The 576,716-nt window shown below is 35.2% G+C and overlaps 1 protein-coding gene and 1 pseudogene across 15 annotated transcripts; both read left to right on the top strand.

Annotated features, from left to right (window-relative positions):
• The first annotated feature begins 118,957 nt into the window (after window positions 1-118,957).
• Window positions 118,958-394,062, top strand: LRFN5 (leucine rich repeat and fibronectin type III domain containing 5). Of its 14 annotated transcripts, none has more exons than XM_081120194.1 (7): window positions 118,958-121,890; window positions 248,689-248,864; window positions 276,197-276,250; window positions 375,654-377,058; window positions 379,681-380,390; window positions 387,859-387,902; window positions 393,660-394,050. In XM_081120194.1, the coding sequence occupies exons 4-7, from the start codon at window positions 375,674-375,676 to the stop codon at window positions 393,675-393,677; spliced, it is 2,157 nt and encodes a 718-aa protein (XP_080976320.1). In that variant the 5' UTR covers window positions 118,958-121,890; window positions 248,689-248,864; window positions 276,197-276,250; window positions 375,654-375,673; the 3' UTR covers window positions 393,678-394,050. The 14 variants fall into 14 exon arrangements, with proteins under 14 accessions (XP_080976320.1, XP_080976332.1, XP_080976323.1 ...); XM_081120206.1 differs by lacking the exon at window positions 276,197-276,250 and adding an exon at window positions 333,928-333,951; XM_081120197.1 differs by lacking the exon at window positions 276,197-276,250 and adding an exon at window positions 333,928-333,951 and having other exon boundaries at window positions 118,958-121,264.
• Window positions 158,596-159,330, top strand: LOC308555704 (small ribosomal subunit protein eS1 pseudogene; annotated as a pseudogene). Its single transcript has one exon. The product of its transcript is annotated as a small ribosomal subunit protein eS1 pseudogene (transcript).
• Window positions 394,063-576,716: the final 182,654 nt, after the last annotated feature.

The following is a 576,716-nucleotide window of genomic DNA, read 5'->3' on the forward strand; positions in this document are numbered from 1 at the left end:
AAGGAGAAAGAGGCACTCTCCTCCACTTGATAGATTTGTCCTGGAGGCTCCAAAGGTGGGAGACCACAGAGGCTGTTTGAAAATTTTAGTGGTGTGTAGGAAATGTAGTGGACACCAAAACTCGCCCAGTGAGCAAACAGGAGCCAGTGCGCGCAGCAATGGAGTCAGTGGTGCCCAGGGGCCATGACGACACCTGTGTGTCAGTGCAAAGGAGGTTGAGGAAGGAGATGGAAATAAAACCAGAGTTGCCACTTCATTACTGAGAATGGCCTGTGAGCACATGTAAAACAGCTTTCAGATCCTGAAAATTGGAAGACTGAATGAGAGAAGCAAAATGTAAATCATATAGATAGATAGAGAGACAGATAGATACAGATATATACATATATAATTTCATACATATATAAAATTATATCAATCAAAGTTATAAGATAACTGGGTAATATAATAAGCTATATTTTCTTATGGAGTAGTTTTTTATGAAATTATGTGTATTTATATGTTTAATCTGTTTATATTTAATTATGTTCTAATTTAATTTTATGTAGTATGTCTAAAACATATTGTAAATCCCCTAATAAGCAACTTCAAATGAATATTTCTCTACTTTGGAAATAAAAGTGAAAGCTTGTCACTGCTGTTGGAAAAATGAGTTCATCAGGAAGAAAACATCTAAGCAGCTGAGGCTACAGAGGGCTTTTTCGAGGGTAAAAGCAATGTCATCAAAAATGAGTAAGCCTAGTGACAGACAGTCTGAAAGAATATTAGGAGACTGACAGTTGGTATTAGAGACAATATATCTATGAGCTTGCTAAACTGGATTAAATCTGAAAATACATATCTGTAAGCTGGTTACATTAAATCAGGGGTGGGGAACCTTTTTGCTGCCAAGGGCCATTTGAATATTTATAACATCATTTGTGGGCCATACAAAATTATCAACTTAAAAATTAGCTATGACAAAAGCTTCTAGATTGATTGAATTTCAAGTTTCTCCTGGGGTTGCCTTGGCAGGGCCAGACCAAATGATTTTGAGGGCCATATATGGCCTCCGGGCAGGACATTCTCTACCCTTGCATTAAATGGAAGCTTTATCTAAAGTAAGGAGTTGACCTGTGGCTGGTGTGACACAGTTGGTTGAACTTCGTTCCATGCACCAAAAGGTTGCGGGTTCAATTCTGGTCAGGGCACATGCCTAGGTTTTGGGTTCAGTCCCCTGTCTCCATGTGTACAAGAGGTAACAAATCAATGTTTCTCTCTCACATCAATGTTCCTCTCTCTCTGGCCCCCTCTCCCTTCCTCTCTCTCTCTAAAAACCAATAAAAAACATTTCTTAAAAAAGCTGGTTAAGGAAGATTCAGGTAATCTGGCTCCTGAATCCACATTAAAATAAAATAATAATAATAAAATAAATATAAATAGTGGGAGTTCTGTAAAAGAACTATGCTGTCAATACCTGTATCAAATTGATCATATTTTGTGGAGAAATATTTTATTTAATTGTTAGAGGTTACTTATTAACATTTTATAATGCCTTTCCTACAAATTTAGCAAAATAACTACTAGTCTATAAATCATCATTATTATTAAAAATAAATGAAATACGAGACCCTATTGCACCCCCCCACCACCACCACCTTGTTATGCATAATTACTTAACCAGACCACCTAATCCATGTGGTTAACCCTGGGTCCTAATCATTGTATCATGGTAGGGAACTGGAAGCAGAAAAAGTCTCAGAAAATGTTAAAGATACTCATAAGCGTTTGGGACCAAATCACCAATTCCCAACAGGTTTTTGTTACAGAATTAATTTATCATAATAATGTTCCATTAATAATTGAGAGAAATGAGCATTTGATTTGAAGTTTTGTCCTGTGAAGTAACCATGGATAATAGACTGTGTAATGGTATCTTCTTTCACCTATTCCCTATGAGTAGCACATCTGTGCGTATCATGTCAACTCTGCCCTTTCTCCCTTTTAACAATCGCCTAAACATATGTATTCTCAAAGTATAAACAGAAGTGTGTTTGATTGTTCCATTTTCCTAGAGGTGAAATGCTTCTTTAAGATCTCATGGTAATAAATGTTGAGAGGCAGCAGACGAGAAATACAGATAAAGATAGAAGTGTTGATGAGTCTATAAAAATTTTCAGGTAAAAATGAAATATAGGTCTATTTGAAATGCAAGGTAGGATGCATTTCTAAGCCAGATGAATGAAGCACATGGCAGAGTAATGTTTATCCTAGACTAAAATTTAGAGGTCCTGAGCAAAATTTTATTTAATTAATAAATAAAATCTCCATATTTCAGCAAACACAAGCAGGAACAGGATTCAAGGATTCAGTGCAGATGTGAGGAGGCTTCATTTTGTGCACACCAGGAGTATTGATCCTCTTAAAATATAACAAGACAGCCTTTTTCTGGATGCTAAAATAGTGTTCCTTATTTCAGGGGAGTGGCATTCCTTGAGGAGCATTCAAAATTGATCCCAGTTGGAGGGGTGCACCTAATTAGGGTGACTAGGTACAAGGTCTATTCACCCCAGTAACCTAAACTGGAGCCATCTATCAGGATATTGCTTAATCCCAGGTCACTCTGTTACAGGCATTAGGTTCTCCAAGACAGAACTCCAGAGGAAACCCCAGGGAAATTTCTAGAAAGATTGTATTGAACTTATGCTCCAGCACAAGGGAGGCAGCACAGAGGAAAGAAAGGTCCTGTTAACTGCCTCACAGAATAGCTCTGCCCGTTGCTTTTATAAGCTGGGAACAAAGCAGGCTTCCTCTAAAGATGGGCATTTTGAAAAAGGCGAGCTTGCAGAATTTTCTACATGGGGGTTGGAGAAGTAAGTGGTTAGAAGGAAGATATAATTCTGCAGTTTTTTGAGCAGGGAGTGAAGGGGTGGAAATATTTTTGCATCAGTTTATCCGATGTTCCTTCTGGCCACCTGGCCTCCTCAGGATCAGGCAAGGGGTGGCAGGATGGCACAGCCCCGAGGTTTTTCTTATCATTTGTCCTTGAGATCCCGAGACCCAGGTCCCTGTGCTGTGTCAACTCCTAGAGTGTTTTACAGCCTATTTTGTGAGAAAACATATGGACACAATAAAAAAGCTGTAACAGCAGGAATATTCTAAGAACTCTAGAAGAAATCTGCCTAAATACCCTCTCTGAAAAATGACAAGATGATGCTTAATACTTTAAGCACAGACTACTATATTTCTTTCCATAATTTAAAATCATTTGTTTAAAAATGTGTCTAGATAATTTGTTGAATTCATTTCAGGGACAATATTTTGTCTCTTTTAAAAGTGTTTTTATTGATTTTAGAGACAGAGAAAAGGAGGGAGAGAGAGAGAGAGAGGGAGAAACATCCATCAGTTGCCTCCTGCATGCACCCCAACCAGGGACCAAACCCACAGCCTGGGCATGTGCCCTGACCAGGAATCGAACAAGGGACCTTTCTGTGCATGGAATCACGTTCAACCAACTGAACCACACAGGCCAGGGCTTGGCTTTTTCTTTTTAATGCCATTCACTTTGCAAGCTTTGGTAAGAACACAGACTAGCCACACTAAAAAGGGTAAGCATAAGACAGCAAATTTTGAATTATCTGACATATTATAGTAAGAGCTTCATGATCATGATCTCAATTTGGTTTTCTCAAAAACACCTCTGGCTCTCAAATATCTCAGTGTTTAAATTCCCCCCCTTGTGAAGATGTGATAGATGTTTGTATGTGTGTGTGTGTGTGTGTGTGTGTGTGTGTGTGGTGTGTGTATGCATGTGCCCTGGTGCTTTATGTAGTCAACCCTATAAAAAAACAGTAGTAAGAATTTTAAATGTTAAGAATAAAAATAGTTATGTTAAAATTTCATCAATTAAGATTTAAATTAGAAAGACTCCTGCAAAATAAAAAGTAACCAAAAGATGATAAACAAAAGTCAAAGAGAAACATACTTGAAGGAGAGATCAAGACTATAAATGAATAAAAACTCTGTCAGGTCCCAAAGGCAAATGCTTCAGGCATTAGTCAGAAAATACACAGGTGAAGCAGACAGGAGGAGAAGGTAGAAACTGAGGCATACGGGAGGGGCCTCACTGTAGTGAATTAGGAAGAAATCACCTCATCCAAAGGCAGGAAATTTGCTTCCATGAATTTTGCCATGCAAAAATGAGAGCTCTCTATTGTGTGCCTTTTAATGTTTCAGTAGAATATGGAAACATGGATATTACGTAAAATGTTCAGGTTTTAAATAATAGCTTAAAAAATTAAGCACCCTGCAAGCCCAAATCAAACATGTCTCTGGGCTATACTCTTTCCTCAAGTCACAAATTTGTTGCCTCTGGATGAAAACTGAGACGGCAAAATCATTTAGAGAAAGAAATACAGTAAGATGAGGACAACACTGTAAGACTAATCAAACAGAAGTACTGGATGTACATAATGAAGGCTCTGCAGTTAACTTGGAATTAAATAAACTGAACTTCAGCTATCAGCAGTGAACATCCTTGGCTAGTATTCTTAGTCTTCTTGTTCTATTCAGTACAAATATTTCTTTGATATTAAAAAAAGAGTTTCTTATACATGTAATCATTTTAATTATCATCAGCAAGTCACAAGCGTAGACCATGCTTATACTTTCTAAAAACGGTTACTAGGCAGGACAACTATATGTTATACTGTCAAGAGTCTGCTCAGAATATCATATTTGAAAACAAGATTTTAAACTGTCTTTCTCTTATGTGCTTAAATATTATTTTAAAATTACTATTAACATCTTTTAGAATAGAATATATGGTAACCTCCCCCATAATCATCAAAGGCTTGAGGCAATAATTTAAAATTACAACTATTAGAGATGTACTTCATAATATTATTGGTTTAGTTATAATTGTGGTATTTTTTCATAGTAATTTTTAATTTCTTTAATATATATTATCTTATTTGGTCTTCACAACAGCCATGTTTTCTAGATAAAATTATAAGTAAATTAAGTTATATATATATAAATGAGTTATCTGAAGTCACAAGCTGGAACTTGAATTAAAGTCCCTGACTACCAGGCTCTTTGTCTTTGTAATATACCACAATACCATAGAGTCCATGTGGAGAACCCTTAAGTTACAAATAGAATTATGTGGCAATGTAGGAAGAAAAAAATGAATGTTCACAAGCCTTTTAGACTTTGTCTAGTGTATTATTTAAACAGCAACAGAATTCTTTTCAGACACAGGTAAAGTATAAATAATAAATCCATTAATAAATATGGATCTATAAAAGAAAATGAAATGCATGTGAAAGGATTTCCTGAGGCCAAAGGAATAATAGTATCTATCATCGATACAGGCCTTTTATGGGAAAATCCATTGCTGAAATGCAGCTTCTATCTTGGCTTTGTAACCCTTTGTTCCCCACAACCTGGGGAAATGAGAGGGGATAGAACACTGCAGGGAAAGCTTTACACTACGGGCCAATAATTAATGCCCACCTGCCTGAGTTTGAACCAAGCCTGAAATAAGAAGTAAGGAAGAAGAGAACCAAGTATCTTCTGTTAGTGATAAGGAATGTGACTTTTACCTGAAGATAATTGAATTTCCAAATACAAAAAACAAACAAGCAAACAAACAAAGAAACAAAATTAGATTAACTCCGCCCCCCAAGCTTGGCAGTGCCAGACCGCAGTAGGGCTAGTTTCCTTCGTGGGGCCCAGCACCTGGCTGGTTTTCAAACGAGGAGGAAAAGAGGAAAACATGCTCCTACAGGTGCTCCCCCCCTCCAAGAGAAAGGAAGAGATTAAGTCATTCTTCCTTCCCTGAGGAGAATTTAGTGAGGGTGTGAGAGCCCAAGAGAGAAAATCTACAGGAAGTACATTTGGGAAGAAGTGGTCCCTCCTTAGAGACTCAAGCGGAGTCAGATGAACCACCCCCCACCTAAAATGGGAAAGAACAGAATGAAGCATAAGGAAAGTTGAAATCTCTCTTATCATTGTGATGAGATTGGCCTCTGAGCATTAAACTGTAAGATCAATAAGCAATTGGTCAAAAAAGGGTATTCAATTAACCTCAATGGGACAGAGAATTCCCAAGAAAAGGTTTGTATGAAGAGATGTGCCTTTCACAAAGGGTTAGTCATTGTTGAAAAGATTTCTGAGGAAGCAAATAGTGACCAATCCCATCCAGAAATAGCCTGTGAGTACATGACAGTGCTTCGCTTACAGACTTAATTCCAGGATAAGTATAATCCCAACTGCAAGGGAGACGTATAGGGTTATTATTGCAAGATGCAACAAAATATTCGAATCTTCCATCTAGTTTTCCTTATTCTAAACCATAATAAGCAAAAGCACATTTGAATTATTATTAAAGTTCACCTCTTTAGAAGGGCTTTGAAAAGAGAATGCAATGATCACACTAACATGAACACATTGGCCCTTTTCCAAAGGCAGTGTATTTCACATTGCAAGTTAATCGAGTTTATTTTCCATTTGCTTATGAAGTTGGTCAGGGCGTTAGCCGGACCCTAAAAGGCCCATGGTGACCCTTACTTCCTGGTACTACCGTCCTTGAACAGACCCTCTCATGTTGACACAGAGCTGGCATGAGTAACCACAGAATATAGTGCAAATGACAGCATATAGCTTCCAACACTAGGTCATAAAAGGCAGTACAGCTCTACCATGGTCTTTCGGAGCCCTCTTTCTGGGGAAAACCAGCCTCTGTGCTGTGTGGACACTTGGGCAGCACCAAAAAGAGACCTATAAGGAGAGAGAAACCGCCAGCGCCAACCTCCCAGCCATTCGTATGGGTCACACTGGAAGTAGGTCCTTCAGCTCCTTTCCAGCCTTCAGATGACTGTAGCAGCTGTTGCCATTGAACTGTGACCTCACAGGACACTCTAAGCCAGAATCTCTCAGGGAGCCATTCTGAAGTTTCACAGGAACCAAGAGAAATAAAAAATCATTATTGTTGTTTTAAGCCATTCAATTTTAGAATGACTTTTAATGCAGTCTTAGGTACGTAACATGCTGAACACACTTTTTTTTTCTGCTATAAAACCCTCTCAGTTATAGTCACCTATTACTTACTAGCTGTTATTTAACTAGTACTATCTCTGTATAGGAAATATTCTAAAATATTACAGATATATAAATACAAAAACCAAATTTAGTCCCCAAATCAAACCAAGTATCCCTATTTTATAAATGCAGAATATGGGACACAGAAATTAACTTGGACAGAAATTAAAAATCAGAACTAGGACTCAAACCCAGAGAAGTCTGGATTGAAGAGCCTGTTCTTAATCACTAAGCCATAATAAATATCTTTCTACAGTGAGGAAGAAAGAAATCAAAGTTTTTGAGGCTCCAGTGCAATGGAAAACTAGCTCACCATGCTGAATGCTCCCTTTCTATTGTGATTGCATCCAGCTAGTTGAGCTTGCCTAGCAACGCCCTGACCATCTTCAAAATGCACATAAATTGTGATGGGCCAGGACTGACAGAGGAAATACACAGTGGAGGGAGAGAACTAATTATTTCTAATTATACCAGATGACTGCTGGGAGATGGACAGGAAGCACAGAAAAGGTGGAGACAAAGTGTTCCTTCACAATGTAGCAACCTGTTCTTGACACATGAAAGAGAAGGTTATTGTATTGACTTTTATTACATCTAATTCCTAACATCATGACTCCTATATACTTGGTCACTCAGTGCTTCAGCAGGAGATTGGCTTCTTGAAATGGCTGGTTAATCTTTCAAGCTGTTTATTTTGGCATGCCATTAACAGCTTTGGCATACAGCTTATTAACAGTAATAACGCAGAAAACAGAGAACCTTGATTTAATTATTTGGTAATGTCCTCAGGCATAGTTGGCTATTTTGACAAAAATAGAACCTTTATTAAATTAGCAAAATGTGAAAAGAACTGTCATATCAACCACTTATTGTTTTCTAAATATCTTCTTTGATGTCATATGAAATTTGAAAATACAACTTCTACCAAAATGGAAAAGATAAAGTAAATGATTCATTAAAGAAAATCAACAATGGAATTTTGATTAAACATGGGCATATCCCCTGTGAAAATTAAAATTCCAACTCATTTCATTTCATTGTAAGAAGTATGAGTCAATATCAAATAATGCACATATTATATAGTCTTTTTAAAAAATATATATATATTTATTGATTTCAGAGAGAGGGACAAAGAGGGAGAGAAAGAGATAAAACATCAAGGATGAAAGGGTCATTGATCAGCTGCCTCCTGCATGCCCCTTACTGGGGATCAAGCCTGTAACCTAGGCCTGTGCCTTGACCTGGAATTCAGCCTTGATCTCTTAGATCCTAGGTCGATGCTCAACCGCTGAGCCATGCTAGCTGGGTTATAACCTTATTTTATTCTATAAAATAAGCTATCTTTACTTTTTAAAAAGTCAGTATCAGAGAAAATATTCTTTTTTAAAAAATATGTTTTTATTAATTTTAGAGAAAGAAGAAGGGAGATAGAGAGAGAACATCCATCAGCTGCCTCCTGCACGGCCCCCTACTGGGGATCGAGCCTACAACCTGGGCATGTGCCTGGACCTGGAATAGAACCCACAATCTCTTGATACATGTCTCAACCAACTAAACCACACTGGCTATGGCTATAAAATAAACTATTTTTAAAAAGCAATATGATTATGAAGTTTGCAGGGATAAATTAAAAGCCCATTCTATTATTTACTAATGTGCATTAAACACTGTGTCTATTAGATATGATTGTCCACAACTATTTGTTTTTTTGCTGTGAAAGGATTATATTCCTAGCAGCTGCAGTTCCTGCTGTGGTAGAAACATAAATCTCTACCCATTGATGTTAGTCTTGGTCATGTGACTTGCCTTGGTCACGTCTATGTGAGCAGATATTATATTTGCCAAGCCTTAAAAGGCATTTTGTTTCACAAGCTAACTTGTTCTTTCCACTCTGAAATTATAATTGTGTCTTCCAAATAGGGATTGCTCCTTCACACTGAGTCCTTGAATAAGTAGTTTGCTTAAACCCACAATCATGTATTGTGAAGAGAAAATAGGTCTTATTGTAATTCACTGAGATTAAGGATTGAAACACACAGAGAGACAAGAGAAGAAATGCACATTGTCTTACCTTCTTATCTATTAAGTGTAAATAAGAATCTTAGCCTTATGTCACCATTCTGAACATTAAATACATATTCAGAAAATGGTAGATTATCTACCTAAATTTTTTGCACATGACCTTCAGAGGAAATATAATAATTCAAGTAAATATAATAATATAATAATTCAAGTAAAGAATCATTTTATTTGATATGATATTAATATTCTTTTAAAATATAGCATGACTTTAAGGAATTGTAACTGTAGCTCTGCAACTAAGATCTATCATTGACCCTTTTTGTGTCTCAGTTGTCACACCTATGAGATGGAGTCAATAATAGCAATCCCACCTTCCCATCAATGTTGGTGAATGGCATCAGTGAGAGAGCAGATGATGAACTCCTGTGAGCAGCTCTTATATAAATAAAAAAGCATGTACCTAGAAAACAGTCCCCCTGAGTTTGAGTCCTGACTGAACATTTACCAGCATGTAAAAATAAGTACATTATAGCATTGATAAGTCAGTTGTGTTGTTTTTTTCCCTTAAACAGAATTGTTGTATGATTCAAATGGGAGATGTGATGGAATATATAAATGTAACTAATTATACTTATCAGCAACATAATACTCCATTCTAGTTCCTTAAATAAAATATTTTTGTTTTGTTTTGTTTTAAATATACTCTCAGGTTACATGATCGAGTAAGAGGGGAAAACATTGGTTTTAAATATATAATCCAACCCAACTCTGTCACTTTTAGTTATATGGCTTTGGAATGTTTCTAATACTTGTTGTACATTAGATTTGTCATCTGTACATTGAGGTTAGGTTAATACTATTTTATATTGCTGTTTTCATAAATAATCACACATATTTAAGTACTTGGCTTGAAGTGGTGCTCCTGCCTTCTACAAATATAACATCACAGTGCTAGGATCACATGTTTGATGAAACACTTGTCCTAAGTAAAGAAGTACCATGTGGATAAAATCATCAGAATTTAGTACCATACACAGGACTTCTCTGAACCATCTTCCCAAAAGATTATTTGCTTTTAATTCTCATTTCTTTGTAGTCATCATTATTTAAATCTCTGTTGTTTCATCTTCATATTAAAAAATAGAGATGAAATAGCAGATTAATAATATAGATTAACCTTGAAACAATGCATTGAACAAATGGAAAAGAAATGTCTTTGCCAAAACAAGATATATCAGTAAACAATATAGAAAGTACTATTCTGATTTAATTCTTGCAATATTGATAACATAGGCATCAGTCATCCAATAATTGCTTAGATATTGGATACTGAGCTGTGTGTTGCCATGCCATTCAAGTAATTATCTAATTAATGCAAGCTCTGGAAACTCTTATCTTACACATTTGACTTATTATCATTAAAAACAACAAAACAGCATGAGAGAATGGGAGCTGATAGTCCTTGTCAACAGAAAGTTACTCTCAATATTTTTTTGTTTTGCTACTTATTACTTAGGTTAATTAGTAAAAGTGATGATATAAAAGTTAATTATAACTTATATGGATTTTTTAAAACAATTTTGGGATAATATCTTATGTAGTTTTGACATTGACACAAAAAACAAACAAAAAAGATACACTTATCTATATGTTTGCTTTAAAAATAAAGCTTTTCATTAAATACTCTGAGGAAGACTTTAGAGAAAAATAAATGAGAAAAGTAAAAAAGGAAAAATTATACAAAGATAAATGATATCACTATATTATTTTAGGATAGCTGCTGAAGCAAATTTATATCTTTTCAATGAACTAAATGTGTGTGTGTACTAATCCTTCAATGTGTAGGGACAGTTGATTTAAAATGACTGTATTCCACTAAGCAAACTTAGTTACAGAATAAAATAAAAAGAGAAGAAGAAGGTAGCCAGTGCCTTCCACAAATTTCTTGTCTTGCTTCTCGCTTGAGTTATTGCAATTTCAGTGTATAGATAATTCTCTCTGTTGAGAGCTGAAAAACAAAAACATATAACTACCCCTTCACATTGTTCAGGTGCTTTGCAACATTATTATCGATATTATTTCAAAATAAAAATTTATTTAATGTGCATATTTTAAATAAAATTCTTGAAAACAATGAAATGGTTTATTTTTTTTTCCCAAAAGTAACCCAGAAAATTATATAGCACAGATCTCTGTAGTTAACAACTGAAAATTAGTAACATTTTGTCAGATGTGATTTTTTATTTAAAAAATAATTAATGAAATAACAATTACAGATAAAGTTGAAGTATCCATTGACAGTGATTGCATAGAATTTTAAAAACTAAGAAAATATAATTTGAAGGACTAGAGGTGGTACATATGCCCAACCAGGCAATTCAATTGATTTGGAATTAGTATTGTTAACATTCTAAATATAATCTTGAAGATACTTCATATTTCAGTCTTAAATTACATTCATGAAAGTTTTGGGTGAAAATATATTAAGTACAGAAAGGGTAACACAGTACACACCTGCTCAGTATTTCCAGCTTCTATTGTATTTATCTACCCTTCCACCCTAAACTACACTCATCAAACCTTGAAATCAAACTAGATCTGGATGCAGGCACTTTGTGTTATGGGTTTTTCCCCATTACAAGGCTCTAACTCTTTAGTGGATTTCAATGAGAGATTTCTTGGCACAGAAAGTAGCACCTGCTGGCTTGAGCATATTTATTAGCACTCAGCCAAGGAAAAATATTCTGCCGGTGATTATGGTCCTAGTGTCAGAACACAACAATAATTCTATCATCTTATTCCCGACTTGTGATTGGCAACATTACCCTTTGTCCAGCTGTAGGTAGAGAAGATCGAAGTTCATAATGATCTCCAAATGGTATTTGAAGTATCACAGAGTTTTGATGTAATCTCTACTTACAATTAGTTGGAATTACATAAGATGCACTAAAAATGGTTGACTGTTTTGGACCATGTACTCATCTTCAGTACAACTGATTAAAAAGTGAAAACTCAAATGATCAAAAGTTGTTTTTAATGAAAAGAAATCATTAAGGAAAAAATTAATTCAATGACTGATCTTTTTTTAAATTGACCTCACTGGTCCCTTTTGGTTGCCATGTTACCATAAACTTCAGTTATAAAGACTGCAAGTATGTGCTTGGCATAAATTTAAACCTTAGGTATCCTATTATCTTTAACAGCATTCTCCTCTCCACTCCATGCACACACACCTGTATTATGTACTCTCAAGATATTTGTGGCCCTCTAAAAATCGCAAATGTTAGTTAAATGATTATTATTCCTCTTTTTCAAGAAATATGCTTTTCTTTGATCAAAGATATTCTGTTATTCCTCTATCCTGCTGTTCCTTTACCTGTTTTATCAAGAGTAGGTAGAGATAAGCTGCAATATATATCTGATGACCAATGCACACCTGATAGCCAATTAGGAATTGCTCCTTCACTTATCCACACATTCATTCATATATTCAATAAATATATATTAAGTCTCCAAAAGGAAAAGTTGCTGGACACTGAGGTATTTGATAAAATATGCATGCCATTCACAGGCTTCATCAACTTTAATTAATACTACAAGGACTTTATATTTTAATTCGGGAGGATGGGGATATCAAGGTGAACAACAGTTCTTTTCACTAAATGGTTTACAATCTACTGCTAATGTAGTTGTGTGGGAATAAAAGCTAGGACAAGAGAGTAAGAGAGACCTAATAAAAAGAGAGATGTGGTGAAATACAGAAGAAAATGTTTTTTTTACAAAATAACTACAATGTCATAGACAGAGGTAAGAGTAATTTTTTCTTTGATTTGGTAATCACTATTTTACTTTTAAAAAAATCATGGAGGCAGCAGTAAGCTAAATTAAAGGTGGGGAAGAGAGATCAGTAGAAGAGAAAAAGTACAGGTAAGATATAGAAAGAGTATGAATTGGGACATTGAGAGTAGAACGGATAGAATTCTGCTTATACAAGTATGCATTGTTGGGAGTTTGTATGGGCACATGGGAGTACACACCCTCTACTCCTCAGGAGTGTGGCCTACCAGAGTGATTACAGGTTTTAAAAGATGTGAGATCAAATCCCAGCTCCTTCACTCCTTGGCTTTGTATGACCTTGGCAAGTGGTTTGTCATCCTTCTGGCCTTTATTCCTCTTATGTAATCTCTAATTCAGAAGAATATTATAATAATCAAATAAGACAATGCATAAAAGTATTTGGTTCAGTCTATTATGTTGCTTGTATCTTAAAAGTTTTAAAAATAATATCTGTGTCAAAATCAAGAAATAAATAATGCAAACTTTAGAGGAATAGCTATTAATGTGACTATTTTGTTATTCTAGTATTCTCTTACTATGTTTCTTAAATAGATAAAGTAGGAAAGATTTTGAACCCTTTCCATTACCAAAATAATGAAAATACTAGTAAAATAAGGCTTTGCATGAATCTAATTAGATATAACATTCTCTTTCTGCAGAAATATCATGCTTAAAATTATTATCTATTATAAATGTAGATTCCCTGGGAGTTATGTGGACAAGATCTCCAATGACAACTTAATGACTAAAATCCTGTTCTCAGTCATTCTGCTGGCCATATCTCTGCAGCATTTGTTTAGTCAGCCTTCCTCTTTTGAAGTCTCACTCACATTTAGTTCCCAGGAGACTTTATTAGTCTCTTTTCTACCTCCTTAATCATTCTTTTTATGTCTCCTTTGATGAGGCCTCTTTCTCCTCTCTTGCCTCAGGGATAATGTTCTTCCGTTTATCCTTACCTTACAATTTCTCTTTCTCTGCCTTAGACCTTGGCAAGTGGTTTCTCATTTTTCTGTCTCTTACTTCTGTTATGCAGTCTCTACTTTGAAGGGATTTGTGTGTGAGAGAGAGAATATATATCTTAGAAAACTAGATTATATATATATATATATATATATATATATATATATATATATACACACACACACACACACACATATTATACATATAATATACATATTATATATTATATATAATATGTATATACAATATGTATATATACATATATATTATATATGCATGTGATATGTAATATGTATATATACATATAATATACATACATGTATATTATATGTATACATTATATATAAACATATATATATTTATAATCTTAGAAAACTCATTCTCCCATATATTAAATAATCACACCTATGACAGTGAATTCCAAGTCTTATATGCAGTTCTTACTTTTTCGTCAGTATTTTTGCCTCATTTTTCAATGCCTATTAGACTTGACCATCTGAAGGTCCTTCCTACTGGTACCTCAAGTTTAGCATGCCTAAGAGATAATGTATTGTCTTCCTCTGAAAAGAAGCTTTCTTTGAATTCTCTTTTGATTTATGGTTCCACCCCTTTTCTATGCTAAATATCCCAAAATTATATTCACCACCCATTTTAATGTCTTTAATCATATCACATAGACACTCTTCATTTCCATAGCTACCACCATAATTCAAAAGCCTGTCACCTTGTACCTGAATATCGCTTTACCTTAATGAATGCTCTCTCTCTAACCTTTTCACAAAGTCATATTTGGTTAGAATTTTTTTTTCATACCTACCTCAATATCAATCCCCTCTTTAATACTTTTGCATCCATAAATGCAAACTTTTAGTAATACACTAAACACAGTATTCTGCCTTGCCTTTGTTTTGTTTTTTATTTTTAATCTAAAATGGTCCTTCAAGGGTGGAGCCAGCTGTTAAAACCAGCAGCTCTGTTGATGTACAAGCTTTACTTGATCTGGTGCGGAAAATGAAAAATCTACCAGTTTTCAGTGAGTGATCTTGGTAGGAGGCAAATCGGGAAGATCAGATAGTTAAAGGGAAATCCTGGATATGAGAGACCCATGGAGAGGGTTGATAATCTCTCCATACACCCTCTGGCCACCTTGAGGCTACATACGTTCCAAGGGATACTAAAGAGGGTCCAATCTTTCCATGGATGCTTGACTGTCCGGGAACTGCACATGTGTACAAAGAAAACACAGCAAGGTGCAGCAGAAAACAGAAACGAAGGTAGTTTTGGAAAATGCCTGAACTTTAAAATGTGATCTCAACTCACTAAGTTCTATTGGTAAAAAATAAAACCCTTCCTGGTTTGAGGTGTTTGAAGACAGCATATTTTTGTTTTCCTGGTGAGCACTAAGCTATGCAGAGACACAGGCAAGCCCTAGGAGGTGAAGCAACAAAGATTAAAACACGTTCATACAAAAAGATTGACTATAAATGTCTGTGGCTGCAGACCAGAGAGAGATTCTTTAAGTTTAGTCCAGGCAAGCTACTAAAACAACTGAATCAACCAACAAATAAAAATAATAATAATAAAACTAAAACCCTCAGAAAAAACTATGAAATCATATAAATTATATAAATATAAATTGATATCTAAACTTTTCTGAAGTTTTAGTCATGATATTGTTATTTTACACAATAACATTAATAAATGGAGAGTATTTTTTTAATTGATTTTAGAGAGAGAAAGGAAGAGAGAGAGAGAAGGAGAGAGAGAAACATCAATTTGTTGTTCCACTTATTTCTGCATTCATTGGTTGATACTTGTATATGCCCTGACCCAGGATCGTACCTGCAACCTTGGCCTATTGGGGCAGTGCTCTAACCAAGTGAGCTACCCGGTCAGGGCCTGTAAGTGGAGAGTATTGAATTACACAAAAACAGTACTTCCCCAAACTCCCCAACTTTCCAGAAGAACTCATACCCCATGTATCCTACTCATGAATACTTCGCATAGATTCTATTGCTTATGATTTAGGATTAAACTTATTTGTGTCTTTCTTGCTGGTATTTAAACTTTAATAAGGCAAGGACATTATTTTAATAATTTTTCTATTCTTGCCACTACTAGTGTTCAATAAATGGCAGTTACTTATAAGAAATAATCAAGCCCTGGTCAATGTGGCTAAGTTGGTTGAGCATCTTCCAGTGCACCAAAAGGTCGCTGGTTTTTTGTTTTGTTTTGTTTTGTTTTTATAATTTTTATTTTTGTTTAAAGTATTACAGATGTCTCTTTTCCTGGTCAGGGCACATGCTTGGGTTGCAGGTTCTATATATATATATTTAAAAATCAAGGGATACCTGTCACAATTCAGCCCTACCATAGCCACTTTCACCCTTGTTCTAAAATCACCATTTCAATAGAGATCTGCTTGATTCTTTAGCCCTGTGCTCTCTTTAAGATTGGCATTTTTACTATGTTGACTTTATTTTTAATAAAAATTGTGCTTGTATATTTAAAGTGTACATGATGATTTGACATACATACACATGGTGAAATGATTACTGCAGTCAAACTAATTAACAAATTCCTCCTCACATAGTTACCGTTTTGTTCTGTGATGAGAGCACCTGAAATCTACTCTATCAGCAAATTTTCAGTATTCAGTACAGTATTTTTAAGTGTAGTTATCGTGCTATACAAATAATCTAAAGTAGGCAGAAACTGGCTTTCTCAGTCTATAAGAAGTAGAGTGAGGTTTACATGTTTCTAAAACTGGAGGATAGAGAGTACTTCCAGTACTCTCTGAATCCAGAACCAAATATTTTGGGTTTAGCGCCAGCAAAATTAGCTGACATTGACATGGTATAATATGACGGCATATTGAATTGGTTAGCAGTATTACCCAATTCTTCCAGCTTAGATGGTTAAGGAAGAGTCTGCTAAATTCAGATATTCACACCTAATCTATTTTCACTTCTGTTTCCTACCCATTCCTGTTTCAGTGCTCATGAACCAGAAAACATCCCTACATTTTTAGATTCTAAATTATAAATATCTAAGATCAATTCCAATTTATCTATTGTCAAATATTTTGTCTCATAATGAATTCAGAGAATCTATTACAGAAGTTCTCAAATCAACTTTGGCCTAATGGTGCTCGTAAATAATTCATTTGCATAATGAGCAATATTTATAAAAGCCAATTACCACTAATATAGATGATCTTTTGACATCAAGTAAGCTAATAACCTTTGAAATGTGGGCTAGATTACATAGTGCTAAAACAAAACTTACATATAATAGAAACAAGGTCCCCTCGTATACATAAAAATGCACCTTTAAAGATGTGCTAATTAAATATGTGGTTTGAATTAAAAATCTCTCATTTTCAAATAGAGAACATTAAAATGGAATGCAGGAGCCTTCTTTTTACAAAATAACTTTTAAGGAAACATAATCAACTTAAACATCAAATACTATGATTCAGACATTTTCAAATATAAACTTGCTAAAGGTAATACACAGTTTATATCTATAGCCAACTGCAGTATTTGGTGGGGTTTGTTGTTATATATATTCTTAATATTAATAATAGTGATTAATAAGGTTGAATTTTTACTTATCTTTTAAAAATGCCAATTACACAGTGTCTCCATATATTTAATTCACTATTTTTTATATGCTGTCAAACTAATTGACTTCACCTAATGATTGTGGAACTACAGTTTATTGTATTAAGGCACTTTTACTTCTGTATTACTTTTTTTTTAAAAAAAAGGGACTATTACAGATGTCCCTTTTTCTCCCCAATGACCCGTTCCACCCCATCCCATCCCCCTCTCCAGTCCCCTTCCCCACCATTGTCCGTGTCCTTGGGTTGTGCATATATGCACATAAATTCTTTGGTTACTCTCTCCCCCTCCACCCACCCGCCCTCCTCCATCCCTCTGACATTCGTCAGTCTCATCTATGCTTCCATGTCATTGAATCTATTCTGTTTATCTGTATTACATTTTAAATCATTTATTTACAATTATATATGATCTAATATGGGAGCCTAGCCATGATGGAACTACAGAACTGCTTGTATTGTATTGTAGCTATAAAGTACTAATGCAAAATATACTGGAATCTGATTTTTGCGCCACTGATGTACTCTATTCTACTTGAGTTATTTAGGAATCAAAGTTCAGTTTTCCAAAGCACAAAAAACATTCAATTATATATAAAATAATTTTTAGCATCAATGACATTACCACATTTGCTTTCTTCTCTAAGGTCTAACTAACCCTAGTAAAGTTAGCAAAATAAGTTGCTTATTTTGAGTAATCCACCATTTGAGATTTTTCTGCTTTATCTTCACTTCTTTGTGACCTTGTAACCAGGTGACCAAAACTTTCACAGCCAGTCAGGTCACTCCCTGGCATGTCAGTACATGCTATTATTTCATCCCCCCCACGCATCATTCTACTATGTAACTTTCATTCGTTTCCTAGAAAAATGACAAATCTAATTTTCTCAATACTTTGTTTTGGTAATAACCATTTTAATGTAGCAAACATATTGCAGTAATTTAATTTTTAAAGGTATGGCTACGTGCAGGCCCACTGGGAAATACCCAGATGAGTTGCAATCTTATCTCAAATTGATGATAGTGACCGTGATGTTAAGTCTCATTTATTCTTGACTTAGTGATAATCATGCTCAGAGATATGGATGTGAAAATAGGTATTTTTAAAAATGACTTTAATCTGAGTTATCTGAAGAGGTCTCATGAATAAATTGTCATTTACTCTTTACTCTAAAGAATGGCTAAGATTTCTATAAAAAGAAATGGAAAATGAAAGATTTTCAGAGTAAGCTGGGGAGGTAAATTGAAAGCAACAACTAATAAAATGGGGAAAAAAATTGTGATAAAATTATAAAATATCTACAATGGAAAATAATCCACACAAGTAAGATCAAAACAGTTCTGGACATTGAAACCTCCAAATGTGACTCAAGCAGGGCTAATTGAGTCCATAGAGGGCAAAAGCACTTAACAATGGCTGCTGTAAGCATATAATATTAGTGGGAATAATATTTGATAAACTAGCATGATAACATGGCACAGTCAATTAGAAGAGGAAGACAAAGTATGACAGTTAATGACACATTTGCATACAGCCATATGGATATATAATGATCTGGGTCTTGAGTGTTAAGGGTAGAGTGTAATATTGTCATAAGCACAGTGTCTCACCATGAGAGATAGGGGTTTTTAGAAGGAAATTTAAAAAGGAAAATAATTCAGGCAAGACATGATGTCAGGCCAATAATTATTCAGATAAACATGCTTTCTCAACAGTTTTCAAATAGCCCCAAATCCTGTCTTTCATGTAATACATCCGCGTATAGTGTCATACTGGTTTTTGGTAGATTATTCTCAATATCCTGAGTTTGTAACAAGGATTTGTTTTTTATTGTCAAAAAACCTTTGAGACTGTGCTGAAAAAACATACTCTCTAAATTGAATATAGTAAGTGATGATGTTAGTAATTTTATTTTTGCCCGAAACCTTTCTTTTGTGCTCATTTCTCAATTTTGTAACTTTTCCAATTGTTTTCCAACTTTTTAAGCTTAAGGTCAGTGGGCTGAAATTCTGCAGAGACAGCTAACTTATAACTCAAAGCCTGAAGACTATATCATACTCTCTCAGAGGGATCAAACATCTTTAAAACCCTGCTGAGGGGAAGAGGGGAAAAACGGGTCAAAAATTTTGTTTGTGCTATTTTCAGTGAAAACATCCCTATTATCTAAAACCTCTGAAACAGCTGTTAGCTATCAATTCAACAAGATTCAATACATGACTAAGAGCAAAACATAAGGATCACCCCATAGCAAAGGAAACATGCATTGGTGTTAGCAAACACATAGCTAGGACGACATTAGGCTCTCAAGGTTACTCTCTGTACTGCAAACCCCCTCTAGTCTCCTCAGTCTCTCTCCTCATCCCTTAAAGCTTCCTCCCATTCATATCAACATGCAATGTCCTTTCTCCACATTTTTGTTATTTATAAACTTTTTATTGAAATATAGCATAATATAGAAATCTTAGAAGTAAACATTGGTAAAGTGTTCAGTTTTCACAAACTGAACACACTCTTAGAACAATATCTGGATAGAGAATAGAATATTCTAACATTCCAGGACTGGAAAGAAAAGGAACATGTAGGAAAAAAAGCATTCTCCAACCTTTTTTCAATAAGAAATAAAGGTAATATTTTGGTGTGCATTAGTTACTTTTACTTTCTTCCAATGTGCTCAGAAATCAGACTAGAAAGAAAGATGATTTGACTTTGGGTGTTGGGCACACAATGCAATATACAGCTCATGGAGCATAGAACTATACACTTGAAACCTGTACAATCTTTCAACCAATGTCACCCCAATAAATTTAATTAGAAGATTTAAAAAATGATTTTTGAGCCCCCTCAGAGACTCTAACATCTGCATGTAAGAAGCTCCACAGATGCATCTGATTTGCAGCCTAGCTTGGAACTACAGTACATACAAAACTGATGGAACATTAATAAACTCTGTAGGCTGGACCAATGTCAGTTTTTTGGTGTTAATATTGCACTATTGGGGAAACTGGGCAAAGTGTGGATGGGACTTCCCAGTATACTCTTTTAGAACTTATAATTATTTCAAAATAAAAAGCAAAAATAACTTCAAATTTATAAATGTTATTTTAATGAAACTGTTCTATGTTAGTTGCTGCCTGAACATAGTGATAATAACAGCAGATAATATTTGCTATGTTTACTATATACCAAATATTATGCTGAATGTTTTCCATAGATGATTTTATTTAATTCGTGCAAGGCCCTTTAAGTTAAATGTCAGTACAGAACTGAAGTTGAGTAGCATTCCCAAGATTACCAACTAGTAAATTGCAAAGCTTGGATCTAAATTCATTTAGACAAACAAAGCACCATTATATCTTACTTAACTTTTATCCCAATCATAGTTCTTTGTGAGTCACATCAGAGAAACCCCTCTGTAGACAGGCAGTGACATCCAAAACAATGTGGTTTCTGGATTGTAGTTCTCATCTTACCCATAAGACTGTACTTGCTGATGGTAAATTAAATATAAATTAAATCTAGATTTTAGCTTGCCATGTCAAGTAATACCTATTAGCATTTTAATCTTAATCTCTGTCAAGGCCTATGGTGATTTTTTCTCTATCATCTCTACTTGCAGAGAAAAACGAAGTTAGTGAAAAAAATATAGGATGGGATTGGAATAAATAAAAAACGTGAAGCAAAGAAATTCTGAAACATAGGAATACAGTGATCTTAATGTTAATTTATCTATTAATTTTAAAATATAGACAATAAATAAAATTTCAATAATATTGAATTTTTAAATAAAATCTGGCTACTCTAAGATGCTCCAAATAGTCTTTTTTTTAAATTTGGCAATTGTATAGACACTAATTTCAGTCATTATTCCTAGAAGTTTAAGGATAATGTAGCAATAACTTTTTAATCTATGTTTGTTTGCCAAGAAAATTTGAATATTAAAAAATACATTGATCAAAATACTATATTCCCACTAAATCATGTATTTTACAAAATTGAAAAGGTTACTAATGATTACTATTGTTTTTGTATGTGTGTGTGTTTATGCACACACTGGAATGTGTAATTTTAGAAACATTAAAATCTTGGAACAAATTATGTTCAGAACTTTGTGCATAGTACAGGTGATGCTCAAGTACTAGATGCTCAATAAAGATTTGAGTAAATATGAGTTACAGAAAAATAAACTAATAATAGGGGTCATGAGAGGAGATAAGAAATTATTATGATTTTATACCCAGTGAAAGAAACAATGCTACAAAAGAAGTTTTCTTTCTAACGAAGGAGAAATAGTAACATTATAGACTTCAGGATAAAACTTGAACTACTAATTCCATGCTAAACTACACATCAGCATATTTTTTCCAAAGCTCTAAAAATCACTCTGATTAAATCACCATCATCTTCCAAGATTATGAAATTCCAATTATAAATTCAATATTAGTGATTTCCTTTAGCTTATATAGAACATCCTACTGATGCATGAAATTCAGTATTTAGTTAACTGTATTTCCTAAAGCAAGATAACCAATCTCTGTGTCCAGTAAAGGCAATTCTTTGAAGAAGAATATTTTGTAAACCTAATGTCAAGGTTAATGACCTAGTAATTATTTTAAAAGATTATTTCATGAAGTGTGAAATAATGCTGACACTTAAATAAAATGTCAATTGTTGGGTCATAGTACACATTTGTACAGTTGGGAAAATCATTATGGTTTAAAAAAGTCAATTTTGTAGTTGATATTTAGAGAAAAATCTTCATTAGCAAGCATAGAAATTTAGATTGTACAGTGATTAAATATACTTTTAATTTTAATTAAAATTTTCCATTGATATTACCAGTCAAGCTATATTGTTTCTACTAATTCAAGACCCACTATTATATGCCATTCTTATCCTAGCCACAAATCATTTTTTTAAATACTGCACCTCTATATTCTGTTTCCTTCAAATAAATCTCCTTAGTATTTTTTCATATTATTTCCATTGCAGTGATTTGGCCCAAAACATTCACCCCACGCAGGATAACTTTCTCTCTCCTTTATCTCAGCAAAATCTCTCTGTCCTTTAAAGTCCAGTTCAGCAACAATGGTTCATAGGTATGATGACTTACGTGCAAAAGGTTGTGCCAAACAGTTATCCAAATTAACCACTTACAGCATTCCAATCACTGTGGTGGGTGCAGTTATTAACCTTACTCTACAAATGAGGAGATTTGGGATTATGCAAGGTTAAGCAACATGGCCAAAACCTCACCAGTTTGATGTTGTGGGGCCGGACTATGTAAGAATTCTGTTGGTTGTGCAGATACATGGAGATGCCTGAGACCACATGGAAAAGAAGTGAGGTCCAATCATCCTCACCACAGCATCAAAGATGTGAATAAAACCAACCTGGCTTTTCAAGAGCAGAGCAGCTGCTTGCCGAATCAGCCAGTCGCCACAGTCAATGTCACACGGAGATGAGTAATTTTCTAGCTGAGTCCTTTCCAAATTCCTGACTAATAAAATTATGACGCTGAAGAAAATATAAATGCAGCAAGTTTCAATGTCAAGCCAGTCCTCTAAAGTAATAGGCTAAATTTGTTTACACTCAAGGCCCATGTTCTTTATTCTTTAATTTATTCATTCAACAAATACAACATTACCAGTGCTTCTCTAGGAACTGAGACTACAACAAAGAGTGGACAAAAATTTCTGTCTGCATGGGCCTTTCATCTGGGAATGAGGGCAATGGAATGAGAATTACATAATTAACAATAACACTAATAAATGGTCTTATATTTCAAAAGCATATTTCAATATATTGAATTATGTCTTTCTATAATCTTACTCTTGATGTATTCTAGAGTGCACAATTCTATATTTAAAAGTTTTAAACCATTATTCTTAAATGGTTTCATAACTAAGAAAGTAGAAACTCTTTTTCAGTATCCCTAAAAAACACTTTGAAAACAGTCTACATTCTCTCATACTTTGAATCTCAACACTGTATTAACTTCACTAGTGGGTTCTATTATAAATGGTGCTATCTAAACCACTAAAGGCATGCATCAAGTACAATCTCCCATAGCAAATTTCATACTTAGAAATTAAATCTCAAAAGCTGTAAAAAGTTCTGCCCTCATAGATCCCTAAACTAACACCTAGTTTATTTTTTCTTTCTCATTGTTGCCTTACATTTCTTTTCAACTTCCTTTTCCCTCAAGAAAATATCTTATTACCCCTTTGTCATTGTTTTTTGTTTGTTTGTTTGTTTGTTTTAATGGCAGCTTCTCTAATTAATGTATATAATGGTTTGAAACAGAAAACCAGAAATGATTGCTTAGCATGAAAAAGGCATGCAAAGTACCAAGTGCAATGTAAAAAATAAACAGATGATTTTAGGAAGAAAAGGAGTACCTGGTGCCTATGTAGAGATAACAGGCTGATGCCAATTTATCTTTATTTCTGCCTATTGCAGAACCCAAAATAATGCTTTATGGAATTGATTTTTTAATTCCAGGAAAGGTATTCAAGCAGCAATAACCTCCAAGTAAAATTTAAATATTTTTTTCTGGTGATAAAAACGTTTAATTTCTCTGAAACCATCTGATATGAAGAGAAAAGCTTTTGAGTTGGGAGATAATGTTGAGTAGGATTGAGAAAAGGGGGTTGGAAGTTACCTGCTATTGGTAGAACTTCCTTAACCACTAGGAGTATTGATCAATCTCAAGTTCTGGGCAACTGAGAAAATAACCACAAACATATTGATAGCTACTTGTTATTCTAAATGCAAACATTAAAGAGAATTGTCTAAAATATTATTAAAAACAAGACTGACTGGCAGCGAGGAGAATGGACTTTGAAGTCCAAATAACTTGTGTTGTAATCTCAGCTTTGTTACTCAGTCTATAATTTTGAACTTCAGTTTTCTTCTTGAGGTTCAAATGATAACAAAAAGAATTGGAATCATTATTCATTAATTTACACAAATATTTATCTATTAAGCACTTACTAAGTGCTAGAAATTATTCTATGCGTTAGAGATACTATAGTAAATACGACAGACAAAACATATGGAATTTACATTATTTTAGGGGAATATAAAAAAGGCAAAAAGTGTTATGGAGAAAAATAAGCAGAGACAACATGTAGAGGCTTCTGGGAATATAGGGTATTAAAACTTTAATAGTGCATTTAGAAAAACCCATATTAAGAATAAGAAATTTGAGCAATCTCTAAAAGGAGGTAAGCAAAGGCACCATTAAGTTTCCATTTTAAAAAACTGCATTCTAGCTGGAAAACCAGTAAGTGTGAAGATCCAAAAGCAGGATGTGTGAGAACTCTATTATTGAGCACTAGCACCAGGTATACAGTGAGTAGAGGTGAGAGAGATCCATATAACCTTTCGTAGTCAAGGAGAGTACCCATACATTTTATTTTTCAAAATAAATATAGTCTGGTTTGGGTGACTCAGTTGGTTGAGAGTCATTCCATGCACCAAGAGGTCGCTGGTTGGATTCCTGGTCAGGGCACATACTTGGGCTAGACCCCCCAGTTGGGGGTGTGTAGGAGGCAGACGATTGATATTTCTCTCTCATTGATGTTTCTATCTCTCTCTCTCCCCCTCTCTCTTCTACTATCTCTAAAAAATAAAATATAATAATAATAAAAATGTCAGAGTGGAGGAGGAGCTGGATGCAAGAAAGTGAAGGAATTAAGCAAAACATGCACACATATATAAATATATGTTTTATTGAGTTGTACTTGTATTATTGAGTTGAAACTTGTATAGTTTTGTGAATCAATAAATTCAATAAAAAAGAATAAATGATATGTGGGTCTTACAAATATATCTCAAAAAATTTCAAGACTAATATCCTAAAGTTTTAGAGGAATAATACATTGTACTTTATTTCTTTTACATATAATTTTGATATATTTTGACATATCTAAAATTGAGATTCAGATAACAATGTGTTAATAAATATTATTTCATAATTTTATCGATAATATTTTTATTAGTTGTATGAAAAACAATTATGTACCTTATAGTTGATGAAATTGAAGATTCTATGAAATATGCTAGCTTAGTAAATTACTTTAGAAAATTGTAATGATAAAAATGTTGGAAAAATTTAACATTCTTAGTAGAAGGCAAGTGTTCTCAATTTCTAGGAACAAAGAAAATGGGTAAAAGAACAAAACAGGTTGGATTTTAAAAGATACTAAGATTACACAAACCAAGATGAAAAGAAAGATGGAATGGAACAAAATGATCACCCAAAAAACACATTTCTCTTTGAGAATTAAATGCTGGCCTGGAGATTGTAAGAACTGAAATGCCTGTGGAGCAGCGATGAAGAAGATAAGCTTAAAAAGCTTCCCTTTTAAGGATGTAAAAGACCTGTACTCATAAAATTATAAGTCACTGAAGGAAGAAATTGAGGAAGTTACAAATAAGTGGAAGTATATACTGTGTTCATGGATAGGAAGAACTGATGTCATTAAAATGTCCATATGACCCAAAACGATCTACAGATTCAACACAATTTCTACCAAGATACCAATAGCGTATTTCATAGAACTAAAACAAATGTTTCAAAAATTTATATAAAACCACGAAAGACCCCAAACAACAACAACAATCTTGAGAAAGAAGAACAAAATAGAAGGAATCATGTTACCTGATACAAAATATACTACAAGGTCACAGTAATCAAAGCAGCATGGTACTGGCATAAAAACAGACATATAGATCAACAGAACAGACTAGAAAGCCCAGAAATAAACTCACTTCTTTATAATCAATTAATATTTGCAAAAGGAGGCAAAAACATACAATGGAGTAAAGATAGTCTATTCAATAAATGGTGTTGAGAAAATTAGACAGATACATGCAAAAAAAATGAAACTAGATTACCTTCTTTTATCATACACAAGAATAAATTCAAAATGATTAAAGACTTAAATGTTAGACTCAAAATCATAAAAATCCTAGAAGAAAACATAGGAAATAAAATGTCAGACATTTCTCATAGCAATATTTTTATCCTGATATATCTCCTTGGGCAAGGGAAAAAAAAGAAAAAAATAAACAAATGGGACTTCATCAAACTAAAGAGTTTTTGCACAGCAGAGGAAACCATCAATGAAATGAAAGGACAACCCACTAAATGAGAGACCATATTGGCCAATGATACATCTGATAAGGGTTTAATATCCAAAATTTATAAAGAACTTACAAAACAACACCAAAAAACAAACAATCCAATTTCAAAAGGCAAAGACCTAAATAGGCACTTCTCCAAATAGGACATACAGATGGCCAACAAAAATATGAAAAGATGCTCAAAGTTCCTAATGATCAGAGAATGCAATTAAAACCACAATGAGATATCACCTCATAATTGTCAGGCTATCATCAATAAATAACAAATAAGTGTTGGCAATGATGTGAAGAAAAGGGAACCTTCATGCACTGTTGGTGGGAATGCAGATTGGTACAGACACTAAGAAAAGCAGTATGGAGTTACCTCAAAAAATTAAAAATGGAACTGACTTATGACCCAGCAGTTCCACTTCTGGGAATTTATCTGAAGAAAACTGAAACACTAATTCACAAGAATAAATGCACCCCTATGTTCATTGCAGTGTTTTTTTACAATAGCCAAGATTTTTGAAGCAGCCTGAATGCCTATCAGTAAATAAATGGATAAAAAAGCTGTGGTACATTTATACAATGGAATGCTACTCTGCCATTAGAAGGGAGAAAATCTTACCCTTTGAGACAGCATGGATGGACTTGGAGAACATTATACTAAGTGAAATAAACCAGTCAGAGAAAGATAAGTACCATATGATTTCACTCATATGTGGAATTTAATGAACAAACAGAACTACCAACCAAAATAGAGACAGACTCATAGAGAGCAGGCAGACAGCTCTGATGAGTGGTGTTGGTGTTAGGGGGAAGTGGAGGGAATGAGCAATTACGGGAAAAAAATAGAGAGAATTCATGAACATGGACAATAGTGTGGTGATTGTGGGGGTGGGGTAGGTGGAGGTGAAGAGGGCATGGAGGGGATAAATGGTGGTGGAAAAAATAAAAATAAACTAAAATGAAAATAAAAGTTTCGCTTTTTCTAAATTTAGCCAAACACAGCAAAGTGAAAAAGTGATTGGTGTGATGAAACAAAACAGAGGGCTCATAATAGATATTCCTGAGGGGGAAAATGGAAACAAAAGCAGTACTCAAAGATGAAACAAAAATATTCTTGACCTAAAAATGCTAGAAATACATGGAACAAAATAATTTACCCTTTCCTCAGTATATATGAAAATATTTTTGGACACAGAAAACTACATTTAGCAAAAAAAAAAAGTGAAGGAAGTAAAGCCCTATTACTCATAAATGAACACAAACCGGGACAAAATCTGTCTTTCTTCTGTATCAGTAAATGCTGGAAGTTAAAACAGCAATAAATACTAAATTTAAGGAAAATTATGTTCTACTAAGGATTTCATACTCAGCCAAATTATGTTTCCAGTGTGAAAGCTAAAATACTCCCCCGTCCAATTAGGTGATATCTGCACTGAGCTTTCTGGTGACATTGATTCATAGAATCATACAGGTTTCAAGTATACAACTCAATTAAACATTATATATAATGTTTTGTGGCGGGTTTTTGTGCTTTTTTTTTCTGAATCCCCTCACCTTCTCTCATCCAGCTCCCCAAACACCCTCCTCTGACATATTTATTTTGAAAAATAAAATGTATGAGGACTCTGCTTGACCACAAAATGTTACATGGATCTCCCTCACCTCTACTCACTGTATACCCAGTGCCAGTAATAGAGTGCACACACATCCTGCTCTTTGATCTTCACACTTCAAATAGCTACATTTGAAGACTTCCTCAGAATATCATCAAAAACTTGCTTCCACTCAAGAAATTTAAAAAAACTTGACTGTGAGAAAAAATATTTATGGAGGTCTTTCTGTAGGATATACTGCCATCCAAACTTATAGGTGGGTATTCCTCAAGTTGTATTCATGTGAATGTAAATATTCCCAGAATTATTAGGAGAGAAACACAAAGAAAAATTTCTGTGATAAAATTTGTCAGGAACTTGGTGAGCTAAATTAAGTTAAACAGAATATCTACTACAGTACTCTTCAGAGCCTGTAAGAAAAAATCATGCTTTGTAAATCTTCAAGGGTAGTTTGAAGTGTGGAGCTTTCAAAGGTATTTATTTTCACTGCATCTTCAAAACACACAGAAGTCACATCATTATGTCACATAATAGTAATATCTCACAGACCACACTTTGGAAAATGTCTCTTGAGATATTTTAAAAATTTATTCCTGTAAAAGCTACTTTTGTTTTGATCTATACAGTCTGCATTAGGAGATGTAAGAGATTCACTTATGAAACTTGATCATATCAACTACACTATAATAGTGTTGTCTTTATATGAACCAACAGAAGAAATATTTCACTGGTCTTAATACCAAGACCAGTTGCAATTCTCTTAAGAAACATTTTTTTTGCTTGTTTTGGTTACTGTGAACCTCATAGTTTACTGAATTTTCCTTTTCACACTGACTGCTAAAATACAGGGGGGGAAATCCTGGTCAACTTCTCTGGAGTGGTCAACTTTCTCTGGAAAGATGCAAACAGGGACAGAACAGCAGCACTACGAAAGGGCCATGATCGTGTCTGTCTTGCTCCTCGGACCTAGCCTTCGCACTGAACTTCACCCTGTGTGGTCTCCTGGGGTATGAGCAAAAGCTTCAGAAACTGTTTTTCAAGACAGTTTTTGAGACTCTGGGCAAGCAATACTACTCTGAACACAAATGAATGAATATATAGCAGGAAAGCACATTTCTCTTCCCATTTGTGCTTGCACAAAATAAAGCAGGACCTAGTTAGTGTTTTAGCTCTGTGGGAGCCTGGCAGGTAGAGGACACTAAGCATCATGCTACACAAATACACGTTCTTCCCAAAGGGGCGGCGACAGCTAACACCCATCAGTGAAGACAGCCAAGCACAAGCTGTATACAGCAAAAAGAGCACTAATTTCAAGTAGGTCCATCTGAACAATGAGACACATGGAACTTTCAGGAATGCTTGAGGAGAAATTTTCAGAGACATGAATCCCTATACTTATAAGGATGACTAATTTATACCTAACATGTGGTATGTAGGTACAAATGCTAATATTAGAGCATTTTTGCCATTATGGTGGTGGGGCTTGGGATTATTCAAATTTTTTTTTACTAGTTTTAATACTAGCTCCAATTTCCTACTCTTATTTTTTTAACCTTACATTTTAAAAGTTTTATATTATGATAATATTTATCTTTTCGTAAGGCACATTAAAATTTTAGGCTAAGTCAGTATTAAATAAATGATTAAGAAATTGATATTTTATGGTAGAAGAAGCTCAAATGATCAATCAGCATGTAATGCAAATAGAAGCTTGTGATAGACAGAATGACGATCCCTCAAAGCTGTCCACCACCTAACAATACCTTCGAATATGTTATTTTACATGGCAAAGGGGACTTGGCTGATGCGATTAAGTTAAGGATCTTAAAATAGGGAGATGGTCCTGGATCAGCCAGGTGGGCCCAATATAATCACAAGGCTGCTAAAAAAAAGGGGAAGTTGGAGGCAGAAGAGTTAGAGGTGGAGATGTGGCAATGCAAGCTGGGGTCAAAGCGATGCAAGCACAAGTCAAGGAAAGTGGGTAGACACCAGATGCTGGAAAGGGCAAGGAAGAGATTCTCTCTGAAGGCCTCCAAAAGGAATAGAATTTTGGACTTCTGACCTCCAGAACTGTAAGATAATAGATGTATGTTGTTATGAGCTATTAAATTTGTGGTAATCTGTCACAGCAACAATAAGAACCTAATAGAAGGCCTGAATGAGATATAATTTATTTCCATTAAACTACCTTTTTTTTTTATAATATCACTAAATATGTATGAGTTTTGTAATTATAGAACTCTTATATAGCACTGGTGGAATGTAAACTCGATACAACATTTCCAGAAGGTAAGATTCATGAACTAAGTTCTAAGACCTTAAAATTTTTTTTAACAACATATATTTTTATTTTTCTATTAATTTATTTTTTCTTACATAGTGACATACAATACTTTAATAATTTCAGTTGTACAATATAGTGATTAGACATTTACATACCTTATGAAGTGCTCACCTGGATAAGTCTAGTATCCATCTGATACCATACATAGTTGTTATTATATTATTGACTAGATTCCCTGTGCTGTATTTTACATCCTCATGACTATTTTTATAACTGGTAATTTATACTTCTCAATCCCTTTCACCTTTTTCACCCATCCCCTTAACTTCCTCCCATCTGATGACCATCAATTTGTTCTCTGTACCTATGAGTTTGTTTCTGTTTTGTTTGTCCAATTGTTTTTTAGATTCTATGTAAAAGTGAAATCATATGTATTTGTCTTTCTCTGACTCACTCATTTCACTTCACATAATACCTTGTATTCCATCCATGTTCTTACAAATGGCAAGATTTGATTCTTTTTTATGGTAGAGTAATATTCCATTGTATATGTGTACCACATCTTTTTTATCTATTTGTCTATTGATGGACACTTAAGTTTCTTCCATATCTTGACAATTGTAAACAATGCTGCAATGCACATAAAGGTGAATATATCTTTTTGAGTGAGTGTATTGAATTTCTTTGGATGAATACCCAGAAGTGCTGGGTTATATTGTAATTCATTTTCAATTTTTTAAGTCATTTTCACAATTTATGCAATTCTTTATCAAAATGCCAATAGCATTTTTACAGTACTAGAAAAGATAATCTTAAAATTTATATGGAACCACAAAAGGCCTGAATAGCTACAAAAATCATGCTACTTGATATCTAACTATACTACAGGGCTATAGTATTCAAAACAACAAGGTACTGGCATAAAAACAAACACAAAGATTAATGAAACAGAATAGAAAGCCCAGAAATAAATCCATGTTTATATGGTTAATTAATCTATGACAAAGGAGGCAAGAAAATACAATGAGGTAAAGAGAGCCTCTTAAATAAATGATGTTAAAAAAAAATAGATAGATTAAAAACAAAATGAAATTAGACCACTTTTTACACCATAAGAAAAACTCAAAGTGGATTAAAGACTTAAATGTAAGACATGAAAACATGAAAGTGCTAGAAGAAACCATTAGGCACTAAACTCTTTGACATTGGTCGTAGCAAATTTTTTGGATATATCTCCTATGGCAAAGACAACAAAGCAAAAATAAACAAAGAGCACTACATTAAAGTAAAAAGCTTTGCACTGAGAAAGAATGCCATCAAGAAAACAAAAAGGCAACCTACTGAATGGGAGATTTTTGCAAAATATATATTTGATGGGGGATTAATGTCCAAGATATATAAAGAACTTATATAGCTCAATATCAAAATAATAATCTGATTAAAAAATGGGCAGAGGGCATGACTAGACTTTTCTCTAAAGGGTACATAAAGATGGCCAACAGACACATGAAAAGTTGCCCAACATCATTAATGAAAACCACAGTGAGATATCACCTTGCACCTGTCAGAATGGCTATCATTAATAAATCAACAAGTAAGTGTTGGCAAGGTTGTAGAGGAAATAATTGTAATATTTTGACCCACTAACTAAACTCAAGAGATGAATAATGAGAAAATAATCAGATAATGTGTAGAAATATTTTTGCAGAGTAAGGTGCATTTAAATAGTATATATGCAAAAACTGAAACCAACTAAATAGCCAATAATATGGATTTTTCCTAGATGGTGGCAGATTGAGTGGAAACTACATTGACACTCTCCCAGGACCAAACTGGAGGTAAAACCGAAATATAAAAAATACATCCTGAATAATCAACTGCAACTGAAGAGTAGTTGGAGAACACCCTCATAACCAAAGACAAAAAGTGGAGACCACACAGAGACTGGTAGAGTGGAGGCACCAGAGGGCTGGCTGGGCTACCACAGGAAGCAGATGAAGGTCCAGAGGGATATAACAGACTCTTGGTGCTTTGAGTCTTTGACTGATTTGCTTCTAGACCCTGGGCTTGGAAAAGCAGAGGTTGGTGTGCATCTTGGTCCTGTCCAAACAAACCCAGCCCCAGCAGAGAGAACCAGAAGCTGTGGAGTGTGGAAAACTTCAAACAGGGCACTCAAGGTCAGTCACAAATAGCATCAGACATTGGTCTGCACCAGAAACCATCCAAAAGACTGGGAATCCTAGCAGATCTACCTAATACATAGAAACAAATCCAAACAGGCAGCCAAAATGAGGAGACAAAAAAAACCCTAAACAAAAGAACAAAAGAATTCTCCAGAGGAAGAGCTAAACGAAATGAAGATAAGCAGTCTATCAGATATAGAGTTCAGAATACTGATCAGAAGGCTGCTCAACAGCATGAGAAAAGAAATGAAAACTATCAAAGAGATTAAGAATGAAATAGTAGAAATAAAAAAAAGTGGAAGGAATGAAGAGCATATTAGAGGAATCTGAGGGTTCGATCAGCAAATTAGAATACAAGGTGGAAAAAATCACTCAATCAGAGAATCAAAAAGAAAAAAACAATTAAAAAACAGGACAGATTAAGGGAGCTGAGGGAGACATGAAATGTAACAATATTCACATCATAGGAATGCCAGAAGAGGCCTAAAGTAAGCAATGGTTAGAGAACATGTTTGAAGAAATAATGGCAGAAAATTTCCCTAACCTGGTTAAGGAAAAAGTCACACAAGTTCAGGAGGCACAGAGTCCCAAGCAACAAGAACCCAAAGAGACCCATGCCCAGACACATCATAATTAAAATGCCAAAAATTCAAGACAAAGAGACAATCTTAAAGGCAGCAAGAGAAAAGCAACCTGTTACCTACAAAGGGGCTCCCATAAGGCTGTCAGCTGATTTCTCATCAGAAACTCTACAGGCCAGGAGGGAATGATATGAAGTATCTAAGGTAATGCAAAACAAGGTTGTGAAGCCAAGACTACTCTATCCAGCAAGGCTATCATTCAAGATCGATGGTGAAACAAAAAATTTCCCAGACAAAAAAAGGCTAAGGAGTTTATCGCCACCAAACCAGCATTGTAAGAAATGTTAAAGGGACTGCTGTAATAAGTAGAAATATAGAGAATGAGAAACATTGGTATAAAGAAATAAAATGGCAATAGATAAGTATCTATCAATAATAACCTTAAATATAAATAAATTAATTGTCCCAATCAAAAGACCTAGCTGAATGGATAAGAAAACATGACCCAAATATATGCTGTCTACAAGAGACCTACCTCAGAACAAAAGACTCACACAGGCTGGAATAAAACACAACAAAACAAAAGTTATTTGCAGATGGAATATCACACATACTCTTATTCTTTGCTGTGTAACAAACTACCTAAAATTAGTGGATTAAAATAAACACCAGCCTGGCCAGGCGTGGCTCAGTGGTTGAGCGTCGATCTAGGATCCGGGCAATTGGGGTTGGATTCCTGGTCAGAGCATGTGCCCGGGTTGAGGGCTAGGCAGCCAATCAATGACTCTCTCATCATTGATGTTTCTCTCTCTCTCTCTCCCTCTCCTTTCCTCTCTCTGAAATCTATAAAGATATATTAAAAAAATAAAATAAAAATAAACACCACTCATCAGTTCATGATTATGGGGGCTGGCAATTTGGACTACATTTAGCCAAGCCATTTTTCCATTTTTGCCTAAGTTCACATATTTAACTGCAATCAGCTGGTGACTCTGCTGGAACCAAATGGTCAAGGATAGAGCATCATTCTCACATGCCTTGGTTCTTTTCAGGAAACTTCTCTAACAAGCTAATTTGGGCTCACTCAGTAATGATCAAGAATAAAAGCTACAGGTGAAACTCAGGCACAAAATCACCTTTGCTGTATTGTATTGATCAAGGAAAACAACAATGTGACCACAGATTCAACTATAATACTGCCACATAATTATAAATGGGTCAGTCCACGAAGAGGCTATAACAGTCATAAATATCTACATACATAACATAGGAACACCTAAATATATAAAGTAATTATTAATGGACATAAAGGGAAAAATCTACAGTCATGCAGTAATAGCAGGGGATTTTAATACCCCACTCACATCAGTGGAAAAATTATCCAGGCAGAAAATGAATAGGAAATAAATGTCACATTAGATAAAGTCATAACAAAAAAACAACAGCTCCTTTATAACTAATATCTGTACCTACTAAGGACACCAGAAATGACCACTGCACTTGATCATACCAAGTGTTCATGATAAGATCCTACAAGGTTTGCATCTCCCATCACGTCAGAATGCAGTGAGACAACTCTTAGACAGAAGGTCCTTCTAATTACTCAGCCCACACCAGCACCTAAATCTTTTACTTCTTCCTGTACTAGTTTGCTGTCACTGACATAAAACTACCCTAGACTGGTGGTTTAAACAGTAGAAATTTACTTTCTTAGAATTCTGTAGGCCAGAAATTTGTGATCAAGGTGTCAGTTGCGTTGGTTTCTTTTGGAGTCTTGAGGGATAGAGGTAATAGGTAGCTGTCTACTCTGTGCCTTCACATGGTCTTCTCTTTGGGCCTTTGTCCTAATCGCCTCTTATGAGGACTCCAGTCACATTAGATTAAGGCCCATCGATATGATCTCATTTTATCTTAATTGCTTCTTTAAAGTTATTACAAATACAGTCACATTCTAAGCTACTAGGGTGGGACTTAAGCATATGAATATTGGGAAACACAATTCAACCCATAATGCTTCCCTTCAATATTGCTCTCTCCTCCTCTAGCCTGTGGGATCTTATCTTAGCTGGGGGAAAAACATTTTTCATAATCACATATTTTGCTATTAATAATTGCTTTGACCAAAACAGTCTATTGTGAAAATCAAAAGCTGAGAATTTTCTCTTTTCTCACTCATGTGTTTTCTGCTACATCAAACTTTATCTAAGGGAAGTGTGTGTTTTGGTGCCCTCTCTTCATTTTTCTCTTTGGAGGGAGACAGTTTGACGGGTAGGAAGAAGTGCTGGAAAGGCAAAACACGTCAGTTAATACCTCTTAATGACACCCCAATGCTGCTGTATAACATTTTAGTCATTGCGTATTTTAAATGTGATTGTTTTAAAATGTTAATGAGAATGTCAAAAATACCATCATCCAAAACTTTTTCATAATCAACATATTATTAGTCTGCTACTTCCCTTTTTTGATGAAAATTATGTCTGACAGAAACTTTTCTCAAAAATTATATGTATTTGTTGCTCCATGTCATAAATTGCCTTTATCTTCAGTATAGTTAGAAAAGGAAGTTAAGATTTCTTTAATGAGTAAATAAATTGTTCAGTTTTAGTATGTGTTCATTATTATTTTTTCACACATTTCCTAGATGTGTATTCTCAACTGTAGCTAGTAGATCTGTAATAACTCACGAGTTTCTGAAGTACCCAAATGATTCCGAGTAGCACAAGAAGCACAGGGTCAGAAATCAAAGAATTCATCTACCAGAAGTTTTTGTAGACACCTTTATCAGTCTGTAAGTATGCTTGAATGCAAGCCATAGATAAGTATGAATGTTATGGTTCTACATTTCCTTATCATGAAAAAGCTTCTTTATTTAAAAGTAAACTAACTTATCATTGTTATATATTTTACAGGATTAAGTTAGGTGTCAGGTCTTGTGTATCATCACCTCAAGGTTGCCAATAATTACTTGTATGACTTTAAATGCTTTCATATAACCATCTTAAATCCAATTTTCTCATAAAAAACAAAGATACTCCATTCATTAATTTATGGTTCTCAAATTGTGACTCCTGTAGGCACCTAAAATATTTATGTCTCCCACCTCTTCCAAAATGAAACTGGTATTGCTATATTATTCTTGCCTAAATCTTAAAATCTTTCTCACAAATTACCCTGATCACATTGTCTTCTATTCTTTATCAGTGATCGCATGTCTTCATGTAGATTAGATAATGGTTCTTTTATTGCTTATATTCTTATATTCATTCAATTCATCCAGGAAGGGTCAACTATGTGCTCAGTGATATGTGGGGATGATTTTGAAATGTATGAAATGCTTTGCATGTATGTAGGTTACAATATACTATTTGGGGAAATTAATGTAGAAAAAATTTAACCTTCTATTGGAAGGTATGGTAAACCAGTAGGAAAAATCAATCTATCTACTTGTTGTCAGGTATATAATTACAAATAAATATGAAATTAAGTGCTATAAAATCCCTTGAATATGCATGTTTGCTATCAAAATAGCTGATCCAAATTTTGCACTCTTTTCAGATAAAGAAAAATAGTGTAATGTGATCCAGGGCATCTTGAAAGCAGTTTTCTTGAATTATTTAAAACTAACTGAACAGGAGTGGACAGAGGTTGTAAAGAACATTTTCAAAATGAAGTCAAAAACTTTTTTCAGAAAAATACTTTACTTTGATAGTAGATATTTGTTTATAGCATATTGAACACAGATACTTTAGACTATCATGCAAGCAAACCTCCCCCAGCCCCATCAAGTTGATAGAATAATCTACATGCCTTCTCTAAATAGATCTGTGGAAGGTCACAAAGAGAATATGCATAAAAGAAAGTATAAAGAAAACAACAAAAATCTGTGCTTAAAATTATGGACACTTTATTATAACCTCCCCAGAAGTATTAAACTAAATATATTAATTCTCTTTGAATACCAACATTAATCTTTGCAGAAAATTACACATATAATCAATAAAATGTACATAGAACATTCACATAAAATTGGTGGCAAAGTTTTACATTATTGAGATCGTAACTCTAAGTTATCACTTTTTTCACAAAAAGTCAGCTTTCAATGAAGTCCAGTAGAGAAAATATGTATGCCTGGGGAGGGGGGGTGCGGGGAGAATATTTTTCACCTGTGCAGGCATGGAAATTGAATCTGTTTTACTCACAGCCTATTGTTCATAGCTGTTGTCATAAATTTTAAAGGTTCAAGAAATCACTTTCAAAATGAAATAATAAACATTCTTCTACTAAAATCTCTCAATATGTCCCCAAAGAAAACATTGCATCCACATTTTCTACAATCATTTATGTATATAATTTTTGATATGTGAAACAGAGAATCTTTACCAGAAATAAATATTGCTTTACTTTTTAAGAAGTGAGTAGTGTTTGGCTTTTCAGGAGACTGTCATATAAGAGAAACAGGCTTTGCCTACAAAATATACAAGGAAAATGGAAAGTTGTGCAATGCTTTCAAATGCAAAGTCAGGGGAACAAAAATTTGGAGAGCTGGACATTTTCCCGGAGATAAAAAAGGAATTCATTCATTAAATAGGAAAGCACTAAACCAGGTTCCATGTTAAATGAATGAACCAGAAAGAATGTTTTCCTCTAAACATGGTATTATGGGCTCTGTCAGGGAGAGTGTACACCCGACTGAATGACCAGATTGGAATGGGAGACAGAAGGATGGAGTCCCAGGGAGAGGGGACAAAGGCCAATACCACATAGATGACGAGTATAGCTGTGAAACACAGGGAAAAATAAGTTCTATATGAGAAAAAAAATTAAAGTTTTAGACTTTCTCCAAGCTCACTAATTAAGTTGTTAAAGGTTTAATATTTACCAACATATTCTTGAAAATAAAATGAAGGCTTAAAGGGAGAAGAGAAAGGTAGTATTTATATATATGTGTGTGTATATGTATATATCTTTATTGATTTCAGAGAGAGGAAGGGAGAGGGAGAGAAAGAGATAGAAACATCAATGATGAGAGAGTCATTGATCAGCCGCCTCCTGCACACCCCCACTGGCGATGGAGCCCGCAACCAGGGCATGTGCCCTGACCGGGAATCGAACCGCAATCTCCTGGATCACAGGTCAGTGCTCAACCACTGAGCCACGCCCAGCCAGTCAAGAAAGGTACTATTGATATGGAAGAAACATTAGGGATATTTCACTAATATTAATGAAAAAAACTAGATGTTCTTTTCCCCCACATATTCTATCTTTGATTCAGTTTTAATAAGTAGATAAATAACTGAATAAGTAAATGTATGAACACATAAGTAAATCAAGAACAAATCCTAATATACATTTAAAATTACCCTCTTAACTCTAGGTATTCCTTAAAAATGGAAAGCACAGTTACATAATATGACTCCCAGAATTACAAATCCCTAAATGATTTCCTGTGTTCGAGTTGAGGTAAATAATATATTTTATTCACTCTTTTGCATAGATTTGCAGGTGTAGGTTAGGATGTGTTGGCTGTGGCAGTCTTAGGCCAGAGCACACACCTTATCTAGCATCAGCGGATCCTCGCTGGGGACAAACCCTGCAGGTACAACTAGTATGGGAAGGTCTTCCGACACAGCTCCAGGTGTCCCAGCATCAGAGGATCCACCGCCCTCTGGGTAGACTTCTCCCTGTGATGCTGGAGGCCCATGAGTTTTACAGTGCGCTGGCCACACAGTGTTGTCCCAGGCGAAATTTAAAAATTTTTTTTAAAAACTTTTAAACCAAAAGCAGTGCATACTCATTTTAGAGAAACAGAAAGGCAAGAAGCAAAAGGGAGAGGCTCCTATAATCTCTCCCTTTTAGAAAAAGAGAATTCAATACTGCTGATTTAATGTAATTCCTCTCAGACACACTGAAGAACAATTTGAGAGGTGTCTAAGTATTTATTTATTTTTTTATGTCTAAGTATGTTAAAGAAAATACTGTTGTGCTTGTCATCGCAGCACCCAGGATGGTTACCTTTGCTGTTTTCTCAACACCAGAAAATTCACACTGGAAAGAATTCTACATGTTTACATATTGTAAATTTTAAAAAATTGGCATCCTTCATACTTTTCTGTGTACTTAATAGAGTGGATGATTGCTTTTTTATTGTGCTAAAATATACATAACATAAAACTTTCCATTTTAACCATTTAAAGTGCACAATTTAGTGGTATTTAATACATTCACAATGTTCTGTAACTGTCACCACTATTTGTTTCCAGAATTATTTTATCATCCCAAACAGAAACTTTGTCACCATTAAATAGTAACTCTCCATCCCTCCTTTGTCTGTGTTATTGGCAACCTCAGTTCTATGTTCTCTATATGAATTTACCTATTCTAGGTAACCATATAAGTGGAATCGTACAATATTTGCCTTTTATGTCTGGCTTATCTCACTTAGCATAATAAATGGCCTCAAGGTTCATAAAAAAAGTGTAAATTATTGATTCATTTTGCAATTACCATTAAAAATAACCAATACAAAGTTTTTGGCTCCTTGATATCTTAACTTAAATCTAATCCATATGATAGGCTAGTATCCCAACACACAGCCATCACTTTAGATCCTTTACCTTTCATTTCTATCGCTGCAACCTCTCAGATCCTCACTGGGAGTTTGGCCGATCTCTCTGCTTTCAAGCTCTGCTTCCCATTTGAGCCTGCCTTTATTTTCCTGCCCCACCAACATCAACTGAAAGGCTTTCAAATAATTATCTTTCAAATCATATTTTCCATATCAAGGACTTCAAGAAGCTAGTTCCTCTATCCACAAATATGAAATCTTTAGATTTCCCCCCATTCTTTTAGTACACGTTTCATCCAAACTTTTCAGCATAGTTATTCCATTCCAACCAAGCTTACTTCATTGTTTCTTACATATCCATAGCCATTTCATTGGCATTTGTGCCTTTGCTCAGTACCCCCCCCCCCAAAAAAAATATGCCTCCCAATTCTTTGGAATATCTGTCTCTGTATTTTGTACATAACCGAGTGGTACTTATCATTTAAGGCCTGAATCAAGTTTCATTACATAAGTTTATAATGTAATATTTCCTAGAAATCTAGATACTAATTGCATACTGAATTATGAAGTTTGGTATGTCATTGTTTTCTGATTTGATAAGTATACAACACCAAAAGACATTCTATTATATTTGAAGTACATACACATAAAGACTCATACAAAACACGAACCCATTATTTTTTATGAATAATTTAGTCACACAAACTCATGAAATGTACTCATAAAGATAGGTTCTAATAGTCATAATTGAAGTCCAGTCTCTGTACTTCATTTTCACTTTACCTATGTGTCTCAAATCTTCATAATACCATTCTCTCCTGTATGTTACCTTTTCTCCAGCACTTTGTATGTTGTTGTTGTTGTTTTTTAATAAAAATACATTTTCTCTTAAAGGCAAGGAAAAGCAATAATGTTTTAATTTCTTAAACAGTGCACTTTGATATTTTTTATCTTTAGATCCCACAAAAATTGGAAATTGATACATTATCACAGGTGTAATGGTTAGAAACTATATTTCTCAGAACACACTTGAATTTCTTGTAATTGCCCCCTCCCTTTATAATAGAAGTAGCTCAAGTTTAGCTTGCATACATTTAGTGAGTAAATAGTTTTCTTGAGTGAGAGAATATAGAAATTCACATGCCTGGAAAGAATAAGGAGACTAAAACCTATGAAAAGCATATCTTGAATATTCTGGGCCACAAAGCAGTTTTCAGGATTGGTGTCTATCTTTTGTTTCTTAATTACCCAAGTAATATAAAATAAATTCTACATAAGTGAAATAAATGCCTAATTTGGGTCAGCCTGGAAAATATTGAAATCTAGTTGTCAGTGTCTCCCAGAATTTGTGCTTCTGTCTTTGGGCTGGTACTGACTATTTTCTATTCTTTGCATATCACTCCATTTTTGAACAAGATAGAAACCAGTTATGCAAAAGGCACTATAAGAGCTGCTTTCAGCTTTCAGATTGATGCTTCCCTGTCTGGGAGTTGCCACAAGTTGCTGTCCCTGAGGAACCAGCTCTCACTCTTTTATGAAAGGTCTTCTTTCTGCTACGCCATTCACTCAAAGTCTAAGTTTTGCAATTCGTTATTTTTTTATGCTGTGCCTTGATACCTACTGTAAAGCCTTTGAGTGATTGACAGGTGCCAGCTGTACAAGTTTCCATGTGGTAAATCTCAAAAAAATATATTTAGATAGCAGAAAAAAACCCCACACCCATTAAAAAAGTTTTGCCTTCTTTAACACTGATCAAGCCATTTATCTGATAAATTCCCCTTAACATAAAAGAACACAAAACTATCTGTTAAATTACCACATACAATTTTATTATAAGCAGCAAGTTACTTATTTTTTGACAAAATATTATACTTTCTTGCAAATAGGAGAAAACCATGAATCAAAAAGCTTCTTATGTAGAGATTATGGCACTCGACTAATTTCCAAGTATTTACTCAGAAAACAATGTTGAAGACTGATGCACAAGGTTTCTTAAACATCCAAATAAAACAAAACTGAAAAATGTGAGATGACAAGTTTATTTCTCATAATTTCTTTGTATTCAGTTTAATAAAGAAGAAAAATGTATTATTTGGCAATGGTATCTGTTAGAAATGAAAAGTATGAAACCAATTTTATGAGGAATGCAAAGAACTTGTGTCTATTTTATTATTATCACATTAATAAATATCTATTAAATCCCTACCAATATGAGGAGCTGTGGAAATTTAATCTTCAGATCCTGTTAGCTAGACAAACTGATAATACAGTCCTATACTTTGGGCTCCAGTTGTTCCTCATTCAGGAAAGAATAAGGAAGATCATGGGATAAGACATATATTTAGTGAAGTTAATTTATTCTGCAACAAAAATTTATGCGTAGAAATTGGAATTTGTTGAATGTATAAATTAATTTTTAATTAACTATTATCTATGACTGGTTTCCTTTCTAATGACATAATTTTTTTTTCATGCTAAAAATCAAAATCTCCATAAAGCACAACTCATAATGTTTCTACTATGCTAGATTTTTTTCATGAATTACATTTTCTGAGAAAATGAAGTGTTTGGATGACAGGGTATTGTAATATCATTACTTGTGATTTCTGGCTGTAGTTTATATAATAAGATTGATAAATATATGTGTAAGTATAAATGTTGTGGTATATTTTTTATTTAATATAATCCATTGTTTTTCTAAAGAATATAAGAAATGTGGCATAAAAACATAAAGATAACAAAACAACTCAACCTATTTTTAGAAATTATATAGAACAAGAATTAAGTTGCAAAACAGAGAGGAGGAAATAATGTTGTGTGTTTGTATGTGTGTGCGCATGTATACCAAGCATATAAAACTATATGAAAACACTCTCATAACTAAAAGTTTCTACCCTATCGAGAGAGTTGTTTTCTAGATGAAAATATTAAAGAATATCTCATATATCTTCTTCTTTAAATATTACTGACCTATGCACTAGACAGTTTTTCAACAATTTATAAAATGATATTCCATATTATCATATGCATATTTTAATCTTTAAGAAAACCAAAGGCATAATATTAACCCATATCCCTGAGGAAATATCTATGAAGGGTTAAAGAAAAAGAATATATGTGTGGAAGTTTCTGATAATCAGACTGGCCACAGTTGCAGAAACTAGAGAAACTAAAGCAGTCACCCTCAAAACGTAATCTCTAGATGAGCAGCATTAGCTCCGCCGGGGATGGTGTTAGAGTAACCACTCAGGTCCCACCCAGTTCTACTGAATCAGAAACTCCAAAGACAGGGAAGAAAATCTTTATTTCGCCAAAGCCCATTAGGCGATTCTGGCTGAGAACCACTGATCTAGAGCAACATTTCTCAAAATGTACTCTGAGGAACAATAGTTCTGAGAGGTGACAAATAGTATTGCAGGCGCAGGGCAGCTGTGAGAGGAGGTGGGGGAAGAAATCATTATTCTGGGTTAAAAACAAACAAACAAACAAAAATAAACACAAGAAAAATAACTTTATTTGAAAGTTAAACAGTTTCCTTTACTATAGGATTGTCTCAGGCTAATGTGATAAACTTGCCTTAACAATCAAAATTTGCTTTTCCACCCAACATCTTTAGTATCACAGTGGAGCTTGTTAGAAATGCACATACCAAATCCCATCTTGAATCTACTGAATTTGAATCTGCATTTTTATGCACATAAAGTTCAGGGAGCACTGTGCAAAAATGCATACTAGGGGATATGGCAGAGTGCATGTATGATGAGCATTCTGTTAAAAAATGCATTGGAGCCAATTAATGGGACAACCTGATCCAGAGGTGATTGTCTAATGTGTGGTCAGAAATCGTTCATGTCTCGGTGACCGGGACTGCAAAGAGCAGAATAAAATCAATCCCATATGCATTATTCCTTTCCACTGTAAGGGTGAGGTGCCTGAAGCTGGGTTTAGAGGAGGAGTATGTCTTAGAAATAAAAAGAACACTTGTTTTCAAACATTACATGTTATTGTCAAGACCCTGTTAACCAGTGAAACAGAAAGAAAAAATCTCAATCTATTAAAATAGGAAAAATAGAGCTATGTAAAGATAGTGTTTTGTTTTTATTTCTAGTGGATTTAACAGAGTATGTTTTAAATCTCTTTTTACTAAACGTATTGACTTTAAATGTCAAACCTTATAGTAGCTCACACTGAAAGAATGGTTCCGAGGAAGGATTTAAATAGTCTAGAATTTAATCAAAATGAGAAAGGCCATCTTATAATATCATGCTCATATCCAAATGTTTCTTTCAGAAGGCCACATAATATTTCCCTTAAGTTTCTAACAAGACATCAGCTGGATGGTCTAAAATTATAAATGTCTGTAAATAGTTAAGGTATTAATGTTTACATTAAGAAATCAGTGTTAAGATATATAATAATGTGTTTTAGGTTGCACATATATTTACCCCAGCAATGTACAATTGAGATAATACAAAATTAGAATTAGAAATATAAAGGAAGATAATTGATCTTTTTTTGTAAAATGTGTGTATGAGATTAAAAGTAACTATTTTGAAAGTTTTGCCTGCTTGGGTAAAAATACTAGCTATTTTTTTACTGTAGTAAAAGTAATGCACAACTGTGAACCCAAATAAGATGCAATTTTATAGAGCTTTTAATTTAAAAGATAATTTTTTCCCTGGCCAGTGTGGCTTATTTGTTGGAGTGCAGTCCCCTTACATCAGGAGTTAGAGGGTTCAATCCCAGGTCAGGGAACGTGCAGAAGGCAACCACCGATGGATGTTTCTCTCTGTTTCTCCCTTCATCTCTCTAAAACATAATGATGTTGCTGCCTCATACTGTAGTGTCGACATGCTAAAGTATTTTCAAATATAAAATATTATGTTATAATAAATACATCTAATTTCTTTAATAGAACATAATATTTTTCTTCTGTCTTATGAAAATTAAAGCACCTAATTTTCACATGTTAACTGTGTATTTAATTAGAACTAGGTCAACTAATCAGAGAGAGAGAAAAAAACAGTACTAGGATTTGTATACCTGGGTCCAGATAACAAATAAAAGAAAAATATAACTTTGCAAGCCAGTAGAAATCACAGTCATGCTTAAATGTATTATACATAGACGAGCCATTTGAGAGCTACCCTTTTACCATTATAAATGAATATTTATTAAACCCTTACCTTATAAAAGAGGTATTGAAGGAGAAGACTATGACTTGGGAAGCTGGTGACTATGAAAATAAAACAGAAGTTTTGAGACATGCATGTTCTTTGCTCTCCCCTTTTGGCTTAAAAATCTTTCTTATATTTCCAAAGAAAAACACTTTTAACTCCACTTCAAAAATATCACTTACATGGATCCCCTACTGCCATGAAGTAAAAAAAATAAAAAGAATAAATAACTAACCATGGAAGAGTCTTTTTGTGTGTGTGTTTTATTCATTACAAATACAATCCTGAGTTGCTTCTTTAAGGAATTTGGAAACTTCTAAATAGTCAGGCAGGGGCTGTGTGGCCACATTTACATATTTTTTTATTCCATGTGTAAACTTTGATCTGAAGGGCAAGACCTGTGTCTTTTTATGTCCACAGCACCTACCACACATGAGGAAACTAGTGAATCTGTTAAATGCATGAACAGCCAGATGACTATCAGAGTGGCATAGCAGAAGGACCATCTGCTTTAGGCAACAAATGTATTAGGAAGGTATTTGACTACAGTGGGATACATGAGTATAAATACAATCATTTATTTAGCAGAAGTATTGAACTGAGGTCATTTAGTGCTGCAGTTTCTCTCTTGGGGTCTGTGGACTCCTCAATTTGCAATTCTAGTATTGGAAGTATTTACATTATGTTTAATATTTCAAAAAGCCTAAACATTTCCACAGACTAAGTAAAATGCCAGGATTCTTTGCTTTAGCTGAATTTATATCAATTATGGTGACTTTGTAGAGGTAAGACTATATAACATTAATTTTTAGTATTACTTTTAGTAGAATTTAAATGTGTATATATGTACAGAATTTAAATTAAAAAAATAAAATTTAGGTAAAAAATTTGGCAATCATTTCTTCAATATTAAATGACTTGTCTAATTGAAATATCTAGTTGGTAAAAATAAGCAAAAGAAAAAAATTTACTTTATAATTTAGTCTTCATTTTCTGACATAATGGGTAAGTTTATTTCCCTGCAAAATAGGAACTGCATTTAAGGAGAAAAATAACATTACCTTTCATATTTAACAAAGTAACACAAGTGGAAATCATGAATTTATATTCCCTAAATAGTAACTAGGTTATAAAAAATATAAGGCAATTATCTCTAATTGCTTTAGAAAAAACAAATTTAGGTTGAAAGAGTAGGTTATAGGCCCAAGGTAAACAATTTATTCTTTTTTTTTTTTTTTTTTAAATGTATCTTTATTGATTTCAGAGAGAGGAAAGGAGAGGGAGAGAGAGAGATAGAAACATCAATGATGAGAGAGTCATTGATCGGCTGCAGCCTGCAACCCGGGCATGTGCCCTCACCAGGAATCGAACGAACCCTGATCGCCTGGATCCTAGGTCGATGCTTAACCGCTGAGCCATGCCAGGCCGGGCTACAATTTATTCTTTTTTAAAAAAACAAAACATTATTATATTTTTATTTTAGAATAGTTTTAGATTTTTAGAAAAATTGTGATGATAGTACAGATGATTACTGCACATCCTTTGCTATCAATGTCTATTATTATGGCACATTTGTTATACTTAATTAATAGTAATATATATTATTAATTAAAATTCTATACTTTATTCAGATTTTCTTAGTTCTTATATAAGGTATTAGAAAGGTATTTGACTATAGTGAGATACATGAGTATAAATATAATTTGTTCTAGCCCAGCTGGGCGTGGCTCAGCGGTTAAGCATCTACCTAGGATCCAGATGCTTGGCCTTCGATTCCAGGTCAGGGCACATGCCTGGGTTGTGGGCTTTATCAATGACTCTCTCATCACTGATGTTTCTATCTCTCTCTGTCCCTCTCCTTTCCTCTCTCTGAAATCAATAAAGATATATTTAAAAAAAAAAGAAAGAAATATTTTCATGAGATTACTAGCCAAAGATCAAATGGAACATAGTTAATTACTTAGGATTGAATGAGCTGATGAGGGAAATTTTATTGTGGTATATATATATATATCTTTATTGATTTCAGAGAGAGGAAAGGAGAGGGACAGAGAGAGATAGAAACATCAGTGATGAGAGAGTCATTATATATATATATAATTATATATATATATATATATATATATATATATATATATATATATATATATAATTTGTTCTAGGATTCCATCCATGACATCACAGTATATTTATTGTGCCTCCCTTGGCTTCCTCTGGCTCTGATAATTTCCTAGACTTCCCTTTGTTGATGATTTTGACAGTTTTGAGAAGTACTGATCACGAATTCTGTAGTGTCCCTCAATTAAGCTTTCTAATCATGATTTTGTTGTTTTTATTATGATTAGACTGAGGCTTGTGTTTTGGAGAAGAAGACTGTAGAGGTTAAGTGCCATTTTCATCAAGTTATATGAGGTATATAGTATCAACATAACATACTATAAATGTCAACCTTTATCACCAGGCTAACAGAATGTTCATCAGGTTTCTCCACCTTTAAGATATGCTTTTCCCTCCTTCCCATGTTGTACTATTTGGAATGAAGTCACTACAAATAACACACTTAATGAGTGAGAAGTTATGTTCAACCTACTTGAGGAAGGAATCTATATATATATAAATTAAACATGAATTCATGCTCTCTCCAACATTACCCCTTGGACCATTCTAGTCTCCTCTCCTTGCCTAGAATGTCATCTTATTTGGAAACATGGTTGTTTGTAGCTAAGATGAGGTGGTACGGGTGGGCCCTAATCCAGTACTACTGGGATTCTTATAGAAGGGGGACATTTGGACACAGATTAGCACACAAGAACATTGCTGATTTGAAATATCAAAGGCTTCCCAGGTGAAAACTGGAACTGGGCTTCATACACAGAGGATAGAGACCAAAGAAAGAGACAGGCAACTCCAGATTAGCAGATTTAATAAGCAAGGGAATTTACATATGAGTCTTGTCTTGGGTGGTGACAAGACGTGTAGACGGCTGCACCTATTCCACAGAATCTTAAAAGTTTATATAGAGGCTTTAATTAGGTTCAGTCATGTTTACCATTCAGCTGGTTTCCAGAACACCTTACTCTCTCAAAGCTGAATCTTTAAAAATGGTCCCTGCTGTGGGAACAGTGGGAAAAATGTATATTCCATGGACAAAGATGAAGGTGAGGAGCCTCCCATTGTCCAGATCCAGCTCAGGAGTCAACTGGAGGTCACATTCCCTTGATGACCTCTTCCAACGCTGTGTTAACACTGGAGTAAATACCTCCCTGCTATATGCCAAGGAACTACCAGACGTAGGAGAGACACCTGGAGTACAAACTTCCCTGCTGCCTTCAGAGTGGGTGTAGCCCTAGTATACCTTTATCTTAGATTCCTGGTCTTCAGAACTGTGAAGCAATAAGTTTTGGTTGGTTCAGCCACCCAGTTTCTGTGGCAGCCTCTAGAACTAATAAAAGCCAAATCAGAATTTTTCATCTATGCCCCAGGGAGAAATACATTTATCAATTAGAGACAGTGTTACTGTAAAGTCTGTCTTGCATTTAGCCCTTTCAGAATCCACTCATTTCCAAAGTTATTAGGTTCAACAGCCTATTCCCCATCCCCTTCACTGAGGTTTTTTCAGATGATTGTTTCATATGATTAGATTGTTTTGTCACATTCTATCCTTGTATCATTCAACTCTCTTAATATTTTTTAATTTGCATAAAGTGAAGTTCACATATTGTGTTATAAAATTCAAAAGGGTTTGACAAATGCACAGTGTTATTTATTTAACATTACATTATCATACAGAGTAGTTTCATTATCTGAAATAATCTCCTGAGGTCCGCCTGTTCAAACTATCCTACTTCTCCACCAGTCTAAGTCCTGGCAAATGTTAATCTGTCTCTATTTTTATTTATTGTCTCTATATTTGGCAAAACTGAATGTGATATAATTGGAATCATACATTAAGTATCCTGTTCATACTGGCTTCTTTCACTAAGCAATATGCATTTAGGATTCATCTGTCTTTTTGTGGGATGGATGATAACTCATTTTTTATCACTGAATAATACTGAATTGTATGAATGCATAACAGTTTGGTCATCCAGTCACTTGCTGAAGGACATCTTAATTGCTTCCAGTTTGGAGCACTTTTGAATATGTCTGATATAAACATTTGTGTGCAGGTTTTCTTTTTCTTTGTAGAAATAAGTTTTCATATAATTTGGGTAAATACCTAGGCATGCAATTGCTAGATCATAAGACTGTATTAAGCTTTGTAAGAAAATGCTGAACTGTCTTCCAATGTTGGTATTATTTTGTATTCTTATCAGCAATGAATGAGCATTATTATTGCTCGACATACTTGCCAGCAGTTGGTATTGTTTGGGTTTTGGACTTTAGTCATTCTGATGTGTACAATGGTATCAGAGTGTTATTTAAATTTGTAATTATCTTGTGACAAATGATGTCAAGAAAATGTTCACCTTTATTTTCCACCTACATATTTTCTACATTGAGGTAACTGTTAAGATTTTTTTTATCATTTCTATCAGTTTTCTTATTGTTGAATTTCAAGGGTTATTCATTAGTCCTTTACCAGATATGTGTTTTGCAGATATTTACTTTCAGTGTGTGGCTTGTCCTTTCATTCTCTTAATAGTGCCTTTTATAGAATTTCTTAATTTAATAAAGTTCAACTTGATAATTTTTCCTTGCTGGGTAATAGATTTAACATCCAATATATTTAAAGAACACATAAAACTCAACAGCAAAAAAACAAACAATCCTATTAAAAATGGGCAGAAGATCAAAATAGAAAATTTTCCAAAGAAGACATACAAATGGAAAACAGGTCCATGAAAAGGTGCTCAGCATCACCAATCACCAAGGAAATGCAAATCAAAATCAGTGTGCCATCAACTCATATGTTAGAGTGACTATAATCAAAAAGACAAAAAGTAACAAGTGTTGGAAAATTCTATGGAGGTTTCTGAAAAAATAAAAAATAGAACTACCATATGATCCAGCAATCCCATTTCTTGGGTATGTACTCAAAAGAATTGAAACCAGGCTCTTGAAGAGATATCTGCATTCTCATGTTCCTTGTAGCATTATTCACAATAGCAAAGGTATTGAAACAATCCAAATGTTCAGATGAATGGATGAAGAAAATGTGGTATATGCATTCAATAAGATATTATCCAGCCCTAAAAATGGCTGATATCATTTGTAGATAGATCTGGAAGACATTATAACAAGTAAAATAAGTCAGCCACAGATGGACAAATCCTATACGATTCCACTTATATGAAGTATCTTAAACAGTAAAACATAAAGCAGCAAAAAATATAATAGTGGTTGCCCATGGTTGAGGGAGAAGATAATGGGGATTGTTGTTAAGTGAATATAAAGTTACAGTTATAGAAGATGAAGAAGTTCTGGAAATCTGTTTTATAACATAGTATCAGTAGCTAACAAAAGAGTACTATACACTTAAAATTGTGTTAGGAGAGTAGATCTCATATTAAGTGCTCCTACTATAAACAAAACAAAAACTACAAAAAAAAACAATGAAAGGATTCAAGGAAACTTTTGGAAGCCATGGCTATGTTTATAACTTTGGCTGTGGTGATAGTATCACAGGTATATACATATGTCCAAACTTATTAATCTGTATATATTAAATATGTCAAATTTTAAAATATTAATCATACTTCAATAAAGGTATTAACATAAAGATATTTACATTTCCCTAACAAAAAAAAGTCACAAATCAGGTGAATTTAAGATGAGGCTATCCTGTATTATTGAAATGTATCAAAGATTTTTACAAGGTTCTGGCAAGTGAAAGAAGGAGACTGAAGTGTCAGTGTCAGAGTGATGCAGTATGTAAAAGACTTGATAGAGAAGATCTACAAAAATCCCATAGGAACATCATACTTAAGGGTGAGTAAACACTTTCCCCCTAAGATTACAAAAAAGATAATGTTCTTGCAAGCAAGAAGAGAGTGGAGTAAAATACTTAAAGTTGAAAAAAACTTCCCACTAACATGGAATTATACACCTACTTAAGTAATCCTTCAAAAAGGAAGGAGAAAAATACTAAGATAAATAAAAACTGCAGGACGTAATAACAGACCAGTCCTGCAAGAAGTGTTCAAGAGAAATTCTTCAGAGAGAAAGAAATGATATAGGTCAGAAATTTTGTTCTGCATAAAAAAGAAAAAACATCAAAGAAGGAACATATGAAAGTAAAATAAAATCTTTTCTTTTCATCACTCTTTATTGATCTAATAGATAACTCTTCGTTCAAAGAATTAATAATAACAATGTACTGGGAGAATATAACATATGGATAATGGACATTAGTAACAGCAATGCCACAAAGGATGGGAGTGGGGACTAGTAATGTTCTGTTAAAGATATCTGCACTATATGTCAAGTACTCTAGCATTACCTGAAAGTAGACTTAGCCTAGTTTAAAGGTATATTAGAAACTCTAGAACAGCTAAGAGATTCCTTTAAAATATAATTGATATAATAGATGTGATAAATGAAATTATATAAAATGCTTAATTAAAACCAGAGAAGGCAGGAAAATAAGTGGTGGGGTAGTGCTAGAGTACTTCACATGTAGTGCAGAATCTATCTGACATATGTTTTAGTAGCACCCTCTGGTGTACTTTTATTTTTTTAAATTTATCTTTATTGTTGAAAGTATTATAGATGTCCCCTTTTTGAGAAAAGAGAAAAACTAAGGAAAGAAATAATAGAATTTTGACCAAGATAGTCACAGTGAATGTTGTAGAAATGGTCAGATTCTATAAGTGTTTTGAAGATGTAAACTGTAGAATTTGTCAACAGATTTATGAATGTGATAAAAAAGGAAAAGTCAAGAAGGGCCCCAAGGTTGTTATCTGAGCATCTGCAAGTGCTTACAAAGAGTTGTATCTACTGAGCTGAAGAAGACTGTGGGAAGAAAAGATGGGGAAGAGCTGTGAAATAAGGAATTTCTTTAAGAATATGTTGAATTTGAAATGTGTATTAGACATCTGTGTGAAGTTCAGTGGACAACTGGAAGTGCAATGCTGAAGATCAGACTAGAGGTTTGGACTTGGAAGTTCTCAGCCTCGATGGTATTGAAAACCATGTGATGAGATCAAGAGAGTGAAAGTATAAAGGGAGTGTCAACAACTGAACTTTGGGGCACAACAATTTCCAGAAGATAGGGAAATGAGAAGGAAACTATAAATGGCTAGTGAAGTAGGAACAGAATAAAGGAATGGCTAGTGAAGTAGGAACAGAATAAAGGAATGGCTAGTGAAGTAGGAACAGAATAAAGAGAAAATCCTGGCAGGATCACGTATTAAGAAAGAAAAAGTGATGAAGTCAGAAGATCAATATGATGAGACTGGTAGCGCAAAAAAGCTGAAAACTGAAAAATTACATGATAGTCATTGGTGACGTGGGCAACATCTGTTTGAAGATTTGCAAAACAGTGGCAGGAACAAAAGCTTAATTGGGGAAGGCTTGATACAAAATAAGAGGAGAGGAATTATAAATAGGAACTACAGACAAATCTTTTGATAATTTTTGCTTTAAAATTAACAGAGAGATTATGTGGTACCTGGAGGGACATATGTGCTCAAACTTTTTTGTTGTTTTAACAAGGACAGAATTACATTGCATTTGTGTGATTATAACAATGACTAAGCAGGGTGGAAAACTTGATGATGCAGGGTGGAAAGGGGGCACATTGCTAACGTGTCGTACTTGAATAGATGATGGCCAGTAGGACCAAAGGAAGGGTAGTTCTTAAATAGGAATGGGCAGTTCATCCATAACAACAGAAGGGAAGACGGAGAGAGAGTGTGGGGGGGCTGGTAATATATATAAATCACTTCCTTTCTCCCCTCTTTCTTAGTGAAACAGAAAGGAAGATCACCTACAGGAGTGAGGTGGAGGAAGGAGGTGCTTGAGGATTAGAAAAGCCAACAGTAGGAGAGGAAATGAAGAAATGATTCCATTTACTAGGTAGTATTTAAGCCTCATGTAGGTTAGTAGTAATTAATTTAAAGTGAGACCAGCAGACACAGTTATGTCTTTTTCTCCAACCATGTTCAGCTACCTGGCATGGGCATGAGAAGGTGGAGAACTGGGTACAGCCAGGATTGAGGGAGTAAGGATTTGCCATGAGGAAACAATATATGCTATGTGAAATACATTCATATAGGAATAACTTCAAACTAAAAAACAAAACACTCAGCTGCACCCATATATGTGTAAAAAGTAACATGATCCTGCTTTGTCTACTAATCTTAAAAACAACAAATTAAATCAATGACTTATTTTGGCTATAAAATCATGGATAATCATATTTAAAATAGTATACACTTTATATCCTTATGGACACTGATATTTAAGCAAAAATATCAACCCCCTCTGCCTCTCATTCAACTCACCCCTCTTCTCCACAACCCACAAACAAGCACTTTAGTCTTTACCTGTGATGGAGAAGTAAAGGGTGCTGAGACTCTGGTCAGGAATCAGTGTAACTGCAGCTTGAGAGTGATCCTCATATCTTCATGTGTGAGAACTGCAACTCCTTCTGGTGGGAATGAATAGTTTCTTTACTTAGAGAGTGATTTTAAAATGTACCATTCTCTTTTATTGTTCAAACAGCATTTAAAATAATGTTTTTTTCTTATTTATAGTCCATAAAAATTGATTTTCACAACTGGTTCTCATTGGTAGAAAAATAATTTCATGAAGGTTTTGATTGGTTCTTTTACAGTTATGTAAGCGTAGCAGGAACATGGCAAAATCTCGTCTCATTTGGAACAATAATATCTCAGAAAAACAAAATTTGCCCTTACAAATATATTTTTGAAAGGACATTTTTAATAGGAGGTTTTTCAAATATATTGGAGACAATTTGGATGTTTGTGAAATAGAATGCTTCACTATTATTCTCATCACAATCATCATTATAAAAATAAAGAAAACATTCCCCAATGAGATGTGTAAAATTTTAAAAGATTTACATAGTTCAAGTTTATGCTTTTTAGTACCAAATATTATTGAGGAGCTACCTATATTCACAAACTGTTTTGAGCAATTTCAGAGAAAGAGGTATTTTATAAAAAATAAGTTGAATAATTTATATGTCTACAACCTGCATTAAAAATGGACCTTCAAGTACTTTTAGGAAGTCCAGAGAGATGAGTTATTGCTTGAACTTACTATTAACTGGCAGTGCAAAACAGAGGAGCAAAGTAATATGTCTGTGTCTGTATTTCACCTGTAAAATAAGAGAGATACTCTAATGGATCTGCAGAGGGAGAGGGGGGAATTAAATATATAAGTACTTTCACCTGTTTTCAATTAAAATACATCTGAACCTGGATCCTTTTGTGTATTCATCGCTGAATATTTATGCAGCTCTTGCACTATGGTAATTATTAGGAATCCAACAGTATACCTCTCTGAGCCTGTAAATGGAAATAAGAAACCTAGACTGCTGATATCAGTGGATTATTGCTAGAAATCAATAATACCATATACAAAAACATATTTTGAATGATAAGGGACTATTTAAATGTGAAGTATCAATATTAATTTTTAGGTCTTCTTGAAAGGCAATCTACATACAGCAAGCTTCATAGATAAGATTTTTGTGGAAATAATTGGGAAAATTCTTCTGGTAATGATCAGAAAATTATAAAAAATCATTGTACTAAACCTGCATTCTCTTGTTATTTCTGCTTCTTTGAAATTACAAAATAAACTTTTAGGAGAAAAGTCATGTAGATTTGCTTTTAATGGAAGATAATTTCTGAGAAAGGATTGTTAAAAATAAACAGGAGCCCTGCACAGTTTGGCTCAGTTAGTTGGGTGTCTTCTCGTGCACATAAAGGTCACTGGTTCGATTCCCGGTCATGGACACAAGCCCGGGTTGCTGGTTTTATTGCAGGTGGGGGATGTGCAGGAGGCAGCCAATTGATGTTTCTCTCTCCCTCTTCCTTCCTCTCCCTCTAAAAATGAATTAAAAAATCTTTTCAAAAACAGTAAATAGAAGAAAAGTTTAAAAAATTTAAAAATAGAATTGTCTTTTGCTAAATGTCTTTTTGATTTGCTCATTTGTTTTTATATTTTGGGTTTTTTTCTTTGACCTTTTTACTTTTTTAATTCATGAGGTACAAGAGCAGGTTTGTTAGTCCCTCCATGCTTTGCTTTGGCGGATAGTGTGCATTTTCTTTGTCAGTCTTTATTGTTCACTTATCCTCTGTCCTATGTTATTTTTTAAAAATCACACCTTATTCTTTCTACTTTGTATAGCTACTATATTATTTATTCATATTAGAAGGGGCCCTGAATATATATATATATATGTATGTATATATAATTCCTACACAAAGTATATCAGAATGAAGTACATATGGTTATCCTTGTTAGGAAACTGATGAAATGAAATGAACCAAATGAAACTCATCAATTGCTTATGTGATGGACTGCAGAGAAGCAAGGGATCAGTTTTCTGAGCAGATGAATGGCCAGGGGAATCTCTGAAGCCTGGACAAACAGCTTGAGGACCCAAAGAGCCAGATCTGTGGTCTACGATCAGTAATAATAGCAATGATTATACTAGAGTTTATCATATTATATAGTATTGGGGTATTATATGATAAATTACAGAAGGAGACAATGAGAATATCCCTAAGTTCAAAAAAAGTAGATTTTTTTCAGTGTTAATAGGACTAATTTGCCTGTCTTACACAACAGAGTCATATTTTTTTTCTTTTTTAAAAATTTTATACAATACCAATACAGGCATCATGTAGTAGTCAGGAAAGTTACATTATTCTGTTTTCAAACTCAGTCCCTACAACATTCTAAAAGCTAATTAATAATAATAATAAAAGCTAAAAACTATTAAGCCCTTACAATATTGCAGGTAATATTCTGAACACTTTAATCCATACAACAACCTATGAGACAGTTGTTACTTTTCTCTATTTTATGGATGAGGAAACTCTAGCTAGCACAAAGAGGTTAACTAACTTACCCAGAGCCACTTGGAGGAAGTCTTGGAGTGGGCTTTCACCCCTGACATTCTGATTTTGGAATCCTCACATTGATGAGAAAAGAATAGTAAACACGTGGAGCATCGTCATTCATCAGGTCCTCCTGAAATCCATTATGTGCTCCCACTGGGGTGGAGCATGAAGAGATAGAATTCAGAAGTTTTCCCAAGAAGGTTACGATCTAGTTGAGAATTCGTGGGAGAAAAAAAAAAAAAAAGGCAAGTCACAATTTTACTGTCCATAATGTAACCTGGAGCATGGATTATAAAAACTGAAATGGCTGGAGGTTTGTTGTTGTTGTTGTTTAGTTGGTTGGTTTTGTTTGTTTGTTTGTTTTTTATTTTTGGAAGGCCTAATGGAGGAGTCGAAGCTTTTTAAAGGAAATAAGTTTTTTATGGGTAATATGGAGAAGAGAAAATACTTCTAGTGACAATATAAATTTCCCTTGCTCATTATTTCAACTGTTAAGAAAACCACCACCTTCTTGGTTTCTGGGAAGCAGCTTACGTCAAAGAATCACCCTCCCCCTATCACTTAGGAAATAGTCACAGATACCTTCCTATTTACCTAAAACAAGGCCAGACACAGACTCTCCAATTCTCTTTCTTTAGCTCATAAAAGAGCAGCAGAGCTTGTTCTATTGACCAATTTTTAAAAATACCCACTGACTTGACCAAACTTGTTTCTCTTCTTCCTCCAGATTCTTGAACTCTGACTCCCCCTTAGTCTGTGCTACCATAAGACCCCTCTTTAAGAGACCTCCCCCTCCAAGAATCAGCTGACTGCAACGAAACGTATTCCCTAACCAACTCTCTGATCATGCCACCCACTCATCCCACTTACAAATACCCAGATCTTTCTAATTTTGTTTACTCTCCCTATACAAGAAAAGACCTTCCCACCTGAGACCCTTGTAGATCTCTTGGTCAGAGAGTCCCCTGCAACAGTTCCCCTCGCCTTATTGTAATCACCGCTTTCCCATTCTTGCAATGGTCTTCAAGTAAGGTCTTCTTACTTAAGTCCAGATTTGTTACTTGACATTGGGAAAAAAACAATGTGTGAAAAAAATTAAAAGCCCAACACAGGAATAAATGAATACATTGTTATTTATAGGACAGTGAGGGACTAACTTAACAGAGCAAAAAAGTTTAATTTGCAGAGTGCAGGGGAATATTGTGTGAGCAGACAGGAGTAACAAGACTGATTTATTGTTTACCTGAATAATCACAACTAACAGCTGTAATAAAGACATCACTATCTAAATGTATTGAGTACTTATATCATACCAAGTGTTTTACGTGGCTAGTTGCTTTAAGCCTCCTGTGAGCCCTAAGAATTAGAGAGTATTTATAAGGACTGAATTGTGACCTCAAAATATGTATGTTGCAGCCCTAACTCCCAGTGTGACTGTATTTGGGGGCAGGGTTTATAATGAGGTAATAAAGATTAAGTGAGGCCATCAGAATGAGGCTTTCCTCTTAGGAATGGTACCCTTATAAGAAGAGAAAGAGACACCAGATGTTTTTCTCCCTCCACATGTGTGCACAGAGAACACGCCATTTGAGGACACAGCAAGAAGGTGGCCACCTGCAAGTCAGGAAGAGAGGCCCATCTCAGCAGAAGCCAACCCTGACAGCACCTTGATCATGGACTTCCAACCTCCAGAACTCTGAAATAAACTTCTATTGTTTAAGCACCTGATCGGTGGCATTTTTTTACGGTGGCCTTACTGACTAATACACTGTTTTATCCTTATTTTACAAGTGCAGAAATTAAGGCATATAGAGTAAGTCATTTAGCTGGTAAATAAAAAAGCTGGAGCAGATTTTGAGCCAAGGATGGCCAATTCCAGAATCTGTCCTCTTTGGTATTATACTATACTGTCCCAAGAAGGAAAATAGGACACATATATCCTGTCTGTACCTACACATGGAGGTCATGGGACATGTGAAAATATAAATGTCACAGCTGCTGAGTACAGGTAAGGCTCTGAAAGTGCTGTTCTGATCTGAAGAAAAGTTGGCATTATAAAAATGTTAAATAAATGGAACAGTAAGATACTGTGAGTATAAGTGCCCAAGCAAATATCTGTCACATTGTAAACACTAAAAAAATATTCACTGAAATTGTGTTTTATTATTTTAAAAGGTTATGCATATTTCATAGGAAACTATGTTAGAAGTAGGTTTTGAATACATTTATAAATAAAATTCATTGGATACATTTCACTTCATAATACATTTCATACTGGAAACTTTGTAATTTCCAAAATTCCCATATTAAATAATAATAAATAAAAACATGAAAATCATTTAACATAACTATTGCTAGATCCAGAAGGAATTAGGAACTTCAAATTCTGCCCTTGTTGAGAAAACTAAGCCAGACTATAAACTAAAGTCATTGAATAATGAACAGATTTCTCTTAATATATGTAAAGGTCTGAGAAAGTACAGAATTTTAAAAATAATTATTCAATCAAGCAAAGCTTTAAATTATTGTGCTTCAAGAGTGTCACTATATGTTAAATATTTTAATAGAGAATACAAATCCAGTGAATAATTTCAAGTATGGCTGCAATCCTTTAACAGAGGAGAGGGTTGATAGCATAACCCATCATAGCTCACCTACTATAATGGGAAAATGTACTTTATACCACTACACACATAGAAACGTAACTTGAGACTAAATACAGCCAATCAGTGATATAATTATATCTGATTTAAATGTGACTATCCAGTCCAACAACAAAGTTCATAATATGATGCCAGACATTTTTGTTTTATAAATAGATTTCTTATAAAATTCCTTTAAAGAACGTGCTTTTGCCTTGACCGGCGTGGCTCAGTGGTTGAGTGTCTACCTAGGATCCAGGTGATAGGGCTTCAATTCCCAGTCAGGGCACATGCCTGGGTTTCGGGCTCCATCCCCAGTCGGGGGTGTGCAGGAGGCAACTGATCAATGACTCTCTCATCATTGATGCTTCTCTCTCTCCCTCTCCTTTCCTTTCTCTGAAATCAATAAAGATATATTTAAAAAAAAAGAAAAGAATGTACTTTCTTGTGCATTTGGAACATTTTTTTTTCTTCCAGGCATATGGAAGGTAAGCACAGTTGAATGATGAGGTATTAGAAAGCATGTTATGTTATTAATATAATAATCTTTACTATATACAGCAAACCAATTCTACATACTGCCAGTTAAGAAAAAGATTTTCATAAGAATAGAGAGGAAAATCTATAATTTCAAGAGAAGAGATTAATACCTTCTTCTTCTATAAAATAGAGGAAAAGAGAACTTTCTTTATGTCATAGCTCCAAAATTGTTCCTCCAGATCCAGAAAAATATTTTTGTAAACTATAATCAGCAAATACTGTTATTTATCTTAGTTCAACACTAAGTTAACTGCTGAGAAGTAGGCAGTGCATGTTGCAGTGGTCAGGAGCACATGTCAGGGCTATACTAGCTGGCTTCGGACCCTGGATCAGCTGTGTACTTTTAGCATAATCCTTGGAATTTAGTTCCCTCATCTATGCTTCAGTTCTCTCTTCAGTAAAACATTATGAAGATCTGAGTCAACATATGTAAAGCATTGAGGATAGTGTCTAGAACATAGCAGGTACACTGTAAGGATCAGCTGTTTATTGTGAGGTGTATTTTTTTTTATAAAGATTTTTTGCTCAAGGAACTCATAGTCTAGCCCATATTAGAGAGTACCATGGGAAGTATTAATGCAATATGAGAAGTGCTGAGATTAAGGTAAATTCAGAGTGCTTCATATCTTATAAGGTAGAGTGTTAGGCACCATCAGGGATATGTTTCATTATTTACATTATCTCGGTATAGAGTATGTCAATATTAGCTTCAAAAAATTATAAACCTCCTGGTAAATATAATTGGTTGCATTTTTTCATTAGGCACTTTACCTATGATCAAATATCTTCACCAATTTTTGTCCTTTAGCATTTTCTTCATCTTGGTTATAACTGAATTTTCCTTTTGCAAGGCTTTGGAAATTCCACATTTAAAAGCACCAGTGGGATGTATGCAATCACCAGTAACCCACTGCTACATGGTCAATTTAACAAAAGGTGAGAGCACTGGAGATTAATACAGTCTGTGGCCTCCAATGTTAAAAGTTTATTTAATTACTGCTGCCACCCATGTACAGTCCTTTTCTAACTTGGTGAAAGATCAATGCTCATATTTAATGTTGGACACAATATATCCATAAAAGCAAAATAACATAAATGACATTTTCCAACTATTTATTATTAAGAGCACAAGTGTGTTGGACATAGTTATTATATCTTCAAGACTTGTCAGACATTTTTCCCACCACTGATCCCCTCCACCCTGCACCCCCCCCCTTTCAAGCCTTCCAAAAACTATTGTCTGTATCCATGGGTTATGCATATAAATTCTTAAATTAATCTCTCCCAACCACCCACACATTCCTGCCTTCCCTCTGAGATTTGTCAGTCTGTCCCATGCTTCTATGGCTCTGGATCTATTTTGTTCATTAGAGTCCACATATGAGTAAGATCATGTGGTACTTGTCTTTCTCTGACTGGCTTATTTAGGTTAACATAATACTCTCCAGGTGCCACCATGCTGTCTCATAGGGTAAGGGATCCTTCTTTTTTTTTTATAGCTGCATAGTATTCCATGGTGTAAATGTCTAAGAAGATGCTTGGTGTGATTTCAGTCTTCTTGAACTTCTAGAGACTTGTTTTGTGTCCTAACATGTGGTCTATCTTTGAGCATGGCCCATGTGCATTTGAGAGGAAAGTATATTGGAGCATCTAATCCATTTATATTTAAGGCTATTATTAAAGTACTTATCTATTGCCATTTTCTTTCTTTATGCCTATATTTCTCATTCTATTTCAACTTTTTCTTAATGTTTTTTTGAATTGATTTCAGAGAGAGAGGAAGGGAGAGGGAGAGATAGAAACATCAATGATGAGAGAGTCATTGATCAGCTGCCTCCTGCACACCCTCCCACCGGGAATTGGCCCACAACCCGGGAATGTGCCCTGACTGGGAATTGAAGTGATCTCTTGGATCAAGGGTTGATGCTCAACTGCTGAGCCATGCTGGCTGCACTATTTAAATGTCTAATTACAGTAGTCCCTTTAACATTTCTTGCAATGCTGGCTTGGTGGTGATAAACTCCTTTAGCCTTTTTTTAGTATGGAAAGTGTTTTATTTCACCATCTGTTTTGAATGATAGCCTTGCTGGGCAGAGTATTCTTGGTCTTAAACTCTTGCATTTTATTATGCTAGATACTTCATGCCATTCCTTTCTGGCCTGTAGAGCTTGAGATGAGAAATCAGCTGACAGCGTAATGGGAGCTCCTTTGTAGGTAACAGATTGCTTTTCTCTTGCTGCCTTTAAGATTTTCTCTTTGTCTTGAATTTTTTGGCATTTTAATTACAAGGTGTGTGGGCATGGGCCTCTTTGTGTTCTTCTTGCTTGGGACTCTCTGTGCCTCCTGAACTTGTGTGACTTTTTACTTGACCAGGTTAGGGATGTTTTCTGCCATTATTTCTTCAAACATGTTCTCTAACCCTTGCTTACTTTCTACATCTTCTGGTCCAATTATGATGTGAATACTGTTATGTTTCATGTTGTCTCAAAGATCTCTTAAACTGTCCTCCCTTTTTTTGTTATTTTCTTTTTGGTTGTCTGATTGAGTAATTTTTTTCTACCTTGCCTTCTAATTTGCTGATCCAATTATCATCTTCCCCTCATCTGCTGTTTATTCCTTCCAATGTATTCTTTACTTCTACTACATCATTCTTAATTTCCTTCGTAGTTTCCATATCTTTTCTCTTGCTGCTGAGCATCCTTACAATCAGTACTCTGAATTCTATATTTGATAGATTGCATATCTCCATTTCATTTAGCTCTTTCTCTGGAGAATTTTTTTGCTCTTTCATTTGGGACTTGTTTTTTTGTTTCCCCATTTTGGCTGCATGTTCAGATTTGTTTCTAAGTATTAGGTAGGTCTACTAGGACTCCCAGTCTTTTGGATGGTCTCTGGTGCAGGCAAGTATCAGACACTGTTTGTGACTGGCCTTGAGTACCCTTTTTGAAGCTTTCTACATTCCATAGCTTATGGTTCCCTCTGCTACTGCTGGGTTTGTTTGGATAGGACCAATATGCACACTTAGGTCTGCTATTCCAAGCCCTGGGTCCAGAAGCAAATCAAGCATAGACTCAAAGCACCAGAGGCTGATTGTTATTCAGTCTCTTAATGAACCTCAGGCTGTAGAAACTCTACAGGGTGGGGTGAAATGTTTCCAACAGGGTGGGGCAATTGCTTCCCCACTAGGAAAAAGCTGCTTGGAGGTAAATGACTGCCTGAGAAAAATGTCCTCTCCCAGGGGAATGACTCAGTACAGGAATCCAGATGGCTGCCCTCTGAGCTCTATCCCCTACACCAATCCCTAGATTCTCCTCACACAGCTCTAGTCTAGTCTGCCCTCCCTCCACTGGAGCCCTAGGTGAGTGGCTGCACACGAACCTTTGCGTGTTGGCTTTTCAAGAGGGTGCCTGCATTTCTATCTGTTTCACCCTGGCAGACAGAAATGCCACTGTTTTTGACAGCCAGATGTTATGTGGGCACCTTTCTCAGTTCTGGTGCTCTGGCCTGGGAAGCCCAGCTTGGGGTTTAGACCCCATATTTCTCAGTGGGAACCCCCACAGCTGTGATATCTCTCTGGAACTTCAGCAGCTGTCTGAGGGAGCCCAACCAGCCCTTTTGTGCCTCCACACTTCCTACCAGTCTCTATGGGGTCTCTACTTTCCATCCTTGGTTTTAAGGGTGCTCTGCAGCTAGTTTTCAGATGCAGTTGGTTATTCAGGATGGTTTTTCTATATTTTAGTTGTAATTTTAGTTTGGTCCAGGGAGACTGTCAGTGTAGCTTCCAGTCAATCCTACACCATCTTTGATTCTCTCCTTGTCAGATGTTTTAACCAGTCAGTGGGATATTTAGGGTGAAGCTGACCTCTGGATAAGTATCTCTCCAATTGCTCTTAAGTGCTTTTTTGGGAGGAGGGGATGAAAAATGTAAGGCTGTTGTTAATTAAAATACATAAGGTGTTTTATAAGTTTTCATATGTCATGTTATTCAGGATTCTTAGGAGACTAAGTTAGCTACAGGGCATACGTGAAAATCTTAAGTTAAGAATTATAAAGCACAGGGACTATTTTTCTCAAGTATTTTCTCTCCAAACCTTTTACAATCAAATATCATTTTTTTTTTTTATATTCAGTTATTTATCTTCCTCATTAAACTGTAGCATTCTTTCTCTTAATACAACTAATTCAAGATCTGATTGTCAGGCTCTTACAACATTTCAAGACTTTCCTTAGAGACTTGACACTTATTAAATGCTGGAGGAGTTCTGTGTGTAGAATATAGCAAATAGCTACATCTATATGTCATGAAATCACAGTTAAAACTAGAATCATGACCTAGAAATTCAGTTGGCAAGGATTCAAACCATATCTTTTGACAAATAGAAAGAGGTGACTTTTTAAAACTGGGAAACAACTCAAGAAGCAAAAAGACATGGAGCCTATACTTAGGAGGCCACAGAAATGAAAGCAGATTGACTAAAATTGTGAAGATACTCACTGAAGACTGCCACAGAAATGAAAGCAGATTGACTAAAATTGTGAAGATACTCACTGAAGACCGGTTACTCAGACTGCTAAAGAGCAGCTACTCATAGGGCTGAGGTAAACAGGAGAAGCAAATGGTAAGCTAAAAAAGCTCTGGAAGGAAATATATTCTTAATTTTATTTTCTCTTGCTTTAGGTATAAATGCCACCTAAGTGAGGATGCTCTGAACTTTAGAACTCTTAAAGATTTATTGAATAATTAACCATTTTTTAAATTTCTCAACATATCACATTTAAAAGAAACATTATAAGGTAAAATATGTATCCAGGTATAGAGTTTCAGGAACTGAATTTTTTTTATTCTGCAGTGAAAATCATCTCACACAGAGTCAGAATCTGGCCACAGAGGCATCAGGTTTACCACCAATTTGTGTCTCTCAGAAAGAAAGCTATGAAGAATGATAGTATTTTCAGAAGGAAACTCAATGATAAAAAGAAATGTTCTCCTGGGGATTGAAAAAATCTTTTCTTCTTTATGGAATCTAAATCTGAACAAATTTGAATTTAGTTGTGTGTGTGTGTGTGTGTGTGTGTACTTACACAATGTTAGATCTGAAATGGTAATTGTTTTTAGATCTTTTTATATTTTTCCAAATATATTGCTTAAATACAATATTTCTACTAGCTGCAAATTCACAGTTAATTAAACATAATTATGTATGTTTTTCTATATATTCTACTTACTTGGAAGAAAGATATTACAGAAATATAACATTCTTTGGAGTCAAGACAAGCATGTGTTCCTCGTTATTTTATTTAATTTTCTGAATATACATATATTATATTGGTTGGAAACTAAATATGCCAGACACTATAGCAAATGCTTTATAGACATTACGTTATTTATTTTTCCCAATAATTTGAAAAGTTAGGTCCTGTTTTTATAAATATTTTTCAAGCAGGGAAACTGAGATTATGTAACTTGCTTAAGGACATGTCACTTAGTCAGAAATGATGGATCCAGGACTCATATTAGGTAAGTTGATATCAGAGGCGATGTGCTTAACCAATATGAGATTCTGCCCTCTTGGAACTTAAAAAAAAAAAAAAGGCTTTAGATATATAAGTTCCCTGTATTCTGGAGTCTTGCAGACCTTTGTATGGTAGAATTACATTCCACCATACAAAGGTCTGTTTAGTTCTTACAATGAGTCTATAAACCAGGTGTTTTCCCATTTTTTTTAACAGATAGATAAACTGAGGCTTCAAGCAGTTAAGAAACTAAGTTGCCCAAGGGAACATGCCTAGTTAAGTGACCCAGCCAATAATTTGACATGAATTGTTTTGACTTCAAAGCCTATCCTCTTTCCAATACATTGCAGTGCCACTCATTTTCATTCTTATTTAATTTTCCCAACAACACAACAAGATAAGTCCTTTTATCTATCTTCTTATAAACAATGGAACAGGTTAAATAACTTGCCTGAGTTCACTTTGTTTCTAAGTATTGAAACTAGGGTCCTGGGATAGTTCTGTTTGACTCAAATTCATTGTCATTAAATAGTACTTGTGATCAAGCTGCCCATCATTTTGATATTTCTGACAGATTAAGAGTTTATTCATCTTAACCTTGCTATATAATCCTGTTTATAGAAAGATGAATCTCACACACAAACTTGAGTATTTTATAGCAATCATTTGTTTTCCTAATCTTGACCCAAATGATACTTGAAAAACATAAAAGACGTAGAAAGGTAATAGCCTAAAAAGATGATACGACCATATAATATATACACAATTTGGGGGGGGGGGGGTGTGAGTTTATACTATTTGAAATTTTTAAAGTAAGCCCATTTAAATATTCATTCAAAACAAATACATACATATCTATTTAAATAATTGAAAATGCATGTTTTATTTATTTATATATTTCCTCATTCTACAAAGAAGTTATTTAAGGAGTCTTTAGAATGGTGTTTCATATCTATTAATAGTTCATTTCAAGAATACATCTTTCAAAAATGTAATTAATGATGGTAAAGTCATTCTTGACTTAGAGATTATCCATGGCACTAACAGCAAACAGATGCCACAACTCAAATTAGGATCATCTGAGGAGGGTTTATTTGTAAAGCAGCTAATTGCAAAGGCAGAAGAAAGGTGTGGGGTAACCGCAAGGACTAGAGTATAAATCCGAAGCTGTTACCACCTCTTATTCCTCTTTGGATGAAGGCAGGAAGAGGTGGCTGGAACGGGGAAGGATTGATAGGTGTGTAGAAAAGGCCACTCTGAGTAAGCAGTCACTGAACACACCAGTCTGAGGCAACTGCAGACGATGAGAACAAGGGAGGACTGCTGACCCCGTATTGCTGTGGTCCTAGTCTTCAATCTTGTTTCAGTGCCTTTTGTTGGCCTAACCCAATTGGAAGTCAAAGGTCATGGAACCCATTGATATTAGTCATGTAGATCAGTTTCCCAGGGCAGAAAGGGGGATGGAGAAAGGAAGAGAGCAAATCTAGAGGACCAATGGAGAATACACAGTACAGAAACTTACACTCAGATTAACTAGTTAGATACGTATGTACTTATATTTTATCAAGTTAACCAGGATTCATGCATATGCTGCTATATAAAAACTTTAAAATAACAATAATTGTTATTAATAATGGCTAATTATAAACATAAGCATCTGTAATCTGTTTCTTAATAAGAAAACAAAAGGTGACAGGGTGATTTTTTAGAAAACTCATAGGACTGAGTTAGGATCCCTATACCTATCTTTCATTGAAGGTGTGATCTTGAGCAAGTCAGTTAACCTCTCAATATTTTACTTTCTGTTCTATAAAATAGAAATTATATATGCCCTGCCTCTCTCATAGGGGTGTGGTGATAGTCTATTGTTCATAGTATATGCTACTGTATTTTTAAAATATAAAATATTACTTGTTTTCCAGAATAAAGTGTCATATTTAATTATGTCATGTGGAAAATATAATTTTAAATACAGTTTTGTTTATTTGATTAAAATTATATGCATAACCCATGAACACAAGCAATAGTGGGATGAAAGCCTAGGGGAGGGCTGGGGGAGGGTGAAGGGAGTCAATGGGGGGGGGCATCTGTAATACTTTCAATAATAAAGATAAATTAAAAATAAAAATAAAATGGAAGCTCATTTAAAAATTATGTCTGCACACAGTTGAGATGAATATGAATGTTAAAGTTAGCTTTACTTGAATATCCTGATTTCTGTTTTTATGTTCAAACAATTATCTTCTTTATGAATAATTGACAATCATCTGTATAATAGTTACCATATGGTCACCTTACATGTGCCTGGCATATTTGTAAAATGAGCAGGATAGCAAGTATACTTTGCCATTCTGAACATTTTAATCCTATATTAGAAATTGTGTTTATTTAAATAAGAATATTAAAATACTCCAGAAGCATACAATAATTTAGGTAAGTTCTTAACTATGGGTTTAAGTGTTAGTCACCATCCTATTTTCATTCTGTACATTCTTCCTGACTTATTGCATACCTTTGGCTCTATCAGCTATAAAGCAATGACTTCCATTTTGTTATTCAATGCTGGCATCTCTAGTTACATATATTATAGGACCTTCAAGCTCAAAATCATGGAAATCAATAAAGTTATTCTTTCATCCAAAACTATGCTGCCTCCTTTATTCAACAATTCAATAAACATACATCATTATCTATTAAGTCACCCAGGAATTTGGATACTTCCAAGTAGCTAACACTTCCTAATCACCCACACCTAATTCATTTCAAAATTCACTGTTTGGTGCCTCCTGTCTTCAGGCTAAAATTTTAATATACTCTTCCCAGTATTATTGGACTAATATTTTAAAATATAAATGTGATCAATTATTTTTCTGCTTAAAGTGTTTTAAAATCTTCATAACAGTTTAGTACCCGATAGTGGGTGACCATTAGTTGAGCTATCTCCAGTCATGTCTTACTTTACCGTTACTCTCACCCTACCCTAGTGCCCAACAAATACAGATGTCTCCAACTCTCAAGCCTATTCCTAACTACCCATGCTGTTGCAGGTCTCCATGTCTTTCGGTCACATTATGTTCTTTCCGTAGAATAGTATTCTGTCTTCTCCTTTCTCCCCATTTTGGTCCTAGTCTGGCAGATCCAAACTACTTATCAGTCAAAATGGGCTAAGTGTCACCATCTCTATGTGTGCTCCTAAGCACTTTTCCTTCAGTTAGAATAGAGCACATCCTTTTTTGTGGTCTTTTATCATAGCACCTTTATTATTTTTTTTAAATCAGTCTCTTTTCCCTTAATGTATTTTAAAACTCATTAAAATTATTGGTTGCTAACTCAATATTTCTTACATCTAATAAAATGAAGGTTAAAAATTACATATTAAATGAAAGAATGACTAGAACAACAAAATTCTATAGAGATAATTTTTCTACTTTCTCCAGTCTTTCTTTGGATTCCCCAACTGGCCTTGATAAACCTGAATAATCATTGCTTTAACTATTGTAAGACACGTACACTAAAAATGTATAAAATAAAATAAATGTTGTATAACTAAGTTACAATGACAAATTTATGACCCCATATATTGTTTTCCAACAGAAAAAATCATGCAAAACAGTAGGAAATCTGTTATATCTCACTAAGATCAGGGGTCTGTGCATAGTTTTATCAGGTAAGTATTCTTTCATACTGAAATTTCTGCCTCAAAATAATTAAATACTAAGGAAGTTAAAAGTCCTTTATTTTGCCAAGATGAAAAAATTCTCTACTAAATTTGTTCTGTGCTAAAATAAGAATTAAAAGACATAAATTTGCATTCTCAATATAAAAGGTTGTATTTAAAAATCAAAATGTGAGTTAGTCATGTCTTTTAAATCTAAAGATATTTAAAATTAGAAATGCAGTTATGGGCACTCAAAACACATAGACTTTACCAACTTTAAGTTACAATTCTTTTCCACTTTGAAAATTTTTTTCAGTTCAAAATTTTTCATCCTACCCTAAATTTAGCAGATATAATTTTGGACTATTGATTTAGGGTTGAATTATATGAACAATCATGTTAATTAAGCTAATGTATTTTATTCAGTCCATTTTTCCCAACCATATGTTTGTTAAAAGTAAAATGTGAAATATATGTTCTTATTGTGGTTTGTCTAAAAAATAAAACATCATCCACTTTACTCCAGAGGAAAGATTTCATAATAAGAAATACACCAAACATATTTTCAATATGTTTCACGTAGTGAAAAGGAGATTAAGTTTTCTAAAGTTCAAGTATTTGCAACACTTTTGAAAAGAAAGAAACATGAAAGAAATTCCTAGAAATTCTTGTTATAATATTTACAGAAATCTTGTAGAAGGCTCTATTTTAAGCCTGATTGTTAGGTTTTCTAAGAGCAACAATTATTTTGTATTACCACATGGCCTTATAGAAAGCAATTAGCTGACTGATAAGCCACAGTACAATCCAGGTAAGAACATGTAACAGTATAAGTCATAAAGAGGTATGTGAATGTTGGCAACTAAACTGGAAGGAGGCCCTGGTGGGGCAGAAAGGGTATTCCTCTCAGCCAGCCATGATATGGTACTGCTGAGAGGAATCCTAGCTATGGCATAGTCAGGTGAGTTATTTTTTTTTCCTTTTAAGGCATTTTTTTTGTATTTTACCAAGATAAAATTGACAGATTGTGTACATTTATGGTGAACAACATGTTGATTTGATACATTTCTATATTGCAATACGATCACCACCATAGTGATAGCTAATATTTGTATCATGTCACAGAATTTTCTTTATTTTTTGTGGGTAGAATATTTAAGATCTACTCTCTTATCAACTTTGAAGTATATAATACAGTAGTGTGATGTGTCAATTTTTAAGACAAAGAAACAATGGCAAATCAAGCTTAATGACTTGTCCCATATCGCACCCCCAATATCGACCAATTTAGAAATAGTTACATTTTCTTACAGCCCTTTTCCCCTATAACATCACATCATTCTATTCATTACATGTTTTCTGAGAAAAATGCTTGGAGTTGAGGTAGAAGAGTTCCCGAAGTGTATCAAGCATGAGAGTGGATGCATACACACCTGTGTAAACGACTGCCCATGGTGCTGGTGTGAGCATGAACATGAAGGCAGAAGCACCGTCAGCTCTAGAGAAACATTCTGTAGTATAAGCCTTGTTCTCTGCCTCATATTTAAGTCTATTTTTGTTCCAGTGTCAATCACAATGTCACATGTCCTCTATTTTTATAAAACACTCTGAAAACATAAATACGATTACATAATGACTTAAAGTAAAATGCGAATTTTCTAAGTCAAGGTACTGAATTTTGTGGGGGGGAAAGATTCTGTTTGCCTAGATTCAAATTTAAGCCTTAGCCTGAGAAAATGTGGGCAAGTTACTTAATCTCTCTGTGCTTCATTTTCCCTAATTGTTAAGTATTTTAGTGGGTTGTTGTGAAGAGCACATGAGCAAAAATATCAAAAGATTTCAAACAATGCCTGGCATACAGTAAACCCCATACCTAAATTTTGATCATTACTGTTTTTTTACTATTAAATCTTTTAATATAGGCATTAACTTCTAAATGAGAATAAGAAAGCATTTTCTTCTTGAGATTTTGTGAAATATTTAGAGCACAAACTTTTTGTGTTAGCATTTTGGGGTATGCATTTAGGACTCAGAAAATATGAAATAGAAAGGAATACAGTGTAGTGGCAGTTAGAGTGTCCCTAGTCCAGTTTATGCAGCACCTATAGGCTTATTAAAGGCAGGGCAATTGTAGTATAATGTTATTCTAAATAAGTTCAACTGGTTATACCTGAATCAGGTGATAATTCTGCCGTCTGATACTGTTAGTGTGACAAGCCTCTGTGTTCATGAGCCTTACATATTGACAACTTTTTTCTCCGGTTCCCACTGCACCTGTTTTAAATCCTTCTGCCTTTCAAAACTGACACTATCTCACCTGCTTCCTTATTCAAAACCACTTCTTATTCATCCTTTGTACTGTCTTCCAACCTGACTTTCAGCTCCCGCAGCCTTCCAAGCCCCGGAGCACCTGACGGGCTTTCCTACAGTCCTTCATGAGTCCTCTCCTGGCCAGGGAATAAATGCAGAGAAGCCAGCACATCAGAAGATCAATGAGAAATGGGACCCTGATACTTATAAGCTATCCCTCCCCCAAAAGGAATCTCATGTGATTATTTGTTCATATATTCACTTACTTACTCATTTAACAAATATTTATCGAAATCTATCCTGTGCCGGGTGCTGTAGGGTATTTAACATATATTATTTCACTTGTCCTCACAATAATACCATCTATCTATCCATTATCAGCAGCATTATTCTTATCAATTAGCAATAATTATGCTCTGGATAAACCTCCTTGTCTACAATACTGCAGTTATGCAAAGCTGGCAGTACCATTATTATCAACTCCAATTTATACATGAAAGAACTAAGATTTGGAGATTTTAAGTAACTGTCCCAAAATGGTAAGTGTTAGACACATCTTGCTGCCTTTCTCTATAAATAGTAAGCCAGCCAGGTAATATTCACACAGGAGCAGGGCAGCCCATCATTCACTGACTCATTCCTTCACACATGCCTTCATCCCTTCGTTCTGAAAAAGGTAATTGTGTGCCCAGACTTGTGCGAAGTATTAGGGGAAAGTTTGCTTTCAGGAAAAGGGGCAGTATTACTTGCCAGTGCTGATACTTTATAAACATTAACTCACCTAGTTTAAAAATGAGCTGGCTCCCGGACAGGCGGGGCTCAGGGGTTGAGCATCAACCTAGGATCCAGGAGATTGCAGTTTGATTCCCCCGTCAGGACCCAGTCAGGGCACATGTCCCTGTTGTGGGCTCGATCCCCAGTCGGGCCATGCATTGGGCAACTGATCAATGATGACTCTCTCATCATTGATGTTTCTATCTCTCTCTCCCTTTCCCTTCCTTTCTCTGAAATCAATAAAGATATATTAAAAAACAAAAACAAAAAATGAATGGGCTAGAAAAGTTTTGGTCTAGAGGTCAGAGGTCTGAGTGAACTTGTTCTAACACTTGGTAGAATACTCAAATGTAGTATCCTGTATCATTTTGGTCTGATTGCAGAGATTCAGTCATTCTCATTGAATAATACTTTTTTAATATATTTTTTTAAAATTTATCTTTATTGTTGAAAGTATTAAAGATGTCCCAATTTTTCCCCCATTGATTTCCTTCCTCCTACTCTCACTCGTTCCCCAGGCCTTCACAGCACTATTGCCTGTGTCCATTGGTTATGCATATAGCATAAAAATTCTTTGGTTAATCTCTTCCCACTTCCTGCCCCCCCCCCTTCCCTCTGAGAACTGTCAGTCTATTGCATGCTTCCATGTCTCTGGATCTATTTTGTTTGTCAGTTTCTTTTGTTCATTAGATCCCCATATAAGTGAGATCATATGATATTTGTCTTTCTCTGACTGGCTTATTTCACTTAGCACAACACTCTCCAGGTCCATCCATGTTGTGTGAAAGGATAAGAGATCCTTCTTTTTTACAGCTGTATAGTATTCCATTGTATATATGTAGCACAACTTTTCATTCACTCATCTACTCATGGGCACTTGGGCTGTTTCCAGATCTTAGCTATCGAAAATAATGCTGCTATGAACATGGGGGTACATATTTTCTTTCTGATTGGTGTAAATTCAAAATGGATAAAATACTTAAATGTAAGTCATAAAACCATAAAAATCCTAGAAGAAAACATAGGCAGCAAAATCTCAGACATTTCATTTAGCAAAAATTTCACTGGTACAATGCCTAGGGCAAAGGAAACAAAAAAATAAATGGGACTACATCAAAATAAAAAGCTTCTGCACAGCAAAAGAAACCATCAATAAAATAAAAAGGGATCTTACAGTATGGGAGAATATATTTGCCAATGATGCATCTGATAAAGGGTTAATATCCAAAATATATGTTATTCATACAACTCAACAAAAAGAAGACAATCCAATTAAAAAATGGGCAGAGGATCTTAATAGACAGTTCTCCAAATAGGACATACAGATAGCCAAGAGATGGATAAAAAAATGCTCAAGGTCACTAATCATGAGAGAGATGCAAATTAAAAAGACAATGAGGTATCACCTCACACCTGCCAGAATGGCTACCATCAATATATCAACAAACAACAAGTGCTGGTGATAATGTGGAGAAAAAGGTACCCTGGTACACTGCTGGTGGGAATGCAGACTGGTACAACCACTATGGAAAGCAGTGTGTAGTTTCCTCAAGAAATTAAAAATGGGACTACCTTTTGATCCAGGGACCCCGCTTCTGGGAATATATTGAAAGAAACTGGAAATACTAATTATAAATATTATATGCACCTCTATTTTCATAGCAGCATTATTTACAATAGCTAATATCTGGAAACAGCCGTCTTATCAGTAGATGAGTGGATAAAAAAGCTGTGGGACATTTACACAATGGAATATTATTCAGCCAGAAAAAAGAAGGAAATCTTACCTTTTGCAACAGCATGGATAGACCTGGAGATTATTATGCTAAGTTAAATAAGCCAGTCAGAGAAAGAAAAATACCATATTATCTCACTTATTTGTGGGACCTAATGAACAAAATATTTTAATAAACAAAATAGAAAAAGAAGCATAGATACACAGAACAGACTGATAGAATGGAGCACGATTGGGAGGTTGAGGGGTGGGGTGAAAAAAAAGGTGAAGGGATTAAGCCATATACATACATATATATATATGTGTGTGTGTGTGTGTATATATATATATAGTGCCATAATATATATATGACACAACAGTATGGTGATGGGCAGAAGGAAAGGGGGCTGGGGGAGGTGGGAGTGGTTAAAAAGGGGAACTAGGGAGGGAAAGAGACTTGACTTTGGGTGATAAGTGCACGATGCACTGTGCAGATGAATAACACACTAGAAACCTATGTGGTTTTACTAACCAATGTCACCACAATAAATTCAATTAAAAAATAAAGAATAAATAAAACCAACTCTTATTTGACTGCTACTTTCAGTTTGTTTCCCTTTTATTGTTAACAAATACTTAGTGAATTCCTGTATAGAGATTTTAGCTTGGTCTCTGGTGTACTATGGACATAAAATAGAAGTCCTATAGGTTCATATTGAGGTTTTAAAGGGAGTACCATTAGCCCTAAGGTTAATGCAGTAGAAAAAACTACAGTCAGTGAGAGAGCTCCAAGGTAAAGTTTTATCTTTCAGGACAAATGTTAGGGTAGAAGTTCCACCACTGCTAGTAATCCTTTTGGTAACCTTGGAACACTGGAAATTATTTTGAAACCTAGATTTCATATATAACATAACACATAGACTTTGTATTAATATAGATCTTACAGGCATAACTACCCTGAACTCCTTGGGAGAGATTCTCTGAAGATTTGAACTCCATACCTACAGAAATTAGCCATGATCTCCTTCCTCAACTGCAGGCGGGATTAGATGTTCCCCTGCTCTACCCCCACTTCTCTGTGTCTCCACCACACCATTCTCTATTAGTGTTCCTTAACTCTCTGCACCTATAAGCATTGTGACTTGCCTTTTATATCTCAATATCTAAGAGAGGATTTGGTGCTACTAGCTGCTCAATAAATTGCTTGTGAAATTTTTATTTAACATTCCTCTTGCTTGTTCAGACTCCTTACCATGACTTAGTGCATTCCTAACGAGCCTGCCAAGCTGGGTTATTTGTTCCAGCAGGATTTCCCTATCCTTTGTAGTTCAACTCATCTGATTTTTCACTATTTACTATATTATCACCTGGCTCTCTTCTTCCACTGGCATTTTATCTTGACTCTGCTTTTCCTGAAAGACACACTAGTACTGTTTTTCCTTTAATAGCAAGGATTGTGTTGGGGGATTTACACCTCCTGAATTCATTTGCTCTTCAGTCATGTTTTCCTTCTTGACTTTCTCCCTTTAATACCACTAAAACTATGTACTATCATCAACTCCTAGGCTCTACCTAGTCTTTTCCCTCATCTCCCATAATTCTGAGTATTATTTCACATTACTGATCTATCTCAACCTCTTAAAGCTTGTCCCACATTTGCAAAGCTCTTCTCATGTTTGGATATCTACCTGCTTTGTGAGCGCTCCTTTGTCTGCACGCTCGAGTCCATAAGCCTCGCAAGCAGCTCAGCCTCGCTGGAGTGTCCATGACATTAATAAGCTATGACAGAAAAACTTCTTAAATTAGGTTAGAGGGCAGGAGGGCCCTTTCCTGTGACCTGCTCACCTTCTGAGATGGTTTGTATCCTGAAATGCTTATTTTCTCTCAGTGCATATCCCATTCCTCACCAACCACACTGCCTTATTTGAGCCCTACATTGTTATTGTATACAACATTGTTCTTTTATACCATGACAGTAACTCTGCCTGTGATGACTGTCTAGATTGGGGGACTCCACCCTTCCTGCTCAAATTCTGAGAGCTACCAGACACAGCAGTGTGTACCAATGCTGTGGATCTCAGCCTCAATTTTGCTGGGAGGGCACAAGAACCGCACCCATCTCCCTCTCTCTTTCTTTTTTCCATTCTTCTGAAACTCTTTCCTTTTCTGGCTTTCTTCAGACCCCTTCTCACACATCTAGCCTAAGCATGGCTTTACCCATTCTCCTCTTTGGTAAGTACTCAGCTTCCCCTCATTTTTCATGAACACAAATTACTTTAAAATTTATTTTCCTTGTTGCTTTCTCTTAAAACATTACCTGGCCCTGTAATATCATTCAATAAACATTAGCTTCTGTTATTATTTTACTTCTCCCCATCCCAAACGCTAGGGAGATCCCAAATGTAGAATTTTCTCTGACTTATCTGTGCTATGTAGCCTATCTCCAGTTGATCTAGAGCTTTTTTAAGACCTCCCATTATATGAGACTTATATAGAAATATTTCTGGCATGTAGAGATGCCATATAAATTCCTACTCCAGCTTCAGTTTTTGTTCTCATCTTTGCCTTCCAACTTTTATTTTTATTTCAATACACAAAGAATGACCTCTTCAACATATTTTCCTTACACATTCCAAGCCATAGTGTTGTTTTCCTTTGGTCTCCTAAAAGTGTTCCACCCATTTAGTGCCTTGCATGTTTGCCACGTTTTGGTGTGCCTTTGCCCCCCTTTTTATTAGGTCCCTTGAAGACCCAGTCTACTACATGGTCTGAGTGCACACAAAACATACAAACATATACATGTATTCATGCTCACGCACCCATGAAGGAAAAGGTTTCCTTAAGTCCAGAATAACTAGTCAGAATCTTAAGACTTTATAGCAAGTTAAATAAAATGGAATAAACAAAGCACCAACTTACACTGTGTCATAATAAAACCTTGCATGTTCATAAAAAATTGTGCCAGCATAAGGACTGTTCATTTGGACTCTTTGATGGTAAAATTTTTTCTAAATAAAACCTCACTGCCATGCTGTGCCCTTTTACATAAGAATTGGAAAGAACTATGCAGATCTAGCACCTGTTGAGTTATACAGAAAGCCTTCAGGAAACCAAGAGTGTAACTGCATGTGATTAAATACAAAAGATTAGAATAAAAACCTTAGCTGGCTGTGGTTTCTTCTGTTATTTTAACTCTCCATGCTCTTCTACATCACATACAATAATTACAAATTACTAGCCTTATGCTTGAAGTTCTTAGACAATGCATATTATGTGAACATCTATGGCTGTTCTGAGCACACAAAATGATTAAGCCAAAAGGAAAGGTTATCACGTTGTGTTTATGAATTTTGATAACTAGTGGCCTTGCGTTACGCATGTCTGTGACTCTGGAGAGCAGATTTAGGTTCAGTCTTGTGGCAGCTCCTGCAGGGGCTAATCAAGAGAGCTGCTGTGACTAAAAGTGAAGTTGCAGCTGCCTGGGAGATGATTTTCATTAAAGCTGCCTGGCACTGTCAATACAGAATTCAAACTGGATTTTAGAAACAAAATGTGACACTTGCAAGGCACTTGGGCATAGTACTCAGAATTTCCTAATGGTGCCGTTGCATCTTTTCTCCAAGAATGGAAAGGAAATCTTTAAACAATTATTGACATAAAATTCACCCTATAACAAACTGGCTAAATGTGAACATTTTCATAGTCCTGTCTGCTAACAATTATATATATATGGAGGTATTGACATTAAATATACATGTCTTTAGCATGTGAATTACACTATGGACAGAAATCAGATTATAATCCTGAGTTATGTCACAATAATAAAATTGTAACTTTTTTATTTTTTATTATAATTATTGCCATATTATTTCACCACAAAAATATTGGTAACACATCTTTGTTCATTTAAGGACAAAGGTTAATCTTGAGTTGGCATTATATATATATATATATATGTATGTATATATATATATATATATAGCACTATACTTTTATATTTAGTTTTTTAAAAGTAGCTTTAAATATATATTCTTTTCTAGTAAGATAACAGATGTTTAGGAAATAAACATTGCTTTCAGGAAACCTCTCTAATAGATATCAGTCAGAACCTCTATGGCTATTAATATATATGTTTATTAAATACTATTATTGTAGTTATTTTAGTGTTAGTCTACACATTTCATATAAAATGATTTCTATAAAATAATATAATTCTGTTGAAATAAATGTAATGCTTAGAAACTAGGTTGATAACATAGACAGAAAGTATTCCTTTCCAAGGGAAATAAATAAAATGAGGAGTCACATAAGCGCTGTTTACAATAAGGTATTTGGCTTCAGTCTAAAAACATCCGTCTCCTCTCCACTGCTTTATTCCAACAAATACATTATTTCTTTAGTTGCATCCATATCATATTTGAGTTTTTAAATAAGTTAAAAATTTATTTGAGAAATAATGAGGGAAAAGCTTAGTCCAAGACTACTTCATATCATTTTGCCTCAAAGCACCTTCTTAGATTATTGGACATTCTTCCTGTGCCTTTGAGACTAGCTTATAGGAGTTCACAATTCGGCCACATCTTTGACATATACCACGTGCTCAATGAATATTATTTTAGCAAATGCATTTTTCTAGTTTCTACTACTTCAACTAAAGGATTCAACCTCTGATCTTTATCAGGATGTGCTTCAGAGTGCAGAAAATCTAAATATTTGAAAGATTTTGGAGCAATGGTAGATAAAAAACACACCTGAAAATTCATGATTGCTGACCAGGAAAATTATAATTTTAATATCATTTTATAGAAGTGCAAGAAAATGCTTCTTGTTTTGGTCATTAGGATCTAAAGTGGTTATTTTTGTGAGCAACCAAAATTAAAAGTGGAATCAAACCATAGATTCCATGAAAAGAGAAAGTTATTTTTTTAGAAAGTTCTCAAATTGCCATGAACTGGCACTAGCTAAGGGCATCAGTATTTTAGAACATATGAGCACCTTCACATGTTCTTCCAACATAGGCTCTCTCAAGGTAGGATAAATCCTAGAAGAGGCATTAATTTCCCAAAGAAGAAAAGAAAGAAATGGTATTGCTTGATAAAGTTGCCAAGAAGCTGTAGAACATGCCTATTTTCAATGCATGAAGTTGACATCTTTGCTTGCAGGTGCCAAGTGATAATTCTTAATGCATTTTTGTCATTTGAATGTGTGTGCATCACAAGTAAAGGCAAACATGTCAGTTTTTACACTGTTCAATTACTATCTAAGTCCCTATAGGATCTAGTCATTATATCAATTTACCCACTTTAATCTGAGAATAATTTCTTTATGCTTAATAATACTTGATCAACCAAATTATTAGTTGATTTCTCTAGCAACAGGAACCCATGTCTACCATTTAGATAGGGTTTCCTAATTCAGTACCCTCCCCCATTTTGGGTTGCTAAATAAAATATTTCCTCTAGATTTTATTTCTCTTCTGTCCCTTCTTAACATGCTAGGTTAACACTAGGTATATTATTATATAATCTGAAACAGAATTTTGAAATAAAGTTTCATAGGCTAAAACATCTCTCCTTTCCACTGTGACAACATGAGTGAGTAATGTGAGAATGTCAGATATTATGACAGGTCAGTTCAAGCATTATCTCCTAAAATTTACCTGATAGGTTCTTCCAAACATCCTTAAGGCTGGCTCTGTACGAAAATTCACACTTAGGACAATTAATGTCCTTATACACAGTTCTATATGTGTTACTTATTATATAAATACATCTAAGAAGGTAAATAGATTTTATACCTATACTCAAATTATATTTTGGACTGCATGGAAAAAAAAAGGTTTTTTTACCTAAATTTGTGTCAACTTTATAGATATTTTATTAAAAATCTTTGATTAGGATTAATTGTAACAAGAGCCTGTGGAATTTGTGTTTTGTTTTTTTTAAAAAAAAGATGGATGCTCAAGACCCACCTCTATGAATTCTGATTTTTTTGTTAAGAAGGGCCAAACTAACCGTATAGTTTATAATGATCCACAAGCTATTTAAATTTCAAAATCTATTATATTTAGAAATATGGCTTTAAGAGAAACCTCTTAAGTGCACGTTAATATATCCAATTCTACATCTCAGGACTCATGGAGGAAATAAATAGCAGTCACATGTAAAGTTTAGATTTTCTGTTGATTTATCTCCTGACCTATGATTTAAAAGAAAACCAATATCTCCTATATCTTTCTCTACAAACATCTTGGTATAAATTTTAATAATCAGTAAACATATGAAAAGTAAGTATTAAGAGGAGATTAAAGAGAAGGGAATGGAGCTAAATGTGATGGTGCAGCATATTTGGCAGTAGGTTAAATTAGAAAATTTTCCATTTATGTAACCTATATTCTGCTGATAACATTAACTTGTGTATATATGCAGCAGATGAAAAAATTTTGCTGGCTACAACACAGTAATCTCAAATTGCTTTTACATAGACCAGTTGACTAGCAATGATTGTCAGTCTATCTGAACTTTAATATCTGAAAACCTCACAGGAACTTTATACAACTAATTATAATAAATTGATGAATTCTTAACTTTAAATATTAGCAAGTGAATTTTTAAATGACTAATACTGCAGAAATGCAATAATGCCCTCATTTATTTCCTCTCTCTGTCTCTCTCACACACACACACACACACACATCCACACACTAAATTATGACAGTTGCAAAACTTTTTAAGAAAAAAAGTCTTATCATTTTTGCCTTAGGCATAACATTTTTTTCTATAATTGTAGTTAAACAATTATCACTTCACTGATGTTTAGGCTGCAAAGTATTAAGTAATTTTAAAATATCAATCCTTTGTTCCTTCAAAAATAGACAAATCTTAGACACAAACCAAATATCCCAATTTAGAAAAAAGATTGGTATACTTTATGTAGAATTATATATATGCTATATAGATTATAAAGAAAACTTCCATTAGTAGAATGGAGAAATGGGACAAGAAAAAAAAGGAAAGTTAGTTAAAATATAAAAACATGTGCAAGAAATCACGTATATATAATTAGTGAGGTCAGTGTTTCTGCAACTGAATATAAGATCATGATTGGTATTAATAAATCTTTCTTTACCAGCTGTTCAAAATACCCTGCCTTCATCCAGTATTTCAGTTCTCACAGCCTTATACTTGGGATGTAGATTAGGCGATTCAAAGCATCATTCTGAAGGAATCAGAATCCTTGGTGGTCCAATCCACATTCTTCCTCTGATACTGACCACTGATGATGATGTAAACATGGAAATTCAGAGATGCCCTAGAATCTGTTCCCACTCTTCCCTGCCCTACCACCATGGCATCTTCTCTTGATGGGAAAATCTATAACTCCAGTCATCACCTAAAATCCCTGCTGTGCCTGTTCACTTTACTCAGGGACATACAGAGCTTGGTAGGAGCGTTTCTTTCTTGGGCATTAAAATTTCAAACCAAGCAGACGTAAAAGTGATGGGGATGGGAAAGAATTTTTGCAAATAGATCAGTATATACTATATGACAGAGGTGTCTGCATTTTCACCCCTTTTTTCTCAAACTTCTGTACTTTAGTCATGGGGGCATATTTTGTATTGTTCACAGGCTTAGAGTATACACCACACACTGACAGAGGTGCTGTCTTTCAACTATTGTTATTACAAGTCTTCAAATAGCCATGCAAGTTGTCTTTATGTCCAGTGGCTTCTGGCTAATGGAGAACCTTAGTGAATTCTCTGAACATTTGTCAATTCTCCTACTTTTTTCACTAAAATGAGACCATTTTAGAAAACAATAGTTTGTGACTAATGTGATGTTTTATAAATTCCACAGAGGGTGATTCTGGCAGAAGCATAATGAGGAGAAAATAAAGTCAAATCCAGAATATGTCTACTTACATGTGAGAGCAAAGGCCAGCTCAAGGAAATGGGTCCAATGTAATAAAATTTCCTCAGGTCGCTTGCAGTGCAGGTCTCTTCAAGGTAACATCCCATATTGGGGCTCAGAATTGCTAGGAAGGTAAGCACTTAGCTGGGGCAGTAACCAAGTTAGCCTTGTTGAGATGAAAGTTTTATCATTGAGTCCCTCAATAGCCTCTATCTTTAAGATGGTGTTTTGTATTACCCTACTCTGAGAGCACTGAATAAGCAACTTTCTTCACCTTATTTATTTTGGGGCCCTTGGGTGTGAATATTGTGTCCAAATATTATCAAATTCTGGGCCTAAGCCCAATGTGAGTGGTCCATCTATATATATTTTTCATAAATCTTATTTTTTTCTGTGTTAATGATTATTTCCTCCAAGTACTTTATTATTCAAATTTTAAACATAGAGAAAAGTTGAAAAAATTCCAGTGAACACCCATATATTCACCACTAGATTCTTTAATCTTGTTACTTATCGTATTTTTTTATTTTTTATTGAATTTGTTAGGGTGGCACTGGTTAATAAAACCATACATGTTCCAAGTGTACAATCTATAATACATCATCTATATAGTGCATTGTGTGCTCACCACCCAAAGGAAAGGCTCATCCACCACCATTTATCCCCCTTCGCCCCCCCCCCCCCCCCCCCCGGTTACCACCATACTGTTATCTGTGTCCATATATCTTTCTTAATCTCTTCACCCTCTTCACCAAGCACCCCCAACCCCACTGCCCTCTGACAGCTGTCAGTCTGTGCTATGTATCTATGATTCTGTTTTGATTTTTTTTTTGGTTCTCGTTAATGTTCCATCTAAGTCCTACACCTTCCAATCATCCTCCTAAAACAACGCAGGTGCTAAGTTCAGGCCATGTCTGCTTTAAGCAAAGTAGGCAACAAGATGAACTACTGGATATTCTACCTGCTGGGAGGATTTAGTTCCTGAATACTTCTTCAGGGCCACACCTCAGGGAGACTACAGCAGTGCCCTTCCGGCCTGTGCAAGCACATCATACTGAATATTCTGCGGCCCATCCTCCAACATTTTGTTACCAACAAGTCTTAGAGAACTATAGGAGAACACGTTTTTAGAATAAAGGAAAAAACAGACTATGCAAAAGTATGCATCCTTGGGATGTGATTTAAATGAAGCGAAAAGCAAAGTGAAAGTAACATTGCTTAAGTTTAAATTATCATTCTCATGTCTTTGAACCTGAAATGGTTGCTATCGTGTGGTCAACTCAATGTTTAATCTAGGAAAAGGTGATTTCTCAGAGATATACTTAGATGGGCAGGCAGTTGCCATGACATTGTTTGGAGATAGCAAGATATCCAGATAAATACCATATAATGGAAAATGTAATTTTCAAACAGTGCATGGATTTAGAGTCAAGAAATCTAGGTAACGCCCAGCCGGGCGTGGCTCAGCGGTTGAGCGTCGACCTAGGATCCAGGCGATCAGGGTTCAATTCCCGGTCAGGGCACATGCCCAGGTTGCGGGCTCAATCAATGGCTCTCTCATCATTGATGTTTCTATCTCTCTCTCCCTTCCTCTCTCTTATATCAATAGAGATATATTAAAAAAAAAAAAGAAATCTAGGTAACAATACTGTTTCCTGAGAGGGCCAATTCTGGAATGGCAGAATAATGACCTCCAAAAATCTACTCCTCCATAAAAGCAATAACTAGAAACACTTTCTAAATCAACAAATTTTGAAATCAACCTTTTTAGAACTTCTGATATCAACTGAAAATCTGCAATAATTTAAAGAGTGCAGATTCAAGAAAAATGGCTAAATCTCGATAAGAGCAACAAGCTTTTATGTCATTCTCTGCCTCCCTAATTCTGTGGTAGCCTTCAAAACTAAGCCTGGCAGCTACAAATGCTACATAATTCAGCTACTTGGAAGCTGCTGGAGGAAACAAAATGGGACTGGAGTTCCCAACCACCTACCCTAAGAATTGTCACTACTTGACCTATCTGGCAGCTACTAAAAAGCTCCACTTTCAAGAGGTGGATGATTCAGGGCCTGCTCTGTGAAAACTGCTCTATCCTCACGACATTTGCTAAAAACAATTAGCAGTAATTTTTCATTATCATAGCTGCCTGGGTCATATTACCAGTTGCGGCTAATTTAAAAATGTGAACGGAAAAATTGGGGAAACGATGTGTTCATGGGGGGCTTTAAAAATTCCAATATATTCCTGGGAATCTAGAAAGCAATATCCATGTGCAGGATTATGCACATACTAAGGAAATATCTGAGAAGGTCCTAATCTCTGACCACAAATTGACCTTCAGAGTCAGCACAACCAAAAAGTGAATATAGAGCAGACTTATCAACGACTTGCCAGAGCCTTTAAGGTATGGCCCAATGTAACAAAAAAAGGCAGGTTCAGCTTCCTGCTGAAACAAAAGCCAAACTCACAAGGCAGGTGCTAGTGCAAAAGGGTAAAGGTATTATTCAGGTGCTGCCACCTGCGAGAATGGTGGATTCCCATGCCAAAGACCATCTTCCCTTCCTGCTCAAGTCTGCTGTTCTTATAAAGATAGGGAGGAAGGGCTTTATTATTATATTTTTTTATATCCAGTTATCTTGCTAGATTTTGTAGCACTCGGGCCCTGCCCATTCAACTTTCTAGCTTTTGGCGCGCTCAGTGTAAGAACCTCCCCTGTGCCATCTTGAGCAATGGGGGAGAATATCAGGTGCTCCCTGTCTATGGTAGTGGAGAGAAGGGCTGCGGGACCCACCAGCAAGAAGCCCGTAGGTGCCACAACACTCAGCCCACCTCCTGACACTGGACACGCACTGCGTATCTGGGAGAACCAGTTTGAGTCTGTGGGGCACCCTGGAATCCAGAATGCGCATGTCCTCTGTGCATCCCTGGAGCAGCCAACACCTCTGAAGTGGCCATCCCGGCTTATACTCCCACTGATGGCTGCCTACGGTAACACTAATAAAAACTACCCCTCAGCAATGTCTGGGAGAGTCACTGGTCTAAAGGAGCCCCGGTCACATGGCTCAGTTGGTTGGAGCATAGTCCCATATAACAAGTCTTGGGTTTGATTCTGGTCAGAACACATACCTAGGTTGCAGGTTCCATCCTTGTTGGGGCATGTACAGGAGGCAACTGATCAATATTTCTCTCACATTGATCATATATATATATATGTATATACACACACACATATACATATGTATCCCTTCCTCTCCCTCTAAAAAAATTAAACATATCCTCAGGTGAGGATAAAATAATAAAAAAGAATGGAAGGAAATCTCTGTTCAATCCTTAGTTAACCAGCTGCACTTAATGACAAAAATACATGCTCTACAGAATATGTCTAAGAAAGTAACAAACAGCAAAAATAGCAAATTGTGGGGAAGGGGAACAATCTAATTTTGACAGTTGGAACATTGTATTATTTAAAATGTCCAGTTTTCACCAACAATAAAAGATTATATGTGCAAAGAGACAGGAAAGTAGGAACCATACACAGGAATAAAAGCAGTCAATAGATAATGCCCCAGAAGAATTCCAGATGTTGAACTTACTAAACAAAGACTTTAAATCATGATTTTAAATTGGTCAATGAACTAAGGAGAACTAAATCTGAAAAACAAAAGGAAAGTATGAGAAAGATTTCTTACTGAATAAAAAATATCAATAAAAAGATGGAAATAATAAAAAAGAGTCAAATAGAAAGGGAGCTGGAAATAAAACAGTAAATAAAGCAAACGGAAATAAAAACAAATTATTAGAGAGTAAGAACAGCCTATTTGAACACGCAGAATCAGTGAATGAAAAAAAAATAGGTCAACTGAGATTATACAATTTAAGGAACTGGGAAAAAAAAGAATGAAGAAAAGATGTATGGAACAGCATCAAGCATACCAACATATGTATAATGAAAGATCCCTAAGGAGAAGAGAGAGAGAAGGAGTATTTGATGAAATACTGGCTGAAAACATCCCAAATGTGATAAACAACATTAATCATCACACCTATTAGTGAACTCCAAGTAGGATAAACTCAGAGATTCATGTGTAAATATATCACAATCAAAGCTTTGAAAGACAAGTACAGAGAAAAATTCTAAAAGTAGCAAGAAAATAAAAAGTGACATCACATACAAGCAATCCTCAATAATGTTGACAGATGACTTCTCAGAAACCATGGAGGTTAGAGGGAAGTGGGATAGTGTATTCATAGTGCTGAAAGAAAAGAGATTGCAAACCCAAGAATTCTATATTCTGCAAAACTATTCTTCAAAACTTAAGGAGAAATTAAGACATTCCAAGATAAAAACTGATAATTGCTAGCAGACATGGCCTGGAAAGGAGTTCTTCAGGATTAAAAAAGGAAACTGGTTATTAACTTGAATCCACACAAAATAATTAAGTGGTAAAGGTAACTATATAAGAAAATAAGAGACAATATCAATGTAGATTTGTTTATAACTCTTCTATCTGATTTTAAAAATATCTGCATAAAATAATATTTTTAAATGGTATTAGTGGGCTTCTAAATGCATAAAGATGTAATGTGCATGAAAATAATTGTACAAAAATGAAGAAATAGAACTATATTGGAGCAAATTTTTATATACCATTTAAATTAACTTGATATTAACGTGATTTATTTATTTATTAATAAAATTATATAGGTTTCAGGTGTACAATTTTATAATACATTATCTGTAGATATTAATGTGATTTAAATTGCTTTGAATTAAGATGTAAATTGCAATGACTAGGGCAACAACTAAGAAAATGACTCAAAACATATACTGAAAGAAACACCTAGAGCATTAAAATATAAAATGTAATATATAAAACATAAAAGTATGACAATTTAAACAACAGATTAGTAAAGCATGATTTAAAAGTCAACCATAATTAACAAAACTGAAATAATTATTTTACTGTGTTGTTAACTTATTTAATCTTTTAAAAATGTTTTTATGCATTTGTACACACATGTATTTTAATTTAACATGATATTGTAAACCTTTTTTGGCCTCAAGTTTGGATTTGAAGTATATGGTAGCAAATTAAAATATGTTTTTAAATATTGTAGAATGTACTTATATACATGTAAAAATATTTTATGTTATATATGACTTAAAATGTATATTAATTTTGACATATTCACTTATGTTAAACATATAAACTATTTTTAAGTAATTAATTAAAATGTATAGTAAAGCAGTAAAAGTTAAAATCAAATCCAGAGTCATGAATATTTCCAAACTGACATAACTTAAGGAGCTACCAGTAATATACATAATAATACTTATCCTTTCTCTAAATGGTTGTTTTTTAATTTGAAAATAATTATTTAACCACAAAGTCTTATGAAGTTTATTAATAAGCAAAAGTTAACGCAACTTAAAATAAATTAAGAGTCCATTCAAATGTTTTTGGTTCGTGGGCACATGCAAATTTGCTTGGAGAAGTTATTTTCTCAGCATTCCCTTCACATAGGGATTTGTGTGATGTTTGTTTTCAGTAAGAAGGAGAAAATTGAAAAGCTATTTCAGAACCTGATTTGATTGCTTTGAAAACAAACAAACAAAAAATGCTTTTCTTCTTGTGGCTTTGGGCTAATTGCTCTTCCCTTCAAATCTCTAGTTTTGAGTTTTTTTTGTTTTTTTTTCTTTCTTTATCTATTTCAAGGAAGATTTAATGGCTTATGTGAAAAACTTGTTCAATTTACTTCTTTCTTATAAAAAGGTTTTCTTCCCTATCTTTTTCCAACTTTCTCTCTGAAGTCTCATTTTAGTCAGCGTGTTGAGGAATTGATAATTCATGTGACTGAATTTTGTCTGATATTTTTCAAACTTAAGACTCATGGTAGGACCTGCAATCTTAACCTCTTCATTGTTAACTAAATCAGAATAAATTTATAATTTTCCTAAAGTCTGAGTAAATGAAAACAACAAAAAACAAAATGATAAATGTTTGGATTGTCTTAATATATATATATATTTAATTTTAATGTACTTTTACATCATGCATTTATTTTATGCCCGGAGCTTTTCTATGTGTTCTACAAATATCTCAATTCATCTCTCTACCAGCTGTGTGCTGTGGCATTTCCATCTACATTTTACAGACGAAAAAACTGAGAGAAGTTAAGCTGGTTTCCCAAACTCATAAGATATGGCAGACACAGTAAATAAAACTTCAGATCTGACTCTTAAACTTGGTATCATAACCACTATCCTATATTGTGTGTCTTTAGCTATAAAATTTGCTCCCTTTCTCTCTCTCTCATCATGCACACACACATTGATTGTTAGAGGTGGTGGTCTTGCAAGTTAGCTTGGATTACCTATTCAGTTACACTACTCCTAAGATCAGCACATAGTATTTTCAGTAGCTTTCTATGCATTAATTGTTAATGAAGTTTCAAAGTCATAGTTAACAATGGAGAAGCAGTTATTCATTTTCATCAAACCTCATTCCAAGTAGATATTCCTTAGACATTTCAGATGGAATATCAAGGAAAAATTGTAACATTACCTTGAAAGCACATGCCAGTGGAATTTCTTTTCCTGTGTATCCAGGGTTACAATTGGAACATTTAAAAACATAAGTTATACATAAAGATATTCATGATGTTTAGCCACTTATCCTGGCAATGAGAGACCAAGAACTAACATATTTATTACATTTTATAACTACAAATTATTTTCATGCACATAATCTTCAAGAACCTTACATAGGCAGGAATTATTTATTTTTCCCGATGTTTTTTAATAAAGATAAATATTTGACATTCATAGAGCAGTGTGATTGCTGATAATTAACTGGAAAATAACTCTTCCATACCACAGTTCTTTTTTAACCTACAGAACAGGGTTTTAACCTACAGAACAGGGTGGTAATATATCCTTTTCTTACTTCCATGGGTTTCTACAAATACCAAGATAAGGCAGGAGAAAAGCAACTGCATAATGCAAAGAGGCTTTCTTGGCGTAAGTTTCCACATATGTACAACAGGAGGTAATGTTCAGGCCTTACAGTGTTACAAAAATTCTTTCTGCAATAAAATTTCTATTATATAGGTATAAGATGTTATCATCTGCTTATAATCAGGTTTTCAACCTAGTTTAGAAAGACTTTAGGTTATAATTTTTAAAAAATCTTTACTTTTGAGATCATTACAGATGTCCCCTTTTTCTGCCTATTTCCCCACTCCACCTGGTTCCCATCCCTCTCCTGGCCTTCACCACATTATTGTCTGTGTCCATGGGTTATGCATATATGCATGTAAGTTCTTTGGTTGATCTCTTCCCACCCTCCTCCCCCCTTCCCGCTGAGATTTGTCATTCTGTTCCATGTTTCCGTGCCTCTGGTTCTGTTTAATTTGTCAGTTAATTTTGTTCATTAGATTCCACATATGAGTAAGATAGAGTAATAATTGTCTTTCTCTAACTGGTTTATTTTACTTAGTGGGAATGCAGACTGGTGCAGCCACTATGGAAAACAGTGTGGAGTTTCTCCCCAAAATTAAAAATGGAGCTGCCATTTGACCCAGTGATCCCACTTCCAGGAATATATCCTAGGTTATAATTTATGTAGTATTAATACTTTTCTTCCTCTCAGCATTGTAGAGAGGAAGATCATGGGATTAAGATTTTAAGGCATTCTGTGTTCCTGAGTTGGATTCACTCAAGGTTAAGTTTGTCATGCATTCCTCTTCTTCCTTCTTACCCTTAATGAGGATTTAGAGACTTGCTGAATTTATCAGGGTTTTAAGGAGAAGTAAAACTAAAAACAGCAGAGCATTTATTTTTAAGGAAAAGTATTTTCATGCTATTCAGATAGACAAACTCTCATTTAAAGCCAAATAAGTATTAGTCTAAAAATGGAATATTAACTAATATGTATTGATGTTACAGAAAGAACTAACATCTCATTTTAAATATATTACTAGTAAACTAATATTTTATATTTCTAAGAATTGAAACCCCTTTATAATTTATTTATTTATTTATTTTTATAGAGACAATTATTTTATTTATTCTTCATTTTTTTTAAGTTTCCTTATTTTTATTGTTGAAAATTTTACTGATGTCCCCTTTTTACCCCCATTGATCCACTCCACCATGCATTCACACCACCCCCAGGCCTTCCCCAAACCAGTGCTGGTGTTCACGGGTTATGCTTATAAACATATAAGTTCTTTAATAAATCTCTCCTCATCCACACCCCCTCCCCACATTTCCTCTGAGATCTCTCAGTCTGTTCCATGCTTCTATGTCTCTGGATCCACTTTGTTCATCAGTTTACTTTTTATATTATATTCCACATATAAATGAGATCATGTGGCACTTGACTTTGTCTGACTGGCTTATTTCACTTACCATAATACTTTCAAGTTCCCTCCATACTGTCCCAAAGGATAAAATATCCTTCTTTTTTATAGCTGCATAGTATTCTATGGTGTAAATGTGCCACAGCTTTTTTATCCACTCATCTACTGATGGGAACTTGGCCTGTTTCCAGATCTTAGCTATTGTAAATTGTGCTTCTATGAACAAAGGTGTGCATAAGTTCTTTCTGATTGGTGTATTGGGTTTCTTAGGATATATTCCTAGAAGTGGGATCGCTGGGTCAAATGGCAGGTCAAGTTTTAATTTTATGAGAAATCTCCATACTGCTTTCCATAGTGGTTGCACTAGTCTGAATTCCCACCAGCAGTGTACTAGGAAGCCCTTTTCTCCACACTCTTACCAGCACTTGTCCTTCGTTGATTTGTTGATGGTAGCCATTCTGACAGATGTGAAGTGATACCTCATTATGGTTTCAATTTGCTTCTCTGATGATTAGCAACACTGAACATTTTTTCATATGTCTCAGCCATCTGCATGTCTTCCTTTGAAAAGTGTCTATTTAGGTCCTTTGCCCATTTTTTAATTGGATTGTTTGTCTTCCTTTTGTTGAGTTGTATGAGTTCCTTAGATATTTGGGATAGTAACCCTTTATCAGATGTGTCATTGGCAAATATGTTCTGACATACAGTGGGCTCCCTTTTTGTTTTGTTGATGGTTTCTTTTGCTGTGCAGAAGCTTTTTATTTTGATGCAGTCCCATTTGTTTATTTTCTCCTTCATTTCTCTTCCCCTCGGAGATGTATCAGCAAACATATTGCTATGAAAGATGTCTGAGCTTTTACTGCCTATGTTTTCCTCAAGGATTTTTATGGTTTCATGACTTGCATTTAAGTCTTTTTTCCATTTTGAATTTACTTTTGTGTATGGTGTAAGTTGGTGGTCTAGTTTAATTTTTTTGCATGTATCTGTCCAATTTTCCCAACATCATTTACTGAAGAGACTGTCTTTACTCCATTGCATGTTCTTGCCTCCTTTGTCAAATATTAACTAACCATAATGGTGTGGGTCAATTTCTGGGTTCTCTGTTCTGTTCCATTGATTTATATGTCTGTTCTTGTGCCAGTTCCAGGCTGTTTTGATTACAATGGTTTTGTAGTAAAACTTGATATCTGGTATTGTGATCCCTCCAACTTTGTTCTTCTTTCTCAAGATTGCTGTGGCCATTCAAAGGTGTTTTTTGGTTCTATATAAATTTTTGAATTGTTTGTTCTTGATCTGTGATATATGCTGTTGGTATTTTAATAGGTTTTGAATTGAATTTATAGATTGTTTTGGGTAGTATGGATATTTTAATGATGTTAATTCTTCCAATCCATGAACATGGTATATTTTTCCATTTGTTTATATTTTCCTCTATTTCTTTTTTTGGTGTCCTATAGTTTTCCAAGTACAGACCTTTTACATCTTTGGTTAAGTTTATTCCTAGGTATCTTATTTTTTTAGTTGCAAGGGTGAATAGGATTGTTTTTTTAGTTTCTCTTTCTGAGAGTTCATTATTGGTGTATAAAAATGCCATTGATTTCTGGGTATTAATTTTGTACCCACTACCTTGCTGAATTCATTTATTAAATCTAGTAGTTTTTTGGTGGAGTCTTTAAGATTTTCTATGTACTTGTCATCTGCAAGTAATGACAGTTTTGTTTCCTCCTTTCCAATTTGGATGCCTTTTATGTTTTCTTCTAGTCTGATCACTGTGGCTAGGACTTGCACTACTATGTTAAAAAAAAGTGGTGATAGTAGACACCCCTGTCTTGTTCCTGTTCTTAGAGAAAATGGTTTCAGTTTTTGCCCATTGTGTATGATGTTGGCTGTAGGTTTGTCATATATGGTCTTTATTATGTTGAGGTATGACCCCTCTCTTCCCACCGGCTGCAAGTTTTTATAAAAAAATGGGTGTTTGATTTTATCAAATGCTTTTTCTGCATCAATTGATATGACCATGTCTATGATTTTTGTCTTTGTTTGTTTATGTGATGTATCATGTTTATTGATTTCAGATATTGTACCAGTCTTGCATCCCTGGATTAAAGCCCACTTGATCATGGTATATGATCTTTTTAATATATTGCTGGATTTGATTTGCTAATATTTTGTTGAGAATTTTATCATCTATATTCATCAGGGATATTGGCCTGTAATTCTCTTTCTTTTTTGTGTCTTTATCTGGTTTTGGAACTAGGCTAATGCTGGCCTCATAAAAAGAGTTTGGAAATGTTCCATCCTCTTGAACTTTTTGAAATAGATTGAGGAGAGTAGGTGTTAATTCTTCTTTGAATGTTTGGTAAAACTCCCCTATGAAGCCATCTGGGCCAGGGCTTTTGTGTGCTGGGAGCCCTTTGGTTACTGCTTCAACTTCATCAGCAGCTATTGGCCTATTCAGGCTCTCTGACTCTTCCTGATTGAGTTTTGGAAGGTTTTATATTTCTAGGAATTTGTCCATTTCATCCAGGTTGTCCAGCTTGGTGGCATATAGTTATTCATAGTATTTTCTTATAATCCTTTGTATTCCTGTTGGGTCAGTTGTTATTTCACCTCTTTCATTTCTGATTTTGTTTATTTGGGTCTTCTCTCTTTGTTTCTTAATGAGTCTGGCTAAAGGTTCATCAATCTTGTTTATCTTTTTAAAGAATCAGCTCTTTGTTTCATTGATCATTTGTATTGTTTTTTTAGTCTATGTCATTGATTTCTACTCTGATCTTTATTATTTCCCTCCTTCTACTTACTCTGGGCTTTTCTTATTGTTTTCTTTCTAAGTTTTTAAGTTGTAGGTTTAGAGATTCTATTAGAAATTGTCTTGTTTTTTGAGGTAGGCCTATAGTGCTATGAACTTCCCTATCAGGACTGCTTGCATCATGTCCCATAGATTTGGAGTTTTTGTGTGTTCATTTTCATTTGTTTCCAGAAAGTTTTTTAATTTTTTCTTGATCTTTTTGGTTACCCATTCATTGTTTAAAAACATGCTATTTAGCCTCCATGTGTTTAAATACTTTTAGAGTTTTATTGTGGGTGATTTCTAATTTCATGCCATTGTGGTTCAAGAAGATGCTTGATATGATTTGAATCTTCTTGAACTCACAGCGACTTGTTTTGTGTCATAATATGTGGCCTATCTTTGAGAATATCCCATGTGCCCTTGAGAAGAATGTGTATTCTGTAGCTTTGGGGTAGAATGCTCTGTAATTGTCAATTAAATACATCTGATCTAGTGTGTCCTTTAGAGTCACTGTTTTCTTATTGATTTTTTTGTCTGGAAAACTTACCCAGTTAAGTTATTGGGGTGTTAAAGTTCCCTACTATGACTGTATTGCTGTTGATCTCTCCCTTAAAGTCTTCTAGAAGATTTTTTATAAATTTAGGTGCTCCTATATTGGGTACATATATGTTTATCAGTGTTATATCCTCTTGTTGGATTGATCTCTATGTGAAGTGATCACCTTTTTTGTCTCTCATTATGGTCTTCATTTTGAAGTCTATTTTGTCCAATATGAGTATTGCTACCCCAGCTTTTTTTTCATTTCTATTTGCATGGAAAAATTTTTTCCATCCCTTCACCCTCATCCTGTGTGGGTCTTTTGTTCTGAGCTGGGTCTCTTGTAGACAGCATATATTTGGATCTTTTCTTATCCATTCCACCATCCTATATCTTTTTATTGGGGCATTTAATCCATTTTCACTTAGGGTTATTATTGAAAGATACTTATCTATTGCCATTTTGTTTCTTTATGTCTGTTTCTCATTCTCCCTATTTCTACTTCTAATTATAGCAGTCCCTTTACCATTTCCTGTAATGCTGGTTTTGTAGTGAGAGGCTCCTTTAGCCTTCTTTTTGTCTGGGGATCTCTTTATTTCACCCTCTATCTTAAATAATAATCTTGCTGGGTAGAGTAGTCTTGGTTTCAGATCTTTGTTTTGCATTACCTTCAATACTTCACGCCATTCTCTTCTGGCCTGTAGAGTTTCTGATGAGAAGTCAGCTGACAAGCTAATGGGGGTTCCTTTGTAGGTAACAGATTGCTTTTCTCTAGCTTCCTTTAAGATTTTCTCTTTGTTTTGAATTCTTGGCATTTTAGCTATGATATGTTGGGCATGGGCCTCTTTGGATTATTCTTGATTGTGACTCTCTGTGTCTCCTGAACTTTTTTTACTTTTTCCTTGACCAGGTTAGGGAAGTTTTCTGCCATTACTTCATCAAACACGTTCTCTAACCCTTGCTTACTTTTGACCTCCTCTAGTACTTCTATAATATGAATATTGTTATGTTTCATGCTGTCCCACAGCTCTCTTAGACTGCTCTCCTGTTTTTTAATACTTTTTTCTTTTTGGGTCTCTGATTGAGTGATTTTTTTCTACCCTGTCTTCTAATTCACTGATCCGAGCCTCAGCTTCCTCTAATCTGCTCTTTATTCATTCCAATGTATTCTTTATTTTTGCTATGTTATTCTTCATTTCCTTCATAGTTTCCATATCTTTTTCATGCTGTTGAGCATCCTTGCCATCAGTATTCTGAACTCTATATCTGAGAGATTGCTTGTCTCCATTTCATTTAGCTCTTTTTCTGGAGACTTCTCTTGTTCTTTCATTTGGGGCTTGTTTTCTGATCTCCCCATTTTGTCTACCATTTTGGGTTTGTTTCTAAGTATTAGGTAAATATGCTAGGACTCTCAGTCTTTTTGGAGGGTCTCTAATACAGGCCAATGTCAGACACAGTTTGTGACTGGCCCTGAGTACTCTGTTTGGATCTATCAACAACCCACAACTTGAGGTCACCTATGATGGGGCTGGGTGGATTTGGACAGGACCAAATGCAAGATGCACACCAAAGTCTGCTCTTTCAAGGCCCGGTCCCTTAAGCAGATTAGACAAAGGCTCAAAGCACTCTGAGGTCTGCCTCTGCCTGCAGTCTGATTAATCTGATTCTCTTAATGAACATCAAGCTGTAGAAGCTCCACAGGGTGGGGCAGCTGGTTGTTATCAGTCTCTTAACAAGCCTCAGGATGTAGAAACTCTTCTGGGCAGGGCAAGAGGCTTTCCAGCAGGGTGGGGCAATTGCTTTCCCCCTCAGGTAAAAGCCAAAAATTTTCTATCCAAGAAAGATGTCCTCACAGTCTGAGGGAATGACTTGGCACAGGAATTCAAATGGGTGTCCCTTGATCTCACTCTCCAGAGCCCACAACCCCAGTTTCTCCCCACACAGCTCTAGTCCATTCCACTCCCCCTCCACTGGAGCCCAAGGTGAGCGGCTCACATGAAACTGTGTGTTGGCCCTTTAAGAGGGCACCTGCAATTCCAGCTGCCTCTCCCTGGCAGACAGAAACCCTGCTGCTTTTCAGAGCCAGATGTTATGTGGACATCTTTCTCAGTTCTGGTGCTCTTGGCTGAGAAACCCAGCCTGGTGTTTAGGCCCCAGAGTCCTCAGTGGGAACCCCCCCCCCCAGCTGAGATATCCCTCTGGACCTTCAGTTGCTGCCTGTGGGAGCCCAGGCAGACCTCTTATGTTCGCCCTTCCTACCAGTCTCTGTGCTGTCTCCACTTTTCCTCCTTGGTTATGAGGGTGCTCTCCAGCTGGTCTTCAGATGTTTTTCAGGATGTTTTTTCTGTTTTAGTTGTAAACCCAGATTGATCCTGGGAGACTGTTGAGTTCCACTCAGTCTGCTGCCATCTTGGCTCTCTAAAACCCCTTCAGTGTCACAATTTATTTAAACCATAACCTTTGTTAAAAATGACATTTATAAAGGTCTAGGTCATCATTTACTACAGATGGTTTTAATCAAAGGAAAATGTGCAGAGGGGAGGTACTGACCAGTATTTTGTGTAATGCAATAGCTCCCCCATCTTACAGACTAAAGAATATGAGCTGGAATTCTTCTTTCGATAAATAATATTAACAACATCCATATTTTGTTAATTCTCTTTTCTTTCCTCAACTCCTGAGAAGAAACATTTATATACCTGTTCCAAAAGTATCCATTATTTCTACAGGATCTGAGAACATAAAATTCTTATAGAACACTGAAACTATTTCAGAGGCTAATCTACTTAAAAGTGAACTTGTGAAGACGAAGAAATATTATAGGTATCCTATGCTTTTTGAATATATTCTGGAAAAATAACATTTTCATTGCTCTGCTTATACATTTTAAAAGTGATATTTCCACTGCTAAAGTCTTTTTTCAAGGCTTCTTTTATTTTGATCACTTTATAACAATATTCAGGATTTTCTCACTGAATTAGTTTGACTCAATATTTAAAACAAATATTTATTCTTTATTTACAGTCTTGCCAAATAGCTTTAAAATATATTAAACAACTTACCTCAGGTCTCCTTAATAATGATTATACTGTAATTCAATTTAAAAAATCCTAAACTTAATTACTCAAGACAACTTAGGTGAAAGGATATTTTTCTGTATTTCCTGAAGAATTATGTCTACAAATATATAAATTAATATTTGTGAAATTATATTGCACATAATACATATATGAATTAAAATTTCTCAATTTTTAATGTTTCATTGGGCCCTATATACTAGAGTTTTTCTATATAATTAGTATGAAACAAACACAAATTTTATGAGAGCCAGAGGGGATAAAAAAGGCCCACCACAAAAAAAATCATAATGATAGATAAAGAAGAACTATAGGAATTTTTCATTTTATAAAACAGGTATTTAACAATCTACTAAACATAAAGAAGATTCTTTTTAAAAATTATTCTTTCATATTACATTAAGGACATGACTCCATTTGGAAAAGACACCCCCCCAACAGACATATACACACATACACACAACCACCCAGATTTCTTGAGAGCCTTTGGCAGAGAATTTATTGGTTAAATCTGTTGAATGTTTAATAATGGAGGCATGTGAGGACACTTTTAGAACACAGCTTATTGGTTAGCTGAAGCCAATTGTGTGTATCTCTTCCTGAATCTGCGTTCACTAACCTCAGAGAGTAGTTTGAAATCCCCCAAGGTAGGATCCTTTCCAGGGGTGGGGAATATCTGGCCAGCAGGCCCTATATATGGCACTGGAAATCACTGATCTGGTTCTACCAAGGCCTCACCAAAGAGAAGCAGTTTCAGCCATCACATTAGTGTTGTTAATTCAATGTTTGACCAAATATAGCAGGCTAATTTTTAAGTTGATAATTTTGTATGGCCTGAGAATGATATTATAAATATCTAAATGGCCCTTGGCAGAAAAAAGGTTCCTCATCACTGCATTTGGAGATTATCAAAGTTTACATATCAAAACCTTTCCTCCTCCCCTCCCCAAACCCTTCTGCCAAGTTGGTTGTTAAATCTTTACTGGTACACTACAGCCCATAGCAATTCTAAACCTATAAAATACCTCGGGTATCAAGATTTCTTTTTTCTGTGCATTCCGCAACATTTCTCAAATTAATGGAATTTCTCCTACTAACAATTCTTTGGCTCTACAATGCAAGTACAGAAATCTAGAACTTCTATTTTTGTTTTTATACTCATACTGTCTAAATTGTTACAGAATTACATTGGGCAAATGAAAACCAGTATCTAATAGGTGAAATCTATTCTAAAAATTCCATGATTTGTTATCTTCCATACAATTAAATATTGCTATACATATTTTATTTCATAGATTCTGCAAATGTGAAATTAGTTCTGAAAAAAAAAATTTACTTACAATTTTATTATTTATGAAAATGTGCATTTGTGACTATATACAGATTATAAGCATTGTCTGCATATTTCAAACGATTTTCTTAAAACAACAATTTAAGCTAAAGCACAAGTATAAAAGTGGGGAGAAAAATAAAAAACAATAAAATTAAATCTAAATAAAATGCAGGTTTATTAAAGTGCTTTTCTTGTGCTTTTCATTCAAATGTGTAAAATAATTGATGAACTGAAGTATTTAAGTAAAAAATCTTTTATCATTTGAATTAATAAATTTTTAAAATGTACACAAAATTAATGTAAAATGAGAATATCTATTTTATATCAGTTGGCTTCTTTAATATTTACTGAAAATCAGTGCTAACCTTAAAAACAATAGTGCTCACAATATAGAGAGCACAGAATCACCTAGAGAGCTTTGTAAAAGATGCCTTGGCCCTAACCCAGAGTTTATGTTTCAGTAGATTTGGGGTAAATCTGAGAATTTGTATTTCTAACAAAATGTTGGGCCAGGGACCACACTATGAGAATTACTGTTCTAAAGCTAAAGTCTTCTGAACACTAGCTTCATCAAGGCTAACCACCCTGAGACTGAGAAATTACCGAAATCTTTGAAATATGAATTGAGCTCTTGTCTAATTAATAAGCTTCAATACCTTTGCTTTTAGAAGTATATTGAAAATATTTTTGAGGTTATTATCCTATTGGTTGGCAAACTGGCCCCTGTATGCCGAGGGCAAAAAGGGATGGAAGAGACAGACTATTTCAGATGGGTAAGTGGCAGATTTAATATGTAAGGGAACTTACTTACAAGGCTTGATTTGGGTGGCCTCAAGACGAGTAGATCTCTGTACCTGCCTGGCAGATTTTAGAAGTTTACATAAAATTCCTATATTCCTAAATTCCTATAAAATTCCTGGATTCAGTCATGTATACCATCCAGATGGTTTCAATAACATATTGTTCTCTCAAGGCTGTATCTTTGAAAAACTTTTCCACTGTGGAAATGGTGAGTAGAATGTACATTTCAAGGACAGAGGTTGGGATAAGAAGCCTCCAAATGCCTTGGTGGACTCTCTGTCAACCAGTCAGTGGTCAAGTCTTTTAGGTAACGTCTTCCAATATACGAACTAGTTGGCCTATAAAACAAAAAAGCTTATTTTTTTTTAAAAGGAATTTTCTGAAATTCAGTAACTCATACATCTATTCTGAATATATTATTTCTTATGTTATAAAACAATTTCCCCATTTTATTATTTCTTCATAAGATACTTGTTCCTGGAAAATCAGTGTTTGCATGTGTTGTTAGAAAGAAACTTGTACCTATCTAAATTCCAGTAAAAGTTGTGATTATTGGTGAAAGAAAAGCCAAAGTGTCTTTCAACTGCTTTGGTTTCTTCGGTTTGTTTATTTGATTGAAGTTTTTATGTTGTTATTGAGTATTTATTTCATTTTTAAAAATAACAGGGAACTACTAATTTATTTACACATTTTTACACAGCTTTTTATAATAATACATCTATCATAGAACATTTGCACCACAAAAGACAGATATTTAAATATTTTTGGTGACATCAGAGGAATGAGGGCATGAGAGAACCCCTTGGTCTCTCCCCTTGAACTTTCAACAATTTGAACAGCCATAATTCAACAAAGGATTCCCTGTTTCATGTACAAGCACATGTGAGAGAGCTGCACATCGAAACATCTAAAAGTTGGCAAGTGGGAGGTAACTGGGGAGGCAAGAAAGGAGAAGAGCTCAAAGGAGCCACCTACATAGCCCTGCAGCCAAAAACTCATTGCAGAACTCAGCACGGAGAAGGGAGAGATCAGGTTGTAGTTGGCACTCCCTTCAGTTAAAAAGAGCAAAAAGATTTAATGGGCATTTCTGCAAAAGTGGTCAGTACCCACTGCAGCTGAGCCCAATGACCTGGGCAGGAATGAAGCACAGAGGTGCAGCCACGGTTGTCTGGCAATCAGCATTCCAGACAGAGAAACAAAGACGAGGAGCCTGGCTGCCTTTCCTTAACCTCCCAGAGCTCGCTTACCCTCACCCTTTGTCGGGTTACAGAGCACATTATCTGCAGACCCAAGAACAGGTGCTTATATTTATAATAGGTAAAATAGGTATTTAACAGCCTACTAAACATAAAGCAGATTCTTTTTAAAAATTATTCTTTAATATTACATTAAGGACATGACTCCATTTGGAAAAGACCCCCCCACCCCAAACAGACATACACACGCATACGCACAGCCACCCAGGTTTCTTGAGAGCACAAGAACAGGTGTCTGTAATTATGTATTTCCCTGAGTGAAGTCTGTACTCTGTGACTAATCCCACTTAATAGGAGATCATATTAGCCAATAATATATCTGATAAGGGGTAACTATCCAAAACTTATAAAAACTTATGCAAATCAATACCAAAAACACAAATAAATGAAAAAAAATGGGCAAACTACCCAAATAGACACGTCTCCAAAAAGGACATACAGATAGCCAACAGATATATGAAAAGATGCCCAACTAATCATTAGAGAAATGCAAATTAAAACCACAATGACATATCACATCACACCTGTCAGAATGACTATTTTCAACATATTAACAAACAATGTGTTGGCAAGGATGTGGAGAAAAGGGAACCCTCGTGCACTGTTGGTGAGAATGCAGATAGGTGCTGCCGCTGTGGAAAGCAGTATGGAGTTACCTCAGAAAATTAAAAATAGAACTTTCTTATCACCTAGTGATCCCATTCCTGGGAATATACCTAAATAAATTCAAAACACTGATTCAAAAAAATATATGCACCTCTATGTTCGCTGCAGTATTATTCACAATAGCCTAGATTTGGAAGCAGCCCAAGTGTCCATCAGTGGATGAATGGATAAAAAAATCCGTGGTATGTTTACATAATGAACTACTACTCAGTCTTAAAAAAGAAAGGAATTGTACCCTTTTTGAAAGCATGGATTGACCTGGCTAACTGAAATAAGCCAGTCAGAGAAAACCAAGTACCACATGATTTTGCTTATATGTGGAATCCAATGAATAAAATAAACGGACAAACAAATAAAAACAGACTCATACAGAACAGACTGACAGCTGTCAGAATGGAGGGGGGTGGAGGATTGGGTAAAAAAAGTGAAGGGATTAAGCAAAAAACAACAACTCATAAACAAAGACAACAGTACACTAACTACCAGAGGGAAAGAGCATTGAGGGGACATAAAAGAGGGTATAGTGGACATAAATAGTGATGAAAAGAGATCTGACTTCAGGTGGTGAACACACAATAAAATATACAGATGATGTTGTATAGAATTGTACACCCTGAACTTATGTAATTTTATTAACCATTATCACCCCAATAAATTCAATGAAAAGGGGGCAAAAAGAACCCAATAGAAATTCTTGAGATGAGGGACTCAATATAAGAGATCAAGAAGAAACTAATGAGTATTGGAAACAGAGCTGATCAGGTGAAGGAAAAAGTTAGTGATATCAAAGATAGAAATCTAGAAATGATGCAGAGGGAAGAAGAGAGAGACTTAATCATAAAAAAAAAATGAAGGAACTCTGCAAGAATGATTTAACCTCATCAGAAAGAAAGATATAAAAATAATAGGCATGCCAGAAGAAGATGCAAGAGAAAAAGGAATAGAGAGTCTATTCAAACAAATAGTTGATAAGAATGTTCCAAACCTATGGAAAGATCTAGATCTTCAAATGCAAGAAGCAAAAAGAATAACCAATTACCTCAATCCACAAAGGCCTTCTCCAAGGCACATATCATAAAAACTGTTACAAATGAATGACAAATCTTAATGTTGGATTTCCATAGACTTTACTTCAGCTGTAATGTTGACTTGAGCAAAGGTGACCACCATGACAGGTTTGAGGACACCAGTCTCCACTTGGCCACTGGGACAGAACCAATACCACCAATACCCCCAATACCTTCCATTCCAGTCTTAATCAGTGGTGTAAGAACAGTCTCAGAACTGTTTGTCTCCAGTGGTCATTCTGTTTAATATTAAAAGACTGGCTAATAATTACAGTGCATTGTAAAATCTTCAGAAGGAAATGAGAATGTTTTGTGGACCATTTGGTGTTTGTGTGTGTGTGTGTGTGGGGGGGGGCAGTTCTTAAGTTATTAGTTTTAAAAATCAGTACATTTTAATGGAAACAACTTGACCAAAAATGTGTCACAGAATTTTGAGATTCATTAAAACAAAGTTTAATGAGAAAAATATTAATGACAAATAAAGAATTCTAAGGCAGCCGGGGAAAAGAAGAAAGTAACCTATAAAAGAAAGCCCATTTGGTTATCATCAGACTTCTCAGTAGAAACTCTACAAACTAGAAGAGAGTGGAAACAAATATTCAAACTACTGAAAAAGAGAAATTACCAGCCAAGAATATTATATCCAGCAGTTATTCTTTAAATATAAAAGAGAAATAAAGACTTTCCAGACATACAGAGCTGAGGAAATTTATTACCGGAAGACCTCCATTGCATAAAATACTCCAGGGGGTTATTCTACCTGAAACAAAGAACAAAAGGTCACAAAAGTACAAGTAAGGCCAACAACAAACTTAAAGCATAAACAGGGATAATTTATGACAATAAACACATAAAAAAGGAGGTGAATTTGTAAAGGAGTATAAAGATCAGATGCAGTCAAAAGAAAAAGAACTACTGTGTATATAAAACTTTTTTTCATAAACCTAATGGTAACCACACACACACAGAAATAAAGAGACACCTAACTTAAAAAAAAGAGAGGAAAGGGAGTAAAAACGTATGGAATACCACCAACCAAAAACAACAGACGAAAACACAAAGGAAAAGAGCAAATGGAGGCACAGAGCTACCAGAAAATAAAACATAAAATGGCTACTGTATAGGAAATATTCATACATCAATAATTACCCTAAAGTAAATGGACTGAATTCACTAATAAAAAGGAACAGAGTAGCAGATTAGGTCAAAAAACAAAATCCAACCATATGCTGCCTTCTGGAGACACATCTAAGCTGCAAAGACAAGTATAGACTCAAAGTGAAAGGGTGGAAAATGATTCTCCAAGGAAATAACATCCACAGAAATGCAGGTGTAGCTCTGCTTATATCAGACAAAGCAGATTTCAAGATAACAAAGGTAATGAGACAAAGATGGACATTTTATAATGATAAAGGGGACACTACTTCAAGAAGACATAACACTTCTCAATATACAGTGGAACCTTGGTTCTCAAACTTAATTCTTTCTGGAAGTATGTTTGAGAAGCAATTTGTTTGAAAACCAAATAATTTTTTCCCACTAGAAACAATGTAAATTGAGTTAATCTGTTCCAGACCCCTAAATATTCCCTGTTCTAACCTTTCTTATATACAGTACATCTCTAATGTACTGTTTAATCTATAAACAAGCACTTCTTTTCTAAATTTGTTGAACCACCCCCTAATAGCCTTAATCACTTTCAGCACTACTTTCAGGGGCACAGCATCTTCACTTTTTCACATATCACTGCCTCTGAAGTGCTGTCCCCTGTTAACTGCTTTTCCTTTATCCAAATCAACAACAGTTTCTCTACCTTTTCCGTTTCCTGTGATCATTGTTTTGTGAGCACTTTCATACCCTTAGCAACATAGCACACTTAATGGACTCTTTATGTTTTAAAATTGAGCTAATTGTCCATTTCACCAGGAACAAAAGCAAAAAAACAACCACCAAAAAACCTCAGACATATTCACAGCACAATTTCCTGTGGTATTAACAGGAGGTTTAGTGGTAAGCTGACTCACATTTTCTTCTTTGTTTGTGGCATGAAACACTTTTGTTATGCTGATGTATCAGCCTAAAAGGGTTATCAGGTGAGAAATGAAGTTGTGCTAAAAATCAAAAATCGGAGTCATGTTTTCTTTGAACAACTTAGTCAAGAACCTAATTGTTCAAGATGGAAGACAGCAAAGAACAGAAGTTTGACTGTATATGCATCCAATACAGGACCACCAAAATACATAAAGCAACTACTAACAGAATTAAAGGGAGAAAGTGGCAAAAGCACAATCATAGTATGGGACCTAAATACTCCATGGACAACTCAAGATAAATCATCCAAACAGAAAATAAATAAATAAATATTGGACTTAAATGACACATTACAATAAATGGACATAATGGAAATTTATAGAACTTTTCATCCCAGAACATCAAATTATAAATTCTCCTCCAGTGCACATGGAACATCCTCAAGGATAGACTATATGTTGTCCCACAAAACTAGCATCAACAACTTTAAGAGGACTGAAATCATACCAAGGATATTCTCTGACCACAATGCTTTGAAATTAGAAAACTGTAAAAACAAAATAAAATAAAACAAAAACACAAATACATGGAGATTAAACAACACACTACTAAAAAACAAACGGGTCAAAGAAGAAATAAAGGATGAGATCAAAAGATATATAGAGACAAATGAGAATGACCATACAACACATCAAAACTTCTGGGATGTAGCAAAAACAGTAATAAGGGGGAAGCTTATATCATTACAGGCCTATCTCAAGAAACAGGAGAAATCCCAAGTAAACCACCTAACATCAACATCTTAAAGAACTAGAAAAAGTAGAACAAAAACAGCCTAAAGTCAGCAGAAGAAAGGAAATCATAAAAATTAGAGCAGAATTGAATGAAATAAAGAATAAAAGACTATATGAAAAATTAATTAAAGAGCTGGTTCTTTGAAAAGATTAATAAAATCAAGAAACCCCTGGCTAGATTCACTAAGGAAAAAAGGGAAAAGACCCATATAAACAAAATCAGAAATGAGAGAGAAGTCACCACAAACATCACAGATACACAAAAGATCAATACTGGAATACTAAGAAAGACTATATGCCATAAAATTCAATAACCTAGAAGAAATGGATAAGTTCCTAGAAATATATAATCTTCCTGGGTTGAATAATGAAGAACTGGAAAATCTGAATAGACCAATCAACAGTGAGGAAATTGAAACAACCATCAAAAAATAAAAGCCCAGGACCAGATGCCTTCACTAGTGAATTCTACCAAACATTCAAAGAGTTGATACCTAGTCTTCTAAACCCTTCCAAAAGATTGAAGAAGAGGCACTTTATAATGCCAGCATAACCCTGATACCAAAACCTGGCAAGTATAACACACAAAAAGAAAATTACAGACCAATATATCTGATGAACACTGACGTAAAAGTCCTAAATAAAATACTAGCAAATTAAATACAACAATACATTAAAAAATAATATATCACAATCAAGTGGAGTTCATTCCAGGGGCACAAGGATGGTTCAGCATATGCAAATCAATCAGTGTAATACACCACATTAATAAAACAAAAGATAAAAATCACATGCTCTTATCAATAGATGAAAAAAATTAATGAGATACAATATCCATTTGTGATTAAACCACTCAATAAAATAGGTATAGAAGGAAAGTATCTCAACATAATAAAGGCCATATATCACAATCCCTCAGCTAATATCATACTCAATAGTGAAAAACTGAAAGGTTTTAATCTCAAATTAGGAACAAGACAAAGATGTTCACTTTAACTGTTCTTATTCAACATAGTACTGAAAGTCTTAACCACAGCAATCAGGCAAGGGGAAAAAATAAAAGGCATCCAAATTGGGAATGATGAAATAAAAGCGTCACTTTTTGCAGATGACATGATTCCCTATATAGAAAATCCTAAACATTCCACCAAAAACTATTAGAAAGAATAAACAAACACAGTAGAGTTGCAGGGTACAAAATCAATGTACAAAAATCCACTGCATTCCTATATACTAACAACGAAATTTAAGAAAAATAAATGAAAAAAACAATTCCTTCTGCAATTGCAACAAAAAGAATAAAATAGGAACAAACTTACAAAGTTTGTGAAGGACCTATATACTGAAAACTACAAAACATTATTAAAATGGATTGAAAAAGACACAACAAAATGTAAAGATATCATGTCATTGATTGAAACAATCAACATAGCTAAAATGTTCATATTACCCAAAGCAATATACAGATTTAATGCAGTCCCCATCAAAATCCCAATGACATTAAAAAAAAAAAATAGTACTTGCCTTAGCCATCATGGGTCAGTGGTTAGAGCTCTGGCCTGCACACCAAAGAATCATGGGTTTGATTCTGGTCGAGGGTACTTACCTGGGTCGCAGATTAGATCCCTGGTTCCAGTTGGGGTGCAACCAATCAATGTATCTCTCTCACACAGATGTTTCTCTTTCTCCCTCCCTCCCCCTCTCCCCTCTCCCTTCCACTCTCTAAAAATCAATGGGAAAAAAATATCCTCTGGTGAGGATTAACAAAAAATAAGAAGAAAATAAAAATAGAACAAAAAATAATTGGATATGTGTGGAACTGTAAAAGACACTGAATAGTTCAAGCAATCCTCAGAAAAAAACAACAAAAACACCCAAAACCAAAAAAGAAGCCAGGGGTATCACACTACATGACTTCAAATTATACTACTAAGCAACAATAATCAAAACAACATGGTATTGGCAGAAAAACAGACACAGAATGAAACAGATTTGAGAGCCCAGAAATAAACCACATGTATATGGGCAAATAATTTTTGACAAAGGATCCAAATCAGATGCAGTGGAGAAAACGTCTTCAAGAAATGGTACTGAGAAAATTGGAAAGGCACACGCAGAAGAATGAAACTAGACAAAGCTTGTCCCTATGTAGGAAAATTAATTTGAATGGATTAAAGACCTAAATATGAGATCTGAAATAATAAATTACGTAGAAGAAAACATAGGTAATAAAATTATGAAGCTTGGTCTTACAGAGGATTTTATAAATTTGACTCCAAAGGCAAAGGAAGTAAAGCCAAAAATAAAGGAATGATATTATATCAAACTAAAAAGTTTCTGCACAGCGAAAGAAACTGCTAACAAAACAGAAAGGCAACCAACCAAATGGGAGCAGATATTTGCAAACAACAGCTCCAACAAGAGGTTAATATCAAAATATATAAAGATCTCCTATAACTCAACACCAAACAAAGAAACAATTCAATTAAATAATGGACAGAGGATCTGAACAGAATTTTCCCAAAAAGACATGAATAGCCAAAAGATATACAAAAAGATGCCCTACTTTACAAGCTATCAGGGAAATACAAATCAAAACTACAATTGCCATATTATCTCACACCTGTGAGAATGCCTATTATGATAGACAATAACAAGTGTTGGAGGGGTTGTGGAGAAAAAATAACTCATTCACGGCTGGTGGGCATGCAAGCTGGTACAGCCACTATGGAAAACAGTACAGAGGTTTCTCAAAAAATTAAGAATGGAGTTACCATATGACCCAGCAGTCCCTCTTCTGGGTATCTTCCCCCAAAATTTGAAAACATTTATTCACAAAGCTATATGAGCCTCTGTGTTCATCATAGCATTTTCATGGTGGCCAAGACATAGAAACAGCCAAAGTGTCCCTCCATAGAGGACTGGATAAAGATGGTGTGGCACATTTACACAATGGAACACTACTCAGCCATAAGAAATGATGTAATACTGCCATTTACCACAACATAGGTGGACCTTGAGAATATCATGCTAAGCGAAATAAGTCAGGAAATGCTAAGAACCACATAATTTCACTCATATGTGGGAGACAAAACTGAAACTCATAGACACAGACAAGCTGTATGGTGATTACCAGAAGGAAGAGGGGTGTGTGGGGGGGGAGTAAATGGTAAAGGGGGCCAAATACATGGTGATGGAAGATGATTTGGGTGGTGGGCACACAATGTAATATACAGATTATATATCATAGAAATGTACACTTGAAACCTATATAATCATAACCAATGTCACTATAATAAATTTATTTTAAAAATAAAATAAAAAAATAATTTTACTACATGCCATCATCGTTTAAGAAGTGTCAGTACAAAAAGTTATGTAAGAAAAAAGTAAATATTTATGGAAGAGCTTAGGCAAGGCAAAATGTATCAGCTTCTGTCATATTTTTAGAAAGAAGTCTTTTTCTGCCTGGCGCTAATCCCCTGTAGATGGGACACTCTACTAATCCCTCAGTACCTTGCTTCAGCAATTTATTAACTCTTTCCCCTGTATTTTAATGATTTGTTTCTTATTGGGAACTGACATAATAGATCTTTCAACACTGTCTGCACTTGTCGTTTCATTTGGAGGAATGAACCATACCTCCCCTGGATTTCTCATCTAATATTTTCTCCTTGACCTACTGCAAGCAGCAGCTATCCTCTGCTCTCATCACTCCACTAAAGCTGTTCTTCCTCTATCATTAGTGATGGCCTCTAAATCTTTTCCCCTCATTTCACTCTTTATATTGTTAATCTCTGCAATATTTGATACTAGTCTATAAAACATGTCTTGAAATTATGTCCTTGCTTTTTCTGATATCATTCTATCCAATTCCATATCAAAATATGTTCTTTTCAACTTATTTCTCTTTTTTCATCAATTTATTGACTCTTCCTATATTTCTGCAGTCCATTTTTAGTCATGCTCTCACTCAAACATTTTTATTTAATCCTATAGTTTTGTCACCTGTAAGTTAATGACTTCCAAATGTATCTCCATCCTAGATTGCTTCTCTGAACTCAACTTATATAACCAAATGCCTCCTGAGAATCTTCTTCTAACAGTCTTGAACTCACATTTAAAAACTGGATTAATTCTTCTCACCTAAACTGGTTTTCTTTCTACAGTCATATATTGATAAACTAGAGATCTCAATATGTTCTTTCTTGGCTTCAGATCCACTTCTCAGAAAACTTATCTCTTCTTAGAGTCTTCCTCCCATGGCCATTTGCTGAGTAGGTAAAGGCTACATTACCCCACACCCTGAGTACAGCTGGGCCAATCTGATCTCTTCTTTGGGGGTTGAAGTAGAGAAACAGACAGAAAGCGGTATTACTAAGTGTTTAAGGTGACCATGTCTGGGCCATGTTCTCTCTCAAGCTGAAAAAAAAAGAGCTGGTCTGAAGAAAAAAATCATAAAAATCCCATATAAAGAGAGTATAAAATGAGAAGCCGTGTTATTCTACTAAGTGAAAAAGATGGATAGAATAGCTGCCCTGCTTTCTCATAACCCTTAAGTTCTTCTGTACATCCGTTTCCTGGGATGCTGGAACATTCTTATATAGATCTAGTAAATTCTGATTGAGATATACTTTTTTGCAGTGACTAGTCAATGGGCCATATGGATACTAACTTCTTGCCAACTCTAGAATCCAAACCTCTTTTCCCAATCCACAGTCATGCCCTCTTATTTCTCACCTACACCACCATGATTTTCCTTTACAGTTCTATTTTTTTGTTTTGTTTTGTTTTTTATAGCCACTCTCAGTAATCACTCTACCTTCCATACCGCTGCAGGATTTATCTGTGTAAAATCTGAATCCTTATTTATTCTTCTTCTGTTAAAGCCATTCATGGCTTCTTGTGAACTATCAGATGCAGTCAAATCTCATAATCAGAGCGTGCCAACTGTTTTTGTCCAGAACCTAGTCTACCTTACATTAGCCTGAGCATTTACTGTCTTGTACCTTTTTATTTGGCTCATGTCAGTCTTGCTGCCTGGAATACCCTTCTATACCTGTTGCCTTGATCATTCCTACTGATCTTTCCAGGCTCAACTACAGTGTCTACACTTGCAAGTCTTCCCTGACCAAGTGGAGCTGGTTATTCTCTTCTTTGGAATACATACACATACAAATTTATCTGCTCTAATTTACTCATTTAAATGCCTTTCCTTCATTCCAGAATGTGAGCTCATTGTTGATGGAAAACAATGTTTCATTATTTATATAGCATTAATTTATTTATTATGATCTGACTAAACAAAAGCAGTACTGCTGATGTAATCCAAAGTAGATCTGACTTTTTAAATGTAAAGTTAGTAAATTTATAGATCAGATATTTCAATGTCTAATTTTAAGTTTTTAGTTAACTTTTCCATGTTTCCTGAAGAGAAGTAGAGGCAGGATTAGAATTAACTAGATCATGCTGCTTCTTTCTTCCACTCTCCAATCCTATTAGTAAACCCATTGTTATAAAAAGGAGAAAATCATCTTGGTCACATTTGGATAAAATAAATTTATTTTAATGGGGAAAGGGGGACATCTGTAATATTTTCAACAATAAAAATAAATTTTAAAAAATACATGTGGAATTTGAGTAGGAAAAGGTAAATTTTGGTTCCAAGGAATCTTAGCCAGATGTCTCACAATTTGAAATGCTATAAAAAGAATCATTAATTTAAATAAAAATGGGTTTTATGAATATTAATTAAACAGGATGGCATTAGACTAAGGTGATTCAAATTCCTTGGTAGCATTAAGTTGCCAACACAAAGCAACCCAAAACCTAAACCAAAGTGAATGTACTGGAATCTGAGAAAATGAAACAAAAACAACCAATCATAATTAGCCAGAGAGTTTTTCAAAATTAAGGCAACTGCTTAAGCAATACTCAATCAAATAATTTCCTTGCTTTGTTTCCATGTCTTTTCTATAGAAATCTCTCCTCTCACTCCTGTTGGTGGAGTGCTCCTACCACCTTTGGTTTGGTGCTGCCCGACTGAAATCAATGTGTGCTTGAATAAACTCTTGAACATTTTAATGTGCCCCACCTTACCTTTTAACATTAGCTCCTTGACATTTAAAAAAGGTGCTGTGTGAATTATAATAATTCTAAGGTTGTCCTCTTTCTTGAAGAGAAAGTGAACTAGATTTTGGAATAACACAGACCAGTAGTCAATGATGAGGATTAATTTCTGCTCTTGGAAAATCAAAGCAATTCTAAATATTAATAAATAGAATAGTTTGGAAGGTAATCATTAGTGACCAGCATACATACTTATGTTAATACTCAAAGGCAAATATTACCTCTTGTATGAGCATAAATTGAAATGTATTAATGAAGTCTCCCCTCCCTAGGTGCAAATATCACAAAACATTTTGATTATAGTAACATACATATAAAAGTAAGGGGCTATATATTGAGGTAAATGCCAATTACTGGTTTTTATTTTGAGTAAATTAGAGATATAGCACAATAAAATGCCAGATTATAAAGAAAAGCTACTTATTCATTTGGAGGTAACCTCTAACAGATTGTGTTCCAAGAATGTTTTATTATCAGTTTGTTAGCAGCAGTGTTAGACCAAGGTTCTTGATTTTGGCAAAGAAAGGATTCAGAGCCATGAGCTCTAATGCAAGAGGTTTATTTAGCCTTTAGAAAGAAAGTCACAGAGTCAGAAGACATGAGCCAGCTGGGTTGCATGGACTCAGAAAACATGTTATAGAGACAAAAGAAGGGCCCTTGGTGCTTAGGATAAAGAAAGCAATAGGATGCACCCCTAAGGAAAGGAGGGGGGCAATGAACTGGTGGGGGGGGAAGGGGGAGAACTGGGTCCTTTATCTTAAGGGTGTTTATCTGTTTTCTAAAGGCAGGGATTTTAGGAGAAGTCTCAGGGGAGTGTCTCAATAGAATATTCATCAGCTTTCCAGGTGTGTCCTTTCAGGGTCATGTTCTCTACTGATTGGTCAGTGCCAGAGCAGGGGGTCATTGGTCACTGAATCTGGTCCTGATGTCAGCCATGGTATCTCTTTGTTTGGCTTTGCTGCTCTTCTGGGCCTATAACACAACTGAGGCCTAGATGTTATCTCTAGTTTGACCAAAACTCTGTCTCTGTGCTCAACAGCCCCCAGGCTTTGTTCCTAAGGTTATTTGATGATGGTCAGAACCTCATTTTCCTGAGGGCTTAATACTTAAGGGAGTCAAGGTGCAAGGGAGAAGGAGGCAGGTGTGTCAGGCTCCTGGGTAAGGCCAGTTTGAATCAAATGTCTGTTTCCCCATTTCATTTGCCAAGTAATTTTCCTAACTTCTTCCTATCCTGCCTCAAGTTCATGCTGCTAAAACCTAAAACAGAAACACTTCCAGAAATAGAAAGTGGAACAAAGTATCAAATGCTTTTTTTAAAAAAATCAAGACTGCTAAATATTAGTGACTGCTTATTTTCATGGACAACAGTTTAAGTCAGGTATTCTGTTTCACTCATTACACAGTTAATAGCTTAGAAAAAAATAAAACAAAAATATATTCTAAAAATAAATGTAATACCTTCACTGAACAGTCTATTATATGTAAATTTTATGTATATGGTTCTTTTTAACATTAAAATAACAGAGGAGAAATTGAGCTGTTTGAAATCACAAAATAAATGGTTTTTATAAAGCCTGACACATTATCTTACTCATAGGCACATTATCTCACTGCAACCCTTATGAGATACAGGAGTAAGTATTAAAATTGAAAATACAAAAGACAAAGTTTAAGGGAGGCTTTGCATTCATTGCATTTAAAAAAAAAAATGCAGTAATCACTTAGTGTAAATGTGATCTCCACAGAAACAGAAACACTGAATTTGCTGAGATCATAGTGAAACTATAGACACACTTGGGTAAACTGTGGATGGTGCTCAGTTACTTTCTCTTCCAAAGTTTAACAATTTTCTTCAAATCCATGGTTTATTCTTCGGTTACTCATTACTATTACTTTTCAGTTCCAGCATTTGCTTCTTAAAGCAAACCATGGCACAGATACACTGCACTAAAGAAAAAAATAGCAAGTGAACTGCGGTTGGAGAGATTTTGTACCTGAGTCAAAGCAAGACACAATAAAGAGAGTAACCATGGGTTTATACATTTCAAAAAAAAAAGAAAAATGTTTTGAAGGAAAGTCAAATTAGTTTTAAAGAATAGTTGCCACGTGAACTGGACATCTGCTATATTATTGTAAAATTACCTTACATATTTACAAAGACAAATGTTTTCACAAATACAGAGAGCGATCTAGGTAAGGCCGTTCTACATATATTGTTTTTCTTCTTCAATATTTTAAGTTTCACTGTAAGTTCTAATTGGGGCATTTTCTGCAATATATTCCAAAAGCATCTCTCATAACTATTCAAAGAAGCACTCTTCTAATTCTACAGTTAAAAGCAGAATAATTCCTGTGTTGCTTGCTGTTGGAAAACAGGCATACATTTCACTTATAATATTCTCTTGCCAAAGATAAATCAGAAATGATTAAATAACAAAAACAAGAAAGAGAAGCTAGTTGCATAGTGCAAAGACAGACACAATAGGCAGAAATGAGTTCAGGAGGTCCAGGAATCCCTCTCATAGCTCACTGCAATTTTCTAAATGAATAAGTGTAGTACTAAAGAGTCCAATCAAGGCCTCCAAGATGAGGTCACTAGAAAAAAAAAAAACTTCTTTATTCTAGTTCACTGCTTCAAACAAGTGTCTGTCTTTTAAAATTAATAAAAAATTTATTTTTTGTGTTATGAGCATTTTCACATTTAAAACAAAGTTAAAGTCTAGAACTATATCTTGAATTTTTAAATTAAGACCTTTAATGTGTTCTAAAGACCCATGATACGTGACTAGGGATATGTGCATGTTTTACACGATTCTACTTATCTTTCTTATAAATCTTCCATTTATCCTCATCTTATTAAAAGTGTATAAAATGAATGTCTCAGTAGAATGGCAAGAAAATACTTTTGGAAATAGAGAATTAACATCTGAAGTGAAAAAAGTATTCCTAGACAAGATATAGAGAATTGGTTTTACAGTTCTAAATAATTATTAGCTTTATAATTTGCCCTTATTCTTTGCTTCTCTCTCCTTTTTTTGCCTTTCAAGATATAGTTCTAAATTTAGTATGAATGAAACTGAGAACATTATCACCTTCGTAAATGTAGTCAAGGGCAAAATCTTGAAGCATTACGGGTATGAAAATGAGTAAGTGAATGAACAAATGAATAATAAATTCAATGCCAATGTTTTTATACTTTTGGCTACATTCATCAGTACACTGGAAACCAAGACAGTCTTGAAAAATCTCCACAGAAAATGTAGCAAATCCTCAAATTCTGTCTCTCTCCCTTTCCTTTACTCTCTCTCAAATCAATAAAGACATATTTTTTAAAAATTAGTAAAACTATAAAAGCTAACTAACTATAATCAAACCTGACCATATTTGAAAACCATACAGAAAGGCTGCAGTTGCATCGAATTTTTCACAATGATTTACCACTTAACTTTTTGTTAGTTCCTAAATTAACAACAAACATAGACCATCTAATATGTCCCACAATAAGTTATATTAATTGTTCAACAATGTGGTTTTTTGTTTATAATATTACTAAAAAGTTAAAACATGTCAAACTAACACAAAATAAGACAGAATTTTGGTTTGGTATATCCATGCAGACATAAAAGATACAACAAATGGATACTATTTAAATTAATGTTTCCAATATACAAATTCACTTTAGAGAAACTGAGAAAATACTGTTGCAGTATAATACAATAAAAAGTGGTTAAAAATAATTACATTTTCTACAAATATAAATGTTAATGGGCATATTAATAAATTGGAGGCCAAATAATTTAAAATTGGTATTTAATAATGTTTTTATGTTTAATATTACTCAACTTTTATTCTTAACATATTTCATAATTTTTAAACTAATATATTTTTTCCCCTTTGATGAGTTCTAGGTAATTCAGTAATGATCAAGAGACATTATGTATATTCTAACTAGTCTGAAAGCCAGAGTTAAGCCAGACAAACTTCAAGAAAACTTCTTTGATCATATTTTTACAAGGAAGGGTAGCTCTCTTAAAGGAGAGTGTTTAAAGAACTAGCACTAAACTTGTAAAGTACATTTTTGAGGGAGAACTGTGTCTGAAAAGAGCAACTTGAGTATTTCAAGATTTTGCTATATAATATGTTACCATAATTATAAAATATTTAATATGAAGGGAAATAAAAATATTAGAATGTTTTATGCATCTTCCTGGGAATTTTTCATCTCACTTTTATGAGCATTTATTCTGAATTAAAATAGATTATTTTGAAAAACTGGATTCTTTCTAACATACTTTCAGTGAAGTTAGTTATTCATTACAGTTTGCAATGGTCTAATGGCAAGGAATAGAAATGATATATATGGAGTACCTTCTTGTGCTGGGTACCTTACACAGGCAAAGTCATTAAAACCTCTCAACCAACCCCAAATCTAAGTCTTATAATTTTCATTTAAACGCAAGAGAATGAAAGATTCAGGCTAGAGTGAAATGATTTCCACAAGAATGCAGAAACCAAGTAAATTTCAGAACCAAGATTCAAATGCGGGTGTGCTGTATCCCAGCATTTTATGAACTATGCTGTGCTGCGCCTTGTACTTTGATAAAGCACCGTGTCTGGATATTTCACAGGCTGTCTCTCAAGACACTTCGAATGAACATGGGGAAAACAATCTAGAAACAAAGAGCAGTAGAGAAACTATTACTGGAATGAATAGTAGGTGGGTTCCAGAGGTAACAGAAGAAGACTTGGTCTATAATCTCTACTGGATGGGAAGCTCTATTGCGGGGCCACAAACCAAAAGAATTATGGTTACTCTTTTCTCCCCAGTGCCTAGTGCAGAACACTGACTAAAACAAGGCATTGGATAAATTTCCATCAAATGATCAAAACTGCAAGCAGAGGAAGAAAGGCCATTGTACAAGGTTTGGTGGGAAACAATCACAGAGAGGATTTGCATTCATTACAGGAATCACTGCCCCTACAGCTGAAAAATCAATCCCAAGGAACTTTAACACCATGCTGGCAGACAACAAAGACCAGGACAACCGGAGGTATAACACGGGAGTAAAGGAAGGAGCACTCACCCACTATCCTAAGGAGACCCTAATGAAAGGAGAAGGGAACTAGTGGAGAGACTAGGAGAAAATTACCTCATGTTATGCTTTAGGAATTTATGTTAAGAAATAATTGTTCTAAAAGAAATTATCTGCTTTCGTGTAGGTAAAAGTTACTCAGCATTATGTGTTTCAATGAAAATGCATCTTTCATAGAAAAATAGAAATTAATTCTTAATTCTAAATCTATGGTGGCTTATGAGAAAGGCAAACTCTGTGATCTCAACCACGTGAGTGTGTCACATTACTGCCGACTTGTGGCCACCTGGCTGAAATTCAGGGGCAGATTTTGGAGAAGGATTAACATTAGAAAACGGAATCTGTAAAACTAAAGCTTAAAAGCAAACACTATGTTATGTAGTATATCATCAGATTTTTTAGAGAGGTTAAATCCATAGGCTTTAAAAAGCTTATTACCTCCATTTAATATAACTGGGTGTGCTGACCAGTAATCATAAATCGTCATAAGAACAGTAACACAGACTTTTGTTTTTAAGATAATTATGTGACGACTGATTCCATTTTAGAATAGAGTTTCAAGATCAAGTGAAAATGTTCCTGAAATACTATATGGATGTATAAATATAAGACTTTCTAAATGTTTCTCACAAAGTTAAAAATATAGGTTTTAGTAATTGTTTAATGGCGCTACCAAAAATACAGAAAATAAAATATATATTAAAAAAATAGTACCATAGTTGACATTCAATCTTATATGAAAATTTCGGAATTGCTGAGGTGACTTTGCTTCCTATATATGCATCACACTGCCAGAAATTCTGCATTTTAGAAGTTAAGTTGGTTTCAAATTCCTGAATTGGGTAAACAGTTAGACACTAACACTTTAGTTTAAATTAGCATAACATAATTCTTTTTTTAAGGATTTCATTAGATCTGTTTAATATGACTAAATGGAGGTTTTGACTAAGAGAAAAAATAAATCACAATATTGTATATATCATTCTTCTCTGGGTTAGATATTCCTAGATAGGATGTTGCACTTTGGGGCTTTTGGGTAACTAAATAAAAGCACCAGACAAATACAGGGAGTTGATACCAGGATGTAAGCAAATAAGCAAGAAAAAAGGATGGATGGATCTTAAAGATAAAATTCACTTTTTACTTGCAATATTGCCTAAGAATTGCCTTTTTTGTCCAGCAATGTTTATCTCTGAAATAACTCCTTCCTTTAAAAATGATGACACTTACGTTTAAAAATTAAGGTTCAAAAAAATACTTCTCTTAGTAAAAGAAATGACCAGCTTCATGTAGTACTTTTCCCAGTTCTTATTGCTAATTCAATGTTCATGAGGTAGACCTTAAATCATGTAGTACCCCATTATCAGGATCCATAACGTTTTAAAAATATCACAAAAATACAGAAAGAAAGTAAATGTATATTTTGCACAATAGCAAGTAAAAACATCCTTAAACAATAACTTTTAAATTTTTATTTAAAAATAAAAGAGAAAAATGATGGATTTTGGAAGAAGGCTAAATAGTAAATAAGTCTGATTTGGGAGGGAGGATGTCCAGAATAAATGAGAAATCTGTTTACTGATGGCTGAAATATGCTGGGTCTTCAAGTCTAATTGCCAAAGCAATTTGTACCTTATGGCTTTAGAGTCAGGTACAACATCAGAACATGTTTCTAAGATAATCAGATCTCTTTTTTGTATTTTAAAACTATATAGGGTACAACTGTGGTAGTAATTTTTTTAAAAAGTCTTGGTGTTTGGATTTCATTTAGCCTATTTTAACTATGTTTTTCTTTTAATGTTATTTCTTCAATTCAGAAACATGTATTTCTCTGTTGGTTCATTATATCATTTTCCAGTCTTGAATAAATGTAGAACTTTTTATATTTGTAAAAGGAATCAAAAGCTTTTTACAATAGTGGCCCAGGAAACTTGGAGATAATGCCACTGTAAATAAGTTTCATGAAGTATACATCAAACAAAAATGAATTAGTGACAATTTATCACATACTTCAATCCACAGATATAAGAAATTTCATGGAGTAAGCAAATAAATTGTTAATTACAATTTTAAAATACAGTATATCTTGCCTTTTTCATTGCCTTAGAAGAAACTTCAATGCTAAATAATAATATAACCAGAAACTCAGGTTACTTTTGTTATTCATCATCTTAATTGTGAAACATTCATATTTCCATTTATTGTCTGAAATCAGCAAAACACTCAACTTTTTTTTTTCAAATTCTGGATTACTGTGGGAACCCAGTCCAACTTTTATGACCGTAACAATCTGGGAGAGATAGAAGCTTGACATAATTATAAAGGCGATTTGGCATAAACATTGGATTAGGGGATAAATTAAGACAGTCTAGGCAGATATATTGAGAAAAGTAAAAACGAAATCATTGAAATAAATTTTAGTTCTCTTTAGATGTTCCTGTGTTAAGGGACCCTATTTTACAAGAAATTAGTTTTAGCTCATAAAAGTATAGCAGTTTCAGCTAATTGTAGTAATAATTAACTAGAATTTGCCATCTAGAAATTGCCATCTCCCTCGTTTTCAGAGGCTCCCCTCCCCCCTCCCTTGGAGGAAATAAAAATAAAAATTACCCTTTGTTAACTTTAGGAAAGATCCTTAGGGAAAATAATATCCTAGCCTTTCCTTGAAAGTCCTGCCACCTCCCACTGAAAAGCGTATGAAACAAAGCTTTCTTCTTCCTCTCCACTGGCAAACTCGCGCCAGCCTGCACAGGAGGGAAAGGAGCAAACATCCATGTGCCTGGGAGTGAGAGGTACACGGCTTTTTCAGGGCGCTTTCTAGAGATGAGAGGAGATGTGAAAGCAGAAGAAAACACTTGCAAACACTACGATGAATAATGCATGGGAAAGCTTGCAACATAAAAGAACGCTGAAAAGTTACACGTTCCTCCCCACACCGAGGAGACGCGGGTTTCGTCCTCAAGCAAACCGCACACACGCCCAGGAAGCACCGAGAACTTTGCCCTGGGCCCAGCTCCGCACGCCTGGCCGCGGGGTCGATGCGCCCCCTCCTCACCTCGATCCCAACACTGGGGGCGCGGCGGGGGGGGAGGAAAAGAAAAGAAATGGAAAAAGAAAAGTTATTTAGTAGAGCGAGGCAAGGTCTTCGACTTTCTCACTCAACATCTCTCTCCACTGTGGTCCCAGGGGAACTGCAAACCTTGATCTCCTAGACCTTAGCGGGTCCCATCAGCTCGGCAGGGCAGGGGAGCAAGTGGGACAGTCCTGAAGGAAGAGGGTCAGCCCGCGTCCTGCAGTGTTTGGCCGTGGCTCTCCCGCCTCCGCCAGTCCGCGCCGGCGCTGCTCCGCCGCCCTCCCGGGAAGTCCCAGAAGCCGCTAAGTTTGAAGTGACGCGGGGATGGAAGCGCGCTCTGCCCCGTTCCTCCGGGAGCTCCCGGGCTCGCTTCGCCGCTGGTTGTCGCCGTGGACTTCGCGGGATCCCCATGTTTCCACTTCGGGAGACGCGAAGCCACAGGGGCAGCGCTGATGGTTCTAGCGGAGACTCTCCTGGACCGCGGCGGAGGCCGCTGACGTATTTGTCAGCGGGGTCCCGTTCGTTCATTTTCTGGGGGAGGTTTCGCCGCACTGTCCCACTGCGGCGTGAGTTGGATCCTCCAGCTCTCGAACCCGGGTCGGCCGGCGCCGCCTGGCTCCGCGGAGCTGCCCGCACAGCCTCGGGCGCGGCGCCTCCGCCCGCTGGGGGGAGGGGGCGCCGGGGCGGCTGCGGCACCGCGGCCGCGCTGCTTCGGAGCAACGTGGCCGGGAGGGTTGCGGGAATTCCCGAACCGGGGGTTGGACCTGGAGCCTGCGGAACCTACAGGGGGAGCAGACGGGAGGAAGGGGGCGATAGACAAACACCACCCTCGGGTTTCTTCTCTAAGGAGGGGGGCGTGAGGGTCCTGCCTGCGGGCGGCTGCACGTGTAAGCACTTGGGAGAGCCGGTGCGTGTGCCTGAGTGTGAGCTGCTGCGCACCCGCAGAGCGACGCTGAAAGCCGGGGGAGCTCGATTTGTAGCAAAAATCGAGCGCGCCCGATCCAAGGAGACCGCTAGCTAGCACGTGGCTTTGCCTAGCCGGCCGGGAAGACGCCCCGGCCAGCCAGCTTTCCTCCGTAGCTCCCAGCTCCTCCATGCTCTCCGGACTCGGGCGGCGTCTGGGCAGCTGGGGTGGGGGTGGGGGCGGCGCTCTGCTGCGAACCGAGACCACGTGCTGGTGAAAGGCTCCCCGGCCCCACCTGGGAGCACAGCGCGATTCCAGTCGGGGTTCCCGGGAGGAAGCCCTTTCCCGGCTGGAGGGAGCGAGGGAGGGTAGAGCGTCCTGGACAGAAGCTTGGAAAAAAGTGGCAGAGACTCGAGAAAAGCCTAAGAAAAGCCGCCCCCTCCCCGTGGGGCCCTGTCCAGCTTTCTCCCCACCTCCCTTGTCCTTCCTGATTCAGACCTGGTCCCTGTCCCAGTGTCCAGATTGGCCAGGCCTGGCTTATGGTGACTATTGGATTTGCTCTCTGCCCTTGATATACTAAAATGTGGCCAACAGCTGAGCCCAGTTGATTTTCAAATATAAATGTTTTTAGCTTCCACTTCGAACTTATTTGTAAGAAAATCTACCGCCTAACATGCTACTAAGGGGACACTGGAAGCCGCTCGCAGGTGACTAAGATCCCAAGTCAGCAGTCCTTGGTCTCAGATTTTTCCGGCGGGTTCTAACTAATGGCTTTTTCCGCCGCCGTTAGTCGTTGGCTGATCCGGTTTCAATCCCTTTATACCGCAGCCGGGGGGCAATGGGCTGTCGGCAAGTCCCCTCTTGGAAGCGGTTGGGAACCCCCGGGAAGTTCGCCTCCTTGCTCCAGGTTTTCCGCCTTTTCCCCTCCCCCCGCCTGCAACGCCCCCGCACTTCCCGGCGCAGGGATTTGCGGGCTCGGCGCCGGTCCTCCACCACAGGCCGGGTGAAATCAGTCCTAAGGTTCCGGGCGCAGCGGGGCGAGGGCGGCGAGGCGGCCCCGGCGGGGTCCCGCCCGACTCCGAGCGCGGGCCGCGCGGCAGCTCTCGTCACCGCGGTGCAGGCCCGGCCCGCGGCGCGCGCCCCCGCCGCCTCCATGCTGCAGCGCGGGGCGCAGCTCCTCTGGGCTGGGCGGTAGCTGTTGCCGGAACACGGCGCCGCGGGGAGCCGAGGACCGGGACCCGCCTAGACCGCCGCGGCAGCCGGGGATCTGGGCTTCCAGCCCCGCGCGTGAGCCTGAGCCTGAGCCACGGACTCGCCCGGTGCGGCGGGCAGCGGCGGGAGGAGCGCAGGGAGGCGGTGAGCGTGTGCAGAGCGGCCCGAATGGAGGACTCGGTGTGTGCGTGCGCGCGAGTGCGCGTGTGTTTGTGCGTGTTTTTCCTGCTTCCCTGGAGGATGTGAAGGGCTTCGCAGCTGGCCCTCCCCTTAGGATTCTTGACTTTTTGGAGCACTGGGCCATGAGCATAATCCACCCACGTAATCCATTTTGTAAGGTCGGTTGATATCTGGAGTAAAAAGCGCAACTGGACGGGGGTGGGGCAGACAAACGAAACCTGGAAATACGCACACACTCACACTAGAAAGAAACAATGAAAGATCTGCGAAGATTTTCATAACCTTCCTGCTGGTCCTTCCATTTTCCGGAAGGATTCGGAACCTTTTCTACCTTTCGAAGTCATGTCGGCGTTTATTTTTTGTAAGCTGCTCTCCAGCTAGCTGCGTGCGTTTGTGTGTGAGCGCGCCCGCCTATCTGATGCATTTGACTGTCTTTTATCCAACTGCCCAGAAGCAAATGTGTTAACTCCACGTGCCCCTCCGTGCCCGGGTTCCTGAGGAGGGCGGAGGGCGCTCGGACCCATTTTCCACGCTGCATTCGCCGCGGCTACCCGGCTGTGGAACCACGTATGTGGGTCATTTTACCCAGAGGCTTGGGAAGCGCCAGTATTAACCTGCTTTCAGGTACATCGCAAGGTCAACAGAGGGTCCTGCAGTCGTCTTGTTTCTGTGCACCCAGACCTTCCCGTCTTGGCCAGAAGGATACTTACGTTTTGGACCACATCATTTGAAGCCAAAAGTTCAGCCCTTCCAACTGGTTCTGATTCCTGCACAAACAAGGTAACCAGGATAGCTTTTAAAACTGCTTAACAGAATCCCCGACTCTTCCTCAACCCTTTCTCGGCTCTCTCCTCCCCATCAAAATGTCACCAGCTTTTGAATTACGTGGATTTGGGTTGGAGGAGAACTTGAAGGAAACGTGATCTACCGGCTATTCCGGACCAGTCTCTTTGCTGCCCGTGGTCCTTTGGGCATCCAAGCCGATCCTGAGAAGGGCCGGTCCACTCCTTGTGGCCCCCTCCCCGTGTTGTGCTGGGTGTGCTTGTGCAAGTGTGAATACGAGTGCGCGCGCGCCTTCGTGCGAGTGTGTGTGTGTGTGCTTTTGAGTGTGTGTGTCTGAGTGTTCCTGCGCGGCCGCCCTGCCTCTGCCCGCTCCCTGGGCGCAGAAACGCGGGTTTCATGGGGCGATCGCCGCGGATTCCCCACCCAGCGCGACCTGCAGGCATCAGTGGCAGAAGCCGTCTCTCGGACTCCCTAGGATGCAGGTGCTGAGCTATGGCAAAGGGCAGCGAAGTGAAGAGAGAGACCGGCTTAGGACTGTGAAAGCCACCTGGAGCCACCTTGCCGGAATTGTACCTGCGGGCAGAAAGTCCTCCTACGACCGTCTTTTCCTCTAGAGGCACCAGGTAACAAGCAAAGGACTACCCGCCTCACCCAGTTTCCTTATGATCTTGTTTCTACTGTCTTATCTGCATTGCAGGCTACTTTACTTATTAATGTTTTGAAAATCATTAAGAGCTAGGTATCCAAGGGCGTTCCATGATGTTGCATTATAATTCTAGTAGGTGGAATATAAATCTATACCTGAGCACTTAATATAGCAGTGAAAGATAAGGGGATATGCATACGTTCCACCCTAACTGATGTTTTTGGAAAGCTAGTCATTCTGAAGCTATCTGAAGTTGCCAGAGATTAAAATACCATATTTCCTTCAGGTTGTGGTTGTCATGGACCATTTGGTATCTAACCCTCCCCAGATTGTGGAGTGCAAGAAGGTGTTTGGTTTCCACCCATCATTTCAGGCAAGGATCATTTTTGACCCTTCCCTACTTCTGGTGCCAGGTTGATTTTCTTTCCTTATTGTGGCCGAGCTTGCCAGATCCTTTAGTAGTTGTAAATTGCACATTTAGAGACTTTAATCCCAAATGGAGTTTTTTGGGACTTGCTTTGCATGGAAGGGAATTCATTGTCTCGTGTGTGTGTGTGTGTGTGTGTTGTGATATGATTTTTAACTGCAAGGGTTTGCTTTTATGTAGCAAAATCAGTCCCTGAAAGAAGTCATTTGTATATCTGGAGGAGCCAGGCTAAAACCATAACCACCACCCCAACACTGTCCCAGCTGTATTGTCTCAGTTGTGGAGAGGGGCTTGTGTGCCATGGATTTTTTGCTTGTTTGTTTGATTGGTGGGTTTGTGTTTGTCTCTGTATAATATGTAATTTTGAAAATTCCTAATTTACAAGGAATAAGGTGGATTTGTGACTGCCTAATTAACATATTGGGTCTGATATATTAAAATGGAGATCCCCATGAACTTCCAAAGCCCCTTACCCTCACACCTAAATATATTTCTCATTTCTTTTTTTCCATCACCTCCGAATCCCCTACAGAAAATTTCACTTCCTTCTCGAGGGCATTAGGATTAACAAGATAGAGCACTTTCAAAGTCGTCTCATCAATATTTTATTCCATAGTGAAGGTGGTCTGAATAATTCAGCTGAGGAGTGCTCGTTTGTCTCGCGCCTTCCAGAGCTGCCTGATGGCTGCACCCAGCAGAGGGTTTGGCCAGGCCAAGCGCAGGGCACCCTGCTCTAAGAGACAGTAACTGGGGTGGCTACCAGGGTTTCTCTTTGCTGAAGCCACTTATAAGAGTGTAGGGGCGCTGCCTACTATTCCCCTCCTCCCTGCGTTTTGATAGATATCCGTATGATGGCATTTGCAGACTACCAGCTGGCCACTAGCTTGCTGCTCTTGCTTGATGTCTCGGACTCCTCTGGAGTCTGGGCTCGGCTGCTGCTGCAACCCTGGCAGGCTGGTGGTGCTACAAAGCCGCGTATGCAGCCGGCTTGGGGGCTGGGCTCCTCCACTGCAGCTGCCAGGCCCTCGTTGACACTCTCTTGGGGCGGGGTGGGAGAGCTCAGCAGGGCCCCTGGCAGACCGCTGGCGCATCACCGCTGAGGTGGCCCCCTGGATGCGAGAGGGAGGAGGTAAAGAGATGTGTGGAGGGCAGTGATGCCCTGTGCCTCCTCCTCCCCAACCCCGTGAATGAATATTCAAGAACATAGAATGAAAGCTCGCTGCAAAAATGCCTTGATATTCAAATAATGTAGGATTTCTCAGGATTAAAAACCTGAAACTGAGTGCATTTTTTCTATATTTCCATTTGTTCATTTCTTTTTTTCCTCTCCTCTCTTCCTCTCCTGGATTTAATCAGCTCATTTATACAGCTGTTTTACCCTCAGTTGGAATACCAATAGAAAGACTACTACACCCCCACCCCCCACCCCATACCTAGTAAAGATGAAGGATACAGGACCACTCTAAAGACAGATTTGCTCTGTAACTTCAAGCTCCAGGGAGAACCAAGAAAGGATATAGAGGGTAACTCAGGTTTAACAGAAAACCGGGTCCCCACTCTACCTTCTGAAGACTCAAAGAAAAGGGTGCTGCTTGTATAAAACTAAAAATAACTGGGAATTTGGGAGAAATTAAGTGACAATTTTTTCATGTTTTTCCCCTCTTTCAGTGAATTTATTGGTATTTCTCCTATCAGAAAATCCTAAACAGGAAACCAAATTGTCTATACTAAAAATCTGACAAGGACACCTCTTTGTCCCCTGCATTTCTCCAAAATATTATTACAACAGAAAGTATGTCATTGGTAATATTGGTTAACAAATAAGGCATATCTGTTTGGAGAGTGCCCAAGGTGGAGAATATAAGTACTTGGGAAAATAATGTTTTCCCTATCTCCCTCCTCATTTCACTTACTTTTTTTTTTCTTTTGGCCTTTACTCACTAAGGATTTAGCCTCAGGGGTTTAGGTGAAATGTCATAACCAAAAAGACCTGCTAGCAGCGAGTTTCATGTATAGAAGTTCCTAAAAAATGTACATTTCTGCCTCTCTTTCCTTTCCCCTTGTGTGGAGACACAGAGATGTGCAAACCAATTTGGAGATCTGAGTCCATGGTGCTTGTTAAGCATTGTACTTAAAGAGGGCTGGCCTGGCTCACTAAGAGGTTAAGACTGTCAGGTATTGACAGGAAATTTCCCAGCAAAATCTTCCTTCCTTGTAAGCCCTCTTATGGTCACTATTAAGAGGGGCAGAGTAATAAGAAAGTCAGGACACCCATGGGAGCAGATGTGAGCACATAGGCAGGCGGAAAGAAGTTGTTACTTGACTCCTGTCTCCCAGTCTATTTCTTTTTGTCATTATTTTCCCCTTTCTTTTTTCAAGAAGGGAATGACCTTGAGCAACACCAGTCTTCTGTGCTTCATACACAGCTTTTCCTCCCTCAAGCATGTGATGTATACATAAATGAACACACACACACCTCATTTTTGAAATTTGAGATTTCTGTGCTTGTGTGTTTTGGGAGGGGTTCATCAAGATATATCTGACAGATATCAGCCAGAGGTGATTTTCTTTCCTTTTTCTCAAGAGGGGATAGCAACAGCTGTGATCACTTGAGGGAAAATTGCCCCACCCTTATCCCCTCTTCTATTATTTTTGTCTCCTCTGTCATTAAATGTATTCTTAGTGCTTTAATGTATTCTTAAAGCACTATCTTGTTACAGCATTGTTGTTTAAATGACCATCATATGTTATATCTGCCTTTTTATCTTTTCATGAATGACCATCAGTTCCCTTGGTTCATTTAAACCAGTGCTCTGTTTCCTCCTGCTGCTTGAAGCACTTTTGGCTTTGTAGTTTTGCTGAGTTTTCTAGCTGGTGAAATTAGGATCTTGCTTTCTGCTGATACTATTGCTGTGTTATGTGGTTGGGATGAAATGCTTGCAAATATCTACCAAGGTTCCTGCTTCTACGTGAAACTACTACATAATAGCTCATAAGTACTCAGTTCTTTTAAAATATATTTATAATAAAAATTGCTAATATGTTTTGTGTGTGTGTGTATGTGCGTGTGCCAATTTTGGGGTTGGAGAACGCAGGCTACTTGAAACTTTCTAAAGGCTTAACTGACTAATCTATTAACTAATTCCAGTGTTTTTAATTTCCTCTTTACTCAGAAATGTAATATATCTGCAATGCTTTCAGAGTTTTGTGTATAATGTAGTCAGTTCTAAGTTTTATGTTTCATTGAAGCATAAAATACAAATTTAAGCTTTTAAATAGATGTGATTGTGACCCTGTCGGATACCTGAGTAACAGGGAATTTTGCTAAATCATTCCATTGACACAAGTGCATAGCTTTGCCTTGTTCAGTGAATTTAGAGAGTGAGACTACTCATTATATTTCTACAGCCCACATTTTTATTCCTGTGGCATCCTTTAATCACTGAGGACTATTTAAAACCTAAGGCAGTATAATTTGTCCATTACATGGTGTGTGCATGGTGAAATTAAGAAGTATTATGTTTATAAGTATTGAAGCTATTCTGGTTAGAGGTGAACCATTTTTATTACACTCTATCAACATAAATTGTATGTAATTAAGAAAACCCCAGTTTTATATAAGTGTAAAAAGATAAAGAAATATAAGAATTTAATTCAAAGATAGTTAATGCTATATTTAAGCTTTTACATCACAGTGCTCTGATAGATAACTGTTCTGATAGAGTGCTGTTTACTGAACTGTGACATAATTTAATACTAATTATTAAGATGATTAACAAGTTATAGAATATTACACCAAAGGTACATGATTACATAAATGCACTACCATTTTACTGATACCATATAAAACACATGAAAAGGCTTTATTATTAAAATGACAAACTATTTTTGTAAGATTCTTGGAAATTGGCTTTGATTGTGAAGCTACAAACTTGATCACCTTGGGAGGAAAATGCCAATTGATTAACTTGGGTCTTCCTCGAAAATACATTTTTTATGGGAGAAATCTGTTAATTTTCACTGTCATGCTCTTTTTTTTCTTTGTGGCAGCATATATGTAATTCATTGCTTTAAAAAACCTTCCAGTGAAATATTTTGAAATTGATATTATTATAGGCCTTGTGAAGAACAATTGCAGAATTGCCATTCAATAATGCATCTATTTTAGCTTCGACAGAAAGGCTCTAAAAGAAGTAATAAGATACACAAAGTTACAGGATCCCTTTTTCCCACCTCTGGGAACAATTTCTTAATTCTTAGAAAAAGAATGAAAGAAAACACTAATTAGATCAATATATACACAATTAGAACCATTGTATTTTTTTCAGGGAATAAAAGCCCACCCAGTGTTGTTTCTGTTACTGTATTTTCACTTTGCCTTGCTTCGTTCTTTTGAGGAAATGCTGAGGAGTTCAGGACACACACCAGTTGCTTCTAGATTCCATTCCCCATGTTGGTTTCTCATTTCCTATCTAAAAGTAGGTTTTTCATGAATCTTAGTAATGTCACTTCCAAAGTTATAGGATGTTTAATCACTTAAATCACTTTGAGTGATTTACTAGTGGGAACATATCAATGCCTGTAACCATGAAAACTAACTTTCTCTGATTTGTTTGGAAGTACAGGCTGTGGCATATTTCTCAGTAAGTGACTCATTTTTTTGTTGTTTTTTTCTCATGGTGTAAAAATTAGGTTATGAAATGATTTATGTGTACTTCTTTTATTAGTCCTAAGGCATTTGTATAGCAACATTAAAATGCATATAACTTCTATGACAAAATTGAACACAGCATTGGATAATATGTATGCTTTATTCTACATGGAGAGAGATCGTTATATCACTAATATTCACAGATATTTTAGTTTGAAATGCCTCCTTTAATAGAGATGTGACTACCTCGACATTGAGAATTTGGGGTTATTTATAGGAATTATGGAGAGTACTTGTATGTATTGATTGTTTGAATGTTAGGCACTTTAACAACATTTAACTAGACATTGGATCCTGACACCAAGGAACTTACTTTCTTAGTAACATGAAAGATAAACAAATGCATACGCTTGAAAGTAACTGATATTTTTAATTCTTTTTGACATTTTATGCTTTGTAGTAGAAGAGAGAGGAAATCAAGAAATTGTCACTGTGTTTTGTTGGGGACTGTATGTGCAGTGGTTAAAAGCATGAACTTGGGGATTTCACAAACAGTGTCTCAGGCTTGTGTAACCTTGAGCAAGTCTTATAAACCTCTCTGAGCCTTAGTGTCCTCATCTCTAAAATGAAGCTAATAATAAAAGACACTTAACTGCTATCATCACCATCATCATTAGCTATTATGAGGGTAAAGGAGGAAACTAAAGGATGTAGTACTTGGATGGGTTATCCTTTGGAAGGTCATAGACCCTCAGGGTTCCAAAGAGTGCTAAAGCCAAGCCAGGGGTCGCATAGTCTGGTGTCCTCAGACACTAAGCAGGAGATGTAAAGCTGGAAATCTGTTTGGGTTTAAGAAATTGTAGTCTGTAGAATCTCTTGTACACTAGAGAGTGTAAGACTTACTCAAGACATTAAAATTTAAATTCACTTTAACCCTTGCTGGGTGTGTCATTGTAAAACATTTGTGCTATTCTGACACACATTCACTTTGAAATTTTCTCTAAGCATCCCTGCCAAATTGGTCATCTTGACTAAGTTTGAGTACCTTCAGGGATTCTAAAATCACTCCACCTAAAACAGAATATTCCATTTTTGAATAGGCATATTATACAATTTATTTTTGGTGTTGAGCCAAAAATCTGGCATCCTGTGGCTTGTAATTAATTTTAATATAGGAGGGACACACAATAAGTCTAATTCCCAATGACAGCACCTCAAATATTTAAACTGAGTTCATTGAGTTTCCCAACCCATGATTGCTCTGCTTTTGATTAAATCTAACTCTGGACGCAAACTGGTCATGATTTCAGGCCTTTATTACCTTTTACAAGCAATAAATGTTAGCTATATTGAGTTTATCTTCACTCTTCTAGATGGGCTTCAGTTGGTTTTTGCCTCACTTTTCATTGAAGCATGGTACCAATGCCAACAACCTGCATGGGATGAACTAGTGTAGAGTTGAGGAGGGCCATTATTTCTACGTTTTTGGAACGGAGAAAGCAGATATACATGCTTTAACTCTCCATCTGCATTTGTGTCAAATATTACTGATTGATCAATTACTATTTTCCTTTTGAGCCTGGACAAGGCCTTGGAGTCCTATGGTGATTGCCACAGGGGAACCAGGGTGGGAGTAGGTAGAAGAGGGTAAAGGTGGAGATAAATTATGAGGGAAAGAGACTTGACTTGGGGTGGGAAACACACAGTACAATGTACAGATGAAATCTTATATAATCATACACATGAAAACTATATAATTTTATTAACCAGTATCACCCCAATAAATTCAGTTAAAAATATTAACATACCTCTGGGATGCTATAACTGGTCAATCCAAGTTTGGTCACAACATTAAGAGTATTTGCCATTCTGAGTCTGGACACTAGTAAAGACAACCTGTGTAAACCAAAATTAATTGTAGACCATAATAAAGAAATAAAAGTGTTTATTTGAGCAAAAAGGAGCAACAATCTTGGAGACACAGATTCAGGTAACAACCTAAACTAGGGAGGCTATCTTTCATAGCAAAATTTCCTACCCAGGTTCTCAATGAGCTTCATTTTACATAAATGAGGTTTCCAAATTGTGCAGTTCTGATTGGACTGGGCAGGTCTCCGTCTCTTGGTAGAAAGACAAAACTGGGGTTTTCCTGCAGTTTGACTCAGGCTTTGTAAACAAGTGAGGCATTTTGCAGGAAGCCCAGAGATCCTGGTGTATGGGAGGAGCCCCTGTCAGCAAATGGGCACTAAGCTCTTACTGTTTATAAAATCTGGGCCTTTGGTTGACCGTGGGGAGTCTGTCTTAGCAGATACATTTCTTCTCAGGATTCACATCAAATGAATCTTCTTGAGGTCCATACCTGAGCTCACTTTCTCAATACTGACATCATGTTTTGCTCATAATGATGATATTACTTAAATCTTTTTCACTAAATATTGAAAGGAAAGTAACATAAATTGGGTGATGATGTTCATGAAATAGAGCAAGGTAAGATTAGTAGATTTTACCCCTTCCTAAAGTGATGGGGTGACTGCCTCATGGGCTCTCTGATCTAGATAAGAATTACTCGAGGTCCATTCTTTGGTTTCTTCATAAACATTTATTCAGCATTTAGTGCACACTGAGTTACTCTGCTCACCGTTTGTTCTTTTGAGACACAAATGCCAAATGACACAGATGCCACTCTGAGAAAGGTGCAGCCCAGAATGAGGAACAAATATTCCTTCAGAGGGGCAGCCCTAGGCCTGAGTCAGTATTGGTGACATTCTCACATCTTTGCCTTTTAATTTACTCTGAAAACTAGATGATGCTGATTCTAGAATATTTGTTCAGTTAATTTGTGTTACCTCCTCCATTTTTTAATAAAATGGACAGTGATACTCCTAGCAGTTCCTCAAGCCTTCGTATGAGGTAACCTAATTTCTAACAAGGGGAAAAATAATTTGAATACAGAAGGAAATGACATTCTTCACAGTCTTGAATGCTATTCTTTTTGAGCATTCTGTTTAAAAATGTTTTTTAAAAGTTTAATTTAATGTAAGTGCTACATTATTAAAATTGACACACTAATTCTGAATATAGTTTTCCTTCTCTTAATGACTTCAGGTCTTCACTGCATATGCTAGTGGTTGTGAAATGCTCTCAGGGACCAATCTGTGACATGGTTAAGGTAGTTTGCACTGAAACTAAAATTTCCCCAACATTTGTTTCCCTCTGTCTTCTATGTATGACCTTCCTTTGGTTTATCTTTCTTCTCCTATAGCTAACTTTTTTTTAGTTTTCCCCTTTAACTCACTGATAGGAACTTATTAACAAAATAACAAGATTGTTAGATATTTTTGGGAAGTAAGAGCCTGAGGCTGAATACAATTCTAAGACTGCCTCCACTGAGGAAAGCACATGAGTTTCCTTCCAAGCGCTTTATTTGGAAAGCACTGGAAGATGCTAGTATGTATATCTTGGATACTATATAAAAGATGATCATCAGCAGGAGTAGCATCTTCATCATTTTCTGAGAATGTACTCTGAGCTAGGCATGCACTGTTGGTTTTCACTTTCCTCTAATCCATGGAGTAATCATGCATCTTAGGCATGATTATATACATTTTTAGAGGAATAAGTTGGGGCTGAGGGCAGTTAATTTACTTGTCCATAATTATGTGACTAATAGATGATAGTGCTAGAATTCAAATCTAAATTCTTCTGATTCTAAAGAAGATGCTAAATCTGCTATACTTAGGAGAATTCCCCCTTGCCCTACCCATTGCCATGATGTTTGTACAGGCTGGTGTTGCAGTCCTTAATGAGGGCTTCAGGCTTTACCCCCCCACACCCAGTTACCTCCTCCCTTTGGGACAAGGCCAGAAAAAAGTGAAATAACAAACTAATTTTGTCACCTTTATTCCAGCTTTCTATGCTGTTATTTTAATGACAGAGAGGCCTTACAGCCAAAATCTGATGGTTAATTCTAGATATATCTTTGGCAGAATAGACCATTTCTAGATTAATTCATGTGGTGTGTTACCATCTGTTATTTACTTTCTTACCTCCTTTAGAAAATCAAAATGGCCACAAATTTATTGCATATTTTCCCATCAAGAGTAGATATCTGTTGCCCTTCTCCTTGCATCTGGATTAGCTTTCAACTTGCTTTGAGCAATAGGTGTGGCAGAAGTAATATGGTATAACGTCCAAGCTGAGTCCTCCAGAGACCATGAATCCTCCACTCTTGCCCTCCTGGAAAAATGTTAACATCACATGAAGAAGCCTGTTTCCCTGCTGGAAACAGTAGCCCCGCTGACAGACTGCAACAATGGCAAGACATGCGAATGAGGCCACCTTATACCATTCAGACACAATCGAGCTTCCAGTAATTATAGTCAAGTGAGTGACCCCAGGTTAGATCAGCAGAAGAACCAGCTCAAATGGATGACCCACAAATCATGAAGAAATAAAATGGTTGTTAGTTTAAGCCATTAATTTATAAGATAGGAATAAATAACTGAGATTCACCCCCTGACACCTCTTGGGTCATGGTACATAGCCACCCACCATGCCTATTTTGGAAGATGACCCTACCTCCATTTTTTAATACGTTCATCAAATATATGTTAAATATTTGTTATAGTCAGGCATGCTGCCTGTCTATCCACAGATACATGGATTTTTGAAGAATATATTACTTTTTTAAACCCTTGGGAGTATTTGCTGATTCTTCAACTGTCTCCAGTTTCCTCAAAATTCTTTTTCCTAAGGTGTTTCCTAACATGACTGAATATAGTTTTGATTTGTCTGTTTTCTTCTCCACCCACTTATTACTGCGTTAGAGAAGCTTCCCTGAAAGGGTTATTCTCTTATGTAAGGGATCATGCCATTCACATAACGGCCAAGGAAGAATGTGTTTGTTTCTCCAGGTTGCATTTGGGTTTGGTTTATTTCAGTGACATTTTGTCATTTCTCAAGATTTCCTTTTACTTTCTAGTTATGTTCCAGTGGTTCATATTTACTATTCATTTCTTCTGTAAATTAAATCTAGATTGCACAATTACTTTATTCTGGGACTTCATACATACCTCGTTTTATTTATTAATGTTCTCATTTATGTATCACGCTACTCTGCAGGAATTTAGCACACTGTCACAGGTATAAGAAGGTGCAGGATGTAGGCCATGGGACAGTACAATTATAATGCTTTTCTAACTTTCTGATCACTATTTATTTGCAAAAAAATATGTAATTACAAAATAAGTACACTCAAATTCAGTGTTTTTACTTTTAATAAAGAAATTCATTTGTGAGGGGATGCATGGGAATGCATGTCACATTCACCTAAATATTTTCTACAAAGATGTTTTGTTATGGATTTGAAAATCTCCCTGAAATATATTGAAAATGAAATATTATATTTACATTTTTTCTGGTTTCTCATAATGTAAATTTAGAGTTTAATATAAGTAAGGTAATATATATTGTGCTACTAATTTGAATTTTTTTACTAGTGAATTCTAAAATAAACAAGCACATATCTGCTACTGTTGCAATATACATTAGAATGAATTTTCTTAGCATGATATGTATTAATTTCCTCATCTGAAAAATGGGACTAATGTTGGTATCCCAATGGCCTGTTGTGAGGAGTAAGTGAAATAGTGCTTCTCAGCACTTCACATAGTGACTGGCAAATAACAGAATGTTCCAACAGCACTCGCAAAACATATATCCTTATGTTTTATTTATCAGAGTGTAATATTTGGTCTGAGTAGATTATCAGCTTGCAAATCTCTTTGCACTTTACTCTGTGGAGGCCCCACGATTGAAGAAACCTTTTAAGACAATATCAGCACAATACTTTTCTTTCCCAATGAATGCTGAAGTCTTTAAAGAAATTAGTAACAATAGACTTTCATACAGCTCTAGAATAACTAAATATAGTTAAACTAGCTGGAATAATATTTTAAAGGAATGATCTCAAATAAAGTATGACCTTTCAAACATGATCAGGAAAACTGAAGATAGTTATTTTAAAAATTATCTAATAGGCAAGACCAATCCAGGTTTTTTAGAGTTTTAAAAATTATACAATTTGGTGGAGATTTGAAGAAAAATAATATCACATTAAAAACACAAAGGTTAGGAAGGTGCCTTAAAAGGAGCCTGTGTGCTCAATGTTAGCTTTGTGGCAAATTTGCCTCTTATATCATCAAATTCTGGAGAAAATGAGTAACTTTCTTTTCTTTCTCTTTGGGAAAATTTATTTTCTAGTTCTTTGGACTTGTTTGTGCCAAGAACTGTTTTTTAAATCATGTAATCTCTTTAATAGTTCTAGTACATTTTTGAATATTTTTCTTAAATTGGAAATTAAAATATTTATCTAAGTACCTATTTGAGTATATGACTGTATCACTTCCTGTTTTATTGGGATCAAAATAAAAGAATGAATGAATTTGTATAATTAATGACCAAATTTTTCCAATGGATGTGGAGAAATCATTTCTTCAATCTTAGGTGATATCTGTAGCATTACAGTTGAAAACATGGAATGAATAATTGTCTCTAAAGTATCTATGTTAAAAGAAGAAAGCAGATTCAAGAGTACAGTGGTACCTCGGTTTTCGAATGTGATCCGTTCCAGAAGACCATCTGAGTTCTGAGAACCGAGGGATCCACAGCCGACAGCTGGGCCCCAGGAAGCCGTGTGGCATGTTCGACTTCCAAGGCGTGTTTGAAAACCGAAGCATTTGCTTCCAGGTTTCCGACGTTCGTAAATCAAAATGTTCATCAACGGAGACATTCAAAAACCGAGGTACCACTGTAATTTTAAAAGAAAATAGGGAATTTCAGTGAAATGCTTGGTACAGAATGTACACTCACGAGGTGTTGTTTGAATGTTGATATGTACATTCATTAATAAATGCTAGTTTTGGAGTGGGGCTATTTAGCACTAAAATCTGTTTATAAGTAATAAAAAGAAACCAATTTCATTTTTTATAGTGACTTCCTATATATTGGTGTTTACATTATAATTTTAATATTTGAATATTTGGAGATCCATGGAAAAGAAAAAAGGCACCAGTTTTTAAATGTATATAAAAAATAAGCCCTTGGAAAACAATGTAATGTTTTAATATCCTTGTGAATGTTTTCCCTATCTTGTCTGTCCACATATTCCCTCTATCAAATATAATCCATATTTGGAATGGGAAGTATCATCTCCTTCAAACTGATTCAAAGCACATATTACAAAATATTCCTGCATGGGGCAATAGATTTTGTGGAATTCAGTGCTGCTTGGATAGAAAGAGTCCCTGTAAACTGAGTTTAAATGGAGTTTGTATTCATTCTCGCTGAATTGGTGCTATCAATAGCAATTTAAAGATATGATTTACCATTGTAAGTTGAAATCTTATATTGACTACACAGCAGTCGAAGGTGGAGTTGAGATCTGAAGTTGAATAATGTTAAAAGAGAGAGAAATGGAGTTATGTGCTAGTCCTGAGATTGTTAGAGTTGAGGTTGTATAAACAAATTCTACAGCATAAGATTTCTGGTTTCAAAACCTTGCATTAAGGCTGGAAAACAGGATTGTGTCACTTAGGACTCAATTTATCTGTAATTGGGAAACCCAACTCAGATTGGCTCAAGCAAAAGAAATTTCTTGGTTCACACAACTGATAGCATAAAGCAGGTTTATCTTCAAGTATAGCTTGATTCAGGGTTGAAATAATTGAAAAACTGGGATCCAGCTTTCAGCTCTATTTCTCTTCATTAATTTATTTTCTCAGCTTTGAAAGGGTGGATCACTGTGGCTTCACAGGATCACACCACTGAAGCCAAAGGCAAAGAGAGGGAGGGAGGAAAAGAGGGTGGGGAGGGGGTATTGCTTCCTGACCTTTTAAACAAAGGTCCTTTAACTGGTTCTTTTTAGCTCTAGTTGTTTGACTTGTGTTCTGTTAACATCTCAAAACATGGAACTTGGTCAGGAATCAAATAACTGGTTTATTTATCTCTTCCTTCATCCTGCCCTCTTTCCATTTCTTTTCTTTCAGAATTATTTTCTATGAAAAGACACTCTCCTGTTCTCCATGTGAAATTAAAAAGCCTGTACAACTTTAGTGAAATTTTAATATTTTTCTTTGATAATCAGTGTTTACTGCTTAGGGGAGGAAAAATAATTTTACTTCTACCTTTCTAGGTTCTTGTCTGAGACCCCCTCCCTGTAATAAATAAAAGGACAGATTAACCGGAGAAAAACAAACAGAAGCTTAATAATGTGTGTATCTCCTGTACACATGGAAGATACCCAGGAGAACTGAGTAACTCCCCCAAATGGCCAGGCCCTTACCTTAAATACTATCTCCAGCTAAAGACAAAAGAAGAGGTTGGAGGGGTGGGGAGGGAGTTATGAGAGAGAATCAAGCAAAGGACTTAAAACTGGTAGTTGTGCAGATTTCAGTGCCTTCTCCATAGTTAAATTTCTACAGATTTTGTCATCCCCTTCCTGGTACAGGGAGAAGGCACTCTTACAAATGGAAAGTTTCCTTATAAGTGTAAATATATTTTACACTTATATTTTACACTTGACTACTGCTCAGCTTTTAGAGCTTTTCCTGTGTTTGTTGTTTCTTAAAAATAATCAGCCTAAAGTAACCCTTATGCCAAAGGCATATTTTGGGGTGGTAAATTCTGCTCCCCTTCACTGCTTTAAGATTTCTTAAACAAATTGAAAGTGGTCCAACCATAGTCTTACCTTGAAATATTTGAAATGAGGAGGTGTAATAGAATTTAACTACAAAGAAAAGTGTATCTGTCTATCATTGAGAATTATCATCCAACTGTTTTTGACTTTAAACAAATTGATAACCAGATATTTGTCTAGGAAAATGGGTATATTCCAGAACAATAAAGAATTGCAATTCAGGACATTCTTTCTATGGGCTAGCCACCTGCCAGTCCAGAGAATAAAGGAGAGGAATGTTGTTTTATAAAGGAGAGAGGGGGAGTTCAGAGGGGTTATTGTAAACAAAAAGAGTCCTTTGGAAGAAACTGGGCATTGGAAGCGTAGTGGCTCTTCACTGACTGAGTGGCTCCCATGCAAGAAGATCCTCATGGTTGCTGCTAGAGTAATAGAGTACAAAAACATCTTCCTGTTGGGTATGGGGAGTACTGTCACTTCCTTTTAGGGGTGAATGTTAGGGTGTGAGGGGACCTCCCAACTCCAATTTATTTATTTTTATTATTTTTTAAATTTATCTTTACTGTTGAGAGTATTACAGATGTCCTCTTTTTTCCTCCATTGACCACCTCCACCCCACCCCTATCACTCTCAGGCCTTCACCACACTATTGTCTGTGTCCATGGGTTATGCATATATGCATATAACTTCTTCTGTTAATCTCCTCCCATTGCCTCCCTTCCTGCTTTCCTCTAAGAGTCGTCAGTCTCTTCCATGTCTATGTGCCTCTGGTTTTAATTTATTCATCAGTTTATTTTGGTTCTTTAGATTGCACATATAAATGAGAGCATGTGATACTTGTCTTTCTCTGACTGGTTTATTTCACTTAGCATAATATCCTTCACATCCCTCCCTGCTGTCTCAAAGGGTAAGAGAGCCTTCTTTTTATAATTGCATAATATTCCTTTGAGTAAATGTCCCACAGCTTTTTCATCCACTCATCTACTGATGGGCACTTGGACTCTTTCCAAATCTTAGCTATTGTAAATTGAGCTGCTGTGAACATAGGGGTGCATATATTATTTCTGATTGGTCTTTTAGGTTTCTTAGGATATGTTCCTAGAAGTGGGATCACTTGGTCATATGGCAGTTCCATTTTTAATTTTTTGAGGAAACTCCATACTGTTTTCCACAGTGGCTGCATCTCCTAACTCCAGTGTAAATGAGGTTTCTCTTTATCTTCACATTGTAATAGAATAGCACAAGGCTATTTATATACACAGGCATGTCTCACTTTATGTGCTTCACTTTATGTGCTTCACTAATACTATTGTTGGATTTTTGGTGTGTTACTTTTTCAAATGGAAAGCAAGACCCTCTACTAGCAGAGGCTATGACTTGCTGAAGGTATAGATGATGGTTGGCATTGAGTTACAATAAAATATTTTTAAATTAAAGCATGTCAATTTTTTTAGACTTAATGCTATTGCACACTTAGTAGACTACAGTATAGTGTAAACATAACTTGTATATGAACTGGGGAACCAAAAATTTCATGTGACTCACTTTATTACAATATCTGCATTATTGCTGTGGTCTGGAACTGAAACTGCTATGTCTCAGGTATGTCCTGAGTGTGTGTGTATACACACATATGTACATGTATCTATATAATCACACACATATACATGGCTTATTTATTTTTATAAAATAAAAAATCTTTTTATACAGGCTATATACGGTATTGTTTGCAGTTATCACACTTTAAAAGACTGTGAATAAATTTTAAGCCAAATGGTTGTGGAAAATAATCTGTTCATTTGAAAATAAAATGTAGGCCCGGCCGGGTGTGGCTCAGCGGCTGAGCGTCGGCCTAGGATCCAGGCGATCAGGGTTCGATTCCCGGTCAGTGCACATGCCTGGGTTGCGGGGTAGGCAGCCGGTCAATGACTCTCATCATTGATGTCTCTGTCTCTCTCTCCCTCTCCTTTCCTCTCTCTGAAATCAGTAAAGATATATATAAAAAAGAAAGAAAATAAAATGTAGTAAAATTATAAAAGACAAAATGATAATGACTGAATTTAAATATAATTTTTATAAGTCTCAGTTAGCTTTCTTTTTTTGTTTTCTTTGTACAACAGAGATGATACAAATGCCAGAATAATTGTTGCAGCTTTTGCATTTATTTTTCTGATTGTTTTCAGTCTTCTGAACTGTAACATGCTCCATTATGATTTGCCCATTTCTTGAAGTCATACTCATTTTTTTGATAAGAATAAGGCTATATTTTCTCATCAGCTTCCTTTCTAATTTTCTACTAGGTTTATGTGATAATAATAAACTCAGTTTTAACCAGGATAAGCCATCAGTTTTTATTGATTTCAGGTGAAGGAAGGAAGTAGTGACTTCCTGGCATGGGGCGAGCTGGGGCAGTTCGAGAGCCTCCTCCTCAGCATAGGGTCTGCTCAGGAATAGAAGTTTAGCCTTTCGGCCCTAAAGGCTCATTGTTGTTCCCCCAGGACCATAGCATTCCTACAGCCATTAGGTAAACTTGCACTTGACAAATAAAACAGCTAAAATTAATACCTGCGGGGATTTTGAAAAATTTGTGTGCTTGAGTTCCTATTAAGTGGAACATCAGAAAACTCGTCCAATGCACCTGTGTTTTGTAGGGAACTCCACCATGCCCTTACTGCTGTATGCAACGAGCAGTTAGTGCTTTTATTTTATTTATTCTAATCCTCACCCGAGGATGTGTTTTCCATTGATTTTAAAGAGAGAGGAAGGGAGAGAGGGAAACATCCATGAGAGAGAGAAAAATCTGTTGCCTCTTGTATGTGCTCCGACAGGGGCTCGAACCTGCAACCTAGGGTATGTGCCCTGATGGTGACTCAAACCCACAGCCTCCTGGTGTATGGAATGATGATCCAACCCACTGAGCCCCCTGGCCAGGGCTATATTAAATGCTTTTAATATTAAATGCTTTTAATATTAAATGCTTTTCAGTGTCTTTGTTATAAAATTGATGAAGAAATTTAAAAAATAATGTATCCCTGACTCTCTAACCTTACTTGATAACTGTAGGCAATATCTACTCATATATCTATTATATTTTAATGGCACTGGGAAGTCTTTTTAACGTGTGCATCTTTAAAAGATGGACATTTACCTTTATGGGGGCTTACGTCAATATAGTGGAGACGGAAACTTCCTTTCATAGTCATCTTTGGTCAGAGTACTCTAAGATTTACTAATTATGGTGCAATCACAACTCTGCTCTCTTCATTGGGAGGAAGTTGGTGGCAGCCTCTGAAGAAAATAAAGGAGTGTGGTGAGGTAATGTTCCTTTTTCCTCTAGTGTAATGTAACTAGTTTAATCAGTTCCATATGCAACTATAAGTTGTTGAGTTACTAAGAAGGAAATGGTTCCTGGCCACTACATACAAGATAGTTTGATGTCAAGTATCTTGAGCTTCAGCTATCAGGAATTTGAAATAACTCTGTTACATCACTATGGGTAGCACAGAATCCATATATTTTACTCTCTAAGCATACTTTGGAGTATTTAATATTTTAAATATAGTCTAAGACATTGCACTTCTAGTCAATCAGTGTGGACTGAAATTTTAACGACTGGTTAGTTTTCCTGCAATTAGTCATTTTGTGGAAGTGCTATTGCTATTATTTAATTAAAATCAGTAATAGATGGTTCATAATCATGAATAAGGAAGATATAATGTAATATCATATCATTTGCAACCTCTTTGGATGATTCTTCAGAGAGTAAAAACATTGTACTGGAAGGTTACCAGCAGAAATAGAATGTATTAAGGGATATAAAAGTAGCATTCTTTTCCCATCTATTTCATTTTGAGCAAAGACTCACTTTTAATTGAGGTAACCCTATGCTTTTTGAAGTGTGACCAGTGGCAGACGAAAGTGACATTTTGATTAGGCTGCAGTTGTATTCTGAAATACTGTTACTCTGTATTACTGCTGGGATCCTTAATTGGACTACAGAGTCTTACTAAAGAAACAACTACAACAACAAAGCAAAAACAAAGCAACAACTGAATCATGGCACCTTTTTATGTCAGTTTTCTCACAGTTCACACACACACATTCTCCTGTTCTGTGTAAATCAATAGAATAACTTTTTTTCTCTTATTTGTCTTAGTTCTAAAAAAATTGACTAATTCCTGATAAAATATCTTAATTACAGGTTATTCAGTTGTCAATTTACTTCTTAATGAAGTAATTCTAAGGTTATACTTTTTGCAAGTATTTTCATTCATATTTTTCTAAGGTACAGATTACTTTATTACTTTCATCATGATTGAACGTTGGATATTTGGAGATATGTTAATGAACCGGGAGGACAGTATAATTACAGAGTGCTTTTCTTTATATAGTACTCTGTATTGTACTCCAACATGTTAAAGGTTAATAGGAAAAGGAATGGCTTTGAAATGTATCTCATAGTTACACAAATTAAATATATATTATAAGAAAGTTTACTGCTGTATGATTTGTAATAGCAAAAACATATTTTACAAAATAATATACAACCAAAATATTCATAAATGGTGAGCAAGCTTCTTAACAGAATATTGTGTACTCTTTAAGTACATGAAATAGATCTATTTTTGTTGATAAAGAAAGCAGTAAAATATATATGGTTGTATAATAATGGAAATGATGGCTGTAATGTGATTCTATTTGTGAAAAATATGCATATATATGCAAATACATGTAAATGCATATTTATGAATTAATATTCTTTGAAAGGATGCACACACCAAAAATAGATGGTAGTTTCCTCTGGGTGGGAGTGTGAAATAATTTTAAATTTTATTCTTTTATAAAATTTGAAATTTTCTAGCTTGTACCCATAATAATTCATAATAGTAAAAGCTTAAATATAAGGTTTGAATGGCCATTAGTTGTAGATCAAATAAAATTAAAGATGAATATTTCTCAATATTCATGGTGTATACACTATTTAAATGTTTATATATCAACAGAAACATCAGTGAAATTTATAAATTTACTTTCTATACATGACTTGTAGAAATTAAGCAACCAAGCTTATTTAGAATGTTGTTTGTACTGTATAAAACAAACTGTATGTCTGACTCCTAGTGGGGGTTTCAATTACAGTGTGAAATGCCAAAAAGGCATTGCTCAATTGCTTGAGAGTTTCTGCTCTGCCTTATATTGCAATTTTTTGGAAAGTATTTCTAAAACCTAGACATTCAGTTCAATCTAAAATTATCGGAAACTTTAACTTTCCTGATGAAGGGTATTTCATTCTGGGCTCTATAAATCCATAGCTTCATATACATGGAAATAGTGTAGGGGAGGGGGAAAGTTCCCCTCTTCTCCCGCATAATTTTTCTGGCTCCTCTAATAATTAAACTGTCATGAGGCAGATTAACAGGAGAAAGTAACAAAATTTATTACATGTGTATATACGGGGGCTCCAGAAGGATGTGGGACCTGGGGCCAAATTAGGCAGTTGAAGCTTATGTGCCATCTTGAGGTAAGAGAAAGAGGGATTGAGAGCTTATTGTTTGGTAGTTCAAGGGGCAGGACAGTAGTTCACAAGGAGATGAAAATAGTTAATGTTAATGTTGGGCCATCTTGAAACAGTGGAACACAGACAGAACTTTAATTAAGTGGGCCTTGCTCCTTCCTCCCTGTTTACTGCACATTAGTTCATATTGAACTATAGTTATCTGTGATGATAGCTCTTTTTCTGGAGAGGTCCTCAATCTAAGATTTTTTAGGCAGTGAGGGGGAAAGTCAAAGGTTTTTCCTGAGTCATTTCTTAAAAGTAACTAACATAATCAAAATCCCAAAAGCATGTTTTGGGGTGACCAACTTTGCTGTCCCTCAATAGAAATTTTGAGTGTTTTGTGCTTTTTTGCATCACACACCAGCACGTTTGCCATGTAGATGAATAATTGGGTCATTAAATGAAAATTAAAAAATAAATTCTTGCCCTGGTTGGTGTGGTTCAGTGGTTAGAGTGTCCAGCCCTGTACAGAAGGGTCATGGGTTCTATTCCCGGTCAAGGGCATGTACCTGGGTTGCAGGTTCTATTCTCATCCCAGACAGGGTGAGAGAGAGTGAACGGCAACCAATCAATGTGTCTCCCTTACATCTCTCCCTACCCCCCTCCCTCCCTCCCCCCCCTCCCTCCCTCCCTCCCTCTCTAAAAAACCAATGGAAAAAATATCGTTGGGTGAAGATTAACAAAATAATAAATTCATTTTTAATAAGAGTCCTAATGTAATTTGAAAATAAAACTTTTCTGATTTGCATCAATGTACTAAACAAACAAATGAAACAAAACACGGATACAAGAGGCTCTGCTAGGAGACCGGTTTAGAAAATTAATAATTTAATTTATTTAAATTATTTAATGGCACTTTTCTTTAAAAAGTACCACTAAAATCCACAGTAACAGAGATAAAAGTTTCATTTGGATTTTGTACAGAAGGATGAAGCTAAACTTTTGAAAATGATTTAATCTCTTATTTAACAAAAATATAACTGCAACTCTGATGCTCCTAGAGCAAGAGACACACTTAAATATTATCATTCCCATGCACATTTTCAAATAATACTGGTCAATAGCAAAAAAGGATACTTTCAATTCACATTTTAACTTTCATAGTAGAACTCTAAGGAAGTCAAATTTTTATATGTATTTTCTACTTTTTAATTGAGATATAATTTCCATACTATGTAAGTTACTCTTTTAAAGAGTACAATTTGTAGTTTTTAGTATAGTTATCACTAATTCCAGAAATTTTTTATCTCCCCCAAAAGAAAGTCCATACCCATTGGCAATCACTCTCTCCCTCCCAGGTGGTTAATATTTTGCGGGGAGGGGGCAAGGAAAATAAAAACGAAGTACATATGCGCACACACACACACACACACACAAAACCCACAAGTTTGGGCTTTTTTTCTAAGACATCATTTTCCCAAGGGCTTTTTTCATCTTTTAGATAAGTAAACCAATGTCTTTTGAAGCATTCTTGCAGGTATTCTTTTTATTTATAAAGTGGTTTCGTTTTGCCAGATCCTTATTTGTCAGTATATATGCATTGGACTCTTGCAGTTATTCGACATCATTTTCGCTGACTTGTTGAAATACCAATTTTTGTAACTGAAACAGCAGTTCTACTTTACTTAGATATGCAATATATTTGTAATGCAAAAGTGATGATAAAAAAGCTGACAACATGATCAAAGGTATCTCTAGATTGATCTATCTGATCATCGATACTGGTATTAACCTGAGAGAGAGATTTGGATGCGGTTCATTATTTAAGTGAACAGTTCACTAGCTACTGTTATCTCCTACTCCACTTTTTGCTGCTTTTTAAGCAGTTATAATGTCAGAGCCTTGAGTAGAGAATACTAGGTTAAAAACCCCTTTGTATATCACTTGAGATTTTATACATTTTTACCCCCTTGAAATATACTTTATTTCCATTTATGCAATTGGTAATTGCGAATAATGTATAAATAGAAATGACCTTTACTTATGGCAGATAAGAAAATTAGTTTTTTCTCAGTATTTGGCACTCTGGGTTTTAGTGGCACTTGACTGATAACTTATTTCAAAGTTGCTGAGTTAATATTTGATTGTTGCACAGAAAGTCTGTGTACTGTGAAGACCGTTCTGACAAGGGTGAAGTCTATCTGGTCTCTCAACTCTAGTTCTTGAATTTCGACTATAATTTTAAGTTCCTTTTTATCCCTTATTTCTCCTTAGCAATTTCTTGCTTTTTTTTCTCACTAAGCTGTCAGCAAAATCATTTATCAGAGTGGATTAAAAAATAATTTTCTCTAAGCTGGTCCCCTTTTTCTTTTGTCAAGTTCTGCATCTTTAATTGATTCATTTATTCAACAAATATTTATTGATAGCATTCTCCATGGACCAGAAATAGTGGTAGGATCTAAAGATTCAGCAGTAAATGAGACATGATTGTTGCCCTTGTTGAATGCATGGAGTGTCAGGGAGATAGATACTTAGGAATTCATGGGTTTAATTTGTTGAGCACCGATTTTGTGTCTGGTATTGGTAGTAGCAGTAAAGATACAGAGTCACATTACGTATCTGAGGACTGGAAGATTCGGTGGCCCAGGAAGCCCAGGGTGTTCTGGGAGCATGTAAGGTGGGTTCCCATCCATCAGGCACTCGCCCCATGCTCCAGGGATGAGTGGTGGTACATATTAGACTAGCTTGTTATATCTGGGCTGCTGTTCTGATCCTTGTACATTCCCCTTTAGTCTGTAAACTATTAAAATTCAAATGTTAGGGTGTATTCATCACCAGCTGTTTTTATTTTAAAAAAGTATTTACATATATATGTATACATACGTACATATACATATATGCATGTATGTGTATATGTTTATTACATAAAGATGTGGAAGATGCCATTGTCTCCATATTTGCAAAAAAATCCTTTTTGCAGTTATTCATGAGGTCTGAGGATTTTCCTAGTTTTCTTTCTATTTTGGATAATACACACTGTTCTTGCTCAAGTGCCGGGTTGAAAATTTACTTGAAGAGTATATCCTGTTAACCAAACATGTATTGCTCTATGGTTTCTTGTATTACACCATCAGGTAATTTATTCAGCAAGAGGAGCCTGGAGTTTTACTGTTCAATCAGCGTTGTGTGTTCACTTACTTGTGTGCCACGCTTCCTTGCCGCTGTTATGGCCGGGAAAGAATTCCCTGTCACTTATTTGTAAAATAATTCTATTGTTTTACTTCAGCTCACTTTCTTTAACACATCCGCATATTCAAAGGTTCATGTACATTATTTAGGTCGGGCAAAAAGCATTTTCTTTCTCTGAGTAGTCAGTGCAGCAGGCACAAAGTCTTGTCCAAGCATTGCTAAGCTATTTGTAGCTCTTTAAACGTACAGAGTTATATCATGTTTCTATGTCTTAGATTCTGTTTTCCCTTCTGCCTAAAGTATATTCTCATCATTCTCAAGTTCTTTCTTTGACATGATTTCCAAAATCTCCCTTTGGGGAAGGCTCCTCTGATGCCCCGAAGTTGAAGTAATTGTCCCACGCCTTTGTCCTCATACTCCCCTCATGTCATAAATACCCCGGATGGACTTTGGGGGTTGGGTGTGGGAGTGTTTTCTGTGTTTCTGTACAAAGCTGCATAAGGTGCAGATTCAGTCCCAAGATCTTAGGGCAGACGTTTTCCTAAGAAATGTACTGTTTAACGTAGTGGCCATTCTGCATCGATCATGCTTTCGTCACAGCACTTACGCCTTGTATTTAAATCATTGGCTTCTCTTTCTCTCCACATAGGTTAGATTCTAATGTCTTTGAGGGCATGATATATTTAACCTACTTTTATTAAACTTTAATCCAACTGACTGGAATAGTGTTTGAAATTATTGAACTGAATTCCTGAATTATTGAAATGAAGCACGTGTTTATGTGTAAGGGCAATATTGGTGACATAAAACACAGTCAGCAGTTTCCTCAGAGGTTTTCCTGGAGCTTATTTTGATATTAAGCTAAAGATTTGCTGTAGAGTAATATATATTTAATGTAATTACATTTATTGGGGCACATTGCTTAATAAAATTGTATGTTTCAAGTGTACAATTCTGTGATACATCATCTGAGTAGAGTAATATTTGTAGACTTTTTCTCAATAACAAGATACTGGGGAGAGCTAGGAATGACCTATATATATCTTGAATAAAATTAAAGAAGGAATTTCCTCTGAGCTAAATCAGTTTAAAGCAATGATTTTCTTTTTCAAATGCACAATTTAATTTCTGAATTGGCTTTGGGCCATGTAAATTTGTTAAATACTATAAATGTTTATAATTTAAAAGTTATAATTTAAATTCTTGATCTTTTTCTGGGGTTTCTGAAGGCTGCTTCTGAGAAAAATGTGGCTGTAAGAACCATTGCTTTTTTGCGTTACAGTCCTCCGATTTGTTTAATGAGCCCACATTATTTTCTCAGGACACAGAAATTCTAATTCTGTGTTGCATATTATACATTTAGTTTTCATTTATTTTCTGCTAGTTCAGATGTACAGCAGTAAAACAGTGAGAATACTGTCAGTTTTTTCCAGCATTACTATTTTACATTATATACTTTTGAGATGGCATAAGCGGAAAAAGATACTTTCCTTTTATACTAGGATACTTAGTTAGGTAAGACATCAACCCATTTCAGTCTTTGGTCATATATTTTTTTCTACTCAGGTTTTCTTTGATCATTTAATAAAGTCTTTTCTATCAATTAGATACATTTTGTTTTCTTGGGATTTTTTTACATTTGTGTTAGTTCTTTATCATTTTGCTTCTATACCTTCTATAGTAAAGGTCTTTACTTTTAATTCATTGTCCTTAGTTGGAAAAATTACAAATAAAAATCTGAAAGCCTTTTTTTATTTATCAAATGTTAAGAGTAAATAAGGCTGGAATGGCTTATAGAAAGCTCAGGACTCTCTACTTACAGACTTCCCTTTTTTAATCCATACTGTACGTTCCTACAAGATAAATCTTCCTAAAGTGCTTCAGTCATGTTATTTCCCTACTGAAAAACCTCCAGAGGTCCACCATTGCTTATTAAATTAAATTCAAACATGCTCTCTGACATTCATGGCCCTCCAAACCCCAATAAGAGCCAGCCTGTACTCTGAACTATGACTCCTCCTCTGTTCACACTGCATACAACAATAAAACTAAATTATTTGGCTTGCACAGATTCTACTATCTTTTTTTTTCACCCTGTGTATTTTTCGTGGGCTTACTCTTCTGGTCTTGTATCATTTTTGATTGTTCAAATTCAACTGATTCTTTAGAACCTATTTCAGAAATTCATGTCTTTCCCGATGTATTTATTCAACAACTATGTATCTGCCAGGTGTTAGTCAAGGCCACAGTGAATGAATAAGTTAAAATCCCTATTATTAAGAGCTTATTTTTAGGCAGGGGTGATAGACCATAAATAAATAAAGAAATATGCACACTATTAAGTGATAAGTGCTATCAAGGAAAGTATTCAGGGTGCCGTATGGAGTATGAAGTTACAGTGATCAGATGAAGTTACAGTCCTTTCAGATGAGGGGACATTTTCAAAGATACCTAAGTAATAAAGATACCTGGGAGAAGAAGAGAGACTGAGGGAAGGGTAAGTTCAAGACCTCTAGGGCTCCAGCAAGCTTGGTCTGTTTACACGGTAGCCAAGAGGCTGCAGAGGAGTGAGTGAGCCCAGGAGTCACTAAAGTGATTAGAGAGAAGTAAGCGCTGAGGGCCAGCCTAAGGACCTTGACTTTCAATATGTAAGGTATAGGAAGCCAAGGAGGGTTTTGAGCAGGGCTATGACCACTCTGGCTGCTGCCTTTGAATAGACAGTAAGGACGCAGTGGGAAAACAAGGGAACACAGTGGCTATCTTGATCAAGATTTGATAGTGGCTTGAATGATGGTTTTGGTGTAGGATGGGACTAGACATCGCAGAGAAAAAAATCAGTAGCATTTTGGAGAATCTTTCTTCAACTTCAAAAGGTCCATTCCTTTTTTTAAAAACAGTAATATCATGTGCTAGGTTGTTTACTAAGCTCTTTACTTCCATTATCCATATTTAAACTTCAAAACACCTCTATAAAGTATAGGTATTATTATTGTTACATTTTTACACATGTGGTACTTGGAAAATAGAGACATTGAGTTATAAGAAAATATGTGTCTATCTCCCTGTAGTCCTAGAGAAGACAAAAGTGGCTTGGAATAAATATATAAGAATGTTAATAGTGGTGTAGTATGTTAACAGTAGAAAAATAGATACATTTTTCTTTATATTTATCTGCATCTTTTTTAACAATAGATGTTGGTTTTCTTTTCCTTATTTTAAAATTCTGATATTTAGATGAGTAAGAATATTGCTTTTATAATCTGATAAACATTAAATATGAAAATCATGAACTTTAACCTAATTTACTGGAGCTTTTTTATATAATAGTTGACAAAGTATGTGATTTCTATTCACCCTTGGTTCCAAATTCTATCACCTTGGGCCAATAATGTAGCCTCTCTGAGCCCCAGCGTCTAATCTGTAAACTAAAGCTAATAATCCCAAGGTTGCAGCCTTGTCAGGAGGCGAGTGGATAACATGACAGTCGCAGGCACAGTGCCTGAAGTGAGCATTTTCAGATAGGTTTTAATAATCACAAATAATTAGTTACGGATTCCTTTTAGATACTTGTTTAGCATGGGTTGGTGTTGTTTAGTGAAAAATTCCACTGGTGTTAGTTGCAAACAGATTTGATGTCCATGTTGGTTCATTCTGCCTTCAAGTTTTAGGATCAGGTCCAATTCCATAAAAATTATTCCAATTTTAACATTATATGTGGCAGTGTTGGGAGTACAAGTTAAGATACTCCTTTATTCACTTTTTAAAAACAGCAGGCAAAACTATTCTCTTTAATTTTTTAAGTGTTGTCATCTATAGTTGAGAAATTTTAAAAAGTCATAAAATAAAAACTATTTATAAGAAGTAGGTGCGTGCACCCCTAAAGTAATGAATAGACCCCATCTTCCTAATCCATAAACTGTATTATGTACACCAAGCACTTCAAATGAACTGCATGGCATTCTTTTGCTCTGAGCCCTAGACCCTTCATTTAGAGGCTTGTTTTTTGTTTTGTTTTGTGTTTGATATAAATAGAATTGCATAGGGATAAGTGAAAATTGGACGCTGTGACTACGAGCAGAGCTCAGAAGTCCAGGAGCTGCTGGATTTGCATGCTTTTCTTAAGGACCCAGGGCTATAATCACATTCTGCTCAATTCTAAGGGAGTCATTAGGACCTCTGTGGCAGGATCTAATTGTCAAGTCACTTCAGCACCTTGCACAGTTTCTCTCTCCCCGTAGGCTTCACTGTATGCACCCAGAAGGGTTTCTTTCTTAGGCCTAAATTCGCCTGAGGGAATCTTTTCAGGTTTTGCTTCAAACTTAGATTTTATTCTGTTTACATCTTTGGATTTAAGATAAAACCTTCCCTTATTCCCAGACTTATTCTTGCCTATGACATCAACACCAGACCTTCTGTGCTGTGGCCGTTTGTAGACTGGCTCCACCCACAAGGCTGCTCTGACACCCTCAATAGATGCTATAATATGAGAACAGTCTATTCTTGTGAGTTAACAAGACCCTGATTTCTTTGCTTAGCTCAGAAATGAGGTAACCCTGAGGACTATAAACCTTTGGAATTGTTACTGTTACTAGTGAAGACTTTGTAGATGCTAATATATATTCTTGTTATACTAGATACAACTTGTTCCTCCTTAGCATGGTAAGGAGTAACCAACCAAGGTTGGCCCTACAAAGAGCTGTCAGATGCTTCTTAGAATGCAGTGGGGTATCCATGGAGTGTTAATAGCCAACTACACTGTCAGGAGGTTGCTATCCCTAGAAATTACTGAAAGGAATTCTGCAGATTGTTGCTTAAATATATTTTTTTCTATGGATTGGATGATGAGAGCCATTTAGTGAAGAAATAATATACTCTGAACAACATTTCATATAATAATATAATTGCTTTCTCTTGTTAAATAAGAAAACAACATTTAAAAATATATGACTTACCAACTTCAAGTTTGCAGTTCTTGTAGTGTTGTAAATCAGTTCTCCTCACTAAAATTTGTATTCTGGGAGAGGGAGATCTTAGTTTTTAAAAAGAAATTCCAACCAATCTCAATTTTCAGAAGTCAGTTTTAAAATTAAAATAACCTAAATTATTTAAGATTTGTGGTTTTTATAACATAAACTAAAATATATGATGTTATAGAAACAAATATAAATTTTATAAAGCTTAGAAGTAATGATATTTAAATATGTAAACATATATATTTTTATTAGAACCTTTGAATCCTGCTTCTGAAACTGCATCATCAGGAATAAAATAGATGTGGTATTTGAAATGCAGACTAAATATTGTTAACTTATATTCACATATCTCTTTGTTTCTTAGAAAGCTTTTCTTTCAGGTTATTTTTTACAGAAATGCTATAAGGTAGAAAGGTTGGTATCATTGTCTTTACAGTACAGATAAGAAATTTCTGCAATGAAACATGCTTGAAAAGTGACAGAAATGGATTTAGAGCCTTATAACTCCTCGTATTATTTTGCCTTTGTTGAAATAATAAAATAATATTTTTCTCCTAAAGACAGAGCACATGAACCATTTGTTCAATAGGTGGAATCCATTATGTTCCTCTTAGGACTAGGTACTTTGTGAGGCACCGGGAATGCAAAATAAATAAGACAGTCTTGGCCCTTTTACGGGATGGATGTTCTGGTAAATACTTTTTATAGGCCAGGCTACAGACACAGGGAATACATTGTCTCTTGTTCCTTTATCAAACAATATGATGCACTTATCTTTTCTTCTGCAGTGTTATTAATTGAGCAAGGAGAAAATCATGAATCCAGATCCACTTGTCTTATTCTGCAGGATTGGGTGGATGCCTCTGTAGATAGGGTGTTTTCCCAGGAACTGGGAACCTGGATTCTTTCTTTGCTTTTCATACTAACTTGTACAATTTTAAAAATTTCACTTAACCTTCCCAGTCCTGGTTTGTTTGTTTTTTTTCCATTTATAAAATAATCATAATAAAACTTAGCCCACCTAGCTTGCAGGGTTGATGTGAAGAAAAATATACTATTTTATAGGTAAAATCGAAATTGAAACATGTAGGAAGACTGAATAAATACAAGGTAATGTCTAATTCTGGTTACTATATCAAGACATTACTAAGAGATAACTGCAGTCATAATGAAAACTGCCACAATGACCATATCCAGTGAGTGCTATAGCCACTGGGAACAGAGGTGAAAAGTAAACCCAGATAATGGAAATGTCACAGGTGAAAACATGTAATTATCACTCTGAGGACCCTGGCATTCCAAATAAGCTTTGTCAATATAGCCTTACAGGCTGAGGTAGATTGGAATACCATTTTTCCTTTGTCTTAAGCTCTTAATATAAAGGCACACTTTTTTTTTTTTAATGCCAAATCAAGTGGGAATTAGTTATTATTAGAAATGGATGATAAATAAAAAATTTCAACACAGTAACAGACATCCAAGCACTCTATTTGTGTGCAGTTATACACTAAAGGCAAACCAATGCTTTTTGATATGCAAATTGAAGATGTATTTCCACCCTCTGATTGTTTCCACCATGGCCTTTATTATATCACATTTTACTTGTGTTTACATCTGTGAAAGAGCAACACGCAGGAAGGATTAGGAACCGGAGACAGAGTCATGTGGAACACTCATGAAAAATTCAATGCACTTAGCATTCTCTGAAGTAGGTCATCTTATTCTTTCTTAAATTTATATATCATAGTCACCAATTAACCTGTATTTGGGTATTATAATTAGATGTCTGAACTTTGCGTCAAAGTTCTCGTACAGCACCTACCATGTGCAACAGACAAATCGTATCAAGTTAAAAGATCATCCAAGACATTTCTTCATCAGATTTCATTGCTCTCTATCTCATATTTCACAGCTCTGTCTTACATCCATCTAGGATTCTCTATCTAAATGACCTATTTTTATCTTTGGTTGCTTATATCAGCAAAAGATGAAAAATCTCAGGTCTAAGTAGCATACACAGGGCATTGCCTTAGGAACTGTGTCTGAATTCCCTGTGTTAGAATTTCAAGAATGAAGGATTTGAAGAAATGACACAAAGAACTTTATGTTTTTCAAAGGTATAGGATGGCTGCATAGACAGAATTAAAAAAACTCACTGTCTCTCAAGTGCAAATTACATGAACTGTGAGCAGATATTCCCCTCCTAATGTAAAACCTCAGCACAGTAACTTGAGACATATTTGATCATTCCTGGAGACAGGATGATCTCTTTGGAGGACATTTGAAAACATTATTCTGAAGGTCTAAAAAGAACATTGAGTGGGTCATATGAAATATTAACTATACATTCAAGTATTTATATAAGAATCTTCTAGAGAAATAGGAATGCATTTGGTTGTGGATTGCAATAAACAGATGAAAGAAGTAAGTTCCTATTTCTCTGTCATGATCATTCAGAAATATGACTTGTACCATTTTTGCTTACTTGTTGATTGGTTAAAAAGAGTGATGTTTTGGTTAATTTTAATCACAAATTTTAGCTATTTTGTGATAATATATTTTTCAATGTTCCAAAATACTATACCACAGTAATTAAGATTACTGTTTTCCCTTTTCATGTAAACATCAGCACTTCTGGCATGGAATGGCTTTTCTGTGCATTTTTATACAGATATTTTTAGTTTGCTTGGGAGAAAACATGAAACTCAACATCAAATTGCTCTTTAAATTACACAAATATACTGCCAGAGTGATAATTACCAGATCCGTAGTGTTCCAAATCAGATATTCATATGGTTCCTTGTGGTTTGATAATGGCTTTATAATTTAGATTTAAAAGATTTTTGAAAGGTGTGGGATAATTGTACTACCCTGAAACATCAGAAGTTGAAGATTTGAAACATTACTGTAGTCACATAAGTCAAGCAATTTCCCTTTGTTTTCATAGTGCAACATATTTTCCCTTGTTGAAAATGAGTATATCAGCATAAAAGCCTCTCGAGCAAGAAAAATGTATATTGATCACTGTAAGTGCATTTCTGTAATACCCTGAAGTTATTGAAATTGACCCTAAACCTTGCTTCATTTCTGACAATGGATTATTTTCATGTGTTGCTATTTATTGATTTATAGCTTAATAGAGATGCAAAAATAATTTTTATTGCAAAAAACACATGTAAGAGCATGTCTTACTATTTGAATTTGTTTGTAGCATTAGTAAAACATCACAAGCATTATACTCAGAATAAGAGTTCACAGATTACTCACCAAAGCTCTTACAACACTTGTGCCCTCCAACAATGCGTTGAAATAGATATGTGTGCTGAATCATCTGCATTACCGCAAAGTGCACTTGGCTAGTGAACATGTAGAGAAAATAGATTCTAGAGAGGAAGGCTATTTGTGTTATAACCTGAATTCTAGTTTTTCTCAGACTTACCATATCATTTCTTTGCACTTCACATTTTCCATTTGGAAAATGGAGATAACATTAGTCTTCATCTAGCTCAATGGATGTTAGAGAAACAGCTGAGGCAGCATGTATAAATAGTTCACAGAGCTTTGAAAGAAAGTTGCTGTGCAGATTCAGGAAAGGTGTATGTCAGAGGAAGGTGCTTCATTGATATTTAGTTTCTTCCATTCTAAGGTGAAAGCAGGCTGTCTGCCAAAAGACATGGAGAACTGGCATAGATTAGAGGAATTTAGCTCTGTCTCTCATTTCTGCATTCTCGATGACTAGGATTAGATGATGACTGCCACGATGTATTGACAGAAAGATCATTTGCTTCATGATTCATAGCCCACCACCCACTGGCTACTTATAAACTATCTTTTCATTTTCTTTCTTTTTTAGCTTTAATATCTTAAACTCTGGAGTAAAAGGCTGAGGACGATGTTCTGTTGTCCTGTACAGAAGCATACATAATATAATGCAGGTGTTTTGAATGCTAGACAGATATTAGAGAAACATAATTAGGTGTATTAAGCCACCGGTCATTTAAATGCAAATGATTTATTATACCTGTATGCTGTTACTGCATTGCCACAATTTATAGCAGATATTTTGGCAAAAGTAATAAAAATGAGTTAAGAGCCTTATGTAATCAGCATGAGGTGGTCACACTACATGCAGTATTAAAAATACATCTTAACTAATTTATTATTCAGGACCAAAATCTAGCTCTATGGAAATCATAAGTATTTTTGACTCCCCAGATGTTTTGATGGTAAGCTAATTTAAGATTATATGGGTATGGATTTAGTAATTTCTTCATAAACTAAAGCAAGATAAAAATGATATCTATATGAATTTTTAAAAATTCTTAATTTGGTTGTATTTTTCAGAACATTTTGAGTAAATGATGTGGACCAAACAGAAACTAAACAATTGAAGCCAATGGAATATCTAATACATATTAGTGCACTTGAAGATAGATAGATGCAATATCCTGTGAGAATTCTGAAGTAAAAATACTCTAGAATATATTTCTGTTCAGGGATATTTTTGAAACTAAAATACTTCCCCCAACCCACTCAGTTGTCCTTCCCCCAAACTATGTATGTTAGTTTCCAAATGTTCTAGTATATTTGAAAGTCAACTTCTTTGCATCACTGGGTCCAATCAAGGTCCTGGTTCTATCTTTAGTAGTTCCTCACTATGCATTATTATAGAAGGTAAATTCAATAATGTTACTTCCCTTTTTTCTATAGGCTGTCTTCTCTGGGCACAGTCTCTGCCTCCCCACTGGGTCACACCCACACCCCCCCACCCCCCCACACACACCACGCACATTGTTCTGCTTAAGCTAATTTATTGATTGTTACTTCCGTATGTTCTTAAGTCCTCTGATTTACATGCTCTGGTGTTCTCATCTTTCCATACACAGGAAACCATATTTCCTCACAGTGCCTATTTTCGGGTTTTCCCGGGCATGCAGCACTCCCCCCCCTCCCCCCCCAATCTCTGTTTGTCTCAAAGTGAATTCTTCCATGAATACACCAAAAGTAATCTTTTCCTCCTTGGAACCACTGTAGCAAAACACAGTTTAGCAAATTGCCCTATATAATGTGGTGATAGAAAAATAAATTACTAATGTAGAAAATTGAAATGAGAAGTAATTAGAATACTCTTCCTGTTTGAAAACAGTGTTGAAAATGAAAGTGGCGTTTTGTTTCTGATATTATTCAGTTGGCTGCCTTATTTTTGCAAACTTCTGAGGGTTTTAGATTTAACAGATTCTCTGAGACCCTAAAAGTCCAATAACATGATTGCAACCAATTTGTTATTTCAGATATTTCACATGTGAATTTCAGATTCCCAGCACACTTAAAATCATTGGTATTTTCAACATGCACGCAGGCAGATTCCAAGTGTTGAATCTCTTAAATAACGTATTGTTATTTTAGAGCATATAGAAAGTGTGAAAGCCATTCATGCTGCTTTCAATAACTTTAAATCTGTCATGTAACGTGGCGTATAGTTACTTTGACTCTTCTTTTTAATGCTTCTATAGAAAAATAATTTATAAAATATAAATTATTTTATATAGATTATATCATCGATATTTATAAAAATTTATTTTATAAATTATTAATTTATATATAATAAATTAAATCTTAATTATTAATCTTATATATATAATGCATAGTCTATAAAATAACACATATCCTAGTATACATAGGATGCCATTGATTTCATTAACTGTCATAAATCAGATACCACACACTAGAGCAGGATGGGGTAAGCAGATTGTGTGTGTGTGTGTGTGTGTGTGTGTTGGTTGAGGTTAAAGTTGAGCATACCTTTTGAACCCTGTGATGAAAGAGATAACAAGGACTGTCCTAAGCAAAATATATCAGGATGTTTCCATCAGCATGTATCTTAAGTCCTTTCCTTGCTTCCTCAAACCTTGAGTCACTCTATTATTTGAGAGTTGAATTCCCAAATATTGAAGACCAAAACGGATGGATGTTGGAATCCTGGGTGAATCTTGGTTTACCTTCCACAAAGAGCATAAGATCAGAGAATCTTAAAATGAGATGGGAAGACATTTTAAGGACCATCTTTGCCATTCCAAATTAAAGCATGATTTCATGTTTACGGTCTTCTAAAAGCAGCTGTCTAGTTCCTTTGGGACCCCAGCAAGATACCTATAGTGTAATGGTTAAGCGCTTTTGCTGCTATGGTTCAGTCCAACTGGGTCTATCTATTCTACCTTTATAACTCAGAGAGCTTGGCCTTTTTATACTTCAGTTTCTTCTACTATAAAATGAAGTTAGTAATAATACTTACCTCACAGAGCAACTGAGGGGATTAAAATAGATGATGTATGTAGAGTGTAGCATAATGCCCGGAAGAAAACTCTGAATGACTAGTAGTGGTCATTTTTATATGATTACTTTGATAAAGAGCTTGTTAAACATTTTTTCCTTCTATTTTAAGCTTCAAACAACAATCTTTCTACTTCTATGTGTTAGAATAGTTTTATGCTTAGTCAAAAGGACAGTCTCTTTAAAATCAGAACCACTTAAGTACAGGTAACCTATTTCTTAAGTCTTTTCTTTTGGAGGCTAAAAATCTTAAATATTTTATCTCCTCATATGTTATGACTCATCATTCAGGCTGTTATCCGAATGTGTATTAATATTTCTCTAGACACTGAGTGCAGTATCCTTGGTGCATTGCCCAGGTAGAGTCAAGCAGAATCATCACCTTCCCTTTTTAGCCTCCTCTGCTTCTGCTGTTGTTGTATTTTTTCATGATTATTTTGAGGCAGTGCATATTTTATTTTGAACCGTTTAAGTTTTCTAGTAATATCGAGGAAGTTACATAGTAAGTTTGGGTGGCATCACTGAAATCAAGTTTGCAGTCAACTCAAAATCTGAAATCATTTTATCCTGTGTTCTGTTGATTGGATGTTTTTGTCATGTTTCCATCATCGTGGCTGTTTGTCTTCATTTTATTCCATATTTTTAAGTCTTAGGGAAGACATTTCTCTCTGTCCCTATAAAAATGATTTCAGCCCCTGAGACCATCTTGTCTATTGCTGGATTAGAGCAAACATTGCCTCAGTTTACCTGGTGAAGGTATTCAAAGGGGAAGAAGAAATGTTGCTTTTCAAACAAGGCTGAAGTCTCAGGGGACGCAAACTGTCTTTTTTATCCTATTTATTAGAATCACTTCCCTCTGTAATTCCCCCCCCCCCATAAAGCTTTCTTTGGTGATGTATAGGTAATACAGGAAGTCTGCTGACTAATTATACCCTGATGAGCTTGCAACCTCATTTTACTTTGGGCTAACTTTGTTTTTTCTTTCGTGTTAGTGCATCTTCAAATTTCTTAGAAAATTAGTGAATATTTATTGAGCAACTGTGCTGTGTAAGATAGTTCTCACTGCTATTAGGGGGATCTCTTTCCTCACAAAGCATCTTTGATACTGGTCATGGGCCCCAAGACAATTTCTGGAGCCATCTTCTGGTGGGCAAGTATGATTGAGAGGCTTCCTGATAGCTCTCAAGTCTAGATTGATTTCAAGTTGGTTCAAGGCAGAACCTGTGTTGTCCCATCTTCAGCATATGTGAATTGATGAGGGTACTCAGAGAATAGTAAGCAGTCCTTTGGTTTCCCAGGAATCTGTGATAAACTAGGAGAAATAACTGGACAGGTGAATTTGGTGAAAGCTTTTTGAAGAGCAAATGTTTATACTATGTTTTTATCAGTATACATTCATATATGCACCTGGACATTAGCTCAAATATTATTTTAGAAATTGACTACTACCTTCTTTGAGCCCTGGCTCATCAAGTTCCTCTGGTGCTTAGACTGCTGTTGGTTTTATAACCACTCTCCCCTTTTATCATTATGATTTATGTATTTGGATGAGATGCAGAGATTTTGATTATACATATCTAAAATACTTTCAGTTATCACCAATCACAAAATATGCCTGGCCTAGGTACCTAGATTATGGCTCAGGCCCCTGACCATAGCTTATCTAGGAATGCCAATTGGTTATCAAGTGTTAGGAAAAGGAATTTCAACATTATTATATAAATGCTTTATGTTGTGGAAGAATGCAGTCAAGAAGTAACATGACTAGCAATTTCATATATGTAGCAATATAAAGGAGTGAGAAGTGTGTACATCAGGAGACTTTTGCAGTAGGCATGAGCAGAAGATGAAAGGCCACATAGAAGTACAATCCACAAGAAGTAGAGAAGAGTAGGGAGGGATTAGTTGGAGGTGATCCTATGGTTTTTGTTTGATTAAATAATGGAAAAATTATGACTGTAATAAGAGTAAGAAAGCGTGGAGGATGCGGCTTGTTGGGAAGAGGGTGAGTTTGTCCAATAGGTTTGGACATGTTGATTTGAGTTGCAAGTAGGGTAAAAGTAGGGATTCAAAATTTAAAACAGAAGTAATAAGAGAGGCCAAAACTGGAACAAAACATTTGGGCTTATTCAGAGAAATTTTTGAAGTGATTGGGTGGATGAGATTATCAATTGGGAACAAACTGAAGGGAGTGGAGAGAGGTGGTAGGAAGAGTGATGACAAATTTTAAGTAACAGGAGGAACAATGTCTGGACTCAGGTAATTCAAGAAGAGTAAAAATTATATAGGCAGATAGAGTGAATACAATAATAACTAATAAGGATAATTACTAAGAAAAAATGTGCTGTTTAGTATTTGAGATAACATATCTCTATATAAACCCATATGAATATCTACATCTGTAGCTTTCTATACCTTTTCATATAATATCATATTTTAAAAAATATATGAGTACACTTTTTAAGGTACTATACAAGCTACATTAGCTTCATGCTTAGTGGGGAATCAGCAAATGTATTATTATTACAATTGACTAATACAGTAATTCTTTTCATTATCAATACTATTTAACAACATTATGGAATGAAAATTACCATTATTATTTAATATTATTCTTGAGTTATTCAGGAAAAAATAGATGTTAGAAATGAAGAGTTATATTTATTATTTGCAGATTATTTTCTTAATACAGAAATTTCCTAAATCAGTAAATATAGCAGAAATCCTGGAAATTCATTATTACCATCATAATATAAATATATACAATGAAGTTGCTTACTTTTAAATATCAGCAGTTGGAAATAAAATACTTGCATTGTCTAATAGTCACAGAATCATAATATATTCAAGGATAAGCTTAACAACACAAGAGTTTTGTAAATAAAATGATAAGAATTTGTCTTTTGACCCTCCGAGTAGCACCATGGCAGGCGGCAAGAACAAGCACTTTACGAAAGACAGCAAAAAGGGAGCCAAGAAGAAAGTGGCTGATCCATTTTCTAAGGAAGCTTGATGTGATGTGAAAGCACCGTGTTCAATATTGGAAATGCACTAGTCACAAGAACTCAAGGAACCAAAATCGCAACTGATCTCAAGGGTCATGTTTTTGAAGTGAGCCTAGCTGACTTGCAGAATGATGAAGTTGCATTTAGAAAATTCAAGCTAATCACTGAGGATGTTCAGGGCAAAAAGTGCTGACTAATTTCCATGGCATGGATCTTACCATTGACAAAATGTTAAAAAATGTTCCATGGTCAAAAAATGGCAGAGCGTGATTATAGCTCATGTTGATGTCAACACTATCCATGGTTATGATGGTTATTTGCTTTGTCTATTCTGTGTTGGTTTTACTAAAAAATGCAACAATCAAATTGAGAGGACCTCTTATGCTCATCATCAGCAGCTCCACCAAATCTGAAAGAAGATGGAAATCATGACCCTAGAGGTGCAGACAAATGACTTGAAAGAAGTAGTCAATAAACTAATTCCAAATAGCACTGGAAAAGACATAGAAAAGGCTTGCCAATCTATTTATCTGCCCTATGTCTTTGCTAGAAATGTCAAAGTGCTGAAGAAGCCCAAATTTGATTTCAGAAAACTCATGGAGCTTCCTGGTGAGAGTAAAGCGACTGAGGATGAGACAGGTGGTAAAGTTTAATGAACTGATGGATGTGAGCACAGTCCAAAAATCTGTTTAAAATTAATGAATTATTATTAATATAAAACTTGCTTTGTCAAATTCTAACATGTAATGAAAATATTGGTAAAATGACAGAAAAGGAATTTAATAAAACTAAAATGTTATTAGAGAAATAAGCAAAAGCAAATATTGCTATTTACTTTTGAGGCTAGAATTTTTAGTAAATTATTGACTAATAATAATTATTATTTTAGTAAATAATATTGAGATAATTTTGTCTATAAAATATACTTAAGATTTTTACTCATCACCATAGATCAGAATCAACACCCAAGTATTAAATATTTAGCTATTAAAATACCAGAATAAAATGAGGTGAATAAATTTTACTTTTGTAGTGTTCAAAGGCAAGATTTCACTATGTAAACTTTTTTTGATAAGAAGAAACAAAAAGTTAATAAATGATATACCGGTAAAAGATTTGCAATGTAGATGAGCGACAAAGGTGTAATATATCCAAGATATAAGTAGAAATATCACAGCATGAAAAAGACCAGGGATGATTAGGTGATTTATAATAGGCAAAGTGGTCAAATTAAATTAAAGTGATGATATAACCAAATTCATTATCAATGAAAGATGTGCCCCAGTGGTGTAAATCTGTGAGCAGATGGGAATTTACATGAACTCTTTGTTGGAGGTTAAATGATAACCTTTCAAAGGCAACCTGATAGTATGTATATAATTTGAAGATTAGCAGACCTTTTAGTCCAGAAAATCCACACTGAGAAATACTTCTTAAGGAAATAATTAAAAACTTATATATACAGAGTGTCCCAAAAACGTATACACAATTTAACAGTTGATAGCTCGATTGATGTTTCTTTCTTTTCAGCCAGACTAAGCTTTGAACAAAGAAAATTCATCCTAAAATGCTACTGGAAGTTTGAAAACACAAAGTACAATCACTTCCTTTATAGTTGTTCAAAGTATTCCATTGTATATATAGGATATCCCCAAAAATGTATGCACACTTTAACAGCTGATAACTTATTTAATTTTCACTCCTTTTCAGGTTTGACTGATTTGAAATAATAGGTGAAGCCAGATTAAGCTTTGAACAGAGAAAGTTTATCCACTAGGCTTTTTTATGGGGATACATAAAAGATAGTTTATGGTACAAAACCAGCAACAGTTAAGGAATTGAAGGTGCACAGATACAGAACAAAATGATTCTTGATGTTTGTGATTCCGTTGCCTGGTGTTATTAGCAGTGCCTGGACCAGAATGGTCATCAGTTTGAAAACAGGCATTGACAAAAAATATGTATATATTCATTTCCGTAGATTCTTTTAAATTTTGAAAATGAACTGTATGTTAATAAACACTAACTTTATGTTACATTTGGCAGGGGGACATCCTATGTATGGATTTACAAAATACTTTTAAAACAAAACCAGAAAAACATTTTAAAGTATATGGTTAAGTTAAAGTATATTGCAGCACACACACAAACACATTAGAATATGATACGTCCATCAAATACTTAAATCAAGATGTTCATAATATGCTCTTAAGTGGATATTATAGGGTACACATATAATACAATTTAATTAATAAAAGACAGAGAGAAGGGGAGATATATAATTTTAATATTTAGTGGCTGGAATGATATACCCCCAAATATTACAAAAATATACTGGACCTATAAATTATTTTCATTTTTTTGTTATACCTTTTATACATAAAATAAAGGATTCAAAAGATAAGGCTATATATAAGTATTGTCTCATTTATTTAACATGAGGACAGCAAATGCATTCTGTGCGCAGCTCGTGGAAAGAGCAAATTGTGCACATTATTTGCTATCACAGCACTCTTGTAAATCCTCAACAACCACAACCAATTTGAGTTCCTTAGTAGAAACTTCTAATGAATATTCGGGTTATGCTACAATAACGCGGAATCACATAGTTGACTTGAGATAGTAATTCTCTTAACCCAAACTCTGGGATTTTCTGTGGCAAAGACTAAATCTCAAGAGTAGAGCACTCTCAAGTTGTGTTTTTGAGAGGTTACCTGAGAAAATCGGTGACGTGAGCTGAAAAGATACTTTAAATGACAATCAGCCAGCTGTAATACAAAAAGATAATTAGAAGAACAAGATTAAATTTTGACATTTATACTCACACAACGACCTTGAAATGGAAAAAGGAAATCTGTATTAGCCTTCCACATCTCCTAGCAAGTAGGTGTAGTGCAGGCAACTCATTTCATGATTCTGTATCCCCATGAAGGTATGTATCTGAGCAGCCTGGGAAATGGTGCTAGAACACACCATCCTTTAGAGAATAAAAACAGATATCAAAGTACTATCGTGTATGAAGCTTAACATTTTTTTGTAAAATAGTTAATTTTTAAAAAAAGTATAACTGAACCACAAATACTACTAAGCAAAGCATAATTTATTAGCTGGTTGCTTTTCTTAGCTGTCAGTTAGTTTGCTAGAGCTGCTACAACAAACTACCACAGACATGGTGACTTGAACAACAGAAATATGCTTGGTCACAGTTCTAGAGGCTAGAATTCAGGGTTGGTTTCTTCTGAGGCCTTTCTCCTTGGCTTGTAGATAATGTCTTCCCCTCTAAACGTCTTCACATGTGTGTTCCTGTCCTAATCTCCTCTTATAAAGACACCAGTCATATTCGATTAAGGCTCACTCTAATAGTCTCATTTTAATTTTATTGCCTCTTACTGTCTCCAAATACAGGCACATTCTCAGGTAGCAGGGATTAGCATTTAAACATACAGACTTGGGGGGAATACAACTAAATTGAAATAATGACTGACTGACTCTATAAATGAAAGAATGAATCTTTACATTGTTCTAATTGTTTTGTTAATGTATTCAATTAAGAAATATGCAGAAAAACATTAAAATGGTGTAACTTTTCTGGAAATGGAAGATCAAAATATTTTTCATGTCACATTTTCGTGTAGCATGTTTACAAAGTTATGTCATTACTATGATATTCCTAGAGGTGCAGGATCATAAAAGTAAGTAAAGATTCTGGAGAAAGACCTCTTAGGTTTTATGATATGTGATTATTGTTAAATCTATGAATCAGTTAACAAGTAATTATATAGTGGGCCAGGCTCTGTTCTATTTACTTTCGGTAACAATAAGCAAAAGAAACAGAGCCTCTGTTTTCAGAGAGTTCACACTCAAATGGGGAGGAGAATAAATGTGCAAGCCAATAAGTAAAATAAGTTTAGGAATTTTATATGCTACCAGGAGAGAATAAAATAAGAAAATATGGTAGGGCGGATAGGTACTGGTATATACTATGGTCAGGGAAGGACTCTGCTGAGATGACATTTGAGTTATGACCTTACTGATGAAAAGGGCTCTCTAAGCAGAGAAATAGCAGGAGCAAATTCTCTTTGAATGAAATGGGTTAAATCTTCATGGATTTAAAGGGCAGAAGTAGGTAGGCGATTGTTACTAAAATGAACAAAGAAAGTGGAGGGAAGGATTGTGTTCAGAGAGAGAGGCCTTCAGATTATAGACAGATTGGGGATTGCAGTAAAAAGTTTAGATTTTAAGTATAATTGTATTCCTTTGAAGATTTGAGGCAGGAGAGTAACTAGGCCTCATAAACACTCAAGAAAGATCACTTGCTTGGAAGACAGGCAAGAGGAGGAGGAGGGAGACCTGTAGAATTGTTGCTACAGTGGTACATGCGCAAGGGGAAGGAAGGTGGACTTGAGAAGGGTTGGGGAAGTAGAAATGGGGAGAAGTCACCAAATTTGAGAAATATTTTGGAGATGTAGCTGACAGGAGTGATAGGTGGATTGAGTGTGTAGTGTAACAAGAAACAACCCAACATGGCTCTTAACATTTTTTGTTTTGTTTCTGTTGTGCGAAAGGTGATATCATTTACTGGGCAGGGGGGATATTTGCAGGAAAAACAACATGTTCTCTTTTGTAGAGGGAAATCTGAAATGGAGAAGATGATAGGTAATTGGATATAAGTCTTATTTTCAGGGAAGAGTGCCCCCTAGGCAAGACATATAAGTTTGAGAGTTTTCAGCATGTACTTGGTATTTGAAGCTGTGGGGAGCCAGATGAGGTTACACTGGTTGAGTGCAGAAAGAGAAAAGGGATTCTAGGACAGTGCTACAGATTTTTCAGGTTTGGAGGAGATGGAGGACCTAGTAAGAATAATAGTTCACAAAGTAAAAGAAACTGAAGAGTATAGGGCCTGGGAAACCTAGACACATATTCAGGAAAAAGGAATAACCTATTGTGTCAAAAGCTACTGGATGGTTGAATAAAATGAGAACAGATAATCATCCACTTTAATATAAGTTTTTGGTGTTCTCATTAAAAGCCATTTCATTGAAATGATAATTAAAGCACTGTTGAGTACATTTAATGAAAAGTAAAAGGTGAAGAAATAGATATAGACAGAAGAGAGTCAAAAGGAAAACAGAAAAAATATGAAATTAAAAAGTATTAAAACACTAAAAAAGGTTATAACATCATATTATTATGCCCTTTAGGGGAGAAAATGTTTTTTTTTTCCAAATCAAGACAAAATAAATTTGACTCTAATTACAATAAAAAGAAAACAAAAACATCAATAAATACATGTTTAATTGTTAGGAAAATGCAGATCGAAACTACTTTCCCACACCCACTTTTACAAGAATATCCATATCGCAAAAAGCCCCAAATTAGAAACAATCCAAATGTCTATCAACTGATGAACGAATGTAAAGAGCACCCTGGCTGGTGTGGCTCAGTTGGTTGAGGGTGTTTCCATGCACTGAGAGGTTGCCAGTTCTATTCCCTGTCTGGGCATATGCCTGGGTTTCTGGCTCAGTCTCCAGTGGGAGGCAGCTGATTGATGTGTCTCTCATGGATGTTTCTCTCTCTTTCCCTCTCCCCTCCTCTCTCTCTAAAAATCAATAAATCATTTTTAAAGAAAACATAAAATACATAGATAATCCAAATGTACCAAATTCCAATAATCTTTAATAACTAATAAGGTGTTGGCATCAATTTAAACCGACAATTGAACAATTCAATAATATTTTCAAAGAACAGCACAAACTTTTTCATATTTTGGATTAACTTTTATAAATTTTTGTTTCTCTTAACATGTTTCTGTATTTTAAGGTACACATCTATTGAGAGAGTGAGAATACTAATTATAATTCATCAATTCTAAATCTTTTTTAAAATTTATTTTATTTCTGAGAGTGTTACAGACATTCCCCACTCCCCCCCGCCCATCTTCCACCCCACCCCAATCTTCACCTGTCCATGGGCTGTTCATATATGCTTATAAATTCCTTGGTTAATCTTCAGGCCATCTCTCCTCTATAGGGATAATATCGTAAGTTTTAACTTAGTCTCACAATACATTTGATCAACTACCTCTGTAAAGTCATAAATTTCATTAGCTTCCACAGTATTTAATGTATCTATGATTTCTGTATTTTACCACACAGTAGTATCATGGGTATATGATATAAATCAGACATAATTACATATAATTCTTTGTCCTTTCCAACAAAATCTACTTTTTCTTATAGAAGTATAGGTTAGTGATCATTTCACTGTTATTTCTGGATTCCAAACTTCTTAAAAACACAGCCAAATTCTTTTTTTCTAGTTACATGGTTTGAGTGATAGGGTTTCCCAGTTAGATGTGTTCCACAACTGGTTCAATCTGTTCTCCATGGGGAGCCCTCTAGTCCTATTTAAATTTTTTTCAATACCCATGAGTTACATTATAGAAAAGGAATGGTTAGCTCTCAGATATGGCACCAAAAAAAACCCCCCAAAAAACCTTTTCATTGATCTGCTGGCACATTAAAGTACTATTTGTATATATTTAATGATAACTCACTCCCCTTTCCCCAGGCAAAAAAGAAAAAATGGAAGGTAAAGAAGTGGATGCAGACGTGGTAGGCACCTTGGACAAATTTTGCTACAGTAGAGAAATGGGAATCCACTGAAAACATATGTGATTCTAGAGAATTTAAGCTTATGGGGATGTGTCTGTTGCTTAAATTAGGTGATATTAGTTGGTTTGTTGAAATGAATTATTCAGTAAAGAAGGAACTGATAATGCTAGAGACAGAGAAAGGAATACTTCAGGAAGCAATTCCTTGAGTACTCAAGAGGGGATGGGATCCAGGACATGGACAGAGAGGTTGGCCTTAGATATGAGAAGCAGCACTCCTTCCATGGTAACTTGATGGAAGGCAGATTATGGAGACACAGATGTGGGTGAATTGGAAGAACTAGTGGTGGGCAAATAAAATAATCTTTATTTTATTGCATTCTCTTTATGAATTATCAGTGATGTCATCAGCTGAGGATGATGACATGAAAAGGTGTAGGGAACTTGAGGAACAGAAGGCATTGTGAAATAGTCATGTTGAAGAGAGGTAAGCGAATTTACTGCCCTAGTGGTAGTAGGGCAGCCTGGCATTGTTAGATTCCTTCAACTGTATGGTCATAAACTTGTGGCTGGTACTGCTGAGTGAACCAGCAGTGTTCAGCTGCTGAGTTCAGCTTTTTTCTTTTATTATTGAGTTGTAACTTACATAACATTATATTAGTTTCAGATATATAATGCAGTGACTTGATATTTGTATATATTGCAAAATGATTACTACAATAAGTCCAGCTAACATCCTTCAGCATACACAGATACAGTTTTTTTCCCCCTGGGAATGAGGACATTCAAAATCCACTTTTGAATATGCAACACAGTGTTATTAATTATAGTCATGCCGTACATTATTTCCCCATGACTTATTCATTTTATAACTGAAAATATATGCCTTTTGATCGCTTTTACTCATTCACCCACCCCTATACCCCGCCGCAGGCAACCACCAATATGCTCTCTATATCTATGAGCTGTTTGTTGTTTTGTTTTTTAAGATTCTATTTATAAGTGAGATCATACAGTATTTATCTTTTTCTGTCTGACTTATTTCACTTAGCATAATTCCACTAAGGCCCATCTGTGTTGTCAAAAATGACAAAATTTTATTCTGTTTTTTAGCTGATAGACAGGGTGGGGCAAAATAGGTTTGCAGTGGTTCTTATGGCAAATAATACAACACTTAATAAATAATAATACAAGAATAAACTCTGAGTTTTTCATACAACTTTAAACCTACTTTTGCCCTACCCTGTGTGTGTGTATTTTTAAAAAAATATGTCTTTATTGATTTCAGAGAGAGGAAAGGAGAGGTAGTAAGATAGAAGCATCAATGATGAAAGAGAGTCATTGGTCGGCTACCTCCTGCACGTCCCCTACAGAGGATTGAGCCCGAAACCCAGGCACATGCCTTGCCCGGGAATCAAACCAAGATCTCCTGGGTCATAGGTTGATGCTTAACCACTGAGCCATGCCAGCTGAGCTATTTCATTTTCTTAACCCATTTATCTGTTAATGGACACTTAGGTTGCTTCCATTTGCCTATTGTAAATAATTCTGCAATGAACATGGGAATTCAGATACCTTTTCTAGATACTATCTTTGTTCCTCCGGATGAACACCCAGCATTGGAATTACTAGATTATGTGGTCATTCTATTTTTAATTTTTTTAGGAACCTCCATACTGTTTTCCATAGTGGCTGCACCAGTTTACATTACCACAAAGGTTCCCTTGCCTCACATTCTCACTAATACTTGTTATTTCTTGTCTTTTTGATAATAGCCATTCTAACAGGTATAAGATGATATCTCATTGTGGTTTTGATTTCCAGTTCCCTGATAATTAGTGATATTGAGCACGTTTTCATGTGTCTGTTGCCCATCTGTATGTCTTCTTTGGAAAAGTGCCTATTCAGATCCTCTGCCCATTTTTTAATCCATTTTTTATTTATTTTTGCTATTGAGTTGTATGAATTCTTTATATACAGGGTGGGGCAAAAGTAGGTTTACACTTGTTCCTATGGAAAATAATATAATAATAATAATACAAGAATAAACTGTGTTTTATGTACTCACAACTGTAAACCTACCTTTGCCCCACCCTGTATTTTTGGATATTAACTTCTTATCAGATATATGATTTGCAAATATTTTCTCCAATTGGGTAGGCTGCTTTTCATTTTGTTGGTGGTTTCCTTTGCTGTACAGAAGCTTTTTATTTTGATGTTGTTCCACTTGTTTATTTTTCCTTTTATTTCCTTTGCTTTTGTTGTCAAATCCAAAAAATCATTGCTAAGAGCAGTATCAAGTAGCTTATTGCATTTGCTTTCGTCTAGGGGTTTTATGATTTCTGGTCTTGCATTCAAGTCATTAATCTATTTTAAGATAATTTTTGTGTATGGTGTAAGTTAGTGGCCCAGTTGCCTTCTCTTGCATATGTCTGATGGGTTGAGTTTCTACAAGGAATACACAGTAACAAAGAGAGTCAAGATGTGTGCAGGCAGGTAATACTGCTGAACTGTTGAATCTTGGCTGAGCAACAGGGATATGAAGATATGAAGGAGGTGATAAGTAGTGAAAATCTGATGTGGCAGAGGAGAGGCCTCAGTGATATCAGAAAATAGTTGGAATTTTAGAATAAGTGACCTGGAAGGATTAGATCTGGAAGTCAGATAGGAGGTACAGTTGTCAAGGATGACAGGGTCTATTGTATGACCGTGTGCTTGTGTCACTAAGGCAAGGTGGAAATAAAGATCATTGAACCCAAAGATGTCATGGATGTGAGAGGCCACAGTGTCCATTTTTTATGTAGCTAAGAATGATGAGAGCATCAGTTGTGAATTGGGAGACGGTAAACTAGGAAGCAAAATAATTACTGAGTGAGGAATGTGTTGAGAATGTGAGAAGGTGAGGACAATTAGAAAGGATATGGAGTAGAGAAGTCTGATGACATGCATTTCAAAAGAGCTGACGTTTTAAAAGAGGGAGGAGAGAGTTTAAAAATACCAAGGAGGAGCAAAGAGGACACTTATTCTACTTATGTGGTTTTCTTACTTCCTCTACTTTGATGTATGGGAGAAAAATAAATAAATAGCCTCTTCTTAAGAAGGTGGCAGGAGTAGTATGTCTTCAAGAAGACCTAGGTGTTAGATAATAAGTAGAAATAAGTTGAATGAGAAAACTTGGGATATCAGAGAGCAAGTTTTATTTTATTTATTTTATTATTTTTTTAATCCTCACCAGAGGATATTTTTTCCATTACTTTTTCCGAGAGAGTGGAAGGGAGAGAGAGAAACATGGATGTGAAAGAGACACATCAATTGGTTGCCTCCTGCACTCACCGTGATAGGGGCCGATCCTGCAAGGGAGGCACATGCTCTTGGCTGGAATCGAACCCGGGACCTTTCAGTTCACGAGCCAACACTCTAACCACTGAGAAAACTGGCTAGGGTGAGAGCAAGTTTTAAAGGGAATATTAATAAGGCTTGTGAGGGAAAGGCTGGAGGGTACTTGAATATAAGAATTAGTGTTTTTATAATGGATAATCTGGGAGACTGAGACTTCTGGTGGTGACTGAGATGCATGAGGAATAGTAAGTAGTAAGGCAAACTGGTAATATTTCTGGTCCTTAGGGCTGGACCTTATTGAAGATATTAAGGCAGCTATCTCCCTTGTGGCTGGTGAAATTTTGTCAAGGGGGGACAGACTTACAATGAACCATCAGCGTGTTTGCTTGTGATCTTGAGAGAATGAATACCTTGAAAAGGAGGTAATTAAAAAAGGGCTAGAATATGGGAGAAGAGGCTGGAAGGAGGAGGGCTCTGGATTTTTCTGTGGCTGGAGGTGTCATAAAATCATTGTAAAACATAGGCCAGTCAAGGTGTCCGTACTAGCCTGGATTGTTTAGGTCAGCTAGGCCAACCTCTCTCTAGTGAGCCTTCCTATATTACAGGGGTTGGAACACTAAAGGCTACATTACCCAGGCAAATTTCAACATGGTTTCTATATGTGTTTTAATATTTATTTTTATTCATTTATTTATCTTTTTAAATTTACTGGGGTAACATTAGTTAATATGATCATATAGGTTTCAGGTGTGGATTTGTATGTTACAAGATCTGAATATTGCAGTGTGCCCATCACCCAAAGTCAAATCTCCCATCACCATATATTAGGACCCCCAGTCCCTTCCCTCTGGCAACCACCACACTGCTGTTTGGTCCACGAGTTTCAGTTTTATATCCTGCATATGAGTGAAATCGTGTGTTAGATTCTGTCAGTCAGATGCATTTGGGTGAGATTTGAATTTGGAACTGAGTTATGGAGAAAAAGGTGTAGGGAATAAGGCCATCGTCATTCTGCTGGTGTAGATGCTGACATTGACAAAACACTTTGGGAGCTGGCAATTCTAACCTTTAGCAGTGGATTTCTTGATAGTAAATGGAGCAGCAGTTCCTTTGGTGCTCAAGTATGAGGCATACTTTTTTGAAAGCCTAGCCTAGAATCTCTTTCTTGGGCCCTTCTAGTGATTCTGTAAGCCATTTTATATCCTATAATAAATGTCCTTTCCCAAACTGTTAGAGTGGATTATTTCCTCCACAACTTACACCAAACCTTTCTACTCTGAAAGCTACCCCTTCCCAACCTGAGGTTGGGCACCCAGTCTAGTACATATATTGGCTTGGGGGGTTAAAACATATTAGCTATGATCATGAAATTTTCTCTCTTAGAATTTCATGTTATTTTATTATATTTTTAGAAATAAAATAAGAACCAGTCAATTATAAGAAGTAATAGATGTTCCTTTTAGAAAGTGAGCTTCATTCACTAGATTGAATTGAGAGAAGAGAGATACAGGCATACCTGATTTTATTGCACTTTGCTTTATTGTGCCTCACAGATGTGATTTCTACATATTGAAGGCAAGATCTTCCACCAGCAAAGATTAGACTTGCTTTATTGTGGTGGTCTGGAACTGAACCTGCAATATCTCTGAGTTATGCCTATAATCTTGAGCTGACTTGTAGTGTGTGTGTGTATGCGCGCACGTATGTATTAGAAATATTACTGGCTAGCTTAGAAATGCCATAAAATGACTCTTGATATCACACTGTTTTCCTAGAATCAGAAATTACCCTCACCACAGACTATTGATTGTTTTCTCCTATGCTCCTTTCTGTTTTCAAGTAGACAGAAATATTACTTCAAATAACAGTCGCTCGTTAATTTCTGAGATATTTATTATATGCCTGTGTGTTAGGCACTAAGCTAGGTGTTGGGGGATACAGCTCAGGAAAAAATAGACAGCATAAATCTTCAGTCACTACAAAGGGTAGATGTAAACTAAAAATGCTCATTAAATATGATTAGTATTATGGACAGGGAAGACTTGGTATTAGGAAGCAAATCTAGTAGGGAGACCTAAGCTAGCGTACGTAGGTGGTGCTTCTTAGAAAAGTTTGCTGTCAGTTGATTTCTACATGTAATAGTGAACTTAACAATGCATGTACTTGGTAACAAAGGCAAATCTTAAAAGCTTAACATAACAAAAATGCATCTCTTGGTCTCATAAAGTCAAATGGGTGTTTATTGGGTGGCTCTCCCTCAGTGTTGACCCACATGTCCTTTCCCCACTCTGGTTGCTCCTTAGTTCTCTAGGGTCTCCTCAGATTCCCCTGATGCATCAACAGCATTCAGCTGCCCAAAGAACAGAGCCAATTTGAGGAGGATTGTGTATCTCATCCTTAATTATTTCATCCTGGAAGGGATTACTCACATTCCATAGAGAACAGTCTGATGGACCCACCAAGATACAAGGGTGGGGTGGAAGGAGAAGGGTGTGGGAAATATAGTACTTGACAGGATAGGTGCTTCCCAGCAACAATTCTGCACCCTCAAGAGAAGGAAAAATTTACCAATTGAGTAGCTACTTGTCTGCTACATGAAGAGAGACACACTTGCATTATTGAGAGGTAATAATGCAAGCCTCATATAAAGCTGACATAGAGAAAAATATGACTGCAAAATGAACTTTTACTATCACTAATCTTAGTACCGTTGAGAGAATGTTGGGCTTAAACAGATATTTTTCATACAGAACATAGAAATTATAACTTTAAATTTGGGTCACTAAATTAAAGTGCACACTAGTTATGATGTGCTCTGAGAGCTAACGTTCAAGTTCTATGGAAGTAATCTATCCTAGAATTTAAACCTGTGACCCCATTCACAAACTTGAAATATTTAGAATACCAATGGGTAGAAAAAAAAATGTGGATTTGACACAAATTCTAGCTTCAGTTTAACCATTGTTATTGGTACTTTTTGTATTGAGATTCTATCTGTAAAAATTATTGTAAACAATGGAGAAAAGCTACATAATTTGAATTATAATGCAAAAAATGCAGGGGGCCAAAAAAACTCAAGTATTAATACAGATGGACCTGGGGCAGCAAATTATTTTTACTTTTAAAAGTTTTTCAAATGTTTCAAGATTTCTAATGTATTTGGAAAGTAGCCTGTGGTATTTTGATTTATAATAAGAAATATCTATGTGATCTCCATCCCTATTTCTGCCACTGAGTTCCTAACACCTTTGGAATTTCATAAGTGATGAGAGGGACAAAGATATCTCTTATTATCTTAATAAGGTGACTATTTTAATTGAAGTATAATTGACATACAATATTTTAGTTTTAGGTATAGTATATATGATTTGATATTTGCATACACTGTGAAATGATCAGCATAAAAAGTCTAGTTACTATCTGTCACTATACAAAGTTAATACACTATTACTAACTGTATTCCCCATGTTGTACATTGTATCTCCATTATTTATTTATTTTATATCTGGAAGTTTTTCCTCTGTTTCTCCTGCCCCATCCTTCCTTCTGGCAATCACTAATCTGTTCTCTGTATCATTGAATCTGGTTTTGTTTTGTTTTTTGTATTCTACATGTAAACGAATTATTTGGGATTTGTCTTTCTCTGTCTTATTTCACTTAGCATAATACTCTCTTGGTCCATCCATGTTGTTGCAAATGTCAAGATTTCATTCTTTTTATGGCTGAGTAATATTCCGTTGCAAATATGTTCCACATCTTTATCCATCTTTAGCCAGTTTGTAGAAGCACAGGTAACAACTTGGGATTGCAGCTGGCATTTTAACTAGGCTTTGGGGTGGGTGCAGTCTTGTGGACTGAACGCTTAACCTGTGGAACCTGATGCTATCTCTGGTTCAGAATTGAGTTGTAGGACATTCAGCTGGTGTCTGAAAATTGCTTATTGGTGTGGAAAAGCCTCCACACATACACACTTTGGTATTGGGTACAGGAACCCCAAATATAGCTTTTCCCACAACTATTTTTAAAACAATTGACAGAAAGGTTGAATAAATTCAATAAATTCTCAATAAACCTTTACATAGATTTGTAATTACTAACATTTTGTCACATTAGTCTTCTCTCCAATTTTCTTAAATAGGCAGAGAACCAGTTTGCAATAGATGCAAGCTTTTGTCGTAGACTTAGATGAGATATGGCAGGCATCATGACACAGACCCCTAAATACTTAAGCACGTTCCTCCTAAGAGCTAGGACATATATAAAAACAATACAGACTGCAATATGAAAAGTAACAAATATAATACTCTTAACTAAAATATAATGTTTTTTCAGAGTTCTTTGATTGTCTAATAATGTCCTTTATAGCTAATTTTTAATCTAGTGTAAGATCCAAGCAGGGATCATGCATAGCTTTCAGTTTTCAGTATCACTTAATTTTTTCAAAAATTGCATTGACATTTTTGGAGTTCAAGATAGTGTTTAAAAACTATTCTGAGCTTTGATTTGTCTCATCACTTCCTCATGATTAGATTCAAGTTGAACAGTTGTCAGAGGATTGCATTAGGACAACTGTGATGCTAGTGTCTTCCATTATTGGTGATGTCATATGTCATTACAGAGTTACTGCGGTGTCTGATTTCTCCATTGCAAAGCTACCTTTCCTCTTTGTCATTAATAATTCAGCAGTGAGGGGATAGGAATGTATGAAAATCCTGCTTCCTAACAACTTTTTATCTTATTGATGATTCTTGCCTGAAATATTAAAAGTGTGTTGCAAAATGTTTATTTTTTATTTTGATTGTTCCTATATCACTGGGTCTCTGCGCACCACCACCCCTTCCTATTCCTTCCCTTTCCTTTCCCCTCTCCTCTCCCTTCCCCCCTCCCACTCCTCTCCCCTCCTCTTTCCTTCCCCCTTCTCTCTTTGTTTGCCTCTTTCCCATCATTTTATGATTACCATTGCATTGTGGGCTCATAGATTCAATATGTGATGCCTGCTGGGATCCCAGTTTCCTTTTCTGTAAATCCACTGAAGAAAGACTGTCTAGTAGCATCTGCTGCATATCAGAAGCATTGCTACATGCAGAGTTGATTTGAAGAGAGCACAGAGAATGCCCTGCACATGATAGCTACTCAGAACATACGACCTTTGGCTAGAGCTTCAAGAGCTTTCCATCATTTCCTTGCCTTCTGGCACGAGGAGGCCCACTTTGTCGTCTCCCTATCTCAGTCTTGTTATCAGCTATGTCTCCAGAAACTCTAATTCTTCTTAAGAGGAGCTGTGTTTAGAAACAAATGTCTGAGCATTGGGTTTAATGGAGTTTTTTTAAAGCAGCCTTATATAAGCAGAAAATAAGTGAAGACAGAACATTATCCCAGCACTGCTGTTGTCATAGCCTAGATATTTTTAGTTCCCTGGAATTTAGTTAGAGGGCAGTGTAGTTCAGTGATGAGGACCATGCACTGTGCAACCACATTGCACAGTTTTCTTTGTTTGTTTTTTGTTGTTGTTTTTTGTTAATCCCCACCCAAGGATATTTTTTCCATTGATTTTTAGAGAGAGTGGGAGGGAGGGTGGAAGAGCTAGAGAGGGGGCTGGAGGGAGAGGAGCATCAATGTGAGAGAGACACATTGATTGGTTGCCTCCCACATGGGCCCCAAGGGCGGCCAGGGATCGAACCTGCCACCCAGGTTAGGTGTGTGGGCCAACATGCTAACCACTGAGCAACACCAGCCAAGGCCGCATTGCACAGTTTTTGTCAAGCTCTGCCCACTCTACCTTTGGGACTTACCTTTGTTACTTTGTCTCTGTATACCTCTCTGCCTCTGCCTCTTCATCTTTAAAAGGACCATCCCCATTGAATTGTTAATTTATTCTTTTGTTCAACATATTTGTATTGAATATTTAGTATGTAACAGATAGATACTCTTATAGTTGGGTACAAGGCAGACAAAAATCTCTCTCTCTGGAGCTTTCATTGTCATGTGGGAGATAGACTCCCCGGCCCCTCCAAAAATCCCAGAAAAACAAAATATATGTTCAGATGCTGACAGGTTCTATAGAAAAAAAGAAACTGACTCAGGGTAGGTAGCCTTGTGGAGGGTTGCTATTTTATATAGACTGATGGGAGAAGTCCTCACTGATAATATTTGAGTAGAGACTTGAAACAAAGGAATAAATCATGCTAATACGTAGAAGGAGAGTTCTCCATATAAGATAAAGCTAATATAGGACCCCTCAGAAAGGCAAGGAATATACTGTGTAGAAGGATCCAAGACAAGCCAGCAGGTTGGTGGGGCTGGAACAATGCAGCCATGGTTGAGTGTCAGGGGAGTCCAGAGCATGAGGCCATTTAGTACTTTGTAAAGACTATTATTTATGAGTAGGATATGAGAAACAATTAGAAAGTGTTGAGAATAATGGTTACACTATCTGACTTATGGTTCAAAAAGAGAATTCTGGCTATTGGGTTAGGGAACAGATTGAAGAGGACCGAATTAGGAAAAGACAGGTGAGTTGTGAGGTTACGGCAGTGATTCTGAAGGTAGGACAGGGCAAGTGAAAGGTGGTCAAATTCCAGATCTATTTTGAAGTTGAAGACCATGGGATTTGTGGATGGGTTTATGTGGAGTGTAGGACAGTGAAAGAAATTAAGGATGACCTCACAGTTTTGGCCATTGACTTGGGGGCTATGATAAGGATTACATAGTTAATTCACATAAAACATTTTGAACAGTGCTTCACAGGTGATAAGCAATCAATAAATATTAGTTTTAAAAATTATTTTAAATGCTTATCAGTTATTTCCCACTTTTTTCTTTATACTCTTGTGTTGTTTTTATGTTTTTGATTTCTGGATTTAACTTGGCTGTCACCTTAATGCTATTTCTCTAGAAGTGCTAGCCATCTAACTATATAAATTTTAGAAATGCAGTAATCTTAGTACCAATGCCCCAGACTGAAATCAGCATATAGTTCACTTACTGTGGAGCTGTGGGCAAATTACTGATCTCTCAATTTCATCTCCTCTGAAATGAGGATAATGATATTTACCTCCCAAGGCTATTATGAAAATTACAGAATATCCAGATTCAAAAATGAAAGTCACTACGAAGTGTGAGTTATTGCAGTTTTTATTGTTGCCTACACTCTGAGAAGGCTCTTTATGCTAATCCTAGCCACTTAAAGGCATGGAAGAAATGAATTTGAATGCATTAGTCATTCACACTGAGTTTTATTCTTGTTTGGTAATATTTGAATGTCTTTATTGGTGAAATCTGTTTTTTATATTCCACAGTTTGGGATTTATTGAGACCTGAACAGCTCTATTGAACCACTTTTAAAAAGATTTAATGAACTCACATCTTCTACTCAGGATGCATATTGGGCCCAGGAAGGGAATGTGGCAGGGCCAGTCTAGAATATATGTCTAAGTCATTCCACTTAAGAGGGTTGCACACCTTAGTGCATATTAAAATACTTCCAAGATACAGCTATCAAACATAACTGTTATGATTTTAATGCTCAGAAAACCTAGTGTCTAATAGGTTTGGGGGTAAAGTTGTAAAGCCTTGATCACATATGCAAAACTTGAGGAAAGACCACCAAGGGATTGAGTGTGGCTTTTTATCATTTTATTTCAAATGTTAGGTCCTTACTGAGACTGAAGGTGAAAAAAACCCAAAAACCCGAATGTTTTTTCTAAGGCAGGTAGGGGTACATAGCACTTTCATTGTTCATCAGTTTAAGTTATTTTACTACTCCCAGATATTTCTCTGTGTGGACTCATTCGAAACTAAAAATCCTTATTCCATTCCATTGAGCTATACTTCTTAGGCAGATATTATTTTTTCTAACAGAAAAAAGAATTGAGGCCAAGAGAGACTAAATCTCAGGGACATTTGCTTAATAAGTGAAAGAGATGGGTATACAGTCTTGTTTTCCAGTCTCTCATCTATATCTCTCATCTACATTTCAGACCTACATTTTTTGTATTACGAAATGTTGGTCATTTAGGTATCAGAATTGTTCTAATCAGCAAGAAAAAAAGGGTGGAATTGAGCTTTTGAATTTCTTTATTTTATTTTATATTATTTTTGTTTAAAATCTTATAGATGTCCCTCTTTCTTCACAATGACCCATTTCACTCCGTTCCATCCCCCTTCCCCAGTCCCTCTCCACACCATTGTCCGTGTCCATGGGTTGTGCATATATGTGTATGAGTTCTTTAGTTACTCTCTCCCCCTCCACCCACCTGCCCTCCTCCATCCCTCTGACATCCGTCAGTCTGATCTATGCTTCCATGTCATTGAATCTATTCTATCAGTTTATTAAGTTCTTTAGATTCCATGTATAAGTGAGATCATGCGATGTTTGCATTTCTTTATGCATTTAACTCATACAAGCTTTTACATTTGAATGCCTTGTGGAGAAGTGAGGTTATCATTTAATTTTAGACACAAGTCAGATGCAAAATAATTTCGCAATCATGTTTTTGATAAAGGTTCAGAGGATACCTGTATAACCTGTTCAGCAAGCTGTTTACTGCCCATTTTTACCATAAATGATGTAAAAGCAAGTGGACAATTCCTATAGTTGTCACTGGAATTAGAGCTCTGGTCTGACCCATTTCAGAAGGACCTAAGAAACACAGCATTTTAAAATTTGTCTCTATAAAAATAGTTATTACATTTGGATAGTAGCTCATAAGATAATTTGAAAAATTCCTTTGTAACTAAGATATAAATGACTTTTAAAGTCCTTTGATATTTAAAGACACTTTCAAAATATGCAAGAAGCATTTTAAGCCATTTAAAATATTTAAGTACTCTAACTTTTTAGGTGATATCATGATCACACGATGAAACCAAATTTATATATATACCCAGAGTCATTTTAAAAGCCTTGTTATAAAACCTTGAAATAGGTATGAAATAACTTAATAAGCCTCCTTTCCAATTCCTTTCTTTTATCCCAGGCAACCTGTGAGACTGTTGGTGAATCTTAAATATATTTGTCATCAGGAATCCTTTTGCTTTCTCTTACTTAGAGAATAGGAATAGAAATTGCTTTGGTACAGTGAAAGAGGCTGTTGAAAACCAGATTGGGGGAGGGGACTAATTCTAACCTCTATATTTTTTCAGGCCTTTTTTATTACATTCATGTCTTTATTACATTCATATAGTCTAATTGTTTACAAAGATCTAAATAATGAAAAATTTAAAACTACCATTAATTTTAGGAACAGAAAATGTTTTTTTTAATACCATAGCTAAAAAGAAATCATTATTTTTTTGGTTATGTGTTGAAAGAGTAAGTCATGTTCATTGGGATATAGATCATTTTGGACCCAATGTAGACAATAGGTATTTGAATTTTTTACTTGAACAAGATATTGGACACACATCTGTAAGAGAAATTTAACCTTGAGACTAATTTTCCAATGAACAGACACAGGCATTTTTATTCATAGGATTATTCATAGAGTTATAAAGGAGGAAAAAATTAAACTATAATTTTACTTGATACATTTCTGATAAGTATATGATTGGCACTTATATCATTTTTTAAATCATTACTTAATTAATACATGCTACTTTATCCAGCAAAAGTGGTGAATAATAATTCATTGATGCTTTAGTCATTCACTTCTTACTCTCTCAAGAGTAACCTGTATGAACTTGTAATATATTTTTCAAATCACTTTTCTTTCAATCTGTAGCATGAAATTCATTTCTAATATATCAAAATTTTCTCATATGTAAATATGAATAACTTATAATAGTCTTTATAAAAGTTTTACATATGCAGCCAATGCTGTGCATTTATCCTGTTAAAAGACTGGATTACATCTTTGTCAAAGGAACTCAAAAAGAGTCTGGAGGCTTTAGCTAGAAATAAATGATAAAGATTTATTCAAGAGCCTTAGAGTTTGCAAACTAGAAATACAACCAGACAATACCCAGAGTGTTCTGAAGGTAAAGAAAGAAAAGCTGAGGGTTCTTACAGTAAAAAGTACCCTTTTTTTAAAATAAGAATTAGTCCTGCAGTCTTGGCCGCTGGATTGGTTCAAGGCTGTAATCCTCTGGATGACAGGTCGTATGGACACATGAACATTCTTTCCTTAGTCCTTCAGGGGGCCATCGGAGAGTTATCTGGAACTTTGACATATATCCAGGCTTTGACTCAGAACTGAAAAGTTCAGAAGTTTAAGTTCCCAGGCTACTTAACACAAGAATAGTTCTGCCTGGGTGACTCCGTTGGTTGGAGCATCATCCCATGCACCAAAAGGCCCTGGGCTCGATTCCTGGTCAGGGCACATACCTGGGCTGCAGTTTTGATCCCCAGCAGGGGCACCTGTACAAGAGGCACCCGATTGATGTTTCTCTCTCTTCTTCTTCCTCTCACTATAAAGTCCGTAAACATATCCTCAAATGAGGATTAAAAAAAAAAACAAGAATAGAAAAATTTCCTTATGCCTCAACCTATTTGATTTTATTAATTTAGCAACTTGATTATAGCGACTCCATTTCGTTTCTTCAGTCTATTCCTCATCTACACTTTTGAAATTTTTAGTGTATTTTTTTTAAATATCTTAGTGCCTTGTGAAATTTTTTCTTATTGCTTATTTTACCCTCTAAAATTGGGACAGTGTTTATTTATAATTGGTTTAACATCAGCTATGTCTTTGGATATCATATATCAATGGTCATTACATTTTAATACATGTAAGTTTTGTTTATTAACCAATCAGGTGATTGATAATTATAGATTCTAGGATCAGATGTAGTTTATCTGATTCAGCAACACTGTGATTTCACTGACTAAACACACTACCTCACTTTTTAATTGTTCTCTTCTTGTGCCTCCCTGTGTACTGTCGTCTTTTCTTATTTTCTTAGCTCCTTAAAGCCTCCTTCAGCTCTTTTATGGTCATCTATTACATCTTATTCAGTGATTCTCTTTTGACTCAGAGCCATGCTGGATCAAAATGTTTGAACATTTGCAAGGCAGTAGTTTGACGCGGGATTACAGTAGTATCCTGGCTCACAGCCATGAAACCTCCACTTTTAAATTCTGAAAACATGCTGTGTTAGGCCACATGACTATGCGAGTAGTTTTTCTGCATGTCCAGAAGACTGGCTTGCATAAGACCTTAGAGGATTTATCCTTTTATTATAGACATTAGAGCAATTTGTTTGTTACTCACATATACCTCAATTTAACTACTTAGATTTTATTTGTCAGTGGTACTCAAATGGTAGATGAATAAGACACCTGGAGTGCTTGTAAAGATGTTGATTGTTGGTCAACCTTTCTGTTATAGTAGGTATTAGGTGTGACTTGAGAAACTGCAGTGTTAAGCAGAACCCTAAGTGATTCTATTCGTGGCAGAACAGCACCACGTGTTAGTCTGGTGAAGTCAGTTCCTGAGTTTTGGCTAAGAAAGAATTCAGAGGCAAGACTCAAACTATAAGAGAAAGTTTATTTAGAAAATCAGAGATAGAAGTGAACTATAGAAGAAATGGGCTCGAGAAACAGTTTACAGAGGCAAAAGAAGGGCCCTTGGAGTTTAGGAGAAAAAGAGAGGCAAGGAAAATGTGCCTGGGGAAAGGCATCGACATGCTCCACAGAGAAAGCTGCACTGGGTCCTCCATCTTGAGGGTATTTATCTGGAGGTTTCAGGGGAAGAATCCAGTGGAATATTCATCAGCTTTTCAGGTGTTGCCCTTTCAGGGCTGTGGTCTCAACTGATTGGTCTGTGTCAGGCCATGAGGTCAATAGTAAATGCAGCTGGTCCTGATGTTAGACATGGCATTGCTTGCCTGGTTTTGCTGCTTTTCTCAGCCTGAAGCTGAAATACAACCGAGGCCTAGATGTGTTTGATGTGAGTCTACTGCATTGTCCTGGGAGCTTAATGTTTAAGGGTTTTCTCTGCCCCCCTTGTTTATTTCCCTTGTAAGGGGCTCTAACCCACATGAATAGCAACTTGTGGGGTGGGGAAGAGCAGGGGAGGGTCCAAACCACAAGACCAGTGATATGAAAGGTCAAGGGGTCTAACCTGCATGACCGGTGATATGCTATGGAAGGAAAGGTTACCCTGGGTGTGAAATACTTGTTTTCCCAGTTTTTTGCCCATTGCTAGGCACCTGGAGCTTTCCATCCTGGTGACCTTCTGTACCTGGCCTATTGTCTTCCTCTGCTCATGTCTGACTAACTTCCTACCACATTTCACCCTCAGGAATTCTTGGCTCTGGATTCTTTAAGGGAGAAGGGGCACAGGGCCTCTTCTGTAGCTGCTTACTGCTACAGAAGGAGGAAGTTTTCCTTCAGAGCTCAGAGATCCCTGCTCTCTGTCAGAGGAACAGCGAGGCCTGAGAATGGAAGGAGATTGTGATGATTTCTAGGGGTGGTATTCCCTGAGCAGGAGTAGGATTTATAACCTGGTGGAGACAAGAACTATGATGAATGGTCTGATGGACGGAAAAAAATTTTAGTTCTCAATAATTCCAAGTCAAAGGATGGGAGAAAAATGAAACATTAGTTTGGAGGGTTGTAGCTAAATGTTTAAGAAAACTAGAAAATTCAGGATCCGGTTCAGTTTATAGGTGAAGAATAAAACTTTGAAGACCATCAACTGAACTAGAATCTAATATCCACAAGATGTATTATAGAATCTATTGAAACACAATTTATCCTTCTAAAATCACCCTCATTTTTATCAAAGAGCCACATTAAGACCAGTTTATTTACTGCATTAAGTCCTGTTTCAATTTGGCTGGATTATTTTCATAATTACAAAAAGAATAGTAATTGGTCATATAGGCTCTCTTAAATCTATCTGCTTTGCTGGAAAATCATAAGGAATCTCCAGATTGAACTTTAATTAGCCTCTCAGGGAGTAGAAGCCAAGCCACATAGTTGCCATCAGGCTTTGCCTGCAGTACCTATAGGTTTAGGTGAGTTCTTCTTAAGTTCTTAAGGTCCCCCAAAATGTCTTGAGGTTTTTTTCCTTTGCCGCTTCCCAGGAAAGCAACCTTCACTACTTACCTGGAAAGACTGACATGAACTATGAATAAACAAGGTACCAGGCTGTTTACTCCTTGGGGATTTTATGAGCTTCCAAAGTCAATCTTAATTCCGTGAAGCTTTCTGATGACATCCAGAGTCTAGGCATGTCTTTCTCTAACATGGCATTTCAGCCAAAGTCCTGGTTAATAAAACCACAATTGGAGACTAGGTTTATGTGTCCTATTATACAGCAGTCATATTCTTATTGGATTCATGCAAACATAATACTCATTAAGAGTTTCCAAATTCAGGAAGGATCAGGTACGGAGAAAAATATAAATGCTTTAATATTGCTAATGAAAATATAATCTGCCAAATTGCTTTAAGAAAAAAAAATAAGTTTGCAAGAAAACCCTTGTTCCTTTAACAGAGTGAAAAAGAACTAAATTCAAACTCTGTGTTAGCTTACTTTTGATATTCTAATTAATTTAGTTAATTAAATTCATTATTCAACTTAACTGTATAATTTCCTCTCAAGATTTCTCTCCATGAACCTCCAGCTTTCCTAGTCCCTTTTTAGTTTGCTTTTTCTTATCCATTCAGACATAACTAGCTTTGGAACAACTCACAGTCTTCCTTTTCTTTCTTTTTTTTTAAATTACAGATGTCCCCTTTATACCCCCATGACACCCTCCATCCAACATCCACCCCACCCCAGGCCTTCCCCAGACCAATGTCTGTGTCCATGGGTTATGCTTATAAGCATATAAGTTCTTTGATTAATCTCTCCCCACCCTCTCCCCCAACCCCACTTTCCCTCTGAGATCCCTCAGTCTGTTCCATGCTTCTGTGTCTCTGGATCCATTTGTTCATCAGTTTATTTTGTTTATTATATTCCACATATATGTGAGATCATGTGGTACTTGTCTTTTTCTGACTGGCTTATTTCACTTAGCATAATACCCTGTAGTTCCTCCATGCTGTCCCAAAGGATAAAATATACTTCTTTTTTACAGCTGTGTAGTATTCCATGGTGTAAATGTCCAGAGCATATTTATCCACTCATCTATTCATGGGTACTTGGGCTGTTTCTAGATCTTAGCTGTTGTGAATTTTGCTGCTATGAACATAGGGGTGCATGAGTTCTTTGTGTTTGGCATTTCGGGTTTCTTAGGATATATTCCTAGAAGTGGGATCACTGGGTCAATTGACAGGTCAAGTTTTAATCTTTTGAGGAAACTCCATACTGCTCTCCATAGTGGCTACACCAGTCTGCATTCCCACCAGCAATCTACTAGGGTTCCCTTTTCTCCACACCCTGGCCAGCACTTGTCCTTCATTGATTTGTTGATGGCAGCCATTCTTACAGGTGTGAAGTGATACCTCATTGTCATTTTAATGTGCATCTCTCTGATGATAAGAGACTTTGAGCATTGTTTCATATGTCTCTTGGCCATCTGTATGTCCTCTTTGGAGAAGTGTCTATTTAGGTCCTTTGTCCATTTTTTAATTGGATTGTTTGTCTTCCTTTTGTTAAGTTGTATAAATTCCTTATATATTTTGGTATTAACCCTTTATCAGATGTGTTGTTGGCAAATATGTTCTCCCATATGGTGGGCTCCCTTTTTGTTTTGTTGATGGTTCCTTTTCTTTCAAAAAGTATTTCCATACCTTATACCTTTTATTAATAAAACTATGCAATTTCTTTCTAATTTAATTAGAATTCTTAACTCTTAGAAACCTTGATTTTTTAGTGACAGCTAAAAAGCAAGCAATTAGCATTTGTACGATTGACAAATACATTATTTAATTTCTAGATAAATAGGCTCCTCCATTGGCAAACACAGTTTTAAGAGACATACTGCTAATAAAGTATAAGACATTCATTAACAGTTCCAAAGGTGTATTGTCTAGCTTCCCTGTAATAAAAAGCCAAAAGTAGGGGAATTAATACTTGTCTGGCAATCAGTGTTTCTGTATTTTATGCTATCTTAAAATATCTAGATAATTAACCATTTCTATCAAAACATTAATTTAGAAAGAAATAGCTAAAATAAATTAAACTGACCTGCTGAGATGGCTAAATTTTTGTTGTTGTTGTTTTTGTTTTATCCTTTCAGTAAGAATTACCTTCCAGAAGGTAATTTTAAAAGATGGCCCAGATAAAATCTGGTAGGAATTGAATTGTTTCTGGAGCCATACCTCTGGCCCTGTAAAGACTTCATTTGTAAAAGGAGGACAATTGCCACCCAAATATTGGCAAATACTGACAAATTCATTCACCAATTTTTGGCAGGTGTTTTTTTGTTGTTGTTTTCCCATTTGGGTATATTTTTTCTTTCAGGCTCTGTGGCAATTGCAGAGAGATCTAGTTTACAGGTAGTACATAGCTTAGGGTCATCCCTGAGATCCATAAAGACTTGGATGTATGGAAACTTTGTCCACTTTCCTTGGGAATGGTAAAACAATTTTAGCTGCAAGATAGTATTGAAATTAATGGTGCCATTAACTGTCCAAACCTCTCCATTGCCCACGTTATGTTGGGGCCAAGCCATATGGCAAAAGAAGATTAGCCTCTTTGTCTTGAGAAACCCAGGATCAAATTTCCCCCAGTTGGCAAGTATGCACCCCAAAAGGGGTCTCTTGAGGTACAGTGGACTAGTTTCCCTTCTATGGAGAGACAATCACATACCAAGCCAAGTGCTAGAGGCCTCCCTGCAAGCCTCTGGAATGTTTGGGGTCACCCTGCAGGCATCCTGTGCCTCACCCATGAGCAACCTGGGCCCCTGTTCTGAAGTGTAGTATGTGGGCACCCTGTACCCTTATCGCCTGGAGACCACTTGGGGTGTGGAGTATTACCCTATTTTCTGAGAGCAGCCTTACCAGTAGTCAGTGGTAGCTGGGCACACTGACACTGGACTCACTCCACTCAGGCAGATGGCCTTAACTCCACACGGATGATAAATATTACCCATAGCTCAAGCGAGGTGTCTCTCACTTGATGACGCCTGGCCTAGCCTGCCTACTGGAGATCCTCCCACCTCACTCCCCCATACATGCAACACCTAGTACCTCTGTCACCACAGATGGAAAACTCATCATATAATTCTGGTCTTTGCTAGTAGGGCTCGTGACCTGTGTTCCATGTGCCCAGCAGCCCTGGTCCTTTGCCTAGTAGGGTGACAGCAGCTGCCCTTTAAAGGAAGGGAAAGTCCCTGCTAAGCCATCCCCAAGGCTGTTATGAAGGATGGCCCCTTTCTTCAGTTTCAGGGACCTCAGGCAGTATTCAGAAAAGATGTTTTAAAAGCCAGGGGATCAGGGTGGGATCAAAAAAGATCCCCAGTGACCTTTGTATATTAGCTGGGTCCGCCAGATGCAGACAGCATCTCGGGCCCTGAGGGCAAGTTCTGTTGGCCTGTTTTAGGAAGATCATAAGTCGCTGGGTACTCCGGGTATGAGAGGGTGTAGGAGTTGTGGGAAAAACTGACAAACGTTCAGTGAGTCTCAAGACCAGTTTCTTCTTGTGGAGTTTCCTTTAAAATCATTACTTTTTTCAATTGGTTTAGTATCTGGCTTATTTAATTGTAAATACATTTCATTCTCCTGGAAAAGGGTATGTGGGTGTCATTGATTTCAAGAAAATCTCATCCTATCTGGTGATATTGTGCCATAACATTCCCTAGTTGAAGGGAACAGGTTCTGATTTAAAAACAAACATTGGTTGATTAGATGTCCCTGCCATTTGTACAGAAGCTTTCCTTCGAGAGAGAAGGCAGCTCAGTTGAGTATGGTTAAGAACAGATAGAATAGCCTAATACCTGCGAGAGCCTTAGTAGCTTCCCCTTTTATGATAATCTTAAGAGCTTCTAAACTATTAATAAGGAGAAAGGAAATGCCCTCTCATAGTTACTGGAGCAAACTTATGTTTGTTTCTGTTTCTTTTCTCTCTCTCTCTTTTTTTGTTTTTTTTTTTGTTTAATATATCTTTATTGATTTCAGAGAGAGGAAAGGAGAGGGAGAGAGAGAGATAGAAACATCAATGATGAGAGAGTCATTGATCGGCTGCCTCCTGCAAGCCCCCGACCGGGGATCTAGCCCGCAACCCGGGCATGTGTCCTGACCCGGAATTGAACCCTGATCTCCTGGATGAACGCTCAACCGTTGAGCCACCCCCAGCCTGGCTCTTTTTACTTTCTAAATCCCATTTCAGTTTCCTATAACCCTTCTTAAGGTGACCTGGCTCTCTACAATAAAAACAGACTCCTCTACAGGAGTTGCTCAGCAGACACTATTTAATGATTCTGTTGTTTTGCTCCCAGAAACCCATAGGTATATTAATTGGAATAGGTCAGGATGGCCAGGATTACATGTTCTAACAGTTAAATTAGATTTTTTGGTGACCTTATCAGGTTTCTGGAGAAAGTCGGGGAAATCTTTAGGTAGATTCCTTAAATCTTCTCTAGTCCAAGGAATGTTTACAATCACTGTTTCTCCTCTGCCTAAGACCAACTTTCCTGGTTTTCTATTCTGAATGCAATTTACCTGTGCTCCCCTTAGAAGCCTCTAATTTCCAATCAAGATAAGCTTCCCATTCACTATTTATTTTTAGAGCTGGCTTTTTCTAATTTTGAATACAAAAAATAATAATTTACGCATCCAGAAGAGCTATATTTTGGGCATCTTAAGTTGATATCACTTCTAGTTAAATCTTCCCATTTCTGTAAGTACTTCCAAGTAAAGGCTTCCTATTAATTGTTTACCTGTAGGAGTATTAATGGGGGCTGGGGCTCCTGGAGATTTTCATCTTTGAGGCATGATTTTCCATGTTGATTTTAGTTTTATTTTGAGATCTGTAGAGTCTGAAAAAATTTCTAAGGATGTTTTGTAGTGGGTTAAAGAATGCTGCTTGTGGACTGAGCTCCAAGGGGCTGTCACCTCTCAAGTCATCTGAAACCCTGTAACCTGTCTCAGTTTCTCTCCTCGGCTGTCTAATATAACTATGAGGACTCGGGGCGCTAGATAACCAACCTTTTTGTGTGGGTGCCTGGATGAGTCAATTATTTAATTACAGTTGAGTTGAAATTCTCTATGGGACTCCTTAACATCATAAGAGATACCTCTGATACCTCCACAAAGATTCTTAGTTGCCTAAGAACCCCCGAGATTCGAGCTGGAGGGAGGAAGTGCCCCTTCTCTTCAGAGCCAAACGAGTTCAGGCTCTCATTTTTCCAGCAAAAGGTTTCGTTCAGATCTTCAGAAAGCGATTTCAATTGAAGGCTAAAATAAAAACTAGCTACCCATTTTTTCTCCTGTCCTTAGATATCTCAACTCTTATCTTTTTTTAAAATCCTCACCCAAGAATTTTTTTTCATTGATATTTAGAGAGAGAGGAAGGAATAGAGAGAGAAAAGCATCGATGTGAGAGAGAAACATCAATTAGCTGCCTCCTGTATATGCTGACCAGCAATCAAACCCACATCCTAGCTATGTGCCCTGCCTGGGAATCAAACCCATAGCCTTTTTTTGGTGTATGGGATGAAGCTCCAACCAAGTGAACTACCCAGCCAGGTTTTGACTTATATTTAGCACAGGTTCTCTTGAGCCTTAATCTTTAGCTCTACCTCGAGGATTTTAAAGAAACAGTTGAAACAAAGTCCTCCTCTTACCTTAAAACAGAGAGGTCTGGCATTCCAAGGAAAACTTACCCAAGTCCACCTGATGCAAAGTGAGGAGCCGGTGGCACACAATGGGCCCTGCTGGTATCTAGCGTGGGTCAGGTGTGCAAGGTAGTCCAGGATGGGCTTCTCTGCAATCTTACCACACTAAGCCACTCTGGGTCACAGTTCAAGTCACAGCACCAATTCTGGTGCATGTAGTCAAAGGGTTATACTCTTAAAAATATTGGTAATATTTCTCTTTATGTGAACTACTTAGGATGAGAAATTAAAGCAATTAGTATGATTTGGCCAAGTCTGAACATGCATTAGTATTCTTCTCTACTTAATTAGAACAATAAGAATAACTTTAACTCCAATGTTGGATTCATTGCCTTTATATTTCTTGAATCCTCATATGATTTGAAATTATTGTTACTTATTCCTGTGAAGTACAAAAGATAGATACCAATTTCAGATGGCTTAGAAGAAATTTTATTTGCAAGTATATCACTAGTTCTTCCAACTTATTAAAACTAAAAAAAAATAGAGGTTGTAGAGACATTGTAGATAATTTATTCTAATAACCTGTTCTATATGAAACTAAAATTTAGCCTTCTTAAAGGATTTGTTCATGAAATATAAGCTAGTTATTGATATTGTCACTGGTAGAAGACAGGTCCTTTCAGTCTCAGTAAGAAGTCGTCTTTCTCAAGCAGTACTTTTCAAATTTTATTATTCATGAGAATCCCCTAAAGTGCCTATTGAAATGAATATTCCTGGGCTCAACCTCAAAAATAGTGCTATAGTAAGCAAGGTGAATAGGCAACTATCTTTTTAACAGTTACTTAGAGTGATTTGAATATAAGTTGTCCAAGGATCACATTTTGTGAAATAGTGTACAATTTCCTGCTAGAAGGATTGATGACTTAAATAAATAATGATAATTAGCCTTAATTAATAAAGAAAAAAGTCATTCAGCCAGGTTTGATGGCAGGCTTTGGGCTAATAGATACAGCCCTTACCATTCAAGAAACCCACTGGTTAGAGATGGTGACACATAGGCAAATCTATCACTATAGTATGTTAGGTGATATGGAGCACAGGAAACAGAGCACCCCGTAGAGGAGGGTGTCAGTAAGACCGTCAGGGAAAGCGTTCCTGAGAAAGTGCTGGGAGTAGAATGTGGGGAACTAGGGCTCTCATGCAATGATTAATAGCTTAGATGGGGAAACCCTAAACAAAATACTGTGATGAGGGAAAGCCTGACACATGTGTATGGTTAGCACCCATCACAAACATTCAGGAAATTTTCCTCATTATAATTATTTATTTTAATAGTGGGCTAAGACGATAATAAATGGGAAAGGGAAGAAAAATCCCATGGAAATAATAAGGGAAGCCCTGGGGCCACTGATCTTTTAGACCAAACAGTGAGCAAATTTTTAGGGTAGATGATGATGTCTGTAGTTCACTTTAATGAATTCACTGATGAGTAATTTATGAGAGAGCCAGTTATTTCAAGGGCATGGGTCTTGAGCATCTAGCAAGATGAAATTTCAAGGAGACATCATTAAGAGAATCAAATATTGAAGAAAGGTCCAGTATAAATAAGAACTGAAGAGTTTCCACCAGATCTTGTTGTTAGCTATTCATGTCATTACTCCTAACCACCTACATCAGGTCATTTAGGAGTGCTGATAAATATTCAGATCCCTGCCTTCCAATTTGCGACTATTAAGTTAGAACCTCTGGGATATGTAGTTTAAGAATCTCAATTAAAAGAAAATTGAGGCCAGGCTGGGTGTGGCTCAGTAGCTGAGCATCGACCTAGGATCTAGGAGATTGCTGTTCGATTTCAGATGAGGGCACATGTCCAGTTTGTGGGCTCAATCCCAGTCAGGGGCGTGCAGGACGCAGCCGATCAATGAGGACTCTCTCATCATTGATATTTCAGCTCCCTCTCTCCCCCTCCCTTCCTTTCTCTGAAATCAATAAAGATATATATATTTTTAAAAATTGAGATGATGATGATGATGATGATGATTTTGCACACTGGACTTTGAGAACCAGTGACTTGAGAGAGATATTTCAGGGTGTGTAGTAGGGACACAACCAACTGCAAGTCTTTAATTAGTACCGAGAGGAGAGGAAATGGAGATTAAGAAAGTGTAGGCAAGTTTTATTACGAAAACAACAAAGAAAATAGGATAATTAGGAAGTTAATTAGGTGAAGGAAGGATTTTTTGTTTTTATATTTTGTGTGTACTGACAGGAAATACATTGAGGAAGCTTAGGTATGTTATGTTCTGATTGGAAAGTCATAAAATACTCTCTTTTGTATGCTTAGCTACCAAATAATGTTTTTAAAAATCCTCATCTGAGGATATGTTCATTGACTTTTTTTTTTTTTTTAATGTTTTTATTGATGTTTAAGGGATCGAGGAAGGGAGAAGGATGGAGAGATATACACATTGATGAGAGAGAAATATCATCTATTGGCTGACTCTTGCAAGCCCTGGACTAGGGATTGAGCCTGCAGCCGGGGCACGTGCCCTGACTGGGAATGGAACCAATGACCCCTTGGTTCCTGGGTCGACACGTAACCATTGAGAAACACCAGCCAGACAAGCTCATTGATTTTTAGAGAGAGAGGAAGGGAGAGAAAAACATTGGTGTGAAAGAGAAACATCAGTTTGTTGCCACCCTGACTGGGGGTCGAACCCATAACCGAGGTATGTGCCCTGACCAGGAAGTGAACCCACAGTCTTTTGGCGTACAGAATGATATTCCAACCGGCTGAGCCACCAGGCCAGTGCAGGTACCAAATAACTTACTTGAGTGTTGAGGATGTAGTTTTGTACTAATTCACTAGTACAGTGATCTAATTTAGGAATCTCTAATATTTGAAGCTCATCCCCAATAAAAGACTAAATAAAAGGGCATCTAACTGTTTATTTAGGAGTAAAACTTACCACACTGAAGCATATTATTGACATAATATTAACTGAGTACTTGCTATGAATCATTGCACTTTTGCAAACAAGAATATGACTGATGATGAGTGATATCTCAAGTAAAAGATTAAAAGAAATGATCTCTAAGTGGTTAAGTGGATTGTTGAATATTACAGAGCTAAGGTGGAACTGCATTTTAAAGTATATCATGTCATTTATTTTAATCAAAAGCATTTATGTTCTCACTTAAAGATAGCTTAACACACAGTTCTTAAACTTTTATGACATGCTATATATTTCTAATACTAGTATAATTTTTTTAAAAAAAATATATCTTTATTGACTTCAGGGAGAGGAAAGGAGAGGGAGAGAGAGAGCTAGAAACATCAATGATGAGAGAGTCATTGATTGGCTGCAGCACACAACCCGGGCATGTGCCCTGACCGGGAATCGAACCCTGATCGCCTGGATCCCAGGTCGACGCTAAACCGCTGAGCCACGCCCGGCCGGGCACTAGTATAATTTTTATACCAAGTAATATTAACTTTTTAAACTGTTTTCTTTATTAAATACAAATAATGACTATTATAGCAACCACAAGCATGTGAAGAGAAGCAATTTTAACAATCAAATGTCTTTGTCCCTTAAATCATACTTAGTACTGTAAGTATTAGACCTTACACTTCTGAGCAAGCAGTTGGGGAAGTAAAATTCTGGAGGGAGAGTTGGAGAAGTCACTAAACACCAAATCTGAGAAGCTAACTGCATAACAGCTGTTTTGTTTTGTTTCTATTATTGATTTTTAGAGAGGGGAAGGGACAGGGAGAGAGAAAAACAGCTACATCAGAGCAAAACATCAGTTTGCTGCCTCCTGCCGGCCCCCCACTGGAGGTCGAGCCTACAACACAGGCATATGCCCTGACCAGGAATCGAACCAGCAACCTTTTGGTGCATGGGATGACACCCAACCAACTGAGTCACACCCTCCAGGGCAACAGCTGTTTTTAAGTGTGACCAAAGATGGCACATTTATGAGGAGGCCTCTGTGTAGCTCTCATATCAGTGGGTTCACAGCTGAGTATCTGTTGTGAACCTAGAGCTACAGTTGGTCATAAGGGGCCATCAGTTAGGAAAAGGAGCTGTACATGGAGCAGAGGAGCGTAACTATCTGGGACTCATAGGACATCTCTATATCTGTTTGTCACCGTATCTATCTGCAAAAACACTGTCAGGGAGCTACAGCAGTTGCTTCACTTCTGCTTTCTAAATTCTTGTGGAAACTCGACTTTTAGCCAACTCTTACCTGGACAACATAAGGGAGGGGATTCTGGGAAACAGAGTTCCCAGCTTAACTAAGTTGCCACGTCACAGTCAACCCTTAACTTATATTGCAGACCTCCTCTCTACTTTGCCTTTAGGAGCTAGAGTGGTTCCTCATATGGTATGGAGATGTGTGCTGATGAGAACATAAGGAATGACACATGAATCAGAATGGCAGTTTACTGCTCCTACTCCAGTTTTAGGTAGATAGTATTTATCAACTACGTATGATCTACAAGTACTATGGAAATTGTTTACACACAGTTTAATGTAATTTTGTCTTCTTAGAAACACTAGAAGGGAGTAATATTCTCTTCCAACAGATGAGAGATTTGACTTTAATGGGTGGTGAGTTACTTGCCCAGAAGATAAGATCTTTCTATTAAAAAAAAAAAAGTGCTGACTAATTTGTTAGGCTAAGGGCTGTAGTCAAACCCCTGTGCTGTTGAAAGAAAAACCAGGATTTCATTATTCACCTAAATAATGGTGAGAAGACTATTCAGAGCCCTGGTAAGGGTTTATACTTATTCCTGGTCAAAGAGGACACACCTGCAACCCTGGGTGTTCAGGTCAGAGGTTGATAAAAAGGCCAACCAAAAGGTCATAGCTCACTAAGGAAAGAGGTCTGGGAGATACAGTACAGAGCCTCATAGACTGTAAGATCTGGCAAGAGGGAAATTGTTTGCAGTGGTATTTATAGAGGAAAGCAAGCCTTCTAATTCTGTACCCATTGTGAACCTTTTGTGTAAATAGAGAGGGAAGAGTACTAGCAAGTTCTAATTACCATAAAGAAAATGAGAATAAGGAAGTATCACCTTGAAGGAAACCTAATTTTCCTTTTTAAGAGCATTGCTCATCTGCAAAGCAACTGCTTATAAGAATTATCTCATTGTGTATATCCCAGCATAACCCGGAAGCTCATCTTAGCTGTGGATTGATAGTCTAGTGAGAATCTGGCAGGGAATTTGTTCTTAGCTCTTTATAAGGTGGTCTCTGCACACAAAGCAGTGTATGGAGGAATGGACTTGGAGTTAGACAATGGGGGCAGTTGCTAGTTTCAGAGGGAAAAAGGTAAATAATACCTGTTCAGTCTAGTTTATACAGGGATTATACTTAAATATTAAGATGAACTAATAGAAATCAAATTATTCTCTGTAAATGAAAAAATATCTCTTATGGAAGGTATATCACTTGATCAATAGTCATTAACACCAAAACCAGGTTTAATTTGGATTGGAATCTTCAATGTGTTCACAGTAGGAATCACGATACAATGTATTCCATTTCTTCTGTTCTCCTCTTTCTCCAAATAATAGTCCAGAGTGGTGGAAGCACCTTGAAAACACACCCCTAATTCACCTTCCCTCATTTCCAGAAACATAGCTACAAAATGAAGCTCTCCTTCCAAGTGTTTGCATATCACCTGTGGGTGAGACATAGGAGACTTAAAGTTACAATAAGATTTTCTCTCACAGGAAGTTGCTAAGTTTTATATAATACTCTATCTTTAGCTTTGTTTTAAAATAGCGTCAAAAATAGCTAATAAACAAACTATATTTTAAAATGCAAAATGTGTGCTATTTCTTTAACTGTAAAAGGTAACAGCATACAAGAACCTCCAATTTCCAGTTGTTTGTGCCATCATTTTGTATCTTTTTCCTAGTGTCAATTTTTCTTGGAGGTATATAATACTGAGATTAATAAATTTGAATCTCACAAGTTTGAGAGCTAACTAAATAAGCTCTTAATTTACTTGGTACGTTTTAGCACTCAAACATTCTGGAATTTTTTCTCTAATCCAATGACATTAAAAAATCATGCAAGGCACATTGACTCACAAAGTAATTGTTTTTCTATTTGTGAGATAGTCTTTTAAAATTATTTCTGATTGAATTCTTTCTCCTAATGTGTTGGTATTGATTGAATTGAGATATGGTCCACACAAATCAATGCCTGGGAAGACAAGTGTGTGTGATGACAGTAATTCTATCTGCAAGGTACCTGCCAAATGTCTGGGTACCAATGATTATATTTCAGCTAGCTGGTCAGCACAGGATAATTTGCCAGTAAACCATCTTGCTTTCTTTGGCTTACAAAATAATGCTTATTTTCTTCAAAATATACATGTCACTTACTATATCAATAGTCTGTTATTGTATATGTAATGCATATAATTATATAATATATGTTTTATGACTAGAAAGCTTGAAAATGCACATTCTTACATTTGACTTCCATTTCTCTTTTTAGAGAATGGATGGTCCCAGCATCCTCATGCTGTCTGGTTTCCAGTGTTGTTTCACGTAGGAAGGTGCTTGTGGCCAGGTGTGAGGCAAGGATACACTACTGCAGCTACTGAAATGCTCTCTGATAGGGACATTTTTGTGCACTGAGGCTAAAGGTAACAAAGGGAAGAAGAGCAGTAGATTACATTAGGAATTTCTATAAGGGGCTAACAAAGGAGGGGTGAGAGATACCATTCAAATAACCATGCAACTGGGTGGAACTTAGAAATTTCTAATCTATCTTCTGTGTTGTGCAGGAAACCCACCTGGGCATTTCCCCCCACCATGTACTCATTTCTTGGATTGACAGCATTAATTATTAGGCAGCGGAGCACATTGTGCATCACTCAAGGAAAATATACCTGGTATTTTCAGCCCAAGGGAAAGTAAACTTTACTCTTATGATCCTGCTTAGTGTGGTGCTTCTTTTAGCTCCAAAAATTTTAATGTAAACATACAATTTCTATTTTTAGAAACCAGTAATGAGATGAGGCTGAAGGTCCCTTCACAGAGAACAATGGTGCTTTAAAAAATGTCCACTTCAGTTTTAATGGCTAAAATTGATACCTATTCACTTAAATTGCAAAATACATTTATGATATATATATATATTTCCATTTCTAGTTAGAAGTGTAAATCCAGTTATAATATCATGTTAAGTTTATTTTTACATTGGTTTTACGTTCCCTTGTGACTGAATATTTCATAAAACCGAAGTTACCAACTTTTTATAAATGTATATTTTATGTCAGTATTAAATATGTTTGGTTGTTCATGGTTATTTTATTTTAAATAGGAAGATTTCTTCAGAGACCAAATCTCCAAATATATCTAGCATTGTTTTGCTCACATAAGAAGAATTTGTATTAGTTGAAAGGATTTAAGAAGTCACAGAAGTCACATTTTCCAAGGATTTTAAAATTATTTTATCCAAATGTTGCTTGGTGCCTTTGAAAGAAAATTGATCAGTGATGTGTTCAATTTGTGCTTCCTCTTTTTTCTCATTTTGTTGAAGCCCTGAATAGTAATTGGGTTTACAGGACATTAAAAATCATTTGGAATAGTTGCACATTTAAACAATCTCACAATTCTAGCCATAGAGGAACATGTTAGTCTCATCCCCATTTTTCAGAAATGGAAATTGATATTTAGAGTAAATTATTCTGTGTTGGGCCACACTGATCAGCAAAAGTGGTGCATATTAATATTGTGTTTCTTTAATATTTCAAATTATTAACAGCACTTCTGCTAAATGGCAAAATGAATCATGCTATTTATAGATTTTGCATTTTTTCCCCTATAGTTAGTTTCTCGATGCACTTTTTAACTACGGAGCACCCATGTTTGTGAGCGAGAAATGCAAGCTATAGGGGTTAATTTTCAACTGATGAAAAGGTTTTTTTATAACTGGATTCCATTCTTTCAAAGTTTTAACCTTGTGATTTAGGAATCATTGTGTAAAGGGAAACAAAAAGACCAGGAAAAAATTCTTGCTCCTGTTAATATTTTCCCATGGGGTAAGAGGTTCTTTGAAAGGGCTCATCAACCATTACTCATGGAGTTTGTGGGTGGTAAGGATCAAGGTAAGCAAAACGTGATAGATAGTTTAGAGAGGGGTGAGGATATGGCTTCAGTTTGCTGTGTACACTGTCAGTACCCCTTACTTTGATTTTCTGACTCTATATTCTTAAATGTAATGGTAATGCATACTGTACAAATTAGGATTGGAGTCAATTCTTGCTAAAATTTGAGGTAAAACAATAGTAAAATTGTAACAATATTCAAAAACAAAATTACCTTATATTTAGCAAAGGAGATTTGGGGGAAAGTTGTTATATTCTAGCTCTACTGTCTAATACAGTAGCCATAGCCACCTGTGCTATTCAGCACTTGAAATGTGGCTAGTGTGAAGGAGGAACTGAATTTTCAATTTGTTTAATTTTTGTTAATTTAAATTTAAATAGCTGCATGTGGCTAGTGACTCCCAAACTGGACAGAGTTGTGTGTAGCTCTGGAACTCAGAAGTGGCTGCTAGAAACCTATGTCCCTCCCTCTCTCCTGAGTCTGTGAGTGCTGGTTCTTTGTTAGGGGTCATCAAGCCCTGCCTCTTAAGTTGAGTATTCATTTTTTCCTAGTGTGGGCCCAATTTGAAAAGCTAAATATCTATCTATGAAACTCTTTAGTTAGCTAATATCTCCTACTCACTCTCTAGGTTTGGACCACTGGTGGCTTGTTTGCTTTCTCTGATTTCTTTCGCTAAATTGGAACTGGATTCTGTTCCTTCCAATTCTGACTTATGCTGACAACTACTGAGCACGACTTCTGACTATTCTGGCCATTTACAATTGGTGATTTGTGATTCTTGAGCATACAAGTTCCTTTCAATAATGTGCAATGGACATCTTGGCTGTGCTCATTAGGGCTCTATAGCTCACTTCTGTAGCCTGTCCTGGATTCCCCCAAGCCAGGTGACGAAGCTGTCATTTCTCATTTTGTTCCTGCACAGCTGGGTCATTACTGGCTGTAGAACCTTGGCAAGTTAGTTAATCCCCTTTGCACCAGCTCCCTCACTTATAAAATAAGGGCCATAACACCATATAGCTCACTTAATTACTTGAGAAAATAAATGAGTTAATACAAGAGAGATGTTTTGAATGGTGCTTGGAATATAATGACTGTTATATAAGTAGCCAATACTAACAGTATTTCAGTAGTTTGCATGAGATGGTCTCATTGAAACTATTTTATTGCACTTAGCTTTTAATTTTTATTGTATGTCAGAATATATACATATATATATTGTAATTTAGAATGAAAATTTCTTCAGGGAGGCTTAATCCCTACCCTGTGACCTTGGGCAATTATATGTATATATGCTTACTTTTTCTCTCCTTCATGTTATACCACCCCTTCAATCCTACATTATTACCTAATTCAATAACAAATCCTGGGTCAATAGGAATTTCTAAGAAAGTAGTCTGATAATGTCTATTTTAATTACACATGCCCCTTTGGGTTTTACCACTATCCTAAACAGCTTTAGAATTTTTCTACACAGAATACCAAGCCCAAGGCAGCTTTTCAAATTCCTTATAAAAGAATGATTTTTCTCATGTAATTATACTTTAATATTAAAATTATTATCTCTCATATTTGAAATAGGTATTTTATAATTGCTGTCTTTACCAGATATCAAGCAGAGTTTGTAAAAGGATCAGATTTCCTGAAGAAAAACCAAATCAAGGACACTATGCACATATCTTCATTCAATACTACTGATTTCATCTGTCTTCTAGATATTCCATTTATATATAAATATAAATATATATGTATATATTCATCCATATATATCTTGGTAATTGTTTTTTTTTTTTTTCAAGCAATTATACTCTGTATATAGAAGAGAAGAACCAAGTGGAAAATCGAGATGAATAATCTTGGCAGCTATGTAATAGAAATATGTAATTTTGTTTACAGAGCCAAATGACAAGTTGGTAAATGGTGTTGTAAGAAATGAGTAGTCAACTAACAGGAAAAAAAATGGGATCCATATCTCAAACCATATACCAAGATGAATAGTTAAAACATTTATATGTAACATATGGAATCTTAATAATATAAGAAGAAAACCTGAAAAAATTTGTGATCTTCAAATGGAGCAGTCCTTTATAATCATAACTCCTTATCTGGAACTCATACAAGGAAGAATAATTACATTAGAAAAATCAGTTACATTAGAATAAAATCTGTGTAACAAAAATATCAAAAACAAATAAATGCAAAGACAGAGAAAACTATTTGCAATTTCTAATACAGAACTGTGCTAATATTGTTAAGATAACTTAGAAATCAGGAGCAAGAAAAAAATTAAACCTGTACAGAAAGAGCAGTAATTTAATAAAAGAAAGTGATAAAATGGTTTTTAAACATAGGAAATATCCATCAGAATCCTAATAGAAATGCAAATTAAAGCAACAATGATAGAACATTTTTATCTATTTGATGAACATCTGCAAACTTTTTAAACCCAAATTATTCGTATGGTAGCAAAATAACACTCTCGTGTGTGGCCTGTGAGGTTGTAAACAGTACATCTCATACCTTGTAAGATTTTGCAAGAGATGTAAATATTAACCCTATTGAGCACACTTTCTTCTCCCAGGAATTTTTTACAGTCCTATAGTTGCTTATACATAAAGTTTGTACAAAACTTTTTATTCAACAATCCTATTAAAAAACAGGCAAAGGACCTGAATAGACACTTCTCCAAAGAGGGCATAAAGATGGCCAAGAGACATAGGAAAAAATGCTCAACATCCCTAATCATCAGAGAGATGCAAATTAAAACCACAATGAGTTATCACTTCACACCTGACCGAATGGCTCCATCAACAAATCAACAAACCACATGTGCTGGCGAGGGTGCGGAGAAAGGGAACCCTCAACCCTCGTTCACTGATGATGGGAATACAGATTTGTGCAGTCACTGTGGAAAATAGTATGGAGTTTCCTCAAAAAATTCAAAATGAAATGGCCATATGACCCAGTGATTCCACTTCTGGGAATGTATTGGAAGAAACCAGAAACACTAATATGAAAGAATTATGCACACCTATGTTCAATGAATCATTATTTACAATAGCCAAAATTTGGAAGCTGCCCAAGTGTCCATCAATAGGTGAGTGGATAAAAAAGCTGTAATACATTTACACGATGGAATGCTAGGCCATAAAAAAGGAGGAAATCTTACCTTTTATGACAGCATGGATGGACCTGGAGAATATTATGCTAACTGAAATAAGTCAGTCAGGGAAAGGCAAATACCATATGATTTTACTTATATGTGGAATCTAATGAACAAACTGAACTTCCAAGAAGATAGAAACAGACTCACAGATGCAGAGAGCAGACTGCAGCTGTCAGAGTTGAGGTGGTTTGGGGGGCTGGGTGAAAATGATGGAGGGATTAAGAAAAAAACACACCAAAAGAAATCCTCATAGATACAGACAACAGTGTGGTAGTTACCAGAGGTAAGTGGGTGGGGGCAGTAGAAGAGGGCAAAGCGGGAATAAATGGTGATCAGTGTTTGTTTCTCACATCAATATTTCTCTCTCCCACTCTCTCTTCCTTCCTTGAAGCATGTCCTCGGTGAGGATGAAGGGAAAAAAGTTTAAAGACGCAAAAATGCAGACCAATAAAACTGTACAGTATATTCCTACATTCATATATATATATGAATGTAGGAATATATATATTACTATATATGTACACTTATATATACATATATATATATATATATATATATATATATGCATGTATATAAAGAACCTCCAAAATACATATTATTGGAGCTGTCATATGGGAACTGGGTGTATGAGCATAGGGATTTGAAGGAAACTTTTCACTGCATAATCTTGTGTATGTTTTTGATTTATGAATAGCATAATTGCAAATATATTACCTATTTAAAATAAATTGAAAGGTTTAAATATATACAAGGTTAACTAGGGGAAGTATCTTTTTGAGAAATTAAAGATAAAATTATATTTCTATAATTTACATTTCAAACCCTCTGTAACAATATTAATTTCATTTATTATTTTGGCACAGTGGACCTTTGGGCCTCTGAAGTTTATTGTTTTGAATTTCATCTTTGGCTATATTTCATTGAGTTATAAAATCACAATTCCTTACTGAAAAAGGAATTCCCCAGAATTTTTCCATCATTTTTGTTTCAGTAGAAAGAAAATAATACCCAGGTAGATTAAAGTTGCATAATGTCAGAAAGCAACATAGTTGGAAACAGAATAAACTTTCTACCTTCTATCTTTCAGCCAGTATTTCTTTAATGATGATTAATTCTATTATAATGTAGTATCATTTTTATATGTTCTATTTTAGTTTTAAAAGCTTCTATTTTATTATTGTGTAAAAACCTTGAACTGCCTCTTTCTCAAGGGCAAAACTGTTAGCAAAATGGGCCATTTCAAACTAAGAAATATTAATATCCTTTTTAAAACATTTATTATTAGTTGGTAAAGGTCACCCTTTGCTCCAAAGGGAATTCATTTTCCAATATGAGAATTTAAAAAAAATATAATGCTGTAGTAGTCGACAAAGTCATGAAAAGAGATTATAACACCTCATTGACTACTGGATAGATCTTCCAGACAAAAAGTCAACAAGGAAACAGTGACTCTAACACACTAGATCAGATGGATTTTAATTGACATTTACAGAACATTTTACTCCATAGCTGCAGAATATACATTCTCCTCAAGTTCACATGGAACATCCTTAAAGATAGAACGCATGTCAGGACACAAAACAAGTATCTATAAGTTTAAGAAGATTGCAATCATATCAAGCACCGTCTTGAACATTTATACCATGAAATACTAGGCAGCTGTGAAAAAGAAGGATCCCTTATCCTTTGAGACAGCATGGTGGGACCTGGAGAGTATTATGCTAAACAAAATAAGCCATTCAGAGAAAGACAAGTATCACATGATCTTACTCATCTTTGGAATCTAATAAACAAATAAACCAATGGACAAAACACATCCAGAGACATAGAAGCATGGAACAGACTGACGAATCTCAAAGGGAAGGCAGGGGTGGGTGGGTGGGTGGGGAAAGATTAACCTAAGAACTTATATGCATATATGCATAACCCATGGACACAACAGTAGTGTAATGAAGGCCTGAGGGGTTGTGCAGGGTAGAGCAGATCAATGGGGGGAGAAAGAGGACATTTGAAATACTTTCAACAATAAAGATAAATTATTCTAAAAAACTAAAAAATAAAACATCAAGAAAAAGAAAGAAAAAACATTCTGTGTCACCAAAATAAATAAATAAATAAATAAATAAATAAATAAATATATATATATATATATATATATATCATTTTAAAAATATAAAATTCTTAATATGATAATTGTCTAAGATAAGAATATGAACTTCCTTTGCTGAAGTCTAAAATCATTGTAATGGGAAACTAATAATTATTTTAGCCTTAAAATGAAGAGCAGCTGACTAGCATTTTTCTCTCTAAAATATTTCTCCTTCCCCCATTCCTAGCAATTGCTGTTTGCTGCACATATATCTTAGGTACCAGCTGCTTTAGCTTGTCATCTTTATTTGTTCATTCTAGTCTCTCTTTGAGCAGTTATTCCTTGTGTCTTTCACTCCAGTACCATTTTCAACAATCTACCTCTCTTCAAACAAATTTGTTAAATAAATCTTCCTAAAACACCACTTTGTGCCACCACTTCCAAGCCCAAGAAGCTCCAATATCTCACAACATGTTCAAGAGAAATCAATACTTAGGAGCCACATCTTGATTCAAAACCTATTTGTTTGCATCTAGCCATGTGGAGTCTATCCAGACTTATTTTCTCTCTCCTCCTCTTTCTGGAAGCCAGAGGTATAATTCATTTTCATATTCTGGTTCTACTAGGTGACTTAGGGCAAGTACTTATTTTTCAGTTGTCACAGTCTCCTTATTTGTAAAGTTGGGATAAAAAGTGTGCTTACTAGATGTCGTTAAGATGAAGTGATGTTAACACATGTAAAATGCTTTGGAAATATGTTTGGCACATAGTAAGCACTCTACAAATATTAGCCATTTTTATTCCCTTCTTCCTTGAAGTGTCAAGGTTGTGTTTGATTCCTCCCTTAGGTTCTTTTGTGTCTCATGTGAAAGATTCTCTTTTCCTCCTCCCCATTTATTCAAATTCTCTGCTTCCTTCAGATCACAGTTTAAATGCCTTCTTTCTGCTACAGACATGTCAGAACACTTCAACCAGATACCGAATAGCAACTGGACTGCAAATTTTACTTAGCTCTTAATCAGATACTTCTCAGGATGAGAGATCATGTTTTAATTATTTGATTCCATCGAATGCCTGGGTGCTCAGGTTTCCTCACAAGTAGTCCATTAGAATTAATAAAGCAACAGATTTCTTACATGGTATGCGTTCATTTTATGGACCCAACTTGAAAAAATTATAGCCTTCAATCTTTTCATCATGCTGGCAGCCCAAATGTGTTTCTATTTTTACATGGTATTTATTGGCTGTTCCATGAATACAAGAATCCTTTCATTGGGATTTGTGGATGGGCTTCAGGAGGATTTCTGCAATTTTCCAGGAAATCAATATCTCAAACATGTATTAATTATAATAATTTTCTAAGTGGTTTCTCTGGCCTCATTCCTTGCATTATTGATTTCCTAGAAAAATATAGAGGCTAGGGGGGAAATTAACAAAATTCTGTTTATAATGCAGATAGTTGTAATTTTTTCCCAGTTTTATTGAGATATTAACATACAGTACAGTTACATATATTGTAAAATGATTACCACAATAAGTTTAGTTAATATCCATCATCTCATAGAGATATAAAAATTCGTTTTTTCCCTTGCACTGAGGACTCTTAGGATTTCTCTCTTAACAGCTTTCAAATACACCATACAACAGTGTTAACTGTAGTCATCATGGTTTACATTACATCCTCGGTACTTATTTATCTTATAACTGGAGTTTTGTACCTTTTGACCACCTGATTCCTCATCCTGTCCCCTCTGCCTGTGGTAACCACAGATCTGATCTCATTTCCTATAAGTTTGGTTATTAAAAATTATTTTTTAGATTCCATGTGTAAGTGATATCATACAGCATTTGTCTTTCTCTGGCTTGTTCCTCTTAGCAGAATGCTCTCAATTCCATCCATATTGTCACAAATGGCAAGATTCCCTTATTTTATAAGACTGAATTATTTCACAGTGTATGTAACTGTTTTATTTGGAAAAAAAGAGTGAGCTATAGATTTACAATTAAGTGATGGGCAAATTTAAGAAATGTATAAAGCAAGAGAAACCTACAAAAAATAAAGGGAAGGAATCTGAGAAGTTATAGGAGAAGCTAAGTAGTTTACATTCTGAAACCCTTCCTTTTAGACTTAGGTGATTAACATTGCCAAATGCTATAGAACCTTTTTATTTAAGTGCAGTCCTAGAATTAGCAGGATGAGATTTGTCTAGGAGTTTTATCAGATCTGCATTAAAAAAAAAAAATTGTGAAGTGATTTTTGTGCACATTAAATGTGAACACTGTATATCTCAACCTTGCCTGCATATTAGTATTACCTGGGGAGCTGCCAGAACCCCACTGTACAGGCTATACCCAACATCAAATCCAATTTTGGAGATCTGAGACTCAGGAATCAGTCTTTTAACGCTCCCAGGTGGTTCTCTTTTGCAGCTGAGATTGAGATCCAGTGCTTTCAGATGTGGAAGAGAACAAGGACTGAACCCGACAATGAAGAGCAAGGGGAGGGAGCCGGGAGGACCTCAGAGGCTGGATTCTAGGCCTTGCTCTGCGTTTGAGAGATTGTCATTTATTCTCTGTGAAATCGGATTGAATTTGTATCTTCTTTTCTTTTATTCAGTAAATATTTTTTAAAGGTATACTTTCTGCCAAACAGAATGAGTGTTTATTAATGATCTCCAAACCCCTTCGAATTATAAAATTGCCTGATGTTACTGTCTATAGTTTATAAATTAGGAGATAATTGGCAACATGTAATAGATGGATGGTAATCATCTGTCTAGGATCAGTGTGTGAATGGGTGGTTAGAAGTTTGCTGATTGTAACTGCTCCAATAATTGGGTATGCAGTACTCATCAGAAGATCTGTTGCATCAAAAATGAAAAACAGTCAAAGCTGGTTTGCAGAAATAAAACTGGATAAGCTGATAAATTTATTTCTGCATACCTTGAAGAGAGTTTGAAAAAGACAAAACAGGAAAACGTAAATGACAGACTTGCAGAATTTTTTTTTCTTTTTTCATTTTTACCAGCTGAGAAGTGAGGGGAATTACATCTCAAACACTAATGTAGGCAGGAACCACCTGGGGGTTCTGTTGAAATGAAGATTCTGACCTAGTTAGTCTCTAAGGTAGGGCTTGAAGTTCTGCTTTTCAAACAAGCAGCTAGTGATGGCATGCTGCTGGTGTGGGCACCACGCTCAGAGCAGTAAAGAGCAGGGGCTCCGTTACTGATACAGGTAGAGCAAGGGCTGCATGGAAGCCACCTGCTCACACCTCTTTCTCAGTTGCCCCGCTAACTGCCTCTCACCAAGGGGAGGACACCATTTTTAAAAGTCCACATGAAAATGAGATAAACTCTAGTGAAAAATGGAGCAATGTGTCAGAATAATCTGAGGGAGGAGTTTTGCAGAGAGGTTCAGTTGTTCATGAAGATATTATTTCAGGAAGAACTTGGTTCATCTTCAAAAGAGTTAGATTTTATGAAATTAGGAACTTGTAGGGTATAGCAAAGCTGTTTTATTTTTCAACTGACTTTGGTCATAGTGTAAAATCACATAGTTCATGAATGTGTTTCCCCACCTATTTATGTGACATTAGCGTTGCAACGAAGAGACCCCTTCAGAGAACAGAGTTATGGAATCAACACCAGGTAATGATCAGGAAATGCCATTCACTTCTTTTGTAGATATAGTCAACAGTGAAATTAAAAGGAGGAATAGTACAGAGAGCACTGGGAGAAATAAAATAAGAACATTGAAGTTGGGAGTAAGGCGTGAAAAAAGAAACACATTTTTGTCTGTTTCAAGGATGAAAAAAACTGAAGGTGGAAAGTATTATCAGCGGACTCTTCGTATTAGGAGGATGGGAGGAGAGACAATCTGTCAGGAATGAGAAAAGGGCGCTGGCCTGGTGGCTCGGTTGGTTCAAGCGTCACCCCGTATACCAAAAGCCTGTGGGTTCAATCCCTGGTCGGGGCGCGAGCAAGAGGCAACTGTTTTCTCATATCAGTGTTTCTCTCTCTCTGCTACCAAATACAAATCTTTGCTGGAACAGACGCATGGTTTTGATGCGTCTCCATCTGTGTTCTGCACCCCAGGGAAGGCAATGGAAAAGTAGATGAGTGTGTGTAGAGAGGAACTGATAACTACTGTTGGTTAGTACTATCACAGAAGTAAGGATTGCATGGAAATCGCTGACCGTCCATTTAGGGGAAGTAAGAGAAGCTAGAAATGAGCCAATCAGTTGTGTGAATTAGGAGGCACTTTAGTTTGAAATTTATGATAAATATAAAGAATAAAATGTGTTAATTGTGAGATCCGGGAGTGAAAGATGTTTGAAACCTTGGGGTTGGAATATGGTATGAGATGACAAGTACAAAACATGGTTGTGCAAGGCATAGGTGATTGATGTGGAGTGAAAATTATCACGGATGGCTCAAAGGAGAGACATTTCTTTAAAGTCAAGCTGCTGTGACTCTGCATAATGTGATTATTACAGTTAGTATAGATTCCAGAAATGTGGAATGGAAAAGAAATACATGAGACAGTTCTTGAACTTGTTAAGGAGGGAGAAAATGGATTCTAGTTTTGTGGATTTGGAAAAAATGTTATAATAATAATACAGATTTAAAAGGTTAGGAAGGAATTTAGAGCTAATAGAACAATGCACATAATTTATAGATGAGGAGGCTTATAATCAAGAAGGTAAATTACTTCTCCAGAAATACAAATCTCTTAGAGAACAATTGGGATTAGAATATAAGATGATTGACCTCTCTTCTGTGTAGTGGTGCAGATGACAGCAGAGATTTTGATTATTTGGGCTTAGATGTACATACTAAAGGGCTTATGATAGATGGGAACTTTGCTCAAAGCTAATGCAAAGCAAAAAGATAAAATGTTTAATTCAAATTCCCCCTCCAGAATGTTAGCTCCATGAGGGCAGTGCTTTTTTCCTCACGTATCCCCTGGTCTATCCCTGATACATATCTGGTACTCATTATATTTGCTGGATACATAAATAAATACATTTTTTAAATTTAGGATTTGCCAGTCAGCTAGTTTCTACTGTAGAGCTATGACTGCTCAGGGAAGTGTTGTTTTATTGGATACTTATCACTTCAAGTGATTACCAAACATTGATGGACAACAGATTACAGTTACTAAATACATACTATAAACCACATGGTGTACATATTTTTTATCCATGTAACAACTCTTGAAAGTAATTAGTATAACATGGGATACCTAGTCCGCTATTTAAACTCTTTCCTAGTACTAAAGTTAGACCAGGATTATACAGTGAACTTATTGGGCGGACCTTACATAATATAATTTATAAGGAAGATTCAGGAGTCTCTTGGGAGATAATGTCTCCTAAAAAAAGAAGATTCCAGGTTAAGTTGGGTTCATAAAAAACCATTAGTTATCAAGTGAGTGTTTCTGATTCGGTACATGCGACCTTTCCCTGACTCAGTTGCATGGACCTATGTGTGTCCTATTAGCAGAGAGAAAGGCTGCTGCAAAAATGGTATAATTCTTACGGAAATGAGTAAAGACTTGATGGAGAGATAAACACCCTAAACTTTTTTCACTCAGACACCAAGACCATTCATTACTGAAAAGGCTCAGGGTGTTGGCTATTGCATCATAGATACCAAAGGGAAAAGCTGGGCTTAGCACACTTATCTGAAAATCTGTGACCTCTCAAATCTGGGCCATGGACCAGCAGCATCAGTGGCATCTGGGAGCATTTTAGGCAAACAGAGCCTCAAGCCCCATCCTAGATCTATTTTTTCAGAAACTTCATTTTAACAAGGTCCCCACCTTGAACTAGGTGATGTCTGGCCAAACAGTTAATTGACATGAAACCTAGTAGAGCAGCATCAATGTGAAATGTAAGGGAGATGTGAGACTTATTCTTAGTAGATGGAAGACTTATTCTGAAGATTCCATACTGACTCGGTGGAATGATAAAGATGCTATGTGAGCAAATGAGGGAGAATTTAAGCGAACTATTGGTAATTATTATTAACAGGACTCCACCTATAAACACAAGTCAGTAAAGCCTAGAAAATTTGAGGTTTTGTCTATTTTACAGATGAAGACACCACAGCTCAGAGAAATTAACTTGCTCAGGGTGATACAGGGAGTCTGTGTTCTTTACACTCTCCTGCTAAAATTTTAAATGAGAAGTGACCTGGCTAGCAAGAAGCATTCCCCCACTACCTTCTCTCGCATAATTATGAGCCAGGAAAGACCATACGGCCTTTTCATAGTGAGCAATTGGGCAAGGTGACTGTTAATGTTTAGGAAATGCCAGGTTTCTGCTACAGCAAAAAAGTGGAGAATGAAGGTGATAAAAGTTTGATGGTACAGAGGACTTAGTTGATTTGAAATGTCACCAGAAGAGACTTTCGGCTGACTCAAATGAGACTCAAATGAGAATTACACAGCAAGAATTTCAGGTGTAGCTTGACTCAAATGAGAATTACATAGAAGGAGTTTCAGGGGTAGCTCACAAGAATGATAGCAAAGAATCAGCAGAGATTAGAGGCTCCTAGCAGTGAAGGTGGCAAAGTAACCAAGTGACTAATGAGAATTAAGATTGAGTTGGGAGGATAGGAGGACTGGCAGAATGATTAAACAGGAAATCAGACAGCTCTCATACAGTCCACACTTTTAAATTAAATCAGTATTTAAAAACTGGCACAATAAATATATACTTACTAGAATTCTGATTATAAATAGCCCAGGTTCTATTTAAGGGCTCAGTGTGTTTTATAAGCATAATCATATTAATTTTCACAGTACTCGCTGGAGACAAGTAGATATACAGTACTACTTAGATGTATATATTGTCTGTCGCTCAATTGGAAGGGATAAATAATTTGGTGAAATAGCACCCTTCTCCCAAACTGAAATAGTTCAAAGTATATTTTTATAGACTTTAAATAAGCCAGCTCCCTTTTCAAATCATGGTATACCTATACTACTATCAAATTACAGTGTTTGACTTAATTATTGGAAGATCCTTTCAGATCTCCTGAAAAGAATTAAAAAAGAAAGAATGAAATCCAGATTTAAAAATTCGGAACATCTTAAGACTGCCATGTAGCTATAAAAGGCTGATGATGCCTACAAGTGGAATATAGTTGTTTAATTAGCAATTAACTAATTTAATTACATTAATTATTTCAATTTCTTCCAATCTTTTTAATGTGATGATGTATAGTGATATTTGATGATGAGTTCTGGTTTATACATCATATGTTTATATTATTATGAGAAATTTAATATGATTTATGGTTGCCTCAGAAATGGCTGCTTCTTGGAAGAAAACTTTTCTATAAACTATCGGACTTTGCCCCTGCCCCCCCCTTTTTATTTTTCATCTTGAACAATCATATTATTGTCCAGGCCAATGAAATGAAAACATTTTGTCTGCTTATTTTAAAAAACACACTAATTATTACAGTCTATTTGACCAGTTTTCTTTTTTAATACATTCTTCCATTAAACAGAGTGGCCTTCAGAGTAGTGACAGTAAGACTGTTCTTTAAACCCAGCTAAGCCCAGCTAAAGTGTTTTCTTCTTTAAAAGGGTTGCAATACACAGCAGCTTTCGCTTTTTGTCTTCTTTCCTGTAGACAAATATTTATAAATATTTGTCTTGAATATTGTGTGTATTTTTCCGAGTAAATGCTAAAGGTTTTGGTTTTTTGTTTGTTCTTGTTAATCTTCACAGGAGGATATTTTTCCCATTGATTTTTAGAGAAAGCGGAAAGGAGGTGAGAGGTGAGAGAGGAGAGAAAAAGAGAGAGAGAAACATCAATGTGAGAGAGACACATTGATTGTCTCCTGAGGCACACTGGCCAGGGCAAAATGCTCCAGACCTGATGATCTTTTCATGGTAAAACCCTCTGGAAATTAACACAGGTCCTTCCCCAAAGGTGATACTGCCAGGTGGTACAATAAATGCCAAAGTGCTTTATCAGCATTATTATGACAGTTTTTTTCTTAAATCACACTAAGATAGTGTAGGTTTTATTCCTTTGGAGGGCTTTGACCTTCATGTATTTTGGTTTCTTAATTAAAATGGGAGGTACTAATTCTCTACCTTGCAACAAACGCTGCATATCGTATCTAAGTACTTCTTTGACTTTTCAGAATATTCAGCTCTTACCTGAATTAAAACTCAGTGTATAATGTAAAGTGTCCTTCACATTGAAATGCTTTATCGTCTGCTCAATTTCAAGTCTTCTCTCTGAAATAGGAGAAAAGAAAGACAGCTGAATCAAGACTAACTTCCTTTTGCCTATTATTTAAGCGTGGATGATTGATACCAATCCATTATCTGGGGCCAGAAGGGAATGCACATATTTTTAATATTTTAATTAAAACTGCTTCATTTTTAAATTTGACCCTCCTAGGGACAAACTTTCACTTTTCTTCCCAAATTTCACTCTCTTGAAGGAAAACTTTCATTTTTCTTCCCCTTTCTGTGTTTGCCCGTTTCTAGTTAGCCTACGTGTTGACGATGACATTATTTTCTTCTCCAGGGTAATAAAGGATTGAATATCTTTTTAATCTTTCATTATATGTGGAAAATGAAATGTTTCCAAATTTAACTCATCTAGAAATATTAAGTTTATTTTAAAATATTGTAATATATCATTCCTTTTCCATCCTGGAACTCGATGGCTCCCACAATTGTGAATTTCATGGAATTAAGAAAAATTTATATAATTTTAAAGATCTTCATTGCTGTCCTGGCTGATGTGGCTCAGTGGGTTAGAGTATCAGTCCATGTGCCAAAGGGTTGAGGGTTTGATTCCAGGTCAAGCGCTGGGTTGCAGTTTTGATCCCCACCCCTGTTTGGGTTACATGCTAGAGGCAACCAATCGATGAGTCTCTCTCACATAGATGTTTCTCTCTCTCTCTCTCTCTCTCTCTCTCTCCTCCCCTCCCTCGTTCCCTTCCTCTCTCTCTAAAAATCAATATAAAAAATATCCTCAGGTAAGTATTGACAAAAACAAAAACAAACAAAGCAAAATATCTATATTGTTTTCAGGTAAAATGAGGTGACTTCTTCCAATTAGTCTGATAAATGTTTACTATATTCTGTATTAACAAACATTATTTATTTAGCCATCTACGTGGTCCTTAAAGTCTGGCAGTAGGTGATTCACATGGATATGGGAAAATAGGACATCAGATGTGTTCAGCTCCAAGGCTATATAATACATGCATGGGGCCTATAGCACAGGGTTCTGAGGGGCGTTCATCACATTGAGAGTAATATTTTAGAAGGTACTTTGGCATCACGTTGGCCCACAAGGTAATGTACTTCTAGTTGAGATTGTGATCAGTGTATTTGGACTTCAGAGCTAGGTATCACCTGAACTGGAGGAGGCTAACCTTTCACTATAATGTGCTTGAAAGCTTCCTCTTCATGGAAAGTAATGACTTTTATTCTCCACCTTCCTGATCCAGACGTATGTAAGGCCCAGTACCCTTTTTCATATGAGGAAAGTATTCCTGAAGCTGGCCTCCAAAAGTTTTAGATGGCTATGTTGGCATTCTGTTCAAGTAAATTTGAGGTAATTTTTGTGCTCCTTAATCTTGTGTTCAGAAGTACTTACTTGTTCAGAATTAGAAACATTTTCCAGTCTGATGTCATGGTGCATTATACAGTTAAGGCTCTGATTTTTGATTTGTCATGGGGCCCAGTCTCATTTTAAGATCCAAATGTGTGTTAGTCAGGGTTCTCCAGAAAAACAGAACCAATAGGATATAGTATATAAATATGTATAAAATGAGAAATATAAGAATTGGTTCACATGGTTATGGAAACCTAAATTCCCAGGATCTGTCAACTGTGAGCTGGAGAACCAGGAAAGCTTCTGGTGTTATTCAGTCTGAGTCCAAAGGCCTGAGATTAGGTAGCTGATGGTGTAAGTCCCCATATGATTCTGAAATCCCAAGAACCAGGAGCACCAGTGTTTGAGGGCAGGAGAAGATGGAACTTGCCATTCCTCCACATTTTTGTTTTATTTGGGCTATGGACAGATTGGCCTAAACCCACCCATATTGGGGAGGGTCATTCGCTTTACCTACTTTACCAATTCAAATGCTAATCTCTTCTGGAAACCACCTTAACAGACACACCTAGCTATCTGGACTTCCCTTGTCAATTTGAAACCTATAAACATCACCTTAAAGCTTAAGGTTTAAACCAAATTATGGTTTAAGGCTTAAACCAAATTATAGTTTAAGATTTAAACCATAATTAATTTCCAAATAAAAACAATAACAGGGTTCTAATTCCATCTAACATGATACAGCTACCTAAAATACAAGTACAAACACTAATCCCTTACTCAGATGAGGATATAAAATCCTTGAATGTTTACTCTTCTGATATCCTGTAACTTGAATACCAAGATGCAAATTAACAAATACTACTAAAACTCTGATGTGAAGTCAGTAGCATTATTTACAATAGCTAAGATCTGGAAACAGTCCAGGTGCCCATCTGCAGATGAATGGATTAAAAACCTGTGGTACATTTACACCATGGAGTACTGTGCAGCTGTAAAAAAGAAGGATATCTTACCCTTTGAGACAACATGGATGGAATTGGAGAGTATTATGCTGAGCAAAATAAGCCAGTCAGAGAAAGACAAGTATCACATGATCTCATTTATAGGTGGAATCTAATGGACAAAATAAACTCGATGAACAAAAAAGATTGAGAGACATAAAGCAAGCAAAAGACGGACAAGTTTCAGTGGGAAGGGGGTGGGGAGGGAAGAGATTAACCAATGAATTTATATGCATATATGCATAGCCCTAGGACAGACAATAGGGTGGGGGAAGGCCTGGGCAGGGGGTGGGAGCAGGGTGGAGGGGGTTAATGGGGGGGAAAAAGGGGGACATCTGTATTACTTGAAAAAATAAAGATAAATTTTAAAAAGTAAAGTCAATATAACTTATGTTCCATGATAAGGGAATAAGAGAGGAAAGAAAAAAAGTTGTTTGCTTAATATATGTATATATACGCACAAAAATTCATAATAAGGAGGAAATGCTCATGACAGTTACCATTCTTTCTATAATTAGTCGTGTTGTAAGCTGGTTTTTATGACTACTTTTTTCTACTACCTATCATTCTGTATTCCCTTTGCCTTCAGCAAGCACCTCAGGTGATCTTAGTTCTTCATCTGGTTGCGTGATTCATTCTGGAAGGGCCTGGGCAATTAGTAATTCTGCCTGGATTAGGTTGTTGTAGTTTTCCATTGACATCAGTCACAGGTCATGGTAATACTAAGAGCTACCGGAAGGGCTCCTCTGTATTCCAGACCTACTCTTCCTCACCTTCACCTTCAGTGTGGAGGAGTATTCCAGTTTCGCCTTGGTGTTCAGGATCCAACACCCAGCCAGCTTTGTAACTTCCTTCCTTTCGTACTGATTCAGAGGCAAAAGGAGCCTCAAATGGCCAGGTGGCAATCCGTTGTGTGTCCTGGTGGAAGCATTCCTCTCTCTGGAACTAAGATCTCTAGGCTAGCAGAGCATAAATTCATGGGGACAGGAAAAAAAAAATTGCCAGTGAATCACTAGGGATAATAGTGAGTGGTGCTGTTGCCGTTTCCACACCCTAGTTCCTGGACCTGTGGTGAGAGAATAAAAACCATATATTGGAAACTAATATATGTCCACTGATTCTGAACATATATAGCTTCCTGGAGAATCTTGCCCTAGCCCTGCAAAGTATTGCCACCTAGCTGGTGCTGTCATGAGGCCACTCTTATTTTAAAGTTGAATTGTTTCCTAAAAATCTGTACTGTGCAAGTATTACTGGGGGAAATCACTTATCTTTTAATTTTTTTAGTAAGAATTTTTTTGGGGAAATGTATCTTTTAATAGAATCTAATGCTCATGATGCCATTATGAAACAGCATAAGGATGCAGAAGCTCTTAAAAAAACCTGTCTGATTTGCTTCTCATTCCAACCTAGTTAGCTCCATTATTTACCCTAGAAGTTTCTACTCGGAGAATATGGCCCTCTATATTCTAGATTCAAGGAGATCTATCTCCACAAGAAGAGAATGAAAGACGATAATTTTTAAAAAGTCTGGGGCCAATAGTGGACAAAATAGATCTTTCCAAATGCCTATTGGCTTACATTTCTTTGAGTTTAAATGAAGAGTGTTCTTTTATTCTCTTTTATGGAGGCCATCCTTAGATGTCAGCAGCCACAGCTGTAGTTTTGGGGGTTACTTACAACTTTCAGAGCAGCCGCCTGATTTCCTTCTTCCCCCTTATTGCCACTCCCATTGTCTCATCTTCTCAGTACTTTATATCTGATATCTGATACTGTATTGCTTGTGCCTAGCCTCCATTGAGAATTGCATTTCAATTTTCTAGATTTGTTATATATGACATCATTTTCCTTACCCTCTTGTCCAAAATGTATTATCCCCCTTTTTATCAGTTGCTAGGGGTGTTTCTTATCCTTTGTACTTTTTTTTTTTAAAGGAAACTTGTTATTAATTTGTAAGCTTGTTTCCTAGGTTTGAAAATTGTCAATATTTAAGATAAGTTTCCTTTTAACAACTCACTTTCTTGGCTAATTTTTAAATCCAGTAGTCACCAAATCTAGTAGTATGAGGGATCATGAACTTTCCTGTTAATTCTTTGGTTGTGTGCACAACAGGGAACAAATATTCTTCTAAGAGTGTTTTGGAAGAAGAAATAAAGACAATACCTATTATGTTAGCTGGAATATATGATACATGTCTGGAGAAATAAGCTTATTGCAAGTAATTAGGTTTACGGCTTGTATCTGCTTATGATTCAACTGCTGTTGAAGAATGCAGGCTACATGTGAGATATACTTTGTTGAAGTGATATATGCAGGGCAGTCAGCTGTATGCATCATCCATTAATTATAAGGATAAGTTATTATGTGGTTTGACTAGTTGACTTGTTTGTTTCTAGAAGCATTTAAAAGTACTAAAATTATATCTTTGAAAAATGTATCTTTTTCAAAAGGTGAAAGTAACAATTTTTCTTATAAATTAACTAATATAATTGCAAATGAGCCTCAAAATCTGTTCAGATAAAATGTGAAAATAAAAAAATAAAAATAAAAAAGTATCCAAAAAACAAAACAGTATAATACACCACACTAAGCAGCACCCATGGCTTCAGTTGCTTTCTTTGGAGACTACAAAGAGACTAATGTCTCATAAATATTGATGTCATCATAGCTTCCAGTTCTCAAAGTACCTTGTTCTCTGGATTGTGAAAATTCTTGAGGTTACTAAGGTAATTTTTAATTTTTTAGGAATGAAACTAATACAATCTGAGGTTTAAAACCCTACATAAAAATAATACATATTGTTTTGTGTCATGAAAAATCTTTAGTAATTATTCTGAGATAGCTGTTAGTATTTTGGTGATTATTTATTCCTCATTTTCTCACACATAGACATTCACACAGACATAACAATGATAGCATTAGATAATATTTGATAAGCCATTGTGTAGACCCTTTTCTGAGTAGGGCGATACATTTTTTTTTTCTTCTTTGCTTAGCTCTACTCCACATCAGACTTTATCTCTACCCCAGGGAATCATGGCAATATGCTTATAATTTCATAAGTCTCATTGTGCTCATATATCACATATATGCTTATGTATAGGGTTTCCATATTTATAGTAAATTATATTTGTATAGTCTATACATATATATTTTTTCTGCATTCTGCAAGACAAATGTGTTTCATATCTAACAAACATACCCAGACTCTACACAAATACATATATGTTATCTCTGTTAGCTTTTATAAACCTGAGCTCATAGTCTATAACTCATTATTTAAACATACCTTGTGGAAATCTTGTCATGTCAACTAGTGTACCTCCAATTTATTTCTTAAATTCCTTCACAATAAATCTGGTAATAATTTATTCCATATACTCATTGATATTATATACATTGTTCCTATTGATTTTTACCACTTCAAACATATTGTAATAGAGAACCTGTACTTTACCCTTAAATCTTTAAATTATTATTCTTTTGAATGGGATGGGTTCTCAGGAAGGACTTTTTGGGTCAAAGATTCTGTTAACATTATCCATTTGGTTTCTTAAAAGGCTATCAAAAATCACAATCCTCAGGCAATATGTGAATAGCCCTTCATATCCAGGCCATCTATTATTATCAATTGTTCAAAATTGTATCAATCCAATGCATATTATCTAATATCTCACTCAATTTGAGTGTGACCATCTTTTAATGTATTAATTGGCTGTTCATTTTGTTTTATGTGAATTGTTTTTGGTTGATTAGAACTAGATTCAGCTGCATTAAATAAAACATTCAAAATAATAGTACATTTAACCGTATTGAAGGTTGGTTCTATTTGTTGTAAAAGAGATATAGTGGTAGGCAGTGCAAGTATTGGTGGTGTTCTGCTGTGAAATGGGTCCAGGGTCCACTGTGTGCTCTGCCATGCTAGCATATCTACTCGGGGCACTGTCACAGGCTGAAGTTTCACTCATTAATTCCCAGACACCTGAAAGCAGGAAGAAATGTGTTCTCACCCTTTAATATAAATCATCCTTAAATGCACATATTCATTTTTCCTGTCTATATGACACTGGCTAGAAGGTAGATAATGCTGCACGTAGTTACAATATAGTTTGTTAAATGTAGTATTTTACATTTTTGGCAGAATGGCTGACTTAAAAGCAGGTCTCTGTTACTAATGAAGGCAAGACTATACATTAGGGTACCACAGGCATTCACTCCCATCCATACCCTTCCTTATATTTCTATTGGATTGTCTTTATTAAATTGTATATACTTCCTGCTGCCTGCATTGCAAATATTAGTCCAAGTGTATCATTTGTCTATTAACTTTGTGAAATATTTTACTGCATAAAAGTTTTAATGTTCTTTTCCTCCAAGCTTTCTGTGTTGAGTAGGAACTCTCCCCAAATCACTGAATGCACATAATTATATGAAGTATTTCTAAGGCTACTGTTACTGTGTTCTGCATATCTAAATTTTAACCAATCTGTGAATACTTTTGTAAATCATGTGGTTAAGGCCCTAATTACCATTTTTAATGGATATTAGCTATGTTGCCATTATTGATTAAAGTGATGAAATTTATCTTTTTCTCACTGAATTAAAATACCACCCCTGCCCTTTATCCTATTTCATACATAGTGCATCGGCTCCTGGACTTCTTATCTATTTCCTGGTGTCTGTCAGCACCATTTACTGATTTGCGGTAATAATTTTTCGGTGTTGGCAAACTACACTGCATGGGCCACATCCAGCCCACTCCTTGTTTTTGTTAACCAAGTTTTACTGGAGCATGATCACGCCCACTCATCTGCATGTCATCTATGACTGCTTTTGTGCTATATTAGAAGAACTGAGTAGTTGTGACAGAAATTGTCTTGCCACAAAACCTAAAATACAACTATCTGTCCTTCTACAATAGAGTTTGCTGGCTCTTGAATAACTAATTGGGTGGCTCTTCACCAAATTATAGATATTAAAAAACTTAGCATCTGCTGGTGTTTAAATATCACATGGGTTAACTGTTTTGAACAATAAATATGACATATATACAAACCAATATAAATTATAGAGTTAACAAATTATCAAAACCAATTTTGACATCAAAAAATTATTTCTATTGGATAGGAAAGCATTACATATTTGTACTTGTATTTCACTGTTAATAAAGTCATTTTAGGGGTAAATATCCCTAATAGGGATCATGTTGAATTACATTTCAAATAATATTGTTATCAATAATACAGGAAACTTCAAATGAACATCTTACAAAATACAAATAACAGTATAATAAACTCTTAAGTAGACATTACCGATCCTCAATAATTATCACTAAAATGGCTAATCTTATTTCATTCATTTGCCTAATCTCTTTCTACTACCTCATTTATTTCAAAGCAAACTCAACATCAGTTATTTTATCTGTAAATGTTTGAGCATGCATTGTTAAAAGTTAAGGAAATTTTCTTTTATTAAATCACATTGCTATTATCACTCCTAAAACATACCATTTGTTTCTTTAAGTAATCAAAAATCCAATCAGTATTCAAATTTCCATAGTTGCTTTATGAAGTTCATGATTGGTGTTTTCTAAACAAGATCTTCTATTCAGTGATTTATTTATCATTATTGAGGTTCATTATTTCATTAGGATTTACAAAGTGGTGATATTCTAGGTTTATCATTAGTTTCCTATTAGCTGAAAATCTTCTAGAAAGTAAAATTTACTCTCATTAACCATCTTTTACTGTCTTTTAGTTATACTAGAGTTGGCAAAAGTAGGTTTACAGTTGTAATACAAATAAGTAATGCAATAATTAATAAATAACAATACAAGGATAAACTCAGTTTTGCATATTTACAACTATAAACCCACTTTTACCCACCCTTGCAGTTCCTGTAGAGGAAAAGCAGGATAGGTACTTGAATCTTTTAATTTCTTAACAAGTTTTCAAAATATTTCATTTTCCTGGCAACCTCAGAACCTAAATCAGTGTTTTCTTTATTGGTTAAATTGATTGCTGGTTAAGTACCACTGTGCTTAAGTTACCCCAAATTTGGCTACTAAAAGCTCCTTTAGTTACTTCTGAAGTCCTCTGGATTAGAACTCAGTATTCGTCTTTGCTTATTGGTTAAATGAGATGATCCAGATTCCTCTTGTATATTTTTAGACCCAGTCCTGGAATCCCACTGGGTTTCTGAGGACTAGATTTGGAGATCATGTTTTGTTCTTCACATGGTTTATATATGTATTGATAGGAAAATACTTCATATATTGAATTTGCCATTTATGAATTCTAGTTCTCATATTTTCTTTTAAATAGCTTCTGAAATGTGTAAAAGAAGTCTTTTATGCTTATTAAAGATCTCACCCACAAGTCTTTTTATAGCATTAACTATGGTATTGAATTTCTTTTTATATGTGAAAAATATCACTGTTGGCCATCTATCTTTCTTTACTTTATACTTTTTTGGAATTTATCATGTTAGAAATATGTATCCACAAAATTCAAGTAATATAATGGGAAAGATAAAGGAAAATAAAAACTTATTTTAGCCCTGGCCGTTTTTTCTCAGTGGTTAGAGCATCAGACAGAAGGATCATGAGTTTGATTCCATCAAGGGCACTTACTGGGTTGCAGGTTTGATCCTCGGGGTCGGGGCCAGTGTGGGAGGCTACCAGTTGATGTGTCTCTCTCTCATTGATGTTTCTCTCTCTGTCTCCCTCCCTTCAACTCTCAAAAACAATGGAAAAAATATCCTTGGGTGAAGATTAACAAAAAAATTGTTATAGCTTTATATTAGAAATATTAAGTAGACTTGTCTCAGTTTTGCCTATATGTAAAAATGTAAAATTTACCCCAATCTAAAGATGTAAATGAACATATAATGTATCTAACCTAATCAGTGACTTTATCACTACTTGTAGGCATATCTTCAGAAACAAAGGACAACCAAAAAACAAAAAGTGAGACAAAGTGAACAGACCATAATATTGAAAGCCAGAGTCTGAGTTTGGATTTCTCCCTCTGGGGATAGATTAATTGAAATGTTACATATGAATTATTATCTATTCTAAACTCAGATATCGTGAGAGAATACATAGTTGTTGTGTTTTAAGAAATAATACATTGTATAATTTATAACTTTTAAAGGCTCAGGTTAGTTTTGGCAAGACATTTTTAAAGTAATGATAGAAGTACATTAATTAGATGAGTAATTTTCTGAGCTCCAATTTGAAACTACATGGAAGGTTCAATATATTACATTAGTGTTGACATTGGTATGAAATAATAGTAGATCCTGACCAAAAGCCTTAGTTTAGAAACATTTTGAAAGAACCTCAAATTAATGAAATTTCATTAATGGCATATTCCTAAGTCATGGGTTATGAAAATTTTATCAGAACCAAGTCTTAGAAAGCATTTAGTATACATTTTCTGAATCTTTTTTGAAATAGCTAATGTGGTTATATTCTGTCAAATATGTACTTAGTAGAGGCTTTCCTATTAGTGCAAATGTGCTTAGAGTAACAACATAAGACACTGCTTTATGAGAGTAACAGTAGTTCACTTTGCTATAACCATCAAGAAACAAGTATAATGTAAAATGCATTTTGTTTGACTTTTACACTTATCTAATGATGTATAATTTAATGACTTCATTATGAAAATCACTAAAAAGATAACAATGTGAAAACATATATTTAAATTTTTATTATGAACTTCTCTGTCAGAAAGGAAGACCAGCTATCCTGAACAAATATTTTAATGTAAACAAAACGTTCTAGCTACCTCACACACACATATATATGCACACACACACACACCTCACAGGAAACTAATGGATATTAACTGAAGCAAAAAAAATAAATAAACAAGTGAAAATAGCAACATAGAGAGAGATAAGCAACTTATAAACTTATTTGCTTTTAGAGAGATTTTGAGGTTTCATTTTTTGGATGGGTGCATAATTTACAGGAGAATGGAGACAAAGCCAGGACATATATAAAGTTGGGTGACTGATAGGAGACACCTGTTTAAAGCCAAAGTCCTGGAGAGTGAGGTGCTTAGTGAATGAGAAGAGAAAAGAGACTCCACACACAGGGAAGAAATAAGTAAACTTTTCTGCCTTGAATTTAGCACTGGGGCTATGGCAGGCATTTAGGTAGGTAGATAGATAGTCTCATGAGAATTCAAAACCTCAAATTCATACATGGATTAGATTTGTGACCTGAATTTTATCATACTTTTGCTTCCAAGCAATCTAAAGGTGAAAATTATTTTTAAATTAGTTTCTGATTTTTAGTGCGTACAGACAGCTGGCAGAAGCAATCTTAGCTCCTCTGTAAAGAAACTCTTCTTAAATACAGGATTCAAAGAATTTTTACATACAAGATTTCATTAATATAAACACATTGCATTAGAAAATATGAGGGGAACAGTACTATAATGAGGCAATAAGTCCAAGCAGAAGTAATGAAAAAAGTCAGATTCTCTGTATTTCAGTGTTTTCAGATTTTAGAACAATTTCAGGAATGGAAAACTAGTATGTGTGTGAGTATGTGTGTGTTATGTGAGAGAGAGACAGAGAGAGATTGAGATTAAAAAGAAGTTTTAGGAATAGGAGACTATGAAGGGTGGCCAAACAAATTAGGAAAATAGCCAAATGAGATTTCAGAAAATGGAAAAAAATGTTGAAATTATTCAATTAACATCAGATTAGACACAATAAAATAAAGGATTGGTAAAGTTAAGGAAGAACTAAAAAAACTACACAAAAGATGATGGAACCAAATATGGGGATTATGCAGGATATGCTGAGAGACATTAAGGATAGTTTAAGAGAATATTTGTCAAGGCAGACTTATTATCTATAAATCAGGGGTATCTCCATTTTTGTATATTGTCTAATGTTTTTCAAGAAGGGATTAAATTTTTTTCCAAAGATTTAAATTTTCTCCAAGTAAAATGTTTTGAATTTTATGTTAGTTTTACTCCTGGATTCCTTCTTCTAAAATTGATCTGTAGATTAAATGTCACTCCAAACAAAATTATGTTTTACTATGAAACTTAACATTTAGAAAATTAATATAGAACCAAAAGGATCAAGAAGAGCCAAGACATATTTTAAAAATGAGCAAGTTAAGATCTTGGCCAAATTAAATAGCAACAATTGTCCTACAACATCAGCAATTAAGACAGTGTGGCATTATCAATGTGATAGCCAAGAAAGAGTCCAATGAAAGAAAATATAGAGATCTACAAAAACATCCACATAAGTATAAGAACTATATATGATAGAGGTGTATTTGCAGACCAGTGGAGGAAAAAATGGATTATTAATAATGCTTTGGGAACAGTTGATTATCTTTTTGAAACTATTTGAATCTTGTGATCAGTAATCTCAGATCAGTTCCAGTTAGAGTAAAGATTGTGTGCAAAAACAAATCTTGTAAAATTTTTGAAGTAAATAATGGGAGAATCTTTATGATATAAAGGAAACTAAGTAATACATTAACAATAGATAAAGAAAATGTGCAAGCCATATAAAAAAATATTGAGAAATTTTACTCATGTAAATTAAGATTTTTTTCAATCTAAACATCGCATAAAGTACAAAGATAAGTTGTAAACTTGTCTTCATTAATGCAAACTTAAACACATATGTAACACATATAACTGACAAAGGATTAGTTTGAAGGATATCCAAGAAATCTCTTATACACAAACTGAAATCTCCAGAACTACCCTGTAAAATGAGCAAAAGGCATAAATAAATATTTTTCAGGAGAAGAAATAAGAATGGTTAATAAACCTATCAAAATATATTCAATTTTACTGGTATTCAGGGAAATACAAATTAAAAACAAACAATAAAACTGTTTCAAATCTGCTCTATTGGCAAACCCCAAGATATCCATAAATCAAGTTATTAGAGTGCATAGAACAAAGTTTGTAATTTTGCCTGCTGGTGAGAGGTAAAGTGGCATAATCTGTTTGTGAAACAATTTGGCATTACTTTGTTGTTGTTTTTCTTTTAAATTTGAAATGTCCATACCTTATAACCTGATAATTTTGGCTAAAGGAATATAATTACCGAGAAGCTTTTCTTAATGTGGCTGAGGAGACATAAGTATTCATGGCTACATTTCTTATAATAGCAAAATGTCAGATATAATTCAAATGTCCACTGACAGAACAATGAATATGTAAATTGAAGTATATTTATACATGGGTATACTATGTAGCAGTGAAAATGAGCTATAACTAAATGCATAAACATGCAAAATTAAAGATCTAATAGAAATGGAACACATGAGATTCAAGAACATGGTTACTCTGTGGATGGGATGTTGAACGGGATGGAACAGGGCCTTAAGAGTCATTATTCCTATTATTAAATAGTATGTGCTAAGGTGCTTTTTTCTCTTTCTTTTTGGTGTCCACATATTTGGTCATGCCTCTCATTGGGTATTTACATGAAATCATCAGCTTTACAAACATCGTCAACATATTAGTTTGTTAACTTGCAAGGCCAAGAACATATTTGACACATAATTATCGTACAAAAATGGTTGCTGAAATAATAGTCTCTATTATTTCTAAACCATTCCATTCCTAGTTAGCAGTTTTAGATTAAATTTCTCTCCTTGCCATAGTGAATTGTTGATGCTTTACTCTAGCAGGAGTTTAATTGGACAGACTTTTGTTATTTTATAATATGCAGAGGTTAGTGGTATTTTAATATTTTTGGTCCAATATGCTAAACATCATCATGACTGTCCAGAACATTTCACTTCATTATCTGCCAGAAGCCGTTCCATCCTTGCTGCTTGACACAGTCCTTCAAGGAGGAGACATCTGCACAGCCAGTGCTCCATAGGACTTGGTGTTGGCACATCCCTCTTCCCAGGCTTGGTCCCCTTCCTGAAGCTCTGTGTCCTTACCCGAGTCACTACACCAGAAAAGGGCATCGCCCTAGCTGGAAACTCTTCCCTAGCAGGGGAGTCGGATGGGACTGGAAAAGACAATGATTCAGTTAAAGCCCCAAGGAGTACGGGAAAATCTTGTGTCGCTTATGAGGATCTCAGACTGTCAGCAGAAAGTTTAGGACTTGTCAGGCCCATTACCACAGGAAGGTCCCCACCAAGGGAAGGCCTGGGTCGGGGCCCTGCTGACTCGCTGGCGCAGGGCCATCCACAGGGAGCCCACCAGTGAGTTCCCAGTGAGGAATGTATTACTGGGGGATGTTTATACTAATGGAAAACTCTGGGGATCCCCACAAGGAAAGAGCAGTCTAGGAAAGAGATTATTTCACTCTACACCTGAACCCTTATCATACACAGAATAATCATACACAGAATATTATAATGAGGATGGACTGCTGCAGGGAATGCAAGCAGAGAGACTGAGGCTGGTGCCAGACAGGCGGTCCGTCACCACAGCTAAAAACAATCCCGCGCAAGCTACAGAGCCCTTACTTAGGACCCGCATAACCTTCACATAAGAAAAGCTGGCTGAGTTATTCTCCTTTTAGCTGTGGTAGAGCAATCAAATAGCAACTTCAAAATAGAGATAAAACAGTAGGTAAGACAAAAATTAACATACTTAAACAGATGTAAAAGATCAGTTTAGAAGGTATATTCATTAACTGTGAAAGGCCAAAACAGAAACCTGAACATAGCATGATGTCAAGTTGTTTAACCAGCAACAAAATCAAATAGTATAAATGCAGTTGTAACAAGGCAATAAAAAAGCCTGCTGATGGTCCTGATGCTCTGAACGCTGTCTCCGTGTCCTTCCTTCCTTCGCCGCCGACGCCGTCCACACCTTTGGGGACCCCTGGACTGCTGGGGCTGGATCCTGGCAATTATCCTCCTATATTATTCAAACTTTTCAAAACCTAGGAAATTAATGGAGTTTATGAAATATTGGTGGGGAAAGATGTGTAGAGGCAGACATTTCCAGGATCCTCATAACCATAAGTTGCATGTCCACAAAGCAAAGGAAATTGCATATTAAAGAATGTAATATGTATAATGGAAAGAATGAAAAATAAATGAGAGTGAAAACACTCCCCAAATGTAGTGCTTCACCAAATAAATGGCTCCTCATGACCATTTTGAAATGGTTTGCTTAAAAATCAAAGAAGGTTCTAAGACCAGATCTTTGACATTTAAATTTTTTTCTTATAGTGTCCTTCCTCTGTATTGAGTCATTAGAACATTCTGTTCCGATCCAATTGTGCAGAATGATTAACTGACTTAATCTTGGGTTTTAAATTAGGTTTATAATGTAGGAATCAGAATTTCAGCCCAGCCTCTCTGGTACTTATTAACCTCCTCCTTTAACAAAAACACCTCACATCATGTCACTTTTGGCCTTAATTTGCAGATGGAGACTATGTCATTTCAGAAACAAGAGAGTTTACCATTCTCCCCTGTTCCTCTTTTGTTTTCTTTCTAACTTCTCTTCTTCAAGTTGTATTTCTCAATGGAATCTTTCTTCTGATTAAATTATTTTTCCAAGTTTTGCATTCTCCTTCATTCTTTCAAACTCATGTCAAACCATTTTATTTCCTAAATCATATCATCTTTTACCTTATATTTATCATCCTGAAAAAAACACAGTCTCAAGATATCAGTGATCATTTTCTTATACTTTTCTGATACTGTATCTTGAGCTTATAGATTAGTGTTTTGAGGTGTCCACCTTTGTAAATAAAGGAGGAAGAATGTGATGGTGATGATTAGGAGTTCTGGGCATTGTGGCTCTCCGCCCCACTCCACACCCACTTTCCAGTATTGAGCCACAGAATGGCTGAGGAGGCTTAGATGGGTCAACGCATGTTGAGGACAGATTTGCTGGGCACATTTGGGACAGAGTATTTTTGTATTTAAGAGAGAACTATCGTGCTCTCTTAGGCAGCACATATACTAAAATTGGCACAATCCCCGCCCCCTCAAGGATAACACACAAAATCGTGAAGTGCTCCATATTAAAAAGAGAGAGAGAGAAAACTATTAAAGCTGTATTTTTCTTTCTCTTACTAGATGTGAGCCCCAAACATGTAGCTTTAAACTCACTGGCATCTGCATGGTGAGGGGTAAAGCTTTAGAGTAAAACCATCACAGCGTGCTTGAGGAGAGCTAAAAGTCTGAGTTCGTGATAACACCTCTCAGTCTCTGGGCTCAGCTGAAGCCCCTCCTCACCACAGCTTCCTCTTATGTCAACTAATAATTTTTCTTATCCTTTTATAAGCCAGTTTAAGTTGGACTTTCATTACTTGCAGTCAGAATAATGCTGAGGGTTTTATTAGCCTTCATTAAGTGCCCATTCTGTGTCAAATCCTGAGGCTGACATTTTATGTATTTTATAATTCTAACAGACATTGCTTAAAAGCAGGTTCTTTCAACCTCGGCAGCATTCGTTTGGGGTAATTCTTTGTTGTTCTCTCCTGTGCATTGCAGTGTGTTTAGCAACATCACTGGCCTTTTCCTGCTGGGTGCCAGTAACACCTTCCAGTTATAGCAACTAAAAATATCTCCTGATAGTGCCAGGTATCCTCTGTGAGACAAAATCATATCTGATTGAGAAAAACTATGTTAAAGGAAAGCATATTTCTTTTATACATGAAGAAACGGAAAATGAAAATGCTTAAGTATGAATAGATCAAAGACTACAAAACTGAAACATACAAGCAGCAAAACTCAGACCCAAGTCTTTGTAATCCCCAAACTTGAATTCTTTAATTTCTTTACTCAATGCAAAAAGAAGTACAGCCACCACGTATATACCAAGGGGAAAGTAATTTACTCTAATAGAGGGCGGTGGTTGTTGTTGCTGTTAGTATTTTGGTGTGTGGTACCAGTCTATTGAAAGCGCAGTGCTCACACCTGGCTGGGCATGGCTCAGTGGTTGAACATCAGCGTAGGATCCGGGGGTTCCTGGTTCAATTCCCGGTCAGGGCACATGCCCAGGTTGCAGGCTGGATCCCCAGTTGGGGGCGTGCAGGAGGCAGCCGATCAATGACAATTCTCTCATCATTGATGTTTCTATCTCTCTTTCTCCATCTCCCTTCCTCTCTCTGAAATCAATAAAGATATATTGTTTAAATAAAAAACAAAAAAAACACAGTGCTCACCAGGCTGCACTCACAAAGGACTTTTAATGTCCCACAGTGGGCTGTGTTATCCTTTATTTTCGTGAATCTCTGCAAGCCCTACAATTTCTTCAGTCAGTACTCTATAAGTGTTTTTTAAGGCTCTTTTACTTATAATTACAATCTAATTTCCGAAGTTAAATGGCTAGTCTAATATAATTTTTCAATTCCTCATTTTCATTTAATTTTCTCTCCTCCTACAACTCAGTCTTCTTTCAGGCTAGAAACTGCAGTGAGGCAGAGTGGGGGTTGTGTCCAGCTTTTCCTCTTTTTTCCCACTCCTCTTTCTCCTCCTGCCCTACCGACTGGTCAGTGGTTTCTTAGCCTGAGTCCAGAGTTTAGACAGGGAAGAGAGCTGAAGATGAAGAACAACTTTGCTTACTTGGTTCTGATGTTCTTTGGTATCAGTGTTCTCTGAGATTGGTGGATGTTCTAAGCTGACTTTTCTTTTGAGATATTTTGGGAGATAATCAAAGATATTGGTTTCTCTCATTATTACAGAGGTAATGCATTTGCTCTGGGTTACCATGTAGAATTCTTGTTTCAGCCCCCAGACATTTCCTATATTTGGATGAACTAAATTAAACTCAGTCTTGTTAGGTACCAAGGGTTCCACATCTAATCAGCTGGAAATAGGTACTTTTGACTCATCATTGTTAGAAGTGTAACCCTCTCTAATTTGTATGTCTCTATCCAGAATGCGCACCATATAGCCTTTTACCTTTAGAATTTTCCAACCCGTGGTCCAGTTTCAGTCTCAACTTCTCATATAACCCTTCAGTGGCACAGGTCCTCTCATTGTTGTCACTTAACTTGAGAGGGAAGCAATAACATCCCTTCTGTCTTGTATGAGATGTCAGAGGGAAAGCACCATAACATTCCTACAAAGTTCTCTGACAAGCCAGGTCTCTCTGCCTGTTCTTCACATCCTGCTGCTTACCCTAAAAGAGGGTGATAGGCCAACAGTCACTAAGTAGGTTTAGATCACTAATGTCACAGGCCCAGCATTCATGCTCTAGTTCTTCTCTTGAAATATGGGGATACTTGTCACTTCTATGTTGTTCTCAGTTTTTGTGACCTCTCCCAAAACTGAGACAGAAAGCGTGCACTTTTAGCATCTGGGTAGGCATAGATAAAATGTACACATGTTACAATGCACACAATGAAAGATAATTGGACTTATATTAAGGGAACTGGCTATGGCCATGCATCTTTCTCTTAACTCAGTAAACTTGGAGAAATTACTTGGCCTTTTTAAGCCATAAATTCCTCATCTGTCAGAAGGAAACACTGTGTATACGTTATTGGGTTTAGTGGTCTGACAAATAATAGGTTCACAATAAGATGGTTGTGGGAGGTAATTCTAGAATGTGTACTTCTCTGTCTTGCAATTTGAAGTATCACTAGTATCATTGAGCTTAATGAAATTAGCCAACCACATCATTAAATGTTGAGTTATGTACCTGTCCTTTGATTTGTTTGACATGGATTAGAAAGGTCAGAGAAATATGTCTTTTGCTAAAAACAGGCAAAAATAGTACTTATTATAACCATTTTAAGCCTACATAACTCATGTACTTAACTGTATTGTACTTTTTAAAAGCCATACGTAAAATACCTAATTTCTGGAATTAAAATAGTTTGTATTAGTTGTTCATTATGCCACATTTGTATAGGAAGAGTGTCTTGGTCAGCAGAAGTAGACATTATAGTTAATTTTCTCAAATCCATCTCGCCTCTCCCTGACTGCCTAGCCATTTAGACTGTTGGCCCAAACTCCACATCCTAGCCGTGATTAATCTAAGCCAGTCATAATAATCCCACCTGTCTTGTTAGCAACTCGTTCAGAAACCCAGCTCTAAGCACACTTCTAATTGACATTCCACTACTACCTTATGAGTGAACACGTGACCTATGTTGGCCTATTAAAACTGCTGGAAGGGTATTTTTTACAATTAGAGGGAGGCTCTTACTACTTCTGTTGGAGCAGGCAGATTCGAGGGAGCAGCTGCTACCAGGAGCCATCCTACAGCTGCAGGAGGAAGCGGCCTTAGGATGGAGCTGCACGCTGGACCACAGCGTCAGGCTCGAAAGAGTCAGGGCCTTCACTGCTTTCCTGAACCGCCTTTCTTCCCTCTGAACTTCCAGAATTATGGGCTAATAGAATTTTTTGTTTTTAGCCACCATGTAAAAGCAAAAAGATCATCGCTACAAATGTGATCTTTTCAAGTTTTATTTTTATCCTGACTTTGAACAAATCATTTAAAAGTCGCTTGTGTATTTATTTATTGAAATATATGATCTTATTTGTTTTATTTAAACCTTTCCATTTCAGCAAGAGTTGAGTTTTAATGATGTTTTACCATTTTAAGCTAACTTTTTAAATATCTGATTTTTAAAAATATGAAAATGCCTAAGATTATAGTGCCATTTTATAACCATAGTCTGTGGTATTTTTATACCTAAGATATATGTGTATATTTTAAGAAATTACTGTTCAAATTATCCTATTATTATAAGAGCTATTATTCCAAGTCACCCACATACAACCTTTCTTTCTAACTGCTGTTTTTATCATGGCACCACTCAGCTCATTTAGGAATCTTATACCCTTCAGTTTACCTGTCATGCAAATCCATTGTATTCTCTTATATTCTCTCTAATCTCACCTTTTCATTTATGAAAAAGCTAAATATTGTTTAAATTATTTTGCCCTTTCACCCTTTAAGATTTTACTGTATATATTTCCTCTCTCTGTCTCCCTGTCCCTCTGTCTCTCCCTCTCTCTCCACACACACACACACACACACACACACACACACACACGCACACACACGCACACACACACACGTTGGAAGAGAATACATGAAATATATTTTAAAATACATGTATATCTAATATTGAGATAGAAGGCAAAAGACAAATAACCAAACAAAGAAAACAAAAATAAATTAACTAAAACCTTTCCTAAAAGTTTGTAGTAAAATTCAGCATAAAAAGTGGCAGGTTCTGCTTGAGGACATGATGCTAAGTGAAAAACCAGTCACAGAAGAGGAACACATATTGAGTGATTTCACGTATATAATGTATCTAAAATAGTCATGCTCCTAGAAGCAAAGAATAGAATGGTGTTTATCAGGGGCTGCGGGGGAAGGACAAATGGAGTATAAAATTTCCTTTAGACAAGATGAATAAACTTTCAAGATCTGCTGTACATCATTGTGTCTATAGATAACAATACAATATTGTACACATAAAAATTTGATTAGAGGTAAGACCTCATCTTAAGTGTTCTTACCAGGGTGCAATAAAAAAAAAATCTAATGACAACATCTGTTAAAAGGAAAAACAATGTTTCTTATTCAAATGATTTTAAAACAGTGGAAGGAATACCAAATTTGTCACATTTAGCCAGATTAAAATAGCCTTTTCAATTTAAAGCATATGTCTTTTGAGGCCACCAAATTATGAACTAAAAACCTGCCAAATGAATGAAGACATTTATATTTCAATTAGTTAGCATCTTTAAGATTTATTCTAATATGCTACACTGAAGGCAGAAATAATTTACATTTGGACTTTAAGAATAATGTCCATAAGTGCATATGAATTGACTTATACTAATTAAAAGTATAAGGACATATGAAATTATAGTATGTTTAAAGTAGCAAAATAGTCAATAAAATCAGTTTTTAATTTTTGTGTAATATAAAAAATATGCATGCTAACTTTTTATAGAACATTGTAAAGATATTCTTTTTATTGCTGAGAGTCTATATAATCCAAGTAAATATGGTTAAGAAATTTAAAATTGTAAGCATATTTTAAGGAGTGCATTATCATTAATATGCAATACAACACGTAATAAATTAAACAGGAATTTATTGTATGTGATTATTTTCATCTTGTTTACCCACTATTTTATTAGTATATCAGTTCTTAATTTCTCTTCCCCCTACAGCCACAATAAAAGCTTTCTTTGTTCATTTTTCCTACTCTTTGAAATTTTTATTTACATCTCCTTAAGCAGTTTTTGCCTTCTAAATTTTCTAGCAACATACTCCCCTATATTTTCTACTTTTTGTAAGATTATTCTTTTTAAACAGTCCTGACTGGTTACTTTTATTGATGTGGAAAACCACTAGAATATTTTGCCTTGCAGCTTTTTCTTTTTCCTTTCTTATTTCTTAGTAGATGGTAGTTTAGTAATGAAGTTAGAGTCATGATATTTTAATGAGCACTTATATGTCAGGCATTGCACCTTACATTTTCTCTCATCTTATTGTCATGACCACTTGAACAAGGTGAACAAGAATTAGTATTCACATTTTAGAGGTGAAAAACTTGAGGCTTAAAGATGTTAATTTCCCAGGTAATATTTCTATTAAGGGGTAGAGTCAGCATAAGAAGGCAGTGCTATCAGACTTTAGAACCCAATGTAATAAGTCATGTTTTCTGCCTCCCATTTGCTTGAATGGCTTCACCAGTTGTTTTTGGGGACAGTTGGCATTTGATCTCTTCTTTCATTACAAGTTTTATTCCTACCTATCATATGGCAGTTAGATTAGGCCTAGTGAAATACCTTCCTGACTCTTCTAATCCTTGCTAGATATTTTTGAATATCGAGCACAGGAACTAGTCAGCCATCTCAAAACACAAGCCCAGAAATCATCCTTAATTCTTCAGTTGCTGTGTCATACTTTTGGAGGCAATTTTAAAAAAATTTATACCTCTCTTTCTCTCAACCCAATCTATTTGTCAGGTGTCAGTAAATATTTGCTAGGATTACTATAATTTGCCAAATCCATGTAATTATTTCAGAGAGTTTCTGGTCAAATAATAATTCTGTTTCATGGAACCATATTTTTATACTTTTTAACATCTTTTTAGGTCTTTCAGGAAATGTAGATCTACTTCATAGGGCACCTGGCTCCTGTCTGCTGCAAATACACTCTTTTCTCCTCTGGAATAACCACTGTTTACTCTTAACTCCCTGCTTTTATATATATTTGCTTTCTTTTATGTTAGGTTAAAAAACAGGCTGGAGAAAGTTATTGTTCAAAGTATCAACCTCTTATCTCCTAAATAGAAATTGTGGTGCAATTGGTTGAATTTTCTCATAAGTTACTTGGTAGTGCTTTTACTTAGCTATTTAAAAAATGGTTATCTTAAAAACCCAAGCATGTAAATATGATTGATGATGATAACACATTAAGTAGATGACATGGGAACACATTACTTAGAAAGGTTGGCTTGCTATTGGCTGTAGGAATGACCCTTCCCTATTTGGAGCTCAAAAATAAGATACATAGTTTTTGCTCCCCTCACTCATTGTCTTCAATATCTGTGCCTCTTGTTGTGCTGTTTTATAAATCTGATAGTTCAGAGGAATCCTTGGAACTTTCACCATTGCTTGTCTTTTTATGTAGTACCTTTATTTTTTTCTTCCTGATTCTTGTCAATCAAAACTGCCTTTGTCCAAGCGAAATGTATAAGTATATATAAAAAATATAGTATACATAAGAAACATACTATGTGAAGTGTAATGTTTGCTAATGAGAATTACAGCAAGTAACACACATGCATCTTTTGAGAAGCATTCTAGAAATAATAGCTAAGATACCTATAATGCATAAATTTCCATAGGGGCATTATGATTAAAGCATGATTAGCCCTGTGATTGTATATAAACATCGGCCTATTTTACTTAGTCATTCTTTTTCCATAATGTAAATAAAAGTTCCTTCATTTTTCCTACTCTTTTGACTTTTTAATGGCCATCGTAGGGATCAGTTACTTACCTTTCAAAGAGCCCATTAGATTTTGACACACTACCTTCTCCTCTGTCAGATTATTCTATTAACCTTTTTTCTTTAGATGAGGTTCAAAAGCATGAAGCATATTATGCATTATAGCTAAACTGTTAGTGGTATTGGTGATACTTTAATAGACAGTTGATAAAATTTTCAGTAAAACCACTAAATCAACATGTTTGGCAGAGCAATGTATGCATATAGTATTAACATTAATGAGTAAAAGGTTGTAATTATATGAATAGGTTAACATTTTTATATAAAATTATTTATTTGGCTTTTAGTCTCTTTACTGGTTCTTTTTCCATATCTTACTCTCAACTTGAATGTTGTTCCAGGACAGGGTCATAATATCGTGATGGTCTAAGAAACCTATGCCGTATGTGACTATTGACTATTTACACACAGGTAAGGCAATTCCAAGTGAAAATGGAGCCTCTACCTGCCTTTCACAGTGACAAAACTTCAGATCATTTATTTGAAGCTGAATTTACATCTTCTTGGAGGAATGTAATCTTAATATTGGAAGTTGATTTAAAAGTCATTCTTAAGTTAAAATGATGAACTGCTTATTAGTAACAGCTTATTTTAAATAACATTTAAAATTGAGGTAAGTGCTTCATAAATTTCAAATCAGTAATTGAGGTAAAGCAGCCAAAGTCAAGCAGCATGGTATAAGAAAAAAAAAATTTAAAACAACACCATCAATAACAGAATTTAAAAAATATTCAGCCTTCAGGTTTGAAAAGTATGGGTATTAGTACTGGCAGTGCCTTTGGCTGCATATGTGACATTGAGCCAAAGTATTTTTTCTCTGTGTATGCCTAAAATATTCCAACTGTGCAAATGAGGTGAGTGTTGGGAAGTGAGGGTGGAGGGGAGGATAGGGGTGCAAATAATCTCAACTGCAGTTGCTCACTCTCACTGCAGAGAGGCCAGTTGTAGATAAATGGGACTGAATTTGAATCTAGGATAGTATGGAGATGTTAACCATCTGGTACTATGAGGAATGAATACCGAAAAGGGAAAGATGGCCAAAACCAAAAGATCAAAGAAAAAAAATCACCATATTTATGTCTTCGCTTAGGAGTTGATTATTAAATGCTGTTTTTGAGGTACCAAAACTAGCTTTATTTTTCAATATCTCTGTTAAGAAACACTCAGACCTTTTTTGCTGAGTGTTTTGGAAGGCTGCATAGCACTTAGGGTTTATTGAGAATATGACAAGTCTATTGGAAGAAAACATTCTAAATTTATTTTGGCTTTTTGTGCAATTTTGTCCATGATCTATTCCCCTACCCCCTCAAAAAAAAACCCCACTTTTGTTTCTTCTTAAATTCTTCTTTAGGCATTTCTTCTAGCTTTAATCACACAGATTTACATTAGAACATCCTTAAGGAGCTTTTATTTTTTCATATCAAGCAAACTGTTTTGTTTTCATGACATTTCAAGAATACCAGCTCGTTCTTATTTTCAGGTCAGTCCTCACTTAATGGGAAGATTCTGGTGATGATGGCAATGTCACTCCTCTGTATGTGGTTTTTACAAAACCTAAAAGGCTGTACCTGCTTGGAAAATCGGCCATTACTCACATTTATTGGATAAACTTGCAGGATCAGCAATCACTAAGAGTACATGCAGACAAAATTAGTTGGTGTTGCTTCTTTTTGAAGGAAACACAAATAAAATGGTTGTAACTACCTCTTTGAGAGTTCAGGCTAACAGCTTAAAAAAATCTATAATTCAGACGAAAATAAAAGACAAAAGAATCTCTCAGCAAAAACGTCTAACAGTGTCAGAGCCTTGTATAGATAGATCATCTTAACAAACTCAAAGACTCTCAAAGACAGAAAAACACACCCCTGTGTATCCCTTTTAAAAAAGTGACAAAAAAAGTTCAACTATAAAAATAAAACAAATTGAAATCCATTTTCTGTCTATCTTTTAATAAGACAGGTGTGAAAGATATTGCATGATCCTTAAAATTTTCTTCTAAATCCTTTTTAAATTAACTCTAGGATTTCCTTTGAAACTAAAAATTATAATCTTTTTAGGATTTCTAATGTTCTTTTTTAATTCTTCATCATAAGACAGTCCATAAGTCTACTGCCTAAGAATGGGAAAGTTTCCAAATTTTATAGCTGTCTCCTATCTTGAAGCCAAAACATTTAACGAATCTCTTGGTTTTAATGTTCTTAACTCAGTTGAATGTCTGAACATTTTAGATGAGAGACATTTTTATCACTATGACAAAAATGGCAACTTTAATTTTAATGACTCCATCAAAAATTGATCAAGTATGTTGTTTTTGTTAGGTCTTTTAAAAGATGAACTTGCAGGCAAGCTCTCCCTCTCTGGAGCAGGCCCTCACCTTTCCCTTCCCACTCTCCTTCCCTCAGCCTCTGGACCTTTGCCTTTCTCCCTCCTAAGCTTCAAGGGCACTTTTTTGCTTCTGTAACTTGTTTCCTGAGCTTAAGACCACAGCTGGCTCACTTCTACTACCTCTGTAACTTTCTAAATAAACTTTCTGTTATAATTTGAAAAACAAAAAAAAGAACTTACAAACCAACAATTTAGAGACCTATCAGTTTTGGCTTTAAAGCTTCCCTTTAGCTCAATACATGAATTAACCATTTATTTACACATGGCATCTTGTAAAAATGAATCTGAATTGTAGTTAGAAATCCAGAACAAAGTTTTCCAACAGGAAACTCACTTTTTGCAAATAATTCAATCAACTATCAAAAACTATATCCCCATCCTCACATTTTTTTACATTAATAGTTTCCTGTTAAATAGAGGAAAGTATTAATTTGAGTGAAAATACTTTTGTACTTTCAATAATTTCTTACATTTGTTAAATAATGCTTGAACATCTCTTGATATTTTAAATAGTTTTATGGAAGATTTTTTTTTTAAATTGAATTGCTTTTTAAATTTTATTTTGAACCCAGTATTTTTTTCCCCATTTTAAAAATATTTATATTTACTGTTGAAGTATTACAGATGTCCCTTTTTTCCCCCATTGACTTCTTTCTCCCCATTCCTGCCCCCACTCCAGGCCTTCACCACACTATTGTGTATGCCCCTGGGTTATGCACATATGCATATAAGTTCTTTGGTTAACCCCTTCCTGATGCCCCCACTTCCTACCTTCCCTCTGAGATTCATCAGCCTGTTCCATGCTTCCATATCTCTGAGTCTATTTTGTTCCTCAGTTTAATTGTTCATTAGGTTCCACATAAATGTGAAATCATTATGTACTTTCCTTTCTCTGACTGGCTTATTTTGCTTTGCATAATACATTTTTTATTAAATTTATTGGGGGGACTTTCGCCAATAAGATCGCATAGACTTCAAGTATATAATTCTATGATACATCATCTGTATATTACATTGTATGCCCACCACCTACAGTCAAATCATTTTCAGTCTTCATATATCTGGCCCCCTTTGACCTTTAGTACCCCCCACCCCTTCCCTCTAGTAACCACCACACTGTTTGTTGTCTGTGTCTATGAGTTTTTGTTTGTTTTTCCCATTTTCCCAGTTTTAAACTGAATCATTTTCAGTTAAATGAATTCTCTATGAATAATGTTCATTTTGCTAAATATTTAGAAATGATTTTAGAGTATTAAGTATTTTAAAACATCTATGATTATCGGAAAATTTTAAGAAGGTAATATTTTATTGTCAAATAAGTGAAGAATAATTCACTTAATGAGAGTTTTCTGGAAGAATTAGTACTTATTTTAATAGCTAAAATGAAAGTACAAATAAATTACATATTAAAACTTGAGAATTAATCTTCTTAATCAAATCTATAGTCCTTTTTGCCCCAAATTCTTTTTCTGGTATTTGAATATTACAATTGTGGGTTTTTTTTAAGAAATAAATCTGGAAACATTTCAAATCATCAGTGTTATTCATGGTCATGCTATGAATATGAATAAAACCATAGAAATCAATACAACTTAACAAAAGGAAGACAAACAATCCAATTAAAAAATGGGCAAAGGACCTAAATAGACACTTTTCCAAAGAGGACATACAGATGGCCAAGAGACATATGAAAAAATGCTCAACGTCACTAATCATCAGAGAGATGCAAATTAAAGCCACAATGAAGTATCACTTCACTCTTGTCATAATGGCAACCATGAACAAATCAATGGACAAGTGTGGCAAGCATGTGGGGAAGGGGGAACCCTGGTACACTGCTGGTGGGAATGCAGACTGGGGCAGCCACTACGGAAAACAGTATGGAGATTCCTCAAAAAGTTAAAAATGGAACTGCCATTTGACCCAGTGATCCCACTTCTAGGAATATATCCTAAGAATCCTGAAACACTAATCAAAAAGAACTTCTGCGCCCCTGTGTTCATAGCAGGGCAACTTACAATAGCTAAGATCGGGAAACAGCCCAAGTGCCCATCAGGAGATGAGTGGACAAAAAAGCTGTGGGACATTTACACCATGGAATACTATGCAGCTGTAAAAAAGAAAGATCCCTTACCCTTTGAGACAGCATGGAGGGAACTGGAGAGCATTATGCTAAGTGAAATAAGCCAGTCAGAGAAAGACAGGTATCACATGATCTCAGTCATATGTGGAATATAATGAACAAAATAAATCGATGAACAGAATAGATCCAGAGACATAGAAGCATGGAACAGACTGATGAATCTCAGAGGGAAGGTGGTGGTAGGGGAGTAGGTGGGGAGAGATTAATCAAAGAACTTATATGCATAAATTAATAACCCATGGACACAGACAATTATATGGGGAAGGCCTGGCAGTGGCAGTGGGGTGGAGGGGATCAATGGGGGAAACAAAGGGGACATCTGTAATACTTTCAACAATAAAGATAAATTTTTTAAAAATAGACTTTTTAAATGGCTGTGTTCTGATTTTGTTTACCTTTTATTGCACAAATGCTGTGAAATGCTAATTAAATTCCATAATTTAAAAATAAAAGTCTTCATTGCTTACCACTAGTTCAGGAAATACTGAGCATAATAACCATGTCTCTAGTCCCTTTAGTCATATGAAAACTTACTTCTAGCAAAGTTTACTAAATTTACAAGCATCTTAATGACTTGTATGCATGGGATACTTTTCTGAAATCTGAGACTAGAGTGGTAGATAGATAATGCATGGGCCATGCAAGAAGATGGGTAGGTAGACAAAAAACAAAGTGTCATAAATACTACGTTTATATTATAGGAAGTCTAAAATATAATTGATCAAATATACATAGGAGTCAGGAAACGCTTACCAGAGGAAATGCAGTGTGAGGGTGGAGTGATGTAGAGTAATTATAATATGTATTTTGTGATTTTAAACATGCTAAATTTTTGCTAACACATACTGTATAATTTTCCATTTAAATAAGTACATACCAATCTTGTCAAGTCTGTTTTCCATAACCACTCTTCTGTTTTTAAACATTAGTTCTTTCCTAGTCCTCAATTCACCATTATAAATATATGTCTAACATAGTTTTATGTGTTTTTATTATGATAAATATCCTAATATGGTATTTGCCAAAGAGATGAGAGTTCTTTTTATAATAATTAGAGAATTCGAAGTTGCCTTTTCCATTTCTGATTGTTGCTAGTTTCTAATTTATATCTTTGAATGTTAATTTAGTAAAAGGCCCTGGTCTAGTTATTACATGGGTAATACCACACAATGCAGAAAGTGGACATTTGGTATCTAGATGTTCCATTTCAAAAATGAAAAGAAATATTGCTTTTATATTCCAAGTGCCTTACTTTATATGTAAAATATTTGATAATTTAAGAAATTAATTAGCTTGCTCAAGAACAACCACAACAAGAAAGTGTGAGAGAACTGAGTGTAGGACCAAGGTGTGAGTGGCACACAGGCTACACATCTTTGTCACTTTATTTCACTTTTGCTCATGGTTGAAATTATCTAAACTGTGTTTTTTTTTTTACATTATGTTTTCAGCTCATATGAATATAGGGGCTCATTTTTTTATAAGTTTGTACTGGTATCTGATGTTTTCCTCACTTTTTAAATTTTTGCCAAGCTTACCAGATTTGGTGCTTTTCAAAGGTAACCTCTCTCTCTGACTACCAGCTCTATTCCAGGCCTTCGTACCAACTCCTCACTCATATGATCTCATTGAATTCTCATGTAAAATATGTAAGATGAGATCATTGGTGCTTAGGTAAAATGACTTTTCCATAACCATAAAGCTAGTTATTGGTAAGAGTCAAAGTCTCAAATGCTGTTCTTTGTAGCACGGTGCTCATGCTGGCATCAGACAGATCATACTAAGTTTCATCTTTGCTCCTGCCACCATCCTCCTCTAAAAACCCCAGCTACGTGCTGAACGATGGAAATTGTCTCCTGACTGGTTTATCTTCTTCCTCATTGGCCATAATTAACCAGAATACATTTTTAAAATTGTAAATTTGATCACATAAGCTATTCTAGATTTTCCCCCCTCTTTGTCTCAGATAGAAGAGCTAAGTTTGGAAGATAAGGAGTTAGCTAGGCAAAGAAGAGGGGTAGGATGGTACAGGTGGAAGAAGCAGCCCATCCAGGGGCCTCACCTTTCCAAAAGGCAAGTTGGTTTGAGGATTTGCAAGTATAATTGGAGATTTTCAAAGTTGTCTTTGAAAGTATATGGAGGTCAGGGCAGGGAGAATGGTGGAAGCCAGATGCATATGGGCCTTGTGTATCATGCTAGAATCTTACTTGTGACATATAATCTGATTTGCATTTTATAGAGATAATCATTACTCTGGTGGCAAAATGAAAATATGGAGGAAATATTGTCTGTGATAAGACAGAAGCACGGATTCTCTTTATGAAGCTGTTGTATTAATGCAGGCGAGAGGTAGTGAAGTACTGAATTACAATAAAGGGAATCAAGAATGAGTGCAAATAGAACTGGAATACTAAGGACATTGAATCAAGAGAACCGGATTGATTAGGTGAGAAAATATTCATCCTAATATCAAGTATTTATTGCCACTGAACTATTGCAATAATTAAGAAGTAGAGTTACTGATGCATGTCAGAAAACCAACACATTTTAATAAAATAATTTAAAAAATGGTAACTTCAAGCCAACATCAATAGAACTATATGCACATTTTAAAATTCTCTGTACCTTTTATTTCATATTAATATATATTTTCTATTCAGCTTATTCATTTTTGATATACTGAGATAAATTTAAACGTATATTGCCCTTGGCTCCAAAATAAATTGAAAAAGTGTACATAAATGATTTACCAATCTGGCTCCTATGAATTGAATTTCCATTTTATTCTTATTGCTCACATCTTTTATAGTACTGTCAATTTTCTTCTTTATTAACATGAAGTTTCTTGTGCCTGAGTAACTTTTTCTATAAATGTGAAAAATAGAGTTGAGTGGAAAGAGACCTATGAGAAGCCATAGATTCTAGTGTCTTTTATCTGCTATTCAATAGTGGCATAGCCTTGTGCACAGTGACTTCTTATATCTAGACCTGGGAAATTAGATCAATAGCAACGATACCTGCCTCGTAAGGATATTTTAAAGGCCAAACTAATTAAGTTGTATGGAAAAACTTTGAAAACTGTAGAATACCCAAAGAAAATACTAAAATTGGCTTATATTTAATTCTGAGCTCAGTTACACCTATGCAGACCATTTGACTAATGCATGTAATCACTCTAAAGAAAATTAAAGTGTGCTCTTCCTTAGAGATTGAAAGTTTACAGAGCTAATAGCACTTACAGTAAAATTCAAATGCACACATTTTCAGAGTTATAATCCAAATTACAGTTCCTTTGGTCAGGCATCAAAATCACAAACTAGAACATACTGAAAAAATAATTAAAAAACTATATCTCCCTCACACACTTGTATTGGAATAGGAATATATTACTTATAGATAATGTCCTAGGAATTGAGATGAATTTCTCATTTATATTTAGTTTTAAAATTTACCATTATAAATTCAGTGATTGAGACATACACATATATATTTATCTCATCACTTTATGAGAGGCCTCTCCAAGCAGAACCATGCTCTGAGAGTACTGGGAAGCCAGTTTGCTTCTGAAGAAGGGCCTGCCTAAACCTGGCTGTCTTAGAGGCAGTCCCACAGGATATTAGCATTGGAAGGTATCTTCATGACCATCCTCCAACCATAAGTCTTACACAAGAATGTTGTCTTTGATATTCATATAGAATGAACCTATCAGCAAACAACAAATTCAATGCCTCCAGCCCATCCTAATGTGGAACTATTCAAATAGCATGTTCTTAATGTAAAAATAAGATCCCCATGCAATTTAATCTTTTATTCCAAATCATGTTTTATGACTTTAACACCTCCTCTTCCTGCTCCCTTAAAAATTGTATTGGAAGAAATCTTCCCTGTATATTATCTCTTTCCCAAGATCTAATTTCCAGTTTTATTTTTCAGCCATTTTTCATTTGCAATGGTTGAGGTGGGCTGTACTTTCCTTGGATGTCTGTCTCTAGGCATGTCCCTCCGAATTCAGAGTGAGACACATTGTATTCCAGATATAGTTTGGTAAGGACCAAATAATTCGCTGCAACTATCAGACTTGCTGTTCTGGATGTTTTTTTTTCTATTAATGAATATTGAGATTGCAGCCCTGAAATTGTTGACCCTTAGGGTCATGGACACAATTGATACCTTAAGTGTGTTTCATGTAAACTGCCTTTAAAGACATATCCTTCAACCTACCATCTAACAGCTTAGTTTATGAATCTAAGCATCTTTAGCTTTGGCTCTATTATATTTCATTTTGACAGTCTTGGCCCATCCATTAAACCTATGGAGACATTTTTAAATCCCAGTTTTGTGTCAGTCACAGCATCACAGATTTAATAAGCACTATTTCTTATATCTTCCTGTAAGTCAATGTTAAAATGCTGAACAGGAAAAGACGAAGGACAGCAGGGTTACTGTCTAATGAAATAATGTATCTGAAAGTGCTTTGCAAACACTATTTTATATTCATCTTGGGTTCTGCGTCCTTCCTTCTGTCTTTTATACATACCACTTTATAATCTGACCGTATGGGAATTTCTTCCTGAACAGTCTTCGTGGTTTCCGTAACTTTCTTTCCAATAACTTCTTTGTCATCAAAATCATTTCTAATTACATCATACAGGTTTTACTTTTAGAACTTCTCTTTTTGAGTCATCTTTTCTCTTAGAAACTCTATCCTCAAGAGATAACTTCTCTGAGTATTTTAGTATATGATTTTCCTTTATTTGCCTTTTAAAATATTTAATTTATATTTCTTGAGTGTCTGTTATATGTAGCTGAGTGTGCTTGATGCTGCAGGGCATGGAGTTGCCCATGGGATGTTGCTGGACTTCAAAGAGCTTATAGGCTGATGGAAGAGCTAAGGCACATGATATGCCATTAGCGATTCATTGTAAATTGATACCTCCCACTCCATTCTCTTAGGTCTTCCCTGTAGTTGTAAATGTGACTTTAAATATCCCCCTCCCCCATTCCCACAAAAGAAGTAATCCTTGTGCTTCTAGAAAATTTCTACATCCATATTACCTATTAGGGTGTTTGCAGTGGTTCCAACTCCCAATCTCCGTGGTTTTTATTTATCTGAAATTGCTCCAAAATGTGAATCCAAATGACAACTGTTCACCACTTGTCCAGGACCCACAGCCTAGTGTTTAACTCACTGACTAATATATAAGTTCTAGTGTTCATAGAGTGGAATACTACAGCTTATATATTTAGAGCATGTTCTCTCTCTACCTCTCTGGATAGATGGATAGATGGCTTGACCTACAGGTATACTTATTTATCTAGTGTTCTGACATATACTCATGTGGGTGTACACATTAGAAATAATGTATATATTGCTAATATACTATAAATATAAAATATAACCATTTCTAATATACTGTATATAGTATGTCCTGTGTGAGTTCAGTTTATGTACACCATAAATTCTTCTGTTTGGACATATACATTTTAAGTAAATTTAATTTTTAATGTAATTTATTAAGCATTTTCATCAGAGATTAAAGTAATATTTTAAAAACAAAGCAACCACCACCACAACAACAAAAACATGGAATGACTCCTATTCATACTACTAAGCATTTTCTCTCACTCTTTTAAACCACCTCACATTTTCCAGGCATTGGAAATCTATATATTTTTTTAAAATTTTGCCTAAAAAAGGAAAAGTATCAGTGATGATCAGGTAAAGATTCTACTCCACCTCAGCACAGCAGGGCACAGTGGTTCATCATTTATCATGCTACATTTTTGGTGCAAAACTTAATTCCTGTCTTATAATAATGCCACTGCTGCACTCCTGCACCCAAATGAGCAGCAAGTCAGTCTTTTACAGGGACTGATGGACTTAAGCTTTTTCCTAGTTTTTCTGTAAAACATACTATATTTCAGATATAGTTTGAAAATGACTAAATAATTCACTAAAAATGTAAAACTTGATGTTCTGGAAATTCCTTTTCTGTTAATGAATGCTGAGATTGCAGCCCTGGAATTGTTGATTCCCAAGGGTCACCTTTAGAATGATGTACCATGATGTAGATTCACTGCAGTTGTGGAGAAATAACACAGAGACCCCCATATGCCCTTTATCTAGTTTCTCCCAATGGAAACATCTTGCATAACTGTAGCACAACATCTCATATCACATTTGGAAACTGACACTGATACAATCCACTGACCTTATTCAGATTTTATCAGTTACATATATTGTGTAGGTTTATATTTAGTTTTCTAAATTTTATCACATATGTAGGTATGTATGAAAGTCAAAATACAGGACAGTGCTATCAGCATGATACCTCCTGCTGCCTTTTTTAAAATATATTTTTATTAATTTTAGAGAGAGGAAGGGAGAGGGAGAGAAAAATAGAAGCATCAATGATGAGAGTCATTGATCAGCTGCCTCCTGCATGCCCCCTGCTGGGGATCAAGCCCGCAACCCAGTCATGTGCCTCAACCCAGATTTGAACCTTGATCTCCTGGATCATAGGAAGATACTCAACCACTGAGCCACGCCAGCAGGGCTTCTGCTACCCTTTTATAGCCACGACCACCTCCCTCTTCCATCCCTAACCCCTATCTAGTATATATAATTTTAAAAGAAGAAATGTACTCATGTATTACTTGTATAATGAATATTAATAAACAAATGGTACACACTTTCTCATCTACATATTAAAAATTGATCTGGCTTTTACAAATTTATGCATGATTCAGAGCTCAGAATTTCATGTTTTGAAATTCTATTTAATGTATTTGGAAAATTCTTATGTTTAGAGAATGTACAGTATAATGGTTTCTTTATAAAATAATTTCTAATTTCACCTGCAAACAGTGAAGATGTGGAGAAAAGGAAGGAAGGAAGGGAGGGAGGGAAGGGGGCAGATGTAGAGGCACCTGTGGTGACCCGAGAGTGAGTATGGAGAGCACAGTCCTCTACCGGAGCCAGTAGCTGGACACCTACCTGATCATCCAGATCCCCCGGAGCTGCTGCTGATTCCCACCAGCCTTGTGTATACTAGGTATAGAGCCTGCCTCCGCAGGATCCCAAGAATGAGCTTAAGAAATGGCCTTTTTCCAGGCCCCGGGAGCTCCTCTTTTGTCCTTCCACAGCCCTGGTTACTAAATATTTTATGTACATCAGCCTGAAAAGAACTTCTGGCTGTGCAAGGGTCCCTTAAAGATTTTCTGCTTCAAGTCTCCCTTTGAAATCTGCCCTGAGCACAAAATTGTGGTAATTTTTCACCTGAAAAGAATTTTAAATGCCACCAATAGAGCTAGATGCTGATTCATTATTTATCAGTCCTATTCCTTGTACTGGGCTGTCGGCTCGGAGCTGGGGGCACAGAGTAGCTGGGCTCAAGAGAATTGCTGGTTTCCCTGAGTTTGTTTCTCTAAAACCCTACGTTCATAAAGACCAAGAATCAATCCCTTAAATGGAAGCTAAGTACTTAGGGATCTGTGATGCGACTTAAAATCAGAGCAGTCCTTGGGAAGCTCTCAAATATTGGAGTGGAGCATTAGGAGGGGAATTCAGGAGCAGATAATGGATATAAATATGAAACTTGAGGGTTAATTAGAGAAGGGAGTCATGCTGACCCTGGTCTCCAAAAGTCTGGGCAAGATCTGGTGCCCAAAGAGAGTCTTCTCTTGTCCTGTTTGGTAATAAATAAAATGTTTACTGTTGTAGCTCTGATATGTAATCCATTCCTCTTGATATATAAGATCTCTGATATGAATATTTCATGTCTGTAAAATGACGGATCCCGCCAGCAAAGGAGCGGTTGCTTTCCTTGAGGTAATTTTTTTCCCCTTTTGCTTCCTATTGCTGAACTGTACAGCTTCATAAATAATTTTATTTGCTGGAGGAAGAGAAAGTGTTTTTCATAAACTCATTATCCAGGACTGCTTATAGCTGTTGGAAGGACAAGGTCTTCCTTAGTCCCTCAATTTGTGAGGACAGTGCAGACTTGATTGTACAAAATACATTTTGTAAATGTCGTGCTCTTCACCTGTAAATAAATATGGTAGCAAATACTTACAAAGTAAAAAGTGCCGATCAAACTTGTCTTATGGAAGAAAAAAAATGTTTCCAGAAATTAGAAATTCAAGGAAATTTCAAGAAAACTTTTAGCAGAGTAAACTTATTTAGGGAGTGATATATATATTTAAACAATTATCTCACTATTTATAATGTTTTGATTGTGTCATTTAAGAAAATATTAGTTATATAAAGAAAAATACTTCATTAGCTTTATAATCTTTAGGTAGGCCCAATCTTTAGTTAGGCCTTATTTTACATTTTTGTAAATTTATTTTTTGTATTAGAATTTTGCAACCACGATTTAGTAAATAGAAGTTTTTTGTAATTAAGGCAAATTATGATAATGCATTTTGTTTCTTCACTAAATCAGTTACTAACTAGTATCTGTTTTGTTATAATGAACTATCCATTATTTTCACTTTGAAATTTAGTGAATGAGTTAGATCCTTAAAAATATTTCAGAGTCAACCCCACCTCTACTCATCCTCTGCCCTTCTCAGAAAAGCCCTTCAACTTAGTTTGTATCTTATTGAAATATACCCATCACTTAAAGTTATTTTCTTGAGTTGTTAATGGGAAATTACAAATGTAGTAATAAAAAGTTCTAGGTGACCAAGATTTATGTTTTATTTAACTGCTGAACTCTTGCTATTAGAGGAAAGGATGATTAGTTATCATTTACAATGTGACATTTACATTAAGCAATAAATGCTCTAGTGGCACATTAGTTTATTTGTCATATGACCCTGGATGTGTACAATAATTATAAACATTTTCCTATAGCTGAGTATATAATACTATACTTATATTCAGTAACACAAATGCATTTTCATATTCAGTCATATGAATCCCTCTGCATATTTATGCATTAAAAACTCATTAATGTGAAGTGATTTTCAAATTTATTCTATGTTTCTTGTCTAACTTTTTTAAAGTTATTCCTCTTTTTTAAAAAACATGTTTTATTGATTTTTAGAAAGAGAGGAAGGGAGAGGGGGACAGAGAAAGAGAGAGAGAGAGAAGAGAGAGAGAGAAGGAGAGAGAAAGAGAGAGAGAGAAACATCGATAAGAGACAAACATCCATTGGCTGCCTCCTGCACACCCCCTTCCAAGAATCAAGCCTGCAACCCAGGCATGTGCCCTGGCTGGGAACTGAACTAGCGACCTCTGGGTGCATGGAGTGACACTCAAAAAATAGACACACCGTCCAGGACTAAAGTTTTTCCTCTTAATAAAATAGCATTTCTTATACCCTCATTTTTTTAGTAGGCCACTAAAGATCATGGCCATATTGTGTCAAACATTATATTATTCTATGATTATTAAATAAGTGAATGAGTTGCAGTGAAACCATATGATTCATTTTCTCATATATTCCAAAACAGCTGGCTTTTGCATGACTTTCATCAAACATCTGGATGACTAAATGTTTAACTTTTGTTTTCACACAAGGTAAATACAATTAAAGTCTAATGTAGGACACCGCCCTCATGTTATTTATTTTGTACCAGTAGAGATAAGGTGGAGAGAGATTGCTAATTATACCATTTTGTGGATTTATAATTGTTCAAACTCAGTGGAACTTTAAATTGAAGGAAATGCTTAGATCATATTACTGTTATTTTCAGATATTTCATGGTTTTTTTGTGTTCAATGGGTTAAAACTCAGGGCAACCTTAGGAAAAGCTTCCTGAGGAAAACAAAATTATTGCATGCCTACAATGAATACAGCACCATGCTTGGTACTTTCAGATATTATGCCTTGAATTAATTACAGCTTTTTTGTAATATTATTGTTGTTTTTTTCTTTTTAAAAGAAAAACTGAGTGATATGGTCATTTCTATGATTCTACTAAGGTTTATAAGACTTTAAAGTCCTGCCTTTGCTGATAGTGAAATAGGAATCAAAGTACAGATGTTCCCTGACTTACGATATTCAACTTACAATTTTTTGACTTTATGATGGTGTGAAAGTGATTCCATTCAGTAAAAACTGTACTTCGAATTTTGGATTTTGATCTTTTCCTGGGCTAGCGATATGTGGTATGATACTCTCCCATGGTGCTGGGCATTGGCGATGAGCCACAGCTCTCAGCCAGCCAGGCAATCACAGGGGAAGACAACTAATACTATACAGTGTATTCATTGTTTAGATGACTTTTTCCAATTGTAGGCTAATGGAAGTGTTCTGAGCAAATTTAAGGTAGGCTAGGCTAAGATATTTGGTAGGTTAGTACATTAAATGCATTTTCAACTTAAATTATGTGTTTTTTGGGATATAACCCCATTGCAAGTAGAGGAGCATCTGTAATGTTCAGACAACTGATGAACACTTAGCAAACACATAGAGGGAAAGAAAGTACTGTTAGGGGCTGGAAGGGGTCATGAGTCTCAGTTTTATAAAATATATTCTGAATAACTTCCAGAGTTTTGCCCAGTTTCCTGAGTTCTTTCAGAGTTTATTATTGGCATTCAAGATAATCGTTAGAGGGAGAACCATATTTCTTGGGAATACTTGTACATAAGCAATAACTGTTGCCAGATTTTCTAAGATTATGTAATAAGGCCAACATAGCAACAACTTGGAATTAAGGAATTGATCAGATTTTCTTAGGAGATGTTTTATTTCAGCATGCTATCAAGAAGAAAAGGAAATACTGGAAAAATTGCATTGTTAGAATCCCAATCTAAGATGTTTTTGGCGTTGCACTGGTCAAAATATATGGACTAAAAACAAGCACCTTATAAATGGTAATACATGTTTTACATAGCTGGCACATATTAAGTGCTTAATAAAAGATATGATAAAAAGGAAAATGTTATCATTGATAAATAATACAACCATACATAAAAAGAACCTTATCTGGGGAATTGAATTTAGATAGAATTATAGCAGTTACTATGCTCTTCAAGCTAAAGTGGATACATGTAAACATTGTTGGTCATCAATCCTTTTTGTTGTTGTTAGAATAATTATAGGAAGTGTTTATATTTTGCTATCATAATGCAATAATATAAAACAATTATAAATTCAAGTTCACTCTTGCTTTATACTGCCTCTTTACTACAGAAAGGGGGACACAGAGTTTCAAAAGCAATGAGGCTCCTTATTCTAAACACTTTACTTCTAGGAATTTTATTATATATGTATTCACTCATGTGTGCATGGATACATGTATATTGACATTGGTTATATCATTTTATAATAACAAAAGTCTGGAAATATTTTCAATTGGAACACGTGAGCAGATTATGTTGTATGCATATGAGAGATATTTACTGATAGAATGGATGGGGTTGCTGATAGAAGACAGAAATGGAATGATCTCTATGATGTGTTAAATGAAAGGCATAGGACAAACAGGGTACTGTATTCTTAGATCTGTATAAAAATCTATACACACATACTCTACATATGCATGAACCATTTCTGAGAGGATGTACTGAAATGTGAAATTGTTTCTGAAAGGAATGTGTCTTGCTTTGGAGGGAGATTACTTCCAGATTTCTTGTATTTTTATCATGCATGTAAAAATGTAAAAATTAGATTAAAATATTCATTGAAAGAAAATGAAAAGGCAAAGAATAGCTGTCTCAAAATGGTTAGCATATGATTAATTTTTATTTGTGTGTATGTCATATGAGTTATTCTATTATCATAATAAACATTGTTTGTAATATAATTTTTGAAAGAGCATTTGTTGACACATTTTCAAAGATAATTTGAAATAAACTATAACTTACTTTTATTTAGCTTTACCATTAATCTAAGCATTGATTTTTAGCATTTCTGAGTAGTTTCAGTACAAACTTAAGCAATCAGTTAACTTTCTTTTTAAATTAAGTCCTAATTATTGGGTATCTCAGGACATTATAATCACTCTCTTAAATTTTGACTTTGTAAGCTCATTCACACATCTTTACAAATGGAAACAGCAGGAACAATAAACTTAAACTGAGTTATCTTTGTATCATCTTTGATTTTTTTTATTGTTACTCTCTGTAATTATATTATTCCTCACTTTTGCTTCTGCATATGAGATAAGTCATAGCCTAGTAAAATAACAATGCTTTTATTCATTTCAAGAACATTTTTATAAGTTCAGCCCATTTCTGCATTAAGAATGATAGTAGTTGAATATCAGTTGGTACTATTATAAAGATCTAGGGGAAAGAGTTAAATATTGTGTCTCAAAGAGCTAGGTCTGTTATTATTTAGATTGACATGGAACCCTTTGAAATAGGTAGAAATCAGTAATCTTCTGACATAACTTTAAAATATCAATGGGATGTCTGTGCATTTTCTTCATAGACTTATGTGTTGAAATAAACAGGTTTTCTCAATTGAAGAAAATGTAGGCAACACGACATAAAACTATTAGCTCCATGAGGGCAGGATTTAAGAGCTTCATTTCAGTGATATATTCCCAGTGTCATGTATCTCATACACAGTATGTGGTGATTATACATTCGTTGACTAAGGCATATTTTTAACATTATCTTATAGGTTGAATTAGTGCAAATGCAATAAATAAAATTGAACTATATGTCTGTTGATTGTTTGAACTATCTTCAACTATAAAATAGGAAGACTCCTTCCAAAAGTGAAAAACAGAATGCTGGCATATCTATTGGAATCGGAGCATATTGCCCATTCCACTGGAAAGCCTTTTTATGCAAATCAATTTAAATTCTATTTAGTGATATTCCTGATACAGGTTGAGGTTGATCCCACAGTTAACAGCAACTGTATTTATCAAAGATACTTCCTAAGCATATTTTGATACACTTTTTTTGTGCTTGTCTCCTTTGAAGAGTCCCTGTAACCATTCAGCCAGGTGTTGGGAAGCCATGTAGTAGCTGAGAACCCTCACTTCTGACACCATCCTCAGACTCAGCTTTGGAGATGCTTTCACCCTGTCAGTCTTCTGCAGCAGCCAGGCAGAGTGCTGACTCCTTCACAGTGGTGAGGAACTCTTCTGGCTCCAGAAGTAAGTTGATTGCCTTCAGTTTGTTAATCGCCAGTGGGTTTAAAAACACTTAGGAGAGGTTTACTAAAAACCTTGCAAAGTAATGTACAAATTTAAACCAGCATTATTCACTGATTGTTTTTTATTTCTTTTTTTTTTTTTTTTTTAGTAATATCTTTCTGGAGACACAAAATCTACAACTTTTCATGTCAATGACCTATACCTTTTTGTAATTTTCTGATTTTTTTTTAGTATTGCTTCACAATGCATTGTCATAATTTATATTTGCAGCTTTGAGGAACAGACAAGGGAGAGATTAAAATAATAATGTTTGCATATGAGTAAAAAAAATACAAGTATTTCATCTAAGTAGCTTGATTAATGATTTGTAAAGATGAAATAAAATCCCTGGCCTTTTGCTTCTGAAAATAAAGCACTTTTCCCTGGGCAGTGCGGCTCAGTTGGTTGTAGCGTCATCCAATACAGTAAAAGGCTGCGAGCTTGATCCCCAGTCAGGGCACATACCTGGGTTTCGGATTCTGACCCTAGCTGGGGCATATACGAGAGGCAGCCAGTCAATGTTTCTCTCTCACATTGATGTTTTTCTTTCTCTCTCTCCCTTCCTCTCTCTAAAATCAATAAACATATCCTCAGGTGAGTATGAAAAAAAAAAATCAAACACTTATTCTATGACTTTGATCTCTGTTGCTATATGGAGGTTACTGAGTGGAACTAGAAATAGCGCTTTTTCTGATTGGTTGGATTATTGAGTGACATGTTCTTTGCATGTTGCTGAAGGAGACTATGGCTGCCTATAAATATGAATACTGAAAAAACTGAAGAAAAGGGAAATTACATATAGGAACATGAATTGAAATCAGGAGGCAAATTCCCAGCTACATGTATATTTTGGGGCTTTCTAATTTCTAGGTAAATCAGATAAATGCATCAATTACATAATTATTTATGTTCACAGGATTTGAAAAGTCAAGACAATTTCTCTGGAAAAGTCCTTACTTTCCTGGTCCATACTTATGAGTCTATTAGTTTGCCACTTTTATATTTTACTTAGTTTAAATTTGATATATTTCTTTTTATCCCTTCTTCTCGCAAATATTTGATATAGGTGTCTCTTGCTACTCTTAAGGATATATTTGTATTAAAATGTCACCAAACAGAAAATGATATGGGTGTATTTTTATAAAGAGCAAGGTTTGTTGTAGCTGAGATTGTCTTTTGGTAATCAGGTGCCTAGCAATTGAAATTGTCTTGAGAGAAAGGGTAGAAGACACTTAATAGCCTTAGTTTATTTTGCTGCATACTAGAGCTTCAGCACACCAGCAACAGAAATGTCTGTGCCCTTCAGAGAACTTAGAGACTGCTGTTATGAATTTATTTCTGAATCTTGGTGCTATAGATTACATAAGATTTAAAACAGGCAGCCAGCATGTTGTTGCTAGTGTGCTCAAAATAACGTGGAAGGGCTACTTTTAAGAGACAAACAAAAAGGACATATTAGGTTATATTGAGATTGATTTATTGTAACTATAACTGTAGTGTAAAATGATTAGTCTAAGTATGCAGAAGACAGATTTGAAGTCATTATTTTAGTGTAGGTTTCTTCTATGTATATTTTATTAACCTGTACTCCTTTGGTACATGATTTATTCATTTATCTTAAGAATTGCTTTTGTTGCTTAGGTCCTTGAGCTTTTTATTAAATAAAGAAACTTGAGGAAGATATTCTAGATTTTTTATTTTTTACTTTCCTTAAGGAAATGGGGGAACCTGTCTAAGCCTGAGGCCATTTCACACATTTGGAAAAATAAAAATGTACAGAGTTTGTTTCTTAGAGACCATCACACAAGAAACTCCAGAGATTTTATCTGCCCAAACAATTAGATAATTAATGAATTTTTGTTTTCCATGAATAAGGCTGACTTTTTAAAAATAAAACATCTGATTTTATGAAAGCTGTTAGAAAAGGAAATATATTTACTGATATAGATTCCCTTGTGAAAATCACAAGACTTAGTTAATTCAAATACATTTTCATTTACTAATGGCAATAAGGCCAAAGAATTTACTTAATTAACCTGGCAATAGAAGGCTAAACAGAAATAATTTATATATTGAAAATGTCTCTTCTGAGTTAATGCTTAATTCAATTTTTTAATTACCAGTCCATTAGTCCATAGAAGTAGAATCTCCTTTTTCCTTTCTATTTTTTCTTTGGAGTAACATTAGGCTGAAAGTCTTGCATGGAATTAATCACCCTGAAAAAAGAGAAAAGTAAATACATTCCTAATTAGGTTCCCCAAATTTCAAATAGCTCATTGAAAATTCATAGCACATCCATTAAATCCCTTTAAAAAATAAATGGAATACTGGGAACTTTCTTAGAGGAAATAATGAATGGAGAAGTGGTACAGTAATGAGGCAATAGAATATCTATTAGCGATTAGTGCAAGGAGGTTCAAGAGTTGGTGGATGTTATGACAATTATTTTTCTCACTGTGGCATTTTCAATTCATCTTGGCCAGTAAAATAGTACGTTTGTCTGTTTCTGCTGTTGTTTCTTGTTTAACTAAAGCACTGATAAATTTAAACAATAAACACTAACATTCAAACGGGAGATGTATATGCCTGTGTAAATAGGTGTGTATGTATCTAAAGATAGTTCACTGTACACATAACGCAATGATGATCACTCTGCAAAACTAATATGCCTACTATATATTAAGGTATGTTTAATTACATCGAATATATAATATTTAAAATACTTTTATTTTTCTGAAACAAATTGCCTAATGTTTAAGACTTTTAAATACCAACTCTGTCCCGGCCGGGCGTGGCTCAGCGGTTGAGCGTCGACCTAGGATCCAGGAGATCGAGGTTCGATTCCCGGTCAGGGCACATGCCCAGGTTGTGGGCTCGATCCCCAGTCGGGGGCGTGCAGGAGGCAGCCGATCAATGACTCTCTCATCATTGATGTTTCTCTCTCCCTCTCCCTTCCTCTCTCTGAAATCAATAAGGATATATTTAAAAAATAATAATAAAATAAAAATCAACTCTGATAACATTAATTGACAGTGTTTTAATCAGTTATCATAATAATGACAAACATATCATTTGATACTTCCTAGTACTTTTTAATAAACATTAATCTTTTTATTCTTTTCTTTTATTTTTTTAATCCTCACCCAAGGAGTGAGGATATTTTTTCCATTGATTTTAGAGAAAGTGGAAGGAAGAGGTAGGGGGAGAAAGATGGGAGAGAGAGAGAAAAACACATCGATTGGTTGCCTCCCACCTAGGTGCACCCAAACCTAGGGCAGGGATCGAATCTGCAACCCAGGTACCTGTCCTCAACCAGGAATCGAACCCTCAGCTCTCTGGTGTGCAGGCCAACCCTCTAATCATGTGGGTCAGGGCAATTCTTTTATTCTTGCACTACCTCTATGAAATAATTTTAAAAACTATATGTTCTCTCAACCAGATAGATTTATTTAAAAAAAAACATATCTGTATTGATTTCAGAGAGAGGAAAGGAGGGGGAGAGAGAGATAGAAACATCAATGATGAGAGAGTCATTGATCAGCTTTCTAGCCCACAACCCAGGCATGTGCCCTGACCAGGAATTGAACCCCAATCTCCTGGATCCTAGGTCGATGCTCAACCGCTGAGACTTGCCCCGCCGGGCCAGATAGATTATTTTATGCTTAATATCTTTAGGTATATATTTATATACTTGAAATCATACCAGACACTTAAGCCACAAAAACACAGTTAGGAAATTAGGGTTGTCATAATATGCTAACCATGAATACTAAGGTGGTTACATGAATTAGGTTTAATAATCTCAATTCCAAAAGGTAGAACAAAGAGGAAACATGTTATACTATGCAGTGCTCCTTTTGATAAGAAGAGAGTATAAAAAATTCTCAAAGAAAGCAAACTTTGTAATGATTCTCATGAATGTATGAATTTTGTGTCCAGTTTGATACATGTTATTACCTAAGTGCCTTAAATTTAACATGTTGCAAACTAAGCACTTGGTTCTCTTTTCAAGTATACTATTTTGATATTTTTGAGCTCAGTATATGACTTCACAATATCCCAGAAAAATTCCAGAAATCATCTTGTCACCTCTCTCCTTCATTCCACAAATTCTGTCACCTAATCTGGTCATATTTACCTAAAAAAAAATCTTCTGGAATTCATCCACTTTTGTCCATTTGGGACGATCAGCACCCAAATAATATAATATCTCCCCTGGGCTACCCTAGAGGCTCCTAACTTATTACTCACATCCACAGAGGCACCTATTCTGTCTATTCTCCAGAGACAGTCAAAGAGAGCTTTACAGAAGACAAGATTAAGACGTCATATTCTCTAAAGACATATGGACAAAGTTCCTGTCATGGCTTACCATGCTCTCATGGTTTAGCAATTTTCTAAATGTGCCCAATTCATCCCAAGATGCTCCCTTCTCTTTGTGTATTCCTGGCACAGAGGCCCTTAGGTTCTTCTCTGTCATGTGACCTCCCGCCTAGGTCTTTGCACCTAGTTGTTTCTCCCTGCGGGGGTCATTGCTCCCAATTATTTTTTGCCTAGTATCTCAAAGAGCTAGTCACCTTCAGAATGGAGCCTTTCTTGCTGTTCCTGACCAGTTTATCTTCTCTTATGTGTTCTCATAGCACCATATAACTATAACTCGTTGCAGTTTTATGTCTCTTTGTGCATTTATCTGATAATGCTGACTTCCCTTCCAGATTGTAGGCACTATAAGGTCACAGTCCATGTTCATTTTGATCGTCATTGAAACCCTTTATTTATTGTCGGCTCTATGAGCACAGGCAGAAAGTCTCTCATGCTCTCTCTCTTCTCCGTGTGTGTGTGTGTGTGTGTGTGTGTGTGTGTGTGTGTGTGTGTGTGTGTTTTAAGACAGAAAATTTCTGAGATCTGAAAAAAAAATCATAGGAGTATCAGGGGAAGAAAATTGTAACAAATAAGAAGTGTTGGCACTGGAAAATTACTGCTTAAATTTTGACTTTCTGCCAATTTTTCTCATTTCTTTAGTGACATACTGGGATAGTTTTCCTTGGAATTGTCATGGCTTTTTAAATAAAGTTCCCAAAACTATGATCGACTAAAAAGAGCCAGGCCTCTGGATTTCTAGAACTAATAGCAAGTAGCGTCATGAAATTCTTCTACTCCTGTATTGATAATGATAATAAATATGAATGTTCAAATGTTCGAATACGAATGTCAAACCCAAGGCACTGGTTGGTAAAGTAGAGGAAGCTTCTCTCTACCGTGTAAAACATGAGCATTCTTTTGATTTTTATCTGAGAAATGAAAGGTTCCAAGGATATCAACTGGAACAAAATTGTTAAGAATTAACTATTAGATCTTTTTATTTTTGTTTTTGCATTTTCCTGTTGTCAAAGTTTGATAGCGCTTACTGCAGGCTCGTCATTCATATTTGATGTTTATTTTTTCAGTGCCCTTATACTCTGCCCTTTCCTCTTTTTAGTCTTAGTGCCATTTTCAGGGACTTGCTTTCAGATAGGTGAAGGATCGAGACCTTGTTCTTGCTACTATGAAGAAGGTACAAATTAAATGGAATTTTTGTCCAAAAAAAATTTATATGTCAGTAAGATAGGTAAGAGTATTACAGTGCAGAAAAAAACTACCATAAGATAAATAATGATAAAAAGCTGCAAATAGTCATGGGAGTTCGGTGGAAAAAGAGGTTACTTCCATCTGAGATTATGCAAATACACTTCTTAGTGGAAGTAGACTTGTCTAGACCTCAGAGATAGGTTTCAACATTGGGCTGTTGCTGTTAATGTGCTGATGCATTGTGTCATTTAGGTAAAAATTCCAGAAGGTAGAGAGATAATACACAGTTCTCCCAAAAGCCCTTAAGTACTGACACCAAAACTAAAAATGTCTTAGCTGGCAGTATGTGATGTCGAAAGGCCTCTGCTCTCTCTGCCTACTGTTAGTGTTGGCCCTGTGGGTTGCTAATACTACAGTTCTCACTGTGAAGTGTCCTGGGAAGAGGTCTGAATAAATGCTTTTCCTTAGGAGATAATGATTACATTTAGGCCCAGGAGAGTTGATGTCCTGGGGAGAGTACTCCTGGCAGCTGACATCAGATGCATGGCAACAATTTTAATTGCAAAGCATTGGCTATGAAACCCATTGGAAAAAAATCCAGTTTGTATGGACTCAGCCTCAGTTATTATTTGAGGTACTTTGATGAGCAACCTGTCCCACTGACTAAGCAGTTAACCTCCCTTATACCACTGTGAGTATCACTAGGGGTATTTTAGCATATGTCAGATTTAGAGTTCTCTGGGTAAAATGAGACATCTTTCATTAATATGACACTGAATGTGGGAGATTTGATAGCAAGGAAAACCTTGGCAATACAAAGGCTTCTAAAAGAAAAAATCATGATTTGCCATATGAAGAAACTTGACAGACTGGAAGAATCTATGTATAATGATCCTAAACACTAACAACATTACTAATGACATGTTTGAAAGGGAAAGACACAATGCAATTTATAGTTACTGCTACATGGAAATACATGTGAAAAAAATCATGGATTTTGTAGACATATCCTTTCTAGCTGAAAACAATATAAGAAAACCTAGAGATTTGATTTTGAAAAGTGCTATCTTAGATGATACACTTAGATAATACAGTTTTGGCACAGTAGCATTCAATGGCTAGAATGTTGAAGAACCTCAGTGGTGTTGAAAATATTTTATCATCGAGGGGGGATAAATAAAGCACACCACTGGGAATACTGACAAGCAGGAGTTGAGTAATGAGTTAGTCTCAGATGATAACCTCTTCATCATGCCTGATTGTATATGTAAAGCTGGATGGTGACCATGACCTTGCAGGATGGTAGCTTGATCTCATTTGTCTAATTAACCTGACCTTTGGACTTAGGAATATTTAATGTGTAACTGAGTTGGCATAAAAACACATTTACCCCCTCTATTTATATAGTAAACTATCAGGCAGAGAAGATTTGTCAACTGAAGGGAAAGCTGTGTTTGTGAAAGCAACTTTTTTTCCTTTTTCTAATTATCTGTTCTTGGTGTCAGGCAATTCTAAATCCATAATAAGACCTTGGCTTTCTTTTTGATCACTTGCATGCAAATATGGATTACTATGCTAAATCCTGGAGCGTTAACATACTGTTTAATATCTGGAAAACAAATAACCTTTTAAAACCTGCTTACTTATTTATGTCTTGAAGATAGAGTTCCATTACAGGCAAATGAGCACCTCCTAGATTATTTCAGTGCCTACTACAATAATGATTCCAACACAGAAATAATCTACAATTGAAAGCACGCATTTATTATTTATAAAGAAACAGAAAGATAAACATTTTTATAGTAAGAATTCTCTACTTGAAAGGGAGAACTGAAAAGGAAACACTGACAAATAAAATTATATGTACTTTAATATAATGTTTTCATTTTATCAAGGTCATTTTATGAAGCATTTTTCAACATTTCTTATACGCATCTTGAAATGAAACTGTAGAATCTCAGACTTTTAGGTTGGTGTAATTAAAGAATGGCTCAATGTATAACTGTTATAATAGAGCTAATAAGAGTGGACCTGTGGCATTCATGGATTTCATTGCTATAGTTATATGTGAATACTTCAGCCTAGAAAATGGTATCCAAGAATGAGTCACATAATAGTGAGTTCAAAAGACATTCAAAATCTGAATTACTTTTTTGGGTTTGTTCTTTTTTCATCATGACATACCAATAACTCTTATTAAAGGTATAGGGAGATTCTTTATAAGTTTTCAGCAATCCTTTACTATATATTATATTACTAGAAATCAGTATCACTGATTTATAAATATTTTGAGACAGAATCCACATATGTTACTCATGTGTAGTTGTACATGGGTACTCATGTAAAGGAATCTGTAATGCCCCATTATGGAAAGTAATGATAAATAAGAAAGATTTTGAAGAAAATGTCAAGTAAGAATCTGACAATCATGCAGTCTAAGTAGAGCTCATCCTTATCTAGTCTTAGTGGTGTCCTTAGATTTCATTTTTGCCACATGATACCCATGAGAAAAAGTAAATATTTTGTTCTCGTATATTTTAGACCTCAGAAATATCAAGTGTGTCCTCTAGACCCAGGCAGATATTTCACTCAAATAGGTTTTTTATGCTTTTGTTTCACAGAATATTTCTTGAGTCACTTTTGGAATAAATCAAGGCATTAAAAAATAGTAGCTTCAGTTATAAGATGGACTACTGTATGAGAAACTCCAAGTTAGTCTATTCCAAATAACCAGAAACACATTTGTTTACAAATTTGCAGTATACTTTTGTGCAAAATACTCCTATGGGAAGCAACAAACAAATATCAGGAACTTACTTTAGAAATGCTTACATCAAATATGTTAGAAATAACAAGAATGGTAACTCTAGACACTGGAAGCCGTTATGAGGAATGGTTAGTTATAGAGATTTATCTCTTCTCTTTTCAGCATTAGGTGCATTTTGTCATGTTGCAATCAATTCCTTGCAAATTAGTAATCTATATTTAGGACATATAGGAATTTTCACTTTACTAGAATGTAGATTAACCAGCATTCTATAATCATTCTGAATAAGTAGGAGCTTAGTACAAATTGAAAACAAGAATAAATATCAAAATATTTTATTAAAATTATACAAAATTATTATCTTGTATCACAAACCCAAATATCTTATTTTATATTATTCCAAATTGTAATTTCTAAAGCTTTTAAAAGGATCTCATGCAAGTAAAACATAAAACAGTATAAATATAAACTAAATAAATAGATATTCATGTTCATGGAGAGGAGGACTCAATGTTTTCAAGATGTCATTTTTGCCAAACTAATCTATAGATTCAGTGCTATCCCAATCAGATTTCCAGCATAATATTTTTTGGATATCAATTTATTCTAACATTTTTGTGGAGAGGCAAAAAGACCCAGAATAATCAATACTAAAGAAGAACAAAGTTTGGACTGTCACTCCTGTACTTCAAAATTTACTGTAGAGCTAAAGCAATCAAGACAGTGTGGTATTAGGAAAGACTAGACAAACAGATCAGTGGAACAGAATAGAGATCCAAGAAATAGACTCCTGTAAATATAGTCAACTACTTTCTGACAAAGGAGCAATGACAATACAATTGGGCAAAGATAGTTTGTTCAACAAATGGTGTTGAAACAACTGGACATCCATATACAAAAAAATGAATCTAGACACAGACTCTATATCATTCACAAAAATTAACTCAAAGCAAAAAAAACCCCAAAATTAACCAACCAACCAACCAACCAACCAAACAAACAAACAAACAAAAAACCTTATAGACATGTAGATGGAAAACAGTATGGTCATTACCAGAGGGAAATGGGGGTTGGGGGAAGCAGGAGAGGGTAAAGGGGGAATAAATGGTGATGGAGAGAGACATGACTTAGGGTGGTGAACACACAATACAATATGTAGATGATGTATTATAGAATTCTCTACAAAATTTTATTAACCAATGTAACCCCAATGTATTAAATAAAACAGTCTTAAAAATGGAGTAGAAACCTACATGTAAAATTCAAAACTGTGAAACTCCTAGAAAGTAACACAGGAGAAACCCTAGATGACTTTGATATGCTGATGCCTTTTTACATACATACTATATGATCCTTGATACAAATAATTGGTAAACTGGATATCATTAAAATTACAAACTTTGTTTTGTAAAAATCAATGTTAAGAGAGTGAGAAGACAAGTAAAAGACCAGGAGCAAATATTTGCAAAAGACATATCTAATAAATGAGTGTCATCCAAAATATACAAAGAAAAAATTCCACAATAAAAAACAAGCAGTATGTTTAAAAAATGGGCCAAAAATCTTAAGACACCTCACCAAAGAAGAAACACAGATAAGAAGCATATGAAAAGATGCTACACCTCATATGTCATCAGGGAAATGTGAATTGAAACGATAATGAGACACCACTATACACCTACTGGACTGGCCAGAATCTGGAACATTGACAACACCAAATGCTGGTGACGATGTGGAGCAACAGGAACTCTTACAAATTGCTGGTGGAAATGCAAAATAGTACAGATACTTTGGGTGTTTGCCTGGTCCTTACAAAACTAAATATACTCTTCCTATATGATCTAGCAATCATGCTTCTTGGTATAACACAAAGGAATTAAAAATTTATGTCTCTCAAAACCTGCCCAGAAATATGTATAGCAGGTTTATTCATACTTGGAAAAACTTGGAAGTAACCAAAATGTCCTTCAGTAGTTGAGTAGATAAGTAAACTGTGGTACATCCAAACAATGGAGTATTATTTGGAACTAAAAGGAAAGGAGCTCTCAAATCATGAAAAGACATGAAGGGACATTAAATGCTTACTAATAAGAAAAATAAGCCAATCTGAAAAAGCTACATACTGTATGATTCCAACTGTATAACTTCTGGAAAAGGCACAACTATGAAGACAGTATAAAGACCAGTGGTCACCAGGGGTTTGGGTGGGGTGAGAGTGGTGATGGTGGACAGATGACTAGACAGAGAAGATTATTTTAGGGAAGTGAAAATACTCTGTATGATACTATAACGATGGATACATGTCATTATACTATGTTTATCCAAGTTCATAGAATATAAAACACTAGGAGTGAACTGTAATATAGACTAAGGAAGAACTTTGTGTGATGATGTGTAGCAAATGTCCCATTCTGGAGGGAAATACTGATAGTGGGAAAGTCTATACATGTTTAGGGGTATAGATACATGAGAAATATTTTTACCTTTGCCTCAATTTTGCTGTGACCGTTAAAGTGCTCTGAAAAATAGTCAATAAAAAAAAGTATGAACATTTCCATAGTGTCATTTTTGATCTTTATTCTGTTTCAGTGCTTAAATAAATTACTTATATATTACGAAATATAACTGTATATATAACTTTGGAATTGCCATATGAAATGGTTTCTTATTCTTGTATTAATTTGATTTGAATACTAGTAAGATTGAGAATGTTTGAATAAGTTTTTACTTACTTTGCTAATCTTTATATTACATTGTGTTTTTTTGTTTGTATGTTTTTGCTTTTGTTTTTGTTCAAAATATTACAGATGTCCCTTTTTGTCCCCAATGACCCATTCCACCACATTCCCCCCCCCCCTCCAGTTCCTCTCCACACCACTGTCCGTGTCCTTGGGTTGTGCATATATGCATATAAGTTCTTTGGTTAATGCCTCCCCCTCCACCCACCCACCATCCTCCATCCCTCTGAGATTCATCAGTCTCGTCCATGTTTCAATGTCATTGAATCATTCCTGTTCATTAGTTTATTAAGTTTTTTAGATTCCACATATAAGTGAGACCAAGTGATGTTTGTCTTTCTCTGCCTGGCTTATTTTGACCAGCATAATATTCTCCAGGTTCGTCCATACTGTCCCAAATAGTACTAGATCCTTCTTCTTTACAGCTGCATAGTATTCAATGGAGTAAATGTCCCACAGCTTTTTAATCCACTCATCTACTGATGGGCACTTGGGTTCTTTCCAGATCTTAGCCATTGTAAACTGCACTGCTATGAACACAAGGGTGCATACATTCTTTCTGATCGGTGTTTCAGGATTCTTAGGATATATTCCTAGAAGTCGGATCACTGGGTCAAAAGGCAGCTCCATTTTTAATTTTTTGAGGAACCTCCATACTCTTTTCCATAGTGGCTGCACCAGTCTGCATTCTCATAAACAGTGTACTAAGGTTCCCTTTCTCCACACCCTCGCCAGCACATGTCATTTGTTGATTTGTTGATGGCAGCCATTCTGACAGGTGTGAAGTCATACCTCATTGAAGTCATACCTCATTGCATCTCTGATGATTAGCGACATTAAGCATTTTCTCATATCTCTTGGCCATCTGTATGTCCTCTTCGGAGAAGTGTCTATTCAGGTCCTTTGCCCATTTCTTTTTTTTTTTTTAAATATATCTTTGTTGATTTCAAAGAGAGGGAAGGAGAGGGAGAGAGAGAGATAGAAACATCAATGATGAGAGAGTCATTGATTGCCTGCAGCCCACAACCTGGGCATGTGCCCTGACTGGGAATCGAACCCTGATCGCCTGGATCCTAGGTCGACGCTCAACCGCTGAGCCACGCCCGGCCGGGCTTTTGCCCATTTCTTAATTGGATTGTTTGTCTTGCTCTTGCTGAATAGTATAAGTTCTTTGTATACTTTTGGAAATTAGCCCCTTATCAGATACATTCTTGGCAAATATGTTTTCCCAGACTATGGGGTTACTTTGTATTTTGAGGCTGTTTTCTTTTGCTGTGCAGAAGCTTTTTAGTTTGATGTAGTCCCATATGTTTATTTTTTCTTTTGTTTTTCTTGCCCTAGGAGATGTATCAGTGAAAATTCCACTACGTGAGATGTCTGTGACTTTACTGCCTATGTTTTCTTCCAGGATTTTTATAATTTCACGACTTACATTTAAGTCTTTTATCTATTTTGAGTTTATTTTTGTATATGGTGAAAGTTAGTGTTCTAGTTTCATTTTTTTCAATGTAGCCATCCAATTTTCCCAGCACCATTTATTGAAAAGGCTGTCTTTTCTCCATTTTATGCTCTTGCCTCCTTTGTCAAATATCAACTGACCATAATGGCGTGGGTCTATTTCTGGGGGTCTCTGTTCTGTTCCTTTGGTCTATAGATCTGTTGTTCTACCAATACCAGGCTGTTTTGATTACAATGTCTTTGTAGTACAGTTTAATATCTGGTAAAGTGATCCCTCCCACTCTGTTCTTTTTTCTCAAGATGGCTGCAGCTATTTGGGGTCTTTTTTGGTTCCATATAAATTTTTGAAATGTTTATTCTAGGTCTGTGAAATATGCTGTCAGTATTTTAATAGGAATGACATTGAATCTATAAATTACTTTGGGTTGTATGGGTATTTTAATGATATTAATTCTTCCAATCCATGAGCATGGTATATTCTTCCACTTGTTGATATCTTCCTCTATTTCTTTTATCAGTGCCCCATAGATTTCCGAGTACAGGTCTTTTACATCTTTGGTAAAGTTTATTCCTAGGTATCTTATTTTTTTTAGTTGCAGTATTAAATGGTATTGTTTTTGTAGTTTCTCTTTCTGAGAGTTCATTGTTGGTGTATAAGAATGCCACTGATTTCCAGATGTTGATTCTGTACCCAGCTACCTTGCCGAATTGATTTATCAAATCAGTACTACTTTGATGGAATCTTTAGGGTTTTCTATGGACAAGATCATGTCATCTGCAAATAATGAGTTTTACTTCCTCCTTTCCCATCTGGATACCTTTTATGTTTTCTTTTTGTTTGATGGCTATGGCAAGGACTTCCAGTACTATGTTGAATAAGAGTGGTGAAAGTGGACATCCCTGTATTGTTCCTGTTTTTAAGGGAAATGGTTTTAGTTTTTGACCATTGAGTATGATATTGACTGTAGGTTTATAATATGTAGCCTTTATTATGTTGATGTATGGTCCCTCTATTCCCACTTTGCTGAGAATTTTTATCAGAAATGGGTGCTAAACTTTGCCGAATGCTTTTTCTGCATCTATTGATACGATCATATGATTTTTGTCCTTCATTTTGTTTATGTGATGTATCACATTTATTGACTTGCGGATGTTATACCAGCCTTGCATCCCTGGAATAAATCTCACTTGGTTGCAGTGTATGATGTTTTTAATGTATTGCTGGATCTGGTTTGCTAGTATTTTGTTGAGGATTTTAGCATCTGTGTTCATCAGGGATATTGGCCTGTAATTTTCTTTCTTTGTAGTGTCTTTATCTCGTTTTGGGATTAGGATAATTCTGGCCTCATAAAAAGAGTTTGCGAGTTTTCCCTCCTCTTGAATTTTCTGCAATAGTTTGAAGAGAATAGGTCTTAATTCTTCTTTGAATGTCTTGTAAAACTGGCCTGTAAATCCATCTGGTCCAGGACTTTTCTTTTCTGGGAGATTTTTATTACTGCTTCAATTTCATTAGTTGTTATCAGCCTATTCAAGTTTTCTGCCTCTTCTTCATTCAGCTTTGGAATGTTGTATGCTTCTAGAAATTTGTCCATTTCACCGGTGTTGTCCAATTTGTTTGCATATAGTTGCTCATAGTATTTTCTTATGATCCTTTATATTTCTGTTGGTTCTATTGTTACATTGCCTCTTTCATTTCTGATTTTATTTATTTGTTCCTTTCTCTTTGTTTCTTAGTGAGTCTGGCTAAAGGTGCATCAATCTTATTTATCTTTTCAAAGAACCAGCACTTGGTATCATTGATTTTTTTCAAGTGTTTTTTCAGTCTCTATGTCATTAATTTCTGCTCTGATCTTTATTATTTCCTTCTATTTCCTCAGGGCTTTTCGTGCTGTTCTCATTCTAGTTCTTTTAGTTGTTGTGTTAGATGGTTCATTAGATCTTTTTCTTGTTTCTTGAGGTAGGCCTGTACTGCTATGAACTTTCCTCTCAAGACTGTTTTTGCTGTGCTCCATAGATGTTGGATTGTTGTCTGTTCATTTTCGTGGTTTTCCAAGAGATGTTTGAATTCTTCTTTGATCTCATTGGTAACCCATTAATTGTTTAATAACATGCTATTTAACCTCTATGTGTTTGAATATTTTTGAGTTTTTTTATTGGTTGATTTCTAGTTTCATGGCATTGTGATTCGAGACGATGCTTGATATGATTTCAGTCTTCTTGAATTTGTAGAGACTTGCCTTGTCGTCTAAGATGGGGTCTATTTTTGAGAATGTTCCATGTGCACTTGAGATAAATGTGTATTCTGCTGCTTTGGGATGCAATGTTATGTAAATGTCAATTAAATCCATTAGATCTAGTGAGTCATTTAAAGTCTGTGTTTCCCTGTTGATTTTTTGTCTTGATGATCTGTCCAATGCTGCCAGTGGGGTGTTTAAGTGCCCCATTATGGTTGTGTTGCTGTCAATGTTCTCCTTAAAGTCCACCAAGAATTTTTTCATATATTTAGGTGCCTCTAAATCTGGTTCATATATGTGTATAAGGGTTATTTTCTCCTGTTGGGTTGATCCCTTTAGTATTATGTAGTGACCTTTTTTGTCTCTTGTTATGGTCTTTATTTTGAATTCTATTTTGTCAGAAATAAGAATTGCTACTCCAGCTTTCTTTTCCTTCCCATTTGCATGGACTATTTTATTCCATCTCTTCACTTTTAGCCTGTGTGAATCTTTTGCTCTCAGGTGAGTCCCTTGTAGGCAGCATATATTTGAGTCCTGTTTACTTATCCATTCAGCTACTCTATGTCTCTGGTTGGACCATTTATTCCATTTACATTTAAGGTTACTATTGATATCAACTTATTTAATGCCATTTTCCCCCTTTATGCTGATGTACCTTTCTCTCACTATTCTTTCTTTTTCTTAGAGCAGTCCTTTTACCATTTCTTGCAATGTTGGTTTTGTGGTACTGAACTCCTTTAGCCTTTTTTTGTCTGGGAAGCTCTTTATGTCACCTTCAATTTTAATTGATAGCCTTGCTGGATAAAGCAATCTTGGTTGCATATTCTTGCTTTTCATTACTTTGATAATATCATGCCACTCCCTTCTGGCCTGCAGTTTCTGTTGAGAGATCTGATGTCAGTCTTATGGGGGTTCCCTTGTAGGTCACAGCTTGTCTCTCTCTTGCAGCCGTCAGTATTCTCTCTTTGCCCTTAACATTTGCCATTTGAATTACAATGTGTCTTGTAGTGGGTCTCTTTGGGTCCCTCTTGTTTGGAACCCTCAGTGCTTCCTGAACTTGTGTGGCTTTCTCCCTCACCAGCATAAGAAAGTTTTCTGTCATTTTCTCCAGCAAGTTCTCTATCCCTTGCTCTTTTTCCTCGCCCTCTGGCATTCCTATAATGCGAATGTTGTTTCACTTTATGTTGTCCCAAAGCTCCCTTAGACTATAGTCATACTTTTTAAATATTTTTTCTTTTAGCTGCTCTGATTGTTTTTTTCTACCATATACTGGCCTCATGCAGTTTCAGGTTGATTTTAGTCTGTTCCCTTTTCTGTATGGGCCGTTTTAGCAGCCTGGGCTCAGTGGGTTCAAGTATAAAACATTCCAGTGAGCCCTTTGCCTGCCCAGCCCCAAGCAGGTGTTTTCAGCTTTTCCTCCAGCTCCCAAACAACAGTCCCCGAGAGTCTTATTCTTGTAATGTCCTCCTGTGAGCTGCTCTCCCTTCCCCCTCAGGACTGTGCCCTGCGGGGGAGTCTGGGGCTTCAGTGAGCTGGACCCGCCCCTTTCCTGTTGGGGCCGGTGCTCCCGGCTGCAGGAGAGGCTGGCAGGCTCCGCCCCTCCCTTCCCACATCTAGTTGGCTGGTTGCACTAGGCCTGCCCCTCAAACAGTCTACTGTGCAGAACCCAATCCCAGCTTCCACTGGTCTGTCAGCCCAGCACATGCTGGGAAGGTGGGAGCCAGTTCAGCGATCATAAATTCGAAAGTGCACAAAGCAACACACAAGTAGAGAGTCCTCCCTCCAAGGTACAGCTATCTCCGTGCCAATGCTCCACACAGCTCCCTGGACCTCTGATCTCAGTAAAGCTGGGGCGGCTCCACATGTGCCACCACGGCACCCCTCAGGGTTGGCCACAGATCCCAGAATCTTCCCATTGGGAGATCGGGGTCAGAGGGCTCTCTTCCCCTTCCCTGAACCACACAGATCAAATGCTTTCTGGGGCTCAACCCAGTGCCTTACAGGGAAGCAGAGGGTCCCTGCATGTGGCTGCTCAGTGCAGACCTCTAGTCCCTTTCTACTCAGGTCCCACACACTTTGGGACAGCCTTTCCTTTTGTCAGCACCCTGCGTGTAAGACACTGGTTGTGGCTGCCATTTGAAGCTTTGCTTCCTAGGAAGGCGCTGTCCCCTCCTCGTGGGCACAGCGCTCCCCTGGGTCCCTCTGCCCTCTACCCTCTGCGTGGGGCACTCTGTTGGGGGAGGGAGGCTGCAAGGAGTGTTTTGGAGGTGAGATCCCCAGCGTAAAGAAGGTCGACAGAGCGGACATCGAGGGAGCGATTCCAGCTTAGTGCGTACAGTGCGGTTATATAGACTAGAGCAAGCAGTGTGCTAAGGTCACGTGCACAGTTGCATTCTGCTGGATCATCATTACATAAGGTCACCATCATGTGCACATGCAGGATAGTCGGGGTCCTGGACAGGATATGGAGTCCTACAAGCCCCTTCCTGATACACTCCTTCCCCTGTCGTTGCTCTGGGTGTGGGATCCCCGCTTTTGGATGCTGTCTGCACTGCCGAGGGGAGGGAGCTTTGCAGTCTCCAAGCCTCGGGGCTCGGAGCCCAGCACAAGCTTCAGGGAGGACTCCCGCTTCATATGCCTCCCTCTCTTACCGGACTACGTGATGTGTCTTCCGTGCTCCCCACTCGCACTCTGTCCACTCAGGCGTGTTTCTCTGGTTTTTCCAAGCTGGCTACATAGGATTTTAGGAGTAAATCGAGTCCGTGGCTCAGAGCGGGGGCCTCTGCTGCTCCTCACAGTGCCCCATCTTCCCTCTCCTCTACATTGTGTTTTTCTTACCAGATTACAGAAGTTTAAAAAAATTATTTTACCTTCTAGCCTTTTGTGGATTTCTTGGGTCACATATTTATGGCCTCTAATCCATGGCTAGTGTTTCACTTTAATAGCATAGTATTGTTTTAAATTAGGGGCCAACATGCTAGTTTCAGGGGTTGAGGTAGGAATAAAGTTTTTTTCTTTTTCTTTTAAAAATATTTATTTATCCATTTTAGAGAGAGAAAGTGGGAGATATATATATATCAGTATGTTGTTCCACTTATTTATGTATTCATTGGTTGCTTCTGCTATGTGCCCTGACCAGGGACTGAACCCACAACCTTGATGTATTGGGATAACACTCTAACCATCAGAGCTTCCCTGCCAGGGCCAAGTTTTCCCTTTTTTATGAGACACAGAATCACAAGATATGAGTAACACACAAGCAGACTTCAATGTCAGCACCAGACCCTTGGCACTCACAGGGGCATACAAGGAGAATATATAGCTTATATTTTAGTCCAGTGCAGGAGCAGTTAACAGACACTAAAGTAAAAAGGAGAGTAGGGGTTGTGGAATTGTTCCTACAGCTTGCAGATCCCCAAGGATACGTGGCCCTGTCCCATTCGGTCAGGGAAGCAGCACATCTATTAGAGGGTATACATGCACCAAAGAGGTGGCCTGGATGAGAGTATATTTCCTCAGACTGTGCTGAAAGATGTCTTAATTAAGTGCTCTCTTTTATGGTGTCAGCTGAGAGTATTTCTGAGTCTTATTATTGTGTTTTGATGGGCATTCTGGGGCTTACCTACACTAGTAACCCAGAGATAGGTTTTAAATATGGAAGCTAGTGACAGTCAACATTTGGAAATACACATAGCATGGATGCCTTAATTTAGTATACTTTATTGTCAGCAGGTTTCATCTGCCTTTTTTATATTTAATAATTTTAGTCTTTAATTTTAAGGGACAGTGCAGTGAAACAAAAAACTTAATCATTTTACACAGAGGAATTTGGGTAAAGAACTCAGGTTCCAGCAAAGAGATTGTCTTAGAAATTCCTTACCCAGATTAAATATTTTTTATTTAAATGTGGCAAAATATCAGTTGTTTCTTTTGATTTTGATATATGTGTGTATTTTTTTGTTTGTGTGCTTTTTATGTCTGTCATTTAAGCAATTGATCTCTGCTATTGAAGAAATAGATATTTTCATATGCATTATTATATATATATATTTTGGTCTTTTTTTTCACATTTTTTGCGCAATGTGGAAATTAAATTGGATTTGGAGTAAAGTTCAGTTCTATTTTATTTTGTCATACTGGTAAACAATTTCCTGATATTGTTTCTTGAATAATCCATCCTTTCCATGGTGAACTGAAACTCTAACTGCCATACCCAGCACTTTCATATATGCACAGATATATTTCTTGATTTCCTATTTTATTTCATTGTTCTATTTATCATCCCTGAACAAATACCATGTGGTGATTTAATTATCTATGCATAAGTCTTGAAAGATTGTGAAATGAATGAATCCACACCTTCCATTCCTCCTTCAAAATTGCCTTGACTAATGTTGGCTTTTATTTGTTATCCTTCTATTGCAATTTTGGGAATAGACAACTTAGGTGAAAAATCGTGTTGTGCATTTTATTGGAATCACATGCAATTTTTATTTTAGTTTAGGAAAAATTATATATTTTTAATTTTTAAAATATTGATCATACATCTATCAGTAATCTTTCATGTCCTATAATAGTTTTAATCAGTTATCTTTATACATACTGCATTTCTTTTCGATTTCTTCACTTTAAGCAATACTTTGGTGTTTTTGCAAATGCTTTAAAATGTTACATTTTTCAATTGATTATGTCTACATAGTAACATTGCTTTTTTTTTCTTTTAATATATCTTTATTGATTTCAGAGAGAGAGGAAGGGAGAGGGAGAGAGAAACATCAATGATAAGAGAGTCATTGATTGGCTGCCTCCCTCACGCCCCCCACTTGAGATTCTGCCCCCAACTCAGCATGTGCCCTGACCAGGAATTGATCCGAGATCTCCCGGATCATAGGTGGTTGTTCAACCAGTGAGCCATGCCCAGCCAGGCAGTAACATTGCTTTTTATCATTGTCTTCTAAGCAACTTTGTTGAATTCTTACTAGTTTTGTTTGTAGTTGTTCTTGCATTTATATAATTTTGTTTATAATATAAGTATAATATTATTGTTAAATTTTTTGTTATGTTATCATTATTTAATCGAACAGGTTAGAAGATCTGTTATAACAGTAAATGCAGATGGTGATTATGGCCATTCTTATATTTTTCTCTCTTTTAAAGAAACTATTATAATGGTATGAACACTGAAATTCAAAGGCAGAAATTATCAAATTGGATATAAAAGCAAGACCTAAAAAAATTTCCTTTAAAATACAGTCACTTTAAATTAAAACATGCAAATAAATTAATAGCAAAGAGGTGAAAAAGAGACATCTTGTATATCCTAATCAAAAGAAAGAGACTATATATTAATATCATTCCAGATAGATTTAAAAACAAACAATATAACAGAGATTAAGAGAAATATTTAATAATAATCAAGGTATAGAATTCTTCCAGAGGACATGACGATACTAAATGCACATTGAAATATTAACAGAACTTATATATGGAGAAAAACGAAGACAAAATGAAAACATTTTAGATAAACAGAACAGAATATACGTCAGGAGCCTCCCACAATAAAGGAAATACTAAAAATAGCCCTTAGGGAAAGAAAATAATAATATGATTAAAAAAATACAGAGACAAAGAAAGAATTAAAGAACAAGGTAAATACTTCCTGGCCATTGTGGCTCAGTGGTCGGAGTTTCGGCCTGTGAATTGAAGGGTCGCAGGTTCAATTCCCAGCGAAAGGGTGCTTCCCTGGGTTGCAGGTTCGATCTCACGTGCCGGAGGCAACCCATCGATGCCTCTCGCACATCCATGTTTCTCTCTCTCTCTTTTCTTCCTCTCCTCTTTCCCTCCCTTCCACTCTCTAAAAATTAATGAAAAAAATATCCTTGGGTAAGGATTAAGAACAACAACAACAAAAAAGAGCAAGATAAATAAAAGGTAAAGTTCATGACTTTAAGTTGAAGGACTACTATATTTATAATCAAATGTGGCCATGAAATCCAGGAGTATTTTTAAACATAATGTTGGAAGATTGTCACTATCAGAAATCAAAATTTATTATAAAGCTACATTAATTATGACAGTGTGGTATAGGTATAGATGCAACCAAATAGAGTGATAGAACATTCAGAGTGTCCCAAAACATTCTTCATTTCCCTGTTACACTGTGCCGTATTTGTCAGACATTGTGTCCATATATACATGATTTTTAAGAAAAATGGCAGAGCACTGCAGTGGGGTAAAGGCATTTTTTAAATTGCTATATCAAATAACTTTAAATATAAGAAAAATATGAATCTAAATCCTACCTTACACCATACATAAAATCCTATACCAAATGGGTTGTATATGTAAATGCCAAAGGCAAAAAAAATTAAGCTTCTAGGAAATAGCATAAGACAATTTATTCATGACTTTGAGACTATAGTTTTCTTCTACATAACACAAATATCATTAAATAAAAATTAGGAAAAGACTATCAAATTATACTACATTAAAAACTTCTCTTTATCAATAGTCACCATTATGAAATTTTAAAAGGCAAAAACTGAGATATATTTGTCATACATAATTGAAAAAGGACATATCTAGTTACATAAAGTCCTTCTATAAATCAGTGATAAAACTTTGATTAAAAACCAGCCAACCAAGCAAATAAAACCCAACGAGCCAACCAGAGGCAAAGTCTTAAAGAGGCAGTGCATTTAAAAGTATCAAAAAAAACAATGAATATATAGAAAGTTGCTAAAGTTCATTAGCCATTAGTCAAAATGCAAATTTATCCTTCTAAACCACCAACCGGAATGGCTACATTTAAAAAGACTGACAGAGAAAGATAAATATTGTATGATCTCGCGGATATGTGAAATCTAAAACCATCAAACTCATAGAAACTGGGTAGAATGCTGGTTCCCAGGGGCTGAGGAGTGGAGAAAACGGAGAGATGTTGGTCACAGGGCACAGACTTTCAGTTATAAGAGGGATAAATTCCAGAGAGCAGGTACAGCATGATGACTGTAGTTAACAATTTTTTATTGTATACTTAAAAACTGCTATGAAATTAGAACTATAATGTTCTCACCATAATACCAACAACAAAATGATAATTATGTGAGGTGAAGGATAGGTGAAGTAACCTTTTTGGGTAAACATTTCACAATATATATGTGTATCAAATCATCATATTACATAACTCGAAATTTGCTCAATGTTATATGTCAGTTACATCTCAATAAAGCTAAGTAAAAAAATAAAAAATAAATAAAAGACTGATAAGGTTTCAGACCCAACAGGTAAAGAACTTGGAAATTGTCATTCCAGTTCTTATACTGTAAAAGCGCTGAACAAATAAAAGAACCAGTGAATCTTGTATTACATATAATCAGTACATTATATGCTTAAGTTTGGGTTTAATTTTTTCATTTTGCTACTTCTTTCCTATTTTTCTCATATATCCTTCTTTTATTTCCCCCTCTTTTCCTGCCTTTTAGAATAATTAAATGTTTTTGTGATTCCATTTTATTTTCCTTATTGGATAAAACAGTTGCACCTCTTTGTTTTATTTTTTCAGAGTTTTCTCTGGCGTTTAAAATACTCACTTTTAACTTATGAAAGTTTACCTTTAAATGATGTACCGTATCACATATAATGCAAGAAGCTTACAATGGTTTATATCCATATTTTCACTCCCATCCTTTGAGTCATTACTGTCATATTTTACTTCTAGATATGTTATATACACCACAGCACATGGTTATTATTTTCACTTTAAACTGTCAATTATATTTTGAAAAGATAAACACTATAAAAATATTGTTGTTTTACACATATTTGCCATTTATGGACCTTCATACTATCTGGTATCATTTCTGTTTTACCTAAAGAAGTTTCTTTAATATTTCTAATAGTGTTAAGTCAACAGATGATGAATTCTCAGCTTTTGTTAGTTCCAAAAGTATTTAATTATTCATTTTTAAAGTTATTTTTGTATACCCTAATTCTACATATTTTTCCTTTTACTACTTTTCAGATTTCTCTTCACTGTCATCATCTTTCCATAGTTTCTGATAAAGTATATTCGTATTCTTGCCTATGTTCTTCTGTACCGAATGTGTCTGTTTTTGTAGCTGTGTTGGAGTTTTTCTCTTTATCAGTGTTTTACAGAAAATTGATTCAATTGCTGTTTGGTATAGTTTCTTTAGATTTCTTTTACTTGGGGTTTGTTGTGCATTTTCCATCTGTCAGATTATGATTTTTATCATCTTTGGAAATATGTCGGCCATAGTTGCTTCACATTTCTTTCTTGCTTGGCAATTTTTTTAAGATTCCAACTACACATATGTTAGACTGCTTGATAGTCTCACAGGCCACTGATGCTCTGTACATAGTTTTTCATTTTTGTTTTTGTTCATCTCATTGTTTTTGTAATTAATTAGTATTTTTCTGTATTTGTTTCATTTTGTATAGTATTGATTGCTATGTCTGTTTTTAATTAAATTTATCGGGGTGACATTGGTTAATAGCATTATAGAGGTTTCAAGAGTATAAGTCTATGATACATCATTTGTAGATTGCATTGTGTACCCATCACCCAAGGTCAGATCTTCTTTATATTCACTAAACCTTTCTTCTGTAGTGTCAAATCTGCTATAAAGAACAACCGTGTGTTTTTCATTTTTCATATTGTAGTTTTCATATCTAGTATTTTCCTGTGGTCTGTTTTGTGTATCTTCCATTTTTCTCCTCATCATGGCCATGTTGTCCTCTAAAGTTTTGAGCTTATTGAGCATCTTTATTATAGCTGTTTTAATGTACTTTATTTGCTATTTTCATCCCCTCTTTCTTTTCTGCATCTTTTTTTATTGATTGGGGTTTCCTGATTTTAGGGGGTCATATTTTCTTGCTTCTTTGTATTCCTGGTCATTTTTTAACTGGATGCCTGACACAATGAATTTTATATTGTTGGTTGCTGGACTCAAGGGGATTCTTATGCAGATCTCTGGGACTCTGCTTATGTGACTGTCTCTCTTCTGATATCTGCATACATGTTCTAGACTCTTGACCTCCTTAACTCTGATCACTCTCCACACACTCAGGAAGACTGCTGGGTTCTGTTGGGTCACCCCTCCCTGTGGTACAACCTGGAAACTGCCTCCAGGCAAAAAGTGGAGGCAGTTTTAGCAATAACCTCAATTGCTATTCAGTAATTCTATTTCTGTGCTACCTGTTGACCAATATACAAAAAATTTTGTATCATATTTTTGTACATTTTTCAGTTGTTTAAGAGGTGGGAGAGTATATCAGTTCTGTTTACTTTATCATAGCTGGAAGTAGAAATCTCTATTTTTTTCTTTAATTTTTAAAGTAAGGTTTACTGGGCATAGTATTATAAGTTTGTGGAAATTTCATTTAATTTCATTCAATTGTTTCCTAGTTTTCATTGTTTCTTTTCTTTCTTTGAAGGAATATAATATGTTTTTTCTTTTTGCTGTTCTGATATTTTTGAGTTTGCTTTATATAAGTTTTATGATGCAACTGAGTGTCATGGACTGAATATATGTGTCCTCCCCCCCAAATTCATTGTTGAAGCCCTAACCCCCATGGTGATAATATTTGGAGATGAGGCCTTTGGAAAGTAATTAGGCTTAGATGAGGCCATGCGCATTGGGCCCTCTTGATGGGAAACATGACCGTATATGAAGAGGTACCAGAAAGATTGATTACTCTGAGAACCAGGAGGAAAGCTCTCACCAGAATCTGATCGTGTAGACACTCTCATAGCTGACTTCCATTCTTCAGAACTGTGAGAAAATCAATTTCTAAATCATAGAAAAAGAGATCAGACTTGTGGTTACCAGAGACAGAGATTTGGGGGAGGGGGTTTGGAGGAAGATAATCAAAAAGGTACAGACTTCCCAGTTATAAGATGAGCACTAGGAATGTAATGTACAGCATGCCTGTGGCTGACACTGCTGTATGGTGTACAAGAAAGTTGTTAGGACAGTAAATCCTGAGAGTTATCAGAAGAGGAACTTTGTTTTTATCTTCTTTCTTTTCTTTTTATCTATGTGAGATGATGGATGTTAGCTGAATCTGTTGTGGTGATCATTTCACAACCCATGTAAATCTGACCATGCTACTGTATGCCTTAAACTTATACAGCAAAGTATGTTTGTTTTGTCCTTTAAACCTAGGACTCGCAAAAGCTGTGTTCTGCAACTGAGCCTCTCACTCACTTCTATTTCAAAAATTGCCTTTAGGATTTCAGTGGCCCAAATGTCTGACTCAGTTTTGAGGGAGGGTCTTTCTTTTTCTTCTAGACATGCTACAGACTTTCACTATCTTGGCCACTTTAAAACAGACACAGACAGAGACAAAGACAATTTTTCAAGATGACTGGCCCATATCAAAGTAGTCATCGTCAAAAAGAGAATACATAATAGTTTTGCATTTTGATTTTGCATCCAGCAATTTCTCTGAACTTTCTTCTTTATCTTAATAATACATCTGTAGATTCTATTAATGTTAAGTTTAATAATTAGCATATATCATTCATCATTTCTTTTCTGCATAATTTTCTAATGTTTAAGTAGCTTTACATTCCTGAGATAAACCATTATTAGCCATGATTTGTATCCTTTTGTATGTTTTATTGAATTTCGCCTGCTAATATTTTTATTAAGTTATTCTCTTCTGCATTCAGAAGTGAGATCTTCTTCCATCCACCCCTTCTCATAATCTCAAAGGCTTTGCTGCTTCAGAAAATGCTTTGGAGTGTATTCCTTCCTTTTCTATTTCTGGAGATGTTGATATAGCATTGACATTACTTCTTTGAAAGCTTTGTAGAACTTAAGAGTAAAGTCATAAACACCTGGAATTCTCAATGTAGGTAGATTTGAAATTACAGATTTCACTTATTTAATGGTTATAGACTGTTCATGATTTCAATTTTCATTGAAGGTAGTCTGTATATTTTCTAGGAACTTACACCTTTGAGCTAAAGTTAAAAATGTATTGTTTCTATACATAGTATACTTTTTATTTATTATCATTTAATATCTGCATCTTCTCTTTATTGATTCCTATTTCTTTGGTTATTCCTGATTCTTGGTTATTTGTGCCTCTATCTTTTTCCCTTTCTTAATGTAACCATGGATCTCTGAACTGTTTGTGTCTTTTGTCTTTTGAAGATGCAGCTCTTGATTTTGTTGATATTTTTCTTGGTTATGTTTATTTTCTAGTCAATTACTTTCAGGTTTTATAACAAATATTCCCTTCTTGCTACTCCTCATGATTTATTTTGATGTATTTATTCCTAACGATTTGAGATGGATTTTTTGCTAATTGACTTTCAACCTTGGTTTTTAAATAATATATAAGATTAATTTTTAAAGAGCTGATTTAGTCACAATATATATTATTATCAACATTCAGTACCAAATACTTTCATATTTATATTATATTTTCTTTTATTAATTAACTGTTTAGGAAGTATTTCTTATTTTATAACAGTTTTGTCTGATTTAAAGCTTAATTCATTTTGGTCAGCTACCATCCTCTTATGATTCCAGATTGAAATGTGCTAAGACTTTGCTTTATGGACTGCTATATAGTCAGATTTTTAAATGATCTCTGAGTTCATGATATGACTATGCATCTTATCATTGTTCACTGTTACATGTTATGTACTCTAGTCATTGGATTTATCTGTTCTTTATGTAATTAAATCTATATATTTTGTACTCTTTGTATTTTATTAATAACAGAGAAAGATGTGGTTAAGTTCCCAGGTATTGTTTTGGATTTACCTATTTGTGCGCAAAAACTGGCAGTTTTGAACTACATATTTTGAAGCTATGCTGTTTAGTACAAATTGATCGGTGTGTTATTGGCCTCTAGGCTAATTGAAAATTGTAGTATTATGATCCAATTCATTATCTGTATGTTTTTGCCTTAAATTGATAATTGAATTATCTATTTTTTAAAATATATTTTGGGAACTATTGTAACTCTATTGAGATTATAGTTGAGATCAGCAAACCACTGCTCAGAAAATACCTCAATATTTTGGAAGTAAGATGATAAGAGATCTGTCACACATAGTTTTCTATAGAATTGCAGATTATCAGTCAGCATCAGGAGAAAAGTTCAGACAGATGTAGTTATCTACCAGTCTCATGTGCATAATAGATTTACTCACCACTGAGGAGTGACCAGTCATGTTCAATATAAAGTGATATCAATAGGTCATAATTAGCAATAATGATTAAACTTTTTCATATGCTCTATTGTCATATTAGGTTGACATTTACTTCATTTAATTTTGCCCTAATGTTTACCCAGCTCTGCTATGGGAAGTAAAAGTTTTAAGACTAATTAATATTTAGATTGGTAGTTTTTGCCATAGTCATCTCATTTTAAAAATATTTCCTGTTAACAGTGTCACTGAATACCTGTCTTAGGTTTATTACTGAGAAAACTGACTTTAGCAATACTGTGTTTCCATTAAGAGGTTTATTTCATCTCAATTTCCAGGTCATATTGCTGCAAGATATGAGATATTATCTGTGGGCCACCCTTTATTCAAAGGTGAGGTTATCCTGAAAATGTATGCTAGATAAGCCTTCTGAATAACACTTACCACCTAAGAAGTGATTACTGCTGAGTCCTAGAATTTAAGACATCATAAAAAAAAAAAAAAAAAAATACAATTTCTTTACCTTTGGTTATCCAGTATTGTAGAACAACAAATTATTATACTTTTGCAGCCAATATGGTAAATGTAAATGTTCTCCAATAGCATTAGTAAAGCACACCAAACACACAGGTTTGATATAAGGCAAAACGCTCTCTGTGTACTAGGATATGTTAAATCCCATGCATTATAATGAATGTATACTCCATTCTTTTTATATATATCTACTTTTTTTTTATTGATTTCAGAGAGAAAGGAAGAGGGAGAGGGAGAGGAAAACATCAATGATGAGAGAGTCATTGATCGGCTGCCTCCTGCACACACACCCTGCTGGGGATCGAGCGGGCAACAGGGGCATGTGCCCTGACCGGGAATCAATCGAACCTCAGTCTCCTGGATCCTAGGCTGATGCTCAGCTGCTGAGCCACGCCGGCTGGGCTGTATATTCCATTCTTGAAATAGCTGTCTTCCAAGAAAATTTTATTATATTATGTATTTTGGAATATAATGTACTAGGAAAGCCTTTTTATTTGCCCACATTATGGTGCATTCTTAATGCTTGAATATTTATTCAAGGGACCTATAGATTTTATTGCCATAACACAGTACTACTGGCTGCTGGCAGGGTGACGTTACACCCTACTGTCCACACTGTATACTTTTATCTGGACAAATGTTAATCCCAGCAGTATGCTGAGGCAGTGGGCATCAACTGGGACTCACCCAGACATAACCATAATATACATTTACCCTATTTCTAAGGAAACAATTAGAAATAGATGATCATACTCTCCAAGGGTGATCCTGCCAATGAGAAATGTGGATCAAGCACAAAAAAAGATTGGTAACTAATTACTTTCTAGCCAGAGATTTTTTTTTTTTTTTTAATTTCTATCCTGGATATTCAGGATTTTTGTTTGTATTTTGTTTTGTTTCTTGCATATCCACTTGAATATCCCAAATGCTCAAGCTCAGTATGTCTGGAACTGAACTCATCTTTGAAAATCTACTGCCTTTACATTCCTTTACCATATCCAGAAACACCAGAGTTATTATGGGTTCTTCTTGTCACCCACTTCTCCAATGTATCTGTTACTAACTTTATGGATGTTACTCATCCTTTCTACTCTCACTTCCACTGCCTTGGCTCTGCCCTTTCTCGTATTTATAAATGTGACCCCCTCCTCCATAGTATTCTGGTTTGCAGTCTACCCTTGCAACATTTGGCCAGAGTTTTATTCCTACACATGACAAGTTATTCAAGTCATGACCCAGCCAAAAAGAACATAATAGCTCTCTAGAGCATTCAAGAAATTTCAAATTCTGCATTCCAAGATCTGTAGTTTACGTATCACTCTATGCTTCATTCATGCCCTCACCTCTGACTACTTCAACTTTCTGTGTATATGCTTTAATAATACTGACATGTTCACAATTCCTGCCTATCATATGATATTTCAATGGAAGACCAATGTTGCAATTTTTCAAAAATGTAATTTTCTATTATTGTAATAGCCGTGTGTGATTATTGTAAAAAATGCACAAAATTATGAGGAAAATATAAATTATTTAAAAACACTACTCAGACATTACCACTGTTAAAATATTGCTGCCATAGTGGTCCAATATACCATATTTTAACAAGTTCAGTGAATGTGAATATGTACAGTAGATAATAAGTAAATAAATTGAAATTTTACTTTATATGAAGTTTCAGATTTTCAGTTTTAGTTAATCAATCATAAGCATTGTGTCTATTATTTAATATTTAAAATTATGCTTTTCAAAAGGTTAGGTAATATTTTGTTTTCTGGATATACTTTAGGAAATTTAAACTTTGTTATATTTGTTATAGTTTTATGTTATGAATATTTTAATATATCACAGAAATTTTTATTCATATATTTAATTATTTCATTAGAGAGTAATTAGGGATTATTTTTAGGTGTTACTATATCAAAGTACAGGGTGGGGCAAAAGTAGGTTTACAGTTGTGAGTACATGAAACAGAATTTATTCTTGTATTATTATTTATTAATTAGTTGTTACTTTTTATTTTTGCTTTTTAAAAATATGTCTTTATTGATTTCAGAGAGAGGAAGGGAGAGGGAGAGAGAGAGTTGAAACATCAATGATAAGAGAGTCATCACTGATCGGCTGCCTCCTGCAGGCCCCTGACTGGGGATCGAGCCTGCAACCTGGACATGTACCCTGACCAGAATCGAACCATGATCTCCTGGATCCTAGGTTGATGCTCAACTGCTGAGCAACCCAGCTGGGCTCTTGTGTTATTTTTAATGCAAACAACTTTAAACCTACCTTTTCCCCACCCTGTACGTTGATTTTACTATATTCTATGATAGAATTGCACACAATCTTCTCCACTTATATTGCCCTAGTTAACAACCTCTTAAACATTGAAACCTGTGCCTACCTGACTGCCCCATTTCTTGCTTTTAACTCCGTTCCTAAACAGAAAGACGCTGCCACATATCTTTTAAAGATACAGAAGATAATAGTTTGTTAGTATTTTCCCATGCCATCACTTATTGTAGAATTTGAGAATAATTCTAATATTTCTTACTATTTTTTGTTTGTATCCTTTACTTATTTTAAAAATTGAATTTTCTTAAATTGATTGGGAAGAATTCCTTATCTTGAGTACTTGTTGCAAATATTCTCCTGTTCAGTTACCAATATTCTTTCTGCTCATTTTTAACCTACTGAATTTTAAATGTGTATTCAAATAAATGTATCATACTTTTTTGCTGATTTTTAGTATCTAGTGCAAAGAAATATCTTGTTCACTATGAGATTGAATAGTCAACTGTGTTTCCTCTCAAATTTCTATGGCTTTTAATATTATTTATCTATTTTGCCATTTGGGAGTTAATTTTGTTGAATGCCATGAAATAGGATACCCTACTGAATTATTTTCCCATATTAAAAAATTCCCAGTGTTATTTGTTATTGAATGTTATACCTATCTATTTTGAGATAATTTATAAATTTTCATATTTAGATTTCAACCACTGTAATATATTTTTATTTATTAACTTGTTGAATCTTATAGCATTGTTCTATTTTAAACAGATGTAGCTTGATACTATTTCTTAACATATCACTGGAAAAGTGTTCTGTCATTACCATTATTTTTCTAAAGTTTCTTACCTAAATATAATTATTTATTCTCTATTTATAATTTGTTAAATTTCCCTCCAAAGGAATGTTTTGGATTTTACCAATTTAATCAGCAATACATAAATTATGTAAACTTTATATATACCTATCTTTGAGAAAATTAACATAGCAGAGGTATTTCTTTGTCCCATTCAGACTATGTCTTTATTTTTTAAATATTTTTTACAGAAAATTTTGTACTTTACTTGATATACACACATTGCTTACCAGTTTTAAAATTTGTTATGTTTGCATTTACTGTTTTTTAAACCTCCTTGCCTTTCCTCATCTTTTTAATTATATTTCATTTTTTTTCATTCTTTTTTTTTTTTTTTTTAATCCTCACTAGAGGATATTTTTTTCCCTTAATTGTTAGAGAGCATGAAAGGGAGAGAGGGAGGAGGAGGGGAAGAGAAAGAGGGAGAGAGGGAGGGAGACAAATATCGATGTGAGAGAGACACAGGGATTGGTTACCTCCGGCGCTGGCGCAGACTGGAGCCAGGGAGTGAACCTGCAACCCAGGCAATTGCCCTTGACCAGGAATCAAACCCGAGACCCTTCCGTGCACAGGCCAACCCTCTAACCACTTAGCAACACCGGCCAGGGCTCATTTTTTTTTTTTTTCCATTCTTTAGATTTTCACAGCTTTACATTTTTTATGATTATCAAAATTTTTTTACAGGTTATTTCCTTTGGACCTATCTATGTCCTGCTTTCTGAATTTATAACTTTCTAGGCTTGCTGCAAACTGTAATCTGGGAACCTCCCTTAACTACTCATCTGGTTGGAACAGTGTATCAATTTGTTTGTAGGATCATAGGTTTTACTTTTTGTGGTTTACTCACTTTATTGCAGCAATTTTCAAATATTTCCTGAGAAAGTTTTTAGGGAGGAAACTGTGGTGAATTCTTCCATGTCTGAAAATAGTCTTAATGTGTAGGTTGACATTCAAGCGTTGTTTCACTTCTTTGTTAGCGCCCGTGTTCTGGCTAGAATCTAATACTTATGTGGCATGTCTTTTTTTGTCTCTCTAGAAGTTTTAATAACTGTTTAATTTATTAATTCATCTAATAAATAGTTTCTAAGTGCTGATTACGTTCCCTTTTGTATACTCAAGAGAGGGCAGTGAGCAAAGCAGACAAAAGTCCTGCTCTCACACAGTTTAATCACAGAGAGGGGAAGACTAGCAATTTTCTAATGATCAGGTCTAGAAATATATATTTTATATGTTTTTTTAAATTACTGATTTCAGAGAAAGGAAGAAGAGGGAAAGAGATAGAAACATTAGTGATGAGACAGAGTCATTGATCTGCTGCCTCCTGTATGCCCGCTACTGGGGATCAAGCCCACAACCCAGGCATGATCCCTGACTGGGAATCAAACCCGTGATCTTCCGGTTCATAGGTCGATGCTCAATCACTGACCCAGGCCAGCCTGGCTAGAAATATATATTTTTTACATGAATTGTGTTGGGCATTCAGCAGGCACCTTTAATCAGAAATACAACCTTAAGCAATGGACATTTTCTTATATTGTTTCAATGATTTGCCTTGGCCTGGTAGCTCAGTTGGTTAGAACATCCTCCCGATAGGCCAAGGTTGCAGGTTCAATCCCCAGTCAGGGCACATACAGATTTGTCCCCACTACCCTCCCCTCCCCTCCCCTCCCCTCCCCTCCCCTCCCCTCCCCTCCCCTCCCCTCCCCTCCCCTCTCCTTCTCTCCTCTCTCCCTTATTCTTCCCCTCCCTTCCTCAGTCTCTAAAATCAATTTATAAAAAAGTTTTAATAATTTAATTTATTTCTTTCTGAAACTGTCTTGTTAGAGGTAAAAATTTTATGTTAATATTTTGCGACTCTTACAACTTTGATCATATTGTTTTTTACTTTGCCTTGTTTTAAAATTTGGGTAAGTTCATTGATTTTATCACATAATCCTATTGATTTTCACTTACTTGAAAATATTATATGTGCTCTTTCTTTTCTCTGACTATTCATTTTTCATAGTATCATATTAATCTATATCCATGCAATTTCTCTTTTAGTCTGAGGCGTCTGTGGTTTTCTTGTGGTGTGTGGCCTTTTTCATTGTAGTTACATTTTTTTCCTTTTTTTCTGTTTCCTTATTTTAACATGATCTCTAATTTTCTTTGGATGACCTAGAAACTTAGTTGTAAGTTCAAATTTTACAGTAAAGTATAAATTCATTTGGGAGCATTGTACATGATCCAAGCTTATTGACTATTAAACTTAGCTTGAGGGTAAACAGATTGCTGGCTGCTGCACTGAGTCAAGGGAACACTAAATCTCAGAATATGAAGCTCTTTTGTGTAGAGTACAAATAACTAAAAAACTGTTCTGACCCTTACGAGGGAATTCATTCTTTTTGTGTATGTGTGTGTGTGTGTGTGTGTGTGTTGTGTGTATTTAATACTTTCAGTTTTTTTAAATGGGGAGTTAGAGGGTGGATTGCTTCCACGCATTATTTTTTTAGACGATAATATTTTTGTTTATTTTATTTATTTATTTTTAAAAATTTATTGGGGTGACATTGGTTAATAAAATTATATAGGTCTCAGATATACAATTCTACAATACATCATCTATATATTGTATGATGTGTTTACCACCCCAAGTCAAGTCTCCTTCCAATATAACTTTTCTCCCTTTGCTCTCTTCTACCTACCCCCAGACCCCTTCCCACTGGCAATCACCATATTCTTGTCTGTGTCCATGAGCCTTTGGGGGCTGGGTGAGAAGGGTGGAGGGGTTAAGCTAAGCTGCTGCAGGCATTATGTGTATAACAATGTGTGTGTATTGGGGTAGATTAGGGTAGGAGAACACATTACTGAACCAGATAAAAATTTACAATTAATCCTTCTGTTTTCTTTTTTTCAATTTTCTTAAATGTATTTGATGTTGGATAATAAAATTATTTAGGTTTCCAGTGTGCAATTGTATAACACGTAACCTGTACGTTGCACTGTGTGTTCATCACTCAGTCAAGTTTCCTTCCTTCACCATATGTTTGAGCCCTTTATCCTTTAGTGCCTCCCCCCCCCCTTCTTTCTAGTTAACACCATACTGTTGTGCATATCTATGAGGACTTTTGTTTGTTTTGTTTGTTCATTTGTTGCATATCCCACATATGAGTGAAATCATATGGTTCTTGTTTTTTTTGGTCTGACTTATTTCCCATAGCATAATAGTCTCTAGATCCAACTATGTTTTGCATATGGCAGTATTTCATCTTTTCCTATGGCCAAGCAGTATTCCATTGCATACGTGTACCACATCTTTATCCAGTCATCTATTGAGGGACATTTAGGTTTTCCTATGTCTTGACCACTGCGAATAATGCTGCAGTGAACGTAAGGGTGTATGTATCTTTATGAATAAATGTTTTCAAAATGTTCAGGTAGATATCCAAAAGCAGGATTGCTGGATCATATGGTAGCTCTGTTCTTAATTTTTTGAGGATACTTCATACTGTTTTCCATAGTGGCTGTACCAGTTTATATTCCCACCAACAATTCCAAGTACAATGTCTTTTTTTGTCCTCAGCTGAGAATATGTTTACTGATTTGAGAGAGAGGAAGGGAGAGAGAGAGAAACATCAATCGGCTACCTCCAGTACGTGCCCTGACTGGGAACTGAACCACAACCTTTTGGTGTACAGGACGGCACTCCAACCATCTGAGCCACCGGGCCAGGGCAGGTACAATGTCTTTTTCCAGAGTTCTGAAGGATTGCTTACTTCCATCTGTAGTTATTATACCCACTCTCCTCTGCAACCTTTACTACCCTGATTTATAGACATTACAGCTCCCTCATCCACTTTTTGTCCTGTTTTCCTCATGACTGTGTGGATACATTTATTTCTAAACTAATTTACTGTCAGTGTTATAGTAGGGCAGGCGAGGAGGATGGTGTGAGCCTGTCTACTGGAATTGGAAGTTGGGAAAGTGTGGTTCCAGCTGCTGTTTCTAACATTTTTGTTTTACAATTTTAAGTGATGGGTGGTGTTTGTGCCCTAAATATCCTTCTTTTAAGTAAAAAGTATAATTGATGGAAATGAGACTCTCAGGCTATGAATTACAGTCAATGGGAAGGGAAGAAAATAAATAAAACATTCATTTTCAATTTGTTAGATACTAGGTGAAGTATCTCATTTAATACTAATGGCAACACTGTTATATCACATATTATTGTAACCAACTACAATTTCTAAAAGATTTCCAAAATCTGACACCTTAATGGTGTGTCATGTAGCTCATTTAAAATTTAAAATCATATCACATCCTGTAATTATTTGTCTACATCCTTCTATCTCTCCCTACCCTGCTGCCACTAAATTAGAGGGCTCTAAAAGACAGAATTTATATGTGGTTAATAATGTTCCCTAAAATATTGATCATAGCTAGGAACAGAAATATGTTCAGCAAGTGTCCTTAAATAAAATATAATTAATAATTTATTATTTTATCCCATAATGCTGGACTCCCTAAAGTATTAATAACCTACGACTGGTAGAAGTAAAGAGTTTGCAACCATATACAGGTTACCTAGTTTTATATTTTCTTTTTAAAGAAATAGTATATTCTGATTACGACTTATCAATAAAATATTTACTAATAATTGAATTAATATAATCAATAATTAAACAAAAATGTGTAAGCAACTTTTGTATTCCCAGTATTTCATTAGGCATTAGAGATATAGGTAAAACAAATAACATCACTACCCTCATTTACTATAAGTTTAATTGTACTCTATATAAACATGAGATGCAAACTAATCTCAATAACTCATTAACAAATGGAATTATTTTAAAATTTCTAAATACAGGAATGCATGGTAGAGGGAAACATATCCAATCAAATGAAAAGTAAATTTAGATGTCATGTCCCTTCTGATTCTTAACGGAGTCCCCTGGGGAAAGGACTACAATGTAAATTCAGAAAAAATTGTGGGAAAATCAGTGGTACTGCCAAAGGGCTATGAAAGGAGTCAGGTTTCTACTTTTAAAAAATGTTAATTCTAAACAGCAAGACCATGAAGGAAAAAAGGTAAGCTTCAACCACTGCTTGACTTATGAGTCAAATATAAGAACTAGATACACATATATAATCTTTACATTCTTCAGTAAATGCATCCAAGTTAATATGACACTTTTATATTCCTATATAATGGCATTACCTTACTGTATCTAACAATATCAATTATATATGAAAATGAAAAGGTGAGGGGATTAGGCGAAGGAAATAAAAACCTCAGACACAGACAACAGTGTGGTGATAAGCAGCGAGAAAGGGAGGTGGGGGGAGGTAGGAGAGGGTGCAAGGGGGTCAGTGCTGATGGAAGGAGACTTGACGTAGGGTGGTGAACACACAATAAAAGGTACAGATAATGTATCGTAGAATTGTACACCTGGAATTTAATTTTATTAACCAATGTCATCCTAATAAATTCAATAAAAATAAAAAGAACGGAAAATACTCTAGTTATTAATACTGGGTAGTAGGTACAGATATTGGTTAGATAACTCTTACGCTCTTCTGTACATTTGAGTATTTCATAACAAAAAATAGAAATGACTCAAGAAACAAAAAAATAAAATATGGAAGGTATGAAATACTTTCCCCCTCAAATAGAAGAAAGAATACATTATAAATTGTAATTGAATTATCAGGAAAGGTCATGGGACTGTAAGATCTGTGGTGAAAATTGGAAAGTAAGACCAGTTGGCACATTTGCGAGTTTTCTTTCACCTAAACTCCAGTTAGATGCACACACAAAGTGGAGAACTGGGTTTGTAGTGTTGGGATTTTTGCTGTATATATAACGAGGCAAGAGGGGGTTGTATTAGTTTCCAAGGGCTCCTACAAAAATGTTATCACAAACTTGGTGGCTTAAAACAACCAGAATTTATTCTCTCACAGTTCAGGTGGCCAGAGGCTAAATTCAAGGTGTTGGAGTTACTGGTTTCTTCTAGAGGCTTTGAGGGAGACACTGCCCCATGCTTCCCTTCGGCTCCTGTGCTTTCCAGCAATCCTTGCCATTCTTTGGCTTGTGGCAGCATCAGTCCATTCTCCGCTACATCTTCACATGGCCTTCTTCCCTGTGTCTATGTCTCTGTGTGTCTTCTCTTTTTATAAGGGCACCAGTCTTTGGATTTAGGGCCCATCCAATCTAGTATCTCCTCATCTTAACTAATTGTATCTGCAAAGACCCTACTTCCAAACAAGGTGATATTCTAAGGTTGCATGGACATGAATTTTGGGGAGACTATTGAACTCACTATAGGTGTGAAGAGCTAGGCAAGGAAGTGATTATTTAGTAAAAATGAATATGAAATAATATGCATGTGAGAAGATTGATGATAAAGTAGGGAAAAAAAAGGATTTTGGAACCTAATACAATTTAAATCTGGTCTCTAGCACTTAGCTATAAATGCTGTGTAAATTCAGACAAAAGTATTCAGCCACTCAGTATCTATCTAGATATGAAAAATGGAACCGCAATCTCTTAAAAATTGTTGTGAGGATTAAGTCCATGTAAGTTTGTGAAGCTTTTAATATAGACACCTGATTAATGATTGGGATGCAGTTAGTGAGAATTAAAATCCTTCCAAAACATTTTTGTCTTTTTCTTAGTCCTTTGCTCTGAAATTAATATTCATTAATAATGTTGAACTTTTAATCATCACACACACAGGAGAGCAGGCCACATACATCTTAAAAAGACAAGAGTTCTTTCACTCGAAATCTTCTTTTCCCTTACTGTTAACAGTCACTTCATAGTTAAGATTTCCTGTGCTCTCTGATTTTTCCAGTTTTCTCCCAGCTCGTTTCCTTCTGTATGTGATGAGTCCTTGAGGAGCTTAAAGTTCACAGGATTTGCTCGTCCTGGATGTTGGGGCACTTGAAGCACCATACAGAGTGTTGGAGATGGAAATAGGTTTTATCTCGCTGAGCCAACTTTGAATGATCAGTAGTGACTACATAAATCGCTCTGTTGAGACTGAGAGAATGCTCTAAACCTGCAGTTGGAAAGCAGCATTTGCCACGGAGTGGGAGGGAGGGGGGAATCTCTTATTTGCCAGGTCCTTAACATCCCCAAGTGGCAGTGCCTGCCATCAACACTGCAAAATGAGCACCTGGGAAGGACTCACGGAGGGTTCAGAGGCAGAGTGAGAATGGGCTCTAAATCTCCAGAAAACGGAAACCGTGGGAGTCTTGTGGTAGAGAAATGAGATGAGATAAAATGGAGTTAAGATGGGAATATTTTGGAATTGATTTTATGCATCATTCCACCCACTTTCAGTCATCCCTCAGCCGTGTTAAATTGCTAACAGTCAGCCTTAACTACAATATAGTTTAATAGGCTAGGACACAATTTTCTTAGCCTTGAATTTTCAAGTCTTTAAGTTCTAATTGCAAAATGAGAATCTTTGCTTCCAGTTAAGAAAAATTTAGGCTAAAGCTGCAGTGAAGGTGATATTCAAAGGCAGCGAAGTTTTTGTTTTGTTTATTTTTTTTCTCCCTTGCCTAAGGCTTCAGAAGGTATCATTTGCTCAATGTTTAAGTTGTTTCATCGAGTGTATTCAGTGGGAATACAGTGTCTGAGAAGGGTTGCGAATTATTTGGCACTGAGATGGGAACAGAAAACAAAAGGAAGAATCGGATATTATTGCAGACACATTTTAACACCGCTTAATTTTGGGTGCGTAGTCCTTTTCTATTTATGTTCTTCTTGGTATAGAAAAATATATATTTTTAGCCCAGCTGGCATGGCTCGGTGGTTGAGTGTCAACCCATGAACCAGAAGATTGCAGTTCAATTCCCGGTCAGGGCACATGCCCAGGTTTTGGGCTCTACACCCAGTAGGGGGCTTGCAGGAGGCAGCCGATCAGTGACTCTCTCTCATCTTTGATGTTTTCTCTCTATCTCTCTGTCTCCTTTTCTCTCTCTGAATTCAATAAAAATATATTTTTTAAAAGAAAATATATATTTTATAAGAGTATTTTATAGCCTCTCTTAATAATACAAATGTACCTTCGAATTAATATCAAGACACAGTGAAGCTGTTAAGTTACCGCCCCCCCCATATAACATAACCAAAGAAACAAACAAAAAAATAGTACAGTAGCCTCCCCTTGTTCATAGGTTTACTTTCCATGGTTTTAGTTACCCATTGTCAACCTCGGTCCAAAAATATTAAATAACAAATTCCAGAAATAAACAATTCGTAAGTTTTAACTTGAGCACAGTTCTGAATAGCATTGTGAAATCTCATTCTGTCTTGTGCTGCCCTGCCTAGGACATGAGTGACCCCTTGTCCAGTGCGTCCATGCTGTGTGCACTACCGCTAGCCTGGTAGTTACTTAGTAGCCATCTGTTATCAGGTCAGTTATCAGAGAGAGAGACCGCATTCACATGACTTTTATTAGAATATATTGTTAGAATTGTTCTATTTTATTATTAGTTATTATTATTTCGTATTGTGCCTAATTTATGAATTAAACTTTATCATAGGCATGTAGGCATAGGAAAGAACATAGGATTTATATGGTTTGGTACTATTGGCAGGTTCAAGCATCCACTGGGGGTCTTGGAATGTATTTCCCATGTATGGGGGGACTAATGTATTGGCAAAAAATTAGTGGCTTCCGAATAACATGCCATTCTTTTTTTTTTTTCCCTTAATCTTCACCCAAGGATTTTTTTTTTTAATTGCATTTCAGAGAGAGTGGAAGAGAGAGAGAGAGAGAAACATCAATGTGAGAGAGATACATCGATTGGTTTCCTCTTGCACATGCCTCCAACCAGCCTGCACCCGACATACATTCCCTTGACTGGAATTGAACCTGAGATCCTTCAGTCTGGGAGCCAAACCAGTTAGGGCAACATGCCATTCTTTGTATATAAAATCAGTTTATTTAATTAATATATTATTGCACATATGAATTATCACTAGAACAGAAATCTTTCAGCATTTTTCATTGATTTGTGATAGCTAATATGTATATTATTTTTTAAAACTACATATATAAAGTAATAGGGTTACAAAGCTAATTCAGCCCATTGATCAGAGGATTTTTATGTGTATATTTTTAATTATACTGCTGTTTTACAGTACCATTTTTATAGTGTTATGTTTAGAACAATACCTGAAACACAGCAAGTTCTGAAAATATATTTGTTAAATTAATGAATGCTTTATTCTCTTAATTACTTTTCTATTTTTTAATAACCTCATAATGTTCTGAACAGAATTGACACAGCATTGACATTATCTCTAAAACCAATAAACATTCATAATCAAGATGTGCATTTCCTTTTTTTGAAATGTCAGTTTATTCTAGAAATAATTATTATATTAGATATTACTTGTATTAAAAATATCTTCAGGCTGTTAGTGGTGTTAATGGTTTTATTGCTGATGGAAGGAGGAGGGGAGATCAATGTGGATCAAGAAGCAGATGGAGGATAATGTTACTAAGATTAGCTATAGAAGAAAAGCAATAAATAGCATCTGTATTTTCAATAAATAAAAATTGGATTACGGCACAATTTTGTTCCTGCTTTGTCCCTGAAGCAATACTTTGGCTCTAAGCAAACATCTGAGGAAGAAATGTTAGCCAGATTGATAATTATGGAATTAAAAATCATATCAGGAATATTTGAATAAAATTATTATATATTACACACATAGAGTAAAGTATAGAAGGTGCAGAGGTTTGGGTCATTGAATGTTCTCACAAACTCCTCAGGACATACTCACACATGGCTTTATTCATAAAGCTACAGTAGACACAGGATGAAAGCACAGGCACATAATAGGGGTTTAGTGGCTTCCTGGTGCAGCTCCTCTGGGTGCTTTTTTTGTTGCACAACATCACTGTATCTTCAGATTATGAATCACCAAGATATCTATGACTAGCCTTGGTTTCAGGGAGCTCAGATGAAAGTGTTCAAAGGAGTCTTTGATAGACCACTGACCCTGCAGCCAAGCCAGACTGTGTAGTTGAGTAAGCCAGGTGTAAACTATCAGTCTATAGACCCCTAAACAAGAAAGACAAGTTAATACTGGGTGCCAGGTTGAGAGTATTGAACTTTAAATAGCACATTGCAAAGCACTAACTAGTTCACCTTGGCCTTACTTTGACCAAAGGTGGATACTAGACTTCCAGGGATTCCAGAGATGAACACAGTGACACCCCAGGTGAGCTATAAGATAACCTCACACACGACATTGCACAATTAGATAAGTCTTCACCTGGATCATCCTAGGTAAGTTCAACACCTCTGAGCATGATTGCCTTCATTGTATTCAGCATTCAGCACATACAGACATATGAGCAATCTGTCTAGCCGGAGTTTACTGCTTTGTTAGGGGAAAATACCAAATACATGAAATGGAAAAATGTACAAGGTAGTCAATTGCTATTTTCTGGCGCTATTGCTACCAGAGTAAGCAGAGAGGAATTTCTATAAGTGATAACACTTTAAATGGACCTTTGGCAATGAAAAGCTAATCCTTTAAAAGGTAATCCTTTATACTATAAAGTGAGCCCAGATAACTGGCAGATAATGAGAATGGAGGACAGTGTGTTTGACACTTGTTTATGGACTGAGACTGGGGATTTATTTAAAAGGAACTGAATTCTAGAGAGAATTCAAGAAGATTGATGTATGCAGAGCTGATTGATATGTATAGGTCTGATTTCTAGGAAACCTGATGTCTAGAGAAGCCTGGGTTAAAGACTGAACTTTCACCACCAGGCCTGCCTAAGATAAAGGGATACCCTCTGCCTCTCTCAATGATGAAGATACCCTATGTGGACTGTTAGCCAGGAAAGCTCCTCTTTCATGGAGGCTGAACCCTCACAATTACAACTGCCAAAGCCTGATAATTTTCTGAAGCCCCATCCCTAAACCAGTAAATCATGTGGTCCAAGCCTGATAGCCCATTTGCTCCTCTAGCAGGCCCTGAAAAGACTCAGACTCTAAATTGCATGGCTATTCAGGGAATTCATACCATCTAATAGGTCAAAAAGGAATCAATATTAGAAGTAATGAAATAAGACATATCATGTAAGAGGAATGAGTGATGTTAACATTGGGAATAATTTGCTGGTATTTTAGGCAGAATCCAGAAAGGAGGGTATGTCTACAGACATGCTCTCCTACCTGTTGAATAAACATGGCCTGATTAGAGGTGCTAATTGGTTAAACAAACAAAAAAAATTGGTTTAAAATAGTACTGTGCCTTGTAGACATCAATTAGAAGACACATTAAATAATATAAATCACTTTCAAAACATGTAGTCAAATGTTGGGCAAAATAACTATTAATGATATGTTATCAGAATTATAGAACCCATATTTTAACATAGAATATTTTAAAGGAGAAGAAAATAGGTCTTGAATTATCTTGGTCATTTTAAAAATACAGAAAACATTTGATGAAAATCAATTCAATAAAAATTTACTAAGTCTATAGCATGAACTAGGTAGGGTGCTGACACTAGAGTAAATAACTAAATTTTAATTCAAAAAGTTCATGAGAACAAATGCAAAAGCTAGGAGGCACAGACCAGCATGGGGACTGGGGGGATTAAGAGATGTCTTTTGGTGTATTTTTAGGTTAATACGTGAGCGTAGGAGCAGCATGTGATGCAAGGATCATAAAGGCAAGAACAGGTTAAAAGTATTTGAATACCTTGCTACATAGCTTTGAATGAAGGAAGAAATAACCATGAAAACCTTTTCTTTTTCTTTTATTGCTTGTTCCATGGGTATAGCAATGCAAGGAAGAAAAAACTCAAAATCCAGTGGGATAGGCTTTCTGTAGTGAAGAACTTGGAACAATTAGAAGTTTGAAGGGGAAAAATAATTCTGAGAGTAATATGTAATTTCTGAAGATTCTACGTATCAGGGTCACATTGTGGAAGCTGTAGCATGGCACAAAGCTGGATTTCTTGGTTTCTATGCATTCTAAACTATGTTAAAAACGTAATAAGTGGACCTGTTGCATTCTGTCAACTGACACTTTAGTAAAGAATCAGCTGCCACTGAAAGTGAATGACCTGCACTGTAAGATGTTAATACAAAGTCTATATCTTGAACCTCTATAATTCTATGCCTCAAAATATTCAGAAGTCAAAGGAAGAAAGGGAGAGACTAAGAGAGGAATGGAGGGAGGGGAAAAAATAAGTACATCTGTGAGATTAGCTCCAGAAACAGTGCCACCAATTGTGACCAGTTCTAACAATCCTGACTAAAGCAGATGTTTAAAAAAAAGTTGAGAACTCAAATGAAGTCAAAAGAAGTCAATTCTCTCTCGTTTTTCAGGAGTGCCTTACGTGAGTGTTAATATAACATGTTGTCAGTCAATATAAGCTAAGGGTAATATAAGTTCTGGACTTTGAGTTTCAGTGGATTGCTACTAGGTCAGGATTCCTCCCTACCACCATCCTGCATTGTGCATTTGATTATAGTATTTTGTCCCAAAGAATAGCCTTCAAAGACACTTTACTTGCTCAGTCAGTCTATTGTGCTCAAACAGAAAGTCCTGTATTCACCTGGCACTGTAACCAGCATCAAGCTTTAGCAGAACGTGCACATGCTGTTGAATTGCAGTTACCTAAAGCAGGAGGAGATTTTATTTCTTCTGACAGTTGCTCCTTCCTAATGCAAACTACCATGTCACTGTGGACAACTGGATTTTTAATCTAATGAAGCACAGACAAATATTCTGGTTTATAAAGTAGCATTTTAGATACCTCATGCAACTAGGTCATGTGCATTAATAAGATACTGATTAAACAAACTATGGAATAGTTATGAAATGAAAATAAAATGCGGTCATTAAAAATAACAATCTAGATTTATTCTCATGGCAAGTGACTGTGATAAATTAAGTGAAGGAAAACAAGCTAAAATAACTTATAACGGCTTAGTTGTATTGGGACTATAGTATTTGACAGGCACATTGATAAGCTCTTTAGAGTTATCTTATTTAATACTTATGCAACTCTATAAGGTAGGTACTATTAATTTTCCTAACTGAAGTGGGGGAAATAAGAGATACATGAATAGCAATCCTATCATCATATTTTCCAGGCAACAGATCTGGGATATGTATAAAAAGCTCTGATTCTGGAATTTATGTTTTTAACTGTTAAACTATATTATACCCTGGAATATATCTCCAATATTTTTGCTAAAACGTATAAACCACATAAGGATAGTCGTTCAAATAAAAGCTGGTTAACAGTGGATGGTAGATTATGGTTTATATTTACATTTCTTAATATTTTTAATATTTTCTATATATTTATAACAAGCATTTTTTTAAGTCAAGGAAAATAAATAAAATATATAAATAATACTCAATAAAATGATTGCATCTAGATTTATAGGATATAGATATATACACACCCGTCACTGATGGTTAAAGTTGGATCATAAGGAAAGTAAGAACATTTTATATTATGCTCACCAGGAAATAACAGCAACATTAAGATATCAGTGACATTTCAAAACAAGCAGCCAAGCATGGTGCAGACTGTTCACATGGCTCTGATCTGTCGTCCTTATTTGAAAATACCGTTCTAGCATGAATCAGTAGAAAAGGTGTCAGGCAAGCAGGAGCCAAAGCAGAACTTACTTGTTAATAATAAGACTTTAATTTTATTCAAACATCATATATTTGATAAAAGAGAGTAAAGTTCTTTATTAGATTAAAATACAGTATTATTTCATAAGAATATTATCTGTGTTTTCCCCGAGGATGAGTATAAATTGGCAGCAAGGGAAGTAACAAATGAAGATGGTCTCCCTGTAAATGTATAGCTTCTGAAATATTTATATCAATACATTTTACCTTTACAGATTACTAAGGAAGACCAATCTCTTTCTATACGGTTCCTATACTACTGTTGAGCTCATTAAAAATATGTAGTAATCCTTACAACTGAATAATGAAAAGACAAGCACCCAACTTTCATATGTGCAAAAATCTGAGTGGCTATTTCTCCAAAGAAGTTATACAAATGGCCAATAAACATATAAAATGTTCAACATCATTATTCGTTAGGGATATGCAAATCAAAACCACCATGAAATACTACTTCACACCCACTGGAGTGGTTATAATAAAAAAAGACAGACAGTAACAAGTTTTGATGAGCATATGGAGAAATTAGAATCCTAATACTTTGATAATGGGAGTGTAAAATATTTCAGCTGCTTTGGGAAACAGTTTAGTAGTTTCTCAAAATGTTAAACATATAATTAAATATGACCCAGTAACCACATGCCTAACTGTATATATACCCAGAGAAATGAAAATAATATATCCACATAAATGCTTGTACGCAAATGTTTATAGCAGCATTATTCATAATAGCCAGAGTAGAAACAACACAGATGAATGCATAAATAAAATGTAGCATATCTATACAATGAAATATTATTCAATAATAAAAAGGAATAAAGTAATATGTGCTACAAAATGGATGAACCTTTATTGTGCTAAGTGAAAGAAACCAGTCAACATAGATTACATATTATGTGATTCAATTTATTATGAAATGTCCAAAATCGACAACTCCACAGAGAAAGAAAGTAGATTAGTGGTTGCCTGTGGCTGGGAGTGGCAGGGCCTGGGAGAACTAGAGCTAACGGGTATGGGATTTCTTTTTCATGGTGATAAAGATGTCCTAAAATTGATTGTGGTGATGGTTGCACAGCTATGTTAATATACTAGAAAACTTTGGACTGTACAATTTAAAAAGGTGAGTTGTATGCTATGTGATTTATATTTTCAACAAATCTGTTAAAAATAATAAATATGGAGTATAAGATAATTAAAATAAATTTCTATAGCAAACTTCTTTTAAACTATATGTTGATTTTTTTTTAAATTTAGGGTTTACTATTGGGGAGATGAAGTCAAAATTTGCCTTTGAGAGAGAAGATTGGTCCTGGTGGTGTGGCTCAGTGGTCGAGCCTCAATCTATGAACCAAGAGGTCACTGGTTCGATTTCCCGTCAGGGCACATATCCAGGTTGTGGCCCGCTCCCCAGTAAGTAGGCAGTGTGCAGGTGGCACCCAAATGATGACATTTCTCTCACCCAAGTTTCTAACTCGCTACCCTTCTCCCTTTCTTTCTCTCCAAAAATCAATGAAAATATATTTAATTTTTTTTTTTTTTTTAAAGAGAGAGAAGATTGGTCACTGATTAAATCTGATCATAGGTGTTTGAGGAAATGGGATAGTTTCAACTTGGATACTTATTAATTAAAGTGTCACTACCATATTTTAAAATACATAATAGAAGATGTCTCAATTTTAAGAAACTTTAGCTCTCGGAAATGAAGTTTTTTGTGTGTTTTTACCTCATCCGAAGATATTTTTTCTACAGCTTTTCAGAGAGAGTGAAAGGGAGAGGGAGAGAACCATCGATGTGAGAGAGACACATCAATTGGTTGCCTCCCACACGTGCCCCAACCGGGGGCTGGGGATCAAGCCTGCAACCAAGGTACATGCCCTTGTCGAGAATCAAACTCTGTACCCTTCAATCCGTGGGCCAACGTTCTAACCACTGAGTCAACCTGGCTAGGACAGACATGAGGAAGTTTTGTTTTTTTTCATTTGTCTTGTTAAAAAAACAAAATTGAACTGAGTAAATTTGAAGATCTAATTGGCTTTATTAAGTAATTAATAAATTGGGCAGCAACCCACCTCACAACAGAGGGGCTGTACAAAATGGAAGTTTTTTTATAGGAAGAAAGGTGGGGCAAGGGACCTATTAACTAAAGAAAAGAAAGGATTATTTTTGGACAAGGACAGCTTTTCTTTGGGAGAAGAGAATGGGGTAGGTTTTTTTGATGCAGATTGCTGCTTCTGCTTATGGAAGATGGAGAGGACCCAATGACAGATGACCTTACTGGTGTTTGGTCAGAAAATTCCAAAGTGGTTCGTTAAGATTACATTTCTGAGAGAGGTTGAAACTGCAGTTAGGTCAGGTATTAAATCCAGGTTTGGGATCATGGGCTTTTAGCATAAGTGACATCATTGGAAATCTGTGGCTTTCTCATTAATAATCTTAATAATCAAAAGCATGATGTCAGCACAGAACACAAAAATGTATTCTATGAATATGGAATATCTACAATATGGGACATATTGCACCAAAGGAAACCTTATTATAAGTTAATTGAATACTCTAAACCAATTTGTCATTTAACAGATAAAAATCAAAATTTTATTGCCTTCAAATATATGTGAAATTGTATTATAATATTCTACAGTGGCATGGGGAAAAGAATATACACCTGATTTTAAAACAAAATTATCAAAACAGTGTGATCTGTGACAGACTTTATTTTACTAAAGGAATTTGGATTATTACGTAAAGTGCCTCTTAATTAGGAATTTCTGTGAGACTTTTATTTTCTGAGAAGACTAGCACATTAAAATTATTACAATTTTAGTTTTTCTATTTCCTGGGAATTATAAGAATATTAGTTTCTATAATCAGAACAGCTCTTTTATTGTAAGGCATTTATTTTTAATTTCTTAATATCCTTGGAGGTAGGAAAATATTTGATACTCAGACAATGATGGATAAAGATTGCTCTCAATTACATATATACAGGCAAACAGAAAACTTGCAGCTTAATTTCTATTACTTCAGACATATGCCAAAAGTAGACAGACATACAGAAATTAACCAGTCAAAATCCAAAAAGATCTATTCTCCTTTCCAGCAGGTACAAAGTATTTTTTAATGACTTATGCTTTCAAAAAGACACACAAACCAAAAGAATATCAGACTGTATTCTTTTCCTCTCCTGTTTAACAGAGAATAGATTTGATCATCCTGAGAGAGAGAACCAAGGGCTCACATCAGCAAACACACTTTTCCGACAGTGCTGTTACCAGTGGAGAATAATGTGTCCTCCACGTGTAAACCAGACTCAAGGTACACAGTGGCTACCGTTTCAGATATGCAGCCAGTCTGGTCTTATAGGTGTTAGACACATTAGTCCTTGAGCCCGGTTGTAGGATGGGAAATAGCCCAACCCAAAATTAACCATGACAGGATGGACCAACAGGGTTGCCTAAGAACAAGAAATAAAGTTTAAAAACACAAAATAAAATGGAGTGGGATAAGGAAAACTGATTCAATAAAAGGAAATTTCTGTTGCCATTACGATTTACTACAAGAACCAGGAATATAAATATATGTGCCTGGGCTAGAACAACCAATGAGTCCAACTTCTCAGGCTACATAGTTTAGTTGGTCCCAGAATGTAAGTCTTGGACCTTTAAAGAGACCTTCAGAACTATCAAAGTATAATTTTTGTAAGTGGGGATATATCAAAATGTATTTAACTCATTAGCGAGGAACACAGCAGAATGGTAAAACTGGTTCCTGTTCTTCATTGTTTCTCAGTAAACCATGCATTTGTATACCTTATGTAGTGGTGTTTACATTTCATTTTCCTGGAATTATCTTTCCTATTTTCTCAATTTAGTATAGAATCACTTGTCTTTTTTTATTTAATTAAATTTAATGGGGTTACATTGGTTAATAACATTATATAAGTTTCAGGGATACAATTCTAAATTACATCATCTGTATATCTCACTGTGTGCTCACCACCTGAATTCTCATCTCCTTCTGTCGCTGTACATCTGACCCCCTTTATTCTCCTCATCTTTCCCCAGGCTCCTTCCACTCTGGTAACCACCATATGTTGTTTGGGACTATGAATTTGGTTGGTTGGTTTGTTTGTCATTTGTCTTTGAATTTATAATACTCTCTCATCTACTCTTAATCAGTCACTGTAACTTTACTCATCAAGCATATTTCCCACATTTCATAATTGTCATTTATACTTTATGATAGTTATCTCACTCTAAAAAGATTCCTTTCTAATTTCTGTATTTTTTTTTACAGATATTATACTTTACCTTTTTGTTTGTTTGAACAAAATGGTTTTAATACTATGAGTAGTCAATAAAATTTATCAAGTAAAATTGGTATAATGAAACAGTATTTTAAACAATTACCTTATGAGCAGTGTTCCACTTAGTATAAATCAATGTACACTCATGCACCGCTTAATAACATTTTGTTCAAGAATAGACTGTATATACAAAAGTAATCCTGTGAGATTACAATGAAATGGAAAAATTCCTATTACCTAGTCAAGCTGTCATAGTGCAATACATTACACAAATACATTGTGTACAATTGCCTGCAATATTCAGTATAATAGCATGCTGTGCAGGTGTGTCACCTAGGAGCTGTAGGGAAACAGAACATGTCACCTAGAAGGATGTCTGTTTGGCATAAGTATTCTTTTAGGCTCTTTAAATTTAAGAAATACCAGATATGGGAGAAATTCAAACAACAAGAAGTTATCCTGTGTAAAAGACATTTACCTATTTAAGGGGATCTCAAATTGTAGGGCTATTTCCCTTCCTATACCAGGAATAGAGATATGACCTTATCTTTAGAACCTTTTATCAGTGCAGAAAACTAGGACTCATAACTGCTTAAGAAATTTACCCTCTTCATTGTGTTTTTCTTGGTAACCTCCCATAACTGACTTAACCTACCCCCACCATCATCTTTGTTTCAGCTGACGATGATATTAAAAGTGGTGGCTTCAACTGTTATTGCAAGTTACTCAGTTTTCCTAGGTATCTCCCATGTATACACGAGGTATGCAAGATATTAAACTTTTGTCTGCTTTTCTCCCCTTAATTGGTTGTTTATAATAGTGACGTCTCAGCCAAGAAACCAGAAGGGTAAAGGAAAAATTATTGTTGCTCCCCTACAGGACAATAGGCTGCACCATATATCATAGGTGTGTAGTAACCTATACTATCTGCATTTATGTAAGTCCACTATATGATGTTCACACAAAGACAGAATCGCCTAAAGATGCATTTCTTAGAACTGTCACCATCATTAAGCAATGCATAGCTGTAGTTTCTAAAGAGAATGTAGAAGTTGAAGTAGTGATGGAAGATTTCATGATGGCAGTTGTATTGGCCTAAATCTAGAAAGGAGTGATAATTTTAAAGGAACCACCTTCCAGACAAGAAGAAGGACATATGCAGATATTTGTGAACTAAGGCAACCAAGTGGAGGATGCTAATGGAATAGAGGATATATATGGAAAGTGATAAGAATTAAGATAGAAAAGTTGTTTCTTATTCTTAGAAATGATTGTATTCCTAGTGCTGTTCACATATGCAAATGATAATTGAAGGTAACTTTGAATATTAAACTATACTGGTCATCTTTTCCACTCAAATCTGTTGTCAACTTACAACAGAAAGCAACTATTTTAACACTTGCCTCCTTTGACTGTGGATGTGATTCAGAGAGCCAATACTTAGAGCATGTTTTCTAATCCTTTCTTATTATGACCTCATTAGTCTGGTCCAAAAAGGGGTATCCTTCATATATAAGGTGTTTTTACTGACAATCAATAAACATTAATTGAACAATAGCAATAGATTTGAATTAAATGGCCTGAAGGACCAATAGAGTATAAAACATAGTCCTTAGCCTAAAGGGAAATTATGAATGCACATAGGGAGCTCTGTATAAAAATATTTATAGAACCTATTTAAATGATAAATTCTATTATGCAATCTAAAGGCACTATAGAAAGTCAGCAGTAGCAAAATAAATCAATGGGGATCTAAATAGACCAAGAAAGACAACCCTACCATCAACCAGGTACTGAGCTTCATTTTTGCCTGCATCACAAAATCCAATTCCTCAGAAATCCCAGGAGCCTAATTATTCCTGCTTCTCAGATGATGAAATTGACCATCAGAGTTGTTAGCTCTATCAATATTGCTCAAGTAGTATGTGACAGATAAACCAAAATCTAGCATTTTGACTCTACACTCCAGGCTGCCCTACTTTGCCTGTTTTAAGGCTCTATAACTGTGAGAAGCTGATAGTTTTTTATCTGCAACAGACAGTAGGAATGGGATTTTAGCAGAGAAAGAACGTAGCAAAGGGCATTGAGAGCAATCTAAAGGTGTATCTGGATCACAGACTCTTCTTTCTGTCCTATAAAAGAGAAATCCATGCTCCTACGTTTGAGAAGTTTTTATCGAGCCTATAATTAATTCTGCCAAGTAATCCAGGGGGAATAACGAAGTCTCCCTTTTGATCCCCAAGTTATTAGAATCTGGAACACCTTTAGTCCTAAACATTGCCACACATTGAACTCCGATGTTGAATCTAGAAGTTATTTTGAGGATGACATAACAGGGTAGTACAAAGTTGGAAGACCTGGGCTTAATCTCCTCAATATTTGCCATGCTTATTCCAGGGCCTTGCCCATTGTTGTTTTAATTTGCATCTCTCTGATGATTAGTGGCATTGAGAATTTTTTCATATGTCTCTTGGCCATCTGTATGTCCATTTTTGAGGAGTGTCTATTTTAAAGCTGTGGTACATTTGCACCATGTAATACCATGCAGCTATAAAAGAGAAGGATCTCTTACCCTTTGAGACAGCATGGAGGGACCTGGAGAGTATTATGCTAAGAAAAATAAGCCAGTCAGAGAAAGACAAGTATCACATGATCTCACTCATATGCGGAATCTAATGAACAAAATAAACTGATGAGCAAAATTGATCCAGAGACATAGAAGCATGGAACAGACTGAGGAATCTCAGAGGGAAGACGGGGGTGGGTAGATGGGTGGGAAGAGATTAACTAAAGAACTTATATACATGTATGCATACTCCATGGACACAGACAATAACAGTGGGGTGAAGGCCTAGGGTGGGGACAGGTGCAGGGTAGAAGGGGTGAATGGGTGAAAAAATTCGACATCTGTAACACTCTGAACAACGAAGATATAAAAACATCAGTTCATCCAATAATGTGCTGTCTCTAGTCTTTGGGTATTAGCCCTGGCCTTGTTATGGTAAGAGAAACTATGCCTTCCGAGTCTAAACAGCACAGTAGCTGAGGACACCTAAGTCAGAGTTCACAATGTTGTCTATGGTAGCGGTGGTGCAGTTTCTCAGAGCTTGGCCAGAGTCAGGATGTTTATACTTAGATTTAATAGTAGAACAATTTAAAACTATTAACGTGTTTTTCAAGTGATATTTGTAAGTTATTGTGGAAGCAGATTTTGGAGAATCTGAAAAACTAGGCTAAGAATTGAAACTTGATATTTGACTTGTTAGTCAAACCAACAAGATATTTATTACAAGATATTTATTACATTTCCCCTTTTTTATCACTTTTTTACTTATTTTCTTTTTATGTTTAATGTATCACTAAGTGCTATGAATCATTCCTCCAAAATACATCTAAGTGTCAAAAATTATTTTCCTTCTCTACTTCCATTAACTAATTCAAATCTGTCATCCCTTACGTACATAATTTCAATAACCTTTTAATTAGTCCATCTGGCATTAATAATATTTTATGAGAATCACATGAATAAATGCACACAAAACCCTGTTTGTGTATATAGTAAGCACCCAATAAATGTTATAAATTTTTTTTCTTCCACTTAAATCTTCCCATAGAATTTAGAGGAATCACTTTAATATTTAATTCATTTTAATTTTTATTAAAGTATATGAATAAGTAGTTCAAAAGGCAGGCTTTCGCAGAAGAGGAACATAGCAGTCCCCTGGCCTACCACCACCCAAGCCAAAAGTGCTGCTGTACCAAAGCTGCTGTTTTACCTGTTACTTTTCTCTGCACTTATGAATAATAAGTATATTGTAACTCCTTTTTTTCATATATTGTAACTCCTTTTTTTCAAATTTACATATTCTGTTAATTTCTCATCATAGCTTATATTATAACCTGGCTTGTCTACATTTTTCCTCACTTCCCCTCCGTCTAGTCCCCCAGATTTTTAAAATATTAATATTGTTATATATATATAATAAGCATAAATATTTTTATGATTATGTAAATATTGTTCACTGAGATCACACACACTTTATTTTCTCTGTAATTCATTATTTTTCCTGGATGTACTAATAAATTTATGTTTTTTTTCCTTTTGCCTGGTTTTTATTGAAATCATCTTTGCTTTTTTTATATACATTTTTAAATTTTATTTTTGTTTAAAATATTACAGATGTCCCTTTTTCTCCCCAATGCATCTTTGCTTTTTTCCCCCAAAGATCTAACACCTCTACCGCATACATATGTTATCGATGTTTTTCCTAGGCTCTGACAATCACATTAATTAATTAGTTAATTAATTAATTAGACATTAAGAGAGAGATAGGTGTTACTTTCTGTGGCCTCATCCCTTGACCCTATCTGAATAGGTTATTCCCTCATTTTGGCTTCCATTTGCCTTCATACTAGAACTTCATTTTGTGCTACCTCTATGTTTGATCAATTTTTCCTCTATATTATACCTTTTTAAAAATGTTTGCTTTATCCATATTTTTCCTAGGACAGTTATCTATTAGCTTCAACTAGAAGGAATCCTGGGTGGCAGGCAAACATTTTGAGTTTCTACATATCTAAAAATACCTTCCTTTTCTCTGACTTTTAATGGCTAGCTTTGTTGGGCAGAGAAAAAATTCTGTAATAAAGTCCTTTACACTTAGTAGCATTTTGAAGTTATTGCTTCATTGTGCTTGTGCTGTAGCTTCCAGTTTTGATGTTCAACCCCATTTTGATTCTAAATCCTCTGCTATGATTTAATTTTTTGTGTACATTTGGGGTCTTCATACAAATTCATTTTATTTTCTTTAGTTCTGGGTATTTTCTGTTATCTTTGATTATTTACTTTGTTTTCTTTATTCTTTAGGTCACAAAATTATATTAACTGGATGTTGGTTCTTATTTTTCTCTTTCTAGTTATCATTTATTGCCATTTCAGTCTACTTCAACTGTTATCTTCAACGTTCTTTTTAATTTTCTTTTAATTTCATGTATCTTAATTTTAATTTCTAATAATACTTTTTGTTTCCAGATTCCTTTTTATGTAAATTTCAAATATTGATTTGTAATCAATTTAAGCAAAGAACAAATATCTATTAGGAAGTAGAGGAGATATTGTCACTTTATTGTGTTTGCTTTGGGTAGAAAATTAAAATATCTCACTATTATATAGATAGTTTCTTAATGGGAACTTTTGCTTAATGGGAACTTTTTGGTTGTTTAACCCCACACCCCTTCTTTCAAGTACAATTTGCCATAAAGTCTTAAACAGTTCCTGGGTTTGGATAGGCAAATTATTTATTTCATTTTGATCTTTCAAGTCTGTTGTGGCTACTGCTGTTGTTTTCAACCATCACCAAACTGTTGAAGTGTCTTGACCTCTATTGTTGGCCCTCTAATTATCTTTGTCTGTTTGTGTTAATTTCTCCTTTCATCCCTTGTCTATCAGTTTAGAATGGGTTTGTGAGGTAGTATCATTATGCAGGTACCTCAAAGACAACTTCCTACCTTTTAAACTAATCTGGTAACATACTTCCCTTACACATGAAGTTCCAGTCATGGTTGACTTTCTTCCTTTAGTTCTTCAGATGCCATCCATGCCTTTCCCATCAAGGGATGTTTTTGCATGCTGTTTCTGTAGTTTAAAATGCTCTTCTACACTCTCTTAACCAGCAGTACACTTTTTCTTCCTTTGTATCATCTCTTAAATGTATTTGAGAAGTGTTTTCTTTCCATTGTTTGCTTATCACAGTAAGGGTCCCATCTTGATTCACCATCCAATGCCTAAAACATAAAAGATCTGTCATTTGGTCTAATATATATGCAGTGATAAGAAAGAAATGGTTTGATGTTGTTTGAACAAGTCATTTCAGTAGGTTTGTTTTTCTTACATAAATTACAAAACAGTGTGGAATAGTGATTACAAGCATGAAATTGGGAGCCAGACGGCTTGAGTTTGAGTCCTGGCTCTGCCAGTGCCTCTATACCATGGGACATGTTATTTAACTAAGTGCATTGGTTTCCTTGTCTATAAAATGGGTAAAATACCTAGCAACAGGGTTTGTAATAATGAAATAAACCAATATACATGAGGTACATATGTTTGACATGTTGCAAGTACTATATAAGTGTTGGTTTAAAAATTTAGCACTTTCGATTCATACTGGGTTAAACAGATTAAATCCAACTTTGCAAAGGTAATTTTCTGTTATCGCATAAGTAGTTTCAGAAATATAAATTAGCTTTTCCTAATTCACAAATCTGAAATTAAAACATAAAATCAGAATAAAATCACCCCTACTTAAAGGATAAAAATTAATTAAGATTAGTATCTGGTTTATCAGTGTTGAACTGCACAGTCTCTTTCTTCTCACGTTTATGGGGAGGTCTTTTTAGAGCTTTCTTTTTTATGTTAACATACTAGCATGTTGCATAACAGATAAAAATAAAAGCCAAGCTATAAGCTCATGATGGCAATTGCATTTCTCAGCTGCGTAAAAAGAGATCTGTGTATTTATTTCTAATTTTCATAAAGTAAGTTGTAGGAAGTACTGGAATATGAATATAAACGCATAAGAATAAAGATAGAAACGTCTCTTCAAAAGTTATTGCTTTTATTACTTGGAAACATGTATATTTCGAGAGCATATATTTGCATGAGCAAGAAAATATGAAGCCAGATACAATTCAAAATTATAGAAGCAAAATGTATTGAAGGAAAATAAAAAAGGAAATGAAAAAATGAATGACACATTCATTAACCATTCCCTGATAATCTAGGCACCATCTGATTTAAATTTTCCTTCAGCTTAATTTCTAAAATTATGACAATGAAATCATAGGCCCAACTATTGTTTTGCAAATTAGAACCTCACTAATTATATTTGAGTAAGATGATAATATCATTGCAAACTTAAAATTTAGAACTACTTGCTTTGACAATGCTTTATATGTATATAATAATTTTCTGAAGTATCAGCAAGTTTTATTACTTATTATTTTCTAAGTTTAGGAGCAAGTTCCAGTTCATATTTCTCTTTTCCTACTTTACTTTTGCAATGGAAGAAAGCATAACAGACATGATCTATTCTTCCTCCCCTCCTTCCTTCAGTATATGCTTTTTTCTCTCTCAAAAGTTCCAATATTACCATTTAAACTTGCAATGTGTTTAATATTCAGTGTTCGGTTCATGTCACAAGAGGACTATGTCTGTTCCATAAAAAGAAGTGAGTATTTTGTTATGAAATTGTAGTTAAAGGGAAATATTTAGGTTAGCTTTCTCTAGTCATAACCTTTATGTCAGTAGACCAGACAATATACATTTTAGATTTTAGATATGGAGAAAATCTTTCAGATTTAATGTTTTTTCCTTTGCTTTGCTTTTTCTTGTTATTCTAGAATATTAGTAAATCCAGTAAGATATGTTTGCAAGAAATAATTGCAGTTTAGGTCTTGAAATTTGAATAGATTATTTTGTAGGTGCCAAATTAGCTTGAGAGGGCTAATTTAGTAGTAGTAACAGATTCCAGTTTATTTTCATTCTCCACAACTTCTAACCTAAAGCAAACAGAACAGATTGGAGGAAGGAATGTTACATGAAAGGCTCTGATTATCTTTTACAAAATAAAGCAAAAATCCCTTTACTTTGAATCTCATAGCCTCTCTGTGTCTTTTCTTCTCTAGTGAAGACATAGGGTTGACTCTTTCAATCGTCATGGTATCTCTGTTTCAAGCTTGGCATAAATGATGTTCACCAAATTTTTTCTGAACTTTAATACAGTAAGAAAAACTCATCTGTATAAACCTCTTTTCTCCTGATACATATATCTAGCTCCTTACTTCATATCCAATCAATATTTCTTTAACAGGGACAACCCAATTCAACATGAGCAGTATTAAACATATGATCTTTGCTCTGAAACCTACTCTCTCACTTTTTCTCCATTGTATTGAATGTATTGGGGTAGCACTGGTTAACAAAACTATACTGGTTAATTAAAATTTCAGGTGCACAATTCTATAGCATGTCATCTGTACACTGTATTGCGCATTCACCACACTAAAACAAGCCTCTGTCCTCCACCATTAATCCACCCTACGCCCGCCTCCCCCTCCCCCCACCACCCCTCACCCTGGCAATCGCCACACTGTTGTCCTTGACCATGAGTTCTTTCTCACCACCACCCTCCTACAACCTCCCCCCACCCCTGACAACTGTCACTTTTTTCAATATATGCATTCAGTTTCTCAAGTCAGACACCTAGAAGTAATTCATGGCAACCTTTCACTTTGTTGCCCATTCATTCATATCTAGTAAGTCCATAAGTGGTACTGATTATCCTTCCTAGTTTCCAAATCTGTCCATTTAATCTCAGGCTTCACCGTCAACACACTGATGGTCAGGGGCCCTACCATTTCTCACATCACATATTGCAATATCATGCTTCTCCAATCTCAAATTCAACTCCTGCATCAGTTTTCTTAAAGTGGAAAATGCTTACCACAGGCTTCAGTTTCTGGCCTCTCCATACCTCTCTATAACCCTGTAGCCTCGTTTCCTGCAATTCCCTTACAACCGGCACTAGATTAATAACCTTTCCTCAGTTCTAAAACTCTAAGCATTTTCTGGTACAGGGTCTTACTCATGATCTCTTTTTTTGTAATATTCTTTTCTCTTTGCTTACTCATCTCTCTTTCACATTTTATGATTTAACTATTAGTCATTTACCAAAACTTAGCTTAAATTTCACTTCCTCACAGTGGAATGCTCTTTTTCAAAGGCAATTGTGATCATGTCATTTCCAGCTCAGACTCCTTCGGTTAATTGTTAAACTCCAATTCAGTCAACACTACCCACCTCACTAGCCTTCTTTCAATTCCTCTTTCTGCACATGGAAACTTTTCACATGTTGTTTCTTTAACTACATTAACTATATTTAGAAGATACCTCCTCAGGGAATTTTTTCTTAACCTCTAGACTAAGTCCAGTTATATTTGCTCATAACATCATGTGCTAGAAATGATCACATTTATAATTTTACATTTATTGGGGAGTTTTTAAAATTACCTTTTCCAGTAGTAAATAACAACCATGTTTTTTGCAGAATACTTTACATTCTACAGAGCAAATTAAATGGTATTAATTTATTTTACCATTTAGATGTTAAAAAAAAGCTTATATAAAGTATGTTTTTAAAAACCAGGCATATTAATAAGAGGTAAATTAACATTTTTCATTTCTATTAATGACTATTTGCCTGTTGATTTTTCTTCTACATTTTAAATTAATTTCATAATTACTATCTTCCTAAGGAAAAATACATTTTATTACTGATTTCAAATACATCATTATTTTTGAAATTCCCTTAAGTGATGATAGTCCTTTGCTCATTTAAAGTAGTGTGTATGTGCCCTGGCTGATGTGGCACAGTGGTTAGAGCATCCACAGGTTCTATCCTGGTCAGGGCACATGCTGGGGACAACCAATTGATATGTCTCTCTTACATTAATGTTTCTCTCTCTCTCTCTCTCTCTCCCCCCCCCGCCCCCTTCTCTCCCCCTCTCTCCCTTAGTTCAGTGGAAAAAGTATATCCTCAGGTGAGGATTAACCAAGAAAAATTTTCCAAATAAATAAAATAGTGTGTATGTGTGTGTCTTTACTTTTTTTACTGATTAGACAAGGCTCAAAAGGTGTCATTTTCCCTCTAGCCAGTTTGGCTCAGTTGTTAGGGTGCCTGCCTGAGGACTGAAGGGTCCTGGGTTCGATTCCAGCCAAGGGCATGTGCCTCAGTTGCAGGCTCGATCTGGGGCACGTGCTGGAGGCAAACAATCAATGTGTCTCTCTCACATTGATTTTCCGCTCCCCGCCCCCTCTCTCTTCCACTCTCTCTGAAAAGCAATTGAGAAATTATCCTTGGGTGAGGATTTAAAAAATACAATAAAAAATAAATAAAAGGATGTCATTTTCACTTTTTTTTTCTGAAACAACTATTTCTTGAATTTTCTGTGTTTATATTTTTTTGATAATAATTTTAAAATTTGTCCTCTAGTATGTATAAAATAATTCTTTCATAAATTATTTTCTGTGGCTCATTTAAAAATGTATTTAGTTGAATGCTTATTTCAGCTACACTTTTGTCATTGTTATTTATGAAACTATTAAGAGCTTTGGGTTTATTGCTAATAATATATCTGATTATATAAATTAGCTTTTGAGTAATGTTCCTATTACTTATCTTATAAATATTTTGTGTACAGGGGTTTTATTTTCTTTTAGATCAGAGTTTTATTGTTATTATTATTATTAACTTACAGATCTTTGGCTTATATTTTTGGTATTTATATCTGTCTCCTTTGAATTGAAGTGGAGTTATGTGACCCACACAGCCTATGATTTATATATACAATAATATTTATAGACTCATGCCTGGGTTGCAGGCTCCATCCCTGGTTGGGGTGTGCAGGAGGTGACCAATGGATGTTTCTCTCTCATCAATATTTCTCTCTCTCTCTCCCTTCCTCTCTCTCCCAAATCAATAAAAGAAATATTTTAAAGAGTTATTTTTTCTTGTTTCCTATCAGCTTTGCCTTTTATATCAATAATATTACTTGGTATATAGAATATTATGAAAGTTTTATCTTTATTGTAGCTTGTATATGTAACCTTCTATATGTCAATATTTGATCAGGAATGCCGATTCACTACTAGCACTTTGGACTAAAGAGTATATTCTAGGAGGTAAAATCTAGAAGTGGCACTTGGAGAGTCAGAGAGTGGTCACTCACTGGCACTCCTGCAATGCTGGATGAAGCCAAGCTGCAGGGAAGCTGGGAAGCTGGGCATGCTGATCTGTCAGAGGGGAGCCATAGGGGAAGGTGGTGGAGAAATCTGTGGAAGGCTGTAGGTGCTCCTGCTAGTGGGGGCCTCTATGTCAGCAGTGGAAAGAAGAGCTGGACATGAAGTGGCAGAAACCAAGCCAGGCTGGAATTTGCCAGCACCTCTGACTTGTCCCTCCCTCCTCCCCTCCCCCCAGTAATCTCAGAAGTAATAGCTGTTGCTTCACTTCTTTCCATATCTCACAAGATTTTCTCTTTAGACAACCTCTGCCTTTTACCCATACTAGAAATTCTGAGAAATGTAGTTCCAGCTTACGGATTTATACCTTTTAACACCAGCACTTGAAAACTTGACATTTAGGTTTCACTTTTTTAATCATATACCTTTTCTGAGTAAAGTGATAGCAAAATCATACAACTATCTCACATAAACTTCTCTCCTAAAGAAGATATAAATCACTGTCTATCTTTGAATAATATGCAGTCCTTTTCTAGCTGAGTCACACTCACCCTTTGACAGCTTGTAGCTTAAATACTGAGAAATAAGTTAATCACTATTTATATATTTTATTAATAGGGGAATGAGTGAAGGAAAGCAATTGTGTATATGTATATGTACTCATACCTACATATACATACATACTGTACATACAATGTACACACATGTATACATAACATATACAATATATAAATGCATGATCTCTGCAATATTCATTGTATATATATACACTCTCTATATGCTGTGCACTTACATGCATACATGTGCGTATATACTACATGTGTGTTTATATATGCATGTATATAGACACATATATCAGCTTGGACTGTACAACTAATTACTGAAAAAATTACTGTGAACCTATTCTATGAATATTTCTTTCTTAAATTGAATACACACACATTTGTTTGTTTTTTCTTTCAATTTTATATAATATAACTACAACAGCCCTTTTTTTTCTGTAGCTGGTTATATGGTCCAAGGTGGCATTTGCATCTACCTTCTTCCATTATAGCTTCTATTTTTAATTTGACCTTAGCTCGAGTTGCCATAATAACATACCAAAATAGACTAGGTGGCTTAAATAACAGGCATTTATTTCTCACAGTTTTGAAGCCTGCAAAGTTCAAGATCAAGGCTCTGGCCAACTTGGCGCCTGGTGAGGACCCACTTTTTGGCTTGCAGACCACAGCCTTCTCATTGTGTCCTCCTTTTATAGAGAGAGAGCAATTTTGATCACTCCACTCTCTCTCCACTTACAAATCCTCTAATCCCATTATGAAGGCCCCACTCTTATGACCTCATCTAATCCTACTTTCTACCCACAGGCCCATGTCCAAATACCATCAGGGTGGTGGTTAGGGACTTAACATGTGACTTTCTGGAGCACATAGTTAGGTCCGTAGCAGCCCTCACCAAGCACCTCAGCTAGTGACAGAACCTTGCCTGGTTAGGTGACCCAGCCCTTTTATTCCTGAACGATCTGTGACATTTCTAGTCTTGCAATATTGGATCGTTGCAGTGTTCCATCGACTCATCACAGGCCATGAATGCATTAAGAGGTGCCCAGTAGCGTTCCCTCCTTTCCAGATATACCCCTTTTTCTTCTGTGTAGATAGCATCATCCAGTTTCCCCTTAATAATCAGGACAATCAGCTCCTTCTGTGCATGTTGATTCACTGGCATGAGGAGCCCAACCTGACCAGGTGGCATTTTCATTTTCCAGTTGAATGGAACCCCTGCTGTGACCCTAAGTATAAACATTCCGTCCTTTAGAATTAAGATTCTTAGACTAGCGGAGCTCAGAGTGCAGTGGCGAGAAGCAGAATTTTCACTAGAGGCTCATCAGTGGCAGTAATGAAAGGAGCTCTTCACATCTGCACAACAGGACTCCCGGACTTGTTCATTCTGGATACGGGAAAAAACAGCACTGTATAGTGGTCATTTATTCAGAGTATATCCCTTATCCTGGATGACACTGCCGCAGCCCCACACGGGAGCACCATAACTGAGTCTTCATTATCCCATTTCGTTTTTCTACAGCGTCAGGTGTTTTAGGTTGATAGCAGACATGGTAATGTTAGTAAATTCCAAGAGTGAGCCACACATTTTTTTCCTGTAAAGGAAAAATATTGGTTTTAGCAGAAACACTGGAGGCAGGGAGGCAAGTCTATATTCAGAATAAATGTCTATTCCTGTGAGAACGACGCTCTGCCTCTTCCATTTTAGAAGTGGTCTGGTATAATCAACCCGCCGCCAGGTGGCTGGCTGTCCCCTCAGGGACTCATGCCCCATCGGGGTCTCATTATCGATTTCTGCTGATGATAGTTTGATCATTCAGCAGTGTTTCTAGCCAGACAATCCTTGGTAAGTGCAAGTTTACTTTTATAAGCTCATATATTACAATATTATAGCCACTATGACAACTTTTTTTTTTTTTTTTTTTTTTTTCTCACAAGAAAGGAAGTAGCGGGAGAAAGAGGCTGACATCCACAGGAAAGTTACCTCGTTCACTGGATTCAGATCCTCTGTTGAGGTTGCTGTGTCCTGAGCATTCATGGTGGCACAAATTTCTTCATTCTCTGGACATTCAGGGAGATCTACCTGTAAATCACTTCCACAGAATCTCTTCCTACCAATTTTCCAATTATATATTTTTTCAAATCCTTAACTATCCAGCCAAAATTTTAGCCACTGCCCATGTGTTAGAGAAAGTACATACCTTTGTTCATTTCTCTTTCCTGGCAAACTTACACCCAGGTGCACTGCTCAAGGTCATGCCCACTGGGAGATGCCCCTTCACCAGTGCCTTTCAAGTTTACCCTAGTGGTGCGTTAATGCTAGAACAGCTGCTGTAAACATTTGTGATTTTTAATTAAGAGCAAAGAAAATCTGATGCATCTCTTTGAATAGGCTATGTGTAGTCAATCATTGGCTTTTATATGCTCAATCATTCACGTTTTCTACTTTATTAACTTTGTCAAGTTGCTTTTTTCATATGACAACTATCTCCTAGTTTCTCCCTTTCCTGAGCATAAATATTTTTGTGGAGAGGGAGTTTAGATTCTTTATTTTGAACTACTGACTCTGTGCAACCTTAATAGGGTGCAATTGTATCCATATTTACTTATTATTGGGAATCTGACAGCTTAAGAAGATTCTTTTTCAACAAACTGTAACCCAGATATTATGCAAGGGGATACTGTTTTGTGTATGTTTATATTTTTGTATGTTACTTTTATACAGTATTACTCTGCTTTCCAGAGAAAGCAGATGAACCCAAGAAGAACATTTATATTTGCACCTCAGCATAGACTGTACTTGCTTCCAGAGTGACACTGAGCTAAGGATGTCAGTGGGATTCCAGTGGAGGGATGCTCCACTTATCCCTAAAAGTTATTTTGCTTTCAGGTGCCTCAGTGTAATTAGGTCTCCTCTTGGTCTCACTTTGCAAAATAAGTAGCCAAAAATCTTAAACATCTCTTGCAAAGTTTTCTTTTTTCTGTTGTTTTCTAAGTTTGTATTGGATTCATTTATATGTATTTGTTTGTTTAATTTTTAAATTACTTGTGTATTTGTTTGCATTTGATTCAGTCATTTCACTGGGTATTTCAAAGCTAAAGGAGTTGAAAGCAAGGGCTCAGATCAGCATATTGAATGAGATCTATTTTTGCTTTTGGAACTCAACTAAAATAAAGGACACTATCCTGTTAACCTTGGCCAATCATCCTAATCTGCCTAGACCCTCTGTATGCTAATTACACAATACATTGTGTTTATATTTTTTTAAATATGTTTTTATTTATTTTAGAAGAAGGGAGAGGAGAGGCAGAGAGATAGAAAACACCAATGATGAGAGAGTCATTAATCACTGCCTCCTGCACACCCTCTACTGGGGATAGAGCACACAACCCGGGCATGTGCCCTAACCGGGAATCGAACCTGGTTCATAGTGATCTCCTGGTTCATGGGTTGATGCTCAACCATTCAACTACGCTGGCTGGGCTGTGTTTACATTTTTATTTCAACTTAACCATTTAATTACGCTCTCTAGATCTTCATCTAATTACTTCATGTTCGGATTAAATAGTGTACAGGGACTTGATATCCAGATGTGGATTTCCAATGGATTTCAGAAGACATTTGAAATTACTATTGGACAGAAGAAATTCTTAGAAACCTTGAGCATGGAAACCAATTTTTCATCATTATTTATTGTTATATCTTGAATATTGTTGCTTAAAAGACAACCAAAACAAAAATACAGATTTAATAAGGAATTTATGTGGCAGTGGTAGTCTTCAAATGCCCTATTGAAAGGAAAACAGAATTGAGACCAAAACGATAAAACAGATAGAGCAGCATTTTTGCAAACGAGGAGGGTATGGAAAGTAATTACCCATTACTGTATTTCACTAGTTCACCATGCTGTGACAACAGGCTAAAATATGGAGTGTTCCCTCCTTTGTATAAGGACACAAAATTGTGCAGTAAACAAGAAGTTCAAATAAACCTCTAGCCTGAGCAATTTAAGCAGATGCTTATGTTTAGAAATAGAACACCTGTCAAGTACTTTGAAGTTAAATAGACCTCACGACTTTAAATAGGGGTAAAAGTAGTCAAGGGAGCATTAAAAACTAATGGGTGAATAAATGAGGTGGAGAGAAAAAGATTTTGGAAATCTAGTTGAAAATCTTTAGAGTTCATATTAAAGTAATGATTCTAGATGGAAGTAATGGGTCATCCATAAATAGCATATAATCAAAAAATTATTTTAATCAGGTTAAAAAAGCTTTTTTTAACCTTTGAAAATGTGGCTTTTAGTTGTCCTCAAAATTCACTGAACTACACCACCCTGTATAGATTTAAATTTCAAGATGAGCTCAGAAATTATATAACTTTCCATCTTAAAAACACCACAAAAGATGTAAAAGACCCCTATGAATAAAACCAGTCTACTTGGGGTAGAAGGAAAGGGGACTGGTATACATTTCTGTGAACTCAAGCTTTGCTTTTTGTACGCTAAGTGTGAATTGTAGTGCTCCCATTATTCCTAGGACATGAATATCTCTGGACAAATGGGATCGTGTTGTTTGACAAAGTTCTCTAAAATAAACTGTCTGCAAAATGACACTCTTTTCTTTGGCAGTCTAAGAAAATAAAGGTTATATACATGCACCAAGAAAGCAAACACATTTGGAAGGCAGGAAGTGAAAAGAAACACATGCATGGGTACACATATGTGTAGCTATAACATTTGGATATATAACAGTTACATGTGCATTTATGTCTATGGATATGCATGTGCTCAGATATCTAATAGAAACTTTGGCCTTGTGGGACTGTAGTGCTTATTCTGAAGCAGTTCCTTCGCCTCTGTGTGAGTGTGCTACTGCACCAAACACACGCAGAGATTGGGATGCCTCCAGAGGAGCATTTTCCCCTTCTTTTGTAGTGAATATGTATTTTAATTGAGATATAATTGACATGTAACATTGTGCAAATTCAAGGTGTACAACATGTTGATTTGACACATTTATATATTTAATTTATATATATATTTTTCCCTTCTTTTAACAGCCCTTTCTCTCCTTGTTGGATAACTGCATAGTCAGTGATTTTCCTGTTCAGCCTGCACCTTCCTAAGGATGGAGGAAGACAGGCAGCAGGAATAGGAAGGAATGACAGAGGAGCAAAGTGCAGCTTCCTATTTGATAGGCTAGGATGGGTGAATTTTCTCGGAGCCTAATGCTTACTTGGAAAGCTGACTAGATTTGACTGATTTCTCCAGTTTCCCAACCCAGAGGATTGCTCTGAGGAAAGAAAACCCAAGCAGGAATCTCTGGGGAGTTGAAAGGTGTAAGCATTTAATTCCACTTGGTTTCCCAAATCAGGGAACTGGGAAGTGGGGAGTCCCTAAAGGGTCTTTGAAGAATTCTTACACACATTCCACCAAAGGGCCAACATTTAAAAAAATCTCAGTCACAACAGCCTCAATAGTCAAGTTAATGTTAGAGAAGCCTCCACTGCCTGCAGTTAAGATAAATCTGGACCTTTTTCCAGCCCACTACCCTGCCCAGTGGTGAAATGCCAGGGCTGAGATGAGGGCAATGTGGGAAGACACACAAGAGCAGCATGTACTCCCATCTGCATTTTAGTTCCCTTGACCTTGTCCTGAGATAGTGGGTGGGGGAGCTTGGAACCAGAAATTAGATGAAAGCATTACAGTAGAATCAACAAGTTTCATTAACTGAAAGCAACCTGAAAGTTACAGAATCTGACCAAAGTAACAACCCACTTCAGAGAGAAATATAAGTTTATATGTAATAGGAAACAGTGAATGATATTTGCTGAGTAAAGATAAAGGGATAGGTCAGAAAAGGGGAATAGGGATCTTTTTTCAGTTCTTGTGCCAGAGGCATATCTTAAAATTGTACTTTCTGCATGTGCAGCCTCTGTCATACAGGTGAATTACCATATTTAAAGAGTTACTGCTTTTAAGTAGCTAAATTAATCTATCCGAGAGTTTATAAAATAATATTCAGCATTGAAGCTTGTAACGCAGACCAAAGAAAACTAAATGCTGGTATAGTTCTATTTTAGTTTTGTCTTCTGGGCCAATTTTTCACTAATATATTTAATGTTGAAAATGTAGGAATTATGTGTGCCTGAGGATGAGCATGCATGCAGCATTGGCACACACACAGGGAATTATATTTAGTATAAGGGGCAAAGTGCATCATATGAAAAGGAGATAGATGAGATTTTTACATTGTAAAGCACATCAAAATGTTGAAAAAGGGAAAAACTGGTGTGTGTACTTTTATTCTCAGTGCACTTACAGTGTAATAATGTATTTTTTTAAATCCCATAAAACACCAATATGAACTATGTTAACCTATTTCCTATTATTTAAGACCAAAACAGAGGAAAACTTAATGTCATATTTTTGTTCTAATTTGAAAATAATACATCAACTATTGTGACATTTTAATGTTCGTATTTCATCTTGGAAAATACAGATTATGGCATAAACAATACCTGGTACCGCCTTCCTAGAGGGATGCTTCAGTGGAATAGGACCTTGCTGGAACGGCACCGCATCGTATGAGAGCTACGTGTCCCGGAGGAAAGTCTTTATTCTGTTCTTTCCTCTGGCCCCCTATCACTACACCAGCCAGCACAGTATAACCTAGTTGTGGGTTTCTTCCTAATTTATGCATCAAGAATTATAAACAAAGCTAAAATAAATAATTTAATCAAAAGTAAAAGAATTTAAAACAATTTAAGTAAAAAAAACAGTAGGAGCAATAATGTTTATCATCTTGCTGGCATGTGTATCCTGGGTCTCTTCTGTTCTGTTCTTTAGGGTTTTTGTAAGAAACTTTATTTCGTTACTTTTGGGAGAAGTGAAGAAATAAAGATATGAAAATAAGATTACACTAAATTATTTCTCAGTGTAAATGGCGCTATTTTGAAACAGTCATTAAGTAATGAGTGTTTTACAAATGAATGAATATTTACTGTCTGTAAAGAAAGTCAGATTAACTTGTGTTGGACGGATGTGGGAAATGTTGACTTCTAAAAGATAACATCTAAAAATGCTCTTGACCACGAATGTGTGGGCTTTTTCTTGGCTTATACTGCTAAATATATGACCACATCACCTAAAACCCACTTTTGATTTCAGGGGAATAAAAGGAAAGCATTTTCCAAAATAGTATGTCCTCTTTTTCCCTCCTTAGGAGAAACAGTCTATTGGAAAATATTATTTGTTCCTATTTTATATCTTTTTTTCTGTATCTTCAGGTTTCAATACTGAATTTTGTCAGTCTCTTCTGAATATTTTTGGTTGTTCCAAGTCATCTGTTCTCTATACTGCAGAACAGTTTTAATTTCATAAACTAGCCAGAATGTCATGTTTCCATAAATACCATTTTCTGACTGTTTTATTATAAACAACTCCCCCTTCCCTTTCATATATTAACAAAAGAATTTAAGAGTGGAAAGCAAAGTGGATGAATTTACTGAGTATTTGAGCAGATGTAATGTCCTAGACAAATTTCTTTTGATTCTGAGTGTAGTTTTAAGAATAGAAATATTTTCAATGATTTTTTCTGTATTAAGCAATATGAATTTCTTAAGATAATATAACAACAATAACTTCACTAGCAATGGCTATATTATCTGTATAATCTTTCTCTCTCTTTTAACATTCATCTGTTATACTTATTACTAATCCTTACGACCCAGGTGGCAAACATCTTGCTTTTTCTCTGGTGAAAGCTATACTATGCCCTCCATTCAAGGAAGGTCAAATATTTTTCTTAAGGCTTGTGCATTCTGGGAGGAAGGGCTACAAATTCAGGCTAAATATAAACCAAATGTTTTACTTTGTAATAACAGTAGCTGTAGCATTTACGGAAAAAAGTTAAGATCACCATAGCTATTTCTGTGGAGGGACCTTAACAATGATCAGCTTTTTTCTTCCTGATCTAATGCCTTGTGAACCTATTGCTATATACCCTTGCTGAGGTCTTTCGATTGAACTCCCTTGGCTTTAGCTAATTCAATTCCTAACCAGCAGGTGCTGCTAAAACATGCTGTGTGCACATACTACCAGCTTTGATAATACAGAGGAGAACAAGCAAGGAATCAGCAAACCCAGATATGCATGCTGTTCTTGCTATAAATAGTCACATTATTCTGGCATTCTGTTTCTTCTTAATTCTTCCATCTTTCATTCATCCTTATAATCCCAATATGTAATTTTAATGTCATGATTACTTGAAAGGGTAATTAGAGCATGTATATTAACTGTGGAAGACAACTTGGGAATGTGCATTAACTGTAAGAGATCACTCTTGCTGGAAAGAAATATTGAGTAACCTATTAAATGATCCACTATGTCCTGAAAGATAGACAAAAATGGATCAATCTGGTAGGCTGAGTGCATAGCCTTAAAGAAGTTACAAAATATTTATATGGCTTTTTTGTTACCGGTGTAAAAGTACTGATGTTACTAAAAAATTCAGATAACACATATGTAGCTTAATGAGTGAATATCTCTAAATGCCTTTATTCACTTATAAAAGAAGTTAATATGTAGTATAGTATTAGTGAAATTTTTTTTTGTGGTTATTTTCAAGCAAGCTGTTCCAGAAAGACATTCAGGCAATGGTTCCTTGGAATAAAGTCTGTTATTATTTAATCATATCTATTAAATATTTCAGTATAATAATATGCACAAGACATTAAAATTACAGATGGAGAATGTAAAATCCTTTATTGATGCTGAAGTGCAATTTAAAATAGCCTTTAAAGAACCCTGGTATGGCACTCCCAGGCATAAATATTTTCTGAAGGCATCAATAATGAATACCCTTTTTCTCCTTCATCCCTTAAGTAGGGAAAGCTATAACCTTGCCATTGTATTATCTTATAGGCCAGCTGAGAGAGCCAAAAAGCCATGTTCTCCAGAGGGCTGGAGGGCAACTAAAATAATTATAAGTGAACAACATACTTATTTGGTATTTACACAGTTAGCTCTAGTTGGTATTAAATATTTTAATAATGTTTGATTCATTTAGTGTAAAAAGCCTGGATTTGAAATCCTTAATTCAATTAAAATAAGAATCTACTCAGTGAAGATAAGTATTTTATTTTTATTTTTTTGTAATACAAATATGCAAGATAAATGTGTGGATTACTTGTTTTATTAATCAGAATTTAAATTTTATTCCCAAATATTAGTATTCAAGAGATCTGTATGTATTTAGAAACTCAAAGCAATAATAGTATACAGTATATTTATATAGTAATATAAAAATGAATTTTTTCTCCACAGTAGCACATATATAACTATATAAATGATATATAAATATATAATGAACTAAATAAATATGGGAACTAAAAATAAATCAATAACTCTGTGATATTTTGGTATTTTTACAGGCTAGTACAGAAATAGTAAGGATGTTATCTCTTATTGCCCTACTTGGAAAACATGAATATGAAAAAGGAATACCTGGAAGCACATTTTATAACAAAGAAGTTAAATAGCTTTACTGGATGGATACAGCTAGTTCTAAAATTGGGGCTCTGAGGACACATTGCCTTGTTTTTCCCTTCTAACAAGTTAATAAATCTAATTGGTTGAAGTTATATCTGTATGTGTGTTGGGATGGGGGAAAGGGTGTGTTATGTGCGTGAATATTTATGTATAACATTAGTTTGTATTATTTTGTGTCTGTTTTTTTTTTTTCCTATTTATTGGCATATTTTAGAGATTCATTTATATTTTGCTTATACCAATAATTGATTATTTGTATAGCTGTATGGTATCCCATTGCATGAATATATCACAGTTTCTTGATGAATACTCCTTTAGTGGTCCTGTGATTTCTTTTCTTCTAGTTTGTGGTTATTATGAGTAAAGCTACTTTGATCATTCTTGTAGCAGTCTTTTTCTATACATATGTGCTCCTTTGTTGTTAGTGTATACAGAAGTGTTGAATCTTCCGTGGGTGGGTAGGCTGGAGAAACCTCATATGAGCTCACTAGTGCTACTTGTTAAAGTTTTAGGTATTTTGTGAACTGATTGTTAAATCTAGATGTTATGAAAAATGAATTATATAAATTTCCACTTAATCATATTTAAAACAAAGTGAATAAGGTCTCAAGATCATCGGACCCTAATTATTTTCCTGTATTTTGTTATTATCTATGTTACCTAGATTATTTATGCCTTTCATGTGTTCAGTGGAAAATCTGTATTAAGATGTTCTATTGTGCATCTTTTTTCTAAATAGGTATTAAGTAATGTATTGAATATGAAATCAGGCCCAATGGTAGTATTTATACTCACAGAATTTAGTAACAATTACAAATCAGGGCTGTTTGTTGTTGTTGTTGTTTTGCTTGTCTAAACCTAAGAAATTTAGGGAGAAAATGTTACTTGTGCAGATTAAACTGAAAAATAGTGTTACATCTATAGACATTGCATTGTATCACATAAACTTGAACAAATATTCTTCAGGTATTCCAGTATTATGTGAGTCAGCAAGTGAGTTACATACATTATTGATGAAATAGTAACATACATCTTTGTTGTTTCACGTATGTTTTTCTAGTTAATGTGAACAAAAATCTTAACAAATATTTATTATTTATTCATTGAATGCTACACATCATTTATATCAGCAAAAATTATAATAAATTTAAGTATGTACTTATATGCATACATTTATTTTTCAGAGGACTGATAGTTAAATATTTACCAACTAGCAACTTAAAAAATAGTTCATTAGAAACTAACTGCTAAATAAGTAAGCAAAAATAAACAAGACTGGCTACATCAAAATATAAAGCAAAGGATCAGCAAAAGATACCATCAATATACAGGGTGGGGCAAAAGTAAGTTTACAGTTGTTTGTATGGAAAATACAATAATTAATAAATAATGATACAACAATAAACTGTTTTGTGTACTCACAACTATAAACCTACTTTTGCCCCACCCTGTAATGAAAAGGCAACCTATATGGAATGGGAAAAAACATTTGCAAGTCATATGTCTGATAAGGTATTAATATCCAAAATGCATAAAGAACTCAAACAGCTGAATAGGAAAAATACCCAATTTAAAAATGGACTGAGGATCTAAATAGACATTATCCAAAGAAAATATACATCTAGACAACAGGTACGTGAAAAGATGCTTCACATTACTAATCACCAGGGAAATACAGTGGTCCCTCGGTTTTCCAATGTGATCCATTCCGGAAGACCATTCAAGTTCTGAAACGTTTGAAAACCGAGGGATCCACAGCTGGCAGCTGGGCCTCAGGATCTTGCCCTCAGTGGAAGCCGGGTGGCATGTTCCACTTCCGAGGTGTGTTCGAAAACGAAGCATTCACTTCCGGTTTACAGCACTCGGAAACGGAAATGTTCATCAGTGGAGACATTCGAAAACCAAGGTACCACTGTACAAATCAAAACTTCAGTGACATATCACTTTATCACTAGTAAAATGTATGTTATCAAAAAGCCAGGAAAGAACAAGTATTGATGAAATGAAGAAAATAGAACCATTTTGCACTGTCGGTGGGAATGTAAGGTGATGTAGCCACTATGAAAAAGAGTACAGTGGTTCCTTAAAAAATTAAAAATCGAACTACCATATGGTCTGGCATTTCACTTCTAGGCAGTTATCCAAAGGAAGTAAAATCAGTGCCTTGATAAGTTATCTACAAGTCAAGACATGAAAACAACCAACGTGTCCAGTGACAAATGGAGAAAGAAAGTAGGACACACACAAACACACACAGACAGCAATGTTACTCAGCTACACAAAAAAGAAGAAAATTTTGCCATTGTAACAACATGGATGGAAGTTTATGACTTTATATTAAGTAAAATAAGTCCAAAAAAGACAAATACTGAAATCCTATATGATTTCACTTATATGTGGACAGTAAAGCCAAAATGAAAACAAATTCAAATACAGAGAACAGATTGGTGGTTGTCAGAGGCGGGGATTGAGTGATGGTGTTGGGTAAAATAAGTCAAGATGGTCAAAAGGTACAAACTTCCAGTTATAAGTAAGTAATGTACAGCGTGGTGACTATAAATAATAATACTGTATTGAATATTTGAAAGTTGCTGAGAGACTAGATCTTAAAAATTCTCATCACCAAAAAAAAAAAAAATTTAAAAGGCAGAGGATTTGAATAGAAATTATCCAAAGAAAACATACAAATGGCCAATACATATCTAAAAAGGTGCTTGACATCACTAATCATCAGACATAAGTAAAACAAAGATGTGTGGTGATTGATGCTAACTAAACTCATTGTGGAAATTAGTTTGCTATATATATGTATATCAAAATCATTTTGTTGTCTACCTAAAACTAATACAATGTTACATATCAATTATATCTCAAGAAAAATTAATTAATGAGTTGGAAATCAGATGTGGAAAGATATTTGCAACAAGTAGCACATGAAGATGAATTATAAATAGACTTGGTTGTACAAATAGCTTATATGAAGTAATAAAAGAAACTGAGGGGCAATAGCTTAAAAAGCAATGCAGATAAACTGACAACTCAGAGGGAAAGCACAAAAAATTAATGAAAAATTTTTGGTGAAAATGCAAACTATAGCAATTCAACTTTTTTTTTTTTTTAATATGTATTTATTGATTTCAGAGAGAGGAAGGAAGAGGGGGCAAGAGAAACATCGATAATGAGAGTCATTGATGGGCTGCCCCCTGCACGCCCCCTGCTGGGGATCCAGGCAGTGTCCTGACTGGGAATCGAACCAAGATCTCCTGGATCATAGGTTGATGCTCAATCACTGAGCCAGGCCAGCCGAGTTCAACTTTCAAACTAATGAATAGTTTCAAAATATATAATTCACAATGATTTTTTATTCTGTTTCTCCTTCCATCTTCTTCTACGGATGGTGCAGTGGAATTCATATAGGTTCATTAATTCAAAGAGTTGTTCCCATTTTGCTCACTTTGACAGATAGAGGAGACTTTTGAGTTGTCATCATTCATCATGATGATGACAATAATTTATTACAGGATGGTGCTAAGTGCTTATACACATTGTTTTTCAGCTTTATCAAGGTGTAATTGACAAATAAAATTATAATATGTTTAAAATGAACAATGTGATGACTTGATATAGATTATGAAAGGATTCCCTCCATCAAGTTAATTAACACATCCATCAGCTCACACATTACCTTTTTTATTTTCAGTGAGAACCTTTGAGTTCTGCTCTTTTAGCAAATTTCAATTATACAATACAGTGCTGTCAATCATAGTCATCATGTTATACATTAGATCCTCAGGCCTTATTTATCTAATTCACAGTGCTTTTGATGTTGTGGTACCATGGCCATACTCTTAAGTTCCTGATTAAATTTTTTTAAAATTCAAACATTTTAAAGACAGTTTAGCAATACCAATATCACATCCTTTACTTCTTAAAGTATCCGGCCAGTGATTATTCATAATCATGTTATTCTGGTAATTTGGCTGTCTAAAAAAATGTTTGTAACATTTTTGATATAAATACTCCTACCATGTCTGGTTTCAAGCTACTAAAAGTTCAATCCATTCAGAAAATTTCAGAGTTGTTTTTTGCAGACTAGTACAAGCCAGCACAAGGATTTCACTTCATGTACTCATTTTTTCTTTCATTTTAAATAGCAGTGAATTGTTATACAAAAGATAAAATTACCAATGTTCTTTAAAATAAAATTAATCTTATTTGAGGAGAAAAATATCTAAATATGATTTATTTTCTACATTTGAAATGTGAAATTAAAGACTTCAGCCTTATAGAGGCCAACTTAATAATAAGCATCATATGTAAATACATGCTTATCTTTTAACACAGACAGTCTACTTCGAGTAATTTATCCTAAAAAAGTGAAAATGTATGTGCATAAGTTTTATCTATTAAGTTCATTGAAGTACTTCATTTTTAAGCAATTCTTTGGGAAAACTCTGTATATTGTATTGTAATTCAATTATGGTTAAGCTAGAAAATACATTAATAGGCAGCCATTATACATAATATTTAAAAATATTATTTAAGGACATGACAAAATGATTGCAGTATACAGAGTGGAGAAAAATTACAGAACAGCATTTACAGTCTTTCATTAGAAAAATTTTACATGCTTAACTGGTTATATCTGCATTTATCACATATATTTCTCTGTATACACAATGTCCACATACAATGTATACTATATAGTGTCTTTCCACTTTATGCATTTATAGATACATATTTTACATGGTATTGAATAAGAGCATTCTTCCTGTGTAAAGTTTAACATTTTTTTCTTGTTTTTCTCTATTTGCCAAATACTCTACATCTCTTTGTAAACCACAAAGTATTCTGTGATTTTAATTTATATTTAATTTTTATTACAGTTTGCATTTGACTCTATTTTGTACTAGCTTCATGTTTTGTGATTCTAACCTGACATATAATTCTGGCATACAAAAATGTGAAGAAAGAACCTAGTTCTGCTCAAGAATATTGTATAAAGTACTTTTAAATTCTGAGATTATTGCATGCAACTAGATATGTCATCAGTCATTAACAATAAAAAACTGGGAGAAAAAAATGTAAAATGTATTAAAAAATCATTCATATATTCATACATAGCCAGCTACTATTAATATATTTCCTTAAATTATATACTCTTCCAGCATCCATTTTTATTATATCTATTTCTTTGACTAAAGAAAATATGTATATGAATTCATGCATTCTTATATGAAATCAACATATTCAATGCCTGTTATTACTACCTACTTCTTTTTATTATTATTATTGATTTCAGAGGAAAGAAGAGGGAGAAAGAGGTAGAAACATCAATGATGAGAGGGAGTCGTTGATTGGCTGCGTCCTGCACACTCACCACTGGGGATCGAACCCTAGCCAAAACTGGGGCATATGCCCTGACCAGAATCAAACCATGACCTCTTGGTTCATAGGTCAACACTCAATGACTGAGCCAAGCTGAACAGGCAGCAACCTACTTCTTCAAATTTTGTTGGTTTATGAAAAAGAGGGACATTTTCTATGCAGCAGGAGCTAAAACTAATAGGAAAACTTGCATCTCAAGGTCATAACATTTGTTAAAGTATTTGTAAGCCCTTTCCATAACTGTTATAAAATTAGTAAGCTGTAAAGATGACCATTTGTCTACAGTACATGCCATTCAGTCTTTGCTGACGGTGCAATTATACAGCCTTAGCATCTAGCAAGATCAAATTATATTCATACCCTGCTGGTGGCTCTATATATTGGTTCAGCAATGTTGGAAAACTATGTCAGTATTTACTAAAGATGTATGTACACACACACACATATTCATGATTCAGCACTTTCACTCCTCGGTATGAACTCTAAAAGTGTTTACATATATTCAAAAAGGAAAGTATAAGAATATCCATAATAGCAATATTCAAAACCACCAAAATCTAGAAAAAGTGCCCAGCAGCAATAAAACACATAACTAAATTGTACTATAGCCATATAATGTAATACTGTATAGCAATGAGAATGACATGAAACAACATGGATGAATCTCACACACATAATATTGTAGGAAAGAGGTCACACTCAAAAGAATACTCACTATATCATTCCATATACATCGAAATCAAAACCAGGCAAGACTATTATGTTAGAATTCAGGAGAGCAGTATAACTGGAGGGAGTCATATTCTGTTTCTTGATCTGGATTCTGGTTACATAAATGTATTTATTGTGTGGAAATTTATAAAGTGGCACATTTTTGTTTTCTGCACTTTTCTATATATGTTTATATAGGTCAGAAGGCTGATGGGGGCAAAACAAAGCTGTGCCCCTTTTTGGAGGATCTAAGGGAAAATCTATTTCCTTTTTTATTTAGATTGTTGACAAAATTTAATTTCTTGAGGTTGTAGGGCCACAGTTCCCGTTTTCTTTATTGTAAATATTTTTTTCCTTTTTTAAATAACAGTTGACATACAATATTATATTAGTTTCAGAATTACAACCCAGTGATTAGACATTATATAACTTACTAAGTGATCACCCTGATAAAGCTAGTACCCACCTGATACTCTACATAGTTATTACAATATTATTGACTATATTCCCTATGCTGTACTTTGCATCCCCATGACTATTCTGTAACTACCAATTTGTACTTCATTCCTTCACCTTTTTCTCCCATCGCTGCAATTTCCCTCTAATCTGGCAATCATCAAAATATTCTCTGTATCTGTTAGTTTGTTTCTGACTGCTTGTTCATTTATTTTGGTTTTTGGTTTTGCTTTTTTTTGTTGTTGTTTTTTAGATTCCACATGTAAGTGAAATCATATGGCATTTGTCTTTCTCTGTGTGACTTATTTCGCATAGCACAATACAATCTAGGTCCATCCATGTTGTTGCAGATGACAAAGATTTCAATAACTTTTGTGGCTCAGTCATATTCCATTGTATATAGGCACCACTTCTCCTTTATCCTTTCATCTATTGATGGACACTTAGGTTGCTTCCATATATTGGCCATTGTGAATAATGCTGCAATGAACATACCAAAGTATATGTCTTCATTTTAGTGTTTTGGATTTTTTTGGATAAATATCCAGAAGGAGAATTGAGGGGACTTTCCTTGTCTCTTGTTATATAGCCTTTGTTTTAAAGTCTATTTTGTCTGGTATAAGTATTGCTACCCCAGCTTTTCCTTTATTTGTTTGTTTACATTTTCATGAAATATCTTTTTCCACCCCTCTACTTTCAGTCCCTGTGTGTCTTTCTATCTGAATGGAGTCTCTTGTAGACACCATTTGTAAGGGTCTTGTTTTGTTATCCATTCAATCTCCATATGTCTTTTGATTGAAGCACTTAAATTAATTGTTGACAGATACATATTTTTTGCCATTTTATTATTTATATTTTAGATATTTTTTTTCTTCTGAAAGAAGACCCTTTAACATTTCTTTTAATACTGGTTTGCTGGTGATGAGCTCCTTTAGCTTTTTTTTCCCTCTGGGAAGTTCTTTATTTGTCCTTTGATTTTCAATGATAGCTTTTCTGGGTAGAGTAATATTGGTTATAGGTCCTGCTTTCATCACTTTCAGTATTTCTTGCCAATCCCTCTGGCCTGCAAAGTTTCTGTTGAGAAATCAGCTGACAGTCGTATGGATGTCTCTTGTAAGTAACTAATTGCTTTTCTCTTGCTGCTTTTAAGATTCTCTTTGTCTTTAACCTTTGACATTTTAATTATGATGTGTCTTGGTATAGGCCTTTTTCGGTTCATCTTGTTTGGGACTTCTCTGAGCTTCCTGGACTTGTGTGTCTATTTCCTTCGTTGAGTTAGGGGAGTTTTTCATCATTAATTTTTCACATAGGTTTTCGATTCCTCGTTCTCTCTCTTCTCTTTCTGGCACCCCCATGATGAAGTTCCAGAGCCTTCTTATACTATCTTCTTCTTTTTTAAAAAAAAATTCTTTTTGCTATTCTGATTGGGTGTTTTCTGCTTCCTTATCATCTAAATTTCTGATTTGATTCTCTGCTTCATCTACTCCACTGCTGATTCCCTGTAATACATTCTTCATTTCAGTTCATGTATTCTTGATTTATGACTGCTCCTTCTTTATATTTTCTCTTTGTTTTTATGTTTCCTGTCTCTTTGTTAAAGTTCTTACTTAGTACATCTAGTCTTTTCCTAACTAAATTCCTTGAGAATCATAATAACCAGTGTTTTGGACTCTGCATCTATTAGATTGCTCGTCTACATTTTATTTAGTTCTTTTTCTGGAGTTTTGTTTTGTCCTTTTAATTAGGACAGATCTTTGTCTTATCATTTTGACTTCTCCCTGTGTTTGCTTCTATGTATTAGGTAAAGCTTCCACATTTCCTGGGCTTGGTAGAGGGGCCTAATGTAATAGGTGACCTGTAGGGCCCAGTGACATAGTCTCCTGTTCACTTGGTCTGGGCACTTTAGGGGGTGACCCCCTTCCCCCATGTTGGCTGTGTACATTCTTCTGTTGTAGTTGAGCCTTGGTTGCTGTTGACACATCAATGAGAGGAATTCACCCCCAGCCAATCAGCTGCAAGGGACTGGCTGTGACCACCATGGAGGGACAACTGTGCAGGGGCTTACCCCAGGGAGCAGGACTGACTTCAGCTGGACTCTGGTGTCCCTTGAGTGTGTCCCTTGTGAAGGAGGTTTAGTGTTGTTTTGACTTGGTCTGAAGCTGTCTATTGGGTATACTGGCTCTGGAACTCCCCAGGAAATGCAGGCCAAGGTCAGCTGCCACCTGTGCCCTGCCCTGGGCCACCTGGCATGAGCTGTCTGTTAATGGCAGCTACTTTTGCTGGGCTTGAACATGCCCAGGAGAGGCCAAACTGCAAACCAAGGCTGGCTGCTGACAGTGCTGGGTGTGGGACCACTTAGTGAGAGATATATGGCACGCCAAAGCCAGATTTGCTTGTTTGAGAGATTGTAGGAAAGTCTGAATCATGAGACAAGAGAGGTCATTTATATGGAAAAGCCACTGGAAAAGGCTTGGATGGGCCTGAAAGTTGGATGGGTCACTGTCTCAGGGAATGACCAGGGTGGGTGAACAGTGGTAGCCAGGTTGATGAACACTTAGATATGGCACCTGTCTGCAGCTCTGTGGGGGTAGAGCTCAGAAAAGGAACACTGGCCTCTGCCAGTGCTTCTGTCGCAGAGAAAGCTGTCCTTCCAGCTCTGTCCCTGATTCCAGACAACTCTGTTCCTCCCATATGTCCCTAGTGCCCCAGTGCTGGAACTCAGCAAGTGTGTCCAAGTAAGTCGTATGCAGGCCTTTAAGACAAATGCCTGTGATTCCCTCTGTTTCACTCAGCCATAATCTCTGCTGATTTTTACAACCAGAAGTTATGGGAACTTCTCTTCCTCTCACTGGAACCTGGGCTCGTGGTCCTGATGTGGGGTTGGGACTGTCACTCCTCATGGGGGTACCTGTGCAACCAAGATAACCCTCCTGATTTTTATCCACCTCATATGGATATAGGACCAGCCAGTTCTGAGTCTCTGCCCCTCCTACCAGTCTTGATGTGGCTTCTTCTTTATATTCTTATTTGTAACTCTTCTATTTAGCTAGATTTCAGGTAGTTCTGAATGGTGGTGGTTCTGTGATTTAGTTGTAATTTTGATGTAGTATTGGGAAGATGCAAGTACTGTGTTTACCTACACCATCTTGATTGGACTGCCACAGTCCTCATTTTCTTGCTGGCTGTCAGGTGAGGCCCCTTTCTAGTTCCTATAGGCCAACTGCATTCTGTGGTTAATGGTCCCCTTCCTCCACCTTTCAAAGCCAATAACAGCTCTCTCTGATCTCCCTCTCTACCTTTATCTTCTGCTTTTTAAGGGCCTAAGTGGTTACATTGGGCTCACCCAGATAACCAAGGATAATATATCTGTTTTAAGGTCCATAACTTCTATCTGCAAAGTTCCTTTTGTCATGTAAAGTAACACATATAGGTTCCAGGAACTAGGTATTAGATATCATGGTGGCTGTCATTACTCTGCCTACCACAATATTAAACTTTAGTTTAAAACTTTTCACAAAAATGTTTTCAAAACTATATCCAGACAAGACTTATTTAAGAATAGTTATTCTTCCTTAGAACTATAGCCTTTGTTGTGGCCTGCACCATTTTCCCTCTAACTCCCTGAGATTCATAAATTACCAGGGATCATTCCAGATTTTCTGTTAAAGGTGAGCATCCTATTCCCATGTTTAATTAAGCTTGGGAAACCCTGACTGCTATCATCCCTCATGGGAAATCATAATATTCAAATATATAAAGGTCCTGAGATATTCTTCCTCAAAGAAATTTACTTAGCTGTGTTAGCCCAAATATATTTGAATATAAGACTAAAAAACAACAACAACAACAAAAATGTATCCTATAAAAACTCTTAACACCACTCATAGGAAATGATTTTCCTTGCTCAAAATATTGAACATGACTGTTGAATATCTTTCAAATTATTTTTTGTTATATTACCACTATTACTGCCTTACTTTCTCTTGCTTTAGTAACAATTTTGATGGTGTTTTTACTGTATTTTAATTGTTTATATGTGTTATTTCTTCATAATTATTATACCTGTTTCACAGATGAGAAAACTAAGGTAAAATAATGTTCCCAAATGTCCACAGCTATTAATTGGCAGAGTAGCTTTATCCACCTCTGGGTCTCTATTTCACCTGTCCCTAAAACCATCTTCTGTTTTATGATGAAAGTTTCCTTCTAAAATACTTGTTTGACTTCTTTGCTTAAAACATTTCCAACAAATCCTCATAATCTATAATAAATATCAGATATTAGTGTGGTAAAGAACACTCTTCCCAGACCTTTCCAATGCTGCTCTACAACCACAGGTGTCTCTCCCTTGTGAATCTTGGTTTACTCACCTGCCTCTTCACACCTTCCTGTCTCTCTATATGGTCTTGTACTTCTCTGTTCCAGCTGATAAACTCCTCAAACATAACCATCTCTGCGAAGATGTCCCTTTCTCTTTTAGATAGAAGTATGTGCTGTCACCCCTTTGCAGTTGTTTAGTGTGTGTTTGTTGATGTGGATTTTCTTTGTTTGTTTGTACGTTGGCTCAAAGAGAAATAATGTACTTGGATGAATTATAAAATAGTTTACCACCCACCCTTCCTTCCTAACTTCTAAATTAATTAATTTATTTACCATTGAGAAGTGACTGTTGTAATCCATTTATTTTAAGAGATTTGAGAATTTGATTTTCGATAGAGTGATTAGTCAACTTTGTTAAAAGAAGGCTTTATAAATAGTTAACACTTCATTTCTCATACTAAATGTGCAGTCATTTGTTATATGACTGATACCCTCAAATTAGATGGTGAGCTTCACAAGGGGGAGGGCAGAAACAATGACTTATGTTTTGATCTTCAGCTCCTGATCTTTCAATTACTATGCATGACACATCTATAATATGTGCTCATTAAAGATATAATTAATGACTGATTAATAAAAGTGATGGGTAGAATGAGGCAGGATAGATAAATTAGCCACATAAACCTGCTTCAAAACTAAATGAATTGTGTTCTTGTTTAAAAACACTTGTGTCTAAAAATATATACTGTCACTTTCAAATTCCTGCACTTCAGTCTCAATATTAAAACCTCTCACTCATTATTACTACCAGGTCATATTAAAATCTCTTAGAGCTGTAGGTGTTTTGGGATTAAGTACTACACAAATGCATTTATTCTCCTTAAAACAGAAAGAGAAGAGAGGTAGAGTTAAGCAACATATTGAAAGAAAAAACACTTAATTTCTGTGCAGTACAGCTGCTACATTATTCTATTATTTGCTGCATAATTGCAGTCATTTTGACATGACCTCAGTATGTTATAGGATCATCAATTGGCCATTATTTTTACAGACCACTGTTATGGAACAGTCCTCTGATCTGCACAAGGCACCCTGTCTGTATCTGAGCCCACTTCTGGAAAGTGACACCTAGAAAAAACAACATATGACTGTTACTCAGTTATTGTTTTTAGTATTTCAGGAAAAATAAGTGTTACTGAAGTGTTACTGGATGAAAACACCTAAAATGTCCTCACAGTAAACAAGTGGGTGGAGGGTGAGGATGTACTTGGAAGACAGGAGAAAAGTGTCCCTAATTTTTGCCAATAGACTTAGTAATAATACATTGTTGAAAGTGTGTGTCATAAGGACTTGCTTTTCTTGCACAAATACAACTAATAGAAATCCAAAAAGGATGAGCTAGGTAACAACGTTTTGGTATACCATGTTTCCTGCTCCAAGGAAAAGTTATAATGATGCACTAAGGTGTACCTACTGCTTATAATTAAGCTGAAAAAATGGCACCGGAATGCACATGCTGTCTGTATAAATTGTATAAAGCAACAACTCTGGAAAACAATTATTATCAGAGACTTTTCAAAGCAGGTTTATAATCCTAACCTATGAATTACATTCTGAAAAATGTACTACTCAGTTTATATGGAAAGTATTTTAAATAGGATTGTAGAAATTTTATAAAAGTACTGATTCCAAACCAAATCTCTCTTCAGTATAAGAGCCAAAGTGTAAAAAGCTGAGCTTTCGATTATTTTTAGATTTTTGGCATAAAACACCTATGCAATGATTCCCCAATATGAAAACATAATTTTGTGAAAAATCAAAAACATGTATAAATGTATTTTTTTTAAACATAAATTACTTTAAATTAAGCAGGTTTATGTGTTTAATATGGAAACTTATGGCAATTGTTTTATTTTCTGCAGCTATTCACAAGAAGGGTTGTTTAATAAAGTAAAGTAAATGTAATTTTTAGTTTAATTTCATAAACAGATTGGGTGGTTTACCAAATGCCATAATGAAGCTGATTAAGAAACATCAATTTACATTACATGGGCAGTTTATTAGAATTTCAAATCTGGGTCCAAGGCTTTGGCAGTCTCAGACCTTTTCACATATTAATAAACCAAAATTGATGGGTCTGTTGCACTTGGGAAAAGTTAGAAATCGGGATGTTTTATTAATGACTCAGCTCTAACATAAAAGCAAAGCCGAACTTGATCCCTGTTCTCTGGCAGGGGTAATTCTTGTCAGCATTGCTATAACTTAATGCAGGGAAAGGAAGAGAACCTCTGTGGAAACCATAACATCCTGTCTCTCCAGCTTTGTTCACATTACATTTTCTTTTCAAGCAAATTGTGGTTACATCCGTACTCTCCTAAAGTGCCACTTACTATAATTCATAATGAACAATACACAATTTTCAACCTTGTCCTTACTTATTATTGTTAATGCACTCCTACTTGAAAGTACCCTTATCTATGAGCAAGATGAAATTGTTAGTTCACTCCGAGATATTGGCAAATGATAACATAATCAGATGAATCTCTTCTATAATTTTACATTCTGAATCACAGCTATATATTTAAATGGAGACAACTTTCTAATCCATCACTGCTATCAACATTAATGCAAAATTATAAATGAATTTTCATCACATCATGTAAATTTTCCTTTAACATGTTGATTTATTTTTGTTAGTTCCCAGGTAGTTCACAAATAAATGTATTTCCTCACCTTAATCTAAACAACTTAATAATATATGTAGCTAATTTTGAAAAGCATCCAGACTCTGAGATATCACATATTGACATAAAATATGTTTCTCCCATTTCCTCTACCCCTCTTCCTTTTGACATACTATTACCTGAATTGAATATTTACCTTTTCCTTTTTGAAAATCAGTTTTCACTTTAGTACTAGCGTTTCTTATTAAGTTCTAAGCCCCTTTGCAGAACTTTATTCTCCTTAGTTCACAGATTTCCCAAAACCTCTATGTTAACATTCTTTTTTAAATTTATCTTTATAGTTGAAAGTATTACAGATGTCCCCTTTTTTCCCCACTGACCCCCTCCATCTCCCAAACCCCCAAGCCTTCACCACACTATTGTGTGTATCTATGGGGTTATGTATATATACATATAAGTTCTTTGGTTAATCTCTTCCCACCCTCCCACCCCCACCCTCTGAGTTTCCTCTGAGATTCCTCAGTCTGTTCCATGCTTCTATGTCTCTGGATCTATTTTGTTCATCAGTTTATTTTGTTCTTTAGATTCCACTTGAGTGAGATCATGTGATACTTGTCTTTCTCTGACTGGCTTATTTCATTTAGCATAATACTCTCCATGTCCCTCCATGTTGTCTCAAAGGGTAAGAAATCATTCTTTTTTACATCTGATAGTATTCCATGGTGTAAATATACCACAGCATTTTTATCCACTGATGAGCGTTTAGGCTGTTTCCAGGTCTTAGCTATTGTAAATTGTGCTGCTATGAACATAGGGGTGCATATATTCGGGCTGCATATATTCTTTCTGATTAGTGTTTCAGGTTTCTTAGGATATATTCCTAGAAGTGGGATCACAGGGTGAAATGGTAGTTCCATATTTAATTTTTTGAGGAAACTGCATACTGTTTTCCATAGTGATTGCACCAGTCTGCATTCCCACCAGCAGTGTACTAGGGTTCCCCTTTCTCCACATCCTCGAACAGGCATGTAGATCAATGGAACAGAACAGATAACTAGGAAATCGACCCAAGCCATTGCACTCAATTAATATTTGACAAAGAGGCAAGAGCACACAATGAAGGAGAGTCTCTTCAATAAATGGTGTTGGGAAAATTGGACAGGTACATGCAGAAAAATGACTAGACCACCAACTTACACCATACACAAGAATAAACTCAAAATAGATAAAAGACTTAAATGTAAGTCATGAAACCATAAAAATCCTGGAAGAAACCATAGACAGCACAATCTCAGACATCTCTCATAGCAATATGTTTGCTGATACATTTCCTAGGGCAAGGGAAACAAAGGAGAAAATAAACAAATGGGACCACATCAAAATAAAAAGCTTCTGCACAGCAAAAGAAACCATCAACAAAATGGAAAGGGAACCCACTGTGTGGAAGAACACATTCACCAATGATGCATCTGATAAGGGGTTAATATTCATAATATCCAAAGAACTCATACAACTTAACAAAAGGAAGACAAACAATCCAGTTAAAAATGGGCAAAGGACCTAAATATACACTTCTCCAAAGTAGACATACAGATGGCCAAGATGCCCCAAAAAGCCCAGTCACTAATTATCAGAGAGATGAAAATTAAAATGGCAATGAGGTATCACCTCACACCTGTCAGAATGGCTGCCATCAACATATGCTAACATTCTTTTAGAGATTATTGCTGCTTTCATAGTGGTGGATGACCAAACCATGAAATTGCCTGCACATTTTTAAGTTCACCAATGAATTGTCATGTTGGGATAAGTACCATGACTCCTTTGCCTGATCTTACGCTCTGCTTAGCTTCAAGCAAGTTGTTTTTAAAGAGAATTGTTTGTGTTTTTTTATTGTTGTTTTTTGCTACTGAAATCATTATTGCATTTTCTTTTTGCCAGGCTATCTGTTACGGGGTAATTAAGGTATGTTAATATGTCTCTTACTTATGTTATTGGATTAAAGATGTCTATTTGCCTTCGTGTAGCAAAACCCAATAAGACACAAACAGGAGCTTGCAGCAAAGACAGTAAGGGTTTATTACTTGAAGAAGTGGCCCAGGAGCAGAGTCAAAGGTGAACTAATAATCAAAGACCAGGCTCCCAATGGCTTCCAGGGACTGGGTTATATATGTGGAAAATCATTAATCATGGGGACTAAGGGCGTTAGAGTAGTGGTCAGGACCTTGGTCTCTAATGATTGGTCGATGCTTGGGGGTAGTTGATCAGTGTATCTGGTCCTGATGCCAGGGGTGGTATTGCTTCATCTGGTTTCACCTCTTTTTTGGGTCAGGAGCTGAAATACAACTGAAGCCTAGATTTTATCTCTAGTTTGACCAAAACTATGTCTCTGTGGTCAACAGGCCAGAGGCTTTGTTCCTAAGATTGATTCAGGCCAGAACCTCATTGACCTGAGAGTTTACAGATTAAGGAAGTGGATGTGTGAGTGATAAGGAGGGTAGGTGAGTCATGGTGCTTGATGAGGCCAGTTTTAGTTAAAAAGGACAGAAAGAATAGATCATATTAAGGAAATGAGGTTTTTGCCCAGTTATACTTACAGGCACTGCTTTAATGTAAGTTTATCCTTAGTTTTAGAAAAAAGGTCTGGAATTAACATGGCTAATTTTTTTATAAAGCCAGTGTCATAACATTCTTGATATTATATCTTCCAATTTAAGAATGGAGATGAGTTTAAGTAAGTATTTTAAAAAATTAAACAGAATCAATTTAAAGTTTTCAAATAAATATGAAACAAGGATGGGAGAAGAACATGGTTTTTTATTCATTGATTCATATAACAAGTACTTACTTTAAAGTTAATTGTGCTAAGTTCTATTCTAGATACAATGAGTAGAAGGTCAATCTAGATAGCAAAAAGACTAATTAGTAGGAAACTACAACTTTTCAATCAAATGATGATGGCATCTTGGTCTAGGAAAGTGAGAATAGATATAAAAATAAGTATGTATTTAGTGTATATTTGGCTGCAGATTGTTAAGATTTACAAAGGAATTGGATGTTGGGGCATAGGAAAGTTAATAATACAATAATGACTCTTAAGTGAACTTTTTATCACCTGAGATGGGGAAAATGGGGTTGTTGGATAAAATCAGGCTTCCATTTTGTATATATTTGAGATACTTATAAGCACCTAAATGTGTATATCAAGAAGCGGATAAGTATAAGGGTCTGGAACTCAGAATGGAACTCAGGACAAGAGATATATTTGAGTGATTAATAACCTTACAGAAATTATTTAAAATCATGGGGAATGGTGAGCTAACTTTGAGTAAGAACATAGATAAAGAAGTATAGAAGCTCATAGTAAGGACAGCGGTGTTTAGAGGTCAGGTAGAGGAATGACAGAGAGAATAGCTGTGATAATAGTGACAAAAAGGGTGAAAGCAGCAACTATGATTGACTGTGTAGTTAATCTGAACCAATTAGTCTTCTAAGCATTTTACAGCATTTTTCAACAACAATTTAATCCTCATGGCAACCATATGCTATTGCCCCATTATCATCTTCATTTTGCATGAGGAGAACAAAATAAGATACAGAAGAGTAGACTGACTTGTCCAGGATGAAGTGAGTCTTTGTTTGCTTTTAATGAGACACTAGAACCCATAACCTAGTAGAGAGAGAAACTTGCTAATATAATAAAGAGGATCAACTACTAAGATTACATCCTTGAGAAGGTAGAAGGGAAGAAAATCCATAATCCAGAATTTAAGAGGTTGGTTGTTGAGGAAATCAGTGTAATTGGAAGGAAGAAACAAGGAGTAAATGTACAATACAAGCATTTTGTAGGTGTGTAGTTTACGTGTGGGAAGATGAGGTAGTTCCCTTTTGATTGCTTCTGCTTTTTTATTGTTGTTTTAATAGAGATCATCAAAGGGAGTTGGTTTGTGGAGGTGTGTCTGATTATCAAGTACTTTTACATTCAATGCCCTTAGAATCTTCACATCTCCATTCCATAAAACACCATTTCACATATAGCATTATTCGTCAAGGACCTGTCATATGAATTGTTTTCTGTGAGGATCCTTGACTCTAGACACGAATTAATTAAGTGCTCCAAGTAAAAGACCGAAAATTTTATGAAAGCCCCCCCATCCCCAAATTGTGCATTTAAACCCAGTGATCTTGAAAGGTTCATGGAGGAAAATACATTTCAGCTGACACTCTTAGAATTAATGGGATTTTGATGGGCAAAATTTTGAGGGAAGGATATTCCAGATGGAGATGGCAGGGTGATCAAAGGCATGACCATAAGCTGATTTGGCTTAAACATAGGACGAGTAAAGTTATATAGTAGGACATAATTCACACAAAATATTATGAGCAGATTGTGAAAGCCTTGGATATCACACTGAGTGCAGATTTATTCTGTAATAAACCAGGAGAGATGGGAAGTTTTTGAGCAGTTGAGTGATGAGACAATATATTTGGAAGTAGATAATGATCCCTACAGTTTGGTAATTTGGAATATATGATATTTTAATACCACTGAACTTATCTAGCTACACTTTAAGTTGGCATAACTTTTTCTTATATTATCTTTCTATTCCAAGCCTTGGGAAACACTTGAGGACAGTTTTCTTTTGTATAGTTGTGCAAGAATGTCCTAGATACGGGGTGTTTTTTTGGTCTGTTAAAATGCAGCTGAATATTTTAAGCACTTAGCAGCCTATGCACATTTCCACTTTGAAAAATGTAACTGCAAAGGGATTCTTGTTCACTAAGAAGGCTCTCAAAGACTACTGTTAGCAGGCTGAATAAACATTTCTATAAATGTTTAATTAGACCTACTGGCTAAAATAAATTTTTGATTTACCTATAGCATCCCAAACAGAGTTTAGTCAAACTGATGTTTTCACACAAAAAAAGATGTTCTATTAGGATATAACAAATAAAAATTTATTTTGTGAAATTATGTATCACTGTAGACTCCTTTTCTTAGTGTATAGAAACCTCATACACAACTTAAAAAATCCTCAACTATTTTCTTTTGCAAGTATTTCAGAAATCAACCTGTAACCCTTTTTGTCTCCCCCTTTGCTGTCCAGATATCTATTCATTTCCAGATAGTTAATTTTGTGCTGTAAAGATGTTGCCTGTCATGAATGTGTTAGACTCAGATTGTTATATTAACACAGAAATTGAAATTTTCAAAATTTTATTTATCATCAGTGAAAAGTCAAAACTCAGCAGGACTCTTCTCAGGAGAGGGATGTGGTATGTTTGGATGAGGAAACTCTCCCTTTTGCCTGGTTCTTCTTGCAGCAAACAGAGCACATTGTCTTTGTGAAACTACTGACCATAGGTAGGTCTAGTCAATAAACAGAATCATTTTTTATAAATACATAATCAAAATTTATATACCTAATGTGTAATTTTAACCAATTGATCCATGCATTTTACAGATAGTCCTTGATTATATATTATTTATTAGGAATTGTACTTGGTGCTGGAGATGGAAATGTAAATAATACATATCATTTTCGCTCAAGGAGCTAACACCCTAGTGGGACAAAAATAGGAGAAAGAACCATGGGAAGTGAGCCCTACCCTTGCATGCCAGCTTGTAAAACTTGTTTTCTGAACCATTTGAACACATTTGAATGCTCAAGTTTCTACAGGTAGTCAGCAATAGAGCCATATTTTGATAAAGCCTAAGAAATTTAGCCCACAAATTAAAATAATTTAATTATAATATTACCCTGGAAATAGAAAGAGATAGATACCATTAATTCTGTTATCTATGCAGTAAAATACTTAGAAAATACATTGATAGAGTTACACAACTCCCAGAAACTATCTTTCTATAGATTCTGCTTTGGCAGTACATACACTATTCATTTTTCCACCTTTAGGTCATTAATGTTGTTTATAGTTTGTGACACTGCTATATATAATTCTGATTTTTAAACTGGAGTGCAATTAATCTTTTCATTCATTCCTTCATTCCTTCATTCCTTCATTCATTCTTAAATTTATTAAGCACGTTTCTTTTATACATCCCACATGGTAAACACTGTGGTAAAACCTATACTAGGTATTGTGATACAAAGATGCGTAAGACACATTCCCTGTACTTGCTCACGTCAAAATTGGAAAAGAAACATATGTATGGAAACAAATCATTGTGCAGCCCTGCAAGTTCTCTAAAAGAGGTCCTTTAAAGAGTGTTATTAGAAGATAAAGCAGATTGTAATTTATGATCAATAGGAATGTCAGTGAAGATCTTGTGGAGGTGAGGATGGTTCAAATGAAACTTGAAGCTTGAGAATGAGGGAGGAGAAGGGAAAAGGGATATTTCCACTGGAAATGAAGTGGAAGAGTCCGATGGTTGCTCAAACAATAACCAGCCGGGGCATTAGGGTGCAGCCTCAGCAAGGAGTTGGGGAGATGACTGCAGTAAAACAGGTTAGAGCCACATTTGAAGAAAGTTTACCTTTACCTTATCAATATCTATGTGCAAATATTTTCATGTTGAGAGAAGTCATTGTGAGATTTGTTTCAAACTTCACTTATGTTTGTATTACTTTAGCTGGTCCCCAGGCCGAATCCTTGCTCACAAACCTCCAGGATTATTCTAAACCTTTCCACTCTCTCCAAGCATCACCCAGCCTAAGCCCCTTTGGCCACAGTCAACAGAATGTGTCACCTCTTCTTCAAGAAAAGGGCCATTATGTACACGTCTCTCAACTTCCTGATTCCAAACAAACTTCATGTGGCTCTGCGCCCTTTATTTCCTGCCCCCCGATTAGATTATGCTCTGGACTTCCTTACCTCTTGACCTTAGAGAGGCCTTGTTCTTTAATACTTTTTCTGTCATCAATTTCGTCTTTCTCTTTTGGATCTTTTTCTTAGCTTAGTATGGGTTTGGACTATGCTAAAAACAAAATGAAACAAAACAACAAAGTAAAAAATCCCTTCTTTGATCCTACATGGTTCTCTAATCTTTCTCCTTTCAATCTCCTCTTCAAAGCCAGATTTTTCACAGTACTGCAGAGAAGCCCTCATTTACACTTCCTATCCTCCCACGTTCTCCTGAATCCACTGCAAACTTTCTCCGTAGACTACTACACAAAAATTAATGAACTGTTAACCTCAGACTTCAGTGGATATATCTCAGTCACAGTCTTATGGGCTCTCCAGGCATTTCACAGGGTTTATTTCTCTTTGCACTTTCTGCCCTTCACCTCCCTAACATTGTTCTTCCCAGTTTTCCTTCTACTTTTAGGTCTCCTGTGCAAAGTCTAAACTGGAGTAATGGTCCATGTGGTCTTAGTGATGATGTAAATTAAGACAAAGACCACTTAGCTGGCAGGCTGCTAAACAATAGTGAATGTAGAACAGCTGGCCAGCAGTTGGGGGAGAACCCCCAATTTGTGGCCTTTGTGAATTTCTGTAATGTAATTATTCCTTCCAGGGCCAATTTCAAAGTACCATGTGAGGTGAACTGGCTCAGAAAATTCCCGAAAATTTAACAACAGTGTCTTTCATGAGTCAGGGAGAGCCATGTCCAGCACACTGTTGCACTGGAAAACTATCAGCTATCAGTCAGGAGAAATTACATTATATTTAGGACTAACTTGATAAACACAGTGGTTCCAAATGATTTTATTAGCCCTAAAGTTGTATTAACTTTCCAAGTATCCTTCCATCAAATTTAACTCCCACCAAATACAGTTCTGTAGGTAAACCCACATCCATTTACATCCATTGAGAGAGGGGAGGAGTGTTTAATAGAAGGAAAATCCACTATTAACCCTAACGATTGGTGAGGTCATATTTCTAACTTTAATATAACAAGTAGACAGTGGCCAACTCTTTCCTGCCCCCCGCCAAACATCACAAAGGCATGTTGTGTTTCCCAGAGAGGGACGAGTTTTCAGCAGGCACTGTGCCTACCACCAGCCATGTTTACGGAGTGCTGTACCTGAGTTCAAATTCAGGAAGAAGTATTCAAAAACAAAATTTCACACTCAAGAAAGAAAATATGAAAACATTTTTCAGATACATAGAAATTTGAGGCCATCCTGGCAGAAAGTACTTTTTAAAAAGGAGCAGTTTTGACACTTCTGTCTGAGTTTATCTCCAATAATATTTTAATAAATATCACACCATTTTTATCACTGTTAAACTTTAACACCCCCTCACTGTTTTCTTCATATCAAAAAGCATTTCTTTCCTCTTATTTATGCCAAGTCTCTTTTACATTATAACTAACCAGTTATCACATCAGTCACCCTACCCTACATTCTACACTGGGTTTTGAAGTCAGCTTACTGTGGTTCACAGTCAGACAGAGATACATGGATGATACACCACGATGGCGCAGCCATAATGCATTCTTCTGCTTGAATCTTGTCCAAGTATTCCAGAACTGACTCCAAGGACTATGAGTCCAGATCACTGTCACTGCCAGTCTTACCTTAGCACAATGCCAGCTATCTAGAATGAAAAATGAAGCCCAGAATCCCTACTACAGGCCAGAAAACAAACAAAGCAAAAACAAAAACTTAAATATCACAGGAAAGTAAAAGGCACCTAGCATTTACAAAAATTAAATTAAATTAAATTAAATCAAAAATCCTTGTATGCTTCGTACAGACAGGAATGAACAACTACAGAAACAAAAATACTTGCTTTCCTTGCATTTGTTTTATTTACAAAATAATTATAAATGTTTCAAATACTGCAGGGTTTTAGAAAGCGAGAGTGTGATTTTTTCTTTCTCTTCTAGTCTTAGTGGCTTTCTTTTATATTTATATTCGTTTAGACCTATTCCTATATAAACACAAATAAATAAACAAATTGACATAGATAACATTTTTAAATGGAAATTGATTCAACAAGGTATATTTTTCTGAAACTAATTATTTTTCCTTTAAAATTGTATCATGTACACTTGTCTGTAGCATATAGCAAGATTTACATTTTTTTCCTACTGAGGCATAGCATGCTTTTTCTAAATATTTATTTACTTATTTATATAGAAATTCTGGGGACCAGGGGGATGTGATCTATGCAGTTCAGACCAGAGGATGGAGGGATTAATGCAATCTGCACTTCTTTCCTTCACATTTTTGTTTAAGGCTCATGCTATTTTAGTGAGTTTCTAAGCTTCAGCATGGGAGAATAGCACGTATCCCAGTAGCTTCTCCCCACCCTCCACCCCCTGCACCTTCCCCTGCTGCCCAGGCTTATTGAAAGGATTTATTGAGATAAAATTTGTAAGGTACATAAAACTGCCTGGCACCTGGTAAGCACTCAATAAATACTAGCTGTTGTTGCTGCTATTATTTTCTTCTTACTAAATTTATTCGGAGAAATGGGTCAACTGTTTTCCTTTTTTTAAAATGTTTTTTATTGATTTTTAGAGAGAAAGAAAGGGAAAGGGAGAGAGAGAAACATCGATGAGAGAGAACATTGATTGGCTGCCTCCTGCAAACCCCAACTGGGGATCCAGCCTGAAACCCTGGCATGTGCCCTGACTGGAAATCAAAACAGCAGCCTACTGGTGCATGGGTCAATGCTCAGCCACTGAGCAACACCAGCCAGGCTTCATTTTCTTTTTTTTGTTTCTTTGTTTGTTTTCTGTTATATTTAACCAAGTTGCTGAAATTGCTCTTTAAAGATTAAATGAGGAAGGGGAGAGTTTTCTTTCCATTTTCATTCAGATTGGCCTAGCTTGGCTCACTTGCCTGCCCCTGTGTCCAGGGCTGGCAGGCAGAGTACTGCTGGACTAGTCATTTCCCCAGAACTACCTGGGGAGACAGAGGCAGGTTTCCCACAGATGCTGGAGTTTTTTAGTAGGTGAAACAGAATGAGATCCTTGGGGGAAAAGCAACACATCTACTACAAAGTGAAATCCCTGAATTTTTATATCAAAATACATTTAAAGAGAAATAATTTACTTGTTTTAATTAAATAATTCACTTTTAAAGAGGAGTTTAAAGCCAATTACCCCAGTGTTGTTCTTTACAGAAAAAGATAATTTTGGTTCAGGTTCCAACCTATATTGCATTTAGATTTCAGGTCTCTTTAATCTCTCCTATAAATGTTAAATTTTTATAAACGTTTGATATGTTGTCTAACAGGTTTATTTTCTATAAAGTTAATACATAGCTCTTAAATTAATAATATTTGTGAGGAGGCATTTTGAGACTATGGAAATACGTGATTTTTTATCAAACTTTCACCCAGTTTTTAAAAAATATATCTTTATTGATTATCAGAGAGAGGAAAGGAGAGGGAGAGAGAGAGAGAGAGAAACATCAATGATGAGAGAGTCATTGATCGGCTGCCTCCTGCACGCCCCTGACTGGGGATCAAGCCCGCAACCTGGGCATGTGCCCTGACCAGGAATCAAACCCCGATTGCCTGGATCCTAAGTCAATGCTCAACCGCTGAGCCATGCCTGGTTGGCTTCACCCACTATTTTAACACCTATTCATGATCATGGGCCTGGATTAATTATTATCATGATGTTTGCCAAGTGATGATTTTTCTAGCTCTATTATTATTTCTACATTTATCAGTTGCCATTCTACTACTATAAAGAACACCATTTTCTTCTCCCCCAGTTGTTTATATATTTATCTATTTGTATAAGTATTATCAGCATTGACTCCTGGATTCCTATTTTATTCCACTAATTGTAACCCATTGCTATATTTTGATGTTCAAATTGCACATAACACTCTTTAAGCAGCAAAGTTCTAACCAGCTTTATTTTAGCAAATTTGGCACTGCATTTTTAATGAATGTACGTTTTTAATTTTTACTGGCACTGAGAAGAGGTTCCTTGTTTCATTCATCTCTGTATTTCCAATATCTGACAGAATACTTGGATTGTACTAGTGATCAACACTTGTTGGATGGATAAAAGCTATAATAGTTCTCCTGTGAATTACTTTGATTTTTAAAATGTATGGTAAGAAGTACAATAACCAAAAGAGTGCAAAAAGTGCCCCTCCGGCATGGCTCAGCAGTTGAGCATCGACCTATGATCTAGGAGATCTAGGTTCAATTCCCAGTCAGGGCACATGCCCAGGTTGCAGGCTTGTTCCCCAGGAGGGGGTGTGCAGGAGGCAGCCCATCAGTGACTCTCTCATCTTTGATGTTTCTATCTCTCTTTGAAATCAATAAAGACATATTAAAAATAGTAATAAAAGGATGCAAAAAGTAAATGTACAGCTCAATTATTTGTGTAAATACTACCTTGTTAAAAAAAGACAATTGCTGACACCCCAGAAACTCCCCTCATGCTCTGCTCAGCCAGTAACCAACCCGTCCTTTCTCTTCAAAGGTGATAACTCTGTTGACTTTCACATGATGAGTTATTTTTGCCTGGTTTTGTATTTTATGTAGTAGAATCATGCAGTATTTTTTGTGTGTGATCTTTTTCTGCCCAATATTATGCTTGTGGGATTTATTCACATTTTGAGTCTTATAAGGGGTTCAATTCATGTTCGTTCCTTCTTGTGTAGTGTTGAATTATATAACTACCCACAACTTATGGACATTTGAATTCCCTCTGGTTTTTTACTATTGCATATAATATTGATATGAACATTCCAACATGTAGGTCTTGGTGCCTATCAGTATGCGTTGGTGTTGGATACATGTCATCTGTGCAAAGGTTGGAGATTATACACACACACACACACACAACATTAAGCAAAAAATCCAAAATGTGATTGAGCAATTAACCAAAAGGATGTGAGAGTGTCCATTGCTCTATATTCTGACCATGCTTAGAATTGGCAGTACCTTTTTTTTGGTCATTAATAGATATGTATATATGTAGTCATAACACATTGCAGTTTTATTCTGCATTTCCTTGATAATTAATAAAGTAGGGTTCTGCTTTATATGTATATTGGCCTTTTATAAATTACCTTTAATAAAATAATTATTCAAGTATTTTACATATTTTTGTTGTTTTTTTCTTATTCACTTATAGGAATTATTTACATAATTGGATATGAATTCTTTAGTATTGTATGTGTAGCAAATACACTCTCTTTGTGGTGCACAATGTCATACTTTTTAAATTATTGTAATTTTATAATATATCATGCTTTGTAGTAGAAAAAAATCCACACATCTTGTGATTTTGGTTGGAGTTTTAATCAATGGTATTTTTAGACTATTGAGTCTTCTAGCGTTTTTATTTAGTTTATTTTAATTCCGTATTTTATTTTATTTATTTATTTTGTTACATTGTTTTCCTAAGTGTAATCTTAGGTATTTGACTTTTTTCCTGCTATTTCAAAGGCAATATTCTTATCTGTAGCTTTAAGTTTTCTTTGTACATTATCAGTTACAAGTAATAACAGTTTTATTTCTTCCTTTCCATTATTTATACCTTTTGTTTATGTTCTTGTTTGTGTCACTGTCTAGGACATCCAGTACATTGCTAAACAAAGTGGGAACATTGGACACCCTCATTTTGTTACTTTCTCAGACAGAAAGCACTCAATAATTAATCATGAAGAATAATATTTTTAGATACCATCTATCAGATTAAGTACTTTCCATTCTATTCCTAGTCTAGAAAAGTTTTGTTTGTGTAAATCAGAAGAAGTGTTGAATTTTATCAGTCTTTTACTCCTTCTATTGAAATGATCAGAGGTTTTGTTTTCTCCTTTCCTCTGTTAAAGGATTACACTGCGTTTGAAATACTAAAAATGATTCTTGAGATCCATCCAAATTCATCGTTATGTATTTTGATTTTATACATGAGTACACTCAGTTTAATAATAATATGTGAAGAATGCTGCCTGTGTTCCTTCCTGAGATCAGTTCCTAATTTTCTTCTTATAACATTCTCATCAGCATTTAGTAGTAATGTTATGGCAACATCATAATAGAAATTGAGAGTGTCTTGTCTGTTTTGATTCTCTGAAAGAGTTGTAAGATTGCTATTATTTCTCTTTACTTGTTTAGCAGTATTAATCAGTGAAACCATCTGTGCCTGAAGATTTCCTTGTAGGAGGATTATAATTATGGATTTTACTTTAATGATAGAATTATTCAAATATTATAGTTTTTCTTGTGCCAGTCTTAGTAATTATATTTTTATAAAAAAATTGTCCATATTGCCTGGCCAGGCGTGGCTCAGAGGTTGAGAGTCGACCTAGGATCCAGGCGATCGGGGTTCGATTCCCAGTCAGGGCACGTGCCTGGGTTGCGGGCTCAATCAATGACTCTCATCATTGATGTTTCTATCTCTCTCCCTCTCCTTTCCTCTCTCTGAAATCAATAAAGATATATATATTTTTTAAAAAGTCCATATCATGTAAATTTTCAAGTGTATGTTCTAATAGCTTCATATAGTTTTATTAAGTGCCTTTATTGTATCTAATGAAGTCCTTTTTCATTGCCATTATCAGTCTTGATAGTGGGTAATGACTTTTAGTAGTTATTTGAAATAACATTTTCGGTTTGTTGATCTTTCCTTCTATTATATATTTATTTTCTATTTCAATACTTTCTGCATTGTCTTTATTATTTTCTTCTGTTTTTAAATTTTCCTCAGGCTTAATTTGCTATGTCTTTTAAAATATAATATCATTTTATGTGGTTTAATGTGATAATTAGTTATTGCTTTTTAGTTTTCTTCTCTTTCAAAATATTTTCCTCTATTAGGCATTAAACTCTTTATGATTTTATCTGTATCCCACAAGATTTGATATGAAGAGTTTTCATTATCATTTAATTTAAAATACTTTCTAACTTACAGTTTTAGATCTCTTTGACCCATGGGTTATTTAGAGTTGCTGGTCAATTTCCATACATATGCATATTTTATGGATATGTTTTTCTTATTAATTTCTAGCTTAATTGCACTGCAGTCTAAAAATTATTCTAAATAATTCCAGTCCTTTGAAATTTTTATACACTTGTTTTAATTCAAATAATGTTTCATTTTGAAAAATATTTTCTGTTTTTTACAGTTGATGCAGTGTAATATATGTGTTGTATAATGATTCTTAGAGCAACTAATTGACCATGTGTTCCACTATTCTGTATTCCTACTGATTATTTTCTCTGTTTCTTCTGTTATATATCAGAGGGTGGCATATTAAATTATACATGATGATTATTACTTTGTGTTTTTCCATAAATTTTGAGGTTTTATTGGTAAAAATATCATACAATTTTATAATTTGTATATTGTCTGGTGGAAGTGTATTTTTTTCTCTAGTAATGATTTTTAAGTAAAAGTTTATGTTTTCTAATATGAACATAGCTATACTTGCTTTGTTTTTTAGCATTTGCATATGAAATGCTATTCTTCATCTCTTTTTAGCATTTATATGTATATATTGTATATGTATCTTCTCTAAGCAACATACAGTTTAAATTTTTTATCTTGTTTAGCAAACTTTTTGTTTGAATTGGGATATGTATTAGTTTGCTAGCGCTTCTGTGACAAGGTACCTACCAAGTACCACAAACTGGGTAGCTTAAATAACAGAAAGGTATTGTTTCACAGTCCTGGAGGCTGGGAGTCTGAGATCAAGGTGCAGTCTGCTGTTTTGTTCTGAGGGCTGTGAGAATCTGCTCTGTGCCTCTTGCTTAGCTTCTATTGTTATTCTGGTGATCTTTGATGTTCTTAGGCTTGTAAAAAACATCTCCCTGATGGCTCTTCATCTTCATCTAGTGTTCTCCATTATATCTGTTTCCAGATTACCCCTTTTTATACAGACATCAGTTATATTGGATTTGGAGCCCATTCTACTCCAGTATGACATCATTTTAATTAATTATATCTGCAATGGCCCTGTATCTAAATAAGGCCCCATTTAGGGGTATAGGGATAAGTACTTCAATGTATAAATTGTAAGGGAACACAGTTTAACCCATAACAAAGCATTTACTCTATTTAAACTTCATGTAAATACAGATACATTTTTGGATTAAATATACTGTATTAGTATTTGTTTCCCCTTTCTCTAGTATATTTATTATATATATTTTTTCTTTTTCTCTCTTGTCTCCTTTCTGATTCAATACTTTTCCCTTGAAATAGTCAAGAGCTTTTTAGATGATTCGTTTTTTCCTCTCCTGTATTAGTTTTTTTATTTCACCTTGTTTTATTGCTAATATAGCAATATTCTTAACCTATTATAGGAAAACTAAATTAGTTATTTTGCTACTTTTCAAGTACCAAACTATACAACATTTAAACATTTTTTTTCTTCTGTTTTGGCAGAATTTTGCTTTTCCATTTAGTTTTTTTAAACATTTTGTGTACCATTATTTTTGGAACATCTCTATTGAGATTCACATGCCATACAATTCACCCACTTAACATAATTCCTTAATTGAAGACCACAAAGATTTACCTATGTGTCTTTAGGTCTTAACATTTAGGTCTATGAGTTATTATTTGTGTATAGTGTAAGGAAGTAGGTTCAATCTTAATCTTTCATCTGTCTCTCTGCCTGGGAAATATGACAATTATAGGTTATATTAACAGGCTCTTTTATGCTGTAGCCATCTAGAAGGATAACACCTTTGATCGAATTTTTCAGCTTTTGCAGCTCAGGGGAGATATAGCTGAAGACCAAGTCCAGGTTACCATTGCAAGGGTTGCAGACTTACTACCACTATTAAATGCTCTACTCTTGGCTTTCTCCTGGAGAAGATGGTTCACCTCCAAGTCATAGTACATCTGAACTTAACCCCAAAATTTCCAGGAGATGTAAATAAACTGCATGAGCAGGTTGATCAGATCCCCATGGTACCTGTTCTTCAATCCACCTTGATAACTCCATGTGGAATTTCTTATTATTTATAAGAAAAAATATTTCTGCATTTTCTTGCTATTTCCCTCATTATATTATTGATTATATGGAAAAATAAATATGAAATAGAATATCTCCCTTACAGAGCATATCACATAATTTAAAATCATAACATCATTAGCTAGTTGCATTAAAGTGATAAACTATGAAAGTACCTGCTGTTAACATATTATTGACTTAATCTCTAAGAACACTAACAGAGACAACTCTCCAGGGTGTCTTTCAAAAGATCTATGGGAAATCCCAAGTTTTGTATCAGGATAAGGGACCAGGTGTTTAATATGAGTCCACATTGGCATTGTAGTTTACTGTGTGCATCATCCCAGTAGTAGCAAATCTCCATATTTGTATCTGCTTCAAAGGTTTATTTCTATGTGATCTCTGTCATTTTGTTTGACCATGAATCCTCATTTAGACCCTTTATATTTGTCAGCTCTCACCTTCTCTCTCCCTTCCTTCCTCCCTTTTTCCCTCCCCCCAACCCCCACCTTCTATCTCAGGTTCTCTTATGCTACTTGGGTACATTACTGCATGCCTTTTTTAGCTCTGATGCAGAGCCTTTTTATACCTCCCATGCTGTGATCACTAACTGAATTTTTATGAAGAAAAAATGTCTCCCAGAGGTCCAGACAGAAAGTGTAGGACAGCTCTCCTCAACTCCTAGAAACTATGAGTGTTTACCATTTTTCCTTCGTCTTCACTTTGGAGGTGCTTGTCCTTGTGTATGCATTTGTCTATATTCTCTTTCCTGAGGCAGAATATTTTTTTCATCCTCCACTTCGATTGAAAAAAAAGAAAGCAAAACAAAAAACAGCAATAAACTAGGGGTGGTTTATTAATTTTAATAATTTTAAAATTAATTTTAAACAGCAATAAACTAGGGGTGGTTTATTAATTTTATCCCAAGACATAGGCCTTTGGTAATTCATGAGGTAAGAATGAGTTTTTCTCTATTTCTCTTTGAATTTACTTTTTATGTTCTGTCTACCCTTGAATAGTAGATGACAAGGTTATAAATAAGTGACCAGGGTATAGAATGAGCAATGGAATACATTAAAGGATTAGGGACTGTAAGAAAATAAAATATCTCATTGGCTAATATTTTAAATTCTCATGTTTCCACAAGCTTAGCATAATTTTTAACACAAAAAAAAGCAATCAGTATATGGAAACCAGAGCATTAATAGTCCTAATATTAGTAGTGATAATAGTGGTAATATCATTCACTCATGTTACAAAACCTGAATAAATTCTTAAACCTTCTGGCTTCTCCAAAGTGCACAGAAAATGAGCTTCTACTCTCCAGGAGCTCACCACCTAATGAAGCATGGCATGAATGGGGTGTGCTATACTTGGACTGTATCTTTCAAGTACATACCCTCCACTCCTGTGACACTTCTGTTGTCTTAGTTCTGCCTACTTGGTCTAAAACAGAAGTACCTGAAGAAAGGCTATTATTAATCACAGGACATTTTGACTATTTTTTAATATTTTAAGCATTTTTAAGCAATTTCTTGTGAAATAGGTCATTCAAACTGAAAAGTACATAACTCATGCTTGTGCAGTTAATGAGTAATTATAAAATGGATGCTCCTCAGTTAAGAAATTGAACATGCCAATAACCCCCAATGCTCTGTGTCACATTGAGACCACATTTTCTCCACCCCCTCTAAAATAAACGTAATCCATAAATATGGGTTAATGACTAATAGGTATTATGCATAATTGAGTTATGCATAGTATGTACATAAATATGGATTGTGCATATATAAACATTTTATGTTAATAACCTGCTTGCTTTTTTATGGTTTATCACTTTTTGAACACATCCTGGTTTTTCAAATTTATATAGAAAATCTATTGTGTTTATTAATATTGTGTTTACCATATTATGCTTGTGAACAATATGTTGCGCTCTGCAGCAGTAGTCATTTATTTTCATTGCTATATAGTATTCCCTTTTAAAAATATACTCCAATTCATATTTTTTTATTTTACTATGGATGAACAACTGGGTTGTTTTACATTTGGAGTTCTTACAAATAACACTAGTGAAAACGTTTTCTGCATGTCTCCTGAGCTCATGCGCAACACCATCTGTCTGTTACAAAGTCTATGTTTTCACGATCAGAATAATTTCTCAGGACAAAATTGTTTTGGAGAAATAGACTTATCTCTGTGTGATCTTCTGTTTCCTAAAATTTAATCTGGTACACTTCACTGCCTTGTTAACTTTATGGAGATTTTTTTAAAGAGGTTTTCATCAGTATTTCATTTAGCTTTTTAAATTATCCTCAGTGAAAAGGGTTATATTATTCAGCCCAACGTTATTGGAATCAGAATTCTATGAAGCCTTATTTATGGTTTTAGGTTATTTTTTCAAGCAATTATGATCATAGTGCACATCAATTTTATTGCCCACCTTTAATCTAAATACTTTTTATTAATTTTCTATTGCTGTTATATTACCATAAATGTGGTGTCTTAAAACAATACAGATTTGTTGTCCTAACAGTTTCTGTGGTTTATTCTGTCACATGTTACCTGCATCCTCTGCTGGTTTCATAAGGCTCTGCTGAGTTATCATCTGGAGACTTAACTAGGGAAGAACCACTTCCAAGCTCCCTCAAGTTGTTGGTGAAATGCACTTTCTCACTGCTGTAGAATTCAGACAACTTATTTCTTCAAAGCCAGCAATAGAGAGAGAAAGTCTCAGCTACTTAGACTATCTAACTTCCAGGAAATCTAGAAACTTCTTTTAAAGGACTCATCTGGTTGGTCATGCCTCCAGAAGATTAAGTCATGCCCTCTTTCTATTAAGTCAAAGTCAAATAATTAAGCATCTTAACATATGCAAAATCTTTTTACCTTTGCCACATGCTATTGGTTAAAAGCAAGTTACAAGTTTTAATTTAACTCAAGGGGAGGATTAACAAGAGTATACACACCAGGGAGTGAGAATATGGAACATCTTAGATTTCTGCCTATCATACATTATAACACATGTTTTCTTGTTATTTTTAACTATCATAAAGATTTTTTTTCATAACAGCATTACATTCAAACATGAAGTACATTATGATTCACTTGAACACCTGAGTATCAGGACATACTTCTGTTTTATATGCCTAGTTTTTAAGGTTTGAAAAACTCTAATCATAATCTGAAAAATATTTGACTGTCAGTTTTCTCAAATGTGAATCAGTTGTCCTTAACATCTGGGGAAAAAAGAGAGGGATAGATACATTGTTAAAAAACTACTTGATGCCTAGTTCTGTTTTCAAAACCCTAAAGGCAAATAGTAGACACTAGATCCATCTCATTAAAAAATGCTAGTGTCACAAGCTTTGACAAGTGGCACTTGAAAAATAATCATGAATCAAAAAGTAATCATTATTTTATAAAATAATAAATAACTGAAAAATGCTCCTAAATTTAGACCATAGAATGCTGTCAACACATTTCCATTGCCTGCAAACCAGCTGTATCCATCATATCCTCCAGGAATTGCATGTTCACAGATTTTAATACTAGTATCTTGTTTATTTTAAGGTCTATCCAGCCCTAATTTAAATAGCATAGATACCTTCAAAAATAGGTTATTTCAAACCAACTCATTATATTTCATCAGATTTATACCTCCTTTCTTTCTTATGTTCTATATTATAATTAATGTCACCTTGTCCACTTAGTGCCCCAAGACAAAGTTGAGGAAGTAAGCTAACACTTGCATTTACCTCACACAACTAATCAATGCCCAAATCAGAAATCTATTTTTACAATGTATTTTCATAGTCAGAGACTATCTATAGTTCAGCCAATGCCTAATTTTTATAAAATTTTCTTTGGTTGGCTTGAAATAATTAATGAAATTGTCTAACTAACTATCAAGAAATGTCTCAGGGATTGAATGAATAGTGTCTGCATGCTAATATTTGACAGTTTTATACTAAATGTATTTACTAACTTTGATCATCATAAAATAATTATTTTAAACAGTTTTGTGGGGTTTGTTATAGCCCAGAGCAATGCCTGTCAAAAATCTCTCAATTAATAGACAATTTTATAGTCATATGTCTTATTGCTACACATATGAATTAGTATTAAAGGGATACAAGTTAGTTTTAACTTTTTTTATTTTACAGAAAATATGTGCTCATTCCATACAGTGCTTTAAAAATATTTGAAATATCTGAATTATGAAATATTGAAATAGCCATGTAGACTTGAATGCACAATATGTTTTTTCTAGTCATTTTTAGCATATTCATATTTTATACTTTTTTTTTTTTTAAATCATACTGTAACAAGTTGAGATTAGTTTGGCTATGAGTAGCAGGGACTTTTAATAACAGTAGTATAAACATGTTGGAAAGTAATCTAGGGCTGCTAGAACAACTCCATAATGAGGAATGCCTCCTCCATCATCCTGACTCATGACTCCCATCTTAGGCTCACATCAGTGTCCAAGTTGGCTGCCAGAATTATAGACATCATGTCCAAATTATAGTTCAGAAGCAGGCAGATGGACAAAAGGAAAAATGAGGTATACATCACATCTTAGTTATTTCCCTCTAAGCAGCCTTCTCTGAAGTTGTGCCAACATTTTCACATACACTTCATTGGAAAGAAGGAAATCACATGATTATATCTTCCCACAAATGAAGCTAGAAAATAAACTCTTCATTTTGAGAATCAATACAACAGGTAAGCATTGGGGTTCTGCTATTGAAGAAGGGAAGAATGGAAATTAAAAAGGCAACTAGTTCTTACACACGGGCTCATGTACACATGCACACACTCCTACACACATACACTTGGATGTTTAATATATATATGAGATTGTTCATCCTGTTTTGTTTTTTTCACTAAATGCCTGTTTAATTTCCACTTCTTTATGATTCATAAACATTTAATCGCTTGATTAAAAGGTCACCAAATTAAAATATTTCTTTCTGAAGTTGCTAAGGGGCTTTTCCACAGTATTAGTATTGCTGCTGCTTGCTGTGGTGCTACTCTGATGACTGCTGCTGCTGCTTCTACTCATGGAGTGACCCTGAGTCAGTCACTCGTTAAATAGCTCGGAATGTGCATATCTTTAGGCATGGGCTAGCATGGCGCAGCAGTCGAAGGTAACCCAAACCCCAAACCCAGATGCATTTACAAATCACGAAAATTTTACTTTAGGCTTTTTTCATATGTAGAAGAGGAGATGGCACTGTTCAAAATACGATAAAACATCCTTTAATGCTTTTAATCCTTCACGTCCTTCATAACTCAAGGCTGCTGAATTCATGACTTCTCTCCCTTGTCAAAAACCTGCCGACATTAGGCTTTTCCCTTGCTCCCCCATTCTATACTTATTCTTTTCCCCAGTCTTCAGGGTTTTATTTATTTTATTTATATATTTATTTATTTTTAATATATCTTTATTGATTTCAGAGAGAGTAAAGGAGAGGGAAAGAGAGAGATAGAAGCATCAATGATGAGAGAGTCATTGGAGATCGAGCCCTCAATCTAGTCATGTGCCCTGACCGGGAATCGTACCCCAATCACTTGGATCCTAGGTCGACGCTCAACTGCTGAGCCACGCCCGACTGGGCAGCCTTCATGATTTTAAATTTTAGAGGCCATATCAGTCTAAACGTCTACTGCCTGTAGCAATGTGTGAGTCTATCTTTTCATTGTAGTTTCATCAGCACTGATATTATAATTTAAAAATAAAACAACTGTTTTACAAAATAGTGCTTTTATTCATATTTTTATTGCTAATAACTTGTAATACTTTCTCAGGCACTTGCTAAAAATTAAAATTACATCTTTATTCACTCAATAAATATTTATTGAGAACCCTTTTTGTGCCAGTCCCTCCTCTAGGTGTTAAGGATACAGTGATAAACAAGAAACAAATTAATTCCCTCATAGAACATTAATTTTATTTGGTGGAGTCAAAAAATAAACAAAGAAACAAACTATATATTAGGTATGTTGATGATCGTTGTTATGGTAAAAAATAAAGGATTGGAGTGTGGGGGGTTACAATATAAATAGGATGAACAGGGTAGGCCCACTCTGAAGGTGATATTTAAATGAAGGCTGGAAGGAATTGAGGGATTAAATTACATATATGTGTAACGATGGGTGGTGAAGTCCAGAAAAAAGGAAGAGAGTTCAAAGTCTTTAGCAATAGTTTGCCCACTGTGTTTCAGAAACAGCAGAGTGGCCCATGTGATAAGAGTGGAGTGGCCACTGAAATCAAAGAAGCAGTGGTCGATGGATCATATAGGAATTTGTGGCCATTGTAAGGATGTGAGCATTTCCTCCACGTTAGCATTTTCTCCAAGTAAAAACTTTTTGTTTTGCTTTAAGTTTTAATAAGATCTTTTCAGCTGCTTTGTGGAAAATAAACTGAAGGGCACAGTGTCTGAAGCAGTTGACTGGTTAGGAGGCTATTGTTACATTACAGGTGAAAGAGGATAAAAAGTCACTGTGGTAGATACGACCTCATGATGAATATATATTTTTACTGTATAGACTATAAGACTATTAATGAACAAGGTATGGTATATAATAGAAAGAGAACAGTAATGAATAATTCCATGGTTTGGAGTCTGGGCTTTGAAGACAATGTAGTTGACCTATAATTAGAGGGAAATACTACAGGAAGAGTAAAGCAGATTTGCGAGACAAAATTTGGAGCCCAGTTATAGGCATGTTTTGAGATTACCAAAGATCAAAGTGAAGTAGACAAATTGGCAGTTCAATACAGAAAGGGAGTGGTCCAGGCTTCTAAGAATCATCTATTTGTATGCTTTAATCGGTTATCTCTTAAATTTTTATTTATTTATTTTTTTAAAACATGTCTTTATTGATTTCAGAGAGAGGAAGGGAGAGGGAGAGAGACAGATAGAAATATCAATGATGAGAGCGAGCCCTTGATCGGCTGGCTCCTGCATGGCCCGGACTGAGGAGGGAGCCCACAATCTGGGCTTGTGCCCTGACTAGGAATCAAACTGCGATCTCTTAGATCATCGGTCAATGATCAACCACTGAGCAACACCAGCCGGGCTGTCTTAAGTTTTTAAATTTTTTATGTAAATGAGTAAGGCCATTTTATGTTGTAATATTATATTACTCTTTGAAATATGCAGAACATCACATCAGAATGATCATTATGTTGTAAAAGGTAAACAAAAAGTCAATTAAAAAAACTAGAAGAATCGAATAACACTGGGTAGCGTGAGTGTCTTTGAGAGAGATGGGAGGGAAGGAGAGAGAAGCAGAGAGAGTGAGAGAGAAACCATTGCTTTCAGTTGTATAAAAGCTTCCATATGGTGTTAGTTTGTCAAAATATTTCTGTAGGAGTACTGCCAGAACTTTCCACCCACACACATAGTTAGTATTTAAACCCTCAGTAGTAAATTCACTTCTTCCTTTGTACCTGTGTATTTCTTTGTTCTCCCTTTTCCTCAGCTTTTCAGTTCGATTTTCTGTTGGTGATTACTTGGCTGCCTCAATGCCCACAATAATATCAAGAGAAAGTCTAAGCCACTTTTTTTTCCTCCTGAAGAACTGTCCAGATTTCTAGATGCCCGAACTGTGTCAGACAACGTATCCGTGCTAATCATCCTGCCTGCGCTGCTCTGCTCCGGTGCCTCTTTAATTGCTATGGCAACAGCACAATAAAACCAATATAACCACCGAGACTAGTCACATGAAATGTTCAACACCGTCCAGAAGCCGAGACCTAACGGACGGCATGACACCCCAAAGGCTCAGAGACTCACCCTTCAGATATCAGAGACAAATGGATAAAGCACAAAATCGTTTTCTATATTTGAAAAACCAATTAACGGCATTCATACCTGTATCGTAACCCTCTTTCAGCCCTTTCAAGTTGTCATAAAATCGAGGTGAATTCTGAGGAGGAAACTTCTGTATTCTTGGGAACTGGAAGAAAGCAGGGGTCACCTATTGCTCTGCAGAGGCAGGATGGTCATTTCTCTGCGTTGCACATTTGTGCTAATGTTTCATATGCCCGACCTTTCCTTCTCCCCTGTGTTCATTGAAACCTGATTATCCTGCAAGGAACTGCAATAGAAAAAGAAACCAGGGCGTTAAATCCGGATTGGACTCTTAGCAGGCCTTCACTGGGGTTCATCCGACGCCAGCCCAGGCATGGAGCAGGACTCTTTTTCCCCTGATGTTTCCCACATGACATGGACAGAGGCAGGGCACACTTCTTCCAAGTTGAATTTGATGAGGAGCAACCATGTAATAATAGCCCAGCAAACAAGATACTCTTTATCTGACAGGTTACTTATCTGTGACTATTTATCTGAAGGTCATATGCTTATCACTGTTTTACACAAGATATTCTCCCTTTATGGGCTTCCTTCAGTACTCTCTCCTCTCTTATCTTCCCCACAGTGGACATGAACTTAAATTTATTAAACACGGAACTTGGCTATCTCTTCTCTCATTGTGCCTTCAAAACCCATGCCTATGGGTGCTCACCATTCATACACAAGTGTATTGTCAAATTATTTTGCTGAACAAATAACCATCTGCTCTCCAGATAAATTAAACCAATTCCTTGGAGGCATTACTGTTTTAGTTGATGTTTTAAATATAAATTGTCTTGCACTTTTATACACACATCAACCCTCCCCCTTCCCAAATATTTTCCACTTATATCCATAAGGCATGCTCACAATCAACAGACATTCATTTTAGGAAACCACTTGCCAACTGTGCCCACTCGCCCAACTTCAAACTACTGCTGTTGCAGCACTGTTGGGAATCTTCACATCCTCTTAGCCCTGGCTGTTCTAGGCTGCTTTCCCTCTCCAAGCTGTTTTCTGCAAGAGAGAATACGTTCTCCTGCAGGATTACTAATGGTATTTACTAACCTTAACCCTCAATGACATCATGGTCTCCGCAGGCAGACTTCCAAGTGGGCAAGAAGAGGAACAACTCAACCCATATCAGGTGGGAGAAAAGTGACCTCTTTATACACAGAAACCACTCTCCCTTCTATGAGGTAGAATTTATATTCTTAAAAAGAATACTTAACATTATGGACTTAAGTACTTGAATAACTTCAATCATATCTTGACATACCAAAGAAAAATAACAGTGGTTAAATGTGTCATTTGGGTTGTCATCCAAGTTGCTTTTAAGTCTTCACCAGAGTAATATGCTAGCACCTTTTAATGTAATTTGATTATAGAGAGAGACCAGGAAAATAAGTGAGTACACCATTTAATGACTTTAAGGAGTCCTTGTAAGAATCAACAACGTTTTATGTCCAAGTGCTGCATAATCAGAAAAACACAATATAACTAATATATATAAGCATCATTTTATCCAAGGAAGAGCACAGGTGTTGAAAATAGATATACCTTCATCTTTTTTTAAAATATATTTTTATTGATTTCAGAGAGAGGAAAGGAGAGGGAGAGAGAAACATCAATGATGAGAGAGCTCGCATTGGTTCACTGCCTCCTGCACACCCCCTGGTGGGGACTGAGTCCAAAACCCAGGCATGTGCCCTGACCAGGAATCGACCTATGATTTCCTGGATCATAGGTCGATGGTCAACCGCTGAGCCACCCAGGCCAGGCAAAATACCTTCATCTTAAACCTACCTGTTTGTTTATTTACTATTTGACCATGAGGGATTGCTTAACATTTCTTAAAGTTTATATATTTTTATTTATTTTTCATTTTTTATTTATCTTTATTGTTGAAAGTATTACAGATGTCCCCTTTTAACACCCCCATTGATCCCCTTCTCCCCACTCTCACCCACTCCCAAAACCTTAAAATGGGGATAAAAATAACTACTTTATATGGAGTTATACAAGGATTAAATGAGATATGGTATAAGTACATCACATAAGTCCATCTTTTTTTCTAATGTAAGCTAACAAAATTAATATTACAAACATTTTATAAAAGAAATAAAACATCTATGTAGCTTTCACCTTAATTTTAAAAAGCAAAGAAGTGCTGAAATATTTACATCTCTCCTAGTTAGATATTTGAACTTTTACTAAATAGCATATATTTCATTTAGTAAGCTGGTTTAATTTAAAAGTTATCAGTATTTCAATCTCATTTTCTCATCTATAAAATAGACCATCACTTCCTTCATGTTTATCTGTGCTCAATGGATGCTATTATTTTTATATTTGATTTGTTTAAGTAATTGGCATCTTATCTGTAGTTCATTAGTGTAAATAATATGTTTATGTATACATATGCCATTAAATAAAAGAAAACATATATATATACACTCATCTTGAGAATAAAAACTACAGGATGCTGTGTTAACTCACAGAGCCATTTCAACTGTATAAATTTAAATAACAAAAAGTATATTAAGCTAAAACTTTTTTACAATCTGCCTTCTATTATAGTTGTGTATGTGTTTGTCCTAGTTGGACCCCAGCCCTCTAAGCTTGGTAAATTCCAGCAATCACCTTGCATGTGGTGCAGATACTAAGTAAATCTTGTTGAAGAAATTAAGAATGAGTGAATGAATGCAAGTTGAATTTTAAAAATGTATTATGTTCAATGTGCTTAGAAATTTTACTAGTGGCTATCATAATCAAAGACCAAAGGATAATTGTTGTAGATGATAGTTGTCATATTTTGAGGCCTGGATTTAACAGATTCAATGGTAATATCTTTAGTAGAGAGTGGAGTTATAATGTTATCATTTATGGTCCTACTTTTAAAAAAGGCAGAAATCTAAAATATTTTAAATGAACATCATGTGTTTCATAATCTAAACTATATTATGAAAGATCTGTTCTTTACAATACTGTATCTATTTTGACACATCCTAAAATAACTCATCAGCATCAAAAGGCATTATCCTCTATCCCCAAGCGTTAGCCTGGGCAAAGATGCACTAACAACCTGTAGAGCTCTGCTGAATGATGGCAGCTCCTGAGGCGCCCAACAGCTTTTCTTTAACACAACATATAAATTGGTACCATATTGGTTTCTACAAATAAAAGATTATACTCTCAGTTGGTTGTAAAATCTAAATTTGCTTTTATATCCTATCCTAGTTGCCAAATAAATACTGATTCTCTCAAGCACATGTTATATAATAGCCATGGACTGAAAGAAGAGTTCAGTACTGGACAATCATTCTCCAGTTTGTGCATGATTGACTCTTCTTGTTTATAAAGGTACCACTTTGTGTCTGAAATGAAATTAGTTTGAAAGAATATATAGTATAGAGGTGTGTAAATATTATCTTAAGAACTGCAACTGTGCAACTATTTACTGAGTTAATAGCCCCACTAAAATATAATTATTAAAAACCCATCTGTGTTGTTAGAGAATTTAACTATTTAGTGAAAGCAACAGACAATCATGTGTTATAACAGTTTCACTTAACTAGATAAAAATGAGAATTGTGTCTTTGATGTCTTTATAAATTTTTAAATCATGAGTTTCAGCAAAATACGACAACTACTCTGTCCTGTTCACATTCATTTTCTTCAAGTGGTCATATATTAATCTAATAAGTATGTCAAGGATTAGTGTATGAACGTGTAGGAATTGAACATTTATATAGGCAATAGTGTGATGAAGACCCGGGTCAGGGAGTAGGTGCTGGGTAGAAGCAGTCAATGGGGAAAAAAAGGAGACATCTGTAATATTTTCAACAATAAAGATAAAGTTTAAAAAAAAGAGAGAAAATTCTGTTTCTTTACACGATCCCTTATCTTCTATCTTTTAGAAACTTGAAAATGAATTCTTCCAAAATTCTGGAAGCTAGAAGTTGGAAATCAAGGTATCTGGCATGGTTTTGAGGGCTCAGAGGGAGAAACTTTTCTTCCTCCTAGATTCTGGTATCCTTAGCTTTCCTCAGCTTAAAGATGATGTTATTGTGCTTTACGTTGTCTTCCCTCTTTGAATGTCTGTGTGTCCAAATTTCCCCTTCTTATAAGGACACAATCCTTAGATTAGGGTCTACAATAATCACCTCCCCTTAATTCGATCATCTACAATGAACTTATTTCCAAAAAAGATCATATTTATGAGTACTAGGGATTAGGATTTCAAAGTAACTTTTGTTGTTGTTAATTGAGGTATAATTGACATATAACATTGTGTCAGTTTAAGGTGTGCAATGTGCTGATTTCATACATTTAATATTGCAATACTATTGTCACCGTAGCACTGGCTAAAACCTCTATCATATCACATAATTGTGATTTCTTTTTGTGGTGGGAACAATTAAGACCAAGTCTCTGGGCAGCTTTGATGTTTATAATACAGTATTGTCTATAATCAGTGCGTTATTAGATTTACAGGGTTTATTTATCTACTAGTTGCAAGGTAGTGCCCTTAAACAAGATCTTCTCAATTCCTCAACCCCTAGCATCTGGAAAGCACCATTCTACTCTCAATTTTTACAAGTTTTGGATTTTTTAAATTCCAAGTGTAAGTGATACCATACAATATTTGTATTTCTCTGTCTGATTTATCTCAGCATAATGTTCCCAACTTTCACCCATGTTCTTTTGAAGGGATACAATTCAACCTATAACAAAACCCACCCATGTTATTGTGCATACCAGCAACACTTCCTTTCTATTACTCCCCAGCATTTCTTGTATGAATATAGTGCATTTTGTTTATCTCTTCCACTGTTAATAGACATTTGAGTTGCTTTGAATTTGGGGCTAATATCAATATAGTATTTTAAATGTTCTTGGAAGCATCTTTTTCTATATATGTATTTTCCCATCTCATGTAAGTACTTGCATTGCTGTACCATTAGGTAGGGAAGAATACATTTAATGTAGCAAAACAACTGCCAAACAACTTTCCAAGTTGTTGTAATATTTTGCACTTGCACCAGCAATGTATTAAGGTTACAGTTGTTTCAGGTCGTCACCAAAATTGAGAACACCAGGCTTTTGTTTGTTTGTTTTTAATTTTAGGTTGGGTAGTGAAGATTTTGGTTTAAATCTGCATTTCACTGATGACTAATAATATTGTAAATATTTTCATGTGGATATTGGGTATCCTTATACCTTTATTGTGAAGTATCTCTTCCATTTCTTTGCTAGTTTTCTTATTGGAGGGAGTGTCTTTTTATTAAGTTGTAAGATTTCTTTTTATATTCAGAATGCAAGGTTTTTTGTGTAACACACAAACACACACACATACACACACTTTGAACATTTTCTCCCAATCAGGGAATTGCCTTGTCATTTCCTCATGATATGTTTATTCTCTTCTAACATTTTTTGGTTGTAATTTCAAAATTCCTAAAAGTCGAAAAAATAGCACAAAGAGTTTCCATATACACTTTATCCAGATTGCCAAATGGTAACATTTACATTTGTGTGTGTGTATACAGGGTGACCCAAAAAAATGTATAAACACGTTGAATAATTATTAATTCCAATGTGTTAAATCTGAAAAGAAAAAAAAAAACATCAATTGAACTATCATCTGTTAACTGTTTACACATTTTGGGGGGACACCCTGTATATATTTTTTCCAAAGTGTGTTTTTTAAATGCCTTATGAGTTGGCCTCCCTGTTATTTTAGTCAGACTAATAATCTTTGCTTTTAAATTTTAGATTCAATTTGTGTTTAAAGTAATTATTGATATCTGGGGATTATATCGTATTTAAGTTATATGTAATTAACATGTGCTGTATATTTAAATGATCATGTATTCTATCAATCAATCTCAGAGAGACAGAGAACGAGAGAGGAATCCTGCTTGGTTTAGAATTGCCTTTGCAGAAATGCATTGTTATGAATGCAGTTTCTTTAATAAATGTGGTATTATTTATATTTTCCATGTGCTTTCTTGTATTAATAGTTTTGGAAATTTCTGTTCTAAAACAAATTTGTTAATATCACCTAAATTGAGTTTATTGGCATTACATTGTTCATAAAAATCCCTTTATTAGTATTTAATGTCTTTGGAATATGTATTGATGTCTTTTTTTTATACTCCATGTTACTAAATTTTGTTTTCTATTATTTTCTTCTTAATTTGTCTTGCAGAAGATAGATCAATTTTATCAATCTTTTTTAAAAGCTAATTTTTACTTGTGTATTTTCTCTACTTTTGTCTCAATTTAATTTCACTGATTTCTGCTCTTATTTCAACCATTTCTATGAAAAAATATTGACTATTTCCCAGTGCAATTTTTGTTATCCTTGTACTTTTTAATTCGAAAACATGTGAGCAATTCCTAAATATTTTATTTTTATTGATTTATAATGAAATACCAAGTGATCACATATGTTTTGTTTTAATTAAATCATTTTATGTATTTTAAGAATTCAGGTCAATTATATGAACTATCTTAGTAACTGTTCCATGAGCACCTGCTTATGTTTCATAACTGTACATGAAGTCAAGTTGTTTGATAGTGTTATAGTGTTCAATTATTTTATATCTACTGCTCTTCTTTTTGGCACCTTATTCTATTAACTACTGAGAAAGAATGTATGTCTCCATTTGTATTTGTGGATTTATTAAAATTTTCTGCATTTTGTTCTGTCATGTATTGTTTTGTGTATTTTGAAACTCCATCAAGTGCCTGCACTTTTAGTGTTTTCAGAGTTTTTTGATGAACTCACCCTTTTTCCCTATGAAATGCCCATGTTTGTCTCTGGTACACTCATTTCTACTCTGAGAATAATTTAGTCACGCCAAATGTTTTATACTCAGTGTTTCATGATGTACCACAGCTTTTTAATCCACTCATCTACTGATGGGCGCTTGGACTTTTTCCAGATCTTAGCTATTGCAAATTGCACTGCTATGAACATAGAGGTGCAGAAGTTCTTTCTGATTGGTGTTTCAGGTTTCTTAGGATATATTTCTAGAAGTGGGGTCACTGGGTCGAATGGCAGGTCAATTTTTAATTTTTTGAGGAAACTTCACATTGCTTTCCACAGTGGCTGCACCAGTCTGCATTCCCACCAGCAGTGTACTAGGGTGCCTTTTTCTCCACATCTTTGCCAGCACTTGCCATCCATTGATTTGTTGATGGTAGCCATTCTGACAGGTGTGAAGTGATACCACATTGTGGTTTTAATTTGCATCTCTCTGATGATTAATGACTTTCAGCATTTTTCATGTTTCTTGGCCATCTGTATGTTGTCTTCAGATAAGTGTCTATTTAGGCCCTTTGCCCATTTTTTAATTGGACTGTTTGTCTTCCTTTTGTTAAGTTGTATGAGTTTCTTATATATTTTGGATATTAACCCTTTATCAGATGTATCATTGGCAAATAAGTTCTCCCATACTCCGGGCTCCCTTTTTGTTTTGTTGATGGTTTTTCTTTGCTGTGCATAAGCTTTTTATTTTGATCTAGCACAATTTGTTTATTTTCTCCTTTGTTTCTCTTGCCCTAGGAGATGTATCGGCAAACATATTGCTACGAGAGATGTCTGAGATTTTGCTGCCTAAATTTTGTTCTAGGATTTTTATGGTTCCATGTCTTACATTTAAGTCTTTTTATCCATTTCGACTTTATTTTTGTGTGTGGTGTAAGTTGGTGGCCTAGTATCATTTTTTTGCATGCAGTTGTCCAATTTTCCCAACACAATTTATTGAAGAGACTGTCTTTACTCCATTGTATGCTCTTGCCTCCTTTGTCAAATATCAACTGACCATAATGGCATGGATCTATTTCTAGGATCTCTGTTCTATTCCATTTGTCCATATGTCTGTTGTTGTACCAATACCAGGCTGTTTTGATTACAATGGCTTTGTAATACAGTTTTATATCCAGGAAAGTGATCCCTCCCACTCTGTTCTTCTTTCTCAAGTTGGCTGCAGTTATTCGGGGTCTTTTTTGGTTCCATATAAATTTTTGGAATATTTATTCTAGCTAGGTGAAATATGCTGTTTGTACTTTAACAGGAATTGCATTGAATCTATAAATTGCTTTGGGTAGTATAGACATTTTAATATTAATTATTCCAATCCATAAACATGGTAAATTTTTCCATTTGTTTATATCTTCCTCTATCTCTTTTTCCAGTAACCTGTAGTTTTCCAAGTACAGGTCTTTTACATCCTTGGCTAAGTTTATTCCTAGGTATCTTATTTTTTTAGTTGCAATGGTAAATGGTATTTTTTTTTTTTTTAGTTTCTCTTTCTGAGAGTTCATTGTTGGTGTATAAAAATGCTGTCGATTTCCATATGTTGATTTTGTATCCAGCTACCTTGCCAAATTTATTTATCAAATATTGGAGTACTTTGGTGAAATCTTTAGGTTTTCTATGTACAATATCATGTCATCTGCAAATAATGACACTTTTACTTCCTTCTTCCCAATTTAGATACTTTTTATGTTTTCTTCCTGTCTGGTGGCTGTGGTAAGGACTTCCAGTACTATGTTGAATAAGAGTGGTGAAAGTAGACCACCTTGTCTTGTTCATGTTTTGTAGGAAAATGGCTTTAATTTTTGAGCATTGAGTATGATATTGGCTTTAGGTTTTTCATATATGGCCTTTATTATGTTGAGGTATGATCCCTCTATTTCTACTTTGCTGAGATTTTTTATCAAAAACAGGTACTGGGTTTTGTCGAATGCTTTTTCTGTGTCTATTGATATGATCATGTGATTTTTGTCCTTCGTTTTGTTTATATGACATATCACATTTATTGATTTGTGGATGTTCTACCAGCCTTGCATCCCTGGAATAAATCCCACTTGGTCATGGTGTGTGATCTTTTTAATGTATTGCTGGATCTGGTTTGCTAGTATTTTGTTGAGGATTTTAGCATCTGTGTTCATCAGGGATATTGGCCTGTAATTCTCTTTCTTTGTAGTGTCATTATCTAGTTTGGGGATTAGGATGATGCTGGCCTCATAAAGAGTTTGGGAGTTTTCCCTCCTCTTGAATTTTCTGGAATAGTTTGAGGAGAATTGGTGTTAATTCTTTGAATGTTTGGTAAAATGCCTGTAAGTCCATCTGGTCCAGGACTTTTGTTTGCTGGGAGGTTTTTTATTACAGCTTCCATTTTATTAGTTGTTATTGGCCTATTCAGGTTTCCTGCTTCCTCCTGATTCAGCTTGGGAAGATTGCATGCTTCTAGGAATTTGTCCATTTCCCCCATGTTGTCCAGTTTGTTGGCATATAGTTGCTTATAGTATTTTCTTATGATCATTTGTATTTCTGTTGGTTCTGTTGTTATATCGCCTCTTTCATTTCTGATTTTATTTATTTGGGTCCTCTGTTTTTTGGTGAGTCTGGCTAAAGGTTCATCAATCTTATTTATCTTTTCAAAGAACCAGCTCTTGGTTTCATTGATTTTTTTTGTATTTTTTTTAGTCTCTATGTCATTAATTTCTGCTCTGATCTTTATTATTTCCTTCTTTCTACTTCCTCGGGTATTTTCTTGCTATTCTCACTCTAGTTTTTTTAGTTTTTGTGTTGGATGATTCAGCAAGAGCTTGTTCTTGTTTCTTGAGGTAGGCCTGTACTGCTATGAACTTTACTCTCAGTACTGCTTTCACTGTGTCCCATAGATTTTGGATTGTCATGTGTTCATTTTCATCTTTTTCCAGGAATGTTTGATTTCTTCCTTGATCTCATTGATAACCCATTCATTGTTTAATAACATGCTATTTAGCCTCCATGTGTTAGAATATCTTTGAGTTTTTTATAGTGGTTGATTTTTAGTTTCAAGCGATTGTGATCTGAGAAGTTGCTTGATATGATTCCAGTCTTCTTGAATTTGTAAAGATTTTCCTTTGTCCTAATACGTGGTCTATTTTAGAGAATGTTCCATGTGCACTTGAGAAGAATGTATATTTTGCTGCTTTGGGGTGAAATGTTCTGCAAATGTCAATTCAATCCATTGGATCTAGTGTGTCATTTAAGGCCTCTGTTTCCTTGCTGATTTTTTGTCTTGATGATCAGATCAATGATGATAGTGGGGTGTTAAAGTTTCCCACTATCATTGTGTTGCTGTCGATCTCCCCCTTAAAGTACACCAATAATGTTTTATATATTTAGGTTCTCCTATATTGGGTGTATATATATTTATAAGTGTTATTTTCTCCTGTTGGATTGATCCCTTTAGTATTATGTAGTGACATTTTTCTTCTCTTATTGTAGTCTTTATTTTGAAGTCTATTTTGTCAGACATAAGTATTGCTACTTCAGCTTTTTGTTTGTCTGTTTTCATTTGAATTGAATATTTTTTCCCATCCCTTCACTTTCAGCCTGTGTGAGTTTTTTGCTCTCAGGTGAGTCTCTTGTAGACAGCATATATTTGGGTCTTGTTTTCTTATACATTCAGCTACCCTATATCTTTTAATTGGAGCATTTATTCCATTTATATTTAAGGTTACTATTGATATATACTTATTTAATGCCATTTTCTCCCTTTATGCTGATGTACCTTTCTCTCACTATTCTTTCTTTTTCTTAGAGCGGTCCTTTTACCACTTCTTGCAGTGCTGGTTTTATGGTACTGACTCCTTTAACCTTCTTTTGTCTGAGAAGCTCTTTATTTCACCTTCAATTTTAAATGATAACCTTGCTGGATAAGGCAGTCTTTGTTACAGGTTCTTTCTTTTCATTACTTTGAGAACTTCATTCCACTCCCTTCTGGCCTGAAATGTTTCTGTCAGCCTTATGGGGTTCCTGTGTAGGTCACTGCTTGTATCCTTCTTGCAACCCTTAATATTCTCTCTTTACCCTTAACATTTGCCATTTTAATTATGATGTGTCCTGTAGTGGGTCTCTTTGGGTTCTGCTTGCTTGGAATCCTCTGTGCTTCTTGAACTTGTGTTGCTTTCTCCCTCACCAGTGTAAGGTTTTCTATCATTATTTCCTCCACCAAGTTCTCTATCTCTTGCTCACTTTCTTCCTCTGTTTTTCCCCTATCATGTGAATGTTGTTTCACTCATATTGTCCCAAAACTCCCTTAGACTGTCCTCATGCTTTTTAAATGTTTTTTCTTTTAGCTGCTGTAATTCATTTTTTCCTACCTAATCTTCTAATTCATTTATTCTATCCTCTGCTTCATTGAGCTTGCTTTTAATTCCTTCCAGCATATTCATGATATCAGATATAGTATTCTTCATTTCTGCCTGATTCTAATTTATGATAGTTAACTCTTTTTTCATGTTTTCACTAAGTTCCTGGACCTTTCCATTAGGTATCTTGCTGTTCTCATTAATTTCCTTGAGCATCTTTATAACCATTACTCTGAACTCTGTTTCTGATGACTTGCTTAACTCCATCTCATCAAGGTCTTTTTCTGACGATATTTCCTTTTCTTTAGTTTGTGGGTTCTTTCTTTGTCTCCCCATTGTGGTGGCCCTTAGTGTTTATATCTGTATCTTAGATATATTTGCTGTCTCCCAGTCCTGTGGAGTGGGATTTTGTAGTGTATATCCAGTGGAGCCCAGAGATGTGTTTTCCTTATATTTCCTAGCTCTTTGCTCTAGACGTGTCCCTTTTGTGGGTGTCCCTTTTGTGGGTTCTTTGGGCTCTCCTGTTGTGATTGGATCTAGGTTGTTGTTGACCCATCCTTGAGAGGACTCTCCTCTCAGGTTGGCTACCTGTGTGACTCAGCCCCAACCATGTTGTGTGAGCTACTGTATGGGTGCTGGCAAGGCAAGAGAATACACAACCAAACTGCCAGGGAACAAATGGCATCTTACAGAATATCCTGATAATCACAGTGCAAACATCCTAAGTGAAAGTAGAATTGGGAGAGTGAAGTGAGAACACAAATTCTAAAGCAAAAAAGAGAGATAGAGAGAAATAGATAGATGATAGAGAAAAGGATATTATTGCTCATAGTAAAGAAAAATAAAATAATAAAAAAGTAAAATTTAAAAATACAGAAGCTACTGGAAGATAAAATGGGCAGAGAAAACAGAAACAAACAAAAAATCAGGAAGAAAGAAGGGAGAAAAAGAAAAGAAAAAGAGAGGAAAAAAAAAGTTATTCCAATGGAACAAGAAGAGGGAGAAAGATAAAGCAAGGGAAGGGAGGAAGTCCAATAAGAGGTTTGGGGAAAGCAATAGAGAAAAGCAGTAAACTTATTGGTTATTATGATAATATCCCAGCAATTAAGCACAGAATATCAAGAAAAATTTTGATAATAGGACAAAAAACAAACAAACAAACAAAAAACAAAGAGAAAAAAAAGCACAGCAAAACAAAATTTTTAAAAAATCAATTAAAAATTGAAAAATTAAAAAAATTTGAAAAATTTAAAAAGAAAATTTTTTTCTCTTCTCTCTTTTTTCTAAACAAAAAAACAATCTGGTGAGTTTCATCTGGGCAGCTTATGTTGTCTGAGGCTCTCGGTTTTGTATGCTGATTTTGGTTCTCCTGGGAGGTACTTGTGTATCAGCCAATGTGAGGAACTGTCTAAGTTTGGCTCTGGTGTCCTTAGGTAGTTGGTTGATCTCAGGTTCTCTGTGGACCACCTCCATCTGTCAGCTATTTTTGCCTCCCCCTTGTGGTTGCCTGGTCTTACTCCAGAGTCTTCTGAAGAATCTTTAGGGTACAGCTGGGTAGTGTAGCTCTGGATATTGCTCTCTTATAGGTTCCTCTGTCAGGCACTCACTGTGGGGAAGTTAGTCTCTGCTCCACAGCCAACTCCTCAGTCTCTATCCTATCCTCCAATTCTAGTGCCCCATACAATGGCCTGCTGCAGTTTCATATTGACTTCAGTCTGTTGCCTTTTCTGAATGGGCAGTTTCAGCAGCCTGGGCTCAGTGGGTTTGATTTAAAAAAAAAAACACAAAAAAATATTCCAGTGAGCACTTTGCCTGCCCAGCCCCCATTTCCTCCAGTTCCCAAACAATAGATCATTGAGAGTCTTATTCTTGTATTGTCATCCTGTGAGCTGATCTCCCTTCCTCCTCAGGAATATGTCCTGCGGGGGTATCTGGGGCTTCAGTGAGCTGAACCAGCCCCTTTCCTGTTGGGGGTGGTGCTCCTAGTGTGCAGGAGAGTTAGGCTGCTCCACCCCTCCTTTCCCAGCTCTGGTTGGCTGATCAAATGTGGCGCTTATTTCAAACTCTCCACTATGCAGACACAAATCCAAGCTTTCACTGCTCTGTCTCCCCACTGCAACCCAGGAAGGTGAACAGCCGTTCAGCAATTAAAAACTCAAAACTGCACAAAGCAACACACAGACAGAAAATCCACCCTGTGAGGGCCATTCGCCCACATGCCTCAGTACCAAGCAGGAAGGGTCACAAAGTCAGCCCCCTGCAGCTCCCCTGCACAGCTGATCTCAGTAGTGTTGGGGCAGCTCCTTGTGTGCTATCCTAGCTCCCTCAAAGTGGGTCAAAAAACTCCAAATCGCCACACCAGCACTCTGTTAGCTGGAGCCCCAATCCACCCTTCTGGTGGTTCTGGACTCTCTCTGGTGGCTGGAGGGCTTTCATTCCCTTCCCCGTGCCATACAGATCAAATACTTTGTGGGGTTATACACAACGTCTTACAGGAAAGCAGAAGGTCCCTGTATGTGTCTGCTCAGTGCAGCCCTCCGGCCCCTTTCTATTTAAGAGCCACACACTGTGGGACAGCCTTTCCCATGGTCAGCACCTGGGGTAAAGTAGTCCTGTCCCATTTATGGCCATTAGAAGCTTTGTTTCACTGGGAAGGCAGGGCCCCCCTCCTCGCAGGCACAGGGTTCCCCTGGGTAACTCTGTCCTCCACATGGCGCTCACCTTCCCTTCTCCTCCACTCGGGGTGTGAGATCCTAGCTTTTGGGTGTCAGTCTGCACTCCCGAGGGGAGGGAGCTTTGCAGCCTCTAGCCCTAGGGCCTCAGAGCCCAGCACAGGCTTCAGGGGGGACTCCCCCTTTCTACGCCCCCCCCCTTACTGGACTCTATGATGTTTTTTCTGTGCTCCTTACTTGAAATATGTCTACTCAGGTATGTGTCTCTGGTTTTTCCAAGCTGGTTACGCAGTATTTTAGGAGTAAATCAAGTCCATGGCTGGGAGCAAGGGCATCTGCTTCTTGTCACAGTGCTACCATCTTCCCGGATCTCTAAATGCATTTTTTAATGCTTTATGAATGGGGCTGTCTGCTGCTTTAGGCAGAATAATAACCTTTACCTTTAACTTTTGACTGAAATTGTTTTTAAAGTAATCATAGATATAATTGTGTTTAAGTCTACCATATTTTCTTTGATTTTATATTACCTCAGTGTTGCTTTGTCTATCCCTTCTATCCCATGAACTTCTTTCATTATATCTTGCAGATGATATCTGAGAGGAATTTTTCTTAGCTTTTTCTACCTGTGAACATTTTCGTTTTATGTTCATTATAAAGGATATTTTTATTGGATATGACATACAAGGTAGAGAGAGGGTTGTTTTTTTAATTTTTATATTTTAAATATATTATTCCATTTTCTTTTGGCCTTCATTATTTATTATGAGAACTCAGTTATAGTTCCTATAACTATTCTCCTTTATATGATGTCTTTCTGCTCTGCTCCCTTTAGAATTTTTCTCTTTCTATATGATTTTACCAATTGACCCTTATGTGTCTAGGTATGATTATTTTTGTGTTTATACTGCTTGGGGTTTATTGGCCTTTTTGGATTATTAATGTTATCAATTCTGGAAATTTATCAACCATTACAAGTTCAAATATTTCTTTTATTCCATTCTCTTTTTCCTTTCCCTCTGGGAGTCCAGTTATGATTATGTCAGACATTTTGACATTTTACTTCAGATCCCAGACTTTATGTGCTCTTATTTCAGTTTTTTCTCTCTTGTGTTGGAGTTTAGATGTTTTTCTATCAATCTGTTTTCAAGTACATGGATGCTTCCTTCTGCTGTGCCCAGTATTCTCTTAAGTACATCTAATAGTTTCTTCAAAGCCATTTACATTAAAAAAAATGTTTCTACATCTGTGCTAGTATTACCCATCACATCAGGCATGCTGTCTACCTTTTCCGTCTGACACTTCAGCATTTTTTAAGTAACTATTTAAAATTTGCTGTGAGAATTCTAACATCTGGGATATGTGTGGGTCTGCTTCTATTGACTGTTTCCTGTTTGCAGTGTTAGCCACTTTTTCTTGCTTTCTCATGTTTTCTGTGTGATTTCTTACTTTATGCAGCATGTTTTATACTTAAACCACATTAGAGAATGAAGTAAATGATATTTACTCTTTTAAAAGATGGCATGTTTCTTCTTTCAGTCTAGTAGAGTAGGGGCTGAGTCTATAGGTGTTGCAATTAAGCTCAGTCTGTAATTTGTTACAGTATTACTGTGCATCAGTTCACTACAGCTTCAAATGTTTGGAGAGCATGGTTGGGAATTTCCTATTTATTCAGACATGGGATCTTAGCAGGGCAGTGGTTTTGGAAATCTTTGTTTTACAGATGAACCATGTGATGTCTAAACTTTGGAAACCTCACCCTGGCTACTGCCAGCTGTTTTGGTGGCCAAGGACATCTGTTTGATCTCTAAGCTCATCCCTAGATTTCTTTGTTTGGGGCTAGAACTGAGCCCCAGTTCTATGAAAGTTCTATGAAAGTTCTATGAAAGTAGTAATTTTTTCTAAGAAAGTTTTCTCACCTCTCCAGTGCCACCCCAGATATTCTGTGGTTGAAAGTCAGAAATATCTGTATGGGAGGAAAGGAACTGAGCTCTCAACCCCTTCTCTCAGTCTTTTACAGCAGAAAGACCTGATTGAAATTTTTCTTTCAGGCCTCTGCATCTTACCCATTCTTCCAAAACTGAAAGTCTGAGTTTCCTGGAGGATTCAATTTAATTTTCCTTTTTATCCTCGATTCTTTTTTATCCACAAACATAGAACAGCTGTCTCTTCTCTCTTTCTATCTCCCTATTTTCCAGGTAAGATCCCCATGATTCAATGAAGACAAATAAGAATGAAATAGGGGGACGCTTTCTTGCCTTGGTTTGAGGCTCTTTGGGATTTTATTTCCTTATACCAGCCAACATATGGTTCTTAAATATTGGTTACAATTCTGGTTTCTTGTTCCACATGCTAAGGAGCTTGGATGTTGTCAGTCACTTATAGCAACAGTAAAAACACTGAGCAGATTGAAAAAATTTTAAAACAAACAAACTCCTCTTGGGTCCATAAGAGAGGGAATACACAGGCTAGCCATTGCCCCAACATTGGAAATGCAGAAGGGCGAATGCAGGGAGCCCCAGCCAACTGGAGCAAAGACATAGCTGCAAACACTGCAGGAACCAGTGGCAGAGTAGGAAAAGCTGAACTGTTATGACAAATTGCTGGAGACTCCTTGCTTACACGTCCGAGAGTTAAAAACTTCAGGGGAACCCTGTAATAAGGGAGGGACCCACAATAGTTTGCAATCTACCTCCAGGAGCTCAGCCAAATTCCCACAGCAAATATCGGAGAAAAGTCTGCTCCTGCTTCCAGCAGGGAGGAGGAAGGAACCCTTGTGAAATATGTTAGAACACTGTACTTCTTAACAAGTCCTGTCTTCAGGGAAACAAATTAAGTAGAGCTTAAGTGGCTGTGGTATTATCTGAGCATAACTGACCTGGGGAAGGAAAAAACTCAATTCCAGCCAGCTCTAGCCTTACACAAGGGAAAAGGGAAATAACTAACTCCAGCCCACTATCACCATCCTGTCTCACCTGAGGAGAAGGGGAGGGGAACACAGAAACACTTGTGCAGTTCACAGTCCAGAGGCCTTGGCTCACTAAAGCACTGAGACCTAACCATAGGACTAACAACACTAGCCCTCACTCTAAACCTCACCACCATATTACTAAAGGTCTATTTACAGCTGTTCCAGGAGATGGAAATCCTAAACCAGAGACTGCAAGAAACTACTGTATTTACACAGACACATATGATAGAGGACTTATCATACAAAAAATTCTTAAAATTCAAAATTTGTTTTATGGATGTTGACAAACTGATTCTAAAGTTCATATGGAAAGGCAAATAAATGATCCAGAATATTCAACATTAACATAATATTGAAGGAGAAGAACAAAGTTGGTGGACAGATACTCCTTAAGACTTGCTAGAGAGTAATCAAGACAGTGCTGTAGCCTGGCCAGTGTCGCTCAGCAGTTGCAGTTGAGCATCGACCTACGATCCAAGAGATCTTGGTTCGATTTCTGGTAGGGGTTGCAGGCTCAATACCCAGCAGGGGGCATGCAGGAGGCAGCCAATTAATGACTTTATCATCACTGATGATTCTCTCTTCCTCTCCCTTCCTCTCTCTGAAATCAATTATATATATGTATATATGACAGTGCTGGAAACCTAAAAGTACTCTGAAAAATAAAATGTTAAAACATGTTTTTAAAGTGAGGCTGATTTCTCCTTTCCCCAATTTATGCCAGGTAGGTCCTCCTATTTACCTTTCTGTTGGTGGGGAAAATAGAACATCCATGGATCTCTTCCTTTTTCATAAAGGTCTGTCGCTTTCTTTAATATAGTTATTTTAAGTTTATTTGCATCCTCAGCAGTATGATGTTATTTTTAAATATATATATGATTTGTAGCTTATCCAGCTTATTTGATGGTTAGTGTGAGAATTATGGTTTTTGTAGCTTTTTATATCCATGCCAGAAGTACCACTATTTATAAACATTAAAACACAACAAAAAATATGTTATACTTGCCCATAGAAATACCATTACTGTTGTTTTTCATCCATTTATAAAGATTCAAGATTCCATCTGATATAATTTTATTTCAGACTGAAGAGAATTCTTTTATAGTTTCTTATACTGCAGCTCTATTGGTGATGAATCTTTCAGTTTGTTTCTCTCAAAATATCATTATTTTACTTTTCTCTTTTATGAATGTTTCAATCCACATCCAAGTTGACAGGCTTTCCTTTTCATTGAAGCACTTTGGAGATATTTTTCATTGTCTTCCATCTCGCTTTACTTCCAAAGGGAAGTCAGTGAGCTATTATTTTTATTTTGTTCACATTATCTTCTTGTGATGTGTCTTATTTATGTGACTGCTTTTAAGGTTAATTTTTTTTATTTTTCTTTGGTTATCTGCAGTACAATTATGATGTGTGCTGATGTGTTTTTTCTTATTTTGAGCTTAGATTTATGGGTTGCTGGGTTTCTTAATCACAAATTTGAAATATTTTGCCATTATTTCTTCAAATACCTTTTGACCTTAGAGCCTTCTTCTGATACTGCAAGTATACGTATGTTTGACTTCTTAATATTTTTTTCCCACTGGTCACTGAGTCTTTGCTCAAATTTATTTCTATCTTTCTTTTTCATTAGTGTTTCATTGTGGTTAGTATTTATTCCTATCTCTATCTAGACATTACTGGAGTTCCAAAAACTAGCCTTTCTGGTACTCTGCCTCATGCATTCCAGCCACCTGAGACTCTCTGCCCTCCAGTCCATGTCTCTTCAATTAATTAAGACTGTTGACGCTTTCCCTTGTTTTCTTTTCTGTGCTGTGGTTTAGAAAGTGTCTCCAGGAGCAATGATAGGGTTCATTTTTTTAAAATCCATTTATCTCAAGGATCGCAGTTCCGTGCTTCCCTCTTTTCTGATGTCTGAAAACTATAGTTTTATATATTTTTGTACTTTTTGCTGCTTATTTTGGAAAGGCTAGTTCAGTACTAGTCAGTCTGTGGTGAGCAGAGAGTACGACTCTATTTCATTTGTTGAAAATCACAATTCTTATTTATTTCAACCACATTTAAATATGGCATAAATAGGCATACAGTAAATTGAACCTATAAGAATAAGTTTTATTTAGGAAACTAGGTGCATTATTTCTAGAATAACTCCATATTTTATTTTATTTTCAATTAAGAATTTGAATGGTTTCCTCCAGATATTTTGCCTCTTGGCATTTAAAACTACATGTAAGTTATGAGAACTTTTAATTTTATATGTGTTAGTATTTTTATTTTTGAGACTTAATTTTAAGAGCAAATTCTTAAGTTTAAACTGGAAAATGAAACTGTCAGGTTTTTTTAATAAAAAAATGCATTTTTTGGATAAATGTAAATGAATTAAGATTTTAAGAAAAAGGAAATGGAATATGATCTCTTTTTGGACTCGCTGTCAAAGTATTTTGGTAACTGCTTTCCATAAATCATCTTTAAAAATCCACATTTATATCAAATAAAATTTTTGAATATTAAAGAAGCTTAGAGGATTTGTGGTAAATTTTCAGCATTTTTATTTTTGAGAGTAAGATTCTGTATTACTGTTAGGATGTGAAGGTTGTACTGTGTCCAGGATAATTCATAAAGATGAATAAAGTTTAATCAAAAATTAATTACTTTCAAATATAATGCCACAAGGTTAACAATAACAAATGTTGTCTCTTATTGGTTTCTATGCAGGCCAGTAAATTGAAATACTTGCAAACCTTAAATGTGTCTTTAAGCTTTTGAATTTATAAGATGTTTTTTGGGGTTTATGAGAAGTTTTCCAGAACACCTACCTTCCAATTTGGGCTAAATCTCTCTTTTTTGTGCACCCATGGAGTACCCCAGCTATAGCTGAAAAATAGTGCTTAATTTACACAATTATAATAACCTATTGACCTCTTTTATCATTTGATTTTAAATCCCATGAGGCCATGAATGGTATGTTTTTATCCTTGTGTCCATTATATCCCCCAACCCAAAGTAGATATTTTATACTTATTTGTTAAATAAACAATCGAATAAATTATTTCTGTATTTCAATTTGGATAAAAAAGATTATTCTAGTAGGAATATGAACCTTGGTCAAATGATTGGATGCTAACTCTATATTTTGTGTCTTTTCTTACAGGCTCTTAAATCTGATCTACAATGGAAAAATTCCTTTTTTATCTGTTTTTCATTGGCATAGCAGCGAGAGCTCAGATCTGTCCAAAGCGTTGTGTCTGTCAGATTTTGTCTCCTAATCTTGCAACCCTTTGTGCCAAGAAAGGGCTTTTATTCGTTCCGCCAAACATTGACAGAAGAACTGTGGAACTGCGGTTGGCAGACAATTTTGTTACAAATATTAAAAGGAAAGATTTTGCCAATATGACCAGCCTGGTGGACCTGACTCTGTCCAGGAATACAATAAGTTTTATTACACCTCATGCTTTTGCTGACTTACGAAATTTGAGAGCATTACATTTGAATAGCAACAGATTGACTAAAATTACAAATGATATGTTCAGTGGGCTTTCCAATCTCCATCATTTGATACTGAACAATAATCAGCTGACTTTAATTTCATCGACAGCGTTTGATGATGTCTTTGCCCTTGAGGAGCTGGATCTGTCGTATAATAATTTAGAAACAATTCCGTGGGATGCTGTGGAGAAGATGGTTAGCTTGCATACCCTTAGCTTGGATCACAATATGATTGATAACATTCCTAAGGGGACTTTTTCCCACTTGCACAAGATGACTCGGCTAGATGTAACATCAAATAAATTGCAGAAGCTACCGCCTGACCCTCTCTTTCAGCGAGCTCAGGTACTAGTGACCTCAGGAATCATAAACCCGTCTACTTTTGCATTAAGTTTTGGTGGAAACCCTTTGCATTGCAATTGCGAGTTGTTGTGGTTGAGGCGTCTGTCTAGAGAAGATGACCTGGAGACCTGTGCTTCTCCGGCACTTTTAACTGGTCGCTATTTTTGGTCAATTCCTGAGGAAGAGTTTTTGTGCGAGCCTCCTCTCATTACTCGTCATACACATGAGATGAGAGTCCTGGAGGGTCAAAGGGCAACCCTGAGGTGCAAAGCCAGGGGAGACCCTGAACCTGCAATTCACTGGATTTCTCCTGAAGGGAAGCTGATTTCAAACGCAACAAGATCTCTGGTGTATGACAATGGAACACTTGACATTGTGATAACAACTGTAAAGGATACAGGTGCTTTTACCTGCATTGCTTCCAACCCTGCGGGGGAAGCAACACAAACAGTGGATCTTCATATAATTAAACTCCCTCACTTACTAAACAGTACAAACCATATCCATGAGCCTGATCCTGGTTCTTCAGATATCTCAACTTCTACTAAGTCAGGTTCCAATGCAAGCAGTAGTAATGGTGATACTAAAATGAGTCAAGATAAAATTGTGGTGGCAGAAGCAACATCATCTACGGCATTACTTAAATTTAATTTTCAAAGAAATATCCCTGGAATACGTATGTTTCAAATACAGTACAATGGTACTTATGATGACACCCTTGTTTACAGGTAAGAAAAATTAAGCAAATCTGTATACTTACCATGCTTCTTAGTGTAGGGCTCATTAAGGCACTCTGATATTTCTTAATTGACAGTGCTGCTCTGTATTGTAATTATAGCACTTCATTTCTTAAAGTATATAATTTAAGGCTTGTGAAAGATGAACACATGTGGGGAACTATTTTGAATGGTGTTATAGTTAGAGAGTTCAAATTTATATTTAATATTATGTTTACTTTCCCCCCCTCGTCTAAGAGATGTGACTATCAGAGAGCAAGACTGATTTATTTTAAAAATTCAAAAACATACCAGAACTTACACATGCATATGAGTGTTCTTTCCTTCAAGGAAGTCATGTTGGGAGGCTATACCATTATCCCAAAGATGCTGCCATTGCTCAAAGCACTTTTGGAATTATCTTTAGAACCTTCGTCATACTATTTTGAATATCCTCAGTGGTGGCAAATCATCGTCTTTTGAGGGTGAATTTGAATTTTGGAAACAAGCAAAAGCCATTTGGAGCCAAGTCTTGTGAATAAGGTGGGTGATCAAGATGGATATTGCCATTTTTGGTCAAAAATAGGATGTAACTATAAAATAATGAGACTGATATCTTGAGTGATTGATTTCTGTGCATGTGTGTTGTCTCATATACACTGGTTCTTAAGACAGTTCCAAAGAGAAACTTTATAAATATTTTGAGCAGTGAGAGTATCACTGGTGTTAAATATTTAATCTCCTGTAAGGACATTAATGGAGAGAATTTGCATCTGACTAAGGAATTTCTGGTATGTTTTTCTAAAGTTCAGCCTCATTGATTTATAGTCACATCTTGTCCAATTTTCAGTTGGAAATATACCTTTTTGCCCCTCCACATAATTTCACTCATGATAGACTCTTATTAATCCTAGGAAATGATGCAAAATCATGGCTTTTAAATATATATGTGTATATTTGTCTTTTATGAAATCAGATCAACTCAGTTTTTAATATATCTATGTGAATTATTGAAGATAATTTTGTTTTCATTCAAGTATGGAAATGAGATAAATTTTTTAAAGTGAGCATGAGCTGGTAGGAAAAAACAAAACCGGCCCAGCTAGCCATGTGATCAATCCTGGGCAAGGTTCTACCTGGCTGAGTTTTAATTTCCTCATCTTTAAAAGGAAGAGATTAGAGTAAATGGTTTCTAATATCTCTCTTATTACTGAATGAATGGGATGCAGACTATGATGCATGTATGTTAGCATAAAGTAGTTTTGGTCTTTGTTATACTCAGCTCTTCACCTGAGCCATGGGTTGTTTAACCCACTGTGAAAGTTATGCATCCAGCTCTACCCCCTTACCTTCCTGTAGCTACTACACATTCTCTATATTTTAAACATTAACTCTGGGAAATGTGTTAGTTTCTATTTTCTAAATTTCAAGACTTTAATCCTGACATGACAAGTAAATTCTATTTGAGGAAATGGCTTGAATTTTGGACCCTAATGTTTGTCATGTATAAAATTGTGATAATGACTACCTCGTACAGTCACTGTAAAAATTAAATTGTAATGTATATAAAATGCTTAGTAATGCCTGACATTTATCATCACTCACTTAATGGTAGTGATTTCAATCACAAATACATACTCTGCCCCAAGAGTTTCCTGGTACATTTAGATGGCATTCCTTAGGTTGTATAACAGATTAGTATTGCCAAGTTTTTCTAAAACTCTCTTTCAGGAAAAAATAAGAGTTTCAAGCCATTTTTCCACATTAAATGTTAGTTTTGATCATAGTTTAAGTTCCTGCTAAGAAATAAATAATGGAAAATGGGCTTCCACAGAAGACTTTTGTGATGTAATGGATTCAGAGATATCTATAAACTCATCAAATTTTAGAAGCTGTTTGGAAAGTAATTCCATCATCTCACAGTGGGGAGGATCAGGGATATATGCCCTCTCTGGTCAAAAGCCTTGCCCTGTTCATATTTATAGGATATTACTCAGCCATTTTCAGAACTCATATTCAGATAAAAACATAGACGGAACCAAGTGTTGAAGGTTTAAGAGAAGGTTGAGATCTGTAAATAAAATACTTTAACCTTAGTAATTATCTTAGTCATTAAAGATTAGTTTTACTGGGAACCACTCCATAGCAGCTTATAACTGATTTGAAAAATAAATACTCCAAAATGCATTTCCATTCTGGTTCCTAATGTGATTGATTGTCAGTGTTTTTCCTTCCTTCAAATTGGCTTTTAGTCACAGAGGTGTTGTAAGTACTAAATGGATTTGTTTAGTAGTCAAATAATGTCACAGTCACACCTTTCAAAAGCAATTTGTCATAAATGATTTTTTAGCAGTGGCTTTTATTAGGACTTCTGCTTTGCCAAGCAATGCAATTAGTAAGCTCATCAAAGGCATGGTGCAAGCACCCTTGATTTAATGCAGAATCCAACAATAACTTTTAGCCATTTCTACTGGGTAAATATAGAGATTAGATAATTTTCCCATATTTCATATCTGTTATTATTGGGGTTTATCTTCATGAGTACTGAAAGGAAACGGAACTGAAGTCATAATGACTCTGTGTGTCTATAAATTTTTTCTTTTTCATATTAACACAAATTCCGTTGTCCCTCAGAATGATACCTCCTACGAGCAAAACTTTTCTTGTCAATAACCTGGCTGCTGGAACTATGTATGACTTGTGCGTCTTGGCAATATATGACGATGGCATCACCTCCCTCACTGCCACAAGAGTCGTGGGTTGCATCCAGTTTACTACGGAACAGGATTACGTGCGGTGCCATTTCATGCAGTCCCAGTTTTTGGGAGGCACTATGATTATTATTATTGGTGGAATAATTGTAGCATCCGTGCTGGTTTTCATCATCATTCTAATGATCCGGTATAAGGTTTGTAACAATAATGGGCAACACAAGGCCACCAAGGTCAGCAATGTCTACTCTCAAACTAATGGGGCTCAAACGCAAGGCTGCAGTGTTCCGCTGCCCCAGTCCACGTCCAAACAAGCTGTGGGACGCGAAGAGAGTGCCCAGTGTTGTAAAGTTGCCAGTGACAGTGCGATGCAATCTTCCGAAGTTTGTTCAAGCCAGGACTCCTCCACCACTACCTCTGCTTTGCCTCCTACCTGGACTTCCAGCACGTCTGTGTCCCAGAAGCAGAAAAGAAAGACAGGCGCAAAGCCAAGCACCGAACCACAGCATGAGGCTGTCACGAATACTGAGTCCCAAAACACTAACCGGAACAACTCCACTGCGTTGCAGTCAGCTAGCCGACCCGAGTCTGTCACAGAGGGGCCCGCCTCTAAAAGGGCACATTCAAAGCCAAGTAAGTTTCTCACTTTGCCTTCTGAGAGACCCAGAGCAAGGCACAGGTACTCCCTGAATGGAGAGTTGAAGGAATACTATTGTTATTTTAACTCGCCAAGCACATGTGGACTATTTTCTAAAAGAAGCTTGTCTATGGATGGGATGCTAATTCACCCCAACGATTCCGATGGGCGTAGGACAAAAGCAACTCTTTCAGATTCTGAGTGTGTATTGGAAAGCACTGTGTAGCCTATTTCTTTTTAATGAAAAAATTATTTTGAGAACTCACATAGGAAGTTAGAATTTGAAACTTCAGTCCTGTCTCTGACACATGGCTAATAGAGCCAAGGTGTATAAACCTTCTAGGATACAGTTATTTATATGTAAATTTATACATATAAATATATAGGGTGTCCCCAAAAATATATACACAAACATTTATTTTTATTTTTAATCCTCACCAGAGGATATTTTTTCCATTGCTTTTCAGAAGTGGGTGGGGGAGAGAGAGACACATCGATTGGTTGCCTCTTGCACCCAACCCGACCTGGGCCAGGAGCAAGCCTGCAACCGAGGTACATGCCCTTGGCAGGAACCAAACCCGGTACCCTTCAGTCCGTGAGTTGATGCTCTGACCACTGAGCAAAACCAGCTAGGGCTACACATACATTTTTTGATAGTACAATTGATGTTTCTTTCTTTTCAGATTTAACCCATTGGAATTAATAATTATTCAAAGTGCATACATTTTGGGGGACACCCTAATATATGATTAGGACAAAAGCATGACATAGTAGCAGTGCCTTTCCCAAAAAGGACTGGCTTCCAAGTTCTGCAATAGCAGATCGCAAAATAAAAGTTGCCATTGGAAAAATAAGGTCTTGCATAAATAAATATTCTCCTACAGTTTTACAAAGGACCATCTATGGATAATTGGTATTTTTCAGTGAATAGATTGCCTATTTACTTCAATGACAATGGTGTGTGTTTTTAGGCAAATATTGTAGAGAACAAGTTTGTGTTGTTATGTTATTGAAAATAAAATATTAAATAAGTACATCCAGACAAGTGTTAAAATAAGTACCCTTCTAAACTACATTTTTGGTTCTGCTGCCTTAATGATTCTTTGAGATTTCTCATCCAGGAACCTTTTTTAGTGGGAAGCAGAAGAAAATGCAATTGATTTTATATTTATCAAAAAACAAACAAACAAAATCAGTTCAGTTTTAAGTTATATGCCACAACTTTATATACCTCTGCCTGGGCATATGAAGGTGTTTACATTACATTTAATATACATTTGCTGAATGAATGAGTTTTTTACTTTTCTCAATGCAAGTTAAAAAGGGAGACAAAAATCCAAGACTGCCTTTATCAAAGGGATGTTTATTTTTATCACCAAGTAATTTAAAAAACATTTAATTAATTTCTTATTACATTTATAAGCAATATAAAGTCATTGCTCATTAACCAGATAGTGCTTTTGTTTTTCCTTTCTGCGCTGTGATTCTGTATTGAATGTTTCTTTTTTAGAGTAAATTCATTTATTATTTTAACAAAAATTTATGATGAAATCTAATTAGGAACAAGGATTTTAAATTTAGTAAGGCAATAATATTGCTCCTTGTCAATGTGGCGTTTTTGACATTCACTGAAATCAAGGCCTAAGGATAAATGTTCCTATGAACTTGTTGAAAATCTTACCACATTATACACTAACATGATGGTCTTTTATTAAAGGCTGGTAAATTAGGGTTAACATTAAGCGATTTTTGGTTTTGGTTTTGTTTTGAGGATAAGGCTCATGTGGGAACCTTGCAGAAAAAAATTAGTCATAATATAATAAGCCTTTATTAACTCAGATCACTTGAAATACCATTTAAAACACAGTTGAGGAATGTCAATCAGTTTAATTCCCTTCTGTTAGAGACACATATAAAAATTTCAGTTAATTTTAACTTTTCAGAGGTACTTCTTATCATACATGATTCATTGTGATGACATTCAAAAGAGGGCAAGATTAAAGCAGTTACAGATTACTTTCCGTGTCAGTCTTGGAAATAATTGTCTAATGGACTTTTATTACCTTAGTTGTTCCCTAAGTGCCTTCTATGCCCTGTTTCTCTTTTCTGAAATTTGCCTTTCACATTTCTAAAATCTAATCGGCACCCATGGGTCAGCTACATAGCTCTTGTGAAGAGTAAATGAGATCACTTGTTGTAGTTGTTTATAAAATCAAAAACATTATAAGTGTATTTTCAACACTATTTCTGTCAAAATGCTCCAACACAGACTAAGTATTTTAATTTATTTTTTAAACTCAAATGCTGATACACACATTTTTTTTCTTTTTTAAATTGAGATATAATTGATATACATTATTATATATTAGTTTTAGGTATTTAACATAATGATTTCATATTTGTAGATATTGTGAAATTATCACAACAATCTAACATCCATCACCACACACAGTTGCAAAATTATTTTACTTGTGATGAGTTTGTCTCAGATATACTCTCTTAGCAAATTTCAAACGTACATACAATATTCACCATGCTGTGCATTATGTTCCTATGACTTATTTATTTATAGTTGGAAGTTGTTACCTCTTGACTTCATCCATTTTACCTTCCCTCCCCTTCCTTGTCTCTGACAACCACCAGTCCATTCTCTGTATCAATGAACTTGGGTTTCATTCTGTTTTGTTTTTCAGATTCCACATATAAATGAGATTATATGGTATTTGCCTTTCTGTAATAATACTCTAATCCCAAGTAAACATTTTAAATTAACATAAGTTACTTAATTCTTCACAAGGGGCTGATTGAGAAAAGTATATTACTTTACCCCTTTCTAGTTTTTACCTGCATAATATTTTACCTGCATAATATTTTATAATATTTAAAAATCTTGAATATAGAAAAGCTTTTGAGACTTAAATAAATGAATCCCCAAGGAAGGAATCTCTGGCATTAAGACTGTGAACAAGTGGGCTCTGAAATCATAAGCAGCAGAGGCCGCAGCTTAACACATTTACTCCAAGCTACAGATTCATGTATTTTGTATTTTCAGGTTGCCTGGAGTTTTAAAAATTAATTTCCTGCCTATGTTTCTAATGAAACTTTTATTAAATATGTTTTATTTTTCATAAACATTTGGAAATGTTTAATATCTAACCATGTGACATTTATTCTGTTTGACAAAGGCCATTGAAATCATTTAATTTTTTATTACTTTTCCAAGACTATTTTCAGGGTGTATTAACCAAAGGCTTGAACACTTGTTCTTAGAAATGACAAAAAGTCCTGTGATAAAAAAATCAACACAGGATTGGCCTATCAAGAGAGTCAAATGTTTTTTTTGTTTTTGTTTATAAGTATGTGAAAAAAAATTTGCTCAGGGTAGTGACAGTGCAAAGCGACTGAAAAACAAATCTATGGGAAGGATGGGTTTGATTAAAGGTACCTGGTATAAAATCTGAGACACAATAATGACTCAGGTCCATGAATGAATGAATGGATAGATAAATAAGTAAATGAATAGGGCCAGGGAGGTGCAGTAATAAGAGTTTTTGTTAATTAGCACAGTGGGGTAAGTTGTGGTCCAGATATTACTATCAGCAAGAAATTCTTTGTCTCTTTGTTGTTGTTTTTCTTTGTCATTTCTTGCATTTCTCATTTAACCAGCCCATATGCTTTGGGATATATATATATATACACACACATACATATATATATGTATGTGTGTGTATATATATATATATAATATATATATGTATGTATAGATATATATATATATTACTATCAGCAAGAAATTCTTTGTCTCTTGTTGTTTTTATTTGTCATTTGTTGCATTCCTGTATGTATGTGTGTGTGTATGTGTATGTGTGTGTATATACACACATACATACATATATATATATAACCCAAAGCATATGGTTTGCTATTTGTTGTTTTTGATTACGTATAGATTATATATATGGTTTTTCTTCCTTGTTCATAAATATTTTGTTTGTTTTTTAGCAATTTTACACTATGATTTCAGCTTGTTCTATAGTAAAACATATTAACAGACAATAGAGATTTACTTCAAACATTAAAAAAAAATTATATGTGCTCTTTTGCTGGGTTTTGTTTCTTTTGGATAATTGTCTCTAATTTTAAAATGTCAAAGTTCTATAAAAGTAGGTCTTTTTAAAAATTATGTAATATCTGAGTGTCATAAAGGGATAATGAAGCATCCAAAGCTGCCTCAAAATTCTAAAAGAAAACAAAATTTGGTTTGATTAGTATTACTAATTTTTAATCTATAGATAGATTAATACAGAAGTACAACAAATACAATAATTTAAATTAGACACTGTAACGCCCTCATTGAGGCCAATTTATTCCCTATGTCTTTCTCCAACCATTAAATGTAGTTAGTAAAGTTGAGGTCACAGGAAGCTATTTTATGCTTTCAGGCAGTTGATTTTAGGTACTTTGTAGATATGTTCAACTAAAAATTTTTAAAATATAAGTTGTGGAGCTATTGTAAGCCATCTATGAATATAATAAGACTACTACTGAATGATACATATTTTCTCCACAAGAATTTAAAAAAATTTTTATAAGTAAACATATTCCACTTGTCTACAGATTCGTCTTTTTTGGTCAAGTATTTTCTAATTCACTTTAAAGCACTCATAAAGTTCATCCAAACTAAAATTTAATTTAGTTTATTTGCTTGTATTAATACTGAAAGGACACTAAATGTTTCACTATAAAGCTAAAAATATTAATAGAATGATTATCACAAAGTTCACATCAGTTGCATTTTACTCCCTAAATTTTAGTATTTTCCCCTTTTTATTTACAGTAATAAACTTAAAAACAATCGATAAAATGCCAATAGCTAAAAAAATTCCAAAAACAACTTATTCTACATAAAACTGTGAAGGTAAATGGGACATTTTTCAAAGAAGACGGCAGACATGAGCTCATTTTCTTCTTTGTGTGATTTCCCGTTCCACTTTATAATACTAAAAAAGCATCGTTCATTTATATTAGACAGAATGAAGACTATGTACTCTCTTTCCCTTGTAAAGCCTTCCCTCCTGTCTCAGGAGGAGTCCAGCATTTCTCCTTTAGCAGGATATGTGGATGCGTGTGTGTGAGTGTGAAGTGTCAGGGGAAAGGGCTTCAGCATGGAGCTGGATTAGGTGGGAAAGGCGCACTCTTATCCGCCTTAGTTGATGATAATAATAATAATGACAGTAATCATTTACATTATGTTTGTGGGTTAAATGTTTGTTGAGTTAAATTTATGAATAAGAAATATCTATCCCATTTTTAAATATTCATGGAGGATAGAGAAAATAGCCAAACTTACTGACTGGAATTTTATAATAGTCTCAGAGCTCCCTCCGTCTCTCAGATTACTCAATCCTTTCCCTCCGTGCTAGATTAATAATGCTGGCATTACAAACACAATTAGTTTTGTCATTTTGTTTGTTTGTTTTAGGGTGTGTTTTGTTTGTTTGTTTGTTTTGCAATAGAAACTATCTTTTGTGTAGCAGTTCAGATGATCACTTAATGTAGAAAGAATGATAAGCGTATTACTGCAGTGGAGTCTCCTAAAAATGTGGTGCTGCGTGAAGCGGGACATAGAAAGTAGCCATTTGTTACTGGGTGTATATTTAAGTGTGGAATTACCTAGCTAAGGTAATTAAAACTTTGCAATCTTATCAAATATTTCAAACAGTATAAAAATTTATCAGTGTACCATTGTCTTCTGATTTTGCCCAGCTATTTCAAAGTCAAAATTTAGGATCTGAAGTTACCATCTAATAAAATACATGCACTGTACATATTTATGTATCTATATAAGCTAAAAATATATGTATGTAATATAGATATTTTAATATGTATATTTATAAAATTAATCCGTTAAAATCATAATTTTGTGCCCTGCAGAATGGATTGTAATTAATGTAACTGAATTAGATTTAAATGGGCTCACTCTCAGAGAATTTTTCCAGAAAAACTGTACAAACCATTCCTGGTATTTATCAGATTACAATGGAATATAAATTCTCTAGTACAAATTTATTTTTCTGAACTTCCTAATGAAAACCATCACTACAATTTGTCTAATTTCATCTGTTCTCTTCAAATAGGTGGCTATTATATTCAAAATCAAAAACAAAAGTAATTATTTTCAAATACACTCAGGAGAAAGCCATGAAGTTCCTTTCATTTTGTGTTTGGAAGTGGAGGTACATTTAATCTTGCCTACAACATGAGTTAGAGAGAGACTGTAATCCTGTCCCAAAATATGTCTAATAAGTACTTATTCCAGTAACATGAAGAGACATTAAATATAATGTGTTGGCTCTGCCATAATGCAATTTCCTAATCATTTTCTTCTGTACAACGTGAACATGTCTTAATATTGCTTTCAATAATCTAGGGATGTAAAACCTAACCTCCAGAGACTACTGTAAGTTTATATGCATGTTTGTGCTGGAGTTTTATAAGGATTTTGTACTTTTATCATCACACTCATCTGTGAACCCTGAGAACAACTTTTTCCTGAGACACCTATTTTTTTCTTATCATTGTGTCATTTCTTTTTCTTTTTTTAATATATCTTTATTGATCTCAGAGAGAGGAAAGGAGAGGGAGAGAGAGAGGTAGAAACATCAATGATGAGAGAGTCATTGATCGAGCCCGAAACCCAGGCATGTGCCCTGACCGGGAATCGAACCCCGATCGCCTGGACCCTAGGTGGACGCTCAACCGCTGAGCCATGCCCGGCCGGGCATTGTGTCATTTCTTAATGACCAGTAGAAGTAACTGCTTTAAAAGAGGACATTTTGGAAAGATATAGAGTGTGTGCTATGCAGGGTTACATAATGGTATTAAACATTTGTAGCCAATTGGTATATACGTATGGGCATTTGAGGGCAGGATGTTTGCATTTAGAACATTACTGTTTTAGAGGGGGAGAAATGGGTACATGATAAAACACTACTTGCAGGACTAATGAATAATGGCCTAGACTATAAATGATCATTGTACACTCTATGTGGAGAATATAGTGAAACTACATTGTCTCCTTTGGATTTTGTTTTTCCTCGAAATATCTTTTCATATTAATCAAATGCAACTCTGTAGTTAAAATGTTAATTTTAAGCAGGGAAAATGAATGAGGCCCTTATTCTCTTATTGAAGTTCTTGCAGGAAAAGTGCATTCCATATTGATAAGTACTCATTTTAGTAACTAGAGTAATATTCTAAAAAATCCTACCTTTATAGTATTATGTATCTGGGAGTAGCCATAGAGAACTATAAAGTATTATAAAAGTCAATTGCAATTAACCCAAGAATTGGTAAGATAAAAAAAAAAGTCTAGACAAATCTTATCAAAATTTCAGTGAGAAGTGTTTTAGGATCTGTCTCTTAAAAATAAATTTTTTATGATACTGAATATTTTATTCCCAGATGCTTTGCTGTCTAATGTTGACCAGATGGTCCAGGAAACACAGGTGAGATTCTTGTTACCTTTCATATACTTCAGCACTTTAAATGGGTATATTATTTTATAAATGAATTTTTAAATTTTGTTTTGCTAGCTTATGTACCTTATTGAAATTTTTAATTAAAACTTAGTGTCAACAGTAAAGAATGAAGTTTAGTTCAGTTAAATGTATTTCCAATTCCTAAATTTTACATATTTCTGGTTAAGTGAACATTTCTGACTCATACAGTAAGAATAAAGGAAACACTGATATGACTGGAGTCACTCTTGGTTTCATGCATGATATAATGAATATTTAAATTTTTTTCCCAATTGGAAGACAGTAGCTTAATGGGAATCTACTCACTCTTATCCTTGACCTCCACGTCCTAATAGGAGTTGATGACACGTTCTATTTCATTGAAAGTGGAGGAGCAGAAGAGTTTCACTGTTATCTAAAATGAATGAAGCTGCTATCAAATTGAGCAAAAGACTACCCATGAAATACTCATGGTATTCCTTTTGTCAGTAAATTACTCTTGGTGTGTGTGTTTTTTTGTTGTTTTTTAAATTTCAAATGAGTGTTTGATTCCTGCATTTTAATTGGATCAGAAAGTGTGTTTCCAGAGCAGAATCGCACTTTAGCAATCTGTTCAAACAGCTGGAATCATCAGCCAATTGCTTAAAGTTTGGCACAGGAAAAATACCCTGCTTTTAAAAGTTCTAAAAGAGCCCATTGATTTATTTCTTGGTAGTGAAAGTAAGATCTTGTTTTTTTGGTGTGTGTTTTTTTACGTTTTGTACTTAAAAGGTAACAATAACTTGGACAATCATTGACTGTTTCCCCTAATAAATTACATATCCAAATCAAACAAAATCTTTTTTACGAACCATTTCTTTGCTGAATTTAGGATTTCATTCTTATGTTGAAAAAAAAAAAAAAGAGCAGATGGCTCACTGGAAACAATCAGTAGCACAGCGTCTGGCACATGCTTTATGTTCTGTTTTGTGTACTGAACTGACCTGCACGAAGGTGCATGTGTTACCACCACCCCTTTCTCTTTCTCAGTCTTAACCCCTCTCTCTCTCTGTCTCCCTCCTTCCATCTCCCACTCCTCTCCTTTGCTTTCTTTGATTTTCAGAAGTGCATTTATCATGCATTTTAGGACCTCTAGCTGCCCTGAAAGTTAGGATATCTCTTGAAAGTGTAGGGAAGTAAATTGTTAATCTAGCAGAAGCACCCTCCAGAACGATGCTAAATGCTCTATCAAGGTTTGGAAGCAGGAAAGTCAGTCTGAATCTCAAATGTTCACATGAATGGAACATGTTACATATTATTGGGTTTATTTATTTATTTATTTACTACATTGTTAGAAGTCAAATTTAAAGAATTAAAGTATGTGTACTACCAGAGATGGCACAGGGTTTGCCAATGTGATAAGTAGGTAAGATTTATAATAATGACCCTTTTTGTCCTAAAGTAATTACTATTAATTGTAGAAACTTCAAAAAGTATAGTTAAAAATAAAAAAGTAAATATAAATCTGTGATAGTCGAACACCTAGACACAAATACTGTGCTCATAATCTGGGATATAATCTTTCAGTGATTTGTCATTTGTAAATGCAGTAAATTTGTATGTATATATGTGTTTTGTTAAAGTTACACAGTGAATGTGTAGATGTGAAATATGTCACCTTTTTTAACACTTTCGTAGAGTCTCTCTCTAGTTTCCTTTATGAAGCAAATGACTATGTCATCGTCATAAAAAAATTTCCTCCCAAGTTGTCTAATTCCTTTTGCTTTCTACAAGTATTAGCAAGAAAAAAAATCACAGACAAAAATAATTTTAACAAAATTTAGTGGCAATACATCATTCAGTTGTTACCCAACTCCTTGCTACATTTTTATTATCAGATTTAAGTCACCACATAACCTCAGTATAATTCCTCTTGCTATTTGCTGAATGATTTCTTCTGTAGCAGGTCTATCGTTTCTGTAACTGTCAGCACTACCAAGCAGTGATGCCGCTTTGAAGAGACTGACCTGTGTGCTCTGAATCTTCTCATGGCCTTTCACGTGTGGCAGTGCTTGACCGCGTGCGAATGGAGTGGGGAGGAGAGCTGGCAGAGATTCCTCTTCTCATAGCTGCTCCACTCTTTTTTTGAGGGGGAGTGAGGGATATAAAGTTAAATTTTAAATTTATATTTTCTTCAGGATTCTAAGATATGTCTATTCCTACCCAGAGACAAATATATTTTCCAAAACTTTGGACACTGCTCAATGCATTACATTAAAATTTAAATGTTCCTTCTGTATATAGAAAGTAAAAGTAAGCAAAAAACACCCATGTTCCTTTTATAATATATAAAAATGTTTCCAAGGCAACAATATTAAGTTGATTATACCACAGTCCCTAACAGAACATCAAAAAAGTTACAGAGAGGGCAGAAAGGTTTCATCCAGCTAGGGCTTTAGGTGTTCTCTTTCACATTTGGGTATCCATTAAGATAATTTTTTTTCTGAGGGTGAAGAGTTAATGTATTTCTATTAGCCAGAAAATATCCTATGTCAATTGTCTTCTTTAAGACCCTTCTCATATGTGCATAGAAATAGAGTGAGCTTAAAATAGTTTAATGTATCACATACAATACTTCTATAATGAAATCATAATATTCTAATCATACTAAGATGAATTGAGAACAAAGGGAAGAGAAATCATTGATAAAATTAGTGATAATTACTCTACAAGTAAACTAACACAGACATATAACTTAACCTTATCTTTGAAAGATTTTTATGCTTAAAATGATCCTGGTAAAACAATTGCCATCTTATGTTTGGAAGTTTAAACAGGAACAGTTGACTAGTTTGCATTTAAACTAAAAATACCGTAAGTAAAATTTCTTAAAAGTATTTGTCGTATTCAGACCAACATAATATGTGCACATTGTGTGTTTAAGTACGCACATAAAATATTGCTATTCTGTTATTGCTTGCACCAGTGTTTAAAATAACTGGTTCCTGATTTTAATAAATTTGACTTCTGATTATTTTGTTTAGCATTAACTAAGGTATTGTTTTAACTTTATTAGAAAAACTCTGCTACAGATGCAATAACCATGAAAAAAGTGGTCTTTTAGAGAAATTAATAATATATAAACGAATAAAAAGTAATATTGATTGTAAATAAACAGCAACATCTAAATAACTATGGGAAAACACTGGAAAATAAAGGAAATAAGAGCTATGCAGCCAAGCAAATGACCAACATAAAATATTTGGTTCTGTGGTTTTTAAATGATCCTCCTTTCAAGTGAATTTTTAAAAATAAGAGTAATAAAATAAATCCATATATAGAAAACATTTAACTATTTTTATAATAATTAAAGCATACTTTTGACATATTTATTTGAACATTACAGAAAATCAGAAAATAAATGAAGCCTTGTGTCAGTCCTGACCTTTAGAAATAATTTCCTTCTTTTTTAGATATTCTAACCACATAAGAAAAAAATGTTTCATAGCTCTTAATTACATCTGAGTGAGGGCAGCAACAGTATTTTTCCCTCAGTCGGTTCAACATGAGAATGTTTTCCTTCTCTTAATGCAGAGGTAGTTTTAATTTGCTCTTTTCTTTATACTGTTAATAAGATGTCCCACCGTGTTTTGCATGATATCCTTTAATTGTTACATGAGGGACATTTCCAAAACATCCCGAGCCTACCCCAAATTCATTATTTTTAGTTCTTGTAAAATTTTGGAATAATTATTACAATATATTTTGTTTATTTCTTTCTAATGCTCTTGTAATTTTGTGTTCCTTGTTTAGACCTTATGGAATCATTGTAAGAGTTTGTCTATTGATAAATAAAGTAAAAAGTATTATTCTGAATATCCTACATGCACAGGTTTGTATTAAGCTTCATATTATGTCATCATTTCAATAATGGAAATAGCTTCATGGCAGACAAACTCACACCATAGTACACAAAACAGATTGCTATTTCTTAATTTTCAAAATTAACAACCTTTATGTAAATCATAATTCCACAGTTTGTTAATAATATTATGTAATGTGAGATTAAATAAAAAACTCTTTAAGATATGTCAGCTTATAAAATGATCAATTTGATATTAAAATAAAGTTTGCTATTCTGGAAGGATTTCTTTCCAAAGTCAAACTAAATATGCTATCCCTATCTTTTTCTTCTAGGTATATTTAGTCTTTTTAACATTACTACTTTCTGAAATTTGAACTTTGGTATAATGCAATTATATCTTTTTTTTCTTAAAGAGAACATATTATTAGGTATACAAAAAACTTTTTAATATCCAATTTCATCAAAATAAGCTATGCTATAAACCCAATAGAAAGGAATTTAGACATATCCCATTGTAATTTAGTGATTTTGAATTTTTTAAAATAAAACTCCAAGTAAAGTATGATAGGTCTACCTATATTTCAGTTGTTTCCAGGGTAATTATTTTTTACAAATAGGATGCACATCTCTTATCTTTAAGTATCCTCAAATATTGTGTAAATCTCTTCTTCAGTAATTCTAAATAATTACTGTTTCTGCCAAAATTAATTACACTTATTTGGATTACCAAGTGTTTCAAATATATTTTCTTTAATATATTTCAGTGTCTTGCCTACCTCTATCAAATAAAGTAACCTAAATAACCATAATATACTTTAATAATTTTGAAACCAAGTTTTCCAAATAGGTTCTACATCAGAATTTTTATATAGAATATGCAGTAGATAACTAAGAATCTATATTTCATCACTTATTTGTGTCATGTATTTTATAACCTCTAAATTGTAAACATGTAATTGTTTCTTGAATGGGAAGGAGAAAAATTACTTCTATTTCATATTTATGAAGTTGCATAGTTCTCAAAAATTGTTTTCCATCTTCATCAAGCACAGACTTTATAGACATATCTTAAATCCAGTACTGAGTACTAAGTGCTCAGAACATGGAGGAAAAACATATTTATTATTATTAATAATTTTATTAGTTATTAATAATAGTTTAGAACTATTAATAATAGTTTATTATTATTAATTTGTTATAGAAATATCTGTTGTATGTGGTACATTAATAATTTAGATATTTTTAAATGGTTTTTATATTATTTCTTTTAAAATCATGTTAACTATGGAATGCCTTTGCTTGTGAATTGTTAGTTTGCATATTTATATTATTTGTTCTATTGGTTAGGAACTAATTGAAGATAAATAATTGTCCTCTTTATCATTAAATGTATAATTAGATTTTATAAAATTTAAATACTATACAAAACTCACAGCAGAACATATTTTAAAAGTAGAGATCACTTAGGTTTTAGATATAATGCACAAATTTGATCTAATATGTTAATTTTTAAAAATCAGTATGAATATTTACTATAATTTACATGCTATGCATTAATAAAATCATTATATTTTTTATCTTGAGAATGTTCACATGAAACACCAAAGCAAGGGAAAATTCCATTTCACAACTTGACTTTGACTTGTGTAGCTATTTAGCCTTAATACATTTCGATTTCTTTTAAAAATAAGATTATATATCCACCCATTTTGAAATTACCAAGCAGTATCTTATGTGTTAATGTGCATGTCGAGGCTTTTTTCAGAGGTGTGTCTTGCATTTTATAGCAAGAAGCTCCTGCTTGAGTGCTAACAGTTCAGTGACTTCTAGATTTCTAGCACAATGATCTTATTAGCTATGTGTTTCTTTTCTTTTTTTTTTTTTGTTTCCCTTCATTTCAGAGGCTGGAGTTAATCTGAAGAGCACCACTTCTCTCTCTCCTGATAAAAGTTGCCACTGATATTTTTACTGGATAAAATTTAAAAATGTTTCAATTCACAAAGGCTAATTGTTGAACTGATGTCCTAGAAGAAATTGCCCACAGGACCTGAAGCAGAAGTCTCTGATGCCGGTGGAACTGGCTCCATCAGACCCCGGTTCATCCCCTTTTAAAACCAAATTGTTTTTTCTTCTGGCCCACAAGTATTTTTTTTAAAGAAGGAAAGAAAACAGCCTACATTGGGCATCGAGTTCTGTATCAATCCATGTTATATTGCCATCCATGATTTAAGACTGTAGAATCTTGAATAATCTATATCACTTTAACAAATAAATGTTTTACTATGACAGAATTTGCACAGTGCCTGATTTGTGGAAACATTTGCTTCAAGTATGAATGGTGAAATGATGATTGCAAGAACTAATAACACTATTTTGCATTAATGTAGTGCAAAAACCTTAAGGCATTACAAATTACTTTATACTACTGGACCTATCTCTTCTGTGACTGAAGGCCACCCACTTCTATGGGTGAGCAGTGCAGCTATTTAAGTAGTATGTGCCTCGGTGTAAGACAGAAAGTGATGAGGGATCCCTTTTCTAGTGGAACTTCAAAAAACATCAAGGTAGGCATATTGTAATTAATACAAATTATTGCTTTTCTGGAGAGCCAGGGCAATGATGTAATAATAAATTTAGGCCTTATGTTTCATTTTAAGTGCCTATTTCTCTAATTTTGTAAATAAAGAACATACATCTGATTTAACATCAGCATAAATAGGAGTAAGATATCTTTGATGGCTAATAAATGTTAATATGGTCATATTTAAGCAGTATCCAAGCCTAGGACTTAAGAGGTGGTCCTGGTGTCACGCAGGCCTTGCGTTCAGACTCAGGCTAAGTGAACTTAGCCATTTGTCCACTCTACACTTCTACGGGCTTACAGAAGAAATATATTGTAAAATTTGAAAATGCACACAAACTAATCACTGCACTTGGCGTAAGCAGGAAATTCAATTAGAAATATTAGTAGCATTGTTATTAACAATTGAAGTAAGATTCTCTAATACATTAGAGATTTTATTTCTGTTCCTTGACAATTCTGATAGTTATCAATTATTAAAAGTAGTATGTAGTTTAAATTTTTTTAATTAGTTAAAACTAAAAAAAGCCAGAAAACCTTGTGTTGTAAAAAATGTAGATTAATGTGTTAACCATTTAACATCTCTTAGACTATTATAAATATCCAACCACCAAAAGAGAGGTTAGAGAATGCCAGCCATTTGATGGCACTTGGAATCAGTGCTCAGGAGCCCAACTACACTAGACAGCAATTTAAAGATCTGTACACACACACACACACACACACACACACTCACACACTCACTCCCAGATACATGCAATGCATGATTGGAACAGAAGTAACAGGTTTGAGTTGAAATGTTTTAATTAATTTGTGACCTTGGACAACTGACTTCATTCTGTTTCTTGAAAACTCTAATGCCCCTGAGCAATCCTGTTTACATATGTATGTGTTGTGTGAATAAATGTTTATGAGGACAAGGGCACAATTTGAACAATATTTCATATAAGTGGAAACCGTATAGTATTTGTCTTTTCGTGTCTGACTTTTCTTACTTTCCATAATATTCCAAGGTTCATCCATGTCGAAGCATGTATCCGAACTTTCTTTTTATAGCTAAATAATATTCCATTGTTTATATATGGCACATTTTATTTATCCATTCATCCTTTGATGGACACATGTTTTTTGCACCTTGTAGGCACAGCGAATAATGCTAAAATGAACATTTTTATACAGGTATACATGTTTGTTTCCGTTTTTATTTCTTTGTCTATAGACATAGGAGTGGAATTGCTAGGGCACGTGGCAATTTTTTTTGTTGTTTTTTCAGGAACTGTTAAATTGCTTTTCACTGTGGCTACAACATTTTACATTCACTCGTGTAAGGGTTCCAATTTGTCCATATAAGCAATTTTTAATTTTTTAATAGTCATCTTAGTAGTTATGAATTATCTCATTGTACTATTGATTTGCAATTTCTTAATCATTAATCATATTGATCTCTTCATGTACTTATTGACCATTTATATGTCTCTTTTGGAGAAGTGTTTACTCAAGTCGTTTGCCCATTCTTAAATTACAATGTCTTTTGCTATCTAGTTTAAGGTGTTGGGTATGGGTATATATATATATATGATATATATATATATATCATATATATATATGATATAAATCCTTCTTATATACATCATTTACAAGTATTTTCTCCCATTCTGTATATTACCTTTTCACTTTTTTGATATTATGCTTTGATGAACAAAAATGTTTAATTTTTATGAAGTCCAATTGTGTAATTTTATTTTTCTTTTAGCATCACATCTAAGAATTTATTGCCCAACCCAAGATCATCGAGATTTAGCCCTATATTTTCATTTAAAAGTTTTATGGTTTTAGCTCTTTAGGTGACTGATCCATTTTGAGTAAATTTTTGTATATGACTTGCAGTAAAGCTCCAAATTTATTCTTTTAGATGTGAAAATCCAGTTGTCGCAGCACCATCTGTTGAAACAGTTCTTTCCCTATTGAATGGACTTGGCAGGCTGTCAAAAACAGTTGACTATAGCTGTATGGGTTTATTTCTAGACTCTATATTCTATTCCATTGGTCCATATGTCTGTCTTTATGCAAGTACCACAATGTTTTGGTTACTGTAGCTTTGTAAGTTTTGAATCAGGAAGTGTGAGTTCCCCAACTTTATTCTTGCTTTTCAAGATAGTTTGGCTAGTCTGAACTCCTTTCAATTCTATGTGAACTTGAGCAATGGGGCTTTTCCATCTCTGCAAAACAGCAGTTAGAATTTTGATAGGGATTACACCGACCTACAAGTCACATTGTGTAGTATTGACCTTGTAACAACATTAAGTCCTTTAATCCATGAACACAGGATGTCTTTCCATTTTCTCTGTCTTCATAATTTCTTTCAATGATGTTTTCTAATTTTCAGTGTACCAGTCAGTCCTTCACCTCCTTAGATAAATTTCTTCCTAGGTATTTTATTTTTTTTAGATACTATTGTAATTGGAATTGCTATCTTAATTTCCCTTGTGGCTTCTTTATTGCTGCTATTTTCCTTTTTCTGTTCTTTTTAAATCTTCACTCGAAGATTTTTTCCATTGATTTTCAGAGGGATTGTAAATTTGCTGGTATATATAAGTTACAACTGTTATACTCTTGTTTTGTTTTTTTAAATATATCTTTATTGATTTCAGAGAGAGGAAAGGAGAGGGAGGGAGAGAGACAGAAACATCAATGATGAGAAAGTCATTGATCAAGCCCACAACCGGGCATGTGCCCTGACCAGGAATCGAACCCTGATCGCCAGGATCCCAGGTCGACGCTCAACCGCTGAGCCACGCCCGGCCGGGCATAACTGTTATACTCTTGATGATGTGATTGGTTTTAGAATGTTTTCCAATATCATAACTCTGATTATTATAATTGTTAACTGAATAAATTTATTTTGAGTTCACCAAGCTTATTTGCTAGGTATAAACTTGTCACATCTATTTGACTTGCTTCCAACCCAAGCTATCATTGGCTTCTCTTCTTAAATAATATTCTAACCCTAATCTTTCATTTTTATCTTCCTAATTACCATTTCAAAGGCTAACACCCATAACCTACCTGAATCTTATCAACAAACCCATGTGCCAGGTTCTCTGTCATTAACGTATCACCGACATCTAGGAGCCTGCTTTCACAAACCAGCATTATCAAATGCCACCAAATCAGATCACCAGCAAATATTATTTTTCTTTCTATAGGTTAGTAAAGTGGGCCATAGGCAGCTCTCTAGCTGCCCTTGCTATGAGTGCCAAATGTAAAAAGACTACAAAAGAAATAAAACTGTGTTTCAAAAGAATGCATAATCAATCCATATCCATAAATCACTTGAGCAGCATAACCTGTGAATACATGAAAAAGTCAACAAGTACACTATGTATATTATTACACACATGCAGGCAAACTGTAGTTCATGAGGCCTCCATGAAAGACATGTTTTAAGCTGTCCCTTGTTGCTGTTCCTCTCTGAGGAAAGGAGTATCAGGGGTACCTATAAGGACAGGACATAATATAGCATTTCATGATTCCAAGGAAGGATGAGATATTCAAATGTGTAGAATGAGAAAACAATAAAGTGGGTCCAAATTATTTTTCCAACTTGGGTTAAAAAAATAAAATTGATGCATTATCATATTTAACAATTTAAATATAAAAATTGAATTGAATGTGATTAGAAACATTTAATTTGAATTAATTTCTGAGTGGAGTGGCTTAGAAAATATTCACAGGGATTCTCCGAGCCCTAAAAGCCCTCTATCTTATTTCAAAGGGAGGATTTCAAAATGCCTGGTCCCCTTCATCATACCTGTTCAATTCTGCCACCATTTGTTCAATATTTAATTTGTCCTGGGACTGGTACTACCCACTGGAGATACAGAAATAAATGACTCAGTGGCCTCTCAATTGTTCATGTTTCATATTTAGGTGGGAGGTAAATGTGTAGATACTCTGTTAGTCTGTTCAAGCTGTTCTAACAAAAATACCACAGACTGGGTGGCTTATAAACTACAGAAATATAGTGTTCACAGTTCTAGAAACAGGGAAGTCCAAGATGGTGCCAAATTGCTTGTGTTCTGGTAAAGGCCCTCTTCCTTCTTCAGAGCTGGTGCCTTGTCACTGTGTCCTCACATGGTGAAAGGAGCTAGAGATCTCTCTAGGGCCTTTTTTGTTTAAGGCACTAATCCCATTCATGAGGGCTCCACTCATGATCTAAGCACCACACAAAGGACCACCACCTCCTAAAAATCTTGGGATTTCAATCTATTAATTCTGGGGGCAATCAAACATTAAGACCATAATACATGTTTACATAAGAATTGGCATGTTAGGGATTTAGGGCCATCACTGTGTGGGAGCAGAGTAGAAAACAACGCAATGACTATCTGAACAAGAGAAGTAAAAAAGAGCTCATCACAATGGTGCTACTTACAATGAGTAAGGTTTAATAGTGTCTCCAAATCATAATTCTGCTTATGGAATCACAAGACTTTATGGTTCCATTTTGAAACTGCTCTTGGTACTTTACCATATCAATGTAAACCATCTTCTCCAAGCCCTGAATTATATGTCCCCTTGTGTTATTTATAGATATGCATATTTTCCTCTCCAGACTTGAAATTTCTTTGAGATCAGATTCCATTTTCTATTCAATTTTGGATCTCCTACAATGCTCAGTATCCTGCTTTGAATATACAAATTCATGCCATATATCTTTGTAATATAAATATATTGCAACAGTAGTTATGTACATAAAGAACCGAGGAATGGCAAATTTGGACTCAGCTATGAAGATGTGGAAGCCTCCTGTGATGAGGTCAAGGTAATAGCTAACAAAGAGAAGTGGAAATAAGACACAAAATGTACCAAGAGAGCCCCAGCCGGTTTGGCTTAGTGGTGAGAGTGTCGGCCCACAGACTGAAGGGTCCTGTGTTCGATTCCGGCCAAAAGGCATGTACCCTGGTTGCAGGCCTGATCCTCAGTCCTAGTTGGGGCTCATGCAGGAGGCAACCGATCGATGTGTCTCTCTCACATCGATGTTTCTCTCTCTGTCTCTCTTCTCTCTCCCTTCCACTCTCTCTGAAAAGCAATGAGAAAAATATCCTCAGGGTGAGGATTTTTAAAAAATTAAAAAAAAAAAGTGTACCAAGAGAAGCTACATTTGTTTGTAAACTATATTTACATCTAACACATAATTTTTAGAATTACAAGATAGAGTAGAAAATAGGTGACCTTTGACCATCTGTGGTTCATAACAAATCAGTTTACTAAGTCTCATAGGAAACTTTGTTCCTGGGCTAGGAGAGCTCATTTTTACAGTTGTAAATAGATGTATACACAGCAAGTTTTAAAACAAGATATAATATATGCACTATCAGCATAAATAGATACACTGTGAGAAACAGAGAGAAATAAATGATTATAAAGAATTACATATTTCTGAGATTTTGGTATCTGAAAGTTTGGTCATTAACACTGAGAGTTATGGAAATATGAGTGGTATAAAGTGTTATTTCCATGTTAAGGTGTGTGATATTATGATTTATAATAAATATATATTTAGTCTTTGTTCCTGTTCCTGGCACAGAGCTCCCGAAACCCTTGTAATTCCCCTAAGTGAGGAGAGTAATAACAATGTCTTTTGCTATATTAATAAGGTGACTTTTGGACATCACTAAGGATAGGGGCTGGTTGCCAGAAGAACTCACCATGTGCTTAGAAGGTTGGAACTTTCAGTCCTACTCCCCTGCACCTCCAGGGAGGAGAGGGGCTGGATGTTGAATCAGTTGGCAATGGCCAATAATTCAATCAATTGTGACAGTAATGAAACCTCCACAAAAACTCAGAAAGACTCCGTTCTGAAAGCTTCCATGTTGAACATGTGCAGATTTGGGGAGAATGGTGCTCTGGGAAAGCACATGGAAGCGCCAAGCCCTTTCCCATGTGTGCCTTTGTCCTATGCACCTCTTCTATCCGGTGTTCCACAGTTATATCCTTTTACAATAAGCCCGTAATCTAGTGACTAAATGGATTTCCTAAGTTCTGTGAACCACTCTAGCAAATTAATGAAACCCAAGAAGGGAGTCATGGGAACCTCTGATCTGTAGCCTATCAGTCAGAATGGGATTGGCGTCCTGGGTTGGAGGGGGTCTTTGCAACCTCCAATTTGTAGCTGATTGGTCAGAAGCAGAGGTGACAACCTAGGCTTTTGACTACAGTTGACAGGAGAGGGAAATGCAGTCTTTTAGGACCTGTGGAATCTGAAACTGTCTCCAGGCAGATAGGACGTCAGGATTGAGTTGAATTGTAGAACACCCAACTGGTGCCTGGAGATTGGTAACAAGAAATTTTAACAACATAAAATTTTGTTTAATAATGATAGCAATAAGAGTATAGAGTTTTGAGATTGGGGATACATATGTAACTATATACTATGTAAAATAATTTTAAACCACCATTCTTGGGTGCTTAAGCACCCTCCTTTTGCTTTTCTCTAGGAAAAGAAATTTATTTTCTCTCCTGAACTCACTGCAGTGTTCACACAACATTCCTATCTGTCATCCTCTCTACAATTACTTTAATTTACTCAAATTAATTCCTAGATTCTCCTTTTAAAAGCTTCTTAATGTTCCCGTTCCCTTCCCAATAGCTGTTATCCTGCCTGGACTAAAGGTTTTGTATCAAGTGAATTAATCCATACATCCTTGGCAATTGTGAATAGCTAAAACTGGCTCTATTCTTTTTTCTTTTTTTTTGTATTTCTATTTTTGTAGGTTTTTCCATCATTATTTTTACTTATTGTTTTTATTAGTACTAATTTGCATTTTACTTTATTTAATCTTTGCAAATTTTATTGAAATAAAATATATAAATAAATTGCTACTGTAAAATGTAAGTAACTCTAAGCTCATTTTACTTTAAGTGCCTGAAAGATAGGAGCACTTTTAGTGCTCTGTTATTTTCTTTGATTGACTCACTGGTAAATGCTTGAATAAAGAGCACCAAGAACTAAAATAAAAATTTATTTTATTTTTATTTTTAAGATATAATTTCTAGTAGTATGGGAAATTAAAATTTGTAACAATTATTATTTGAATGCAAATACACTACCACTTATATATCTGATCTTGTGATCCAAAAATCACTTTATTTGTTTACAATATATATGAAGTCCATAATAAATAAATACCAACAATCTAATCCTGCTTTGGGCAGATTATTTGAAACAATGCAACTTGATCACTCTTAATTCTAGTTCTATGGTCCAATTGTGGTTCATAGTCTAGTTCTATGGTCCAATTGTGTTATTACTTTCTCTAATTAAAAATATATATATATCCCAGAGGATATTTTTTCCATTGTTTTACAGAGAGAGTAGAAGGGAGAGAGAGAAAGAGAAGGAGGGAGGGAGGGAGAGGGAGAGAAGGAGAAAGAGAGAGAGAGAGATGTGAGAGAGACGCATTGATTGGTTGCCTCTCCCACCCTAGACTGAACCTACAACTGAGGTTCATGTCCTTGGCCAGAATCAAACCCAGGTCCCTTCAGTTCAAAGGCCAACACTCTAACCATGGGGCCAAACCTTCTAGGGCTCTCTAGTCATTTTTATTCAAGAATGAATAGTACAGTTTAGACAAACCCTTCTTTCATAGAAGTATTTTCAATATTTTTTTAATGACACCAAATGGTCCCTACAGCATTTCTCAAACTTTAGTGGACATCAGAATTAACTTAGAAACAAGTCAATGTTTGGCTTTCAAGCTTGCTTAAGGGAACCTGTGTGGAGCCAAAATATCTCAATAGTTTGCATCACTTACAGTAATTTTGAAGCATGTGATCAGAGAGCAAGACTCTGAGAAGGACTGGCTCATAAGATGTCACAATATCTGGAAAGTAGAAAATACAGTTAGTATAATTTGTTCTTCATAAGTGATTTTTAAAATTTTTTTCACCATTTGGATTAACTGATGTTATGTATATGCAATCTTATATGACATGAATGTTTCATAAAAAACAATTATTTTTTTCTGACAAATACAGTTAAAAGTTTTCATTCTTTATTACCTTGGAAACTTAATATTTCCCTTAAAAAGTGTTTGGATTATTAAAAATGAAATGTTTATTTTCAAATAAATGAGAAACTACTCTTATTAAGTCTTATTACCCTTAGTGATGCCATGTCAGCATCCTATATTAATTCACAATTTGGAGGCCTTTTCTACACTACAAAAATGGTTTGGGGCATAAAATTTCAAGTGATTATCAAATAACATTTCACTCTTTTATGCTAAATTGTCAGATAATTAATTGCAATATTTAATTATATAAATTTAATATTCTAATAAATTAAACTGAAAAATTTTATGTTTCCCAAAGATATTTATTAGAATGCTTTCACCATTAATTTGATCATTAGCTCACAAGAAAATAATATGGAGTAGCATTAAAGTTTTCCAAAGGAAAAAAAAATGAAGTTAGTCACTATTATTGCATTCTTTAGAATTTCAAATTTCTTCAGATCTCAAAACGTGGCCAAAATTGTGATTAATATGACTTTGACACAAAGGAAGAGAGCAAATCAACATTAGTAATTCATAAAGTATTTTTATGATAGTAATGCCATTCACTTCATTAAAGTGGTTAAATTATTGCAATACTTTCAAATCAATGAGAAATTATGTCTTTAAATCAATAGTAATTATACTATATAACATTTTAATGCTCGATAGTTTTATAAGCATCTTCCCCAAAATGTTGTATTTTAAAAGCATCATCTTGATGTTAGATTAACTCTTTAATGGATCAAGTGTAACTATTTAATTATCACCAATGGTAATCTAAAAGGGAAGTTTCTTTCCAGAGGATCTTTGAAGTTAGAGGTAAAATAAAATAGTGGGTAATTAATCAATGTCCAGTTTTTTAGGTAAGTAAATAAGACAGATTTCTTACTTTTCCTCAGAGTGTTACATATTAAAATTTTGAGGAATAGCTTATTTGTATGTTAATTTTTTGTTATTTTCAACTTTTATTCTGCTTCTGTTCAGTGGTGTAATTTTATCTTTTACCTTAAAGTCTATGAAATTATCTTTCAATTGTACTATTTCCTCTATTTATGAATTACAATTTATATATTCAACTACATTTTCCTATTTTTAGCTCAAGATAGACTGACCTCATTACATTCTATTTATTTCTTTGTTTTTTCTCTTTGTTGGCTATAGATTCTCTCTTGGTTTTGACTCTTTTGTAACTATATTAGTGTTATAGTTAACAATATCCAAAAAAGGTAGGCATAATAGAAAGACTAAATATAATAAATGTCAGAGATGAAAAAAGTACACTTACAAAGATAAGCAAAAGTTATCTGGCAATAGTAAATGAAAGTAAATTTTTTTGTCTTATTAAAATAAATTGAATTGCAAGTAAATCCGAAGCAGGGAAAGTAGGTAGGGAATTGGATCTGTGAAGTTATGTATAAATTTTAGGGACTAGGGCAGTGGGTGTGAGTATGAAGAGAAAGTAGATTATAGCAAACAACAGAAGACTGAATCTATAGAATGGATTTGCTAATTTTGAGTGGAATCTGAGGGCAAGTATAGAGTAGAATATGGTCAAAAGTTTTTAAACAAGAAAATTGGGGGTTTAAGAAAAAACATGATAATGAAGATATGAGATCTATTTCTAGACCCAAGGCAAATAAAATACATTCACTTTAAATATATATATATATATATATATATATATATATATATATATATATATATATATATATATATATTATTGATTTCAGAGAGAGGAAGGGGGAGAGAGAGAGAGACAGAGAGAGAGAGAGAAACATCAATGATGAGAGAGTCACTGATCGGCTGCCTCCTGCAAGCCCCCGACTGGGGATCGAGCCCACAACCCAGGCATGTGCCCTGACCAGGAGTCGAACCCCAATCACCTGGATCCTAGGTCGATGCTCAACTGCTGAGCGACACCCAGCTGGTCTACATTACACTGTTAAGTTTGCTATGAAAGAGTATGCTTTGAGTAAGCTAGAGACCAAACCAGGTATAATAAAAAAGCATAAAAAAAAAGGTTTAATTTCCAAAGAATAACAACATAATAGTATATGATATTGTGCTGTGGAGACAATAAGCAAAGGGCATGCTGAAATTGAAATAGTGATGAATTTCACATTATCTCTGTGTCTATTCTAGATTTTTTTTCTCATGCTCAATTAAATAACAATAGATTGGTGGGGTTTTTTTTGTTTTTTTGTGTGTGTGTTTTTTGTTAATCCTCACTGGGGATATTTTGCATTAATCTTTAGAGAGAGTGGAAGGGAAGAGGTGGCGGGGAGAGAGGGAGAGGGAGAGAGGTGAACGACGCACACTGATTGGTTGCCTCCCAAATGTGCCCTGACCCGGGCAGGATAGAACCCTAAACCCAGGTACCTGCCCTTGACTGGGAATCAAATCGTGACCCTTGGTGTGCAGGCCAGAGCTCTAACCACTGGCCAGTACTGGCCAGGGCCACAATAGATATATTCTACTTGTGAATTCTGTCTATCTTACCCACATTTACTTTCCAGATCTTGTCAAAGTGTGGTGCCCTAGAATGAAGAAGATTAAAGTTAGGCTGAAAATGATGTCCCTATTTAAAAACCCCAGTGTAATACCATTAGGCTATATTCAAAACTAATTACATTTATCCATTGGCTGTTAGTTGACTTTCCAGAGTAAAAAAAAAAAGAATCATTTACATATTGAAGAATATAATTCAAGACTTCTGACTCTTGAATATAGCCACTAAACCATATGCTGATCACCTTTTTATGGCACCATGGAAATAATTTATAAAGGTTCAAAAATCATGGTCTAGTATTTTGGGTTTGAAGCCAGAACTCAAATATATCAGAGAAGCAGCTATTTTTTCCAACAAATATAAATTGATTTTTGTTTTAAGTGTGGTCTAATTCACTTAGCTTAAATTATTTAAGCATAACATAAATGTATGCAGTACTAAGTTACAGTTAGAACATTTATCTTCCAAAATAGAGCAGTTTATTTTATAAAAGATGGAAATCATAGGTTCACTAGGAGGTGCTGATACAGCATTATCTTTCCTAGTTTGGTTGGAAAGTTTTATTCAGTATTCAAGAGCTGACATATTTTAGAGGACAAATATTCAAAGTTCTATCATCTCTATCTAATTCTCTAGTATTTTATTTTCTTCATATGGTAATAATACACTTATATAGTTTTTGATTTGCTTTGTTGAGTCTTATTCTCATTGGTACCCAGGGGCCTTGGTAGAAATGTTGAGTAATCAAGTTTGTCTAAAATACTTTCTCCTCACCTTAGGATAATCTCCTAGGTGGCAGCTCTGTAAGGTTCATGCTCTGTGAAAACAAAAAATTCTCTATGTGAGGACATACAACGGTTACAGTCTGCTTAAAGCACAGCCATGAGGCTACTATGTTTTTCATAGCACTTTTCATAGTATCGAGACAACTTTAATTGTCTCTATCCAAGAATGGGGATGGAGTTATTGGAGATCAAGCCATATTTTGTTGCCCTTGGTTTCTGTTCAGAAAACTAAGCCCACTCAGGAGAAAAGAAATAGATGGCTTAGAGTGGTCCTGCACCAACAAGTAAGAGGTTGGCCTTCGGGACATAAAACTGCCTGGCAAATTTAGAAAAAGTTTTAGTCAAACCTCCATGTCCTTATAAAAACTGCCTTTAATTAAATCTAACACCACTTATATATAGATTAGATCTTAGTAGTAGGCTGAATTGAACTTAACCTATTCATTAGCCACCAAATATTAAGCAATCAACTCAGGCAAACAGCTGTTATGTTAACTTAGAAGTATTAAATTCCTCATAATTAGCCATAGACTGGATATTTGGGTGTAAGTAGACAGGCATGTCTGGGGACTCTTAGAGAATGTTTTTCTGATTCAATAATTCAAAATCCAAACCAAAAATTTCACTACAAAAGTGTCAGAAGGGTCTCAAAGTTCTAAGTTGCTAACATAAAAGCTAAGGGGAAAGAGAAAGCTTAATGCTTAATTACTTAATGTTCATCATTGTATATATAAATGAAATCATTTAATTGTATTGAAATTCAGATGAAAATATAAGAATGTGCCAAGTCTATTTTTTAAGCACCAGCATCCTTTTTTCTCTGCATTTGGATTGTTATGTTAACACTATTATATATCAGTAAAACAGAATTACTCTGAAAATTATAAAGTAATCAACAACAGGAAGAAGAGAGAACATCACCCAAAGGTGACATTATATTATCAAAATGAGACAGTACTACTATGTCTGGCTGAAGAAACATCCCACACCAACCCTGTCTGTCTAGGGCCTTTGCTAACCTATGGCACCTGCATGGTGCCCGCACCCTGCAGAACTTCTAGGGCAACAGCCCAAGCTCCACTCTAGTACCCTCCTGACCATTGGAAGGAAGTCCACAGGCGCCCCTATATCTCTAAATCAGCCCCTCCAGGTTTATCCTTTCTTTTCTTGGCACGCTGAGAACAGAATAAACTATCATTTTCATATATCATATATATAAATATATATTTCCTTTTATTATATATAATGTAGTACCCTGTTCACCTCACTTCACGAATCAGTGAATCATGAATTCCTTGTTATCAAACACTGTTTGAAAATATTATGAAAATATTGCACAGAATCAATTTTTTAAATAAATTGATTTTAATTAACCCAACTACACTCCTATCTACTGTATTAAGGTGTTTTCCCTTTTTGTGTCTTATAAACACAAGTATGAAAAATAGTTACAACTGCTTCTAGCAGTCAAAAGAGACTGTCATTCCAAAGATTCTTGATGCATATGACCAAAATGTCTTTCAGAAGGGTTGGGCTAAGTTAGCTTCACATCTGCCTATCTGACCAAACCTTCACTAATGTGGGGAATTATCATTGAAATAAAGAAAGTCTTTGATCAATTTCTTGTTTTGAAAGTATATTGTAATTATGTGGGTAAATCCTTGAGCAATAATGAATTTGGTCATTTTTTTTACATTTATTGTTCTATTACATTCCCACCATTTTATAGAACATTCATTTCTTTGCAATTATTTGTATGAACTACTAAACATAATATCAATAACTTATTGTCATGTCTGTTGACATTTTCTGAGCTTGTCGTTTGCCTTACACTTTCATATGATATTATGCAAATATTAGAGTTTTAATTTGTATTTAGCTAAATATAAATTATTTTCTGGGTAGTTATTTTATTTGTCTTTATGCTTAGAAGATCTTTACTGCCTTGATAATAAGTGTTCACCAATGTTTTCTTTAAATTGCTGTATTATTTAGAAATTTACTTTCTTTTTAACATTCTGTTCTGTCTGAAATATATGTATCTGTTGTATGGCATATAGAGAAGTATATATATATTTAAATATAATCTATTTATTTATTTATTATTTATTTATTTATTTATTTATTTTTACAGTTGACTTTCTTTTCTTAATTTATCTTTATTGTTGAAAGTATTACAGGTGCCCCCTTCCCTCCCCATTTACCCCCTCCATCCCTCTACCCCTCTCCCCAGGCCTTTAGTTTTAATTTTCAATTTAAAAATTATTCATTTGCACCATTTATCAAATAAAACCTCCATTCAGCACTGATTTTTTAAATCAGAAACCAAGCACCCTTCAGTTCTATTGTATACATTTGACTAATACCATATCAATTTTTTTTCACTCTTGGGGCACATTATTTAACTTATACTACATGTTTAAATGCAAATTCTTTTAGAACTATTTTTATATACTTATTAGCCAAAACTATTTTGTATTTTTCTTAATGAATCAATAATAGAATTGAGGGAGAAATAACATTGTTACGTATTTGAGTTTTTCAATCTAGTGCATACAACGTGGTTTCTCTGGGTCCTCTCTTTTGTCTTTAAGATTTACAATTTTTCTCGTGACTGTACTTTAGTCATTAAATTTAAAGGTCACCTTCAAAAGCGAAAAGAATATTATTTTTATTTTTTCTGTATTCTCTGTAAATAGATATTTCAACTTAAATTGCAAGATTTCTGCAAGTGGAGGAGCAATTTCATGCAGCTTTTAAGATGCTGTCTGTGAACCCCAACGTGTCTGAATTTGCTAACAAATCTTAGCACTTGTTACCTGTGTGATTGTGGGCAAAATATTCACACTATTCTTACCTCTGCTTCCTCACTTATTCTTCACCTAGACTAACACCATATCAATTTTTTTTTTCCACTCTTGGGGCACATTATTTAACTTATATGGCCCTCAAATTATGTTATAAATATCCAAATGGCCCTTGGGAGAAAAAAGGTTCCCTACTTCGTTATAAAGGAAGGACTAGAAAATAACTGCCTATTGTTATAGACAGAAGACCAAGAAACTTAATTTCTTTCAGATTTGTGGGAAAATTGATGGGGTGTAAGGGTAGGAGAATCTCCCCTAAGAAACTGAAATGTTTATTTTCAGAATCTTTGTGGTTGAAGTATCTTTAATTAAGCCAAGGAAACAACATTAAAAATGGTCCCAGAATGGTATTGTCAGGAAGGAAGCACAAAAACTTCAAGGAAGCACAAAATGAGTCCAAAGAAGGATTAAAAAATAAACGAGCCAGGCCAGAGTGGCTCAGCAGTTGAGCATCGACCTGGGATCCAGGAAATTGAGGTTCGATTCCTGGTCAGGGCACATGCCCGAGTTGTGGGCTCGATCCCCAGTGGGGGGCATGCAGGAGGCAGCTGATCAATGTCTTTCTCATCATTGATGTTTCTCTCTCTCTCTCTCCCTCTCCCTTCCTCTCTCTCTGAAATCAATAAAGATATATTTTTTAAAAAATAAAAATAAAAATGAGTAAATAAATAAAGTGATATATTTGTATAGTTAGTAAAACTATAGAACAATAATGAGAAAGATATTAACAAAAAATACAGAAAAAATATCAGTTTTTCAACAAAGGAACAATTATTGGTCTTAAATTTAAGAATCTCTACCTCAAACAGAGGTCAAAGGCAGTAGAATAATATCATCAAAAGTAATAAAAATAACTGCCAGTCCATATTTCTATACTCAGTTAGCCAACATGTATGCTCAATATAAGTATAAAAATTTTGTTATTCAGGAAAAAATATTTTGTCAGTCATATACCCATTGCAAAGTTAAATTGATTCCAGATGATCAAGGGAAATGCTTGAAGTAATACCAATAAATTCATTGGTAATTCTATGAGTAAATTTAAGCAGTGAAATACTGTGAAAACCAGTAATGATAATTATCAATTTGGGAGTAAATAGATATAATAATAAGATAGAATGGGTTGATTTAAATTAAGGCATTCAGACTTTATATTATTCAGAAAGAGACTAGTAGAGAGACTGATTAAGAATATTCCAAAGTGAAAAATAGTTGTGAAAATGAACATACTTGTTACAAATATAAATATACAAAGTTTGGTTGCCAAAACAGTGGAAGATATAATAGAAAATGAAGCAAATATGACCAATAAAATAGCAGATGGAAAAGGGATAAAAAAGGTATATCAAATTCAAAGGTCAACCTAAGATGCTAGAAATTGTTGTATAGAAGTATATATAATAATGCATGTTATTTATACTACATTAGACAATTATATTATATAACAGTATATATTGCTCATATGATTAGAAAGAAAAAATAGAAATAAAATATTAAATATATAAAATTTATATAATTAATTTATGTATATATAAAAATTAATATGTGTGTGTTTGGTTTGTGTGTATATAACCAGTATATATTTATATGTGTGTGTGCTTATTGGTGATAAAGAGAATACTCAGATTATTTCTGATTCCACAGAAAGATAAAACTATTCTGAACATGCATATACCTACAAATAAAATTTTGACATCATAAAACAAAAATTTCAACATTGACAAGGGGAAATGGAAAACTTTGTAATCAGATTCTGGGGTTTTAATAGATACTATCCACAACAGATAAAGTTGACAAAAAATGAACAATGATACAAACTATTTCAATAATATAATTAACAAATCTTTTCTAAAGAACAGATAGAGAATCTTGGTCTAAAAATTAAGTAAGTAGGTTTTTTTAACCATAGATGGAATATTTAGAAATGCTGACCATCTATTAGGCCACATCAAAAAGTAAAAAATCTCAGCATATACAAATGGAATGAGCTTACACAGAGTAGGATCTCTTACCTTGGTGGAATTATTAGGACTCACTAATGAAGAGATAAAGACAATGTATTAATTTTAGGAAGTTAAATAATTTATTGAGAAATTTTTTGTAAAATTTAGACAATTGAATATAAAAACATAGTATTCCAGTGGTACTTCTAGGATGCAACTAAAATAGCATTTAGAAGGGAAATTCTAAATATAGATTCCTATATGAGAAAGGAAGAAAGATTGAATATTAATATACAACTAAAAAAGTTGCAAAAAGAAGAAAGTTGTAAATTGATAGAAAGGTATGGAAGAGATTAATATATTTGATTGTTGAACTTAAAGTAAAAAATAAATAAAAGAAAAAGTAAGTGACAAGATTACCAAAACATAGTTTTTAAATTTATTTTTATTTTAGACAATATTACAGATATCCCATCCCACCCCCTTTTTGCCTCCCTCCAGCCAGGTCTCCCCCTCTTCCCTCTGGCCGTCACCACACTGATGTTTGTGTCTATGGGCTATACACATGTTTTTTGTTGTTGTTGTTTTGTTTTGTTTTATTTTGTTTTCTACTTTAATGTTGAGAATATTACAGATGCCCCCCCTTCTTCTCCTTTGCCCCCACCCCCCCTCCCCAGGCCTTCACCACCCTATTGTCTGTGTTTTGGGGCAATGCATATATACGTATAAGTTCTTTGGTTAATCTCTCCCCACCACCCCTACCCCTTCCCTCTGAGATTCATCAGTCTGTTCCATGTTTCCATGCCTCTGGTTTTATTTTATTCATGAGTTTATTGTGATAATTAGATTCCACATATAAGTGAGATCATGTGATATTTATCTTTCTCTGACTGACTTACTTCACTTAGCATAATCATAATGCATATATGCTCTTTGGCTAACCCCTTCACCTTCATTCGTCTGGTACCCCTCTCCTCTTTCCCCATCTGACAGCTGTCAGTCTGTCCCATGTATCTATCTATGCCTCTGTTTCTATTTTGTTCATCAGTTTATTTTGTTCATTAGATTCCACATATAAATGAGATCATATGGTATTTGTCTTTCTCTGACTGGCTTATTTCACTTAGCAAAATAAACTGTTTATTTACAAATTGAATTCAATAGAAAAGTCTACTTTGGGATGATTGACTAGGAAAGATGAGGAAAGTTATAAACGCTATATTGAATATTAGAAATGTAATATAAGTATTGTTATGATCATAAGTTATATGATTTTAAGTTGAAACTATGTTATATGTCATTTATACCTCAATATAAAAAAGAAAAAAGTTTGAAATCTTAATGGAAAAACTATTTCTACTGAAAAATAAAATCATCTAAGTTTACTTGATAAGAAAAAGTAAAACAAAATGGACACAAGTATTCACACACATGAACTGCACATGATGTTTTAAATGGATTCTACCAAACTTTCTAGAAACAGGTAATCTATATGATATAAATTGTTCTAATCATAGAACAAGAGGGAACTCATTCACTTAGTTGATATGAATCATACTAGTAAAAAAGTCAGACAAGGAGAAGAAAAGTGTATGAGTAGAAATTGTAGATCAATTTCAGCTATGAATAGTCATATCACAAAAACCGCAACAGATATGCTCATGTACAAACACACAGATACTCCCATTACCTTTCATTACAAACAGTGTTCTGGAAGTTCCAGCCAGTGAACCAAGCCAAGAAAAATAAGTAACAGGGCAAAAACTACACTTTCATTATTAACAGATATATTGGCCACCTGGAAAATCAACACTTGCAATAGGTACATTATTTCAATAATAATCTTCAGAAAATTTGCTGCTTATAAAAATAGTTACAAAAAAACAAAAGTCATCAAATACATTCCAACAATAAGATTCATGCTGCCATTGTTTGCAGCCTCGTATTATAAAATACCCAGACAGAATTCTGTTGTTCTTTAATCTGTAAATAAAGTGTAATTTATTAAAATTTTTCTTATATTTTTCTATTATTTTTATGACATTGTTAGTTCTGTTTAGATTGTAATTCTCTTGTCATGAAAAATAAAACAAACTAAATTAGAGGGTATATTTTTAAGTAAACCATGAAAATGAGCAACATTTGTTATTGATTTTGTATAAAATATACTTGTATATTTTCTCAAGATAATGTCATAATATTGTTCATCATGCATGCCAATAACAGTCCTCAGCTAGAATTTATTTCTTAATTTGGGTTAATCTTCGATTCATACATTGTTTCCGTCTTTATAATCAATTTGAAAACATTGAAATCTCACCATTTTCTTTATTGCGGTAAAAAGCACATAACATAAAATTTACCATCTTAACCATTTTTAAGTGTACAGTACAGTTGTAACTGTGTGCATATTGTTGTTATGCACAAGCTCTCATCAGTTTTAAACTTTTTTTTTCCCCAGCAGAAATTGCTGACTTACTATACCACACATGAGTTTATCTAAGTTTCAATTTGAACTTGTCAACTGGATTCCTAATATTTTGTAGATATAGTCATAGAGTATATTTTTTTATAATCAAGTTAAAAGATTTATGGCTATAAAAAAAACCACCTTAATGTTTTTCATTGAATGTGCCTCTTTGTTGATATCATTTTAAAAAATGATTTGAAGATTATTTTACTTCGTTTTTCCAGTAAAACTGGTAACCTAGAATATATATGAATGATTAATATATTATTTAAAATAGCTCATCTACATATGTTAATAGATTCAATAGCCCCATGTAACATACCAGTAATTGATCAATAAAAATGAAAAACTGTTGAGGGAACTCATTGAGAACGCATGATTGCCAATTAACCCTAGAGCTGGACCTCGAAGGCTCCCTACAGCCTTCCCCGTTCTTGGAATGTGTGTTCTTCTGGCCTTTCCCCTTCCCAGAAGCTGTCCCAAGATACAGCCTTGAGATGGAAATGTGGCGTTGTGCCTATCTGGATCATATATGCAACTGAACCCCATTAAGACCTCTATATAAACTATCAAGATTTGGTGGGCAGGGTATGGAGATCAACTTATCTTGCAGCCTCTCAAGACCAGCCCCGTAAGGATGCTCCCTTGCTTATTAAACCTGCTACCTACCAATCTGGAGTGTTCTGCCCTTTCTTTGGCATCTCTTTGCCTTCAGCGAATGTAGGAGGCTGGTTTCAGATTTTAGCCTGGAAGCTCCTGAGAAGGTTGCAAACCAACAAAAGCATATTACCCTAGAAATAAGGTTGTGCAAGTTAGAAATATATAATGTATTTAGGTTAGAGAAAATACAGAGTGTCCCCAAAAAATGTATTACACTTTAAAAATCAAATGTATTTTGCCCTGGCTGGTGTGGCTCAATTGGTTGAGTGTCCTCCTTTGCACCAAAAGGTTGCCTGCTTGATCCCCCTCAGGGTGCGTGCAGGAGGCAACTGATCAGTTTCTCTCTCACATCGATGTTTCTCTCTGTCCCTCTCTCTCTAAAGTCCATAAAAACATACTTTTTTAAAAAAAGAAAGAAATGTATTTTAAGAAACACTGCCTTTATTCAAAGTGTGTTACAATTTTGGGGACATCCTGTATTGTTTGTCTTACCAACATAGGTTTACATTAATATTTACACTTTTATATCGGGGGGGGGGACCTAAAAATTAGTATTGTATTAAATTTTTTCCTGGCCAGGTCATTTAATGTTTTTTGGTTCCCATAAAAGTGACTATTATACTCTGCAAAAATGTCTTAATTTCATTATGTAACATATAAATCCCTCCAAAACACCTCTTCTAAGGTACTGTAAAATATCCTTGGCTTTTTGGCTACATATCATGTACTTAGAGATATGAAAACTAAACCCTAAAGTAGTCTCTGAATTTCCATATTTTCAAGATAGCTCAGGTAGACCTCCAGGGAAAGAACAGGAGTTGGGTCTACACTAGTTCTCGCAGATAATTCCAACATTGAGAAAGAAAGCAAAGCACTCCTTTCTGTGATAAGTAAACTGACTAAACTGACCTCCGTACTTGGGGACCTACTGAGTTGGTACGTCTGTGGGAAAGATGGTGGCGGGCAGAAAGGGGCTTGTGCAGTGCTCATATCTATTCATATTGGGTTGATGTTTGCTGTGATAACTAGTACCCACTTCATACACCATGCAGACAATCTTCTCACATTGTTTGGAAATGCAGTCTGGGAAGACAAGACCCTGGGCATTGAAGAGCTCAAGGTTGAAACTCGAGGACTGATATTTGGTATTTTGATTCTATGTCAGACATTTTGACATGAATTTAAACTCTGAACCCTAGTTTTATTATCATAAACTGCAAATAAAAATGTCTTCTTTCTAAGATTATTATACAGATTAAATAAGATAATGTATGAAGCTCTTATGTGTTGTTGAAAGGGAAGCATGGTTGTAAGCACTAAAAACTCTTTTTACTACTTGATCCCCTAAATAGTGATTGAGGGAAACATTCAGAAGGAGGTAAAACTGTATGTCAATTTTTTTTTTATTTTAGTTATATAAAATATTCCTGGATATAATATTTTAGTTTCAAGCATGATTACTGACATTGTTATGTTCATAAAGATTTAAACAAGTCAATGTAATGTTTGGCAAAGATAACATCTCATTAAAAGTAAGTCTTCCACAAGTTATAACTTGTAAACAATTCAAATATAAGCAGCTGATGTGTATAAATGATATATGTGCATTAACTGGAATTTGTATTTTCATGTCTAATTGCATATGATCTTTGATTAATGGGAAATGGTTAAAGGTCAAAATAAGGAAATTTGATGAAAATAGATGGTTAAAAACACCAGTGTTACCAAATTCCTTTCAATTTTATACTATAGTTTTACTGATGGATTAAATGGCAACATCATACTTTAAAAATAACTGAAAAATACCTGGAATGTTGAGAAAAATAATTTTTATGGCAATTTACCCCCACTCCAACATTTTTGAAATATACTCCAAAACACTTTTTGGGTTGAAATGAGTTTTTTCACCTTTAGGTGATGGTATACCTCTCAAAAAAATGCTGCCTAGAGCATTAATTCTTTGTTTCCTCATACTTTTTGAAATTTCTTACTGAAAGAAAATTAGCATAAGTGAGGAAGTTGCTATTTATTTGTATGGCAATTTTCAGTATATGTGGCACATAAAAATAGAAGTGAATTAAGTAAATTTCCAGAGGAAATGATGGGAATTGAATTTTCCTATATTAAATGTGGCATTGAATTATCTAATGATGTTCATTAACTGGTTAGTACATTAGCTGACTAGTATATTGTTCCTGTAATGACAGTTTTCTAATCAACAGCACCTTTAATGTCTGCATTTGTCAAGTCATGGAACCAAAAAGAACCAAGCAACCACTTTGATCTTTTCAAGATCAACAGGTATTTGACAGGCTTTTAACCATTTTAGTGAAAGCAGCTATCTTTTAATTGAATGAACACTTAAAATAAGCTAGCATAGAATCTTCAATTTAGATACATCTTAGAGCCTTTGGGATGGTTGATAGACCTTTTAGTGTATGCTTTATACAACAAGAAAGCTGATATTTTGTGGAATAAAATAAGAAAAATAATTAAAAACTGGGAAAAATTGAAAGGAAGAAAAATTATTTAAATGACTGTAAATAATAGAGAAAAAAAGAAAAGAAAAGTCTGGAGTCTCCTGGCTTTGTGGTTCTCAAGATTTTTCTTTTGAGCTTTTTATCCAGTATTAATCTCTCTCTCTGGAATTTTGATTCACTTAGTATCTCTCAAGATAATGTCCTTTTTAAATATTAAGTTATTATGACTGCATTATAGGGGCACAAATTAATTTTTGGAGGGAAAGGCCAAAGAAAGGATTTTATTTGCTTAAATTAGGACATAATAAGTGTGGAAAAACTGCTTTATTTTTAAAACTGGAAAGACCAGAACAGCAATTGTAGACTCTATTGATTATTCCTTTTGGAACAGTGATCATTAGTAAATGTTTTGGCCCAGAGATTCAAATTATAATGCTTGGTGCTGAGCAATCAGGAATGATTTACTGTGGAAGGCAACAGGGGGTGAGGTTTTTCACAGTGTGGCAGATGGAAAACGGAAAACCATTACAGTCAAGAAATGCAAAAATGTGGCTTCTTATGATCATCATAACTTGCCTACAGCTCCAGTCTGTGACAATGATGAAAATTCCATGATTATTGTCTCTCAGTTTTTCAAACAAGTATTTTCTTTCTCTAAAATTTTCTATCTGCATTTATACATGTGAATACACTCATATCCAAGAAATCTCTGTATCTATACACACCTATATATATATATAATATAGCAAATTTAAGGTTTTTAAAACTATATTACTGAACAAGATTCCATGTTAATTATAATGAAATCAATTATATTAACAATTCAAAATGTGAAATCAAAAATGCCATGTATAAATGATATCTTTTCACAAGTTTATTTCACCATCAGAAAAAGAATAGTAGTATCATTGTTACTACTATTAGATCTACTACCAATAAACTAACAATAAAAGCCACAAATAGAAGTCATATTGATTTCTCAAAACATACAGTCTTAGGCTATTTCTCCCATTATCCATAAAAATAAAATTTAAAAAGAACTGTGAAAAATGATTACTTACCTAAACATAGTAATGCTAATTATAATCACTAATGTGCTATTATTACACATAGTTTTTACTTTTTGAGATATGGTCATTGTAATGGTATTATAAACAATGTAATACTTATACAATTGAAACAACTATAGAAGAAATAATCTATTTTATGTTGAGCTAAGAATAAGTGATCTGAGCTAAGGAGACAGAACATACAGTAATTGATAATTTATGGTCACATTTTTTAAAAAGTTAACTGCCCACTCCCCCCCGCCACACACACACACACACACTGGTTTGTTATTCTGTCCCAGGTTATCTGGACCATCATGTCAAGAAAACAGATCATAAGAAAGAATCATACCTATACTAACAATCGCTTCTTTTTTTCCCTTTTTGGTTCATGAATGTGGTTAATGAATGTTGTTCTTAAAAACTCTAATAACCATTTGCTCTTAATTCTTTATTCCTAAGAAATTGACTTATATGATGTTAATACAAAGTCCTAAAGTTGTTCTAAAAGGTAATTTAGTATATGTTTTTATAATCTTTGGGCACTTTGGTTATTTCTATTCTATGAAGAACAATTCAAAGTTTTATATGGATTTATTTTTTTAATCCTCACTGGAGGATATTCCCCCCCCTTTTTTTTTTCAGAGAGAGTGAAAGGGGGAGAGAGAGAGAGAGAGAGAGAGAGGTCGATGTGAAAGAGACACATCAATTGGTTGCCTCCCACACTAGCCACAACTGGGGCTGGGGATGGAGCCTGAAACCGAGGTACATGCCTTTGGCTGGAATTGAACCTGGGGCCTTTCAGTCTGCTGGCCGACGCTCTAACCACTGAGCCAAACAGGTTAGGGCTATATGTATTTTTAAATTATAAAAGCAGAAAGCTATAATCTTCAAAATGTTACTCTTAACTCATCTTATCTCCACTAGCTGCAAGGGTCTGCTAAGTTCTGAGTCAACATATACCCAGCACTACTCATCATTTGGATGTTGGCGTTTCCCTTGTTACCATAGATAAACATACCTCTTATTTAGTAAATACAAATATTTGCAAAACCAGCAATTTATTTTAATCTATTATACCATGGTATTTTCTTTCAAGTTAGGGAGGTAGAATAGTCTGATAAACATCTTATTATTATCAAAAAGGACTACATATCCACTGATGTTCTGAGATGGGATCTCTCCTGTATTATAATCAAGGTTTAGGTGCATTCTATTTTTGGATGCAAATTGTGACTCCTCAAAATGAAAGCATTTTGAGACATTGCAGATGAAATTAAATGCATTTGAAATACATCTGTACTTCTTTTTATATAATGTGTCCTATTCTCATATATCCTGAATGGTGCTGAAGCAATGATTAAATGGATGCAAAAGTAAAGCCTACCTGGTGGTAAGATTTCCAGGAGTGTCACAAAGTGTAAAGTGTGAGTGATCATGAACCTGAACATGAATTCCATGAAGGGAAAGGTAGAATCCGGGAGATTCTTGAGTGCTACTGGAGCTGTGTAGTAAGAATCCAAGTACAGTAGTGAAAAATATAGGGTGTTCCCCAAAAATGTATACACATTTTGAATAATTATATATTCCAATGGGTTAAATCTGAAAAGAAACATCAATTGAGCTATCAGCTGTTAAAGTCTGTATACATTTTGGGGGACACCCTGAATACCTCAGCATAAACCGATGTTTGTTGTTTTGTATTTTATTTACTGCCATTTGTTCCTATTTAGAAAAGAGAATTATGACAACAAAAAGTCTCACATTTTTTTCCTTACCATGCTTTTTAGCTCTTATGGTTATCACCACAGAATCTCACATCTCTGAAATTCTCTGCAAGAAACCTGAGGTTTTCATGAAACTCCTATTATAACTTAAGTTATATCAGTGCAGAGCAGCTTGTCTGTTCCTGATTATATCTCATGTAAGCCCCCAGCCTGTGTAGCTTGTACTCACACAGTGATTTGTGGCTTGAGGCTGCTGAGGAAAGGATGCAAGTGTGTGATTTGAGAACTGGAAAAATAACCCTCCCTTTTGAGCCTGGTAAGCAATAACCCCAACCCTGAAGTTTAAACAATTTGTGCCATAACAACTATAGAGAGACAATAGCCTTATTATTTTTTTCATTAAAAGGGCATCCTGGAAACATATGCAAGAAAATATATAACTTGTTAGTTGTGAGAGAAAGAAAATTAATAAATGTTGGGACTCTCAAATGTGCCTGCTAAATAACAAAAGAAATCCCATGATGCATTACAGGAAAATCGGCTTCTTTCACTCTTTGATCAGTCTCCTCAGACCATGGAATATGTCTTTCATCTGAATATTTTATGTTAAAAAAAGGGTTTTCATGTTTTCTAAAGAGATCTAAGGGAACTCAGGAATGTCACATTTTAAAAAATATATATATATATCTTTATTGATTTCAGAGAGAGGAAAAGAGGGGAGAGAGAGAGATAGAAACATCAATGATGAGAGAGTCATTGATCGGCTGCCTCCTGCACGCCCCCTGCTGGGGATTGAGCCCGCAACCCGGGCACGTGCCCTGACAGGGAATCAAACCCCGGTCGCCTGGATCCTAGGTCGATGCTCAACAACTGAGCCACACCTGGCTGGGCAGGAATGTCACTTTTTATGTTGTCATTGATACTATTACAGATGTCTTCCATTTTCCCCCCTTTGCCTACGTCTACCCAGGCTCCATCACTCTGTTGTCTGTGACCGTGGGTTATACATACATGTTTTTGGCTACTCTCTTTACCTTCTTTTATCTAGTGTCCCCCACCCCTGAATGGATCAAATGCATCATGTCCTTTTTTTAAATGCCCACCCCTATTACCACAGATATAGAAACTGTAAACATTTTAATAGTTTAAGTGTACATTAATATACAGGGGTGGGCAAAAGTAGGTTAATAATAGTAATAAATAATATAATAATTAATATATAAATAATCATACAAGAATAAGCCTCTGTTTAGTGTACTCACAAGTGTAAGTCTACTTTTACCCACCCCTATATATTTAATTCATGCACACATAAGCATACCTACAACAGGGCTATCTTGGGGTTGCAATCCTTCATTGAATAAAACTATACATTTTTAATAGCATCGCCCTTGATCAGAAAACTAGGAAACTGGGTCTTTCTATCTTTAGGATACATTTAAGAATGTTTTGATTAATACAAATACACACAAATGGACCTTTGAAATAAATACAATGGACAACTATCAAGAAAGCAAATTTACTATTGAAAATTATGTTTTTGTTTTTATTTTACTTTATTTTATTTTGAATCGATCTCAATAGATTACCAATGTAAATAATTGTTGTGTTGTAGTTGTTCCATAAATCAGCTTACTAACTTTTTTATTTAATGTGGGAAAATGTATGATTTCACTGACCAGAATGCAGAAGAACCTTGGAATAAGACACATATTTGGCTTACAGAAAAAATGTCTGGTCTTTTCCTCTAAGATTTCCCTAAAATCAATCGCATGTCTGTGGAATGGTGTCATAGCTTTGGGCAGATTTAGCAACAGGGAATTTTTTAACTCCATCTCATCTTTCATCTTCCATTCATCTCTTCTTATGCTATACTGAGTGTTTTTGACATTCATTAAACTCCTAGAAGGTTCATAAGGGTATATTTAACATTAAAACAATTTTCTCTCTAAAACTATATTTAATAAAATGCCTAACCCCACTCTTCTCAACTCTTAATTCCATCAACTAAGACATTCAACCCACATACTTATTGATATTTCTGACTGGCAATTCTAGTTCTCTAATGACTATATATGTAAAATTAACTCCAGAGGGAAATAATTACACCTCCTTTTAAAAATGAAATGGAGTGAAAGAGTCATATAGCTTTCTTGAACTATTATTAATATATTGCAATTCATTTTGTGTTATAATTAATACAATTTTACAAGTACTAAGAACAAAAAGAAATAATGCAGAAATCCAAGCAATTTTTAAGCAAGGTAGACTTGTTTAAGGAATGCTTCTTATATCCATAAACCTAAAAAAAAAAAACCAAGTCAGTAGATTTATACTTCAGAATTCTATTTTGTATAACACGATATTTACTCTGTGGTCCTGGGAGCATGACTGATATACAGTATCCTCAACCTTGATGCAGCAAGACTTTGTTCAACAAGACAGAATTCAATATTGGCCTTTTAACATGAGTTGTGATGCAATTGCTTTTATTTATAATTCTTAGGTTATGGGTTGTGATTTTAATAGAAGAGATATTTGTTTTTCATTTTGAAGCAGAGTAATAATATAACCATGGCAAAACAGTGCATTAGTTGTTTCTACTTATGCAGCTCATACGGTAATAAGTGAATCAATATGTGATAGGCCATATTGCTCACTGGAGACTGCAGGGTACATTATGCAAGCATCATGTGGTATTTCAGCAAGGCCGTTTCCATTAATGTTGATGAAAGTTACACTGCTGAAATTTCAGAGTATGATTTAAAAGTATACTTACAGACAGTATATTTTAAAGAGAAGTAAGGCTACACAAAATGTGTCAGCTTATTGTAATAGTTTAAATAAACCATTGTGTGATATCACACCTAGTAAATTTTTATTTTAGTTTTATTTCTTTATTTATTTAGCTCAAAAGTTCAGTGGATAGTGACAATGAATAGTATACAACAAACACTGGGAATTGGTAGATAAAATCTGTACTAAGAACACGGGTCAAAATCATTGTGTAGAGGTGTCTTATCTGACTTCTAATTTTGAATATAAAAATAGAAATGACAGATAAGGCTTAAACTAACAAATTCAGCTACCTCTTAACTGTAACCTAATGTGATTCTTTAATTTTTAAATGTTATGAAGGGAGAAACCTGGTTAAATTAAGCATAGTGTGGACTATATACTCTTTATAAAGTATCAGTATAGGTATATTTGTGGCAATATGAAGTAACTGACAATTATCATTAGGATGGTATCTACTGTTAACTTTTAGTTCATCATCACTGTTGCTAATAACGTTAGATTATCAGCCAGTTATGCAACATCTTGGGATACTTCTCTATTCACCTTGAAGTCCTCATTCAGTGCTCAACTAGAGATATCTGAGCCAGGATGTTCACTTTCATAAAGGCATTGGTATCAGAATGCAAGGGTTCCTATCCCAAATCTGATACGATGTAACTCTGTAACACTGGGCAAGTTATTTATTAGTCCTGCCAAAGTTTTCTTATTTGGAAAATGCAATTGTAGTTCCTTCAGTTGAGGTAGAAAATTAAACGAGTTAATACATGTGACATGGTTAAAGTAGGGCCCTGGTGAGTGTGAGTGCTAAGTAAATGTTAATTATTATTATTATTATTATTTGTGTTAAATCATTGCTTTGCCTCTACCTCCACCTGCTCCTCTTGCTACTACTACAGACTACACAAAGATGTGTAGTAATGGGTTTAGTGTCTTTGTGATACTGAAAGTTTAGTCTTTAAAGTAATTCAACTATATTGTAATTGATATTTCTCACATTTTTGGTCACTCCAGGTAGATAATAAAATGTTAGATGTGAGACTACTTTCAATAGAGTTAAGATTCTGCATGAATTTCCAAGGCTGATGCTTTAAAATGCTTCTGAAATATTTCTGTGCAGCCTTTTAAAAATAAATAAGTAAATAAATTCTTGTGACTAAAGATGGAAACTCTGTATAAACCTTCTTAATTTTATTCATGATAAGATTTTCTTTGGTTGGATTGTTACCCTATGATTCTGAAATCACTTATATTAACATGATGTCTAATGCTCTAGTTTCTATCTGAGATAGATAATGCCTACTTGCTGCCTCACTGGGATTTTATTATTTTCCAATAATTTAATGGGCATAACATAAAAGTATGGCTGTGAAGCTTAAGAAAAGAATGATACTGGGTTTGGGATCCCTTCTGGTATTTCTTACCTGAGCTGTAGATCAAGAGATAGAAGTTACTAGGTCAGCTTCCTTGAGTAGAACTATCCTATCTCCAAGGTCAGAAAATCTGGTAGCAATGACTGTACAGTTCTCAAAGATCAAGCTGTTCCAAGCTTCTGTAAAATAATTAAATAATAGCCCGGCCGGGCGTGGCTCAGCAGTTGAGCGTCGACCTAGGATCCAGGCAATCAGGGTTCGATTCCCGGTCAGGGCACATGCCCGGGTTGCGGGCTCGATCAATGACTTTCTCATCATTGATGTTTCTATCTCTCTCTCTCCCTCTCCTTCCCTCTCTCTGAAATCAATAAAGATATATTTTTAAATAATAATAATAATAATATACACATCATCAGCCCTTCCTTTGACTTCTCTCTGTACCAACAAGGTGGAAGTATCACCTGTGCATAGAACTAAGTTACATTCCTTTGGTGATGCTTGGTTGTTCCCTTTGTCATTATAACCTGACCCTCAGTGTTACAATTGAGAAAATAACACTGTGTTACTTACTGACCCTAAACACCAGGGATGTTTGTGAAGAAGACATTTCTACTGCTCTGAAATTTGTGTCTATCACCATTCCTATCCTTTCTACTCTTCTTTTAATGCCCTAGGCTTAGGTCATCGGGTTTCACTTTGCTTATCCAAGAGACTCTGCCCCTCTGAATCCCTGGAATTCTAAGTAAAGCTCCTTAATCACCTCAGTGGACAGACAATTGTTTAACCTTCTCTTTGGCCTCCATCATGGTTTTGAGTGGAGGAGAGATATAAATTATCTGCTGATTTGGTTGGGCTTTCAGTTTCCTTTCCATGTTTGCATGTTGCAATGGTTTTAATATAATTATGGTAGGTGAGTTTATTCCTTTTATAAAATACATGTGGTTATCATAGCAAAAAATTAGTGGGACCAATTTCACATAAAATTTATTTTCACTTTACCCATGTTTTTGTTGGATTTCCTATTGGATACATTATTACTTAATATTGAGCACTGGCAACACAGTCATTCTCTACTAGAAAATGATTTTATACGCCTGATTTCTCAGTTAAGCTAACTCAATGCTAATTATTGGATAAACTCAATTTCTTTATAAAAATCTTATTTCTTAAATGAAGAGAATATCTTTTAGAAAGAATACTGACACATTAGCAACTGAATACAAACATTAGTAAAGCAACATATATTCTTTTAAAACCACCACAGAGAAAATAAACTAGAGGAACAGCCTTGTTTCTGCAACCCAACCCAGAAAATAATGGTGCAAAACATTTCACTCTCGGATGAGACATCTTTCTCCCAACAGTATACTTAGGAGACACGTATCATTCAACCAAAGATCCACTGAGCAGTTTTAATGCTTCAAAGAATTGGTACAATTGCATTTCTCCCAAGGTGGGTCACTTAGTCTTGTATCACATGATGTTACTTTGGTTTTCCAATGGAGGTCATAAAAGAGATTGATTCCTATCCTTGGATGTTTTTGCCTTCCTTGCCATATGTAAGGCTGTGTAACATGAGCTCTTTCCTTGGTGGCTAGTCTAATATATTACTTGTTGCAGGGCTCCAGAGACCTAGAAAACGAAATTGCTCCCGTAGCAGGCACCCTGCAATTACTCAGGCTGTAACTACATAGACCTAACAAACCACATTGCTCCCCAGGTGGCTCTCTGGTGCCTTACTCTCTGCTGTTAGGCCTTTTGCTGCTCCAGGGATCCTGGAGATTGAGAGTGAACCTTCCCAGAGTCACCTGATCTTTGCAAAGCTGAATTATATCCAGTGTATATCTAAAGAAATGGTTATAATATTCAAGCATTTCAAGAAACTGAATATATCTTTCCATTGTCGATGAATATGTCACTGAATACTCAGTTTCTATAAAAAAACAGCCAATATCTAGTAGAAACAGACATTTAACAAAACAATATCTATATGTAGGTTGCAAATATGCAAAGAAAACAAGAGAAAAGCACACATAAAAACATATTTTTAAATGAAAAATGATTGCGGTCTTATATTTTTTAAATTAAAAGCAATTTTGGCTTATGATTCTCTCACACTTTTCTGATGTTTCTTGTACTACACTGGGACTAAACAAATTCCTATGCAAACAATCATTTAAGTTTGCATTGTCCTTTTTACAAAATTATTCTACACAGATAATGGCAATATAAGATTTTTCTCAATGAGTGTGGTTTTAATATCTAAATATACTATTTGACAGTTTTAGCAGGCTATGGTTAGAAGTTACAAGTAAAGCTGCATAACCCTGCAGAAAGTTCATTTCTTTAATCTGACCTTTTGTCCTTTTTTAAAAAAAAAATTAAATATGTTTTCATTGATTTCAGAGAGAGGAAGGGAGAGGGCGAGAGAGATAGAAACATCAATGATGAGAGAGAGTCAGTGATCTGCTGCACACCCCCTACTGGGGATTGAGCCCACAACCTGGGCATGTGCCCTGACTGGGAATTGACCTGTGACCTCCTGGTTCATGGTTGAAGCTCAACCACTTATCCACGCTGGCTAGGCTCTCCTTTCCTTTTGATTCAAACTGGCCTTTCCTAGCCTATGGGTACTTATCCATGTCCCTTTTCCTTGCATGTCCACTTCCTTAATCATTAAGCCCTTGGGACAATTATATTCTGGTCAGCACCAAATAATCTGAGGAACAAAGCCTCAAGTCTGTTGACCACAGAGACAGACTTTTAGTCAAACTAAAGATAACATCTAAGCTTCAGTTGTGTTTCAGCTCCAGACCCAGAAAAGCGGAAAGACCCCACCAATCAGACCCTTGCAAAAACAGACAAAGCGATGCCATAGCTGACATCAGGACCAGATGCAGTGATCAACTACCTCCTATCCTAGCATGATCAATCAATAGAGATGATGACCTTACCTCCACCATAATTAAAGATTTTTTCCAAATAAAACTCATCCCTAGAAGCCATTGGAAAGCTAGAACTTTGAGTATGAGCTCAGCTGTGACCCCAGGTTTGTCATCATTTCCTTAAAATAAACCTTTACTTTCTTGACTGCAAACTCCTGTTCACATTTGATTAGGCTCTGATCCACACAGGTGAAAGAGCCCTTTTAGTTCAGTAACAGCTGCAGTAAATTTTTATTTGCTCTAATAAAGTCCTATATAGCTATGCATAGAAGGAGGTATTTTGAAAATAAATTCCATATAAGTGTGAGCCAATTTATGTAAGGCAATGAAAATGTTAGTAAACAAAAGACTATATTAGAATATTCATTAATTACCTATGAGCCTAATTATTTTGCCATGTTTAAATTACATTCTGTTTAAACCCCTGTTTCTGTAATACTTTACTATTTTTGAAAGACTGTAAATATGCACGTTCAAAGGTGGGAATCATGGGCCCAATTTGCATTTATCATGATAATTATAAGTCATAACAACATGTATTTATCAGGACAATTAAGGACATTTTAAAAAATGGTATTATCATGAAAAGATGCTAACTATTCAAGGAACTGTAAAGTGATGACTGAGATACATTAATCAGTAATCAACTGATCTTTTTAGTCATAGGTTTAGAGAGTGAAGCTGATGGATAAGTTGGGGGAAAGGCAATATTTGACAGAAAACAGTGGCAATCAGAGTAAATATTTTGAAACATTAACTGTTGATCCTTTCTGTTCACTTTTGAAAAATTCAAAGAATTTAGACATAAGGCAAAGTGATTTTTTGGTTATTTTTCCATAATATCATTAAAAATTATTTCTATTTGCATGCTATTAGAGTTCAGACTTCCTCAGTTAATATCAACCTAGGTATTAAATTGTAAAAGTTTACAAGTTCTTTTCCCAGTTGAAGAGCAGTTTCTATTCATTGTTTACTACAAAAAAAATGGAGTGTTTTTTGCTGATCAGCCTGTATCTTCAAAGCTGACAATTCCCCTCAATATTGTGTGAGCCACTTAGCATTATAATATTTGAGATAATAAAATAATACTACTTGAACTACTTAATTTAACTTTAATACTACTTAATTTAACAAATATATATATTACTTAGGTAAATAAGAGACTAAATGAGTTTAGATTTATTTAGAGACAAAATTAACAGTATAATGTAAATTAAAATTCTATAAAACAAAAGCATTTCTTCTGTCAGTCTCCCAGCATAAACTCAGAACTATTAAATCAACTTGTAATGTCTAATAGAGAAGGACAGTCTGTTCAACAGTCCTCCCTAGCTTTTGACTTCAGCTGGGTGCTTCACTGGAAATGAGTACTTAATTGGTTAATTATGCTCTCCACACTTAATCTGGTGGATAGGTCTCAGGCTAATGTTCTCAGACTCTGAAAAAAGCGTGAACCATTCTTACTTTAATTGAAGCATTCTTCTTCAAATGAATTAAATGATAGAAGTTGTGACCTTTTAGTTCTGCTTGTGAATTTGCACTTATCTGAAAATGTTGCTTTTTCTTCTGTTATGAGCCAATGAGAAAACAATATGAGACACATAATGGGGATTCTTTAGCTTTTTAAAAGCTCTACTCCTTTGAATTTGTGGAGAGCAAGTTATAACAGGTATGTTTTCTTGCTTTGGTCTCTCTGATATTTTAATTAAAACCCATAATGCTCCCAAATGGTCAAAATGTTTTGTTTTTTTTTAAATTGCACATTTTGAAAAACAGCATTTTAACATTATTTTAAAACACAGGTTTCTGCACACATACAAATAAATGTTTCTTAAAAAGTGAATATGGGGCCCGGCCAGGCGTGGCTCAGTGGTTGAGCGTCAACCTAGGATGCAGGCGATCGGGGTTCCATTCCCGGTCAGGGCACATGCCGGGTTTCAGGCTTTATCAATGACTCTCTCATCACTGATGTTTCTAACTCTCTCTCTCCCCCTCTCCTTTCCTCTCTCTGAAATCCATAAAGATATATATTTTTTTTAAAGTGAATATGGGTAGATAAATGGTGCATTTTTACTAGTTTAGTTCTACTTATTAAAGTTTTCTACCATTAAAACCGTCACAACAAAAGCAGTGTGTACCATGGACCTTTTACAGAGAAAATCTACTTACCAAGGAACACACACTTGTCTTCTTTTCTCACAGTTCTTAGGGGCCTAACCTATCATCACTGCAGAAGAAAGAGTTGGGTTAGAAAATTAATACAGTTAACTCTTGAACTACAGGGATTTGAACTGCGTGGGTCCACTTATATGAGGCTTGTTTTTAATAAATACCATCAGCCCTTTGTTCCTCAGGTTTGAATCTATAGGGCCCAGCCACTGTGATCAAAACACTATTTTCACATTTCTAGCCGCAGTTTCACCAACCACAGATTGAAAATACTGTTTTTAATCTGCAGTTGGTTGGATATGGGGATAGGAAAAGTTGACTGTAGAGTGAAATGTTTTATGCAAATTTTCGACCACTTTGGTCTCATTCCCCCTAACCCCTGACGTTTTTCAAAGATCTACTACAATTCAGCACAAAAGATTATCCAGAGTGAAGGTGAGATGATAGTGATAGTGGGAGGTGTATTGAAGAGAGGCTAGGACCAAATGTATATTCTTTAAATTTCTTTTAAATGATGTCCTCTTGGCTAGGGAAGATGACTCAAGGAAAGATAGAGTGAAGCAAACATTTTAATATATAACTACTCACGGTTTAAAATGAGTAACTATTCTTTTTAATATTTGCTGTAGCTGTTGCTATTGTTTTTCAGTGCCTCCGTGCCCTATGGAAGTATTTAGTAGAGATGTCAGTGTAACAGGAGCTCCTAAGGCAAGAACAAAGACAGGCAACAGGGGAACTTAGCTGCCAAAGAGCTATTATCACATCCAATGTGGTGTAACTCGAGGAACCGTTTATAGTTCTGTAAAGAGGAGTATAAGAGAATGTTCACAACTTGGCTCCCTGTGAAGCTGACTCTGAGATGGAGGTTATTATGCACATCTATTGAGGGCATCTCTTGAGATGACCTGTGAAAGGGGAGGGAAACAAGCAGGATTGGGCTGAAGAAGAAGTTAAGCTTCAATTTATTCTAAAGAAAGCCTCAGTTGACAAGTGTGGTCTGAAGATGGCCTTAACCCTTCAAAGATTTCCCCAGTGAGGCAAGAAGATGCAGGCCACCCTGAGAAGGCAGTGAGATGTTTGGCCAGTGGTTCCCTTTCGCTGAAGGAATCCACAAAGGGGTCTGACAATTTAGAACTCTAAATTGTCTGCTGGCAGCACTCCTAGCAGGTGGGGAAATAAATCCTTCATTCCTCACAGGGAAGTAAAGAACAGAATATAGATTTATATTGGCAAAAGCATTTGAATTTTTCCTGACATCTATTTTTCCTCTCTCTGCTCTTCCAATCCATCCTGCATTTAGCTGCCAAATAAATCTTGACTTGTTTATGAAACTACAAGTTCTCCAGGCTGATTTTGAACCACATATTACTATTTAAACTCCACTGTCTCTTTCTACCTGCCACTTGCCTCATTATATGAAAATTTTGTCCATTGTTATTTCCATATGTGTGTGTGTGTGTGTGTGTGTGTGTGTGTGTGTGTGTGTGTGTATATATATGTATCTGCTCACTAGTCCTGGAACAGAGATGCTCATTGACTCTCTATCTCTGCATATGCCTTTGAATTTACCACACAGCATTGTCTCCCCTCGCCTTTCCAACCTCACTTTGGGTTTCACTCCTTCCATGAAGCATTTCCTGCTAACCTCCACTGATCTCTTTTTCCCTAACCCTAATACATGTACATTCTGTACTGCGAATCTTTCTGTAGGTGACTATAGACAAATCATGGCAGGCACTCACTGTGTTGGTATTTTTGTTTTGTTTTCTATCACAGTTGCTAGCCTACTATGCAGCCACAGAGGATACTTTTTGACACCTGTTACTTATCTCACTGAATTCTCTTCCTTATTTATCAAGGCAACCAATAATGGCTTTGATATGGTGCAATATGACTGCCCCTCCTCTGAAGTCCCAGACATTTTATCATCTCTCTTCTCTAAAATATAAACATGTATCTTCTAGTTATTTGCATACATGTGTTATTTCTCTTAATATTTTGTGAGCAACTTTAGGATGAGGCCATTGCTTAACCCCTACCCCTTTTTTTTATCCCAAATGTCTAGTCCAGTGCTTTTCAGGTAGAAGGCAACAAATATGTATGCATAGAATGGAATAATGTTAATGAAATTTAAAACTAGGTATTGAGGATAGAAAAAAGTGTATTTTCTGGGGAATTGAAAGATGATGCCCTATCATGAACTTGTTGCTTTAATTAACCAATTATTGCTCTATTGGAGAAAAAATGTGCTGTTGTCACCATTTGGGCTGTGTTATATTTCAGTAGCATATTCTGTGAAATATAGAGTTTCAACATTAATGCCAGCAATTTTTGAAAAAATTGTCTTAAATATTTGCATAGACAAAGGCCATATCTTTACCTGATTCTAATTATACCACCTTGTAAATTTGGTAATTGATACCCTATGTAAATATATCATTTCCCTTGTTTTGTTGAAATTTCTTAAGTGATATTCTATAAAGCTTTTCCTATCCATAGATTAAAAAGTAATAATTTACACTTTTTTCTTTTTGCTAAATAGTGAAATTACTGTAGCATCCACAAATGTATGTAAAACCCTCTCCTCTTCCAGGGTTCTCCTTGCAAGCACAAATTTTGGTTGTTGTTGTTATCATCACCATTTAGCCACACATTTTTTGTTAACATCACCATTTAGCCACAAATTTGTTATCTCTTACACTGCTGATATGCTATAAGAATGAATATATCTGAGGACAGAGAAGATAAAATAAAATATTATTTATTTTAAGAAATTGACGTAAGGAAAGGAAGACATAGGTTCAGTGTTAAACTCATCTTTATCTCCTAATTATTTATCCATACTTTTTTTCTATTATAGCTGTAATATGTACTCATTATATCAGTAGAAAAATAGGAAAAAGCACCACATATGTAACAGGAAGGTAAAGACAGCAAATATAAAATGTAGGAAGAATTGTCAAATTGTCCCTACCCACATTGTGAAGTCTTTCTTTTTCCTTTTTTCTAAGCATGGTAGTACATATTTCAACGATCCTATATATTGAATTGTATAGCTTTGAAATTCTTGAGTCTATGTAAAGTTTATATTTTTCCCTGAGATAAGAACATTTAGGAAATGATCACTTTAATTCAAAGATGTTAAAACTGTGTCTAAGGTAGCAGAAAACTATTTCACTGTTCTGTAAAAATAATAAGCAAAAACAATGAAACCCTGTATACGTCTGAGGTAGAAGGCAAAATTGGGCCTGATTACAATTTTTCACTCCTCCTTGTAACCATGACCTTTGCCATGTAACTTCATTGTGTTCTTTCCATATGGGGCTTGGTCATTTGACTGACAAGCTTTGACCAATGAAATGAGGTGAAAGTGCCTTTCTGGAAATTATAAACCAAGACCTCAAGGGACTTAAATATTTCCACCTGCCCTCTTGTATTTCTTTCTTTGCTGGCATTAAGGGATGCCAGCCTGGCTGCTGGAAGATGAGAGACACATGGAGCTTAGATGAGTGCCCCAGTTTTCCCAGCAGATACTTAAGTACAGAAGTCACCTGAGCCAAGACCAAATGGACCTTCCATCCATGCCTATAATTAATTGCTAACCAGTAGATTCATGAGCTAAATGAATGCTTATAGATGTATAACACAGCTTTTGTGACTATTACACAACATTGTGGTGACAAAACATATTCTTCCAGTGAGGCAGAGAAAAATCTGTATTATTCATTGTCATTCTAGAGGGTATTATCTAATTTGCAGCAAAAATGACCTCATATGGAAAGTTTACAATAAAGTATTCAATTATGTTATTTTAAAATTTATAGTATTTTGCTCTGGCCAGTGTGATGTTTCATGTCTTTCAAGGCATACATGCTCAACTTAAAAAATAAATGTTTACTTATATGATTTTACTGTAGGTTCATAGCAACCTGTTCTCTAAGAGCTGAAATTCCATATAGGAGAATTCTCTAGTAGTCAATTTTAAGTCTTCAGATTTTTTACTACATACTTAAAAAATAACTTGGGAAAACTATATGTGTGTCCTTTCACATTTTAGGCTCACATCTAGAGAGAGAGGAAATATTCATGTCATTTTAAAAAGTGAAAAAACTTGAAAATCTTTTAAAATAGTAGTAAATATTTATAAAGTCAGTTTTAACTACACAATTGAATAAAACATCTAAAAATATATTTGGTCTAATAAAACTTGTGGGATTTAATAGTCCTACAAAACACATAAAATAAATGTACTAATATTTTAACAAATGAGCATTAGTAACTTATGAGTGCTATTCTGAATGCAGTCTTTAGACATAGGTCAAAATCTCCATTTCTAATATAAAATTGGGTAGTGTGTACTTGTATTGATATTGTGTGCATGTGTGTATATAAAGAGAGTAAATATTTAGAGGTTTAAGACAGCTTTTATCAGTAATTAAAGGAAAATTTATTAATAAACAATATTTTAAAAGTATTACCTGCCCCCTCCCTTTTTTTTTTTGTTTTAGCATTTTAGAGTTTTCAAGCCTTAGGTTAATCTATTTTATGAAAATTAGGGGTAAGAGAGGCATATGTCTGTAATTTTGTAAAGTAGGAGCAGATTTTTTGAATTTATATTTGTTCACAGATCTGTTTTAAGAAAGACATATAAGAATATGAGAACATAAAAATTAATTCCATTGAAACTGCATGCCAAACCCTTATAAAGTCTTTATATACCCAGGACCTTGGGTTGAAGACCTCTGGTTGATAAAAGACAAAAATAATGTTACCATAGTTCCTCAAAAAATATATATATAATCTATAAATTGCCATATTAAGTCACTCTGCACACTATTAATAGGGACAAGGAAGTAGATGATTAGGTGCTAAAATAAGAAATCCAGGCCACTTAGGGCTAAGGGACTTAGAGCTGTCATATTAAAAGACAGTCTTGCATGCCAAAAATCTATGAATGCATTTCTAGCTGTTCAATATTTATGAACATTTATGAGTTTGAAAGATGCTTCAGGGTAAAAGATCTGTGTTATTCACCTTTGCCTCCTTCACAGTATACCATTAGTACCTGATCCCCCAAATATTTTCCATTCAATTCAATCTAATTCTATGCAAAGGCAGTAAGCCCAGATGCTGAGGCCTGGGCAATGGACCACATTACTTGGGTCTAAATCTTAACTCTTTAATTTAGTATATGTGCAACTTTAGGCAAGCTGGTTAATATCTTTGTACCTCAGTTTCTTATCTGTGAAATGGAGTGCATAATGGTACTTCACTCAGTTGATATGGGGTTAATGTAAATCTCATAAAATAGTGCCCAGAGCATACTAAAGACTTTACAAGAGTTGGTTATTTTTATTCAATTAGTCTGCCTTTCTTGAAGTCACAAATATAAATTTTACCTGCAGAAGTAGGAATATTTTTATTTCTCTACTGATTGAACATTATCTAATTAATGTCTTTATCCATTAACTTAATGAGACACAATGACAGTAGAGCATATGTTGTTGGAATAGTTACGCAGATTTTAGCAAATCTGTTTAAGTGATTTAGAATTTTCTTAATAAAAATTCCAAATAAATTGATAACAGTTTTTCAGTTTTGTTTTTTTACAATGAAGACTGACTTTCTGACATTCATAATATAATATTTTAAGGCTGTTTAGAATAGAATAGATTTGTAGGAAAAATAAAGAGAAGAAAAATTTGATTATTTTGTAGACAATTTAAAAGCTTGTCATCACTATCACTACACCAATAACAAAAAATATTTTGAATGCTCTGGTTAATAGAGTTTATTCCTTGGAAAAATAATTCTAAGTAAACTTAATTCAACATAATTTTATAGTAACCTAGAAAAATTTGTTAAACATTACAAAATTTGTAAATCATAGCAACTATTATCTAAATATTTAATGTTCTTTTAGGTCAAATCTTTAATATACGAATGAAACAATTGTTTAATGTGCTGAATATATTCTTATGTATCTATTATTTTAGGAGGTGCATGTGGAAACTACATTTAGGTGCTTTGTGTAAGACCTAGCAGCTCTTTTTACTGTTAAATTTACTGAAGATTGTAGAAGATTGTATTACATTACCTTGTATTGAATGGTTTTATAATGTAGTCTATTTTCTGGTAAAAAATATATTTATACCATATTTCTGCAGGAAATATGATAAAATTTATGAAGCTTGCTTTATATGCATACATTTTATAATGTGATTTATAAATGAAACACCAATATTTGAAGAGCACTTTGTGAAATTTCTATAATTAACTTGCATTTTCCTGGCCTCACTTAAACTACAATGTAAAGAGAAGCCTGAAAGTGTCATAATTAATAATAATTCACTTTCACAGTATTTATGCTTAGAACAGCTTGAAACTGCACCATTTAAAAGTTAATTCTAATCCTAAATGCCTCCTCCCTCCTCCCGCAGCATTATTGGCAGAATTTGTTTTTGTTTTGTTTTCTTTATCTTCACCTGAGGGCGTGTTTATTGACTTGAGAGAGAGAAACATCAGTGTGAGAGAAGAATATCCATCGGTTGCCTCCCTGTGCACCCTGACCAGGGATCGAGCCCTCAACCTGGGTAGTTGCCCTGACAGGGAATAGGACCCGAAGCCTTTTGGTGCATGGGATGACGCTCCAACCAACTGAGCCACCCCGCCAGGGCAGCGGTGTGGCTTATGCTCCCCTAAGAATGCCTATGTGCCAGATTAATGCTTATCTACCACAGAACAGTGAAAAAGATAACCTTTGTATTTAATCTGGTTAACCTTATATTTGTTTCTGTATAATATGATCATCAAGGAGAAAAGGGAAATTTTATTTACTCAGTTGTTTATTTAACAAATTTTTATTGTGTGGCAGATACCAAGTTAGTTTCCAGAGAGTCTTTGTTTTCCTGGATCTTATGGTATAGTCCCGGATACAGATACACAAAATCAGATACAATACAGCCTTATACATGCCATCATTTGAAAGAGTGTCTTTTTTATTTAAAAATAAAAAATTCTGTCTCCTATTACTCAGAGTTATTGGCATTGCCTTTAGTCTTAATTAACATTAACATCAAAATTCCTGTTCCTGTAACTTCCTGATCAATTTTGTAGTCACTGGAGGAATGTCACACCAGGCACAGAATTTCTGTGCAAATGATGAACTATAGACAGCTTTGCAATTTTCTCTAAAGCAGTCACCCTTACATCAAACACTACAGTGCAAATCAGCTACATATCTATTCTTTTTCTCTGTCAGAACAACATTTTCCTCAGGATTATCATATCTCCATTTCAACATTTCACAAGTAGCTGAAATCATGTAGCATCTCTAATTAACTTCCCAAATCCTATAGTATGATGCAGAGAATAACTTGCCTGTGGTAATACCGAGAATAGTGTCAAGTTCATGAGCTGGAGCATACAAATGTAACTTTCAAGTTAAATTTCACATCAGGAAGCACTTGGGAAATGTGTTGCTATGCAATCCAAATATATCAACTTATATATACAGCTAACTTTCTGTTACTAAGAAGGAAATGTTTTCTAACCCCAGTATCCAATCCTTATTCTGTACACTAACAAAATACAGTTCCAAATTCTTGCACTGGATGGAAATGGCAATCAATATACTGCTAATCTTTGACCTATAATATAAAGTCATTTTAGACTTCTTGAATTTGGCAGAATTGAATCTCATAGATTTCACTTTGATAAAATGTAAAATAGCTTTCCTAGTCTATATTAGATGAATATTTAGTGCTAACAAGGTGATATTTGAGAAATTGCCCTTCCTCTGAGTAGGGATTTTACATATATTTATATTTTATTATAATTGTTACAAAAATCTTTTTTCAATTAGTAGCTGATATCTTCATTTTCTTTGTGGTATTTATTAGTTGAGAGGAGATCTTAATTTGATAATGTCAAATGTTCAATCTTCGTTTCCTATGGTCATGCTAGAATATCCTTCCCAATCCCCAAGTTGAGCAGAACATCTTCTATATTACTTTTAAAATTTGTCCATTCTAATTAATAAATTTACAAATTGATGTAAAATTTTATAAATGGCATTTCTTAGGTTTTCAGTTTTAGTTTTTATGTACATAATCATTTGTCTCATCATAATTTATTAAATAATCCATCCTCTCTCCAAAGACCTGTAATGGCTCCTCTGGAATACATCAACTTTTCTACATATGTGAGTGCTTTCCTTATCTTCCTGGTCTGTGCCATTCAATTATTTTTCCATCACCATATCAGTATTACACTACATAATGTCTTAATGTCTTTATTTTGTAAGATCTTTATTTCTGCCAGGTCAAATATATATTCACCCCATTTTTTGTCATAAATAATTGAATATTCTTTGACTTTGGACATCCAAATAAATTTTAATTTAACTTGTCGAGTCAATGAACATTTTGTTGGGATGTTAGTTTGAATTATAATGACTCTTCATAGAAAATGGGAAGCACTGACATCTTTATAAATTAGTGTGACATGTATTTATCAAAATATAATTGTTCTGTACTTCCTTAATATTTTTGAATTAAAAGTTTTATAATTTTCTTCCTTATTTTGCTAATTTTTTTGTATGGAAGTACTTTATGTTCTTTGTTTTTATTTTAACTATAATATATAATACTCTTTTGAATTCTAGATATTTCATTTTCTATCACTAGTATAAATCTAGAATATATATATATTTGATCTTACAGATAATAACACTAGTCATGTCTATTGCTTCTGATATTTTAATAGATTATTTGAAGATTTCCAAATAGATAAATTTACCATCTATAAATAATAATTTTGTTTTTCCCATTCTAAATTTTACCTTTATTTCTTTTATTTGTCAAATTGTGCTGGCTAGAACTTTTGGTCCACGTTCAATAGAAGTGATAATAGTGTGATTTTAATAAAATTATACATGCTCTGTTTTTTGGCTTGTATATTTTAAATGTGCATCTATGCTTTCAACTGAAAAGATTAATATATTTACATTAATTTGAATTGCTGACAATGTTGGATTTATTTCTATTGTTTAATCTGGCAGTTATCATTCTTTGGCTTTTGTTTAAAGTTAGATTTTTATTGTTGTTATAGGCCCATTTTGTTTTTCTCTTTTAGTGGTTAGAAAGGTATACATTCTGTTTCTATACTTTTCCATTAACTTTTATCATGCATATTTAAACATTTAAAGTTGAGTAACACTGTCGCATTAATTTGGAGTCCTGCTGTAATTCTTTATTTCCATCTATTCCAATATTTTTTAAGAGCTTAACATAAAAATGTTTCCCAAATTTTGTTAAATGACTTATTTTGCCATTTATCTTCCCTTCTTTGACTTAGTGTAGTAAATTGTGTGAATAAATTTCCTAGTATAAGGCTTTCCATGGATTTTTGGAAGTAACACATTCGTTCACAGTAGTGTTATCATTCAAAAGTGCCATTGGATGTTTTACCGATGTTTTCTTTCAAGATTTTTTTCTTTGTCTTTGGTTTTCTGCAATTTAAATATATGATTAGTTGTAGTGTTATAATTTATTTACTTGTTTGTTTTGTATTTTTTCCTGATTTATGTCCTCTGAGCTTCCTGTATCTATGGTTTGGTGCCTGTAATTAATTTTGCAATGTTTTCATCCAGTTCTTCTTCAAATACTTTTTTTCCCTCTTACCTCTCTTTTTTCTCTTTTTGGTATTACATTGATTCATATTTTACATCTTTCTTACAAGAGCTGTTCAGGTTTTTCATTCTTTTTTTTCTTTTCTTTTTTCTCCTTTGCATTTTAGTTTGGAAAGTTTCTATTGATCTATCTTTAAACTCATTGATTTTTAAAAATATATATCTTTATTGGTCTCAGAGAGCAGAAGGGCCCACAACCTGAGGATTGGGCCCACAACCTGTGCATGTGGCCTGACCAGGAATCAAACCACGATTTCCTGGATCCTAGGTCGATGCTCAACCGCTGAGCCACACCTGGCCGGGCTAACCTCATTGATTCTTGCCTAGGCCATGCCAAGGCTACTGATGAGCCCATCAGAGGCAGTTATTTTTGTTACAGTGTTTTTGATTTCTAGCACTTCCTTTTAATTTTATCTTAGTGTTTCCATTTTTCTGCTCACATTAACCATCTGTTCTTGCATGTTATTATCTTTTTCCATTAGAGGCCTTAATATATTAATATGTTATTTAAAATTCCTCATCCTATAATAACAAAAATATGTGCCATATCTGGCTCTGATGATTGCTTTGTTTCTCCAGACTTTTTAATTTATTTTTGCATGCATTGCAATTTTTAGTTAAATATTAATCATGATATATCTGAGTAATAGGAACTGAAGTAAATAGACCTTTAGTGTGAAGTTTATATTTATCCAGCTAGGAGTTAACCTGTATTCAATGTTTGCTGTAGATATCAGTGACAGAGACTTTAATTTCCTCTAGGTACTGGGGCTGTTTTTAATCTCCCCTCTTGACTTTGGGCTTCCCTAATTACTCCTCCTTAGAGAAAGTCTGTGTCTTGAAGCTCTGTTAGTTGCAATCCACTGCTATTTATATTGGAGCCCCCGTGATGAGATGGTAAGGTGAGGGGGAAAGAGGCATTCCATTATCTTCTGACTATGTCCCAGCCTATTAGCTGGTCTGTGTTTCTGCTCTGTGACATTCACTAGTATTTCTCCAGGAGTATAGATTTTTTTCCTCCTCTTGTTTTCTTCTCCATTCTTTAGTGCCCCATTCCCAGTTTATTTCACTGAAACCTTCACTCCTTTTGACTATGTTCCTTTTCTCTCTTAGTGAGGCAGGAAGATTGGAAGAGGCTGTAGTGGGAGAAATTATATTCTTCCTCTAAGATAAAGATGTGGCAAAGTGGCTTTTCCTGGAGAGTTATTTTTTTGTTATGGAAAAGACTATGGGCATATTTGACAATTACTCTGTCTCTATGCTGTAATTCTGATCACCTTTATTGTTATTCAGCGTTTGTCTTTATCTGTTTATTTATATTCTATAAATTAAATATTATCACATCTATACAGTAAAGATTTGTTTATACTTAACTTCATGTTTATAATTTTCTTCATTTATTTGTCCTTTCACTTCTCAGAACTCTCTTTTTTTATTTTTTTCAATATATCTTTATTGATTTCAGAGAGAGGAAGGGAGAGGGAGAGAGATAGAAACATCAATGATGAGAGAGTCATTGATTGGCTGCCTCCTGCACGCCCCCCCACTGGACATCCAACCCACAACCCAGGCATGTGCCCTGACTGGAAATCGAACCCGTGACCTCCTGGTTCATAGGTCAGTGCTCAACCACTGAGCCCTGTGGCCGGGATCAGAACTTTATCTTTGAGGTTCATACTTAGGAAATTTCATTAGTAGGAGTTTCTTTATAGTAATTTGTTTTATTTATTTAAAATATTTTTATTTCATAGTCACTCTTGTATAATAATTTACTTCTCATAAGACTTTAGTTTAATAATTTGTCACATGACATTGAAGATATTGCCTCTGGCTTCAAATGTTTCTGTTGAGATACCTGCAACTGTCAATGTAGTTCCTTTGAAGTACTCTATCTTTTATTTTTATTTTTTCCTGTACCTACTTTAAGACTCTTCTCTATGTCTGTGATGTTTTGCAGTTTGCCTGTGATACGGGTTTATTTTCCTTTTTTGCTTAGATTTCCCGAAACTAAGAATCTTTGCCATTGAATCTCTTCTGAATAATCTCAGCCATTGTCTCTCTCAGGACATTTTCTCCTCGCTCCACTCTCTACCTTATAATCTCATTTCAGACTGTGAAATATGATAACTTCCATTTCCAGATCTCCAGGTCTTTATCTCTGTTTCCATCATTTGAAATTTTTTTATTGTTCAATCTGCCTGCACAATATTTGTATCTTCTGTTATGACTAATCTATTAATATTTCCTTAGAACTTTTATTTATATTGTTAAAGTTACTATTTTATTTTTTATTTTTTTAATCCTCACCTTAGGGAGAGGAAGTGGAAGGGAGAGAGAAAGAGAAAGAGAAAGAGACATGGATGTGAAACATCAATCTGTTTCCTTCTGTGTGTGCCCCAACTGGGGATTGAACCCCAAAACTTTTGCTGCATGGGGTGATGTTCCAACCAACTGAGCCACTCTGGCTGAGCAACAGTTTTTTTTGTTTTTGTTTTTTAAATCCTGATCATTGCTTTTTGCTTTCATATTACATTATTTCTTCTGTTCCATCAATTATACCCCAGGTGCTCATTTAAAATTGTCTGCCTGATAATTTTATTAGCTGAATTAAGTGGGGCTTTGGTTTATTTGTTTGAAGTATCTCCTAATTCTTACTTTTTTTGACTGGTACTGGTTCTTTGTTAGTTTTGTTGTTGTTGTTGTTTCTGTGTGCTATTTTTAAAATTTTAGTTGTCTGTTTGAGTTATAATTCTCTCACTTGTATTCTATGAGGCATGCTTCAAGGACCTTCTTCCATGGATGATTTGTGTTTTTGCCTCTGCCAAGCATCTAACCAGATGTTTACATTTTAAATTTCTTGTTTTTAAATAGAATTAATCTTAAGGATTTAGGCTATACAATTTGATTTTTGGTTCCAAAAGTCTGCATGTTAGCTTATTTATGTTTCTGATCTTAAAGGAGGCATTTCACCTCCAACAAAACTAAGTCTGAGAATGAAAATTCTCCTTGAAGTCTGGCATTGCTGGATAAATCTTCTCACAGTCTGCCTTTATATGGAGTGTTCCTCGTTATGGTTTTGTACTGTATATGGGGCACGTAAGTTTTAGATATCTCTGAATATCCTCAGGATATATGTTAGAGGCATTATTGGCTCATGTCTTTTTTTCTGTATTCCCAATCTTATAGAAAAGCTGTTAGAGCCTGGCCAGCTATGGCGCAGCAGTTGAGCATCGACCTAGGATCCAGGAGATCACCGTTCGGTTCCCGGTCAGGGCATATGCTTGGGTTGCGGGCTCGATCCCCAGTCAGGAGTGTACAGGAGGCAGCGATCAATGACTCTCTCATCATTGATGTTTCTATCTCCCTCTCCCTCTCGTTCCCCTCTCAGAAATCATTAAAGACATATTTTTTTAAAAAAGAAAAGAAAACCTGTTAGAGTTTTAGAGTTCTGTCCAATCATTTACAATGATTTCATTTTATTTTATGTAGCAAGTTTAGCTATGTTTTAGCAGAAACATTTCAGGATATCTAGTCCCCATGTATCCTAATAATGAACGTTCATTGTCTTCCTTCATATTTTGGTCATATTTAGCATGAGTAGCTTTATCCAGATCTTCAACTGACTATGATATACATTCACTTAGTTCTTGTGACTCATTTACTTTATTCAGACTCTATATCTACTTTGAAGAAAGATTACATGTTTTAGTTACTTTTCCACAATTGCCTTCCCTTGTTCAACTTAATATAAAAGCTTTTAGGTTTTGCCACTTTTTTGAAACTTCATTTCCTTGGAAAAACTCTTGTGTCACCAAAATAAATATTTTTAAAAATTGTCTTCTTTTCTCTTGTTAATTTGTATTGTTTCAATTTAATTATCAAGCCCAGCTGAAGAGCCTAAGAGAGTAGTAAAATGTTGCCTCCCCTATATAAATAAGGGTTTCCTAAGGGATCTTACTGCTAGATCTCCACTGTATCTCTAGGCCTTCTTTCATACAACTGGCAAATGATTTTATTTCTACTTAATATATGGCAATGGGAGAAGATGTGATTTTGGGTAGTGGACACATAGAACAGTATACAGATCTTGTAACATAGAAACCCACACTTGAAACCTGTATGTTCATATTAACCATTGTCACCCCAATAAATTTAATAAAATATTATTTTTAAAAACATTAAAAATAATATAAAAATAAAGAAGGTTCCTAATTAAAAAATAAAAATAAAAATTTTTAAATAAAAATAATCCTGAAATCTTCTTTACATGTATAGTTAAATTCAAATGAATTATAAGGAATTTAAAAGTTTTTAAGAAGTTAGTATTCACTGACCTTACCAGTCTGCATGTACCTCTTTTTAAAAAATATGTTTTTATTGATTTTTTTAGAAAGAGAGGAAGGGAGATGGAGAGAGAGAAACATCTATGTGAGAGAGAAGCCCTTTGGTTGCCTCCCATACACACCCCAACTGGGGTTCAAATCATCAAATTGGGCACGTTCCCTAACTGGGAATTGAACTGGTGACCTTTCGGTGCATGTGACAACACTCAAACAACTGAGTCATGCCTGGCAGGGTTGCATATATCTCTTTATCCCCTAACTTCCAATCACTAATTTGTGTCCTTGTGTCCTAAATCCACTCTGAGCTTTCTCTTATCCATATCTTTTTATCTACATTCCTTTTTTAGTCTATAATAGCAGTTTCAATAGAGATATGAAAATAACCTTCCAACTGATCTTTGTATTTTAGTCTGTTTCATCTGATCAAATGAAGGATAGAGGTATCAATGAATGTAAGGTTAACAATGTGAAGAAAACTCAGTTTCATTGCCAATGGTGTAATGTAGTAAACAGGTATTAGCTTATCACTGCACACTGGAGTTTACCTTGCAGTGCTTTAATGAAGGATGAAGAAAGAGACTTGAGTGGAAGATCATGAAATAGGTTCATAAGGACAATGACATTACAAACTGACATTAAATATGTTTATGTCTTTGCACAAGAACAGATATTAAGATGTAACTTCATCACTTAATTGCATATTTAAATATAATAGAAATAATATGGTTTAATTAGTGTATAAAAATGTTGGAATTGTTATAAAGGTACACATATGTGAATATATAAAGGAAAAACTAAATCAATCATGGAAAAAATGTATTTGAGACATAAGAAAATGTTTTAAGGGTATCACTTCTCAAGCAAATAAAATGTGTCAAAGAAAAACTTTCCTCTAAAGAGCTATAAAATATGATCTTTTTAAAAAAAATTATCTTTATTGTTGAAAGTATTGCAGATGTCCTCTTTTTTTCCCCATTACGCCAAACAGATGGATGATTTAAGTCTAATTTCCTTGGTGAGTAGAATAAAAAGTGACAACTTGAGGGTTTTCCAGCTCTATGAATGTTTGCTAAATATTATGTTATTGTGATCTCTGATGGTGCTTGTAAACATTAGAAGGGTAAGACAACAACTAAAAAGATATGTGTGCGTATACATACACACTATTGGCAAGTCTACTTGAACTAATTATAAACTCTAAGTAAGCCAAAAAATATTACTCTTAGAAATAAGAAGGGAATCCATGACTCTGGTAAAAGGTTAATTGGGTGTATTCAATTTCATATTATTTTATTACTATACTCTCATAACACCCCTTTGTAAAAGATAAATATTAGATGAAGACATTTTCAAGTCAAAGGAAGAGTAAATAATCACTTGTAGAATCTGGAATCTCCATGATAGCTTTTCATCCCACATTCCCATTTCCGTTTTCTGCTCTGGGACAGAAGCTCCACAGGAAAGGAGAATGTAAAACCCACAAACATGAAAAGTCAATTAAGTCACCTGGATTTTTACAGCAGCCTACATGACTAAAGCACCTTTTATTTGTAGAAGAGCATATATTTTCACTTCTTTAGAGAAAGTGTGTCATGTCCTGCATTAAGGTAAATCATGACGAAGAAGATTTGAATGGCAGAATCTTCACAGGTTTCGTTGGCTGCACAGTCCTAATCTATGACATAACAGTTAGATAATACCCTGGTCCACACATGATTCTGATTGTGAGGAATTTGCAAAGATCTTTGAGCTCTAGTTATGCAAACTCTACTAAAATATTTCCCGTCCTCATTTCTATTACAAGTGTACCTTAATCATGTGTGGAAAATAGAATACAGAAATGGCGGAAGTGTCACATTTTCAAGACAGTGATTGTTTTGTATAATGACCTCTCCTTTCTTTCTTCTATTTCAGAGCTTATTAGTTAGAGAAATAACTATTTTGAGGAACACATCTCCACTGTAGACTCAGCTCCAGACTCACACTTTAAACATGGCTATGGAGATGACAAAAAAGCATGTATTTTTAGTGTATCTGAAATGAAAATGCAGATTCTTCAAGGCTTGTTAGAGAATTCAATATGTCTAATAAAACCTGAATTCTGTGAAAATTTTGGATGGTTACCAAACATCACAAAAATGTCAGAGATATGAAAAAAAAAAGAGACAAAAGGCAGTATTTCAGGATTTAAAAATGCTGACAATATACTTGTCTTCATGATTTTAAAGTTTTTAAAAAACAAATTCTTGAATATATAAAATTAAGAACAGTAGTCAGGGAAATTCATATTGAAAAAAGGTGAATTGCTTTGCCTAAAGCATCTTAAGTTCAAAAAAAGAAATGAAGTCTCCAAACAACCAATCTCATGCTCAATTCAATCTACTATGCTTGGAGTAGGTGAGCTGGTATGTGACTCAGGGTCATTGAAACATTCAGAGTAGATGTCTTATGAAGCAATTTTAATGAAATGAGCTTTTCCAGTACACTCACATGTGTAATAGCAATTCCTTTTGATCTTTAATTCATTTATTTAACTTTCTCTTGAGTTGATTTAAAGTAGAACTCTAGTAGTTAGTTGCAAGGTTTTTGAGATAACTGTTCATTACCTAATTTTATATTCTCTGGAGCATATGGCTTTGCCTAAAATGGAGCATAAGTAAGTAAGGATGTAGATGAAACTTGATTGGGCTTGAGATAACTGTGGAATTGATTGTGACCATAAATGATTTATGATTCACTCCTAATAATATTAAAAGGAAATTCTAAGAATAGAAATGCTGATCAAATTACAGATATATCTCTCATGAGCATAGATGCTTCATATGTAGAAAAGAAACCTATTATCTACTATCTGATTATAGATCACTGCTTCCATTAAGGTTAATCAAATGTCTTTCAATTTTTCTATTAATATAGTAATATTTTATAATAGAGAAGAGTGATAGTGGTATATAAAATATTATTATACAGTATGTCTATTATTATATAATTATATATCATAGTAAACATTACATAAGCATGCATAAATAATTTAACAAAATGGTTATATAAGAAAAGTACTGCATATTAAGATAATCCACTTAGTCGTTGTACTTTATTTAAAATTCAAATGACTATTAATTTTAAAAAATAGTTTTCTAAATTTTTGAGGGCTATGCTTATGAAGAGGTTAATTCCATCCAACAAGTCAGTATAAAGTCATAAATTTTATAGAATAGAATAGGAAGATAAGGTCTCAGAGAGTCCATAAATGCACAATACTTTTAGTGTATATGACAATGAAGATTTGTAAATAAAACCTAAAAGTATTGGGTAAACATATATAATTATCAATAATGAAGAAAAACTTTAATGACAAAGGAATTCTAATAAATGTAAAAATGCTTAGGAGAATTAAGTCTTAGAAATTTAATGATTACATAACTTTTTTATATAAGTCTCTATCTTCCAGTTTGGTTCTAATAAGAAGAGTATAAGTAATAATTATTAATATATTACTGCAAGCCTACCAACTCAGTTTACGAAATCACAATTAGATTTCTGTTTGGCAAAAATGTTATTTTGTATTAATATGCATAATTTTTAAAATAAAAAATACTTTATTCTAGCTTTCCCTTCTAGTAGGTAATGTGAAAAAGAAATGCAAGCTTATTGGTTAAAAATTTGCACAAGTGTCCCCCACCTGATTCTACTGGTCTGTATTTTGTTTTACCTCCTTTAAGCAAAACATTTCCTCAGAACCAACATCAAGGAAAACAATGGATGGTGTCATGTACTTGAAAGAACACTGTTTTGAAAGTTAAGTAATAGAAATTTTTGTCTGGCTTGTTCTACTAACTAGCCATTGGACCTATGTTTTGCCCCAGAGGTTCTATATTTTCTTTGGGCTTACATATGTTCTTGGCTCTCATTAATCGTTTGTGTAAAGCACCATCTTTAAAGAAGGAAGAAATCTAATGGCTCCCTTGTGATCTGATTGGTCTCTTCAATTCACAGTGAGGCAATTCTATCCCACTAGAACAATATTATTTTCTTAGACATCTTCTCCTTCTGGCTCTTGTGAAACTTTTTTTTGATCAATGCCATTTTTATCAGTGCTGTCAAGATGCTCTTACCCTCCCTTGCCTTCTGCTACATTATTTTCACAGTCAATAAATAACCACACGGGAATCAAGTTTCTGTGTCTAACTTCATGGCTTTTAAAGTTGATGAAGAGTTTTTGACAATGATATTTTTAGAAGCCTCATTATCATCATTCCAGAAGTCTGAATATCCATGTATATATTGCTGGGATTCTAATAAGGATCCTGAAATCTGCCTGTAAATGCTTATTGCTACTCCTTCAGTCTGAGAGGGTGCTATTGCTACTGGCTTGGTGCTCTCACTGAAACTACCAAAGCCATAACTATGTATAAGTCTCAGTATTGAGGGAAGAGTCACTTATTAACTCTCCTGCTACTGTTGATGTTGTAACTGCCACAACTTATGTGGGTCTTCACTTAAGGTTAATGCTACTCATACTGCCTCAGCCACTCTTGGATGGAGTCTTTGTTAATGAAAGCCACAGTTTTGTTTACTTTTTGGCAAATAAAGGGCATGCCTTCCAAACATCTTATTCTGTAAGCTAATTTGAACCATCTGAATCTATGAATTTTTTATATGTTTGTGAATTTTTTAGGTTAATTTTTATTTTTCATAGAAATGCCTCCAGAAGTCTAACAGGCTATCTGAAATTACTGTTGGCTTTAGTGGTAACACTCCCCACTTCTCCGGGGCTCTGTTGTAGCATAGATTCTATTGCTCGACATAATCCCTGAATAACAAGTTCTACTTTTCTACTTTTAGGGTATATTGACCTACTTCTATGTGTATCTATATGAATGTTTGTAAATGTGAAAAACAGTGCCTTTTTTAAAAAAACATTTTCAGTTATTATTTATGTTTTTCCTGATAGCCCTGAGAATGGTATAAAAGGAGACCTTTGATATCTGGTTAGAATCTTCTCTTAGGTATGGAGGTATATTGGTTACTACCACCATTTATTAGTCATGCTGATCATGGCCAAATGATTTTTGGCTCCATACTATGTATAGCAGATGTTATCAGCGCTCTGCTCAGATGCTCTCAGAACGTTTACTGTTTCTATGCACTCCTCCCACGGTTTCTGTGTCCTTTTAATTCTAAGGCCTATACCTGCGACTCTCTTCTAGGAAATATCCAATAGCTATTTGAACCACTTTGTCTGTATACATAGGGGATTGTATCACCCATGGTAGCCCTTAGCCAGTGACTGACTAGTGAACTGATATGGGAGTATAAAAGGCCAGCATTAGACAGTGAGGTATAATTTATACTCTAAAGTTTCCCTGCAGGATCAAGATGAAACTTAAACTTTCTCCAGGTGAGGATTATCTAAACCCAACTTTGGTATCCATAATAAGGCTTTCTTGGCCTCAGTTTCCAGCTTGTGGAATGAAAAAAGAAAATCACAGAGAAGTAACACTTGCTTCTAAAACCAGGAACTAACACATATCAATTTCATTTGCATTCCATTGACAAGAACCAGTCACAAGGCCCAACCTAAATGTGAAAGGGCTGGGAAATATAGTGCTTTTCTGGGAAACCACTTCCTAGCATTAACTCTCTACTATGGAGGGCAAGGTGAACTGTGGTGAGTTCCTAGCTATCTGAAACACCACAGATTTATTTGAATTAGTTATCATCATAATAGGTTCCACTGGCAAAGTCCATATATATTTGTTTTTAAATCTATTATGAAAAAAGTGAATCATTCATGAATAAATTTTTTCTCTGAATTTATATGCACATATGTGTGTATATGTATATATACATGTGTGCATATATACGTGTATGTATTTGACACATTTCTTAAGTGATGCTCATGGAAAAATTGTGTTAAGCATTATGGACAACAGAAGATACTTTTAAAATAGTATGAGTAACTCCACTGAATTTTCATGGAATTTATTTTACTTATCTCTCATCTGTATTAATAATATACAGACTTATTTTTTAACTAAACTTTAGACGTTTCTCACCTAATATTTCATTGTGTGTCTTTGTTCTATAGTTGCTGATAGAGGTGAAACAGTTCTAAGCACAAAGCACAGGTACTTTGTTCATTGATTGGTAAAGAATTTTCTGCTACATGAATGAAATTGTTCATCTCAAGTAGTGGGGGGCTCTTGTTAACACAATTGTTGGAAGGAACAGAAGGCATTCTTTCTGCAGAGATCACAAAGTTCACTCTATGCAAGTAAGGAACTTGATGGAAATGCAGTTATATAAGTCCATCAAAGGATTTCCTAAGCAGTTCAGAGGTTATTTTTTTAAATAAACATTTTTATTCTATGAGATATTAATAGTTAGACTCCTACTGTGTTGTCTGCTTGCACAGTCTCAGACCAATTCTGTAGCAGTTGGACATTTTCTAATTAATCATTATAGATTGAAAAGAAATGTGTCTAAAGTATAAAGTTGATAAGGGAAAGCTTCAGGATAAATTAGTTCTAATAGAAAAATATCTGCTCTTCTCATGCCTGATTTGTAAAGTAAAAAAGAAAAAGAGATTATTTAAGCTGTGCACCAAACTTCAATGAATTTCTGCCCTAAAACAGCACATAATATATCTCTGACTTAAATCTGATAGTAATTTAGTACCAATTTCTTCTATGATAACCCTAGGGTAAGCTTGAGTCTGGGCAAAACAAATTACCTGTCTTGTCATTTGTTTCAATCTGCAATTTAAATAAAGACTTGCACTTTATTATAATTATTACAGAAGCATTGTCTCTACCAAAGAAGGCAAAGATTAGGCACCTCTGTTATCAATCCCACTGTGAAGTGTTTAATAATAATATCATCAACTTTGCATTGGTGTAGAAGTTTATATTAGGTGGAGAGCGTTCCATTTTTTTCATTTACGTTCCCTGGGTGATTGTAATAACTTGCATAGTTTTAAATTATCAACCACAAGTTCAAAATTACTAATTTTATCTATCCCAAGAGCCAGATTCATATATTCAAAATTTTCATGGATAACAAAGGCCCCTCAAAATCCAGTACTTAGCTTCACAGTTTCCCCCTACTAAAACAATTATCTGCCCTGTGCTGAGAATTCTGTTTAGTTGTGCCACTATCCCTCTAATTACCCAACCCAGACATTTATTTTGTCGTAACACCATTCCCCCTAATCACCCAAGCCATGGCTCCTTAAATTTCCTCAACTCCCATTCTCTCTCTCTTTCCTACAATTATTTAAGTGCAGGGGTTCAGAAATCCCTCAAACTAGAGTAGCTGTTCTGCTAGTTGTTCCCCTTTCCCTCCACCTCCAACTCATCCTCCCCAGTGCCACCGAAGTAATTTACAGATTCTGTTATTTAGGACACTGTATGGATCCACACTGGCTATAGTGCAGAGCACATGCACCTCTTTAGATGTTGCCTAGTCTTTTCATGTCTCTGTAGGCTCATGGTCCACACCACTCTGATCTTTATTCTTTAATCCCAAGCTGAACTATTCATAGTTTCCATTTCTCACTCAGCTGTTTCATTCCTTTACGTTGTCTAAACATGTTCCTTTCCTCCTATTGTGCCTGAAATCTCTGTTGGTTGCAAAACCCATAGCCACTTTTCAGAAACTTACTGCTGAGGTTTCACCGGACCATTCCCAGTACAATGGCTGACATGCCCTCCCCAAAACATGTTGTAGTCCTGTGCTTTTATATAACTATAGCACATATACTATTGATATGCAAATATTTTACAAGCTTTATCTACCTAGATAGACAGTATGGTCCTTGTATGCATATAGTGCAATGCTTAACATATTGTAAGGACATGTGCATTTCAGTTAAGCATAGTTTATCTCATTTTTATAAGACAAGTTAGTTAAATTTATACCTATTGTACACAGGAGGGCTCCATATCATAAAGCTAAATAAACAAAGCATTAGAGATAAAACTGAAAATATAAAAAAGCATTTGTCACTTACCCCAGATAAATTATATTATTTTAAAAAATTATACATTATCACCCAATGAAAACTAAAATTCAAAAGCTGAGACATTTATATTTGTAATTTTTCTTTTGACTACTGTGGCAGATAATCATGAGAGGCAATATCTTTAGTGGTTAAGAGCATGGACTCAGTGGTGACTTCTTAGTTTAAATCCTGTCTGGGCAGTCTCTAGTTGAGTGGCCTTGAGCAAGTAATTTAATGTCTCTATGCCTCAGTTCTTCTGTAAAACTGCTAATGGGATTATTGAGGATTAAATATATTAATATAAGCAAAATTATAGTACCTGGCATGTATTAAATAATCTATAAGCATTGTAATTATTATCATCTAAAATTTGGAAACATCAAGGCATCTTAAAGAATACAAACACATATATATATTTGTACGTGAGATTTAAATATATGTCATGAAATACAGAGTTTCTCTGACCAAGGTTCTGAACTTTATGAGCCTAAATTGTCTGTTTGCTTTTTCATTTTCTTTCCTTTCTTTCTTCCTTTTTTTGGTAAATCCTCACCTGAGGATATGTTTAGAGACAAGAAGGGAGAGGGGGGAGGAGAGAGAGAGAGAGAGAGAGAGAGAGAGAGAGAGAGAGAGAGAGAGAGATCAAACAGTTGCCTCCCTTACTCACCCAGAAGGGGATTGAACCTGCAACTTTTTGGTGTACAGAAGACTTTCCAATTAACTGGGCCACCCTGACAGGGTAAATTGTCTATTTTCTTAATTTTTATTTTCAGTTAGTAGTGAATCAGCATTAGTGTAGGGCTTAACTCTGGATACCTGCTCTGGTTGAATGGAGTTCTTTGTTTATTTATAATAAATTTATAAAATCTTCAAAGAGCCATGGCTTTGTGGAGATGCTTTAACCACACTTACTAAAACAAACAAACAAACAAACAAAACACACAATGCATTTGTAAAGATGATAAATTAGGAAAAAGATATTTTTAATAGAATTCATTAAATAGCAAATGGTATTTTACCCCATGATTGAACATTTCCAGTATTTGGAAACATTGTCTTTTCAGCTGTCTCATTTCACCTGTGGGCCCATCTGAGAGTTAGAAAAACTTTTTATAATAAGAAAAATAGGTTAATTAGAATTATCAAAGACTTTGGATATGGACGAATCTGAATTTGAAATCTAGATAGAGCACCACTCTCTGTGTCAAGTAAGTAAAGTAACATTTGTTCTGAGATTCAATTACATAGCACCTGGTACATGGTAAGCATTTTAAAAATATTCATTTCTTTGCAGATTTTATGTATTAGTTCCTTTTATGGTTATACAGTATTAGTATCATATCCACAGTACTCTTTTCATTAAGATAAAGGTATTTTCGACTGTTTGCATACATTTTTCAGGCCTTATAATCTTATTAATTGATCAAACTCTTTTGAAAGGGTTACCTTTCGTCGTAAATATTTTTTAAAAAGTAAGTTGTATAACTAAAGAAAACAACCTAGGTATGGTTTGACCATAATAGATAACAAGTTATAGATGTTTATTTTTAATCAATAAAGAAAAATGATGAAATTTGCTACTTTACCTCATAATATTGACAGTTATTATGCAGAGAATATTAATTGAAGCTCTCAAGCTGCTTTGTAATTTTCTATCGTACTTTTTGTTGCTAAGCCACATGTATTTTCAATCATTTTGATGCAATTAAGTTTTTGGACATAAGTTATCCCTTTTGTAACCTTATAATTATTTTGATTAAAACTGTCTTGTTAAATTTGACCCATCATTTGAGCTTGTCAAGATCTTGGAGCACAATTCTGTCATCAGACCTCCCAAATTTATATAACACACACATTTTCTGAGCTTGCCTTGAATATCTTAATGCAAGTCATTAATGAAATAGAAAATGAGACTCTGTGACTTTCTACTATCATCAAAATGGGCAGTGATTTCATATCAACATGTAAGTATGGTCACTTATGCACTCAGTTTACCTAATTGTACAAATATCAATTGAAATTAGAAAATAGAGACAAAATTTTTCTTGAACTTATTTAATATCGGGACTTGGAAAATGGTAAAGTACTTTGTCTTAGATGCTTCTTCTGTTTATATAAATGGAGACTAAGGCTATACTAATATTGAGCTTAAGTAGTAGAAGATCAAGTATTTGAGCTAGTGGTATTGAGAATAAGCCAATTCAGAAAAGCTCTTCTCTTCTGAACCACTTTCACACCTCTACGCCCCACTCTGGTCTCTCTCTGTCTCTCTCTGTCTCTCTCTGTCTCTCTCTCTCTCTCTCTCTCTCTCTCTCACACACACACACACACACACACACACACACACACACACACACACACGGCTGACATAGCTGCCTTGGTGAAGAAGAACCAGTAAGAAATCAGTTCTGAAGTAGTGGAGCAGAATTTAGAGAGTCACTATTAATTTCCAAGTCTTGGCTATCTTCAAACTGCTACTATTTGCCTAAAGCCATCTGTAATGGATGAAGATTTGAGCTCTGGATCTGATCCTCCAGTTCTCTGTGGGATGGTAGTGGTGCAGTAAGCCATATCCATCCAAAAGCAAAGCAAGCCCAGAGCAACGAATTTTCTACTCTAATATCATGGATATGGGAATAGAAGAATTGTATTCACTCCTATCTTTTTTGTCCGCCCATTCAATATGTAGGCTCATCTTATTTTTATTTTAAGACCCCAATTTAAAGAGTCTTAGAAGCCTGAAAATAGTTTTTTAAGGCTGTAAATTATCAATGTTGCCAACAGAAGTTAATCTTCAACAAGCTGACAGGAAAAGTCAGATGTTGACTGCCCATGGAACACATAAGATTTATTTGGGGGAATTCATCTTGGTTTTAACTTTAGTACTCAACATTAAAAGCTCAGTTTTATTATTATTTTTTTCCTTTCTGAGCATAAATGAAAGTAGCTCTGCTTCTTAAGATGGACTGTCATTACCCAGGCTCTCACAACACTGATGCACAGAACAATTGACAGTGAGAATTCTACACACAATGCCCAAATACTTGAAAATTTGGATCTACATATTGGCTTTCAATAGAACAGTGTATTCAATAATCTAATTTATAATCACACAGTTGCTCAGTGGGAGTGGAATATTAACAAAAGGGTGTGAGTTAGAAAAATTGAATTTGTTGAGCATCATGCTGATATGAAAAATGTAACATGTTTTGCTAATATTTGAGTCTAGTAAAAGTACACTAGAAGAAAATACATTTATATACTTGATTTAGCAAGTTAATTATAGTTCTTTGATATTCACTAATTTTCTTTGTATATTCACAGGTTCCCCCTTCAACAAATTTTTTTCCTCAATTTATTTGCATTCTTACCATAGTGTGATTTTTAGCATCCCACCATTTTTATTAATCCTCACCTGAGGATATGTTTATTGATTTATTTTAATTTTTTTTAGAGAGAGAGAAAGGAAGAGAGAGAAACATCCACTGATTGCCTCCTATAGGCTGGTCAACCACAACTTAGTTATGTGCCATGACTCAGAATCGAACCCACAACTTTTTGGTGTCCGGGATGACTCTCCAACCAACTGAGCCTCCAGGCCAGGGTTATCATCCCACCATTTTATTTGAAGTTCTTCATTTGGGCTTTTTGTTTCTTTTTGTGTTCTCCATGAGTTTTCAAAAAATTACTAGTAGCATTATAGAGATATTTAAGAGTTTTCTCAGTACTCTGAGATACAACTCATTAAGACCCTAAAAGTTGAACTTGTTAATAAAAACTTAGACACTCTCTTTCATTTGCTCTAATAAGTATTTTCCTCTACATTTCAATCTGAAAAATAATTTCCTCAGGGAGAGTGTTCCATAAGAATAGGGATTGCATTTCTTTTTCACCACTTCCCTATATACACAGTACCCCATATCTTTGAAAATCTAGGTTAATTTTGGCCATTCGTGTATTTGTATTCTTGAATATTTCTTGAGAAATTTATGCTCTTCATTTATATTAGTCTGTAGATATTTACCTGTTGACATTTTAAAGGAGGTGTGTGTTGAGTCACCAGATTGTCATCAAGAAAGCCTTGCTACTAAAATATATCTCTTGAGTTAGCATCTAAATTTTTTAAGGTTCAGTCTCAATACTTACTTGTATAGGTCCATAAAATTAATCGGGTTCCTCATACTTGAGCAATCACATAAGGAAAGATTCCTGTCAGCATACTTTATGTGAGACAAGTACTTAAAACCAAATACCGATTTGTTAAATGTCCAATATAGGCAAATTATATTTTATGGTGACTGGATTTTTCAGCATGCATGGCATCTGCTTTCCTAGCATTTATGATACTAGAGAAACCTGAGTAAGTAAGCAGAGTGTGGGCATTGATTTGGGCCAAAGAGAGATAACTTGATAGCATTGAAGGATATTTTTCCTAAATAATGGTGAAGCCTAATTAATCCTTTCTGCCTTTCAAGAGAGAATACCTGACCAGACACTTTTGGTGCCCTAGGTCATTATCTCCTATGTCTTTGGTTCCCTAAATCATTATCTCTTACACAGTTCTTGACATAATCTACCCATAGTACTGCATGGGCTGCCAGATATCCCAGTTCTTGCTAAGGATCACTGTTCTTTCTCACTGTACCTTTTTTCCCTTTACATGTACTAATGTTAGTAATTATGACTAAATTGCTATTTTGTGTCTAGGGACCCACTCCTTATCCAACTTTTCTGTGTTGCCAATGGTATTTTTTAATTGCTTGGTTGAAACATTATCATACTAAAAATAACTCATTTCATGTTTCCTGCAGATTCTTTTGAAAATATTAGCTCTTTGCCCTGGCCTGTGAGGCTCAGTTGGTTGGAGCATGGTTCCACACACCGAAACGGGTTCCATATCTGGTCAGGGCATATACCCAGGTCGTGGGTTTGATCCCCGGTCTAGGTGGTATGGGAGGCAAATGACTGATGTTTCTCTCACACATCAATGTTCTCTCTCTCTCCCCTTCTCCTTTTCTCTCTCTGGAAAATCAATAAAACCATATCCTCAGAAGAGGATTAACATATATAGCACACCTTCCCATAAACACATACCTCTGCTTGTCTTCTCTCCTAAGTGGAATAGATGTTTTTTTATTTAGTGCTTAAATGATCATTCTTTTTAAAACAATGTAAATAATAGCAACTATACAAATAACATCATTTTCCTGGAAACCTATGTTCTATAAATATATAAATTTGTAATAATTCTGTAAGAATAAAGTTACTTTATTGTTATTCTTTTTAGGTTATGCTGTTAGCAGTGGAAACGCCAATTTGGAGACCTGTTTCCACCAATAATGACCATTTTTCCTTAGCTGTTGTCACACACTATCAAAATTCTTAAAGTTCACTACTTTCAGTGAGATGTATGATTTGATTGAATGCCACTTGATTTCTCAATGCATCCTGAGTTATTCGTGTCTATGTGTGAGCCAGAGATAATTTATTTAGAAAATGTGATATGTAAGTTACTTATAAATGTTATTTCTTGTTTTATGAGAAAAGTGTATATAAGGAAGGAAATGGTTGTGATAGGGCATATGGGGAGTGGAAAACAAACATGGTCTTTCTATACATATGTGCATGTGCATGTGCATGCATAAAATTAATTATAAAGTTTCTAAATATGAAATGAGAAGCTAAATTACGTAGATTCAATGAGATGCCATATTTAGTTTCATTAGCTTATTCTTAGCACTAAATAAGTGGTTGGTAAATATTTATATTCTTTTTATTGCCGTAATTACTACAGCTCTTCTTATTTAACCTTTAAATTATGCCTCCTCATCGTTCTTTTATAAATGTTCAGTATTATAATAAAAGGTTTTTAATGGTGCAGAAATTTTAACGGACCAGCAATAGACCATTACAAAGAGTAATCTTTTCTTGCTGGTATAATCTATTGTGTTTAGTCTTTTGACGTGAACAATTCTTAAATCCACATAAAAAAATGAGGAGGGTTTGAGTGAATAAAAATATTTTAATACAATACTAAGAGGTAAAACATGCATCAATATTAAGTTGCTAATTCATTTTGAACTAAATTATTGTTTGCTTTGTGTCTTCTTTACTTTACTCTAAATAAAAAATTTTCCCCAACTTCTAGCACAATGTATAACATGTAACAAATAATATGTATTAATAAATAATTTGTTGAATTAATGAATGTAATCTTAAACAATAGTGTATAAAACATTCTATTTTCCTTTGATTAACAAGGCACAGTAATCTGAAACTTGATGGTAATTTCAAAAAATATCAACTTAATATATGTTAAATTGGCATTATTTTATTTGAAAATGGTTATTTGTACCTAAGGTAAATTTAAATTATTTGGGAATAGCTAGCACTTATACAGTAAAGAAATACTGCTATATAACAAAATTGTTAAAGAATTGTTAACTGTTTTGTTAAATAGTTAACAAAATCATGTTAAATTTTGATGATAGAGAAAACACCTTATTCAATTTTACATCACATTATGAAGAATACATTTTTCTATGTATGGCTAGTTTATAATTTTTCATTTAGCTATTAATCTTATTAATTCTTCACACACTGTACTGGGTTTTTTGAAGATGCTCATATCAAACTGAATCTTAAACAATAGAATGTAGCCTAACAATTGAGGGTTGGGATGGCTAGAACTAGTGAGGGGGGAGAGTGTAGACGACAAGCAGAAGTAGTAACCAACTCCGCAAATGCACAGAAATGAGGTGGCATTTAACAGCCCTCATGCTCTGCGTGCTCTTTGAATATGTCTCAGTACCTGTATCCATGGAAAGACGTTTATTAAAAAAAGAAAGTTTACATTGTTTTTGTCAATTCTGCAATTCTTTAACAGTTTCTTTTTTAAAAAGAACAATGTTTAAGCATGAAAAATTAATATTTCATCACAGAGTTTTGAATACTATAGGCTTAAAGTGTTCAAGAGAAGTAATATTAGTACTAGACCAAGCTTTCTATCACTTGCTTGAAATGCTGTTGTTTTTTAAATAAATGCATTGTTTACATTCATCTTGAGGCTGGCTTACATTCCATTGTTGGAAGTGCTAGAATCCAGGGTGATGTTTGGAACCTTTTAGAGGATTTCCTTGTTCTTGTAGCCTTACAACCTATAAACCCTTAATATGAGAGCCTCACAGAGGTAGGAAGAATTCTGGATGATTTCTGCATTTTAAGGTGCTTGACATAGTTAAGAAAATATTTGCTTGACATAAAACTGTGAATGTTTACATATTAAAAGTAATGCTTAACAAACAAAAGTACAAAGATTGCATGTAGAATCCCACTTATACGCAATAAGGTGAATTTACAGAAAATTTAAGACCTTGTACAAGTAGCTTGTACATCTACCATCCCTTTGATCAGCCCCACCCATCATGTAATATAATTTATGCCCCTTTATGACATGGAAAAAAGAACTAATGTACTGTAGATATTCAGTTTAATATAATGCTGATATGTTTATAATATGTTTCTAATCTCTGTTGGCTCGTTTTCTAAATAAGATATACCTAAGTATACCTTCGTCTTAAACCTCCTCTTACAAAGTATATACATAAAATTAAAAATTAGTAATTTAAGCTCATGATTGTCATACAAGTGATTTTGGTCATAATCACATATCAAATGAAATAGAAAATTATAATATAGGGATGCATAAAATACCACCCTTTGTTAAGCAATGTACCAAGCCCTTTATTATCTCACTTGAGAATGGAATTATTTTCTATTTATTTTACAAATGATCAGATAATTTAAGCTATTTATCTAAAAATCATGTTATTGGCAATTAAGAATTTTCCCCAGATTCTCTACTCTTAATCACTAGAATTTTCTGACTTAATAAAACTAGACCATAAGAAATATCCCAAAAGGAGTATAGGCATATGACACATAAATATGTATAAGAAACTGCGTAAGTATATGGTGCACTAATTGCAGTATTTATGTTTTGGGGTTTTTTTGTCAAAGGGAGTATTGATGAAATTGGATAGATTACAACTACTTTACTATGTATGTGCAAATACATTTACTATGTATATGTATATATATATATGGTAATTTCAAAATATATCAACTTAATATGTGTTAAATTGGCATTATTTTACATGAAAATGCTTATTTGTACCTAAGGTAAATTTAAATTATTTGGGAATGGTTAGTAGTCAACAGTCAGTCTAACAGAGCCAAGCAGTCATTTCTGCCTAGGCACCTCTCACATAAACCACACTTCCACACTTCAGGGAGAAGCCTGCACTAAGCTGCTTACCTTCTGCTCTGAACTGCCTTCCTGCACTGTTTCTGCCATCTGAGCTGGCCTTTATAAAGGAACCAATTCTTTATTGGTTCTATTTGAACCAATAAGACTGATGCTTTCCCTGACCAACTAGAGCTATGAAGCTATATCATCATCATCATCCCCCCCCCCATATCTTCATCAACCAATCAGAACAGCTTCATTCTGACCAATCAGGACAGTGGTTTTTGAACCAATCAAACTGTGAGGATTTGAATTCCTCATTTTAATGAGAGTGGACCAGTCAGAAACCAGCTCTGCTCTGGCTCTGAGAGTGTGCTTTCCCTTTCCACTGAAAACTGAAGACTGTGTTTCTCTCACTGGAGCTGAAACACTGAAGATAAAACACTGAAGTTGTCTGGCTAGAGCAGAGCAGACTGGTGCAGGACAGAGAGGGGGTACCAGAGCAGGTGGAGCAGACCAGAACAGAGCTGTCTAACCTGAAAATGACCTGGTCCCAGGGCCACCTGTCCCCAGGGCCACCTCACAGCCAGCAGTGCTGCTTCATGATTGAGCTGTAACACTATTGAGCTGTTTCACAGCTGTGCTGTTCTCATAGTTGTGATGTATCACAACTGAGCAGTTTGCAATCACTAAAGTTTCTTTTCTCGTTTTTCATCCCAAATTGGGATCCCTGTTGGTGTTGAGTTGAATTGATGCCAATGACCATAGGTTGACAACAGTAATAAAAATTAAGAAGTATTTATGGCAGTCAATATGATATCACTCCCAACTTAATCATATCTTACATGGAAAAGAATAATAACTAATAATTGACAAAAGGCAAAATGAAAATCTTAGCCAAAAGGTCATACTCTAGAGTCAGTATCCTCAAAGAGTGAGCTCATAGTTGAAAGTAAATAAAATATTTTTCACATCTTCTGACAGGGCTTGATAACTCAAGAAATGTTTTCTCTGCTGCTTAGCTTCTCTATAGTCACACCATCTGCCTATACTTAGCTTTGGTTTCTATTTGGTTTTACTTGTGAAGTAACATAAAATGAAATAACACATTAACAAGTTTTGAGAAACATCACATAGACAGATATAAATCTCTCAGTAGCTGCCAAATTTATACTCATAAATGATCCATGTGGGAGAGTGTTTTGAAAATTCAGGGTTTTCAACTGACCAGTGTGACTCAGTTGGTTGGGCATCTTCCCCTGAACTGAAAGATTGCTGGTTCCATTCCCAGTCAGGGCATATGCCCAGGTTGTGGACTTGATGACCAATAGGGGGTGTGCAAAGTCAGCCCATTGATGTTTCTCTCTCACATCAATACTTCTCTCCCTCTCTCTCACTCTCCCCCTTCCTCTCTCTAAAATCAATAAAAAAATTTTTAATGTAAAAATAAAATTCAAGATTTTAATCTAGGCAGCTATCATTAGTGATGGAGCCTATGTTTGCAACACATAAAATGCTCTAAAGTTGATAGTTATGCTGGAGTAGCACAGCCATGTGAAGCCTGTTTTAATTATTCCAACTCAGACTGAAAGTTTTTTCATTGATTTTCTATAGCATGTATAGTTTTGAATACTATATATTAGCTATTAATTTTCATTAATTTTCCAAGCATGAGCTTTCCTATTCCTCATTATGAAGGCAGTGATAATATATATTCTTAAGTACGATAAATATATAGTAAAAACTACCACTACTTGACTGCCTCCTTATTACTAGTCTATTACTGAACTTGTAAATGTTACCTTCTTATTTTATCTTTGAATTTTTTTAAAAATATATCTTTATTGATTTCAGAGAGAGGAAAGGAGAGGGAGAGAAAAAGAGAGCAACATCAATGATGAGAGAGTCATTGATCGAGCCCACAACCTGGGCATGTACCCTGACTGGGAATTGAACCCCGATCACCTGGATCCTAGGTCGACGCTCAACCACTGAGCCACGCCCGGCCAGGCTACCTTTGAATTTTGCAGCAAAATGCAATAGGTTTAAACTCAATGAATGCTTTCTCATCACCTACTTGACGATAGGCTTTATTTAACACGTTTTCACCATTTACATTTAATTCTATCCTCAATGAGTCTGAGTATAACTAAGAGTTGAGTATTCCCATTCATCAGAGATTAAGAGAGTTTAAATGATTTGTCTGAGGTCACTTGTTAAGAAGTAGTAGCATTCATTCCCAGTACCTCACAGCTGTAACGACACTGTGTTAGAATGGAGTGGCACCATACTAAGATGTAGTGGAGTATTAAAGAAAATAGATCCAATAGTTATCTCCCAATATATTTCATCAGAAGTCTTGTGGCCTCAACATATGCCCAATTTTATGTGCTTTTTCAAATACTCAACACAGCGTCTTTTTATGTGGGACAGCATTTAACATTAACTGAATTTAAGCAATCTATATTATTGTCCATTAGATAAAAAGAACTTTAAGATGATCTATTTCATGAGTCTTCAATTTTCATACTTTTCAGAAGAGTTTGGTGTTATGTGAGCTCATGCAGTGCATGCCGCGTGTGTGTGTGTGTGTGTGTGTGTGTGTGTGTGTGATTTATTCTATTTTAGTATGTTTTTAATTTCTATTTTCCTTGGTAATAACTATTGTGGTTTAAATATAAGTCATTGTATATGTTGTTGCTATGTTATGTGTTTACTCTTTTTGGGTGTGTTGGGGAAGTTTTCCTGACGTTATTTTCTCAAATATCTTCCCAACTATATTTAAGTTAAGAAACAAAACAATAATTGTATAGTAATTTTTAGACACTGCTGATCTTTTAATAACATGCATAGGATCGTTAATTTTACATTTCTAATATAAATATGTTTCAATGGCAAGTAAAGTGGTAAAAGTAATATTTTATCATTATACTTGACTTTACCTTAAGAGTGTTGACATAACCATGCCTATGTATATCAAAGTTAAGCAATGCTTCTAGATGTGGAGAAATATGCACAACTCAATTTAAGACACTGTACTGTTCTTATTGGTGCTCAATTGTGTAGTCTATGCTACTTTGCATATGGTGGGCTCTTCTCATATTTGTGGAGCCCTTCCGTGACCACTGTTCTTTGGCCTCTACAATTCTTGGCTGCACACAGAAATGTTCAGAAGCTGTACAAGGCAGATATGGCTAGATACAACTTGCTGGTTTTCATGATGTCATAGCCCGGAGAACTCTGTGGAACTTATATTGCTCGTAAGGCATTCAGGAATAGATTGGTTCATCAGTGTTTACTGCTCATGCCTACCTTTAGTTTTAAAATTTTAGTTGGCAGGGTGTGGTAGAAGGAGTTCTGGGTAAGCAATCTGTCTTCCAAATCTTTTTCTGTCTTGCACCTTGACCAAAGCTTTTGAAATCTAATACCACACAAATTAAAGATTGTGTTCAGGCACTGGTCAATGTGGCTCAGTGGTTAGAGTGTCAGCCCATGCACTGGAGGGTCTCAGGTTTGATTCCCAGTTAATGGCACATGCCTGGGTTGCAAGTTCCATCCCTGGTCCCTGCCCAGGCACATGCAGGAGGAAAGCAATCCATGTGTCTCCCTTGCATTAATGTTTCCCTTCCCACTCCTCTCTTTTCCTCCCCCACCCTTCCATCCATCCCTTCTACTCTCTTTAAAATCAATGGAAAAATCATCTCAGATAAGGATCAACAACAACACAGAAAAGATTGTGTTCAGGTGCTATGAAAATGAGAAGTGAATCCTGTTGCTAGAACTTTTAACTCCTATTTAATTATTTTGTTGAAACTGGTGGTGGATGACTAGTGATGATAATTTCCAATAACTAAATATATGCGTTTGCTAAATTTTTAAACAAAAGATGTTGAATTCACTTTTCCAGGTTTCTAAATGGAGTCAAGATTTTTCTGTACAATTTTGTAGCTGTATTTTTTTAATAATTTTCTGTAAATGAAGTTTATTCTGCTTTCAAAGCATATACAGAAAATATAAATTTCCTGACATTTCAATGGCAAGGCTTTACATTAAACTTTCATTGTTATATTTCTTGAACTAAGTGCAGGAAAACACAATCCTGAGGGGAATTTCATTTGCATGTTGCTGAACAGCTTGATGTCGGCAATTGGGGCACAGCAAAGTGTACAATGGGCCACCTGAGTTTTTATGGCAGAGACTGAAAAAGGAAATTGAAAATAAGGAAGAATTTCATTTCATTCCAGTTATTTGGTTAAAGTTCACTTTGAAAACATGAAATGTCTCATTCAGTTTAATGTATGCAAATGAAGCCCACAGAGGATGACAGAAATCAATGGCAAAGACTCAAATGCTGTAACTGAGAGCAAAAGAGTTTTATGCCATTTTTGAGGAAAATGCCACAAATATATTGTTGAAGTGGCTGGAGATTGTATGGAAGATCTTTGTAGATGTGGAGGATCTTAATAATTTAAGATTCAAATGGGCAGGAAGGTGAGTAATTTAGCAAAACATTAGAGAGCTTTCATTTCTTCTAAATTAATTTTTTTAATTGCTCAGTTTGGAAAAGGGAGTTCATGATTATGTGCTTCCTTGATAAATAAGTTTGTAAAATAAAGATATTATCCAAATCATTTATCCGATAGAAGTCCTTTGGCTTGAAACACCCAGATAATTGAAGAAAAAAAGAATATTCACCGTCTTTGGCTCTGTTCATTTGAACTATTGCCACATTATCAGCTCATTTTTCTTTTTACATCTTTTATTGCACTTTAAAAATAACAGATGTGGCTGTTCCTTGAAAACTGTAGAGTATATACAATTTTGTTTGCTATCATTAGTATTCTTTTTATTCTACCGCTCAGTAAATTCTGTATTTCCAGGGCACATGTGTTATACATTTCAGTCATGAACATTTATTCACTATTCAGTTTGTTACTTACTTTGTCTTTCCTTAGAGTTTCTTCTTCACTTGTTTGTGGGTTTGTTATGCTCTCTGATAGTCTTATAACAATGCAGTTTTTGAAGACTCCCCTATTTAATACAAAGACATTTCTCAATCGATCTCCTAAATTTTGGCTGAATTTGAATCTTAGGAAGGAATTTAGTCCCTTGATTTTTTTGGAGAGATTTATATTTTAAATTATTTTAAATTAATAAAATTTAATTTATTAAAGAAACCTATGTATATAATTTAAAGGTCAAATAATTTTTTAAAGAGGACTTAAACAAAAATCATCTGTATAGGCAATATTATTCAATAATATACCGGTCTTTTCCATTAGAGATTCAAAAGATTTATGCTTCTTTTATTATTTACCATTATGTTTCAAATTATGTACATATTGGTATTCCTCAATTTATTCTTTTTGCATATTTATCTGCTAATTTTATTTTAATTGAATATTTAGATTTCTTTGAATTCTATGTTTTCCTTTCCCATTTCACAATGTTTTGTTAAATCAATATTCAGTATTTGTATAGGTATGATTTTATAGATATTAACTAGTAAACCAAATGGCATATATAGTATATAATATATGAGTATATAATATACATATGCACGTTTTTATGTTTTATTTTCCTAGATTTAGTAATTGATCTCTTCTGCATTTGCTTAATAGTCTATGGACAAATACTTGAACAAATATTCTGACAGATTGAAGAAATAACACGATACAATTTTAAAATGCTTAAATCGAGTACTGTATCAATTGAGTTTGTTTTTGTCCTGATGGTATGTTCTCAGACCATTTGGCTGTCTAACTCCCAAAAGGAATGCTTGTTCTCTGTGCCAGAACTCTCATCTTCGGTATTCCTTTCGTTTCTCTAATGCAAGGGAGGCTGGGAAAATGTCCACTAGAGACAAGGCCAGTTGCATGGGCTCACAATTTATGTGGTATCCTTTGTTTTTTCCTTACTCAAAAATGGCTTCATTTTGCTTAATCACATTCTCTTGATACTTTTGTTAAATGGCATATAGAAACAAAACATTTTCAGTATATATATTGATACCTTATTCCTGTTTGTTTATAAAACTTCAGTTTTTTTCTCAGAATTATGAAGGCATTTTTGTATTGTGGTCTAGTCTGCAACATTGTTATTGTCTTGTGATATTATTCTCATTCTCAGTATTAACATTTTGAATATTTTTTTCTCAGAGAATTTTTAGAATTTCTTTTATCTTTGATTTTGTACATATTCTTGTCCTCTGTTTTAAAGCTCCTCTCCAATTTCTACTGAGAACAAGGCTATATTTCCTAGGGATGGAGCGCTATGTTACCCAGTAGAGTGGAAAGAAGCTGGCACTCTGGTATTTATCTTCTCCATGTACAGACGTTTAATCCACTATTCCCATTTCAACCTACATCTTACATCTTCATTCCGGAACCTTTAAGTTGGAGACCTTTGAATGTTTTTGTTTGTTTTTTCATTTTGATTTCTCCATTTAAACGACTTAGTTGTTGTCATGAGCACTCTGGCTGTGAGTATAGTCTTTCCTATAAGTCACTCGATGTCCTGACCCCCAGATAACATTAGTGGTGACTAATCGAGGCCTGGACCTTAGGTGGTCACTTGACCCTCTAGGTTCCTGACACCAAGTAAAAACAGTGAGCCAACACAGGTGACTCTGCTGTCAACTTAGTTTTTATTACTTGAAGATTCAACCCAAATTACAAACACATCATAACACATACACACAAGTACTGAGGGTTAATGAACCGAAAGTCCAAGAGTCTCAAATGTTCTCGGGTTCAGGCTATTTGCAGAGCGGTGGTTACTGGTCCCTCGGAGTCACAGAGCATCGGTGTCTAGGGGTCCGTGTCTTGCAAGGAACACTTCTGAACTAGCTCAAGAAAGCAAGGCCCCAGAATAATCAATGGTTACTAAGCCAGACACACAACTTTCAGCATGGCTCATGTGCAGGAGGGTGAATAGCAAGTGTGACTGTTAGTTTCACTCATGGAGGCATCTCCCTTTATCTGCACTTATTATATTAGCTTGTGGTCTCTGAGATTAGCCCTCGAAGTCCAAATCAAAATATTTGGCAGTGTCCACGAAGATGCTTGGTCATCATTATCACTTGCACCTGTGGGTTGTCTCCCTTTTGCTGGCAGCCGAGGGCTTGCCTCTTGGCCTTAGGCTTATATATGTTCCGGTGATAAGGTTCAAACTCACTTTGGAGTTAGTTATACTAACTCTGCTTTCCACACTTGTAGCTTTTTCCATTCTCCTAAATAAAATCCATTCCATTTTTCCATCTTCTTTTCATCTTCCAAAGATTTGTTGGAATCTCTCATCTGTGATGACCTTCTCTCCTATTCTCTGTGTTCTTGTGATTTTATGCCTTGTCATGCTCCCTCGTCTCACTGTGGTGTGGTGTAGTGTGGAAGGGGAGGCCTATCATATGTCCAATCTGTCATAACTGAGTAATAATCTTCAAAATATTATTTTAATATTTTAAATAAACCATTAAAAATAAGGACACTCTTTACCTCGATTTAAGAGTAACATGACATATAATAAAAATAAAAGAATAATCAATAAGAGAATAGGAAGTTAAGATTGGGGAGCATATTAAGAATTAATTGAAATAAATATGTCTTTAACCATCTCTCAGAACAACATGTCGGGTCTGCATCAAGGTTCACACACAAATGAGTTTTATCTCTTTGTAGTGAAGGGAATGAATGAGTGAATTTTTAGAAGTCTTCCAGCTGACTTACTGTCCTAATTTTCACTAGTCATTAAAGACTTATTGATGTTGTGGCTAGTGAGAAAACAAGGTGCAGCCAAAACCATTGCCAAATTTCAGCATGGAAGAGAATAAGAATCAGGAGAAATGGCAGTGTTTTCAGTGAACGCTCACCTAGTTTGATGGTTTGCATCTCTAAATTTCATTAAATTCTATACAGTAGAAATAGCCTGTGGCTTGATATTTTAAAATATTTTCCTTTAGAGACCAGCATTATTTCTCTTTTACAAATATTCACCTTTGAACCTTTATTATATTCCCATTAGATTGCTATAATATATTTCAGTCAAGGGATTTCTTGAAAATCACTTGGAAACTTGTCACTTGGAACATGTCACTTAACTCAGGAATGAAAGAGAGCATTGAGTATATGTGATTACAGTATCTCGTTGGAAGAGGAGAGGTTGCTGTTGAACAAAGAATACAATATTGTACATGTGTCTCTTGTGTCAGGAGTTGCCTTGGCTTGAAGGAAGCAGGTTACTATGTAGGGATAGATAAGCCTTAACTTGTTTCAAATCTCCTTATAGAAACCAAGAGAAGTGTATCACCTTTATGTCTAGCATGTCTTTCTTTCAGCCATTCTCCTAATGCATTTCTTCAAATATTTCAAATTATCATGGATCTTTAGACAAATAATAGGCATTTGTTTCAGTGAACACTTACATTGCTCCATTCTTAATGTCTTTCGATATTAGCATAAAGATATGACAAGGAATAAGGGTTTCGGTGGTGAAATCAGAAAGACTTGGGTCTTGAGTTCTGGCTTATCACTTACTAGAAAAGAAACATGGGGTAAATAATAAATTTATCCTAAGCCAAATATTTTTCAAATTATCTTCATATAGGAATTACCCAGGAGGTTAAAAATGTATATTCATAATTAGTTCCCATTGCAGGTCAAATAAATTGTAATCACTGGGGTTGGGGCCTGGCCCTACAGAGCTTCCTTGGTGACACTAACATGCAGCAAGTGTTGAGAATTGTTGCCTCTATGCCTCATTTTCCTCATCTTTAAAATGGATGCAATAATATCACCAGTATTGTAGGGTTATTTTAAGAATTAAATGAAGAAAATGCATGTAAAGAACATAGCACGATGCTGGAACACTATAAATAAGTCGTCTCTCCCATTCCCTGGCAGAACTATAAGTGCAAGTAAAGAAGAGACTGTACATTTCCTGTTCACTCTTGCATGCATAGCACATAACAAAATACTTTTGTGGGTTCTGTGAATCACTTGCTCTGTCTTAGAGAAGGGGAGAGAGGCATTGTAGGGTTGACTTTTGCTCAGCTTCAGAGACTCTTTTTTAAAGAAAAAACAATAAAAATATCGTCTAGGTTCTGCGTAGAATCATTTTTTCCCCAAATGTTTAGACCTAGTTATTACTTTTTCCCCCGCAGATACACAACTTTGTCCTAACACATATCCATACCTGTCTTCCAATGTTCCTATAGAATTTTCTTTTTTAATTTCTTCCTCCTTCTTTTCCTCCCCCTCTCTTTCCCTCTCCTCCCTCCTCTCATCTTTCTTTCATGCTTTTTCTTTCCTCTCCTCCTCTTTCTCCCTTTCCCTCTATCAGCTCCCCATCTCTCTATTTCTATCTCTGCCATGGGCAACCACTCTTAAAACTTTTAGTTCCAGGATAAATAATAAATAGCTCTTCTTGTAACCTTGCCTGGCAGCATCCTGTCCACTGTACCACAGACAGTCATTGTAAATTTGTGTTCGGAGTAGCAATATTCTCCCACCTTGTACTTCAGTGCTACATAGCAATCATCGACTACCCAGACTTGCAAATGCAAAAAAAAAAAAGCAGGTTATAGCTCCAACATTCACATTGTTCTCCTTCCATAGAGACAATTTTAATGATATTCATTAAATGATGTATTATGCATTCACTCCACTAATATATTTTGGGTCATTATCTTGTGTCAGGACTTTTATTGATACTAAACAGAACAGATGAGGGCACAAGCCTGTGGAAGTTTCAACAAATGAGCAAATTATTATTGCACAGTGTGATACGTGCTGTAGAGCAATATTAAGTGCCCTTCCCATACACTGAGGAGTGCTCGTGGCAAGGGTCTTCACTTAGTCTTAGCTATTTGGGAGGAGGGACTGAGGGTCATGCCATCTGAGCTGTGGTTTAAAGAAGAAAGTCGGAAGTTTTGTCAGAAGTAAGGAAAGGGTAAGGGAGGTAAGATGTAGCCCAGTATTCCGGAGTGTGAGGAGACTGATTAGAAATGAGGCTGGAGAATTTAGGGGAAGCCAAGTTTAAGGAGCTTGGGATTTATCCTCGGGACACAGAGCCACCCTTAAAAATGGCTTAAATATCTTGGATAATGCATAATAAAATTTCCTTAAAAATCATATTTCCCTATCAGTATGAGGAAATGTAAGAGGAGCAGCTGATAACAGGCAAAAAAAAAATGGAGGAAAATAGATAAAATATGATGTAATTTTTAAGCCAACCAAATATAATCTCACCTCTAATATTTATTTTAATAGCAAAAAATTATTGAATGCCTGCTATGTGCTAGACATTTTTCTAAGAACAGTAAACATAATAACCATCATATAAGGTAGGCTCTATAATTATAGAATTATTATTTTTATTATTATTAATGTGAGTGATAGTATCTAGCTGTAGTTAACTGTACAGGTATGGGGGCCATACCACTTGAGGCCAAAGCTTCACTCCACCACTTATTTTCTGTGTCACTTTGGACAAATTACTTGATATACATAAATATACTCACACATATTTGATAGTATTTTTGTGGCAGTTTACGATTTCTTCAACTCATACCTGTCCCTTCTTTGTTCAGTGGATTTTAATAAGATAGTGAAAAGAGGTAGTAAATAATAGCAAGAAAAATGAATGTTCAAATCTGAGTGAAGTCAAACTCTATTGCTTCATCAAAGAAATAAGCATCAAACAAAAATAGATGAAATTAATTGCTTACAAGCAGGGACTCTGGAATTTGGAGCAGTTTAAAGCACTAGAATGGCATAAAAAGAGGGGACATGGGTAGACATATTCCCTGTATCCTTTGTCTGAAGGGAGACTTTATTTTGATTATAAAGCAACTAACTTCATAGAAACTGCAGGTGCCTTTTTGGACTCCTGTCTTTATTGTTTCTCAACTGTATGACCTTGTGCACATGACTAAACCTCTCTTTGCCTCAGTTTCCTACTTCAAACCTAGATAAATAATATTATTAAACTCATCAGATGCTGTGAAGATTAAATGAGTTATTAAATATAAAATAATGCTGGCTCACAATGCCACATATATGTTATATATCATCATCATTTTATCATAACTATTACTATTATTATTAATGCATCCTTTTCATTTCATATGTTGACATACTTGCTTAATAGTATTTGTATATAATTCTAATTCAAGTTTATAAAATATTAGGGCCATAGGCAAGTGTATACTATTTTTGCTTGCTGAACTGAGCATATTGTCTGCTTTGCTACAATCAAAGTATACTTTTAAGTCCAGTAAAAGAGAGCTTGTAAACTGTTTGGAAGAGTGCTCAGGAGAGGAAGCCAACCAAAACAAGTAGCCTTGCAGTGGCCATCTCTTTTCTGCAGAAGATGGTGGTCATCTCCAGTGGGCCCACTTGGGGAATACAAGGTCAAAAACAGATGTTTCAAGCACAATTCAGGAACTTAGGTTCATAGTGTTAGAAATGAGCTTCATGAAGGAATATTGAAGAAACAATGCTCGTGAAAGATGAGTCCTGTACTCCTGTTATCTAACATAGAATATGCAATGAATGATGGTTGTTTTTGCTTGTCAGTTGGTTTGTTTTTTGTTTTTCCGTTTTTTTTTATCCTGGGGAAGGAAAGATTTCTGATTAATATGATTACAATATGACAAAAAAGTTCAAGCATTTTTCAGGTGGCTGAGAAGTGTGCTTGGGAAGGAAAATTTGGGGCTGTACACAGAACACCCTTGGGGGAAAGTGAAAGAATAAAATGCTTAGAGATTGAGACACAGAGCTTGATAATGCAAAGAGAGATCCTTTAGGTTGTAACATGGGGTGAGAGCTGAGAAGGATTTTGCACCTGTGCTTGACTGGTTGCTGAATTTAGAACAAGTTTTTTGCAGGACAGAAATTTCTGTGGTACTGTAAGATTTTCGGCACCTAGCAGAGAAAGTATAAAAAAACATATTTTCATGAAATTAGATTTTTTTTTCCAGTATTGTGGCTTGTACTAGAAATAAGTGACATAAAGTCATACACATGCTTACATTGAGCAGCTTAGGGCAATACAAATGGTAGCCAACTTCAACACATTGAAACCCCTGAGCTTATTCAAATTGAAGTGCAGGGGAAGCAAGTTGAGGAGAAAACAACACAAAACAAAAAATGTGATTGGGTGGCTGGTATGAGGTCTCTGACTAACATTCACATCTTCTGATATGAGATGATTGGACGCAATTGCTCCCCTGGAAAAGTTGGGGTCAGAACACTATGAGCTTCAGGTTGGGTCGGAGTGCGGTTAAGTTCCGCAGGACTCGGGAAGTTAACACTGATGTTGGTTATTCTCTCCTCGTATAGAGAAGAATGTGCAGCTGCTTGGCGTCCACCCAGCCAAGAAATCCCTTCTTACTGTAAAAAGGTGTGAACCTCCGCAGAGCGCTGGCTCTGGGAAATTGGCAAAGGCTCCAGACCAAAGCCAGTAAAATGCAGGGATTGAAAGTGAACACTGAATGTGAGCAGTATCATAGAAGTTTCAAGCACTTTTAAGTTGGTTGAGGGCTGAGTAAGAAAGTATGAGCAAGAATTATAAAAAATTAATGCAAAGTGGCACTGGATAGTGAATAACAAGTTACTACCACTTTTAGCCTTTGGAATGGTGCTTGATCTATGTCCCTGTGCAGTAACTTACAAAGTTACAGTTCTTTATACTGACTATAAACAGATTCCAATACTCTGCGGGATAGTGTGCTGAAATTTTGCAGAAGACTCTGGAGGCTACTCAATGCTGCCACTTCTACAAAGGCGTGTGCAGAATTGAAAGTCATGGTTGAGAGCAACTCAAAGGAGTTTTTCATGCTGCATCCTGTTATTTCCATGAGGATGGGTAGTGTCTCCCCATACATACAATAAGAGCCTTGTGAAAAACACCAAAGAGTGCTAGATACAGTTTTCTGAAACATTTATGGCAGATTTGATCTTGAAAATTCCTGAGTTTCTAAGTGTTTTTAAAAGAGTGGTTATAAGAGAGAAATATTTTTCTATCTTTGTAAAACTGACATGATCTGCTTAAAGTGGAAATAGTGCTTAATAAAGTAAAAATAACCCAGAACTTTTGAGAGTGCTGTAGAATGATTGCTTTCTCTAGATCAATTTTTCTAAAGAGTGCATAATAAAGAACTTTTAATTAATGCCATTAGCTTGTAGCCTGCCAGGTATTATGGGTCACTGAAAGTAGAAATACATAATCAATCTTGTAAAATTGGAATGTATGTGAATAAAAGAATATTAAAGCAACAGGCTCTTGATAAGTCTGAGAGTGATCACTGCAACATCACAAGTCCAAGGTGTTCTGGGATGGTTTTGCAGCATAAATGGTTTCTGTTTCAGGTTTAAAGAGCAGGTGTAACAAGGGAGCCATTGAAGAAAAGGCCTCTCTTCAGAACCCCATACACATGTTAGAACTGAATGCAGAATTTGATCCTCAATATTAACATGCACAAAACTGAATTCTTTATATTACCTCCCAAAATGGCTCCCCCCACACCTTCCTATCTGTAAATGGCAACTCTGTTCTATTTTCTCAGGTCAAAACTTAGATTAATTTTCTTTTTCATATCCCTTCCATTGGCAAAACTTACTGGATACTCTTCCCACTTCCACAGCTTCCCCCTGATCCGCACCACAACCATCTTATGCCTGAATTATTCCAGTACCTTCCCACATGGTCTCCCTGGATTCTTCCTTGTCCACAGTGGTATTAATTAGGACCTTTTGTTAATGTCATTTCTCTCACACTGGCCATATAATAGAAATCTACTTTTCTTCCCTGCCAGAAGCCGTTCCATCCTTGCTGCTTGACATGGTCCTTCAAGGAGGAGACATCTGCACAGCCAGTGCTCCATGGGACTTGGTGTTGGCACATCCCTCTTCCCAGGCTTGGTCCCCTTCCTGACGCTCTGTGTCCTTACCCGAGTCACTGCACCAGAAAAGGGCATCGCCCTAGCTGGAAACTCTTCCCTAGCAGGGAGTCGGATGGGACTGGAAAAGACAATGATTCAGTAAAAGCCCCAAGGAGTAGGGGAAAATCTTGTGTCACTTATGAGGAACTCAAACTGTCAGCAGAAAGTTTAGGACTTGTTAGGCCCATTACCACAGGAAGGTCCCCACCAGGGAAAGGCCTGGGTCTGGGCCCCTGCTGACTCGCTGGTACAGGGCCATCCACAGGGAGGCCACCAGTGAGTTCCCAGTGAGGAATGTATTACTGGGGGATGTTTATATTAATGGAAAACTCTGGGAATCCCCACAAGGGAAGAGCAGTCTAGGAAAGAGATTGTATCAATCTACACCTGAACCCTTATCATACACAGAAGAATCATACACAGAATAATCATACACAGAATATTACAGTGAGGATGGACTGCAGCAGGGAATGTAGTGGAGAGACTAAGGCCAGGTGCCAGACAGGCGGTCAATCACCACAGCTAAAAACAATCACGCGCAAGCTACAGAGCCCTTACTTAGGACTCGCATAACCTTCACATAAGAAAAGCTGGCTGAGTTATTCTCCTTTTAGCTATGTGGTAGAGCAATAAAATAGTAACTTCAGAATATAAATAACAAACTAGAGATTAACATGTAGAATAGCCTATAGAAATATAAACAGTAGGTAAGACAAAAATTAACATACCTAAACAGATGTAAATTTTTTAGCAAAGGTCAGATTAGAAGGTATATTCATTAACTGTGAAAGGCCAAAACAGAAACCAGAACATAGCATGATGTCATGTTGTTTAACCAGCAACAAAACCAAATAGTATAAATACAGTTGTAACAAGGCAATAAAAAAGGCTGCTGGTTGTCCTGATGCTCTGAACGCTGTCTCCATATACGTCCTTTATTCTTTGCCGACGCCGTCCACACCTTTGGGGGCCACTGGACCCCTGGGGCTGAACCCTGGCACTTCTCCCTTAAACTGATATTTTGGTCATGTGACCTTCATGGCCAGTGAAATGTATCAGAATTGGTATGAATCCTTTCTGGGTAGTAGCTTTAAGGAGCAGTGTGACTGATGGAGCAGCCATAATACATTCACTAGAGTTTCTGTTATGACCTCCACCCCCTTACAGTCTGGGTAGATATGTAGGATAAAAGAAAACTCAATTTTGTTGCTTTAAGCCACTGAGGCTTTCGGCTTGGCAACCAGTTTAATTTTGCCTATCCTAATGATAAAGGGGTTGTTCCAGGAGATGCCAAAAAGACAAGAACAAAACCCCAAAACATTTGGCATTGGTTATGGCAACAGTGGTAGGTGTCAAGGAAATATTGGAAGCTGGATGGATGATGATTCATACTACGTGGTGGTAAAATTCTAACCTGTGGTAACATGATTATTGGGCCTATAGCGTCACACAAGAGAATAAGCAACAGCATCTCTAATGTGAATATTTTTATTTTACTTTTGACTTCATTTTGACTTGCTACAACAAGAAAGAAATAAAAAAATTGATTAATTTACAAAAAGGAATGAAAGGCATTAAAGAGTTCAGAAATGTGGTGACTTGCTGAACAAAGATGTAACTGATTTCCATTTTTATGCAGGGAAAGTTTTTAAAAAGAAAGACTAATTAAAATTCAGTCTAGCAGCAGCAAGGACCAAAACAAAAGTGGGACCATCAGTCACATTTTAAAATCTTTGAATGAATTAATTTTTCACCCAGTAAATCTTTTAAGTTAAACCAAAGGTCTAGAGAAAAATAGAGATGTGTCTCTCTCAGGATATATGTCAAATTTATACTCACATTTAAGTCCAGAAGAAGGGCATGTATCCAAAAAATTGTGAGATTATTTGCACATGGTACTGATTTAAAATAAATAAAAATGAGATGACAATAACTTTGAGAAAATTGCATTGTCAGAAAATCACCAGCCTTGCCCTGCCGGCATGGCTCAGCGATTGAGCATCAACCTATGATACAGGAGATCATAGTTCGATTCCTGGTCAGAGCACATGTCCAGGTTGCAGTTTTGATCCCTAGTAGGAGGAGTGCATGAGGCAGCTGATCAATGATTCTCTCATCATTGATGTTTCTATCTCTCTCTTTCCATTCCTCTCTCTGAAATCAATAAAGATATATATATTTTAAAAATCCAGCCTGGGAATGTGTATTAAAGATGTAAAATATACAATACTAAAAGAAACCCAGTTAAAAAATGGGCAAAATACCTGAATAGACACTTTTCCAAAGAGGACATAGAGATGGACAATAGACACATGAAAAGATGCTCAAGGACACTAATCATCAGAGAAATGCAATTTAACAAAACAATGAGATATCACCTCATACCTGTGAGAGTGGCTATTATGAATAAATCAACAAACAAGTGTTGGCAAGGATGTGGAGAAAAGGAAACCCTCCTGCACTGTCGGTGGGAATGCAGACTGATGCAGCCACTATGGAAAACAGTACGGAGGTTCCTCAAAAAATTAAAAATACAACTGCCTTGTAACCCAGTGATTCCTCTGCTGGGTATAAATCCAAAGAAGCCCAAAATTTTAATTAAAAAGAATATATACACCCCTATGTTCACTACAGCATTATTTATAATGACCAAGAAATGGAAACAACCCAAGTGTTTATCAATAGACAACTGCATAAAGAAGAGGTGGTATGTATATACAATGGAATATTACTCAGTCATAGCATTTGTGACAGCATAGATGCTAAGTAAAATAAATCAGTCAGAGAAAGACAAATATGTGATTTTGCTGATGTGGAGAGTCTAAAGAACAAAATAAATGAACAAACAAAATAGAAACAGACATATAGATTCAAAGATCAGACGGATGGTTGCCAGAGGGGAGGGAGTTGGGGGGCTGGGTGAAAATGGTGACTGAAGCAAAAAGTACAAATTGAGCCCTAGCTGGTTTGGCTCACTGGTTAGAGCATTGGCCTGCAGAATGAAGGGTCCCAGTTCGATTCCAGTCAAAGGCAAGTATCTCAGCTGCAGGCTCGATCCTCAGCCCCAGTCAGGGTGCATATGGGACACAACCAATCGATGTGTCTCTCTCACTCACATCGATGTTTTTCTCTCTCTCCCTCTCTCCCTTCCACTCTCTATGAAAAAAAAATGAAAAAAATATCATTGGATGAGGATTTAAAATAATAATAACAAAAAGATTCTCGTTTTTAAAAAATTTAAAAAATAAAAAGTACAAATCAGTAGTCACAAAATTGTCATGGGAGTGTAAAGTACAGCATAGAGAATGTAGTTAATAATATTGTAATAACTATGTATGGTGCCAGGAGTGTACTTAAAACATCAGGAGGACCACTTTCCAAAACAGATGATAGTCTAACCATTATGATATACACCTGAAATTAATACGAAATAATACACACCATATTAGAAAAGATGTAAAATAGTCCCCTGGGCCCCAAACCTTGTAGAAGTAAAGAAGGCTTAGTGACTTGCTCAGGTCTCAATTTTCATATATCCTTTACAGATATATCCAGTGAGGATAATGTGTAGAGGTCAGAGCCAAGGATCCCTGAGAACTATAGCCTGGTGCAGGCTGGAGAACTCCTCTCAGGGAGAAACCCTTCAAAATGGCCACTCCATGAGCATGCAGAATTTTTATGGTCCTATGGCTTCTAGGTGCCCCATGCCAAATCTTATCCTCCTGAACAGGAATGCATATTCAGCCATTCCATTCCTCCTCTGAGAATGCAATGGGGAAAAAGTAGGGGGGTAGATCACATAACTTTTTTTTGGTATTTTTGTGCATTTTTACATTTCTTATGTCTCTAGAACATGAAGTAGCATATCTAAACTTATACAGAGTAGGGAAAACATAGATTTACAGTTGTGAGAATGCAAAACACAGTTTATTCTTGTTTTATGACTTATTAATTATTGTATAATTTTCCATGCAAACAATTGTAAACCTCCTTTTGCCCCACCCTGTATGGATACACTCATTAGATCCTGCACTTTCAAATCTGGACAGGACTTTTGAGTTTTCCTGTTGGGTAAGGTATGGGGGTATTTTTTATGTAGGGAAGAGAGTGAACCAAATATTTGCGACTCTAAGGAAATAGCATTGGTCAGTCAGGGTAACAAAAAAGGTCTGTTTTCTTGCTTTAAAAAATTTATAATTGAAATTCTTTACTGAACTGAATGCAGTCAGTGTCGTGCAATTTGCATGGGGCATGGAAATGTAAGCAGAAGAGACAGTGTCATTCAGGGACCGAATCTTGAAGGGCCAATGCATGATTTGTCGTGCCTTTGTCTTTATACTCTGGTTATGGAAGCAAGTCCATTGGTTGTGGTCTCTGAATAACTGCAATGAACATAATCTTCTTTGTGACCAACAAATGAGAACTAGCTTAATGGTGGTAAATCACTGAGGTTTTTAGGATGTTTATCACTATAGTATAACTTACCTTATCCCAATTGCTATAAACCCAAATTCTACTCTCAAGACAGAATACAGAATTGTCATTTTAAACATGTCACATCAATCAATCTTCTTCAAGAACCTCTCCCATGGCTCATAGTAAAAGACAGTCCTAATATAAACTTTCTTCTTTTTAACTTTTTACCTAATTTCCTTTGACTCTCCATTTCATTCCTTCTACTGTAGCCACACATTTGTGAGCTTGCTCTTCTTAGAATATGGTAAGTACATTGACGTTTTTCCTTTGCTGTTCCTACTACCTAGAACACTTTTATCCCAATTATACTGATGATTTTCTCTTACCTCCTTCATATGTGCTCAAGTATCACTTTATCTGTAATACTTTCCTGACCACCTTTTAAAAAATAAAGCAATAACACCTGCTCTTTTATTTCCATTTTAGTCTGCTTCCCTTTCCTCCAAAACACCCACTAATATTTTGTATATTTACTGATATACTACTCTCACCACTCTCCACATATTGTCACACACACTGGACTCTAAGTTCCATGATAGAAGAGTCATTGTTTTGTTTATTGCTGTGGTCCCAGGTCCCATAACACTGACTTAAAGCAGTTACTCAATAAATACTGAATGAATAAAAACTAGAAAAGAGAAATAGGACATATGTGTTTTTTGGAGGTATTTGTATATTTAGGTAATATAATTTTGTTTGGGAGAATCTAGTGACTTTGAAGGTGTGCAAAAAAACCTATTAGGAGTCCAGTCATGTAGAAAAGGCAGAAATTACACTGGTATTTGATGTATTAAAGTTGATTACCCTCCATTAAAATAAGTGGAAAGAATTCTTTCCCAATTGAAGATAAACACATAAAAGCAGACAATTTTTCTATCTTGATTAACAGCATTTAGGAGAGCTAAAAGAGTGAATAGATATTAGATAAATGAACATGCCTTTCTATACTTCTGCTGGCAGGCCAGAAGACTTTGCTTACAGAGGTGTAATAAGGGAAGGCTTAGAGGAGGAGCTATATCTAAGAATTTAGGAAAATTAAGACTATGACATTTGTCTTGGGCACTGTGAATAATGCTGCAATAAACATAGGGGTGCATATATCTTTACAAATAAATGTTTTCAATGTCTTTGAGTAGATCCCCTGAAGAGGGGTTGCTGGGTCATATGGTAACTCTTCTTAATTTTTTGAGGAAACTCCAGACTGCTTTCCATAGTAGTTGTACCAGTTTACATTCCCACCAGCAGCAAATGAGGGTTCCCTCTTCTCCACAACCTCCCCAACACTTGTTATTACTTGTCTTATTGATAATAGCCACTCTAACAGGTGTGAAGTGGTATCTCATCATAGTTTTTGATTTGAATTTCCCTAATAGGTAGTGAAGTTGAACATCTTTTCATATATCCATTGGCCATTTGTATGTCTCTTGGGAGAAGTGCCTGTTCAGTTCCTCTGACCACTTTTTAATTGGACTCTTTGGTGTTTTGGTGTTGATTTATATGAGTTTTTATATGTTTTGGATATTAACCCCTTGTTGGAGATGTTTGCAAATTTCTTCCATTCAGTTGGTTGCCTTTTTGTTTTGCTGATGGTTTATTTTGCCGTGTAGAAGCTTTTTAGTTTGCTATAGTCCCATCAATTTATTTTATTTTATTATTTTATTATTTTATTGATTTTATTTTATATATCTTTATTGTTTTTATAGAGAGAGGAAGGGAGAGGGAGAGAGAGATAAAAACATCAATGATGAGAGAGAGTCATTGAATGGCCGCCTCCTACATGCCCCCTGCTGGGGATTGATCGGGCAGCCAGGGCATGTGCCCTGACCAGGAATTGAACCTTGATCTCCTGGATCTTAGGTCAATGCTCAACTGCTGAGCCATGCCCAACCAGACCCATTAACTTATTTTTGATTTTATGTCCCTTGCCTTTGAGGTCAAATTCATAAAATCCTTTTTGAAAAACAGCCAGCCCAGCCAGGCATGGCTCAGCGGTTGAGCATCGACCTAGGATCCAGGCAATCGGGGTTCGATTCCCGGTCAGGACACATGCCTGGGTTGCTGGCTCAATCCCCAGTAGGGGACATGCAGGAGGCAGCCGATCAATGACTCTCTCATCATTGATGTTTCTCTCTCTCTCTCCCGCTCCCTTCCTCTCTCTAAAATCAATAGAGATATATTTAAAAAAATAAAAATTAAAAAAAAAAAACACACAACCAAAGTGTCCTTAGTTAGATGATTGAATAAAGGAGATGTGGAACATATATACAATGGAATACTACTCAACCATAAGAAAAGATGAAGTTACAGCATGAATGGATCTCGAGAATCATGCTAAGTAAAATAAGTCAGATGGAAAAAGTCAAGAACCATATGATTTCACTCATATGTGGGATATAAAACTGAAAGCAACAAATGAGCAAACAAATAAAACTGTTGCCAGAGACAACAGTTTGGTAGTTACCAGAAGGAGAGGGGGGTTGGGAAGGTAGCAAAATGTAAAGAGGGTCAAGGATCAAATATATGTTGATGAAAGGAGATTTGACTTTGAGTGGTAAACACACAATGCAATACACAGATGATGTATTATATAATTGTATACGTAAAACCTATTTAAATTTATTAACCAACATCATCTCAATAAATGTAATAATTTTTTTTCAGAAATACTATGACATTTGTTGATTGAGAGGATTATGAGTGGCTTATCTATAAACTTTAGTGTTTATACTAAAAGTCTTTCATAAACATATTTAAAGAATATATGTATATGTATGAGGTACTTTTTTTATGTGGGTTGATAATGTCACTTCAACATGTAATTTACAGTGTTAAATTGGACCATAAAGGACAACAGTATGTTGCCTTTCTAGTGAACTAACATTTTAATCATGCTTTACCACACTTGAGATGTTGATTCTCTATCCTGCAAGTTCCTCAGATCACTGGCTACTTATCTGGTGAATGGATATGAATGACTATGGATGATGAAATCACATTTCCCCCCACCCCCCAAAAAAGATACATTGCAGATCTACTCCTAATACTTGGGGGCCTCATGGCTAGAGTACAAATGGAGGCTCAAGTAATAATATGTTAATATGAAAAATTGTAAATCAAGCAAAGAAACTGTTGAATAAAATATGATCTAGACCCTCTTATTTTGACAAATATATTTTTCTTAATAACCTGGGAGGGTGTAATTAAATTTAGAATTTAGAATTCTTAGACTTTTCTGAGTTCTACACTAAAATATAGTCATGGCCTACATCCTACCCCCTTCTTTTCTCACATCCAGTTTCATATAGTACAGGGAAGGCCCTCTCATGTATTTCCCCTTAACACCCAAGCTCTATATTCAAACCCTATAAACCTCTCATCACTTGGTTGTTCCTTAGGCCTAAAGATTCACACATATCTTTGGGATGAAAGATCCATGGGAGAGGCCAAAACAGGTCTTAAAAACGGTTTGGTTCATTTATGCAAGTAATTCTGAGACCATTAGATATGGATGGTGTAGAATTAGGGTTTATGTTCTTGGTGTGTATACATTCCTTGACCTTGCAGCTCATTTTCCCATGTAAGGTAGGAAGTTGGTCAGAGAAAATCCCAAATAAGACATTATACTGCAAGCAATGTCCAGGAGAGCGGCCTTTCTTGCTCAAGTCTAAGGTCACTGTGATACTAGTAAGGGTGATATTCAAAGGCTCTTCCACAGGATGTATCAAGAGCTGTGTGTCTGTAACCCTAAACCCCTACTGAACTAGAACTCACTGGAAGTATTCAGACCTGTGGGCAGTAGTGGAAATCAAACTTTGATCCTTAAGATGGTAGTGTAAAACTTTAACAGAAGACAAAGTAAGTATTCTTTAGGAAATATAAAATATCTAATTAATTAATTGGGTATTTTATGAAGTAATTTGGAACCTCATAAATGTGCAAGTAAAGCAATTGGTGCCATCCTTAATGACTTTGGATCCTTGGGGAGGGAATGGAGACTATCATTAAATGGGGTGTGGTTTTTCTGGCCCATGATGGCAGCATAGTGTTAGCTGTACAGAAAATTTTCAATACAAAATGCTGCATACCATGTTGTTTTCTATGTCCATATGTTGTAGATCAGCCTGCATACCTCTGGAATTAGTATGTAGTAATTTGTGTTTATTAAAACTAGATATTCTGATTCTGGGTAATTTACTGGTGTTAAAAAATCATTTTGCTCTCTGTTTGACTGAAATTCTCCTGAGTAGCATGGCTGTTATGGGAAAAGTGTTCCTTTTAAAGATATAATCTGACCCAGGAGGAGTCATTGGTTATTGATTTCTATGGGGAACATTTTAAAATGTTTTGAACTATTCCCAATTATACTCAAGAGATGACCTAACACAAAAATATTACAAAATTTTGTTAAGCAAGGAATTCTCTTCTCAAAATAAAATAGTGAAATTATTGAGTTGCTTAGTCCAGCAATTCTCAAATTTTGGGTCTCAGGACCCTATTATATCATTGAAATGATTCAGGAGCCCAGAGAGATGTGTTTAGCTGAGTTATACTGATTGATACTTACCATATCAAAAAAAATTTTAAACTGATATTTTAAAATATAAATTTACTTAAATATCATTAATGCAAGTGTTTGCAGATATTTTTATAAAATATAATTATGTTTTCAAAAAACAGAAACACATTTTTTACATTTTTTACATTGTTTTAATGTCTGGCTTAAGACAAGACAGTGGGTTCTTAAATCTATGGCTGAATTTATTCTGTTTTATACCACATGTCATGTAGCCTCTGTGAAAACATGGAAGTAAAATGCAAGTAACCTCTTAGTACTTTTATAAAAAATAGTTTTGATCTTGTGGTCTCCTGAAGGGTTCTCAGAGAGCCTCAGAGGTCCCAAGATCACATTTAGCAAACCACTGTCCTAGTTTTTATGCATTTAATGTCTCTAAAACTTTGCTAAATAAGGTAAATAATAGCCATGTGTAGCTAAGTGCAAATTAATTAAAATTAAATAAAATTTAAAATTCCCTTTTTTATTGTCATCAGTGGCTTTCAAGTACTTTGGCCAAAAGAAAAGAGGGCAAATTACCACATCTTGACCAGGCAAAACAAAAAGGTGCAAAAGTTATAAGAAGATCTGCATGAAGATACCCATGTGTGGAGGCAGGATCAGTAATATCCTGGTATATGAAGGAGTTGTAACAGGCCCTCCCACTACTCTAGTGGTCAGGATGGTCTTTTTGAAGTCTAGTCCAAGGTATTTCCCACTGTGTATCTTTTGGCTTGAAAATACCTTGGAATAATCATTTTTGATACCTTTTCTTCACTGTCAGGAATGTTTAAAAGGATTCTATCAGACTTACCACTCAGAGGTGAAACGTGTGAAGTGCACAGTCTGGTTTAGGTAACACATTGGCAGCAACTATTTTATTTCAAAGGAAAATCCATCAATTAATAACTGAACATGACAGATAGAGTGACAGTGTTTCTCTGTGTTCAAAAGAGGTAGTTAAAGAAAAAGGAACACTGGATATCTGAAGAGGAAAAATCACCCCTGGGAAAGAAAAAAGAGCCCCCTGAGAATACAAAAGGTTCACAAAATAGATCTGTCAGATCCTTTCATACTTTGATAAAAGACACAGCGCTTGATATTAGGAAGACTCTGGGCCAAAATAATTCTTCACCTTAGATGAATTCTAAGCCTAACTAAAGACAGAGATTACCATGAAAGGAAAAATGAACCAAGATTTGGAAGAGATCAGTGCAATGAAGAATAGTTTTGCCTACTCCATAATTTGTTTAGGATAAGACTTACCTACATCCAAATCACTATTGAAACAACAAAAACCAGGCATTGAGACATTTTTGTATTGCGCATCTGTGTAGGCATGCTACTGAATGAAATACATCTTAGCAAGACCAGCATAAATGTTAATGTATTTGTCCTCAGAAGATTTGTCCCCAAATTTTCATTCATTTTAACATACATTCACTGTATGCCTTCTGTGTAGGCAATATGTAGGTGCTATTTGGCAGTGCAGTGATAAAAGACAAAGAACTTGCTTTTATAGAAGTTCTAGTTGAGTAGAGCAGCTATGATATAGAGGCAATGTGCATGTATTTGATTGGGTAAAATTCTTATTTCTAGAGCTGTATATTTTCATAATCAATAGACTCCTAAACATAAAATTAATTAAAATATAAATCTTGCAAATTAATATTTAGTCTCTCTTTCCATCTTAATATTTCAGAAAACATATCATATAATTAAACATTTGCTCAGTGATTATTTTTAATTGAAACGATGACAAGAGTTATTGTTTAGGGTTTTTTCCCATTTTTTTCTATGATGAAGAAAACTTTTATAATAACATTGATTTCTTAAAAACCCAACCTGTAGTAGGCTTTCCAAGACATTTATGCTTCCTTTCTCCTAGTATTCATACAATTGTGTAATCCCCACCAACTCTGAATAGTGCTGGCCTGTAACTAATAGAGTATTGAAGAAATAATTTGTGACTTCTGAGGCAAGGTTCTAGTTTCTATGCATTCTAAGCCATTGTGGCTTCTGGCCTGTTCTCTCATGAACCACCGGCTCTAGAGAAAGCCAGCAGGCAAATTGTGAAAACATTCAAGCAGCTTAGCAGAAAGGTCCACATGGCAGTAACTAATATCTCTTGAGGGCAGCCAGCATCAACCTACCAGGCATTTTAGTGAGCCATTTTGACAATGGATCCTGCAGCTGCAATTAAGCCTTCAGATGGCTGTAGTCCAGGCTAACATGTTGACTACAACTTGTTAAAAACAACAGGCCCAAAATGAATTCGCTTATGCTAAGTCCTATGTCACCAAACCAAGACTTAATTACAATTTTGGCTCTTCAATAAATAGAATCTTAAACCAGTGGGTCAGGAATCACTTCATTAACCTTTAGTAGGCAATCTGTCTGACACACCAGCCATGCATCAAAGGAAAGTAACCTTGCAATAACCAGCGTGCCTTTTTGCCTAGAATAACTTCCTCCTTCCTGCTCCCTTCTGACAGTGCATAGAAAGTCTTTCATTTTATACAGCTCCTTGGAGCTCCTTTCTGCTAGATCAAATGCTGTGCAATTTGAGTTGATTTTTGTTCATACAAACTCTTAAAATTTTAAATATGTCTCAGTTTATCTTTTAACAGTTCTGATGTCAGAAGAGGGAATGGAAGGAGACCCCTAAGGAAACCCAGGAGCAACAAGAAGCCAGATGGAAGTACCTGTGGAACCACCTCTGGAAGTTGTAAGTGCCTCTTGGATCCCAGTTCTGCACCTTTTGCATTATGAGCTTCCAGACGTTGACCATTTCTTTTCCTGGATAGGGTCCAGAAACTGGCCAGAGTCGTACTGGGTTTGGCTTAGAAACAAGACTTGGTCCGGGGTCAGACTAGCTCTGACTTGGAAACTGGATTGGTGCCAATTTAAAAACCAGGTTGCCCAGCTGGGCGTGGCTTAGTGGTTGAGCGCAGGCCTAGGATCCAGGAGATCCCAGTTGAATCCCAGTCAGGGCACATGCCTGGGTTGCGGGCTCGATCCCCAGTCAGGGGCGTGCAGGAGGCAGCCAATCAATGACTCTCATCATTGATGTTTCTCTCTCCCTCTCCCCCTCTCCCCTCCTCTCTCTGGGGTCAATAAAGATATATTTAAAAAAAAAAAAAAGAAGAAGAAAAGGAAAGAAAAAAGAAAAATCAGGCTTGTCCAGGGATTACCTAGGTACAATTTAGAAACCAGAGTGTGTCTGGGGTCTGGCCTGGTCAAACTTAAACTGAACTGTGTCCAGTCTGAGGCCTCAGATAAATAAAATTTTGTTTTAAGGCTTACCAAGCAGGTTAACCTTACCAAATATAATCTTGAATTATGGTGGCCACAGTGGAGACCTTTTAAACTACCTAATCTTATTAATTTATGAGGTGTCCTAGAGAAAAAGGAGTCTCATCCAAGCACTCACTTTAAAGGGTAGAAAGAAAATTATTTTTCCCCCTACTGCTTTTAGTGAGTAGGATAAGATCCACTGGGACTTCTGTTCTGTCTGGAGCCTGCAAACAGGATCCTGGGAAAACTGGCAGAGGCAAGCAAAGCATAGGGAACCAAAGAATTAGTTCTTTGAGATCTCTATCAGTGGTTCCTGCTTGAGAGACAAAGGTAAAATTCCCTGTTGTCCCTGCCTTTCCAAATTCAGATTGGTTGGCTAAAAAATATTTTTAAGAAATACCTCTTTGAATTTTGACTCATGAATTTGCTTTTAGGTACCCATTGATTGTCAATCTTTTCTCTCCTAAGGACAGCTATTTCCCTATTATTTGTCTCATTTTGTGTTCTGAGAACTTGGTTTGACAACCATCAGGTTAGAGGCCCTCAAAATATGGCCAGATAGAAATGTGAGTTGTACTCCATTTGTGGCTAGGATTCTACTGACTCTTGCTTGCTCTCAAGGGAATTGTCTAAGTTTTGTTGTTGTTGTTGTTTTGGATTTTTGTTTGTTTGTTTAATTATACTTGGGATTGTCTGTGGATCTTGGGACAGCAGTACCATTTGTACCTTCTCTGTGGATGCATCATCTGTCCCAGAGGTAATTTAATACTGCCAGGAACATTTGTCCCAGCTAAAATCTGACAAGATATTTGTAAGGACATATTTTTTAAGTAGCTCTATTGCCATAAATTGGCCAGATTGAAAGCTAATATTCAGAGCCTTTTGTACTCTGATATTCAGGGTACTTTTGAAGGCCTTCTCCCCTAAATTAAAACAAAACAGTGTATCTAGAAGGAAACAAAAACATTCTGGAGCATTTGTGGAAGTTTTTACTAAAATATTCCAGAGACATACAGCTCTAAGTCTAAAACATAGGAACTTTTTAAATTTCTGACTTAGTTGAAGATCTCTTTGATATAAAAAAGCAAGTTAAGGGTCATGTAGTTGGATGGGTGTGTGAGCTTTTTGATATTATTCAGGTTACAACATAATTTTTTGAGGAATTTGAAACAACTGCACTGGCCTTACTTATTATAAATCTCACAAGCTATGAAACCTCTGTTTGCATCTCTCTGTATGTTTATGTGTGTCTATGGATGGATGAATGCTACAGCTGTATGATATTTTTTCTATCTTTAAATGGTATTGCCAAATTAATTTGTAAAAATTTCTATTTAATTAACTCAAATTATGTATACACTCAGAAATATAGAAACTACCCAAATGTTTTTCAAATTCATATGATCTACGATAATCTTCAGTAAATAAAAGCTAAAATTGTTCTTGATGTTTTTACAATAGTCAGATAAGCTCTTTAATCACCCAAATATAACTTAAACATAGCAGAATACATTATGTTTGGAGAAAATATGTGAGCATATTTTATTTTCGACTGGTTAGTGTTGTCTCTTTTACTGAATCTTTTCTATGTTCCAAGTGTAATAACACAATTGAGATGAACATCGTTTTCATATTCTTGAACCTATCTTAATTTTGATCTTCTAAAGCTGAACTACTTGAATTTATGCAACATGACTATAAGCCAAAATATAAATTCAAATTTAATTAATAAATATATCAGTTTCTTCAAAATCAAATATTGGCCACTACTGTCTATGTATAAATTATTTAAGAAAAAAAAAAAAAGCCCGGCCAGGTGTGGCTCAGCGGTTGAGCATCGACCTAGGATCCAGGCGATCGGGGTTTGATTCCCTGTCAGGGCACATGCCCGGGTTGCGGGCTAGGCAGCCAATCAATGGCTCTCTCATTATTGATGTTTCTGTCTCTCTCTCCCCCTTCCTTTCTTCTCTCTGAAATCAATAAAGATATGTTTAAAAAATTTATTTAAGTAATTATTACTTTATAATAGTTGAAAATATTTTTTTTGTGTGTATAGCTTTTATTTCACCATCTGGGTTGTATGTTACCAAAGGATGAGAAGATTTTGAAATTTCATTTGCTACTCTGAGCTGATTTAAATGCTTGGAAATGGCTCAGTATTTTTAATTTATATTATATGTAAGTAGTTTTTAGTATTTTCTTTCCTGGAATATATTTTAGTAAATTCAGTATATTTGAATTGGTATAAATGACAGGAGCAATTTCAACAAAAATAAAAACAAAATATATAAAGCAGTATTAATGTCTTAATATATAAAGTTAACCAACTGCACAAATAAATTCTATTAGTTTATGGCTGCAAATGCTAAATCAAATAGAAAACCAAGCCAATTACCTATAGATTTTGCCATGAAGCCCTCTCAGAATAGTCATTTGTTTAAAGCAACATTCCTTTTTATTCAAATTATCCAGATGTTTTCTTAATTCCTTCACTTTAGTTTGCATGTGTGGACATGGCTTTAATCCCCAATGTTGGATGGTGAAAACATAATTTAGTCCCACTGAAGCTAATGAAGTGAAAGTGTGATGCTCTACTATTCTCCCAAAGGTCCATTTATGTGTATTGTGCTCCAGTCCAAAAAATAAATCTTGCAGTTCAAATTGCCATATGCTCTGAATTTTAGCACAGGTGAGCACAGTTAGACCAGCTGCTGTTGCTCTAAATAACGATATCATGTAAACAAGAGAAAATATCTTTTGAAAATGAATAGACATCAATTTTTCAGATTAGAAAAAGGAAGACATTTGAAAAAAATGACTATAAGAAAAAGTCCACTGTTAATAAAATTCTAACCCTTTATTTTTTTAACTTTGTTTTTATTGTTGACATTATTACATATGTCCCCATCCTACCACCCTTTGCCCACCTCCACCCAGACCCTGCTCCCCACCTTCCCTCTGGCCATCACCACACTGTCGTCTGTGTCTCTGGGTTATGCATATTTGTTCTTTGACTAATCCCTTCACCTTCTTTCATTCAGTTCCCCCTCCCCCATGCCAACAGCTGTCAGTCTGTTCCATGTATCCACACCTCTGGTTCTATTTTGTTCTTCAGTTCATTTTGTTAGATTCCACAAACAAGTGAGATCATATAGTATTTCCCTTTCTCTGAATGACTTAAATCCTAACCTTTTTTAAATAAATATTTTTCTAAGTTTATAAAATGGTTTGCTCTTTAACTTCTGTTGGTCTGGTTTTCATACATTACTTTTATTTTTAATGAAATATATACTACTAATATATATATATATATATATATATAATTTTAAATGAATATACTATGCTCATGGTTAGGAACAATAAATATCATTAAAATGTCAATACTACCCAAAGCAATCCATAGGTTCAATGCAATTCCTATTAAAATACCAACAGCATATTTCACAGAGCTAGAACAAATATTCCAAAATTTATATGGAACCAAAAAAGACCCCGAATAACCCCAGCCATCTTGAGAAAAAAGAACAGAGTGGGAGGGATCACTTTAACAGATATCAAACTGTATTACAAAGCCACTGTAATCAAAACAGCCTGGCATTGGTACAACACCAGACATATAGATCAATGGAATAGAACAAAGACCCCAGAAATAGACCCAAGCCATTATGGTCCATTAATATTTGACAAAGGAGGCAAGAGCATACAATGGAGTAAAGACAGTCTCTTCAGTAAATGGTGCTGGGAAAATTGGACAGATACATGCAAAAAAATGAAACTAGACCACCAACTTTCACCATACACAAAAATAAACTCAAAATCAATAAAAGACTGAAATGTAAGTCGGGAAACCATAAAAATTCTGGAAGAAAACACAGGCAGTAAAGTCACAGACATCTCACATAGTGGAATTTTCACTGATTCATCTCCTAGGGTAAGAGAAACAAAAGAAAAAACAAACCTATGGGACTACATCAAACTAAAAAGCTTCTGCACAGCAAAAGAAAACAGCCTCAAAATACAAAGGAACCCCACAGTTTGGGAGAACATATTTTCCAAGGATGTATCTGATAAGGGGCTAATTTCCAAAGTGTATAAAGAACTCATACTACTCAGCCAGAAGAAGACAAACAATCCAATTTAAAAATGGGCAAAGGACCTGAATAGACATTTGTTCAAAGAGGACATGCAAATGGCCAAGAGGCATATGAAAAAATGCTTGTCACTAATCATCAGAGAGAGGCAAATTAAAACCACAATGAGGTATCACTTCACACCTGCCAGAATGGCTGCCATCAAGAAATCAACAAATGACATGTGCTGGTGAGGGTGTGGAGAAAGGGGAACCCTGGTACACTGCTGGTGGGAATGCAGACTGGTGCAGCCACTATGGAAAAGAGTATGGAGGTTCCTCAAAAAATTAAAAATGGAGCTCCCTTTTGACCCAGTGATCCCATTTCTAGGAATATATCATAATAATCCTGAAACACTAATAAAAAAGAATATATGCACCCCTATGTTCATAGCCATGCAATTTACAATAGCTAAGATCTGGAAACAGCCCAAGTGCCCATCAGTAGATGAGTGGATAAAAAAGCTGTGGGGCATTTACGCCATGGAATACTATGCAGATGTAAAGAAGAAGGATCTCGTACCCTTTGGGACAGTATGGATGGACCTGGAGAGTATCTTGCTAAGCAAAATAAGCCAGGCAGAGAAAGACAAACATCACAAGATCTCACCTATATGTGGAATCAAAAAATCTTAATAACCTGATGAACAGAAATGATTCAATGACATGGAAGAATGGATCAGACTGACGAATCTCAGAGGGATGGAGGGGGGCAGGTGGGTGGAAGGGGAGAGATTAACCATAGAACTTATATGCATATATGCACAACCCAAGGACATGGACAATGGTGGGGAGAGGGACTGAGGAGGGGGGCGGGAGGGGTGAAACGGGTCATTGGGGAGAAAACATCTGTAATATTTTGAACAAAAATTAAATAAATAAAAACAAATATAGATTCTAAAAAAATTAAAAAATAAAATAAAATTAATATTAACACTGCTAACACTGAAGTTATAAGAATCTCTGTGGAAGAGAAAAGAAATAGTTTCTAGTACATATAGAAATTTAGCATATAATAAAGTTAGTAACTGAAATCACTGAAATAAAGATGGGCTCTGTAGTAAATGTTCTTGGGGTACCTGGGTAACCATTTTGGGAAAATACATTTATATGTGTGTGTGTGTGTATTGAGTTCTGTGCTTCCCACAATGCACAATAATAAGTTCCAAATTTATTGGGGATTTAAATGTTTGTTTAAAAAATAAATCAACGCAGCCACTACAAGAAAACATGGGTGAATGCTTCTTTTCGTGTGACTCAAATCCAAAGATTTCTAGGATAATTACTAATTTTGATCATACAAAAAATACATGGCAGAATAATAACAAAACCATTCTAAACAAAGGCAAAAGACACCTAATAAACTGAGAGAAAATATTTACAATATATGGTACAGAAACAGGACTAATATCATTAACATATGGAAGACTTAAAAACTAAAGAACAAAGGATCAAAAAATACGGAACAAAACACATGAAAATACAATAGAATGACAGATATAATAGGGACCAATACCATAAAAATATTTCAAACTCACCATTACAGAAATGCGCATCAGACATTACTAATGTACCATTTCTCATCTATAAAATGGTCGAAATTTTAAAACTGTGACGATACATTTTGTTGGGGGAAAAGCCTGCTTCATAAATTGCTTGTTAGAATACAAAAATAATGTAATTTGGCGATAGCTGAGAAACCTACATAGTCACTTACCTCTAAGAGCAGTGCTACCTTTTGGAATCTACCATAAAGATATATCTCCCACAATAGGAAAATAAACATGGTCAATGAAAGATTATTCATCGCAGCATTTTTATTTTTTATTTTTGGAATTTCAAATAATTGAAACACTTAAATGCTCATATATAGGGTGTCCCCAAAAATGTGTACACACACTTTGAATAATTATAATGTCAGTGTTTATTAAAATACATTTCATTTTCAAAATCTATCAGTGGTAAAAGTTTGTATACATTTGGGGAGCAACCTGTATTAGTGATGTAATAAACTATGACACATCCACACATTGGATTACTATGCAACTGTAAATAAAATGAGGAAGATCTTTATGAAATGATGTGGAGCTATTTCCAGGATATATTGCTAAATTCAAAAAAAAGCAAGGGTATCCTATAGAATGTTACCCTTAGTGATGCGGGAAAGGGGGATAAAATTAAAATGAGTAAAAGAAATAAAGAAAGGATAAACCAGAAAATAGTGATAATTGACTTCCTAGAGAGAATGAGCTGGAATGAAGTGGGAAAGAATAAAGGAATGAAAACAATGTAGCAGAAATCAGGGCCTAGTGATTCAACTCTGAGTAACCTTTTATATAGCTCTTCCTCTTAGTAACATGTTATTATTTTACATATCAGCCCTCAAAAATTAAATAATTAAAATCAACCAGGATGTGGCAGAAACCCAAAAAGGAATACAAACAATAATAAATAAACCTCAGGTGTTACAAATGAATACCTTACACACTGATGGAGTGTTGAAGAGCAAACCTCAGTAATGTGGGAAAGTAGTCGTATTTTGACTGTAAACTGTAAGCTAAAGACGAAAATAACTAAAAAATATTATGATCTAGTTATTAAATTTGTTTTTCATAGGCGTATAGGCTAGCAGTTCTAAAAACTAGTTTATGTGTATATTAGGATGGAAGAAATAGATAACCATATTAAAGATGAGAGCCATGTAATGAAAAAAGTAATATAATAAATAGGGGCAGGGAAAAGGTTAGAATGAAACTTATGGTATTGGATTGCGATTGGAGATATTCAGAGAAATTCATGGTTGGGCTATCTGTCTGGTTTATCTATCTACCTAGGGATGCATTAAGAGATAAATGTACATATGTACATATGCATGTGTTAGTGTGCCGAATCACACATATATTTCCCAGTTCTGTCCACTGAGGGGGCCTGGAAGGCATTGCTCAGTAGCGATGAACACACATAGTACCCAATGCCATTCTCAAATAGAAGAGGCAGGATTCTTTGGAGAAATTACTACAGGGCTGGATCAGAGACACACAAAAATGAGATTAAAATATAGTGCCAAGAAGCAGTGATGTGTCCCAAAAATGATGGAGGCATCTAAAGCACATAGGAGCTAATATGAAGAAGTTACAAATGACAAAACCTGGAACAATTTTAGTAACAAAATAAATAATGACAAAATTCAAAGGCAACCCATAGAATAAAGTAAATAGACAGAAGTCTACATTAATATTAACAAATTGAATAAATAAAAAATAAATTCTGGAGTAGAAACATCTTTCTTACAATAAAATTTTAGTCAATAAATGTAGAAATAATTAAAAATGGAAAACCATCATTAGGCACAATCACAGTAATAATAATTGCAGGCAAAGTCTGTCATTGTATAATAAGATTAGTTGGCAAAAGTATGATGAGAAATAATATATTTACATAGTATCAAAATATCTTCTTGCAAGATAATTACTAAATACACAAGAAAGATAAACTTTACAGATAAATCTCTCAGACAACACCTTAAGGAAGTAGCCAAATTTGTTACCAATAACAGCATATATCAGTATTATCTATTTAGGCACTGAGAAAGGCACATTATGTCTAGTTCTTGCTCTTAAAAAATCCCATCCTAACCATGAGAAAACAGCACACAATCATAATTGAGGGACATTCTACAAAATAGCTGACCGATTCTCTTCAAAACTGCCAAGGCCATAAAAGAAAAGGAATGACCGAGGACTGATATCTAAGGTGGTTACTACATATCTATCTGCTCTTTAAATTTCAAACTTTTATTGCCACTTATCCTCTTCTGTTCTCTTTATCCTTATTTGTTAATGCCTTATTTTTAACACATTAAGACCAGCTTTTAGTTTCAAGAAAAAGTTGGGCCTCATAATTTAATATTTCATCAAGGACATTTTAAACTGAATTTAGCATTTACTATTTATTGCAGTATATGGTAGTGGAGAATGCAATGTCTTCAAGAACAATTTAGTGTCAATTTTTGCCAAGGCATCGGCATCATTGTTTTTGCACTATTGGTTCAAGTGATGACATCATAAGAAAGGCGTGAAAGAAAATGTGAAAAAACAGTGAAAAGTTTCCCAAAATGGTCTCAGGAATTCTGTGTCCTCAGAACCCACTTTAAGAAAACCTGTTCTAGAGAATAGGATATATTTTCAGACAAAAGTATTAAAATAAGTTCTAGAGAGTGTCCTCAAAGAAGAAGAAAAATTAAGAATGAAAATCTGACATGGAAAAACTGCTGACTAAATATGGTAACAATGTTAGTGAATAAAAATAAACTTGGAAAGTATCAAACAAACAAGAACATGATTCTGTTTTCCTTTATAAAGGACTCCATTGTCAATCTCTTTTCTACCCTCAGAACCTTAGCCCTGACCTAGAATGCCATCCCATTTCATCTGGAATACTATTGTGATAGCTTCTTTCTTTGTGGTCCTTCCTTGCTTTATTCAACAATTCACCTCTAGACTATATATGTTGCAAAAATTACTTATTTTCTACCTTTTATTTCATTCTTTTTTAAAAAATGTATTTTTATTGTTGAAGGTTTTACAGATGTTCCCCTCCTCCCCCCATGAAGACATGGAAATAAAAAACTTTGAGGTAGAAGTTTTAAATAGGTATTTACATTCATGAAATTGTAAGACTCCATGTGAGGCTTTAATAAATTAATTTACAATGCAAAAATATTAATGACTGCAATTTCACTGTTCATTGGTTATACTGCTACTCTTTTTGGTATACTTTTAAGAAATTTTTATTTATATAAACACTTATTGAAGTATGTGCATATTCCAAGCTTTTTCTCTTTATCTTTGGAGTTCTGAAATTGTACCTGGATATATTTTGCTATATAAGTATAATTTATCAATATCCCTATTTGATATTTAAGGGCTCCTTTTGGTCATTTTGTACCACCTGAGTGCTTTCTTCTTAAATTATTTCTTTATTTTATATCATCTGTCATTTGTATTTTCTTTCAAGAACTGGTAATAGGAAGTGTGTTGGAATTTTAGGCTCTATGCCCCATATTTATAAACACTTACTCCATGCTTCCCTCTCTTTTTGCTTTTATTCTACATTCTTGGAGAATTCTTTACCTTGAGCTTTACTTTTTTTACACATTTTATTTTTAAGTGTTCAACTGTATTATTTATTAGAGTCAGGCCATTTTTAAAGGAATATTACTTTCTTAATTTTAACAATCATATTTTAGTTTTCAAAGCTGCACTATTTATTATTCTGGGAAGATTTTTCCATTTACTGATATGATGGCTACTTGAAAGTCTCTGAGAACATTAATTAGTAATTATAATTGTTTTAGAATTTTCTCCTATTTTCTGGTTTATTTTTTTGCCTTAATAATTAAAACTATTGAGTTTGTGACTTTCTTTCTAGATGTTTCTTTTTACTGTATGTATTATAGATCTGGTCAGATCTATAATTTTAATTGGTCAGTTCTCCAATATAGGACGATGGAGAACACAGTACTTCCTTAACTCATCTGGGAATGTTTGGGAATACAGATTTTATTATTATTATTATTTACCTTTATTGTTGAAAGTATTACAGATGCCTCCTCTTTTTTCTCCGTTGATCCCCTCCACCCCTCATCTGCCCCACCTCCAGGCCTTCCCCACACTATTGTCTGTGTCCATGGGTTATTCATTTATGAATATAAATTCTTTGATGAATCTCTCCCCACCCATGCTCCCATCCCCATCTTTCCTCTGAGATCCCTCAGTCTGTTCCATGTTTCTGTGTCTCTGGATCTATTTTGTTCATCATTTTATTTTGTTCATTAAATTACACATATGAGTGAGATCATGTGATAATTGTTTTTCTCTGACTGGCTTATTTCACTTAGCATAATATTCTCCAGTTCCATCCATGTTGTCTCAAAAGGTACGAGATCTTTTTTTTTACAGCTGCATTATTTTAATGGCCTTATGTCATTGCATTTTATTAATGTACCTGCCATAATGCCTTCACTAATATCTTTCCATATTTCCTTAGTAAACCAAATCCCTGACATCAAACACAAATTATGCATTTTAACTTTAAAATCTGCAACAGTAAGAAATTCTGAGAAAGCATTTTAACCACACACATGTATTTATTTCATGTTGTCTTCATTCATAGTTCTGAAATTTAGAGAAATTGGTTGTACATTGTATACACAATCCACAATTCCCATTCTACTGACAAAGATACTTGATATATACTATACTTGAGACAGGCATTAGTCTAAGTTATAATAAAAAATATTAAAATAAAAGAGAAAAATTGAATTCTATCATTTAATGCATCTACTTTGAAGTTCCACTTCACATAATTTTCACCACAACTGTTTTTCTTTGAACTGACTTCCAAGGATATTAAGGTAATGCTTGGGAAAACACTTAAAGGAGAAATTCTTTAAACAGTCAATGCTAAGAGTAACATGAACAAAAACTGTAATGCAATTGGAGAGTAAATGAAGTTTCCCTGATTTATGAACTGGAATTGAAATCTTGACGCCTTTCCATATAGAAATCCCCCAAAGCTTATCACATATGACTTTCATGATAAATTTTTGTTGGGAGCCGGTGACGTGTCTGGACATGGTCCACGCCACCTGAGGATCTGGAGTCAAGGACTCGACCCTCCCCACAGGTTCCTGTGAGGAGCCAAAATAAAGAAATTACCAAGGTCTGGGCTCATGCAGGAGGCAGGGTGTTTACTCTGAAAGTGTGTTTTGCAGCCTTGAAAGAACTACTTTGTATCACCCTCACCTCATTCCCAGTTGTTTGTTACTCACTATATAATAAAGGCTTGAAGCCATTTGGGGTGCACCTCATTGGAGGGCAGCCCTCCTGACCCCATAACTGTGTTTGTCTCTTTAATTCCCACAAACTCAGGCTGGTTCCTGACAAATTTTGATTATTTTTTCTGTTTTTTCATGAATCATAATAAACAAAATCTGGGACCTTAACTCTACCTTTGCTAGTCAGCTCTTTAAAATTTGCTTTATTTCCAGTTAATCTTCTGAAAATCCGAGTATAATAATACATCAATTAGTTTCAAAAAATCAATATAATGTTGTTCCAGTATCAGTCCTCTAAAGTACAACAAGAACTTGGATTCAGAAATAACATTTGAAAGGTAAGTGCAATGTTATTTGAAAAAATTTAGAAATAACTTCTCATGAAAATACTTCTGGCATGTATGTTAGAACTAAAACACTTTATGTAGCCCAGAACTGACAGATGTCCAAATTCATCAACGTTAGCTTGATCTAAAGAACTTCAGACCTATATCCAAAGCTGAAGCTGTAAAAACTAGGTCAGTTTTGTTTTCTGTTTTTTTCTCATTAATCTACGCATGTGTGATTTTACCTATTCTCATCACTTTAACTGTCACCTCTTTACAGATGACTTTCATTTCAGAGCCCCTAGGTAGGAGATTTGGAACTATGCTTCCAATTGCACAATTTGGTGGCAACATATTTTGTTCAAATAATACTTTAAACTGAGCAAACTTGTTCTTTCCCAAGTGTCTCTACATCAACCAACTGTACTACCCTTTTTATAATCATTCAGATTAGAAAACACAATTTAAGTTATCTTTAACTTCTTCAACTTCTTCACATATTCTATCAAAATATTTTTTATTTTATTTTAATTTAATTATTTAACATTCATTCCTCTGAATAATACTTTTGAACTTATTTTCATATATGTTTATTGGGTTTTTTAAATATGTTTTTACTGATTTCAGAGAGAGGAAAGGAGAGGGAGAGAGACAGAAACATCAATGATGAGAGAGAGGCATTGATTGGCTGCCTCCTGCACTACTGGGGATTGAGCCCAAAACCTGGGCATGTTCCCTGATCAGAATTGAACCATGACCTCCTGGTTCATAGGTCTACGCTCAACCACTGAGACACGCCAGCTGGGCTTATTGTTATTTTTTTAAAAGAATCCTCTTCTGTACTTGCCTTTGTATAACTATCCTATTTTTCCCACATAAAATTCTGTCTTTTGATTGGCATATAAAACAATATAATATCATGTAATATAATATAATATGTTATATTATATATACATATTTATATTTGTATATAACATTGAAAGTAATTTCTCCTATCATCTCCTTTCTATGATTTTGGTAGTGGTGTTTTAAACAGATTTACTTAATTATTATTTAATTAAATTTGTCTACTTTATAATTTGTATATTTGAAAATTTGTTTAAAAATTCTGATCCAGACTGTAGATATTCTTGCATTGATTTTTCAGTAAACATTGTAATTTTATCTTTCCCATTAGGCCTTTGATCATTCTACAATTCAGTCTGATGTGTGGTATTACACAGGTATTTACTTTTGCCTCCAAGTAATGAATCAGGTTTTCAAATACCATGTTTTGAGCATTCTATACATTCACCATTAAATTGTTGGGTCATTTTATCATTCTTTCAGGTACATATTTGTTCTTTTAGATAATTTTATGTTTGTGCACTAGTACCATATAATTTTTATTATCATGGCTTTGTAGTGTGTTGTAATGTTTGGTAGAGAAATTCCTCCTGTTCCTCTTCTTTTTTTTTTTTTTTTCCACTATTTAAAATTAAGTTAGCTATTCGTGGATATTAATTTTTTGAATAAATTTAAAACATTGTTTAAATCTTTAAAAATATAAAATATCAATCCACAATATTTAATGGGATTGCACTAAACAAACCATAATTTGGGAAATAAATCTATGTATTGATATGTTTGCCTCTGTATTATTATAGCTTCTTTGTATAATTTTTTCATGATACTTCACTTCCTTTTAGAGTTTTAAGATCTTTTAAGGCCTCTAGCCTGACAGGTGTGGTTCAGCTGTTGAACATCAACTTATGATCCAGGAGACTGCGGTTCAATTCCCAGTCAGGGCACATGCCCAGGTTGGGGGCTCGATCTTTGGTGGGGGCTTGCAGGAGGCAGTGGACCAATGACTCTCTCATCACTGATATTTCTATCTCTCTCTCTCCCTCTCCCTTCTTCTCTCTGAAGTCAATAAAGATATATATATTTTAAAAAGCTCTATAGCTGATATTCTAAATACTATTTTCTACTTTGTTATTTATGTTAAAAATACTACAAGATTTTTATGAGTTTACTTTATTTATAACAACCTTGCAAAATTATTTTATCAATAATAAAAAATGTTAAATATTGATTTCTATAAAGATTCTCAAATCATTTGTCAATAAATTACTTATTTTATTTACCAATATTTACACATTTATATAGCAAAGATATATAAATCAAGGATAATTGGATTATACTAAACAATAGTAATGATTCTGGACATTTCATATTTTATACGTTCTTGTTTAGTAAATAGTTTTACCAAGTAAACAACATTCATTTCTATTTTAGTTTTTAAGAATTTTCATCATGAATATGTTGTAGCATATCAAGCACCTTTTCCACATTATCAATATAGTCATATGATTTTCATCTTTAACTTATTAATTGGTACATTATCATTAGATTTATTCTGATGTTGAGATGTCCTTGCATTTTAAAGATAAAGCTACAGCTACTTAATCATGATTGATAATTTTGAGAACATTATTAAATTGAGTTGGCTAATATTTAAGATTTTAATTAGTATTTTATTTATTTTAAAAATAATGTATTAAATATTAATTTAAATGTTATTTATGATTTTTGAATTAGAGTTCAAAAATGAAGTAGGTCTATAATTTTAGTTTCTTTGCATTGTACTTACATGGTATTAATATTAAGATTATACTAGCCTCACTATAAAATGAGTTTGGTTTATATAATTTATCTCATTTATCTATAAAATAATTTTAATTTTTACCATAGTCCTACAGAAAAAGGCAATATCTTCCTCAATTTATATTTAAGGATAAGAAGTATAATTTCCCCAAAGACTTACAGCAGAGCCAAAATTTCAACCAAGATCTGTATGATCCCTGTGAACTGCCTTATAGTTTCCAATAACTAGTAGATATTCAATAAATATTTTTTAAATGTCTTTAAAGCAAATTAGAGGACCTGGCTCTGGTAAGGAGCCAGGATGCCCATGCCTGCATCCTGACAGTGCCACCTGTAGCCTGAGTGATCTTGATTACTATATTAGATTGAGCCATATAAAACTGGTGATACTTGGTTTTTTAAATTTACAAAATGACAATAGCATATGGCTCAACCTAATATATAATCACTTGTTTTCCTCAATTTTCTCATATCGTATATTAATAGTTTGCATGTCCTAAATTCTTAAGGAGAATTAAAGACCAATGTAGGTTTGTTCTTAGAGCACTGCTTAGAGTAAGGACCTAAGGCTTGATGGTTTATTATAACCATCAGTTCTTACTTTTTAAAGTATATATGCAAAAGTGTCACCTTCATGTTAAAATATGGTCATATTGTAAGTTAAAAAAATGCAGGTTTGGCTGCCTGCCACAAGGAAAGTCAAACTCATGAGGCAGGTGCTGGTGCAAAAAGAAAGAGCTTTTATTTAGGTTTGCCAGGACTTGGGAGAACGGTGGACTCCTGTCTCAAAGACTGTTTCCCTTTTCTGCCCAAGCCCATGGTTCTTACAGACATAGGGAGGAGAGGATGTTTTCTCTATCCAATTATTTTGCTAGCTTTTGGCACGCTCAGGCCCTGCCCATTCATCTTTCTAGCTTTTGGTGTGCTTGGATCCTCTCCATTCATTTTTCTAGCTTTCAGACGTGCTTAGGTCCTTTCTATTCATGTTCTCATTTTTGACAGCACTCAGTGTAAGAACCTGCCCCAGCACCATCTTGACCAATGAAGGAGACTCCCCAGTGCTCAGACTATCTACAGTTACAATCCCCTCCTTCAAAACTCTAGACCCTTGCAATCTTACAAAGGTAAATGGATGGAGATCTCATCTTCTGTAGTTTTTTCCTGCTGTCAAGGGGTATAATCATACCAATCCCTGGAGGGAAGCTTTTATGTGAGGGAGAAAGATTGCTGTCTTTGAAAAGCAACATAGGAGGTGTGTAGAGGATGGCACTGCTGAACAAGTGAAGCCGGTAGACTGCTTCATATTCCAAGTGTTGCATCTGGGTTTCCAAATGAGACCTATTGTGTAGGAAAGCAATCAAGTATTTAGTGAGGGGTATGCTTAGTAGTGCAGGGAGAATTGTAGTGAAGTCAGAAACTAGAGAGTCTAAAGTATCCCCATGATTTAATTCTGAGCAGGGCTTTGGATCAGATCCAAAGAGTAAGGTAGGTTTGCCAAGGAAGCCACTGTCTGGGAAATGCAGACAAAGGCGTTATCAGTCCAAGTATGGCATAAAGTATTACTTAGCTTTAGGAAGTGCCATCCTTTTCGGAAAAAGGAATTTTAAATCTGCTTCAGGAGTGCAGGTCCAGATTTCCCTTTTAGTGTCAAGAGCAGCAGCAAGATCCAAGTCTTCCTCAGGCGTCGCCCACTTTATTTATGTGTAGTGGATCCAAGCTTTGATTTCCATGAGCTTTAGGTAAAAGTGTGTTGTCAGCAGAATGTCAGAGGGATCAGTTCGTTGCTCAGCTAACTGCTGTTCAGGACCTTGAGTCTAGCAAGTTTTTAGTAAAACTGAGTTTTCCGGCTAGAACTGGTGTAAGGGCTCATCAGGCAGGCAGACAGACCTGCAATGAGCAAATGTACAAACTTGTTGGAGTTTACCTTAAATGTTGTACATATTGTTTGATTTTTGATTCATGTTCTAAATCTAAATGGAGTATTCTTAAAACAGAAACTTAGAAAGGTCTCCCATAAGCTATTTCAAAAGGTCTAATTTTAAGTCTGCTTCAGGGCACTACCCTAGTCTGGAGCAAGGCAACAAGGAGTTGCTGGTCCCATTTCAAATGAGTTTCCTGGGATTTTTCGCCAGGGTCTTCTTTATTGTGTGGTTCGTTTTCTCATCCACATAGATTGGAGGCTCCAAGATGCATGTAGTTTCCATTGAATCTGTAGTGCCTGCTTATCTTCTGTGATATTTCTGAAGTGAAGGATGGTCCATTGTCACTTTGAATGCTGTTAGGAAGTCCAAACCTAGGGATTATTTCTTTGAGAAGTTTTTCTACTTCCGATGCCTTTTTTGTTCTAGTGGGATAAACCTCTACCCATCCAGAAAGGGTATCAACAAAAACTAATAAAAATGTAAAATTTCCTATGGTTTTAGGCATCTGTGTAGTCAATTTACCAGTCTTCAAATGGGTATATACCTTTATATTGTACTCCCTTTCCTGTTGGGGCACATTCTGTTTTAGGATTGTTTTTTGTGCATATCTGACAGACTTGGGTAATTTTCTGAATGGTTGATGGTAAATGGGGGCCCTTCAAATATGGTCTAATGAGATCCATTAAAGCATCCCTTACATAGTGGGTTCCTTACTAGAGTTTCAGGGTGTAAGATCGTACCATGAGTGTTGATCTTCCATATGGAATTAAGATCAGTGTTAGGGAATCCCCATTCACTGACCCATTCCTCATCTCATTCTGTGTAATGGGGATTAAATTCTAACTAGTCCACATGAGGAATTAAAGCCCCCCAAAATGGAAAGAATTATACAATGGCTTTGTTATAAAGCCAAAGTTTGGAATCTAAATTCAACAAAGTTCCCAGTCCCCATTTTTATTATGGTGATGGCTTGTTTTCCATCAGTTATCAATCTCCTAGTGTCCTGTTTCAGTCAGAATCCCAGATATGCCACATCCTGTTTGCAAATCCAGGCCCATGAGTTGATACATTATATTCAAATGATTCAGTACTTTGATATTGCCAGTCATCAGCAAGTCATCTACACATTGCAGAAGAATTCACAATTTCAACTGAATGTTCCCCTAATCCCCCACTAACATTTCCCCAAGTATGGTCAGGGAATTGGTACTTAAGTTTCTGGGTCCTACCATTCAAAAGCAAATACAAATCCATACCCATCAGAGTGAGGCTCTTTTACCTGCAAAATGAGGGTGTTACAAGGAAACTGGCAAGGTGGAACCAATCTTGATTTTAAGAATATCTATGGTGAGGGTCTCCATCCTTTTTATATTTATTTTTGAGTTCCCAGCAGTCCTTTCTCCATGGCCTTCCTCTTTGCAATAAGCATGTTGATTGGTGCCTAGTGGGTCTTTCCCTTTTCCTTTTTGGTCTTGCTTCTCCTGGTTTCCCTGCATTGTTTTTAAGAAAAAGGTGGCCTGCTTTAATTTCCTTGTTCTCCCTGGGTATGGTAAACTTTAAAGGCTATGTCCACCACCTGGGAGGGATTCATTTCCAATGCCTTGGCTAAATGCTGGAGCTTCCTTCTGATATCCTGGGCACTTTGCCCAATAAAAATCATGTTTACCATCCAGACATTTTCTGGTGCATGTTGGGTCAGCATCAGTGTGCTTTCCATAGACCTGATTGATTCCTTCTAAAAATTGAGAAGGGTCTTAGTTGCTGTTGGATGACCAGTATCATAATCGGGCTCTTTTGTTTAGGCACCCCTTTCTTAAGACCTTCTAATACGCACCTTTTGTAATGTTCTAGAAAAGTTAGCTCTCCACTGTTCAGGCCCCAGCTGGGCTCTGTCAAAGAAATCGCCCCAGCTAGGTTAGGGGTCCCATTAGAATTCTCTTGGTGGAGACAATGAGCTTTTTTATGAGCCTTATCTATAACTAGCCACCTTTCATCTGCCATTAGTAGGATGTTAAAGAGAGCCTGTATGTGGCTCAGTTTGGATGGTGAGTGGCAAAAATGGAGGTGATAAAATCTGCCATTTTATGAGGATTCTGCCTATATTAGGGGTTGTAATTCTTCCAATTCAGGAAATCTGAAAGGGAAAATTTAGTATGGGTGAGTAGTAGCCAGCAGGTTGGCCTTCCTGGTTTATTCTACCTATAGGGCATTGCCTCAAAGGGAATTGTCCAGCTCCAAATAGAGATGCTTCCTGACCAAACTGGGTGCCTTGCCAGCTCTTCAAGGGGAAAACCATCCTTTCATCATACAGGGATGGGACTGTTACCCTTCTGGGCTCTATCTCAAGGGTATCTAGCAGTAGGGATGATGGCAGGTAACATCTGCCTGTTACTGGGTCCTCAGGGTTTGATGCATTAAAGAGACTCATCTCATTTTACTTTCTTTCCTGTGTCTTGTTATCAAGGAGGAGTTTTTTGTTATTGCTGGTTTTTTAAATATACCTTTATTGATTTCAAAGAGAAGAAGGGAGAGGGAGAGAGAGAGAGAGGAAAAGAGAGAGAGGGAGACATCAATGATGAGAGAGTCATTGATCAGCTGCCTCTGGCATGCCCCCTATTGGGGATCGAGCCCAAAACTTGGGCATGTGCCCTGACCAGGAATGGAACTTTGATCTCCTGGGTCATACGTAGATGTTCAACTGCTGAGCCAAGCCAGCCAGGCTCAGGGAAGAGTTTTGAAGCCAGTTCCCTTCTATGAATCATTAGGTTGTTCCTTTTCTTTGCTGAATCCTTATTGTATAAAAACATAAAAGCTTAGATGTAAGGGATTTCATGCCATTCCCCTGACCACTGGCAAACATTCTAACTGTACGATGGTGTGGTAATTTAGGGAACCATTTAAGTGCTATTTTTCCCCATAGTCTAATGTATACAGTCTAAGCAGTGTTACAATAGAAAACCAATTCCTTCTTAGTCATTGTATCATATTTGTACAAGGACAATCTGCTAAAACTTGGCCCAGTGCTCTCTCTTCAGGAGTTGAAACAGAAAAACCTCTGATGGCAAGAAAGTACAAACCCCAAACCATAACCATAACAAGGCCCCAGACAAAGTAGAAATATATAAACAAAACTTGGACCCATAATTCCATTATTTCAAACTAGGGTACACAAGCAAGTCTTAGTGTCTTATCTCCTGCCAACCGATATTGCAAGTGGTCCTAACCAGACACAAATGGCACAAAACCTAAGTGGCACAAAGCCCAAATGGCAGGGATAACCTATCGACTGGTACTGCAAATGATCCTAACCAGACTCAAGTGGCACAAAACCTGGGCAGCAGGGACAGAGAACCCTGGTGTGCACAGCAGTTTGTCGTATCCAGTCTTGGAATCTGTCTTCTCTCCATTTCCTGTCACCAGCCAAGCAATTTAGGCGGCTGACACCTCAAGTAGGAGTACAGAGAAATTCCTCCCTACCCTGAGAGGCTTAGTGGGGGGTGAGAGGAGAGTAGGGTGGATGGAGTCAATGGGGGAAAAGTAGGAGACATCTGTAATACTTTCAACAAATTAAATACATAAATAAATAAATAAATAAATAAATAAATAAATAAATAAGCTCTCTGCAGCTGCTGGGAAATCCCCACAGTCTTGCTCCCGGGATGGTCTGCTACAGGCAACTGACACCTAAACCCAGGTCCTCCGGAACTTACAAAAGCCCACACTGTACCAGCAGAGTAGCTGAAAACTGTAACTGAAAAATTCAGGTTTGGCTGCTTTCCACAAGGAAAGCCAAACTGGTGAGGCAGGTATTGGTGCAAAAGGAAAGAGCTTTCATTCAGGTGTGCCATGACCTGGGAGGATGGTGGAGCCCTATCTCAAAAATCATTTCCCCTTCCTGCTTAAGTCCATGGTTCTTATAGGGATACGGAGGGGAGGGGTTTTTTTCTATCCAATTATTTTGCTAGTTTTCGAGTACTCAGGCCCTGTCCATTCATCATTCTAACTTCCAAGCAGGCTTGGGTCCTCTCAGTCATATTTCTAACTTTTTTGTGTTTGCATCCTATCCACTCATATTTCTAATTTTTGGCCACTCAGTGTAAGAACCTCTCCTGCCACCATATTGGCCAATAAGGGAAACTCCCAGGCACTCCAACTGACTGTCTACAGTAACAATATGGGATTATAATTTTCAGAAAATGATGCTGGATAGAGATTCACAGTAATGTAAATTTTACTACAACAGTAAACATTCAGTTCCCAAGAGGAATTGAAATTTTCTTGTAAAATTTTGGGGTGTGAATGTATACATATATTTTTAATTCTCACTTTTATATTGTGAGTTTTTCTACCCAAAATGCATTGTTTTAATTATCTAGTTTATCATTACTGGTCTAAAAAAACAACATGCTATCAGTTATTACTAGCCTATTCAGGTTTTCTAATTCTTCATGATTCAGTTTTACATGATCTCACTCATATGTGGAATCTAATAAACAAAATAGTCTGAGAAACAAAACAGATCCAGAGACATAGAAGCATGGAACAGACTGAAGAATCTCTGTGGGAAGGTGTGGGTGGGGGAGTGGGTGGGGAGAGATTAATTAAAGAACTTATATGCTTTTAGGTATAACCCATGGACACAGACAATAGGGTGGTGAAGGCTCTGGGGGTGGATGCAAGGTGGAGGGGATCAATGGGAGAAAAAAGGGGGACATCTGTAATACTTTCAACAATAAAGATACATTTTTTTAAAAAAGACAACATGCTAATTATAATTGAGTTTGAATGCCAGCTTTGCATACATACTTTTAAAGAATTTCAGTATTTTACAGCTGAAAGTGTTTATTTTCTGATTTAGGAGAATAATCTTTTGCAGTCAGGATGCAGGAATGAGAAGACATTCACAGTCCAAATACAATGAGATGGTTGCAGAGAGAGATTTACAGTGAAGTCTGGCAAATACAGCAACAGGCAAAATCACAATGCTGGTTATTTTGTTGACACTGTAGAACCAGATCATAATCATTATAATTAAGATAGGAAAAATGTACCAGTCATGTTAAAAGTAGAATAAAGAGTACTTATCTTTAACAACAAATGGAATACAAATTCTTACTCTGTTGACCTGCAATAGCAATGCTAATGGAATAGACTTGCCTTGTACATAAATATTTTTTACAGATTATTTTCCCTAGATGTACTCTTTTTCTTTATAATGATCTATTCAACATTAGCTAACATAGGCATCTAATAAAAATTCAGACTCTTGTATATATCTACTTTGTTTTCTTATTTTTCAGCTTGTGACTTAAAATTTTTTTAATTAAATTTATTGTGGTGATATTGGTTAATAAAAGTATATATGTTTCAAGTGTACAATCCCATAATATATCATCTGTATATTGCATTGTGTGTCACCATACATTCGAACTCTTTTACCCTTTATTATCTGCCCCTTCCCTTTAGTAACCACTCTACTGCTGTCTGTGTCTATGAGTTTTTGTTCGTTTGTCTTGTTTGTTCAGTTGTTGCTTTCAGTTTTACATTTGACTTTAAAGGGATATCAGATCTACTGTCTTTTATCACTTTAGACAGTTTCAAAATCTAGTAACTCATTTTTAATATTTAGCTATGTATAATATACACTTGGTATTTACTTTGGCCTAAGAATAAATGGCAACCATAAAAGATGCAAAGCTACAATTCAGAGCCTGATTCAAGTATAATTAAGATATATAAATACCCCTTCCCTCTTTTTAGAGAATTTACCTTTTTGCCATTGAGAATTATTGTATAAGCGGAGTAGGTGGCCACCTGTTTTAAAACATTTTGCCAATAGCAAAAATAGCATTTCAAATAAGAAATGCCTCCTTCTGGATAAAACATTATCTCCATAAGGCATTTGTTAAAATCAGAAATGAATTACATGGAAGGAGGACGATGCTGAACAGAAGGCACTGAGATGCTGGTTAAATTGGTGCATAAAGAGCGTCTCACAGATGCAAAAATGAGGATAGTGCACAATGGAGTTTTTGTCTGAGGAATTTACCAGGCAGAGTACACTTAAAATGAAGTTCTAAAGAATAGGATGGTCATATTTGAAACATATGGAAAGGAGTTATCTATGAGAATGCAGAGGGGTTTTGTGCTGAATCACAAGCCTCTTCTAACTCCTTCTGAATGGACTATCTGGTTCCCTGGTAGGGTAGAATACATCACAGACTCTTGAATCTAAAAACACAGAACTCTGGACTAAAAGGTGGAAATGGGGAGAAAGTGGCCTCTTTTGTACACCTTCTAAAGCGTTGGACATTTTTCACTTTTAATGGTCTCTGGAAACTAATTACTAAATATAACACTTAGTAGTATAATACCAGAAAGATAACCATTAAAAATACCAAGGATGCCTGCTTTTACCACTATATTTTAAACATTGTCTGGAAAGTACAAACCAATAGAATTAAAGGAAAAACAAAATAAAAGTTATAATGTTTTTTCTGCATGTTACCAATCCACTGTATGACTGCTAAAATAATAGAAATAACAAATCTGTAAAATAATTTTTGTTGTGCAATGTCTATATGATCCTTGAGAATATTATAATTACATCTTGAGATGTATAAAATTTATCTCGGAGTTTTAACTCTCTAAATAGTCATATTATTTCTGTGAAAATCCACTAGATAGTGTCTGAATATTATTAAACCATTCTTTATTTGATCTTATTGAAATTCAAGTGAGGATCATGATGTTGATCTTGAATTGTATAAAATTGTTAAGTAATACTGCTTACATAATTCTAAATAAGCATAATCAGAATGAATGTAGCAATATTCCCTCACAGTATCATTTTTAGAAGACAGAATTCATTTTTGGTAGTCCTAGTAATCAAAATAAAAACAAATTCAGAAAATTTCTGACCCTTATATTGAACAAATACAGATTCAGCTTATTCAATAATAAACCTATAACTTTTAAAATTCAGGCGTAATGCATTGTTGAAAATATATTTCTTTTAAACATGCATTTTGCTCAATATTGGTTACTATCATTCTAAGTTAAAGAAAGATGATGAAAGAATAGTTACATTTCCTATTAGAAAACTTAAATACAGATATTCAATCAGAACATTATCATCATTTTAGTTCTCTCAAAAGTAGAATTCAATCATAGCTTGTTTTCAAAATGAATGATTTCAGACACCAATAAGTATTTTTTCCTGGACAATTCAAAAGGAAATGAGTGTCTTTTAATGGGTTTTACAATACAAGTAGTGCGGTTTTTTTTTAAGTATCTATGTTTACTAAAAAGAGAGATGTTTTGCTAATAATAGGAGGATAAGGTATAATCATATTTTAATACTGTATAGTTATTAAGCATCTATCATATACCAGATTATTTTACTGCTTATCCCAAGAGCATACTTAGAAATGTATCATCTTTTTATCTCTCTCTTCTTCTCTCTCTACACCACTCTCTCTCACCTTACTTTACTCCAATATTAATATATAACAAAATGATATAACATTTGTAGCAATTAATTTCACAGGTAGTTTTTCAGTTATTATAAAATGAGATAAATATTTCATTGATTTTTACCTGTTACTAGAAGTTCAGTATATATTTACATCTGTGAAACTATTACCACATGCTAGTTAGGTCACTCTAACATTTGCTAGATTTTTTTTAAGCTTTTACAATATCTTTAATCTCCACAGAAGTTCCATGAGGTGCATTTTGTTAGTGCTATTTAATTTTATTTTTTTTAAATAATGAAAGTAAGCATCTTAGTGCTTAAGCTGCTTGCTCAATATTCCACAATAAGGAAATTCATAAATGGAATTATTACATGTTTCTCACTCCAGTAATGCTGTATGTTTCCCCTGGAAAAGAAACAACAGATTAAAAGAACCAATGAAAGGGCTTTCCATGTGGGAGAAATAAAAAGGAGGAAATGTTAAAAAGATTAATTCTGAAAAAAAGGCAAGACCCAAATTATGGATGACTCTTCAGGTCATAAAATGGGGATTGGATTTGATTTTAAATCCAATACAAAATGATTAGCAAGATTAAGGCAAAGAAACTACATAATCCAAATTGCACCCCACTTTTTTAAAAACAAAACACTCTTATTGCTTTGTGGGGAAAACCATAGGGAAGCAGTGGAACCCATTAGAAAGCTATTGCAGATTTTTATATGTATGATGTTAATAGAAAAATGGATAAATGTAATTTGGAGGTAGAAGAAACAAAAGTTAATACAATTTTTAAAGGCAGAATTATATTGAAGAGTGTCCTGAATAGTAGGCATTCTTTAATATTTTAAAAGAGTGTACTTAAATGGCAATAGTACTAGTTAAATTAATTCAAAGTTCTATTTTATGTCTAAAATTATAATAGCACTTTTAGAGTTAGAATGTTGATGTTTATTTGTTGAAAGTGTTTCTTTGAAAATCTTTCTATAAAAATAAAATAACACCCTGGTCAGGGAGCTCAGTTGGTTAGAGTTTTATCCTGATAAGTCAAGGTTGCAGGTTCAATCCCCAGTCAGGGCACATACAAGAATCAACTAATGAATGCATAAATAAGTGGAATGACAAATTGACTCCTTCTTTCTTTCTTCTTTCTTCTTTCTTCTTTCTTTCTTTCTTTCTTTCTTTCTTTCTTTCTTTCTTTCTTTCTTTCTTTCTTTCTTCCTTCCTTCCTTCCTTCCTTCCTTCCTTCCTTCCTTCCTTCCTTCCTTCCTTCCTTCCTTCCTTCCTTCTTTCTTTCTTTCTTTCTTTCTTTCTTTCTTTCTTTCTTTCTTCTTCATTTCTCTCTCTCTCTCTCTCTCTCTCTCTCTCTCTCTCTCTTCCTCTCTCTCTAAAATAAATAAACATTAAAAAATAACTCTTGCCCGGCCTAGCATGGCTCAGCAGTTGAGCATCAACCTAGGATCCAGGAGATCAGGGTTCGATTCCTGGTCAGGGCACATGCCTGGGTTGTGGGCTCGATCAATGACTCTCTCATCATTGATAGTACTATCTCTCTCTCTCCCTCTCCTTTCCTCTCTCTGAATCAATGAAGATATATTTTTTAAAAATTAAAAAATAAAACAAAAAAACCCACTTTTGCCTATTTATTCTCCACTGTCTAGAAAGAAAGTGTATGGTACTTAATCTATCTATTATAAGAGAAGAAATGTCCCAAACAAAGTCTAAACTCTTACTTTAAGAAAGTAGAGCTTTTATTTGCTTCTTGACCCAGGGCTTGGAAAATTAGACCTTGGTGGGCATCTTGGTCTTTCCTAAATGCACCCAGCCACAACAGAAGGAATCACAGGGTGTGGAGGGCAGAAAGCTTCAAACAGGGTATTCAAGGTCACTCAAAAACAGCATCTGACATTGGCCTGCACCAAAGACCATCCAAAAGACTGGGAGTCCTAGCATATCTACCTAATATACAGAAACAAATCCAAACAGGCAGCCAAAATGGGGAGACAAAGTAACAAGACCTAGGTGAAAAAACAAAAGACTTCTCCATAAGAAGAGTTAAATGAAATGGAGATAAGCAATCTATCAGATATAGAGTTCAGAATACTGATGATAAGGATGCTCAATAGCATGAGAAAAGATACGGAAACTATGAAGAAAATTAAGAATGGCATTTTAGAAATAAAAATACATTGGAAGGAATAAACAGCAGATTAGAGGAAGCTGAAGATTGGATCAGCAAATTAGAAGACAGGGTAGAAAAAAATCACTCAATCAAAGATCCAAAAAGAAACAATTGAAAAACAGGAAGACAGTCTAAGGGAGCTATAGGACAACATGAAACATAACAATATTTCCATCATAGGAGTGCCAGAAGATGTAGAAAGTAAGCAAGGGATAGAGAACTTGTTTGAGGAAATAATGATAGAAAACATCCCTAACCTGGTCAAGGAAAAAGTCACATAAGTTCAGGAGGCACAGAGAGTCCCAAGCAAGAAATACCTAAAGAGGCCCATGCCCAGACACATCATAATTAAAGTGCTCAAATTCAATATTAAAAGAGAATCTTAAAGGCAGCAAGAGAAAAGCAATCTGTTACCTACAAAGGAGCTCCCATAAGGCTATCTTTTGATTTCTCATCAGAAACTTTAAAGGCCAGAAGGGAATGGCATGAAGCATTCAACATAATGAAAAGCAAGGATCTGAAACCAAGAATATTTTATCCAGCAAAGCTATCTCTCAAGATAGATGGTGAAATAAAGAGCTTTTAAGACAAAAAAGGCTAAAGGAGTTTATCACCACCAAACCAGCATTGCAAGAAATGTTACAGGGACTGCTGTAATAAGAAGTTGAAATAGAAAAAATGAGAAACATAGTCATAAAGAAATAAAATGGCAATAGATAAGTACCTATCAATAATAACCTGAAATATAAATTGATTAAATGCTCCAATCAAAAAAGACATATGGTAGCTTAATGGACAAGAAAACAAGACTCAAATATATGCTGTCTACAAGAGACCCACCTCAGAACAAAAGACTCACACAGGCTGGAAAAAAAAAAATCTTCAGGAGGAATTTAAAGGAGACATCAACAATTCAATCATAGTAGGGGACTTTAACACCCCACTGACTTTACTGGATCTATCTTCCAGACAAAAAAATCAACAAGGAAACAGTGACACTAAATGACACACTAGACCCGATGGATTTAATTGACATTTACAGAACATTCCACCAAAAGCTGCAGAATATACATTCTCCTTAAGTGCACATGGGATATTCTCAAAGATAAACCACATGTTAGGACACAAAATAAGTCTCTACAAGTTCAAGAAGACTGAAATCATATCAAGCATCTTCTCAGACATTTACACCATGGAATACTTTGCAGCTATAAAAAAGAAAGATCCCTTACCCTTTAAGACAGCGTGGTGGGACCTGGAGAGTATTATGCTAAGCAAAATAAGCCAGTCAGAGAAAGACAGTATCACATGATCTTACTCATATGTGGAATCTAATGAACAAAATAAACTGATGAACAAAATAGATCCAGAGACATAGAAGCATGGAATAGACTGATGAATTTCACAGGGAAGGCAGGAGTGGAGGCAGGTGGGTAGGGAGAGAATAATCTAAGAACTTATATACATATATGCATAACCCATGGACACAGATAATAGTGTGGTGAAGGCCTGGGGCAGGGGTAGGGTGTCAGCTGGTGCGGGGAAGAAGGGGTTAATGGGGGGAAAAAGAGGACATTTGTAATACTTTCAACAATTAAGATAAATTTTTAAAAAATCAATGTAATCTGCCATATTAATGGGGAAAGGGGAAAAAATCAAGTGATTAAATCAATCCATATAGAAAAGAGCATTTGTCAAAGTTCTACATCCATTCATTATACAGATTCTCAGAAGTCTAGGAGTATAAGGAGCCTTTCACAATTTGATCAAGAATATCTACAAAGACTTACTGAACTGTATCCCTTGTCTCTTCAGTACCACAAGACTTCCAGCAGTTTTGCTATGCTCTCTAAGGTTTTCTGATTGGCTTTATAGCTTTGTGCGTCATACAATTTCAGAACTCAGTAGAAATCTTGAAGGTAAAATCAGATGATAATTGGGCTTAAGTGTACTCCTTTTTTAAAAAGACCTTTACAGGTATTTTTGTCTCCTTAGCCCTGTGGCACTGCCAAAACTCTGCTGTTTTCTGTGCCTTTTGGTATAATACTTCCAGAAAAAAAGAAAAAAAAGGTCTGCAGACTGTTGACTCACCTCTTCATGGCTCCATATTCTTTAGGGTCTGATTTCCAAGTTCTCACAGCCTCAGAGACTCTCTGAATATATTCAGATTCATTTATTTATTTTTTATTTTTTTTGGTTTGAAATATTATAGATGTCCCTTTTTCTCCCCAATGACCTATTCCACCTCGTCCCATCCCCCTCCCCAGTCCCTCTCCCCACCATTATTCATGTTCTTGGGTTGTGCATATATGCATATAAATTCTTTGGTCACTCTTTCCCCCTCCACCCACCCGCTCTCCTCCATCCCTCTGATGTTTGTCAGTCTGATCTATGCTTCCATGTCATCAAATCTGTTCTGTTCATCAGTTTATTAAGTGCTTTGGATTCCACATATAAGTGAGATCATGTGATGTTTGTCTTTCTCTGCCTGGCTAATTTCACTTAGCATAATATTCTCCAGGTCCATCCATACTGTCCCAAAGGGTACGAGATCCTTCTTCTTTACAGCTGCGTAGTATTCCATGGTGTAAATGTCCCACAGCTTTTTTATCCACTCATCTACTGATGGGCACTTGGGCTGTTTCCAGATCTTATTTATTATTATTATTATTTTATCATATTCAACCTTCCCAATTCTTCTAGTTGCTCTTTTCTTTTTCTACCCTTCTGGCTAGATCTTTGACTTGCTGCAACCTACTTTATCTTAGCTTAAAGTGAAAGTCTTGAAGCGTTTTCCAAAAAGGTAGAGAAGTAATCATTTAGAAGTAACACTGAGAAATGAAAAAAATCCTGTTAATCTGATTCTGAAGGATGTGAAGTGTTGGAGAATGAGTAGCCTGGAATAGAGTGTCACAAAGAAACCCTGAGTATCAGGTAATGCAATGAGGAGAAAAGAGAAACAGTTCGCAATAATCTCAGAGAGGTCTATAAATTGGAGCCGCAAAGCAATGGCAAAGCAAATTTAACTGTTTCTGCCCCAATGCTCTGTTTCATTAGGTTTGCTGCTTCCATGGCTTAGGTTTATGCCCTGGTCAGTAGACCCAGTGGTTGAAATATGACTATAAACTACAGTGTTGCACAGTTTATATCCAGCTGTGTCTTCCATGAGAAGTTCTTCATCAAGAAGATTATGTTCAATTAAAAGAATTTATTGTTAAATTTGAAAAGAAAGAAAAAAAGTCTAAGAATTATGCTGCTTATAAATGAGAATGAATAATTTTCTATAGAGAATTTTGTGCTTTCAAAGAATAGTCTCCATTTTATAAACTGAACCTACTTAAAAAACACAGACATATTAAAATCATTTTAATAATGCTACTGTTTTAAGAATTCAGGCAAATGCAAATCCTAGTATTATGTTTGTGTGATCTCTTTAAGTGAAGGCAATAAAATGTGTTCATTACCTTGGATATAGGCTAATTTTCATGTACATTGTATATATTTTTCCTAATATAATGTATTACTTCAGATGTTTGTGGTTTACAGTTGATAAACTTACATTCCATTTCAGACTAGCTTAAACAAATAGGAAATGTACTACTTTATACAACTGAAAGTAGAAGATGGTACAGTTATGTCATTCAAGTCCCAAGTTCCTTCCATTTGTCCATTTTAGCAACTGCAAGTAGAAGTTCCATCAAGAGATATAGCCCCCTGTGTTTGCCATATTACAACCCCCAAATTCAAGTCTTTTCCTATTGAATCAACAATGCTCAGAAGCAATCATTTCCAGTATCTCCTTTTTAGAAGTGAGTAAACTTTTCCTAGAATTACACTAACATCTCATTGACCAGAACATTATTCCTCACTGCCGCCCATTCCTGTCACTGACAGGGGAAATGGAGCTTCATCAACTCCTCAGATCTGTCAGAAGCTTCCCTCAAGGTTAATGCTGGAATTGGTAACCTTGGAAACAAATGTTCAAAGGCAGGGAGTGGAGGAGTGTGGATACCCTAATAAGACAGATTTTTGTAAGGGAGGATTAAAAACAAGTGAGTAGATTAATGTTGCTTAGTTACATTAAGGGTTCAGTAAAAAACACACACAACACACATTGTTTTATATGGTATTGTTTTCAATACTCTTACATCTATTTTTTTTTTTTTACATTTTCTTTACAGCACCCTATCATTTACAGCTACCTTATTGTCTTATGGATTAGAAAAGTGAAATTTGAAAAAAGCATTTTACAGGTAACTTGTTCTTTTGTCAAATCCTTTATAGTGAAACTGGGAAACTGATCTTGGTCTTCCCTCTTATTACTGCTTGATTTTTTGTTCACCTTTCTGTATGCTTGAAAAGGAACAGACTTCATTCACTGAAACTTCTCAGTCTTATTAGTGCTCCACTGTAGATGCTTGAACTATTTTCTCTTGATAATTTTTCAACATTATTCCAAAAAAAAAGCTACCTACAATCTTTTGGGCTAAGATTTGTGGAAAAGATTATTTCATTTACATCAGATCTTCTCTGAAAACCTCAGTATCTGAACTCAAATCAAATAAATAAAAAGGATAATGTATGGTTTATGAAATTTCTTTTTTTCAACTATTTGATATGCTCTTAACAAAAAGCATTTTTCCTCAAACAGAAATGAAATGGTTTCTAACTTTAATGTACCTTTAATGTAATTTTAGGTGTATCTAACTAGTGATTATATGAAGTTGTAGGGAGTTGTATATATAGAGTTGAATTTGGCCAAAAAAAAAAAAAAAAAAAAAAACCCACCAAAAAACATTTTAAATGCACTTGGGTAACTCAATGATGTAAAAAAAAAAAAAAAAGGAAAAGATGTCTGAGATGTATATAAACTATCCCTATTATTTTTATTTCTTTCCAGGAAAAAAACTATTTCTTCTCAAACCAGGGCAATAGATTTCTTGTGGAAATGACCTAATATTTTGGTTAAATTTTTTTTCTTGTGTTTAAAACTTTTTAGATCTACTCCTTTGGCAACCTTCAAATATTCAATACAGTATTTTGACTGTAGTCAGTATGCTATACATTACATTCCCATGACATTTTATTTTATAACTAAAAATTTGTACCTTTGGACCCACTTTAGCCATTTCAATTACCCTCCTCTCTAGCAAACACCATTATTTTCTCTGTACCTATGAGCTTGATGTTTTTTGTTTGTTTGTTTAATTTCACATAAAAGTGAGATCATATGGTATTTGCTTTTTTCTGCCTGACTTATTTCACTTAACATATTACCCTCTAGGTCCGTATCCATGTTGTCTTATCCATCGCTGGACATTTAGATTGTTTCCATGTCTTGGCTATTGTTAATAATGCTACGATAAACAATGAACAGAAGGGTGCATAAGCCTTTTTGAATTAATATTTTTGTTTCCTTCAGATAAATATCAAGAGGTAGAATTACTGGATTGTATGGTAGTTCTATTTTTAATTTTTTGAGGAACCGCCCTGCTGCACCAATTTATATTCCCACCAAAAATGCACAAAGGTCCCCTTTTCTCCACATCCTCGCCAATGCTCGTTATTTCTAGTCTTTTTCATAGTAACCATTCTAACAGGCAAGAGGTGATAGCTTAGGTGGTTTTGATTTACATTTTCCTAATGATTGGTGATACTGAACATTTTTTCATGTACCTGTTGGCCATTTGTATGACTTCTTAGAAGTCACCTTTGCCCATTTTTAATTTTTTTTTTTTTTTTACTATTGAGTTGTATGAGTTCTTTATATACTTTGGATTTTAATTCCTTATTAGGTAAATAATTTGCAAATATTTTCTTCCATTTGGTAAGAACCCTTTTTATTTTGTTGGTGGTTGTTTTTGCTGTGCAGAAGCTTTTTAGTTTAATGTAAACCCACTTATTTTTGCTTTTGTTATTTTTGCTTTTTGTGTCAAATTTAAAAAATTATTGCCAAAGCCTATGTCAAGGACCTTATCACCTATGTTTTCTTCTAGCAGTTTAATGGGTTCTGGTCAAATTTATTTTTGAATTGGTATAAATATATACTTGCTTTTCTGTATTAGTGTTTTTTTTCTTTCCATTTTACTTATGTACTTCTAAATGATATTTAAAAACCTTCTTGATAGTTCCCTCTTTCCTACTAGTCCATGAGGTTCATGAAGGCAGGAAAACTATAAATCTTGTATCACCAGTCATAGGCACTTAACACAAGAAAATGTGAAATAAATATTTGCTAAAAGCTAAAAACTACAAAAACATTGTCTCTTTGGGCCACAAATATTTTTAATGTACTCATCTATTTGACTTGCCAATTCTATTATATAAATTGTTTTTTCTCACTTACTTATGTTTTGAAAGAACTCTTTTATTATTATGTTTTAAAATTATATTTAAGAAGTTAAATCATTTTTGAAGAAATCAATTTTAAAGTACAATATTTTTATTTGGGATTTTATTTTAAAAGTTTTCTTATTGTTTGGAAAGTAAACTTACTTTTAGTCAATTTTTGGAGAGGTTTATTAAGCTAATGTAGGCAACATCTTTTGCACAAATGACTTTAAACAATGCATTTGGGTGCAAGCAAGGGGTTTGCATCAAATTGTTTGTGTATACATTATAAGGGAGTGTGGTGTGTATGTGTTATATACAGGGAAATTATGTATAGATTTCCATGTTGGTGCTGAGACAGATGAAGCAATCTCCTACCAAAAATCTCCTGTTTAAGTATTTCACAGCTGGTATATCCTACTGTTATTTTTTGAATGTACCATCACTATATTAACTCTTCAGAATTTATATACATATAAATTATTACATTACACATTAATACATCAAATATTAAAAATGTTTATTAAATATACTAATCTAATAAAATAAATGTAAATTTAATAATATAATAAATATTAAATTTAATAATATAATAAATATTAAATTTAATATTTACATAGTGAATTTAAAATTAAATATTGTGTATATTAAATAATCTTTAAATTTAAGATATATAAACTGTTTTATATTAAATACTTATATATTAAATTACTACATTATATATAAATATATTATCTATTCAAGATAAGCATGTAGTTTTTTTTGACAACTCATTTCAAAAGTGGAATATATGGCAAATAATTCATATTCCACTTTTGTTAGCATTAAAGTTGATAGAATATCATTCAATTAAACTTTAATCAAAAAAAGTTAAAATGACTATATTCTGAGATAGATATCTGTTTTTAAATAATCTAGCAAGGCCTGTCCTCTTATAATATTCAGTGTATCCAAAACTGGCAGTAAAGCATTTTGGAAAGATACAAAACCAGTATCTTTGTTTTATCCTGATACTGTCTGAGTTCCCCGTCTGCAGTGGCCAACAACTCTTGACTGAAGATGCAAGGAAAATGCCTGGCCAGGCGTGGCTCAGCGGTTGTGTTGACCTAGGATCCAAGCCAGCGGGGTTCGATTCCCAATCAGGGCGCGTGCCCAGGTTGCAGGCTGAATCCTCAGTTGGGGGCGTGCAGGAGGCAGCTGGTCAATGACTCTCTCATCATTGATGTTTCTATCTCTTTCTCCCTTTCCCTTACTCTCTCTGAAGATATATTTAAAATAAAGATATATTTTTTAAAAAGCAGGGAAAAGAAAAAATGGTCACTGAATGGGTATGCATGCAAAAATTATGCTTGTGGTAAAGAAGAAATAGGATTTGTATGAAATAAATATTGGATAACCTTAACAAATTTTTATAAAAAAATTTTAATATATGTTTCCCATTAGAAATAGAGAAAAAAATGTGATGACATTGCTCACAAAAGATTCTCTCAAATTTCTTCAGAGCTTGTTACTCTGACTGAAATGCAGTGTGTGCCCTTGGGGTGTGGAGATTATTCATGTTGTTAGAGATGTGGAAATATTAAAGGAGTGCTGCTCAGTGTGATGGCATAGAGGACCCATGCTCCAGAAACTGGGAAACTTTCTTGAAAAAGAGCAGAGCTAAGGGGATAGAAAAGTCCTTAAAAATCAAGTACATACATATTGTTGCCTTCTCACATTTATTAACTAAACTGGATAATTTTGTTGTTGTTGCTTTTCCTTTGAAAAAGATAATCTTTCATTAAGATATCTTAATGAATGATAAATTATCATCATCATATATAAATCTTTTTAGACTCAAGATAGCCATGATCTGTCCTTTTGCTTACAACTCACAGAGCCTGCTTATTACTAAGAAATAGACAAATAGGGGTTCAAATTCTCTCACATTGGTTCATGTTTAAACTGTTTTGTTTTCAAGGCCTATCCTAAATTTAGACATAAAATAGTATAGCATATTTGTGATTTATAAGATCATTATAACATTGACTTAAGAGAAAAATCATATTGTATCATTTAGTAAAGCCATACTGGTTAAGAGAGGCACTGAACTCCAAGGACTCTGTGTCAGAACTGAAGAATTCCATTATTTTCCTTATCACGTATGAAACTAACTTCATTCTAACTCCCAAAGATGGAGCCAATCAGCCGGTCCTATAGTCTTATAAATGACCTGCTTGATTAATTTAAAATTCAACTAATTTTATTATAATGGGAATCTGCTGCTTCAGGAGAGAGCCACATAAATCATTTAAATCTCGTGGATTCTGGATATTTAATTAATTTCAGTCTTCATCAAAATTCAGGCTTTAAGAATGCTTATGCAGGCATTTCTTTCCAACTCTTCAGCATTCTCATGAAAGGTGGCCTTTCAAATGCCAGACTATGGAGGGACTGTGAACAGGACTTGGCTAGATTTTCATACCCTATGCTCAAGCACATAATTTTTCATACTTCCAGGGGAAAACCAAGAGCAAGTGACTAATTGAGCCAGGGACTGTTTAATCTTGTCTGTACAAGTTGGGACTAATCACTTGTAAGGGTGCCAAGTTTGTTCTTAGAATTCCCAGTGAGTAAATAAAAAGAGAGAAACAGGTAAAATAAACCTATGGTGTTATTTTTCATCTCAATTAATTATACACAAATGATTTTATTTGCTTTATATTCTTTTACTCTGATTTTATATTTTTATTTATATTATTGTTACATATCTCTTAAATTTTTATTTATGTTACTTAAATTCATTCATATGCTTTTATTATCCATCACATATTTATTAAATGTCTTTTTTTTAGGTCAGTGCTTTCATTTCAGTGTGCATCAGAATAACTTGGAGGACTTGGTACTGCACACATTAATTATTAAATCACTTCTCTAGATGTTCTATTTAGTAGGCCTGGTGTAGTGCTGAAGAATTTGCATTTTTAGCAAATTTCAGATGATATTAATGCTACTGATCAAGTGAATCACTGGTCTAAGCATTGCAGGTGTAGCAGTAATGAAGAGAAAGTTCTTGTCCTCATGGATGTTATGTTTTTGGGGGAGATACAGACAACAAATAACCAAACAAATAAGGAAGATACTTATTTGCTATGGTCATTGCTATGGTTTGAATATTTGTTTCTCCCCTCTCAAATTCATATATTGAAATCCTAATGCCCAGTGTGATGGTATTAATAGGTGAGGATTTGGGGAGGTGATTAAGCCATGAGGGCTCCTTCCACTAATGTCCTTATAAAAGAGGCTGGGGAGACCACTTGCCTCTTCCACCAAGTGAGGTTAAAAGAAGTATTTGTCCTAGATGAGCCCTACCCTGACCATGCTGGCAACTTGATCTCAAACTCCCAGCTTCCAGAACTGTGATTAATACATTTTTGTTTGTAAACTACTCAGTTTTGTTATAGGAGCCCAAATAGAGTAAGAAGTCATAAATATTGTGAAAGAAATCATGGTTACAGATAGAGGTTAAGTGGTGTGGTAGTTAAAGATTATATTAACCAGCATGTCTAGAGGAGTATCTCTGATTAGGAAGTGGTCATCTTGAGGCCTGAAAGAAAAAAAGCCAACCATGTTAAGAACTGTACAAAAGAGGTCTGACATAATTTTGAGGAAATATCTTATCCTGGCTCTACCACTCATTAGTTGTGTGACTTTGGATATAATTTTCCTTTTCAACATCTATAGAAGGAGTAAAAATACATGTCATGTAGAATTTTCATGAAGATCAAATAAGAAAATAAGATCAGGCCTATTCTAGTGTTCAACATGCTACTCAATACGTATTTCCCCCTACCTCTACAGTTGTAACATGTCACCTATATATTCATGCCAATCATTAAAATTGCAGATATATATTATCCAGTAATGATTTTAAACTTATTTAAATTCTCTATCATCTGTTACCCTGGCCATTTCAGGAAGAAATAGAGATGGGTCCATTTTGGCTAGTCTGTTTTATCCCTAATTTTACCTTTCGCATAGTAATAGCTTCAAAATTAGTTGCAGCTTTTGAACTAAATTCAGACAAAATCATTTATATGGGAACCTATATATAAATTAAGCAGACTACACATCTAATATAATATGTACCAATTTACAGGTATTGATAAAAAAAAATTCCCCACAATAAAATTCTACACAAAATTTAGTGATAGTAAATAAATTTGTAGTTAATAATACTAAGAAACTCAAAACCCCTACTCAATGTCCATTCATCTTTTCATGCCCAGATATTTGTTGGCATTCTAGAATACAAGTTTTTATTAGTTCTGATAAACATTTTTTATTGACTTTTGAGTAGATGCAAAGCACAGTGCTAGGCCTTATGAAAGATACAAACCTAGATAAGATGTAACTTTGTTCAAGGAGCTTGTAGTCTAGTTGGGTGGACGAAAGCAAGTACATTGAATGCTGGATTGAAGAGAAAAATATAAAGTATGCTTAAGAGAGATCAGTATAAATATCTATTGGAATAAAAAGGATAGATTATCAATAGGTTGTAATGAAGCAAAAGGCATAAAACAGCTGTTTGAAAGAAATTATATATTAGAAACAGCAGCAAGGATAGGTAAGTTTAGGTAGAGAGTGGGTAATTCATCCCATTAAGTAGTTCCACATACAAAGATTAAAAGGCTGAAACGAATGGGGTATGATCAATGAATACTAAGTTTATGAAATCTAATAATGGAAATACAACTGCAAGGCCAAATTGTAGCTATGTATATCAGTGAGTTTTTGGTTGTGGAGTTCACTCAAAGGAACACAAAATGGATAGTCATTGAAGTTTTGTCACCTGGTAGAAAATATTTTTCGATGGCAACATATAGCTGGAAAGAGTAAGATTCTCTTTAACTTCAAATTACTTGCTGGTGAGAGTTTAAATGAAAAAATTAATAGTCCTGAGCCATTTTTAGGTAATTAATCATTAGTGCAATAGGCAAAGATGGGTCAGCCAGGTGAGCTCATAAATATTATGGAAAATTTCATTTTAGCATGAAATTTTATGTTGTATGTTTTACAATAAAATCAGCTACCTATGTAAGACTTTTGATGCTGTACTTTGATTAAATGTGAGTAGTACATCTTGCTAATTATTTCAGTATCAGGTCCATTAAACAATCATACACTGAACTGATGTCTTTGGAATGCAGTCATCTTATGTCTTTCTGACTTCCAATAATAATGAGATTGTCATTTAAGTGTATATAAATGTTTTTCATTGAAGTTTATTAAAACAAAAAATTATCCAATGTGACAAATGAATTTAGAAATGAGAGTTTATTTTTTTAGAAAGCCATGTGTGAGTAGAAACAAAGTATTTTTAATAATAAGAAATACATTGAGTTTGAGATATATAAAGATTTATACATGTGACTTAAAAAGAAATACCTAAGCATGGCAAGGGGGGAAGTGACTACAGAGGTCATTTGATGCATCTGTTCAGGTCGTACTTCTTAACAAACTTTAAGGGTATTTTAGAATTCAAAATTTAAGATGATAAGACTAGGCTCATCTCATTGATATAACTAAATGCACTCTATGGAATAAAAACATATATTATACAAACATTAAATAAATGATGTGTTATATATGTATATAAAAATACATGTCTGGGTGAGATTGTTAATAAGTATTGACTTTCATTACAGTGTTTATGAAAACTTTATGAAATGTGACAGTGTCTCTTTGATTACTTTTGCTCTGTCATCATGCTGAGTCTGTATCACTGTCTGCTGGTTTTATAATATTTCATATGCTTTCATGTTCTGTTAGTCCATGTTTCTTATCAATCTTTGCAATCCACTGATTAAGCATTTTATTTATTCAAAATATATTGATCATTATGACTATTTCAAAGGGCAGAGAAGATAGTAACACCTAATATTTAATATTAATATTATCTTTCTTTTATTTCTAAACCTAACTTTTTTCTTGTGTTTTAAATTTTATTTAAAAATGTCAATCAAATATACACACATTTATAAAAATGGATCAATAAAATTATGCTATACATGCTGTGTTTAGATGTACTCATTTTCCCCTGTATCTATTTTCCCCTCTCATTACCCCTTTACCATATCAGTAACACATCTTCCTTAACAGCTCAACCCCAAAAAACATCTCTATAAACCATGTTAATCCAATATGTATCATTCCCTAGTAACCCAATTTTTATAAAATCATATATAATATGTATCATTGATAATATATAATAAATCAAATATTATATATAATGACATACCAATTATAGAAACACATGTACACAGTGTGTGCATATATACACAAATAGAAGACTTTTGATCATTAATTTAACAAACTTAAATTATATGTTTCTACAGCTTATTTTTTTTCATTCAACAAAGATTCATGCAAACTCTACCAAGTCAACTTGAACATTAAATTCACTTTTCTTAATGGCTGCAGAATATTCCATGGTATAAACTTAACAAACTATATTCACATGTTCCCTTACGAATAGTATTTACTTTTATTTTCCAAAATTAGCAATGTGCATGAACATATTTGTTGATAAATGTTTACAAAGTGATCTTTACAAAGTGATTTCTATGGGACAGACTTGAAGGAATGTGTTGTTTAATAAGGTTGTTTTTTATATTTGCCATTTGTGCTAATCTATGAATTGCCTATCTACAACTTGTTCATCCTCTGTTGGACTGTGTTGGTTTTATTTGGTATGTAAAATTTCTTTGAAAATTGTAGCTCTTAATACCTTATCTGTCATGCAAGTAAGGTCAAATTTAATATTTCTTCATTTAGCTTATGGGACCTATGCCACTTACTCTTTTATACTTATAATACCAAAAGTTTCTTTCTTTTATAACTTGAGGCTTGAAGTTTAATACCAATGACTTCCTCTTTTCCTACAGCATATAGGTATGTAGTTGTTCATATTTGTTTTCTATGTTTTGCATTTTCTTTAAAAAAATATATGGATTTTATTTTATAATAGTGCATATGGAGATAAGTAAGATGGGAAGTGCAGTGAGTGGAATTCTAAATTCAATTGTTCTAATAGACCTATCTGAAAAAACAACATTGAGTTAAGCCATAAAATTGGTAAAGGAATGAACCATGTTCATAACTGGAAGAAGAGAACTCATATGAGAGAAAACTGTTGATGAATGGCCATGAAGTAAGAAACTAGCTGAGGTGTCCCAGTGTAGCTTAAACAGTGAATAGGAGATGAAATCAGGAAGGTAATGAAGAAAAGAGAGCTAGATAATCTAAGATATTCTACATCATATTGGGTACCTTGGCTCTTACTCTGAGCAAAAAGGTGATGGATATGAGTGGAATGATGTGATTAGTGCCATATTAAAATTAGAGGCCTGTGGTGGGGCAGGGGCTGGGAGGATGGGGGTAGGGGGGTGAGTAAAGGAGAGAGGAATTGGGGGACATCTGTAACACTGTCAACTAAAGTAATTAAATTAAATTAAATTAATAAAATTAAAATTAGATTGTAAAGAGATAAGTCCAGTTAGAGGGAATACTTGGATCAGCCCTGAGTACCCAGAAGAAAGATGATTGTGGTTTGGACAAGCATGGTAGTAGCCTAGGTGGTAAAACATGATGGGAATCTAAATATGAACCAACAGAGTATAATGATAGATTGTATGTAGTCTGAGAGAGAAAGGAAAATGTTAATGATGACTTCATTTTTTTTGTCCTAAGCTGACTTCAACCAAAAATTAAAATATGTAAAAACCTGAAGGATGAATAGAGTTTTGTGTTTGTTTTTGGAAGATAGGTGTTTGAAGACCTGGTCTAGACATGATATTCTTATAGACACCTGAGTGGAGAAACTGAATAAAAATAATTTCGATTAAAGACTCTGGAATTCAAACGAGAGGGTCAAGCTAAAGAGGTAACAGGGAATTAGCATGCCATTGGTTTTTAAAATTATTTAACAAGATGAGAGTCTCTATAGCAAATAAAGATAAGAAATAGTAAAAGATCGAACCCTGAAGTACTCAAAAAGGTAAAATCAGGGATAAGAGAAAGGATCAACTATGGGAACTAAGGAGTTACTTATAATGTAGAGGAAAAAACAGAGACTCTGGGTCTTCGAAGCCAAAGAAAGCACTGTTAGGTGTGGAAAATTAACCACAGTATCAGATACTGATGATAGGTCAGGGAAAGGATAATTAATAACTTTAAGAGGTCACTGAGAACTCTAAGTTGGCAATGTGTTTGGGGAAAACTTAATTGAGAAAATTTAGGAGAGAGCACAAGGAGAGGAAATGGTACAGAAAATACAGCTATCGCCTTCAAACAATTTAAATATAAAACAGAGATTGATCAATAGATTTATTTTGTTTACCATATGTATTTTCCTTTATTTTTAATGGTATTCTAGTTTTATTAAAAAAATGGATATTTTCCCATCATTTTCTATGACATGCAAAATTTAAATGAGATGGTAGTTCTTTGACTGTACAGTCAACAATGAATCTACCTGGCCCTGGAGTCTTATCTCAGACCTCTAATAATATTTTCAAACTTTACAGGGGTGATAGACTTATTCAGGACTTTTCATTTTGGATGTTTATATTTTGCTAGGAAATAATCCATGTTGCCTTAGAGTTGCTTGCACTATTCCTGTAGTATACTGTCATTAACTTTGATTATCTATGACTGTCTTTGTTATGAGTTTTCCTAACTTGTTTGACCTTTGCATTTGCAGTTTCTTTCTCTTTATCTGCAGTTAATGAATGTTCTAAATGAAAAATTATAGTTTGTCACAAAGATAATTATTTTGCAAAACTATAAGCACCAGAATAACTATGGATGAATGTCAGGTTAAGCTGTGTGGGATGGTGTTTTAGGATTTCTTGGACTTCTATTCTATGTTCATCTCCTACGTCCAAACATTGCATGGCAGAACCACATAAATTAGATTTATATTCTGTTTTTCTGCTTTTAAACTATTTTATATACCATCCCATAAAGGTTACAAATACTCTTTTTTTTTTTAATTAATTAATTTTTTCTTTATTGTTCAAAATATTACAGATGTCCTCTTTTTTCCCCATTGACCTCTGCTACCCCACACCCACTCCCCTCCCCAGGTCTTCACCACACTATTGTCTAAATATTAAAAGTATTTAAATTCTGTGTCCATGGGTTATACATATATGCATATAGATTCTTTGGTTAATCTCTCTCCATCCACCCACCCACCCCCACCCTCTCTCTGAGATTCGTCAGTATGATCCATACTTCCATGTCACTAAATCTATTTTGTTCATCAGTTTATTACATTCTTTAGATTCCACATATAAGTGAAATCATGTGATATTTGTCCTTCTCTGCCTGGCTTATTTACTTTTCTTCTTTACAACTGCATAGTATTCCTTGGTGTAAAGGACGCACAGCTTTTTTATCCACTCATCTAGTGATAGGCACTTGGGCTGTTTCCAGATCTTAGCTATTGTAAATTGAGCTGCTAAGAACATAGGGGTGTGTATACTCTTTCTAATTAGTGTTTCAGGATACTTAGGATATATCTCTGTGTACATGGTAATTTAGTTTGATTCTCTTTCTAACCTTTTTCTTTTTTTACTATTATGATCCTTTATAAGAGGTTTTATTAGGCTTTCTTACATAACTTAAAATTACTTTGGCTCCAGAGACCCATTTTCCTAATTATGGAGCTAGCATTCACATACACTATACTAAGTTTTTCTTAACTTATATGTTATTTTGAGAAGAAAGAATTTCTTTGGGCCTCCAAATTAAATTATCCTTCAGGACTGGATAGATTTCAGGTAAAAAGTATTTAAATTCTGAGGACATTAATTCATTCTATTAAACTTCAGAGAAACAGATGTAGACATACCTATACATATGACTTCCAATTGATTGCTTATATTATCTTTGTGCTTCAGGCATAAAAAGTCCTAACCCTGTTTCTTGAGGAAAAGTTTCAGGCTGGCCCAGATCAGCAGTCATTTCTCCTGATGATATTGGTTCTCTGTAAGCACAGCTGCCTCAGGTGATAGTTGTGCCAGCTAGTTCGAGACTAATATCTAGACTGAATCACTGTGCTAATTAGAAGTAGGATGATTCTTAACAGAATATATATTCCCCTCTTCTAAATATTTTTCTCCAACCAAGTTATTTTGCTCTCTCTTGCTTGTCATTATTGTTGTTCAGAAACAACATACGCTTCTGCCATAGACAATAGGTTTTTCAGCCTCTTTTGCTTGGAAATGCATTCCTTGATCAGTTGGGTGGAAAAAAGCAAACATGATTTATGATGTGCAAAACTTGATAAGAAAAAAGCCAATTATGATCATTTTTCAATAAACCCATTACTATAATAAAAGACTTTGGCTATTTTGAAATTATTAGATTTATTAGTTAATAAAGTGCTTAACCATACTACCATTTAAGTTTTAATAAAAACATTTGTTCTTGCTCTTCTTCTGTTTACATCTTTTTAAGAGAAAGTAACAAAGGAAAGTAGCCAAAAAGTCAGTATTAATTGATTATTTATTTACTTAATATTCAGCATTTAGGAAATGTCTTAATGTTAGCATGATTTACATTGGTGCACTCATCTAGTGTCAAGATCAATAGGAAAAATCATGATCTTTAATGTGGGACAGGACATCTAAAATAATTTTAAATAATGTACCTAGGAATAAATTTAACCAAGGAGGTAAAAGACCTGTTCTCTGAAAATTATAAGATACTAAAGAAAGAAATTGAGGAGGATACAAATATGTGGAAGCATATACCGTGTTCATGGATTGGAAAAAATAACATCATTAAAATGTTCATACTACCCAAAGCCATCGATAGATTCAACCCAATCCCTATCAAGATACCAACAGAGTATTTCACAGAACTAAAACAAATATTCCAAAAATTTATATGGAACTACAACAGACCCCAAATAGCCACAGCAATCTTGAGAAAGAAGAACAAAGGTGAAGGTGTCATACTACCTGATACCTAACTATACTACAATGCTATCATAATCAAAACAGCATGGTACTGGCATAAAACAGACATATAGATCAATCGAACAGAATAAAGAGACCAGAAATAAACTCACGGCTTTATGGTCAATTAGTATTTGACAATGGAGGCAAGAACATACAATGGGATAAAGATAGTCTATTCAATAAATGGTATTGGGAAAATTGGACAAATACATGCAAATAAATAATAAATAAATAAATAAATAAATAAATAAATAATAAATAAATAAATAAAACTAGACCACCTCCTGACACCATACACAAGAATAAACTCAAAATGGATTAAAGACTTAAATGTAAATCTTGTAGCAATATTTTTTCTGATATATTGCCTAAGGCAAGGGAAACAAAAAAAATAAACAAATGGGACTAAAAAGTTTTGCACAAGAAGGGAAATAATCACAAAATTAAAAGACAACCCACTGAATAGAGAACATATTCACCAATGATACATCTGAAAAGGGATTAATAATCAAAATCTTCAAAGAACTCATATAACTCTACACCAAACAAAACAAACAATCCAACTAAAAACTGGGTAAAGGACCTGAATAAGCACTCCATCAAAAAGGGCATACAGATGGCCAGTAGACATATGAAAAGATGCTCAACATCACTAATCAGTAGAGAAATGCAAGTTAAAACCATAATAGGATATCACCTCCTACCTGTCAGAATGGCTACCATCAGTAAATCCACAAATGACAAGTGTCGGCAACGATATGGAGGAAAGGGAACCCTGGTGCACCGCTGACGAGAATGCAAATTGTTGTAGCCACTGTGGAAAACGGTATGAAGATTGCTCAAAAGTTTAAAAATGGAACTGCCTTATGATCCAGCAATTCCACTTCTGGGAATGTATCTGAAGACACCTGAAACACTAATTTGAAAGAATATATGCACCCCTATGTTCACTGCAGTGTTATTTACAATAGTCAAGGTTTGGAAGCAGCCCAGTGTCCATCAGTAAATGAGTGGGTAAAAAGCTGTGGGACACTTACACAATGGAATACTATTCAGCTGTAAAAGTGAAGGAAATCTTACCCTTTGCGACAGCATGGATGGACCTGGAGACATCATGCTGAATGAAATAAGCCAGGGAGAGAAAGGCAAATACCTCATATGATTTCACTCATATGTGGAATCTAATGAACAAAATTAACTAACAAACAAAATAGAAACAGACTTGTAGATACAGAGAACAGACTGACAGCTGTCAGAGGGGAGGGGCGTTGTGGGGCTGACTGAAAAAGATGAGAGGATTAAGCAAAAAAGAAACAAACTCATAGACACAGACAACAGTTTAGTGATTACCAGAGAGAAAAGAAGGTGGTGGCAGGTAGAAGAGGGTAAAAGGGGGATAAATGGTGGTGCAAAGAGACTTGACTTGGGCTGGTGAACACACACTACAATATGCAGATGATGTATTATAAAATTGTACACCTGAAATCTAATAATTTTATTAACAAATATAACCCCAATAAATTCAAAATAAATAGATAAATACAAATTAATTATGTTTATTCTTCAGTTGGTACCAAGACGCAAAGTTAAACTTGCACATAAGTAAGTTTAACTTTAAGGGCTAGGAAGACCTGGTTTATTTGCTAAATGTTCATTAATATCTGCTTACTTACTGGTACTGATGTGCAGTATCAAAAGCATACTGGAATGTTCCCCTGTCCCCCAGCAAAATCATGCGAATGAACAAAATCTTGGGTCAGTATCCTGTGTTTGTATTGTGAAAGACCGTTTGCATTTATTCTTGCTATGTACAAGTCATTTGCTAAAATCAAGCTTTATATAAGAAAATAAAAATTTCAAATATTTTAAAATGATTGTTTTAGTTTATATTTGTTTCTTTGAATAATATTAAAAATAAAATCTTGTAAAAATTTATTCTGATATACAAAACAGTGATTATTTGTGTTTCCCAGTTAAATATGAAGCACTCCCCTTAAATGTAAAATGAGAGGATAAGGTGGATTGCGACATGAAAAATCTACAGCCAAGCATCCAAAACTGAGAGTCTATTATATAGCCATGACATTTAGGTGTATCTTCTTTAACCAAAATTGCTTATTTTATTTCAACTCATTTGATTCTATTTTAGTGTATTTAAGGCATGCCCTGACCAATTTGCCTTTGGGTACATGCCTCTGTCCCTTACTACTTAACACAGGGTGGATTTTATTTATAAAATAATTGATTCCTAGGGGTGTATGGTTTTTCATCTCTTATTCTAGAATCTCCTATTGGGTCTAAAGTTTGGCCCAGGAAACTGAGTTTGTAATACAAAAACTCCCTCCTTTTTTGACTGAACCAAATGCAGATGGTCTGCAAACCATTTAAAAAAAGAGAGAGAGAACATATTAACTGTAGGAATAAACCCAGTGGATTCAATGCACATGAGTTTCGTATGTATTAATCTCTGACTCTGTGATCATCATCCAACACTGTAGTAAGCTATTCGATCAATATGTTTGCAAATAAAGCAGTTTCCCATCTCTCCTTTTTGCTGTTGTTTAATTAGAAAAATGGGCTCTGTGCTCATTGTACTTACAAAAAAGCTCACCCAAAACAAAAACTCACTATTTCTCATAATACTTCACAACAGTTTGTTCCTACTCTAAAATTGGAGTCTTTGGTATGTGACAAGTAATATTTTGTGTTCTAGATATAAGAAAATGAATGAGTAAATTTTTAGCTGAATAGGAGAAACAAGCAAAAGTATGAAGGTAGTGAATTTATATTTACTACTTTACAGCTTTTGTTTGTCAATCCCTATTTCACTTTAACACTAATATACCTTCTTTTTTCAACCTCTTTAAACTGTTGCATTAAGTGTTCTCAGACCAATCAAAGAGAGTCCTCCACGTCCTCACACAGCCTCCTACCAGGCCTGGTCTAAAAGCCTCTTCATTCTATCCTTTGCCCATTCCCATATTATATGTCTCTTCCTGTATTCATGGATGTTCACAAATAAATGTTTAACAAATAGAAGAAATACAATATGTAAAAATATTAATAAACTAAAAGGCATTTATAAGCAGTAACATTTGATTCTAATTGTGCATATACTTGTGAAACTGATAATTTGTGCTCTCAGTTCTTTCAGATCAAGTGCCTTATCCTGAATGCTACATGGTGCTAATCTGAGATTCATTATTCAAGAATTTCCTGATCATATTAAAGAATTCAAGTTGATTTTTCAAATGTATATATCTTGTTCTTATTCACTAGCATTACTGTAGTTCACTGTTTCTCAGATGTAGACTGAAAGTCAATGTAGAGGTGACTATAAATCAAACAGTTAATTTCATAGTATTACATATAACTAACTGATTATATACCTAGTTATTACATTGAACTTTTTTCATTTACAGATAGAACTTTATTTAGGAGGCTAATATGATCTTTGTTGGAAATGTCTGAATTAAGAAAATTAAAAAGGTGAAAACTTTCAGATTAGGGGATGTGAAATCCAATTGTCTTAAATATTTCTATTGTGTTTACTTTGATGGGTCATTATAAAAATGTTGAAAAATGAGTTTCTTTTTGTTTTTACCCCTTATTGACATAATGATAATGATAATATTATGATAATGATAATATTATGAATATTAATGGGTATAAAATGTTTCTGGAATTGGTGGGGTAAATTTTTAATGCACATACCATTTTATGAAAAACAATTTCACTCAAAAATATCACTAAGTATTTAATGTTTGGGTAGTATATGAACCCTATAGATTTACATATGTATATTTTTTACTTACTAGAAATGAGCACTAAATAACTTTATATTCTCTCCTGATAAATGCTAAAGAGCTACAAAGTATGTGTTTAATTTTAATTTCTCTTTTGTTATTTTCTTCAAATTACTCTTTGTAATATGTCATGTCATTATAGTTTTAAATTATCTCTGCATTTGTTAAAATAGGCTTCTAATTCTCCTTAAAGTAGGTGGTATAAAATATAAAGTAATGTAGAGGAATTCAAAGAAAATGAAAAGCATATCTTTTATTAGAGGTATTAGTTTTGTCTTTATATTTAGTGTAAGGTAGAGGAACATTGTATTCCCACTTTATTAAAATAATGAACAATCATGAAAAACATTTTCACAATAAGATAAAAGTTAAATAAAACTATAATTATATTGTGAATCTGTACTTTTTATAGCACTAAACTTTTTACATGAGAATAAATTTCTCTCGAACATGAAAATAGTTCCATATATTCTGATTAAATAAAAAAATACATTCATTAAAAAATTAAATATAAAAATTTTAGGAATATGATAGGTAAACATACTGGAATGCACTGTTACAGAACTCAAGGGATCCCCTGTTTGGGGTGTTCTATTCAAGAATGAGACCGGGTTGTCATTAGGAGTTTTATTTATTTGCAGCAATTGGAGGAGATAGGGGATTCACCTCCAAAGCTCTCTCTCCCCAAAGGGAGGCTTAGCCATTGCTCACATATACTACTTGGTTAATCACATGTTGACTTCTACTTGGGAGTTGGCTACACTTAACTGGTTGGGTTCTGGTCAAGATCATCAGGTTACAGCTGAGTCAACAAACTACTGTGCTACATTTTAAATTTAGCAAGAATAGCATTTCATAAAAACCATCCAGACCTCAAGACCCTTGTCTTATCTAACATCATGATAAATATTTTGTTGGTCATACTATCACACATCTATTTGTCCATAAAAACACACACATGTGCACATATGTTCTATACATAGAACCACGTGTGTTTTTATGCATTATGCCATAATAAAGTCTATTATGTACTCCTCTATGTCTCTCTTATATATTCCATATTTAGATATACCACACACATTTTTGTTTGGTATGGAAATGGGATGGAAATGGCATAACTTAAGCATATTCTATGCAGCTTTCTCTACTCAGCAAAACAATACTATTTGATATATTATTATTTCACCTGTAAGCTCAATTGATTCTTTTACATAAATATGTAGTAATTCATTTTATTAACTATTATCACAACATAGTCAGCCAGTTATCAATTGTTTCTTATTCTTATCTTCTTAGATTACTACTGCAATAAATACCTTCTCTATATTTATGCCCTTAGGAATTGGCAGTTTCTTTATTCCAATGGTATAGCTGCTCAGGAGTAGAATTGTTATATATGATGGTTTAAGAATTTAAAATTTTAATAAATATTTTCAGATAGTCTTAAAGGAAAACTTTTCTATGCATAAAATGCATTCATATCCCAAATAATAGTTTGCATAGTCATTTAAAATTTCTGATAATTTGATAGCCATAAGTTAATATTCACTTTTAATTTGCATGTCCTCAACTATTAGATTCTATTCATAATGTTTGTTTACTTAGTAAATGTTTTCACTGTACTAAATTATTACAGAAATTATTACTTTTCGTTATCTGCATTAAAATATTTTCCTTCTGTATACTTGTATATTAACATTGCTTATCATTTATTTTCTACAGTTATGTTTACATATTCTAAAAAAAATTTTATATGTATTCACTTTGTAGCTTATAGTTTTTCAGTCTTGAAGTAAATTATTACTTATCCTTATATTATAAATTTAGTCTTTTAGATTTCCATGCAAGATTTGCTGAATTTTTGGCATGTAATTTGTTAATCAGATTGTAATGTATATTTTTATGTCATGTAAGATAAAAGTATTAAGTTTTGTGGGGGTTTTTTATTTTTATTTATTTTTATTTTTGTTTAAGTTTTATTATTGTTTAAAATATTACAAATGTCCTTTTTTCTCCCCAATGACCCATTCCACCCCGTTCCTTCCCCCTCCCCAGTCCCTCTCCCCACCATTGTCCATGTCCTTGGGTTGGCATATATGCACATAAATTCTTTGGTTACTCTCTCCCCCTCCCCCTCCCCGCCCTCCTCCATCCCTCTGACATTCGTCAGTCTCACCTATGCTTCCATGTCATTGAATCTATTCTGTTCATCAGTTTATTAAGTTCTTTAGATTCCACGTATAAGCGAGATCCTGTGATGTTTGTCTTTCGCTGCCTGGCTTATTTCACTTAGCATAATTTTCTCCAGGTCCATCCATACTGTCCCAAAGGGTACGAGATTCTTCTTCTTTACAGCTGCGTAGTATTCCAAGGTGTAAATGTCCCACAGCCTTTTTATCCACTCATCTACCTTCCTGTATTTATTTAGTAATGTTAACTTATTTAAATAATAGATTGTCCTTTTCTTAATGTCCTGTTTACTATGCTTTTATGAACATCAAAAGATGAAAATAGCTTTATAAGGTATGGATATGACAAACTGACCCTCACTTAATATTTTTGGTAATTTTTAAATCTGTTTGGTGGCTAAAATTTTGAACTTTAAGTTCATTTTATCTAATTCTAAGAAACTCTATTTTAATTTGAGGATAAAAGGAAGCTAGGAAAATTCCTGGGCAAGTGGAATGGGGAAACTGAGACAGATAATTAAAGAAGGCCAAACAATTTGAACAATTTACAGCTAGCTAGTGAATCACAAGACCATATCTTCCCTAAACAAGAACACTTGAGAGCAAATAGTTTATACTTCTGCTCCTTAATCAGAAAATACATAGCTTAACTCAAATATAGAACAGAGTCCTGGAATATAGAACAGAGACCCAATTAATGCCATTTGTGCCAGCTAAACACAAGGATGGATGAAGTCAGGGGAACAAATAGCGGAAACCCAATTAAAGCCAGACAAACCAGGACAAAAGTAAAACAGTAAAGCAGAATAAAGAATCATCCCAAACTCTCCTACTCGCTCATTTTGATGCATCAGCATGTTTAAAACGAACCCAGAAAGCTGATGAATGTTATCTGAAACCCTCCCCTAAGATTCGCCTCACAGAACAAAAATGTAAACTCTCAAGACAAAGACTCAGTGCCGGCTCCCTCATGAGCTCGCCCATGCCCCTTCTCTGGCACAAACTTTTTAATTCCTCCTAAACTCTAAGGGTCCCCTTGAGACTTGCCACCAGGGGAGCAGGGGCAACTTGTCCTGGACTTCCCCCCTGATCCTGTCCCTGAAAGCCCCCTTTTTCCCAGTGAGCTTACAGCAGGCCTGCCTTGATTTGCAGCTTTCCCACAACACTTTTAGGGAGCTAAAGCAGCCCCGCCTAGGCCATCTCCTGTAGCTTCTTCTTCCCTAAGTCCTTCCTTTGTTTCACTGACCCCAGCTTTAATAAACGTGCTCTGTAGATCACCTGGAAACATTTGGTGAAATCTTTCCTGCATGAAGTCAAGAACCCACACACTACAGGCTGCCCTGAGGCAGACCTGCTCTGGCAGGTCCTTGTCCAGTAACAAATTCATATGGAGATTTTACTAGCTTTGTATATATACCAACTTGGGAGAAATTGACATTTTTATTATTTTTATTTTTTTTTAATTAATTTAATTTAATTTAATTTATTTATTTTTCGTTCAAAATATTAGATATTTTCAAATTTATATTTTTATTTATATTTTATTTTTTTAAAACTATAGTCTTTTTTATTTGAACAGTATTTTGTTTTATTAAGATACAAATAAAAACACAGCAACTCTCAATATTTTAATGAACATTTTGCCACCTGCTTTGACATTCTCAAATATTTCATTGATTCTATCATATTGACATATGCATACTTTATTTACACTTCATTGTGTGATTTCTAAGGAGTTTTAAGTTTATAATTTAATGCAAAAAATGCACATTTCCAACTTTACAATGAAATCAAAAACATTGGTTTGAATATGCAGAGAAGTAAACATTAAAGGTAAATTTTGATGATTTTGGTAACAACTTAATTTCTTTTTTTAAATTTTTAAAATTTTATTTTTGTTTAAAATATTACAGATGTCCTTTTTTCTCCCCAATGACCGATTCCACCCATCCCCTCCCCCTCCCCAGTCCTTCTCCCCACCGTGACCTTGGGTTGTGCATATATGAATATAAATTCTTTGGTTACTCTCTCCCCCTCCACCCACCCGCCCCCCACCATCCCTCTGATATTAGTCAGTCTGATCTATATTTTCCATCCAAGATTGATATGCATTTCTGTTTATTCAGATATTATGTTGTCTCTTAATATCATTCTTTATATAGGTCCTGTATCTTCTTTGTTAAATTAATACTAAGTTAAATTAATTCTAAATTAAATTAAGTTTTGGTTGCTATTTTAAATGGTGTGTGTGTGTGTGTGTGTATGTATGTGCTACAATGGTGTAAAAAAATACTTTAAAAAATATTTATCTTGGAGTCAGATACTTCATCAAATTTTCTTATTCATTTTAAGGTTACCAAAGTGTTCCCTAATTTAAGATAGTTACATTTTATTATTAAATTTAATGTAATTCTATTTGTATTTTTCTTAGTATAGGTCTTGAGTTTTACCTAGTGGCTTTTTATCGTGTATTGATATTAAACATGGCAAAAATATTCTTTTCAAAGTAAGTTTAACCCTAACCGCTGGGAAGCACTGCCTTTGAAGGTTTTACAAATAGAGTTATCAGTTAAGCAGTCAAACATCTAAATAGCACCAAATAATTCCTTATAAAAAGACTCAACTGAAAAACAATGTGTGTTTGAGGGGCAAAACACAACTGCATATTTATGATGGAATTTGGGGAGGAAACAACCACAACAAAAAAGTACAGAGTCAATATGTCAGCTTTGCTGGCAATCATAACAAATACACATTTCAAAGAGCAAGTCAGATGTTGCAGTCATGAATAAATTTAAGGTCTGTAAATTCCGTTATTTATGGTTACAAAAAGAAGGAGCAAGAAGAGAGAGAGAGATAATTTGTGCCCAATTTTTAAGCATCACATAATTGAACTTTAAATGCAAAATTATAGGCAATGTTACCAAAAAAATTATATTTGGGTAATGCATGTGTATGTGAGAGACAGAGTATATCTATAACTCTGTGTGAAAAACTCATTCAAAATGAACCAAGGAGCCCAAAGAATAAGATTCACCCCCAAGTGATGTTCAGAGTCAAGATTGTTTTGCTCATATTAGAAAGCAGTTTACTCCATGCTGTTTTGAGAAGGTGTCTTTTCAAATGCTCAGTGATATTGTCCTGAGCAGCAACAGCAGGAGGTAGAATTGGGTTTCTATCTTCAGTTTGGCAGGCCTGGCTATTGAAACTATGTGAAACTACAGGGCCAAGGATCATATGACCCAAAGGACCAAGTGCTGTCTTTTTGTTTTCTTTGTTACTTTTTTTAATGGCAAGATACAGTGGTTTCTTCAGTTTGGTATTTGGATCCAAAAGTTTGAAAAGGAAAGACTGTCATGGAAAAATAAATAAAATAATGCATTTATCCTTGATATAAGTTGTGTCAAAATGATGTAATTATAAGTTGGTACTATTTAAAAGGGGGAAAAACATTTATAATATAAAGTATGGGCAACATTCATTTACTGGAATATAGAAAGGTAGTTAGATAATTTTTTAAACTGTCAGATGAGTTTAATTGGCATATATTAGATTTAATACGAAAAGATTGATCTTTACTTATTTGTTTTAAATAAAAGTTTGTTCAAAATAGTAGCTTCAAAAGTAGCTTCAAACCAATTTTTTAACGTTTTGTTAAAAAATTCCCTCTTTCAGAAATGGTACCAATATGACAATCACGTTGCAATACCCTGCCTTTTAAAATTTACTCATTCATGCCTGGCCGGGCGTGGCTCAGCGGTTAAGCCTTGACCTAGGATCCAGGTGATCAGGGTTCGATTCCCAGTCAGGGCACATGCCCGGGTTGCGGGCTTGATCAATGACTCTCTCATCATTGATGTTTCTATCTCTCTCTTTCCCTCTCCTTTCCTCTCTGAAATCAATAAAGATATATTAATAAATAAATAAATAAATAAATTTTAAAAATAAAATAAAATTTACTCATTCATTAATACAGGTAGAATACCTAATTACACCAGGCACAGTCCAGATGCTCAAACTATGTCATGGAACCAAACAAAAATTCCTGTCTTTATGAAGCTACATTCTAATTGAGGAGACCTGAACATAATAAGTAAGTCATAGTATGTTACAAAATTAAATGCTAAAATGATCAGGGGAATCAGATGTGAGAGTAGATGCAACGTTAAGTAAGATCATTGAAATGCTGGTATTTGAGCAAAGGCTTGAGGGGAATTGGCATCTGGTGATCAGGGAGAAGGGTGGTATAAGCAGTTAGAGTGAGTGCAAAAGCAGGAAGGCGGGAGCATTTTTGACAGTCTCAGGAAGTATAAGAAAACCATTACGGCTGGAACAGAGTGAACATTGACAGAATGCTAGGAAATGCTTTCGGAGGTAGTGGGGAGAAAAGGTTAGGGCCTTTAAGTGAATTCAGATTAAATTCAAGAATCAGGATGAGTTGTACTCCTAATCTGTTGTGCATTTTTTAAAGGAACATTATGGCTATTGTACTGAGAACAGGCTGCATGGGGGATGATGGTTGTGAGAAGTGTTTAGGCTATCAGACACATTTTGAAGAGCCCCCAGAATTTTCTGATAGAAACCATGTGAGGTATGAATTAAAGAGAGACATGAAGGTCAACTTCAAAATTTTGGCCTGAGCAAATGAAAAAATAAATTTTCCAATAACTAACATGAGAAAGGTGGTTTAGGTCTGGTAGAAAAAAATGAGAAATTCAGTTTTATATAACTTTTTGACCTTTATTATTATTGTTTTTAATATATCTTTATTGATTTCAGAGAAAGGAAGGGACAAGGGGAGAGAGAGAAGGAAACATCAGTGATGAGACAGTCATTGATTGGCTGCCTCCTGCATGTCCCCCACCAGGGACCAAGCTCACAATCCCCACATGTGCCCTGACTGGGAACCTAACCGAGATCTCCTGGATCATAGGTTGATGCTCAACGGCTGAGCCATGCCAGCTGGGCTGACCTTTATTATTTTCTTTTTCTTTTTCTTTTTTTAAATTTTTATTTTTGTTTAAAATATTACAGATGTCCCTTTTTCTCCCCAATGACCCGTTCCATCCCGTCCCATCCCCTTCCCCAGTCCCTCTCCCCGCTATTGTCCCTGTCCTTGGGTTGTGCATATATGCATATAAATTCTTTGGTTACTCTCTCCCCCTCCACCCACCCACCCTCCTCCATCCCTCTGACATTTGTCAGTCTCATCTATGCTTCCATGTCATTGAATCTATTCTTTTAGTACTCTGCATTGTGACCTTTATTATTTTCAACTGGAGGAGTTTATATAACTATATCTATTTATGTCTGCATAATCATATTACATGTATATGCATTATATGTATATATAATATATATTTAATATATTAAATGTATATGTAAAATATTTTTTTCCTCAAGGAACAATTACCTAGGTACAAATGTATATTAGGAATTGTAAGCAAAATAAGTACAAATAAATAATAACTAGTATCAGGAATAGTAATAATAGCTCAATATAAATCCTATAAATTATTCTAATTTTTTATGTAAACTTGGTCATAGCATCCAAATTCCTTAATCCTCAATGATCTCACTTGTAAAGCTGCTATGATAATACCTGTTATTTGGTTTAATTTCAAAAAGGAGACTATTAAAAATATTGGTAAATAATTCTATTTTATTATTACTGTTTTTTTTTTAATTCTTGACTAGAAGATAAGTTTTTATTGATTTTTAGAGAGAGAAGAAGGGAAAAGGAGAGAGAGAGAGAAACATCAATATAAGAGCAAAACATCAATCGGTTGCCTCCTGCAAGCACCCCTACCTGGGATCGAGCCCATAACCTGGGTATGTGCCCTGGCTGGGAATTGAACCCATGGCCATTCAGTGTATGGGATGATGCTCCAACCAACTGAGCTACACTGGCCAGGGTTTGGCAAATGATTCTATGTAAAAAAAGAATTGAAAATAGTATGAAATAAATTAAACATTCAATTTATTGCAATTAAAAAGACTCAGATAACTATTTAGAATATTGTTTTGTTTCAGAAAAAAAATAGCAATATAATTTTACTATCAGTTTGTGAACCTTTTTACTGTAGACAGTACAGATGTTACACATACGAATGAGAACAGGATAGATTCAGGGAAAACTTTCCCATACCTTTTCTGCCCTCCTGCTGGTCCAGAGTTAGATTCATATTCTGAGAATCATTATCAGTGACATGGATCACAGCAGTCTCTGTATTGCAGTTGTCAAGTAGCCTATGAATATCCTGAGGAGAATGACAGCTATTTTTATCTGAATAATTTAGTGATAGTCATTGGCATATAATCTGAGTTTAGTAAACGCCTGCTGAATTAAAAAAAAAAAAAAATAGAGCAATTGTTCTTTACCCTTTGGTCTCACATTTAAAATATGACAGCATTTAAAATTAAAAATGAAGCTCAAACATAAAATATAAATGTTTTGTAGTATTACAATGGTGTAATAATCTGGTTATTATTTAACAGGAAAAGAGGAAAGGGTAGACCAGATAGACTCATTCCCAGTAAGGTTCAAGCAATGTGGGAAGGTGCCTACCTGTCTGCTGTCATTCAAACCTGAAAACAAGTCAGTGGCCAGAATAGGTGTGGCCACTGCGAGTGTGAGAAACCTGAAAAAATCAACTTCCAAACAAAAGAAGGTCCCTCTCTTCTCTTGGCTCAAGGGCACCTGACTCCTGTGATTCCTGTGGCAGGGGGCTGCGCTCCCCTGAGCCCATGTGGCTCATGGCCATGTGGGGCTGATCCACACATGGATTAATGGACTTTAATTAGCTTGGATACTGAACCACAGCCGGCTGCTACATGGGACGGAAACTCTGGACACTGGCCCTCCTTATGGCTCTGCTGAACTCCCAGCTGGTCCTCTTTCAAGACTGGCTTGGGGGAAATGGGACATTGGAAACTGAGGAATGTAACTTCGTGCAAATAAAGCCTTCTTCCACATCCCATCCTCCCATGAGAATCTTATAAAATACATTTTCTGAGGATATCACAAGAACCTCATTCCTACCAGCTACTAGGGAATTTAATTCTCCAGTAAGAGTAGGAATTGATGTCCACAAAGGGGTTTCTCTATAAAACCTTTAAAAAATCTCCATTGTTTTTATTATTACTTAAAACTATAAAAATTGCATCTAAAACTATGATATAAAACAGAAATAAGGTATATAAAATGTTAATGCATTTAGACAATTATCACATTCTGTAAGTAAAGGTGCATATCTAGAAAAAAAGAAAATGTGAAACTGTCAAAATTAAGGCATCTGGTAAAATGGCTAGACATAAGCTAAACTGTAAACATGAAAAGCTTTGCTTTATACCCATAATCAATTTAGAGTTTGTATTATAGTTGTTGTTTTGGACAATAAAGTATTTTACTTGACTTACTGCAGCATACATATTTTCATGTGGAATATAAGTTTAGAAAAATGTGACCCTACATTTTTAATCATACAAGTGATTATTATTAGTTCCTACATGGATACTGTAGAGTTGCAGATTAGATATAAAACATTCATGATGGATGAAGTGAAAATACTATCACTTGGAGATTTTGTCTATGTAAGAAAAGACAAAATAAACCTCAAGCAAAACACAACCCACACCTGACTAACCCACAACGATGCCAAAGGAGAGCAAACCTTTCTCTTTTTTTCCATTTTTAATTTTTTAACAATGTATCTTCATCCTTGAAAGTATTACAGATGTCCCATTTTTTCTCCCTATAGACTCTCTCCACTCCATTCTCCCCAGGCCTTCACCAGACTACTTCCTGTGTCCCTGGGTTAGGCATATATGCATAAATTCTTGGTCTAATCTCTCCCCACCCTCCACTCCCCTTCCCTCTGAGATCCCTCAGTCTGTTCCATGCTTTTATGTCTCTGGATCTATTTTATTCATCAGCTTATTTTGATCATTAGATTCTATATATGAGTGAGATCGTGTGATACTTGTCTTTCTCTGACTGGCTTATTTCCCTTAGCATAACACTCTCTGGGTCCCACCATGCTGTCTCAAAGGGTAAGAGATCCTTCTTTTTTACAGCTGCATAGTATTCCATGGTGTAAATGTACTACAGCTTTTTTATCCACTCAGATACTGTTTCCGGATCTCAGCTATTATAAATAATACTACTATGAACATAAGGGTGTATAAGTTCTTTCTGATTGGTATTTTGGGTTTTTTAGGATATATTCCTAGAAGTGGGATCACTGGGTCAAATGGCAGTTCTATTTTTAATTTTTTGAGGAAACTCCACACTGTTTTCCATAGTGGCTGCACCAGTCTGAATGCCACCAGCAGTGTACTAGGGCTCCCCTTTCTCCACATCCTTCCAGCACTTGTTTGTTGATTTGTTGATGGTAGCCATTCTGACAGGTGTGAAGTGATACCTCATTGTGGTTTTAATTTGCATTGCTCTGATAATTAGTTACTTAGAGCATTTTTTCATATGTCTTTTGGCCATCTGTATGTCCACTGTGGAGAAATATCTATTTAGGTCCTTTGCCCATTCTTAATTGGATTGTTTGTCTTTTTGTTAAGTTGTATGAGTTCTTCATATATTTTGGATATTAACCCCTTAATTCTACCAATCCATGAACATGCTATATTCTTCCACTTGTTTATATTTTCCTCTATCTCTTTTAACAATGAGCCAGTAAGAAAAATCATCCCAATAGCACAGGAATGGAAAATTTAGATGAGTTCATTTTTTATAGTCTTCCTCTTTGAAAAAAATAAATAAATGACAAAAATCAAATCAGTAAAAATAAACATTTAAGAGACCACAAATCTCCATAAAGGGAAGGGGTAGGAGGGCCAGAAGAGATTAACCAAAGAATTTATATGCATATATGTGTTGCCCCAGGACACAGACATTAAGGAAGTGAAGGCCTAGGGCAGGGCAGGAACTTTGTGAAGGGAGGCCACAAATCTACCTTGTAATTACAAAGATTTCTGATCTCATTTGATTCATTGATAAAATTTTGAGTATAAAAAAAATCTTTCAAATATTTTTGTATAAATTTTGTGCACAGTGATTACTTCCTTTTTGGAGAATATTTGAAATGATATTGATTGTATTTGAGGTGAGTAATAAAAATTTGTAATAAAGTAATGAAAAGAGACCTGTACCATATCAAATAAACCCTATTAAATCATTCACGTAGTGAATATTTATAGCCCACAATGTATATTTTACTAGGCATTGAAAATAAACTATTGAATGGAGAAAATCTTACAGAACTTACCATTTTGCTTGTCGTTGCAAGTTGGCTGCATTGAACAGCAAGTAGACAATTAATATAACAGATGTCAATTGCTATAATGGGAGTTTTATAGTGTGCCTTCAGAGCACTTAGGCAGTACCATTTAATGGAATGGAATTAATAACACAGTGTATTAGTTTCTTACTGCAGCTATAACAAATTGTCACAAATTTGATGGCTAAAAACAACACAAGTTTCCTTTCTTACATCTCTGGAATTAAGAAGTTTAAAATGGGTTGGTAGGGCCACCATCCTTCTGGCGTCTCTAAGGAGAGGATCTGTATTGCTCCTTTTCTAGCTCGTAGAGACTGCAAGTACAGTAGATCCTCATTTAATGTTGATATGTACTTCTTCCATTTTCAGCAGTGGTATGACATCTTCAAATCATTCTCTTTCTCAGCTTCCATGGTTATGTATTTCTCTAAACCTGACCATCTTGCTTCTTTCTTTCTTTTTTTCTTTTTTTAAATATATCTTTATTGATTTCAGAGAGAGGAAAGGAGAGGGAAAGAGAGAGATAGAAACATCAATGATGAGAGAGTCATTGATCAAGCCCGCAACCGGGCATTTGCCCTGACCAGGAATTGAACACAGATCACCTGGATCCTAGGTCGACGCTCAGCCACTGAGCCACGCCCAGCTGGGCCTTGCTTCTTCCTTATTAGGACCTTTGTGATTTCAGCGTGCTCATTTGGACAATCCATGATAATTTCCCCATCTCAAGATTTTATTTCAAATCAGCAAAGTCTCTTATACCGTATAAGGCAACATCTGCTCAGGTTCTAAGGGTGAAGACATGGGCATCTTACGGGGGTCATTTTGCTTGTTTAACCAGGGAAGATAGATTCTATTTTATATATGTTAACTATAAAGAAGACAATTCTTACTAAGCAAGAAAAATATTATTCAATAAATGATTCTGTGATAGTTTACTCCCTATTTGGAGAGAAATAATCCACTTAGGTGCTCATCTCACAAATTAATATCAAATAGAAATATCTCACATGGAATTCTTTATCTCCAGGGGATTCCACTGATATAGACTATGGTGAGAATGGATCCCCTAGAGTATTGTAGTACATAACTGACTTACACAACTGATCACAGCACTTTTTTAGGTTTGCAATGGAAATGACAAAATTCTTCAGGGAGGAAATTTGGCAATACATAAGAAGATCCTTCAGTTACATAAGCCCAACTGGGAACTTCACTTTGTATTTAGTTTTTAAATATATAGTGTGCTTAGTTTTATAAGAAACCTGTTATGTACAAAGACAGACATCTTAATACATTAGATGGAGGAGTTTAGAAACAGTCTAAAATTCCCAACACTAGTAGCTTAAGTAAAATATTTTACACCCATTGGATGTAACATTGCAGTTATTAAATGATCTTTCAGTAAGTTTTTTATTGATACTATTATTTAAGTGAGATAATGAAAATAGAAATTTTATATATTGGTGATTATTAAATAATAACTGATTTCCTCTACATATTTATCACCTTTTCTACTGGTATCTCACCACAGTGAAATTCAAATATATTGATGTATTACTAAAAAGAGACTAATAGAATTGATAAGTGCATGAAAATTTCAATAAATGCAAGATTGAAAAGAAACAGAAGTATAATGACTAACAAGAGAATAGAGGAGAATGCAATCAAGGGTATGGATTTTAAACTGTTTCTTGTTTATTTGCATGGTTTTGCTCTTCATTCAAAATTTCCAGATGGTGTTCTCACTTTCCCAAGTTTAAGACACAATACTAAGGGATTACTGAAGGGGCAGGGGAGGTCTAATATCTGACCTCCTTTGAGCTCTGAAGTAGGAAGTATGGCCCTCCCTTACCTACCACCAATCCTGGACAGGCAAAAATAGCAAAACTATACACATTAAGCAATTTTGTATTTTTCCCTTAGCTACTATCATTTGTTTACCTCCAAATCCACCTCTGCGTGTCAGAATCCAATACTTCCTTTAAGTCCTAACGTAAAGAAATTTCTTTGATATAAATTTTTTTCTAAAATTACACTTAATTACCCAGCTTGTGTAGTTCAGTGGTTGAACACGGACCCATTAACCAGGAGGTCACAGTTCAATTCTGGGTCAGGGCACATGCCTGGGTTGCAGACTCAATCCCCAGTAGGTGGTGTGCAGGAGGCAACTGATCAATGACTCTCATCACTGATGTTTCTATCTCTCTCTCCCTCTCCTTTCCTCTCTCTGAAATCAATAAAAACATATGTTTTAAACAATAAAATTACAATTAATTTATTAAATTAAGATGGATTATCTTTCTCTGGCTCTTTGTAATGCTTTTAAAGATATGAATTATAATCTGGGTTTTTTTACATCTCATTTGTGTATACTTTTGGTTACAATCCTTCTGGAAGTGAAGATATTTTTCTTGTTCTTCCTAAACATATCATGTTCATGAGGGTTAAATTAAATCTATATTTAATCTATAAATTTGTATTAATTTAATAACATGTGCACTGAAATGTTCCCAGTTTAATTCCCAGCCAGGGCACATACCTGGGTTATAGGCTCCAATCCCTCATAGGGAGCATACAGGAGGCAACCCATCAATGTTCTGCACTCATATCGATGTTTTTCTCTCTCTCTCTCTCCCTCTACCTTCTTTTTCTTTAAAAATCAATTTAAAAGCCTTTCAAAAAACTTAATCGCATAGATAAGTAAAATCCATTGGGAATGCATTTCCTTGTTATTTCATATGAATTGGCAAACAATTTTTATATTATTTTATTTTTTCACAGCACATATTTCATTTATACAACACAAGCATTGTGTCAGATAAAAAATATACAGACCTGTTCTCAGGGAATGCAGCAGCATCATAAGTAAGACAAATAAAGAAACAGAATGTTGAATAAATAGAATAATATATACTTGAGCAGAGGTATGTACAAAGGGACTTGGGGGCACCAAACAAAGAATTCACCTTGAAGATGTTTTCATAAGGAATCTAATATTGAGTTAATCCTAGAAAACATCTGATCACTACATATTAACATTACAACCAGAGGAATTACATGTACAAAGTCATATAGGGATGAAAGAGTCTTCTTTGTACATCCATCAGCTTAAAGAACCTTGATTGGTGGGTTTGGGGGAACTTAGTGTTATAGTACTTACAAAAATAATATTTTTGAAAAACTCTGGGTTTGAATTTCACTTTCTTGCCTGTAATAGTTTAATATCTCTGCTGTTCATTGACTAAAAGTTTCATTTTAGGTATTTTTTTTTAGTTCCTTTCTCTTTGTTGCAACTCTGAGAGCCACATTCAAGCTCATGTGGAGTGAGTGCACTAATAACAAGAATAATTTGGGGAGAGAAGATGATAGTACTGTGACAAGAAGCAGAAAGCCTCTGCTCCTAGTCATGGACTCATTTTACTGCTAAAGTACTATGTAACCAGCTTGGAAAAAACAGAGAAATATACCTGAGTGGATGTATTTTGAGTAGGGAGCACTGAAGAAACATCATAGAGTCTGGTAAGGGAGGGGGACATAGAAAAGGGGAGTCCTCCCTGAAGCCTGGGCTGGGCTCCGAGCCCCAAGGCTTGGAGGCTGCAAAGCTCCCTCCCCTTGAGAGTGCGGACGGCATCCAAAAGTGGGGACCTCACACCCAGAGCGGAGGAGAGGGAAAGGAGAGCTCGGCATGGAGGGCAGAGGGACCCAGGGAAACAGTGTGCCTGTGAGGAGGGGAAAGCACCTTCTTAGTGTAACAAAGCTTCTAAACGTGGCCATGACTAGCTTCTTATGCTCAGCGTGCTGACCATGGGGAAGGCTCTCCCAAAGTGTATGGCACCCGAGTAGAAAGGGACCAGAAATTTGCACTGAACGCCCACATACAGGGACCCTGTGCCTTGCTGTAAGGCATTGTGTTGAGCCTCAAAAAGCATTTAATCTGTGTGTCCTGGGGAAGGGGAAGAGTGCCCTCCCACCCTGAGCTCCCAGTGGGAAGAGTCTGGGATTTGTGACCAGCCCTGAGGGGTGTCATGGTTGCTCGTGGAGCCACCCCAGCTTTATTGAGATCAGGGGTGCAGGGAGCTGAAAGGAACTGACTTTGTGTCCCCCCCATACAAGGTGCCTTGGCACAAGGGCAGCAGGACCTTGCAGGGCAGACTCTCTGCTTGTGTGTTGCTTTGTGCATTTTTGAGTTTTTGATCACTGAACTGGCTCCCATCTCCTTGGCATGCCCTGGGCAGACAGACAGGTGGAGGTTGGGACTGAGGTCTGCACGTAGACTGTCTGAGGGGCAGGCCTGGTGCCATCAGCCAACCGGAACTGAGCAGGGAGGGGCAGAGCCTGCTGGCCTCTCCTGCAGCCGGGAGCACTGCCCCCAACAGGAAAGGGGTGGGTCCCGCTCACTGACGCCCCAGACATCCCCCAGGACACAGTCCTGAGGGGGAAGGGAGAGCAGCTCACTGGAGGACTTTACAAGAATAAGACTATCAGGGACTGTTGTTTGGGAACTGGAGGAAAAGCTGAAAATGCCTGATGGGGGCTGGGCAGGCAAAGGGCTCACTGGAATGTTTTTTAATGGAACCCACTGAGCCCAGGCCACTGATGGGGGCTGGGCAGGCAAAGGGCTCACTGGAATGTTTTTTAATGGAACCCACTGAGCCCAGGCCACTGAAACCGCCCATACAGAAAAGGCAACAGGCTGAAATCAATCTAAAATTGCAGCAGGACAATATTTGGGGAAGTAGAACTGGACAGCAGGGTAGGGACTGAGGAGCTGACTGTGAGGCAGAGACTAACTCCTTCACAGTGAGTGTCTGACAGCGAAACCTCTAAGTAAGGAGAGAAATATCCCAAGCTACACTAGGCATCCTGCATCCTAAAGACTCCACAGAAGACTCTGGAGCAAGACCAGGCAATTACAAGGTTGCAAAATAGCTGACAAGAGGAGGTGGTCCACAGACAGACTCAGATCAACCAACTACCTAAGGACACCAGAGCCAAACCTAGACGGCTCCTCACATTGGCTGATACACAAGTACCTCCCAGGAGAACAGAAATCAGGACACAAAACTGAGCTACAGACAACATAAGCTGCCCAGAAGAAACTCATCTGACTGTCTTCCCCGCCCCCCCCTTAGGAAAAAGAGAAAGAAAACAAGTTTTTTTTTTCTTTTTAAATTTTATGTTTTTTAATTTAAAAAAATTTTTAAAAAAATTTTGTTTTGCTTAGTTTCTTTTTGTTTTGTGTCTTTGTTTTATTTGCTTTATTTTGTTTTATCTTTGCTTCTATTATCAAGACTTTCTTGATATTCCCTGCTTAATTGCTGGGACTTTATCATTATAACCAGTAAGCTTACTGCTTTTCTCTATAGTTTCCCCCAAATATCTTATTGGACTACTTCCCTGCTCTGGCTATCTCTCTCTCTCTCTTCCCTCTCCATTCATTGACATAACTATTTTTCTTCTTCTTCTTTTCTTTTTCTTTTGTTTTCCTCCCTTCTGTCTTCCTGTCTTTCTGCTTGATTGTTAAATTCCCTTATTCTCTTATTGTATTTTTATTTTTTCATTTTTAACTATTATCTTATTCGTATTCTCTCCCTTAATTTTTTGCTTGCCTTTCTTTCAGAATCTTTTCTCTGCCTCTTTTACTTCCCAGTAGCTTCTTTATTTTTTACATTTAAGTTTAGTTTATTATTATAATTTTTTAAATGTTCATCACTATTAACAACAATATACTTTTCTCTCTCTAGTTTTACTTCTCTTTCTCTCTTTCTTGTTTTTACTTTTTTTTTTACCTTTTTTGGTCTAGAATTTGTGTTCTTCTTTCACTCTCCCAGTTATATTTTCACTCGGGTTGTTTTCATTGTGATTGTTAAGATTTTTAGTAAGATACCCCTTGTTTCCTGGAAGTTTAGCTGTATATTATTCTGCCTCCCCAGCACCCATACAACAGCTTACAAGACATGGTTGGAGATGAGACACACAGTTAGCCAACCTCAGAGGAGAGTCACCTCAAAGACTGGTCAACAACAATCTAGGCCCAATCACAACAGGAGAGCCCAAAGAACCCACAAAAGAGATACCCACAAAAGGGACACACCTAGAAAAAATAGCTCAGAAGTATAAGGAAAACACATCTCTGGGATCCACTGGACACACACTACAAAATCCCTCCCCATAAGACTAGGAGACAGCAAATATATATCTAATACATAGATTCAAATATTAAGAGCCACCAAAATGGGGAGACAAAGAAACAACCCCCAAACAAAAGAAAAGAAAAAATGCCAGAAAAAGACTTGGATGAGATGGAGTTAAGCAAGTTATCAGAAAAAGAGTTCAGAGTAATGGTTATAAAGATGTTCAAGGAAATTAATGAGAACAACAATGCACTTGGTGGTAAGGGTGAGGAACTTAGTGAAAACATGAAAAAAAGAGATACATATGATAAATAAGAATCAGGCAGAAATAAATAATACTATACCTGATATCAAGAATACACTGGAAGGAATTAAAAGCAGGCTCAATGAAGCAAAGGACAGAATAAGTGACTTAAAAGGTAAGTTAGAAAAAAAACAATCATAGCAACAAACAGAAAAAACACTTAAAAAGCATGAGGACAGTCTAAGGGAGCTTTGGGACAACATGAAACAAAACAACATTTTCATTATAGGAGTGCCAGAGGAAGAGGAAAGAGAGCAAGGGATAGAGAACTTGGTAGAGAAAATAATGACCAAAAATGTCCCTAGGCTGGCATGGGAGAAAGCTACACAAGTTCAGGAAGCACAGAGGGTTCCAAACAAAAGAAACCCACTCCAAGACACATCATAATTAAAATGGCAAATGTCAAGGACAAAGAGAGAATATTAATAGCTGCAAGAGAAAGACAAGCAGTGACTTACAAGGGAACCCCCATAAGGCTGACAGGTGATTTCTCAACAGAAACTCTTCAGGCCAGAAGGGAGTGGCATGAAGTTCTCAAAGTAATGAAAAGCAAGAATATGCAGCCAAGATTGCTTTATCCAGCAAGGCTATCATTTAAAATTGAAGGTAAAATAAAGAGCTTCCTAGACAAAAAAAAAAAAAAAAAGAGGAGTTCAGTACCATGAATTCAACATTGCAAGAAATGCTAAAAGGACTGCTCTAAGAAAGAGAAGAAACAGTGAGAGAAAGGTACATCAGCATAAAGGGGAAAAACTGCATTAAATAAATAGATATCAATAGAAACCTTAACTGTAAACAGAATAAATGGTCCAATCATAAGATATAGAGTAGCTGAATGGATAAGAAAACAAGACCCAAATATATGCTGTCTACTAGGAACTCAGGTGAGAGCAAAAGATTCACACAGGCTGAAAGTGAAAGATGGAATAAAATATTCCATGCAAATGGAAAGGGGGAAAAAACTGGAGTAGCAATACTTATTTCAGACAAAACAGACTTCACAATACAGACTATAAGAAGGAACAAAGAAAGTCATTACATAATACTAAAGGGATCAATCCAACAGGAGGAAATAACCAGTATAAACATATATGCACCCAATATAGGAGCATCTAAATATATAAAAATTTCTAGGTGGACTTTAAAGGGCAAGTCAACAGCAACACAATCATAGTGGGGGACTTTAACATCCCACTGTTGTCACTGGACAGATCATCAGGACAAAAAATCAACAGGGAAACACAGACCTTAAATGACTCACTAGATCAAATGGATTTAATTGACCCTTACAGAACATTATATCCCAAAGCACCAGAACACACATTCTCCTCAAGTGCACATGGAACATGCTCAAAAATAGACCACATGTTAGGGCACAAAACAAGTTTCTACAAATTCAAGAAGATTAAAATCATATTAAGCATCCTCTCAGATCATAATGCCATGAAACTAAAAATCAACCGCTATAATAAAACTCAGAAATATTCAAACACATGGAGGCTAAATAGCATGTTATTAAACAATTAATGGGTTACCAATGAGATCAAGGAAGAAATCAAACACTTCCTGGAAAAAGATGAAAATGAACAGACAACAACCCAAAATCTATGGAGCACGGCAAAAGCAGTCCTGAGAGGAAAGTTCATAGCAGTACAGGCCTACCTCAAGAAACAGGGAACCATCTAACCCAACAACTAAAAGAAGTAAAATGGGAACAGCATGAAAAGCCCCGAGGAAGTAGAAGGAAGAAAATAATAAAGATCAGAGCAGAAATTAATGACATAGAGACTAAAAAAAAAATCAAAAAATCAATGAAACCAAGAGCTGGTTCTTTGAAAAGATAAATAAAACTGATGCACCTTTAGCCAAACTAAGAAACAATAAGAGAGAACCCATATAAATAAAATCAGAAATGAAAGGGGTAATTTAAAAACTGACCCAATGAGAAATAGAAAGGATCTTAAGAAAGTACTATGAGCAACTATATGCCAACAAACTGGACAACATGGGTGAAATGGACAAATTCCTAGAAGCATACAATCTTCAGAAGCTGAATCGGGAAGAGGCAGAAAACCTGAATAGGCTGATAATAACTAATGAACCTGAAGAAGTAATAAAAGAACACATAGCAAACAAAGTCCTGGACAAGATGGATGTACTGGCGCTTTTTACCAAACATTCAAAGAAGAATTAACACCTATTTTTCTCAAGCTTTTCCAGAAAATTTAAGAGGAGGGAAAACTCTCACACTTTTTATCAGGACAGCATAATCCTAGTCCCAAAACCAAATAAAGACACTACAGAGAAAGAAAATTACAGGCCAATATCCCTGATGAACATTGATGCTAAAATCCTCAACAAAATACAAGCAAACCTGATCCAGCAATACACTAAAAGGATCATACACCATGACCAAAAGATTTATTATAGGGATGAAAGGCTGGTATAATATTCACAAAACAATAAATGTGATACATCACATAAACAAAATGAAGGACAAAAATCACAAGATCATATCAATAGATGCAGACAAAGCATTTGACAAAATCCAGCACCCATTTCTGATAAAAAATCTCAGCAAAGTGGGAATAGAGGGATTATACCTCAACATAATAAAGGCCATATACGACACACCTACAGCCAACATCATACTCAATGGGCAAAAACTAAAACCATTTCCCTTAAAAACAGGAACAAGACAGGGATGTCCACTTTCACCACTCTTATTCAACATAGTACTGGAAATCCTAGCCACAGTCATCAGACAGGAAGAAAGCATAAAATGTATCCAAATTGGAAAAGGGAAGTAAAATTGTCATTATTTGCATATGACATGATATTGTAAGTAGAAAACCTTAAAGACTCCATCAAAGTACTACTAGATTGATAAACAAATTTGGCAAGGTAGCTGGATACAAAATCAAATATCTGGAAATCTGTGGCATTCTTATACGCCAACAATGAACTTTCAGTAAGAAAATTCTAAAAAAATAAGATACCTAGGAATAAACTTAACCAAGTATGTAAAAGACCTGTACTTGGAAAACTACAGGTCACTGAAAAAAGAAAAAGAGAAAGATTTAAACAAGTGGAAGAATATACCATGCTCATGGATTGGAAGTATTAATATCATTAAAATGTCCATACTACCCAAAGCAATTTATAGATTCAATGAAATTCCTATTAAAATACCAACAGCATATTTCAGAGAACTATAATAAACATTTCAAAAATTTATATGGAACCAAAAAAGACCCCAAGTAGCTGCAGCCATCTTGAGAAAGAAGAACAGAGTGGGAGGGATCACATTACTGGATATCAAACTGTACTACAAAGCCATTGTCATCAAAACAACCTGGTATTGGTATAACACCAGACATATGGACCAAGAGAACAGAACAGAGACCCCAGAAACAGACCCACCCCATTATGGTCATTTAATATTTTACAAAGGAGGCAAGAGCATACAATGGAGTAAAGACAGTCTCTTCAATAAATGGTGCTGGGAAAATTGGACAGGTACATGCAAAAAAATGAAATGAAAGTAGACCACCCACTTTCACAATACACAAAAATAAACTCAAAATCGATAAAAGACTTAAGTGTAAATCGCAAAACTATAAAAACCCTGGAAGAAAACATAAGCAATAAAGTCACAGACATCTCACATAGTGTAATTTTTACTGATAAATCTCCTAGGGCAAGAGAAACAAAAGAAAAAATAAACCTATGGAGCTACATCAAACTAAGAAGCTTCTGCGCAGCAAAAGAAAACAGCCTCAAAATACAAAGGAATCCCACAGTCTCAGAAAACAAATTTGCCAAGGATGTATCTGATAAGGGGTTAATTTCCAAAGTATACAAAGAACTCATACTACTCAGCAAGAAGACAAACAATCCAATTAAAAAAATGGGCAAAGGACCTGAATAGACATTTCTTCAAAGAGGACATACAGATGGCCAAGAGACATATGAAAAAATGCTCAAGGTCGCTAATCATCAGAGAGATGCAAATTAAAACCACAATGAGGTATCACTTCACACCTGTCAGAATGGCTGCCATCAACAAATCAATGAATGGCAAGTGCTGGCAAAGATGTGGAGAAAAGGGAACCCTAGTACACTGTTGGTGGGAATGCAGACTGGTGTACCACTGTGGAAAGCAATGTGGAGTTTCCTCAAAAAATTAAAAATTGACCTGCCATTTGACCCAGTGATTCTACTTCTAGGAATATATCCTGCCGGAGCCCGCCGGCAGAGTCAAACGGTCCTGAGGAAGGGGTGAGGATGGAGAAAGACAGACACAAAAAAGATGGGATCGGGAGGGTTGCAGTTCGTGACTGCTGCCAGCTGCCAGCCCAGAGTTTATTTTCCCAGCTCAATATATACAGGCACTGTTGACTTTGCTGAATAGCACCCCTCCCCACATTCCTACAAGGCTGTTTGAATGCTCTTTCAGAGTAAACACCCTGCCTCCTGCAGGAGCTCAGACCTTGGTAACTATCTTTATCTCAGCTTCTAATGGGAACTTTTGGGGAGGATTGAGTCCTTGGCTCCAGAGCCTCAGGCTATGTGGACCATGTCCAGACACATAGAGGGCTCTCAATATCAAGGGTCATTGTGGGGAGGGTCGAGTCCCTGACTCCAGACCCTCAGGTGGTGTGGACCATGTCCAGACACGTCACCGGCTCCCAACAATATCCTAAGAATCCTGAAATGCTAATCAGAAAGAATATATGTACTCCTATGTTCATAGCAGTGCAATTTACAATAGCCAAGATCTGGAAACAGCCCAAGTGCCCATCAGTAGATGAGTGGATAAAAAGGCTGTGGGACATTTACACCATGGAATACTACGCAGCTCTAAAGAAGAAGGATCTCGTACCATTTGGCACAGTATGGAAGGACCTGGAGAATATTATGCTAAGCAAAATAATCCAGGCAGAGAAAGACAAACATCACATGATCTCACTTATATGTGGAATCTAAAGAACTTAATAAACTGATGAACAGAAATGATTCAATGACATGGAAGCATAGATCAGATTGATGAACCTCAGAAGGATGGAGGAGGGCAGGGGGAGTGGAAGAGGAGAGAGTAATCAAAGAACTTATAAGCATATATGCACAACCCAAGGACATGGACAATGGTGTGGAGAGGAACTGGGAAGGGAGGTGGGATGGGGTGGAATGGATCTTTGAGGAGGGAAAGGGACATCTGTAATATTTTGAACAATAAAAAAAGAATAATTGTGTTTATGAATATTTGATGAGTCTCTGCAAAAGTTCCCTTGTATACGTCAGTAGACAGTTATTTAATTTAAGAAAAAGATGAAGACACTATCTAAAATAAGTTTATTCAATTAAGGCCTCAGGGAAAGGGGAATAAATACTGTACTCTTCAGCAAGTACTGTTTTCAGAATGAAAGGTGATATCTTACTGTCCTGAAAATGTCAGTAAAATGTCTTTGCTCATATATTTGAAAAATGACTTGCTCCCAACAGTATTTTCTCTGTAATCCAACATAATAGTTAACACAGTATAATTATTACTTTATTAATATTTGTTATATAAATATTCAGTGTATTTTATTGACTATTGTCTGTCGAGTCTTTCCTTTGCCTTCAATTATTCCTTTTTTTCCCCCCCTTCATTTTAATTCCTTCCATCAACTGGATTATTTTCTATGACCAACAAACTTGCTATAATGTTTCCCATATTAAAACGCATATACAAACATGGGTAAATAGTTACCCAAGAAATAGTAAAAGTATGATCTTCACATGAAAACATTCTGGATATTGTCCAAATTCCTGATGGATTAGCATAGGTTTTTTTTGGTGTTAATTTTCCATGTTCCACACAATGTCACTATTACATAATTGCTCCAACTATACGAATCATTTCTGTCAGTGGTAATATATAAATTTGGTGTATATTCTGTGTGTGTTCAAGAAGAAAAGCTTGTGAATGCACAATTTTTCTGCCATATCTCTCTTTGCAGAAAAAGACTTTATACAGAATGATGTTACTCTACAACAAGGAACACTCTAAATATTTAAAATTAAACTAGCTAGTCATTAGATTTATTACCAGAGATTTAAGTAATATCTCTTAATCCACTACTCATTATTCTTGCCCATTCAATATTAGAATGTATCTAACAAAGAAATGCAGATATTTAGTTTATTCTTTTTTTTTTTTTTAATATATCTTTTATTGATTTCAGAGAGAGGAAGGGAGAGGGAGAGAGAGAGACAGAAACATCAATGATGAGAGAGTCACTGATCAGCTGCAGCCCGCAACCTGGGCATGTGCCCTGACCGGGAATCGAACCCCGATTGCCTGGATCCTAGGTCGACACTCAACCGCTGAGCCACGCCCGGCCGGGCTAGTTTATTCTTATAGTCAAATTTCTTGAGACAGAACTATATAGATTCCCCCGAGAGTGTGAAAAATCCTTCCATTGCAATTTCTAAATAACCAACAAGAGTATAGCCTTCAATACTAAGAATGTGAATATTATAACTGCTTTATGTAGAATAAATGTTGGATAATACAATCCTTTTCACACTCTCTGTCTTAGTCTGCTAGGACTTAGCATAACAGAATACTCCAGACTGGGTGAGTTAAACACAAGAAATTAATTTTGTTGTGGTTCTGGATGCTGGAAGTTCAAGATCACAGTGCCAGCAGTTTTGTTTCTCCAGAGGCCTCTCTTCTTTGTAGATGGCAGCCTTCTTGCTGTGTCCTCACATTACAATTTCCATGTGCACATGCACTCCTACTGTCTCTTCTTAGGCAGACAGTCATCATATTGAATTAGGACCCACCCTTATAACCTCATTTAACCATAATTACTTCATTCAAGCCCTGTCTCCAAATGTAGTGACATTGGGCATCAAGGCTTCAACCTATTAATTTTTGGGAGGATACAATCGATCCATAACACTACGCCTTCAGGGTAACTTGTTGTTTCCACAGCATATCTAATTCCATAGCTTCAGGTCTGGTTACTCTGCAAGGTGTGATAAAGGAACTCCAATACAATTGTTACAGGATAGCAAGAAGCTAGAAAAATCCCAAGGCAGGAGGAATAGGGAAACAGACAAGAAAATTAAACAAGGCCAAGAAGTTTGGACACCTCGCAGCTGGCTAGTAAATAACAAGCCATTATCTGCCCCAAGCCAACAACACTTGAGAGCAAATGGTTAAAAGCCTCCCTAACCAGAGAATGCAGAGAGGAGGGAGGAATGGGAAGGAAGAGCCCAGTTTTACCTCACTCCACTCCCTAAGCGGAGAAGCCAGCAGTCTAGGGGTTTGGCAAGATAAAATTGCTAGGTGCATCTCACTATTTCTGGGAAAGCCACAACAAAGTAAAAGAGGGGGAGGGGGGAGCTTGAAAATTAATCTGTACCAAGATATTCAGCAGGGGAATTTTAAAATCTAAAGACAGAAAATATATAAGGCAGAATTCCCCTACTCCACTTGCTCTTCAGATTAGCTAAGAGCACATCTGAGCTTCATAAGCCAGATGTATAGATTCACTTGCCTTGCTTCTTTAATAAATTTGTTTGTTCTACTTTCTTAATAAATTTGCTTTAACACAACGCAATTATCTGGAGTCACGTGTTCAAATTCACTCAAAGGAGCATGACAAGAATCCAGGTGGGGATAGTCCTCTCCCTCTGATGCAGGGGGCTGTGGGATAACACTTCTCTGGTGTCTGTGAGAAGTGCCTGCCACACAATGATGATAAGCTGTTTTTTGTTGTTGTTGAGGTCCCTGAATACTTTGTAAAAAAACAGCAACCCCGCTTCTGTGAGTTCCGATAGAAGACTGGTAAGAGATTTTCCTCTACTAATGTTAAAAAAAAAAAAAAATGTTTCATGCAATAAGAAGTTGTGCTGGTGAATTAATTATTGTGCCATTCAATGTTTACATTGGGGATAAAGTAAGAAAATAGACATTGCTGATTCAGGACTTAATATTCAAACAGAATAAACCATAGGGATTATGTAATGTTATTGTAGCATATCTGTGCTGAAAAAGAAAAATTTCATTTAAAACACAACAAACTATATCCTTGATTTTTCATTTCCTAATTCTTTTAAGTAATTATCCATAATTTAATGCTTTCAAAAACCAAAATACATATCAAGGAATAATTTTAAAACAAATTTACCTGAAGCAAATCTATTAAAATTCTAGAAATATATTTCAAATGAGTTTCTTACTAATAAATCTAATAATCTTCTATTAATTAATTCAACAAATAATTACTAAGTGCTTACTAGTATCCCAGACACTGGTTTACATTCTCAGGACTTATCAGTAAATAAAACAGAAAGGTCACTGTCCTTGGTGAGCTTATATTCTATCAGAAAGAGACAGATAATTTACAATGAGCATAATGAATAAGCAATCACATGGTAAGTTAAAATGTGAAGAGTACTGTAGAGATAAAGAAAAATAAATCAGCATGGGGAAATTATAAATGTGGCACTGGAAGAAGTTAACATTTTGAATATGGAGCTCAGAGTAGGTTTAATTGAGAATAAATATTAGAGCAAAATTTGAAGCGGGTGATAAAAGTAGACATGCAATTATCTGGCATAACGAATAGCCAATGCAAATGTCTGGAATATTTGAGAAAAATAAATAAGTTTGGGAGAATGGGATGAATAGATGGAAAAATAGTAAAAGATGAGGTCAGAGAGAAAATTTATAACTACATTATTTACATCATAGAATCAGGTATATATATTTTAGGGGAGTAAGGGGATTTTATTGATCAATTCCATTGAAAGAACAAAGGAATCCACTTTAAATTTTTTATTCAATTTTTGCATTTTGTTATACTAAGGATAGATATGAAGCAGAATGATATATATTTGGCAATAAGAAAATCTAGATACATTAGGAATAAGTATTTGAATAAGCATAAGACTGTCAAAATATTGGACTTTTTCCAACTTTTTGTGTGTTTGCAGTTTTGCATGTTATATTCTCCTTCAAATCCTTTTTTTACTTAGATACTAAAAAAATCTGAAACTGATAATGTAGTAGGCATGTGGTACATTTGTAGGTGGTAGGAATGACACCAGGTGTCAGGCCAGTGGGGTCAGACCAAACCTGGGTCCAGCAACCTCAGTACTTGGGTTCTGGCTAGGAAAGAATTCAGAGCCAAGACTCAGGCTGCAAGAGAACATTAATTTGGTAAAATTACAGAACTGGAAGTAGTAATTCCTAGAAGAAATGGGCTTAGGAAACAAGTTATAGAGGCAAAGGAAGGGCTTTTGGGTCTTGGTAGTGAAGAAGCTAATGCTAATGTGCCTGAAGGGGGAGGAGGGAAAGAGAAGGGAGAGGGGAAAGAGAAAGACAAAGGCCCTGGGCTGCTCCCAGGAGGGAGGATGCTGGGTCTTCTGTCCTAATGGTTTTAAGGGAGGAGGTTTTAGGGGAGGTCCCAGGGGAAGATCTCATTGTAATATTCAGCAGCTTTCCAGGTGTGTCCTTTCAAGGTCGTGGTCTCCACTGATTGGTTGGTTGGCACCAGAGGGGGTATCATTCGATGCAGCTGGTTCTGAGGTCAGCTGTGGCTGGTTTTGTTGCTTTTCTGGGCCTGGAGCTGGAATACAACTGAGGCCTAGGGAGGAAAGGTCAGGGGGTCCAAACCATGATTGGGAAGAAAGGCCACCCTGGGGGTGAAGTCCCACCCTACAATTGTCCTTTGCTATGCATCCAGGGCTTTCCATCCTGGTGACCTTCTGAACCTGACACATCATCCTTGTTATGTTCATGTCTGTCTGCCTATTACATACTCAACTAAAATTGAAAACAATATCATTAGCCTTTGGATTACACTCTCTAGTAGACCATAGTTTTCCTCATACCAAGTAATTTAGAAATGGCCAATGCCAAAGTCAGTGTCATACTATTTTTTTTTCCTTTTGTGTTTTCTGTGGACCTCAGATACAGACAATTAAGTTAATTACTTTCCCTTTCATGGTCCATTATCCCATGGTTCTGTGTAAGGTCCCACTTTATTTTTTCCCTTTTATTTTACTAGTATTTCTGTATTCACTGTTCATGTCTTCGAAGTTATGTGTTTTTCATTTACTACAAAGAGCAAATCTAAAGTGATAACTCAGTTGTATACCTATTCAAACTGAGTAAATAAAGAATCTTTTTTCCAAAGGTTTATATTTTTCTCTGAAATCTATGGTGAATTCAAATCAGTTCAATATTTTAACAAAAAGGAGATGAAACGTAATGCAAATTTATTATGCCCCTTGTCAAACAGCTAAACAAAATAATTAGGTCAATTCCATTTAGTACTCTGCCAGGCAGGTATTTAAACTACACTTTTATAGACAAAATGACACAAATTTGAGTAATTCCTTAGTGGATTTCATAAATGTGTAAATATAAAAGTATCCAGTTACTATCCTCTCTCTTCATGTCAATGGTATATTATCTGCTTTGAATTATCCAAATGACTGGTAAAACAATCGCTTGTATCATTTAAATTTTAACTTATGTATACCTTTTCTCTCTCTCTCAAAACCAGAAAACAAAGAATTGAGGTAGAACTTTACCTATTTATGCATGGCCACAAAGTGCAAAATTCAAATTATATATTGCTCTATTAAAACTTAATGTTCTTCTCAAAATTATATTTCCATAGACAATTGAGCAGTTGCTTGCTTAAACAAGCATTGAAACAGGTAGAATAAAATGTTCCCAAAAATTGCTCCATGGAGTCAAGTCCTGCCAGAACTATGGCTTTTATCAATAAGTAGCTATAAAACAATGGTCCAGAAACTAACCTGACTATTTTGAAGTTTGTTTTTCAGAACTAAAGCCACAAACCACAGAGATAAAGTCAATACCTGGTTAAGAAAGTCTCTTCCTGCATCCCATAATAAGTGCTCCACAATCCCAGAACATTTCTCTTTGCTGACAAATACTGGACTCAGTATTCCATAAAAGGAAAAAGCCTGCTAATCTACATTCTGATTGGTTAACCCCAGCAAACTCCCTGTTCCCAAGCAATAACAACCCCTAAGTGCCACATTTGGTAAACAGAACATGAGACCCTGTCTCAGTGTCCTCCCGGTCTGCAGAGCCTCAACAAATCTGCCTTTGCTTTTATCAGTGTCCCAAGTATAAATTATTTACATCAGGAGACAAGAGCTCAAACTCATTGGCAACAGTATCAGTGATCAACTATGAGGACCATTCCCTTGTACAATATGAAGAATTGCATAAACCACAGTCATCAGTTGTGTAACAATGAATTTTATTTAAATTATATGCAGTTGTACTTCATATTTGGCAAAGAGAATTTACTGCATAAAGAGGTTGAGTTTAACTCTCATACACAATATTAACATTTTTCTTAAGAGCAACTCTAACAACATAGAAACTTCGCTTCTTTAATAAGAGCTTTTCTCCTTTCTTTCCTTTTGATTCAAGGTGAGTCATCTAGAACCCTGACTCACCTGCCTCCTCCCTTGCACACCACTCCCTTAATCATGAAGCCCTCAAGACAGTAAGGTTCTGATCAGCTTCAAATAATGTTAGGAACAAAGCCTTGGGTCTGTTCACCACAGAGTTTTAGTCCAACTAGAGATAACATCTAGACCTCAGTTGTATGTCAGCTCCACACCCAGAAAAGCAGTGAAACCAGATGAAGCACGCCATGGCTGACATCAGGACCAGAAACACTGATCAGCTACCCGCCGCCCTAGCAATGACCAATCAGCAGGGACCAGAGCCTGACCACCACTCTGACTCCTCTAGTCACCATGATTAATGATTTTTCCCCTATGTAACCCATCCCTTGAAAGCCATCTGGGAGCCAGGTCTTTGAGCATTAGCTCATCTATCTCCAGAGTAGGTCATTTTCTAAAAACAAACCCTTACATTCTTCCCTGCAAACCCCTGTTCATGTTTTCTCGGGCTTTGATGAGCACAGGCAAACAAACTCCTTCAGTCTAATAACACAACCGGACTCCATAATTGATGTCTAATAAATCTTTATGTATAAGGTGAGAAAAATATGATCAGGAACAGCAGGATAATTGCAAACTGAGTTTTAGGTCTGCTTTTAGTGCAGGAAGAAAATTTAGGTATCAATTGGCTTAACCTTTTCCCTTTGCAGTGTGAGAATGAGTTAAATCATTTGCCTAATGCTATCATGTTAAATGAATCAGGTAACATTTAGAACACCAGTTTCAATCCCTAGACTTTGGTTAGTGGTCTCTCCACCACTGGTTAATATTAAACTTAATAAAATTCTTAAAAATTCTTAGGAAAATTAGTGTGACAGATGTATGGAGCCTCTTTAAAGTGGAATTGGAGCTATCATCCCAGAGGGACTGCCTTCCCATCTTACTCCCCAAACATTTGGAATATTAAAACTTTGCAAAATAACTCTGGACTGAGCATAAAGCAAACATCTGTGCCGAGCTAACAAAAAGGATACACGATGACTATCATCTGAAAATGAAAGACACTCTTTAGAATTAGCATCACTATTTCAGTTTATCTGTATCTCTAGAAATTTCTTCCTTAACTTCACACACCCGTAAAAATTCCTTTCTCTCCTCTTTATGTAATTTTTCTTCTTCCTGTTCTCATAAATACCCCAGGCCTTCACAACCTAATTGAAACATTACATGGTTTTTCCTGAATCAGTACTTTCTTTTATTTTCTTACTTTTTTAAAATTAGAGTTGAAATAAATTATTTTTAACTTTATTTTTATTGTCAACACTATTACAGATGTCCTTATTCCCCCCCTTTGCCCACCTTCACCCGGCCTCTGCGCCCCTTTTTCCTTCAACCATCATCACACTGTTGCTTGTGTCTGTGGGTTATGAACATATATTCTTTGGCTAATCCCAATCAGTGCTTTCTGAATTGCTATTCTTTTGGATTTCAAATGCTTGTTTACTCTCACTTTTGCCTTTTACTTTTCGGTTAACACATGGTATACAGGATGGGTAGAAGCAGCATGAAGAGATTAAAAAGTAGATTGTGTTAGATGAAGAAATAAAAAATGAAAGAACGGAGATAAGAGATGTACTAAAATTCAGGACTTGGTTAGCACATTGGAATTAAAGATATAAACAGTTCAAAGAAGACTGGTTTCTATGCTTGCGAAATGAAGAATTATTAAGGAGACAGACAACTACTATCGGAGCTGGAGTGTGAGTAACAGAATTCATTTGGTGACTGCAAAACTGTAACTATGTGTAATGCTTTTCACATACATGTAAGAGGTGAATGATGAAATTGAATTGAAACAAATACTTTTCAATAATTTCAAAGATTTCTTACTGCCTTCAGTAAATTAGCAGATTCTCCAAAACTTTTAAGATGGACTGAACCACTAAAAATTTTTCATGATTTCAACAAAGAGCTAATGTCTTTTAAGGTCTTTGGAGCATTCCCATACATAAGAATCACATCTTCTGACATAAAAACAGTGTAGATTTTGTTTCTAAATAATAACTTAATGGCAAATGACTTAACTGATATTAATGCATTTGTCATATAGGTTTTGAAAGAAATTGCTGGGCTTTTTTTGCTTAAACAAATAGTAATTTTAATTAGTATGTCATTTTAATTGTGTTATCCTTTATGGAGAAATTTACAAAGATATCTCTTGCAGGGACAAAAGAGCTGAAAATCTAAGGAAATGAAGAGGTCAATATTATTAATTTTCCAAACTATAGTGAATATATCTCAATCCTACACAAATAACTAATTGGTTTGTTTGCCTCAGGGACAGTGTGTAATACACAAGCTTCTGTACTCCTTGAGCATCAGGGAAGACTTTTTATATTTATTTGATTAACATTTAGATATAGCAATTTGGTTAATTTAAGCAGTTAGGGGGGATTCCAAAAGAAAAATCATTAATTTGTAAACAGTAACATTAAACCCGAAATGAAAAATAGTTTAACTATTGCCCTACACTGGAAACAATCAAGTATGTGCTTGGCTTTCTGTTGCCTAAGCTTTCTACTGCTTATTGATGAGGGTATCAGGATTAGTAGATCACCTACAAAATTTACCATATTAAAGTCTGATGATATTACTTTAAAAACAATATACACAGGACTTTTAAACCATTATATAGTTTTATAAAACTGAACACATACTATTATTTTATAGGGAGAACAATGGCTTTTTCTTACATTTAGAATTATGCTTATAATAAAGCAAATCATAACAGACTAGATGTATTAGAACTTAGCTTTTAGTGAAAATTAGTAAATTAGTCCTTCTTAAGTGTCACAATGGCTGCACTGGAATGTGGTAATGTCCTGGGGCCTGTAAGCCTGCCTATAAAGCAAGTTTCAGAAGGTATATTCAGCTTAAGATAACAGAAGAATGTAGCCTGTTAAATGGAGCTGTTACTAGCTCCATTCTTTGCTTTCTGCTCTTAAGATAATATCAGTGACTCACAACTCCAAGATGTCTTACAGATCATTTTTTTGTTCCAGACAACCTGGCCATAGTCACGTAGACCCTGGCAAGATGCTGCCTGAAGCTGACTAAATCAGATTACTGAAGCTTGCATAGGGACTGACCAATCAACACAGCCCACCACCCTGAGCCCCTTACTCATAATTACTCATGAGTTTTGCCCTATAAAACCCCTTGTCTGTAAACCATTGAGGAGCATGGATTGTTCCAGCACATGCTGCCTGCTCTCCACAGTGCAGTGCTATACAGTAAACGCCACCTTCTCTCCCTGCGCCCCTTGTGAGTATAATTGGCTATCCACAGTGTTGGGCGCAAGAATTCTTTGCTTGGTTACAATAAATATATTTTTGAATTAAGATTTTATTTTGGAATATATTTTGATTTACAGAAAAGTTGCAAAGATAATACAAAGATAATACAAAAGTTGCAAAGATAATACAAAGATAATACAAAAGTTGCAAAGATAATAAAAGGAGGTTCTCATATGTTCCTCACCAAATTTCCTCCCTTTAACACTTTACATTTCCATGGTACATTTGTCAAAACTAAGAAACTGATATTGGTTTGTTACTGTTAACTAATTCCAGATGTTATTTGGAGTTTAGCAATCTATTTATTTATTTATTTATTTATTTCTCACTTGAACATATTTTTTCCATTGCTTTTCAGAGAGAGTGGAAGGGAGAGAGAGAGAGAAACATCAATGGGTTGCCTCCTGCATGCACATGCCCCCTACCCAGGCTGGGGATCAAGGCTGCAACTGAGGTACATGCCCTTGGCAGGAATCAAACCTGGGATCCTTCAGTCCATGGGCTGATGCTGTAACCACTGAACCAAACCTGCTAGTGTGGGAGTTTAGCAATTTTTTCATTAACTTCCTCTTTCTGTTCTGTGATCCAATCCAATGTGACAGTTTCTCTGCCCTTCCTTATTTGTCATGATCCTTTGTAGCCCTGAAGAGTAGTGACCAGGTATTCTCTAGAATATTCTCTAATATAGGCTTGTGTGATTTTTTTCTCATGATTAGACTCTGATATTTTTTCCAAAAATATATCATTTGAGTTGAAGTGCCCTTTTCCTCACTTTATATGAGATTACATGTTATCCACATAATGTGATTGGTGATGTTAACCTTTCATCACTTGGATAATATAGTGATTGCCAGGTTTCTTCACTAAAAAGTAACTATGTTCCCTATCTCTCCTTTATTCTTTGAAATATAGCCTAGCCCTCCCTCAAGGGGGGAAAGGGGGCTAAATTTCACTTTCTAGCCAGGGAACTACTATATTTGTTATTTGGAATTCTTCTGTAAGATAGACTTGACAAATAATTTTTGAACAACTTATAAATGTCAAAAAGCTTTCCAAGGACCCATGTATTACAAATAGTGAATATTAATATATCTTTCATATTTACATTATAACTTTTCCAAGTATAAAATAATACAGATAAGGTTGAATTTCCCAAAGCTCATCTTTTCAAACATTCTCCTTCCTACTACCTTTGAGTTAACCTCCACCTGGGATTTGTCATATATGCAATATTCTTTTATTTTATTTTACTTTCTATTGTAGTCTTAAAATATATTGTTAGATAGAACAAGGGACCCAAGGTCTGGGCAGTATTTACTAAGTGTTATTCTTGCTATATGTTAAAATGTAACACAGAATTTTGCACATAAGCTATAAACAGGATAAGCTTGATAGGAACCCCACCTGATAAGCGTAGTGAACTGCAAAGTAGAAATCAACATGTAATTGACCAAATAGTACATATAAGAAATAGCTGTTTCCTTTCAGAGAGGCAGAGCTTTGGGTATGAATCCCTTGTCTCCTTTTCTTGCTGCAAGTAACTATCTTGTGGCAACCACATCTTGTTTTTAAAGAGAATGCCCTAAGCAGTGAACCCCTTGAGATTGGTAACAATATTATATTGTTTTGTGTATTTAAATTTTTCACATATAAATTTACACTTTTTAAAATCTTTCCTTTAATCTTCCTTTTAATTTTCGATCTTATTTTAAGATTCATCCATACTGATTACTTTATTAATTTGGCTGCTTTTCTGGTTTGAATATAACAATTTTTTTCCTTTACTGATGGACTTTGAGTTATTTTCCATTTGTGGGTCTTTAAAAGCATTACTTAGTGAATAGCCTTATAAATTTCTCCTTGGGCAAGTTATTGTGTTTCAACTATAGCTATAAGAACAGCCTAAGGAGTGTGTGTGTATATATTCACTGCCTTGGCTGGCCCCCAGATTCGTCTATCTCTAAGTGGCAGATTCTGTGTATATGTGTATGTAGCCCTTTATAACTCCCAAGATCTCCATTGTATAGTGAACATTGAAAACTACTATTCTCAAGTATATGCCTGGAAGTAGAAATTTGTGATGTTTAATTATATTAGATAGTTCTCTTGAAAGTGGTTGTACCATTAATATGAGAGATTAGTCACCCCCACATTTTTATCAACACTTAAAAGTGACTGATTTCATCTTTTCCTTAAAAAAAGTATTCCACTGTTTTAATGTATTCATCTATGACTGCTAGCAGGTACTTCATGGCCATCGAGTCAATGTAATTTTGTCTTAAGTTTGTAAGTGATAGGAATACACTCTGATGCAGGTTTTATTAGCTTTAAAGGACACAAAATGGCAATACAGCACCTAGCCAGACAACAGTTGCATCAAGAGGTCTTACAACATGTGGAGTGTACCTTCAAGGTACACCTGCCCTATCACGGGATGCCTTAGTTGTAAAAAAATGAAGTTGAAGTGGACAGTTCCTCTACATTCCTAATGTATTTTTTATACTCTGCTTGGCACCTAGCCTTTTGGGGCTGCCAATTGTGATCATTGCTAGTACAGAGGCAACTTGTCTTTCAGGAATTTCACAATAAATCATTCTGATAACCAAGTATCAACTAAGCAGTTAACATTACATATTTACTTTAAGTTAATAATTCTGGGGAGCAGTGTTCGGGGAAGGTAAATCTAGGATTATGTCCCAGACTCTGGCAAGCAGAACCAGAGAATGTAGAGGTATTCCTTGGCAGCAGCTGTAAAAATCGAGGTTCAAAAACAGAGGTAGGAGCTTATTTCTGGCTAACACCAATAATTACAGTCCCGTGGGATGCATCTATACCCTAGGTGGCAGCCCCAAAAATCAAGGCACCAGATATTTGTAATAGCTTCCTTCCTGGAGATACTGATGCTCTGGAGCCAGGCAGAGGGAGAGCTCAAAGGTGCCTTGTGCCAGTCTGAGCAGGGGAATGTTCCAGCATGCTCCTAGAGACGCTTGTTTAAATTAGATGCCTGCCCCACAGACCAACAGGTTAATATAAACAGGTGAGTGTCCTTCACTTTAAGCCTGGGAGAGACAGGCTGCCTCTGAGCTGGGCCCTGCTGGGTCAGTTAGAGCCAGGGAGCCATTTATGAGCAATTTCTCAGGTGCTACAGTCTTGTGGGTCTTGGTATGCCAGCCTCCATTGGTTTTCAAAGTTAAATGTTTTGGGGGCTTTACTCTCAAGTGTATCTTAAAAGTTGGAATGTCCCTTGCAGCCAGGGTCCTCAGCTGGTTGGAGTGTCCTCCCATACACCAAAAGTGTTGCCAGTTAGATTCCAGTCAGGGCACATACGTAGGTTGCAGTTGGATCCCTGCTTTGGGCACTTGCAAGAAGCAACCAATCGATGATTCTCTCTCACTTCAATGCCTCTCTCTCAAATCAATTTTCTTTAAAAAATTGGAATGGTCAATGTGGAGTTCGAACCCTTTGTTTCTCAGGGAGAAGCCCTGGCTTTTGAGCTCTCTCCCAGTTTTGGGATGCATGCTGGGAATGAGGTTTATGGCAAGATCCTGTCCCGGCCTCTCTAACCCACTTCCATGTGGTTTTCTTCTTGTTTTCCTGATGTGTAGCTGTCACTCAGCCAGCTTTTAAGTTTTTCTAAAGAAGAAATTGTTCCACATGTACCTGTAGACTCAGTGTGTCCATGAAAGGAGATGAGTTCAAGACCTCTATCACCATCTTGAACTGGAATCCTCCGGAATTTATATTTTCTTTGTGTCTTAAATTGCCCTGTCAAAATTTAGTTTAAAGTGGCTTCACTTCCCAAACAGAAGCAAATCCTCAATGAAGTTCTTTCACATTCAGGCTTTAAAGAACCCCCATAAGTAGAAATTTATCACAATAAAACAGACAAACAAAATAATACATGGAAAAATCATCAAGACTGAGTCCAGGGAAATAACCAACTGCACAGTCATGCACAAGAGATTTCATGTCCATTATTGTATACATACTATAGAATTCACTTATATAAATGTATTTTATATGTTAATAAAATTAAAAGGTTTAAAACATAAGTATCAATTAATAAATAGCCAAGCATATTTGAAAAGGGACAAATTTCTACAACTAAAAATATAATAATTAAGAAATAATCTTGGCCATAAAAAAGAATGAAAGCTTACCATTTGTGAGAGCATGGATGGACCTAGAGGGTATTATGCTAAGTGAAATAAGTCAGACGAAGACAAATACTCTATGATTTCACTTACATGTGGAATCTAAAGAACAAAATGAACAAACAATATGGAAACAGTCTCATAGATACAGAGAACAGGCAGATAGATGGTTGCCAGAGAAGGGGTTAGGTGAAAAGATTAAGAAGTAAAAATTGATAGTTACAAAAAAGTCACAGGGATAGAAAGTATAACAAAGGGAACATAGTCAATAATGTTGTAGTAATTATGTATGGTGTCAGGTGGATACTTGAAATATCAGGGGGATCACTTTGTAAATTATATGCTTGTCTAACCACTATGCTGTATACCTAAAACTAATACAAAATAATAATGAATGTAAACTGTATTTGAAAAATAAAAAAAAGAAAAGAACCTCAGTAACAGAGCATGATAGCTAGTTGGACTGCAGAACATTAAAAGTAAAGAGAAGATCTTAAAGTCAAAGAGAAATGACAAATTGCCTAGAAAAAGTAAAAATTAGACTAGCAGTTTTTTCTCAATAGCAACAATAGAAATAGGAGTCATATATATCCACCATTCAACTAGATGAAATTAAACTGTAAAGTTAGAACTATGTATCAAGGAAATGATTTTATTACTATAAAATATAGCTATTTTCAGTTCAACCAAATAAACTCTCAATACAGGATCTTCTAAATATTATTGCATATGGAAATTCTAAGATGCAAGGAAAAAATGGCTATCAAAATTTTAACAATTACATGGCTAACGCAAATAAATGTTGACTTTATATTATCATAATGATAATGTGATGATGTCTAATTTATGAGTTTGTAAAAAACATAGAACTAGAATATTTGATGATATTAGCTAATATCCCTCCATGCCTAGACCAATGACTCCCATTATTGAAAGAATTAAGAGGGTCATTATAAAAAACAATTCATGTGTTGGAATGGTTCAGGAGGTTGATAAACATATTGATTAATGTTAACATACCAATATAAAAGGGCTTTATTGCAAGAAGCTAAGCAGACCAAAGTTAGCCTTTTTGGAGAAGTTCTGCATATTATAGACCTGATACACTGACTTTCTAGCCTTTCTATTGGCTTTAGAAATTTTTTTGCTTTCCTGATATGCTTCAGTTGTTTCCTCTTGTCTCCCTATTTGTCCTTTCGTGTTTTTCTAGAGTGTTTCTCTGTAATATCATCTGTCCCTTTAGAATACTACTTGAACAGCTGCTTAGGTCGAGAACAACACGTTTTGCAGTTTTAATTGAGTGAATCTCTTAAGATGTTTTATTATGAGCATTAAAGTTCTTTAACAGAGTTTGCCTATAAGAGAAAGTTAAAGTGTTTTTCTCGCTGTTATATGTATATACAGGGTGTACCAAAAATGTATACACACTCTAACAGCTGATAGCTCAATCCAGAGGAAGCTTTGAACAAAGGAAATTCATTCTAAAAGACAGCTAGAAGTTTGAAAACACAGTTGAAGTAAAAACACTGTCTTTGTAATTATTCAAAGTGTGCATATTCGCTCTGTGTTCCCCCCAAAAAATATATACACACTTTAACAGCTGATAACTCACTTAATTTTCACTCCTTTTCTGGTTTAACTGATTTGAAATAATGGGTGAAGTCAGACTAAGCTTGGAACAAAGAAAATTTATCCACTAGACTTTTTTATGAGGATACATAAAAGGTAAAGCTTATGGTACAAAACTCACAATAGTTAGTGAATTGAGGGCACACAAATACCGGACAAAATGATTCTTGATGTTTGCAGTTCCACTTCTTTGCTTTACCAGCAGAGCCTTGACCAGAATGGTCATCAGTTTGAAAACGCTTTGACAAAAAAAATTATTAATTTCTGTACATTCCTTTAAATTTTGAAAATGAACTGTATGTTAATAAACATTGATTTATAATTATTCAAAGTGTGTGTACATTTTTTGGACACCCTATATTTGTGTCACACATCACATAACATCAGAGGAGGAAATGTGGTACAGTAGAAAAACACAAAACCAGAAAAAGTTGTTTCTAGTTTTTGCTCTGCACTCATATGCTCTGTTTTCTTCTTAATTCACCTAACCTCTTTGGCTAATACTACCTCTTCCTCCTACCTTGAGGTTAAAAAAGACATAATAGCTATTAAATTGCTCTGAAACAGTTCAAAATGCTATTATTACCAAAGAATAAGCTTATCAAAGAAAAGACACAGCTAAATTCTGCAGCCACTTCACTTATTTTTTGTCACTGCCTAGAGAATTATTCAATCAAATGTTGTGCTATCCACTTTAGAATGCTCCAAGCCTTAAAATGATCAATATTTTATTCCCTTCTCTTTCTATTTGTCTCATGTAGCTTTGATATGTGTACAATGTTAAAAGGGAAAAAAATAAGAGTTTGAATGTGTTTCCCACATTATGATAGGGTCTGACACTAGCTACAATGTATGGGTATAAGGTTCAATATAAAAAAATTCTAATTACTCATAAATATTGTTCTAAATCACAAAGTTATACTGAAGAACTTTCATGCTTGGAAGTGTTTATAAATTAGCTCAGACAAATGTGTAGAACCTATGAAAGCAAAAGATGGCTTACATTCTATATAAATGTTTTTCCTTTATACAATATTTGATAAGATCAGTCTATTGTTTCACAGATTCAAATTTCCTACTTTATAAGGTTCATCAATTCTTCATCAAAGTTTTCCAAAACTTATAATTTATTTTTTCTTCTTTACTTTGTTCTTTAGCTACCTGTTTACCTGGACCAATTAAATTATTTTACCTGTCTTGGAACACATAACTTTTCCTAAAAAAAATTATTTGGTCATTTTTTAAATTTAAAATGCTTATCTTAAAGTTCTTCTAGCAATGGCAGATTGTGATTTTAAACAACTCTTCCTTTGAGAACAGGTAGAGAAGTTCAAAGAAATCATTTTTAAAAAATTGTTCTTGAAGTTATTGAAAAGCTACCAAAGCAGTAAAATATTATGGAGACAGGTGAGAGAAAAACGGAAAGAACACTGGCATTTGTTGTTACTTCAAGTTCAATTATTTTTCCAATTCCAAAGTCATGGCTGAGAACTTGAGAAACTGAGTAGTATTTTTGAGGACTCAAGCATTAGAAGAAAATTTGGAGTTTGAGGCATATCAAGAAAGAGTGACCATAGTTAACCATGAGGCTTAATGTGTTCTGTGACCGTTAACATCTACTCCAGCAGCTTGCCCCTAAATATGAGGTAACTTTATATAAACCTCAAATTATCTCTACATTTTGAAAATATGCAGCAGCAGGTACTCAATAAAAAGAATCAGGCATATGTAGAAACATGAATTTCAGTTGGCAAGTCAAGAGAAACTATAGACAGTAAAAAAAAAAGAAATTTTATATCTCACTGGGAATCCAGGTATAAACTTTAGGATAAAAATGCTTGTGATGATTAAGAAAATTTTTAAAAATTGAGAATTTAAGTCAAAAACTGAAAACTATTTTTAAAAATGGAAATTATGTAACTGAAAACTACAATATTTTAAAATTTTTCTCACTGATAGCTTATTTAATCAAATATTAGGCATAGCTGAAAGCAAGTACATTGTAAGACATATTGGAAGAAACTACCCAGAGAGAAAGGATAAGCTATACATAAAACTGTGAAAAAGACATACGGGACATCATGAAAAATTCTAATATGTGTACTTGGATCCTTAGAAGGAGATGAAAAAGACAGTATGGCAGAAGTAATATGGAAAGAGACAACTGCAAGGAGAAATCTCAAGCATCAACTATCAATACAAAGAATTGAATAAATGCCACAGATCCTTCATAGAATAAATAAAAATAAAACCACAATAAGACTTATGAAAATAAAATAAGAGTAAATCTTAAAAGAAGGCAAAACAAAATGATGTTTTTATTCTGAAGTTACAAAATTAAGACTGGACTGATGACTTAAAAGAAGCAATGGATATCAGAATAAAATAGATTAATATATTTAAAGTTGTGAGAGAAAATAATTGGCAACTTAGAATTATGTAACACATTAATATATATTTAAAAAAAGAAACCAAATGACTTTAAAGAAATAGAAAGTACTAAGAGCTCAAAGGCCAAGCTAACAGGTATTAGGCATTATGTAGAGTAAGCTGGGGAACTGGAAGATAGATCAGAATAAGATAATCTATCTAGATCAAAATGGATGAAAAGTATTTTTTAAATGTAGGGGATATGTGAAATTCTATTAGTTATTTCTTGCTGTACAATGAATTACCACAAACTTAATGCCTTAGAACAACACGCATTTATTATCTTGCACGTGCCATGAGGCGGGAGTATGAACATCTCACTGGGTCTTTGCTAAGGATTTCAGAAAGTTGCAGTCAAGACATTGGTCAAGCTCTGTTCTTTTATGAAGCTTGGGATCCCCTTCCAAACTCATGCAGCTATTGGCAAAAATCTAGTTCCTTGTGGCAATAGAGCTGAGGTACATATTTTCTCACTGAATGTTGGCTAGGGACTGCTTTCAGGTTCTAGAGATTTCCTGCAATTCCTCACCACATGGTCCTCCCCCAGTTGACCTCTCTCTTACAGCAGGGAAGTTTAATTCTTCAAGGCCAGCAGAAGAATCTCTCACTTTGCCTGCTAAGGTGGAGTGTTATGTAATGCAACATAACCACAAAAGTGACCATTCCATCACTTTTGCCATGTTCTATTGGCTAAAAAAAGTTAGCTTTCACCCACCAGGCGTGGCTCAGCGATTGAGCGTCGACATGGGATCCAGGCGATCGGGGCACATGCCCAGGTTGCGGACTCAATCAATGACTCTCTCATCATTGATGTTTCTATCTCTCTCTCTCCCTCTCCTTTCCTCTCTCTGAAATCAATAAAGGTATGTTAAAAAAAAAAAAAAAAAAAGTTAGCTTTCACTCTCATTCAAGAGGAAGGAATTACATAAAGAAAGGAGGTGAGAATCATAGGGTCACCTTAGAATCCTGTTTACCAAATGAATAAAATACAAAGGTCTAAAACACATGTAACTTGAATTTGAATAAGAAAGACCATATAGCAATGATGTACATCAAAGATGTGGAGGAACCAGAACTCTCATGTGCTACTTCTGGTGGGAGAGAATATTGCTGCAGATACTTGGAAACACTGTCTGGCAAGATCAATTAAAGCTGAGCATTTATATATAATAACATCCAGCAATTTCTGTTTTTGGAACATACCAAACATAAGTTATATGATCACCCAAATATGTAAGAGAATGCTCTTCACAAAGCAATTTGCAATATACCTCTTGTTCTGCACTGAATTGTGTTCCCCCCAAATTTCTGTGTTGAAGTCCTTAATCTCTAATGTGAATATATTTGGAAATAGGACCTTTAAAGAGATAATTAAGGTTAACTGGGATCATACGTGTAGTGCTATATAATTCGATATGATTTGTTTCCGTATAAGAAAAGAAAAAGACACAAGAGATGTGCACAAAGAAAAGGCCATGTAAGAACACAACTAAAGAACGGCCATCTGCAAGCCAAGGAGAGAGGGTCTCAGGAGAAATAAAACCCGCTGGAACCTTGCTCTTAGACTTCCAGCCTGCACAACTCTGAGAGAATAAATTTCTGTCATTTCAGCCACCCAGCTTGTGTTTTGTTACGGCAGCCCTGTCAAACTAATACATATTCAAGTCGAAAATTATCCCATGCCCATCAGAAGTGATCAAATAGATAGTGCCGTTACTTGAAGGATAGGAATGAATTAGTGCTGCATATGTGTAGGGAAAGAGCATTCCAGGCAGAGAGAAGAGCTGGTGAAAATGTCCAGAGTTGGGAATGTGCCAGAAAATTTTGAAGAACATCAGGGGGTTCAATAGGAGTAGAAGGAATGAACATAATGAAAAATGTAAGAAATGCAAATAAAAAGGTTGAGTTGGGGGATAGGTTATATGGGGTGTGCAAGCCATTATAAACACCTTGGTGTTTGAAAGGAGACATTTGGAAAATAAAAATGACATTATGACTTATTTACTAGAAGGATTACTCTGACTGCTGTGTTGTGAATCAACTGCAGGTGGCAAGGGTAGAAGCAGGGGCAAGTCAGAATGCTGCTACAGTAATCCAGTGTAGAGATGATGATGCTTTAGGGCAGGCTGTTAGCTCTGAATGCAGCAAACAGTGGTTGGAATTCAGATACATTTTGAAAATAGAGACAAAAAATAATATGACAGGTTAGATATAGTGTGAAAAATAGAAAGCAAACAAAAAAAAAAAAATAGGATTGCCATCAACTAAGATGACAAAGCCTGGGTGTGGAATAAGTTTTGGTGGGAAAATTCAGTCTTGAACATGCCATGGTACAATGTCTCTTAAGCATCTAAATAAGAATGCACCTTAGGCATCCAGAAGAGTTTATCACTGTTACATAAATAACACCCCAAATCAAACTGGCTTAAAGCAACAACCATTTGATTATTTTTCATGATCCTGAGGAACGACTGATGTTCACCTGTCTGTTTTTTGGACTTGCTTGTTGGGAGACTTTTGTACAGATATAGGCAGTTGGCGACTGGCGCTGAAATGTCCAATATAGCTTTATTTAAATATTAGTATTGTGGATGAAAAGGGCCACATGCTAAGCTGACTAGCTCAGGGAGAGCCTGTGTGGCAGCCTTGCAAACTCAGAGACCTAAAGTACCCACAAAGGATGGTCTGAAATGAAAACTTCTAAGCTAAAAGTAGTTCATGGTGGGTAGTCATGTTCTAAGCTTGTACCTTCCCAGACAAAGGTCAATCTTTACCTGAACTGAGCCTATTATCTTTTTGCATCTACGATAACATATCATTGGAATGTCAAAGTAATTTTCCCTTTTCTGAACTCCTCAAAGCACAAGCACTTCACTGCAGAGACCACAAATCCCCTCATTGTTATTGAGTTAATTGTTGACTGTTAACTATCCTGCACCCACCTAAGTAAAAGAATTGTGTGTCTATCATTTTACTCTTTATCCAGTCCCTGAGGTTTCCCCACTTTGCTTTCTCTGCATTCCTAATCCACCACCAACGGATCTCATATAACCCATTTACGTCTCCCCTTTTGATTGTAATGTATAAAACAAAGCGCAAAACTACCATTCTCTAGAGCATTATCTCAATCTGTTGAGATTCTGCTTCCTGGCACAGTGTTGACAGGTAAGCTCAAATAAACTCAAAAAATTCTTCACAAATTTGAATGTTTCTTATGATAACAGTATTTTGGTCTGGATGGCTGACTATCTGGGACATGGACCAAGTGGGTTTCTCTCTTCTTTATGTGACTTTTTCGTGTGGTCTCTTTATTTAAGCTTCCAACACAGTAGCAGGACCACCTAAATGATAGGTTAGGGCTCCAAAACCACAAAAACAGAACTTGCCAGGCTTTCCTAAGCCTTAGGACTTAAACTATTACCACTTATTGCTGCTTCATTTATTGGATTAAGCAAATCACATAACCCTACCCAGACTCAACGTGGCAGTGGTCACCAAAGGCATTCTTCATGAAAGAGGATGTGACTCACTGAGGCCCACTTTGGAGGTTAAATAACACAAGCACATTAGATTTGAGATGTCTATTAGGCATCCAAGTATAGATGTCAAGGAGATTGTGTGACGTATGAGTTGAAATTTTAATAGTGTAGTCTGGTTTGGAGATATAAATTTTAGAGTTTTGGGCATGTCAAGTAGATGAAATCACTAAGAAAGTGTTTCACAGCAGAATAAGTGAAAATCTTTCTATTACATATTTATCAAGTTTTAGTAAACGAGGCATTTCATACTAAACAGAAAGTAGGTTGGTATATAGATAGTGTGCGTGTGGCAGAGCAGAAAGTATGTGTGTTTTAATTATGTGGCAACCTAGTGCTCATTTTATTATCCTGTTTTGTGAGCTTATTGTACTACTTAGTTGATGTAATTGGAAATAAAATAATGGTGTGTAACTTAACTGAATGTACACTGTGGCCTTGGGGTAAACTAAATGGGGGGGGAAAGTATCCTGCTGTGATCCATTTTAAAGATCTCTGAAAAAAAGCCATTAGGAATTGTCAAAATATCTTGAGGGCCTGATTTGCCTCATTAGCATCAGCTGGATACAAAGAGTCAGAGGAAGTGGCCTTAGGAAAGTTCAGTCAAGGTATTTCTAATTTGCTAGTGAGCTCTCTATCACCAGCAGTGCCCATCCACCGCTGTACAAATAGTACAGCAACAACCCAGACGTGTTTGTGACCCATTCTAGTTCAAACTTCCCATGCTTTTTCAGCCCCACTCTATCTGAAAGATTAAGTAAAATGCAGGAACAGTTACTGAACTAGAGGGATAATCTCTCACTTGCATTTGATAGTTTGGGAATACAATGGTAATGGCCAAA

The sequence above is a fragment of the Miniopterus schreibersii genome (assembly GCF_964146895.1).
Source record: "Miniopterus schreibersii genome assembly, chromosome: 1".
NCBI lineage: Eukaryota > Metazoa > Chordata > Mammalia > Chiroptera > Miniopteridae > Miniopterus > Miniopterus schreibersii.

Coding starts and splice junctions, on each gene's coding strand:
- LRFN5 (XM_081120200.1), top strand. CDS start 375,674: ATGGAAAAATTCCTTTTTTATCTGTTTTTCATTGGCATAGCAGCGAGA. Junction 377,059..379,680: donor GATGACACCCTTGTTTACAG/GTAAGAAAAATT, acceptor GTTGTCCCTCAG/AATGATACCTCCTACGAGCA.